General features: G+C 38.2%; 11 protein-coding genes across 28 annotated transcripts; 4 read left to right on the plus strand and 7 right to left on the minus strand.

The window, feature by feature from the left end:
* Nucleotides 1-7900: 7900 nt before the first annotated feature.
* Nucleotides 7901-132231, plus strand: adcy2b (adenylate cyclase 2b (brain)). Its single transcript, XM_066691000.1, has 25 exons — nt 7901-8277; nt 17023-17220; nt 43094-43255; nt 76338-76487; nt 91637-91785; nt 93953-94064; nt 94606-94733; nt 104138-104296; nt 107082-107214; nt 108220-108396; nt 108766-108809; nt 109553-109633; nt 109897-109966; nt 110258-110355; nt 113607-113691; nt 117076-117213; nt 120324-120443; nt 123958-124142; nt 125104-125188; nt 129075-129233; nt 129555-129701; nt 130175-130282; nt 131040-131154; nt 131342-131466; nt 131763-132231. Exons 1-25 carry the CDS (start codon nt 7948-7950, stop codon nt 131913-131915), a joined length of 3411 nt encoding a protein of 1136 aa, XP_066547097.1. The 5' UTR covers nt 7901-7947; the 3' UTR covers nt 131916-132231.
* Nucleotides 132232-132717: 486 nt separating this feature from the next.
* cfap90 (cilia and flagella associated protein 90) lies at nt 132718-134918 on the minus strand. The gene is made up of 3 exons (XM_066691001.1): nt 134474-134918; nt 133720-133836; nt 132718-133472 (listed from the first exon to the last, which is right to left on the minus strand). Exons 1-3 carry the CDS (start codon nt 134588-134590, stop codon nt 133293-133295), a joined length of 414 nt encoding a protein of 137 aa, XP_066547098.1. The 5' UTR covers nt 134591-134918; the 3' UTR covers nt 132718-133292.
* Nucleotides 134919-136908: 1990 nt separating this feature from the next.
* dnah5 (dynein, axonemal, heavy chain 5) lies at nt 136909-209279 on the minus strand. Its single transcript, XM_066690728.1, has 80 exons — nt 209076-209279; nt 190996-191130; nt 189166-189250; nt 188716-188870; nt 188100-188318; nt 187401-187538; nt 187138-187314; nt 185423-185536; nt 185005-185112; nt 184765-184887; nt 184015-184230; nt 183600-183626; nt 182877-182984; nt 182529-182614; nt 182060-182381; nt 181251-181457; nt 180954-181125; nt 180437-180582; nt 179952-180126; nt 179417-179665; nt 179105-179298; nt 178562-178655; nt 177931-178073; nt 177417-177618; nt 176883-177118; nt 176371-176589; nt 176186-176248; nt 175812-176050; nt 175332-175572; nt 174630-174829; nt 174138-174291; nt 173848-174011; nt 173487-173643; nt 173175-173387; nt 172610-172834; nt 171927-172099; nt 171296-171474; nt 169008-169195; nt 168369-168563; nt 167926-168060; nt 167293-167400; nt 166684-166837; nt 165921-166067; nt 163828-164069; nt 162977-163153; nt 162139-162343; nt 161731-161873; nt 160986-161120; nt 160334-160456; nt 159965-160178; nt 159392-159615; nt 158467-158665; nt 158154-158326; nt 157848-157978; nt 156620-156773; nt 155288-155555; nt 154700-154931; nt 154308-154422; nt 153552-153728; nt 152211-152414; nt 151799-151978; nt 151217-151354; nt 149697-149832; nt 148973-149289; nt 148512-148667; nt 146747-146929; nt 145849-146092; nt 145350-145464; nt 144855-145045; nt 144202-144323; nt 142921-143070; nt 142276-142521; nt 141925-142144; nt 141513-141718; nt 140784-140987; nt 139790-140005; nt 139396-139608; nt 138824-138976; nt 137656-137887; nt 136909-137246 (listed from the first exon to the last, which is right to left on the minus strand). The coding sequence occupies exons 1-80, from the start codon at nt 209244-209246 to the stop codon at nt 137095-137097; spliced, it is 14046 nt and encodes a 4681-aa protein (XP_066546825.1). The 5' UTR covers nt 209247-209279; the 3' UTR covers nt 136909-137094.
* An 8549-nt stretch (nt 209280-217828) lies between these two features.
* triob (trio Rho guanine nucleotide exchange factor b) lies at nt 217829-366188 on the plus strand. Of its 9 annotated transcripts, none has more exons than XM_066690422.1 (59): nt 217829-218135; nt 245286-245339; nt 286278-286352; nt 290871-290985; nt 292149-292341; nt 293159-293671; nt 294164-294286; nt 301997-302200; nt 304077-304220; nt 304579-304809; nt 306709-306831; nt 307700-307891; nt 311203-311372; nt 312468-312642; nt 316859-317054; nt 318146-318312; nt 320136-320255; nt 321137-321328; nt 321432-321581; nt 321836-321950; nt 325013-325128; nt 325726-325848; nt 326599-326793; nt 326914-327029; nt 327889-327955; nt 329304-329413; nt 329829-329898; nt 330480-330569; nt 331451-331543; nt 332104-332215; nt 332485-332675; nt 332790-332891; nt 334599-334628; nt 334729-334868; nt 335054-335153; nt 338303-338546; nt 347722-348014; nt 348911-349081; nt 351641-351736; nt 352328-352476; nt 352781-352847; nt 353077-353180; nt 353682-353751; nt 354013-354102; nt 354208-354300; nt 354430-354480; nt 354910-354987; nt 355572-355763; nt 356090-356270; nt 356519-357300; nt 358602-358849; nt 359146-359284; nt 359448-359475; nt 360020-360182; nt 360561-360682; nt 361308-361386; nt 362438-362638; nt 362996-363134; nt 363341-366188. In XM_066690422.1, exons 1-59 carry the CDS (start codon nt 218066-218068, stop codon nt 363881-363883), a joined length of 9300 nt encoding a protein of 3099 aa, XP_066546519.1. In that variant the 5' UTR covers nt 217829-218065; the 3' UTR covers nt 363884-366188. The 9 variants fall into 9 exon arrangements, with proteins under 9 accessions (XP_066546519.1, XP_066546524.1, XP_066546521.1 ...); XM_066690427.1 differs by having other exon boundaries at nt 356549-357300; XM_066690424.1 differs by having other exon boundaries at nt 304077-304208.
* A 3569-nt stretch (nt 366189-369757) lies between these two features.
* Nucleotides 369758-396127, plus strand: glb1 (galactosidase, beta 1). The gene is made up of 16 exons (XM_066690431.1): nt 369758-369876; nt 370558-370727; nt 371018-371168; nt 371466-371526; nt 371764-371858; nt 375183-375363; nt 376005-376063; nt 377847-377968; nt 379721-379761; nt 381373-381485; nt 382640-382714; nt 383461-383550; nt 383914-384027; nt 384215-384346; nt 384907-385146; nt 392753-396127. Exons 1-16 carry the CDS (start codon nt 369811-369813, stop codon nt 393002-393004), a joined length of 1962 nt encoding a protein of 653 aa, XP_066546528.1. The 5' UTR covers nt 369758-369810; the 3' UTR covers nt 393005-396127.
* A 6053-nt stretch (nt 396128-402180) lies between these two features.
* LOC136713915 (C-C chemokine receptor type 1) lies at nt 402181-422646 on the minus strand. Of its 3 annotated transcripts, XM_066691164.1 has the most exons (5): nt 422442-422646; nt 414402-414456; nt 410045-410110; nt 406858-406910; nt 402181-405688 (listed from the first exon to the last, which is right to left on the minus strand). In XM_066691164.1, exon 5 carries the CDS (start codon nt 405667-405669, stop codon nt 404572-404574), a length of 1098 nt encoding a protein of 365 aa, XP_066547261.1. In that variant the 5' UTR covers nt 405670-405688; nt 406858-406910; nt 410045-410110; nt 414402-414456; nt 422442-422646; the 3' UTR covers nt 402181-404571. The 3 variants fall into 3 exon arrangements, 2 of the variants coding, with proteins under 2 accessions (XP_066547261.1, XP_066547262.1); XM_066691165.1 differs by lacking the exon at nt 410045-410110; XR_010804989.1 differs by lacking the exon at nt 402181-405688 and having other exon boundaries at nt 406857-406910.
* A 5369-nt stretch (nt 422647-428015) lies between these two features.
* Nucleotides 428016-430447, minus strand: LOC136713951 (C-C chemokine receptor type 1). Its single transcript, XM_066691205.1, has one exon. The coding sequence runs from the start codon at nt 430373-430375 to the stop codon at nt 429320-429322; it is 1056 nt and encodes a 351-aa protein (XP_066547302.1). The 5' UTR covers nt 430376-430447; the 3' UTR covers nt 428016-429319.
* A 23602-nt stretch (nt 430448-454049) lies between these two features.
* On the minus strand, nt 454050-459472 carry LOC136713530 (C-C chemokine receptor type 4). The gene is made up of 3 exons (XM_066690648.1): nt 459390-459472; nt 456755-456786; nt 454050-456239 (listed from the first exon to the last, which is right to left on the minus strand). Exons 2-3 carry the CDS (start codon nt 456778-456780, stop codon nt 455186-455188), a joined length of 1080 nt encoding a protein of 359 aa, XP_066546745.1. The 5' UTR covers nt 456781-456786; nt 459390-459472; the 3' UTR covers nt 454050-455185.
* Nucleotides 459473-462901: 3429 nt separating this feature from the next.
* Nucleotides 462902-466520, minus strand: LOC136713532 (C-C chemokine receptor type 4-like). The gene is made up of 2 exons (XM_066690651.1): nt 466356-466520; nt 462902-465163 (listed from the first exon to the last, which is right to left on the minus strand). The coding sequence occupies exon 2, from the start codon at nt 465151-465153 to the stop codon at nt 464071-464073; it is 1083 nt and encodes a 360-aa protein (XP_066546748.1). The 5' UTR covers nt 465154-465163; nt 466356-466520; the 3' UTR covers nt 462902-464070.
* Nucleotides 466521-469299: 2779 nt separating this feature from the next.
* Nucleotides 469300-472197, minus strand: LOC136713505 (C-C chemokine receptor type 4). Its single transcript, XM_066690613.1, has 2 exons — nt 472055-472197; nt 469300-470724 (listed from the first exon to the last, which is right to left on the minus strand). Exons 1-2 carry the CDS (start codon nt 472081-472083, stop codon nt 469635-469637), a joined length of 1119 nt encoding a protein of 372 aa, XP_066546710.1. The 5' UTR covers nt 472084-472197; the 3' UTR covers nt 469300-469634.
* Nucleotides 472198-483721: 11524 nt separating this feature from the next.
* Nucleotides 483722-561288, plus strand: cobl (cordon-bleu WH2 repeat protein). 8 transcript variants are annotated; one of them, XM_066690640.1, is made up of 17 exons: nt 483723-484075; nt 484390-484602; nt 505306-505491; nt 509600-509807; nt 512036-512264; nt 513121-513165; nt 514338-514426; nt 515297-515371; nt 523027-523215; nt 539484-539778; nt 544391-544570; nt 552217-552562; nt 554708-554832; nt 555108-556963; nt 557331-557450; nt 558489-558758; nt 559618-561288. In XM_066690640.1, exons 2-17 carry the CDS (start codon nt 484556-484558, stop codon nt 559693-559695), a joined length of 4338 nt encoding a protein of 1445 aa, XP_066546737.1. In that variant the 5' UTR covers nt 483723-484075; nt 484390-484555; the 3' UTR covers nt 559696-561288. The 8 variants fall into 8 exon arrangements, with proteins under 8 accessions (XP_066546743.1, XP_066546737.1, XP_066546742.1 ...); XM_066690641.1 differs by lacking the exon at nt 483723-484075 and adding an exon at nt 484117-484288; XM_066690645.1 differs by lacking the exon at nt 515297-515371.
* Nucleotides 561289-567376: the final 6088 nt, after the last annotated feature.

Raw genomic sequence — 567376 nt, forward strand, 5'->3', positions numbered from 1 at the left:
TCCAATAGCTTCCTTTGTCCATTTTGGATCTGTTCTTCTTGCAATGTTTCCGGCCCATTGCCATTTTAACATTTTCACTCTTTCACTCTTTCGTTTGTTCTCGGATTCATTCATTTCAGCTTCTAACCCTTCTTGTTAGTCCAAGCAGAGATTGTTTCATGGTTCTTTGTGTCATCTGCAGTTTCTGTTTCATTTTTGCATTAAGTGACCAGGTTTCATAGCCTTCAGCAGTGGTAGTATCCAATGATAAAATAATTTTCTATTCAGGCGAGTGGGTAGATTTCCTTTCAACAGCATGTTGTTTCTGCCAAATGCACTCCATTCCATTTTTGCTCTTTTGATTTCATCCATTATATCTCTGTCTGTGCTAATAAGGTAGACATAATGTTTGACTTCTTCAAGTATCCATTGATCTACTTCAATTTTCTTAGCCTTTTTACAATTTACTAAGCCTTTTTAACATGACTTTGTGTGTGTGTATATATATATATATATATATATATATATATATATATATATATACACTCACCTAAAGGATTATTAGGAACACCATACTAATACTGTGTTTGACCCCCTTTCGCCTTCAGAACTGCCTTAATTCTACGTGGCATTGATTCAACAAGGTGCTGAAAGCATTCTTTAGAAATGTTGGCCCATATTGATAGGATAGCATCTTGCAGTTGATGGAGATTTGTGGGCACGAAGCTCCCGTTCCACCACATCCCAAAGATGCTCTATTGGGTTGAGATCTGGTGACTGTGGGGGCCAGTTTAGTACAGTAAACTCATTGTCATGTTCAAGAAACCAATTTGAAATGATTCGACCTTTGTGACATGGTGCATTATCCTGCTGGAAGTAGCCATCAGAGGATGGGTACATGGTGGTCATAAAGGGATGGACATGGTCAGAAACAATGCTCAGGTAGGCCGTGGCATTTAAACGATGCCCAATTGGCACTAAGGGGCCTAAAGTGTGCCAAGAAAACATCCCCCACACCATTACACCACCACCACCAGCCTGCACAGTGGTAACAAGGCATGATGGATCCATGTTCTCATTCTGTTTACGCCAAATTCTGACTCTGCCATCTGAATGTCTCAACAGAAATCGAGACTCATCAGACCAGGCAACATTTTTCCAGTCTTCAACTGTCCAATTTTGGTGAGCTTGTGCAAATTGTAGCCTCTTTTTCCTATTTGTAGTGGAGATGAGTGGTACCCGGTGAGGTCTTCTGCTGTTGTAGCCCATCCGCCTCAAGGTTGTACGTGTTGTGGCTTCACAAATGCTTTGCTGCATACCTCGGTTGTAACGAGTGGTTATTTCAGTCAAAGTTGCTCTTCTATCAGCTTGAATCAGTCGGCCCATTCTCCTCTGACCTCTAGCATCAACAAGGCATTTTCGCCCACAGGACTGCCGCATACTGGATGTTTTTCCCTTTTCACACCATTCTTTGTAAACCCTAGAAATGGTTGTGCGTGAAAATCCCAGTAACTGAGCAGATTGTGAAATACTCAGACCGGCCCGTCTGGCACCAACAACCATGCCACGCTCAAAATTGCTTAAATCACCTTTCTTTCCCATTCAGACATTCAGTTTGGAGTTCAGGAGATTGTCTTGACCAGGACCACACCCCTAAATGCATTGAAGCAACTGCCATGTGATTGCTTGGTTAGATAATTGCATTAATGAGAAATTGAACAGGTGTTCCTAATAATCCTTTAGTTGAGTGTATATACACACAAATAGCCATGGTTAGACAATTGAAATAAAAGGTTCATTGAAAAGCAATCTTATTTAGGATGTAAAGCTACCCGTCCCCTCTGTCCCACAGTAAAATGCAATATTAAAAATACATTTCTATCCTTCTTCAGCTCATCTTCAACTAATGACGAAGAACTAAATGATGTGCATCTCCAATGACTATATTCCCTCATCTGGAATACAACTAACAATACAGATTTCTTTCATTCTTGGTTATTTTTCTTCCACACACTATAGTTTCCTTCTTTTTTCCTTCTCTTGCTTTAATCGTAAATTTAAGACCACCACAGTTTACAGTAATTTGATTTCTCTCTTCTGAAATGAGTGGCCATTGGTACATTTCTTATGCAAATCTAAGGGGATTGCAACTCCCTCATTGACATGCATTAGGCTTGTGCTTGACCTAGATATGCATGCATTTTGGAATCTAAAAGACAGCACTGAAATCGCTGTGGTATTTTACTGAAAATGTGCACCTTGTCCTTAAACTGACCACTGCCTGCCTCCAGGTCTTTGGCAACGTTAAAGATCATAACCACTACAAATGCCAAAGGCAACAGAGGCTACAATATTTGTCATTAAGTCAGAAAATAAGATTGAATGTTGAATTTGTAATAATGATTGTCATACTCTGTGTCAATGCTGCAAGATTTCTCTTGGCAGGAAAACCAATTTAAATGTAACATACAATTATGGATAGACTTAATGTTATGCCCAGTAATGTCATTGTTGTGAATGGGGAAAAAAACAAGTACAGAAAAACAAGCAGAAAAACTAAAGGTTAAGCTTTGGACAACCCCATTGCACGCTCATGAGTAATAATGAGTTTGCTTTGGCAAAGAGAATGAAGACCTTGCCATTGGGACAATATCCCACCATGGTTAAATACACTGGGTAAAGTATGGCAAGGGTATCCATGTTTATACTTGTGTGTGTCGTAAGATTGCTCTTCTCCCGAACAACGAATAACGTTAAACGTACTCTCCCAAATTTGAGTACTGGTACCTGGTGCAGTATGTATGCTAGAATTTTGTTCTATGTTCAATTGATTTGTTAAAGAAATATTTTGAAATGCACACCACACTAATCTGTGTTTCTATACACTATGCAATATTTTCTGCAGAATTTATATTTATGCCTTCTGGAACTTTTTGCATTAGGTCGATTTTGGGTAAGTCGGGTCTTGCGTAACACAGGGAGCATCTGTACAGTGTCTTGCAAAATAATTCAGACCCTTCCTACGGTGTCCCATTTTGTGCAATTACAAAATTATGCATTCCAATTTTATTTATGCATACCCGATTTTGAGAAATTGTAGTTGCTCCAACTAGCTTACGTTTGGATTGGAGTGCAAGTGATGGCATTTTGGACCATCTCTCACTACATGATCATTGGTAGCGGGGATGGGCTTTGACCAAGCTGCTTATAGGAACAATCAGTGCAGATTTGCCGGGAGGGCCAAATCGGGCTCAAATCAAATCGGGCTAAAAATCGTGTAGTGTGACCTTAGCATTAATAATTTATTAAAAATATGAATGCTCAAACTGAAGACTTTTAAGAGTAAAATAAGTTACAGTAAATATCAGCAAACACCAAAGAGAAAGAACAGAAATACATTGATTGTATAAACATTCAGACCCGTCAGCTCAATATTTGGTGGAAGCACCTTTGGCAGGAAGTCTTTTTGGCAGATTTGCTCTCTCAAGTTACTTGGGGATTGCTTAAGGGCAGCAGTTTTCTAGTCTTTCCACAGATTCTCCATAGGATTCAAGTCAGGACTTTGACTGGGCCACTCAAGGACATTCACTTTATTATTCCAGTTTCGCCTTGTGCTTTGAATCATTGTCCTGCTGAAAGGTACGTGTTTGCCCCAGTTTTTAAGTCTTTAGCAGACCAAAACAGGTTTTCCACTAGAACTTGCCTGTACTTTGTTTCATCAATCCTAACAAGCTTTCCAGTCCCCACTGAGGAGATGTGCTGTGTTGCTGGATCTGCGCCAAACATAGCGCTTGGCATTTAGACCAAAAATGTTCTATTTGGTCTCATCATTTTTACAGGATCCCTCAGGTGTTTTGCCGCAAACTCCATGCTGGCTTTGAGATGGCTTACTTTTAGTAATGCCTACCTCCTTGCCACCATGTCAGTTTTGTGAAGTGTTCTGGGTATTGTTGACTGATGCACATTTTCTCCCATCTCAGCCATTGAACTCAGCAGCTCTTTGTCATTGGCCTCACAGTGGCATCCCTCCCCAGTTTCCTCCTTCCTGGCTGCTCAGTTTGGAGGAACGGCCTGATCTAGGCAGTGTCTGGGTGGTACAATGCACCTCCCATTTCTTGATGATTGAGTAGACTGTGCTCACAGGGATGACCTGTGCTTTTTAATGACTTCATCCCTGAATTGCTTTGAAAGCTCCTTGGTCTTCATGGTTGAGTCTTTGCTTGAAATTCACTACCTCATAGAGACAGGTGTTTTTATACTGAAATCACGAGAACCACTATTATTGCACACAGACAGAGGCTAATTGTGTGCCTCGTTAAGGTCATTTCGTGTATCTGGATTAATTCAAAGGGTTTGAATACTTTGACATTTTCCTTTTTCAATTCATATTAATTCTCTATTTACTTCTATCTTTTTGTTTTTGCTTTGCATGTGTGGAGTAGGTTGTGTAAATAACAGATTAATTCCTACTTCAGTGTCATGACTGCAAGCTTTAAAGCAACAAAATGTGAAAACTGTGAGAGGCATCCTTTTGCAAGGCACTGGATATATAATATTATAACATATGTATGTATTCCAATTAACTGTGGTGGCCTTACCTAAAAACATTTTGAAATAATAATAAAATATGTTGTCTTCTCATTCTTCAGCAACCATAAACAAACAAACAACTACATCTAATCAGTGCTGTTGTTTCCAGCTCCTATTCTTTCTACAGTTATCTTGATAGGAACTCAGTGCAGCTGCATTTTTTTAATTGTTCTAACCAGATGTGACTCTTCTATCATTACACATTCATGAGCTTGTAAATCAACATTTCAGTGTCACATAAAAATGTATATGAAAATAAAGTATAATTGTTTGCTGGAGGATTGAAATCCATTATTGCGAGGCTACCAAAACATTGAAATATGATTTAACCAAGGATACAGCTGCAACTGCTTTTGGTTAGTTTTTTTGGTTCTTTTAGACAATTAAATGAATTGTTTGGTTTAATAATAAAAGCATTTGAATGACAACTGTATGGTTTGGTACTAGAGCAGATGCAATTATGCTCAATGCACTTGAATTACATTTCTGGCCATAATAATGTGAGTATCAGGCTTTTAATAAAAAGTTGATGTGGATGTAGTGGGAGGCAGTTCCTGTTCATTTTGTGTGTAATATTTATGTGTGTCAAATCAATGACGTTTTGAAAGGATGATTGTTTTGTTTTTTCCTTCAATTTCTAATATATATATACAAAAGATTAACAGAGTCTCTAAATCCATATATATACTAGAGAGTTGTATGCTGGAAACAACTAATGTGTTAGAATGCTATGAACGCTTATAAAGATTTTTATAAAGATAAAGATATGTATTGTGAACATACATAAGTGAACATACATATCATATGTTAGTGATTGTTAAATCACGTAAGTCTTCTAAATAATGTAATACTAATAATAATATGCTTATGATTTTTTTTTAGGGTTATATTATTGGTTACTTAATCACCAGCCTTAAATCCTATTTAAAAATACAAATACACAATATGTGTGGATGTCCCTATCTATAATTGTAGGTATGTGTAAACAGCTAGAATGTACTTACCTTTCAGTTCTGTACCAACATGCAGCACAAAACAGAATAATCACAGCTGAAGTTGCTGTCTCCTGATAGATATATAGTTCAGCAAGTGGACCTTTGACATGGTGGAAGTAATGAATTAACCTCCACACAAGACAGAGCAATTTATGGCAAGGCAGGAAGATGTATTGTGTTGTGGTCTTCTGTGACAATGTATTAGTGTAGCCGAGCATTAAACACCCAGGAATAATGCAATCATTGTTTCAAAACTCGAATAATGTTTCAAATGCGGGCAAATTCTGACATACTGCATTTTTTATCAACAAGGACTTAATTCAAATTCAAAAGTAAGGGAGGCATAAACCATGACAAAGCTTGTCTACTTTAAAAAATGTTTTATTCATTTCATTTTGAATATCGTTGACCAGTCAAGAATATCAGAGTGGAATTAGCTTTTGTTTTCACCCCAAAATGACTGAACTGAGCAAAACGGGTTTCTGCCACGTGCGGCCTAAACCTGTTTTCATTTTCGAACACCTCAGAGGTAGCAAGTGTAATCTCTTCCACTTTCTTTCTTTCTTTCTTACTTCATGCTGAAATGCTTTATCTCGAGTAAAAACGGTCAAAGTAACTTCAAAGAAAGTGAAACGAGAGAACAACATAAACCAAGAACTAAAACTCAAATCCGGTAGGCACATTGGTAATGAGACAACTTACTAAGAAGTGGAGGAAACCTAAATTAAGTCAGAAGAGACCAGAGATTATCTCACAAGAGGCAATTAATGCATAGTTGAGAGAAGAAGCAATACAAGGTTTAGGTTAAGGTTTAGTTAATTAGACCACTGAAGCTTTTGAGAATGAGCGGCCGATTGTCATAGCAAAAATAACCCTCAGTGATGCATGACTGAATAGTGGAGGAATCATACAGGCGAACTGTCTGCCAAGAGGCATGAGGAGTGACAAATTAGTTTAGACCAAAACTCTAGGGATCATACCTGGCTTCAGATCAGGTAAGCTTAGTTGATAGGTTTCTGTCTACATCCAAAATCAGAGAGCAGAAACAGAAAGGCATGATTGGTAGTTATTTGAGCTACATGGCTTTCAGTAGATTGTCCATTCTGCAATCAGTGTCTGCTTTCAATTATTGTAATTTGAAAGATTTGTGAACAATATACTGCAGGGGGTTAAAATGTCCTTTTTTATGTATGTCACAGTGATGCAAACCGCTATACAAAATGTACATTGTAGTCCAATAAATTGTATTGTTGTTGTTGTTACTGTTAAGTACCTTTTTTTTGCAGAATGATACTGAAGTGTCTCTCCCTAGGACAGGCAATTGATGTTTTAGGTGTTGAGTGACTTCCATTCCAGGTTACATAATATATGATAGTATTACATAACACTGTAGATCTCGCACAGTCCAGGCAGAATATAAAAATGCAGTTTGGGTTTCCAATGTCAGGGCTTCATATTTCAGCTCCAGACTAATTGGCTGCCTGGTGCTAATTGCCACCTGACTGATGATCAGAAATTAAACAGAACAGCGAGATTATTTTGAATGTGTTTGTCCATTTGAAGAACACCCCCCTCTGTTTCTGTGCTCGTGTTAATTTAATAACATCAGTTGGACACTGGAGTTTTCATGTACAGTGTATAACTCCAGAAACAAAGAAAAAAAATGAAATATTTTGGAGTAATTCAGGAGTATGTATTGCTTGGCCAGTTACTGTTTGTTAACTCAAGTCAGATCATTAAGAGTAAGATCAGGACACATCTTATCGATATTTGCATTCTAAAAATCTTTTACCTCTATTATGCATTTCACCTCTTATGTTTAACACCAAAGAACTTCATTTATTGTGCTTAATAGAATCTGTAAAATGCTAATCCAATAAAGAATTCTACTCCGAAATGTACCTGTTTCTTTTGCATGATTCCTTCTTTTTGGCAGGCTTGTAAGTATTCCTCTGACAGCAGATTAGAGACTTGCATCTTTGGAGTAGCAGGGAAGAGAGAGGAGAGAATACAAGAGAAACACAGGCTGGATTTCCAGGGTAGTGACGAGAGTCGAGAGTGAATGCAAGATAAATCAGTGTGAAGGCAAGTGAAAAGAGAGAGAGGCAATGAACATGCACACACAGATACACACACGCTAAAGGCACTCAACACAAATCTCCAGCACACTGCTTTGCCAGAGTCTGAAAAACCACAACCAGTGCCAGAACAAGTAGTTTCTGCTGTGCATTACATTAGTGCAGCTATAGTAAACTCTCTCTCTCTCTCTCTCTCTCTCTCTCTGTCTCCGTCTCTCTCTCTCCCTCCCTCCCTCTCTCTCTCCCTCTCCCTCTCTCTCTCTCCAGTCACTCACTTCATTCCAGTTCAACATGTTGCCTGGACGATGCTGCGGACTGCATTTCCAGCTTTTCTGCCAGCATATCGGAGGCATACAGGTTCACTGAATTTGAAAGAACTCAACGAGGGTGTCAAGATCAAACCGGAGGATAAGGCAGGCTGCTCCACATCAGTTTCCATGTGGCAAGAGGCGATGAGAGGCAGACGCTATTTGCTGGATAGGAGTGAGAATGCGACTGCTAAACAGAAGTCTACAGACTGGCTCTACGAGTCCTACTATTGTATGAGCCAGCAGCACCCTCTGATAGTGTTTCTGCTTCTAATTGTGATGGGAGCCTGCCTGGCTCTGCTGGCTGTGTTCTTTGCTTCTGGGCTGGTAAGATCCTTCAATGAACACTAATATAATGAGATGCCTGTGAAAGGGTCTGTGCTCTTTTTAAGTGCATGCTTCATTTAACTAGTGACAGAACAGCTAGAGTTTGACTGTGGCTCTCTCTCTGGCTAGTTTATGTCTTCTATTTCTGTCAGGAGCAAATTCAGCACACAAACATTTCAGAAAGGGTTATATAAGGGGTTCTTCTTTATTTCGTGGAAAACAATCTAATTCTGTGTACACGTGTAGCCTTCCTTCACTGTGCGCTGCATCTGTACAACTCAGCTGCTGGCCACAAACATTTGTATTACCTCTCATTTAAAGCTGAAAGTTGGGAAAGCAGGAATTTTGCACCTCAGGAACAGAAACCCACAAATTGTATGATTAAAATATTGTTCCAAAAGATGCTGTGTTAAATATAAAATGAAAATATAAATATACAAAGCTCATTTTATATAGATGTGTGTGAGATGCTGTATTTAACTACACATTTGTACAGAGATTTTTGTTTTAAATATCCAGCACACCAGCATATTTATTTCATTGTAATGTATATAATTAGTAAACAAAATGGTAATGCATATTATATATATATATATATATATATATATATATATATATATATATATATTCTCTTCTATGTTGTAATTCTAGATACCTAACAGACATATAGGAGAAAACATTAAAATCAGAATAATAATAAATCTGGGTTCTTTAAATTCCTGTTTTATTGCAATTGTTTTAAATGCTTGCTACTCTTATGATTTAGTAAGAAATATCGATATTATATTTAATTGAACTGTGCCAATTTTTGAACGAAACCAGCTCTCTCTCAACATACTGGTAAAGCTCAACTACTTTGTTTGAAGATGAGGGTGGGTGCATCAATTGCGAACCAGCTACGACATTCAAGGAGAGCAGCAATTTTAGGGAACATTATGGGTTTGGAACTGGATAAATACAAATTTACATAAGCAGTGCATAACACACAGATATCAGAGGGAACCTGATATCACAGTGGAATTGGGCATTTAATAATATATGTTAATTTGAACAAATTTCAAATCTAATGACCACAATGTTTTATACTGTCTGTTGAAATGTAGGGACAGGATTTATGTGTATCTGATATTCAAGGATTTGTTCTGCTGTGTTTAATAAAATGCTGCTGCACTATCGAGAGTGTTTTGCTTGGACTTCTGTGCTACATTTTGTTTGTTTCCTCTCAGTATGCCTCCTTCATTTTAAGTGATGGAGAAATTACATTAAATCCAGAATGTTATGATCTATACGTATTATTTGGCTGTAAAATGACATTTATTAATACATGATTAAATAGTGTTATGCATTAGTGATCATTTTCTTCTCCTTGTCAGTACCAGACTCATAGAAGTTCTACGTAGTTGCATGCTACTTTGTTTTCACCAAAAGAACATATTTTAATCCCTGCATGTTGTACCGATGTACATATGAAAATACACATCACCACTCCTTTGTCTGGATTGAATGCAGTTTTTAAAAGAGAGTATACTGATCTATATATCCGGTCCCTTGAGCTAATTAATCCCAGTACCACTGACTGCTGTGGACATCTAAATAAGGTTAATAATTAACTCAACTTTACAAAGTATTTCCCATGTGGATTTGCTATTAAAAACAATACAAATAATGCAAAAATAGATATCCAGGTGTCTACTCACCATAACCTAGAGAGACTGATTTAAAGCCTGTATAACAATTAGTTAAGGCAAAGTTGTCCATCTATGTCATATAATAAGTGTCATTATAAATTAATACATAAACTTATTCATATTTTCATATAATTACTTAATTGTTTTAATTTAGAATTAATATTGAACTATGATGAAATTAGCAGGGGCTCTGCAATTATTCTATAGAAATCAAACATATTGGAGAAGAGATGCATAGAGGCAGATTGACTGATTTAAGGACATGAACCCGGTCTTGTATCAGATAGCATGGTAGCTTTCGTTAACTCTTAATTTTGTTAACGAAGTACTTGGCAAAATATAAACAAATCTGGAGAGTAAAGCCATTGTGAGTAGATGACAAAGAGAAACGGATTCAGAGGAAAGAAGAATGGCACGGTCTTGTAAGCACACACTTGCTAATTCAAAATAAAATAAAGGTCTAAGGGGGGAGGGCATTAAAGCTGTGTGCATTGGCTGATCTCATTGGATGTCATTTCGGTGAGCTCGGTTCATTTTTAGAAAGCCACTCAATGAGCTAGTGATTTGTCACTTCTCTTCACAAGACCAGTATTTAATCTGTGCACTAAGCCCCTGTTGTTGTACACTAACAAATAAAGCCTCCATCCTCTCAGAACTCAGAGACTTGTCCTGAACACAGCGGGTCAATTCTGAATGAACCTTCAAAACTTTCCCGAGCCTCTCAGAGATGATTTTAGGATCCAGCTGTTAACATACAAGAACCTCCCAGGATCTGTTTCCTTTGTACCTTCAAATCGAATATGTGAATATGTTTTAATGTAGTGGATACACCATGTGACAGCACAGAGGATGGCCGTCCTGTAGGTTTATTGGGTTATCATCATATTGGTGCTTCTAGGCAATGTGGGTTGACAATAACAATGATAATTATAATAAATGAAGGTTTATATTGTACAAGGGCTCTGAGTCTTGGCTGCTTTCAGTGACTGCTCTTACGGGTAATCCATTTTATTGTACTTATAAATATGATATGAAATACCTTTGCTCACTTGTCAGCATCCCCAAACTATTCAATGTGATGCGATTGTTTTCCATGTGCCTCCTGGTGGGGAATTTTGAAAGATGTGTTAATATCAACATGCGGCTATCGTTGTGGAAGCTTTCTAAAACTTTCTCTTCCTGAAAATACCAAATTTGCCATGTAAGGATACATTCTTATGCTTTCAATTATTATTATTATTATTATTATTATTATTATTATTATTATTTATAGTTTTTACTTCATCGCCATTGTTTGATTTGTTCCACTTTCTACAGAGCTGTTTGGAAAGTCCATTAAACTACATAAACTAATCTATGCATTGGAGTCGTTTTTACTAAATCATGAATATCCACTCTAAGTCACTATCATATGACTATTAGTGTTGTTTTATAGATATTTAATGATACATTTAGATTAAAAAAATGCATAACAGACCTGGTAATATATATAAAGCAGTACTGCATATGGTAACATATATTTTCTCCTTTTTCAAACAGTGAAAACCACAAAGAATGAGCTCCAACAAGTTCAGAATTGGAAAATCATTTTTGGCAGTATCTGTAACCCGAACCTGTAACCTAGATTTTGTGGATGCATTGCTGTTGTTTTTGTGAACTGTCTCTGTTTGAGGACATTACCAGTATTTGAAGTCAGACACCATGGGTCGATAAGGAACATGGCACTGCATAATATCCAACAATCTCCGGCCCTTGTACATTTTGAAGAAAAATAATGTAGTGATATCATTTTAAACATGACCTGTTCTTTTTGTAAATCTGTTCATAAATCTGATTTTGGGGAAGGCAATATAATTTTATTCATATGAATCATTAACACTGAATATGATAATGTGTCTTGCTTAGCATTATCTCTTGATTCACAGCTACCTGTGGTTGCCTCTTTTGTGCAGCACACATTAGAAAGGAGATTTCAATTAAGTCTTTACAGAGTTGGCTGTCACATTTTGCAATATTTCCGTCTCCATGAGAACTAATTTTGCCAGGGGAAAAAAGGAAAATGCAACGTGGTTAAAGACACAACTGTGGATTTATGTATCTATTTATTGAGACTTCGTAATGAGCTTTTAAAACTTTTAAAAGTGACTCCACATGTATATGGAGAGGGAGGTGTGTGTGTGTTTATATTTGGGTGCGGCATTGTCACGTAGCATATATAAAGTACAGAACAGTGGGGGAGGGCAGATATGAGTTCTCGACACCCACATAATGAGCTTTTGTTAAACTTTTGTCTTGAGTTTGATTTTATGAATAAAAAGCTTTTGTCTGAGATGAAACTATCAAATAGATTACCATTCAAATGAGGCAGATCAAAAGACAAGGAATTGTCAGATATTACAAAAGCTATAGAATCTGCTTGTTCAGCACATCAACCTTTACTTGGATGCTGAAACAGCGGTTTCATGTTTGCTGTGTGTTTTTTATGTATTTATTGTAAGCATAAAGAAAGAAAGAAAGAAAGAAAGGATGAAGGATGAGTGTGTTTGACACTCAAGGTATCCCAGATGGTTCAAGGTTTTAAATTCTCAAATTCATTAATGTTTTAAGGTACCCGTAACACTGTACTCCTTTATCAGAGTGCCTGTTTGCTTAAATCAGTCAATACATCAATCAATCAATCAATCAATCAATCAATTTTTGTTTTTTATGATGTCAAAGCTTTACTTACAGTGAGTCATGTTATAATAATACATAATCAATGTGTAGTAGATTACCGCATATATAAGTATCTACAAGGTATTCTACAAGAGTAAACAATAAAGGACAGAACAACAAAAGGGTAAATGGGTAAAATAGCTTTAAAAGCCAAGAGCTTTTTATATTAAACCATTTGCATGAATTTACTTGCAATAAGCCAAATATTTATAAGCAAGGTTACAACATAGTAAGATAGGGGACTGTGAAGAACAATGAGAACTCATCCAAAAGAGGAAGACATAGAAAGAGGAAGATGAGAACACATATCACAGTGACTGAAGGAAATGTTGAACATTTCTGTCCTTCATGTGTTAAATTGAACTAGGATCAAGCTGGAAGTTTAAAAGTCTTCAATTTTGGAGGATATTACTGGGGATTACAGCTGAGATGCAGCAGAGAAGAGTGGTTTGAATGGCAGACAGGTCACATGTAGCTATAGAGTTAGATGGAGCTGGAGGAGGGAGCCACAAATTATTTCAATGTTATCCCAAAGGAAGAAATAAGACATTGTGTCAGGTGAGTGTAGAGATAGCATTCAAAAAATACGTTTTTGTTAATGAGAATCAAATTTGATTTCAGGGTAGCATTTCATCCTAGCGACTGTGAGAGTCATTTAACGAGGACTGTGAGATTCAAGCGCATCTGTCTTCTTACAGAATTGCACATCAAGGTTCTCCCTTCTCTCATTAAATCCTGTCTGATCTTAGACTGTAATGCTTGGCGATGCAAGGGATAGACATGATTTAGCTACACCTTGAATGGGGCGACTGAATCCATTGTGCTGGATACCGTAGCCGAATTGGTGTCGATTCCTTCGATCAATTCCAATTCCACCTCAAAGCAATCTGGTCAATTCCAGTCCTACCTAAAATGATTTAAACCCAATTCCAAATGAAAAATCATGATTTGGATTTGACCAAAGAATTACAATGCAATCTGAAATTGAGCCTGTAATGTAGAAATGTACCGTGATTAAATGGATGCTTGTTGGACAGTGTTCAAGAGCAGCATGTCAGATACTTTACCAGATTAGTGCTTAAGGGAAGGGGTTTCAAACTGGGGCCATGGTGTCTTCTGGCTTGGGTTCCAGTGAAGCTCCCAAGAACACATTTGCTTGATTTGCAGATTAACTGGATTAGTTCAGTGCCTCTCTGCAGGCTGCAAAATTATGTTACAAGCAGTCTACCTTGATTTAAAATAATCTTGTAAGGCAATAGCTGTAAAAGACCTCGACATAATGCTACATGTGCCCTGTTGATAAAAGAACAAGATTATTGATGGCTTCCATTTGGGATTCAAAACAAAACAAAAAAACAGAAAACAGGAAGCAAGAGTAGGGTGGGTTTAATAACAGGAGTGGTGGAAGAGATCTGATAGAGCAGTGCCTCTAAGATAAACTAACTAGTTAATAACCTCTAGTGATTAAGAGATTGAGAATTCTTCCATACACATAGAAAGGAAAGTCTGTAAGTCAATGAGGTGGGCGCTCAGTCACAGGGTAAGGGCACTGATTCTCTGTAATTATGTTTAAACCAAAATGAAATGGTGATTCAACAAAACTTGTGTAGTTTCCATCTTTTCATTAGCCTCTAGTGTTGGCTAATTGGCTATCAAGAAGTCTGTGGTGTTGGCAGTCAGACCCCAAATCTGAGTGACAGCCCCTCTAAGGGTTTGTATCCTCTTCCAAGTCTAGAGGAGTGACTTCAATGTACACTTGTGTCTGATCAAAATGAACTCTGCGTGATACAAGGCCATTATTAGAATTACATTCTTGCCAATGGATCAATAACTTAACAAGTTGTGGTCTTGATTCGAGTGTCTATTACCCACATTGCCAGGGTCAGAGTAGAGTGAATAGGGACTAACACACAGAGGATAAAAATGGAAAACATTCTCAAATCAGCCAAATTAATTGATTGCTGAACATATGACACAACTGGATTGGACGCCCTAGTTAGTGTTATAGGTCACACTAAATCACCAATTCCTATAGACTGGGGACAAATGTTAGTTATTGATTGATTAAGCAAGTCTCTTGTTCAATTAAGTGATGATCCTTGAGGGCTGAAGGGTATTCAGGTGTTTTTTCCAATGCACTGAAGTAACCAAAACACCTGTTTAACTGATCTGAATTAAGTGTTTGCCCGTCTTTATAAATTTGGGATTTAAGGTTGATCTATAAAGCTGCTGGACAGCAGACTTGCCATAAATCAAAATCAGAAGACCACTGTTTAAATCAAAGACCAACAGAGTAATTGGCCAAGCACCTTAAAGCTTTGAGAACAATGTAGCTTAAATTTAATTAGCACTGCAATATGTGGACTACATACACACAAAGACAAGGTTCTGTATGACTTGGCTTTAGTTCAGCAGAATGTAAGTCTTTTTACATCCTGAAAATCAAAAAGGTTAACTGTGTATAACAGTCAGAGCCAGACTCATGCTTCACATCCTGAAACAGGCCCACTATAAGGTCTTTGGTTCACTGATTCTATCGACACATGTTTTTCTATTTAACTATCAAATTAGCCTCCTGAGTTGTCCACCTATTTCTGATTCACTGCAATTAATTTGTCTTCTGTCAAAAATATCATGGTTGTTCAAACCCAGATCTAATTATTGATTGTGCAGTAAGCTTGGCACACTAAAATATAATTGTTTTTCTTTTCCTTTCTTTTTGTTTCCCTGCATTTAAAAGCTGCATATTAATAAACAAGCATCCTTGTTCATGCTTGTTATGAATGACACATGGCTTGCACCATTTTCTTTTTACATTTTGTAGTTTTGTGTTACTGTAGTATTGTGATTTGCATGTGTAGTGACAAATTGTCTTTCATCTGCGCTGACCCTGAACTTTGCCCTACGATTTTTGAAGGATGTTACTGAATTTAGTTAACTCAATTTGACTGTTGTCATTACACTACATGTTAAATGTATGACAGCATTTGTAATATGCCATGTCTCTTGGAAGAAAATCACCCTCTGTTATCTCTGATGATATGGATGAAATCAAACCATATTTGTATGGCAAGCCAAATTATCATTTAGAGATATCTCTAAATCATTTAAAGATATCTTCAAATATTTCAAGATATCTCTAAATCATGTAAAGATATCAACAAATATTTCAAGATATCTTCAAATAATTCCAGATATCTTCAAATATTCAAATATATCTCTAAATCATTTAAAGATATCTGGAAATCATTTAGAGATATCTTCAAATAACTTCCTGTTCATTTAGAGATATCTGCAAATCATTTAGAGATATCTTCAAATGACTTCCTGTATGTAGGCCAAGATTATCACTTCCTGTTAACTTGTTCATTCATTTCTATGTAACTGAATAAGGAAACAGGAAGTGATAATCTCAGCCAGGATTTAGAGATATCTTTAAATATTTGAAGATATCTTTAAATGCATTTAGAGATATCTCTAAATGATAATTTGGCTTGCCATATATTTGAGACTCTACAAATGTGGTACACTCAAGCCCAAAACTTGGCTTAGTTACTGAGATACCATTGCCATCTAGAACCAACATCAATGAATTTGAGAATGGTTTTGGGAGGGAGATGGATTAAAGACTAGACAGCTATAGAAAAATAGTATAATTAAAGAAGATTCAACATAATAGTAGCCTAATTTTATATTTGCATTTAGTAGATGCAAATCAGATTTGGTAGGACACAACACAGCCGTTTTGTACCATCTGGCCAACTTAAAAAAACTGACGAATTGAGGAATGCATAAGCAGTGATTTTTTTTTTTTTTAATTTCGTTAACATCTGGGAATTGAGTAAATTAATGTAATGGTTCTCAGGAAGTCAAACCAATCCCTCATCTAACCAGTTAACATCTAATGAGAGAAAATATGTTATTACAGTATTTACGAATAATAAATATCAGTTACGTCAATCTGTATTCAAAACTTAGTCAAAGCTAGACAAAGTTGTGTTATTTACTTGATCATCATGATCTGAATCAAGTCCACGCATTAATTTAATGATGGATTTCGTAAAGCCTTGATTTACTTTTTGTTGAATGCCGAGTGCAGCCCATATGAAAAGGTGAGCAGTGCTTAGTAATATTGCATGTCTTGTTTTTTGTTTTGGTTGTGTCTTATTTTTATTTAGACTTCAGCCTGAGGGCCTGTGAGAATGTCACTGGAATTCTTGTTTATCTGATTATATTTTGACATGTAATTGATGAGAAGAGATTTGGGAGGATTAATCAGTCAGACATCCAAGACATGCAGGTGCTTTTTGTTTACTAATGTTCTATTCATTTCTGTCCACAGGATATTGAAGACCATGTGGCATTTGTAATCACTGTCCCTACGGCTCTTGCAATTTTCCTGACGATCTTCATCCTGGTCTGCATCGAGTCCATCTTCAAGAAGCTGTTGCGCATTTTCTCTTTGGTTATCTGGGGATGTCTGGTTGCCATGGGATATCTTTTTATGTTTTTTGGAGGCATCATCTGTCCTTGGGACCAGGTAGGAAGTCAAATGCTCTGCTTGATATCTGAAAGTATTGCGGCTGTTTTGAGTTTTGTTTTTCTGTTGCTGTTTACAGGCTGACCCTTATACAAAACCCATTCAGGAACACAAAAGTGTTGATTTAATTTCCTAGCTTGTGACATGAATTAAAAAGACCTCTTTTAGCTTATTCCAGGAGCTAAATTAAACTACTCTTATGCATGTGTTTTTTTCACAATAATGAACCTGACCGTCAGCTTCTCAGGTTATCGTTAAGGTTCTTTCTGTCTTATGTGGAAATTAATTAATTAATCTGTTCCAAAATAAGGAGAATAGCTTGAATAGTTTATGCAAACACTTCATACTGAATGAATGTAGGCTGAATAGATTTTAAATTAACTCATGAATGGATGTCCTACAGCATGCAACACTAATCAGGTTTATAATAATGGATTGTAAATGATTTGCTTTCATAAATGCAAACGGTCCCCATTGTTAGCTATGAACTGCATGTTTTATATTCAATTTATATTTATCTTCATATAGCATAGCCTTATTTTTATGATTATTATTATGATTATTATGATTATTATGATGATTATTATTATTATTATTATTATTATTATTATTATTATTATTATTATTATTATAACAATCTGGGACTGTTGTGTGGAGTGGAGGGACTGCAGGGTTGGTTTGCAGGGTTGGGCACATTGTTTAGGGATCTGATTTGTTTTGGGGAATTGTTCTAGCTTCCAGAGTTGAAGGGTAACCCCCACGTGGGAACATGAGGGGTTAGGAGATATATAGGGGTGCGCTGGTTCCCGCCAGAGAGAACTAGTTTGGAGCGGCCTCGGAAACAATTACGACGTAAATAAGGGTGATGGCTGTAATATTATTAATATACTCCTCACCTCACCTCACTTATAATTTGTAGGTTTTGTAACCACTTCAGCGCTTATACTGAAATCATCTCTCTGCTCTCTAATAACTGTTTTTACAGTTAATTTAACTGTTTACTATTTACTCCTGAATTTGCCAGATGGCTTTGAATAGGAACGCTTCTGCTTCATCATCTGTCTCGATATACACTACATGGCCAAACGTATGTGGACACCTGCTCCTGGAACATCTCATTCTAATATCATGGGCCTTAATATAGAGTTTTCCCCCCTTTGCAACTATAACAACCTCCACTCTTCTGGGAAGGCTTTCCACTAGATGTTGGAACATTGCTGCAGGGATTTTCTTCCATTCAGCCAAAAGAGCATTAGTGAGGTCGGGCACTGATGTTGGGCGATTAGTCCTGGTTTGCAGTCGGCATTCCCATTCATCCCAAAGGTGTTCGATGGTGTTGAGGTCAGGGCTCTGTGCAGTCCAGCCAAGTTCTTCCACACCGATCCTGGCATCCCCCAAACCCAGTTTCATCCGTTGGACTGCCAGATGGTGAGGCATGATTCATCACTCCAGAGAACGCGTTCCCACTGCTCCAGAGTCCAATGGCGGCAAGTTTTACACCACAACAGTCGACACTTTGCATTGTGCATGGTGATCTTTGGTTTGTATGCGGCTGCTTGTGTGCTTCACAATAACAGCACTTACAGTTGACCAGGGCAGCTCTAGCAGGGCAGCAATATGACAAACTGACTTGGAAAGGTTGCATCTTATGACAGTGCCATGTTGAAAGTCACTGAGCTCTTCAGTGCAGCCCATTCTACTGCTAATGTTTGTCTATGGCGATTGCATGACTGTGCTTGATTTTATACACCTGTCAGCAACGGGTGTATCTGAAATAGCAGAGTCCAGTAATTAGAAGGGTTGTCCACATACTTTTGATCATGTAGTGTACATCACTGGTCTCTGAACCAATTATGACATAAACTCTGGGATGACTGTATTATTGTTATTATTATTATATACATAAGAAACTTCCTGTCACTATTGATTCATTTATGTGCAACGTGCTACATAATTATTTGATTGCTTTGGCAACACTTTCATAAACTACATTTTACCTTAATTCACTTGAAGGACATTTTTACATTTTATATTAGGTCTATTCTTTGTTATGGAAGTGAAAAAAGTACATGGAGGTGCTGATGTCACATTCCATCAGTTACTTAATGTTAGCAAAATAAAGCACTTAGATTTCAATTCCTAAACGAAATTAAAAAGATACAATTTCACTCCTTCGCTTTCTGACAGCCCTTGACCTTTTTAAGCTCTACCATGAAGGTTGTTTATTATTTCTTGAAGGCTGACTTGTGACTTAAGACTTTATTGCAAAAAAAACAACCACCCAAAAACATTGTACTAGAGATTAGGAAATAATCCCCCCTTCACATTTATCTTGCTGAATGCTTTCAAATCTGTTCAGAAATATAAGTGCAGTACATCTTTCTTGCACATTTTATTACACACATATACAGTTAGGTCCATAAATATTTGGACAGTGACACAATTGTCATAATTGTCATACTGCAGCTGTTTGTTCTTGGGGTGTTTTGCCTTCAGTTTTGCCTTCAGCAAGTGAAATGCTGCTCAGTTGGATTCAGGTCAGGTGATTGACTTGGACATTGCAGAACATTCCACTTCTTCACATTAAAAAAGTCTTGGGTTGCTTTCGCAGTATGCTTCAGGTCATTGTCCATCTGCACTGTGAAGCGCCGTCCAATGAAATGGTATGTTAAATGTACATTATGCCAGGCTTCAGAGGATTTATTGTGTGATGTGAAAATGATCAATATTGCATTATTGGTTTGATTTAAAAAAGAAAATAAATTAAAGACATGACAAATGTTCTTTTCCAACCACACAATGTGTGGCTTGAAATGCATTGTCCCATAAGAAAAGGTTTGCAAAGCACCTTGGTGTGGTGACTCAATCAGAAAAGGTATTTTAGCATACTATAACGGTTGCCAATGTTTGCAAAAAGGGAATATTTTGAATGAATATTTTGAATGAATATAACTTATTTTAATGAATACTCTTCTAAATAGGTGCCATTTGAGGATTTGCTCTTGTTTTCCTGTTTTTGTAGACTTTCTGCTGATGTTCACTTTTCTAGTGATATTCTATATACCTGGAGGAGTTTTTTGAAGTAGCACTTTATTATTTATATAGGAGTTGTATATCTGTAGGGATGCTTGCTAGGAAAATCAGTAGGTTGCCGCAAAGCTGTCACATTCATTTACACCAACCAGGAAAAAAGTCGTATTACTTTAATTTAAGACATCAGGTTATTAAATTGGACTCCTCAGCCAGGGTAAGATACTTTCACAAACCTTAGGTATTGGAAGTGCTGATTTTGCAAAGTCTGTAGTTATACTGAACAGGTCAAACAAGGAAACATTTCTGTTGTATTTGACAATTACCCCCAATAACCTGAATAACCTGAAATGTGTCATGGTTGACAGTCTGTGTTATTAAAGAACACACCAGATATTGCTTTAATTTACTTGCTTAAATGTGATCTGCATATTTCAACTTATTACCCATCAATTACATTGCATATGTGATTACCTTCCAGAATGAATTTACAGCAATTAGTCTCAGTTATGTTCCATAATAAAAGAAGAAACAAAAGTCCTCCTCTGTGGGTGAATCAGAAAATAATCAGAGTTAATGCAACAATAATAGTAGTTATTTACTGAAACATAAGGCCGTGCTGTTTCCAGAAATTGCTCTGGTGCACTATTGGAAGTGATGATGTGACAGTTTCTTGATTAATGACATGCATCTGAGAGGTTGTTAAAAGGTCAGAAGTTATATTTGCGTGAGGATTTGGCAAGCCCTAGAAAAAACAAAGGTTGCACAGGCAGGTGAGAACATTTACTGACCGCTAAACATGCTATTGGGCCCTCGAGGGCATGTTGTGTTAAGTGATGTCGCTCTCAATCAGCCGCTCCCTCCAGAACCGACTTTAGTGCCATTGTTTTTTTAAATTGCATTTTGACCTAATCATTTCACCACTGCACTAAGCCTTGACACTGGAAAGCATACAAATCAGAATCTGTGGAATGATTCCTTATTCATGTTTTTTTCTTTGGAAGCACGTTTCCTGTATCCTCGTTAAAACTGATGAATGCAGTGTCCAATTTGACTGCTATGCATGGAAATCCCTTACGTTGACTGTATCGATGGAGAATAGTTATTTAACAGCATAACAGAAATACCTCTCTAAAGATTATGATCACTCAGTGCTGACATTGTGAACTTTTTTCTAGGTACCATCTCTAGTAATTTTATATAAAATGCCAATTCAAGTCTGAAAAATGCAGTTAATCGAGGGTACTCTACGCAATAAAAGATATAGAGCTTTTCTTTCCCCAGGCCTCTTAGCTGTAAACCTGGCAACAATTAAATAACTGAAAGTATATAGGTCAGAATTAGCTCTGAAAAGACCTCCTTTTTTCTAATTAAAATTATTTCTTTACTAATATGAAGTAGCCCCAGAGTTAATGTTCTTCAATGGATTTAATTCGCATAGAAAGGTGCAGACCAGGAAAAAAGGCCAAAGTTAATTAAATATGCAGTGTACCAAGGAAGTAAATATGAAATGAAAAATGAAATGGTGATTAACTGACTTCTTTTGATTCAGTCTCTCTCTTCTTTACAATTCTAAGCTCATTAAGCTACTTGGCTCAAATCTTCAAATCTCATACAGATGTTTTTTTTTTTTTTTTTTACTATTACTAGGGGTCCCTTTAGGTTGTATTTGCCTAGCATTCAATCAAGCTCTTATTGTGATATTAGAATTAATTAAATATTCTTTATATTTTCACATATATCACATATACCTAACATACACTCACCTAAAGGATTATTAGGAACACCTGTTCAATTGCTCATTAATGCAATTATCTAACCAACCAATCACATGGCAGTTGCTTCAATGCATTTAGGGGTGTGGTCCTGGTCAAGACAATCTCCTGAACTCCAAACTGAATGTCTGAATGGGAAAGAAAGGTGATTTAAGCAATTTTGAGCGTGGCATGGTTGTTGGTGCCAGACGGGCCGGTCTGAGTATTTCACAATCTGCTCAGTTACTGGGATTTTCACGCACAACCATTTCTAGGGTTTACAAAGAATGGTGTGAAAAGGGAAAAACATCCAGTATGCGGCAGTCCTGTGGGCGAAAATGCCTTGTTGATGCTAGAGGTCAGAGGAGAATGGGCCGACTGATTCAAGCTGATAGAAGAGCAACTTTGACTGAAATAACCACTCGTTACAACCGAGGTATGCAGCAAAGCATTTGTGAAGCCACAACACGTACAACCTTGAGGCGGATGGGCTACAACAGCAGAAGACCCCACCGGGTACCACTCATCTCCACTACAAATAGGAAAAAGAGGCTCCAATTTGCACAAGCTCACCAAAATTGGACAGTTGAAGACTGGAAAAATGTTGCCTGGTCTGATGAGTCTCGATTTCTGTTGAGACATTCAGATGGTAGAGTCAGAATTTGGCGTAAACAGAATGAGAACATGGATCCATCATGCCTTGTTACCACTGTGCAGGCTGGTGGTGGTGGTGTAATGTTGTGGGGGATGTTTTCTTGGCACACTTTAGGCCCCTTAGTGCCGATTGGGCATCGTTTAAATGCCACGGCCCACCTGAGCATTGTTTCTGACCATGTCCATCCCTTTATGACCACCATGTACCCATCCTCTGATGGCTACTTCCAGCAGGATAATGCACCATGTCACAAAGGTCGAATCATTTCAAATTGGTTTCTTGAACATGAAATGAGTTCACTGTACTAAACTGGCCCCCACAGTCACCAGATCTCAACCCAATAGAGCATCTTTGGGATGTGGTGGAACGGGAGCGTCGTGCCCTGGATGTGCATCCCACAAATCTCCATCAACTGCAAGATGCTATCCTATCAATATGGGCCAACATTTCTAAAGAATGCTTTCAGCACCTTGTTGAATCAATGCCACGTAGAATTAAGGCAGTTCTGAAGGCGAAAGGGGGTCAAACACAGTATTAGTATGGTGTTCCTAATAATCCTTTAGGTGAGTGTATATTGACACTGTAAAACATATAACATATGTCCTAGAGTTAGTTTTGCTCAATACCTCATTCTTGCTACCAGTCACACACCGAGACTGACATCCTTGTCTTAAAAACACCAGTGCTGACAAATCAAATTAACGTGTGCAGCTTTGCCACTTTAGTCCAGTTCATGAGCAGCACTTACATTATGCTGTCTTCAGCACTGCTTTTTATAAAGGTCTTCGAAATTTAGCTTCAAGCTAGTCATATTTGTAATCTTATCTTTGCAGTAATAAACTTAACGTGACACAAGACTGCCAAGATGTGGCTCAGATATCCCAGACACTGAGAGATTTGTGTTTTCACAGCACTGTGGTTTGTTTCTTTATAGGGTTTGAACTAAATATAGTTAATATAGGCATGTGTTTGTTTGTTTGTTTTATGTTCATTTAATGATAGAAATAGAGATAGAAAATCCCATTCATTATCTCTAGCAAGCTGCCAGTTTCTGTATATTGAAGTGCTCTTAACCTTATTGTCCAGCTTTTTTTCTTCCGGAAACCATTAACTTCTCTGGCTTTCACTATGACATGAGTGCCGCATCATACACGTATCAACGGAACATACATATCTGTCTAGTAAACTGTTTTTTTCTTGCAATCTATTTAGGTATATCTTTTGCAGGTTAAACTATATATTCAATAAATGCCAGGGCAGGAAAGATCTCTTTGCTGAAAAGCCTGAATCTTTGCAATAGCTTAGCAGTACAGATATACAGACTGATCAAAACAACTTATAAATAGCTCTGCAATACAGTGGCTAATTATCTTTTTGAGAGAAACTAAATAATTCATAGATGTTCGCCTTTAAAAAAACAGAGGAGTGTGGTACAGAAATTGTGTAGCGATCCAACCTGGTAGAAATCTGTAATTGGTTGCTGAAAGGAAGATGTTTTCACACCATACCGAAGAACAGCTTGACTATTGTTTGTAACCTGTAAAGCAAAGTTTATTTAACACCGTTAAGGGAATGACGAAAGTTAAGGGTGTTAGGCTTTGCTCTCTGTATAGCGCCATTATCTTTAGCTAACTTTCATCTATTTTAGTCACATACACAGTACCTGATCTAACACTCTCAGTGACACAACTGTAGCCCCACATTTTTATCAACACCCCACATTGCCTCTAGAGGCCAATGGCAACCAGCTCTGATCCTACACTTGGCAATCACATACGCAAAGGGCTAGGGCAATAGAGAGACAGGGCAATAGTTCAGATGAGATGACAATCCGAGAGAAGTCTTCCAGTGAGCAGAAGTGATTATTATTGAAAATGAGAAGCCATGTCAGAATATTGAGGGAATACATCTTCACTACATAACACTTCTCTTAAAACTGCTTTTCCACACTTCGGCCTGACATGTCATGCCCTGAACACATTTTGACAAATTGATATGGCCAGTCAGCTAAAAATATATGTGAGAGTGACGCTTAAATTAAATCTCCCACTTGTCAATCAGTCCAGCTCTTGTCATTGAGTTTTTTACATTTCTCTTGCACCTCTTAATGCCTCTCCCATAGCTTCTTGTTAAAGGCTATTCTGTATTAAGTAATGACTTGCTGGAGAGTCCTTGGAAATGAGCCGGTCTTGTCTGCCTCTTCGGTGAAAGCAAAACACCACAGGGTATACAAATGTGCAAGCTGGATGCATGAACCTGTTTACTTCTTTTGCTGGACGGATGAATTAGTGCCAGTGACCCCATTAAGCTCTCAGCAAACTGTGGCCGTGTTGTCAAAGCTCACTCTGCGCTACCTATTGAGAAGTAATCTGTCATTATGGCTCTAACTTACATTGCTTTCCTCAATGAACATACTTAACACTTGCCTTCACATTTTATGTTTTGTCTTTAAACTTCTTTGTCTTTTTCATGTCTTTCATTTCTTTTCTTTTTTTTAATCAAACCAGTATGGTAATATTGATAAGGCTGTGCCATTCATATAATATGTATTTTTTAATATATGACACTGTCTTCACACCACTGTAACACATAAAACCCTGTAACCCAGTTTAACTGAAAGACAGAGAGCACTAGGGACCTCCCTAAAGTGTTCTGGCCTTGTTTGCGCTGTGGACTAGGAGTGTGAAAAGCACCAGGAGGCTAAAAGTGTGTCTTAGTGACCTACATCCCTACCATGCCGAAGGTGGGGCTGATTAACTATTGATTATAACAGGTTACAAAAGAAACTAACATTTTCGAGACAGTGAATGCCATAGTACTATTACTGTATATCAGATTTGTGAAACTACTAAATACATAATTTGCATACATTATCCATTTAGGGAGTATTTAATATAATATAATTGGAGACTGAGGTGATATAGTGCTGGAGACAAGACTCCAAAGAGTTAGCATATACATATACTCACTATACACATACACAATGTGTAAATGATTAAAGCCTCTTGCTACTGAACATCCCCAGGTGTTCGCTGCCACAAGAGCTCAAGCTTCAGCTCTGAACAAGATAGCCAGAGAAATGCTAAGTGAGGCACGGAGAAGTAAGTTCACCAGCCAGCGACCCCCTGTCATCCATTAGCCACATGTTTACTTATCTTTCAAGTGCAAATGGATAGACATTCATTCATTAATAATGAATATGAAAATGCATGTATTGCCTTATTCATATGGTTAATATAGTACACAGCAGAAAGATTAATACTATTGTAGATGACAAAACACAAGGCTGATGACAAAACACAACTAAAATAATGACTTGTAATTTGCAAGGAACAAGAATATCGAATATCTCATAATTTTTTTTGACTGATGACAAGATTTTATCCGAACTGTGAAATAGAGTGTATTTCACACCCTAGTAACTTATTTTGCATCCCCCTTGTTAGTACGCTGATTGGTGCTCAAATTAATCCATAAATAAAAAGAGAGGAATTCTGCATTCTTCTCTTCGACTCTTAATGTGTAAACAAACCCACCCACCGTATTTTCTATTCCACTGTTCCTCTGAGCTTAACAGAACATTACCTTGTTGTGATTAAATATTTTACAAGATTGCACTTCAGAAACAGCTGAGTGCATGCGTTTTTTTTCAGTTCTGCTTTACTGACATTGTGACAGATTGCCGTAAAATGGAACAGAGATGTCAAGATAGCATTGCCTTCTTCCGCTTGAGGTTTCAGAGCAGTATCAGTATTAGTCAAATAATTCAGTTACATTGACGCAGCTACCAAATCAGTTGTTTTGCTTTGTACACATGCTTTGATTTTGATTCTTCTTGAAGCTGACCCTTCACAGAAACACTCGATACCCGTGAAGAGGTCTTCTTAAATACATATTTTCTTCAGTGATATATATTCAATTAAATGTCTTCCTTTGTGATAAGCCTGTGTATTTTATTGAGAAGTAAATATTAAAAGGTTACTTAAACATCAGAGGGTAATATAAATGTTTCCTAAACTATTTTCAGTTTTATTGTAGCAAATGTTTCGGTTAATATTTCAAATTAACAGACGCTATGAATTGAGCTAATTCTCTTATTTGTCTAGCTTCAAAGGTAACGAATAAAGGGCTACACTAAATCAAAACTTAGACCTACTCGTGAGTCAAAAAGTACACATTTGTACCCTATCACAGTTACATTTATTGTCAGAAGAGACTATTTATAAATCAGGTAGGGTACAACTTCATAATTTGTGATTCGTGGGTGTGTCAAAGTTTTGATTTGGTCTAGCGCAACGTCTACTGTATCAATTGTTGTTTGATTTTTTTATTTCACTCTTCAAGAGGGTAATGGCTTCTTTGCAGAAGGGTTTGCATATGATGGGGTGACTGTGGTTGCTGAGTTACTGATTGCACTGACAGAAGTGCCAGTTTCTACCAAGCTGCTGGCTGTGAAATTCGAGTTGAGAATTGGCAAGACTGTTACAAAAAAACAATGTTGTAATGTACAAATCTGTCCTTGACGTCCTTCTGGAGAGAGGAATCTAACATAAACAGACACATTTTAGTAATGGTGTTAGAGGCTCTTGTATTGTGAAGTCATTAAAAGGCTTTCCAGGATAATTAATTTTCAACTTGTCTTGGCTATCGTGTTAATAGAACTCTGAAATGCCATGAACTGTCAGATTGAGGGTCTGCATCCTGAAACTTGAATATGTGAATTTTAAAGTACTGTGGGAAAAGATGTATGTAATGCACATATATATTGTTCCTACCAACTCCACCACCTGTCTTACTAAGTTCATGGTCTCACAAATGAGCAAATTGAGTTCTTAATAAGTCAAACAACTCTGTTTCTGCATTTCTTCCATGGAGCCACGGGCTAACCCTTTTGTTATTAAGTATTAAGTGATGCCAATAAGGTTAAACCTGTTGAGAACACAAGGCAGACCAGCACACATCTCAGCAGGATCACTTCCCAAATGTTTTGGTGGAATGTGGCAGGTAGTAAATCTAGGAAATCATGCAGATAAATTGAAATCCATTGGCTGGATATCTGACCAATCCACAATGGTGGGCTGCACCACAACATTGCCTCTGATCACTGCCCATAAATTTGATTTGTCCAATCACCAAGGACAAGGAAAGGAAGGCAATCCACTATCATGCTCATTTCACAGGAAATTGAATACAATGCAAGAAGGTGATGAAGAAAGGAAACAAGTGGGGAAAAAGTGAAGGCAAATTTTTAACAAAAGGTTTCCCTTATCCTTGAGCATAAAGACCCAACAGGCTCGGGATAGGATCTGAAGAGACAAGAAGTTTGCTGAATTGCTTCCAACCAAACCTTCTCTCTTTCTCTGTTTGCTGCACTTTATATCTCCCCATCACAGTTAATCCATTTCAGAGGTTGTCAGAATCATCTAAATTCAGAAACTAAGCTAGCAACTAACCTTGAGTTACAACAAACATACAAATAATTTGTATAAAGCATTCTTTAAACCAAGTTTCCTCTGATCCACAAACATCTAACAGTTATCTTTCAGGATTGGCCCCTGTGCACATCACTCTGAACAGGTCCCTTCCCACTTCCTGTTCTATAAAACGTGATGTCTGCGCAGGTTTGTCCTCTTTTGCCATTTTGCTGGACCCGAGAAAGTGAGCTCTCTGTGTCTTGTCTGTGCACTAGACCTTACACCGATCAGCCATAACATTATGACCAGTGACAGGTGAAGGGAATAACACTGATAATCTCGTTATCATGGCACCTGTCAGTGGGTGGGATATATTAGGCAGCAAGTGAACATTTTGTCCTCAAAGTTGATGTGTTAGAAGCAGGAAAAATGGGCAGCGTAAGGATCTGAGCGACTTTGACAAGGGCCAAATTGTGATGGCTAGACGACTGGGTCAGAGCATCTCCAAAACTGCAGCTCTTGTGGGGTGTTCCTGGTCTGCAGTGGTCAGTACCTATCAAAAGTGGTCCAAGGAAGGAAAAGCGGTGAACCGGGGACAGGGTCATGGGCGGCCAAGGCTCATTGATGCATGTTTGCAGCGAAGGCTTTTTTTGTCCACAGGGCTTTTTCCTCCACAGCAGGAACGCTAGCAATGGCAGTAAAATCTGAGGCCCGGCTGCCCAGCCTGAGCCTCTGTGTGTTGTAAGAGATCTCACCCATGTGAGGGGCTCCTCCGCCGGCTTGCACCTGCACTACATCCCGCGGCTGCAACTGTAAGAGATCTCCTAAGCCTCCTTGTCCGTGCATATAGGCCTCGGTATTAGATCCTGCTATGGCTGGTGGTCTACTACCCTTGGCTCCCTCAGACCCCAGACCCCGCATTGCCTGGTGTCCCCGGAAACCCCGGCACACACAGTGTGGTTAAGCCTATGGGCCTACACGGCACTTGTATCCTGCATCTGGTGCTTGGAATATACAGTGTTCTGTCCGGCAACAACAAGGTTGCATCTGGTTGGTGTTGTAGTGCCCCTGTGTCCATAAACGTTGCCAGGTGGAGATGCACTTATAGCGGCAAGCCCACTAAGCACTCCACTTGTTGCAGAGGCATTTCAGTTGTTGTGTGCCCCCTGGTGCAAACACTGACCAGCGCCCCCGCGGCACGTTTCACGAACGTGTGCGCTCGTCGATGAGCTCCTCTTGCCCCACCACTATGCCACTTGCGATGCACCTTACCTGCCTGGAGTGGGGAGGTACTTTGCCCCGTCTGTCTGGGCACCATCAGCGGGAACAAATTGGCCACGACTTCCGGGTCCACTACGGTACACCCGGTCTCTCGGCCTCCCACTGGATGCCGCCACAATTGCCACCGCACCCAGCGATCTCCCACTCCAGCGAGTGATGGTAGAGGTTTGGTGACGCGGGATCTCTGCTTCTCCCAAGCCCCTCTGTCTCCTCCTCCAGACACGCAGCTTCAGAGACAGCCACACCTCCCGCGCCTGCTTCTCCAACTGCGTCTGCTGCTGCGCCGGCTGCTGCACCAGCTGCCTCGACCGCACCTGCCACTGCAGCTGCTCCCCCCGCGGCAGCTGTGCCCCCCCTGCCTGACTTGCCAGCAGTGCACGCCGCTATGGCTGCCCCTGCGTGTGCATGTGAACGACAGGGAAGAGCGGCAGAGCAACGCCCACGGGCTCCCTCCCCCTCTTCTGAGTTGTCGTTAGCCCCCTCCTCGCTGCGCCATCAGCAATGGATGCCTGGCTTTGCAGACAGGGAGCGCAATGAGGCAATGCTTTGGACAACAGGGTGGACCAAATCTGCGCTCTGCTGGCCCCTGCAGGCAGCGTAAGCAGTGCAACAGGTGCCGCCCCCCCAACACCATGACGCTCCACCGCTGGCCCACACCACGCCGCTGGAGTCTGAGGGGAGTCTCCCCGGATGAGAGCAGTAGACAGGCCACCTGGGAGGTGGACCGCCTGTCTCAGGGTCTGCACGCGGACTCAGAGCTTGAGGTGGAGCTCATGGAGGAGGAGCTGGTCTCACCCGCCCCTCCTCCTCCGTTGAGCGAGGACATCCCTCCTGCTCCTGTGGGACAGTTCTGGGCTCGTCTCCCTACCTCCGTTGTCTGCGGATCCACACGACCTGGCCTGCTCCGCCCCAACAGGCAGTGTTGCGTTATGGAGACACTGCTCTGAACGGCGTATGAGGCAGGAGCCCAATCGGCCCTCCTCAAAAACACAGAGAGCCTGCTGGCACTGTATTTAGCTCAGCTGGCTGAGCCCTCGGAGCATGATGACTCATCGCCAACCCCACCCCCTATCTCAGAGATAGTGGTGGCAGCTGACCAGCTGGTGACAGTGATGAGTCAAGGGGCAAGGGTGACTGGGCAATCCCTGGCAGCCATTGTGGTGGCACACCGCCAGCTCTGGCTGTGCCAGGCATGACGGGTTCCTGAGGCAGATAGGACGGCCTCATGGACACCCCGATTTCACCGGGCTTCAGTTTCGGCCCCTCTGTGGAGGAGATGCTCTCACGCACACTCCAAGAGAGAGAGCAGTCCCTGCAGTTGGCCCAGGTCTTCCCCATTGCACCCCAGGCCCAGCAGTGCAGGCAGCCTGCGGCAGCTCACAGAAGGGGAGGCCCCCCTATTTCGGCTCCCAGGCCACAGCCCGGGCAACAGCCCCACACTCCTGCCGATCTCCGCCAGCGTCTCACTGGCAGGCAGCCCCCATCATGGCGCCTGAACCACTACCTCATGCTTTTGTGCTTCAAGATGCTCAACCTGCGCACCATGTCCCAGGCCATTAAGCGTGGCGACTGCTTCACCACGGTGGATCTGAAAGATGTGTACTTTCACATCTCCATTGCGTAGATGCACAAGACCTTTCTCTGCTTCGCCTTCCAGGGCCGAGCATTCAAGTTTGTTGCTCTCCCATTCTGACTTTTTCCAAGTGCATGGACGTCGTGTTAGCCCCCTTGCGTTGCCAATCTGCGTCCTCAATTACCTAGACGACTGGCTGGTTTGTTCTCACTCAAGAGAGCATGCCACATGAACCTGATTTTAGGCTGTCTCTCCGAATTGGGCCTCCGGGTCAATCGAGAGAAGAGCCGCCTGATGCCAACTCAGCAGGCACAATTCCTCAGACTGCACCTCAATTCCGTTGCCATGCTCACCACGCTGGCACCAGAGAGAGTTGCCTCCATACACACGTGTCTCTCCCTCTTCTGACTGAGAGCTCGTGTCAGGGTGTCCCTTTGCGAGAGGTTGCTGGCCCTCCTAGCGGCTGCATCACAGACCCTCCCCCTTGGCCTCCTCCAATTGAGGCCACTGAGTCTCAGCAGAGTGCACACACTGCCCACTATGGTTCTCTGTCCGAGACCACTCAGGACCACTCCGTCCGAGACCACTCAGGCCGCGCTGTCTCCTTTACATGTTCCCACCATTCCCCTGGTTCCCACCGTTCTTCCGGTGGTCGCTGTCTCCTCCTTTCCTTTTTCGGTTATGTTATACAGTAACCCCTCCCCCTTGGGTAGTGCTTCCGACTTGAAAGATAACAATAGGTTACGAATGCAACCCCGCTTATCTGAAAAAGGAAGCACTGCCCAAGGGTTGCAAGGTCACGTGGGAGTCACGAACCTGTGCTGATGTCACGTTTTATAGAACAGGAAGTGGGAAGGGACCTGTTCTGAGTGACGTGTGCAGGGGCCAATGGCAGCTTTGATAGAGTGAAATTTTTGATGGTACGGAAGTGAGCAAAAAACCCTCCCCCTTGGGTAGTGCTTCCTTTTTCAGATAACCAGGGTTGCATCAGAAGACCTGAGTTTTTCCCGAGGAACAATCTTCCACAAGCCTTGGAACTGCAACACCTATCACCACTTTTTGGCAGGAGTAATTCAATATTCATAATAATATGAATAAGCATAAACTAAGAGTAGGAAGTTTATGAAAGAGATAATCTGTTAAGATATTATTCCCATTTATTTAATGTTCGAGTTCAATGAGAATTACTGATAATATTCATTGTGTGTAATTTTAATTAATTTCTACTGTACACTAAAAGTTATTCAGTCTTCCACTGTTAGCTATTTGAAATCTAAATTAGTTAATATTATATGTTTTTGGATATTTGATAATGAGACTGATTTTACCATATTTTATTAAAATACTAACATAATTTGATATTTGTGTCAGACTAAACATTTTAATATTAAGGTTAACCTTAATCTTAAATCATTATTGTAGTCACTAAACCCCAAAGTACATTAGGCATATATTATATTAGTATCTCTGAATAATTACTTTTTTACCTCTTTAATTATTAGTTTAGTTGTTGCTTTAATAAAATCTGTTATTTTGTAATCATTTTAACACACATCTGTGCACATGTATTCTGATAAATGTAGGTTCTACTGACCAAGGAACTCCTATTTGCAAATATAATTACATTGTTGCTACTTCATGGTAATCGACACGACAGTGTGACTACTAATGGTTTGTTAAAGAACATTTTGGCTTGAGGACAACGATTTTGTGTACTAATCCATCTGCTGCAGTGAAGACTGTTGTATCTCTATAGAGGAGTCTCAGACCAGGCTTCATGATCTTAACTTAGATGTCTGACCCCTCTCCTTGAATCCCTTGCACAGGCCATTGAAAATATCCTCTCTGCCCAGCCAAATGAGATCGTCAAAATATTCAATTTTCCATATTTTCTTGCAGACATTTTACTCGATATAGCTAACTCTCCTACTCTAATATTATTCCATTGTGTATTCAGTTTGTCTTCGAGCTATAAAATTAATTTGTTTAAAGTGGTCTTTTTGTCCATAAGAACATAAGAAGAACATAAGAAAGTTTACAAACGAGAGTAGGACATTTGACACATCGTGCTCTTTTGGTGTCCATTAATAACTAAGTGATCCAAGGATCCTATCCAGTCTATTTTTTAATGTTCCCAAATTTTCAGCTTCAACCACATCGCTGGGGAGTTTGTTCCAGATTGTGATGACTCTCTGTGTGAAGAAGTGTCTTCTGCCCAATTTCCATTTGTGTCCCCTTGTGCGTGTGTCCCTGCAGATCTGGAAAAGCTCCTCTGGTTTGATGTGGTCGATGCCTTTCATGATTTTGAAGACTTGAATCAAGTCCCCACGTAGTCTCCTCTGTTCCAGGGTAAAAAGGTTCAGTTCCTCAGTCTCTCAGTAGGACATTCCCTTCAGACCTGGAATAAGTCTGGTTGCTCTCCTCTGAACTGCCTCTAGAGCAGCGATATCTTTCTGGAAGTGTGGAGCCCAGAACTGTCCACAGTATCCAGATGAGCTCTAACTAGTGCATTGTACAGTCTGAACATTACTGCCCTTGTTCTCAATTCTACTCTTTTGACAATATAACCTAACATCCTGTTTGCCTTTTTCATTGCTTCCCTACATTGTTTGGATGGAGAAAGTGAGTCCACGTAGACTCCTAGGTCTTTCTCATGCGTTACATTTTTCAGTTCCATTCCTCCCATAGTGTAATTATAGTGGACATTTTTGTTACCTGCATGTATTACCTTGCACTTGTCCACATTGAATTTCATCTGCCAGGTGTCGGCCCACAACTGAATATTATCAAAGTTCCTTTGAATAGCCTGTGCTGCCGAGATTGTATCTGCTAAGCAACTCCTCTAATTGAAACTCTCTGTTTCCTATACATCGACCAGTTCATAGTCCATCTACTTACATTACACTGAATGCCCACAGCTTCCAATTTGAGGATCAGTCTTTGGTGTGGAACCTTATCAAAAGTTTTCTGAAAATCTAAGTATATCATATCATATGCTTTCACATGATCTACAGCTGCAGTTGCATGTTCAAAAAAGTCTAATAAATTAGTAAGACATGATCTGCCTCGTCTAAACCCATGTTGACTATCTCCAAGAATATGGTTTTCATTGAGATGCTCCTCTGTCTGATCATTTTTTCCAAAATGTTACAAGTAATGCAGGTGAGACTGATTGGTCTGTAGTTTCCTGGCTCAGTTTTGTCCCCTTTCTTGTGGATAGGTATGACATTTGCAATAACTAAAGCTACTGGCAGACCTCCACTGCCACCTAATATCTGGATTTACTTACTTCTGTGCAAACACAAGGCTTCAGAGTTAAGATGAATATTTTCTCCCTTGTATTGATTGCGTCAGCAACAGGGTACCATTATCTCTTGTGTGTACCTACTCCTACACTCTTTATGTAATGAACAACATTATTGTGAACTAGGTACATTGACACATGGACCATGGGTTTTGTTGTCTAGCCAAGCTTGCCACATGGGTACTGCACTAGAAGGTGGATGGTCTCTCAAATTTGAAGCATGTATGCAACTTATGGTTTGTGTTGTGTGACACAGACTCCCGAGGATTGCTGTAGCTGATGTGTCTGGCGTTCAGTGCCTTACTGACTAGCAGTCAGTCATGATGGTGAATGGTGTATCACGAGTTAAATCAGCGATATTTCCAACTCAGTGGAACTGGGGCCATAAGCAGCTGATGACCCACTGTGAGAGACTGTGTTGTGCTGCCCTATACCCTTGGGTCCTTCCGCTCTGAAGCATTCCAGTGTCTCTCCACTTTCTTTACTTAGCCTTCGCATGGTTGCCACAGTGAAGGTAAATGAAGGCACATCATATCCATTTATGCACTTTGGTCCTGATTTTGTGTGCTTTGTCACTGTAAAAAAAAAGCAGTGTACTAAAATGCAAGTGCTACAATGACCATGTTGATAAGTGTCCAGATTTGCTGTTTGATACGGAAAGCAAACACTGATGTCAATACAATGATCCATGCTTTTTGTACAGTCACATCCCCGTCCTCTTCGTGTGTGCCTTTGAAATTCTATTTTGCAGTATGACATTGCCTGCTTTTTCGTGCGTGTATTTTGACCATTCTTTGAAAGGAATGGTCCACACAGAATACATGCTTTTGTTGTTCAGTTTTTTTGTTTGTTTGATCATTTGATTATTCTTTTTGTTGTTGTTGCTGCTGCCATTTGTTTATTTTTATATGCATATTCAAATTGCTTTCCAAAATACAAAAGCATTTTCCTTCTATGATTGTGATTGTTCACCATGGCATTTATATTTAATATGAATGGGTAATTATGCTCATTTTCCTGTTTTGTAGAAAAACAGAAAAACAAAAACTACCTTTGTGCTTTCCCTGACAGGGAAGATGGTTGAGTCAACGTCCACAGTTGATTGACAAGGTCCCTGAGGAAACTGGGGGCAGGTGCAGTGTTGTGGCGAAGCTATTTATAGAAATCAAATCTTGAAACCTTGTGCCTGTAGCACTGAAATACTGTCAAGGAGAAGAAGAACATGTAAGCACTGATAGCTACTCTAAAATAATACAAACTAGCATAACTACCTAGAATGAAAATATATGTTTTCAGCAGAAGATGATCCTTTTGTTTCAGGAGCTGAAAGTGTGCACTACATTACCTACACTTGGCATTACTTTCCAAAGTGAGTGTCTCTGTGTGCACATGTATTACATTTAAACATATATAGAAGTACTGAAGTGCAGTATTACATAGGATCAAGCATATAAATGGGGAAAAAAGTAATACAGATTGTCCATTACTATTATTGTAATAGTAGTAGTAGTAGCAGTATTTAACTCTAAAACATTGTGGGGAAGAAATCTAAAACAAAAAGGGTTGATTCAGTGTGATTTACATGTCTGATTTATGTCTGATACACAATGGTACAAGCCAAATTAACACAACCAAATTTAGTGTGACTGAAGATAATTATGCTAATGATCTATCCCAAGGCATGCTGGGAACTGTTATCTATTCAAGATGTCTAATAGTTGTATGATTCACCATTGACAAAATATATATATATATACTTGTTGAAAGCAGGTATGTCTATAAAGTGTTAATAATTAGCAGATTATTCAGCATATAGTAAAATGTCAAATGTTTTAGTATAAAATGTAAGTCTTACTAAGGATTCCAGTTACAACTGTGTGTTGGAGCCACCAGAGTGTGTATTGCATCCTTACAAAAGTCCTCTGATATTCAAGTTTTACAAAAATAAAAAATAAATGTTAAACTATATTAACTACACATCAGTGTTGGCATATAAATTCAATCACCACATCACCCTTGAACCTATGCAATCTGAATCATAAATTAATACATTAGTTTGGTTTAAGAAGCTCTAAGATCTACTATCATCCAAAGTGGCATATAAAAAATCCCCTCTTTCCAGTCAAGCCACATTTCAACATGATAGATGGTTAAAGCAATCTGAAACCATCATTCTTTGTAGAGCTGTCAGTAGTCATAATTAAGAAATAATACCTGATGCAGCAGAAATTACAAATAGAAAAAAGGGCACAGCATAGGCACTTAGTGAGTGATAAGGTCATTTATTTACTAGCTGTACCCACACCACAGAGATCTTTGCTTTTATTACGGCATTAGAGCTGAAAATAAATGATGTACTGCATGTAATTTTTTCCAGTCTCCATTTTCTCTGTCACATAATTGAGTTACTAGCATTGGATTTCATTGCAGTAAACAAAGAGAATGGGGAACAAACTGCAAATCAAATGAGCAACGTAATGATCATAAATGGCATATTCTCCCTGTATGTTACTCGAGACCTAAACTCATCTTTCTTAAGCCTTCATGTGCTTATCAGCCTCTGCCACTGTGCCGAGTGTTATATTCAGATCTGCAGGTAAATGCGCAGATGCTCTGCATCACGGTGGACTGGTTTTGAGAGTGGGAGCTCAAGCACACACTCTCAGCTTTGTCTGGACTTGTAAAGGAGACTGGGAAGAAAATCCGTCGCTGTGAGAAATAGTGTGAAGGCATATTGTAGTAGCGTGGGGTTAATCCATTTCGTTGGTGTGCTTTCAGAAGGCACTTTGGTGAATGAAATCCGGAGCGTTAATGATCCATGAGAAATTCAGATATGAGTTTAGATTTTAGCTCAACTAGGAGCTGGGTTAGATTTGGTTTTCTTTAGTTTTCACTCCTACACTGTACTAATTAAATCAACATCTTTTTGCACCATATGCCCTATTTCTGTGTCTGTCCCCTCAGCAGCGAAGGCCACCACCCACGGTGTTACTATATATGTATATATGTTTATGGGGTCAATTAAGTTAGTGTTATGTAACAATATAGACGTTATATGTTTATAAAATGTTTATTATTATGTATTAACAGCATTAAAAATAAAAACAAATTAATGCCTTTTTGAAATGTAATAGATACGACTTTTAAAATGCATACACTGCAGGTATTGGACAAAGCTAATTGTCTTTAATAAAAGTTTATGAAACAGTAATGTATAGTGCTACCAATATTCATATGAAAATATATGATTAACAGATGCACTTACAGCATCAACATGTATGGTCTATAATCATTGCCTTACTTGAAGTTACAATCAACAGCAACATTGTGAATGTGTAATTAATGAAACCATTCAGTCATATCCCAAGACAACTGTTCAGATTCCTAACAATCTCAGATAGGTCATTATTTTTAATTCTTCTTCTCTCAAGCAACTACCATGAGCCTTGAGCCATGCCTTAGATATGGAAATTTGACATATATGTGTTAAATTGTCATTTATTTGAAGATTTGGTTCCAGCACACACCTTGCAGTGGTTTGTCAGCTACTTTTGCCAGGCCTTTAAGTATTGGACTATTCAATGAACATGTCAGAGGTATCAATAATACCGACCCTTGTGTTCATTTTATTTCAGATGTGGATATCATAGTTCTATTTTAACCACCATTTTCCCAGTTGAATACTGAAATTGCCTTAAGTTAGAGCCATTAAAAAAAAGGTGACCGAAGTCTAGATCAATTACATTAGGTCCCTGTAAGTGCAATTGAGCAAAAGCACGGCAATAGTCAAGGACCTGAAATCTGTAAAGAACCTCATAATCAAAATGACACAAAAAAGAACTGTAACATAAACTGAGCATGGAGCATCCTGTCATGGCTCAGGCTCTGTTTGAGCGGTAAACTGATAGACGTAATACCCTGAAGTGATGTCTCTTTCCTGCTGATTGATTGGTTGATCGATTAATTGTATTATTCTGTTTAAAGAAAGATGATGCAGTAGTAGTAGATTACGGTGCTGTCAGTCTTTGTGTTAAAACTGATTTTAGATCACAGTGGTTTAAGAGACCGATTAGGTACAGAACTTCCTTTGCAACCTTTCTACTGAAATTGTATATCTTACAGTAATAAAGCAATCATTTCAACCGTGAGTCTTAACCATTAAGCATGTGGTTCAGTGTATTGTTTCCATCCAATCCCTGTAGAAGGGATTGCGGGCTTATTTGTGTCTTGAATATGTATGTATTTAATATGTTTGCATTAAAACATTTTAAAGATGAGTGCAGACCTGGGGGGTTACAAGCTGCATATTAAAACCAAATATAACAACTGTGAGACCTTAGCTGGAGCAATAGATGAATCTAGGTTGTGTTTAATGTATGTTTATTAGTTTGATTTTCAGAAATCATTGACTTGACTATTAACATTACACAATTGGGCTGCTTTTCATGCCGTAGTATGAAACTATAATTTGAAAATGATTGTGTCAATGCCAGGTGTCTTAAGTGCCAAGAGTTGCACAAAGTTTGGGGGGTGGCAATGAATTGTACTGAATACAAATGTGATATTAACGCATTACATTTCCAGGCCTCCAGTCATATTTCATGTATATTGCAAACAGTAGGAGCTCATCTTACTTTAAGTGTGGTTCTATTTTCAGGAGGACAGTTTTTGTAGGTATACATTTCCTTGGGGGAAAGTATTAATGTTGGACTGATGCAATGTTAAGACATAGGATGTGCTAGGCTATTGCTAATTGTAACATTTTGCTTTATGTTTTTGAACTATAAATGAAGAAGAAACAGAAATACTCAACTTGTGAATCTGAACTGAATATTAAGCAGGATTTCATCTAGCACTTTGAGTTGTTTTAATTAGTTTTCTATAAAGATTGCTCTAATGGCGATTTCAAGTTTCTCATTTAGCTTTTATTAGAGCACAGCATTGAAATGAAGGGTTATTATGTGAAAGATGGATGTGAAATGACTTAGTGATTGAAAAGCTAATTCAAAGTTTGCACTTTTAGTTTAATCCTAAAATAAACAGAAAAGATAGCTCCCAAATGGACGGAAATGGTGCAGCTTTGAATTAATAAGCCAGCCGTAAATTACTGCAGAATGAAAACATTTTGTCACTAGAATATATTGGGGGGTATTTGGTTTTACCTTTCTCCAGCCCTTATCTATTAAATATATTTAATATCCCACTGCAGCACAGGCATACAGCTACAGATTAAAATAAAACAATTTCGCCTTTTTATTGAAGTTTTATAGAAGAGACAACTTTCCCTGTGTTGTTTTATTTTGTTTATTTTCTGCAGGTTTTCTCTGAAAGTAAATGCAATGGTGTGCCAAAGACAGATCGCCGATTAATACATATTCATTTGATCTGCAGATACAGTATACTTGATATGCCATTGACCATCTTCATTGGTTAATTTGGTGAATTAGCATTTAATTTTTAAACTGGCACTCCACTGGGACTCTGAGCAAAGGTTTTCTGAAAACATGAACTCTTCCCATCCCCAAAAAGGTCCATACTTTTCCCTGTATGAACCTGAAAGACAGCAAATACACATCAGCAGATTTCTGCATAACTGTAAATCTTCTACAGCAAATGTATATTTTTTATGTCTTGGAAAACCCATACGATGTCCATTTGAATTAATGGAGAATTTGTTTTTGTTTTTTTAGTTTGTATGGACAGAGCTTAACGTGATTCTGACCCATATGAATAATAGGGGGACTAGGTGGTGTAAACCTTATACAGTTTGCTAGAATACAGCCGATGTTCTGAGATGAAATGGAAATCCAGGACTGCATCCACAACTCTGCAGTGGTACATTCTTATTTAAGTGTTCTGGAATGTTCTATCCCCATTTCATTTATGCTAACACTTTATAATCTTTGACAGTTTAAGTGTTTTCTAATCCAAAATCCCATTATTCAATGCTACTTGATCTTTTTCACCTGTCGTGCCACCGGTGTTCTTAAATTCTATTTGAAATCCCATTAATCTGTATTACTGTAGTCCAGGAAGAGAAGAATACATTAAAATGTTATTGAACAGTTGAGCTGCCTATCCTCCCAGGGAATACGTGCCACATAATGCGTTTTCCAGTTTTAAAACCAATGCAGGATTAAGTACATAATTAAGTGTTTTGTACAAAGACAGGTAAGCAGTTGTGAACATCTGTGTATTTAATGGTGAACTATTTGTGAAATTGAGTGAATTGGTAGGTTTGTGTGTATGTTTACCTTTCACTTAACAAGACGACACAAGACAAGTTGTTTGTATCATTTGAAATGTTTCAGAGTTTGAGTAATGACAATAAATCTAGTTCAAATTAGTGGATTTTCACCTTCCAAATAATGTCAGACAGATCAGGTTATTTTTCTAATTTCCTTTGTTACCGTTTGACTGATGTGGATGAACTGAAGACCAATTAAATGACAAATGACTCTATGATAAAGAAGGCATATAGATATGTATTTGGTGGGAGACACAAGACAGACGGAGGCAGCCGAGTGGGAACAATTACAACTGCAGCAGGCAGCTGTGCAGTGGGCAAGGAAGCAAACAGACAGAGAAAGCACGAGTCGAGAGAGTCAAAGGGCAGGGGATGATTTGGCTGCAAATTGAACACCTTCTGCACCTCTTATTGAACTCTTTATCGAGGGCATGTGGGGCTCAGCCATTGGAAGTAGTAATATGATTTATTTTTTCCTCCCCAACATAACAATCTGTAATATACTCAGGGGAATGGTTTGCATTATCAACAAGGTGAAAGCAAACACACAGCCAGCAGAAAAAACAAATCTGTAAGTACTTTTGTTTTTCATTAAGCAAGAATTGAGCATTTTCTGAGTGGCCCGACTGGTGAAAGCCTCTGTATTTGCTGAGCTCTATAAACCAGACCAGACTGGTATGAATCAGGGCCATAATATAGGATTTCCCGTGGAGTAGCATGTAATTGATTGAGCACTGGTGGATTTGGGTGGGCTTGAATCAGACAGTTTCCTCTGCTTGCTGCCCAACAGCAACTCCTGTGGTTTACTTGCCTCCAGTGTATCATTGAGATACAATGCTATAGTCCTGCTGTTTGGCTGTTTGATCCAACCAGCTCTCAAATTAGGGTATAAATAAACTAATACCTTTTTAAGAAAAAGTTCATTGCTGAAAAATACATAAAATGTTCGTTTATTTTTCGATGTTCATATCTTTACAATCCTGAAAGCTTGTTTTTCGTTGTGGGACAAACTAACACTGAAATTTAACTTGGATTTTTGAAGCCCAAAAGTCTTCTCATGAATAATTTACTTCAATTAGGAATAACAGACCTTTAAAATCAGCAGAGCAATTTCCATTTTGGCCATATTTCTTTTGATAATACTTTAAAGAACATTACAGTTATATGGAAAATTAGCTTTGTCCTATATTGACTATATGGACTCATGCCAATTCATTTTGATTTTCTTGGTTTAATACCTTTCAGATTGTTTTGTTTTTTCATTTTGGCTTAGACTCAGAAAGCAGATGTGTGACATCCCTGATTCCCCATAAGACCTTGGATAAGGCATTGTCAAAAGTGTGCCAGTCAACATATAGCCTATGTATTATAAAGTATTTTTGTAAACATGTGTAAAGTGTAAACAGACACTTTAATATTTAAGAACAAATTCCTATTTAAAGTATGAGAATTATTTTAAGTTCATTATAAAAGTGGATTTTACTCAGCTGCATGTCACCTCAAAAACCAAAGATAAAACACAATGTAGATAGTGTTGTGTTTGCTGTCAGTTGTATGCATGTAACATTTTATCTTCAAATATATTGCAATATTCATGCCTGAGAGTTTAGGGTGAGCAGAATAACTTTCCCTTCTGCAGGTCAGAGGTAATTTAATATAAAACTAAATGATGAGAGAAGCTTCTTGGAAATCTCCCCTAAATAACTGAATGAATTCTGGGGCTGCAATGTAGGCCACTAGTATGCAAGAATCAGTTTTGCTGTTCTGGAATGTGTGGATTTTTCCTTAAGCACACATTGGGGAAACATTTCCTATAAAGTGAACTACAGTATGCTTGGAATATACTTTTTATATTATTATTCATCAACAGTTGCTGGAATGAGAACACAACACATCTATTTCTTTAATAGTGGCTAACAATAGCAATATTAGTATATGCAATACAAACAAAATAATTTTCTCTGGGCTAATAAATTCCGTCCCGAAGTTTTGCTTCAGTAGTTTAAATCTGCTTTAGTCTAGTCTATATGGAGGAAGCTATCAAATATTATTTTCACTTGAACAGATTATTGTATTGTAAAGTGTAAGTGTTATTTTCTAACTGACATACTGTGTGTGGGAATTCTTTCATTACCAGTGTTCCTGGCAAAATGAAGATGTCTTGACTTGACAAGTAAATGAAAGAAAATAAATATTGCTGTATATTTACAGTTATTGTAAAACAGGCTTTTAAATTAATTTGCATGTCATTCATGAACATTTGAATATATATGAGCACATTCCCTCCAAAAACACTTGCCAAATTAAAATGAGTAAAATCTACCGTACAATTTACCATATCTGAAGCCTTTTACCTCATTGAATTCAGTATGCCATTTGCTCTGCTAAGCCATAGTGCACTGGGAATAGAAGCCATTTCTGCAATTATAGCCATAACAAACACTGCTTTGGGTCTCTGGGACACCTATTTAATACAAGGTTTAAAAAAGAAAAATAATTCCTATTGCTACTGTGCCTCAAGGCCTGTTTAATTTGTAATTTCTCCTGTTCATGCTTCTGATATTCAATTTGGGATTTGGTTATGTTCAACTGTTCATTAATTTTCTTTTTTCCAGGTCTCCTTCTTCCTGTTCATTATCTTTGTGGTGTACACCATGCTGCCCTTTTCCATGCGGGATGCTATAATTGCCAGTGTGCTGACCTCTTCTTCCCACACCATTGTGCTGAGTATCTGTCTGTCAACCACCACTGTAATAATGGAGCACTTGGTATGGCAGGTTAGTACCAGTTAAATCTTTCTTTTCCTGTCAGGAGTTGTGTAGATGAAGTCTACAAACAAGATTGTTAAAAAGTGAAAACCAGCTGGGTTGGAACATACAGGTCTGAAAAATGACAGAAATGCATGTAGTACTGTGTGCTGTGTGTTTCTTATAGATATATCACTTTCATTTTACCCATGCTTGTGAATCCCATCATGTTATAGATGTTACACTGAAACATGCCTCACTTTGTTCATGCAAAATGCAACTTTACGGCTCTCCTTGTTGGATTTCATGGTCGGAAGAGTATATATTAAAAATAATACAATGACGTGTTGATTTCTTTGGGAAAGGTGACTGTGTCAAGAATGATAAATTGATCTTTACTTTTGTTAAACCCAGAACTTCATTCTCAGGTGGCTAAAGTGCTTTCCTAGTATTCTCTTTGGTTAGTGTACCTGTCAATGGGATAGCTTCCAGCCGCACAATGCCGTAGTCTAAAATGCTTTACACCCTGTGGGATTTTGTGTGAGACTTACAGTAGTTCTATAAATAAAGGACACATAAGAAACAAAAAAAGTTATAATAAGTTCCATGGCATATGTTTATGCCGTAACTATGACGTGTTTTGCAGAATAGAGGTCACAGACAGGAAGAATGACATCATTGACAGGGTGGACGAAAATAGTTAAATGATATGGATTATAGTTTTTGAAATACATATATATTAATAAGGTTTTACCACTAATCGCATATACAAATTTAACAACCATGATAGATAGATATCATGTTTTCTTGCGTTGAAGAAATTGTCCTCCTTTTGAAAACAAGCAGTGATAAAATGGTGGACGACATATCATGATTTTAACCGAGAAAAAAATATATCTGTGAAGAACTGATGCTATCTGCCTTCAGTGACTAGCCTTCAATGTCATTGGCTCTGATTGGGCTTCCATAAGACTTTAGAGAGAATGAAAGGAGAACGCCTTAAAACTGTGCTGTGCAAGGATAATCCGTCTTGCCATTGTGTCAAAAACTATCACTCCTTTAAACCTATTAACTTTCCACTGGCTGACTTTCCTGTCACGGGAGGACTGGCATGTACAAAGCAGAAAGCAACAAACAGAGCTCTGGCTCAATATTTCCACAACCATGACAATAATTCAATTAATTAGTCATTTTTATTAAATTATGCTTGATTGATGCTTGGCCTGCCATTCAAGTTAAAATCTCAGTGTGTCCTGAATATATTAGAGAGGGTTGTGATGCAATGGAGGATCTATTGGTTATGGCAGAAAATCTGAAGAGATAGCTGATGCGGTCCCTTGAAGCCCTTGAAGCAGCTCTCACAGTTTCCTTGCATTGATGTGAGAGTATGACGTCAAATGCACAGATTATGTATTTACCTCATGCTCCGGGAAACAAGCAGCCTAAATATGATAAAGCTACAACTTGCTTCTTGTGCTGAAAATAAATGCAGTTTGACTAAAATATTATGGCTTTCGTGCATAGTGATACATTTGAAAGCCTTGCCTACATTCACAATACCTTGGCTGTACAGATGTCACTGGTGCCCAAAGGTCCTGTTACTTGGCATCTGTAAAGGACATACCAGTTGATATATGTTACGCACTAACTTTGCTGAGCAGTAGCAATTTAATGGGGGAAAAGAAACGCTGTTATCACTGAGTTTATGTATTGTTTAGAAACTCAATCGATTTAAGTTTTTTCATATTGATCGCAACTGTGACTAAAAGCCTCATATAAAAACAGTTTATAGCTGTTGAACAGCAGTATTAGTCTCACAAGACAGTACTGGGCAATCTTTAAATACACCCTGCTGCATTTTATAATTTATTGGGTATGTTGCATTTTGAAGGAGAACTAACAACAACATACAGTTGTGTTACAACATGAAATCAGAATGGATTTAATCAGTAATTTTCCCAATGATCAACACAGAAAATGTCCATAATGTCAAAGTGAAAAATATAGTGAGAATTAATATAAATTACAAATACTAAACAGAAAATACTCAAATGCATAAGTAATCACCCCCTTTGCTATGACACACCTGATTGAGCTGTGGTGAAACCAATTGTCTTTAGAAGTCACGTAATTAGTTGAATGGAGTCCACCTCTGTGCAATTAAGGTGTGCCACATGATTTCAGGTTGAGTACACCTGTCTCTGGGAGGTCCCACAGTTGGTTAGTACAATTCCTATCAAAAACTACATCATGAAGATGAAGGAACATTCAATGCATTTCCGGAATAAGGTTATTGAAAAACATCAATCAAGTAGGATATAAGAACATGTCCAAGGCATTAAATATCCCCCGGAGTAGTAAAGTCCATTATTAAGAAATGCAGAGAATATGGCACAACTGTGAATCTGCCTAGATCAGGCCGTCCTCAAAAACTGAGTATCCGGGCGAGAAGGGCACTAGTGAGGGAGGCAACCAAGAGGCCTATGGCAACTCTAAAGGAATTACAGTCTTCCACGGCTGAGCTGGGAGACACTGTGCATACTGCAACAATAGCCCGGGTGCTTCACAAAAGTGGCCTTTATGGGCAAATGGTAAAATGAAAAGGCACTGTTGAAAAAACTCACATCAAATCTCAGCTAGAGTTTGCCAGAAGGCATGTGGGAGATTCTGAGACTAAGTGGTGAAAGATTCTATGGTCTGATGAGACCAAAATAGAGCTTTTTGGCCTGAACGCTATACTCTATGTTTGGTGCAATCCTAACACCGCACATCGTCTTGAGAACACCATCCCTACCGTGAAGCATGGTGGTGGCTGCATCATGCTATGGGGATGCTTCTCTGCATCAGGGCTGGGAAACCATGTAAAGATAGTGGACAAAATGGACACAGCAAAGTACAGAGAAATCCTGGAAGAAAACCTGCTGAAGTCTGCAAGAGACCTGGGACTTGGGAAAAAAATAATTTTCCAGCAGGACAATGACCCCAAACATACAGCCAAAGCTACACTGGAATGGCTTCAAAACAAAAAGGTCAATATCTTGGAGTGGACCAGTCAAAGACTGGACCTCATTCCAATTGAGAATATGTGGAAAGAGTTGAACATTGCTGTTCACCAAAGGCCCCCATCCAAACGTGATGGAGCTTGAGCAATTTCTCAAAGAAGAATGGGCAAAGATTGCTGTGTCCAGATGTGCAAATCTGGTAGAGATTTATCCACATAGACCTCATGGCTGTAATTGCTGCCAAAGGTGCCTCTACCAAATATTGACTGAAGGGGGTGATGAAGTCAATGATTTTCTGTTTCTTATTTGTAATTCATTTAGAAGAATGTGCAGTTTATATTTTTCACTTTGACATTATGGACATGTGATTGTGACACTGTGTTGATCAGTGGCACAAACTCCTGATTAAATCCATTCTGTTTTCATGTTGTAACACAATGAAATGTGGTGAAGTCCAAGGAGGGTGAATACTTTGGAGAGCCACTGCATACCTGGAAGTGGTTGAAAGATATGGCCAAATTAGCATGAAAAGATCTTGACATCTTGATATTACAAACAACAATAGGCACTTAAGTGATTAGCTGTATTAGCAGAAGTCTGTTGCTGTATTTTTCCTCCTCACTACACTTGTTTGAGACCTGGCTGCCTCACCTCTTTGCCTGTGGCTAGAAGTTGTCATGCTGAGAGGCCTCAGGGCTGAGCTATTAAAATCAAGTTTGAGGACTTCAAAAACATCTGTGAATTTGGTGCCGCTATTAATTTTTAAAAGGAAACAAAAGCCCATCGAGAATCAAGTTATTATGTTCGTCTTTCAATGTTTTGTGGGTGGGTCAGATGTTTTCATCTAGTTTGGGCCTTTATCTCTTGCTTGAGAGAACTGTTTTGAAAAAACAAACAAGTTTCTATTAAACAACTTGAATTGCATGAGGGAAAAATTGCTAAATGTGGTTGTTGTTATTCAGTGACATGGATTGTATCTAAATTAATGGATCAAGGTTATAATTGCATTTTGAGCAAAAGTCATAATAGCACAGTTCTTACATTTAAAAAACATCTAGATGATCTTACCTGACCTTTCACTCCTATGAATTAATTTGCTAGCCATACAGCCCTTGTAAAAAAGATTTGAAGCACCTCCAGTAAATATCTGTGTATTTGGAAAAAAATACAGATTATCACTCTAATGCTTTGTGATGCTACAGAACTCCTCAACTGATTTATTCTCTGGTAACGATGTTAATCCAATATACTATAATATATATTGAGTAATTATGAGTATATTTTGATAATTAATTCACTCATATTCATTTTGATAATCCCTATGCTGCTCATAGCTATTCCTTTGTAATTTCATGCCATTTATTCACAATCTCCAGTGTAGTGCAGTTCAGCTGAAGTGCATTAGTGTAATCCCATATCAAATCAAACCAAGATCATTGATTGTTTATATGTAATTGGTGCTAAGTAGCTGATCCTTGGTGGGGTTTCACAAAGGAGTTTAAATTAATCCTTTCTGTTTGAGATTTACATTTACATAATTTACATAACATGAAACTTCTTGTCCCACATCCTGGATGGTGGTGGTGATGGTGGCATATTTGTACCTAGGCAATCTGTGAAATTCAAATCAATCCAATTTGTGGCCTAAGCTAGAGAACCCCTTGTTTACTAAGTGAATCCCATGTTATCCCCATTTTCATAATTCCCTGTATGTAGATACTTGTGTTCCTTTTCCTATCTTTTCAGCCATGGGAAGTCCCATTATCTATTGAAAGAATACAGTGCGCAGCACGGCATACTGCTACACCCATAGATTTAATGTCTGTAAATGATTTTGTGTTCTGTTCCCCACTTTGATGAAAAGCTCGGGAGTCTACAGAAGGAAGCTGATCTGACAGCTGGATTGCCTGAAGCAAAGGGGTTGAGACCAGCTTAGCAAATAGCAGTAAAGAATGAAAAAAGACAAATAAAACCTCTATTGTCCATAACACATAACATATAAAGATAGCACATTTCTCAACAGAAGAAATGGCCAAAGCACACTTCTGGTGAAGTGCTACAATATATGATGGTGTTTGAGACAAGAGAATTAAGTGGCTTGAATAATGCATTATAAAAGCTTTTGAATTGCTCATTTGAAATGTTCCTAATTCGAGTAAGTGACTTGAATCCTGTATAAATGGCTATTCAAAAATCCCCCCCCCAAACACTGTGCGTTGTGTCTGGTCATTTCCAGAGTCAGTCCAGAGAAACGCCTTTTTTGAAGAGTCTTGTGAAAATGAAATGTTTGTTTATAAATTAGATGAACAATGGACATTACGATTGTAATACATTTTGATAATAACTAATTGAATTTTGTATTGATTTGTATTTCTGCATTTTGGAAATGCTGTGTAAAGTGTAAGTTGGCCTGGATACGGGCTTTTGCCAATAAATAAATAACACCTTTAGGTATTTCATGTAGAAAATTGTAATAAAATAAATTAAACAAACCAACAAACAAGAAATGAAGTTCAAAATTCACGGTTTGCTGTAATTATCACCTTTTAACAGCATCTGTGTTTTAAATAGACACTTCTAAACAAACTTTGTGCTCAATGGCTGTCCACAAACATCTCTTTGAAACCAACCTGCTTAATTCAAGCTGGAGATTTCATTAAGCAGAGCCCTCAGCACAGCCTCTTGGCGCTGTCAGTGATTCAATTGGAATAGATGGAGGAGAGATGATTCGGCTGCAAATCCTCGCAGGCGGTTTTGTGAAGCATTAGTACAGCACCTGTTTGGAGACAGATTCTGTTCTCCTTGGCTGCTATGGTGGCCAGATACTCATTCCAGAATCAGAGACCATGAGGTATGGGGTTCTTTGTGCCAAGGTGTCTGGCTCTTGGCATCAACAATTTAGATGTTATTTTGTTTTCACCAAAAGCACTCTAGATTTGACTATAACCCAGACTTCTCTGTACAATTCCCACATATTTTTTTGTTTCAATAAATATGCTGTATTTTAAATCACAGACAGGTTTGTGTTTACAATATGTATGTCTGCCTGTTAAGCCACACTGCTGGTGCCAGAGAGTCAGGTTAGTTATACTTCAGGAGCTTATTGGCTTATTTTCCGTATTGTTGGACAGCAGGACAAGTGTGCAGGAAATTCTTTTTCCTCCAAAATGAAATAAACAGAGCCATTGTACTATTCCTGAACAAAAGGGTATTTCATAATAATGTCTGCAAAACAAAATACAACCAACAACTGGAGTAATTCTTCATTAAAACCAAACGATATCTTAATGAAATGTACACCGCATGTTAAGTCATCCATGAAGAATGACTTTGGCACATCCGTTGGGGTGCAGCATCATCTATTTACTCTGCTTTGCAATAAACAAAATATTTTCCAGAAGCTGTCTGATGTGCGTCACTCAACTTAGCAAGAATGTGCCATTAGTGATTTCCAAACATTAGGGGGATCAATTACAAGCCAAATGCACGAGAAGGGTTTAATGAGTCTGAGCTGCTGACCAACCCTGTGTTTGAAACAGCTGTCAATGTTGAGTTTCCGTTCAGAAGCCAAACGTCTTCCTCGGATGGAAGCAGAGATGTGTGTGTGTTTGGGTCACACATAAAGGCAGCCTTCTTTTAAAACTTTTTGATCCTGTGCATGTGCCAGTGTCCACAACTGTATGACTTATTGAAGCACACATTCAACTTTTTTTAAGAGTGTACTATTAAAGTAAGCATGCTGATTAGAAGTATTAATATACTAATATTGAAGACATGGGGATATCACAGGAATTGCAACTAAGATTAAACTGTCAGTATCTTTCATTTTTTCAAGGCGCCAGCAGATCATATCAATGACAGTAATCCCTTTCTTTCATAAGATTTTCTTTATTGAAAAACTTTCACTGGTGGGCATTTCTGTAAAACATAAAGCATCCCCAGTTCAGGCAGATAATTAAGAAACTCCTCGGAAGTCTTGGGAGCTTGTGAAGATGACAGCTGCAAAACCCACATGATAAATGGCCAACTTTACACAATTCCACCAATGCAAATCTCAACTACCAAATTGTATCATTACAGCGGCTGTTTATTTTTAAACTTTCCAGCAGAGAGCTCGTCTTTTTATTTGAAAATTTCCAAATGAAAGCATCAGTTCACTACAGAAGCCAACATGATAGATGCTCTGCAGCTCTCAAAACTCAGAAGAGTGAGTTTTAGTTCAAAATACAATTTAGATTTAAGTATTTAACTAAAAAAAAAAAATACCATTGAAAAATGAAATTGAAAATATAAGATATAAATATGCATGTTTTCTGGGAATATTTAAAGATCAATCTTTTTAATGGAGGTGCATAAAGATTTACATTTGAAATGTGTATTTTGCCCTCTATATTGTCTGAAGTGCCTGGAAGTGCTACAGCTAGCATGTGTGCGCAGAGTAACCCTATTAACCCTAACTAATTGCTTAGTAATGTTCGTTGTTGTTTATAGTTTCTGCATTTATTATAGAGGTAAGTGAGGTGTCACCATTTTTTGTGTGCCATTTCTCCCACAATATGCCTTGTGTTTAATACCCAAGTTAGCTGTGTGGATCACATAGGGAGACCCCTACCTGTGCCCTGTTTGTACAAGTGCCTGTGGCCTACTGTGAGGTTTCTTTTCTTGGCTGCCTTAATAAAGCACATCAATCAATATTCAAGTGTGGCTCTGCTCTTAACATGGGTAGCTTGAGGGTTTGCTACACTGGTGTCAGCAGCAGGGATGATGGTTGGGAAGCTGGTTAGCAGCAGAGTGCACTGCAGTGGTAGCTAGAAGAGGAGATTGACTGGTTGACCATAGAGTTGGAGTTGCTTCAATTGGGTGGACATTGCTCACCATTGTCAACTAAGCCCACAGCCTCCTGACAGAGGATGCAGGTGGCAAACCTAGTGGCAGGGCACCATTACCAGAGCTACCGTGGTGTGTGAGTGTGGAGTAGCTGGGGTGAGACTTTGTGTCAAGATGTCAGAGTCTGCAGGAGGAGCTAGGGGTCCTACAAGGTGATATCTTGTCCCACCTGGTAATCCACTTCTGGCAGCCATCTGCCCACTGCAACTTTCAGGGGGTATTGTGCCAGGGTCTGGTGGATACTGGCTCCTATATCCAGCCTGGGTTCTGTCTGGAACTTGGAAAAGGAAGAGTTAAGACAAGCCACACCCCACCCCACCCCCAGGAGCATCTAAGGTCAGTGTAAGGTACTACCCATGTTAAAAGACGTTTGCTGGAGGCATGACTCAGATTGAGTACAGCACTTGCCAGAATCTGGTAAATGAATTAATGAATCATGCTTTAGGAACAATGACCACTCCTGTGCCAGTATCTGTAGCATTGCCTGGCCCTTTCCTCATTTTCAAAATGAAATAATTTGATGTAAAACTTCAGGTCTTGCCCTCAATCTTCTTATGTATTTCTAGATTGAATACACTCCAATTGATTGCGTGTGTTCTTGACAAAAATGCAGACATTACTCTCCCCAGAATTGTAGCATTTCGTGAAATATGTTTTAGACAAAAGGGCTGTTCGAACCTATTTGTTGAAAATCAAGCAAGGTAAGGCTTATACCCATGACATGCACAGACTAATTCCTCATCCATCACCTGCGATTGAATGACCATTAGCCAGAGCATTTGAGTAGATAAATATCCCATTCACCTAAACAGGCTAAATCTGCTTGATGGATTACTGCTCTGAAGTCTGAAAACAATAGATACGGTAATATAATCAGTAACTCTGCATTATCACTCTCAGGGACCAAAATGTGTGTAATGTAACAGCTTTTAGAAGTTTACCGTATAAGGCCTAATGGAGTTGCCTTTGGCTCGCCAGACTCCAAAGTACTTTGGAAAGCAGCATTAAATGTCTGCTGTATTTAATCAGTAGATCAGTATTTGAATCCATTCCAGGAAGAGAGGCTGAAATTATTTTTTTATCTGACTGTGAAATTAGGCCCAGTTGATGCTAGAGGTGCCACATGTTGCCCGATTTAATACCCTCTTGCTTGCATATGCTGTGTAAGGATAAAAAGTGGATTATGCATGATGCCAAAGTGCTTTATGCATGTTGTATAGGGCAAGGGATACAAGTCAATTAAACATAACTGGAATATGAGTCAAGTCAATGGAGAGACAGAGAGACTGGTAATCAAGGTATTTTCTTACTCCATTTGTGTATGTCAATGAAAAAGATACATTATAGATTTTGTTATATTTGCGCCCATATTTTACACATCTATATACCTCTCTCCCCCGCAAGTTTTAATGCTGTACTATTTTTGTTATAATGTTTTTTTTTTAATCTTGTTTGTAATAATGAAATTATTCAAATATCTGAATGATCTTTAAGACATGGCTGAGTGAGTCTGATGGTATATGGTTTACAACTGCTGTAAAACAGAAATGTAAATTACTTTACAAAGATTCAGCCCTCAAAGAGTTAGTCACCCAGATGAAACTGGGTGGATGCTAGTGAAAGCATTGAATAAGTTATAAGTTACTATTAAACACCTTTAAATAATTCTGGTTTTAAAATATTTATATTTTAGGAGCCAGAAGTTGGCTGAAGAAGGCAGAAGGCGTGGGGTGAGATAATCATTAAAATATGCAGGAACTATCTGGACAGAACCCAAAGTGTCAGTATCTTGACTGTGGCTTAAAAAACTGACTGCCACAGTAAAGTATTTTGAACTAGGTTGTGTGAGGGCCTTTTTTTTTTTTTCTCTCATTTGGTGTAACTTCTATTGATCTGACAGAAAAAGAGTCTCTACTAGAAATAAATCAATTCAAGGTCCAATTTTAGTTCCTTGACTGGTTGACATCATTGGCCATCAGTATAAGGTGCTTTCTTCCAATTCTCAATCTCTTGAAAGGTAAAAAAACATCAGTACTATTCAACTCAGCTAGCTCAAACAAATAGTTTTTTTGGGGGGAAAAACCGCGCATGAAAACCTCTTAGCAACCATTTTTACAATATTTCAAAAGCAATAAAGCAAGTGGCACATCGGGCGGTACAAGGTCTGATGAATAAATGGCGAAGCAGCAAAGATAAAGAATGTCAAGATTTCAAGTGAACATCTTTAACACAAATAACAGTCTTTCGAAAGTTATTGTTCAAAGTAAATAGTCGGAAAATAAAGTACCTTATTCAGCTGCATTCAGTGTTCTCCTATTACAAATGCAGCCTTTTTTGACATCCCCTTTCTTTCTATTTCTAAGATATTAGGGCATGATTTTTATACAGTGTCTTTTTTGTGAAGTAGTAGTCTCCTGTTTACAGTTGTAGCTATGTGTTTTGACCAAAAAGAAAAAACCTGTCTCCTTCATCAAATATATTGCTCTTCCGATGTTAAATCATATATTATGCTGATTACAAAAATGGTGGCTTCCAAAATGACATTACAAAATGTGAGTCTTCTCATGTCTTATTTTTCACCAACATGAAAATACCTCCATCTGTGTGGGTATTCCAACTAGGCAGCTGTATTTAAGAAGCATAAACAATAGCAAAACAGATGTTACTTAACATGTAAATTATACACTTCTCAAATTCATGTTTTGTTAAGCTTTGGGATTTGCCATATTCATTGTACAGCATGTGTCATCTGGACTGTCACCTCTTTGCATTCTAATTCATAAACTGGATTATACATCACATATGAGAAACCAGACAATCACAGAACAGCATTTCCAATCATCCTTATACCTCTTATCTTATGTATATGTATCATCCCATGCAGAGAATTATCAGTGTTTAAAAATATGTCAGTTACCAACAACTTTAAATTTAGGTACCTAAAATTAGGGATGTTCTGCAGACAACTGGTTAGGGCAAACCCAGGCTACTTCAAGGTACTTCAACATCAAGGTTGTCTAAGTTTACCCTGACTATAGAAAACTATTGACTTTTTATTATAGTTAACAATATGCAAGAGACATGATAATTATTGGCTTGTAACCTGTTTGTATGTTTATTTGTTATTGAGTTTCATTTTTCAGTATTTAAAACAAATCATATGAAAACTGAAGCACCAAGATGTCAGTGTCACAAAAAGAAAAGCTAACTATGTACAATATATTGTATTAAAAATATGGTTTAAATAATTTAATATTATGATATGTCTAAAGCAGAATAATCCTGTCTATAATCTTTACAGTTGTAACCAGACAAACTAGGTCAAACTAGGTGAATAAACATGTCATGGATGAGCAAACAGAAAGCAGGCAACCATTATAAAATGAGTTTAATCACACCCATAATGTTATTTTCAATTAAATCCTGCCATAGCAGATAAGAGAATACAAGAAAGCCCATAACAATACGAACATTACATATGTAAATTATGTTAGTTTTATGCATTGGCTCGTGGGAACATCACACTGCCAATTCAACAAGAACCAGTAGGTTATGTTTTATGTCTACAATGCATTTCTATTTCTTCTTGATGTAACTTAAATGTAAATTGGAGAACTCACTCAGTTTTTAGACCAATTGATGCGGAGGAATTGAAACAGGACTCAATAAGTCTAAGATGCTCGTCTGTAAGTCATAGAATCTGCATTTGTATCACTAAATCACAGCTACCCTAATATTGTGTGTTTACTCATGTTTACCTCTTGGCCCATTTAAGGTTTCATTGACTACTTGAGTGAGAAGTTTAGATTAGGTCTTTTATACAAAGATCGTATATGTGCTGTACCTTGTAATTGGATTAACATCCAGTTGCAGCTCTCATGAAATATTTCTTTTTAATGAGGCATTAGTCGCATATCAGTTACCCAACTGAGTGAAGTGATTTCGTAAATGCAGGAACAGCAGTCACCTGAGCCAACCATTTATCCCGTTAAGCCATATTACTGGACGCATAAGTCCCGGTGCAAATCTCTCGTGCCTTGATTATGGGTACTGTGGTTTGTTAGAAGTTCTGAGCAAGGAACTGACAAAGACAGCATCCTGCATTGGGCTGATATCCTTCCTGTCGCTGAATCGCTCATCGGTTATTACCTCATTAGTAAAGCTTTGTAAGTGCAGGACGGATGCAAGAGCAATGGACTGACAAGGTTGGTGTGCCATTACGGTCGGCTTATTGCAGCACTTCAGCTAGGTCCCAACATGGAGATTATTTTCACTTAGCTGATTAATGTTTACCAGTGCTGCCATACTAATTGCCGTGTTTCAGTGGGGATTGTTATGTGGCTTCCCACTCAGTGTGCTTTTCTTGCAAGCCTGGCTACCCTACTTCCTGTTAAGTGATTCAAGGATCCTATCCAGTCTGATTTTAAATGTTCCCAAATTTTCAGCTTCAGCGACATCGCTGGGGAGTTTGTTCAGATTGTGATGCCTCTCTGTGTGAAGAAGTGTCTCCTGTTTTCCGTCTTGAATACCTTGAATCCCAATTTCCATGTGTGTTCCCGGGTGCGTGTGTCCCTGCTGATCTGGAAAAGCTCCTCTGGTTTGATGTGGTCGATGCCCTTCATGATTTTGAAGACTTGGATCAAGTCCCCACATAGTCTCATCTGTTCCAGGGTGAAAAGGTTCAGGTCCCTCAGTCTCTCAGTAGGACATTCCCTTCAGACCTGGAATAAGTCTGTTTGCTCTCCTCTGAACTGCCTCTAGAGCAGCGATATCTTTCTTGAAGTGTGGAGCCCAGAACTGTCCACAGTATCCAGATGAGCTCTAACTAGTGCATTGTACAGTCTGAACATCACTGCCCTTGTTTTAAATTCTACACTTTTGACAATATACCCTAGCATTCTGTTTGCCTTTTTTATTGCTTCCCACATTGCTTGGATGGAGAAAGTGAGGAGTCCACGTAGACTCCTAGGTCTCTCATGCGTTACTTCATCTAGTTCTATTCCTCCCATAGTGTAATTACAGTGGACATTTTTGTTACCTGCATGTATTACCTTGCACTTGTCCACATTGAATTTCATCTGCCAGGTGTCGGCCCACAACTGAATGTTATCTAAGTCCCTTTGATGCTCCTCTGCTCCTCTATTTTCTGTCTAATCATGTTTTCCAGCATTTTACAAGTAATGTAAGTAAGTAAGTAAGTGTCATTTGGAATATTTGAGTTAGTGACCTATAAATAATTTCTGTAATAAGTACTATTGGAAATATACCATCTGGCCCAGGTGATTTGTTTGTTTTTAATTCTGCTAGACCCTGTAGTACCTCCTCCTCATTTATCCTGATCTCTCTTAGAGTTTGACTGGACTGATTGTTAACCGTGGCATGTTATTTGTTTTTTCTTTAGTAAAAACCTAATTTAGAACATTTTCTGCGTCTTGTTCATTTTCCAAGATACTTCAATTTTTGTCCTTTAGCTGTTTCACTTCCTCCTTTATTGTCCTCTTGCTGTTGTAGTATTGAAAAAAGCTTTTCAATAGTTTTAGCTCCAAGAGCTATGTTTCTTTCTATTTCCTTCTTTACTTTCCTGATCCCTTTCTTAAGATCTCTTTGCATTTCAACATATTCTTTGTATTTTGTTTCGTCTCCATCCCTTTTGGCCAGTGTTTTTTGGTCCTCAATTTGCAAAGTTTTGGCTCAAATTTCTCCTGAGCCTCAAGTAGTATATTCTTAAAATATAACCATCCGTTTTCAACTGAATCTGTATCCAGTGTGCTCCAGTCTCACTCTTCTAAGTGCCGCCTCATACCTTCAAGGTTTGCTTTTCTAAAATTGTAGACCATTGTTTTAGACATGGTCCTTGTTTTTTGAAGGAATGCCTCAAAGCTAACCATATTGTGATCACAGTTTGCCATTGGTTCTCTAACTAGTGTCCCTCTGACTCTATCTTGGTCATTTGAAAAGATCAAGTCAATGCATGCGCTCTCTCTGGTTGGTTCCCTGACAAACTGAGTTAGAAAGCAGTCATTTACCATCTCAGCCATTTCTAGTTCTGCTTCTGTAGTCCCAACTGGGTTTTCCCAGTTTATGTTTGGGAGATTGAAATCCCCATTATAACAGCCACATCCTTGCTACATGCCATCCTGATTACATTGTACAATGCAACATCTTTCTGAATATCTGAGTTGGGTGGTCTGTAACACACTCCTACCACTAATCCTCTAGATCTTTTATTCAAAAGTTTCACCCACAAAGATTTTGTTTCATTACTAGGATCTAATTTGAGTTATTCTGCCTCAATGTCATTTTTGACATATAATGCTACCCCACCACATCTTCGATTTTGCCTGTAACCTCCTAAACTGTGTGTATCCTTCCAACTTGTATTCATCCCCATCATTTTCTGTAAGTCATGTTTCTGTCACTCCTACAACATCATAGTCACATGCCAGCACTGTGGTTTCTAGGTCTAACATCTTGTTCCTTATACTCCTGGCATTGAGGTACAAACATATCAGGACTTTCCTGCTAGTAGTTTCCCTTGGTTTTCTTTCCTTAGTGGAACATCTCCCATTGTCAGAGCTCCCTGCCCCCCTGGTCCCTAGTTTAAAAGATTCTCAATTACTCTGCACATACGCTCTCCCAATGCATTAGCCCCCCTTCTATTTAGATGTAGACCGTCCGGTTTGTACAGGTCCCAACTATCCCAGAAGAAAGACCAATGCTCCATAAATCTAAAACCCTCTTCCCTACACCAAGATTTCAACCATGTGTTAAACTTTCTAATCTCTGCCTGTCTTCCTGGCCATGCACGTGGTACCGGACATATTTAGGAGAAAACTACTGTGGAGGTTCTGCTCTTTAGTTTGTTTCCTAATTCTTTAAATTTGTCTTGCAGAACCTCTGCTCTTCCTTTTCCTATGTCATTGGTTCCAATGTGGATCATGACCAGTGGATTCCCCCCTGGCTTTGGCCAGTAGACCATCTACTAGTTTGGGGAGATCTGCGACCTGAACACCAGGCAGGCAAGATACCATGCGGGTCTCCTTATCACTAGAACACACTGTGTGATCTACACCTCTAATAATTGAGTCTCCTACTGTAACTACCTCCCTGTTCTCGGGGGGAGTGGACACCATGGTGTTCTGGTGATCAACTGCCCTCCCATCACCCTCGGAGCCATCACTGTCCAACTCCAGCAGTTGAAACCTGTTGGGCATTTCTAGCTCTTGGGATGTCTCTAAGAGATGTGCATGCCCTTTTCTGCGGTTACGACCTACAGTGAGGGAAAAAGTATTTGATCCCCTGCTGATTTTGTACGTTTGCCCACTGACAAAGAAATGATCAGTCTATAATTTTAATGGTAGGTGTATTTTAACAGTGAGAGACAGAATAACAACAAAAAAATCCAGAAAAACGCATTTCAAAAAAGTTATACATTGATTTGCATGTTAATGAGGGAAATAAGTATTTGATCCCCTATCAATCAGCAAGATTTCTGGCTCCCAGGTGTCTTTTATACAGGTAACGAGCTGAGATTAGGAGCACTCTCTTAAAGGGAGTGCTCCTAATCTCAGCTCGTTACCTGTATAAAAGACACCTGTCCACAGAAGCAATCAATCAATCAGATTCCAAACTCTCCACCATGGCCAAGACCAAAGAGCTGTCCAAGGATGTCAGGGACAAGATTGTAGACCTACACAAGGCTGGAATGGGCTACAAGACCATCGCCAAGCAGCTTGGTGAGAAGGTGACAACAGTTGGTGCGATTATTCGCAAATGGAAGAAACACAAAATAACTGTCAGTCTCCCTCGGTCTGGGGCTCCATGCAAGATCTCACCTCGTGGAGTTTCAATGATCATGAGAACGGTGAGGAATCAGCCCAGAACTACACGGGAGGATCTTGTTAATGATCTCAAGGCAGCTGGGACCATAGTCACCAAGAAAACAATTGGTAACACACTACGGTGTGAAGGACTGAAATCCTGCAGCGCCCGCAAGGCCCCTCTGCTCAAGAAAGCACATGTACAGGCCCGTCTGAAGTTTGCCAATGAACATCTGAATGATTCAGAGGAGAACTGGGTGAAAGTGTTGTGGTCAGATGAGACCAAAATCAAGCTCTTTGGCATCAACTCAACTCGCCGTGTTTGGAGGAGGAGGAATGACCCCAAGAACACCATCCCCACCGTCAAACATGGAGGTGGAAACATTATGCTTTGGGGGTGTTTTTCTGCTAAGGGGACAGGACAACTGCACCGCATCAAAGGGACGATGGACGGGGCCATGTACCGTCAAATCTTGGGTGAGAACCTCCTTCCCTCAGCCAGGGCATTGAAAATGGGTCGTGGATGGGTATTCCAGCATGACAATGACCCAAAACACACAGCCAAGGCAACAAAGGAGTGGCTCAAGAAGAAGCATATTAAGGTCCTGGAGTGGCCTAGCCAGTCTCCAGACCTTAATCCCATATAATATCTGTGGAGGGAGCTGAAGGTTCGAGTTGCCAAACATCAGCCTCGAAACCTTAATGACTTGGAGAGGATCTGCAAAGAGGAGTGGGACAAAATCCCTCCTGAGATATGTGCAAACCTGGTGGCCAACTACAAGAAACGTCTGACCTCTGTGATTGCCAACGAGGGTTTTGCCACCAAGTACTAAGTCGAAGGGGTCAAATACTTATTTCCCTCATTAACATGCAAATCAATGTATAACTTTTTTGAAATGCGTTTTTTGTTGTTATTCTGTCTCTCACTGTTAAAATACACCTACCATTAAAATTATAGACTGATCATTTCTTGGTCAGTGGGCAAACGTACAAAATCATCAGCGGATCAAATACTTTTTCCACTCACTGTACTGTAACCCAGCAGTTCTGTACACTTTCCTGCTCTAAGGTCTCAACTCTCCTAGGTTTTGGCATGCACACCATCTCTCTCATGGGCTGATTGTCTATTTCTTCTATATCACTAAGACAGCGCAGATCAACAAGCTGAGATTCAAGATCACAGACCTTGATCTCTAGGACTTCAACATGATGACAACGTTCACAAATGAAATCTTCTTGGATGAGTCCATTCAGGAAGACAATCATACTGTAAACCTGGCACTATAGTGGCCACATGCTTCTAAATGTTACAGTTTATTCAGTCTCTTGGTTCCTGTTCCCTAGTCAACTGCTTAGCTTTTTGTGACCGAGAAACAGCGCAGCTCTTTCTCAACAGACGCTTTAAGTAGCTTTTGTCTACCTGCCTCCAATTCGCACCTAACTGGCTCCACCTGGAACAGAACTCCTGCTAGTCCTTGACTAAATCACCTTTCTACAACCGGTTTACTTTCACCAACTCAGCAGCTGAACTGAATTGACTTAAATTAAGGCAAACTACAGACAAGATAAGTTAAAACAAAATGAGGAATGCTAAGACTGGTCTGAAACTAGGAAAACAACAAGATGGCTGCCTCTTACCTGTACTCTCCTGTGTCTGTCTGTGGAAACTTCTACATACTTCTGTTTAGTTGTAAATAGTTCTGTCAATGACCATGGACATACATGGATGTTCTGCAATTTGAAGTGCTGTTATAAAAGATGAGCGTTGACTTTGGAGGTGGTTAAAGAAGTGCTTTCTAAATTTGTTTCAAATCATTTCATAACTCGGTGAGATAGCGTTGGGTCACAAGTTCTTGCCCTGTCTTCATCACTCAGACTGATTCGATTACTCATTGAGGGTGTACGTCCATAAAGAAATGCTGATGTTTGAATGACTCACTCCCACTGTAGATGACATCAGATGGAGTTCATAAAGAGATCAGCCTCCTCAATACAAAAATAACGTTTACAGTAAGTTTGATGATATTGATTGCAAGGACTTTAAAGAAACCATGTTGCCAGTTTGGTGAACTAAAAAGAAAAGTAAATGTACATGAATGTGCTTTTAATAGAAAATGCAAAGAGAAAACAAAATCTACAAGCAAGTACGAGAACTGCTGCTTTGTCAGAAGATAAAAACCAAGCTTATTACTGTCAGAGTAATAGCAATTAGTAAAGGAATGCATTAGAAGCAGAAAGATTTTCAATGGTGTACACTTGATTTGCAGCAAACATAATTAATTGTGTTTTACTGAAAATATTGCATCTGGTTTGAATCCATTTAAATTAAACATCTTCACTAAAATGGTGTCCAAGTTAATTAAAATCAATTATATATATATATATATATATATATATAATTCCGTTGCTCTTGAGGGATGATTTCTGTGAGATTTTCTTTCCAGTTCAACCTTGTCATCTTGGATAAATCCATCTTTTCAGGCACAGAAGACTCACTTTAAAGAATCCTTTTGGTGTGAGCAGAATAATTCCACTCATTGACTTCCCCTCACTCTGTCATTTTCCTTTCAATCAAGAGGAAGAAGATCATATTTGCCAGTGCACCAAACAATGCAAGAAAATCATTCCTCTGTTCCAATCTTTCAGGTTTGCAGCCCATGAGAGAGTTGCAAGAAAGGATTCAAATATCATCGAATTTGCTTTGAATTCCCCATAGCTGATATTTCACAGAGGACAGTTTATCTTGTCACAATTTAAAATATAGGTCATTGTACTAGAGATGTCAAACTTCTGTTGCTGTTGTTTTGTGACCCTTCACCCTTGCTGGCATAAGGTGCCATATCCCTAATTAACCGAATTTGGATTTCTCCTATTCTGATGCCACGAACCTCACTCCATTTCGATCTCAGAGTTTAACTTATTGGATTTATACTACTTGTCATTCAAAAAGGTTACTGATATGGCTCACAGTTGGTTCGATCAACTAAAAAATGAATAAAAGCGATGTAGCTCCAGACAATACAATGTATAGATTAGTATCAGTTCAGTAGGAATACATTTTCACTAATTATTACCAAGCATGGAGGATTCCAAGCCATTTTTACTTCCAGCACCCTTTGTTCTGGTATTTAGTTTTCATGATTATAATTTGAAAAGAGAATGTGCATCTGATTGTCTATATGCTCTGGCAAGTCTTAAGCAAAGCAGGTAATCTTTGGCTGTGCTTTGGATGTGGGACTCGTAGGATGGATGCTCTGATGCTTTGTGTTAAACGCTGACTGCTGAAGTTAAAACCTTTCACTGTGAGTCAGATGTTAAGCTATTGCTTTGACCCATTGATTTTTTCTGAACACTGGTTTCAAGGCATGTTCCCGTTGATGAGTCACTCTGGAAGGAGTCAACATTATTATTGCGTGACTGGAGAAAACGCTTCATCATTCTTTTTCTGATAGATGATAGATGGTTCAGAGCAAGGTTTTTGTAGCTTTTTGTATTTCGGGAAGATTTAAAGTGTCTATTGATTTTTGTTTGCGTACATTTGTTTATTTTCCGAGGTTTCTATCACCCGAAAAAGGAGTTTGTCATTTGTTAATGCCTTTCATCGTCATCTCTGACTGTCCATGCAGACTGATAATGCAGTAAGTCGGTTCAACTTGGTACTGAAGGAAGAGTTCTTGAATGATGCTTGATGTCACTTCCCTATCTATCTTATGCTTTTAGTGGCTCTTTTCAAGCCCACATACTTTGAGGATTAATGAGGCTTAGGTTTTAGATTGTACTATACATTAAATGTCATGTTGTGACTCCATAAAGGGACATTGCAAAGTTGGTTATAGATTCATAATAGAGTCTATGTCCACATCAAATGTTGTGCAGCAATTGGCACATAACCCCCTGAGATCTTACTGTAGCCACTCTCCGCTTCCCTTCCTCCAGAGCCCGCTACTCTGACACTCTTGTCCCTAAGTGGTGGAACGACCTTTCCACCGAGGTCAGGTCCTCACAGTCCCTGAAAACCTTCCAGCGATGACTCAAGACACATCTGTTCAGACTGAACCTGTAAAACAGCAGCCTAATCTCCTGGGCTGCTCAGTACTCTTACTATTACAAAGAAAACTTGTGTCCTGTAACAAACAAACAATCTAGCATTTTAATGTTCTTCCTACAGTAAAATACAGTCGTGACCAGCCTTTGCTTTTCAAAGAGAAATTGTGCAAAATTTACATTAAATTCAAATTAAAAAATTAAAACAACAAAATGAGGGTTTCGCATCCTATCTTGTCTACAAGAGCAATTACAACTGTACACCATTAAATTGCTTTCTTTTGCAGATCTTCATTAAAGTTTAATATATTTTTTTAATTTGATTTTAATATATTTTTTGCAGTATTTCTCTTTGAAAAGCAAAGACTAGTCACAACTGTATTTGACTGTAATTGGCAACCTGGAGCTATAATTCTGTTTCGGATGCTGCTTTTACAGTCTCCTGTGGCTGCTTCATGTAAAACAAAATAAAACAAGTTTTGCTCACAACAGACTCCAGATCAATTGCAACAAACTTTGCAGACAGAAAAGTGAATATCCATTGAGTTTGGTTACGAAGAAATCTGAGCCCTGCGTCTCTCTCAAATCACATTTTTCCATTGCTATGTATAGTTCCAGAATAAACAGATTCTGTTTTCAAAGGTGGGCACTGGTTTACTGTGAATATATATGTGGTATGAAGTTAGGAAACACACCCTGCTGATGAGAATAAGTTAACCTATATAAAATGTACAAAATGTTATCTCACACACATTTCATTTAAAAAACAAATCTGAATATTAGTCATTGTATTTAAGTTTTCAAGGCTATCACATTTTTAATGTCAACTTAAACATTGCATTTGGCCAAGTGCAAGCAACTGGAAACATGTATTCTGTATAACTGCAGGTTTAATGTGTTGTGGGAATTAAGCCAGATGAGGTGAATATCTTGTAGAAAACAGGCTACTTATCTTTTGTTTTATTTTAAGAGGCTCACTAGACTGTGTTTGTGTCAGTTGATTAAAGCGTTATAGTAAAAAAGTTCAGTATTGTTTTAGCACATATTTTCTTTTGACAAAAATAACTTGAAATGGTAATAAAATATTTTATTATTTTCCTATTCTGCTATAGGACTGAGGGTATACCCCTATTTGTGTTGCATTTCATGCAGTTATGTTCACATACTGGTACCATAAATAATGATTGTTATTAAAAAGGAAATGCTTAGAAAGAGCTGGTAGAAAATGTGTTCGGTAACACTTTGCCTTACATGAATATTTATAGGAATGGCAAAAAATAGATTATTCTTTCAATCATATTTTTTTTCGACTTGTTCGTATGGATTTAAAAATCTGGGCATGATGTGCTCATGAAAGCTTGCTTTTCAGACCATGAAATTGTCTTAAATTATAGATTTAATTTAGTGCAGAGACCACTCAGTCTTCTTAATGTGATGTTTTCATTTTTGTATCTTCCCAATAAAGTACTTAGTTAACTTTGAGGTGTCTAATTTGATAGCTGCAGTCTGTATGTGTATTGTTCACATTGGTCAGCTGTAGGTTCTCTCTTTGTGTATTTTGCATTTTTGGTATTGTGCAAAATTGATAATTAAATAAAGTCTGCATGTTAAACACCACAGGCAGCTAACATTCACACATCTGAGAACAGTCATCTGAGCAATAGCAATTCTTTTGATGTCAATTTAGATGAGCATGCTATATATCTTCAGAAAAAAATGAGCATTTTAAATTAAAAAGAAGAACTGCTCACACATCCTTACATGTGCTCAATAAAGGCAAGCTTCAATAGATCCTGATTTACATAACAAAACATGTATAACTATTTTAAATAACTTTTTTCATATGTGTAATAGACAGGTTCACAACCCACAAAGAGTGGAAGGCATTAAAAATCCCCACCATATTCAGAGGTTGTCAAAGTCATTCTCATGCAGTTGTCTTAAATTGGTATAAAGCTGCAAATGCCGCCTGAAAATAAAAATAGAACATCGGTACAAGCTTCACAGCAAAGCAAGACAACCAGAAGAATTAAGTCCCATGTCTTGTCAGCAATTAGTCTACATTTTGTATTTTCGTTGATAGTCAGAGCAGCCTTAGTCTGGTGCTTCTTGAGAAAACTGACATTACATACAAGTGGATTAACAAGAACTAAGACTATTTGAAAGGATTAGATGACAAGATATTATTTTCAGGTTGCTAGATATTGTGATTATGCAATCTAATGAGTTCTTTGTGGAGTTACAAACCATTAATGAGAGAGGAGAGAATATGAGAAAGTATCTTTAGAGATACAAAGTTGATACTTATGTGCAAAGTTGGTACATAGAACCAAATTACCGCAGTGGTTTATAGAAGTAAATAACATGGTCAAAGCAATACCAGCATTAGATCTGGGTTAGAGGGCAGGCTTGTGCTTGATTCAGTTTAATGAGGTATCATGCGTCTGTGTTTCTTTGGCTCTCATGCTGTGTTTCATCTCATAATGTTTTAATGATAAGGAGCTTGCCTTAAGAATGGTAAACTTTAAACTTTAAATGAAGATGGAAAAGGATTTGTTTGGGATGCAACGCCAATATCAATTCTTGCTGATGTTGTTTATTCCAACACCCTCCAGGGTCTCATGCTGTAATTCCTTGTTTGGTTTGAGCTGGGGAAACGAGTTAAAACCTACTTTAAAAAGGCATTTGTATGCACAATTAATTGACCAGTTCAGGATTATGATACCTTGGTGTTGATAGGGATTGCATAATAATGATTGTGTATCAGTATCTCCAGTCGGACTGTTTTTCGTTTTTTTGTTTCCCAACAACATCACCAGTGATGCTGAAAAACCCAGCATGGTTTGTGGCTGAAAATAAAAGTATTGATTTTGTATAACCTGTTTAAGTCCACTCTTCCTTTATACCATATGTTGGTTTGATTACGTAACACGAGTATCCTGAACACAACCAGTTCTATTTTAAGAAATTCAAATATTTTATATTATGGGGTTTGAATCTCTCTAGAAAGACCTGATTTAGCTTTTTTCTACGTCTTTTGATTGAAATGAACACCTGCCTTCTTAAAAAAAAAAAAAAAAGATCTTGTAAATGAATACATGATTCTTGCTGGTGGTTTGTTTCTTTTCTTCTTACAACTGTTTCTTTTCCCCCTTCCTGTTCCTTGACTTTCAGCTTGGCTCATCCTGGTCTACTACTAATTACTTAAAAAAACTAATTAATTAGTAATTTCTATACATATCAAGAAAGTAGTACTTATAAGTACTTATAGGGTAGATAAGTCATATAGAAAACAATAAATATACCTAGGTTTGCACCACACACAATTGGAGGATTTTACCTAATTCACCTAACTAGCTTAAACATATTACTAACTATAAGGTAGTGGGGGTGGGGGGTCAGTTTCAGGAAATAGTCTCATTTAAAGAAATATCTGTGTTTAGAAAGTTTTTTAATCAACTGACATGAACCGTAACATTTTACATTATGGTCAGCAATTGGTATGATGGAGGGACAAAGTACAGGATTGTTTCCATGTCTGTTTTTCTAATCACTGGCATGTTTTAACGCTGAACTGTTTTTGGCATTGCCAGTGGGCAGTGATGTACTTCTCACCAACTTTCTCTCCAGCAGAGAAAAGGTCATAGTTTCTTTTAACTGTTTGAAGTGGTTAATCTCTCTTTGTTAGAAAGTGTACAGTTTGAGGCCAACTGAGCCCAGCTAGCTGAGGAAGAATTACCTCAAAGGAAATGAGAAAGAATGAAAGAAGTACCACCCGAAGTCAAACCAAAAACCACGGCCCATTTGTGTGGGAAAACAGTCCAGGCATGAATTTGACTTTACAGCCACACGAGAACCCACATCCACTAGTGAAGAATTTCCACAATGTTGGATTAGCATCTTCATAATGAAGTGCAAACATGGCTTAGATACAGGCAGAGACATGTTGGTGTGTTGGTAATTATGTGATTGACAGTGGGCATTTGACCTGAACAGAAGGCTGGTGACATAGATATACACTCACCTAAAGGATTATTAGGAACACCTGTTCAGTTTCTCATTAATGCAATTATCTAACCAACCAATCACATGGCAGTTGCTTCAATGCATTTAGAGGTGTGGTCCTGGTCAAGACAATCTCCTGAACTCCAAACTGAATGTCTGAATGGGAAAGAAAGGTGATTTAAGCAATTTTGAGCGTGGCATGGTTGTTGGTGCCAGACGGGCCGGTCTGAGTATTTCACAATCTGCTCAGTTACTGGGATTTTCACGCAAAACCATTTCTAGGGTTTACAAAGAATGGTGTGAAAAGGGAAAAACATCAAGTATGCGGCAGTCCTGTGGGCGAAAATGCCTTGTTGATGCTAGAGGTCAGAGGAGAATGGGCCGACTGATTCAAGCTGATAGAAGAGCAACTTTGACTGAAATAACCACTCGTTACAATCGAGGTATGCAGCAAAGCATTTGTGAAGCCACAACACGTACAACCTTGAGGCGGATGGGCTACAACAGCAGAAGACCCCACCAGGTACCACTCATCTCCACTACAAATAGGAAAAAGAGGCTACAATTTGCACAAGCTCACCAAAATTGGACAGTTGAAGACTGGAAAAATGTTGCCTGGTCTGATGAGTCTCGATTTCTGTTGAGACATTCAGATGGTAGAGTCAGAATTTGGCGTAAACAGAATGAGAACATGGATCCATCATGCCTTGTTACCACTGTGCAGGCTGGTGGTGGTGGTGTAATGGTGTGGGGGATGTTTTCTTGGCACACTTTAGGCCCCTTAGTGCCAATTGGGCATCGTTTAAATGCCACGGCCTACCTGAGCATTGTTTCTGACCATGTCCATCCCTTTATGACCACCATGTACCCATCCTCTGATGGCTACTTCCAGCAGGATAATGCACCATGTCACAAAGGTCGAATCATTTCAAATTGGTTTCTTGAACATGACAATGAGTTCACTGTACTAAACTGGCCCCCACAGTCACCAGATCTCAACCCAATAGAGCATCTTTGGGATGTGGTGGAACGGGAGCTTCGTGCCCTGGATGTGCATCCCACAAATCTCCATCAACTACAAGATGCTATCCTATCAATATGGGCCAACATTTCTAAAGAATGCTTTCAGCACCTTGTTGAATCAATGCCATGTAGAATTAAGGCAGTTCTGAAGGCGAAAGGGGGTCAATCACAGTATTAGTATGGTGTTCCTAATAATCCTTTAGGTGAGTGTATAATAATTTGCTGTTGTTGACACGTAACTGAGATGCTCAGGAAGATTTTGAAACGTACAATTCCTAAGCCAACAAATAACTCCGTCTGATGAGCTGTGTGGTAAATCATGGAGAATGTTACTGTTTAATTATTAGTCTGTGAAATCAGGAGGGTTTTCACAGTTGGTGATTACAGTGGAATGGACAGTTATGAACCAAACAAAGAAACATCCATACTGGTGGCTTATGACCATAACCAACCTAAATACACAACCAGACTGAACATAAATTATTTAGAAAAGGTAACAGGTTTTCAATACCCAGACCTGCCCTGCCTACTTCTCTGACTTTAACTCTGCTGTAAATGTTTCAGGATACGGTGACAGGAGAGCACAGAAGTAGATTGTGTAAGTAGGCAATTGAATATTCAGAATATTAAATGGTAAAAGCAGACTTTTGGAGTTGTGTGACAGAATAGAGAGAATTAATTGTGTCAGTATGCTTTTTTACCATTTTGTAGAGGGCTTGATATGACCTTATTTGATTCAACAATGGATTTCCCTTGCAGAAATGGGTGCCTGCACTAGTTCGTAACATCTTATGTTCATAACATAATAACTAGTAAGCAACCTACTTACTCACTTTCTGCCAATTAAAAATATAAAATAGTTACTTTCTTACAGTGAACCAGAGGTTGTAATACACAAATCAATAGATTACAGCTAAAAGTATTTCAGAGCACAGGGTGTTAGTAATGAGAATGTTCCCAATTGCTTTCACACGTCTGTACCTTAATTGGTACTGAACATCTCCCAGGAGGTTTAATAATGGTCCTTTAAGAACTACAGGATTTTCTTTGAAAGCAGAAACTTTGTATTTGAGTCAGTGCAGCTCTACAAAGTTGTATTTATGAAGTAACTGCATTATCACAGCCTATTAATTATGCCTTCCAGCAGCCTAATTAGCATTAATATCCCACATCATAAAATTTTAAGTAATTTAAAAATATACACCATCAGTCTTACAACACCTAAAGTTTTCAATTTTGTATTGAAATGTATGCAGTTTATTATCCCAATGTACTCTGAAATTAAAGCATAGAACAAATAAACAATTGGAGAAAAAATCATGGAATCGTTTTGTTTAACAAAATGTAACCCCTTAAGCTGACAAACCCCTCTGGTACCCTTAAAAGGGCACCAAATCCATGTGCTTCTCTTTAATCCCATGTGTACTCTTCACTGTTGTGTTGTTTGCCAATTGGTATCCCATTAAAGCTGAGACTCTCAGCTTTGTAACAGAGTGAAGCATGAAGCATTATGGTTTGTATACCCCCCCCCCTGCATTTACTCCATAGGGGGATACTTGGTCTGAGTAGGAATACAAAATCTCAGAAAATATTGACAATTATGAAATATTCTGGAACCAGACAGTCTACTGATCAAAACAAGACCATCCACGTTTTGGTAGAAGCAAGACACACCCATAGAGAGCTCAACATGTCAAGATGGAAAACTCTGTTTACAGTGTACTAATACACAATGATTTTACATAATTGGATGTGAACTTCTCTGTGTTTGATAGAACATCTAATAATGTTAGGTTGTTCTGAACAAAACAAGCCTATTTGCAAAGATATCCAAACATAACTGAGCGATTTGTGACCGTTAGACGACGCAGAAACTGTAAATCAGATGTGTTTGAGAATGAAACACGCTGGTAGCCAAGAGAGTAAGCTTTCAAATGATGTGCGCATTCTAGGAATACAGTGTAACTTCTATGCACAGGAGCTGCACGTAACGCTGCCAAATAATGCTTAAGAGGGTGTAGTAACACAGTATATATCTCTGAAATGTACATTATTTTTCAGTTTTTCGTAACCTATACTTTTTTTAAACATCTGGCAGTTTACCACTTACCTTTGTACCATTTCAGGTTATTCGCTGGACTTCAACAGCTTACATTTAAATAAAAAATTGAAAAATGGGGGTGTTCTAAAACATTTGACCGGTAGTGTATACAGTGAGGGGAAAAAAGTATTTGATCCCCTGCTGATTTTGTACGTTTGCCCACTGACAAAGAAATGATCAGTCTATAATTTTAATGGTAGGTGTATTTCAACAGTGAGAGACAGAATAACAACAAAAAAATCCAGAAAAAACGCATTTCAAAAAAGTTATACATTGATTTGCATGTTAATGAGGGAAATAAGTATTTGACCCCTTCGACTTAGTACTTGGTGGCAAAACCCTTGTTGGCAATCACAGAGATTAGACGTTTCTTGTAGTTGGCCACCAGGTTTGCACACATCTCAGGAGGGATTTTGTCCCACTCCTCTTTGCAGATCCTCTCCAAGTCATTAAGGTTTCGAGGCTGATGTTTGGCAACTCGAACCTTCAGCTCCTTCCACAAGTTTTCTATGGGATTAAGGTCTGGAGACTGGCTAGGCCACTCCAGGACCTTAATGTGCTTCTTCTTGAGCCACTCCTTTGTTGCCTTGGCTGTGTGTTTTGGGTCATTGTGATGCTGGAATACCCATCCACGACCCATTTTCAATGCCTGGCTGAGGGAAGGAGGTTCTCACCCAAGATTTGACGGTACATGGCCCCGTCCATCGTCCCTTTGATGCGGTGTAGTTGTCCTGTCCCCTTAGCAGAAAAACACCCCCAAAGCATAATGTTTCCACCTCCATATTTGACGGTGGGGATGGTGTTCTTGGGGTCATTCCTCCTCCTCCAAACACGGCGAGTTGAGTTGATGCCAAAGAGCTCGATTTTCACCCAGTTCTCCTCTGAATCATTCAGATGTTCATTGGCAAACTTCAGACGGGCCTGTACATGTGCTTTCTTCAGCAGGGGGACCTTGCGGGCGCTGCAGGATTTCAGTCCTTCACGGCATAGTGTGTTACCAATTGTTTTCTTGGTGACTATGGTCCCAGCTGCCTTGAGATCATTAACAAGATCCTCCCGTGTAGTTCTGGGCTGATTCCTCACTGTTCTCATGATCATTGAAACTCCACGAGGTGAGATCTTGCATGGAGCCCCAGACCGAGGGAGACTGACAGTTATTTAGTGTTTCTTCCATTTGCGAATAATCGCACCAACTGTTGTCACCTTCTCACCAAGCTGCTTGGCGATGGTCTTGTAGCCCATTCCAGCCTTGTGTAGGTCTACAATCTTGTCCCTGACATCCTTGGACAGCTCTTTGGTCTTGGCCATGGTGGAGAGTTTGGAATCTGATTGATTGATTGCTTCTGTGGACAGGTGTCTTTTATACAGGTAACGAGCTGAGATTAGGAGCACTCCCTTTAAGAAAGTGCTCCTAATCTCAGATCTTTACCTGTATAAAAGACACCTGGGAGCCAGAATTCTTGGTGATTGATAGGGGATCAAATACTTATTTCCCTCATTAACATGCAAATCAATTTATAACTTTTTTGAAATGCATTTTTCTGGATTTTTTTGTTGTTATTCTGTCTCTCACTGTTAAAATACACCTACCATTAAAATTATAGACGGATCATTTCTTTGTCAGTGGGCAAACGTACAAAATCAGCAGGGGATCAAATACTTTTTTCCCTCACTGTATATATATATATATATATATATTGTTCAATGTTAATTTGTATATACTTTAAAGACTTTCAGGGACAGCTCAATATTTCTTCATGTAAGGAGTTTAACAGTTGTATAGCTTTTATAACTATTATAAAAGTGAAAATGGTTGCAGCATCCTGTATATATTCGGTACACCTGTTCATGTAGAGCAATTATTTTTTTATTTGTGACTCTATAGACATACATATTGTAGCAGGGGATTTGGGATATTTTCAGGTTGATACTGAAATGTGTTACATGCATTTGGTTTGAAGAGAATGGTTAAGATTCATAAAGGGGCTGGGACACCTGAGCAGGTACATACACACTGTCTGAGTGGTTCACTTTTCTAGTACAATGTTACAACAATATTGTAATGCTACCAAAAGTTAAAGGTCTCCAGTTTCTCGAAACTGCAATGAGTCTACTGTCCCCTCACTGGTCACTACTGTACAGATACACTCATATGAGTACAATGAAGGTATCTGTTAAATATCTTAAAGTTCTCTAAAATGGCCCCCTTTCAATATTAATATATTTAATGGGAACATGCACCTTTAAGTTACATTTAACAATATATATATATTTTTAATAAAAGGAATATGTTCTCCAAACAACATTACATTTTACATTTTGGTTTTGATTGGGTACGTCTTACATTATTTACTGTGGCTGACCTTTGAGATGAGATTAAAAGATTGTGAGTGACACACACATACACACACACATACATATATATGATGTTTTACATTTGGCCACTGAAGAGAATTCACATTCATATTTTGCCAGGGTGTGGGGGGGGGTAAAAATAAAATAATTATAAGAGAGGTTTTTATTGCCGAAGGTTAGGGGTTTCTTACCAGGATAGTTCTTGGTTTAATCTCCAGTTCAGCTGCTGACTCACTATGTTACTCTGAGAGACTTAATCTCCCTGTTCTATCCTTTAGAGAAAATGTAAAATGAAGGACATATTGTAAGTGACTCTGTAGTAGCAATTATTGATAGTTCAGCGTCTAACCCCTACAAGTTACTCGTATTAAAGACATCTGATAAGTGGCTAATTTATTAATAATTTATTTAAAAAAAATCTTTTATATGGATGCTTTGTAGTGCACAGAGCCTTACACAATACACCTTTCAAATAATATTCAAACCCAAATAAAAAATAAAGTGTACATGCTGTGCACTCTTCACTTGAAAATGTAGTCTGGAAGCTAATAAGATTGAGGCACCAAGAGCAATTATATGGTCTGATGACTTTTTTTCCCCCCAATAAATTTAATTTCTGGAACCCAAGAAAAGACAGGAAAAAAAACACAGAACTAAACACTAATAGTTTAAAGGAAATGAGATGCCTAGGAAAAAATGTCTTTGCTGACTGATTGACTTTTTAATTATTGAATTCTGTCAAACCCACACCCACACATCCCCTGCTTTGATCTTAAATTTAAATAGTTAATTTCCTGTATTAGATAATTAAAATAATGCCTGAAGGAAACTAATACAGCTCTGTGTCTGTTAATGTTTTGTTTAGTTCCCCCCGTCTGTGTGCATGCAATAAATATTTTGCAAAACAATTAAATATTGGTGCAATGTGCAAACTGCGAGATTGCTAATGTACTTAATTCGTACCATGTCTACCTTTGTTTTTTATTTTTATTTCAATATTTTTTTACAGAATGTCACCCTTATCATACTTTTCTACTTAAATAACTCATAATCACCTTTCAATACTCTCTGAATTGGAAATGGTAACTTTAATTTTCGGTAATTGAATCATACTTTAGCGATGCCTAATTAAAGATGTCACCTCATTGTCCTTCCATGCAGATGATCCTTCTGAATGCCAGTAATTAGAAGAAAACCAAGATGACTTTACCTAAGTGACATTAATCTAGATTGGCCTTATCTGCACCTCATTATCCTGGTGTGCTGATTACGTTTGTCCTCTACATCAACTCCATTCATGTTGCTTGATTGATATGTTGAGGTTTATGATTTAAATACGAGTCAATCATTAACGGAGCCCAAGATATATGTAGGTAAGTCTGTACCCTAATACTCAAAGAAAGCAAGTTTTTCACATATATCTTAGCATGAAATCACGGTCCTACGTGGACTCCTACACTCTGCCAAGCCGTCTTTCCTAATGCTGTTAACTGCAAATTAACAATTAAAAACATTAAAGCTACATTCTGAATTAGAATGTCGTAATCAAGCATTACATTAAATATTCAAAGGAGCAAATAGCAAACCGATTACCACCTTGCCAGATATCCTGGGCTTCTTGTGGATGTGATAACATGCTTGGCTACGGTGTGGGAAACTGGGGCTTGAAACCCTCTGTTGGCTGTCAATCCCTTCCACAGTAGCAATATATATATATATATATATATATATATATATATATATATATATATCATGTGGTGTACATATGTAGTTTGCTAGTTCAATAAGTGCTAGAAAAGAGGTATTACATTAATAGCACTGCTTTTGCAACAAGCTTATTCTCCCTGTAACAGAATGTTCCAGATTGTTCCCAAGCCCTATGTGGAGAGCTATTTAAGTGAATTGAATTGAAGGCCACTGTATGAAGGGAATTAGAAACTGTGAAGACAGCCATTGATAGAACCTGCAGTAATACCTGGGCTAGCGGAGAAGATTAATATTGCTACAGCCAATATGTATACTTTGGAGATGATTGCTTTAATTTTTGCACTACTGAGGTTTTTATGTGTTTATATAATTATTTAAAAAAGAAAAGTTCTTCTTGTTTAGCTTTACCTCTAAGTATTCCATCTGTCTGTCTCACTCCAATCCATACTGAGCCTGAAGCATCCACTTCAACAATATTGTGAGCTGGCACCAGGGGGGCAGAAGGCAGGTCACAGAAGCTTAGACTCATATAAAATATTTATTGAATTGAATAAACATGAAACAAAATTTGTTGTGTATGCAACCCCAGTTAAATGAAAAAGAGAACACTACCCAAAGGTTGCAAGGTCGCTTGGGAGTTCAGACTCCCAGAAAAAAGGGAGTTACGCTTTGTGCGTCACCAGTTATACAAACAGGAAACAAGAAGCACGCACGGGCCTATAGGCAGCTTTGATAGAAAAATGTTTCGTATGAGGTACCATGGAAACTGGCTGGACCCCATCCCCCTTTGGGTAGTGTCCTCAAATTGAAAGACAACAATAAGAACATGGGCCCCAAGCATCAAAACACAGTTAACTCTCGACACTTTCTGAGTCAGTCTCTTTGTGTGTGCCTGACTGCAAGGATACTTAAGTGAGTGACAAACCAAACATGACAAGGCCATTTGCTACGTTCACATGCTGGCCAATCAGTTAATCAATCCTGTTGGACAGGCGCAGTGGAGTGTGTTTGTGTGTGAGTTTATTAATGTATGAATACATTTAAATGGAAATATAAATACACTGACATATTTATATTGAGGGTGCTTATGACTACCTAATGCTTTAATGTTGACCTATTTCCCCTTACCATTCAGTTTTTCTTAAATTAACCGTAGCTGTCAGAAAATGAAGAATTAAAAATAGAATGGAAAAGGGGGAAAAAAAAACTTTCTGAGCTGTGGGAAATCATGCCTCCATAACTGAAGTGGAAGCTTAGTACTAGACAATGATTAATGAATTGAGTGGTGTACTCAAGATAATCAAGCATAACAGCAGAACGTTTCTCTGAGCGCTATCATTTTTTGTTTGGAGGACAATTAATGTAAACCCATTGTAAAAAAAAAACAAGTCATTTCAGGTCTGTCCTTGTATATGAAGGAAAAGGAATAATAGGTTTGGTAGCCCAAGTAATAGAAGCTTTAGGAGCTGTATTTTGAGGGAATATCTAATATCTAACATCATATCAAGCTTGAAATGAAGTGTGTGTACTAGAGGAGAATTACTGTTTAGAATTATGTGGTATGTCTGCCAGGATAATAAAGCATTTCTCTAGGTACTTCAGATGGATTTGATTACTTTTGTTTGGATTTGTTTATAATAAGGATGAAATGTTGCTAAAAAAACATTTCTGTTGATGAAATTGTATCTGAGAGCACCATTAAAATAATAATGTAGTTTTAAAAGGGTAAATGCATTTTGCGATGGTAAATTAACTAACCAAATGAGCGCACATATTGCTTATTCAATGTATTGTATTTCTTGTGTATGAATGGGTTATACAGGCCAACCAGTATGCCACCATCAGTAGAAGAACATCAGTAACATAATATGGCCTGCCAATGTGATTTTCTATATTTGTATTTTTAAATGATTGTAACTAAATCAAAAACAAAATCAGTTTAGTCTTCCAGTTAATAGATCATAGCACACAAACGAATATACTGCATATATTTAACAAACCTGTGTCAGAATTTTAAGGACATATTTTATTATTATTTAATGTGTACCATACTTGGAGAATTACTCCTGTTTGTACATAGCAGGGAACAAGATGGATATTGTTGCCAAACAAAATAAATATATAAAAAAATCATCATTCTCTTTGAACTGTTTATCTCCCCTCTCCAGATTTTGGCCAACATCATAATCTTCATCTGTGGGAACATGGCAGGTGCCTATCACAAGCATCTGATGGAGCTGGCTCTCAAACAGACTTATCAAGACACTTGCAACTGCATCAAATCCCCCATCAAGCTGGAGTTTGAGAAACGCCAACAGGTGCAGTTCAATTTAGCCTCCAGAAGTTATTTTCTTTTTCTCATTTTCAGATTATCATGACATTATTTGACGTTAGAAAAACAGGGAAGGCTTATATAACTGTAATAGACTCAGCACATTGGGTAACATTGTTGTTTAGGAGTTGATATACATGTACACTTTATAAATGTGTAATAATCAATCTATTAACAATTACAACTACATTTACAAAATGTTTGTAGATAAGAATAACTACCATTTATAATATCAAATAAACATGTAAACCATTAATAAAGATATGTTACTACCAGGTAAAGGTACACTTTATTAAGTCTCTGAAAATATATTCCACATTATAGAATATATATATATATATACAGTGAGGGAAAAAAGTATTTGATCCCCTGCTGATTTTGTACGTTTGCCCACTGACAAAGAAATGATCAGTCTATAATTTTAATGGTAGGTGTATTTTAACAGTGAGAGACAGAATAACAACAAAAAAATCCAGAAAAATGCATTTCAAAAAAGTTATAAATTGATTTGCATGTTAATGAGGGAAATAAGTATTTGATCCCCTATCAATCAGCAAGATTTCTGGCTCCCAGGTGTCTTTTATACAGGTAACGAGCTGAGATTAGGAGCACTCTCTTAAAGGGAGTGCTCCTAATCTCAGCTCGTTACCTGTATAAAAGACACCTGTCCACAGAAGCAATCAATCAATCAGATTCCAAACTCTCCACCTTGGCCAAGACCAAAGAGCTGTCCACGGATGTCAGGGACAAGATTGTAGACCTACACAAGGCTGGAATGGGCTACAAGACCATCGCCAAGCAGCTTGGTGAGAAGGTGACAACAGTTGGTGCGATTATTCGCAAATGGAAGAAACACAAAATAACTGTCAGTCTCCCTCGGTCTGGGACTCCATGCAAGATCTCACCTCATGGAGTTTCAATGATCATGAGAACGGTGAGGAATCAGCCCAGAACAACACGGAGGATCTTGTTAATGATCTCAAGGCAGCTGGGACCATAGTCACCAAGAAAACAACTGGTAACACACTATGCCGTGAAGGACTGAAATCCTGCAGCGCCCGCAAGGTCCCCCTGCTCAAGAAAGCACATGTACAGGCCCGTCTGAAGTTTGCCAATGAACATCTGAATGATTCAGAGGAGAACTGGGTGAAAGTGTTGTGGTCAGATGAGACCAAAATCGAGCTCTTTGGCATCAACTCAACTCACCGTGTTTGGAGGAGGAGGAATGACCCCAAGAACACCATACCCACCGTCAAACATGGAGGTGGAAACATTATGCTTTGGGGGTGTTTTTCTGCTAAGGGGACAGGACAACTGTACCGCATCAATGGGACGATGGACGGGGCCATGTACCGTCAAATCTTGGGTGAGAACCTCCTTCCCTCAGCCAGGGCATTGAAAATGGGTCGTGGATGGGTATTCCAGCATGACAATGACCCAAAACACACAGCCAAGGCAACAATGGAGTGGCTCAAGAAGAAGCACATTAAGGTCCTGGAGTGGCCTAGCCAGTCTCCAGACCTTAATCCCATAGAAAATCTGTGGAGGGAGCTGAAGGTTCGAGTTGCCAAACGTCAGCCTCGAAACCTTAATGACTTGGAGAGGATCTGCAAAGAGGAGTGGGACAAAATCCCTCCTGAGATGTGTGCAAACCTGGTGGCCAACTACAAGAAACGTCTGACCTCTTTGATTGCCAGCAAGGGTTTTGCCATCAAGTACTAAGTCGAAGGGGTCAAATACTTATTTCCCTCATTAACATGCAAATCAATGTATAACTGTTTTGAAATGCGTTTTTCTGGATTTTTTTGTTGTTATTCTGTGTCTCACTGTTAAATTACAACAACCATTAAAATTATAGACTGATCATTTCTTTGTCAGTGGGCAAACATACAAAATCAGCAGGGGATCAAATACTTTTTTCCCTCACTGTATATGTATGTATGTATTTATGTATGTATGTAATTAACAACCAGTTAGCAAGGGTTACTGTATTTTATCAATGTTTTGGAAAATACCTTCTATTATTTGGTTAAAAACTAAGGTATTACCATAATCGTGTTATTTTATTTCCCATTCCTATTATTTCCCATCTTAAACATGTCTAAGCAGCCTAAGCAAAGGAAGCTGAGTTTTTCATGGAGATTATTAAGTAGATATTAAAAAACTTTTGGAATGAATTTATTTGGATAGTGTTTCAATACTTATACCAGCAATCCCTAAAATAAGGCAGGGTAAATAACGTATATGTCTAGGAATCATATTATGCCATATTATGGGATATTGGATACTTTAATCATGTATCCTGTTTCCAGGGAAATGTCAAGGAAATGTTCAGCAAAGCATCAGCAGAATGTACAATAATTAACGCCTGACCAAATAATAAGCTGAGAGCACTTCCTGATAGCATTTAACTATGGGTTGGTGAAAAGGAGAAATTAGAAACATGTATAGATTAGTCTTTGATGGCTGCTTATGCATTTAATCATATTTATCTTATCCATTTGCAAAGATCACATTCTTATGTATTAGTATTAGGTGAAATTACAGCTGAATGTCTTTTGGGGGTTGGATTGTAAAGTGAAAATTAAAAGCTTAATTTTAAATACAGTATGTTGTCTCAAAGGTTTATAGATTTCCCTTACAGATGTACTGATTCAGATATGTATTCATGGGTTGAAGGGCTAGGCTAGCACATTTCTATTCAGGGCTGAACCGTTAATTACTTGTATTAAGTTGCAGGGATTATTTACTTGAAACCATATTAGGTATGCACCTCCAATGGTGTCAAATTTCTTCACGTCTGCAAACAAAGTTGATCAGGGATCACATATGCAGACAAGAAGTCTAGCTTTTTTGTGGCTGACTACCGGAAATTGATTTGAATAAATGTATCAGGTGCACTGATGTGTGAATAGGGGCAGTCAAATCCTAGTAAATCATGCCTTAATTGCCAGCTCGAGCTACTCTGTACTGTCTTATCATCATATAAGATCACAATACAGAGAAAAATATGAGTGCTGCAATCTGTTGTGGCACGCCAGATCCGTCATCTGATACAATATTTTTCTGTGATTTGTTTTATAATTGTTAGTCATTAATTTAAACAATACTTATATATCAATTGGATATTTTCACAGTATTACATTTTCAATTCAGCTAAGACCGAGGTGCATACACTTATAACTGGCACTCTATAGTAAGTATAGTTTCATATACTAAATGTATATTTAATGTGTATTAACTTAATGAATAACCAAATTGTATTATTTCAAATGAGGGGTGTGAATACTTCTGACTGGATCTCTATATTGTGCAATTCATTAGAAAATTATTATGAAATCAGTCTTTTATGGCCAGTAAAGAAGTGGTGAGTATAGCAAGTATAAAGGCCTAAATCACACTTAGCACAAAATGTGATTCACCTCATTTAAGAATTGTCTACAGCGAGTGGAAAATCAGGTCAACCATTTTTCCAGTGTACAGAGTAGACTTTTTTAATTGATTGCTTGAGGGTTTTATTAAATATTCATATCAAAGAGGAAACCATCAGCAAACAGTTACTTAAGAATGGTCTGGTAACTTAATAATAAAGAGAAGAACGATTTCCATCACATGTCTATTCTGTAGCCTATAATGAAATACGTATGCACAGTATTCACTACAGAAGGTTTTTCAGTATTGACTTGCTTACAGGCATTTTCTTTGCAGATCATTTGCACACACAAAAATGTAAATTACAAGTTAATTACAATGGAGGAAATTCAAGAAAATACAACACTTTTTTAATATTAATTTCTTTCCACAATTAATTTCCAATTATCTGTTTTCAGTTAAATATGTTATGTGTTTTACTACAGTTCATAAGTCTGAGAGTGAGGATTTGGAATGGGAAAAACAAACAAGTAATTACATTAAAATAAACAATTAATAGTTAATATTAAATTAATAAACATGTCAGGGTCTATGCCTGCAGCAGAGAGCTAATTGGGAAATATTGAGAAGTGGGAAATTCAGAGGGTTTAGAAATGTGTGAAATGCAACTTTAAGCACTTTAAGTAAAAAATGCAAGTGGCAAAAGACCTCAGGGATTTTACAGGCCGTTAGTTAACTGACAACTCTCTCGCTGTGTTTTTAAACCCGTTTCAGTCAAGGGAAATCACATTTTAATATCCATATGGAGGTTTTTGAAGATTAATACAAAAGTTAAAAAGGTGAATTTCTCAGAGGAGGTGAGTCATGCTTCTGGATAATTATATTCACTTTACAGTCAGTGGCGGCAACAGCTTCTTAAACAAATATCACCAAAACGCAAAGAGTCTCGACACTGTCTCATTGGCTAAAAATAGAAAGTCACATCTGATCTTCAGATAAGTCACACCACAGAAATCCTGTGCAGCTGTTAACGAAATCCTCACCTTCAAAACAATGTTGTCGAAATGTATTTTATTTTATGGGGTCTGGTGGAGGGTTACAATACAATATTATCTAAAAGTATTTGTTTGTTATGATTTAATCTAAACAGATTTTGAATCTCAATAGTTACTGCAAAAATATTCTGCCTTATTATTGTGGAGGAAAAAAACAGTAGGTTACAATGAACATTTTCTTCCAGTAATAGACTGTTTTTACCATCATCCACTAATAGAACCTGAATGGAAAACTAAAACATCAGAGATCAATTGCTCACAGTGGGAGTGCTTCGGTCCAACTGAAGGTTAAAGTAGTATGAACGACAGAAAAGCGAAGAACAATGAGGACAGTGCCGAGTGCATGCTGCTTGTGTGAGGCGTGCCTTGATCTTAACCCCATGCAGAGATGTCATTGATTCTGCCCGTGTGATCGCACAGTGCATGCGATGTGAGAGGGAAGGGGTGCCTACTTTAATTTCCTGTCTGGAAGAATAAAACATTACCTATTCCTTCTTTAATGACACACAAACAATACAAACAAAATCTACAGAGCTGTGCTTCTAAAACCACTCACAGAGCTGTTTGATATATACCTTGGAAAGTTATAGATGATTTATTTTGAAGCAAACAAACAGAAAGAAGTGAATATGTGCAAAAGATAATATATATTTAAATGTAAAATCTTGCTTTAAATATAAATTTTTAAATTATTTATTTTGCACATAAAGGATAAACTGCTGTTCCACATATGGCAAACGTATTTAGTATACCTTTTGCGATGGCATGCTGACATCATATGATTGCATTCTTCAAGGTATGGGTAAGATATGGGTAAGGAATAAGTAGCAGTTAACATTCAGTGGTCTTTCTGTCTGTCCTAATATATGTGTACAGTAATCCCTCGCCAACCGCATATTTGCCAACCTTGGGATGTTGTCAAGAACGTAACCCCCGTTGGTTGGTTGTGTGTGTGTATATATATATAAGTGGGCCTATTCAGTGATTTCACTCCATTAGACTTTATGCAGTTTGAACAAATGAACATGCATCTCTGTGTAATGGGTTTTGTCCATCAGCATATAGCTTTGATAGAAATTAGTCACCATCGTGATACGTGTAATGAACACGGCTTACACCCTGTAATTGCAGGCCTACTAATTGGTCTGCCTCTTCTAGTGTGGCAGGCGTACATGTGTATTAACTTCTAGGTTATCCTGGTTCAAATCCATCTTCAGTCTAACATCTAGACATCTATTACACACCTTTAAGCATCTTTTCTTTTGAGTTCAAATGCAGCTGATTATTTGAACACCACTGTATCATTTCCAGGTAGCGCTCTGTCCCTTTTGTAATTCCAACCAAATCTACTACATTTCAACTGCATTCATTTAATTTTCAGATGTGTCTGTGGTGAATGAACAGTTATCCACTGGTTTCATCATGTCTGGATCAAGAGGTTCCGATCCCATGGAAATGTATTTCTGAATCTCAAAATAATTGAGTGAAATGGATCACAATAAATAACTGTGCTAATAATCTAAAGTAAAAGCGAAAAAAAACACAGAAAATAACCTGCTGTCGAGAAGCCAGACAATGAGACAACGTTTTAACCTCTAGCCCTGAATTGAGTTAAAACCACAACACTTCTGCCAATCAAACCCAGTACTTGATTACTTTTTGTCTGTTTGCTAGAGGTCTGTTATTGCTAATGTTCCCAATGGAAGCTTGCCATCAAGTACTTGTACTAGGCTGTCATGTGTGTATGGCAGGTCGGTTTGACTCTTCCTTGAATCTGGAGCCTATTTCGACCTAGAGCAATCATTCCAAATTATTAAAACAATAAGCATTGAACATCCAGTCAGGTGAATGTACTTTCTTTTTGCACCTTTATCACTTTATATGTTTTCCTAGCAGGTGAAAATGGACAGAATATTTTCACTTTGCTAAGACATTTCATGGAGATTTTGTCTGACTTTTATATTACAGCTTGCACTCTCCACATGAGAAACAAACAACAAATGTTTTACTAACTCTACAGAGTCATGGCTGCAGGCAAATGCAATGTAGGGCCAGATGGACTGACCAGAACATGGTGTGGATTTTAATTATAAATGCAAGGCTTGAAATTCCCACCGGCAGATTGGCAGTTTTCCAATAGAAGACTGTCTGTGTCTATAAAGTCTGAATGTCTTTGACAAACCGTTTCATTTTCCAATCAGAGAGCCTTCCATTTCCAGTGTCATCCTTAGTGGGTACTGAGATTTTTGTTAGGGTGTGGGTATGTGTGTGTACATGTAAATTGACACTTTTTATTCTTACATATAGTAAACACCGGTATAACCAAGGTACACTGCAGATCTAATACCTCTGTAGATTAAAATTGACCTTAAATCAGAAAATAAACTGTCAAATGGAGCTTTTTGTGAATAATAATGAAGCGACTTGCTTTTAAGAGCTTTTTAACATCAAGGAAAATAAATGTAGCCCAGCAGGAAATTAGTCTTCATCCTGCAGTCACTTAAAAGGGCTGACATGTTCGACAGGACTTGCAAACACTGGAGTCAGATCAAACTGGGCCCTACAATAATCACAAAAAATATGTTGTTTGACGTATGCCTATCAGACACAAATCCTCAACAATGGTGACACAATACAAGCCTGTGTTTTTAAATGTTATCCTAAGAAGAAGACCCCTGAGGTGAAGCTTTTACCTTTAAACATACACTCACCTAAAGGATTATTAGGAACACCATACTAATACTGTGTTTGACCCCCTTTCGCCTTCAGAACTGCCTTAATTCTACGTGGCATTGATTCAACAAGGTGCTGAAAGCATTCTTTAGAAATGTTGGCCCATATTGATAGGATAGCATCTTGCAGTTGATGGAGATTTGTGGGATGCACATCCAGGGCACGAAGCTCCCGTTCCACCACATCCCAAAGATGCTCTATTGGGTTGAGATCTGGTGACTGTGGGGGCCAGTTTAGTACAGTGAACTCATTGTCATGTTCAAGAAACCAATTTGAAATGATTCGACCTTTGTGACATGGTGCATTATCCTGCTGGAAGTAGCCATCAGAGGATGGGTACATGGTGGTCATAAAGGGATGGACATGGTCAGAAACAATGCTCAGGTAGGCTGTGGCATTTAAACGATGCCCAATTGGCACTAAGGGACCTAAAGTGTGCCAAGAAAACATCCCCCACACCATTACACCACCACCACCAGCCTGCACAGTGGTAACAAGGCATGATGGATCCATGTTCTCATTCTGTTTATGCCAAATTCTGACTCTACCATCTGAATGTCTCAACAGAAATCGAGACTCATCAGACCAGGCAACATTTTTCCAGTCTTCAACTGTCCAATTTTGGTGAGCTTGTGCAAATTGTAGCCTCTTTTTCCTATTTGTAGTGGAGATGAGTGGTACCCGGTGGGGTCTTCTGCTGTTGTAGCCCATCCGCCTCAAGGTTGTACGTGTTGTGGCTTCACAAATGCTTTGCTGCATACCTGGGTTGTAACGAGTGGTTATTTCAGTCAAAGTTGCTCTTCTATCAGCTTGAATCAGTCGGCCCATTCTCCTCTGACCTCTAGTATCAACCAGGCATTTTCGCCCACAGGACTGCCGCATACTGGATGTTTTTCCCTTTTCACACCATTCTTTGTAAACCCTAGAAATGGTTGTGCGTGAAAATCCCAGTAACTGAGCAGATTGTGAAATACTCAGACCGGCCCGTCTGGCACCAACAACCATGCCACGCTCAAAATTGCTTAAATCACCTTTCTTTCCCATTCAGACATTCAGTTTGGAGTTCAGGAGATTGTCTTGACCAGGACCACACCCCTAAATGCATTGAAGCAACTGCCATGTGATTGGTTGGTTAGATAATTGCATGAATGAGAAATTGAACAGGTGTTCCTAATAATCCTTTAGGTGAGTGTATAGAGAACAGAATGTCCATAATTGTCCCTTATTAATGTTATGGGATATTCTATAATTACTTTATTCATGATGCATTGAGTACTGAATATGAAACCTTAGATCAGTTTCACAGGATTCATTGACATGGGGAAATCAGATTAGTCAGGAGTTCTAATTAATCTTGCATTGCGCTTTTCAGATCCTCTTACCTCCACTAACATCCCCTAATATCCAGTTTTTATTAATATGGCTACTATTTATGTATACAAATACTTCATGTTGTTATACTGTGAACTGTTTGATTTTCTTTTGCTCAAATGGAAGATTACAGAAACAGTCACTTAGGTGAAGTCTTTCTGTAAGTGCTGTTCAGTTTTCTCTGCGTTCTTGTCTGAAGGTCCCCCTTTTTGTCTGCTTTGCTGACTAATCAAGCATTTCGATGAAGGGAAGTCACAGACAACAAGTAAATAAAAGGTTCCTTGCTTATGAATTAGAGAACTCTGGAGTCAAATAGAAGATTGGATGTTGTGTGTGCTGCCAAATAATGAAATGTCAGTAAACTATTTATTATGGTACTACAGTTTTCAGGAAGTGTGGCTCAACTAATGATCTGGCAGGAATAATAAAATAGCCTGTAGCTTAGTGGCTGGATCCACTTAAATGCATTGACATTAAGTTAAATACATCTATCCTCTTTAACCTTTGTATCACAGGTCACAGCACAGGGCAGGTTTAACACATACAGCATGCTCAGTTAAAAGTTGTCTTAGCTACAGTATTTCAACAGAGCATTTTACAGCATCCACAAATATCAACGCATTGCTGTGTAGTGAAAGAAGGGTTGTATGTCCATTACTTTTAATTGTTGTGATGGGGAAAAGAGAAACAGAGACAGAATGCAAAGTTTATTATCTCTCAGTATGCAAGAGGGACACATAACAAAGCACATTTCCACTATGAGGTTATGAACATAAGCACTGCCACCCAAAGTCAACAGTCAAGTATTTTATAATGCAAACAATTCTAAGCTAAATTGCTATGCTAGGCTAAAATACTAAGCTTATATGTAATGTACTTGTAATGGTTATTGACAGTATTTCGCTCATTTATTTGCCAAAAAAGACATCTCTTAATCTAGAAATATAAACCTAGTGCTGAGGTCACAGTGTTTTCTGCCTAGTACAACACGATCTTTATCTTTTGGCAAAATTGCTTTGTCATCTTTATTTTGTCTTATTAGATGCAATTTTTAGTACTGTAAGCAGTACTGTTTTTTAATTCATACCTCATTAAAATGTCCTTGCTCTTACATGCCAGGCAGATTCTGTTATACTAGTCTACGGCACATATCGTGTTTGCTATATACAAATAAATAATACATTTCAAAGATGAAATTAGCAGAATGAATATTTCAAAGCTATGAGCAGGCACAAAAATAACCCAGTGAAATATCCCACATTCAAAGCAACGATAGTCATCACTTCAAGTACTTCTAGATATTGATCTTGTTGCCTTATACACAGCTCGCTGTAAATCTGCTTGGGGGGGATTCTCCCTTATCGGCAAGCTACAGATCCACGTTCCCCTGAGTCGATTCTGTTTCATCTTTCAGCAGCAACACCACATACACACATAAAAGCACACACACACATACATATATATTCCTTAGGAAGCACATGTTTTTATAGGGCAAATGTATATTCCCTTATCCCCACATTTTAATACTATTGAAACAAGGTTGTGTTAATAGGCAGGCTTACTCCTTCTTCATAGTACATTTTGAGTGTTTTTTATGGCAAGCCAAATTATCATTCAGAGATATCTCAAAATGCATTTCAAGATATCTTCAAATATTTTGAGATATCTCTAAATCATTTAAAGGTATCTTTAAATCATTTAGAGATATCTGCAAACCATTTAGTGATATCTAAATAAGGTGCTTTTTAAAGATCTCTAAATGATTTGCAGATATCTCGAAATGAATTGAAGATATCTTTAAATGTTTTTGAGATATCTGCAAATCATTTTGAGATATCTTCAAATGACTTCCTGTATGTTGGCTGAGATTATCACTTCCTGTTTCCTCATTCAATTACATAGAAATGAATGAACAAGTTAACTTCAGTGCAGAGCTCACTGATACACAACTATCTTAAATCATCGGATCTGAACTTCTGTTTTTGATAAAACATTATACATATTTGTTTCTGAACAAAACGAAAGAAATCCGACCGAATGTGAGGGATCTGTGCGTGTCTGAGTGCCCCCCCATCACTGAAGGGATATTGCAGAGATTCAGGCTACTATATATAGAGGTGCCTTCTTTAGGGGATGTGAAACATGATTTTGCATATTGAAACAATTATAAAAAAGTTTTTTCTGCATGTTATGTTGTATTATGTTTATTTTGTTATTCCAAGCTATGTTCTATGCATATATAAAAAATAAACAAGCCATTTACTTTCAAATGATACCATCCATATGCATGTAATGCAAATATTTACAGAGTTATGGGCTTTTGAAATAGGGCCGGTCCTTTTAGGAGGAAATTCTCAGTTTAAGAGGTTAACAGGAAGTGATAATCTTGGGCTACATACAGTTAGTCATTTGAAGATATCTCAAAATGATTTACAGATATCTCTAAATTAACAGGAAGTCACTTGAATATATCTCTAAATGATTTGCAGATATCTAGAAATGATTCAAAGATATCTCTAAATAAAGATATCTGCAAATCATTTAGAGGTATCTCTAAATGTACTTTTAAATTAGATATCTTTAAATGATTTGCAGATATCTCAAACTGATTTGCAGATATCTTTAAATGATTTAGAGATACCTCAAAATATTTGAAGATATCTTTAAATTAATTAAAGATATCTCTAAATGATAATTTGGCTTGCCATAGTTTTTTGTTGTTGTTGCAACACCATATTGCCTTGAATTTTGATGCAAGTATTAATGCCACTTCTGATTAACATAGCTGAGTTTAGTTATTTATTTATGTATTGCTATGCAGAAAATCATAATGGTATTTTCAAGTGGTGAGCAGTATTTTCCTGGAGTTTTCATGTTAATACGAACAGAAGATTTGACAATATTAAACATGGTAGGAATTATGTCTGGGAAGAATATTTACTGCTGTTAAAATACAAATGAACCACCTGTTGGAAGCATTCTGTGTGCATGCCCTGTATTTTAAACAGCGTGTTGTAAGACTTGCCTTATTTTCTGCCCTGTCCACCAAATAGGTAATTTAATACCCATATTATTTATATGGAAAGCAAGAAATTTAAATGCATGGGATCTCATTAAAAAAAAAAATACAAATGCACGCCTCATGATAATATCATCTCTAAGAGGGAATGCTAAAGTTGTATGCATGCTAGTTTGTGAAAGAAGCATCTGTGTTTCATAGGTTAAGCAGATGCAGTTCATTGCTCTCCCGTCTGAATTTTGCATTCCAGATTTAATGTTACTTATTATGTAGCCAAGCTCAACATTAATCGAGCTGTAATATGGGTTAAAGGTTTGTGGAATTAATCAATTCAGAACCGTAAATACATGATTATATTTATAATAATAAAATAAAATTATCATTAACCCGGATCCTACTATTTAAATGTGCCATTAAGTTATTCCTCGAGGGATGGTTTATTGTCTTGTTCCATATACCAACAACTCCATCAGTTCAGTTTTGAACTATATGAGCTGCACAAAATATCTGTTTATTATCTCTGGTGCTCCTCTCTGCATTAGGTTTGAAGCAATCACTTGATTGTGTAACACCATGGGGTGCTGCCACGCTGCTGGGCCCTATTAAATAGGCCGGGTCTGGGGAAACAGATACAAGAAGGTATGGAAATAGTGCAAAAGGATGTGAATTGTATTATTTACAGTGCTCAGTTGAGAAAAAAAAACAAAAAAACAATCAAAACTATACCTCTTGTTAAGCCTAACCATACTCCTCCAGTTGTCCCTCTCTAAAAACAAAAACACTGAAACAAACCAACAAACAAATTCAAGTGCAAGTCCAAAGCCATGGTTAATTTACAGAGTTTTCTATCCTTTGCTGCAACGCACTCTCAGGGGTCCAATCCCTGAGAATGATAGCAGACAGTTTCTCTTTTTTCCCCACTCTTTCTCCAACTCCTACTCCCAACAACAAAGGCGTCCCTACTTCCTGTTTTTATGCAAGAACTGGCCAATCATGGGAGGTCTGGCAATTCAATCTCCCAAGGTTTCTGTGTGATGTAGGGTTTGCATGTTGACCATTTTGTGTCCATCCTAGCACCATGTCACAATTGATTACATCTGTCCTTTTCACGAACCTTCAACTGAATTTCCCCAAATCACTTGTCCCAAACTGAAGAAGTAAAGTTTTCCAACCTGCTTGTTTGCGGATGGAATTAAATCAAACCTGTTCTCAGTGGAGACTTTATTTATTGTCAGATGCTTTTTTCCTCTACTCATAAATATAACCACTATCAAGTACACCTTTGCAGTTTGCTGTCAGTGGGTGGCTCAACATTTTGATTGAATCTGTCATTGTAACTTAAATTTTACGTTCTCCTACCAAGGCAACAATTTCACTACTAAGGCGTGGCGACAAGAATTTTGTAAGAACATTGCAGAAGATCATTGTACAGTTTCAGGATCAACATGTTTATCCCTTTACCCTAATATGATCTTGGCTTTTTCATTGTCTTTGTTCATGGCCTTTTCTCAACTAGGAGAGAATGAGCGAGGAGTCAATATTTGGTGAAAGTCCTACTGAATGCTTTATTGTGTATGGAACACCCACACCTAAGAGAAATTAGGATGCACTCTACATAAAACAAATATTCTCTTAATGAGAAAAAATAGAACAGACTGATCTGACCTGATGTTGGGACTTTTTTTGTTCAAGGCCCACAATTCATGTTTTTGTTTCATGTACAATAATGTAATTTAAAGTCGTTATCCTCAAAGGATAACTAAGGTCATTTCACCTGAATAAATACATTTCCTACAGATAGCCAAGTGCTAGTAGGCCTTCACTATTACTGTGTCTGTTTTAAGCTTTGATAAAACTGGCACAGTAAGAATGGGTTCACAATTTAATTGCTTTTGAGTTGTTCGAAATTAAAAATTTTACTCTTTTTATTTGAATTTCTCAACTAGTATTGCAGTTCTTTGTGTTGAGGATTTCCTGGCAAATCACATATTTCAAGTATCAGACTAGGAATTATGAATAACATTAAAAAAATATAAGCACAGAAGAATATGCCAATTGAAGTGGCCATAATGGAAATGGTTCATTGGAGCATAAGTACATTAATTCAGCCCCTTTTTGGAGCAGACCAAAGGAACATTAGAGAACTGGCAGGGAATAAATACATCACTTACCTGCATGGGTAAGTGTGGTAAATATGACATTAATGCAGTTCAACGCTTCTAAATCTGATTAGCTATTGAAAACAGGCAATCTAGGGACAGTATCCAGAGAAAATCATTTTTGATTGCTTTCCTATGTGTTTCTTGTAGTCCAAATAATCATATTTAACCTCTTCTGTAAAGTTCAAATATTGTTTCATCCGTCCCAAACACTTTGTTTGTTAAACCGATCTTTATGGTTTAGTGACTATTCTAGAAGTTTAATATTGTTTTCACACTTGACCAAATGGTTTCCAGTTGCCAACTCCTCAAGGAACATGTCTGTCGTATCTCCTTTGACACAGTGAGATTCGGATTCAGTAGCACATATAATTTGATATTGTTAGCTACGACTTTTGGATGGTATGTTTTTGTAAGCAAGTTGTCACAACAGCTATGAAGGATGAGGGACATCTTGCAAAGTGAGTCACCACTATGTTGCAGTGAATAATGTCATTGTTTTTGGGATGTGGACTACTATCTATTTAAGGGGAGGTTAAGGTAGTGTTGCACTTATACTCACATGGGTTTCAGACTACTTGGAAGCTTTTGAAAATGTTTGGCTTTCACAGCGTGAGTTTTTGTTTCCACTTTTTTCAGATAAATATTGATCATATTCTTGTTTAGTTTCGTTTTTTCGAACTTTACTGAGCCTTGATTTACCCAGCAACAGAAAGTTGGCCGAATACCTAATGTGTAAAGTTTTTTTATGTTCTACTGTATTCCCCTGAGTATAAAATAAATAAGTGGATAACTGGATAATGTTTTTGCAGTTACTATTTGACCTCAACTGGTGTTGTATTAACGTTTTGTTAGTGATGTTTTTGAATGATTGCATCACCATAATACGAATTAATATATCTGTATGACAGCAACACAGGGAATTGTATAGAACATACACATAACTTAAACAATACAAATATGTTTACTTGTTTAGGAAACAATTGAATTTAATGTCTTACTCTTCCTAGCAAATTTAAGCACACTGAATTTGAAACGCATTCATCTCTTAATTTGCCTTGTTTGATAAATAAAGACCAACTATGCCTGTGGAATAGTGAACAATCTCTCTCTTACTCATTTCCCCATGTGTGAACAGTCAGCTTTGTACGATTCACAAATGTGTTATTTAACACCCACGTGCCTCTGTTGGTTTACTATGTTATGCTTTGACTATATGACAGGCCTTGTCTTTTGTTTTCTTACAAATCAATTGTTGTGTAGTTCTTTCCTGAATTACATAGATGGAAGTCATCAATTGGTAGCTGCGTGTCTTTGTAGAAGGTACATGTACAGATGAAGAATTAGAATGCTTATGGAACTATATATCTCAATGTTGGGTTTTCGCTTTTTATTTTTAATATTTTTGTTGATTTGTCTGCTGTAGGAACGCCTGCTCCTGTCTTTGCTTCCTGCTCACATTGCCAGGGTGATGAAGGCTGAAATTATCCAGAGATTAAAGGGGCCCAACTGTGGTCAGGTGGAAAACACAAACAACTTCCACAATTTGTATGTTCAACGGCACACCAATGTGAGGTAGGCACTGGAGTTCACTCTGGTCTTCTTGGTTTTGGTCTTATTGAGGCTCATATACAATACCATTGCTTTGTGCTCCACTCACAGTTAGGACACCATGTTTTTCCACGGTCTGTGCTTGAAATACTTATTGTAACTTTACTTTACAATTTCAAATGGGTCATTCCTTTTTTATTTTTTATGAAATAGCTGTTAAAAAGAAGCTGTTTGTACCTGCCATACTATTACACCAGTTCTACACAAGCACTCCTTCATCCGGCACTATGCAATTGCATTTTTCGTCTACTACTGAACTGAGATTTCTGGGGTTATTCTACTATTTAATATATTTGAATAAAGTCCCTATCTTTGCATTTGTGTGGCTGGGGAACTCACATTACATCTGTAAAGCTTAAAAGCAGCTGTAGAGCGCTGAGGGCCCATTCATGTACCAATGCACCATATTGCAAAGCTGCTTCTGGTAGGCACTGTAATCATTTCATGGCTTGCTCCAAGTCTTGACCTCAATCCCATAGGACACCTCTGAGATTAACAGCTAATGTAGGAGACACAGCAGAGACCAATTACTGTAAATTGTGCAGTGGGAGGGAAGGCACAGTATTTCTCAAGCCACCTGTAAAAAAATGAAATTGTAGCAGTCAGCAGGGCCAGGAGTCCACCTACTAAATACATTGTGAAACGATGTATGTATTTTTTTTCCTCACTATATTTGGTGATATAAGGTCTAAAACTATTCCTTCAGATTAATATTTTGTAGTGAAATTGTGTACATGCCTTCAATTAGTAAAAAAGAAAGGTTGGGTAGCACCTAACTTTATTTTTCACGCTGCTGTTCCCTACATATGCCATTTGTGTATTTGTTGTAAGTAATTCATCAGGCCAAAGGCAAGGATGTGGGAATTGCTGGGAATTGCTGGAATACTGCTTCACATCTCAAGTGGCGAGAAACGTGCTGAGGTTTAGTCAGATTTTTTTAAAGGCTGCAGATAAAGCTACCCCAGTAGGAGGCAACGAATACTGACCTCCGTAATGATAATGGGTTTTGAAGAGCTTTGATCACACTTCATCTATTCCATGAGTGCGAAAAACAAGAAAGCTCCAAAAAAAAAATACCAAAGTACTTTTACATTGGCATAATTTCCTCATGTAATGCAGACCATTAACAATACGGTAGCATTATTTTCCATTATATGCTGTAGTGTCACATCTCCTAGTGACAATCAATAAATCAATGCTTCACACACTCGGGCCTTTTGAGAGAGAGATGCGACAGATTTACTTTTCATGTTTTGTTACCCATTTATGACAATAGTGGTAGTTTTATTTTTTTCTGGAAACAATATTTTATCATTGATAATTTTTTCTCACCAAAATGTCATGTATTTTTTTATGTTCTTCTAGGATGTGTGTATAAGTTTGTGAGTGTGGATCTATACCGTAACATAAATTGAAAACTAAACTACGTATTTGCAAGGAGCTTGAATAATTTCATCCAGTTAGTTGTGTGGTACTATGTTACCATCTTAAATGGAATGATATACCCAGGAGGGGAGAAATAAAAATCTAATGGCAGCTTTACTAGGATTGTGTCTACATAATTTCCCTATGGAGTGTCACATCTCTCTATACCTATGATGCAATGGCTTTCTATCATCTTTAATCTGACATTGTGCATTTCAAGTTCATTTTAACTGCCTTTCCGCTGTGATGTATTGAACGATGTCTCATAAAAGACCTTGGGTTAAAAAGGTACTTTGTAAAAGGTGTTTCACAACAGCCTTCAGAAATATATTACCTTATTTTCACAGCTTGTAAGGATCTGTTGGTGTGTCACCATCATTAGATGTAAACTGGTATTAAATCATGGTCTTCCAATACCTAGGACCGGTTTATAGTCACTTAGCCAAACCAGTTAGGGCTGCCTGAGATATGAAACGGAAACCCAGATATATTCCACAGATGACGAGTCTGGTACAAACTGAACTGCAGAAATAAATGAAAAGAAGAGATCTACCCATGCACATTTCAAGTGTTTTTTAAAAGAATAAATTATTATAATAGATCAATTTTAAGGTGAACTGTACAAAACCTAATAGCAGAACATCCAAAGGGGTATGTGTTTTGTATTTGGTTTGTACTAACTGTATTTTTTTCCTTTTCTTTTTAGTATTCTATATGCTGATATTGTGGGATTCACACGCCTTGCCAGTGACTGTTCACCAGGAGAACTGGTCCACATGCTCAATGAACTGTTTGGAAAATTTGACCAAATTGCTAAGGTACGTCCCACCTATCAACATGCATCCGGGAGAGAAATGCAAACCTTTTCTATAACTAACTAAATGTTTGTAATAAGGATGACATATATTTCACTTTTGATTTATTTATTTATCTGTTATTTTTTAAACACACAAAAGAACATAATTTTCTAAAAACTGCAACATTATATTATTGTTTCTTCAGGAGATATCAACATTATTGTTTCTTTAACCTAAAATATACCTTTACTCCTCTTGTAGTATAGATCTATAAATCTCAATATTATCTCAATATTATTAGTGGTGCAGGCCTTGATTTAATTATTTGCACATGGCAGGTTTTATTTGTGAGCATCATTACTTGTATGCTTCCTAAGTTGTCTCTTATGATCATGTTTTTTAGCATAGATATTTTATAATCTTAATTGATTACATTATTTTTAATGTCTTACTTTCCAAAATGTAATTTTTCACATACTAGGAGAAGATCTCATTAAGAGACATCGTACAAGTAACGGTTGGCTGATTTCTTCTTAATTATTGGTATATTTCTCCTTTTCAGGAGAATGAATGTATGAGAATTAAAATCCTTGGGGACTGCTATTACTGCGTATCTGGCTTACCAGAATCACTGCCAAACCATGCTAAAAACTGTGTAAAAATGGGACTGGATATGTGTGAAGCCATAAAGTGAGTAATCTTACGTATATATTTTGTTGACATTTTAAGATCATTTTCCTATTCTGAACACCTAAATCTGTACTGGGTTCTCAAACTGCCCACTTTTTATATTCAGGGATTGAAAGTAAAAGGGGGCAATGCAAAATTATGTTTCCAGATTGCAATTTGTCTGATTCAGAGCCCTCTCTCCTGTTAAACTGTAGATACCTGGTTTCCTCTGTTTCTCATTACATTCTCCCAGACAAAGCTTGTCCCCAAGTGGCACACGACTGAGCACAACCGATTCCTGAAATGCATTCCACTACCCTCTGGAAAAGTCTTCTATGAATGGAACTGTGAGTTACACAGATGACAATCAAATCTGGAAAACAATTCCCAGCGATGTGGTTGAAGCCGACAATTTGGGAACATTCAAAAATAGACTGAATAGGATCCTTGGATCACTTACTTATTAATGGACACCAAATGAGCATGTCTTATGTTCCTTACGTTCTTATGTTCTTATCTAAGGTGATGTCTTGACCAACTGCTAATTTTTCAGTGTCGATCTGACAAGCTGGTTCTCATTAATTGTAGCAGAATGTTGTTGACTTTAAAGTAGGATCATATATCTTATCTGTAGAGGACAGTAATCTATATAACACTAATTTCCTAGTTCTTCAAAAACTACAGGGTGTGGCCATACATTTATATCCATCCATAAAGACTGTTCTTCTGAGAGATTTTGTTATTAAGTGACAGTGGACTACTGTGTAGGTGTTAGTGCAATTGTTCTCTTTTATTCTTTTTTGTTTGCTTATTTTTTTAAGTTCATTTTTTGTTAGCTTTTCTAATATTGTTTGTGTGTGTGTGTGCGTGTTACTATTCAGGTATTTTTTATGGTAAAAGTAAACCTTGTTTGAATAATGACATTATTTCTCCAATCTGAAGGCCTAACGGGTTAGGCAAACACATTCATTAAAAAAAGTGTCAATGTTTTTGAACACAAACAGCATTTTTTCTGTGTGAATGGCTCCATTTGCTGTGTTTTTTATTTACTTCACAGCTGAGCAATGAAAGACAAAACATTTGCAAAACCAACTCCACTGTATCAATAATCCTGTGTGCCAGCTACTGATGCGATTCCAAACAGACTTAGTGATGCTGGGTTCATCAGAATGCCTCGTAATTGGGCGTCCACGAAGGCTGTCAAATTAAAAATATGGAAAACCTCACACATCGCTTTTAACCCTGTCATGCCCAGTAGGCCCTGTGACTCTGACTAACTCTTTCTCTGCCCTCATCAGAGACAGCTTGGTTGCAAAGTGTCCATCTTGGTACACTCTACTTAGCTCAGAGGGGTATGACATCACCACAACATAAGCTCATACACTACGAGCCCCACCCTTTACAATCTGATTGGCTACACTGGCATTGTGGCCTTATGAGTCTGTTTTGGAGCATTCTAGTATTATATAATGATTAAATACCACTGAAGCAGAAAGGTAGAACAGTTTTGTTTTTGTGGCCTTGGTTTGTCATTTAATGCTTGAGAGAATACAACAATGCTCCAATCATTTATGCGTATTGCAATCACGAAAAAAATTAAAGCTTTCCAAACACAGACCAATTTAGTATACATTGTTTACATGAATTGTTACTCTGTGAAACCCTGCTACTTAAGCCTTTTCAAGGCTCTGAAAACACTACAGCTTGCTTTTGTTTCCGTTTGAGGCTGATGTGTGCCAGTGGGTGTGTGCTTTATCAAAAATGATCAGTGGTAAATGGGATTTGAGATGTTAATGTTGCCAACATGCATTTCGGTATAAAGAGGTTCTTTAATATTTTTGTCTAACCTTGACCTTTAATAAGATCCCCGCTGAATCGTTCTCAAAAATGTGCTAGTGGTCTGAATAAATGTGCATTTTAAGCAGTCTAACAGTTTCCAGCACTCTTTAAGCTGGTTTCAGCTGGGTGAACAGATTTGTTGAGAGATCCTGTTTGAGGAGCTGGCAGAGTTTTAAGTGTACAGGAGCTCATTTCAAATCTCTTCTGCTGTATATGTCTAATCTCTTCGAAAGACAATCACTAGTACACTAACCTGTTTAAACCTCAAAAATATATAAATGTGAAACAAATTAAATGTTTAGAATTGCTGAATAGAATTTGTTCTTTTTGACATTTATTTTTATTTTACTTTATTTTCAATCACTTACTTACAGTACTAGGGGAGAGAGGGGTGGTGCCTTTTCCCTGCTATGCTGTGATAGTTGTAATGGTTTTCTGACCTGTTTGATTTGGTTGTCACTTCAATACAATGGTGACTACCTAAATTGTATCCAAGTCTGTTGGATTTATGTGTGTGCCATGTCTAGTTATGGCTATAGAAGTCAATACAGTCAGGGTATGTGAATTAATTTGCTGCTGCAGTTGATATTTCTTGCATTTTCGTCCTTTTTTTGTTCTAGATTACAAGGTAGGGTTAGGTGACAGAAAATGTACCTTTAATGGTGCCAGTTGATGGGAGCTCCAAGTGGTAATAAAAATAAATGTTCCTTAGCGTTTGAAACAAGGGAAAAAGCAGGATAGCTGGGTATCATGGATGTGTTAAGGCACTTAATGGGCTCTAAAGCCATGTTTATCTATCGAGAATCGTTTGTTCTGGAGTGTTTTCAAATTCTGTTTCAACTTGACACTCTTTGCTCCGGAGGCTCTCCTGTAAATATGCACTGCTTGCACTTCAATCTTATCGGCTGACAACGTTCAACAGCTTCCCACAGCCACTTGCCACAGTACTTTTGTAAATGCTTTTACAAGGGGGTCATTCTGCTCTAATTGATCATCAAAGTGTTTTGGGGGTTGTTTTGTTTTTCTAAATTCAATAGGTCTTGCTATTAAAGTTTTGCTATAAGTTACCGAGGTGAAATGTGCATGCAGAGGTGGAAAGACTACTGAAAAATCCTACTCGAGTAGAACTACTGTTACTTTTACTCAAGAAGAAGTAAAAGTACTGGTATAAAAAACTACTCAAGTAAAAGTAAAAAGTAGCTCATTTAAAAAGTGTTACATAGTTACTTTTAACAAAGGCTTGTTAAAGCCTTTGTTCTCCAATCTCCAAGCAAACACTAACATTTTTTATTCAATCATGGCCAGAGTGCAGAGGTATGTAACAAAGTAACAGTTCTATTGATTTAAAAGTTTGTTGTTATTATTATTATTATTATTATTATTATTATTATTATTATTATTATTATTCCAAATGGCTGTAGCTGATATTTAAATATATAAATACACATAAAATCACAATACCAACTTACCTAGAACACAAAGAAATGTTGATATAACTTTATTGTTAGTTTATTGTGGGGAACATCACAGGTCAGGACAGGAGGCCGTAGTTGAGACAGACTAAAATAAATGACAAAACCGAATGCCCTTTGACTATAATGGGGAGTGGAATGCCCATAGACTACAATGGGGAAACAGAAGGACGGTCTATATCTCCAAATCCCACACAGGAATCGTAAAATAACCTCATATAGAATATAAAAGTGGATTGACATGGAATGACAGCTGCTTTCTATGGAATGACAGGCCTGGAATATTGAAAACGCACTGAAAACAGCACAAATAGGTTTGACTGCATATATATATATATATATATATATATATATATATATATTCTGTCATCTACATTTATGGACACTGCAAGTTCATCAGTTTATCTGAAAAAATAAACTGTGTAAATGTACAACTATGTAAAATAATGTGATATCTTGAAACAATTGTAAATCACCCTTAATAAAGTGTCTGCATAGAAATATTAATAATAAAGAATATGAATAAGCAATTAACAGCTATAAAGACATCAGCATTATGCTAATTAACTGATTAACTCTTTATTTGCTTTGCATACTTCATAAAAATCAATTTATGCACTGTTATTAACATTCAATAAGTCATTTCTATTTTATTCCATTTTAATATTAAAGCAATAGGTTTTATGAAATCAAATATGAAGTATTGTGCATTTTTCTGCAGTAGATAAGGTTTGTTTAGTTTTGAGAAATGAGAAAGGGCATGGTTCTTTGCTGTCAATGCAGGAAGTGATATCATGGAGCTTGAATTTCAACAAACCATACAACGTCCAAACTATTTCATTTGTGCTATTGCTATTAAGTACGGGTTTGTAATGTGTGATATTGTCTGATATTTCATCAACATTGCTGACTGATGTATTCATTGTGATCGTGTGAATGTTTACCGTTTCAGAGATCAGTGCTAATTTGAAAATGGATATATAGGGGACCAACCAGAGAAAGCGCATGCATTGACTTGTTGAAAGGATACACACAGTTTAGGAGGGACAGGCAAAATCAAAGAGGTGGTGGGGTAGAATTATATGTCAAAAATGACACTGAGGCAGAAGAACTCAAATTAGATCCCAGTAACTAAACAGAATCTTTGTGGGTTAAACTTTTGAATAAAAGATCTGGAGGATTAGTGGTAGGAGTGTGTTACAGACCACCCAACTCAGATATTCAGAAAGATGTTGCATTGTACATTGTAATCAGGAATGCATGTAGCAAGGATGTGGCTGTTATAATGGGGGATTTCAATTTCCCAAACAGACAACAGAAGCAGAAATAGAAATGGCTGAGATGGTAAATGACTGCTTTCTAACTCAGTTTGTCAGGGAACCAACCAGAGAGAGCGCATGCATTGACTTGATCTTTTCAAATGACCAAGATAGAGTCAGAGGGACACTAGTTAGAGAACCAATGGCAAACTGTGATCACAATATGGTTAGCTTTCAGGCTTCCTTTGAAAAAAGAAGGACTAAGTCTAATGATCTACAATTTTAGAAAAGCAAACCTTGAAGGTATGAAGCAGCAATTAGAAGAGTTAGACTGGAGCACATTGGATACAGATTCAGTTGAAAATGGATGGTTATATTTTAAGAATATACTACTTGAGGCTCAGGAGAAATTTGTACCAAAACTGAGCAAACTGAAGACCAAAAAACATTGGCCAAAATGGTTTAATAGAAGAATGCAATAAAATATCAAGAGAAAGAAAATGTTGTAAAGTGCATACAAAAGGGATGAAGACTAAACAAAATACAACGAATATGTTGAAATGCAAAGAGATCTTAAGAAAGGGATCAGGAAAGCAAAGAGGGAAATTGAAAGAAACATAGCTCTTGGAGCTAAAACTATTGAAAAGAGCTTTTTTCAATACTACAACAGCAAGAGGTCAATAAAGGAGAAAGTGAAACAGATAAAGGGCAAAAATGGAAGTATCTTGTAATACGAATAAGATGTGGCAAATGCTCTAAATGAATATTTCAGAGATGCTTTTACAAAAGGAAAAACAGATAACATGCCACAGGTTAACAATCAGTCCAGTCAAACCCTAAGAGAGATCAGGATAAATGAGGAGGAGGTACTAAAGGGACTAGCAGAATTAAAAACAAACAAATCACCTGGCCCAGATGGGATATTTCCAACAGTACTTAAAGAAATGAGGGAAATTATTTATAGGCAACTAAGTCAAATATTCCAAATGACACTTAGAACAGGGGATGTGCCATCTGACTGGAAGACAGCAAATGTCAAACCAATCCACAAGAAAGGGGACAAAACTGAGCCAGGAAACTACAGACCAATCAGTCTCACCTGCATTACTTGTAAAATGCTGGAAAAAATGATTAGACAGAAAACAGAGGAGCATCTTAATGAAAACCATATTCTTGTTTATAGTTAACATGGGTTTAGACGAGGCAGATGATGTCTTACTAATTTATTGGAGTTTTTTGAACACGCAACTGCAGCTGTGGATCATGTGAAAGCATATGATATGATATACTTAGATTTCCAAAAAGCTTTTGATAAGGTTCCACACCAAAGACTGATCCTCAAATTGGAAGCTGTAGGCATTCATGGTAATGTAAGTAGATGGATTATGCACTGGTTGATGTATAGGAAACAGAGGGTGTCGATTAGAGGAGTCGCTTCTAACTGGAGTGAGGTTGTTAGTGGAGTTCCTCAGGGATCAGTATTAGGGTCTGTGCTTTTTCTAATCTATATTAATGATCTGGACTCTGGGATAGTTAGCAAACTTGTCAAATTTGCAGATTATACTAAAATAGGTGGCTCAGCAGATACAATCTCTGCAGCACAGGCTATTCAAAGGAACTTAGATAATATTCAGTTGTGGGCCGACACCTGGCAGATGAAATTCAATGTGGACAAGTGCAAGGTAATACATGCAGGTAACAAAAATGTCCACTATAATTACACTATGGGAGGAATGGAACTGAAAGACGTAATGCATGAGAAAGACCTAGGAGTCTATGTGGACTCCTCACTTTCTCCATCCAATCAATGTAGGGAAGCAATAAAAAAGGCAAACAGAATGCTAGGGTATATTGTCAGAAGTGTAGAATTTAAAACAAGGGCAGTAATGTTCAGACTGTACAATGCACTAGTTAGAGCTCATCTGGATACTGTGTGCAGTTCTGGGCTCCACACTTCAAGAAAGATATCGCTGCTCTAGAGGCAGTTCAGAGGAGAGCAACCAGACTTATTCCAGGTCTGAAGGGAATGTCCTACTGAGAGACTGAGGGACCTGAACCTTTTCACCCTGGAACAGAGGAGACTACATGGGGACTTGATTAAAGTCTTCAAAATCATGAAAGGCATCGACCACATCAAACTAGAGGAGCTTTTCCAGATCAGCAGGGACACACGCACCCGGGGATACAAATGGAAATTGGGCTTCAAGGCATTCAAGACAGAAAACAGGAGACACTTCTACACACAGAGAGTTGTCACAGTCTGAATAAACTCCCCAGCAATGTGGTTGAAGCTGAATATTTGGGAACATTTAAAAATAGACTGGATAGGATCCTTGGATCACTTAGTTATTTATGGACACCAAACAAGCATGATGGGTCGAATGGTCTCCTCTTGTTTGTAAACTTTCTTATGTTCTTATATTGCGTTTTGATATAAATCAGCGTTCATTTTGGGGGAAATAAACAGTTTTTAGCATTGGGATTACAAGACATAACTCGTTTTAGATTAAACTGTGTATACTAAGTGAATAGGAGTATATCTAGGAGTATATCCATAGCAAGAACATGAATTATGTGCGGAATTGGCTTAATTATCACATTTTGCTGTGAAGCTCTTCAAATGTTTGCTCACTAATAGGGGTGTAACGATTCCACACAGTTTTGATTTGGTTCAATTTTCAATTGTAATTGTTATTTTTCTTCACACACTTGTCTCCAAATTAATAAAAAATTTTGACCAAGAATCCAACAATTATTTTAACACTGCCAGCCAGGAAATCAACAATAACAGTATTAACAGTAAATTAACAGTAAGGGCTTATGAAACGCACTTTAATGGACTTTAAGTAGCTCTACAGTTGCATGAACAGTTTTTCTGGAGTTGTCATGATGGAATTCCAAGGATCGTTAGAAATTGCTGAGCCAATCAGAGGACAGGAAGATGAGCTATATCACCTGCCATTCTTCAATTATGTATCAAAACATGTACATATACATACACAAGAATAATAATAATTAAACAAACTTTACACAATACATTATACAAATTGGTATGCACATATCTTAGAAGACATACAATTATAAAACAAAGAACTAGTTATAAAATTAGCATGAAACTGAAATATTACATAGCCTATAGTATTATGCAATGTGAAAGCGCTTTGAAATGGCTCTGTCTCTAGTATTACAGCTGTGTACATCAGTGCAGTAAACGTGCTTTTCAACACTACACTGCCCTATAATATAAAATAATTAGCATCAAACAAGTGACTGATCAAAGCATGGATCCAGAGACCTGGGTTTGCAACATGATCAAGATTGCATTAGAAACTTGCTGAGCCAATCACAGGGCAGGCAGACGAGAGCTATAGCAGGTGCAAATCTGCTAATAAAACAATGACAATAATATATGAATATATGACTTGTAGAAAATCACGTTTTAGCAATCAACACGATTACAGCTCTTTCACAATTACACATTTTTATTACAAACTCCAGATTGTCGGCTATATTGTATTCAGTATATACTACCACATAAACTGCAGGTTCAATGGTTGGAGAAGAAAGTGTTTACAGCGCATTACATTTGAGGAGTTCACAGCTGAAACGCCGTATAGGTATTTAATTCAAATATTTTGTGAAGAAGAACGGATAAGCGGGAAAGATATTTACTGTCTGCTGTTGTTTTATTTTTCTGATACTTCAAGCAAGCCAAATAAATAAATAATCAACGACCCCGTCTTTAAATTTGATGGTCGAAATGAAACGCTCATTTCGATCGATCTTCGAATTCGATTAAAAATGTACACCACTACTAACTAAAACTTGTGGCTAGATAGCTGGTTAACTTACCTTACTGCTGCTGGACTACATGACTGACTTCAAATCTTTAATTGACTGACTAACCGTAATATCACGACACACACTGTGATTGGCCTGCTGAGTGTTGTGGGCGGGATGCTGGACATTTGAATGTATTGCTCCTTCATTTATTGGTCTTTTTGCCTGTCATCCACATTTTTTTTTCCTTGAGGACAATACTTCACTTAAAACATACTTAAGTAAAAGTAAAATGACAAAATTTGAAAAATACTCAAAAAAGTATATGAAAAAGCTACTCAATTACAGGAACGAGAGTAGTTATAATTCGTTACTTTCCACCCCTGTGTGCGTGAACATAGAAGGTCTAATTATTTGTCATGCTGTACTCAGATCTGTTTGTGAAAGCCTGTTCCGCTTAAACAAATGTGTTCAAGTTGGAATGATAGCATCTCTTAATTTTTAATTCAGTCAATGTGTACTTCTGTTCATATAAATAAGTTCAATGGGACATGATATATTATAATGTATTGAATTCACTACCACGTTATAAATTATTATAATTATTATTTCAAATTCTATTTCAGTAATTAGATTATTTAATTGTGAAGTCAATCAAGTTCACGTTGAAATGGAAATGGACGTTTTTAATTGCGATATCTTCCACTGGATTTCCAGTTGAGATGTGATTTATATAACTAACAATATTAAAAGTTTTTTTTTTTTTTTTGGTGTAACTTATTCTGACAAAAAACAATATCAAGGTCAATGTCTTTGTTTTTAAGAGCATAATTTTTAAACAGAATTCTTTGTTTAAACAGGTCAAACCTTTTAACTGTGCAACTCTGCACTGATTTTAATTATAAATTAGGTAAACTGGAAGCAAAATAAATGTGTTCATTAAAAATGCAGGCATCCTGTTTTATCGTAAAAGACTGCACTGCATACCCACTGCATACACTGCCATATCCCCGCATAGTGCTATAGATTTCAGCATTTAAAAGCTTTTGTGTCTCTTTGCTCTTCTCTCACTCAGGAAGGTGAGAGATGCCACAGGAGTTGACATAAACATGCGTGTTGGCGTGCATTCTGGGAACGTGCTGTGTGGTGTCATCGGGCTTCAGAAGTGGCAGTACGATGTTTGGTCACATGATGTTACATTGGCCAATCATATGGAGGCTGGTGGAGTCCCTGGGTAAGCACATGGACTGGCAGAGAGGAGCAGAAAATTAATGTATTATTGTACCATCATATTTTGCTGATGTAATCTACCTTTTTACAAAATAACATAAGCTTGAAAGTTATATATATATATATATATATATATATATATATATATAATCAGATTAAAAAACATTTTATATAGTCTTATCAACAGATTTACTACGATATCAAGCACCAAACTGAAGTAAATTATCAATGTGCGGGGAGTGTCAGTTTGTTTGCCTGGTTCTGAAGTTCTGAACTGATCATTAAAAAACAGTAAACAATGTCAGTATTTTAATGTATCCCTTGTTACATGGATTTATGGTGTGTAGTTCATTGTTTTGTTGCTGCCATGAAATTAATTGCTCAAAAGCAGCTTCTGAAAATAGTTATCTATGTTTCATTAAGTGACTTGTTTATCCACTAACAGCGGCTTATAGCTTAACTCTGACGTACCTCCAATTGCCATTTCCAACCATTCACCCGGGACAAGCATTTTCAACATGGTTTTTGTTTGTTTGTTTAATTATCATTGTTGTTTGCTATGTGACACAAATAATTAAGTCAAAACTGCAATTTATTTAAACATGCACATTCCTATTATAGTTATAGTGTCCTCTTTTAGTAGAGGTGAGAGGCATAAGCATTTGGTTTTCAGAAATAATCTGAAGTGCTATAATGCAGTTGCACTTCAGTTTGTGTTAGATGCAATCAAATATGCATATTAAACATAGTGACTGAATGATTAATACCATGTGTCATTCAGCTTTCCCTTTCTAGTCACACTTGTCCTACATGTAGCTCATTAAGAGTCAAACAAGAAAATGAAGATATACAAGCTGTCATCAGTGTGTTGTGTGATATCCCTTTATTTGTGCTGTCAAGCATTTGACATCAGCTCACTTGCTGATGTGTTTTTTATGGGAAACGGTGGAATGGAAGGTATAGCAATCAGTACTTGACAATGTATATCATAAATTAATCAGTAGGTAACTAGGATTTGAAATGGCAGATCTTGACATGACAGAAGCCTGAAATTCAGAAGTGAAAATTAGCAGAATACACAGACACCTCGTTCAATTTTTTGTTACCAGTGATTTCACGTCAGCAGCTCTGCTCCCAGGGCATTTGTTCCTCTAGGTTTGCATTTCCCTTCTGTTTCAAAGACAAAGACATCGTTGTTTACACACTTTAGGTGTTTCCTACCACTTGTTTTCCATCTCAAGTGGAAATTGACTTTCACAAATTCAGATCAATGGTGTCACATCCTTATTGGCAACATTCTCAAAAGTGCAATAGAGTTACAGTCCAGGCTTTGCTGCCCCAAATCACTGATTCAGGTTGTGGTTAAGAATTGCCTTGGAAGCTGAGAATTGTGGGATTGAGCAATGCATCTGTAATACCTGGCGAGGGGCAGAAGGGTAAAACCCAGGTGTGGAGAAGCACAGAGTAGTCATACAGGTGTGGGTCGAGGGCCAGCAAACAGAATTCACAGAAATGACTCTAGGGAGAGATCAAGACTTAGCATTGAATGCTGGTTACAGGGGGTTTAAATACAGAACAGAGGGAAGCAGGGGACAGGGATGTGTAGAGTTGGGCCAATGGGAGCAGAGCGCTTATGGTGGAACTGCACATGGTGCTGAGGAATGTTAATTACATGGATGCTTGTTGTGCTGGGCCATGTGAGAGTCGGGTTAGTATTCTGGAGACGATGACCTCTGGTGGTGAACCGTGGAAGTGTGGAGGGAGGATGACAGTGTCTCAGTAAATATTTAGTTTCTCCCTATAATGGTTAAGGTATAAGAGCTGTAAGAGCACTCTGACTCCAAGCACTGAGTTGGTCGTACTGCCAAGTGTGTAGAACAGCTTTGCAAACGAGACTGAACTCTCCAGTAACACAGCTTCAAAGACACAAAGCAGAAGCTGATGATGGTGCACTAGTCTATACTTCTTTACACCATGTTGTTCCCTCCAACACATCAGTCTGTAAGAGGTAACCGTAGGAGTCCAGATTGCCCCTTCTGCCACCTCCACACAGTCTAGTGACAAGTGTGTGGTGGTAGCAACATCCTCTTCAAACCATAGTACTGAGTACACTTCAGTGCTGAGAACTAGGGTGGCTGTGATCCAATTCACAGAGGCTAAATTAATGATCTTGTTGATTTGTATAACACATTTGGTTTTCACACATACACTCAATAAGTGAGGTTTAACAATGTTCATGGGCACTCACATGAAATTGGCATGGTATGTGCAGCCAAAATAATCTAATTTTCAGATGACAAGGTCCATTGCCTAATATATCTTGTTTTGGATTTCTAACTAAGAACGTAAATATACCTTTCAGTGCTGTCTTGTTAAAACTGGTTAAAGGGAAGGCATTGGACCACTATTGCACACATTACTCAGAATATGTTCTCCTTGTATGTTGGTGAAGAACAGAAGGGATAAGTCAGCTCAATTTATAGAATACAGAAATAAAATATTAGGAGTACAGCTTTTTCTGAATGTTTTGGCATGGCTGGTGTTGTGAATGGATTGCAGATTTTATGAATTCCAATTGAAATCTGATCTTTTTATGAAGCCATTTAACTTCCTTGGACCGTAGATAGACACAGACCCAAACCATTATTTCAGGGCTGTTACTTCCTCTCTCTCTTTATTTTCTTCCAGTAAAGGTGATATAGTGTATTTCTTAAAATAAATGACCTGGAGTATTAGATCCAAAAGCCTGCCTCCTATAAAACATTGAAACTCTTGGTATTCGTTTCCAGACGAGTTCACATCACTTCAGTCACGCTGGAACATTTGAATGGGTCCTACAAAGTCGAAGATGGAGATGGACAAAACAGAGACCCTTATTTAAAGGAACATGGAGTTATAACCTACCTTGTCATCAATCCAAAAGTAAGCTTGTCTATTTATTTGTTTTATATACAACGGAGTCTTATCAGCCAGTCATAGTAATGAATGAGACCAATATTTTCACTCACAGTGAGAGTCACTGATTTAAAAGAAAAGAAGGAAGATAAATAAATAAAATCATGCTATTCCTGTTTTGAGAGCAGATACCAGAAGCTCATCATTTCAAGGTCAATGTGACTAACTGTTTATGTCTCACATAATAATATCACTGTGCTATTCACCACATTATGACATGTGTAGATATTACATCTTGAACTAGAACCCACCACACACACACATTCACACAATACTGTGCCTTAACTGTTCTAAGTGTATTATTATGAACACGCTTAGTTGGTTCTGTTTAGAAATTCTAGCTGCATGTGGTGCATATTAATACAGTGCTGACCGAACTTCCCTCCGCTCGCCTGGGAAATGCAATATTTTGCGTGTCAGGGTATTTCAGGAGAATATTATTGTGTCTATAAACCAAATACAGGAAATATGTTGAGCTTAAGTTTTTGAAAGCTTTATTAGAACAGTCTGTTCCCACTGGTGTTTTTACCAGCTTAATTAAATTCAATATTAATATTAAATATGGATGTTAATAACAAGTATGGATTTCTTCATTTGCTTGTAAAAATGAAATGAGAAGATCATACATTGAACTTATTGAAAATACAGGTGTCATTAATTACATTTTTTGTAGTCGTTATTACAAATGATTCCGACTTTACAACTAGTGCTGCTTTATATTTTCATTTTATCTACAAGAGTTGTGAAGATCTACATCAGAATTGTGATTATTTGGTCAGTAAAGCAGCATTAATCATTAATATATAATGTGCTCACTGTATCGTGTCTTAATATAGAAGACCTTTTTTTTTTTTCGGTGATGGGCATAAGTAAATCTGCCTCCAGTGGCACCTCTGGAGTGTGAATGTGTGTTAATGTGTGTGAGGTCATGGCCCAGGTGTGTGAATGATGAATTGTTTTGTAAATGAGCAGGGGGAGAAGCGCAGCCCTCAGCATCACTTCAGACCCAGACAAACGCTGGATGGAGCCAAGATGAGGGCCTCGGTGCGGATGACTCGCTATTTGGAGTCCTGGGGAGCCGCCAAGCCCTTTGCCCACTTACACCACCGAGACAGCATGACTACTGAGAATGGCAAGATCAACACAGCGGTGAGTCTGAGTGTGTAACATCGAGGCACAATCAGTCAGGGGTCAAAGTCTACACGCTGCTTTAAAAAGTTCGGTGTGCTAACCGGCCTAGATAAATGATAATGCTTTCACTTCTCCAAATGTCTCATTATATGTCTATAGTTTGCATTACTTGATTAGTTGGATTTACAGGCATAAGGGTACATGTAAAGGAATAGCCTGATAGGTTGTTGCTGGTCAACTATACAAAAAAATACTGATTTATATAGAAGAAAATAGACTCGTAAGCATTTGTGAGTCACCGTCAATGAAGCTTTTGGACTTAATATCAGCCAGAATGAGAACAACATTAAATTACAACATTAAATTCCCATCTCTTTCCTTTTTTAGGATGTACCAATGGGACAATATCATTTTCAGAGACGGTCAGAAAGGTTTGGATTTCTTTCTAGTACATTTTCTGGATTTGTGGTGTTTTAGACTTAACAAACCTACACACCTGAGACCTGTCTGCCTGAACAGTATTCCTACAATCCAGACATGTCAGTATTAAAACAGCATCAGGCGCTCTTTTAGGTCTCTTTTAGGAGCAGTTTCATATTATTTCAGGTTGACATTTCAGGAGACATGTGAAAAAATAAATTATAGGCAAATATTGCCCTGAAGTGGGAGTTATGTTTCCAACTCCAATACATAGAAGATTACCAAGTCATGGGGGTTTAATAATGCAAAAGAGACAATAACATTTTTTGTTTTTGTTTGTAAATTCTCCCTTGTACTTGGATTTACTGAGTACTTACAGCAGTTTCTGCCACTGTGTCTCGTCTGCGCGACTGAATCTGAGAAAAACAACACAATGTTCTATAATGCTTTAGTTGCTATGAATATTGAGGGGCAGGGTGACTTTTGTAGTTCATGGAAGCCTATTATTTTCAGCTATCACCATAGGAAGCAGGATTTGTAGCAGTCACCTTGACTCCAGCATAGTCAGGTACTCCAAACTACATAATCCCACTAAAAACTTTACTTAAAGGGTAATGAATCAATGTATGTTAATATTTCACTGCTTTTGAGACTAATAAGGCATACTCCTTACAGGGAGCCAAATTGTTATCATTCACAAAAAGCTGCCATGAAACTGCAATTTTTCTGACAGTTATCCCTTTGTTTTACGCAGAACAAAATCCCAGAAAAAGAGGTTTGAGGAGGAGCTGAATGAAAGAATGATTCGAACGATCGATGGCATAAACTCCCAAAAGTATGTGGTACCGGGATTCTCTTTAATTAGTGAGAAATGGGCACAGTGTTCACTATACTGTGCAATATGTTCAGTAACACAGCATTCATTAATTTGAATTGATGTTCAAATACATACTATTACAATATGCTTTAATATCAAATTGACTGTTGTCATTGGATAGCACAAGAGGAATGTGGGTGGGGCTACAACAAGTTAAAATCATTCTTAATAGGTGTTTTCAAGCCTTAGCAAATCCTTGTGACTGAGTGTATCTCTTTCAGGCAATGGCTAAAGTCTGAAGATATTCAGAGGATATCATTGTTCTTTCATAATAAAACCCTTGAGAAGGAGGTAAGCAATTGTATAAATAGTGAAAGTCGTTTTCATTTCATATTGTAAACATATTTTTTTGTTATTATTTATTACAACCAATAAAAGTGTTGCCCTAATGCAATAGTATCGTAATACCATTGAAGATATTGTCATTTTTAACAAATCAAATCATTTTTAACAAATAAAAGGAAAAGCTGCTGCAGGACATATTCCTCTCATTTGTAGTTTTTATATAATGTTAAACTACAAAACTGAATTGTTAGCACCCTTTTTTCATTCCACTAATTATTATTTCCCTTTATTCCGTAGTACAGAGCAACTACTTTGCCAGCTTTCAAGTATTACGTCACCTGTGCTTGCCTAATTTTTTTCTGTATCTTCGTAGTACAAATCCTAGTCTTGCCAAAGTAAGTATCCTTATATTGTAGATTGTATTTGTGTGTAGTGTAGTTGGTGGCTCTATACATATATTACATTATTTCATGGCATAACATCTACAGTATAGCTTCATAAGTCAATGGGAGACTGGCAATTATCTCCACTGCTACTGAAGAAATCAATATAACAAAATAAAACAAAAATGTTCATTTTACCCAAACAAATACCTTCCAGAGCTGTATATATATATATATATATATATATATATATACAGTGAGGGAAAAAAGTATTTGATCCCCTGCTGATTCTGTACGTTTGCCCACTAACAAATAAATGATCAGTCTATAATTTTAATGGTAGGTGTATTTTAACAGTGAGAGACAGAATAACAACAAATAAATCCAGAAAAATGCATTTCAAAAAAGTTATAAATTGATTTGCATGTTAATGAGGGAAATAAGTATTTGATCCCCTATCAATCAGCAAGATTTCTGGCTCCCAGGTGTCTTTTATACAGGTAATGAGCTGAGATTAGGAGCACTCTCTTAAAGGGAGAGCTCCTAATCTCAGCTCGTTACCTGTATAAAAGACACCTGTCCACAGAAGCAATCAATCAATCAGATTCCAAACTCTCCACCTTGGCCAAGACCAAAGAGCTGTCCAAGGATGTCAGGGACAAGATTGTAGACCTACACAAGGCTGGAATGGGCTACAAGACCATCGCCAAGCAGCTTGGTGAGAAGGTGACAACAGTCAGTGCGATTATTCGAAATGGAAGAAACACAAAATAACTGTCAGTCTCCCTTGGTCTGGGGCTCCATGCAAGATCTCACCTCGTGGAGTTTCAATGATCATGAGAACGGTGAGGAATCAGCCCAGAACTACACGGAGGATCTTGTTAATGATCTCAAGGCAGCTGGGACCACACTCACCAAGAAAACAATTGGTAACACACTACGCCGTGAAGGACTGAAATCCTGCAGCGCCCACAAGGCCCCCTTGCTCAAGAAAGCACATGTACAGGCCCGTCTGAAGTTTGCCAATGAACATCTGAATGATTCAGAGGAGAACTGGGTGAAAGTTTTGTGGTCAGATGAGACCAAAATCGAGCTCTTTGGCATCAACTCAACTCGCCGTGTTTGGAGGAGGAGGAATGACCCCAAGAACACCATCCCCACCGTCAAACATGGAGGTGGAAACATTATGCTTTGGGGGTGTTTTTCTGCTAAGGGGACAGGACAACTGCACCGCATCAAAGGGACGATGGACGGGGCCATGTACCGTCAAATCTTGGGTGAGAACCTTCTTCCCTCAGCCAGGGCATTGAAAATGGGTTGTGGATGGGTATTCCAGCATGACAATGACCCAAAACACACAGCCAAGGCAACAAAGGAGTGGCTCAAGAAGAAGCACTTTAAGGTCCTGGAGTGGCCTAGCCAGTCTCCAGACCTTAATCCCATAGAAAATCTGTGGAGGGAGCTGAAGGTTCGAGTTGCCAAACGTCAGCCTCGAAACCTTAATGACTTGGAGAGGATCTGCAAAGAGGAGTGGGACAAAATCCCTCCTGAGATGTGTGCAAACCTGGTGGCCAACTACAAGAAACGTCTGACCTCTGTGATTGCCAACAAGGGTTTTGCCACCAAGTACTAAGTCGAAGGGGTCAAATACTTATTTCCCTCATTAACATGCAAATCAATGTTTTTAACTTTATTGAAATGCGTTTTTCTGGATTTTTTTGTTGTTATTCTGTCTCTCACTGTTAAAATACACCTACCATTAAAATAATACACTGATCATTTCTTTGTCAGTGGGCAAGCGTACAAAATCAGCAGGGGATCAAATACTTTTTTCCCTTACTGTATATATATATATATATATATATATATACAGCTCTGGAAGGTATTTGTTTGGGTAAAATGAACATTTTTGTTTTATTTTGTTTTATTTTGTTATATTTATATATATATATATATATATAGTCTAGTTTTATAGTAAGTATGTTATTGCACAGCACTTGAATCCTTGTAGTAAAAGGCTAAACTTTGGGCATTTTTGGACTTGGGTAATGAAGCTCCCTGGTTTTATGAATCATTTTACTGTGAATGTAAAATAATATAATTTGAAGATATTCCATTCATTTAAAGTACATTGTCAACCTTATAATTGTTGACAGTTATGCTGCTACTAGTTTCTTCTGTCTTTCAAATTTCACTAAGAAACATGTCAGCAATTACTCCTTATGGGAAACTATTTTACATTCTTTTCCCTTATGAAAGCAGTAAGTATTGAGGTATTCTTTCTTTCATGGCTTTTTCGGTTGTGTTGATAGCAGAATAAATAAAAAAATAGTATGTGGCATTCTCCCTTGGATAAGTGCTTTTTCAGTAAGTGCAGAACTTTGAACTTAAAAGTTTATACATGTTTGATTGGCAGATTTAGGGCAGGCTTTGTGCCAGTTTGCATTGTTCAATGGGAAACAAATTCCTGCTCCAGACATTTTCAAATTCTCATTTCATGTCATGAACAAGCTGGTTAATTAAAGTACATACTCAATACCGATCTCTTCCTTCCTCCATCCGTAAAAAGCCCATGTGCAGATGCAGTTTAGAAAATGTAATTTGGTGATTGTTCATTAAACTGTCCATACTTGTCAATGATCTAGTTTCACAGTGCCTTGAACACTGACAGAAAACTGTAAATACTCCAGTTAAGTGTCCAGCGATAACCAGTTGATAACTTTACAAAACATTACCAATAGGCGAATCAGAGTGCCATATTTTTTATTTGGGGTCATATTTAGATTTTTTATTGAACTAAGAAAGGTGCAAAATTATGTTAAACCCTGTTTTACGGTGCTACAGAGCTTGGAGTCCCTCAGAACATCAGATCTAGATGGCAGAGTTAATAACTGAAACAAACGGAGCCTGGTATAGTCCTTTCAAGACAAAATCTGAGATAAAGACCAAAACTGGGTTAATGGTTTGCCAACTTTGCCCTTGTGTGATCTTGTAAGCATTTAAACTTAAATTAATTTGATATATTTCAGCTGGAGGGGTATGATAAATAAGGAATTCAATTCTTGGACTTTCTCATTCTTGACCTCCTTCTACAAAGTGCTAACTTAGCCGAATTATTTTCTTTTTTCTTTAATTGTCATGCTTCATATCACTGCCCCAAATTGTGCTTCACCGATATCTTCCCTTTGCAGGTTTCCCCATTTCAGCAACGTCTTTATGCTCTCCTTGGTTATATAAAAGATTTTCTGTAATACATTTTTCAGAACTCCAGTCCTGGGGATTTCATTTGGAGTGGCTTTCATTTTGCTGTCCTTCATCCTGCTAATCTGCTTTGCTGGCCATCTAATGGTGAGTGCTGTGTTCAGAGAGCATTGAATCGTGTCTTCAGAAAAATGACTTGCTAATATTCATACACATGAAGTGAAGCCAGATGGTATCCTTGGCCCTTCAGCCCCATTCAGCTGTTCAAATGACATTTTGCTTGAAATCAAGAGGAAACTTGAGAAATATTATACAATTTAGGTTCGTCCCGATTTGCATGCAAATTCCCTATATTGAGGGGTTTCTCTTAATTAATCTGTAGCATATGCAAGATATGGATCGAGTCCCAGCTTTATGATTGATGGGTCTTAAACTGTTTTAATACTCCAATTACCCCAAGCACATCTTTGAAGCTTCCTGTACTTCAGAGGGTGAAATAAATTAGCATCTTCTATTTATTTTGTATGTTTTTTCTGTTTTTTTTAACAAGAGATTAGAAGAAGGGTCTTGTCAGTCCTTCTTCAACTGAAAAGGGAAAATAAATAAATAAATCAATAAATAAATAAAGGAGACTAGTTAAAATTCAGGTTTTATTTTCTCATTGTTTTGCATCCCCAAAGCTCCTGGAAATGTGTCTTCTTCAGTATCTAAGTAACTGAAAGCATTTTTTTTTGTATCACTCATTGTATTCTGTTGCCGAATTTTGTTTTGTAATCCCAAAGCTTAATGTTCACCACGAAACAAAACACAACATGCAAATAGGATGAAGCCCAGGGTTGTATTTCTGTTGGCTCAATGTCTTTTGCAGCCTGAGAGGTATGAAAAGCTTCAGTTCTCACTGCTGTTAAGCAACCACAGGCACAGCTGTCAGAAAGTAATTAGCATGCACTGGAGCGGACAGGTTTTTTCAGAAGTCATTACGCGGATATGTCACGTATGAAATGTTTATGAAATATATATGTAAATGTGAAATTCTTATATAATCATACATATAAAGAGGTTTCATAGGAAGTTAGGTTTTATCAATTTTGGTGGATAGAATTGGATAGAATTTGGCAATATTAGTTTTTTTTCCCAATCTTGAATTATAGCCGTGCTATCTGACTGATTGATTTGTTTGTATGCTGTATATCTTGGCTCTCTATCATTTTCACTCCAGAAAGACTAGCTGGCAAAATAATCATTTGTTTGAGTAAAAACAAACAAACAACAAATAAATGAATGCATTTGCTCACTGTGCTTATTTCAATACTTTTGTATTGTTCATCATTAAATATGCAAAGAAATGATCAGTCTATAATTTTAATGGTAGGTGTATTTTAACAGTGAGAGACAGAATAACAACAAAAAAATCCAGAAAAACGCATTTCAAAAAAGTTATAAATTTATTTGCATGTTAATTAGTGAAATAAGTATTTGATCCCCTATCAATTAGCAAGATTTCTGGCTCCCAGGTGTCTTTTATACAGGTAACGAGCTGAGATTAGGAGCACTTTCTTAAAGGGAGTGCTCCTAATCTCAGCTCGTTACCTGTATAAAAGACACCTGTCCACAGAAGCAATCAATCAATCAGATTCCAAACTCTCCACCATGGCCAAGACCAAAGAGCTGTCCAAGGATGTCAGGGACAAGATTGTAGACCTACACAAGGCTGGAATGGGCTACAAGACCATCGCCAAGCAACTTGGTGAGAAGGTGACAACAGTCGGTGCGATTATTCACAAATGGAAGAAACACAAAATAACTGTCAGTCTCCCTTGGTCTGGGGCTCCATGCAAGATCTCACCTCGTGGAGTTTCAATGATCATGAGAACAGTGAGGAATCAGCCCAGAACTACACGGAGGATCTTGTTAATGATCTTAAGGCAGCTGGGACCATAGTCACCAAGAAAACAATTGGTAACACACTACGCCGTGAAGGACTGAAATCCTGCAGCGCCCGCAAGGCCCCCCTGCTCAAGAAAGCACATGTACAGGCCCGTCTGAAGTTTGCCAATGAACATCTGAATGATTCAGAGGAGAACTGGGTGAAAGGTTTGTGGTCAGATGAGACCAAAATGGAGCTCTTTGGCATCAACTCAACTCGCCGTGTTTGGAGGAGGAGGAATGACCCCAAGAACACCATCCCCACCATCAAACATGGAGGTGGAAACATTATGCTTTGGGGGTGTTTTTCTGCTAAGGGGAAAGGACAACTGCACCGCATTAAAGGGACGATGGACGGGGCCACGTACCGTCAAATCTTGGGTGAGAACCTTCTTCCCTCAGCCAGGGCATTGAAAATGGGTCGTGGATGGGTATTCCAGCATGACAATGACCCAAAACACACAGCCAAGGCAACAAAGGAGTGGCTCAAGAAGAAGCACATTAAGGTCCTGGAGTGGCCTAGCCAGTCTCCAGACCTTAATCCCATAGAAAATCTGTGGAGGGAGCTGAAGGTTCGAGTTGCCAAACGTCAGCCTCGAAACCTTAATGACTTGGAGAGGATCTGCAAAGAGGAGTGGGACAAAATCCCTCCTGAGATGTGTGCAAACCTGGTGGCCAACTACAAGAAACGTCTGACCTCTGTGATTGCCAGCAAGGGTTTTGCCACCAAGTACTAAGTCGAAGGGGTCAAATACTTATTTCCCTCATTAACATGCAAATCAATGTATAACTTTTTTGAAATGCGTTTTTCTGGATTTTTTTGTTGTTATTCTGTCTCTCACTGTTAAAATACACCTACCATTAAAATTATAGACTGATCATTTCTTTGTCAGTGGGCAAACATACAAAATCAGCAGGGGATCAAATACTTTTTTCCCTCACTGTATATAATCAGTACAAAATGCTATACATGTATCTGTTCCTCTCTTCAGAAATAATAATTATGTAATAGTTTACATACTTTTGATTGATGCATAGTATTAGTATATATCTACAGCACTGTATAAATATCCCTAAATGATCTTTAGCTTTACAAGTGACCTGAAATAGCTGCTTTAGTCACAATTCCAATGAAAAATACCAACCAACTGCAACTGGAAACATTATCTCAGTAGCCAGGATGCTGTAATAAAGCGAAACATCTCAATTGTTCTTCCTTTCTAAAGGAAACAATCAAGTCTCTGAATTAATTGCAATTGTTGCTTTTGAGGCACAAACAAAATGCATGAATGAAAAATGTAAATATATAAAGTCCAAGATGGTTGCATTTCTCTGGCTTAATTACCTCAAGAAAGATGCTTACCTAAACAGATGTTCTACCGCACAGTTGTAAATGACAGTTTTTTCTAATTAAATGCAAAGCACATAGTGTCTTTGATAAGACCAAAGTTGGCGGTCTTCCACTTCCTCTGGTGTAGTCTGCTTGGATGCCTGAAGACTAAGTAAGCGACTGTTCAGCTCTCTGAATGTCATTTAATTAGAGCTTCAGGGGCTGAACTGGGATTAAAAATAGCTGGGTGATTGCTTTTCCTCTCATCTGTGCAGCAGTGCAGCAAAACGGCCTCTACTTCGTGGCTTTGGATTCTGAGATCGTCTGGAATCCTGGCCAACAAACCCTGGCCTCGGATCACTCTCACTATGACAACGACTGCCTTAATATTAATAATGGCTGTATTTAATATGGTAAGTACAATAACCGCCTGTGATTTGATTCAGTCATTGGCTCATCCTCATTCAGAACGTAGCCTACAGACGTGAGTCCCACTACATGATAGTAATTATGGAAAGGTTTTTCAGCCTCTTAAATCAAGACATTTAGTCCATCAAACGGTGTCGTTTGTGAAGTATTATCAATTCTGACCTGGCAGAAAGATCATATCGGAGGGACTTACCACTCTGTTTATCTCATAGGTCATTTTCTGGGCCCTGAGATTCAATTAGGCCAGTTGCATGATCGCCATAGTTTTTCTAGCAGCAAGAAAAGCCTGAAGAAAAAGCCTCAGATGTTCATAAAAATGTATGGATGTTGAATTTCTGGTGGGACAGCAGCCCGAACCAGCTGGGATTCTGCAAAGCACTGACTGTCCTGCTACCAATGTGGAATGGGGTGATGGTCCATTTGAACCGAAGCCAAAGGACAGCTGTCCATTTGTGCCCAGGACACCCCAAACCAACAGAATGGGAAAGCACACACCCCAACAAGGGGTTGCAAATAGAGAAGAACACCTGCAACACCCATCAGATGGATTATCTCCGCACCTAGAGAGATATGAAGAACTCCATACAAACATAATGTAGTAGTCATGTACAAATGGGCAAATGGATTATGCCTCCTGCTTTTCAAATACTTTTTTGGTCAGATGGTTCCAGTTTGATACAGTTATCAGGCAATGGACTTATTTTCATTGAACTCTTTATGTGCAGACCCCTACAAGTTGTGGGAGTCTGACTGCTATGATATGAATGCAATCGATGGTCACAACTTGTCCAGTGAAGGAATTTTAATAACTTCATATGTCAAGATATTCCACACAGGACTTCTGTATATCTATGTCAAGTGTCTTTTGCCCTAAGCCCAAAACAAAGATGGTGCCCCAAGTCATTTTACTTGTACATAAAAAATGGAGATACACTCAAAGCATCATGACTCTGCCACAGCCTGGATAGTCACTGAACAATGAGCCCATCGAGGCCTGACAAAATTCCAATGTTATTGTATGAGAGTGTATTACACTAAAAATGAACCACTTCACTGGCTGCAGTTTCATTGAGCTGCTACTACATTTCCAAATTATCCTTTTTAAAGTTTGATTTTAAATACACAGCAAACTTTGTTTTTTTTCCTTTTTAAAAATGTTCTATGTATCACCTGTCCAGCTATACAAATCAACAGCCTTATTTGTATTCATCCCTAACATCCATACATCTTACCACATTTTCAGACATGTATTGATGCCATCTAAAGAATGTGGGAAAACACACTGGTAAGACATAGGCATAAAACTAGTCTTCATTCATGGTAGATGCTCAAATAAAATGAGATTACAAATAAGATCCTAGAGTCAGTTCCCACAGAAGAAAAGTATTATTGAGCCTTTTTTCCCCAACATACTTCCAAAACTCTGTCTAAAAACAGCAACAGAAGAGCCCTAGGCCTGTAGAATACGAATTGAACCCGTGTGTAATGACATAGCAAGCCTACGTCATCAATAACTTGTTTGATGGAGAACTGTTTACGAGGTAACAGTTACTTTCAAAAGGCTATCCTATCTATTTATAAGAACCTAGGTACTTACTTTGTGACTCACTTTGAAATCCTGAAAAGACTGGCCATGTGTGAGTTTGGGATTGATCTGACACGAGCAACCAAACAAGCTTGGTTTGAAAGGCCTTCTCTCATTAGTAATCTTCCTTATGTTCTTATGTTCCACTTAAAATGCAGCTGTATTCCCCTGTGTCATGTAACAGCTATTCAGAATTGTACACAAAGACAAGTCTGATTCAGAGCACAGGCTAAATAAAGATCAGTCTGCGAACGAGAGACTGTTTCTTGACCTGCATGTCTGATAGACCCTCCCTGGCTCTGATTAAAATTGCAAATTCAGTCTCAGGTGCATGACATTCATGTTTCGAAAAGCAGCAACTGCCACTAAGCAGCCAAATTGGTTAGAACAAGAAAAGGATCAATATTTTTTCAATCTTCTTCTTTAACATATATTGTTTAAATTCAGTGTGACTAAAGGATTCCAATCATTATAGTTGAATAGTCTGGTAATAATAAGTCTTGACCTCTGCCTACAAGCTTTCAGATGTCACCCACGGGCTCAAGTTTGAGAACATCAACTTAAATTCTAGTCCTTCTAGTCTAATCTCAGTTTATGCAGCCCAGTATTGCTGAGGTAACAAAGCATCGGGGGGAACAACAGAAAGTCCAGAGCTTCGGACGACAGGGTTATACCTTAAGAGGAATTGGTTTTGGATAATATGATCCCCAGTTGTTTTATTTTCAAACAGTTGTTCAAACTCACTGAACCAAACAATCTTCTTCACTGACTGTGTTGATTTTTCCCCTGTACTTTTCTAAGTATCACAGTTTTGCATTGGCTGTTGTAACCATTAGTATAATAACTTTTTACATTTTATATGAAAACTGTTATTGCTACCAAAGGCTGTTTTTTATTACGTTAAAAATGGGGGAAACAATTCAAAATATAATAATTCAATAGCTGATATCAAATTAAATTAATTATTCATTCCCCTGCCAAATGTTGACATGCTAACATAAGGATTAAATATGATTTTACCATTATTTGTTTTATATTCGGTACAGTGTCTGTTTTGGTTTGCGTTTGTTTAGAAAATAAAATGATGAAAGCTGTGGTAGATCTGTGTGACCACTTTAAAATTTGAAATGTGATATACCAACACATTTTAAAATTACAGGGAAGGTAATGCAGATAATACCATTATTATAGTGTATCTAATACTGCCAGTAAACCATATTTGAGCATGCTTGAGGTATTTCTTCTAAATATATTTTTTGTTTGATTCTTCTCAATAATAACACTTTTTTTTAATACTGAGTGTAACTAGTAATAAACATGTCACAGTCTGTGATGTGCAAATTAAAAAAGTAATATAGTCGTTCACATGTTTGTGTGATTCAGGTTATTATCACTGTACTCGTCTTTCTCTCATGTCTCCATCTCCATTGCATTTCATATCAACATGTTATTTACAAGTTAACACCTATATAGACTTATCTTCTTTTTTACTCTTTCCTTCGTCAACAGTTTTTCTTAGATGACAGTGTTTCATCTCCTGTCCCTGTATTTAATACATCTAATGAAACCTTGTATTACTCCAATGGACAAGCACTTCGTTTCCTAGAGAAGAATAATTTTTACCTTCCAGTAAGTAATTCTGATTGCATGCTTGATTCTATGTATCCTTTTGCAATGCAAGGTGAGGTCACTTGTGGTTTCCTGAAGAAATTACATTTCACTTATATTGAAAAGTGAGGTTAAATTGAACTTAAAATATATTGAAGTTTCAAGGATCCCCTTTTCAATCCTATTTCATATTTTCATCATGTTCTTCATCACGACATTTCGTCTTCTTGTAACAACTCAAGGCTCAGCCCCTTGAAGGTCTACTAATATCACCTGTCCAAAACCTTTAGAAATATGAACAACGAGTTGATGACCTACATTCATCAGCCACAGTTATCACAGTTAGATTTAATGCAAAGAAGAAGCTATCGTATTCTCATGCCAGGACATTCGATTCTGATTGTGATGTATTTTCAGTGTTAAAATAATCAGTCAATCTCTGAATCTATTTTAACAACCCTCTAATGAGAAAATAAGCACAAAGGTTATCTTGAACTTACTGCATTGTTTTCATGATGCACTTAGATAACCATCAATTTAGTGTGTGTGATTTTATGATTTACAGGCCTGTTGTTTTCGTGTTGCTTAATGATCCAGACTATAATTTAATGCATCTAGCCAACTTCTATGACTTCATAATCATTCTTATTAGAAGCTCTTTTAAGTCCATACTATTGATTTACTGTTAAAAAACAGTCAAGGAAGGAAGGATTTAAGCTTAATCAATTAAAGCAACAGAGAATCTTAAGAGTCTCTGCTAATGTCTCATCATTATATATATATATATTTATATATATATATATATATATATATATATATTTTTTTTTATCAGCAGTCAGTTCTTTGAGATACTGTGAACTTCAGCTTTTATTGATGCAAAAGAAATATGGACTGCATATTCTGTTTGCATGAATCGGTCTATCTGCATATTCAGGATAAACATATCAGAGATCAAAATAAAATTTTAAAAAGTGCGGAGCTTCTAAAATAGCATAATGTTCTTGCACTTCTGTGAACATTGATAATAAGAAGTAATGACATATGAATGCAGATCATTAATTAGTCTAATTTTGTTTTTTTTCAAGAGATGTTTTTCCATGAAGGTTTTTGTTCTCTATGTCGTCATTAACTTTAAAAGGAACATTTTGTTCATTTATCTTGTCAAGTTAGTGAGGCCTTAGTCCCATGATGGGTTTAAAGACAAGTGTCTTCATAAAGACTGTTTGTTATTCTTCATGGTTTCCCTGCAATTGTGTTGAAATAGTCATAATACTACCATTGTTTTGAGATGACAGGAGTCTCATAAGGGGACTACCTTTACTAGAGACTATCAAAACCATTTTACTTGTTAAAGTAAGGTTTTTGTTGTTCAACCTCTTACATCAAAACATTTATTCGATCAAATTGTGAAGTATTATCAATTCTAACCTGTCAGAAAGATTGGTTTGGAGGGACTAACCACTCTGTTTATCTAGTGTCATAGATAATCATAAAAAAAAATAATGGTATCAGAATGTTTTCAACAAAAATCCTTCAGCTGTGAAAAGCTGTGAATTCCAAAGAGATATATATATATATATATATATATATATATATATATATATATATATATATATATACACTCACCTAAAGGATTATTAGGAACACCTGTTCAATTTCTCATTAATGCAATTATCTAACCAACCAATCACATGGCAGTTGCTTCAATGCATTTAGGGGTGTGGTCCTGGTCAAGACAATCTCCTGAACTCCAAACTGAATGTCTGAATGGGAAAGAAAGGTGATTTAAGCAATTTTGAGCGTGGCATGGTTGATGGTGCCAGATGGGCCGGTCTGAGTATTTCACAATCTGCTCACTTACTGGGATTTTCACGCACAATCATTTCTAGGGTTTACAAAGAATGGTGTGAAAAGGGAAAAACATCCAGTATGCGGCAGTCCTGTGGGCGAAAATGCCTTGTTGATGCTAGAGGTCAGAGGAGAATGGGCCAACTGATTCAAGCTGATAGAAGAGCAACTTTGACTGAAATAACCACTCGTTACAACTGAGGTATGCAGGAAAGCATTTGTGAAGCCACAACACGTACAACCTTGAGGCGGATGGGCTACAACAGCAGAAGACCCCACCGGGTACCACTCATCTCCACTACAAATAGGAAAAAGAGGCTACAATTTGCACAAGCTCACCAAAATTGGACAGTTGAAGACTGGAAAAATGTTGCCTGGTCTGATGAGTCTCGATTTCTGTTGAGACATTCAGATGGTAGAGTCAGAATTTGGCGTAAACAGAATGAGAACATGGATCCATCATGCCTTGTTACCACTGTGCAGGCTGGTGGTGGTGGTGTAATGGTGTGGGGGATGTTTTCTTGGCACACTTTAGGCCCCTTAGTGCCAATTGGGCATCGTTTAAATGCCACGGCCTACCTGAGCATTGTTTCTGACCATGTCCATCCCTTTATGACCACCATGTACCCATCCTCTGATGGCTACTTCCAGCAGGATAATGCACCATGTCACAAAGGTCGAATCATTTCAAATTGGTTTCTTGAACATGACAATGAGTTCACTGTACTAAACTGGCCCCCACAGTCACCAGATCTCAACCCAATAGAGCATCTTTGGGATGTGGTGGAACGGGAGCTTCGTGCCCTGGATGTGCATCCCACAAATCTCCATCAACTGCAAGATGCTATCCTATCAATATGGGCCAACATTTCTAAAGAATGCTTTCAGCACCTTGTTGAATCAATGCCACGTAGAATTAAGGCAGTTCTGAAGGCGAAAGGGGGTCAAACACAGTATTAGTATGGTGTTCCTAATAATCCTTTAGGTGATTCACCTAAAGGATTATTAGGAACACCATACTATTACTGTGCTTTGTGGGATGCAGTGGAGATGAGTGGTACCCGGTGGGGTCTTCTGCTGTTGTAGCCCATCCGCCTCAAGGTTGTACGTGTTGTGGCTTCACAAATGCTTTGCTGCATACCTCGGTTGTAACGAGTGGTTATTTCAGTCAAAGTTGCTCTTCTATCAGCTTGAATCAGTCGGCCCATTCTCCTCTGACCTCTAGCATCAACAAGGCATTTTCGCCCACAGGACTGCCGCATACTGGATGTTTTTCCCTTTTCACACCATTCTTTGTAAACCCTAGAAATGGTTGTGCGTGAAAATCCCAGTAACTGAGTGAAATACTCAGACCGGCCCGTCTGGCACCAACAACCATGCCACGCTCAAAATTGCTTAAATCACCTTTCTTTCCCATTCAGACATTCAGTTTGGAGTTCAGGAGATTGTCTTGACCAGGACCACACCCCTAAATGCATTGAAGCAACTGCCATGTGATTGGTTGGTTAGATAATTGCATTAATGAGAAATTGAAAAGGTGTTCTTAATAATCCTTTAGGTGAGTGTATATATATATATATATATATATATATATATATATATATATATATATATATTAAATCTGCGTTTCTGTAAGTGTATCATACATAGGTGTTAAGATTCACCCTGCTTTCTTTTTATCTGACAGTATTTCATATACAGCTGCATTCTGGGCTTGATATCCTGCTCAGTCTTTCTAAGAATCAACTATGAACTGAAGATGATAATCATGATGACTGCAGTAGCTGGCTATAATATCATCATCCTTCAAACTCATGCGTCTGTCTTGGACGAATACAGCAAATTCCTGTATAAAACAGAGATATTGGACAGGTAGGTCACACTTCTATTAATTTTTGATTTAGTATGCATAATTTGCATGGCGTTATCTAGACTTATGTATTGACTGGATGAAAAGTCTCCAGTACCTGTATTATCTGAAGGAGCAAAACTAAGATTAGATGTAGTCGTTTGATAGTAAACACTATCCAAAAGTGTAAAAATACATTATAAGTCAAATAATATTTTTTCTTCTCTGTAATATAGCTTTGGGTTCATATTTTTAATAATAGATTGAACCATGCATATTAAATCTAGGCATTATCTATTCTCCTTCAACATCATAATTAATACCATAAAAAGACTGTGTTGTTTAAATAATCTCATTTAAGAATAGCTTTCTGACTTTTTATTTCATCTATAAGTTTAATCAGTCTTTGCCCTACAAGACAATTATAATAAATCAACATAACGGCTATGTGTGAAAAGAATTGAATTAGAAATGTAAATACATGAAAAGTAAATGCTACTGTGTAACAGATAGACCCCTGGTGCTTATGCTGAGGTCTCATAGGACTGTGTTATCACTGTTTTTGCTCTCAGACATCACTCCATGTTGTCAGTAAACTCCTGGTAATTTTTCTTATACTGAGCACCCTATAGCAATATTTTAAAAATATAAGTTCTACGTTAAACCCAACAACATTCAAGAAGCCAGCTCACATGTGTGCAGAGGAATATTGTCTGTCTCTCTCAGCCACTGGAATAAAAGACTCAATATAGTGTCTTCCATTGAATCAGAGTTTGGAGTAAGAGTGGTCAGGCAGACAGGACACATACCCGGCATGAAAGAAAACTGCAGTTGCACCCAAACTGTATAAAGCGTGGGAAAGAGCACATAAGACAATAGAACCATAAATCTGTTGTCACAACTGAGATGAGACATGATAATATTTAGTGTATCTAGGACTGGCCATTTATTCCTGATGAAATTTAACCTTATTTTTCATTCCAGACCTGGAGTTCTGAAAGACTTAAAGACAATGGGTTCAGTCTCTCTCTTTATCTTCTTCGTAACACTTCTTGTTTTGGCTAGACAGGTGAGCTAATGTTTTAATCAATTAAATGTATTGCTTTTTCTGTGCTTTTATAATGTTTTCCATTATCTTTGAAATCCTTGGCAAAACAGAAATATTCAAATTACAAAATACAGGGAAACGCTCTGTATACTGATATCTATGGTACCATGTATCTTCACGTGGAAACAACTAATCCTAACAATAGTCCAGTTACATAAATGGATCACCAATGCACATAAAAAAAATAAAAAAGTTTGTTTGTTTTCATTTCCGTCAGTTGAACAAAACAGGTTACAATGGAAAAAATATGTACGACAGATCCAAATTTAGAGATAAAATCCAGTTCAGTCAACTTTAGTGACATTTTCGAATGCAGCACATTTATATGGTTGCAGAGAGCAATTCAATGTTTGTAAAATTCCTATTTACTGTCTATTACTATCAGTCTGTTTGTTGGCCTGGCTGTTCACATATTAAAAAAATGTAAAAATAGATATCCTAACAGAAAACGTGGAGGATCTCCTCGAAGAGCCTTATTTATCTATTAGGGAGCCCAAAACACCTGATCTCTACCTCCTCTACCTTCCCTCTGTTCATCTTTCATAAAGCCAGAGAAAGTATGCAACATTTTTCAAGGTTTGGCTTATAATATAATATCAGACAGACAAAGATGACCCCTGACCCCTGACCCCTGACCCCACGATCTCCGCAGTCAAAATGAGAACACTAAGGTTTGTTACACTGAGCCGTGAATGTTACAGCTGTGTGATTCTTCAAATAATACTTCTTCAAAATCATTTAAGAGCCACTCAGAATAGCAGCTTATGTGTTTGTACATCACTGATACTGATGTTTTCCATCTCTCTGTGTTCTTATGTGTGTGTGTCTGTTATTTTTGTTAGTTTAAAACCAATGTTAAATTATGTACTGTTACTGTTAAATTATCTATTTCCGCTGTCATGAAAAGATATGCCTTAATATGAGTGCTGCTCAGATCTGATCATTTTTCTCTTCATGTAAGTATTTACGGTAGACTTTGCAGGCCGTGGATATTATGGTTTTTCCGTGCTCTTGTACGACCTGCCAAACCCTAGCATCGACTGCGCTTATTAAGAAACGCTTTTTTTGTACAGGGGGGAGATTTCCTATAATACGTTTACTGCTGTAGTACCTAGATTTGTTGGTGTTGGGGAAAAACAAATATGACATGACACAGATTTGTAAATTCCTTATTGTATCTGAATCCGCAGGGTTGTTCTGCTCATACAGAAAATAATGTATGTAGTATATTAAGATGTACCTCTGGGTATGTTTGTTTGTTATTCGAATTACAATAAAAGTTTACCTTTAAGAGGTGGATTCATAACATTAAGTATGGTATAAGTCTTTAATTCAGAGTTTCCAAAAATTCCCAATTTCAAGTCACATATTTTCACACTCTTCCTGCCACAGACCTCAGTCTAGTTCAGATTGACAAAAGTGCGAGATTTAGAGAAGTCTTTCTGTGGAGTCGGTGAGATCAGGGTGTCAGCAGTTCTGTCCGTTTCACATTCTCCAATCAGAGAGAGCGAGGGGCTGAGGCATTCTGGGATTGCAGTGCAAATGACAGCCGATGTGTGTATTGGAGGCCATGTGCTTTTGTCTCATCCTTCAAGAAGCAGCGCGGAAGTGGTGGTGGTGAGCCGAGTTCAATAACTGATGATTCCAGATGGGGATCATAATACAAATATAATAATAATAATAATAATAATAATAATAATATTAAAATCTGCTTGTGGAGGTACATTTACTGGTGATTGACAAAGTGGCTCCTGTATCAGTCTCTGTCTGGGGCTTTGTGGTGTAATCAATCTTTGTGCTTCAGACACAGATAAGGACTGTAGAGTAGGACTCCACAGAGACTGGAGATCAGAGGTCAGGAGCTGTACAGTGAAGAACCATCAGCAGACCTGTTCTCCAGATTTGATTTTAAACTCACCATCACAGTGTTTCATTTATTAGTTTATTATTTATTTTGGACATTTGAGTTGACACTGCAATCTGTTATATAATTGTCCAGGAGTTGTGCAGATCATACATCACCCAGACAAGGAAAAAAACAACTGTCTAAAGCCATATGAATTGAGGAGCATATGATTAATTAGTAACCTTGTTGTTTACAAAGTCATGAGCGCCCTCTACTGAGATTTGGAGCTGTTGTGCATTAAAATGTATCTTTGGATATAATTTTATTTTACTTTACATAACTGAAGATTTTTTTGTGTAGTAATATGCCATACCTCTTAAGTTTAGCTTGCATTCCATAGGCTATTCTGCAGAGTAGTGTACATTAAGTGAAACGCTAATATACTGTGTTATAAACATAATAAGGCGCATTCATCCTATTTGTTAATTTAAAATTTGTGTCATATTGACTTGTCCTAGCGTGACTTTCTCTCAAGCTGTTTTTTATTGTCTCTTCTGGAGTTTATCTTTGTATGAAATGTCGTGAAAAATAGGTTTGCCAATACATCTTTTTCCCCCTAGAGGAATGTGACCCCAGAATCCATGACATTTCTTTTGTTTAAATGGTATTGATTGTCTGACGAAAATGTCCTTTTCAGCAATTTCTGGATACATTTTCACTACTGGGCTCTTCTGCATTGTTAGTGCAACCATTCATATAAATACAATCTTCCTGTACAATATTCTTGTATGTATTCACATATTTAGATAAAAAAAGGAACTGCCTAAAGCAAATATGTTTTTGTTTGTTTGTGTTATCTGTTTTAAATCCAGGATTTGAGATGTGCTTTAATATTCATTTGGAAGGAGAAGATTTTAACATCCTAATATGTGCATATACACTGATCAACCATAACATTATGACCACCTGCCTAATATTGTGTAGGTCCCCCTTTTGCCGTCAAAACAGCCCTGACCCGTCGAGGCATGGACTCCACTAGACCTCTGAAGGTGTGCTGTGGTATCTGGCACCAAGACGTTAGCAGCAGATCCTTTAAGTCCTGTAAGTTGCGAGGTGGGGCCTCCATGGATTGGACTTGTTTGTCCAGCACATCCCACAGATGCTCGATTGGATTGAGATCTGGGGAATTTGGAGGCCAAATCAACACCTTGAACTAATGATTCATCAGACCAGCCCACCTTCCTCCATTGCTCCGTGGTCCAGTTCTGATGCTCACGTGCCCATTGTAGGCGCTTTCGGCAGTGGACAGGGGTCAGCATGGGCACCCTGACTGGTCTGCGGCTACGCAGCCCCATACGCAACAAACTGCGATGCACTGTGTGTTCTGATACCTTTCTATCAGAACCAGCATTCATTTTTTCAGCAATTTGAGCTACAATAGCTCGTCTGTTGGATCAGACCACACGGGCCAGCCTTCGCTCCCCACGTGCATCAATGAGCCTTGGCCGCCCATGACCCTGTCGCCGGTTCACCGCTATTCCTTCCTTGGACCACTTTTGATAGGTACTGACCACTGCAGACCGGGAACACCCCACAAGAGCTGCAGTTTTGGAGATGCTCTGACCCAGTCGCCTAGCCATCACAATTTGGCCCTTGTCAAAGTCGCTCAGATCCTTACGCTTGCCCATTTTTCCTGCTTCTAACACATCAACTTTGAGGACAAAATGTTCACTTGCTGCCTAATATATCCCACCCACTGACAGGTGCCATGATAACAAGATTATCAGTGTTATTCACTTCACCTGGCAGGGCTCATAATGTTATGGCTGATCGGTGTATATTGTTAAGACAACTGGTGTCTATTCTTGGAGGGGCTTAAGTCCTGTATTTGGGGTGGGGAGGGCGTGTGGGCGAGCAGATGTTCTCTCTGTGTTGTCACTTCACACAGCAAGGTGATCAGATGCCTACTGTTTTCTTCACCTCTGTGTCCTCTTGTAACAGAATGAATATTACTGTAGGTTAGACTTCCTCTGGAAGAACAAGTTCAAAAAGGAATGTGAGGAGATTGAGACCATGGAGAACCTCAACCGGGTGCTTCTGGAAAACGTTCTCCCCGCACACGTTGCTGAGCATTTCTTAGCCCGCAACTGGAAAAATGAGGTGAGAAGCATAGAGTGATAGCAAATGACAGCATTATATTGTCTCCAGGGGAGTAATGATGTAGCTTGCCGAGATATTTAATTTTTTAAAATGTCGGCGTACTTCAGAGAACTCTATATGTATTTATCACAAATATAGCTTCTTGTGTGTCATCTTCATTAATCTATTCATCACTTAAAGCTTTAGAACAGAATGGTTGAATACATTACCAAAGCAGTTTCCTGATGTTTATCGATGACTTAACATTCAAATTTAATGTTTTCTCTAGTGATTTAAAAGAGAACGGATGTATTTAATTATTTTGGATTATTTCTTTCGCAGGATTTATATCACCAATCGTATGACTTGGTTTGTGTCATGTTTGCATCTATACCAGACTTTAAGGAATTTTACACAGAATCGGATGTCAATAAAGAAGGCTTGGAGTGCCTGAGACTATTAAATGAGATCATTGCAGATTTTGATGAGGTATTTCATCTTTGTTTGTCTTACGGACAATAATTTAATAAACATTTTTTTGGGGCTAAGAGTAAACGTTTGAGGAAAAACTTTTAGTAACTTTTTTTCTTCAAACACCTTTATGGCAAGCCGTAATCCATAATTACTGATATCAGAAATACAATTGCTGATATCAACAACAGCTGTTCATTCTTGATATCAACAATTGTATTTTTAATATAAAAAAAATGTATTCTTGAATATCAAAAATGCTTACTAATTAACATTTTGTTAAAGGATTAAAAGTCACAACAACATGCCATGAATTGCTGATATCAATAGTTTTGATATAAGTAATTATGGATTAAATGTCACAACGGCTTGTCATAGTTAACACTAGAATATAAGAGGTCATTATTGCAGACGGGAACAGGGATAGCTTGGTCTACATTATCAGAAGCTCAATGCTATGTTTACCCAGTTTCTTAATGGCTTTTTACCAGTTGTTATCCAAGCCGAAATTCAGTGGTGTGGAAAAAATCAAGACCATAGGCAGCACATATATGGCGGCAACAGGACTGAATGCTTCTCCCGGACCAGAGTATACACAGGTATAGTGACATTTCTGAACGATTGAGGATTTCACCTCATTAACCAGAGCAGATAAGCATGTTTACCTGCAGTTGCTTCTCACCATGAAAGCACTTCCATCCCATTTCATTTTTATCGGCATATCAGCTTGCCTTCACATTTCCCGAGAACAACATTAAGAGGTATATCTGAATGACAGAATAATCACAAACTCAAATGAAACACAGCAGGACATGCTACACAGCCTAAGGTTAGAGAATTAGTCCTGTGCTTTAGTATGTAATGTAAACATAATTGCTAAAGGCAACCGCATTTAGGAACAGAGAAATTGAATTCAGTGGGAAGATAACCATCCTGGAATTTGTATTTTATTAGGTTATTCAGAAGACGTGTCGTTTAAACACCTTTTTTTGATATTTTCACTAGAAATGATACACTCACAATGTCTTAGTATGCATTGCTGATGAAAGGCATTCAAGTAAAACGATAGAATCATGTATCCACTATTGTGAAATATAGCGTCAAATCTTCATGAAAATTCCATGCATTCATTGTGTAAGATACTGCATGTGTTTTTCATGTATCAAACCCAATTTAAATCAACATGAACATCATTTTCTTTGGATTTCAGATCATGATTCAGTCTTAAAAAATATGTCTGGCATTGCCTCAGTACACAGTTGCTGGAATTAACCTCACCACCTTCATTACTAGAGCTATGCATAATTTCCGATGTGATTTCTAAGTCATATTTCCATGTGCTTGTCTTGTGTTCAGGAACATGACAGGCAGTACATGCACATTGGCACAATGGTGGAGTTTGCCTTCGCACTGGTGGGGAAGCTTGACGTTATCAACAAACATTCCTTCAATGATTTCAAACTCAGAGTTGGTAAGTTCAAGTTTGTCAGGATATTATTTGTAACACATTAGTAATATGTATAAAATCTGACGATAAGATTCAGAAAAATGTTGTGACCTTATTTAGACTTCTCTGGTTACATTTTCTCTCCATGTGGTTCTTCATATTGAGATTTGCTGTTTATATTAATCTAACTGGAGCTCTACTTCTACAACAGGGATCAACCATGGTCCTGTGATTGCTGGAGTGATTGGTGCTCAGAAACCACAGTATGATATTTGGGGAAACACTGTGAATGTCGCCAGCAGGATGGATAGCACTGGAGTGCTTGGCAAAATACAGGTATGTGTTTTTCCCCTATTCATATTTCAGGGACAGCTTAAAAATTTCTTGCAAATGTATTGTGTTTCTTATTTTCACATCTGCCACTACCATGTCAAGTTAAATATTCTGCATTTTTTTACAGTTGCCTTTCAAACCATCCTGCCATCTGTTAGGTTTTCCACAGCATATCATTTGAGTTGTAAACAGTATTTACAGATGTTCAAATTTGCAAGTGAATTTTTGGAACGAATACTGCAAACTGGATTTAATGTAACCCGATATTATGATTGCAAAAAACTTCTCTTCTGCTTAAGGTTACAGAGGAGACCAGCAAGATTTTACAGACTCTGGGATATATGTGCACATGCCGGGGAATAATCAATGTGAAGGGAAAAGGGGAATTGAAGACCTACTTTGTTCATACAGAGATGACCAGATCTCTTTCACAAGGGAATGTAATGCCTTGAAACAGCACATCCGGACTGGGCAAAGGACCAACTCTCTGAATCCCATTGGGGACTGGAAACATTGAAACCACAGCATCTGTAAATAGCTCAAGTCTGTCCTTAGATGCACGAAATCTTGGATGTATTTACAAGTGGTACTGTTTCTTTTTCACGAGCAGTGACGTATTCTGAGAGTGCTCTGGATTCTGCACAGAGTATACGTACAGAAGAAAGTCAGCAGTTTTCTAAAAAAAATAAAACAATTTAAAAAATGTGTTCATGTTTTAACGCCATTGTTTTGTAAAAACTTATTCATTAAAGGTTTATATGTATTTCACACTTTTTTAAATGTTTCTTGATTAAATAATAATTTGAAACTGAAAGTGAAGGGGAGGAAATACAACATACAGTTGAACACATTTTTCTCTTTTCCAAAAGAGCCATTAACATCATCAGACTAATACAAATGTACCCTTAGTAGCATGCTAACTTTTAAGATACAAGCAAATTAGGCCGTGATGTAAAGTCGGTAAGGAGAGGAGCTTCTGGGGAAAATGAATAATTAATGTCACCTTCTCTTAAAGGTCGGAAAGGCAGTAAAACATTGGTTTGCAAAGAGCAATATATTGCCCATACAAATACTGCAATTCAGCAATATTTCTCTGCATTAACTGGGGCTACAACAATAAACAGTAAATCTATAAATAAACAAATAAAAGCCTTCCCGTTTAATCTGGGTGTTCATCTAAATTTGTCATGAAGCAAAACCGATTGAAATGCAATGTTACAAAACTATAATGGTAGAAATACATCTAGATAGACCGACAGATAGAGATTTTTAATACAATTTTATACAGAATGGATATATGAAATCAGAAACATGGAAACATGGAAGCTTGGGAAGTTCTTCATCCAGTAGTGTAAAGATTAAGACAATTGATGATGATATATTTTATATATTCTCTGTTAATGGCTCTCTGACATGCTTAGGAAAAATAAGTTGAATAAGCAGAAGACTACAATAAATAAATGGTTGCTATAACTTTAACTTCTCTTCAACATTTGGGTAAATACATAAATAAAATCTGAAGAAAACTATTAAGCAGTTGGTAATACATGTTGGTACATGTTCTAAGATCTCCTCATCTCCTATATTTTTTATAGTACTTAACTTTGTATGTTAAAATATATGTTTGCAATCAAGGTTAATAAGATACACTAATTAAGATGCATACACAAAACATTGTAGCCACTAGATATATTAGTAATAATGCAGTTGCTTGTTTGTTTGATTTTATTCATATGCAATCACCCACATTCTCTTTTCACAGAGCATTTCCAGTTTTATATTGATATATCTAAGTTTCTTAGAGACTGGTTTCCAATCAGTAGACAGGTTTATGCAGGAGAGACAGATCCATAGCCTTCCTCAACTGAACGCTGGATTCCATTTTTCCTGCAAAATTCCGAGCGGATGATTCCAACTCGGACAAACTGGCGGCCTGGTTTGTATATCTCAAGGGGAAAACGTCTTCCATATTCTGAAGAGGACAAAATCGGAACAGGTCTTGACCTTTCCTGAAAGTAAAAATGAAGTTATGAATGTTATTTTCTCTTTTATTTTCTTCTCCCTCTCCCTCTGTGGTTTTTAGGCTAGATATTTTTTCTATTTCACGGACTGTTAATCATGTTCCCCTTTTGGACTGGAAGGTTTGTATTTCACCTACATGAGTGTAACTCTGAGCAACTGAGATTGATCGCCAAGTCTGTTGGAAGTCACACTGAAAGGTTACAATGTAAAATGTCCCAGCAGGAGCTTCAGTACCTCGGTGTGTACGTCCAGACCCCTGCTCTTGGCGTGCTCTCTGTCGTCGCGATGCAGCTTCTCGTTGTACCCTTCATCTCGTCGAAACAAGCAATCATAGGTCAAGATTTCACGGCCCTTCAATGAGGAATAGTTACAATTAGTTTCATTGTGACTTACAAGCTAAGTTTACAGGGAACAAGTGCTTAGCTGTATTATAAATGTATGAATGAACTACAAGATTAGACCATTCCACATTTTGCAGAGAATGTTATGGGTAGACAATTATATTATTAACAATTGGATTGAATATGTATCAATATTTGTCATTATTTATGATTAGGCTATTTATTATAATAATATTACTGAGCAAATAAACATGTTAGTGAGCCTAACTGTAAATAGGGAGAGGTTTAAATATGTTTATTCCATGTTTTCTACACTATCATCATTAAACAAGGCAGTGAATGAGCTATTGTTGCGCACCATGTGTCCTCCTGGACAACAAAAACAGAGACAACATCAACAGTACAACTTAAAATACGTTTTTATAGTATGACTGATCTATAGTTTACTTTCCATCTAATGCAATAGAAATGCGCGCTGTTTCCAGAGCCGTTGCTGTTTAAAACGAACCACTACAAATCCCAGCTGCACGAAAATGGAGAACCCAACATCTAGCAACGTATATAATGCTGTCCCCCCAGCTGACATACTGTTTAGTGGACAGTGTCTCACCACAATGTCCACATGACGTGTTAGTTATGAGCTATACCTTGGGCGCAGTGTTACAGTAGGTGAGCTCTTTGGGATCAGTGCGTCTGGGCGGGATGTGGCTGAAGGCAGACAGCGAGGAGAGAGGTGCCGTCGTGGTCTTCAGCATCGTTTCCATGTTGGTATTTTTTTCTCGCTCGAAAACAATGTCCGGCCAAGAACTGTCGGCTGCGGATAAATACACACTGCGGCCGGCGTCCTGCGGTTGCTGGGAAACAAGGCCGTGACTGGATCCTTCTGCGCAGGTCTGCTAAATCCCGCGATCCCATTGGAGGAGCAGCGCAGATCTGCGGACATCTGCGCTGCACCAACGCGACCTGGAGACTGCGTACGTCCTGCTGGTGGCAAGAGCCAGCTGTTCCACTCTGCAGGTCGCAGAACATACGAGAAGAAGTAGAAGCAGAAGTACGAGCTAACATAAACTAATAAACATACACCGTGTAATTTTATGGTGTTTTTGATTTATTTATATTTTTGGAATAGAATACTACGTGCAGGGCGAAGTCTGAACATAAAAATGTGCATCATATTCATTTTATCACTTTGTGCAGATAGAGACGTTGTTGACATATATATATATATATATATATATATATATAATGTATTTTTCAACTCTTGGAGTTAACGATGCAGGGGCTTAATTGGCTGAGTAGCAGGCATGGGAATGTATCTTGTTCTGCCTCCCCATTGGCCAATCAGTTCATTACGTTACTGGAACAGTTGCCCAACCCTTTAAGAGATCACCTGGGCGGGCGGCTCTATTGAAGAACTGGGAACTGGGAACTGGGAACTGGGAACTGGGAACTGGGAACTGGGAACTGGGAACTCTCAGGCCCATGTGCCAGTGGTTTTGTTGTGGTTAGGGGATCTAGACTCTAGACTCTAGACAAACAGTGCTTTGCACTGGCAACTTAATGTACAAAACTCTTGACTTGATTATGGATGAGGACATGCATTTTATACTTTTTTGTTTAGCTGTACAGTTTACATTTCCATCGATTTAGTTTGGAAGGATAAAGAGAGCCATCATGTTAGATATGAAGCCGTTGAGCAGAGCAATCGGCACTCTGAAGACTGGTGATTGCAGGGGCAGGATGGGAAGTTTAATTCTTATTAAGAGCAGATTCATGCCTCAATAATGAAACCACTTTTTTTGCAGTGAAACCATGTTTATTTTCTAATGTAGAAATTGGAGTTTAGATCATGGTTAGAAAGGTAATTTGATTTTAGCAACATAAGATGCAAATGGTATTTTAATCGATTGTATAATCTACACATCTGTTTATACAACGGTTCTGAAATGAGATGGAAAATAAGGATGCTTAAAACTAATGAGACGATGTATGAAATGGGATGTTATTGTTTTTCTTCATTATCAATGCAAACAGGTTTTATTTTACAGTAAATCAGTTCCAATACCAAAGTACTCCACAATAACCAATATAAAGTTCTGTACATGAAATATGAATACAGAGTGTTCTTAGAAGTAACATCTTCAAATAACAGATTTATTTTCAGCTGTAAAGGTTTATTTTTTTCTGCTATGATTGAAAATACTGACATTTCCAATCCAATATAGAGAGATGATTCTGAGTGGTGAAATGAAAGCCTATCCTTTTAGCACCCCACTGCTTCAATGGTTTCAGGCGTATTAAAGTATATGAACTATAAGAGCATGAAAAGGCCTGTTTTTAACATTTGGATGAATAGCTAATAGATGTATTTCTTCATATACCATTCTCTCTAAAGTTTTCTAGTAACTTAATGTTCTTTAAATATTACCATCTGATTTGACCTTGATCATATCCCATATAAAGCAGAAGATTAGTTTGCATATGTAAACAAATACTGAAGGTTTGGGAGAAACGTACACAGACACAGTACAATATTTATTTTCTCCACTTGAACCCTTGCCCTGTTATGCCTTTGAATCCTCTTACAGACAATCATCGCCTAACAAATATGTCAAATATATTGCTCTGGATGTTGTTTCATAAGTAACAACATCCTGTGTGTGTGTGTTCTACATTTTGTACATAACTTTGTTTTCTTTAGTGTTTTTTGTTTGTTTGTTTGTTTAACTGGCAATGACATACTTCTGTTAATCAAATATACCCTTTATAAAACCATTTCAGTACATTTAAGTGCAAAAATATTTGCTACACAATTAATATTGCCTGCCAAATATGTATGTTTCCATAGATGATGCCCTTATGCACATCAACAAAGTTTCGTTATTAATTAGGAGGAAGAATTAATTGTTTTAATTTTGACAGTCAAATTAAATGTATGATCACATTACAAAGTGACAAACTGCCCACAAATAGCGTATTCACAACTCAAGATATACTTGTGCAGAGAAAGACTTTTATTGTGAATATGTACATGATGCATCAAAGTAGTAGTAATAATAATACAGAAATATCTTAAAATGTGCTTTGATTTTTTTTAATTTAAATGTGGTTCTTACAGTATAAAAATAAACAGTTCACACATTAAACAAGTATTTCCTCACAAACACTGATTTAAATATTAATGTAGTGCAATTTAATGCAATTTAAACTTGAAATTTGCCTACAAATCCAAGACAGAAAGGACTGAATAAGTAGAGGTTCATTCTCCTTATTTTACATCACACAGCAGGGCAACCCCTCGCAGTATCCAGTGCTCCGAGCTCTGCACCGTGCGGAGGTCCACAGCGGCAATGTAATTCAGGTCTGTCCGCGCCGGCTTCTTATAAATCGGACAGGAATACAAACGGGGATCCTTGGTACCTAAGGAGAAAATCGGGTACACAGCCATAATCCAATGTCTAATCACAGCATTCACCAGTCACATTCCTGCTAATGTCTGTTGTACCTGGAAAGCCTTGCAGCTACATTAACTAAGTGATCAGCTGCTCAAAGTGACAATATTTTCATTATATAAAAGCATGGTCAGGTTTTTTTTCCCAACTCCCAGGCCTGGAGGTTTCAGGACTGCATTAACCTTGTTCTATACCCAGCCACCACTGGATGAATTAGAGGTTCTGTTTACTTGTCCCTATATCTCACTGTTATTTAAATCATATCATCTTTAAAATATTTTAAAAACTGTTGTGACTAAGGCAACAGTGTGGAACATGTTTCAAATCACATCAGTAACCTGAAATGGTTTTCTCACTCCAGTCCTGTCTGTGCTCACCATTGTTTTCTGCATAGATCCTGATGACGGGCATCATTTCAAACAATACTTTAGGTTTGGAGTCGATGAGTTTGCAGTTCCTTCTGTCCCACCCGGCTCCCTCCAGGTACAGTCCGTATACGTAGACCCCTTCGGTGGGGGGCTGGGTGATGTCATCCTTCATCCACTTGGTCACCTCATTACACAGCACCATGCGATCCAGGGCCCAGCCTTTGTTTGCTCGGGTGATTTCCTGTACAGAGAAACACAGTTTGTAAAACTGACAGAATTAGAAAACATTATATTAAATAAAGTATGAATGTTCTGTTCATCACACCTCATTTACATGCTAAATTAGACATTACGGATATAGAGCTTATAGGTTTTATATCTTAATTAGGGTTCCTGAATTTATTTTCCTTACAACGGTTTAAACCTTTAAATCTGAATTATTGTCATTAAGGTGTATCTGAATACTAATTACAAGAAAATCTGTCTACTTTGTGGTGGAGAACAAGGAACAATGAGAAAACTGACGTATTGGATGCTAAATCGGGTTAAGAGTGAGATTGAAATGCCAGTAACAATAGGACAAGGTGGACTGAAGTGAGTGATTAAACTGATTGGCCGACTCTTGTATTCAAATGACAAAGGTGGCAAAAGAGCATCAGTGACTCGATATAATTAACTTTGGTCACTAACAGGTTTTTCTGAGTTGAATAAAGAAAGCAAATTGGCTGAAAATAAGTGCTATCATATGATCATATATAAATGCAGAAAAACCCAAAGCCCTAATAATAATATAAAACTTAATCACCTAAAGGTTTCACACTATACCAAGTCCTATGCTAGGGGCAGATTTTTTGTAGATTCCAATAACATTTGGACGTTGTTTCCAGAGAACTGGAGAAAATAGCTACCAATTCCAGGTGTCTTGTCTGGAGAAATCCAATATATTTCCTGCATCGAAGATAGCAAGGACAAAACCTAATCAAGGTTATTCTAATTACATAAGTATAACATGAAACTATCCCTGTTGAAGTGAAAATATAAAGTAAGCAATAACATTTAAGACTGGAGAATTTCCTTGTTCTTTTTGTTTAGATTCAGTAACAAAAACAAGCAGAGGAGGACATTTGAATCTCTCTAGTATTAGGATAACTTACGGTTTGCATTCCATTAAGCATACCTGTCTCATTGCTGTTAAAAAGCCCTGCGGGTTGAAGAAGCCTGTCATCCAGAAGCAGTTTGGCCGTCCCTCAAAGATCCAGGATTGGAATTGACGGTTTCTTTCCAGCAGTTCTGTGAACCAGAATCCCAGGGTGCTGGAGACCCAGGATGCCTGTCGGAACACAATGTGCAGATTTAGATTAATGTGAAGACTTACCCCAGAGAGGTGATTATTTATATATCCTTTGCCCAATGTGCCATCACTTGTTTACACTTTGCAGCTGTTAGCACGATGTATTTCTGAATTAAAGTCTGACATTTTCAGATTGCTGATGCAGCCACAGAGGAGCAAAATAACTTTTTATAGACCTTGTTGACCAGTTTGAGGTGTGAGAAACAACCTAAATTCCGGACATGTCCCCGAAATAATGGTAACAAATGAAACCATGGAAGCAAAATAATTGTCTTGGTACTGTATTTAGGAAACCGTTAGTGAATTAGAGCCACATAAGGCATGTCAGTAGGAGACTCTTAACAAAAACTCAAGTCTGTGTTATCAGTGGTGTAGTTGAGGGCATAGGCCACACCCACCTTCTTCCAGCGCGCGGGGATTCTGGCATCATACATGCAGTCTAGAGCGTCTCGAAGGTTCTCGCTCATGATGATGGTCCCGTCAATGGCAAGCTTGAGGTCAGTGAGAGTGTTCCTCACCAGGACAATGACCCTTTGCATCCTGTCAATCTCCTGACGCAGGAAGATGTTCATCGGCTGCAAGGGCCCCATTTTCTGCAGTCTTTCCTTCACCTGGTATATGATAACCACCGAATGGTAATGATCTTCCAAACATATACAGTCAAATGTATAGACTATTTCTATTCTGAAACATTCCAGTGTCCTACAATGAAATGCTTCAACCCTAAATTATTATGTGATGTAAGGATTAAACATATATATTTTCCAGTTCTAATCAGAAAGCACAAGTCACCTCGAATGGGATGTATCCTGGGGGAAGCTTCTCCAACATGTCATCCGCCAGCCTTCCTACGAGGGCTTCTCGGGTCTCCCCCCCACCACTTGAGCTGTCTTTAGGCTGGATGCTGAGAATGGTGTCCAACACGTCTTTAGCCAGCTTGCTCTGGTAGGTGATGTCCGCGTTGGGGTGCAAGCCAAACACCTCAGGAGTGTCGTAGGCCGGCAGACCCTAAAATGGTAGAAAAGCCAACAGTTGAGAACTAGACGCAACTGTTACCTGAGTGAGGGATGCTCCTCTCATTCCCTCACGGTCCATTCTGATAGGAAGGTACATTTTTCATGTACAGAAACCACTTCAAATGGACAGCTATGATGCCAAACAAACGGCATCCAAGTGCCAAAGGTATCAAGATACTAAATGTGTATTTATTACAGAAGATAAGAGTTTATTCAGAACAATAAGGTCAATTCCAAAGTAAAGTTTGACGATATACTGTATTTGCAAACAAATATCTTTATGAAAGGTTTAGTACTTACAGCTTTTGGAATGACTAACCTTTTAATTTTTTTTCCCAGAATGAATTCAGATTTGTGCATATTCAAAAAAATATGCTTCATATTTGCCGAGGAATAATATCATATGGATGAGCAAGTTTAAAGATGAGGACTTTTCTTTAGAAAGGGAGATGATTTTTTTTTTCTTATATGATCTGCACTTGCAGGCATTCTGCCCAGCAATCATCGCAGACAGAAAATGAAAGACGAAAATGAATACCTTTCAGCTGGAAGTGTGAAAGATCTAATTATCTTTCTTGCTGTTAATCAAGATATACAATCAGTTCTGAGCTTGGGGTTTTTTGTGTATAGCATTTCCATTTTGTCATCTGTACATAAGTACACAGATTCTGACTAGCTCAGTGTAAGAGCTCACATCAGCTCTAAATAAAGGAGTAATGGTGAAATAGTGGTCAGGGATGCTTTACGGGTGAAAGGTGTGATTTACTGACCTGAATATACTGAAGGTACTGGTCCACATTCAAACACTTGGGAATACTGTAGCCTTTGTAGAAATAGAAGTCTGCTCCAAACATGTTCTCAGTGAACCAGACTTTTGCAAATGTGTTCAGCAGCCTTTTGTCGTAGTCATCCGTCACCCTGCCGCCATACTGGATCTCCCCTATCATGTAGTGCACTGTTTTCCAAGACACACCCTAAAAAAATAGATGAGTACCATCAACAACTTACACACCAGGGAATTCTATTCAATTTGCAATTGAATGAGAATCTTAGAAGACAAAAACATTAGACATGTTTAATACATGGATATAAATGTGTAATGTATTTTTTATTTAAACTTTCCTAAAGAAGTATTGGTGTTATATTAATGACTTATTAATATATTTATAATTTTCTTTCATGATGGAAACTTTTCTTCTACAATGAAACATTTATTCAATTCACAACTTCATATGAACTTCATATACAATAAAGTTCATAAACCTCCTACTATTAAAACTTAATAGAAGATGAGAGGGGAGTAGGTTCTTAAAAAAAGGTTTTGAGGACTTTAACAACTGAAGATGCACACAGCATTTTAAAGTATGTTCTCTCCACAAGGAATTAATCAAAACAGTGCTGAAGTGTGCGACATAATACAAACTGTTGTAGAAGGATGAAAGGAACTGGCATTTTCCTTTTTCTCCCCCTAGTTTAAACTCCTGAGTTTTTATCCATACCTTCTTTATGTCCATGTCGTCTAAGTGGTTCTGAACAAATTGCACTGTTGCATTGAAATCCGCCTGGTTGAACTCATAGGGGATGTTCCACCCTAGTGGCCCAAACTTGCGCCTCTCCTGCACAGTAGAATGCAGGAAGGCCACCCCATATAGCATGGGCTTCCACTGAGGCATGTTGCTGACATCCAGTAAGTCCTGGTTGATGCCTGAGAAAACATGGTCAAAGATATTGAGATTCCAGATTTTCACATACAAACCGGTAATACTGTTGCACTATAGTAATACCAGAACACCATAAAAGTACAGTGCATCATAGGCAGATGTGTGTATATATGTTACATGGTATTCCTTCTTCAATACTCCAATTTCTAGTTGCTTCACAGTCATCATCATAATTGAATTAAAAGCTTACCTCCATAGGTCCTCTTGAGGCCGGCCTTGAGTCCTTGAGGAGGTTCGTTGGTAAATTTAATTGACATCTGAAGAAGAGTGATCGGGAACTGCTTATGCACTTCGGTAGTCATCCACAGCCGGAACGTCTCATGAACCGATTCAATTTCGGTGATGGTGTCCATCAGCTCGTCCAAGAAATCGAGGCCCAGGTGGCAGTTCTGCAGAAGGGCCCAGCCTCCCTTTGGAGCAAAAAAGAAACCAAAGAATCAGAGTAGTATTTGACATGGACTGAAAATTCAAACGAACCGATGTCTGACTTTTCGGTTAGTGTAAAATGAGCCGACAGACAGTTTCATCCTCCCACACTTACGTTGGCCATGGTCTGCTGCAGCAGCTTCCGAGCATGGACCTCTTGTCCTTGGCCCATTGACACATAGCGCGTTTCTATCTTCTGCCTCTTTCCCAAGGCAATGATGGAGTCGGTGGGATCAGAGCCCATTGACAAGAAGCAGATTAGAGGTGTGCGTGGGCCTGATTCCTCCCACGTCTTCTCCAGGTCCAGTATCACTCCCTCTGCATACTTTTCCCCCATGGAGTCCATTATGTATTTGCGAGCCTGTGCAGCGATAAAGTGAAAGATAAACCTGTCAACAAAAGTCCATCACGACTTAGGAATGTTTAGCAAAACAATATCTAGCTACTGATACAAATGATTAGACATCCATATAATTTGTTAAATGTAGCTTACATCAATACAATACTAAATTAATGATGTTACTGCAATACATTAAGCAAGTCGCTTGTTAAGCATATGCCAGGAATAAAGTGATAAGCTGTAATTTGTTACTATCAGTGTGTTATAAATTATTCACCATCTGTGAAAATAAAGTGGTATAGGGGGAAAAATATGTCACTACTACACTGAAGGATAATCAGCATCAACATATTGAATTGGGGTTGGGGAGGAGAATGTGAATTGATTAGAAAATGCATCATATTAGAATATTTATGATACCTGAGCAATGGTTCTGTCAGGACACCAAGACCGTATCAAAAGAAGGCGTCGGAAGCAGTCCAGGCCCTGATCGTATGCATTGGGGATGACTTCCTCCTCGGGGGCCTCCTTATCAAACCAGTTCTTCCACTGTTTCTCATTTCTGCTGATCTGTACAGAGATAAGATCCCGGGATCACTGAGCAAATAACACATCAGCCTGATATGTAAGAGCTCCATGTTTTTAATTTAAGGGATTTTACTTACAGCCTTAACTCTGCTGACCTAGACCTTGGCTTTCTTGGCACATAATTTTCCCCAGTAAAAAATCAGAACAGGTTTGGAAAGCTGTTCTTTTTGTGTTCAAGACATTCTCATATATTTGAACTGTGCATATATATATATATATATATATATATATATAGTGAGGGAAAAAATATTTGATCCCCTGCTGATTTTGTATGTTTGCCCACTGACAAAGAAATGATCAGTCTATAATTTTAATGGTAGGTGTATTTTAACAGTGAGAGACAGAATAACAACAAAAAAATCCAGAAAAACGCATTTCAAAAAAGTTATAAATATATATATATATATATATATATATATATATATATATATATATATATATATATATATATATATATATGGGGTCGATATATATGTGGTAATTTACATTTAAATAATACAAACATGACTATATGGAAAACATGTACAGTGGGATAATATTTATATAAGCAACAACCAGTTAATTTGGATTTTCAGTAAATTAGATAATTTCACAGTTTGGCATGAAGACAAATCCCTTAAGCAGGCATGAGTCTGTCAGTTATGCAGCAGCTGGAAATATGAATTCTCTAGATACTGATGTTTTCGAAAGGGACAATATTTGGCTATCAATGTGTGGAAAGCACAACACGAGGAATATTAAAATAATTCTTAGTAAACAATCAAACAGAAATGAACATCCAAGATATTTACAACAGAAGGTCACTTTAAACCTCGAAATAGAACTGACAGAATCAGCGGGGCTCCTTCTGGACCCGAAAGGAGAGGAGAGAACAATACTGACCAAAACCATGTTCCATCAAAAAACATATTTCTTATAGAGTACAAGAAATATGTTACAAAATAAAGATATGATTCCCTGTGAACAACCCATGGCGTGGAATTCTATTTATATATCCATTTGTATATACACTATAATAGCTATTAAACACTATTGGTTTCGGGATCACCATTTTGGTCTCCTAGCTACAACTGCATAATCATTTTTTTTAATTTGAAATGCATGGTTACTTACTTGGTCAAGAATGTCAGAGAACTGCCATAGCTTGCTGAGCTCCACCAGATTCAGCCAAGTCATGTCAAGGATCCACTTGGCAGCTTTGGGAGGACAAGCTTTGAGATCTAAAGATGCTCCACCTATACAACAGGGCATGAGAATGTAAGTTCATCATTTTTTTTTTTTTTTAAAGAAGTTACTTTTAAAATTGTATTAAAAAGAAGCAGCCCTGCATTGATCCTGAGTGAAATGCATGTATTATTGTTAGACCCATGATGTGGTCAACGAAGCATGAAACAAGAGGGAAAGCCCTTATCAGAGTAGCATGTTTTTATAGATTTCTAGCTTGCTATAAGTACAGTTTTTCATATTAGGAATATCAGAGTAAATGGGTGCACAATTATTTTAAAATGTTTTAACAATAATAAAACATAAATAAATGGTAGTAAATATTAGTACAATATATCAATGAGTATAGATAACACACATTCCATAACTGAGGAATTGGATGTTTTAAATTTAGGCATCAAACAGAATATATATATTTTTCTTCACATTGAATTTCCCACCAGGAAATCCATAAAACTGTAATGTCTCAGAGCTCACAAACATTCCCACAGTGTGCTGATATAAAAACAGCATTTCAGAGATAGACCTGCATGACACCAGACCTTTGATGAGGGTGAGGAACTCTTCATGTTTCACCCTGTTGCTTTGCATGTCAATCTTCAGAGTCAACAGCAGGGTGAAGAGGAACTTGTGTTCCTCATACAGGCCCCGGGCGGCATAGTTGTGCACTTCAAACGTCATGTATTCGATAATGTTAGCTATCCTCTTGCTGGTAATTGGGCTTTTCGTTGATCTGTAAAGCAAATATGTATAAACACATAAACCGATTTGACTGTGTAAGTAGTGTTGTACCACTAGTTTATATTCCATACTGGAGCCATAGTGTGATGTGTAGTTTGTACAGTATGACTGTAACATTTTAAATAATACAGTTTTATCACAGTGCTGATGACCTATTCAAATGTTTTTTATATAGGGTATAATATATATATATATATATATATATATATATATATATATATATATATATATAATGTACATATGTATTTTTTATGTATTATATATTTTGTAATGTATTACTGAAGATTATTGATTACCTGGCCAGAGAAATATCAAAGATTCCCAGGAACTGCCGGAGGGAGGTCTGATACATCACGTTGACCATACTCATTTCTGTGATGAGGAAATACAGGATACTTCCCCTGGTAGCAACTGTACAGCAGATAAATCCAGTTAATTCCCCTGATGAACACATTGTAATACTTCTCTCTAAATAACATTATCTAGGGCAAATCCATGTTATTATTGGAAAACCCTATCAATCAGCATGTATTAAGTCTTAACACCCTTGCATTATAGTGTTTTGCATACAGTGTCTCACAAGGGCAGAACATTCATCACATTTGACTAAAGGAACATACAGTGCAGTGTCTAATAATAGGCCAAATCAGCAAACTTTCTCCTGTAGGTGTGCTAGTTATTGTGCAAGTTATTCCACACTTTAGTGTGGTATGGCACAAAATCAGATTTATCAAATCACAAATATTGGGCAGGATGTCTGATTAGGCGGTTTAACTGTGCAGGGTTTTGCTGCACCTGGTCTGTATTCTTCGCGGGCAGCGTTGATCTGGACCTCAGTCTCGGCTGCGATCTGCAGTTTCTGGGTGACCTCCTCGGCGGTCTTCTTGGTGTTGCCCAGCACGATGATGAGACTCTCGTCATCAACTAGAGAGCCCTGGGTGCTGGTCAGACGAAACAACAGGTTGTCCTCCAGCTCCTTCATTTTGCGCTTGTTTGCCGTCACATCCTCCATTAGGTCCGTTCTTTCTTTCTCTAGCTCCTGCAAATTAAATCTGTATTATAAACAATTTCACCTCCCAAGGGTCTTAATCAAAACTGCATACAAAAATTGGTATTTTGATTCATTTTGCAGATAGTAATCTTATTTGCAATATTCCTAACCCTCAGCCATTACATATGTATAGATATTAGGAAAAAAAATCATGATAAATAAATCATATATTTTAAACAATCTGCTATAAAAAGCCAGAGATTCAAAATGCTTTTCTACAGATCAGCTTGTGTTAATCTTCTACAGTTTATGGTTCGGTATTTAAAATGTCTGCCAATGTTATAGTTTTAATTACATGACAAGTGTAAGAAGGAACCAAGAACACTGACAAAGAGAAGTTTGTAATAGAAGTGCAGTCTAGTCCTTCACAATAAGTGAAATGGATGATCTTCATAAATTAAAGTTGTAGGCCTATTTCACTGTGAATCTGTGGTTATAAAATATGCATTGCTGTATACATGTATGGCCCTTCCACCAGTAAAGTATGTAGAGTTAAATTAATAATTTATTCTAACTGTAACAAATTTATTTTAAATCATACAATTCATATCTTTATTGCATTAATTTCACTCTCTCTCTCTCTCTCTCTCTCTCTAAGTGGCTTGGTTTAAGTTCTCACTTTTGTCTGATGTCAGATCTTACCTGTTTTTCCGTGAGAATGACTCTCCCCAGCAGCTGGTCCTCCAGTCCTTTCATAGTGACAGTGAAGTCAATGATGGATGTACGTGCGCTGATTTCAGGGGTGTATGCTGGGTTGGGTAGCTTGGTTGTGACGTACAGTCGAAACCCATTCATCACATCCACTTCTTTATCACCCACTTTTACCTGGTAGCAGGTGATCAAAAGTTCAGTTAGTTGTAGCTTCTTGCACTAATAACATTTATGAAAGGGGAATTCAAAATGGAAAATGCTTTACTAGGATTGCTTAAACCTTTCATCTTTGAATAAAACAGTACAAGGAACCAAACTAAGGATTCAATCGTTTGCAATGCAGAAACATTTTTAGAAAGACCTAGCTACTGATATGAACAGAGAATTAGAACAAGAGAGATGCCATGAAGAGAATAAAGTTAAAAAATCCTTGTATTTCTCAGTAGTTGACATAAAGAGCTGGTGCAATCATTATAATCCACGCACACAAAAAGGAAACAACTTTTACAGCAGTCAGAGTTCAGCTAAGTAAAAAATATATATTTCATCTTTGAATAAAATGCCTCCGGAGCTATTCAGTATAATTGCTTTAATGTTCACCAAATACAGAACTCTTCGAAAAGTAAAATATCCCCATAGGGTGGGAACAATTGTGTTCAATTTATGATTACTTTAACCTTCATCTTTGAATAAAAGTGATGAATGAACCAAACTAAGGTATAATTTTGCCATTTGATAAAGAAGCTAAGAAAAAATGACAGATGTACTGCTGGGACTCAAAGTTTTGTTCTTTGTATACATCTACCTGGAGTGTGCATACTGGCACAAGATGTAATATATCACCATCATCATCAGTCTATATCGATTCACTGCAGGATGAAGGCCTCCTCAAGATGTCTCCACTTGCTTCGATCTACAGCTTCCCTTTTCCATGTCACGCCTGCAAAGTTTATCATTTCATCTTCCAATGTTTTATGTGTTCATCTTTTTTCATCCCTTGGTATCTATTCAATAGCTTCCTTTGTCCATCTTTGATCTGTTTATCTTGCAATGTGTCCGGCTGATTGCCATTTTATCATTTTCACTCTTTCAAAGATGTCACATATTTTCATTTGTTCTCGTATCTATTCAGTTCATTTTCTATCTCTTGTTATTCCAAGCAGACATCTCTCCATGCTTCTTTGTGTCGTCCGCTGTTTCTGTATCATGTTTGCATTAAGTGACCAGGTGTCACAGCCATAAGTGAGCACTGGTAGTATTCATTGATCAAATACTTTTCTCTTCGGGCTAATGGGTAGGTTTTCTTTCAATAGCGTGCTGTTTCTTCCAAATGCACTTCATCCCATTTTCACTCTTCTTTTGATTTCTTTCGTAATATCTGTCTGTGCTGATTTTTTTTTACTTCAAGAGTCTATTGATCTACTTCAATTTTCATAGATTTAACAAAGCTGTTAAGCATACACACATACACATTTTTTTGTAGATGCAGTAGATTAAAAGCCTTAAATAAGAAATATTTCTTGCTACAAAGGGTTTACTTATGGATAGAGAATAGCTGAATGGATATAATTTTAAAAAATACATGTTTAGGAGGCATTCAACACAACAGTGGACACAGTATATAACCAGGAAGATTCTATTGACTATGAAGGTTCTGAACTGGATTGTATTTTGTCATTACCTACACATAACCCAGGGCCTCTATCACAAGAACAATATCATAGAGGAACAAAACTCTTCCTTATAATCAGGTTACCTTATATGTAGATCCAGTTTTGATGAAGTTTTTCTCCAGGACGTTATCCAGGGCAGGGTCAAGCTCCTCCCCAACGTCCTCAATAAGCATCGGCCTGCCCAGGGACAGACTATCCTCGAGGTGATTCCTGAAGTACTTGTGATTTAGGGAGGTTATCTGCAATGACAAAGAATGTAGAGTATAGTTTTAAATGATTATCATATATATATATATATGTGTCAAGGTAAATCAGCAAGCACAGTGGCATAGTAAATCTATCCAAGCCTTACTTTTACCATCTTATAAGCTTCGTAAATATTGCATATTGTTATTAAATCATAAAAAAGCAAAAGAAATTGCTTTCATTTTGTAAACTGACATAAGATCTGAGCATACATATTGATCTTAAAATGCAACAAAAAAGTCTGACACATTCATTTATCAATCAAATCTGACATCTTGGCGCTGAAGTTTTTTGCTACCTGCAGTTCATTCCTGGCTTCCTTGTTTTTGATCCAGATCTTGCCCTGCGTTTGAGGGTCAATTAATAATGGGAAACGGGCGGCTTTTGTGACAATTATCCCATTCTGTATTGACAGATCATCATTGGGTAACCCTTGCAGGTTCCATTCACTGACAGTCGGTGCATCAATCAGCATCTCAGTGAGGTTGAGATTGTTTCCAAAAGGTATCCTACGTGTCTTCATCTCTTTCTGCCAGTCTGTCAGCAGCAAGTTTCGAAATTCTTGATTGAAGGGACCAGAGTATGACAGGAAAGCAGTAGCCAGCAATACATCTCCTGTTTAAAAATAAAATAAATGTATGCATTGATGTTCATAGCTGTGTAACAGTCACATGCAGACTGAAGTCAAAGATGTAGATTAAGGTTAATAAATAAATAAATAAAACAGAAAACAAGTGATTTGTAAGAGAAAATGTTTTTAGTTTTTGTAATTTTAAAACCATTATCAAAAATTCCATGCATATACAGAGGACAATGGAAAATGCAATTTCATTCTTTGAAATTAAATTGGTCTGACAATTTTAGATTTCATTTGATTTGTCCTTATTATGCGAAGAAAATATAACTTATATTGTAACTTATTGTACATTTTCAAGAGTAATACTTTCACTACATATTCAGATTCTACATATTCATGGTGAGGATTTGAAGTGAACTGCCTGACTTGAAAGGGATGAACACACCAACAAGCCGCTTGGTCTGTGCAGCAAACTCTTTGCTTTGTTCTGTCCATCTCTCCTTCTCTCCAGCGAGCCCGCTGATTAGACTGGAAGCAGTTTGCATTTTGTGTCGGCAGCGTTCTGCGTCCTCGAGCAGGGTCTGGGGAATGCAAGGGAAAGAGTGGTGACTGTAGCGAGTCTTTTTGAATGTAGCAGCTGCTTCAGACAGTATTCCTGCAACCTCACATAACCTTCACTAGAGATTCAAATCACAGCACACTACTGCTGTTACTGCTAAAACCAACATACCATCTATTATAAGGACTAGATTTTCTGATTATAGGAATGTTTGTAGCATATAATTGTTGACTTTTCAACTTGGTAAATATATAAAATGTATACCATATTCTCTTCAACCACTGTGGTAGGTTAAGGGCTACCCAGCATTGAAGGAGTTGGCTATGATTCACTATACCTCAGACCCTGGCAGTTATTTTAAAACCAGCCGAGTTACCAAGCTCCCTATAGAACAACCAAACAAACAGGTTACAATTGAGAGAAGCATTTAGCTTATATACATTTGGTTGCATATACAACTCTTGAGTCTTGATTATAAACTGCAGTCAACTGCATATATATATATACACAAATTATTAATACAGAAATTAAGCATTTTATTCTACCCTGCTAATAAAAAGCTTAGATTCTCCCAGTGGCAACATTGTGGCAGCCTATTACAAGACGTTAGTGTTACAATTAATTATCCCGCACTGCTGCTGTGAATAAAAGCACTTATGCTAATTCCAGAATGAAAAATAACATTCCAGTTTATTTACGAGAAATCTCACTTCTCCATTATTTATTGTGTGATTTAAATGAAAGGTTATTTGGTATTAGGCAGGAGTCAAGTATTTAACTAACAGCAATCACCTGGAACAGTATTTTTAATAAACTAATATTAATAACAATTGACCTGGCAAGACTTTTGTTAGAATACATTTAGAATTAAAATGTATGCATAAATTAAGAAAAGTAAAAAATAAAAGAGGTATTGGTGTCTATTAGATGTAATTTGGAATATTGGCATACACTTTGATGAAGGGTTTCTTTAATGTATTTACACATTTATGTATTTTTCAAGTATAGATAAGATTTATTTTCTGAAAAAGTAAGAACTGCACTGGAGGAAAATTTTAATCTTATTTAGGGCAACAGCAAATCGAAGACTTTGACCTACCTGCAAATCACAAAATACAAATCTCTACCCTATGGTGGTTTAATTAATTGTTGGAAGCCATTTTTTTAGGGTACTTTGTAATTTGTGATTTGTGGGTGGGTCAAAGTTTTGATTTGGTCTAGCCTTTAGTTCCATTAATGGTGGCTGACTGAGCAGGTCTTGGAAAAACACTAGTTGCAAAACACCCAACAACATAAATATTAATTCTCATTATATCTGGCTAAAAGAGTGGATATAAAGTCTGGCAGTCACCTACAAGAAGAATATCTCTGCGAGGGTTAGTTAGCTTGTAAACTTCTTACTTTACCTGTTTTTCCATCATTGCTTTCTCATACTCGGCTTGTACAATATCCAGCTCAGCCTGTTTTGCATCCAGCTCTGCTTGTGCTTTCTGCAGGTCTGCGTTGGCAATAGTAAGTCGATTTTCCTGGACTGCCAGATTTGCCTCAAGAGAATTCACAAGCAATTATTAAAAATAATATTGCATGACTTAATTGACTGGTGACTGAATACAACTGAATGACTCATTGGTCACATTATTAAGATTTCAGAAGCATCACTATGAGTGGAATTTTTCCAACACAAAAGAGGATCAATTTCAAAAACTTCATTCTTAATTGAGATAAAAAGGCATGAATATACAGGAACCATTAGTCATGTAATTTCTCAAACGTATATGGCTTGAAATCCATTAATTAAACCTCATAGCTAATACAATTAGCACATGCTTGGATAATGGGCACATACTTTAAATACTCAGGAGTCTAAGATATATTAAAAAATGTCAAGCAGGAAAACAATAATGGGATGTATGTTTTTTAATTCCATGAAAATGCAGAGGCTCTCAACCACATACTGACATTAAAAAGTCCTGCAAAAGTATCCTTACCTTCAAAGGAAGCACTTCCTTGTTAATTGAAAAGAAGGACGCCATGGCTTTAGTCCAGGAGCAGAGGCCAGCCACATTCCCACAGACTCGTTTCGCGGTCTCGATGTTGTAGTCCGCCATCTCAAAGAACGGCTGCAGCAGTTCCACCACTTCTTCATTAATGGTGTCTTTTGGGAATTGCTGGAAAGATACACAACTTGCATGTAACTGTGATGCACAACTTACACAGCAAATGGATGTGGTTGTATATATATCGTGAATACAGAGAGTCCAAAATAGGCAAGGTTTAGAATACTTTTTAGACATATCTTGCAGGACACTGAGGCAAATAAAAACTGTTCTTCCTTCAAAACAGTTTTTTGTCACATAGCTGATCCTCTGGATAGTTGAAAAGCAGACTCTCCTCTCTTACCTGTAGGCTGCCCAGGAAGTTGCCAGCTGTCATGAGCTTGAGGGACTCTTGCCAGGAGGGGACAGTACAGTTCTTCTCAGGGTCTATCTTCACCGTGTTCACCCTCCTCTGGAAGAGCAGCAGCACACAGTCCATGATCCGCATAATGAGGTGGGGGGGGCGGCCCAGCGTGCGCACCGTTGCAATGTCCGATGGTTTGATTGTCTGAGAAGGAAAAAGATATCAGTTAACAAGCTAGTCCTTCTCCAGCCAGATCTACAGAGAAGAGAGGGCTAAACATCCACTTGTTTGGATAGATCAGATTTTGAGGTATTAGTTTTCTACCAGACTTTTGACACCGTAGTGTGATATTGACATTTGTCCGCTAATGGAGGCAGAACGATTTGCACTACAAAAGAGGAAAACCTCAAAAAATGTGACGTCCATCTCAACAATTAACACACGGCTGCTTTCTCGCCTTTAGCATAATTGTAGTCCATTGATTTTAAATAATTAGGCTTATCGACCACTTTTCATGCAAAGAAGAAGCTCAAGCATTGCTTTAGCATGTATTTAATTCCTTCCAAACATAGCTGATTAACATGTTACAAAAGCGGCCTTTGCACAGATAAAGGGAGAGAGGGAGAGAGGTTAAAAGACAAAGTGGAGTGAATGCTTCCAACAGTTTATTGACCCCCTATAATCATTGATTGTGATTTTTCAAGATGCAGATGTTGTGTCAGATTCAGCCTGAACACAGGATTCGACTGAGTTCCAACTGGCCAAAGGGCATGTTTTGTGTTTGCGCTTTCGTTTGCCCAGCCCTCTGAGAATAAATACCCAGTACGAGCATCAAAAAACAGCATAGAGTATGTCTGTGTTTAATTGAAGCTTCCTTGTGCAGTACAATGTCCCTAAACAGCGTGTAAGGACAACCTTAAGGCTCATTATAGCATTTACAGAAGGGCATTTTTGAAAATAGAAGAAGCCTCCTACAGGCATTTTGTATCTTATAAGCTTTGTTGCTCCAGTTTCCTCCCCGCCACGTCTTCACACGGAGTTCACACACAGATGTTCCATGATGTGACCAAAACATTATATACAGCACACTCTGAGACAGCACACGCTGTGCCAATACAAAAGCCTTTTCTTGTGAGCACTGAAAAAAGAAAACTACAAAAATATAAGCCAAAATAAAATGGCTAACCATGAAAATGGAAAAGTACAGTTAAGTACAACTGAAATATTAAATGATATTGTACATAACGGCACTGCTATTTCATCAGGGTGGAATAGAAGAGTTAATGACTTCACAGTGCTTCTTTAAAATGATATATTCCCATCCTAAAAGCATCCACACACCTGCAAGGCAGCCTCGGCCTCCTCCAGAGCAGGTTTGGCAGCTTCCAGTTTCTCCTTCGCTATGGCCTTGTCCGCAGAGATACTGTCCACGATGGCTTGGGCTTTGTCTTTCACTTTCTGCACTTCCACCTTCACCTTCTCTGCAGCTTGAGCTTTCACTGTCACTTCTTTCAGCACCTAATTTTGGGGGGGGGCGGGGGGACAAGGCACATTAGATCATAGTGAGTCTATTTCTGAACTGATTTGCAGGACTATTTTTCATTATCCTATTTTCCACTCCCTATCCCTTATCTCGTTCTTAATTTTAACAAGACAGGGGCGTCTCTGTGCATACTCGGTGAATGCACAATAATCTACAATGCACTGGAAAAGAAAAAAAAAACATGACAATGTCAATAATCATTTGTGATTTGAAATGCCTGAGCACCGCTGATTTTGGAATGTGATGCCAGCATAGCTTTTAGTGAATAAACATAAATCAATTATCTTTTCTTTGCTTGATATGACTGATGATCTCAAAACACTACCTCCATTCTTTAATTACATTTTTAAACATGATTTAGTTCAAATATTACATCAAATGCTTGCTTGATAATCCCAGTTAAAGTATTTCAGCAGTTTAATGATTTATTTAATTTAATCCTGTGTGGTAATCATCAGCTAATTTAAAGGCATGTCTTAACTCTGCAGGACTGTTGTTCCTCTGGTGTAGCATAATGGACTCTGATTACAGGGTTACTCATATCATATACAAACCATGTCTGCCTTCTCGTTGGCAACCTGCAGTTCCTTCTCCTTCACCTCGAGTTCCTTACTGAGGGCTGCCACCGATTCAGAGGCCTCCTTCAGCTTCTGCAGGCCTGTGTTCATTCTGCCATAGGAGCAAATCACGTTAACGGTCATACTATTTCGCAGCATGGTGTACAAAGGCAACGAAGCTAGAAAAAATTATAACAATAGGTTTAGAAATGAAAATGTTGAAACTATACTTCATTTACATCAATATCTTGACAACTGGCAGATCAGGACTAGGGACAAGGACTAAAACAGGAGGGTTTTTCCTCAGTTAATTGAGGAAATCACATGTTAACAGCAGTCAACCCATTTCAGAGGCACTAGGCCATGTTTTTTATACACCTTCCTCTTACCTGTTGGCCAAAGTCTGCACTTCTGAGTGCTTCTCCTTGTATATGGCTTTGTAGCCCTGGATGAAAGCGAGGTAGGACTTGGGAGTGACGTGGGTGGAACGGCGATATCTCTGGAAATAGTCCACACATTTCTCAGCCACACCGTCCTGAAAGGAGCCCATGCACTGAACCACTTCCCCCTTGACCTGGACGGTGCAGTCGATGTCATAGGTGGACAGGAAGTGTTCGGATACTGTATCAAACACAAGGGAAATAAAACAAGCAGTTTTCCCACTGAACTACAGCTGTGTGTATTAGAAAGTATTCGGACCCTTCTTTTAAAACCATGTTAAGTAGTTATTGGTTTAGTTAATTTTTTATTTTTCTTAATTACTTTTCTTCAGTTTGGTCTTTTCTGAGCTTGCTGAACAATGACTCGGCCTATAGACAACTGTGAAGCTTTCAGTTGACTGAACAAGAGCAAATTGGTATCTATGGAATGGCATATTTTTATTTGCATAAATACAACTTCTGTACACATCTGTAGAAACAGATGTGTTTTGGCTTTGATATGTAAAGAAATAAAGAAAGTATGTAGGTAGAGCCTACCAGCAATCAAGGCATCTTTCGGCCATCGGCTAAACCAGTCCATGGTGCAGCCTGAAATGAGCGCTGGGAATTTTAAAGCCCGATTCCGGAATTTTTCCCCCACAGGTGAGAAGCACAGGACCACGTGCAGATTCTGACGGACCCGGCTCATAAAGTAATCATAAAGATTCTCATTGGTCGGCGGTCGGCGAGGAAACTCCTTTTTCATGATGGGTATGAGGTCGCTGGTGATCTCATCGATTTCATCTCGGGCAAACAGGTTGGACACCTGAAATAGACACAAAGTCCTTGTTAATTATAAAAGCAGCTATTGTTAACACACAGGACTGCTCAATTTATGCTCCTATGCATTATTATCCTTAGGTTGGATTAGGAGAACAAAGGATACCAAGTAACTTCAGTTTAAAACCCGGATCTTGTGTATTTAGTTACCCAATCTATCGTGGAAATCCTGCTTCTTTCACTGCACAACTAAAGAGTTAAGCTTCCTTTCTCTACAATGGCAATTAAGATAAAGCATGATTACAAACAACATGGGGCCCTGGATTTCAGCAATAAACAACCTCTGAGAGTCCAGTCCGATTGACTCTCTGGGAGGATTACAATACAAAGTCACTAATTGTCGACCTAGTAAACTGCTGAGGTCCCTTTTCTCATAATGCCAGCACAGAACCCAAGCCAATTAACGTCATAGTCCCTCGGGCCTCCGTGAAGTGTTATGTGCACCTTATCCCTTCTCTTCATTTGGTTGTTCAAATAATCCTAATGACACAGTAGGATTTTAGTGGGGGGGGGGGGAAGTGCTAGCTTGTATAGGAAGGTGTCAATTACTGGCTTTCTGAATACACAATGTAATTTAGTTTTGTGCAAGCCATTCATTTCTTAAATATCAAAAATAGTTTTACAGGTCTCTTCGTTCTGAAAAAAAAATCCCTTGTTATTATACCTACAAGGTGTCATTGTTATTGTGCGTGTACCAATTTCAGATGAATGGCATTCACCTTTAGTATTTCATTACCGCACTTCAAAGAGGCAGGTGCATATATTACACACAAAACTCTCGGCAGATCTCAAAAGATGTCGCCTCAACTTCAATGTAGGTGCTTTTCCCTGTTCGACAACCCAATATGCATATTTCATTACTGTCACTAAACATATAACACGGTTTGATTTGAATTCCACATTATAAATACAAATTAATGAAAACGTGGAGAATGAATGGGGCGTAGAGTTAACAAGTATTGGAAATTAACATGACTTGTCAATGGCTCACACAACATCCTTTATTTGGTTGAGAGTATGAAGCAAATCAGTTTTACAAGTACAACTCACCTCTCCAGATGATAAAACATTATTCATGTACTCCAGGAAAGACTCTTCCTTGATCTCATTGTCAGTGAAGATAAAACTGATGCCTTTGCCCTGCTGACCTGCTGTCCTATATAGCACTTTCAAGTCTTCCATCAGGTTGGAGGTGTTATAAGATCTGGGAATAGAAAGTGTGTCGTGAGCAGAACTACATTATAAACTGAAAGAGAAGCGTGTGGATCCAGGATACAGAAGGAGCTTATCTCATCGTGTGAAAGGAATGAAGACTTCCTTCCCCATGGGAGGATGAAATGAAAGGAAATATTGCCCATAAAAGAGAACCAAATTATCCAGAATTGTACACAAAAGAGGGAGATATAATTTAAACCTTTGGTAAAAAATACAAAAACTGCAGTAACTGACACATTAAAACTTTTTTTACAGAAGTTTCTCTTATGTAAGTTTTAGTTGGAGTACCTGATCTCCACACATTGTGAAATCAGACTGAAAATTGTCTTTAAAAACAATTATCCACAAAACCAGCTTTGTACATCATACCCTACAGCACATTGTAAACAAATACAGCTGAAGTATTATACAGCAGATGGCAACACGTTTTTTGCTCAATTACATATTAAAACATGAAAGCAAAGCTACATAACCCAAAAAAATATTGATTGAGGAATTATGTTTTGAAATGTAAGTCTTATTTACTGTTTTTTTTTTTTTTTGTGGGGCAACTTACTTCAATGCAGAATATCTGCTTTCATAACTAGCAGCCTTCTACAATATTAAACACAGACACCACCTACTGGAATACAGCAATATTGCACTGCAGTAAACAAAACATTGACATGACATGACTGAGCACAGCTCAGTCTCCACAGCTCTGTTGTTAACACCTGGGTAATGGTGCGCTTCTACATTTTCTCCTAAAAATTAAACGGATTGATGTATAAATCAATATTTTTAGCAGTATCCAATTACATTTTAAAAACAATGTATCAGTCTTATACATACACGACTGTACCAAACACACACACAGCATCCTGATGGGATATTAAGTTCACTGACCATTGAAGGAGCAAATTATTACATGAAGTCACACATTAACAGTTCATAATATTAAAAGTGTTTCTCATAAAAGGACAGTTTAAATATGTGAACTGTCTACAAGAGTTGCAAGAGTATTGTTCACATAAACTATTTTATTAAACCGAATCCTAATTTACATAAAACTATACAAACATACCTGGTCAAAGTGATCTGAAAGGTTCTGTATCCAGCAATGAAAGATGCCAGTCTAGTCAAGCTTTGCTTTCCAGATCCACCTACACCAACCAGAAGTGCATTTCCCCTGGGAGTGCGGATAATGCGGGACACCTACCGAGTAAAACAGGTTAATTACACCTTCAAATAAAGAAATGTGATTCCTCATGAATTAATACATAAATACCAAAGGGTTCACACATGGATATGTCATGCACTTCATCTGAGTTCTGATGTTTAAATGACTCAAAGGGTACTCCTGTTGACCTTTCTGTTATGTTTCTTTTACCTTCACCAGATGAATCATGGCATCTCTGAAGAAGACCATGTCCATGCCAGCTCCCCTAATGTTCTCATTGTACTGAGCCAGGAATATATTCAAGCGGTCCTTCAGGCTTTCCATGGACTCGATGGGCTCGTACACTTTGGGCATGTCAAAATCAGTATCCTCAGGCTCCTCCCCTGTAGAGAACAAGACGACTGAATTAAAGTATGTTAAGGATCTCCTGGCTTAAAAAGGAGGAAAGGCATTACACCTTCACTCACAGTGTGCTGGAGAGCATGGAGTTGTATAGACATGCTGACAAAATGCAATGACATACCTGTAGCTTCGGGTGCATCCCTCAAGAAGTCAACAAAGTAAGAATCCACTCCAGCATCGACCACAGCTCGGGCCTCCTCCCCCAGCTCTTCTCCCACCAGCTTTGCCAGCTCTCTGTCAAACCAGCTCACGTCCTCGGGAATGGTGAAGCGGTCGGCGATGACACGCTTACACTCATGTTTCCACAGCTGGAGCACCACCTGCAAAATGAAGAACAGGAACATTTTGTGAAGAAATACTGTGGGGACAATCTTTATGAATACTAGGTGAGATAATGAATAATAGGTGAGAGCGAGTGATTTATTAGGGCTCAACCAAAATACAGGAAAGTGAAATCCACATGAACACATGTAAAAATGTATAAAATAGCATAATTAGATGCATATATACTTGATTCATGTAGTCTATGCTTAACATACACATATTCACTCACACCAGGGCCAGTATCAGCTATAAGCAGACTAAGTGGTTTCGTAGGGCCCCAAGAAGGCCTTGGGGGCCCTTAATATGAGGGATGTGTTATTTTAAGCATCAGATTTATTGTACATAATAAATTAAAAAAAAAAAAAAGGTTGAACAGAAATATACTTTTTTTTCTTGGGGGGGCCTTAAAATAGTTTTCACTTTGGGCCCCAAATATGGTAGCACCAGCACTGACATACAATTATACATACATACATACATACCATTCAATTCTTTATGTTGATGCTGATAATGATGAATGGTATGAATTCAAGATTTTTAAATGGACCCAGATAATATTAGATAAAAGGTAACAGAATTGAAACAGAGTTCAAACAATTAATTACAGTTCAATTATATCTAATTTGCTTGAAAGTACCATGGTTTCAAAGCTTTGATATTTGTGAATGAGAAAAGGCGAGACCACTTTTAGCTAATTTACTACAGGTCAGTGAAACACTTACAGCCTGAGAACTGATGACCTCGGAGGTGGTGTTGAGCATTCCCTGCCAAATCCGAGACAGGTCTCTCAGATTGAAGATGTAGTGGAATTTTGCAGGAGTGGGGAGCATTTTGATTTTAGTCTTTTGCCACAGCTTGCGTGTCAGAGAGACCAGCTTAGATACAGTGTCTCTGACTTCTTCTGAAAAACCACGCTGAGAACAGAAATGTCCGATTCCAATCACTCCTGCCAAAACACAAAAAAACAGAAATAGTGCAAATCGGATAGTGGGAAGAGGGTGTAAACACATCTACATTTCAGATTTGAGGCCTACCAAATTGCAGTTGCAAAATCCAAAACTAGGCTTGCACATTATAAACTACTATTACTTAATGACAAAACTGATAAATACGGAAAACTTGTGAAGAATGTGAAGAATACTAGTAGGATAACACTTCAAATTTCCATCAGACAACACACAAACTAATCACATCATCTGGACTGTTATTTTTCCTCCTGAACTGATAAGCACTACACTAACTTTTAAAACATCCAAGAATACATTTTTAAAAAGCAAGAGAGAGCCATATCTCACCAAATATCTTGTCGATGGAGGTGTTGGAGGGCAGGGTGCAGTTGAAGATGGAGAATTGTCTCTTCAGTCTCTGAGGAATGTCATTGCGGCCCCCTCCAGGATGGATCATGGCAGCCAGAAACTGGATGTCCACAATGTTGGTGAACTCCCCTGGCTTCTCTAAGTTATAAAACCCATTCTGCTCCATCACCTGGCGGACTATCTCATTGGTAACCTGGAAAAACAGTAGAACTGTAAGTGTTAACCAATTTGTAATTGGAAACCTAGTTTCAATATCTCAGGCATGCAATAGTTGCAAGTAATATGTATGTTATCTACTGCTTTGACTGATCAAAATTTCTCTTCATTGTTTAAAGATGACCAACCTACCTGATCCCCCCATTCATTGATAACGGGCATGTTGATGTCATCAATAAAGACAGACATTTTCTTTCCTGCTGGAGGTCCATAAGTTGTACCCATTCGCTTGTCTATGTAGCTTTCAATAGTGCGCTGAAACAACAGAAATGTTATTGTAATTTCCTTTCTTCGCAGACAGGAGCAATACAAGAAAATATATATTTGAAAAAGAGTATCTAGGGATGATTAAAAAACGGTCTGCTTTATTGAAGAATTCATTTTTGTATCTGCTAAATTGTTAACAAAACAAAGCTCTTCTTTTGAAATTATACAACTCAATCATAATCAATTATGTTGTCGGGAAAAAGTAATTTACCAGTAGACAAAAAAAGGAGAAAAATAATCATGTAATTTCTCTTTTTCACAGAACATTCTTGATTGTTTCCTTTTGCCTTCCTGTGTTAGGAAACACAGGAAATGAATGTGACAGTAGTAGAGAAATAAAACGATAAAAATTTAATTTGTCTTAGTCACTCTACATTTGAACATAATTATAGAAATAACTGCTTGTGTGCCATCTCAGCTGCTAGATAACCTTTTTTGGCCTGCCACTCGACCTGTCGAGGAGATTGAAAATGAAAAACACATACTTAGCAGATCGAACCCTTTGAAAGATGTTTACCTGGAACATCAGTGGTGTGGTCGCAGAAGAGAAATTAAGGCTCTTGGCCATGTGAGATTCTGGGTCATACTTCGACATATAGCCCTTTATAATGACCGTCTTGGCTGTGCCCTGTTCACCAATCAGCAGTACTGCCTAGAAAACAGTGCACACTTGCAGGTTAATTTAAGGAGTCTGTGCTTTTTCATGACAGCACATTTAGCCTTACCTTGCAACCTCAAAGAGCAGAGACAGGAGAATACTTATGTAAATCTGTTATGTAAATAGAGTTTCTATGTTTGCCACGACTGTTAAAATACTTTACTTTCTTAATTCAACACAGGTAAAGGTTTTATATGTGGCATGGTTTTCATGCTAGTTAAATTTAACATGCATGATTAAATCACCCCTAAAGTCAACGTTCTCAATGAAAGCAGAATATTAACATCTGCCTAACCTTATTATAATGACAAAATGTAAACTGTGTGGTACAGAATTTACTGCAGTAGTCACTAATTGTTATTACATGGTTATTATTTGTACTATTATATATGTATTAGCACATTTACAATATGAGAGCAGGGGGCTCCCATATGAACAGTTAAAAACATCCACTCAAAGTGCAGGTTGAGCCATACAGTGCAGATCTTCCTGGTCTGAATCTGGGCAAGGTTGTAGCTAACTGTGTAGACGTACAGGGGCAACTCACATTTAGATATCCATAGACGATAAAATCAACCAATCATGCATTCACACAGATACCGACCTTGCCCTGTTTAGCAATCGTTTGAATCAGGAAGTCAGTCCTGACATTGTCCACATTGGGCACAAGTATGGACCCGTACTCTGGCGTGCTGTCGGGTGGGTAGATGTACTCTTCAACTCGTGTGTTCCAGTGCACCCATTGTCCTGATTAAATGAGATTTGCCATCATTCATGTTGTCATAACTACTATAGAGATGCCCAAGTTAGCTAATGAAAGATTGGAATCATGCAGAGATTTCCCCTCTCCTATTCCTAGAGAGCCACAGGGTCTTCTGATTGTCACTGCTATCCAAAGAATAGAAGCAATTACTAAACAATGTCTAAATTAGCATTGCTCACAATGTCTGTGCAGAATAACCCATAGATGGGAACAGAAGTCATTGTATTTTCAGAATTGCCCCCAACTAACCATCAGAGGTCACATGGAAGTCAAACATGGTGTCCTCGCTGCCAGCAGGGATGTCGGGGAGGTCGAGGCAGATACTCTCCTGGGCTCTGAGCCAATTTTCCAGCTTCCTCCGGTCTTCCAGCTCCAGCATGGCACCGATGCTCCACATCAGGGAAAACACATACAGCCGTTCCAGGTGTTTCCGTGACACTTCCCCTCCCTGCTCCTGAGACGGACATCGATAAAGATACGAGTTTCAAAATAGATAAACCAAAGATATAGGCTTGGAAAACAAGTTCTGTCATCTTCTGTGGCATTTTATGACCAGATAGGTTCTTCAAAGTATTTAAGAAAAACATTCAAGTTCAGATGAACCAACATGGCTTCATAAACAAAAATGAATACACTGTAAACATATTAGAGAGTGTGTTTCTGGTGTCGTAGTTCTGTTGTTTCAATAAAAGCTCTGTGCACTGCAATTGCAATTACTTAGCTGTCCTGAACACATCCATTGTAATAGTTGACCACATAAAATAAGATCCCTTAAAGACAAATTTGATTATACCTGCTACAATAGGTCAGAATTGTCAGCATAGTCTGAACTTTACAATCAAACTGCACCTTTAACCATACATGAAGAGCCATTAATACACAAACTTGGGTTTTCACTCTCATTAAGATTAGAAAAACTGTGTAATAGGATAGAAAAGGGGAATGGAGTATTTATGGAGCATAATAAAACAAGGTTTCACCCAAATTTGTATCTGTGGAAATACCCTTATGGAAATAAGCATTGCTTAGTTCTTTGATGTTGAATATTTTGTACTTTACAAAAGGCAGCAAGATTAAAGTTATCTACCTTTGGGGGAATCAAACCCTGCAGCATGCTGATGCTTTGCATAATTACAAAAGCCTCAAGCATCTCCATTTTGTACTCCAGGGACTGCACACTAAATCTGTAGAGGTCTGGGAAAGAAGATGAAAACAGCTCCCGCAGAACATCTCCCTCCTGTGCAGAACGTTTCTTCAGCCAGCCCTGAAAAGGAAGAAATTGCACGTTTAAAAAGTTTCAGTAGGACTTCTCTGTGGTGCATCCCTTTGAGATCATTATAAAAGAGTTACTCATGTCTTTGCAACTGTTACTTTGAAAAAGATCAGACTGAATTCTACTTCACAAAATTATTGACCGTAAAGGCGATAAGCACTTTTACAATTTCACAAATTCACAATTTTCCTTTTTAGACTAAATTGATATCCTCTGAGGGTAATAGATAATAAGTGTTATATATATATTTAATTATAGTGTAGCACAAGGTACGCAAGAGACATGATTTCCCATTTAAGTACTTACAATAACTTATAACGTTAATGGGTTGGGGGCCACAGATCTCCATAATCTGCTAACTACGTACTGTCCTATACACTCGCTAAGTCATGAGAGAAAATCCCAGAATGGCTGGGTATAAAGAATTCAAGTGTGCTAGTGTGCTCCTAATGTGTGAAACGTCAATCCCTTTGCCATTAGCAATGCTGAGACCTTAACTCTTAATACATCTCTTTTTTGTGCAGTATTATCCACTGTACCTGGAGTGTATGTTTAACCGAAGATTTTATTTAAGTTTGTAATTATGTAAAGCACTCTAGGAAGCTGCGACATCTTAATGGCATTGCTATTGACCAAAAGGAGGACTGTTGGGTCCAGGATCTCACCTCCAGAATGGGGCTCCAGTTGAGTACAGAGGAACTCATGAAGACCATCCCGTTCCGAGATACCGTGGCCGGTGAGGCGTTGTCAATATTGTGTGGCTCGAAGACAATCTTGCAGTTGGGGGCCATTGGAATACGATCTCCATTGGCCAAGGTAAGGGTCTTGTTATCATCCAGCACCGAGTTGAGATTCTCAATCCAGATGGCGTCCACCGGCCCGTCCAGCACAATCCAAATGTGCTCTCCTGTAGTCCAAGCACATGTAAATCAACAATGGGCCCAATCTCATATTTATTTCCATATGACATTACTAATTCAATGCACTGTTTGTAATTTTTGTAATTACACTTAAGATGGATTCCCATTTACCAATTCTCATAAATAAATAACAGCAACTGCATCTACATATTTGAGTCTTGAAACACCCTTGGGAATCTCAGATGTGATACTAGTTTAATATCTCTATATGCTCTACATGCCTATACCCTCCTATGTTTCTTGTGACATTGTATTAATGTGTTGCTGCTTAATTTGAGGATAATGAGACATTAAAACGACATTAAAGAAAAGCAATAGTGTATCCAATAGGAGTTACTGTATTTAGGTTTTCATGCATCTGTTTTGCTCTTCTCGGGGAAAAATAAAATCAATAAAATAAAAGGAGACAAGTGGTTTTCTTCTTTGCATTTGGAGGTCTCTCGAGTTCTCTGGGGATTAGGCGTACTGCTACCAGATAATTGCTATTCTCTGTCAAACTTCTCAAACTCCAGCTCTTTTATGATGGTGCCTGGGGCTTTTAAAGCTTCAAAGCACACTATGAACAACTGTAGGCTTAGACCAAGTCACACTTCTCGAATAATTAGCATCTCTGGAGAGTAGGAGCTGAGAAAATTAGGTGAGAAGTTTTTATTTTTAAAAAAGCAACCAAAAATGTGTGTTAAGAAGATGCACAATTAATTCCCAAGGAATGATGCATCCCTCCTGTGAATTAATTATGGCTATAAATATATATATATGGGCATGTAACACTTTGTTTTCTTTAATTATGAAATATCACACACTCGCTTCCCTTGCATCAGTGCGCAGACACATTTATGAACGTTTAATTTATGCAATGCCAATTAAAATGCAGGATGGCTGAGGAGGAATGTTTAGGACTGTTTTGCATATGAATGTCTTATGTCTGTAGTTTTTTGCACTTCAAATACAAAATGACAAGGTCTGTTTCAAGATGAGTCATTATTTTTAGTGTATCAATAACCGGTAATAGAAACATATTTATTTTAGGTTTTGTACATTTTCAAATATGTTTTTGAAATGTTCCCTTTAAAATGTTAATTGACGATCAAAATGGTTTTATTTGCCTTAAGAAACACATCAAAATAAATATAGATAATAGTGAATAACCTCTGCTGAAAGTAAATGTAATTCATCAGTTGTATTTTATCCCTAAATACTCATTCAGCACTCAAATGAAACTAATGATCACTTTGCTGGTCCAATTATTATCCCAATCAAACATCAGTTTTATTTTTCTACTACCTTTATGTAGGAAAGATCCACGAAAAAGCCCATTGAGGGTTCAATTGCCAGTAAAAAAAATTTAATTTACATTAACAGCTTAAGCTCCAGGCATATATTTAATTAAGTATTTAATAAACTGACCTATCAATTGAAATACACATTATTATCAAATGAATGCCTTCACAGTTCCAGAAAAACATATTATGCTATATAAGGGTAGGTTTTTAATGTATCTGTTTGGGATAGTATTTGCAGTATTTGAAAAGTAGCATCCAAAATATAAATTCTGATACATGTCACATGTCCTCTTAGCTTTTCATATAATAGGCGGAGCTGTTTCTACCTTCCTTTATACATTTACATCTGTTTTCCTAGCACCACACAATGCTTGAAGCAAAATTTTGCCTTCATCCCATTTTCTCTTTCCATTTTATTCCCCTTTAATCTATCCATGGGAATTTGGAACTTCGTCTGACCTTTATTTTGGTGCTTTTCAACAGTTACATTTTTAAAAAGTTCCCAACAAAAAAGCATAGCCTTTCAAGGACCGTTTAATGTTTGAAGTTCATAACCTTTCTTGGCCCTCAGAGTTTTCCGCCACAAAGTCGAGAAGATGCCATCAGTCCAGTCATTAGTTGCCACATCCAGGCGTCCAAACATCTGAGGAGCGGTTATGGCTTTGGGGTTCATGCGCATCTCTCTGTGAGGCTGCCCGCAGTCTGCACAGATCAAAGCATTTATCAGACATCAAACTCTAGTAGGCATGTTTTCTTCTTCAGTCTTGGTTTAAAGCTTAATAACTACCATTATAGAGCGAGACTGAAAGGGATGTGTTCGTTGAATTTAACAAGTAGTGTAAAATCTGTTTTGTATCAGAAAAGGCTATTTAACATAAAACCAAAGCCAGCAAAAGCAATGGCAAAAACTACTATCCGTCCTTGACTATCATTCCAAAGAGATTTCTGTGAGATTCATTGAATAATTCACTGAAAAGACAAATTTCAATCTGAAGATCAACCTGTAGAATACAAAGCAACATCAAGTATTTGTAAGAATGTTACAGTATCTCCTCTAAAAGATGTATCTGGATGTTTTTATTTAGTTACCAAAAGAAAACAACTGCACTATGTACATTTTATTACTCGTATTCACCTGCATGGACCCGATTATGATTTTCAGAGCATTTTTACCCTTTTATACTATACTTTTTGGAGTGATTCTTGTTGTGCTAAGAACAAAAGCAGGTGCCCAAATATATCATTAGAGAAGCAGCTGTAGTAGTAGTTGTCCTAGTCACAGCTGAAGAAGTGACAGAAATAGCAATATTGTACCTACCTGTCATTGCTCTCATTAAGGTGTGAATGCAGGTAGTTTTTCCAGCCCCGCTTGGTCCTAAAGCCATCATGCCATGTCGGACTCTCTGAGTCTCAAAGAGCTGGATGACTTTTAGCTTCCAAGGAGGATGGCAAATTAAACCAGCTTCTGCCACCTGAATGAATAGTAATCGTGGACAGATAAGAAGAAATAAAAGCCTATATTTCAACACTAAGTCATGATCCTTTTTTAATGTACCTCCTTAATAACAAAGACAGACATACATCAAAGACAAAGATATTTCTTATTCAATCTGAAGAAATAGAAATTAAATATTTTACTTAAATCTATAGACAAATGTTTATGGAAGTATATGATGCATCCTCAACTTTTCAGGTGTTGATACTCTCAGACGGAGACCTTTTGCTGACCTTTTGAGTATTACTCAGTACAGTACAATAATATATATAGTTGAGTGACCAATGATTATTCACTTGTGATTCACATAATTTATTTTTCATTTTGCATTGTTATTTTCAATACCTTCTATAAGTTGAATATGTATTTTTTAATGTTTAGTACATCTGACTGTCATTGTATTATGACTTGGTTCTCATTGACATTACTGACCTGTTTGTCAATAGCTCCTTCCAGTTCTGGGTACCCTGCTTTGTCCAGCTGAATGCCAGGGAAGAGATCTTCAATCAAACTCAAGAAAAGAGGCTCATCTTCATCAATCTGTTCAGGATGAAGACCAATGAAACATGCATAGATAAGCATTCTGAATAACAGGTGAGGTGACAATTTCAAAAGGAGTCTCAGTGTATAAGAAATAGAAAAACATAACTATAGGTTTATATACTTTCCAAAACTGGGATGAATTGTATAAGCTTTTTAATTCGTACATGTAGGAGGGCGGTGAACTCTAGTTTTCTGTCTGAGATGCTGATTATTATATTAAATTAACAGTGTGATGGATATTTCAGGCAGTCAGCCCATGGGAATTATAGGGCAGCAGTTCAATATTAGGAACTGTAGTTTAGTACCCATAAAATTGTGACAAAGCTTGGATAACATACAGGGTAGAGACCATGGCTATTGGAGAAAGCAATACACTTTGGAATATGGAATTAAAATCGAAAGCTCCAGAAATCTACATTCTAGAATCTTGAATTTTTTGAAGAAAATGTATTATTTGTATAATTTAATTTAATTTGCGATTGTCTATTCAAGGGAAATAACGTCAGCTCCAGGCTTATTTACCAGTTTAGACAAATTCATATCCCGTAGCACACGCATGACGATGGTAGACTCCGTATCGCTTGGGTTCGCTCGTTTCGCTGCACCCAGTGTACGCAGCACCGACAAAATATTTCGAAGTCCGAAGTCATAGTGCACCTACAAACCATTGAGAAAAGCAAACAGTGCACAAAATCAAATCATGAATCAAATCAAATCAGAATTCTGAAAGAAAAAATGGAAATATAACCGGTAAATGACGTGACGATCGTTTGTTAACTTGCTTACATAATGCCTGAAAACTGACAGAAATTATAAGTTTTTAATTCTTCTAATCCTGGTACATTAAGAAAACACTACACCAACTGTAATAATATGTGAAGGCTGCATTTTCATAACACAAAATAATATAATAAGCTGATAAGCAATGTTATTTTATTTTTGTATTAAAATAAAAAGCATGTCACCTGTTTAGAGAGCTGCTCTTCGCAAAGCTTGTAGAGTGTGAAGAATTTTCTAGCCAGCTCAATGTTGTCAATAAACCCACAGCTAGCCAGTTTGACTCGAATAATTATCTGTCGATCAGGAACCATCATGGCCACGGAGCGGAAATTGATCTTTAAGTTCTCTGGGAGCTCCTGACGGCCGGCATAGCCTGGATTCTGGTGGTGTCAAAGGAATACAAACATTTGTGTGAAAGCTATAATAAACCTTAAAATGAAGCCAGCAGGCAGTAGACACAGTGGTTCATGGCACGTTCTAAGTGCAAGTCTGACAGATTAAAGATTTGCTACTCGCTAAATTCAATCATTTATCAAATGGCACATCCAAATTAACTCCATTGATTAGGACACTTTATACTAGCCAAGAGTGATGCCCTGTTCCTGCAGATGTAGCTGGAAAAATCTATGAATAATTCTGCCTAATAATTATTTTTATGTGGTGTTTGCAATAAAATGGTTTGCAGCAATCAGTGCCTCCAATCTCTTCTAGTATATGACAAGAACATGCCTACAAATTCTTAGTGGAACGGTGTAAAAATCAGACCAGTTCTGTACTACATTTCCACATGTTTTAAATAAATACTTTAAAACCAGTTTGCAAACCATTGTTAGGAAGATTCCAAACTCCGGATTCATTTCGACATTATCCCCGTCAGTGAAAATGAAGTTCTTCTTTCGCTCTTTCTTGCAGGTTAGAACAATGGCTATCTGCTGAGCGGCTACTGACAGGACGGGAAGGTCAATGCGGTTGAACTCATCGAAGCATCCCCAGGAACCAGACTGAGCGAGGCCTAAAGCATAGCGAAAGAAAAGTCAACGAAAACTGTTAAGAAATCAAAATATGTACTTAACAGCTGCAAAGAACACTAAAGCAGATATGTAGCAGGTTTCTCAATTAAGAAGATAAACCAGGCCAATATCTTTCCTCAAGATCAACAAGTACACAAGCCAGTTATTAGTCGTGCCAGGATAAAACCATACAGTGCATCTGGAAAGTATTCACAGCGCTTCACTTTTTCCACATTTTGTTATGTTACAGCCTTATTCCAAAATGGATTAAATTAATTATTTTCCTCAAAATTCTACAAACAATACCCCATAATGACAACGTGAAAGAAGTTTGTTTGAAATCTTTGCAAATTTATTAAAAATATGAAACAAAAAAAGCACATGTACATAAGTATTCACAGCCTTTGCTCAATACTTTGTTGAAGCACCTTTGGCACCAGTTACAGCCTCAAGTCTTTTTGAGTATGATGCTACAAGCTTGGCACACCTATTTTTGGGCAGTTTCTCCCATTCGTCTTTGCAGGACCTCTCAAGCTCCATCACGTTGGATGGGGAGTGTTGGTGCACAGCCATTTTCAGATATCTCCAGAGATGTTCAATCGGGTTCAAGTCTGGTCTCTGGCTGGGCCACTCAAGGACATTCACAGAGTTGTCCTGTAGAAACTCCTTTGTTATCTTGGCTGTGTGCTTAGGGTCGTTGTCCTGCTGGAAGATGAACCTTCGCCCCAGTCTGAGGTCCAGAGCGCACTGGAGCAGGTTTTCATCAAGGATGTCTCTGTACATTGCTGCATTCATCTTTCCCTCGATCCTGACAAGTCTCCCAGTTCCTGCCGCTGAAAAACATCCCCACAGCATGATGCTGCCACCACCATGCTTCACTGTAGGGATGGTATTGGCCAGGTGATGAGCGGTGCCTGGTTTCCTCCAGACATGACGCTTGCCATTCAGGCCAGAGAGATAAATCTTTGTTTCTCATTGTTGGAGAGTCCTTCAGGTGCCTTTTGGCAAACTCCAGGCGGGCTGTCATGTGCCTTTTACTGAGGAGTGGCTTCCGTCTGGGATCTCTACCATACAGGCCTGATTGGTGGAGTGCTGCAGAGATGGTTGTTCTTCTGGAAGGTTCTCCGCTCTCCACAGAGACACACTGGAGCTCTGTCAGAGTGACCATCAGGTTCTTGGTCACTTCTCCCCCGATCGCTCAGTTTGGCCGGGTGGCCAGCTCTAGGAAGAGTCCTGGTGGTTCCAAACTTCTTCCATTTACGGATGATGGAGGCCACTGTGCTCATTGGGACCTTCAATGCTGCAGACATTTTTCTGTACCCTTCCCCAGATCTGTGCCTCGATACAATCCTGTCTCTGAGGTCTACAGACAATTCCTTGGACTTCATGGCTTGGTTTGTGCTCTGACATGCACTGTTAACTGTGGGACCTTATATAGACAGGTGTGTGCCTTTCCAAATCATGTCCAATCAACTGAATTTACCACAGGTGGACTCCAATCAAGTTGTAGAAACATCTCAAGGATGATCAGTGGAAACAGGACGCACCTGATCTCAATTTTGAGTGTCATGGCAAAGGCTGTGAATACTTATGTACAGGTTCATCTTCCAACAGGACAAGATAACAAAGGAGTGGCTACAGGACAACTCTGTGAATCTCCTTGAGTGGCCCAACCAGAGCCCAGACTTGAACCCGATTGAACATCTCTGGAGAGATCTGAAAATGGCTGTGCACCGACGCTCCCCATCCAACCTGATGGAGCTTGAGAGGTCCTGCAAAGAAGAATGGGAGAAACTGCCCAAAAATAGGTGTGCCAAGCTTGTAGCATCAAAGGTGCTTCAACAAAGTATTGCGCAAAGGCTGTGAATACTTATGTACATGTGCTTTTTTTGTTTTATATTTTTAATAAATTTGCAAAGATTTCAAACAAACTTCTTTCACGTTGTCATTATGGGGTATTGTTTGTAGAATTTTGAGGAAAATCATGAATTTAATCCATTTTGGAATAAGGCTGTAACATCACAAAATGTGGAAAAGTGAAGCGCTGTGAATGCTTTCTGGATGCACTGCACATGATGATCCTTTGCTACAATGTGCTTTACCTTTAAAAATTCTCCCAAGGCCTCTGAAGTCCATCTGGTCAGAACAGTTGAAGACCACCACATATTTGCCCAGGCAGCGGCCCATGTCTTTGGTAGTCTCTGTCTTCCCTGTGCCAGCTGGGCCGGCTGGGGCTCCTCCCATACTCATTCCCAGAGCCTGGGCAAGAGTGATGTAGCACCTGGGACACAATACACACCCTGATGAACACCTATAGAGCTGCCACTGCTAATCATTTGAAATCTGTGGAGGATGTTTCTAACTTTTTTCTGCTAGCAGGGTACTCTCTGGGTCTGAAGTGTGTTTTCCTCCCAGGTTTAGAGAACTGGTATGCGTTAGACTATATTCAAAGGAGAGTTACTCATCCAACACAGCAGCTGCATCAGAGGACGAGGCCTGTCATATTTAGACCAATGCATCATGGTTAGAAATTAATACACTTTAACTCGACTGTGTATCATTTTCCAGCTTACAGTAAGTACAGGTAATTCCCTGGATCATTTCATTCAACTGACAAGCAATCTGTGGAGCTATAATATATCCCTTGGGAAATGTTATTTTTGTTGCAGCAAACTTTATTGTCAATGCCGGTTTGAGTACTTGAGAAGCACTTCACCTGCTCTTTGCAATTACCTGTCAGTGAGCGGAGTAATGACCAGCCTGTCAGTACAACCCAGGAACTCATTCTGGTAGATGAACCCGACATCAGTGATGTTAATTAGCATCTTGTCAGAGTCTTCGTTGAAATAGAAACGGCACTGCTTTAGCCATTCAAAGTCACTGGGGCTCTTGATATGCATCCGACACTGCAATGAGGGAAAAGTGGATGTATACAGAATATCTTTCTCGAGTACAGGTAAGGAGATGCCTGTCTTTTGTTGATGATTCTGGTAAGATACTGCCTTTAGGTCCTGCATTGCTTTGGTTGCAGTCAGGCTGAATTTCATTAAACTTGTGTGAAACAATTGAGGTTGAAATTCCTACAGTGGCACTTTGTTCTGGTACATGCCATTTTATACATTTGCCTATTCCTCTTTATGGTATTTTTGATGCACCACCTTTCAGCAAGCTATAGAGGTTATGATACATGCACATTTGTGGAAATTAAAAAAACTATTAACAGGATAACACCCATAAACCACAGAAAATTACAGACACCAGCATGATTTGGCATTAAAAAGAACAGAGGGAATATAACAAGCATAGGAGATTGCAAAGAGATTTAATTCTATCCTGTTTTCACAGACAAAGAGATGTCCCTCTGCTTCTGCCGATTAAGACTTCTCAGGACCGGCTTGACTGCTGATGTCACTCACCAGGTCATCAAAGATATCCCTCTGGTGCACATGAATAGTGATGAGCGTCTCATATTTGATGCGCTCCACTGAACTGAGGTCCTTCGTTGTCATGTCAATTAGGGTGTTCAACAGCTCTAGGAATGACTGATTGGTCTTTGTCATAATCTTCCGGTCATATCTAGCATTTGTCAGAGCCTCCTCTGAATCTCTTGTCCAGATCATTTGGATTCCAAGCAAACCGATCTGAATTCAAAAACAACTTGTTACACCTGGAAAAATGTACAATGACTTTGCTCCTTAAGTTCTTACATTGAAATCTGAAACCCATTCAGGTCTTCGGGAGTATTATTCTTCTCAAATTACAACAGACAGAAAATCTGTAAAAATAAGTGGTCTGAGAGGAAGCAAAGACATAATTTTGTAACTGATTACTATTATTTGTAATTTCTGCAGTTTACCACCTGCTTTGTAGCACACACTGTGATGCTTTGATTTATACATTTGAACAGATTCTGCTGTAAATTTTGGGGAGTTATCTCTAAGTGTGAAATTAGACCTGAAAAAAAAAAGAAAGGCTGGATACCTGAGCAGGGAAGTAATTGAGGAACTCTATGAGCTGGAAACTGGAGTCCTGGATGCTAACAGCTGCTTGGCGAATCACAAGGTGCAAGGACCTCTGGGATTCCTTCAGAAGAGCATTGAGCCACACCTCCACATTGCCCTCAGCCATCACTGGCCTATCAAGTTCAACCATCTCCTCTTCTCGAGAACAAATGGCAAGGATTCGGTCATATACCTTTAAGACAGAACATGAGATGGCCATTTTGTCAAGCCCCAGAGCTTAAGTTAAGCCTTCAAAACACACCAGGGTCAGGGAGTGGTAAGTGTCACTTACCTTATCATGGAACCGAACTGATTTTATGTTATCAAAGACATTCAGAAGATGAGCCTGAATGGTGTGAGAGTCTGAAGCCTGCCCCAGTATTTCAAGAAGAGCTGGATCAGACACAAAGAAAAACCGAGGGAAAAGGAGACGTTTCTTTTCAAGGTAGCTAAAAAAAAATAAGAACGAAAAAAAATTGATATTAAAAAAGGCAATGAAAAGTGGCTCAAGTAGAAAACTCATCTTTCAACGCAATTTTCTATAATATAACATGCTGATTGGAAATGTATTTATTCAGTAGTTCTAAATAGACATAATTTTTCTGTTAAACAAAATCAAATAATGGGGAAGGTCACAGTTCTCCCCAGCTTACCCTGTGAGAGATTTCTGGCAGATTTCAAGTTGCTCTAATAAGTGTGGCAGCAGCTGCCCCATGGTTTCATCTCCCACACAGCACTGCACAACATTGGGCATCTCGTGGGCTCGTGTCATTATCTTCACCCACGATTTGTCAATATTGGAGAATCTCTTTGCCTCCTGCAGGTGAGAAAAAGCATGTGATTGATTTTGGAAAGAAAATTCTTGACATCACTTCAATTCCATTGGATTGTATTGGTGTACCAAAACAAATAATAGTAATAATAACAACATTGCTTTTCTTACCTTAGGAAGCTGCTTTGCTATGTCTCCACCAACAAACACAGCCTCCAAATAAATCCACAGGTTTTGAACAGTCATCCAGTTCTCTATGATATCTGTAGTGTTAGAAAGGTTCTGCACCCATTTTTGAATCTGTGCCTTAAATGGAGTGTTGTATCTACGGTGGTCAAAAAATGGGAAACAGTTGGTTCAGTGCATATATACAGTTTAAACTCATATTAACTGAAGGTTTTAGATTGGGAAACAAAAACGATAAACAGCTAAACTGTAAAGAAAATGTTTAATGTACCATTACTTCACTTGATACGTCATCATCAGACAGGCTTCTGAACTTTGATTCCCCACAAAAACAAATATCCTTGCAAAACCTCAAATCTAGGGCAAAAAGTAGCAATTTTTCACACTCTAACTACACACTGTTCAATTATCCATCAGTATGTATTGTTTGGTTTTTTTAAAACAATAAAACATTCCTTTTCATCCACAATTCGTTACCTGTTGCTCATCAGTGAACCCAAAACCATTAAGCTGTCCTCCATGTTGGCTATGATCTCGGAGGTGCTGTCTCCTCTTAATAGCAGCTCGCCTCTGGTTTTAAAGTTGGCAAACGTGAAAGTCTTGTTGTCCCACTCTGCGATCACCTGCTTCAGTTTCTGTTCGATATCCCGTTCCTTCACAGCACTGATACATATGTCCTAGTCCACATAAAAGGCCAATTAGAGTAACAAACCACATATAACAAAACTATGCAAGTACTATCTCCGTAATTCTTGGCATCCTAATCTCGATCCTTTTTCCCTTGGCAGTAACATCTGTAGAGCGTGCTGTTCAAAGCTTTCTCTATGTCATTCTGGTACATCAAATAATTTTGCACTATCAAAGACTTTCTTTTGATATAAAACACCTCTACTAGGCATCGGATGGCCTGTACTCATTATATCTCGGAGGCGGATCCTGATTCCAAAAGCTTTTAATGTGCCGTTGGTATGGATTCCAACATGAATGTATAACATTCTGTGTTTTTTTACTGTATTCATAATGCATAGCTTGTTTGTATTTTTACCCTTGTAAGATGTCTTTGATTAAAGGCATTTGTCAGATAAACCAATTAACTAATGCATCAATAAAAACAAAACACACAGTGTCAAAACATTATTAAAAAAAAGTGTTAGAGCAAATAATAGTTCAACACCTTACCTCTATCTCTTCTTTACACTTTAAAAGGGGAGCTTCCATTATATTTCTAAGCTTGAAAGTGTCACTTTCCACATCAAAGCTGTGACCTGTCACTTCCGTAATTCTTTTCCAGTGGCGATTCATCATGGCCTTGTTGGTCATTAGCTCCAGCAGAGGGCAGCACTCATTAAAATCATCAATGGTCTTCTTGAGGTCAAGAAAGGCCTGCCACTCTTTCAAAGCCCGGGGTAGCTTGCGGCATCTATGGGAATCCAAAGGAAGGCCAAGGTTTATTCTTCACAGCTTTTGTTTATATAAAGCATTGCGATGTTACTGAAACAGGGGACACTAAAACCATAAACCAAATATACTAAAAGCAAATGTGGCTGGGGCTGCAAAGGACATAGTTCAGGGCTTTTATTTTTAACTTTAACTTTAGGAGAAAATAAAATGGGTGGGAAAAAACAAAACATTCTTAAACATGACCAAAGGCAGACTTACCGAGTCTGAAAATCTAACAACTCGTTATTGATTTTCTCGATGTTAATGTCGGACCACAGGATGTCATAGTAGCCGTTCACAGTGTCAATGACACTGTTGTAGAGGCCATAAAGCTTTTGTAGAAGGGTCAGCTGCTTTTTGATTTCCAGCAGCTGGGGGTGCTGTGTCACAGGTAGGCCAAACAACTCCTCACCACCAGTGTAGGTGTTGTATTTGCGATACAAATTGTCAAAGCGATTCTGTCAGGACAGTAACAATAAGAACATTTCATTAATAGGATGTATAGCTTTTGTCATATGCTCCAACATCTAAACAGGGATGTGGGATTTCATATAGGTTTTATCTCAAAGCAATAATGATTCAGTTTGACATACCTGAAACATAATGAGCCTGTCACTTGCATCTTGAGGTGCCAAACCAACAACCATTGGACCATCCTGCAAAATATAGGGTATATTTTTAAGTTGGTAGACAAGCTGAAATTAGTACTAAAGGGACTATATCTGAAGATCAGAGTGAGGAGAAGTAGATGATGGTGTTTAGTCATCCTGCTACATACCTTGTCATAGTCATCGTAAAAGTGACCGCAGTCTTCCACGAAAGTCTGCACATTACTGATGAGCTCCCCTCTGAAGTTGGGCTGCAGAGACACAAGTTCATTCTGCACCTCTGTGCCCCTGACCAACAGCTTCTCCCAGGTGTATCGCAGGGTGTCCACCTTCTCTGCCTCTTCTTTTGCCACCAGAAGGTCATACTTATTGAGCATGGCATAAGACTCCTGCCAGACAGAAGATCAGATTACCAAAAATTGGACCTGGCATTCAATAGCAACACCATTGTGATACATTTGAGAAAAAATACAGAAACTAAACAAGATGTGTGGGGTGGGGGGTGCACAAGTGACAATAAGATTACAAAAGTAAAACTAAAACTAAAACAATCATGTTAATTCTCAAACATAACTTAGGCAGTTTGTTATGCCTACATTATTTTTATTTTACAGAAGAAATCATACCGGATTTGTAACAATGGGGATTTAAAAGGTAATCTAGCAAATAGAAGACTGCTTACCTCTATTGGAGTAACCTGGAAATCAATGGAAATCTGATGCTCTCTTATTTCCTTCAGGGCAGCCATGGCTATTCTGATGTCATCTAAATCCTTAATCTGTCGGTTCAGTTTCTTTCCGGCTTCTTCCACAAAAGTAAAGATGTTCTCCATCTCAGTCCTGTACTTCCTATTGCAGTGGCGCCCAAAGTCCACCATCCAAGCTTTGGTCTCTGCAGTTAGAGCCATCTTCAGATCAGCTAGAAAATTAATAATACATTGAGCATCAATATACACAATTCACAATTCATCATCAAGAGTCCCAAAGAGATTGTATGATCTAAAAAGGTATTTTAGCCTGTGTCCCTGGAGCGAAAGGTCCAAGTCCTATCAATATCCATGACATATACTTCCAAATGGGTAATGTCACCTTTTGCACAAAATTGCACTATAACATGCTCTCATCATTTAGGCACAATCTCTCTTTAGAATACATACAATTGATGTGATGATATACCACTGGGAAATAAATTCTAAAAGCTATTATGATGGCATTACCTGTGTAAAGTGCCAGGGCTCCAACAGTTACAAACTCTGGCTCAGCATTGATCTCCAGCTCTAAGTCTCTGTAGTACAGGATCTGAGATTCAAATTCAGATAACAGAGGGCTCCCCTTGATGAAATTCTCAATGGTTTCTTCTCTCTCTTTTTGCCAGATGTGGTGATATGAGCTGAAGCGATCTAGGGCCGTCATAACCTCCTGGCGAGTGAATGGAGATAAGTTTGGTGAAAAAAGCAAAATATACCAATACAGCTTAGGTTCTGATCACCTTCACAATTTTATTCTAAAATTACACACACATTTTTCATAATAAAAGCTGAAAAAGTCTTGCTTGGGTTGCAAAGCCAGCATTAAACCAATTAAACAAAATTTTCAATGAGTCTAATATCAGCATTTTTGCCTCCAAAATGTCTAGCAACAGAAAGACACAATCAATAATGTTCTACTTCACATCTTTTATGTGTTTTTTGGCTTTGCTTTTTATAGGATTTAGCTCTCCGGTAAGGTTACCTTTTTAGTTGAATTAATGGATGTGCTCAAGACAGACATCAGCTTCACAATTTCCTTGTTTTCAGACACACTCTTGTAATAGTTTCTGGCTTGAAAGGGGATAGCGTGATTCATGGAGGCAGAGAAGTCAGATGTACTGCAATCTGGAGAGAGAGACTCAACTCAGACACCACACTGAAAGCAAATTGCACCTTGGGGGGAATAAGCAGAGGCAAAAATGAAAGATACTAATTCCATCAGTAAGAGAAAAATAACTCAAAGTATATGGAGCTGACAAAGGAGATGTTATCCGGAATAAAGTATTTATTAGGTTCTACAGAAATGGTTCAATATATGATCGGAAATGGACCAAAAATGATATTTCAGACTGTAAAAAGTGTCCACAAATACAAAAGAAGAAAGATGTATCACTTTTCTTCTCAACATCAGTTTGTATTAGACCACAAAATAAATAAACTAGTGTGTCTCTTTAAAAAAAATTGCTTTGTTTTTCAGTATTATTTTACAACCAGCCACTTCAAAAGTTTTCAAAATGACTTTCATAATAACAACAACTCCTCACAGATCTCTTCCTGTTATTCTCTTTAAAACCTGTTCAAAAGTGAATGAAGCTGTCAAGCTGCCATCATACCAGCAACACTTCTGTACGTAGCTTCCCCATCCTCAGAGTCGCTGTCTCTGCTGTCTCGTTTCAGGGCGGCTATCCGTCTTTCACTCATCTTCCTCTGCACGACACATAACAAAGACATGGGTATGTGGGCTTCAACAATGCTTTGGGGTACGATTTCTATATTATAATTTATTTATATACAAATAATACAGCAGAGCAAGAAGAGATATTCGCAAGGCTTTAAACAAGTGGATTTCCAGTATGTTGTCCACCAAAATACAAAAACAAAAAAGTCCCCATATGAGAGTACAGTATAAGTAAAGAGCAAATACATTTCATAGGGTACAATGGGGCATAGGGTTGTACTGGATTTGCAGGAAGAGTAGCTGCATCATGAGAACTGATTACAGAATAATCACGACACCTGCACTCAGTGTCTCCTTTGAACATATCTCCTTTGTTCTCCACAATTCGAATGCTTTCCATTACACTGTCGTTAAAGCAAGGATCCTAGAAATTAAGTTTAAGAGTAACGAGGGAAGGGAGGATGTTGGACAGCCAAACCTTGGAGATCCTTTCTTTGCTCCACTGGCCCACACCCTTGCTGACACTGACGACGCACTCGACAGCTCGGTTCAGGGCCTGCTGAACTTCATCCAGGGCGGGCACCATGCTGATGTTCGGGATCGCCAGGGTGATGCTAGTCCTGAAGATGGGCTGGCAAGTGCTTTTCAGTTTGTTTGCTGAATCGCCATTGGCTTTTGAGTTAATATAAAGATACAGTCAATTAAAGACCTTGGCAAGTTCACAGCATCCAAAGTTGTTCTACTGAAACAGGTGTTGACATGGGGAACAAAAAGATAACACATGGCTTACCCAGGAAGTGGATCATGGAGGAGGTGTGGATGCGTTTGCGCAGGGTCTCCAGGGTGTTGCGCGTGACCCTGAGCAGAGCTTCCACGTTGCGGTGGCTGAAGTGAGAAAGGAGTTCCTGTGCTTCCTCCTCCAGGATCTCCATCATGTCTTTCTTCTTCTTTCTCTTGGCAGGTGGGGAGGGAGGTCCCGTGCTTCCTGGGTTGGTGCTGCGAGACAGGAGCCGGCTTTCCAACTTCCCCTCATGTTCAACTGATCACCGGGTGAAAGAAAACCACTACAGGTCACTTTCAATACAGCCAGGCTAGTCTTAAGTCTTGATTTGAGACCATTTCTGTTCCTGTTGTGAGTTGGGTTACTCATTATTTTGACATTGGAAATCAAAATTTAAAAACAATATGTCATTTCTTTCCATGAACTTGACATGTTATAAATCTACCATGTTCTATAAATCGTCAAAAATCAATCAAAAGTCGAATTCACCACTGCTATATTTCATATATTTTTTAAGTGCCTCCTCAACATAACAATTCCATACCTTCGCCCTCTTCATTGTCAAGTTTACTGTCAGTTCTGCTTTCATCAATGAATTTCTCTTCTTCCTCCTTGTGTTGGGGTTCGAAATCCAGCAGCATGTTAATGAGCTCGTTGGCTGCTTCTTCGACCAGGGAGCTTTTAGTGTGTAAACTCTGAGCACCATTGATGCACAGCTCCTGGAATAGTGTGGGTAATTCAAAGGAAATACAGTCAGTTCACATTTTTCAGACTAGAACAGTTTCCTATCATGGTGATGGCAACTGATTAAATTGGAGATGATAGCTGAATTCCAGCAATACCAATGTGTATCCTTGCCAGAACTGCTCAACCATGAAGTGTATGCTTCAATTTATATACAAAATAATGAGAATAGTATATTGAAGGACCAATGTCAAGCAAATAGTGACAGTTAGTAGAGCAAGGCAGGCCAAGGTTGCCCTAATTGTTTCTTGGCTTGTGGTTAAAACTCCTCATGTAACCATTCACCTTTGTCATCTGGAAAAACTCATCACAAGTGAATGGCTCGTCTTCTGGCAGTTTACAGAGCAGCGCTGTGCTCATTTCCTGCAGAACAGCCTCAATCCGGAACTCCACCAGATCATTCACACGGTCCACGAGAAGCTCCAAGTCAGCTGTGAATAGTTTTCATAAAGTCAAAAAATCTGGCCAGGTAGATTTTATGTTTATATCATTTAGATTAAAAGCAGAAAGAAGTCTTAAATCCCCCCTTGATTGTGCACTTCTGTACCCAAGGGTAACCAACAAGAAAGGAAATCTAATCTATACTATATACAACAAATATCCATAATTTATATACCAACCATTTCAATTATTCCTTTTCACAAATTGTATTACTGGACTGCCTCCCTCCACCTTCAAAACCCAGTGTTTTTTGCTTTTTTTGGAAACAGTACATTTGGGAGTCTCTGGTGATATGAGGATTGTTTGGTGTTTCCATATTCATGCATCCTTAAGCTCATTTTTCTTTTGTGTTATTGCTTACCTAGTGCAGAGATGATTCCATTTATATATTTTTCAATGTTTAAGGAAGTCCAGTTGAGGGACGTTAAACCTGGTTGTATGGCTTCATCCACCTTAGCTAAATGGGGCACAACAAGCTGTTCATAGGCAGTGTGGATTTTTGACCTCACTCTGGTGTTCTCTGCAAGAACCATCTGTGGAAGAGCACACAAGCTATCTTCAGCATCCAGTGAACACACTATTAACACCAGACAACAAGAAATAACTAGCGCCTAGTAACGCTTTTAACTGAACCATCACTCGTTATAGGAGTGGTCACCTGTAGTTTGTTGTAGTTCTTCTTAAAGAGGTCCTGTTTTTGCTGAAGGGTGGCAGCAAACGGAGGAATTTCAAGACCCATTTTAGTCATGCAGTCCGTCTCCCGAATTAAAGTGAGTATTTGGGGGTCAAAGTTCACAAACAAATGGCTGGTTTCGGGGGATTTTACCAGAAGGGATGCTTGGAGGCCTGCTTTAGCAATCTCAATCTGTGGAAAGAAAAAAACAAATCCAAGATTCTTTATGTAAGCTCTTTATGATTAACTGTATTCTTCCAACACAACAAATAACTCTTGTCCTTTATTGCTTCTTTATCTAGTGGAAATGGGGCACTTTATAATAACTGCTCTGATATTGCTTATGTTTTATTTCTGTTTTATGTACATTTTTAGTGCTTCTCGTTGATTCTCATAGTGTTTTATTCTGACCATTTGCAAATCATAAAACATAAAAAACAAAATCTAATTTGTGTGAAAACTGCAGTGCACAATGTGACACCGTTTCCTTTCCCCTGAAATCTTCCTTAGACCCAGGCATTTTGAGCTGCTGTTACCTGGAATCTGCAAATTGCATGCAAAGTATTAACAAAAAGCACCTAACCAAAATCAAACGCACCAGTACGTACAGCAATCCAAAATGAACCACTGTGCTGGATCACAGTGTACCACAGCTGATTCTCAGAAGAAACTATTTCCATTAACTATGTTTAGGGATTCCATATACAACCTACAATATACAGCTACAGATCAAGAACAAGAAGAACCAAATCAAAAAAAGAACAGAAAATTCTCATGATGAGTTTTAGAGTCACCTGTGTGAGCCATCCTCTATGGTACAGGACCTCAAATTCCAGCAACACCTTTGCCACCTTATTGTAGTTGCGGATTATACGCTTGGCTTCGGGAGTTTGCAAAACACCGGCTTGCTGCTGGAAGAGATCCATGGGCTCCTGGATGCGACGGAACAGCTGACGGGACCACAGGATCTTCCCCGCAATGGGCGGCAGGTCACGCGCAATGGGAGGCTCGCTCTTCTGCTTGGTGTAGATCTTGGACACCATCTCTATGTCCCGGCTGTAGTTTTGAAGGATCTTCTGGTATTTGGCATCAATGCCCAGTTCTGGAATGCCAAGCCTGTTGGAGCCATTAGACGTAATTAGACGAGAGACTCGAGCTGGCAAAAACTCAGCACAAAAGCAACCACACATCAGAGATAAATATTTTAATAGACGATCATGTTCACGCATATATAAAACATTCATAGCTAAAGAATTAAAATACCTTTTGAATTTATTGAGAACATTCAAGGCTCTGTGAGTATTCTGAATTTTGTCAAATGTGTTATCCATGAATGCCTTCAGCTGATTCTGGAATTAGAAAAAAGACACAGATTTACACTGAAATTGAGCAAAGTACAAAATCCTGCAATTCTATTTAATATAACAGCAAAAGATAAGTTACATAATCAGACATCTGTCTTAGTATGACATAGCGCATTAAAGCTCAATTTCTGTAAGTTGTATAGATGCACACTGAGATTATTCTTACAGTTATGATCAAGATTGAGTGAATGTCTTTAGGGACAGATTAGCTGTTCTTTCTAAACCAGTTCCCTAGTGAGATACTTACATGGAGCTCGTTTGTACTTTTACAAAACTCATCATAATCCTGATCGAAATCAGTTTTCCTCTGATCCAGGAAATTGTATTGTTTTTTCTTCATACTCAACACAATGCCCTGAAATCCAATAAAGGTGTTAAAGCTCTTAATTTTTATTTGAAAGTAAATAATTCAGGTGTATATCAACAAAGAAGTGTTTGTGTTATATAAACATTTAGATCAAGCTGTATTCAAATCGTTTTTTCTTCAGGACCTGGTAGGAAAGAGACACAAGTGTTTTTATTACCTTTTTAATAGTCCCATATGCAACAAACTATTGAACTCAGGTAGCAGAACAAAAGCAGTGTTCAAACATCTGTAATGGGATGGATTAGCTGGCACCTAATTAATTAAATGAACTTATACACTAAGAAATTATACACAGAAAAGTGGCTAGAAATTGAAATATACTGTAAGACCAACATGTGTTCACCAAACGTAAGTAAACACACACAATGCAAAAGCAACACAAATGGACAGACCATGCACATCAATACACCACCCATCTGTGGAGGCGTCAAGACTTTCTCTAAGCCTGACCATTTTTTAACAGTGTTAACCATGCAGTGAACAATACAGGTTAGACATCATTGAAATGAATACCCATACATGGTTATCCCCACATGCTGACAATAATATTTCTGTTAATCATGCATTGAATGGAGGAAAACAAAGGTGGGGATGATAGATTACCTCCCATTTTTCCTGCATTTCTGCAGTCTGCACAGAGAGGGGAAGAGAATTCAAAACACTGACGTTACTGCTCTGATACAAAACATCGTCCCTATAAAGTTGGGCTGACTTGTCAATGCCTGTGACTTCAGTAGACTGAAAAGAGGTATCATCCCCGGGTTAGAGAATGAAACCAAGACTCTACCTTATTAATACAAACAGACTCGGGATCATTCTTATCTGATGTAGGTGTCTTTTTAAATAGTAGATAATGTCACTTTCACCAACAGCCTGGCACTCCGACAAAGCTTTCAAAATCTCTCAAATACGGCTTGCCTGTAGGGTATCATCTCAGTTATTACTTCTCTCTTGCACTTTCATATTTAAATGGCACTCCGTCGCACTTTTTCTCACAGAAAGCATCAAAGGCATCTACCTGGAACTTGGTTGACATTGTTTCCAGCCCCTCCATCTTGGAGTCCTGCAGGGCGGAGTATGTCGTGATGCTGTGAAACATACTGAGAATTTTGTTGAGGCGCCGCTGAAAGGTGTCAAATTTCCCAAAGATGTACATCTCACTGAAATCAAACTGCCTCTCGGAGGGGTCCTGCTCCAGTTTCTCTTTGGTCTTGTGGAAGCAGCGCTGGTACTCCTAACACAGGAAAACCACAAAGAGCAAAAACATTGTTATAATGCATCTTTTGCAAACAGATTGTTTTTGTGGTATCTCAGGGGTTGTTTGTGCCTATTTCGTATTAATGACAGATCCCAGTAGCTCCAATTCGTTTTTCCTCTTCTAAGATCTTTATGTTTGTCCATCATGTAAAGAGCTCAACCCCCTATTAATGCCACTATAGCAATTCACATCAAACAAGTAGTGGAGACTGAAACATGCTGTGAAACCTAACCATCTATTAAGATCACATTTCTTACTTGATTAACAGTAGTTGATATGTAACCAATTAGCAGAGTTTCAAGGGAGACGGGTTGGCAGATACCTTCCACTCCACACTTGCTTTTTTAAAGTATTTTTTTATGCCTCTTTTTTATTCAGCAAATGTTTTAAAATCATGATGTACTTATTTAAGCAAGCCACAGCACTACAGATGCTCTCTGTTTTATTACTGTTAAATTCACTGATAGGAAAATAAAAAACAGCTGGGTGCAACACAATTCATTATCATACCTCATTTAAGCGAATAGCAGCTTTGAGTTTCTCAGAAACTATGTCCTGGGGCTGATCCCATATTGTGGCAGTTCCATTGCTTGTAATGTAGGCTTTGCATGCTGTTATCATTTGGTTTGTTACCTGCAGGGGAAAAATACATAAATAAATGTATAAATAAATAAATAAAATTGCATTTTAAATAGGAATTCGACATATTCAACCTAATGAGAGAGAAAGGTGATGACAAGCTTCACTTACTTTCACAAACAATGACGTGATCTTTTCCGAGGTGTTGTAGTACCGTGAAATACTGTGAATCATGCGGATGGTGTTAATGAGACCTGGAATAGCCTCAACCATTGAAACCTAAAAACAGATTCATGAGAATTTATTTTAATGAAATCGCACACAGTGACAGGAAAAAATGTGGTGCTATGTGTTATTGATATGCTTTATATAGAGGAGTATTAACTAAGCATTTTACATCAGAAAATACTTGTTTTGACTGACTTGTATTCAGAGAATATAACCACAAGTTTACAGAAACAGTATTTTATGTTCCAATGAAAAGGGTCAATGTCAGAACCAAACCATACCTGTGCCTGATCTCACTTATTGTAAGTGTATATAGATTCACAGATTAGTAGTTACAATCAAACACTAGAAGTTTTCTCACCGGGTCACTGTTGTACAGTGGATCGCAGAATTTCTCCAGCGTATACAGGTACTTCACATTGTCCTTGGCTTCATTGGCTGAGTCTGTGATGCGCGTGTCCAACTCACGCCAGGTCTAATAGTTTGAACATACAAACAGAAACACAGTGGAGTGACAATAATACCTTAAATACCTTCCCTAAAAGCTTCAATTAGAGCATGTGTAATACAAGGATGTCTGAGAGTCAAGGACAGGTAAGTAGAGAGGTTTTAATGTTAGTATGAGCACAGCATACTAAATGGAAAACTCGAAGAATGGCTCTGAATGGCTCTGGCACAAAGCTTTCCTTATCACAAAATATTTTTGAGAGGGACTGAAGGAGTTGAGGGTTTTGTTTGTTTTCCTGTACCCCGGAACTGTACATAATAAAATAACTGTGCTTTGTATCATATATATATATATATACACTCACCTAAAGGATTATTAGGAACACCATACTAATACTGTGTTTGACCCCCTTTCGCCTTCAGAACTGCCTTAATTCTACATGGCATTGATTCAACAAGGTGCTGAAAGCATTCTTTAGAAATGTTGGCCCATATTGATAGGATAGCATCTTGCAGTTGATGGAGATTTGTGGGATGCACATCCAGGGCACGAAGCTCCTATTCCACCACATCCCAAAGATGCTCTATTGGGTTGAGATCTGGTGACTGTGGGGGCCAGTTTAGTACAGTGAACTCATTGTCATGTTCAAGAAACCAATTTGAAATGATTCGACCTTTGTGACATGGTGCATTATCCTGCTGGAAGTAGCCATCAGAGGATGGGTACATGGTGGTCATAAAGGGATGGACATGGTCAGAAACAATGCTCAGGTAGGCCATGGCATTTAAACGATGCCCAATTGGCACTAAGGGGCCTAAAGTGTGCCAAGAAAACATCCCCCACACCATTACACCACCACCACCAGCCTGCACAGTGGTAACAAGGCATGATGGATCCATGTTCTCATTCTGTTTACGCCAAATTCTGACTCTACCATCTGAATGTCTCAACAGAAATCGAGACTCATCAGACCAGGCAACATTTTTCCAGTCTTCAACTGTCCAATTTTGGTGAGCTTGTGCAAATTGTAGCCTCTTTTTCCTATTTGTAGTGGAGATGAGTGGTACCCGGTGGGGTCTTCCGCTATTGTAGCCCATCCACCTCAAGGTTGTACGTGTTGTGGCTTCACAAATGCTTTGCTGCATACCTCGGTTGTAACGAGTGGTTATTTTAGTCAAAGTTGCTCTTCTATCAGCTTGAATCAGTCGGCCCATTCTCCTCTGACCTCTAGCATCAACAAGGCATTTTCGCTCACAAGACTGCCGCATACTGGATGGTTTTCCCTTTTCACACCATTATTTGTAATCCCTAGAAATGGTTGTGCGTGAAAATCCCAGTAACTGAGCAGATTGTGAAATACTCAGACCGGCCCGTCTGGCACCAACAACCATGCCACGCTCAAAATTGCTTAAATCACCTTTCTTTCCCATTCAGACATTCAGCTTGGAGTTCAGGAGATTGTCTTGACCAGGACCACACCCCTAAATGCATTGAAGCAACTGCCATGTGATTGGTTGGTTAGATAATTGCATTAATGAGAAATTGAACAGGTGTTCCTAATAATCCTTTAGGTGAGTGTATATATAGATAGATAGATATATTCAATATTAAAAAGATATCTACTGTACCTTGATGAGCTTAGATTTGGCCACAGTGAGCACCCCTAATACTGCCTTCACATCAGAGCTCTTCAGCTGGTCTAGTAAATAGTTAAATCTGGACATTCGTTTCTTCCAGTGGTCCAGCTCTGCCCGTGGCCCCAGGTCGTCTGCCTCCTTTCTTAGCTGGTCACTCTCAGCGAGAACCTTAACACAAAGTACATTGATTATCAACAAAGAGAAGTCATCAGAATCCCAAAATTTAGGACATTTCTTCTACAACTCCATATTACCTGCTCAATTTGTTTGATCCACACTTTCATACACGTTTCTATCTTATCCAGAGCCTCCGTGCTGTTGGTTACTGCCATGTAGTCAGATGGGCATTTGAGTGTTTTCAAATCATATGTTTCACACTCTTTCAGGTTCACCTGTTGAGTCATCAAAGCATATCGTCAGAATTAGTTGGGAGTCAGTTTATCATGTGTGTAGACATACTTGGATCTATATAGTATTAAATAAAGAATTAATCATCCCCTTCGAGAAAATTATTATTCCAACATCTGGGTCTTAAAAACATATCATATTTTGAAACTCTTCACATCCGTGTGCAGGATTAATATTACTGACCACTTAAGCTTTATGTCCTATCTATTTCCTATTCTCTTTCCTTAGTTTCAACCCTCTATAGAGATCTTGTATGTTCAGCTGCTGCCAATCCGATTCACCTGTAGGAGGGCTTAATTGAGGATCAATTGCATTGCCCGGCTATTTTCCATGACAGAACACACCTACGCCATATTGCAAACTTTATTTGAGTGAAGAACTTCATTGAGAAGACTCCCAACACAACTGAGATGGAATGAACCTTCTGGTAAATATATTATATATAAATCTTAGCTGTGGCATCTAATTCAGTAAGATAATCAATGAAGACGACACTAAAGCCCAAGTATAGTTACATGGTTTCTATGCAAGAACTTTGGAGTCACCTTTTCCATTAAACTCTCCTGGGCCCCACCAAGCACAGCCACAAAGCTGTCCAGAGAGTTCAGGAAGTCTTGTCTGATAGACGTTGCCTGAGGGCTTGCTAGCTCCCCCCAGCCGTGGTCCATCTTCTTCAAAGTGGGGATGAAAACTTCAGACAGCAGTTGCTCCACACTCTTCAGCAGGCCAACGTCTGTCGTGTCCAGCATGTTGAAGTTCACATCCTGCAATAATATTACAGTGGCATGACCAGTGGCATAAAACTCGGGGATGATCAGGGCTGGGACTGAGTTGTATTGTGTCAGGATTCCCTAGTATAATATGTGTCTTTGTAGCTATGTATTGGAAGCAGTGAGATGGGATTGATCTAGAATCGTACAGCCTGAATGCTTTTGCTTTGTCAGGGCAGACAAAGTTCCAGCTCCTCTGACTAATGATGGACTCGACACTGTACCATGCAAGGGCAAGGAATTGGCTTAGAAGTGTCAGACTGTACTGATCTACTAGCTCAATGCATTTATAAGTAGCAGTATCTCATTTTCAAGTTTATTTGATAAAAATAAATAAAGAATTCAAATATATTCCAGATATATCGCAGAGGCAAGCATGTGGATTTCTTACCCTGTGCACGGTTTCTGAAGTAATGGCTTTGGAGACGTTTGCTCTTGTGAAGAAGACGCACATGCCACTGAGCGCCACATCTGTGCCTTCTGTCACAAACACTTTGGGCTTTCTGTTTCTGCTGACAGACAGAGTGGCTGCCGTGGGTGTCGAAGCTGTGGGTTAAATTAGGTCTCAATGCTAAAATATTCAGTGAGAAAACATTCTTGAAAAAATTAGTTTAATGGAGTTTTAAACTAAAGTTCGAGGGGAGGACAACCCCCAGTCTCGCCTCCCTCTGGCTCCAAGCACAACCAATCAGATACATCCATCTATTCAGGGTTGTCCAAACTGCTGAATCATAACCAGTCCCTAAGCATTTTTCTACTTTTCCTTTAATCATGTTTTCTATCAAGACAGTCAATTTACTGCACAGTAAACTCTACTGCCAGACTATGTATTAACTCTTACCTGCTTCAGTTGATTCCACATCTTGAAAATAAAACATGATATGAGGCAGTCCACCAGCTGCAAAAAACTGATCCATCCGGTCAATCTGTAAGAAATGTAGCACAATAATTGCAAATATTACGAATGTGTTTCAATCAGGTTATAATAGGAGAAAAATACCATGGGAAGAGGAGAAATATCTGCAAACAAAAGTATTATAATGGGTCACCGAAACACTGCATTTTCTTGAGAAAATGTAAAGATATATTTTGTTTATTAGTATTATATAGATCATATATAATAATTATTAATGGTAGGCAACATTGTACAATTTTTCAGACAGGACAGGTCATTACACTGGTTTTCAATTAAGGAACTGACACATTAATTGTGTTAGTTGTGTCTATCTATTTTCTCCACATTTAAAATATATACTATATATATATATATATATATATATATATATATATATATTGGTTCAAGAAACCAATTTGAAATGATTCGACCTTTGTGACATGGTGCATTATCCTGCTGGAAGTAGCCATCAGAGGATGGGTACATGGTGGTCATAAAGGGATGGACATGGTCAGAAACAATGCTCAGGTAGGCCGTGGCATTTAAACGATGCCCAATTGGCACTAAGGGGCCTAAAGTGTGCCAAGAAAACATCCCCCACACCATTACACCACCACCACCAGCCTGCACAGTGGTAACAAGGCATGATGGATCCATGTTCTCATTCTGTTTACGCCAAATTCTGACTCTACCATCTGAATGTCTCAACAGAAATCGAGACTCATCAGACCAGGCAACATTTTTCCAGTCTTCAACTGTCCAATTTTGGTGAGCTTGTGCAAATTGTAGCCTCTTTTTCCTATTTGTAGTGGAGATGAATGGTACCCGGTGAGGTCTTCTGCTGTTGTAGCCCATCCGCCTCAAGGTTGTACGTGTTGTGGCTTCACAAATGCTTTGCTGCATACCTCGGTTGTAACGAGTGGTTATTTCAGTCAAAGTTGCTCTTCTATCAGCTTGAATCAGTCGGCCCATTCTCCTCTGACCTCTAGCATCAACAAGGCATTTTCGCCCACAGGACTGCCGCATACTGGATGTTTTTCCCTTTTCACACCATTCTTTGTAAACCCTAGAAATGGTTGTGCGTGAAAATCCCAGTAACTGAGCAGATTGTGAAATACTCAGACCGGCCCGTCTGGCACCAACAACCATGCCACGCTCAAAATTGCTTAAATCACCTTTCTTTCCCATTCAGACATTCAGTTTGGAGTTCAGGAGATTGTCTTGACCAGGACCACACCCCTAAATGCACTGAAGCAACTGCCATGTGATTGGTTGGTTAGATAATTGCATTAATGAGAAATTGAACAGGTGTTCCTAATAATCCTTTAGGTGAGTGTATATTAATAATTCAATACATCAGAAAAAGAAAATGAGCAATGTGCTTGCCTAATGTGTCGAACTGACTGTATCAATATTACTCTCATATAACAGTTCAGTAATAGGTGAAATATAATAACCATGGCCTAGAGCAAATCAAAACTTTGACACATGCGCTGATGGCAAATTAGAGAGCAGACGATTATGACAGACATTTCTATGGACTGAAGAAAATCCCCTTTAACAGTAAAATGTGTGGGTGTGTCAAAGTTTTGATTTGGTCTAGGCCTATATGAAGTTTGTGTGGTCAGATCTTACTCAGATTGGAACCATTGTCTCAGGTGCCCCTGAGTTTGAAAGCTCAAGCCCAGAGGGAGAGACCTTGGGACAGCGTGAGTCATGTTCCATACGGAAGCAGCCATTTAAATGAGAGCGTTGTTCATGAAGGGGCATATTCACCTGAGTTCCCTCCAGTATAGCATCCTCCACATCTCCCCTCTCCAATCCCAGACAGGAGGCCACAATCCCCAAAACGTAGTCGTGCCTACCATCCAGCTGTGCCCGTTTGGCTTCACGCTCCTCCTTCAGCTTTTGCTGCAAGAATGAACACAATCCACAAATTACAACTTGGACAGACAATCACTTTGTTGACAACTTACTTCGTTGATGAGAAATGTGGGCCTGCATGAATGTAACGCTCATGGGAAACACAGAGACAAGCACAAGCGGCAGAGCTGTTCGCCTCAGGCACAGGGTTTGAAAGCATCCCTGGCTGACAGCATAATGCATCAGCACCTCCGTGACTGAAGCAATAAAAAATACGCAGAGGAATAGTATTAGTAGAAAGGAATTTAAGGTAATCTTAGACTTCTACTTATCTACTTCTTGGTAAATAAGACCTTTTTTTAAATATGAGATAAGCTTGAAAAAAAAAAAATTGCATTGAAACACCATCCCATACATACTGATGAGGTTAAGTTGAGTTTGGAAAAATTATCAATTTAGTTTGAAGGAAATATGCAGGGGATTCAAGTTATACCATTTTGCGAAACCACTGGCATGGACTTAATTGTGTGTTATACAGTCTTATGCTTTCCAACAGCACTCCCTATTATCCAGGTCTGAGTCATCTTTTGAGAGGCCATGTGTAAAGAGATGCTAAACCGTATCACTGCAAACTGTGTGTTTCTAAGGTAAAATGTTCTTATTATTTGTCAGACTGTAAGATTCTTGGCCAAAATCACCAGATTTCTTACAATACATATGTGTGTATTCCACTGCATCAAATAATCAGTTAAACAGTTTGATGTGTAAAAATAAGCATAATAACAGTACAGTAGTTCCAAAGTAAATGTTTGCTTCTGTACTTATGAATATTTTAATATTAACACCACTGTCCTGTAGAGTATTGGGTTACTCCTACATCATTAATGATTAAAAAGTTATTTATAAGTGACTATACAGTAGAACCAATTAAAGCTCTTGTGGTTGTTCCTTGACCTTAAACTGACAATAAATCAATGGCATACATCAACACTGGATCGCATTGTTTTCTGCTGTTCTTGTGTGACTTGGAGCAGTTAGTAGAATTACTTGGTTCTGGCCAAGACCAAATGCAAACAGGTCTACCGGAGATGAGTTTGGGCTGAATGGTGGCATGCTAACATCACAGCAGACTTGACTTGACTACAATTCAATTTGAACTCTTCTGATATAATTGCAACACATTGGGTTCACCTTATGTCATGAAACAGAGAGATGAGCCCTAGTAATGTTTCTATGTACAGTGAGGGGAAAAAATATTTGATCCCCTGTTGATTTTGTACATTTGCCCACTGACAAAGAAATTATCAGTCTATAATTTTAATGGTAGGTGTATCTTAACAGTTGTGAGACATCCAGAAAAACACATTTCAAAAAAGTTATAAATTGATTTGCATGTTAATGAGGGAAATAAGTATTTGACCCCATCGACTTAGTACTTGGTGGCAAAACCCTGGTTGGCAATCACAGAGGTCAGACGTTTCTTGTAGTTGGCCACCAGGTTTGCACACATCTCAGGAGGGATTTTGTCCCACTCCTCTTTGCAGATCCTCTCCAAGTCATTAAGGTTTCGAGGCTGACGTTTGGCAACTCAAACCTTCAGCTCCCTCAACAGATTTTCTATGGGATTAAGGTCTGGAGACTGGCTAGGCCACTCCAGGACCTTAATGTGCTTCTTCTTGAGCCACTCCTTTGTTGCCTTGGCTGTGTGTTTTGGGTCATTGTCATGCTGGAATACCCATCCACGACCCATTTTCAATGCCCTGGCTGAGGGAAGGAGGTTCTCACCCAAGTTTTGATGGTACGTGGCCCCGTCCATCGTCCCTTTGATGCGGTGCAGTTGTCCTGTCCCCTTAGCAGAAAAACACCCCCAAAGCATAATGTTTCCACCTCCATGTTTGACGGTGGGGATGGTGTTCTTGGGGTCATTCCTCCTCCTCCAAACACGGCGAGTTGAGTTGATGCCAAAGAGCTCGATTTTGGTCTCATCTGACCACAACACTTTCACCCAGTTCTCCTCTGAATCATTCAGATGTTCACTGGCAAACTTCAGACGGGCCTGTACATGTGCTTTCTTGAGCAGGGGGACCTTGCGGGCGCTGCAGGATTTCAGTCCTTCACGGCATAGTGTGTTACCAATTGTTTTCTTGGTGACTATGTTCCCAGCTGCCTTGAGATCCTTCCGTGTAGTTCTGGGCTGATTACTCACCATTCTCATGATCATTGAATCTCCACGAGGTGAGATCTTGCATGGAGCCCCAGACCGAGGGAGACTGACAGTTATTTTGTGTTTCTTCCATTTGCGAATAATTGCACCAACTGTTGTCACCTTCTCACCAAGCTGCTTGGCGATGGTCTTGTAGCCCATTCCAGCCTTGTGTAGGTCTACAATCTTGTCCCTGACATCCTTGGACAGCTCTTTGGTCTTGGCCATGGTGGAGAGTTTGGAATCTGATTGATTGATTGCTTCTGTGGACAGGTGTCTTTTATACAGGTAATGAGCTGAGATTAGGAGAGTCCCTTTAAGAGAGTGCTCCTAATCTCAGCTCGTTACCTGTATAAAAGACACCTGGGAGCCAGAAATCTTGCTAATTGATAGGGGATCAAATACTTATTTCCCTCATTAACATGCAAATTAATTTTTAACTTTTTTGAAATGCGTTTTTCTGGATTTTTTTGTTGTTATTCTGTCTTTCACTGTTAAAATACACCTACCATTAAAATTATAGACTGATCATTTCTTTGTCAGTGGGCAAACATACAAAATCAGCAGGGGATCAAATACTTTTTTCCCTCATTGTACGTTACACAACACCGTTTTGCTACACTAATGTGATTTGTATCACAAAACTAGATTGAGCAACATAAAATTGTAATAAAACAAATTGACATGCGGGACTCAATCACAAAAAATAATCACAAAAATATTGCTGTGTGCATTTGGAGGAAATAATTGGGATTAGAGAGGTATTTCATAACAACCATTTTATACAACTGATGTCACACAACACAACAATCTGATCATAGCAGCCCTTTCTGTCTCACAGCAACATCCCCCAAAGCGATCTCATCAGCATTCCCTCAGAGACCTGCCCTGCCACTCCTCTCCTACACCACAAACGTCCCCTATGACACAGCCATGACCTGTACATCTATCACACAGCAGGCACGAGCTAATCAGACACCCGGCATTGATTCACCGTGATCTACGGACATCACACACACAGACATATCATCACAGCCCCTTGGGTTCTACAACAGCAACAACGGTCAAGGATCTCTTATCTACAGCCTTAAATGTTAGCATAGACAAAGGATACAAATATATCTTTCTAGCTTAAAAAAAACTCTATAGAAAAATACAGCTAGGCCTATACATCTTGCTTTTATCATAACATGTAGTGTATGAAAGCCATATCGCTCAGATAAATAAAATGAACACATTCACAGTAAAAAAAAGCAACCATGGTCTCTCTCAGAAGCATTAGAACACTTTCAAATAAAAGTGAGTGTAATTGGAAAGGTGTGCACATACTTTAAACGCAGAGATCTGGCTATTCGATATCACTGATGATTGTAGCTCTCCTTTGTTCATAAGTTTCCTATCTGCCATTTCCAGTATCGCTGCCTGGACGCAGAGATCAGCGTTCGCTTTTAGATGTGCAAGGGCCACAAGGCTGTTTTACTAGTGGGACCTCTAAGGAGATTTCAAGGTGATCCTCTTGTCTCTCTAGCACATCTTTCACTCCAGCAAAACACCAGAAGAGGTTTGAAAAAGTGCAAAAAGTCTTTCTTCCATACAGCTTTTCTGAGAATCCACTTAGAAAAAATATGATGGAGTCACTAAAATCCTGTTAAGTGAGACAGAGATGAATGAGCAGCATTATTGAAAAGCATTGTTCGTCTCTTGATCAGCATCCAGATATTTTTTTCTACCACGTTCTCTCTCCTCAGCATTGATTGAGTAGGTAGGAGTATTAATCCGGCAGTACACCTGGAAGCGGTGGTTACTAGAGCAAAGAACTGGACACGAAGAAACAAGCTGCAGGAAACTAGCAAACCGAAGCTACATTCCAGTTGCAGCAGGAAATTGGGGCCTCCTAATTAAACCGAGATAGAGAGAGTCACTGCAATGAGTCGTTCTGCTTTGCTGCTAGGTAACACACTGAAAAGGCAAACCAATAAATTATCAGATTGAACAGCAAAAGCAGATGCCTTCTTCCTTGATTCAGTGTTTTTTCCCCCTTCTTTTCCTGTATGTGTCAGGAATTCCAGTGCTTAAAGCATCACATTTGTATTTCTCTTTAATTATACATATACCAAGTTGGACATTTTCTTCCAAAACAGATGTTTTTAACCCTTTAAATACAGTGAGGGGAAAAAAAGTATTTGATCCCCTGCTGATTTTGTACGTTTGCCCACTGACAAAGAAATGATCAGTCTGTAATTTTAATGGTAGGTGTATTTTAACAGTGAGAGACAGAATAACAACAAAAACATCCAGAAAAACGCATTTCAAAAAAGTTATAAATTGATTTGCATGTTAATGAGGGAAATAAGTATTTGACCCCTTCGACTTAGTACTTGGTGGCAAAACCCTTGTTGGCAATCACAGAGGTCAGACGTTTCTTGTAGTTGGCCACCAGGTTTGCACACATCTCAGGAGGGATTTTGTCCCACTCCTCTTTGCAGATCCTCTCCAAGTCATTAAGGTTTCGAGGCTGACGTTTGGCAACTCGAACCTTCAGCTCCCTCCACAGATTTTCTATGGGATTAAGGGCTGGAGACTGGCTAGGCCACTCCAGGACCTTAATGTGCTTCTTCTTGAGCCACTCCTTTGTTGCCTTGGCTGTGTGTTTTGGGTCATTGTGATGCTGGAATACCCATCCACGACCCATTTTCAATGCCATGGCTGAGGGAAGGAGGTTCTCACCCAAGATTTGATGGTACGTGGCCCTTTGATGCGGTGCAGTTGTCCTGTCCCCTTAGCAGAAAAACACCCCCAAAGCATAATGTTTCCACCTCCATGTTTGACGGTGGGGATGGTGTTCTTGGGGTCATTCCTCCTCCTCCAAACACGGCGAGTTGAGTTGATGCCAAAGAGCTCGATTTTGGTCTCATCTGACCACAACACTTTCACCCAGTTCTCCTCTGAATCATTCAGCTGTTCATTGGCAAACTTCAGACGGGCCTGTACATGTGCTTTCTTGAGCAGGGGGACCTTGCGGGCGCTGCAGGATTTCAGTTCTTCACGGCATAGTGTGTTACCAATTGTTTTCTTGGTGACTATGGTCCCAGCTGCCTTGAGATCATTAACAAGATCCTCCCGTGTAGTTCTGGGCTGATTCCTCACCGTTCTCATGATCATTGAAACTCCACGAGGTGAGATCTTGCATGGAGCCCCAGACCGAGGGAGACTGACAGTTATTTTGTGTTTCTTCCATTTGCGAATAATCACACCAACTGTTGTCACCTTCTCACCAAGCTGCTTGGCGATGGTCTTGTAGCCCATTCCAGCCTTGTGTAGGTCTACAATCTTGTCCCTGACATCCTTGGACAGCTCTTTGGTCTTGGCCATGGTGGAGAGTTTGGAATCTGATTGATTGATTGCTTCTGTGGACAGGTGTCTTTTATACAGGTAATGAGCTGAGATTAGGAGAGTCCCTTTAAGAGAGTGCTCCTAATCTCAGCTCGTTACCTGTATAAAAGACACCTGGGAGCCAGAAATCTTGCTGATTGATAGGGGATCAAATACTTATTTCACTAATTAACATGCAAATCAATGTATAACTTTTTTGAAATGCGTTTTTCTGGATTTTTTTGTTGTTATTCTGTCTCTCACTGTTAAAATACACCTACCATTAAAATTATAGACTGATCATTTCTTTGTCAGTGGGCAAACGTACAAAATCAGCAGGGGATCAAACACTTTTTTCCCTCACTGTAGTACAGCACCCATTTCGATTTTTCAGCCACGTATCACAAGATGGCATGACAAACTAGCACGGCCCCTTACAAAATGAGTTTTCTGTTAATCCTGTACTTAGTTATTTTACACATGTAAATTAGCTGCTTAAGCTCATCAGTAACTGTAGAACTTTTTGAGGAGAAATAAAAGCACATTTATAATATAACTAGACCCGAATTGTTGGCAGTCTCAAATTTGTAGAAAAATTACACGAAAAGGCTGCAATCAATTTTACAGGTCTCCACAGGAATCAAATCCTGACAAGCAATCGCACACTCTTCACTAGACCACCTATGGGTTTTTCACCACCCAAGAAAAGACACACAAATTATGTAAACCCAAGGTAGAAGCAGCAATCTGTCCATAAAACCTTAATAATTAACCCCCAGTGAGACTGTAGCTGACAGATCAAAAATCTATGCTGAAAAATCTACCAAAAATCTGTTAAAAGCGCATACATTATTTCAGTATTTCGGTATTTCAGTCTACACCCCTTTCAAAATGTTAACCTCTTCTTGCCTTTTGTATCCTGGAATTAAAATTCTATTTATTTACACATCCTATCCCACAACCTCCAAGGGAAAAAAAATGTATATAAGTTAATTAAAAATAAAAACTGAAATAGTTTGGTTGGATAAGTGGATAACAGCAATCCTGAATTAATGATCACCTTCAAAATTACACAGCAAGTTAAGTGGCCTCCACCTGTGTTTAAATTGTAGGGAGTCAAATGATTTAAAAAAATATCAAAGGCCTTGAATATCCCATGGAGCACGGTCAAGATGATAATGAAGAAGTGGAAGGTGGCACTACCAAGAACATGCCTAGATCAGGCCGTCCCTCCAAACTGTTCAATCTTCTGTGGACCTTCGAGTGCTGGCCATGACGTAGTGTGGTAAGCAAAACTGGGCACTGCTCTCTAAATGGGGTAATGGATCATTAAACAGTTTAAGCATTACCTCTCCTGGTTCAAATTCAGCACTTTTTAATGTTTTATATTCTGCTTCAGTGGGTGAAGAGATGAAGGAGACAACATCAACACCAAAGGCATTCTGATTGGTTTTGTGGAATTGTCCTAATAACACCCCTTTTTAAGTCAGCGAATGTGCTGCAGATTCTTCTTGGTGCAGCCCAGCTCTCCTGGGAGTGAGAGTCTCTCCTGATTGTCTCTCAGACACACAACTCTACACACAACACAACATTTTCTCCAAAGAGCTCTGCGCTGCTCTGCGCCATTTCTGTTCTCCATCCCCACACCGTGGTTCCTCTTGCAGCAACTCCAACTTCCCCACCGGAGTGCATCAACAAGGCTATCAGGCAATGATATATTCTTTAACCCCAGCATAGTCAACCTCCTCAGTGCTGGCCATTGATTAGGTCAGCTTAGCCTTTTATCTGATATCTATTTAGAGTTCTCAGCATGCATTCAGTAGCTCTCTCTGATTCTGCTTGTCAGTTCTCAGTCGGGCCAATCCATCTCACACCGGACCAAAGGTTGGCAGCTTGTTCACAGGTCTGTAATCCCACAAGAATCAACATTACATTGCTGTTTTAAACGGAGTGGGCAAGGAGGATGTGATTCAATCCCGCCCCGCTGAAACACAAATGTGGTTTGAGTCGGAAAGACAAAAAGTGTGAAAATGAGTGCTTTCATTTATTTTTATTAAAACTCGTAATTAAACAAGACTCAGAATTTTGCAAGCAGATTAGTTTTATATCAGCAAAGCAGATACTTGTATGCAAATCAACACAGAATTCAAAACAAAAACTGAATTTTTCACTGAATTAAAAAAGGTCTTATCCACTAACAGCTTTCCAGACACACTGAGCTCTGTCACACCTGTTAAACATTTCCAAATCCTTATATATTAATGGTTTAGTCATGGTTTAGTTAATATTATTACGATTTGTATTATTATTATTATTATTATTATTATTATTATTATTATTAAGTATTGTACATACAGATATTCATTGGCTTTTACACTTTTAATGTCACAGTTTGAGTTATTATATCAGTAGAACTGCAAAGCAATATTTCACATCCCCTAAATAACAAGCGCGTTTGTTCAAAGGCTTTCTGAATTCACCGATCAGACGCTGCACTTGACTTCTTTACTCAGAGAGGATCGAGTGTGCTGCCGTGCCTTGAAGTCCTATACCACAATATGCAAGCCCGGACATGAGAGAACAAATAGAGTGATTGACCGGAGAAAACAAACAAGCGCCCTTGTGTGCTTTGGAAACAGAGGTCAATACCAACCAAACACACCCAAGGAATGGCCAGCATGGAAAAAAATACAAACATTCAGAAAAGGGTTGCTGTGCAATAAGGTAGCTCCTACTCCTTCCTAGTGATCAGTTTTTTGCTCAACATATTCACCAAAAACAGGGTGAGAGCAGAGCAGCACAACATTGTGCCTCATGGTGTGAACACTGCCATTCTCTACCGTCCTAAATAACTAAATTAAAATTTGAATGAAGAAAAATATTCCAAATTAAATATTACATTTAAAGAATTAAAGGTTGACCAATGCTGTTTTAAACTGAAGAGGAACTTCAATAAAGAATAATTTCATTGGCTGTTTTTGGTATTATTCTGATACAGACTTGAATTTGAAATGATTCACCATTTTCAGTTCCCTCTTATCTCTAATGTGGATTGTTTACATGAAACAGTCACTGTGTATGTTACCATGGAGGGACCATGAATAAAACTACACTATTCAAAAACTACACAACTCAGACACGAACAACAGAGCTATCAAACACGTGTTGATAAATCTGGCCGATGTCAACAGAGCAGGGTCTGTTTTAGTTTCTATGTACTTGGGTTTTAACTGTCTCTGGTCCGCCTACATTTTAGATTTAAGGACGTGTTCGTTTTTATCAAGAAAATATATTTGTGTGCATTTGACAAAACACACTTGAAGATATTAATTCCCAGTTTTATTGAGTTTATTCCAATACAATCTTGCTATCTGTGAATAAAAGTAGTGCATTGGCAAACAGGCTTTCAATCCTCTTCAATTGTATGTTTCTAAGCAAGTACCACTGAAATAGTACATAGTCTTCCAAAGTGTTTTCAAATAAATGTATTTTATTCAATATAAAAGTGTCACTGATATATCACAATCTTATCATCTAAACCAAAATGTAAACTTAAGTTCAGTGTACTCATCAGGAATAATTAGCCAGTACAGTCTAACTTATCAGCTAGACCACTAACCCATAAACACTGTTCATGCTCTGGAAAACAGAAAGAAGCAGGACTATTCCTGAAATATGAAGTTAAATATACACATACATAACAAACAGCCACATTGAAAAGCAATCTGTAGTAAGCAATCTTTAATTCCCTGCATAAATCCACATCTTCCATGTATACGCCTTCTAACTGAAACAAATCAATGTTTCACTTTTTTAATATTTGTTTATGTGTTCATTTAAAGTTGAAAACCTCTAATGTAAATTAGTTCAAGCATTTTCCACAAAAAATATAGGTGGTTCCACATACGCATTTGTACACCTTCATATTTAAAGCATTATTTCTGCACCCAAATTCTGAAGATGGTTGAAAATTCCTCGCTGCATCCTTCAGCAGATAACAATCACTTCTTGACAGGCTACATGCATTTTGGATGAAGTACCACATTTAAAACCTAACTTCTAAAGAAATAAGAAAGCATTAAGACAGTAATCTACTATAAAACCTCAGGATCGTTTCTCTTACCTTGAGAACTCTTGTGACACTCTGCTTCCAGAGTTGTTTTCTAAACGTCCTTGACATTTTGTCGATTTTTATTGCAGCTTTAAAACCAACTAACAGTTCCCTACGAATATAGAACTGAACACTACTAACGTTCAGCAAAAATGGCTCTTTTATAGGTCCAGGCTACTTTTATACTCCAAACACTGTAAAATACCTGTATTAACAACTCAAACAATAAGGCAAATAGCCAAGTAAAACAAAGCTACAAAGGAAAATGTTTAACCATGTCAGCTAAGAAATGCACATCAATAGGCTGCCCCAACACCTAATTCCAATAAGCCACTCAAGTAAAAGTGTGTGTACACATACTGATGTGTAAACGTAGGCTTATAACCCTTGTTCTAGCAGTCTTTATACATGCATGACACCACAAGCATATCAGACACGTCCACACCATAATGATTTAGTTGAGAATCTGCCATCTAATCAGGTAAGTGGTCCCAGAGTTCTAAGAAAGGTGTTTTGTCTTTGTTAAATGTTTGGTTTGCTGTAGCTGAGAGGACCCAAGGCAGGGAGCATTGCATTATAGTAAGAGGGTTGTGTCTGAAATTAATCATTAATTTGTTTAAAAAAAAGAAAAAATGGTAAACCTTCCTGGTATGTATTACTAAAATGCTACACGTACTGAAAACATAATAAGAATAGGACGCTTATCAGAGACTCTGTTAAAGGTTTTACAGCAACTGAAAACCACACTTTACACTTTTGTTTTGATATCCTTCACTGCTTGTACACTTATTTCACATTCAGAAATTAAATCACTACTTCATACAAGTTTGCAGATCAGTCTTAACAGGTCCTTTTTGGTTAGGTTAAGTACGTTATATCTCAAGTCAGCCACTGCACTTGCCACTGATAAAGTAATGTTTGGGAACATCTAATCTGTAATGCGCTTTGGCTTCCCAAGACGAATGTTTTAAGACAGATTCATCATTTTAATAAATGACCCAGCACTGAGTTTACAAACATGACACAGCGTGCAGGAGTGTATTTATTATGTCCTAATCATATTCATCCTTTTTTCTCAGTGCATTTAGTGTAGCTGAACTTTTTTATAAGAATGAAGCATCTCTGTATATAATACTAGTGGCTCCATCGTAGTCATATTTTTATAAATATAACTGGAATTCAGGCATGAGTAAGGGTGTTATTTTAGATTTAATCCATCAATACCCTAGTAAAAATATAACTCTCCTGGGATCTGTACCCAAGACCTGCAGGAGGATTCTAAATTAAATGTATAAATCACACAATATAGTATTTTTGGAGGGGAAAGCCACAGGAGAACACTATAAAGGCATTTGAAAATGTTAACCTAAATGCAATTTATGAACTGGTCAAGTTGAAAAGGAAGATGGTTTCACCTCATACAATATTGTCTTTAGGAGCTTAAAAAAGAGTTTAAAGGAGTCCCCTCCTTACATAGTTTAGTGCATCCGGATTGTTTGTACAGTATATGAAAATAAACAGATTCTATATACTTTTCCCTAACTGAAATATAGATCATTTAATAATGTATCATATATTTATGTATATCCACATCATTTGAAAACCACAGTGCCCTCTTCACCTGAAGTACTTGGAATCCTTCCGACAAACACCTTGTTGAATTCTTAACAGATCTCAGCACGATCAGCTCCCTAAAGCACACTGTTCGCTTCTCATCTTACCTTGCTATGGTAGTCAGGTTTAAACTGTAGCATCTCCACCTCAAAGTGTGTCAGACAGAATCCTCCAATCCTTAATCAATATTATTATTCATGAGATCGTACATTTCCAGGTCTGTACGTGTGTGATGGTTGTTAGCATCTAATTTTCCCATTCAGAGGTTACACTATAATTCACACACTAATTTAGAATATTGTTTTTCCTCCGGGGACATGCTACCTAACTCATCATGTATTAGGTATCATCCCTTCAGCCCAGGTAATTACCATGACAGTAATATCAGCTTACAAACAGCCCAGTGCATTATTATTAGGGTCACAACTATAGACCTAGCACACCTTGACAGAAATATGGAAGCTTCCCAATGCGTTGCTGTATTCCATTAATAAAATAAAAATAAAAAAGGTTTGCTTCTATTTTGAATGTGTCACCTTAGTATTGTTGTAGGTTATTTAACAATTGTATTTTGTTTAAAAGGATTTGTGAATATTAACTGAACATGTTTTATGGACAATAAAACTCCAGAAATGCATTGAAGAAAATTAGTTGGTTGTTAAATCATCAAAATCCCAGCTTGAATACATTCATTAATATAGCAGATTTCCTTGGCTGGCCCACAGTCCTTAGCCATTATCTCACACAGTGAAACATCCTACAGGAAATAGCAGGCGAAGATGTCTGAAAGGGTGTGATAGAAAGTGTGATTCCAATCCTAATGCCTTTAAATAAATGAAACCCTGGGCTGCTGTGCTGCTGGTCAAAAACAAACACATACAGTAATCCCCTCCTGCCTTGGGGCAGTCTGAAAACACCAGCTTTCAAAGACTGACAACATGTCCTATTTCCTACACATGACAGCTCTGCCCATCCCGGAGCTTGAAACAAACAGAAGAGCAGTGGCAAACTCATCAGCGAATAGAAAGAGTGCAAAAGTTAAATGTAAAATGCGCAAGCCAATTAAAATTCCACCACAGCACAACAGACACAGTCGTCCACAGTTTCGACACATGCCAAAAAGGCATTTGAAACGGAACCCTTGTAGAATGTTGGATTCCGATCTTTGAATTTAAAAGCAGTTATAAATAATTAAAGAGGACATGACTGGATTTCTATAGTAAGCCAACCCGTTAGGGGAAAAAAAAGGGGGGGGGGACTGTGTAACTAGAGTACTTTTTCAATAATTCATGAAAATCATCTCTCTCAAATAGCTTTCCCCGATGGAAACTACCACGAGCACCCATTAGAAGGAGCTGTTCACCAAAACTTCACAGAGACTCGCAGATTCAATGTGTCACAGCTGCTTTTATGTCACATTCAGCACTTTCCAATTATAACCAATATAAGCCATTCTGTGAGAATATTGTATTGGCATCCAAATGATATAGAGTCCACCCCCCCCACCTCCAAATAAATAAAGTAATATAATTAACATGAAGTGCCATTTGTGGAAATTGAAAGGTCAGAGTCTAATAAGTTAATTAAACTCTGTGCATTAGTTTGCAATTAATGAGAAATAAATACCATCCACACTAGTGTATGCTTGTTGGACCGCAGAGGGACTATATTCTGAAGTCTTTAGATGATTAAAAGTTCTCTATGGATGTAGGTCATAATTGTTATCTGTTTTGCAACACGTCCTTCTACAATATATCTGAAGCACTGTTGTCGCTATACTTAACTGAATATGTGTATTTTTGAATAACCTTCACACCCAGAAGTCTAAAAGACAAGTTCTGTGATCTCACAGTTCCGGAAATATTAAATCCTCACAGAATTCAATTCTCTATGTCTTAGTCATTTATTTTTTTCCATTATGAAATTAGGCCAATTAAATAGTTACAATAAATGAGAGGACTGGGACAGAAAAGACATAGAACAAAGCTGCCTGTTGTGCAGATATACCCTGATACGAAAAGGGCAGAGATTCTGTTTCAGCAAAACCTTTTGTCAGAAGCTGCCACCTAGTGGGAAATGGTGAATGTTGTGAGTGAATTGAAAGTGACGAGTGATGAGTGACATTTTAAATGGTTCTGCATATTCAAAGACTAGGTACACCGACCTAATAGCGAGTTGCTCCCCTTTTGCTCTCAGAACAGTCTGAATTGGTCGGGGGAAGGGTCTCTATAAGGTGTGGAAAGAGCACCATGGGGATGCTGGCCAGTGTCAACTCCATTTCTACCTACATTTGTTGCAAATTGACTGGTGGTTGATCTCTACTCAAATAGCTTGTTCCAGCTCATCCCACAGATGCTCGATGGATTGGGATCTGGTGAGTGAGGAGGCCACTGCAGTGAGCTGAATTCACTGTCATGTTCCCAGAACCATTCCTGGACAATCCTGGCCTTGTGGTGTGCCCTGCCCTGCTGAGGGAACCCATTCACAGATGGATACACTGCGGCCATGAAGAGATACACCTGATCGGCACCGATGTTCAGATACCCTGTGGCATTCAAACATTGCTCCACCTGTATCAAGGGACCCGATGTGTGCCATGAAAACACACCCCACACCATCACACTGCCACCACCTTTTGTCTTTTCCATTCTCCCTCTGAATTGCACACACAGAAACCCTAGGTACTGTCCTACCTGCTTTAAATAGCATAGTCTGAACACATGAAGCTGTCACACACTCTTCAGTCTATTTCATGGAAGGGAAGGGGGGGTGTACCTAAAAGAAGTGGACACTCTCTGTAAATATATATATAATACAAAATACTTAATCATTACCTACACATATAAACAATTTAATTGTATTTAATTGGACCATGGGTAGTATACTAGAACATAAAATAATCCCTAATTATCAGGCTACAGTTCACATAAAGCTGCAGCATAGACTTTGGAAAAAGGAAATTCATAGATGTTTTCCAGTTGATTTAACATGAAAGCCAATGCACGCTCTATTCATTTCTAAAGCTACAGTAATGACTTCAGTGCAAGGCAGCCTTTAAAATGGATTAAAATGGCTTTGTTGCTGAATACAACAGTGTGATAATATGGACAGTGTTAGATTACTAGACTTCTAAATCCTTAATAGCAACACAATAACAAACAACACACACAGGGCTTAGTTATGAATGTATCCCTTCTTTCCTAGAAGAACAGTGGAAGAAATTCTCACCCTAACCATGTATAAACTATACCTCACATCTTGTCAGTAATCTCTGATAAAAGTTGCTTAGAGATTACAGCAGAGGGCACCATAAAACAACATTCACACTTACTGTGCCATTTTAAAATGTATGATTTGATGGTTATGGGTGAACAAGTAGTTCAGATAGTTTGACAGGGCAAATAAAATGTAAGACACTTATCCTAAAAATGGTTGTTCTACCATTTACTAAGATATTACTAAAATAATGATATAAAAGTAATATAGTCATAGTGGACTCTCTGTTCCTCCGAGAAATGGCTAGATGAAGATCTGGGATCAATTAGCTATTAGAAACCGAAGGAGCAAAACTGGCCTAAATGTCCTCTTCTCTTTTGTAACCTGTCTTTGATCTAAATCTAAAGTTGAATATAAGAGCTTCCAAATTACTTTCTTTGAACTGAAGATCAATACAACAAGCTAATTGTCTACGTTGGCGGCCATCATAGGCTATCATATGACATCTTGCAGCAAAACAATAAAAAATATTTTGATGCAAGAGACATAAGAAGACAACTCTGCTAAAAATGATGCCGCTTCTTTATAGAAATTACATGTTGCGATATTAACACACAAACCCACAGGTTAATTTGTTTCAATTGTTAATGATGGACGGTTTCCTACGATACCAGACAACCCCTATGTCACTGTACATGTGTTTTAATCAGGTTTCCCACATGTAAAACAATGACTTTTTGCCACTAAAATGTATTTTAATGTTGATATAATAATTTTACTTCTGAAGAAACCCTCGTAACTGCCATTCCTGCAAATCAATTTCCTCAGGACTTTGGAAACTAATTGCTATTTTTCTACTTCATCTGCTTCTTTTCTCCCACCATCTCATTATTTATCCCCCTGGTTGTTGTGGCTGTCTTGTCAAGCAGGCAGTTTGTACTCTACTCCATGAATGTCCTGTTTCTTGATTTCTACCAAGTACTTAAAATAAATGCCAGTAATTGATAAGATGAGCATGCTCAGGCTGGCATAATGACACTACACCACTGTGACTGCTTGTTTTCAGTCCCCTACTTTGTAACTAGAGCACGGGTCAGTCATAAACATTCAGTGCGTTGCAGCCTCTGTGGAGGTATATGACTGGGAGACAGATGTTACAGTTGGGTGAGTTAAATAATAATTAACACACTCTTCTTAATTTACACTCTTGCCTTTTTGCAATAAACCAGCATAATAACATTCACAGTAATCAATCATTTATATAGCATATTGGATGTCCTTGGACCATATGTCAATATTTTTTAACATCTCTGTTAATAAATGAAGACATTAGCCTCATTAGAAGAACAATAAGAAAATAATCCAAAGAAAACTACATAGACAAGGGGCTCCCTGTACATGACATTCTGCTGCAGATTCACTAAAGCCTTGGTTTTACACCTCGGCAGAAGGAAGAGATGTGGTGATAGGAGTTTAATAATTCAGCATGTCACTTTCACAGCTTCACTCTCTGTCTATTTTAAACGTGAGAACAACCTGCTCCATGGGAAAAGATTCAAGACAAAGTAGCTCCTAGCCAGGCTTGAAATATTTCCAATCAAAACCTAAAATGAGTTTTAGATCAAATTAAAGCATTTCCATCCTTTCAAATGCTGTAGCCAACCCTCAGTCCCACTTTGACAAAACCAGAGTAGCTACCTCAAGTAAGAAACTTAGGGGGCATCTTAAATTAAATGCAATGGCAAAGGAATCTAGATTACACTAAGGGTCTATTATAAATAGGGTTCTTCAAACTCCATATTCACTGATATAGGACAAAGCCACTGAAGGCATCTTCTTGTCTCCATGAATTCAAGCTCAATACATTAAGCCATTCATTTAGCTGGTTAAATTTGCCAGGTTATTGATCAAATTGAAATTTGTGACCCATCCCCCAATCACAGGCTGTCATTAATATATATATATATATAATTAATGTCACTAAAGTGCACCCATGTGACAAACATGGCCTTAAATTCCCCCAACCAAAGCCACTTTGGAATAAACTGTGAAAACTTTGAAATGTTAATAAGTAACAGTCTGTTTTTTCCTTGGTGTTGTTACCAGGTTAAAGAGTTAATTAATAACTGTGGCTTGTCACACAAACACACACACACACACACACACACACAAATACATCAATTTTGAACATTTTCCTAAAATTCCATTGTAAATTTAAATCAATCCAAAGCATGTTGCTTTATATGTATACATCTTTTCCAGTTATGCTATAGTAGGCATCTGCATGTATTTAAGTCTATGATTGTTTTAACTTTATTCAAGGGCTGTAGGGGTTAACACAAGCGATTAACGAATAACGTGTTAGAAGAAATAGGTGAGCTGCGGTGCCATAGGTTTAATTCCTATATTTAGCCTATATATCTTTTAAAGTTTAAAAACTGGAGTGCAGATTTTACTTTAACTTGTTTTATTTGTGTGTGTGAAAATTTTGTACTGGATTGCTGGAATTAAAATTAAAACAATATTTGATTGAAGGATTTCCTTTTAGTTATTTTACATCCTGCTAGAATTACACTCTCATAAAATGTTTTATGTCACTTTAACATGCGATTAAATATGCGATTAATCGAGCTTAGTGGAAACATTTTGATTAATCAAATTGAATAATAATAATCAAAAAGTTTGACAGCCCAAGTTACATTTTAACACAATGCAATTGTACCTCACTTATTTCTCCCAGATTACTACCCCCATCCTCTATCGTCATGTTTCTGGAGTTCTGCAGAACTAAACCAACCTTCAGCATCCCATTCTAACCAAATCAATACTGTAATGAAACAATGTTACATAGTCTGTACAAATACTGCAAATGCATGGATCAGAAGACCATAAAAGCAATTACATCATCCTTATTCATGGGGTACAGAGGGAAAAAATAACAGTTCATAGAACAGCACACCTTGCATACCCGAGAGGTCTTGATATAGCTAGTCAGAGTTTACATGATTAATCCCCTTGACAATGTATGGCCATTTTAATTGCCAAGTTAAATTAGATCATGGATACATTGACGCAACCTTTTATGCAATTGCACAACTTCAGCCACATGTGCCATGTAACCCCCCCCCCTACATTTTGCTCTCTGGAGCTGTGCCACTGATGCCACAACAGTCAAGGGATGTGCCACGCAAGTGAGACTTTTAAAGTTGTGTGTTTGCTGGGTTGACAACTTGCTGTTACATCCATCAGCATGAGAGGAGCTTTCCGTGCATTAACTCACCCTGTCTGGGCAAGCGTCCTTCTGCAACGAGGTGACCAACCATTTTAAGGAAATTCAATCATTTCCGTGTGGTTGGATGCACTTCCAGTTTCAGCACAAAATACAATAGCTGGCAACGACGCATGGCCGCATTATTAAGCCCGCAGAAAATCGCCCGCGGACAGCTCAAATGCGCAAGAGGATCGCAATACACAAACCTGCATTTCCTTTATGCTCTCCATTGGCGCGATGTGTTGATTGGGTCTGGTACTGAAGTTGGATTTCACCGACTGGCCATTCAGCTCTGGGGTTTGATCTGGGGGCAAATCACTGAACGCAGGATTGGCGCTTTTGGACCTCGGAAACACATGCCGGTGTTGCTTGTCCATGCTCCTGTGTGGAGATGTGCAGGGCCATCGGTGTGCCGGCCGGCTGTGCTTTGTCCTCACACTGTCCCAGGGGTTGTTGTCAATGGTTTCCCTGGAGACGCCAACTTGCTGTTTTCAGATCCAAACAAGGTCTTCCCCTAAGCACAGAGATCTTATAATGAGGCCACTGCTCAAACAGAGCCACATATTCACGCTTGCATGGATGCATACATACATACTTACACACATGCATGAATACATGTAAGAATCCAGATCTGTGAATGGTCAAAGATTTGGATACTTTATACTTGAAGCCCATAAAGCACAGGATTTAGTATGCATAACTTAGAGGGATCCAGTTTCACTTTCAGCTCAATGTAAGGTACTGTTGTATTTTGTGTTTTGCTACATATTACAGTTTGGCTATTATAATTCTTGTTGCAATAAAACCAAATACATATACAGTGGTTTTAAAGCGTGCAGCACCTATGTGTGCAAGGTTTGGGCACAAAAAAATAATATTTTTAGAAGAACTGAAATATGTAATAATAATAATAAAAAAAAAATGTTTGAGCACAAAATCCAACACAAACGAAATAATAATAATAATAATAATAATAATAATAATAATAATAATAATAATAATAATACATGTAGTATTGTAACCGAAAGTTAAGAACTTATACCACTTTTTGAGAGCTACCAAGACAGATCAGGACAGCACCATCTCCAACCACCTCCTGAAAACCAAATCAGACACACCTGTATACCCTACAATCCATCTGCCCCCTGCAGCCTATACACTCATCACCATTTGCAAGCTTCAGTCTTCCTACAAAAGAAGCCTAGTTCACGTACACTTTGTGTGTTATGTTTAGTTCTACATGCTCTGTATTCAAAGTGCACTGTATCCTTACACTTCTTTGCTATAGTTACCCTGGGTTGTATTTTGTTGTGTCATGGAAGAAGGCTTGTATCATTGGAAGGTTGCTGATTGTGGGGTAGATATTGATCTGTTCTGAAGTAATATTACTGTAAGTCGCAATGCCACAGTCCAAAGCATTTGGTTGTAACAATAAAACCCAAAGCTCCGTACTTAATCGTTGTTGGGAGAGTAGGGATATAATTATGCCACAGTATTGATGTCATGCATATTACCTGGCAGGCCACATTTAGCAAGAATAAAGTGAAGTTATAGTGTGAATAAACCTTACATATGGCACCTATAGTTGAAAAAAGCTGTTGCATATAGTTTTTAATTCAAGTCTCCCTGGTGTTCTTTTTGGTAACAAAGTATTTCCGATCTTCCTTCCGGCATCTACTTCATTTTCCTTCGCTGTTAAGGTCTGGTGAATCTATGGTACACAGTGTCCCTGTATATCTTGCATATCTGCTATATTTAGTAATTAACTGCTTCTAAAAGTTGGATTTAAAGAGATCTCTGAACAGATGCTAATTTCTTGGCCAACAGTATAATCCCCATCCCTTTGGGAAACAGTAAGCAATATTTTGTGAATCCAACCTATGGTTCGAAATATTTTGGTATGATGACCAATTAGGAGTCATAGTTTAAGTTAGGGAAATAATTAAAAACAAATCAAAATACAATTAGTTAAAATTATTAGTTGATCTCTCCTTATAACAGTTATGATTACATCTGCATAGGCACACATTCTGTGCGTATTTCAGAGAATGTGGTTATGTTAATACAAAGTCTTATCCTTAATTGCATTTTGTTTTCTTTTCTTGTTTATTTGTTTGTTTGTTTTTTGGGGAGGGCATCACCTATATGCTCAAGATGTCCCTTTTGCCAAACTGGTTACAATATCTAAGGTCAGGAGAATGTCAGTGGAATTCTGATTTTGATAGATTTTGCATCTGGACTAAACATGGTTTGTGTTGAATAATACGTACACAGCAGGTTCTGCTTAAACAATGCAAACCATCTATAGGAAATATGTTTTTGGTAGCAATTAAGCAGTTATGCATTTCAGCGGGATTTGTCTGAGATTATAAACCTATTATACGCAACTGGTTCACAATTCTGGTAATTCCAGATGTGGAGTATATTTTTAGAAGTGAAATCCTAGTCTATTACAATACATTAGTTAAAAGCTGTGTTAGAAGCTGTGTTAGAAGCTCTGTACTGCCAGAACTTTACAGTTAGGTTCCTTACACTTACCAGCTCAACTGTGCCATGTGACAGAGTTTGAAATGCACTACAGTGGCTCAAGGAGAATTAGCACTGTACAGAGTCCTGACCTCAATCTTACAGAACACCTCTGGGATGAACTGGAAAGACATATCAGAGAGCACTGCAAGAAAGGGGCAAATGTACTGTAAATATTTTATTCAAATAAATTCTCTCTAACTCTATGGATATGCTGTTATCACATTACTAAGTGTTTCCGCTGGGCAGCACTTCAGAGATTCCCTCTGCCTTACTGAAGGGAAGCTGTAAAATTGATAGGCTGTCGAGAGAGATTTTGGGAACTACTGTACAGTAGACATACAAGATTGTTGCTGGGTCAGCTGCCAAAAGACCAACCTGATTTTAAATTACATACTTGCTCCTATTGAACTCCTAATTGAAATACAACAATTGTGTGTGTGTTGGGGTGGGGGTGGTTTAGGTAATACAGGGTTCTCCAGAAGATGGCAGTGTTTTGTGCTAAAGCAGTTCGTCAGGATTTAAAAATACATTATTGAGTATCTCTGGTGCAGTATGCAGTGCATACTTTGTGAAATTACAAACAACAAATTACAGTTTCTACAAATGTCTAGAATATTGTTTTCACTTTTTTCAGATTTTGGGTGTAGGATATATAGATTAATTATAATATATATTTTAATTCCACGCTATAAGGCAACAAAAGGTGAACATTTTAAAATGGGGAATATATTTTTTTTATATATATCATAATCATTATTATTAACCACGATGTCACCACTGGTTTCAATCACTTGCTTCTCTTTTCCATGTCACACCTGCAAAGTTTACTATTTCCTTTTACATTTTTTATGTGATTGTCTTCTGGAACCTTTTTAATCTCTTTTGAGCAATTCAATATCTTCCTTTGTCCATCTTTGATCTGTTCTTTTTGCAGTGTGCCATTCTAACATTTTCACTCTTTCAGTGATGTCACATATTTTGGTTTGTTCTCGATTACATTAATTTATATTTCTGTCTCTTGTTATTCCATAGATACATCTTTCCATGCTTCTTTATGTCGTCCGCAATTTTTGTAGCCTTTAATGACCAGGTTCCAGAGCTGTAAGTGAGCATTGGTAATTATGCATGGATCAACCACTTTTCTCTTCAGGCAAATGGGTAGATTTCCATAAAACATGCTGTTTCTTCCAAATGCACTCCATCCCACTCTCCTTTTGATTTCTTCAATAATAGTTCCATCTGCATGGATTTGTAGACCAAGGTAGACATACATTTTGATGTCTTCCAAGTATCAGTTTAGCTACTTCTCTTACATTCAACAAAGCTGTAAAACATGGCCTTGGTTTTACTAAAGCTACATTTAAGTCCGGTTTTCTTGGTTCAGTTACTTGTAGTGTACAACAGTACAAGAATAGCTGGTCAAATTCATTCTAGCTCTATGGGAGTTCAATTTTCATAATCTGTATTTGAAATGGGTGTCTTAGATTCATTTTTTAAATTCTTCTCTTGTTGATTTGATTTGTGTTTTATTTTTTATACATATTTTCACAAATGGCCAAACATGCCATTATATGAGTCATAAATGAGTCACAGAGGTAGTTTTATACCAGTAGAGGTGTAGTATATATGTCATGTGAATAAATGCTTCTTAAGCAAAAATAAGCCAAAAAGCACTTACATATGTTGCCTACATGACATCCAGAAGAGTTTTCCATTCCTTTGCAACAAACAGAATCGCAGTATCATTGCTAATCACTTCCATTTTTAAGATTGCCTAACTACTAACTTTACACATCTGGAAAGTGGTATAAATTCACTGTCTTGTTAAATGTAAGAAATGTAGTGCATGTCTTATGGGACAGTCAAGAAACACAACGTTTTAATTACTGCTTCCAGTCAAAATGTCTGTGAACTGATTGGAGTATTCCTTAGTTCTACAACTGAACTGATCATATGTTGAATATAGTCTCCAAGACTTATTAAGAAAATGTTAAATATTAATTCCTTTGACATACCATAGCCAAATAAGGAAGAAACAGACAAAGTGTCATAGAAACAGCTAAAAAAAGTATTATACATGACCCTTCTGGATATCAGTAACATGTGGCTTCTAATAGAATACAAACGTTATGTTCATGAACAGAGTTAAAGGAATAATTTAAAACAAATTCAAATATATGACCTTTGCCAAGAACAATTGTAGATTTTTTTTTTATTATTATTTTTTTTAATGCATATTAGGTTATTGAAGGGGTTCTCAAACCTGACCTGGAGGATCACCTACCTTGCTGGTTTTTGTTCCAACCGAGCTCTCAATTACTTAATTAAACACTTAATTGAACTAATAATTTCCTAAATCAGAGCCTTTGAATTATGTTTACCAGTAGGGGTTTTAAGTTAAGTATAAAATTGTATAAGGAAATGATTAAGGAACCAACTTTTTATCAGTTACACAATTTAAAAAGTCAAATGTAATCAAAAGATTTCAATTAAGGGTTCAATTAAGTAATTGAGAGTTCCGTTAGAACAACCAGCAGGGTAGGTGGTACTCCAGGACAGGTTTGAGAACCACTCAGCTATTGCATACAGACTCAATAAAAACATTGATCAGTCTAACCTGCTTTGAAGTGAAATCTGTAGGTTTATACCAATTTTATTTATACCAATACCAAGGACTGACAGGTGAAGTAAGAACATCATAGAAAGAAACACTGTATCAGATATGTTTTAATTCTGAGACAATCAAGGAAACAGGGATTGTTAGTAATATATTAAAGCCATTCTCACTTTCTTGATTCAGTCTGAATAATATGCTCTAATGCATTGTGCACCAATCTCCACAAGAAATGTTGCACGGGTCACACATTCAAATGTGTTTTTATGAATATATAAAACACTTGAGGTGTTTCTGTATTCAATCAAATGAATAAATCAGCCATTTCTGTCTTTAGTGGTTATATAGAAGAGAACCTTTAGTATATGTCAAATCCACTTAAATTGATATTTAATATCTTCAATTTTTAAATAAGTCCTCTGCATATCTATTACATGCATGCATTCATAATGCTGCTCTCTGATGTCATTTTAATCAAACGTTCACCATTTTCCTTCTGAATAATGGCCCATGAAATAAAACAATTAACATGTCTGCAAATACGAAACAATGAGATTCAATTAGTTCACATGAAAATATGACCACAGGAATGTGGTATTTTGTAATTTTAGCATGATCCAACTTTCCATTAAATCACCCAATTAGAACACCCTGCAACTCAGTTTCAACCATATATAATCAATTAATGCTACCATACATTTGTATATGAATGATTATAATTACTGTATTGTAAAATGTATACATAACCACTACCTTTACAACAATCGGTCTATAAATGCATGCATGTATGTATACATTCATATGAAGATCTGTTCTTCTATACATAGAACACATGCAGAGCTGAAAATATGGGCCAGGCACCTGTAAAGCAAGCCAAGTATTTATTCATCAAAGATCAAATTAAAACTTGCCAACTCAACACTCAGGGTGTATTAATGGCATTAAAGTTTGGAAGGCGCAAGGAGTAGCAAAATGCACTGTAAACAGTAAAGCAAATTCAATATCCTGAGCAAAAGCTAAAAGAAACATCTACTGGAAACTCAGATAACCAATTCATGCGGGACCTGTAGTAACTTGATGTTGCCACAAGAACTACACCAGAAGAGAAGCTGGTCTTTTAAATTATTTGGCACATTTTCACTGATTAATAAGCATTTGCAAGCACTGTTGAGCAACTCAATCAAAATTACATTCATACCAGGACCAATACTCATTCTGTGTTGGGTGTTTCTTCCTTTGCAGTGATAAATGCAATGCTGGCCAAAGCCCTGCTAGTCAGCTGTAACTGAGGTATAGATGTATCAGGAAAAGTTGATTGGAAGAAATGTTACTGATAGGTTACTATGTTTTCATGTATAGAGATGTAGAACTTAAAAGGATTGAGGTTGACAAGTCAGTTGTCAACAGCTGGCGTGAATTCATGTTTAGTGGCTAGTCTTTTGTGGGTTAAAACTGTAGGGTAACTTCTATATTTCACAAGTTATAGGTAATTGTATTTATGTATTATCTGTTATTAATTCAAATACTTAACCTGTTGGGTTCAGTTTTCATTTAATTTTTCAAGTGACTAATGCAGCAGGATATAAAATAACATACCCAGTGATTGTTAAATGTATTCGAGGAGATTTGTACTGTTTTGTTTATTTCAATATTAATCAGAAATCTTTGTCTGATAGTGAAAGATTTGATTCATTGCAAATATTATTTTCTGGCTGTTAAATAAGAGTAGTTTCTCATTGTGTTGTGGTTGAAGCAATACAAATGTAATCTGTTTAATTTTAACTTAATGAGCAGCTGCAAATCTGGGTCACGGTAATCCGAGATCTTCTGCTGACCGATGCATACTGTACAAACAAATTCTCAAATATTCTCTACGTTCAAAACAAATCAGCAATCCTTTTGGAAAACCGGAGATCATTAGCAATGACAGTATTCAGTATTTGTATCATTTTTTATGTTTTTTTCAATTGCATTTGCGTGCTCATTTGTATTAATGTCCTAAAGCTGAAGTGATATTAGGAATGAAGCTCTTAAAAATTGATTCTTTACTCATTCAGGTAGCTACTTTCATATTACAAATTAGCTCCATAATATGCATTCTGCTTTCTAATCCCATGACATTCACACAAAACATCAATGAACACCCACAGAAAGAATAAACCTGCACTGTGAAATGATGCAAATATGTTCCAAGTCTTTTTTAATTGATTTTACCATGATGCAGAAATGTGTGTGTGTTGGCGGGGGGGGGGGGGGGTATCACAAAAAACATATGTAATTGTTTTGGAAATCATGCAGTGATACTAGATATAAAGGTTTGGCCATATCTTAAAACTCCTGAGCTGGGCAATTATCATTCCCTGCAGGTACAGACAGCATGTGGAGGAAAATAAAAGATGAAACTCTTTGGCTCATCGAGTTGCGGGTGCAGATCTGAGAGCCTCAACACGTGTTTTCTTCCGGATGCATAAATAATCTGCATCTTCAGCACAGTTTGGTAGATTATTCCAGTCTTTCTTCCCTTTTAGAAACAGCGCTTCCTTATTCCTGATTCTACTTATTTTCCAATTGTATGCTCTGGATGTGCTCCCTGTGTTGAGTGTACTGTTCTGTGTATCATTGTTGGATGAGGTTTATTTCATTTTTTATCCTTTTAAGGTTTTGGAAACGTCTGTTAAGAGAGTGGCTGCCAGGAAGCCCCTTTTTATTTATGTATTTAGTTTTATGGCAGACAACATTATCTGTGACATTTTTAAGAAATAATGTCCTTTGTATTGACTTCTTGTATGTCACTATACATTTATGTTCAGTCATTCCATTAAAAAAACAACAATACTCTCTTTATTTTCCCCTTTTCTTGAAATATTTTTATTCATTATGTCAGTTTGGATGAAACATACAGAAAAAAACATCTTCAAATAGTCCTGGGATTGTTTTGCTGTTCAGATGGAAGAATGTGGGGTTGGAAATAGTGATTTAAACAATATACACATTCAATGCTGGTGCAATGAGGAAGTAATTAAGTGGCAAAAGACTCATCCTCAAAAATAAATTAACTGCAATATGAATAAATGTCTCTCTTGTCAACAGTACATAGTGCCAACATGGAAATTTAAAGCTAGGATGGCCTCCAGTCCAATCCAGTAACATCTCCCACCCCTACCCCTCTCAACAGCAGAAAAATACTAGGCTACATGCATCTACTAAACTATACATTATGAATTAGTGATGGATGGATGGCTCTGAATGGCTCCTCTAATAAAAATGTCAATTTCTAGCCCAAGTTCCAATGGATGATAATGCATTTTATTTAACCCAGAGTCATTGTTGTGACAGCCCTGGTTATCAGTATAATTTTCATAATCCTATTATTGCTTATATTAATACATATATTTGGAGTATAACTACAATATTATATGTTTTTATTATTAAGAACCGAAGCCAGTGACACAAAACAAACAAATGTCCTGTATTAGCAGACGGTTATATGGCCACAGTCGCATCGCGAATGACACAAAGGAAAATGGGACGATATAGAAAATCTCCTTGTGGTCGTGACAAAGGCGTGTGCCGTGCCTCTCCGCGCTCACTGGGGGACAGGGAAGGGTATGCCCAATCCGCCAGCTGCGCATCCCGCGGTTGTGCAGGATGCCAGCGACCCCATTGGCCGAGCCGCGCAGATCCACGCAGCGCCGCGGAAAACCTGCCCTCCACCGCCGCGACCGCCTGCCTGTTTCTGCCACCATAGCTTTCCTGTTTCCGGAGGTTCCCGGAGACCCCCCCCCTTCCCCTCCCCCTCCCTCCACCGACTTCCCTTTCGGCTCCACTCGGGAGAGCCGCCCGCCGGCCGGCGCTGCTGCTGATCTGTGTGTTATCCAAGATGGAGGCTCGCTGCTGCTCTTAGCGCCGCGGAGCGACTGTTGCTTGTGCGGGTGTCGTTGTCTGCGCGCTGCGGCCCAGAGAAGGGGGATCTGTTTTCCTCGTGTGCTTGACCCGTCCACACAGACTGCTTTTTCGGGGGGGGATTTCCGTCTGCATCCTGCTTTTCCAGCCATGAGCTCTGGAGAGGGAGCAGAGGAGACGGCAAAGGACGCGGCCGACATAGCGGCGTTTTTCAAATCCGGTAAGCCCGACGGGCAGGGGCGAGTGCGGCCGCCAGTGCGCCACACGCCGGGGACATTGTTCCCGAGCAGCCCGGTGCCAGGCTGCGGGAGTGTGCGGGAGTGTGCGGGAGGGGTGGGGAGGCTCGCCTTGTAGATCTTGATGACGGGTGTTTAAAAACGTATATATATTTTTAATCAGTATATATATATATTTTTTTAATGCATGGAACAAATATAGATGGACACATTTGTATTGATGCAACGGGAACCATTAACACACCAGGATACAGGCAGCGTTACATTGTATGCATTGTGATTGAGGGATATGGGCAAATGTAACTTGCGTGCAATAGGAGACAATGTTGCAGGCAGGATTTATAACGAGAGCCTGATACTTTAAAGACGGACGCCACAATACATCCCATTCCCAGTATTTATTGGAAGTGATCGAGTGGTTAAATGAATCATTGCCTTGTCTAAAGCATTGACTGACGTGATGGTTATTCAGCCTGCTGGAAATACAAGAATAGCGTGTTTATAAGGCTATGACCACGATTGTAACCACAATAACAGCGATATAGCATGTGATCGGCTGTTAGCTTTGTGTAAATAAAGGAGTGATGCATTACAATTAGCAATGCAAGCTCGGTGCATCTCGGTAAGGGCAGCAACCCCATCATAAGGAGCTTTTTGGGTCTGCTGGCGAGGTGGATCTCATTGAAATGATGAAGCCAAAACCTTGCCAATGCGATCGTCTACGGATATAACGTGGGTACGTGCGTCTCCACACATGATGCATATTCATTTCTGATCTAATCTCACAACTGAAAGGCAATCATCAGCGGTTCTGCATTTGTAGAAATACGTAATCCACTATGCGATCAGAAGTGGGACCAACTCTTTTGTGTCGAAGTGAAAGGTTCCCGTTTGGTGGACGTTTTCATCTTAATATGGACGGATCCAATGCTTCTGCTCAGACTGTATAGGCTAGCTCTTACTTGAGCCATTGCATGGACGTGTGTTTCAATATTGCATGGTGCGATCTTTCTTACACCCCTCTCCAAGCCTATTTCCAATTATTTCTTTTATTCCAGCCTAGTATATAGAGTCTTCCTTGATTGAGCAAAGCAGTCATTTCAGTGCATCTGTCATTGTTGAAAGCTGAGCACGTAGACTTGAACAGGAGGCCCAGGAGTGCGTTGGTCTTTCAACAATTATCCTACATGGAAAATCGCCACCATCTACCTTTACTTTCTGCTGTGGATAATTGCTATAGCAGTGTACATACATAGCATAGCTGTGTAACATATTTTCTTTTGTCTTTGCTCCATGCAAGAGATCTCATTGATACATTGACAGCTTCCCAGAAGGCATGAAGGGAGAGTGAAAACCTAGGACAGGCACCATTGCAGGGGTACAGTTCTGTGATCCTGCCAGGATTAGCATTCATTCAGGCGAAAGACAGCTGTTTTCAGACTTTTCACAGGGGAAGGCGGATTACACCGGCATTGAAAACTTGTAATAAAGAGCTTCATGTGTTTGTGGCATTTTTGAAGGCATACGAAAGAGGACATTGTTCGTGGCTGATTGACATCTGACTTGAGTGGTCTGTCTGGTTTGCCTCGGTGTGTCTGTGTGTGACATGTGCTTGCGTGTCTTACCAATCAAATCTTCATGCAGCTGTCATCAATCTTTCAAGAAAAAAAAAAAGAACCTGTGTACAAATCCATCCATGCTTTTGGGTTTATAATTCACCTTCTTTTCCATTTCACCAATTTTAAAATGAAAGACCTATAGTGTATTCTGATAATCACATTTCATTTGACTAAGCTGAGCTCAAAGTGTGTCAGTACAGGGTTAATGTGTGTTGGCTTTGCTCCTTATAGATAATAAACCACACAAGGAAGTGATGTATGGCTGGATCCTGTAAGATACGTTTAAATTATGGTGACTCTCAGCCGCAGCTAGGAAAGCGCTAGACATTCACAGAAATGACAATGAGAAATCAGTGCAATGTATCTCATCCATATGAATTACCTTGGTATTGACTGGTAGGGGGTCCTGACAAGATGACAGGTCCGTTCCTTGCAAAATTGTTTTTTTTTGTTGTTGTGAGTTTTGCATAATTTATTCCAAATAGAAAGGTACATAAACCTACAAGTAAACCAATTAACCAACCCATGGGTTTCTAATATAGTATTGGTCTTAAAAGACTATTGACTTAACTAGAGTCCTAGTGAGATAACTAGCAGTGGTGTGGTCAGTATTTTCTCTATTGTTATTTTCAATAGGTAATACATTCACATATCATTACACTATACAACAATTTAAATTAGATATATCTTAAGACATTTCCTTTTAAAGATGACTATTCTTTGTAATTGTTATAACCCACACAAATTGTGACAAATATATGTGCCAAAATTTAATGAAACATTTAGATCTTACTAGAAGATGTTTGAGAGGTTGTGGCCATGGCTGAAATCAACCATCTTTGGGATTTATCAAGTTTTGAGTAATTAACTTAATGTCTACTCGGCAAAGGAAGTTGAGGGAAGGTTGTTTTTACTAGCCGGAGAAGAATGCACCTGTCGGTCGCAGTCATTTGACGTCATGTTGTTGCCAAGGGTTCAGTCACTGGGGCTGGGGTCGGATACCTGTCAGGGCTGTGGGTTGAGTACAGTGGCTGTTGTTAACGCACAGTGTGAAGGAATCAGAGCTCGACAGTTTCTACAAAGCTGGAGTGCTCCTGACTCTTGGTACCCTGGGTTTGTGATGCAGGGAAAGTCTGAGTCATGTGGAGCGTGAGCTGGTGTGAATTTAGGTTAAGGAGGATAAAAAGAAGGCTACGTGTTTTGTTTGCACATCAGATTAGACCTATTTGGACCTCTCCACTAAGTGTTAGCTCTTCCAAAATTAGTCTTGTTTGCTTTACATATTTTCACTGCCCTGTTTGTACTTGCAAGAACATACAGCATGCGTGCTTTTTTAAACTGATAAAGGTTGTTTTATTTACCAATCTACTTCTGCAGTGGTTTTGTTTTGACTTGTTCATTGCGTTTTCCACTTTGACAGTATCAGATGTCAACAACAAAGACAAAAATACCTTAAGGATTGTAAGATATATTAACACAGACACTCTTTGTGAATGGGAAAGCTAGGGTTTATATTGTGTTAGATTTCATATTTCTTAAAAAAAAAAAAAAAAAAATCCTTCTAGCATTAGGTCTTTAACAGTCTCCTTTCAGATAACTTACAGTAGTGGCTGGTGGGCACAGTGAGAAATGTGATACTGGTTAAGGCTGACAGATTGTATTAACTGGCAATTTTAGATGGGTTATGTAGTGTGTGTTTAGCTTGAAAGCTGAATTGTATACTATGCTTATGATTAGCTGAGGGGGTTAAAGACTACACAAGGCTATTGCATTATTGTCTACTATGCTGTTGTCATCATTGCTGACATTTGAATTATGCCTATTTTATGTTTTATGCAAACAAATTCAGCCTTTAATCTGTCCTTAACATAATAGATTACTGGGAAGCTGTTGGTATGTGTAATGCCTTGCAATTCAAATAATTGTATGTAAAATCTTCTAAAAACATTTTGTCCAATGTACTCTTGGTCTTCTAACACTGCAGTAGTATACATTGCCTACCTTGTTTGTCTTCTGGAGTGAATTGTTCTGTATACTATTGATGCTGCTGTCGTCTTTTGTTACCACAGAAACTACAGAAAAGTGAATTTTTTTCAGTTTTGCCAATGTGCCAATTCTGTGTATTTTTTTTAAATATATTGCATACATTTTCCTGACTGTAGCCTAGAAGTCGAAAATTAATTTTCCGTGAATGATGGACGTTTTCGCATTTGGAGACGGTTGCAGGTTTTGCAATTTATAAATGGAGTAATGGAAAATTACATTTTTTGCAATGTAAGAGTTTTATATTTTTGTAAATGGCACAAAGATATCGCTTCCCTATACAAAGTGAAAATGAAAATTGTAACATTGATGAGCAGTGCTGTTTAATAGTAATCATAATTATAAATGCATGTTTGGGGGATATAAGATATAACTAGTAGCCTATATCGCTTATATATCCAGTATTGTTGTTTTTCTCTCAGAAAGAAATATTTTAGCTATTGTGGAGCGTGGGCAGAAGACAGATTTGGATTGCCACAAGATGCACTTCAGACCTGTTGTCCTGGGACAGCACACCAGTAGCTTAGCAACCGCTATCAAATAAAGCAGATGCAATTGATTACAACTCCCAGTATACTTCCACTTGATATGAGGTTCCTTTAGAGAGTTTTTTTATCTCCAGACAATTTGTTAGTTTGAACTGAGGGTAGATAGGATCTTCAACAAAAGAAAAATGTCATTTTTTTTAATACTCTGATGTGCATGTTCAGTGATCTAGTCGGCAGCAGGTTGGTGTGGATCAAAATTATGAGCTCAGACTTCTCACAGTAGTGTTCTTCAGCAATAGAGTAGTAGGCACAAGAGGGAAAACTTTGCTTTTGGTGGAATTAAGACGGTTTGCATTGTAAAAAAGGCATTTTCAGACTCGTTTCTGCTGAAAATTTGCAACCTCCATTAGGCATTGGTGTTATGTGTCAAAGAATTATTTCTCTACTGACACATGCAGCACATGGCACTGACAGTTGGATGGCACTTTGAAGACTGCCTACTGATTGTGATGAGTCTCCATTGGCAAGCCGCTCAGAAAGGTCACAGTGACCTACATTTTCACGGCCTCAAAGCCTGCAATTTATATCCTTCAGTAGGCATTGTCACTGGCGGTACACCTTTTAAAGAGGGTTCTGCTTTGCTGCCTCATCGTTATGTGGCAGCCACCAGAAAGGAAGCACATGGTCTTAACTGAAAATTGATCAGTTTGTGTTTTGTAGATTATAGCCTGTTAATTATTTATGTTACGTTACATTTTGTTTTGGTAAAAAACATTGTTGTTTCCCACGAATGTAGTGATGAAAGTATGATTGTAGTATTTGAGTTTTTTTTTTTTTGGATGAATTGGATTGGATGTATTATGGTTCCAATATTGTGTGACTTTTGCTGAAAACGGGCTGCTTCACTTTTTGAAGGAATGTTATCTTGTGAACAAGCTATGTCAATGTCATCTCGCAGCACTGATACACGTATTCAGACATTGTTCCCATGAATGAAAGATTAAACCAGTCAAATTCTTAACTCTTTTCGGGTGTCTCCTTACCTCATACCACCTCAACAGCACTTGGGAACAAAACTACATTTCTTTTACTTGTGGAATTGTCTGCACAAAGTGGTTTACATCAGATGATTACTAAGCTAAGGACAATTTATTGTGGCACAGTACTGAACATTATTGTGTGGAGTTAATTTAAGTCATTAGATCTGCAGAATAATATTCAGTACCTACATGTGTTGCATTATGGAGTTTTTTTTTTTTTTTTTTTTTTGTTAACCAGGTTTTTCCATCCAAATATCTGCTTTTATAGTCTGGCATATGTGGGCTCCTGCAATAAGAGCAATTGCCTCATACAGACAAAAGTGCATCATGTGGTATGTCTTGGTTTTGTCCTACAATGTTGAATAGAGGGTTACAAGCTTCCAGACTTTAAAACAGTGGTGTAATACCCATTTATTTATATGCCTAATTTAAAGCTTTAAGAGTCTGTCTAGGATTAAAGTTAAGACCAAAGGTTGGATGCTTGCTTCCTTGTTTGGTGGTGGTTTCTGTAACTCTCTCACTGGGTATCTTTTGCTCCTTATATAATTTCAACATCTACTTTCTCCCCATCACACAGATTTTCAATTATAGTTTTCTCATGTTGTCACTGTCCGTAAGGTCACAATATGTTTCAAGGTCAAAATGGCATGAAACAATACCACTCACTGGAAACTGAATACATGTCTGAATGCATGACTTGTGGAAGTCAGTCTACCAGTCTCTTGCAATGTCAATTCATAGTTTTCAGGGCAACCATCTACATTTTGAATGTCTTGGATATTGGTTGTTTTCAATCGTTATTTCCAAAAAAGTAACTGAACATTCACAAAGCGTGAACAGTGAACAAATGTGATATTTATTTGTTGTTAAATTACTCATTACAGAACCTACTTTTGGTTTAACTTTGGAACTGAGTGATAAGGTCAATCTGATTAAAGTTTTGCAAATGGGAAGGGTGAGGTAGGCCTCCTCATGAATACACTAACTGGAACACAACACCCTGCAACCAGTCAAAAGGTCACCCTTCACTTCAGAAGTCTGTGATCTGTGAGTGAGGTTTGCATCTTGAAATTGCCCAGTCACTTTACTGGAACATGAATTTATCATTAAGGGTTCTTTGTGCATATGGGCTTTTATAGAAGAGTTTTATTGTTCTCTGAATTTCAGCTTCTTGTTCTTGCTTAGGCTTCTTGTTTTGATTAATTTTATTTCATTTTATTCACTTAATTTACCTCAATGTTGCCATGTGGTGTTTTCTAAGGTTCAGGACAGGAGAAGCATGTTTTGAACGTCTTTAGAAGTTTCCAAATCTTGCTTGATATGTTTTTGGAACAAGCAGGGTATTAGCTTTTACTTGCATCTTAATTAAATGGCACGAGTCAAATGATTACAGTCTTAAACTCTGTAAATACCATTGCAAAATGTAGGTCATGTTATTTGCTTATCACCAAGGTTTAGAAAAACTGCACTTGGTTACTAGAACATTCTAGATTGCCAGGCTTTGTCATCAACATTATAAGCAAGGAATACGCTGTGTTTTTATTTGATGCTTTTTTCATGGTTACTTGACGAGATATGAAACTGTCTGCGTTCAATGACACCTAAAGACAAACCAAGCACTAAATGTCAGCCTGTTTGATTATGTAGCCTTGGTAGAAAGACACATTAGAAATTAGGATTTGATGTTGAAACATCCACTTTATACAGCATGAAATTAGCACGCCACCTATAACTACATTCAGCGTAACAAAGCAGCGTCTGCAATAAAAGTGTCAAGGGACTCCTCTGTGTGACATCTGTGTGTTGAGTGTCTTTGTCTAGGGAGTTTGATTCTAGTCATTTGTCTAGGTTAGGGATGTTTATTTAATGGGTCAGCTGCCGACAAACCAGCATAAAGGAAACGCTTGTCTGCTGGGCAAATGTGGTATGAAAACAGAAGTGCCAAAAAAACTGTGGGAAAAAACCTTTGTTGTGCGTGTATAGATGCACAGGTATCATTTTAAATGTCTGCTCTTGACTCTGTAATTTAACATTTTTGAATTAAAATTATACTGCAGATTTAATATTGATAAACTCGTGTGCCTATTTTGTGCATGAGCTGTGGGAGGGCATTTTGATGCCTCTAGTAATAGGTTGGCATCCTTTTGTATTCTGGAATGTCTGATGGAGCTCTCGACTCAAAAAAAACAAAAAACAAAAGGCACAGATCTGCAGATGATGAAGCTTGGTTTGGTGTGTCCTGATATTGTCCTCCTAATTAGTCATTCAAATTACACTTGAATTTAAATTAATTATTGGGATCAGTGGTTTCTGATAAAGGGTTAGGCTAGTTCTTTGTTGTTTGCTATATGAAAGCATGTCTGTTAAAACTTGACACCAGTGTATTTGTCATTCAGCAAAGTTCTCCTCATATGTAGTACATCAGATGTTTATTAATACAGAAATTCTCCAAAAAATAGAATGTAATTTGATGCATTGTATAGAATTATACACAATATTATTACTGTTACAACCTGAAACCTTCTATATTTTTATAGCTTACTAGGATTTTACTTTAACTGCTTTAAAAACGAATTATTGAATACCATTACTTATGTATCAGACTTGCTATTATTTCAATATCCCTTGCAAAGCCAGTGCTGGAGGTCTAGGTCACAGACATATAGCCGATCAGGGCAGTGATGCAGCTTTGCAGTGAAACGGTGGAGACCGATGTATTTGCATATTTAAAACCTATTCAAAAATGAGCTCCAGAATGTAACATTTTGCAAAAGAGACAGGAGGATGTTAAACCACAGGAGGGACTTGATATTGTAATTAATAATTGTTTCTATGACCTTTTAAAGTTATCTCTTGTGTATTCACATACAGTGTTTGAAAATGTTATGTTGCTCTTCCAGAATAAGGACCAGACAGAATGAATGGGTATCGTACGGCTTAGGTAGACATTGTACCAAAGCAAATAAACTAACAAAAATAAATAAAATTGTTGTATTAATAATACCACTGTATCTTCTGGTTATCTCTGTATTGAATAAAAAACACTTCACTGATTGCATGTCTGGTCTTTGGTGGTTTATATGTTATCTAGAATATATGCATGTTATGCATTCAAAACAAACATTTGCATGTCATGAATGACTCAGTTGCTCGTATAAATACACCTGTGTACATGCATATTGATACAACATCCTCCAAGGTGACTGAGAGCCAGTGAAATAATAGTGTTTGAGTTGCAGGAGTGCCCAATAATTGATGCAAGATTGCCAATGCTTCTGGAACAGTCCTAGCTGTCTTAGTATTGTAAAGTAAACTGCAACAGGTAGCAGGAACCAATCAATTTAACCACCATCCAATTCTCAGTTCATCCCCCTTTGTGTAAAGCATTGTGGTCTCCGCTCATATTTTGATGTGCTTAGCCATATATTTGCATGCATTTGACCCTGTAAGGCAGAGTCACATTCAATTTGAGTGTAATCTGAAAATCTCATTCTGAATTGGACCTGAAGCTGATTCTTCTGCTTTTGTGGTGGAATAACCACCTTCTCAGCTTTTCCGTGCTTGTATGCGCCCTTTTCCACAAAACAGAAACCCATTGTCTGTGTATGGTTTAAAAGGAAACTATAAAATAATCCCAGCTTCTCCTTTCTGCAGGTTTGATGGGGTTTTGGTTTGGTCTTGCTCTCAGACAAGAACAGTTCTGCTACTTACCTCATATACTTCCACTTATAAAGGGAACTGGAACGTATTTTACAGTTTAAGTAATAAAAGCTGCACGCAGGTATTTGGGGGTCAGGCATTTTTAATCTTTAATATTCATATATATGTATTATGAGTTAGTATTGGAAGCTGCATCTACAGGGAAAATCACCTTGTTTGGTGATTGAACATTGCCAAGGGACAAATTCACCAGAAGGTAAAATGTTTAAAATGAACGAAAACAAATCGAGATCTTATTACATTCCCTTTTTTATATTTAATATCCAAGTGTCTGCAGTTTATTTTCTATGGCTCATTGAGCACGACTTACCAACTGCTCCTGAATCATACCTTTTATTACAACAGACCTGTAGAATCATGGGAAATAAGTTTTCCATCATGTAGTGAAATTTGCTTGGTGTCTCTGCCTCTTTGTTTGTATCGAGATTAATTAACAGATAAGGTCACTTTGGCTCACTGATTCAGGTGTAGCCGGCATAGCAGCTTGCAAAGGAAACTTAATCAGTGAAATGTATATAAAATACTCTTTTTGAGTTTAAAGCATGTAGTGACAAAGGTGAAGATATCACACATGAAAAGATAAGACTTGTCAGAGGAGACCCCTGTGAATGAAGGCACCGATAAGCTTTGTTTTGTGCTGTGGTTTATTGTCGTCTGTGACTGGGGGGCTGTTTGTTATCAAACACTACACTGTACTGCACTTTCTCGCCTTTCAATTTGTGACTAAGGAATTTTAGTGGTTCAGACTGATTAAACTTGTCATTTTAATCTACACCAAAAGGCCTAATAGTTTTATTGTATTTACAATACCGATAAATGAACAAATTATTTTTGTGTTTGTGGGGAAACAAAGAAATCTGTCCTAGCGTTTAAGTAAAATCGTTGAATTGATTTTAGGTTAATGGAATTACATTTTCAGCCAAGACCATAGATTTGCATTAAACTCTACCAGAACTAGTAACGGTAATAACACAGAGGATCTAAGTATAAGAACTGGAAAGACGTAGTGTTGAATACGTGATGTACTTGGCTGTTTTGGGTACTAAACTGTTATATTAGAATGTTGCTTTATTAATTTCCTGCTGCAGTTCTGGTTGCAGTCTCCAGTCACCACCTTATCTCCGATAGACGCATTATCATGAACAGCAGTCGGGGAATGAGAACATTTAGAAACTGCCTTTTGGACACAAATTGTAAGGACATGCACTGTGGAGCAGTTTCTTTGGCCTGTACACCCCCTGACCAAAGTAATTTAAATTGCAACCAGAAAAAAAAAATCATTTATAAAAGATATTTGTGCAATTCACCATGACCACCATGAATTCTTACACATGACCATATTGAATGAACTTTATTCAGAAACTTAAACCAACATGGTCTGCACTGTAATGCATTGCCCTCGATCATGCCAGAAAGCACCAGATGCTGATGTCATTTTTTGCCAATCGGCGCTTTAGGTTTCTTACTGCCTTGAGTCAATTATTTATTTGTTATCGGAGCAATGTATCATTTGCAGAGCAGACATTGCCAAAACAAGATGTAGAAAAAGAGTATATATCAAAGACCTCTCGTGCGCCCACTGGAGATACTTTGATACTTGAGAACAGTAACTTGCCCACTTGCCTTGAAGCTCTTTGTGAGGGTAACGATGGACTGAGATGTTAACCATTTATTTATTATCGTTTATCTGAGGCTTTTGGAGATCTATAACCTTTTGCCTGAGACTTCCCCCCACAATGATCAGTGCTGCTGACTGGTTTGCTTCTGTTTGAGCATATGAAGACATTTGGAGGCAATTGTACACTGCCTGGAAATTGTGGAGGTTTTTACTGGAAGAGTCTGAAACATGATGAAAAAATGACTATTCGTTTCTTCATTATCTCCTTCGTATAGGGTTCCTAAACCACATGAAACATCACTTCATTCAGCAGACATCCAGTTACAGTGACTAATCTTGAACAGCTCCTTTAATCACATTATGGCTATATGTAACAGGAAGCCAGAAATATAATTTTTTAAATGAAGAAAATGCTAGCATTAAGAACTGGTAGTAGTTTCCAATAAACTAATTCTAGTTGAAAGTGTTCCACTGAAAACAGACGGCAACATAATATTGACATTTCAGCTCAAAGGGTCTTTCAGCTGTTGTATCACCAATGCAATCAAATTGTTGACACATGTTGTCCTGCACTTTCCAAACTTGGTCCAGGCGGGTTGATTGTCGAGTGTGAAAAACTTTGGAAAATGAAGGATGTTCTGTGCACACTATGAAGAAGAGCAACAACCAGCTGCTTTATTCTCGTGCAACAAGTATGTTCCACTGAATACAGAGAAATCAGATCTTTTTCCATTTGTCTAAAATTAATGACCTAAACTAATATACTGGATTTAGCGTCCCATAATGACCTATTAAAGTGGTTTTATGGACAGTTATAAATTGCATTGCTGGAAAAAGTCTTAATCCTACGAAAGGCCACATTTATGCTTCCAGTCTTTAATTTACTGAAAATTGTCGACTTGTACACGGAGGTGATGGCATAGTCTCCGGTTTTAGCTGTTTTGACAACTTCAGGGCCATGTGTGCAATGCATAAAATCAAATGTTTCAAATGGTGGTCACATTCAAATGTCATCTTTTATGAGGGGATTACCATACATTTTTTATATATAAACAAAAGGAAAACAAATCTAATCTAGTCGAATTAAAATAAAGGCTAATCACTTTCCTGCAGTCTTGTGAGCAGTGGAAATAATTAGTTTTGATGGCTGAGACACAGTGTGGTCCACACATGTTTTGTCCTCCAGAGCCTCGCACGTTCCCTGTGCTTCAGTTTTGTGTTCGTTAAAGCCTCTTCGGCCTGACACTGTGCTGTTGACAGCCTTTTACTCTTCCCAATTTTTTTTTTTTTTTTCTCCATTTAATGAATACATTTCTTCCCGTCTATAAATCTGTCCCCCTCCACTTGTGATGGCTTTATCACATGAAACTGGTACTGAGTGTAGCACTGGATTTGTATTTTAATCCAGGGGCATAGTGGAACTCCCAAGGCCAGGGAATTGTGGTCCCTAGAAATGTAACCTTCTTCAAATTAGACTTTCATCCAGACAAGGGGGACCTTCAAAGCAACACTGCATTCATCTGCACATAAAATCTCAATCAAGCTCATAGGTTACCTAATGACTAATGCTGTATTCAGATTGTTTTTATTAAACCGTATCCGATTGTGAAATACTGTGGCAGAGGGAGACGTTCTGTCGCGAATGTGTTTTTGTGTTGCTTGATTTGAAATGGCTTTCCGAGCCTTTGTCTAGCAGACGTTGACATCCTACTTTTGCCCATAGCTCCGTCTCGAGCTGGAGTTGGAAGATTCTGTGCTCCACTACTGAGATATTTTATGATGGCTTTTGGCCGACTGATTTGAGTTTTGTCCAGGAGGCTAGACAGTTCTATTTCCTGTGACGTTTGGAAACAAGGAGTTAGTGTGAGTTGTGAAAGTGTGTCAAGCCACCCACTTTGCCTCTGAGAGAGAGAGAGAGAGAGAGAGAGAGAGCGAGAGCGAGAGCGAGAGAGAGCGCGCGCGCGCTCTGCACTGGCAAACAGACGACTTTTCATCCCAGATCTTTTGTGGTCTTCATTTAAAAAGATCTGTGAGCGTATTTAAAAGCGGGGCAGCCCATTTCTAAATTAATAACACAATACAGAAGTGGTACTGGCTCGCACAAGATGGGGATTTCTTTCCAAAAGGCATGTTTTAAGCTCTGCGAAAGACATGCTGTACTAGTTAGTCACTGAGCCTTGAGCCGGGCTCTGGTGATTTACAAGGCAGCTTGAAGTTATTGCAGTTTTGTTACGAATCTGTCACTGATTTATATATGAAAAGGTTGTGCAGCCTAGTTTATGCCTAACAAGACTTGATCTGTTTGCCACAGATTTATTTAAGTACTCCACCCCCCCGCCCCCCCAATCCCATCTGTTACTGGGATCCGTTGATTTCAACTTAGTGTGGAATTCCCACATTTTGTATGCAGCTGTGGGATGAATCTCTTCTATTATTAATATGAATATTAATGTTAATGTTATTTAGTAGACCCCTTAATCTATAGTGGTTTAACAAATACTTGCATACAATGTTCTACTTTGAGTCAATAAGCAGATGCCTTTCTCCAAGTCCTCTATACATAATTATAAAACAATTAGCCGCACGGCACATTACAGGGACTACAGTTAATGGTCTGTAGGTGTAATGCAAGAAAGGTCAGCGAGAACGATTTACTTGCACACAAAACTCTCCTTTGGATCCAATTTGGTCAGCATACCCTTGCAGTGGATTTTGCATTTGCATGTATCTACCAAAGACATGGCTATGCATTATTATTAAACATACATACCTCAAATTAAAAAAAAAAATCTATTGCTGTATTTCATCTCGGCTTCTTATGGTGCCGTGGGGCAGCTCGACCGTGGCTGTGTTTGCTAAAATGGCTTAATGGATTTGTATTTGCAAACTGTGGGATCGCCTGAAAATCTCCTACCAAGGAAGAAAAACTATTCTTAAATGGTTGACTTATGTGAAATCCATCTAAGAAAATGGACCTACGTGTCTCCTCTGTTACTCTCATCAAACTAACCTTGAGCATCTTTTATTTTGATAAAGGAAATCTGTATGTTTCAGTAACGTGCGTGCATATTTTCAAATTCAGCTTGCTGTGCAGCTGGGGGGGGAAGCTGCTTTTACTGTAGGAGATATTGGAGCTCACCTTTCTGTGACCCCAGATACTGGAGAAATTGAGAAATGAAAGATACAGTTTGATACAATAGCAAAGAAAGAAATCCGGAATTAAGAAGACTCCGAGACATCATGTGATGGCTCGTCATAACCAGTCACAGCCTTGATTGCATTGGTAGTGTGGAATTACCCGTGGATCACATGCTTGTCATCTCTGTGAGGCAGGGCAGGAGAGATGTATGCATAGGTTTGGCACACGCTACTCCAGAGTTCTAGCATGCTAGAGTATAATGTGTATAATGCCCTTGCTGTCTAGTGCTTACACTCAAATTAGGCCTGCACTTTATGAAAGTACCAACTGTTAACTCTTTTGGTGGGGGAGTGACTCTACATTTGGTTGACAATGAATAGCTATGCAAAGTTTCGAATGAACTCTATCTCTTTAAATCTTCACCTTAAATGTCAGTGCTCAGTGCTAGCAGCTTCAACCAAGCTTTACTGGCTTTAATAAGTGTAATACAAAGGTGTAAAGTTTATATTTGATATATTACTAAAATTATTCTTCCCTTGGCTGACAATTTACTTACACCCCCCCCCCCCCCCCCAACAAGTTGGTCATTATACTTTTAGTGTCTTTATTTCTCTTTACTGTGGTGTACTTGGGAAAAGACGTTGAGGTGAATGTTTTCTTAGCTGTGACATGTTTCTAAAAGGGGTGTGCTCCAGGCTTTTAAACGGACAACCTGTTTAACATGCTGTGATTGCACTTAAACATATGGATTTGGAATTCTCTCTCCTTGTACTGGGCCATGAGTGATCCAGGAAATCCAGAACGGCAAAGATTAAATGAATTGCAATACGGTTTAATTTAAGGATGCAATTTGCAGGGCTTGTGGTTTTTAAACCTGGGATGGTTTATCACCCTTGGAAGGTGTATAAATAAAAAGGTTATTTTGTTTGCGGGCGTACTGACAGTGTTGCAGCGGAAACGCTTCAGAAGAAAATCTGTAACGTAAATTATACCATCAGCCTGAAGAACATTAATTCCTTCAGGCTTTTACAAGGTGTTGTAACTTCAGAGGTGGGGGACGTTTTGTATTTTGCTGCTTTGTTTCCAGCCTTAAAAGTGAAAGTGTTCGCAGATGATGGATGCTGTAGTATGCGTGGGGTACTTCTTGTATAAAATGTATTGGATTATGTATGCAATTGAACTTGGCACTATCTACGTATCAAAAATGAAGGCATGTTATGTGTTCCCAGCATCCCCAACCTACATCTCGTGACTGTGTTTCTTCTCTTCCGCCAAGATGTTGCAATCCTCTCATGACAACTGTGCAACTTTTGTCATGTGAAGTATAAATCAAGTGGCTAACCGTGTTACACTGATTTATTGTTGTGCTCGTCACACATGTTGTGGAACAGGGGTGCCGGGCTGCCAGGCAACATTATAATGTCCTGTGGGAGTTTCCCTGTCTTGTTAGTATGTCTGAAACACCCTCTCACATTGAACTCAGATTGAGTTTGTGTGCATTTCAACTGCTGCTACATCTCAGCTAAAATGTAAGCATGTTCAGCTGAGGCGGACAGTAATATTCATTGTGCTTTTGGTTGTACTCCCAAAGCCAAACAGAGACCAGTTGAGACCAAATGAATCCAGACGCTTAGAAGCTAATATGAAAGGTTGTGTGTGTTGCTTATGCCTATTTCGATCCCTCAAATGTGGCTTTTGATTAATAGTTGTTTGCAGTAGTTGGTACTTTAGGGATCCTTAAACCATTGAATCCAAATCCTAACAGTTGTGCACCTCATTAGAACTAGCTTCATGGTGTTTGTTTAAACTCTTGGTATAGACCTAGCCACAATGAATGTGCTATATTGCATGCTTTTTTTAGATGGAAATGTAGAAGTTCCCTCTATGAATGTGCGGAGATGCACGTTTTTATGTTATACTAATGGATAACCCAGCTGTTACGCTTGCAAAAGATGGCAAACGCTTAGGCTATGTGTACTAGGAGGCTGATCTATAATTTTTATATGTTTTATCCTTTTCAGGTGAGAGAGGCTTTGAAATGTAGCCAGTTCATTTATAAAAATGGGAGTAGTAGTAATTTGTTTTTCTTTTCCATCAAAGTAGACTTGATAAAGAAAGCCTTCTGAAACTTACTTGTAGGCATGTCCCATGTAGAAAGTGTTGAAGAATGAGCCAGTTTGGGTGCCAGTTGGTTAGGGTGCTGACCCCATTTTCCCTGGTCTGTCTGTGGGAAGGGCTGGTTTATTCATAGACTGTGAGTCCTAAAATTAATCCCAGCACATTGCTTGGCTACATGAGAGTTCAACTGCCTGTCATTTCACGCTCTTGTGAGATAAGTGGGTAGACATAACCTGCTCACCCCGTTTTAATATATGATTCAACAGCTGAATACTGTGGGCCAGTGACAGCCATTATTGTAGCCACTGACAAGCAAAACATCCTGTTCAATTGAGCCAAGCTTCCTTACTGAGGAGGAGAAGTGTCTTTTTTACCAGTAGTCATTTATAGTGTCATTCATTGACGCACTGTTGATCTCTAGTAACTTTGAATGTATAAAATACCACAATGGTTGCTTTGTGCAGACCTTCAGTATTCATAGTATTATTATTATTTAGCATTATGTAGTTATTTGGCAGACAGCATTATTCAATGGAGCGTTTATGGTTTACCGATCAGGCCTGTGCAGTGATACACTATTTTAAGGCTAAATGCATCACTATAATAATTCAGCTGCACATTACAGTGAATAATGGTAATACAAGATCACAATGGGGACCTTGAAACAGTCATTTCAAGAGGAGAAAGTGTGAGGCAGGGTAGACGATACCTGAGGGAAGGCACGACTAATCTACCTGTATAAGAGAAACAGATAGGGGTAACACTAAGATGATGAAATGAACAGCAGCTTGTTTATGTATCCTTAATTCAATTTTTGTTTGAAAATATCCTTTACTCTTTCAGTCAATGAAAAAAATGAAAAAAATCAAATCAAGAAAATCTAAACACAATAAATTCATAATGCTACATAAAAAGCTGGTAACATTGCAATATCGAAACCCTACTGTTTTCACATTTGGACTGGTCCTAAACGGCTCCTTCATTTCAGTAATGACTGGGATTATTCTGCTAATCTTTTGTTCAAACAGGAATGAATCACGGTGCCTCACATTTTAATACTAATTGCACAACATCTATCTTTAGTAGTGTAAGCATTTCGCTCCGACTCTATGGGTCATTGGTCACTGAACATAAGTAAATTACTGCATGGGCTTGTGTGTCTTGTGGAAACAGATAATCATCACGTTGTGATAAACCATTTAGCAGCCTTGGTGATTATTCCTAATTATTGTTTATATTGTTGCATTGTGCAACTCTGTTCAGTGAGATTTATATATGAGCTGCTCTAAGGCAATCACAATCATAAGCAAAAGTAATATTTTAAGTAGTGTTTACATTAATTTAGTTTAGTTTATAGGCTTCCATCCTCTTAAACTGTTAAAGACAGATTATAAGAAGAGTATATAACAATACATTTGTTGGGTTCTGTTTTTTCTCTGTTCTTTTTTATTATAAGCCAAGTTTAACACTAAAGAATACATTCATTCATTGTTCTTCGTTATAGACTTACATGCTGTACATGTTTTACAGATTCAAATAAGTTATAGAAACAAGAGGTTTAATGAGACATTAGACATGCACCATGCTTTTAATGAAGATTTTTCATGCATTTTAACATTATTTAACATTGTCAGATAAAGGTTTATTTAATAGGTTTTTCATTTTTTGCTTGTCCCTTGAATCAAATGCCTTTTTGGTCATTGTTAGCATAATCTACAGTGCGAATGGCTATGCAAATACTATTGAAAAACTAACAAATACATTTAAGCTGGACTAGCTGTCTCTTAGGCAGGATGTGCAAATGACAGTTTTACTAATTTGTTTAGTTTGCTTAATCAGTGAGTGTTATACAAATAATAAAGAATACAACATTGTAGCAAATGTCAAGAGCAAATTGGTCTGTATGGACAGTGTTAGTGTCCCCCTGCAATGATCAGGTATTTCTAATGGTAACTTATTTTGAATTCCTTTGCATTGTCTTCCTGCTGGTAAATTTTTTGATGATGCATGAAATTACACCAGACCCTAGAAGTGGAGATCTGGATATTGATGTTCTATAACATATTGGCATTTAATATGATTGTGGCTAATTTGTACTGGATTACCTAAACTGATACTAAATCCGAAAGCACGAGATGCTAAGTCCATTTTGAAAGCCTGGTTAAAACTAAGATTTGTTCCTATAAGGACTAAAATGGTCCATGACATTTTAAATCCCTCAGAAATGTAAGTGCTTACTTTTGAAATCTAATAAGAGCATCACTGTCTTTATGATATACCTGTGGCTATGTGAGAATACCCTTTGTTCCTGTCTAACAGTATCTGTTATTCATGTTTTAAAAGTAGTGCATGTTATTCAAATAAATCTTGATTTGTAGTTTGTATTTGGCATAACCCCCTGCCAGGATCCATAATTTCCTCTGTGCAAGTTCTATGCTTTGGAAAACTTTCTCTTTTTTTCCTTTCAATTTCACAGACACGGTTGGCATTCTTAGTAATATCGTCCTTTACTATGATGCTGGCCTTTGTAAATTCGTTAGTGGAATTTCAGCTGATATGAAGATAGTAAATTCCATTTGTTTTTTGGTTGTGTTCTCCACATTGTCCTGACCCCTGAGTGCCTGCAGTATTCTTTTTTTTTTTTACATGTATATACACACCTCTTTTCTGCTGCTTTCTAAAGCTTTTTAAGTTTAAAGACCCCCTGTAGCAAAAGCAACATAATACTTAAAGTGTATTGATGTAGAAAGTGTCTGCCAGGGGGATATAGGGCTTTTGTTGTCATTTTTGTAGTCATTTCGCAAATGGTGTTCCATCTATCTATCTATCTATCTATCCATCCATCCATCCATCCATCCATCTGAATGTAAAATCAAAATTTGATTGGAATACCCTTTCCAGGTTTATTATGCGGTGATTGCTTGCTTTACCGCTGGAGAAATTATAGTATATAAAAACAAAACCACACACACACAACTCATATTCCTCTATCACAAAATGAACTCATTTCACGTTCATTTGTGTAGCCTGTAGGCCTCCTCATTGCACACCCATAGAGTTAAGTACTCTGCCAGCACCAAGCTTTTACTTTCAGGAAACAATCCCGTATCAACGAGGCATATCTCTGCATACACACTCCGAACAATTATTCTGTCACTATTCCCAATTTATGTAAAATGTTGCTTTCTGGTAAGGCAGTCACTGTGCATTTGGCATCGAAATAAGCTGGCAATACCATGGTACCCCGTGGGCATGTTTTTTTTACTGATGCTCAATGAGCCATCAAGGAAATGTGAAGTATAACACTTTCATTCATTTGACAGACAGTCAAACACATCTTTGGTTTTAGCTAAACATCTTCTGTATAGCACACACAATTTACCTTTCTCATTAGGTTTAATCAAATTTACTTCCATGTGCGTTCCATTGTTATTAATGTAACATGTTGTGCAAATGAATTAACCTATAGACTGGATCTTTATTTAATGAGATGGCTTATTAAGTTTTTTTTTTTTTTTGCATGAACAGGCCTTGGCACAGCTAAAAAATTATATATAGCTTTAATTGAAGAAGAGAGAACACTGCAGTAACCATTCTTAGAAGGGAAAAAAAAACAGGATAGCATAGACTCCTATCCGTGTCTGGGCTTTGCTGATTTAGAATACTTTCTCTTGGGAATCTGAAATTATAGTACTGATTAGAAGTGCATTACAGATTCCTTCCTTTCACCATTGAGAGTGTCAAGGTTTTTATTTATCTATTCTTATTTCCAGTATGTAATGGGACCAGTTTCTTCTACATATGTAATATTGTAATGTTTTTTTCCCTCCTCTTTTCTTGTAAAAACTGTGTGTGTTTCGGGGGAAAGACATGGGGAAGGGGTATTAGTCCCTGATTAAAGCTCAGATCAAAACTGCTGTAGCCTGAAACGCTCTCTTTTAAGTGGTTAAACAGCCATTGCAATTTCTCCTAATCGGGCTTTTGATTGTGCGCTCAAAGGGTACAGAGAGAGTATCAGGAACAAGCTGGATGTGGGAGCCACGTGTGAATGATCTGAAATGCCCTTGAGTGCAGATCCACCGCCAAAATGTTACACACAGCTTAGTGTAGCACTGTTTCTGTGCATGCAACGGCCGCTTTCATGTAAGGGGAATGAGGGGGCCGAAAAATGGATGTGGTCTGTTGATTGATGGCCCTGGCTACAAAACAAAATAAAATACATCTGAATTGTTCTTAGTTCTACCCTCCTGCTTTCTTTCATGTTTATAAATAGTGTGTGTGTATTTATTATCACTCACAACTGTTACTCCTAGAATCCAGCTCTGTTATGGTCTATAGCTCGTGCACAGCAGCCTTTTAAATGAGCTGTTTGATGTAAAATTCTGCCCAGGCAAAAGTGAAAAGGGATGCCTTACTTTTAGACAAAATAAGACAAAATAACAGTAATAGAATTGGAAGGGGATTGGCTACTTTTAAGTACAATATAAGACTGTGTATCCCTTCTTGTTATACTAACACAGACATATAGTCTGAAGGAATAACTAAACTAGGACACCTCCAAGTGTGTATCGTGCTGTTTCTACAGTGTGTGCTGCCCCGAAAAGTTATATAAAAAGCTGACTCTACAAAATGGAGTGCATGTAAAAAGATAAATGTCTCAAGAGGTCCAGAGTTTGCGTTGTTAATGCCATATTCCTGACATGAATTTCTTGGCCGGGTATCAGATACAGATACAAGCAGTGCATTTATTTTACAGCACTTCTTTTTCTCCCCCTCTTCTCTCCGGTTGCCGGCTCTTGGCGTTATGCTCGCTGTTTGAGAGGGCTGTGACTGGCCGAGGGATTTTGGCTGATCGAGAGCCTTCCAAAAATAAGTTTTGCAGCTAAGGCAGAGTCTGAAAAATAGGCGCTTATGTAATGCCATCCTGTTCCATTAGAGAGGGTGCAATCACAAAGTAAACCGGAGGCGGTCTGGAAGCGGTCTGCTCTAGACACACTTGCCCGTGACAAGGTTATCGTTCCTGCGCCCCTATCGATAAGGCTCCTCGACAGCTATTGACTTTTCATGCCAGAGTGCGGCCGCGGAGTGGAACAAGTGTTTGTCTTCTGTGTGGAGCTAAAAGCAGGAGATCATGTGTGATTTAATTTCCTACATGTCCAATATCCTATGGAGGATGTTGATCTTTTTTTTTTGTTTTTTGTTTTGTATGCTTTCCTCACCCCCTCATGTTACACTGAAAGTTAATTCTAATGTTTCACCATAAACCTGTTTCACTGTCTTGTACACCACAACAAACAAAAGAAGCAATACAGATGAGAGAGCGAGAGATTACCCTCCGCTCCAGTGAACAGTGACAGTAGCAAACAATAGGTGCTAAAGAGTGGTATTTCCATATGTTTTTAAACTGTATTACAAATCAAAAGGTTCACTTTTCAATGTGAGTGACAATTTAAGGTGTGATCTAGTATTCAAACATTGTCAACCCACTCCAGGTAACAAGAGGAAAAGTATTTACACTGTGTGAACGACACCTAGTTGATCCTTTTGAAGGTTTATAACCACTTCTCCATTCCTGTCTAGCGAACAAACCTTTGAACACAGTCATAATAATCACCAAAGAGGATCTAACATTATCACAGTAGTATAAACACTAGGTTTGTATTCAAATCCACTAAAATTATTCAGTTAGAAATACATATTGCAAGTATTTACATTGCAAGCCTGGGTGTCTGAGGCTAAAAGCAGTACGATCACACTAAAGCCATTGCTTCATAACCACATTGACTGATGGGAATGTAACAGAGGTCATTTGTTTCCTACTGGAGCATAGAAATAATCTGTTTATTAAATCAGAAAATGCCTACAGCTTGGTTTTGCTGGGTCATAAGATTTTTTTTTTCGTTGTAATGAGACTCATGAACTATTTGGTAGCACTTGTGTTGCCAATTTTAAATTACCTTCTATTTTTGTCCCAAGACTTTTCTGTGTGTCATTTGTTGCCACAAAATGGCTCTTCATGGTCTACTATGTTCAGTCATAAATCAGCAGTTTGTTCGCTGTTTAAGAGAGAAGCGAAGACGGGCAAAGATGGAGTGTTTTTGTAGGTCAAATTTAAGTTTTTGCTATAGTTTTCCAATCCTTGTATACTGGTCAGCACTGGACAAATCTAATGAAGTTACTAAATATTATGAGAGCAATGCTTGGTTTGCAATATTTTCAATAAACAATAAACTTATATTCTTTACTTTGATATTTCTCTGGTATGCTATACACTGTGTACATGAGCAGTAACATCAGAACTATAGTCAAACGTGTTTATCACAGAGATTTGTAGTTTTGGACTAAATACAATTTAATATCTCCAAAAAATATTTGTTTGTTAGTACAGTGTTTAAATTAATAGTTTCCAGGAAAGTTTAGAAAACTGGAGTCTTGAGAAATTAAGAGTTAATTACAACCAGGTTTGAAATTCAAAGTCCTGTTTTGCTTTCGGAACCGCCCCCCCCACACATCTCAGTAGTCAACAAAACATATGCAGCCGTCAAAATCATTCCCCGCAAAACAGATTTCATTGTTAGTCTTCTTAATGGCTTCCTTCATAGTCGAGAAAAAGTTGGATAACGAACTGTGAGGTTAGGTTTTTTTTTTTTAGTTTGTTGGATATTGTTAAAAGGAGTCTTTATTGGACGGGAGACACAGCTATCCGTTTTCTGAGGCAGTTGGTTGAATCACTGTTGTTTGGTCATGACTAACGGTATGTCTAGCTGTGAACAGTAAGTGGTTTGCAGCCAGAGCTGCTAACTTATTGGTGGCGGCAGGCATTATTCCTTAATTTCCTGCCTCGAGACTTAAGTGATGATTTGTCAGAGCAGGAAGGAAGAGGTGACATCATATACTTCTGTAACAAGTCCAGCTGAATCAATTATTCTTCAGAACCGGCTTTCGACTTTGTTTTTTACTCGTTTATGATTAATGTTATGATCTTCATTCTGCCCTGCTGACTAATCTTACCACAGTAAAGCAAGACAAAATGAGGATACCTCTTCATGTGTCATGTGATGAATTGGCACGGTACCTCAGGGTCTGCTTGTGTTTTTGCAATATTTAACATGCTTTTCATATGAATTCAAAAGCTAACTCCATCAATAGCACGTCTCAGCCTTGGCCATTTCAGGGGGTTGACTCACCCGCTGAGTGTAAACTCAAAAGAATATACAGACTTTTCAAAAATGTCCCCCCATGGTAAATGTGAAACTGTACTTGGATCTGATGACTCTGTGGTCAACATAAGAGAGAGAATGCGGTCCAGTTTGTCTACTGTTATTCATAAGGTTAACTTTTTGCTCTGTTTTCTCTAGGACTGTATTAGAATAATTTTATGGTATAATTAATCAAATAACGGCTCGTGTTGCTTCCCATATCATCTTGACACGTGCAACTTGAACAAAGGACTCCGTTCAAGATTGTGTTCATTCATTCAGATTTTTTTAACGTTTTTTCCTTTTAAAGCAATCCATATGTAGCTATGCAATATTTGCTGCCACAGTTGAAGAATTTTGAAATTTGATATCGGAGCCCTTTGGCGAACTCTTTGCTGTGAAGCTCAACATGTAGAGCAGCATTCTGTAGCATAGAGGAGTCTTGGCAAACCTCACCCTCTTATAATTTGTGCAGAGAAAGGGCTTTTGCTTGTGGTCGATCTGCAAGGAATCTTGTGGTTTTTATTCTTCTGATACGAACTGAAAATGTGCATACACACAAAGGGAAACCATCTCTCAAGGCCCCCTCTTCTTAATGTGTGGATTGAAAAATCATGAGTCCTGAAGACAATGCCGCCTGGAACAGAGAAACTCAAGGACATTTTCAACAGAAGGAACCGTTTTCCCTGAAAAGCTCTTGTTCACTTTCCTTTCACCTAGTAATTTGCATTAGTGGTTCGATGTAATTGATTATAATACTTTTTGGAATTTCCTTGCCAACATAAATTGGTAACGGTTTACAATCTGAATAAAGCTGGACTATGGGCGAACTGTTGTCTGAATAGTTTGATAAGCCTCAAACACCCTGTCAGAAAACAGGTTTTCTTTATAGATAGTGGCTGCATTGCGGATGTTGGTTACATTGGGATGCATTCTAGGAGAAGCAAATTACACTTGCAGTTATGGTATCGAGACGTTTCCATTTGCATAATCTGTAGTCCACTTTGAGAAATCAACACAAGGTATGATTGCTAGACCGGATTTGAAAGGAGCACGATCTTTCAATGTTGTTAAAAATACAAACCGAAAATCGCAGTAATATCTGTAAATGGAATTACACACTGTGCAGTGACATGGCATTGACTTCAAATCTGGCATCTGATCTGTTATTTTGTTCTTAGGCGTAGTAACTGCTGGGTGTGTACTCTACAGTTAGTATTCAAAGGACCAGGATCGATCTTAGAAAATGTATTTTGTTAGTTCCCATGTTTCTGGCAGTTGGCCACGTCTTTCCTGAATGGGGGCGGAGACGTACATTTTACTGCCTCAAAGAGACTTGCAGGTTTCTGACGGACAATGAAAAAGACATCTTAACAAATGGGACTATATAGGCTACAATATTTATACTGAACATGGAGATTCAAATTGTGCATTTGGAGATGTGTACAGGGATTTAAAGTAATGGTTATTACGATTGGCACACAGTGGAAAACGTGATTTTACAATTTGAAAAAAATAGGCCAAACTGGTGTTTTTAAATGTGTTTTCGTGCATGCTCAATGTTATTGGCACCATTTTCTTGTAATTAAGGTTTGTCCATGTAGGTAAGGTTTATTACTTTTTAATTTTGACTGTGAGAGTGCAACTTCTTGACTGCAGGCTTTTCTATATTGTCTCCATAGTGTATGCATTCAATTTCTTCTTTTAAAGTAGAATATTGAACACAGGATGCTGTAATCCTCAGAAGTGACTTCATTCTCTCCCCAGTTTCTCCAACGCAAATCCGTATCCCATCCTGAGATCCTGGGGCGTAGTCAGCTGCACTAAACTCTGCTGCCTGTGATTAAAGTCTGCTGTGCGGGCCGTACCTTGCATTACATCGGTGATCTGATTAGAGCCGAGCGACTATCAGTCAGTGCCATCCCGTTCCCTCCCCCACGGCCTCCAGCTCTGCCTCAGGAATCAATGCAATTTCGAGTCTGCATTTTAATGGCACAGCTGCACCTCTCGCCATCTCTTCCAGATAACATCAAGCCGGGGAGACATGTTAAGCATTAGCAGTAGCCCCGCATAATTGCGTACCACCTACATGGTTTTATGGGCATTACACACACCTCACCCAGGGTGCAGATTTTTCATATCTAATTTCATTATTTCAGCATTGGAAGTGTTATTAATCATATGTGTTGGGAGAGGGGGGGAGGAATGTACAAATCCAGCATCTCTAATTTTGTGGCATCTTTAGAGGGGTTGGGGGATGGGGGAGGGGAGAGGAACCAAGCCTTTTCAGTAGCTTAATGTTGGCCTCCATGTCGAGTCATGGACCCGATATTTTCCAGTTGTTACAACAGTGTGAGTCAGCAGTGTCTAATAAATTACCTTTCAAACGACGAAAACCTATTACTTTGCATATCGCTTTTAGTCATCTCTATAGTAAAATAATTACAATTTATTTGAATACCAAAAAAATAAAATGTGATGGTTCCTTGTTTTGTTCAAGCAGTGTTGTCATTTTTCTGGTGTATTCTTCCAGGTTACTGTGGTACAGTTTTAAATGATAATATATTTGTTTAACATGAGCTAATCATGAAGTATCACCTAGCAACAGAGTGCTTCTTCAACGTTATACATTTTTATATTACTTCTCATTTAATTCCATCTTTAGTGAATGTATTTGTGAATGAATTTAGTGGCTGTTTTGAAATATTAAACAAAAACACGACCAAATTAAGACAACTATTCAAACTGTCTTGGCTTGCATAGAGGTCCTGGTTCTCTTCATAGTATCAGTCCTGAACGCAGCCGAATGTAATGTTACAGTTGGCTGTATCCTGGAAGCTCGCCACTGTTTGAATGCAGGGAGATACTGGGTCACATGAGGGGTTGGAATAAGGAAAAACCCAGCCTGTCTGTTGAAGTATCAGGAATGTATTTTATAATAAAAGCAATATCGTGTTCATGAAGGAGTCATGGACAGTTATTTTTCTGACCTGAATTAAGTTTGCATAAATGGTGATGAGTTCCTTAGAACTGGGTAGTTTCCAAGCAAATATTTGATCACTTTAAACAAATATATATATTTATTCACTACTTAAACAGACACACTAATCTTTAAAATGCAGGAAACTCAGGGTATCTTCACACATCATACTGAGAAATAGCATGAATGGCTATCACACTGTCAATTCCTACACTGATCTGACTTCACGCAGTCTGTTGCTCTGGCTTCTGTTAACTTGACTGTGACTAATACCGTTTTCTACACCCATAATTCCGATTTGCAAAACTCTTAATTCACTTCTTGACTAGTTAATATGCAATTGCCTTTATAAGGAATTAATCCACTGAAGCTCCATGCATTTAAAAGTAATTTGGTTACATGTTGACTCCTGTATGAATCTGGTTTAATTTTGCAAATGGCAGATTGTCTTTTTGCTTTTCTTTCCCAGTAAGTTTTTCTAGTTGAAAAAAGAAGCACATCGAAATACAAACACCATATTTATTCTTTATAAATTATATACATTTAAACTATACACGTTCCTCTCTCAATTTTCAGTTGTCACTGGCATTGTGCATCTTCCCCAGATCAAATAAATAATCAGTGCGATCACATATTATCGTGTTGCTATAAACCATGTGCAGCTCAGAAGAGCATTCAGCATCACGCTCAACAGACAGGGCACAGAAGGGTACTGAACTGCTCTAGTGGAAAGTACAAACTTACAAACATTTGTAAGCCAGTTGGAAAATATTATGCTCAACCAACGGCCAGCAGTCATGGAATTTTGACTTCCCTTTGTCCCTTTAAGGGAGAGAGTGAATGTTGCTCAATCTGTTTTCCTGAATTGAGAATCTGTGTATTTGAGTGTCAATGTCTTAGTGTTCAAACTACGAAAGCTTTAGCAGATTAGTTTAAGGGCACAAAACCTCACTCAGAAGTAGTAAGATAGTGGTTTTAATCCTAAATAAATAAGAATTGTATAATTCCTTACATTATTTTTCTTTGCCAACTACATTTTATGCTTACGTTCTTTTATTCAGTAAATGTGCTTTAGTATGCTACATGTAAACGTTCCCATTTCCATGTTTTGTTAATAAACTGCAAATCAGTCCAGTATATCATGTTTTTTTTTTCCTGTTTTCTTTGCAGACCTCTCACTTCCAAAATGTGAACCGAAACTTGATGCACCCAGCCAAATAGCAGGTAAGTTTTTCTTTCTAGCTGCACATGCATTTCATAAGGATGGGTTTTGGGCTGTGTAAGCTGTGCATAAACCTTTTTTCTTTTGGTTTTATTGAGCACCAAACTAGATGAATTGTTTAGAAGGGGGAATTCACTAACAAGGTGTTAAATATGTAAAGCTTCAATTAGTAATTGCTTGAATTTCGAGGTAGACACATTCTCAAGTTACACTTGTGATAGAATTCTGAGGTCAAGGTGAACAAATCAAATCCTTACAATGATTTTTAATGGTTTCTGAAGACAAAATAAGATGATGCATATTAAAAGACTGAGTCTCAGCTGATGTCAAATACTTTGACTTGTTTTCTTAAAGACCTGGAAGGCATGATGCTCTAGGTTGTTACGGAGTTTTAAGTTTCCTACAAATGCCCTTATTCTCTGTGACTTGAAGATTTCTCTGCCCTGGTTTCATGTTGGCTTGTGCAATTTTTCATGGCTTATTAGTTGGTTACCTTCGTAGTGCATGACTGAGCAGGGCCCCCACAGATGTCATACATGGTCATTCTACAGTCACTTGTAAGAGCAATGCTTTCTGCCCTACTTAGATATTTCTCAGGATAACATGTTCCTTGGTAATTTATTATTAAGGACATAGAAGAATATTCACCTACAAGAAATATAATATGAAAGATTGTTAGCAAGTTTGGTGTTCGGCGTTATGACCTGCTTTAATTTTCCATCATACGTTACTCTATTAACCAGCAACAAAAATCAAGTGACAGATTATTAGGAAGTTCTTTAGTTGCTCTCTCCTGGCGTGGTGTGATTTATCAAAAGCTGCTTCAACACGTGTCTTACAGCTCACGACTTGCTTTTCACTCAAGCTTAAGGTGATAAAGCCACTCTAATCTACTGCTTGGTCCACTTGATATTTTACCACAAATTACCGTAACAGACAGGATCTATGTGCAACGTGTGCTTTGTGAGACTGACGGTTTTCTAAAATGTATTTAGAATTAAATACAATTGTGATTTATGATACTGTTTTTATAAATGAGTGCAGCTTATCCAGTTTTTACATCATGTGGGAATTACGATAGAAACCACTTACTTGATGTTCAGGCGATGACCTCGAATTAACCCGTTCAGACACCAAGATGGAGGTTTTGTGCTTGTAATAATTATCTTCCGATTTTTCACAGTTACAAAGATACGTACAACATTCAGATACACTGAAATACAGAAGGTATCAAGAACTTACCAAAATGTGTGGTTTTAATGTCATGAAGTTAGTGGTATTATTGGAATGGAAACATTATTGAATTAATCAATGATTTGCATTGTACTATACTTTACAAATTAATTGGATGCCATGTATTGTGTTGTTTTTGTATTCGTGACGTCAGAATTCTTTAAGTGGAGAAAAATCGCTGTCTGTCTCCAAAGTCAGCGTTCAGGAGTAGTATTTAGGACGTTTTTTTCAAGTCGCGAGCTCATATTTACCATCCTTCCCACATGACGTAAACATGGGGTAAGCTTGTCCATACCATGGAAATGCAGAATATTTTAGGTAGTAAGCACACAGCTAATAAGCTCCCATTCATTAATCTATGTTCAATTTAAATATCTGCTGACTTCAGAAATGTGCTTGAAACCTTGTGTGTCAGCCTTAGAAAATTGAGTTTATTTATGCACTTGGCTTTGGGATTACCAGTTTCCCTGCTGTTTCAGGAACCTTCACCCAGCCACTCTGAATACATTTATGAAAACATTCGTCTGTGGGTTTTTAGGGGTCGAGTTTAATGCAGTTAAAATAAAATACAAATCAACAGCGTGCGTCATAGCAACCCTACACAAATCCAAAGCTCGTGTAGATGTACGTATATAGGGAAGTGGTAAAGATATTCAAGCATTTCATTTAAGGATTTTGAAAGAGAAGTAGATTAACAGTAATTAACAGTAAACCAGCATTCTGCCTCTAGATAAATGATAATTCTGTTGTTCTCTTTATATTTTGCACTAGTGTCACTACTTTGGCATCACCATTAAGTGCAGTGTATTTTACCTGTACATATTTGACCAGATCAAGTTGAAATACATTTACTTCAGCTACGCAGAGTTAGTTTTTTGTTGGGGTCAAACAATAGGAGTTTCCAAGGTCATTCTCAGATCTTCTGGTCCAAAAAGAAGGATTTTGTTTTTAATCGTTTAGCAGGTATTTGCAGAATATGTCTTGCAATAAGCTGTGAAGTTTGAAGTCTCATTGCATAGTGTGCATAGAAACAAGTTCTCGGTAATCCTGTATTGAATTTGAACAAATTTTAAATGAGAAGAGACGTTCTTATTGAAAACTGTAGGAAAAAAAAACAAATGCACGACTTGGTAACTCCTTTAGAGAATTTGTAATTTCCACAGCACAATTTATTCTGGTTCGATTTTTCTAGTTCTGGACTTTCCCTTTAATGTAAATAAGGCCTCGAGATAGCACACAAGATAGCAGTGACATGTTTCAACTGAGCAATTTGAATTAAAATCCTCTAATAGCCTGCCATTGTCAGCTGTAATTAAACCTCTCATTTTCACTGAAACCGTTATTTATATTCTTTTCAAAGTTTTTATCTTTAAATCCTTCTTGACAACAAATTTGTTTAATAGCTTTGAGATTGTGTGTGAAATACATCTACAGTAAATATGAAAACGGAACTGAAAAAGTTAATTTTCCTATCTTGTTCTTTTCCAGCTGAAAAGAAATTAAGCTTATTGTGCCAGAGAAACATAGATGCATTGATACCTATTGATACTCCCACTGAAAGAAGTGACTGGTCAAGACAAGGTCAAACTTAGTCTCACGTTCCAATAGAGAATTAAAAACACATTTTTGGTTTTGCTTTTGGTAGAAGGAAGAGCATCAAACAAAGAGCAACCATCACAAGAATTAGAGTATTGATGGGATTGATGGGTCTGACAAAGCTCTGATTTGGTCTAGGCCTTTTCCAAAATAAGTTTCCGCAACAAAACTCTTAATAATGGGACAGGAACAATAATAAATGTACTTGAGTGAATTTAATTCTTGCCAAAAAAAAAAAAGCAATATGTGAAGTAGTCAATATATGCTAAAGAGGTTGCTTTTTTGCTGACCAACCTCCTTAGCAAAAACATTTTTAATCTTCACATTTAATTAATTTATTCTCATCTCCTTTCTCTCTGTCTAAAGACATTGAGAGAAGCTAATATGAGAGGCTGTCACTTATTCAGGAACTCGCTTTTGTGTAAACCGTGGCTAAGCTGTTGGCCACAGTGTTGGTCAGAAATAACTTACCTGGAAAATATCTGTCATTTGTACTTTTCAAACACCTATAACATTAGAAGCACTTCCAGTTTTGGAGAGCAAAATATTACCACTTTAGTGATTAGTTTTCCATTGCACTAGTTTTTCTATCTTTTTGTTTTAGTTTTATGTAATAGTTCTGATTATATATGTATATATAATTAATTTATCATAAACATTCATTTGTAATGTACCAGTATGGTTTGGTTGAGAACAACCACACAAGTGCTTTACAGAATGCAGGGGTTTTGTTGAGGAGCTAATTGTTTACCTTAATTTTGTGATGCATTAGTATTGTCAATCTAAAATGCCAATCTGAAGTAACACAAGTAGAAAATATTTTTTTTGCTTTTTATTTGCTGTAACTGCAGACGTACACCCCCCTCACCTTCACACAAATGAAATTCACTCCCTGTAACCTGCGCCCCTGCTGTGTTCCTCAGAGAGACAGCCGAACAAAGAGTCCTGTAGTTGGAAGTCTTTGTGGACTGCTCTCTGAAGCCGGGGTGTCACGGTGAATCACTCCTTGGTATGTCACCGACTGTATGTGGACATGCATTAAAACATGAGGCCTTTTTTCATTTTTAATGTAGGAGCAGAAACGGTGCCCCTGACTGCGTGACTTCATATATCCACAGCAGATTTATACATTAATGTTTTTTTTTTTAACATAATTTTATAGATTTATTAACGTACAGAAAAAATAGTCCTGGGCGGTTATGTCTGCATCCTTAGAGAGATGTCTAACCGTAATTTTAACTTGCATTTTTTTGCGATAAATCTTAGGATTACGGGATGTTTTCTAATCCCGATTGGAAATATGTTGCTCTAAAACACAACAGATAGAGAATATCTCCATCTTATTAAGGATTAAAATACACATACAAATTCCAAATGATGGCACCGTGGTTGGTATTTATCTGCGTGTCAAATCGCCTTGCTAACAAGTCCTGCCATTTCAACAGATGGAAATGGAACTTGAGATAATTAATCCAAAAAGCTCTGACTTGATGGTCTGGATTAGTTTTGAACCGAAAGGTCAAGTGCACGGGTCAAGATCTTTGAGCTAGGGCTTTGCAGATCTCCAGTGAGCCCGAGACCAGACAAGGCTAGCTAGCGCATCGGGAAATGGGGAGGCTAGTGCTAAAATTGTGCTAGGAGCCCCCTCGTCTGCTAACTGAATGAGCTGTAATAAGAGTACCTGTGGTTTTCACTGATTCTTTAATAGTTTGATACTGGTGTTCATAAAAAATACATCTTAACAGTCCGCAAGAGTGTTCAGTGATTCTTAGCATGACTGGGTAGAAAAAAAATCTCTCGTCTTTTTCTTTCCAGTTTCTGTAATGCAGCTCATTCATAGATGCTGTGATGTATGATAGTTAAGAGAATTCGATGTACAGGAAGTGGGTTTGGCTTGCTCACCGCACAATCAGACAGTGATTTCAGCTCTGGGACGGATCTTTGCTGTCAGGTGTCTTCCTTTCATACTGGGTTTTAAAAGTCAAGGGATTCTCTACCTGGAGACGTGCCATTTTTCATTATTGATTCTTATGCTGTGAAGGTCCATTCATATGCGAAGGTTGCACTATACTGTGTGTGTGTAGTTGTCAGACCGAGTCCCTACAAAGTCTCAAAACAGCTTCCCTGGAAGTACACAGTCATGTTAGATGCGATTAAACGATAACACCATTTCTTTAGGAACTATTGTTCTTTTTTTAATTAAGATTTCGGCATTCTTAGGAAGTGATGCATTCTCTTGTTTTGTCAGTCATTTTTCAACAAATTCTAATTGTTTCGAAAACAATTCCCCTGCTGAAATCAAGAACACAATAAGGGTGTTAGTGTGACTGTGTCCATGCCACAAAAACACGGAAACTAGAACCGCTTAAGTTGTAAGGGAGAGGCCAAATGTGAGTGGTATGGAAGTTTACAGAGTGAAGTTTGTAGAAACCAAGGTTTGGCTTCTTCAGCCTTCAGTGTATTTAGGATACAGGCCTCACCTCCTCCAAACATAACATACATACACACACACACACACACACACACACACACACACACACATGAGTAGACTAAAGTGTGAATGACAAACTGAATAAAAAAAACATTACAGCTGCATTCTCCACAAATCGTTTACATGGGAGGCAGCTCTCACCCTCCAAAACAGCTGTCTCTGTGACCTGCTGTACAAAGGCAGTAAAACACAGAAGGGCTGCAAATGTTAGTGCTTTCCAGAAGTCACATAAAGTCACTGTCCAAGTCAGATACTAGTTGATTTGGGAACTGTTTGGTCTTTTTGACCTACATCGAACACAAGGAACACACCGGCATTGCCACAGCTCTAGAAGTTGTCTGTTTTTGTTGTATTGAGGCGAGAACTGAAGTGCCCCCTGTGAATCTGCCTATAGGACAAACCCCTCCACTCTGCAGCCCCCTGCCATTTGCCACCCTCCCCAGAGCAGGCTGTAGAAACAATGGTGATTCAGGCGTCGCCGTTGCTCATAAATGACTTCCGGGTCTGTGCCGCATTAAGACACATGGAAGCAATCGAGACTGGGGAGCAAGTGTTCGTGGCACTCAGGCCGGGGAAAGAAAGGAGAGATGTTTGCTTAGCAATCAGCAATCAGGCTTGGTGTAATTGAGTAAAAGATACAGGGGCTGGGATGGGGCCCACTCTCCTCAAGGAGGTCTTAGTGGTGGCGGGGGGGGGCTGTTCTGGACCCCCTGTTGTTTCTATGACAGCAGCATCTGGCCGGGACAGGGGACTGCCACTGAGTTACCAGCTTTTGATGCTTAAACCTAAAGCACAAGAGTAGGCCACTGTCTCAAACTCACTAGCCTCTTTTATCTGTGTTTGTATTTATTCAATCCAAAAAACAAATTAAAATAAACTTTGACAAAAAATGTATTATTGAGGAATGTATAGTTTTATCACAATGATATTTATGCTGCTACTTTTACATACATGCTTTGTTTGTTTTCCTTTTTGCATAATTCTCATGGTGTTCCAAGTATAGATGGGAAAAATATATTGTTGACACAGTAGATGAATTAAATAATGAGCATAATTAGAATCATTAATAGTTACAATGTGTCAGTGCCGTTTGCCTTCAAGCAGATTCACTTACTCAAGACTGAACCTTTAGACCTATATTATAGTATGTATTCATGGAGCAGCATATCAACAAACCTAAACCAGGAAACCACTTGCCCGTGGGTCACACAGGCATTTCAATGTTAGGAAGGAATTTGAAACCACAGTCTCCTAGTTAATAGCTGCACTCACAATTGAATAGACTGCTTGTTGTTGCTGTAGTTGGTATTGTTTGGGTGTATTTAAAACCTAGTAGACAATTAATACCTGCTAAAGGTCATTTAGGTGCAAATTGGCTTGATGTAATCTGGGATTCCAGTTTTGGTTTTAGGAACATTTTAACCAAGCCTCAGGCCAATATAATTCCTAAACAAAGATGGTGTCATCTGAGAGGGAGGTTTTAATATGGTCAAAAGGGTGAGATGCACTCTGAATACATACAAAATAGTGTTCATTTTAATTTCAGATCTTTGAACTCCTAAAACATTTGATAGCTATAATAAATTAGTGATAAAGGCAAAATATTCAATGCCTCCCTTTAAACTATGGGCCAGATTAAAAAAAAAAAAAGATTCAACCCACCTGCTAACCAAACTATAGACCGACCTATATGTAATGATGGCTTTTTTGGCAGATGGATCATACTTCTTTCTTCTGCTCGTAAAGATAAGTGCTTGCAAATACATGCTTATAGTTTGCTATTAGCCGGTGGGTCAGAGCTTTGATTTTATCTGGCCCTAGGTGTCATTCTGTTTCTTCCTTTAAAGGAAACTAGAGATAATTATCTTCAAAGATTGAGAGATTTTTATTACTTGTTTCATGTCCTCTGGCATATTATTTTGTGGTTCAGATGTGGAATAAAGACAAGTTTCTATAGCGGGAAGAGGTGGACACAAACAAATGTCTAACATTCCCAGCATTAAAAATATGGATACATGTCTCGCGCCACCATTCCTTTATTTCCTCCAACCTTTGAACAAGAAGCAGTTTCATCTTCTTTGTGCTTCTCCTTCCAAAACAAGCAGATATTTTATGGGACACGTTTGTGATGCTTTTTAAGAGCATCTGAAAGGATTTTGAAATCTGCAGCGAACTCAAGATGATAAAGCACCACGGGTAAGCTGATGGTACAATCCAGAGATTGCAGCTGTTTGAGTGGATGCTGGTTGTAGGCCAAAAAGGAAGAGGGAAAATGTCTATGGACATGTGCATGTGGAGAGCATGTTTGGGTAGGCTCAAGTTGCTTTTTTGCCACGTTAGCCGTAAATCTCATCTTCCTGTCTAGTGTCAGTTTGGCATAGCATTAAAATAGGCTTTTGAGGGGTAATTGTAACATAAAACCCAAAGTTTGACAGACTGCACTGTTTAAAACTGTTTTAAGCAAAGAATTATCTTATAAAAAAAAAAAACCCAAAAACTAAATATTTAACCTTCTAACTAATTTATAAATTTTGCTTAACTCTATTTCAATTATTAATTAATTGTTCGTTACCTTGTATACATTGTAGTAGTAGTAATAATAATGGTATTAATAATATATATATATATATATATATATATATATATATACACACACTCACCTAAAGGATTATTAGGAACACCATACTAATACTGTGTTTGACCCCCTTTCGCCTTCAGAACTGCCTTAATTCTACGTGGCATTGATTCAACAAGGTGCTGAAATTATTCTTTAGAAATGTTGGCCCATATTGATAGGATAGCATCTTGCAGTTGATGGAGATTTGTGGGATGCACATCCAGGGCACGAAGCTCCCGTTCCACCACATCCCAAAGATGCTCTATTGGGTTGAGATCTGGTGACTGTGGGGGCCAGTTTAGTACAGTGAACTCATTGTCATGTTCAAGAAACCAATTTGAAATGATTCGACCTTTGTGACATGGTGCATTATCCTGCTGGAAGTAGCCATCAGAGGATGGGTACATGGTGGTCATAAAGGGATGGACATGATCAGAAACAATGCTCAGGTAGGCCGTGGCATTTAAACGATGCCCAATTGGCACTAAGGGGCCTAAAGTGTGCCAAGAAAACATCCCCCACACCATTACACCACCACCACCAGCCTGCACAGTGGTACCAAGGCATGATGGATCCATGTTCTCATTCTGTTTACGCCAAATTCTGACTCTACCATCTGAATGTCTCAACAGAAATCGAGACTCATCAGACCAGGCAACATTTTTCCAGTCTTCAACTGTCCAATTTTGGTGAGCTTGTGCAAATTGTAGCCTCTTTTTCCTATTTGTAGTGGAGATGAGTGGTACCCGGTGAGGTCTTCTGCTGTTGTAGCCCATCCGCCTCAAGGTTGTACGTGTTGTGGCTTCACAAATGCTTTGCTGCATACCTCGGTTGTAACGAGTGGTTATTTCAGTCAAAGTTGCTCTTCTATCAGCTTGAATCAGTCGGCCCATTCCCCTCTGACCTCTAGCATCAACAAGGCATTTTCGCCCACAGGACTGCCGCATACTGGATGTTTTTCCCTTTTCACACCATTCTTTGTAAACCCTAGAAATGGTTGTGCGTGAAAATCCCAGTAACTGAGCAGATTGTGAAATACTCAGACCGGCCCGTCTGGCACCAACAACCATGCCACGCTCAAAATTGCTTAAATCACCTTTCTTTCCCATTCAGACATTCAGTTTGGAGTTCAGGAGATTGTCTTGACCAGGACCACACCCCTAAATGCATTGAAGCAACTGCCATGTGATTGGTTGGTTAGATAATTGCGTTAATGAGAAATTGAACAGGTGTTCCTAATAATCCTTTAGGTGAGTGTGTGTGTGTGTGTGTGTGTGTGTATATATATATATATATATATATATATATATATATATATATATATATATATATATATATATATATTTACTACATGCATACATACATACCAATCGCTTTCAATGTCCCACCACAAAATGTTTTGTTTAACTTTATAACATGTAAATACTATTATAATGAAATACGATTTAATAGGAGTTATTTTGCCACATGCCTTGTGTAATTTATTTGCTTGATACACAAACGTATTGTATGACTGTACAGGATGAAAATGTTGATTCTTATCCTACCAAGACCCACCATTATAACTCTTATTCAGTAATTGGTTGTTGATTTCACTCTGTGAATTTCTGTTGGTTTTACATACAAGTTGTGTATGGTGGCTGAAAGGTGCTGAAAATAGTTTTTTCATGTGTTCCAAGCTTCTTGAAGCTTCTTATATTACAAACACTGTACTATTTAATTGTTTTAATATATATAGGTTCTTTAAACTGACTTTGTTGTAATATGTTTTAGTGCCTGATTTCCGTTTTTTACCCTGAATTCCGTGATTCTGTCTTGTGTTCTCCGCAACATGGATTTCATATAGCCCTACAATTTGCTCTCTTGTGATCCTTGTGACTCACTGTTTCTGACACTTTCTACTCTATACATTTTTTCCATTTTGTTTTTAAAAGGGACCAAATATGTGCTCCGTATTATGTTTCGTATTTGCTTTAGGCTGTACACTGTACTGCATGGATGTTTGTGTAAGAATACATGCATTTAAGGGGTGTAGGCGGTATTGTTAATGTTTTTTTTTCCAGTTGGCAGACCCTATTCAAAAAGCAAATAGCCCATAGTATGCTATGTGCGCGCACAAACCATAGTACCAGATTGGTCATACAGAACCTCACGCATTAGTCAAAACCCCGTCCTGACATGACAGCAGTTAAAAAAATAAAAATAAACACACAATACACTTCTGTAGTATTTGAAGCAGTTTCATGAAACAAGAATCTCGTTGTTTTCTCAATTCCATAAATGTTCTGTTACACCAAAAACCAAAACCAAACCAAAACAAACTAAATCACCTTAGAAACCAAGCATAGGAAGCACAAATTTGAGAGGGTAAACCAAATCTATGATGTAATCGTTAAGTGCCTGTTCATTAAGTAACTACCAATATGGAAGATACTTGCGGTCATTAAATTCGATATGAAACCCAACCCTTTCCCGTGTATCCCTGTTGTATATTCCTTTTTTAATATTTTGGAGTTACAGGAGAGACATTTGCTTATTTATATAATATCTCATGTATTCTGTATCTATATCTATAGATATCATATATAGATAACAAGGAGTTATTTATCAAAAGAAAGTAAGCTGATCTTTTTTTTTTTTTTTTTTTTATTACACTGACCTTTTAGTTGCTCTGTCACTTTAAATAAATAAATAAATAAATACATAAATATGTATTCTAAATGTCGATAATCCCTAAAAACCTTTTGGACAACACTGACAGAAATGTCCTGACATTTTCAAGTTTGATGTCTTGTCATCTCAAGAGGTCAGAATAGCAAGGTAATCCCTGCATTACAGTTAATGGATCAGATGGAATGTAAAAATTGTGGGGCTGCAGGTTTGAGGAGAGTTTATTCTTCCAGCTGGTAGTTGGTTTATTCCCTTATTGGTTTAGCTGAATGTCCCAGTCCCTAGATAAGCACTAATACATTAAACCTTTTAATGCAGGGGGCACTGGAGAGATTCCAGTAGGCTCCATTAGTCTGTGTGACAAATGAACCAATCACCACACGTACCATACTGTCATGTTCAGAAGGCTGCCTTTTATGGGGCTTGTGTGTCGGGGGATAAATGCTCCTGTCAGGGCCACTGTGAACAACACGCTTCTGAAAGTGGGGCATTAAAACCCCTGTTTCCAAACATCAGTGAATAAATTGAACAACAGAAACAAAACTATTTTCCATTTGCTCAAATTCAACATTAGTCCATTTCTATACACAACATATTCTGCTGACTTAATTTTTCTGCATAGATTTATACAAATATATAGCCCTGTTTATTGTATATTTTAACCATTTTACAGGTAAACTCCACCTATAATGTACCCCAAGGGAATATGGAAATCAGTACTTACTATAAACTAAGTACATTGTAACCATTATCATAATGAAAATGCAGCAGAAATAATTACTTGTAATAAAACCAGGAAGCTTAACTGCCAAACAACATCAGTTTAATATAGCCTACATGCCATTATTTCCCACTAAATTCATATTAGGAGCAGTATTAGTTTAATGCCATCCAAAGTAAAGGTTTACAGGTATATATCATATTGTTTTAAAATCTGTAAACTTAAAAAGTTTTTAATAACATACTTTAATGCCGATTTGTGTAGCCAAAATCCAACTATGAAAATTGCACAAGGACTTAATAAACATTGTACAGCCCCTGTAACAACAACAAAAAATAAAAAAAGTATTTTCTTCAGACATTTTCCTTTGAAGATTTCCTTCGGTATGTTAGTTTCCAAATCATTTTACTGTCCCCCATGTACATTTTATTGTCTGGAATATGAACTGTATGATTCAAAAGGAATATACCCTATAAATGAATACGTTTTCACCAGAGTAATCCCCCATTTGAAACCCATGCTATTTATTCGGTACCTGCCTTCTCAGTACGTTGTAAACGTAGATGCTTTCAAACAAGATCCGTTATAAGCAGAGTGCACCTGTAATAACAATAATATTAACAATACATTTTTCATCTCAATTCAGGACAGGCCCTAGATGGAAAATGATGCTGCTGTTTCTACAAAAATATAGTTGAAACAGTGAGTCTAAGATTTTGTCTTAAAGCATTTCCAAGGACAGCTTATCGCACGGGATACTAATCTCAAAGTTTTTCCATTTTCCCCCTGTATGGAAACCTATTGATTGCTCTAGAGCTGGAACATGCCTCTGAATGCATGGAATGCGACTCGCTGGCCTCGTTCCAGCACGCGAAGACGGCATGCGAGCAGAAAGTAAAGTACCATCACAACAGCCAGTGCTCAAAATCAGACCTGAACACCCACTCCTTCTGTCGTCTTAACCTGCTTTCAATTAACTGCACAGTATTAGATTTTGGTGCATCAGCCTTGTATGCCTCAGAGATACAAATTCATAGACAAGTTTCCAGGAACTGTGAGACACAAACATTTTGGCAACGGAATGAAACATTCTTCTGTCCTGTGCATATGGCAGTCAGCTGGGTCCACTCCACCAGTCTTGAGTGTCTATTCTCAGGACGGCTGTTGAGGTCATGGTGAGTTTTGTGTCTTTCTCATTTTAAACAGTGGATGGGAAAACAAATCCCAATAAACTTTGTAAAGCAAGATGGCAGCCGTGTCATGTTAAATGAGGCAATTTGAATACATTTCGGTGTTTGGGGGGGTTATGGATGACTGCTTGGAGTGACACCAGCAACAAAATGCTTGCTTTAACCCATCAAGGTCAGTGCACAGTCTGGTATGTGCTTAGCAGTCATGATTCTGTTATGGGCATAATAAATTCAAATTCTCAGATGCAGTGCTGAAGTGGATTTTTTTTTTTAAAGAGTTCTAAGTAGTGTGAAGGTCTGTGCTTTCCCATCAACTTGAAGATGCTTGGGGTCCTCTTTGTATACAGAGCCAAAGATTTTTAAGGGCTGTCTTTTAGTAACACACACAACAGAAGGGAGGCTTGTGCTGAAATGAGGATCGAGGACAGTGACACAGGTGGGCGGTGAAGTCGTTTGTGCGCATCGACGCTCATCGCCAGGAGAGAATGTGCCAACTGCATCCACAAGAAGGGCATTGTGAGAGCGAGCCACAGCTGGCAGGAAGTTCTCGGCCTCAGCCACTCCCTGAGCTAGACTGGTCCAGACAGAGAGGGCACTAAGGCTGCAGCTCCGACAGTCCAGCCAACTGCTTGCCCAGCTGGGGCAGGGGGCAGGGAGGGGGAGGAGCACACTGTGAGTTTCTGCTATGCCTGTTTGTTCATGTTATCGGGCATTCTCAAGCAACACATTTCTGCCTTCGAGCACATTGTGTGGTAAATGAAGTAATCTGGAACAGATTGTGTTGCTGGGCAGACCAATACAAAAGAACAAAGTGCTGCTAGTATCTTTTAATAGTGTTTACTTCAATTGCAATTGGGAAGGATACATTTTTAATTTCCACTTTGAGTGTGTTACTGATTGTAATGGTGGCAACTGTGAGATGGGGAAAACATTTTTGAAGTTTGACCTGCATGAAATACTGATTCAAACCTGGTTTGATTTGAATAAATCACCATGTCATGAAGATTTGTATCTGTTCAGTTTTTCTATTGTTTATATTTTTTTAATATAGGTTTCTTAAACTATCGAGGGAAATCCTCAGAGGGGTATTTCCTATGGAAACCACATGGTCATTCTCAATTAATTTAGATAGCAATGTCACCCTCACAGTTATAATCGAATAACTGCATATCTACCTGTGTAATTATTGTTGTTCCATGAGGAATGCAGTATACTGATTAATTTAATAACCTTAGAGTTAATCAATTGGAACTACATCACTGGGGGCAAAAAGCCATCATCTTGACACTTGTTATATGTCTGGAATGGCAGATGTTGTTAAGCCTACATAGTATGATACGCAGACTTTTACTACCCACTAAACTTTCTGATCACTTACATTATGGCTAGAAACACAGCCATTGTGGTCGTTGAAATTCAGTGTGATCTGGACCTCTGTATTGCAGACATTTGAGGGAGTTTTGCCAGGATTTGCTTGAGCCCAAAACCTGACCCTAACTCATTTACAAGCTTCTGCCGCAACTGCCTTCAAAGGTGCTTTCCTTTGTTTTGTTTGTGTTGTACTGGAGTATGAACTGTGTCATTAAGAGTTGGCGGGCAGACTGACCTGCTCACAAACTGATTTTACAGTTGGATCTATCTTGGGATCAAAGGCCCTTTCAGCCTGAAAGATTTCAGAGCAGCGCTTGAAAAGCTCAAGTCAAATTAAGTTGGCTCTTTCAAATTTAGATGCTGTCTCTCTTGACCTGATCAAATGGCAGCAAATGCTTTCAAAATCCACGAGCACGTGACCAATTTAGCTGGAAATGTTTCCTCTGACCTGACCCGGCGAGGGATGCAGACACTAGAGTGGAAGCAGCTGTGGTACGCCAACACTGACATTTGAGAGAGGCTCAGTGTGCAGTCTGGTGACTGGATGGCTGGTTAGAGAGATGCTTAGGCAGTTTGATTTTGCGTGTGTGAGGTTGGGGTAAATTGGCTTCTTGCAGGCATTTCTGGGTCATTTGGAAGAGCACATCCAATCTAAAGACTAGGAGAGAGCCCTTAACGCTAAGGGGAAGGACAGGGAAAGCCACTTCCTCTTCTGGGTTTCAAATGGGAGAATAGTGGGCAGAGATAATTATCTCAACATGCTCATAATCAGGAGCTTACATGCAAAATTAATGCTGACCATTATGAGATGAGAAAACCCTATCCCGGGTCTGACATCCTTCTTAGAATAACACAACTGTCAGGTTATAATTAAGAGAAATCAAATAATGGGATTTCTTTAATAAAATAACCACAAGTAATCACAATTAAATATAATGTTCCACTTTTGCTTCTGCAAAAGGATGCTGTCCATTGCTATAAAAGGATGTATATTGTAACCTAAACTCCTGTGGTACAGTGTATGAGATGTAGTTTCATTGGTTGTAGTTGAAATACATGCATCCCTTTGTGGGGAACAGAACTTCCTGTCTTGGATTTATATTTGGGATTCATTACAATCCTGATTTCTGGTAAGGGACAGTTACTTGAAATCCACATATGTTTTATGGTGAATAAAAAATAGATAGGAAGAGGATATGGAAACCATTTACTGTACAGGTGCAGGGGATTTCCTGTTCAACATACTCCAATAAAGGGGCCTCATCATAGGAATAGGTCGAAATATACTCTCCACATTCCTTTCAGCTGTTCACTATTGGATTCCGCACTGACTGTTGTGTGCCAATGACCTTAATCATTTCCCTCCCCATTGCTGTTCATGTTTAGTCTACTTCCTGCCTCTGTTGTTCTCTGGATTTGTACTATTTCACACAGCCCTCAAGAAGTCTTACACTACTGGCTATACATAATGTAGACCTATAGACAAGGAAATAAACAAATCAATTGCAGCAATCATTAGCTGTGTATTTGTCATTGTTGATGATGATAATTCAGAATAATAAAGCAGAATGGTGTGCTTGAGCTTGTATTTTTGACATACACTCACCTAAAGGATTATTAGGAACACCATACTAATACTGTGTTTGACCCCCTTTCGCCTTCAGAACTGCCTTAATTCTACGTGGCATTGATTCAACAAGGTGCTGAAAGCATTCTTTAGAAATGTTGGCCCATATTGATAGGATAGCATCTTGCAGTTGATGGAGATTTGTGGGATGCACATCCAGGGCACGAAGCTCCCGTTCCACCACATCCCAAAGATGCTCTATTGGGTTGAGATCTGGTGACTGTGGGGGCCAGTTTAGTACAGTGAACTCATTGTCATGTTCAAGAAACCAATTTGAAATGATTCGACCTTTGTGACATGGTGCATTATCCTGCTGGAAGTAGCCATCAGAGGATGGGTACATGGTGGTCATAAAAGGATGGACATGGTCAGAAACAATGCTCAGGTTGGCCGTGGCATTTAAACGATGCCCAATTGGCACTAAGGGGCCTAAAGTGTGCCAAGAAAACATCCCCCACACCATTACACCACCACCACCAGCCTGCACAGTGGTAACAAGGCATGATGGATCCATGTTCTCATTCTGTTTACGCCAAACATCTGAATGTCTCAACAGAAATCGAGACTCATCAGACCAGGCAACATTTTTCCAGTCTTCAACTGTTCAATTTTGGTGAGCTTGTGCAAATTGTAGCCTCTTTTTCCTATTTGTAGTGGAGATTAGTGGTACCCGGTGGGGTCTTCTGCTGTTGTAGCCCATCCGCCTCAAGGTTGTACGTGTTGTGGCTTCACAAATGCTTTGCTGCATACCTCGGTTGTAACGAGTGGTTATTTCAGTCAAAGTTGCTCTTCTATCAGCTTGAATCAGTCGGCCCATTCTCCTCTGACCTCTAGCATCAACAAGGCATTTTCGCCCACAGGACTGCCGCATACTGGATGTTTTTCCCTTTTCACACCATTCTTTGTAAACCCTAGAAATGGTTGTGCGTGAAAATCCCAGTAACTGAGCAGGTTGTGAAATACTCAGACCGGCCCGTCTGGCACCAACAACCATGCCACGCTCAAAATTGCTTAAATCACCTTTCTTTCCCATTCAGACATTCAGTTTGGAGTTCAGGAGATTGTCTTGACCAGGACCACACCCCTAAATGCATTGAAGCAACTGCCATGTGATTGGTTGGTTAGATAATTGCATTAATGAGAAATTGAACAGGTGTTCCTAATAATCCTTTAGGTGAGTGTATATGCTACCTACATCAAAAATATTGATGGTCATACTTTTTAATGTGTTTTGATTTATGTAGAAAAATACTGAAACAGCATTTTCTTTGCCGAATCAGCATTTAATTATCGTGTCTATGGTATGAATACATTTGGAGGCAACTGTGCGTGTATGTATGTAAATGTGCACGGGTGTACATATAAAACACACATTTATAATTGCACCTGTAATTTAATTGGACTAGTTATTTTTTTGATCTGGTCAGCCATCACATCTTTCTTCACAGTGTGAATCATATTAATGACACATCCCAATGGTACAGATGAAATCCTTTTATTTTGTTACGGTATCCACCTCAAACATTCAGTCGTGTTGTGCTGTTCAGAGATTTCTACTGATCATTTAATTTTGATGTGGGATTGGATTTATTGCAAAGAATGCACACACGTCCTATCTTGTTTCTTAACGATCCGGGGGGGGTGTATTTTGGTGGAGAAACAACTAGTGCATTTTCAGATTTCTGTTTTCTTTATTTAATAATTGTGTTCCCATGGGTGCGTTTCTTCAGATAAGCAGAAGGAGGGACAGGTTGGCATTCTCTGTGGGAGATCCACTTCCACAAAGCATGTTCTCTCTAGTAGGGTAAAGCCACCTGTCCAGAATGAAACCTATTACGGTGAATATAATATTTCCCTCTCGAGTGCCACACCAAATGTTTGAAATATGTATTTAATCTGTTGGGGTAGTGTAGGCTTCTTTTTTTATGCTGGCGTAGATTTGAAATGACAACAGTGGTGTTCCTAGAAAGTCAAATGCCTAACATCGATCGGTGCATGCCTGCTGAAAGACACTCCGGCCAATCGCTGGACAGAGAGGGCGTCTTGTCCGGCTATTGGAAAGCTCTCTGGATTTCACTTACTGTAAAAGGGAGGCTCCATTACATGGCTGTCGAGAGAGGAGCCAATAAACCTGTTATGACTGTTGGCTTGGGAGGGGGGGTGGGCGGAAGCACCATTATATTTGCCCTGTTTGATGGAGCGAGGTATGTTCCGCCGTAGTCATTCCTGCTCCATTTTTATTAGTCCCCCAAAACTGTGCGTTAACCAAAAGGAATGGCTGTTCAGATTCTTTCGGCTGGCTTCTGTAAGTGTTTTGCTTTTATTGTCCATTTACCGTCCTTGATTTACACACTGCTTTCAACATGGAGACGTTGTGCTCGTTGAATTAGAAAGGATGAGATTTGATGGATGACTTGGCTGCTGTGGCTATTTGAATGTCTAAAACTCAACCCCTTATCTATTTTTTGGTATTTAATATCTTGCAAATGTATTCCTCTGTAAAGGGTGATGTATTGCATGAGCAGCTTTGGGTGGCTCTTTTGTATAAATAAGTGGCTTTTGCAGAATATTTTAAGTTGCTACCAGCGTGGATGCTGCGAGATAACAAATCAGAATGGATCTTGTCAATGGATACAGCGAGTGGCTCGTGATGAAGTCAGTGGACTGTTTTCAGTGGTATTAGGAGAATGTATCTAATGTAATGACAGTTTGGGGTTTCATCTTAAGTACCAAGAGTGCATTGTATAGTACAAATGCATTACATGGCAGAGTAGTCAGTTAGGAGGTATAAACTAGGACTTATGTTTTCTGAAGTAGAGCACTTTCTTTGCACTTCCAAAGTCATTCTAAAATGAACTTTTATACAGAATGCTTTAGGTAAGAGTCTAGCCTAGCAATTACATGATTAACATACTAGACTTATTACTTTACAATTATATTTACATATTTAATCATAACTCAATGTTTCCATGTAAACACCCAATACCTTAACAAAAAGCATCTGTAATTTATAACACATGCCTTTGTTTCATGTGTCATTCAAAAAACCACTAGATTAATTTTGAACCTCATCAACTGGCTTCACAGACCTTGTTTAGCCTTAGTCCTGGATTATCCTAACTAAAATAACATTGGGTAGTCCAAGATTAGTGCTAATTTGGGTCCGTGGAAAGCAGCTGTATGTAATATGGGATGTTATGTTTATTTTCCTTTATTTTTTTGTTTCCTTTTGGAAGGTTCATTAAAATGTTTAACTCGTTACCTGATATCCATGCTGCTCATAGTGACTGCACAATTAGCTTGTCCATTTCATCCTCTACTTGCCAATTAGGTCAGGGAGTTACACAGTAGCTGTCAAAGTGCAAGAAACGGTGGTCCTAAATCCTAAAAACACTGTACCAGTTCAGCTTTTTATTGTTGCTATTTAAGCCCATAACAATATAATGGTGATGTTGGCAAATTTTGAAATATCATGCATATGTTTTCAACTCATGTCCTCCTGCGGTTTCACTTTCCCATTGTCTCAGAGATCAGGGTACTGTTGTTTTGGATGATGGCTGTTAATGGGTTAAGCTAGCCATCCACACTCTTGAACGAACGTCTCCAAACCCCACAAGCATTTAATATTTAAAGACGCCATCTCTGTATGATAGACGACGAGAGGAGATCTCCTCCGAGTGTCCATGTCTCCCTCATCGATGCAGCGAGGAGACCAGGGCCGGGCTGGCGTGGGAGCCAATGGGGGGGCTGTGAGTGGCACAGTAGTTACAGATGAGCAGCTTGTCAGCTCTCATTGGCGGCGATATGGTCAGTGGCCAGGCCTCTGCGACCTCAGCTGCCTCCTCCGTGCTGATGTAGGCCGATGGAGCGGGCTTTCATTAATAATACACGCCTCCAGGGAGGTGCTGCCACTCCGCAGCTGTGCTCTGATGGACTGGGAGGAGCTGGGGGAGGCGGGGGGTGCACACCACACGGGGCTGTCCACGCCTCCCGCACCCCTGGAAGAACACCGTCTAATCTGTAGTCACTCACACTGCCTTTCCCCCCTCCCCCGACATGAGCATCCTCTTTTGTGGCGTTTGTTGCACTATAACACCCCCTATTGCCGTTTATGTTGCAAGTACTTCATGCCTTTAGTCTTAAGAATTTCTGTTTTTAATAGTCAGCAAATCATTTTTGTTTGTTAACATGGTGTTGTAGTAAATACATCTGCTCTACAATAGATACATTGTAGGCCTATCGCCTTTCTTCAATTACAACTTATTTTATAACCTTACTTAAAACCTAGGCCTACATTGTATTAACAACACAGGTGCTTAACACTTCTTAAAATGCACCCTTGTGGGCTTGGTTTCATCAGTCATTTAGTCTGCAACTTAGTTTTTATGCAATGAAGATTGGAGTGAAATTGAAAAAAATACTGTAAATGCACTCGGCTTAGTGTTTTGACTCTTGAAACCATTTTTGCTCTTTACAGCGTTATATCTGAATTTGCGTTATAACGAGGTAGAGGTGTAATTGTAATGTAGGCAACAACTAACCGAGGGAGGAATTGTTACACAATACAATAAGTCTGCACTGTTTTTGTATCCAAGTTCTCACAATGAATGGTTGGAGGGCTGAGTTGATTTGATTCCCCTGTTCACTCAGAAGTAGCTCTTTTGGGTTGGGAGATGGGCTTGTTTCCTCCCTCCCCCAGTAACCAGGCTCCCTGCAGTCTTTCCCCCTGTGTGCACTGACACCTGCTGGGAGAGTGTGGGAGGATGCAGCAGCTGTGGATTCCCCCACAGTCCCAGCCTCTTAGGACAGGGAGCGATCTGCATCCTCTCTCTCACCGGCCGTCCAACACCGGCCTCGGGACTCTGGTACGACTCGGTCCCAGAAACCTGCGGCACTCGTCCAATTATGCATATGGCTTTTAGAGAAGACATCATTCTCTTTTCACACCTCCCCCATAATGCAGTATTGTTCTGGTTTTGTCAGGATCTATTCCTTGTTTTCCATCTGTGATTTACCACCTTGGTGTGTGTAGGATCATAAAAACTGCAAAATGGAGGTTGAGAGCCTCTTCCTGCTATGCAATATCATACACACGTAGGGGGAAATAATGGAAAAAATACAAAACCATCACTAGACCTGGCCTTTTCTCTCCTCATGGGATTCCCTCTGCATATTAGACAGTCCTGTACAGAAGATGTCAACATGGTTTATGCATCCTTTCACACTAGTTTTATAGGACTTGATTAACAGTTTCATATTGGGGATTGCTTTGCTTCTTTACTCTACATCAGAACCTTGGAGTACATTCTTGGCATGGCTTAAAACCCACGTAAATTACATCGGGTACTTGTTTTGTCATCCTGAACTGCCTTTTATGATTGAAACAACTTAACTTCTCAATCTCCCAGAGTCAGCTTCCCCCGGGGTTTGGCACTGGACCCCAGGCATGCAAATCTATCCCTTCCTGGAAGATTTATCTTTTAATCTTTGAGTCTTGTATTTTTTTTGCTTATGTTGGTATGGGACTGATATAAAAGTGAGAGGAACAGCCTTTCTTTGCCAGTGGTTAGCTGTACCGTCAAAAATAATGGAATTTAACGAAAGATGTGGTTATATTTTTCGACTTGTGGTTTTTAACCCAGACCCAATCTCTGTAATAAAAACATACTGTGTATGTATGTATGTATATATATGTATATGTATAATGTGTGTGTATGTATGTATGTATGTGGATATGGAATTTGGAACATAAAAAAAACTTAAACAACTTTTAATTCTTTTTAAATTGTAAAAATTGTAAGATGCTTAGAAAAATATACAAAACTGAAACCCCTCAAGAAAAGCTATTCAGTGCAAACATCTGAATCCCTACAAAACTTAAATGGGTTAATTAAACTAGTAATAAAGTGTTTTTTTTTATTGAGTAAAGCAGCCGGATTACTCATTTGCCTTACATTGGCTGATAACTGAACATATTTTGAATGCTCTAGGATCATCAGCCAATGAGCCTGCGGACGCTTCTTCAAACCCATTGTGACAGCAAGTGTAATTAATGGAAGACTGATAATTGCTTCCTTATGTATTAAGTAAAATGGATTATTGGCCGTCTGTGTCATGAAAACATTTACAGTATTGCATTTTATTTCTTCATTTATTTACACTGCCTAATTTAGCTGTAGAAACTGTGAACGATATATTCTTCATATATTCTTTAATATGCACTTAGTGAAAAAAGCTTCCTGCAGTTCACCTTTACCTTCAGAATAATATTTCTGTTGTCAGCTGGATGGATGTATATCATATGCCGTCGAATGTGTTGCATTAAGGACACCAGCTAGGGTAGGGCCTTAATGCAGCAGTTTTATTGTCATGGTCCACTATAGGAGTAGCTATATCAGTGTTGCTCATGCCTTTGAGATCCTTTAAGATGCTATATATTCTTGAATGTAACAATCAAAATGGCTTGATCAATAAAACAAGGGACTCCAAGTTTTTTTCAATCATTGAACAAGTTTTGACCTAACTGTAACATAGTTCAAAGTGTCAGAGGGTGTTATTATAATTTTTTGAATATAGTAACAGCTTGGGAATGGATAGAATAATGCACTTTTATCTTCTTGGAGGGAAAAAAAAGTCAAGAATACAGCTCTAATCATTACAGACTAAATGGAGGCAGCTTTTGCTTGAGAACAAGAAAAATCGCTGCCATTTTATTTATTTGGCAGCTATCCTCTGAATTGCCCCAGGTCAGTGTGAGGAGCACATAAATACGTCGGCTGCTTTGTACCGCTGAGTGTGTAACAAGGCACTCGGTGCGTTTGGGTCTTTAATGTGTAATTGGGGGGATTCCAGGGTAGCGATAAGGGCGTCGATGTGGTTTAGGGAAAGTGAACACATGACCACCGCCTCTGAACCGCTCGAACGCGGCTCTTTCTGCAGGGAGAAAGCGCTTCTGTTCCAGCACTTGTAAACAGGAACTTGCAGGATTACAACAGACTTTGCCCCGCAGGTGCTTGGAAAGCTTGTCTTGCATCGCTGTTAGGCACGTGTGTCGTCTTGGCAGTACCCTGTTGACCCTCTCCTGTTGCGGTTTCGCTTTACATCTAATTTCAGCAGATTGTGGTTGGTGGGGGTGGGAGCAAACAAAAATAGGCAAAAAAAAAATCTGTTCTAATGAGTATCCGTTGAAGCAGCTTGACAAAACGTGATCATTTGTGTTTTCTGGCTACGCTTTACTGATTTAAGTACTTCCCGAAACTACACTGGAATCACAAAAAGTCTTCCCTGATGTTTGAGAACAGAGATATAGTTAAAGATTACATTTAAAGAAATTGCTGATGCTTTTTTTGCCTTATTATCAGCTGACATATGCAGCTCAGTGTAGTGTGTAGCTTTACAGTGTCATGGATTGGATACTTTAGATATGGGCAAGGATAATATATAAAAGTCCATAAAATAAACACTTGCCAAACATACCTAATTTAATTCTTAGAAAGGCAGTCCTTAAACAGCTCATGTACTCTGGTTCCATTGTCCCCATCTTGAACACTGGAGTACAGTATCAGATCTCTCCCTGGGCTGTCTTAGCACATAATCAGGCTAGATTTGGAGGCACGCAAAGGTCATTGCCTACAGTTGTGTATGGAAATGGGTAATTTGTGTGTGTCATCAAGCACAAAGGCAGGTTTTTCCCTTGCGCTGAATGGAAGGCAAGACCTGCAACATTAACTACTGCTCTGTTAGAATAGGTTCATGAAGATCTGTTCTAGTTAAATAGTGTAATATCAACAAGCATTGGGAAGAGCTACGACTGACTTAGTGTTCTGGAAATGGGAATCTCAGCTTCAGTGAACAAAAGGATGCGTGACTTTTGAATGTTTTCAGGCCACCGTGACAGCACAGTTTTCCTGATCTAGTTGAAATGGCATTTCTTGGATATTAATCCTTGGTTAGAAATCCCCCCCCCCTCCTACTGTAATCCCAGATACAACCTTCAGATTAATTTACAAGAAAAAAATGAAGTTAGGGGCTTTCACTGATCAACAAAGTCCATATGCAGCAGGGGTAGATATGTAGTGTGTAGATAGATCACAGCATTAAGGCATGTCTGAATATGTCTAGCAGTCTCCCAGCTCTGCAGATTTGTAGTCTGACAGACAGTGAAGCTGTGAAATTCTCCAAAGGGGTGTCTTCCCCCAGAACATGTCTGCCTACTAGACGTCAGGGGAAGGCAGGCTGACACGCACCTTTTGAACTAGCTGCTGAATGTGATCAGAGGTCCCTTGTAATGTCTGTCCCTGGTGCCTGAGCCAGCTCGCAGGAGAGCCGTGCTTTATTTTCAAGGGTATGCTCCTACTAATACAATAGTCGAAAGAAAAACGTTTCATCTAGTTTGATTTGATTAACAGATTGGTGGATTTCTCTTAATATTGCATATCTTCATTATTATTGTGTAGTCTATTGTTCTCATTGTTTTGAGATGAGGTTTCTCAACAACATTTGTGTAAATAAATAAATAAATAAAGAATTCAGATGTTTACTTCAGTTGTCCACATGCACAAGACAAAGTGTAACAACATTGTGACTTGTCAGTTTGGGTGTAGCTACTGCATGTGGCCTATGTGTAGCTACAATAGCAATTATCTCTGGCGTTTCCTTCTTTAACAGGCTCGTAAGTTCTCAAACCACCCTCCCCCTAGGCTGTACCTTATTTAGAAAGCACAACATAAGAATTTCAGTTCCTTATTTTACATTTTTTGTCTGTTTCTCATCCTGTTCCTCAGTTCCTCTTTGTCGAGCCTGATATTAGATATTCACGTCTCTGCTGCTTTTTAAAAATCCTATGCAATATGAAAATGTACTCAGAAAAGATCTTGCAGGCATAATTGTGCCGTCATAATTGTACAGTCTACAGATCTGGCAATAGGTTTTTATGGTTTGAAAATCGCCGCCCGAACAGGGATTTTTATTCTGAATTTTGATTCCGTCGCTTTGCAGTAGCTAATCAGTTTGTTCCTGTGCGTGCATGTGCTGTGATGTTATCTGAGGCTAAGATAGGCTGCCTTTATTCTCAATACTCTGCTACTCAATGCATCCAGTTAGGCACAGTATGAGATGCTGAAGGTAAATCTGTTATCTAGGAAACTGTCCTTGCATAGGACTTTTTTTTTTTTTTTTCTGGAAAAGCAGTGAAGACTGTTATGCGTGGATTCAGGGTTTAAAAATATTGTTTCTTCAGGATTTCAAAGTTAACTTATTATATTAAGAGCCTTTATAGTAAACCCTTACTGCGCACATTGTAAAAAGTCATTCTCTCTGTGGTAGTTGGCTCCTTGGTATTCTCTTTGTTTTCTGTTGTGACATTTCCTGTCCGAGATTTTTGTTTTCTTGACCGAGGACAAAAGCTATGTCTGTGCAAACACTGTAAAATTACAAAACCACAAGAAGAAAACCAAAAGTCCCTTTACACGCTAATCATGTCTTTGGTGCCAGTCCTGAATGTTAGCTGTGGTGTGGCTCCAAAAGCAATAGGAAACCATGTATATTTTGTATATTAAATGTATACCATTTGGAATGAAGTAACTGCTGTTCTGTGTATGACCCAAATCCATCCGACTATCCTGGGGTGAAAAGTCATGGAAACACAGATTATTTGTGTAACAAGGTAAACAGGCTGGTATTGGACACCTGATCAGTGTACATTTTAATCCCAAACCCTGCACTCTACATCGCTATAGGAATATTGTATTGCATAGGGTGGATATTTTGTGAAAATTGTTTTGGGGGTTTTCCTCTTCTGACTATGTAAGTGCTTCAGTAAGTGACTAATGAGTTTACACATTAAGTGACTAATGGTTTTCAATTATTGGTTTGTGGGAATGCATGGCTTCACTGTGCGACTTTGTGAGTCAGAGGTCACACAGAGTAAATGTGAAACAACCGAATATACAAACTCAGTGTACTAGCCTTGTATCCGTCGTGGGTTGGGCTCCCAGACTGGCGAATGGGAAGGAGGGGTGGGGGGGAATCCAGCAGCCTCTCGGTGCCGTCCACACATCCACTCGCATCTGTCCCGAGTCCAGCAACTGTTCATTCCTGCCCAGCAGCTGGGGTGTACACACACACACACACACACACACACACACACACACACAAAGTGGGAGGTTAGCCAAACGGCTCCTCCTTTTGTCAGGAAATTCAGAGCATAATTTTTGCCACCCCAGTACAGTAGAGCTGTGTCTTTCAGGCTCTTGCAGGGGTGCTGTGATCACACGCTGTAGCCCGCGGCCCCCCGATTCTAACTGAACACCACAGAGCTGTGAGCGGTTCCTTTGAGCTGAGCTTTAATTGCATAGTACACCAAGACAGCACTCTATGTATTATTTGTCTTCCCAAGTTTAATTTTGAAACACCTCCGCGCCTGTTGGCTTCGTAATCCACAACTGCAATACTGGATCACATTGGATGCAGATTTTGCCTCAATTCAAGGCAAAACAAGAGGAATCATCTTGGCGAGGCCGTCATCATCCTTATGTATGGGTCTTTTTTTTTAACGCGGCTTCTGCAAGGTGTTTGGTTCTTCATTAATTTCCCATCAGGTGCATTTGTTAGTTAGCAGATTGGCAGCAGGTGCAGGATATACAGTAATTGAAGCAGCGGGCCGTAACCAAGAGCAACCCTTGTCAGTAGCCAATGGGATGATACGTTTCTCTTTGTGCTTTAAAGCCAGTCTTATTGGCTTGGCCTACCAGGTGAGAACATCTGGTGTATCACTCCTCAATTTCCAATCAAGATTCGGGCCTCTCTGCTTTGTGCTTTTATTCACAAGTCTTTCTTCAGACTAAAAATTTCTCATGAGCATTTATATGCTCTGGGCTATAAAATAGTGCCTTTTTATAGGTTTTGCTGGGGATCATGGACTGATTGACCATAATCACAGAGTAATTAATTGCTTGTTTGTTTTTCTGCTTGACAACTGTTTACACAACAGAGTACTACTTCTTCATGTCTTCATAACATTGCAAAACATGGGACTGCTTGCATTCAGATTACTACTTTCTTTGTTAATTGTTTTGCCTGCTCTCCTTTGCCATCATGCCGTATTAAAACAGTCAATATAATAAACTGAACTATGTCTGCATTGTCTGGATCCCCCTGAGGCTGGCAGCTACTGTATAATGTTATTGTGAATCCTGAATGAACCATGTCCTTGTGCTGACATGGCACACTCAGTGCAATATGCTCTTGATTTTATATCGTCGGCCAGTAGAGGGGGATTCACCGACAAGTTTGAGGCAACAGAATCCTGTCCTATTTATTTTTTATAGATATTGGGGGCATTTTGGATATTGCCCCATAGGTTTCCTTAGACACCACTTGGTAACCATAACACCTGATGGGAGAGGCTGGAGTTGTACAGCTGCTGCGATCTCCTCACAGCTGTGGGCACCGAGAACCAACCCTGTCCAACACTGGGCCGTTTGTGCCAGCCTTACATGCCTGAAACATCTTCCTGCCCCCTCCTAGTATTGGACAAATGGCTCGTTCTGTCACCGAAGCTGAATGCCTTCCCAAAATCGCTTGATTATACAGCACAGTACATGACACGGGGACAAGGGTCTGTGCTCTCCCTGGTTTTGTGACTTGGATTGCGGAGCTTGCTGTGGGTTGACTCATTTGTCCTGCTCACGGGACAACCTTATACTTCTGGTAATTTGTAATATTACAAGGAGATCCAAGGATGGCGGGGACCGATCTCCTCTTCCGTTTTTTTTACATGGGTTTTCTCCGTCACAGACGAGCCTGTATAATGGACAAAGGTAGTTTCCAATTTTAATAATTCTCTATCTTTGCTGTTTTCTTATCAGCTTAGCCTATTTACTATTGGGGTTGCATTACTATACTTGCATTTACATCCATATTATTGTTAATATGTATGTATATAGATAGATATTTTTCACCCTCTTTTTGGTGTTTTCATCATGTTTTTTTTCACTGAATCAGTGCTTTCAGTTGTGCTCTCAAATTATAAGTAAACTAGACTTTCTCTTGAGAAGCTTACAATCTCTGCACTAATCGTGTTTGAACCCGATGCATCTTCAAACAATCGTTTTAAAAAATAAAAAATAAAGAATCAAAAACGTGCGCTGTACTGCGTTAAAAATTTAAACATGGCCGGCACTCTTCAAGAGAGAGGTTCCTGAATTATGAAGCATTGTCACTGTTTGTATTGGTGAGTGTAGTGGCATCCAGGAATTAAGAGAGGGGATTAAAAACAATCATCGGCAAAGCCTATTCCACTGTAAATCCATGCAGGACAACTGTTTGCTTGGCTTACTTGTTCTGCGGGAACAGAGGCAGGCAAGCTGAAGTAATTTACGTACGACACGCCGACGTCAGTAAACCGTAGCTCCGAGAAAGAGAACATCACCGGGGAGAGAGTTTTTGTCCATCCAGGGATGCCGTGGACATTTTAAGCAGATGATAAAGCAAGCTGGAATTACATTTTCCTTTTGTAGCAGGGCGCCCAATGACGAGCCAGAGGCATTGTTTAGAAGTCCTGGCACTCCCAGGGGCATCTTCACCAGCTTGTTGAAATAAGCAGCAGCCCGTCCTCTCCTGTCCTTTGGCAAATTGCGATCTGGGAAAAATTTCTTCATATACTGCTCGATCGGAGAGCTGTGGTGCTGTTAAGCATGATGTCTGTTGTGGACAACCACAGATGGCAGTATGCACAGAGTGGGACGGTTTTGATACAGTTGGCAGGTAACGTACGATGCTGTTATCGGTCAGTACTGTACTGTTTCTGTAATAATCCATTCATTATTTAATTTAATTTTAATTAATCTGACAGCCAGTGCTGCGAGTAATTTAACCTCTTCTTTGATATTGTGCCATTAATACTAGAAATATACTGACCTACTAAAGATGAAAAAGGTTTTTCTTTTTCACCTTCATAGTCGTAAAGGTTCAACATATATATCTAATCTATAGATGTGTATATATACACAATTTCTATATTATATACATACACACATCTAGTCTGTAACCATAAAATACATGACATTTTAAGAGAACTTTAGCATAACTGAAGTTGATATGTATTGTGCTAGGGAGGCTCTTTTAATCTGATTAGGATGTCCGGTAACTTAAAAAGTCATTTCTCTTTGTAGAGTATTTTTTTGTATTCTACAGAACGTCTGTTTGTGTGTGACACTGGTTTTTTTTAATCTTACCTTACAATGGATCAAACTGCCCACCAGGCTGAATATATTTAACTTCCTTGAGGTGCTAGTTTGTGAATGGCTGCTTAAACGTTAAACATTTGTGTTTATGGTGGTTGTTTGGTTTGCATGGAATGTTTTCCCAAATACAAATCTTCTTCACTTGCACAACCCTGCTGGATATATGACCACTTAGGTGGAACATGCTTTGGCAACGTCTGCTGTCATGTGTTTAATCAGTCACTTTGTATTCCCTTTCTCATTAGGGGTTACTACCTGCCTCTGCAGGATTAATGCTCTAGATGTACTGACTGCGCCCTCACTGCGAGTGCCACATTGGTCGGCGAGATCTCCGAATAAGAAAACACTGTAATTAAAATATCCTTCCATTTATTTTGGTATCTTTTTATGTCCCGTGCGCCTGGCAATGAATCCACGTGGCCCTTTTATAGGTTGTCTGTGGCAGCGGCAGAAAAGGGTTAAAGGACATGAAAGCCGTTTATCAGGCGATTGGTTCGGTTTGACAGGAGCTGTGTGGTGAGTATGAGATCACCGCCTGCAGCATTGCAGTTAATTTTTGCATAGTCGCCCCTGTCTGTTTCAGGAGGTTAAAAAACTGAACCTTCGCTCTCCAGTCTTAAGTCCTCCTGCTGTCATTTTCATTTGGAGGCATTAACGCTTTAATCCTGCATTTTAAATGGTTAAGATGCACAATTCCTCCATGCTCAGGAATTCACTTTGCAGTTATTGGAGCTGCTCTTCTGAATGGTGTACAGTACCAAAGTAGTTGGAGATGATTGTTTCCATTCAGTGGTGCAGTAATGGAGACCTAAGACCTTGTAATGTACAGCAGTTTAACAGGCATTCAACTTGGATCTTAGTGAAAGTCTAAAAAGCTTGCTTGGAGTTTGGCTTGGTGATCATTTAGTCACCTGAAAGCCACACCAATGGGTATTAAATAAATAAAGCAGTATAAGAACTGCTCTCTCAACCTGTTCTAGTTGCTGTAACATGGTGTTGAGACATGTTTGGAGGAAATCTGCACCTGCTTTTTGGCAAGATGCTATTTCCCAGGGATATCATTTGACTATATAATGGATGTTGAAACTAACGCCAATGTTTTTAATCAAAAAAACATGTTTTTAAAGTATTTAATTTAAGTGAACCTGTACCTTTTGATTTTTATGTATTCGCCCCAATATTTTAATCTACACATAAAATTAATAAAGCAGCTAGTATTAGTTCATTATTCTTCTGTTTATATAACTTCATATACATCTAATTAATTTGATTTAAAACTTCAAAAGTTTGTGCCTGTCCAGATGTAATATAATACATAAATTTAAAATATTAACATCAAATTCAGTAGACTTTACATTGCTTAGAAGAATAACCTCTTAAGGTACCTTCATTTGGGGATCTTAAACTCATTTGCCTGACAAATTGAGTGTGTAATGTGTTTTGGCTCACAGATGAATCGCCTCTATCGCGCACTAGATTTTAGAGAGTAATTAGTTGGTTTATTTCTAATCCACGAATGCGCAGTGGTCCTTAGTGGATTAGTTGTCAACCAGTCGCTGTATTGTCACATGGTCGGTTTTGCTGCTGCAGGAGCTCTTGTTCGGCATCAAAGTGTATTGACGAAATGTGTCTGAAACACATACCCGGTGTGCTGTACGGGGACCTGGCTGGAACCTGTCTCGTGCCCTGTGCTGCATATTTCGGTTCCTGCAACACTGAAAGTGGCACAGCATTAATTCTATATTTAGAAGGGGGAAAATAAAACAACGCAACACTTGCCAAAGAATACAGATGAAGTTTCCACACAAATCGGTGACTCTATTGAACTTCTAGGACAAAGCGAAACACCCATACTTCCTCCACCAAGGGAACATTTAAGCTTCCTGATATTTCTAGCCAAACTGCAGAGCTGATGAAACGGGCTGTGTGTGATCGACTGGCTCTGTTTTTCAAATACTCTTCATGTTCCTGCTGAGTGAGCAGATATGAGTGGGATACCCAGTAAATTCGTTGTGTACCGATATTCACTGAAGTATGGTATCGCTTGTATGCTGAAGACCAACAGTTCATTGTTCACACTATGGACTTACTCAGTGCTACCACAATGGGATATTATAGCATCCAGTAATATCCAGTTTCTGATGGAGTGGGTTACTGTATAAGGTTTTAACTTATTTATTCCACTTTCAGGTTGTTTAAAAAAAAAAAAAAAATCATAGTCTGAGATTTTCTTATGGGCATAATCTACCCGGGCATAATTAATATCTGTCTTTGTTATCTTGGATAGACCTACATACAGTATGGGTGGTCGATCTGACAAATTTATATCGTGATCAATCTTGAAGATGTCCACGATCTACTTTTCATGCGAATCGCAGAGATCTTGATCTTTTATGTCCTCATAATAATGTTAAAACTACAACACTGACTGCCTACTAGATGGCTGTGCTGATTGGCAAAATTATACCACGTGTCTCTATCATGTGTGTTTCATGCGTGGTGACAAATTTGAAAAAAAAATCAACATGAACTAGCAGCATGCCGGATGAGGAGCTGGTGCCGAAAAAAGACTCAACATCAGTTGTGTGGCAATGGTTTGGCTATGCACAGTCCGACATTTCTCACAAAAAAGTTATCTGTAAACTTTGTCGGGTAACGGTCTCCTCTTCCAGAGGTAATACGACAAATCTTTTCAACCTGGAAAGGAAGCATCCAAAGGAACATGCCGAGAGTGTTTCCCTCAGGTCGGTACAACCCCACCCATGTGTATCTTACGAGGTCCCAAAACAAACCGTAATCACTGACCGGCACATTAGCACAGTCGAACAAATACGACAAAAGCAGCAAACTATGGAAAGAGGTGACGGAAGCGGTCACATTCTACTTAGCTAATGGTGCCATGGGAAAACATGGGATTTAAAAGACTGATCCACACTTTAGACGCATTGTATGATTTGCCAAGTCGCAAATATTTTTCTAATACCACCATTCTCCATATATATATTGAATGCCGACAGAGGATCGCTGCAGAAATAAAGCATGTAGAATTTTGTGTGTGCACATCTTTGTGTTTATATTTTATTACTGCAATTTCTTAGTACATTAAGATCTTGTTATTTCATGTTTCTGTTGATTGCTGATTACAACTTTAATATTTAAAATAAAGTTAAACTCAGGCCATTTAATTACCATTTTGACAACTGATTCTTTAATTCAATGTTGTGTTTTACATGGATAAATCCATAGGCTTGTTTCAGTCTCGATATTCTCTATAGTACATCTCAAAATTGGGAAAATTGTGGATCGTGATTATGTGTTATAAGATCGTGATATGATTTTTTAGGAAGATCGCCCACCCCTAACATACAGTAATATATTGGAAAACAAGGAGATCCTTATTTAGACTTTTAATGTTACTAATAATTTTCACCCACAGATTATGATGAGTTTCATAAACTCGATGGGAATTGTGACCTTTTGGGATGTAGCCCTATATTTTTTTACATTTTTTCTTGGGGAAAAGCTCTCTGTTCTCCATTATAACTCTATCTGCAATGTTATAATGCAACTGAAACAGTTATGCATCAGTCATATGTGTGTAAACAGTTTTTGGGAATTGGGGATTCAGGCAGCTTGAACAGCCCTAGAGCGTGTAAGTGTTACAGTATTAGAGTGAGGTAGGGATTGACATACTTCGGCCTGACTAGGCAAGGGTGACTCCGAGGCCACCTCTACAGTAGGTCAAGTCTGTTTCCATACTGTACACATCTGGCAAGACTGGTTTAGATCTTCTTTGCTGTGTTCAGTGATAGATATTTAAAATGTTCCCTAAACAACACCGTACAGAAATCTCCACTGGTGTTTTTCTTTTTGCATCCTTTATTATATTTGGTGCCCCTTTTCATAAATTCTCCCAGATTCTCCAGTGCAAGGTGCAATTTCCCTCCTGGCAGGAATCTTCGTTTCTTTGAAAGAAATTAATTCATGGCTGGAAATGGTCTTGTATTGTTATAATAAATACCCCCTAAATCATCATCGTCATCAACAACAACAAACTGTCAGTCTTGGATTAAATCATTCACTGAAGGCTTTTGACACATCTGCTAAGCAAAAGCATTTCTTCTTACAAACAACAGTACAAGGCCCTTTGGGTTCGTCCCAGAGAGAACAATTAAGCATTGCGCTGGGCCTCCGATTCAGTCCGGAGAATGCATCCATGGAAATTCATAAGGAACACAATAGAAGAGGCTTTGTAAAGTCTAATGGCATTAATCTGAGTAGCATTTACTTTTCTGCTGCACATTTTTGGAATCACGGTGGACTGCCAAATTCTATCAAAGTCCCTAGTATGTTTTGCTATTATTTAAATCCAGTAATTATCTCTAGAGTGATCAATATTTACTAAAGACGACCCAAGTCTGAAACTGTTAACTAGTAGGTAAGTTGGTGATAATTTTTAATTATTCATATTTTTTATGCATGATCATATATAAGACTAAAACCATGCTAACCATGTGATGCCTTTGTATGTTCTGTGTTTTCATGAGGAAGTTAAGATTTTGGAAATGAATTGCAGTGTAAACATGTTTCTTTTCCTAGAACATCTATTTAAACTGGTCAAGATTTTCTCTGACAATAACTAGTTATTTCAAGGACTTCTGGTCACTTCCTGGGCGGAGAGGGGGTGTAAGAATAGGGAAAACAACGTCAGTGTTGTTAAATTAGAAAACTTCACTTTTGTAACGGCACTTCACATAGAGCCAGGGACACACAAACATGACATGCTAAATGAGAAGGTCTGAATGCAACATGTAAGTATTCACAATTTGTCCATAAAATCTGAACAAATATTTTTGCGTGACTGAAAATCTAGCAGATAACAGAAACTAAACAAAGGCATCTGGATTTCAGCAGTTCTTTAAATACAAGTGCCATCAAAAATTGAAATTCATAGTTCATACTAAAGTTGACATAATTTATGGCAGTGTTTGTCTGCATACTAATGTGTACAACAAAGAATAAGTGCTCCCAACAGAGGTCACTAAAGACTTTGTGCCAGTTGTTCCCAGTGAACTGTTACTGCAGAATGATATTGGTTCCAGTACCTTCAGCTGAACGCAACTGCTCAAGAGTAGTGATGGTTATACTGTAAATAATGAATGCTATTAAATTAAGTAATTGAAGTTAAATAGTGCAGTGTTAGTACTATTGTGCGCCTGTGTGTCTACGTTGGGCAGGCTTTCATCCAGCAGTCTATCAATATAGATTGATGATCACAAAAAGAAAAACTTGAGCAATTGGTAAAATCTCAAGCATCTGTCCTCGAGTTGCAGGGTTGAGTTACTGTCTGCCCAGACAGCTCAGCATGAGGAATCTGAAGTCAAACTACGGGCTTTACTGCACCGTGACATGAAACTTCATCTCCCTGTACTTCCACACCGCCATCTCACCTGACTCCATGTGACATTTTTTTGTACTGGAGGGTGCAGCTCCTACACAACCCTCTCCCGTGCGATGGTGATGTGTGTGTGTGTTGTAAAAGATCTGGCTAAAGTATCCCAGAATTCCCTCTTGCACAACATTGGAAACTAGAGTATCATGGTTTGTTTTCTTGGAGAACACAATATACTATTTTCCATAAATCTCTATCTTGTTGATATAAATGTGGGCTAGCTAATTAAAGCACTTAATAGCTGTCATGTTTTAATGCTCTCTTCCATAACTGATAGGAACGTGGACTGGTAATGGTAGTAGCAACAGTCCCTGTGTAAATGTTATTGGTGGACAGTACCTTGACATTGAAATATACTTGCTGGGTTCATGACAGTTATTCATACCCCAGCATCCCTGTGTTAGATGTGAAAGGAAAGAGACAAGAGGAGGAAGCTGTAATCTCCACATCCCTGCTTTTTGCTGATTCTCAGAGTCCTGTGATAATTGGTGCTCATCTGAATACCTCAGTGCTTCTCAATTTTATCTCTTTCGCAATGCTGCATAATTTGTAATTGAAATGAATAATTTACTGCCGTGCTTTACATAGTGTTGGGGGCTTAGAAAATATAGAGTCCTAAATAGATAATGAATAGAATAGATGCGATTTTAGCAATTTTCGTCTTGGCTAAGCTTGCCTTTAAAACACTGTAGTCCCCAAAACTGCCATGTAACCCTGATCTGGTTGCCTCTAGCAACCATTTGTCAATTGATCTTCATTAAAGCTGATTCCAACTGGTTTTTGAAGCACCCTGCTTTGTCATTGCCAGTAATAAGGAGCTGCAGTGAACGGCTATTATTAATGACAGATTCTTCAATTGGACAATGATTGCAGGTTTCTTGTGCCTTGAAGGGCTTGTATATTACAGCCAAATATCTGAACAGTTTTTGCTCTTGGACTTCTTATTTTTTTGTGTTGAAATATTAAGAGTTTCCTGTTTGACAAGAATTGAGATGGGAATAGATAGGATGCCAGATGTTATTGATTTTCTCTCCTTAAAGTATGTGGAGACTTTTGGAAATGAGCGATGTTGCTCTGGGCGTCTGAGTTTGCGCTGTCCCATTAGTGTGATCCACAGCGACTCCTCTCGATGGTGACAGGGTCAGAGCAGCTGTTGAGGGGCTGCGATCTCCCAGCTGTCTCCTGTGGCGACAGTCTAGCAGCCAGGCGTGCCTACAGTTGGCAGTTCGGGATTTTCAAATTTCTGCTCTTTCATCCCCTCCCTGGCCCATCACCAGCAACACATATTTTGGGAGGCGTCCACATCTACAGAATTTACCTTCTTTACCTGGGAGGTAAGCTGGTGGGCCCGTCTTTGACCTGACTGTATTACAGTCAGTCTCTGTGAAACAATTACGTGCTACAGCGTAAATGGGTTTAGGTCGCATTTGAAATGGGATTATACCAAACTAGTACATGTGGGATATTTAGGTTTTTACTTGGCAGAAACAGGTGAAGGTCTCTCATTTATGTATTTTAGAGATACTAGGTGTTACCTATGTGAGTTCCACTTGTGGTCCCAAAATTACTTTCTTCAATATGCCAGAAGGCCATCAATTTTACTGATCTGTATGACTAATATCATATTAATGCTACCATAAAGGGCAACTAGTATGTTTTCAGTATAACTTTTTTTAATATGCCCACAGTGCCATATGATTGCCTTTTCTAGTGATTTTAGATGTCTGAATTATGTGATATAATATACCGCAGGGTCTATTCCCCAGCTGCCTCCTGTGAACAGCACTCTTTGGCATGTGAAAGTGAACAGGTGAAGAGAATCACAAGAGTGATTTGTGCGACGTGCTAATGACCCCTCTGCTTCCTTATGAACGGTGTCACCACTTTCCTGTTTAACATCTGAACGGGAGCAAACATGAATCGGCTGTAAATGCAGGGGTTGCAGTGCGGTGAATAAATGATGAGTAGAAATCACATTTACATGACTGTACACATATAGAGTCCAGTATAAATGATGCATTCCCATTGACACTAATGTTTAATGTTCAAGGTAGGTCTCTTTCAGAATTCACACTATATATGAACGTAAATGTTTTTTCTGACTCTGAGGGTAAACCTATCAGTCCCTACATTCTCAAACAGACTGATTCACACGGGACATTTTTTCTTTTATTTGGGCAGGACTGTTTGTCTCATTGCTATTATTAGAAGACAAATATAGTACTGTGGTTTCAACTGTGTTTTAGCACCTCTGCAAATCACAACCCCCCTCCAAGCCCATTCTGTCTCCCAAGCGCTGTGTAGTTACTGTAGGCCAAGCAGTGCTTGGCCAAGACTGCAGTTCACCTAAATGACATAATGTGTTATGATGGCCAGTCAGGCCTGACTCCTGCTGACTCCGTCAAAAGTATAATGAAATCAATAATGGAGGAGCCGGGCATAGAGAGACCTTAAAAAGCACATAGACGAGTGCCTTCTGATTTTTATTACCATTGAATGCTTTGCAGGAGGCTTCACAATGCGATTGTTTTTGAAATCCCCAGGAAAATCCATGTTGAATATTAAGAAGACCTGTGCTGTGAAGTAAAACAATTATGTGAACACAACGTGACAGTGGGAGCAACTCAAATGGTTGTATTTTAGTGTCCGTTTAATCAATAGAGGCAAGGCTGTTTTGGATTCTCGTTATTATATTAAATATTTTAGTTTTGTTTTTTTGTTTTTTGTTTAAACCCCATTCAATTAGCAATTGGAATTGAATTATTTAATAGCGACAACAAACATACCGTTTTGTGTGTGTTGGAAATGGTGGTTTGATATGATAATCCAATATATTTCCCCTGTGAGGAGGGAAAAAAAAGCTAATGCTTTTCTTTTCCCAGCCTCTCCAGGTACTAAAGAGATTAACTGCTCATTAGCATTCACATAAATATTTCAAGGGCTAGTCTTAAAAACGTCTGCAAAAATGAATTTAATTAGTCAAGTCGAATATTACTATTTATGCATTACAGTGCGACGACTGCTCTGGCTATTTAAATTGTACTTTTTTCCCCCCTCTCTAGTTCTCATGCTAGACATGTTTATACTTACGAGAGGAATTTAGATTTTGCTCAGACTTATTTTAAATTTTTTTTGGCTGTGAACTCTTATCTTGGTCTCCTGCTCACTGAGCTGTGAAAGTGGTTGGGTCCTCCCTTTTAAACAAGCGGTTACTATTTCGAGCAAAATAGTTGCAGAGAGAAACAATGTCTTCTCCCTGTGTCTTGCATCTGATCTGAAAGTGGGAAGTTCACATAACAGTCGGTAAACCTTTGTACTTGCTTGAACATACTGTGTAGATGTGCGAGTTTAAATGTGTATGCCTGCTTGAATAGGTTTTGTGCTTCTTTCTCTAGGTGACTTTTATTGACAAATTGTATAAGTAGACACATTTAAAAAGCTGTATTTTCAATATTTGGGGTTTTAATTAGGAGACTGTTGTGCTTATACTCTATGGATTTGCATAGACTTGATACAGTAGTAAATGTAACCAGTGGCTTCAGATTCAAAAGGACTTGGTGTAATATTATAGTATTCAAAAGCTGGTTAAAAGTGTCAAAATAGTTGGTAAGCAATGCATGTACAAATGTAAGCCATGCTGTACAAATTACGAATGGCATCTGTCTTTATCACTGCTCATTATGGATTTTTATAGCAGCTGTGTTTGGGCACAAGATTGTGCATGTGCCTCCAATATAAATGTCTTATGGAAGAAATTTTAAATTGTATTGCATCTCATTTTATTATTATTCAGGTCCTTTTATTGGTAAATTGGGAAGCAGAAGTGTTTGGGTTCGTAAAAAAAAATAAAAAGCTTTTTTCCCTTATTGTCATTCAAACATCTTTACAAATCTTTTGAGTTTTGATTCTCACAGTCTAATCATTTCTGCATGGTTATTCTTCGTATATTCAAATACATTTGTGTAATTAGAAGTACATAGACCTACATAATTTGTGCATTTCCAGCCTAAGTTGGATAAAAAATAGTTTTTAATCCACTTTTTCATATTACATTCTCCCTAAATAGTGCAAATGGACAAAATCACTTCATTGCAGAATTGGGTAGTATTGTAAATACCTAAATCTAGTATGTGGACTATTGTGCAACCCCCATGGTTTAAAAAGTCTTAATCTTTGTTTTTATTTGGGTGGGGGAGTACTTTGAAATGCAAAATATATCGGCTAGTAAACCCACTGCACATCATGCAAAGTTTCCTGGGGGCTATTCTCTCTGTTGTCAGGGTGATGTGGAAGGCTGGGTCTTTCGAATCATCTGCGCATCAGTTACAGTAGCTCTGCACCGCCAAGAACTTTCTCACTTTCATAAACCCCGAAGGCTGGAAATAAGCAAGTCCACTGTGCATTACATCATCCGGCTGCAGAACGGGAGCTGCTGTATTCTCACTGCAGCATTGAGAGCTGCAACCTCGACTGTGCGAAGAGCCAGAGTGTGTCCGGATGCTGACTGCACTTCACCAGTTTTAAGCTACTGGGAATCCACAATCGTATCGAGCAAGTCGCCCACTGAATTAAAGGAAATAAACCTGTTAATCATGTCTGTTTCTAGAATTCGGGGGTTCTCGCATTACTTCATTACATGTTACACATCTCCATAATATTTAGGCTAAACCTAAACTTGATGTTTTTGACCTGAACAAATTCTGATTAAAATACACTTTTGTTCTAAAGGACAGTTCTAGTTATTATACTGTTTTTTAGGGCACAGGCAGATCATATTAGCACCTAACTCATCTCTTTTGAACTCTTCTGATTTATACACTCATTTTCAAGTAAAGAATAAATTAGATATTGGAAATGTCGTTTGCATTTGTCATGACTTTGCTGTTAACATTTGCTGTTGGTGTTTCTAGCCCTTAATTAATACCTATCCACCTCACTTTCATAGCTGTATTAAACCACACATTCACAACAGTAATAATCACTTATTAAAATAAAAGTATTTTTAATTATCTTAAACTTAAATCTATATTTCTAGCTTTGTTTGGAGTTGGTTGAAAATGTTCTGCAAAACTGCACAAATCCTATAGGAGTTTTGAGAAAAACGGGTACAATTGATTTGGAAGTAGAAAATGTCACACTAAAAATGGTTGAATCTCCACTAAACTTAGTTTGTGCATGAAAATTGTAACTGACCTAGAAGATGTTGTGAACTGGGTCTTTACGGGCGATTTAAGCGAATAGTAGTGAATCGGTAGGTTTGACTGCCATCTTCAGCTCCATGTAAGACTCGAGACACTGCAGTGTGGGGTATAGCTGCATAATCCTGCAGTCTGGCCTGGTTTGAAACGATGACATCATCTCTGGTTTACAAAGAAAGAGAGCGAGAGAGAGCGCGAGAGAGAGAGAACTGGCACAGGATTTGTGAAGTAAATGGCAGATGGCTGCGTTTAAATTCATCTATGGATTGTTGCCTAACTAGGAACACAATGTGAGGGTGAAAAAACGGCAGCGATATTCTTCTGAGCATCTCCCTTTTAAATGTGGATTTTTCTTTTCTTTTTCTACACAGCCCTTAAATGTGCTTCAATGATCGCATCTGAGCTAATGCAGTATGCTTTGTGTGTGTGTGTGTGTGTGTGTGTGTGTGTGTGTGTGTGTCTACACAACTGCTGTATTCAGATTGTTTGGAAAACGAAATGGAAGCGTCGGGAGGAACTCATTACTTTAAAATGTGAAGCATCTATTAAGATTTCTCCTTTAGTATTAAGCAAAACCCATCTGCTGCGTGGGCAGGGTAGAGAAAAAAAAAAAAGTGCTAAAGAAAAAAAAAAAAAAAAAGGAAAAGCCAATAGTGTCATTAAGCATATGATAAAAGCCTATTGGTTTGCTGGTGAGCTGATCAACCAATAGTGACTGCTGCATGAGTATAGCGAACTAATCAAAACGAGACTTCACTTGGTTTGGAAGTCCACATGGGTTTCTTGTGAGGTCACTAATAACAAGTGAGATCTAAAAATCCCATGACTGAATTATCAGCGGTTTCTCATTGGTGTGTGATCCCTCAGTTATGACTTTGACTTATTAAAACACTTATCGCCTCGTGGTCATGTATAGTTGAAGGCAGAATGTTTAGTTATTATTCTCCTCGTCTTTTGGAGCTCAGCATTTCCCAAAGGGTTGGAGTTTCATCTCCTGGCTCACTTGTCAGAGGCCGTTCTTGATTATGAAAGAACTCAATTTCAGTTCCAATCAAAGCCATTTTTCCCCTTATTATTTTACCCCCCAACACTTCTGCAGCTATGTAATAATTGAGGTGGGTCTTTGAGGTTCAGCACCACACTTGCTGGAGGTGGAGTTATGTGCCAATTAAACCATGCAGAAATGTAAATGGCGTAAACATGATCTTTTTTGTTTCTAGTGTTATGTGGCGGGGTACGTCTCCTCATTTAATCACTTGTGCTAATGGATAGGGGGAAAACACAAAAGATTCAGGGTAGATTAATAGTTGATAAATGAATATTAAAGAGTCCTGTGAAGCAGCCATCAAAAGTGTGCATCACAGAAATCACAACATTGCCAAACAGGCCTCCTGCATTGAGCTTTGTTTGAAAAGCTGCAGTCAAAAGATTAATTGAAACGATCTAATCTTTCATTAACAGGATAGTTTTCACTTTGTTTAATGTCGTCTTGTATAAACTCTTGATGTGCATTTCTTTGCTTTGTTTTAGGGTTTCGCAAAAATGATGAGATGAAGGCAATGGATGTGTTGCCAATCCTAAAAGAAAAAGTTGCCTTCTTATCAGGTAAGGTTTTTTTTTTTTTTTTTAATATAACTGAATGCATGTCCCTCCCTGTTCTGTGACGTGTGCCGTAACTTATTTGACATTCTGTTCATTTGGCCCAGTGAGGACTTCTGACTGCCAGTATAATGTGGCATCTTTCTGGTCTCTTGTCATATCCAACTGAATTAAAAACAGCTTCAACTGAAATATTGCTTGATAACACCCATGAACTGTTATGTGCTTCAAATTTTACCAATTTACAATACAGTAGCTGTTTTGTAAGCCCCCCCAAAATATCACTGCAGGTATTTGCTTGCCTTAATGGGTGCAAGGCTGCTTTCTTATTCTCTTTGTAGGTTTTTATAATATTAGATTTCTACATAAGCAAACTCTTAACAAAGAAGCATTTTTTTCTTAGCTTTGAGATCTTCTTTTATTGGTTTATTTTTCAATGTGAAATCACCCCTGTGGTATAATTATTGCATATTTTATTTCACAGGATATTAGTCTGCCTTACAGTCAAGTGCAAGTATATTTTAATATGCAAATGTCAACACTAAAGCTACTTAGAGTGTAACATGAGGAGTGAGTGATATCGTTTTTAATAAACACGCTGATCCCTACAGACATTTGTTTTTACTTCAACATTATTTAAGTACATGCAAATATTCTTGTATTGTAATGTATTCCTTTTTTATCAGAATAGTTGAACATTGCAGTAGGATGCGATGTAAAAACTAACTGTCCATTTGAGGTGTAACAATGTATACCTGCTATAACTTTGATATATTAAACGTTACATTTACTAAGATTCCCTTTTAAGAAAGGAAGACTTTTGGATTCATATACTTAAATCTCTTACTCCTAATTGTACATTGAATTAAATGTTAGATCTTTTTTTATATATAGATTTTCTTCTGTGTACGATAAAATTCTGATTAACTACTTTTGAAAGTCAAACGGGTACATATAATTGTCTGTCATTAGACTGACTTTGATAATTGTGTTCTTAACTTGTTTAGTTTTCTAACTTTCCAATTATATCTTCTATCTGGTGCTATACAAATTCATTACACCATTTCCTTTTGTTATGTATTTGACACTTTAGGTGCTACAGTGTCAGTGTATTTGGAAATTTAGATGGACTTCAATTTTGAGTGCTCTTTTTCTCCCTTATTTTGTTGCTTACTTTTTAGTCATGTGAGGATATGTGAATGGTTCTCAACAGTGATGGGATCAGCTTACGGTGCAGTCTTTCTCATGTCATTTTATTTCTAGCAGGCAACCCCAACTTCCCTCTACAAAGAGTGTGTGTGGGTGTGGTATATATCTCTGGCATTCTTGTATTCTCACCTTGCTTCCTTCAAGAGACTCCTTGGCTTCTCAATTTCCATTGCCAAATTTCCATATCCAGTTAAAAGTACTTGCTTTGTCCAGCAGTTCTCTACCTCTTGTCCCTCCCTATATCACATCTTGAGCTCCTCGCTTCTTCTCGTCTGGGTAGTCATGCCTTCAATTTGCCCCTTAATGCAATGCATCCCAACCTTTCAGACGGATGTTCGGTATCATCTTATTATCTTCAGTATTTTCAGTATCAGTCCTAGAGTGTCCAAGTCACATATACAGCGAGGGAAAAAAAGTATTTGATCCCCTGCTGATTTTGTACATTTGCCCACTGACAAAGAAATGATCAGTCTATAATTGTAATGGTGGGTGTATTTTAACAGTGAGAGACAGAATAACAACAACAAAATCCAGAAAAATGCATTTCAAAAAAGTTATACATTGATTTGCATGTTAATGAGGGAAATAAGTATTTGACCCCTTCGACTAAGTACTTGGTGGCAAAACCCTTGTTGGCAATCACAGAGGTCAGATGTTTCTTGTAGTTGGCCACCAGGTTTGCACACATCTCAGGAGGGATTTTGTCCCACTCCTCTTTGCAGATCCTCTCCAAGTCATTAAGGTTTCGAGGCTGACGTTTGGCAACTCGAACCTTCAGCTCCCTCCACAGATTTTCTATGGGATTAAGGTCTGGAGACTGGCTAGGCCACTCCAGGACCTTAATGTGCTTCTTCTTGAGCCACTCCTTTGTTGCCTTGGCTGTGTGTTTTGGGTCATTGTCATGCTGGAATACCCATCCACGACCCATTTTCAATGCCCTGGCTGAGGGAAGGAGGTTCTCACCCAAGATTTGACGGTACATGGCCCCGTCCATCGTCCCTTTGATGCGGTGCAGTTGTCCTGTCCCCTTAGCAGAAAAACACCCCCAAAGCATAATGTTTCCACCTCCATGTTTGACGGTGGGGATGGTGTTCTTGGAGTCATTCCTCCTCCTCCAAACACAGTGAGTTGAGTTGATGCCAAAAAGCTCGATTTTGGTCTCATCTGACCACAACACTTTCACCCAGTTCTCCTCTGAATCATTCAGATGTTCATTGGCAAACTTCAGACGGGCCTGTACATGTGCTATCTTGAGCAGGGGGGCCTTGTGGGCGCTGCAGGATTTTAGTCCTTCACGGCGTAGTGTGTTACCAATTGTTTTCTTGGTGACTATGGTCCCAGCTGCCTTAAGATCATTAACAAGATCCTCCCGTGTAGTTCTGGGCTGATTCCTCACCGTTCTCATGATCATTGAAACTCCACGAGGTGAGATCTTGCATGGAGCCCCAGACCGAGGGAGACTGACAGTTATTTTGTGTTTCTTCCATTTGCGAATAATCGCACCAACTGTTGTCACCTTCTCACCAAGCTGCTTGGCGATGGTCTTGTAGCCCATTCCAGCCTTGTGTAGGTCTACAATCTTGTCCCTGACATCCTTGGACAGCTCTTTGGTCTTGGCCATGGTGGAGAGTTTGGAATCTGATTGATTGATTGCTTCTGTGGACAGGTGTCTTTTATACAGGTAACGAGCTGAGATTAGGAGCACTCCCTTTAAGAGAGTGCTCCTAATCTCAGCTCGTTACCTGTATAAAAGACACCTGGGAGCCAGAAATCTTGCTGATTGATAGGGGATCAAATACTCATTTCCCTGATTAACATGCAAATCAATGTATAACTTTTTTGAAATGCATTTTTCAGGATTTTTTTGTTGTTATTCTGTCACTCACTGTTAAAATACACCTACCATTAAAATTATAGACTGATCATTTCTTTGTCAGTGGGCAAACGTACAAAATCAGCAGGGGATCAAATACTTTTTTCCCCCACTGTAATACATCTGGCCTCTTGTGGAGAGAAGCATTTCAATAATCTACATCAAATGTTGTTTAAAAGTTTTGTCTTCCAGTATTTTGGAAATGAGCTTTGTCTCAATTTCCAATAAGTGGAAACGGCTTGATTAAAAATTCCTGCCATTTGTAATGCGTACATGGAGCTCAACTTGAACTGAATGGCTTTAGCTCCGCCATGCAGACTCAGTTTGTGCACATTGTGTTTTACTGATGTTGTACACACCTCACAGCCTTACCTTGCGTTTACTGGAATGCATTATCTTTAAATCCTTAATGGAGAAAGGATTGCATTTTAAGCTTTTGAAGGCTTTCTTTATTTTAGACACTGTTTGTATGGAAGTTCAGATTAAAGGAGAGTGCCAGTGTTTGATTGTGAATAAAAGAAAAAAAAAGCTATGGATCAAATCACTTACTACTTTATGGAACTGGTCTGTTCAATGCCTTCGAGCAATTTGGTTTTATGCTCTGTTGAGAACTGCTGAGGATGAATGATGTTGGGGGATCGCCAAGGATGCCTTAAGTATCCTTTGTTGTGATCAAAGCTTACAGCCAACACCTATGAATGGCCATTTTCTTTCTCAATAGCTCAGGAGTTCATCCAGGATCCATTGGTCTAATATTCACTGGAATGGAAAAGCTGTCCTTGGAGATATTAGTCAACTGTAATTGTTTATTTCCTGATTTTAATTTTTTGATGTCTCAGAGGTCTGTCTTGACCACCATTATGACACATTAACTATTTATATTTGCCCCTTAAATTAATACTTCAGAATATTATTTTCCACACATTCATTGTTTTTTCTCTCTCTCATAGGCTTAAGTTCATGAATGCAATTGTAAAAGACATTGGTTTGTGTTTGACTTTCAGCATTAAGTCAAAATATCTGAACTGTAATACATCTTGTCATAATTAATTCTTACCTTATGTATAAGAATAGTTGGAACAATATCAATTTGTTAAAACCCACAAGAAAGAAACTCTGCTTCTCACAACAGTCTGTGATTCAAAAATGTGTTTAAAGCCTAAAGCAAAAGAAAAACAGATTTCTTTTTTATTGCAGGGCTGCAGTGCATATGCAGTAAAACAGATCACATTTTTCTTTAATGAAAAACACTAAAAACATATGAAGGTTTCACCGCGGTCTCACTTCAATCCTTTTTAAAACTGTTCGTGCATGTGTGTGTGTGTGTGTGTGTGTGTCAAGGGTTCTTGTTTTTGTCTACGAATAGTGTTCGTTTGTCTAGTGTATGTTTGTCTGTCTTTTTCATTAATCTGTTCAACTCAATTTTTTTGTATTTCTTCTAGGGGGCAGAGATAAGCGTGGAGGTCCTGTCCTAACGTTTCCAGCACGAAGTAATCACGACAGAATAAGGCAGGAAGATCTACGGAGGCTTATTTCATATCTAGCCGGTATCCCTAGGTACAGTGCATTTTTACACCTAATATCTTAGAAGAATCACAACCAACAGAATCAATTTTCTTGTGTTTACGGTTGTCATAAGCTCCTAACAGTAGGGCATTACTTGAAGAGTGTACGTAGTGAAACCAATGCATTTCATCCAAACTGAGTGCAGCACTTTTGTAGTAATTGTAACCTGCAAAACTGCAATTATTTGAAAATACCAGCTTGGTTTAATTTAAGGAATGAACTTAGATTTTTACCAGTTCTACAAATAATTCAATAATAACAGCCACCTCTTTTCCTAGGCAACAATTTGCTACCTTAAATGCCCCTCTCTTAAATGCCCTGAATTTAGGTTATCCTCCTCCCAGGGGGCAGTAGTCCTCTCCCTTTGCAGGGGAAGATGACGTGAGTCAGCATGGTCCTGATCCAGAAACTTGCCGCAGTTTATCTGCTGCCAGGAGTCATGCGCACTCGGGCTCGGCTCCCAGAATGTGCTCAAGCTCCTTCGTTTTTATTTGTACTTTAGAGGAATGCTTTCTGAATTATACACAGGTCATTACAGTTGTGTTTACTGGCTTTGTGCATCATTTCTAGTTTAAAACTGTGATGTCATCCTAGCTTATTTATTTTGGTTTTCCTTTGATAAACAATAGATGGGATTGGGAGCAGGCTATTTTCGACCAGTTTTCGAACAAGGGAGGGTGTCTCAGAGAGGCAGACTTGCTGCATTTTATTCAGAGCATGTGAGGCTAGAGAAGTAGAAAGGTACAAAAGAAAGTGCTGCAGAGGCATAAATACACAGTGCCTCCTTCTTGGGAGTGCTGGCAGCCTGCAGATCTCAGTTTTGATATGCAGCTTAAACACTGAAGATGTCCTTTCTTGGCGCTGTTCAGCTGGGCTGTTTGGGTAAGCAGAAATCATAGTTAAGTAACAGTTGACTTGTGGAGAGCACTGTGTATACTGTGATTGTTGTATAAGAAATGTTTTGGGGGGTGGTGATTATATTAGGGATTGTATAAAGTATTGTAGCTAAAATGTAGTCTGTTATTTCCACATGTAAGTACAGTTTTACAATAATATATCCTAAACATAAGGGTAAAGAAAACAAAGTAATGAAACAATCTTTTAATTAATGAAGGTGCTACTGAATAATATTTTGTTGTTTTTTCACCATCCAGTGAGGAGGTGTCCAAACATGGCTTCACGGTTATTGTGGACATGCGTGGATCAAAGTGGGACTCAATTAAACCTCTTCTAAAGATCCTCCAGGAATCCTTCCCGTGCTGTATTCATGTTGCACTGATTATCAAGCCAGACAACTTTTGGCAGAAGCAGAGGACTAATTTTGGCAGCTCAAAGTTTGAGTTTGAGGTAAGCTCTAATTACTTGGGCGATCAGCTGCTAGAGTTTTGGAAGGACAATCACTTGAATTGACGACAAGAGCTTCTGAAGGGCAGATTCACTCTTACCTGAACAAGAGGTCAGGTCTCCAAAGTGCCTTTATTAACAGCATGAACCCACTGTGCTAATTTATGGACAGATTATAAGTCTTTATTTTAATGAATCCAATTGTAAACAACCCCAAGGCGAGAGGGCTACCATATTCTGTTGTGTTGAAGCAATGAGTTACTGGAAGGGCAAGTGAATCATGGTCCCAAACTGAACATTTCTGTGGTAACAATACTTTTTAATAAGTTTATCACATTTTAAAATAAAATAAAAAGCTTACATTTAATTGGATTATGCTGTTTTTAAAAAACAGGTGCTAAAAGATCCTCAATGTGTTAGGGATGTGTTGGTTTGAAAATTGGTATGAGCACCTGTTGAGTACAAATGCGATTTTAGTTGATCCTGGTGCTTTTTTCTGTATTGTATTTTTGTTTTATAGGTTTAAACAAACGTTACATAAATTAAGTAATACAATTACGGATATTAACAACATACATAATGGAAAATTAGGCATATTTCTTAACACATATACCATTACAATTAAAAAGTAATTGGAAATGTCAAAATATCAGTTGTATTTGATAGATTAGAGAATTATTTACTCTGGTAAAATTAAATCCATGCTCTATATGTAGGGTCTCCTTTGGCCCTTTTGTTCTATGAATAGATTGGGGATTGACGTATCAGGCTTTTTCTTGCTGCCAGTTAACTCTCCCGTTTCCTTGTTCTTCCCCTGGAGACGAGCATGGTGTCGTTAGAAGGCCTTACCAAAGTAGTGGACCCGTCCCAGCTGACGCCCGACTTCGAAGGCAGCTTGGATTACAACCACGAGGAGTGGATCGAGATCCGCGTGGCTTTTGAGGACTTCATCAACAACTCCACGCACATGCTTTCTCGACTGGAGGAGCTGCAGGAAATGCTGGCCAAGAAGGACTTTCCTCAGGAACTGGATGGGGCCCGGAGGATGATCGAGGAGCACTCGCAACTCAAGAAGAAGGTGATCAAGGCGCCCATCGAGGAGCTGGACGCCGAGGGGCAGAAGCTCCTGCAGCAGATCCAGAGCAGCGATGGCTTCTCCAATAAGAACACGGTGGCGGCCAACGCCGACATGCAGAACCTGGTCCCCAAGGTGGCCACCATGCTGGACAAACTGCACTCCACCCGACAGCACCTGCACCAGATGTGGCACGTCAGGAAGCTCAAGCTTGACCAGTGCTTCCAGCTCAGACTCTTTGAGCAAGATGCCGAAAAGGTAATGGGGGGTGCAGTTGTTTCCTTAGTCCCACATCCTCTTGAGTAGCCTTGTTTTGTTTCTGTGTGGTTTGGGAGAACACAGATTCTCAAGAAAAGAGTCCGGGTTAATGTTGTGCTTTTGATTTTGAGATTTAGTGTTCAAGGCAGCCTTTTTTGGAAAAACGCCATGAAGTGTACCTTAAATCACCCTTGGGTTTATCAGCTGCACGTATTTATCACTCCGCTTGATGTTGATTCTTTAACAACTTTTTTCATGTTTAATTAATGGATTTCTTTTTGGAAAGCAGGATAAATCGTCCACATGCAGTGCTCTGTTTTCAGTTATTCTGCCAATAAATGCATTCAGAGCGATATGTTTTAATGTCAAGACAAAGTTATAGAGGCTTTAGGTATAGGCTCCACGGGAGATGCACATGATCTTCCCTTCAGCCCTACGATTGTTGTGCATAAACGTATATCGATTATATAACTTTTTTTTCTCCATCGGTAGATGTTTGACTGGATCATGCACAACAAAGGCCTGTTTCTGACGAGTTACACAGAGATTGGAACAAACCACCCGCACGCCATGGAGCTCCAGACTCAGCACAATCACTTTGCTATGAACTGTATGGTAAGACGCGCACGTTTATTTCTTGGTGTCGTATTAGCGCTCTTCAGTTGGGTGAGGGAATTTCCAGCCTGCTTGAAACAGCAGGCCACAAATCGTCTCACTAAACATTCTCCTGTGATCGTCTTTCACGGCGTCTCTCTTGCTTGGGGAGACCATGACCAAAGACAGGAGAAATCTGTGCAAACATCTGCCTTGTACAAACATAATTAGAAGTCTAGCTGGGTGCGTATCCCTCTCGAGTTCCTCAGCAGCCTGTGCCGAGAACGAGACGGAGCCCTGAACTCCTGTGGTATAAAGTGGATTTTATTATTTTTGAAGCCTTGGTATGAAATCAAAACTTCTGCATGCTTCCCTTTTTATATTACGATTTTTGTTCCGTAACATTGCACTTAAATGTAAAAATTTATTTAGGTTAATGTGGTTTAAGTCAACATCCGCATTCAAAACCATGTATGTGTTTAAGTAATGATGAATGCCAACAGAAATGTAAGGTTCCCCATTAAGAACACAAATACATTCTGCTTTGCTTAGTGGCTTTAAACTTGATCTTCTTTTCCAGTGAAAAAATTCCCCGTTTTCCTGCTTTGTGTGGTGTAGACTTTGAGGAAAAAGAAAAACTGAATTCAATTGATACATTGTCAGATTTTATCCCGACTACAGGATCTTAACTGAATCAGAAACTCTAATGCACACAAGCTAGAAATTATAGGCTAGACTTTTTGACATGAGTAGGAGTTCAACCATCAAATGCAATACAATTTCAGTACTGAAACTATTTTCTGCTTTCTATTTGGTGGATTATTAAGCATTATAAACATTGACCTTGCTGGGGAGCATTTTACCAGGTGTTTCAAAAGGTAGTCATGCAGAGTGAGCAGGTCTACTTTTGCCTAGCGTTTTGAACAATGGACTCACCCACAATCAAGGTTCCCTCCCTGTCTTGTCTTATACAATCCCTTTTCACTGGGGAGATGCTCTATGGAGCCTGTTGAACCCGTTGCTTTAGATGGGTGTGTGTCTGCTCAGGTTGAGACATGCGAGCCCATAAGAAAAACAACACTTGTTTGACTCTAAGAGGAAAGCTTTGCTTGTGCATCACCTGGGTTACTGTTCACCCCACACCTTCAAAAAGTACATCTCTGGCCCAGTGCCATTTTTAAGGAGCTTATGTACTACATCTGAATGTTGGATTCTGCAGTCCAATGTAATGTTCACTTTAAACTGCTGTACTTTTTGTAGCAAATACATTTTTATCTATCTATCTATCTATCTATCTATCTATATATATATATATATATATATATATATATATATATATATATATATATATATATATATATAAATATACACTCACCTACAGGATTATTAGGAACACCTGTTCAGTTTCTCATTAATGCAATTATCTAACCAACCAATCACATGGCAGTTGCTTCAATGCATTTAGGGGTGTGGTCCTGGTCAAGACAATCTCCTGAACTCCAAACTGAATGTTTGAATGGGAAAGAAAGGTGATTTTAAGCAATTTTGAGCGTGGCATGGTTGTTGGTGCCAGACGGGCCGGTCTGAGTATTTCACAATCTGCTCAGTTACTGGGATTTTCACGCACAACCATTTTTAGGGTTTACAAAGAATGGTGTGAAAAGGGAAAAACATCCAGTATGCGGCAGTCCTGTGGGCGAAAATGCCTTGTTGATGCTAGAGGTCAGAGGGGAATGGGCCGACTGATTCAAGCTGATAGAAGAGCAACTTTGACTGAAATAACCACTTGTTACAACCGAGGTATGCAGCAAAGCATTTGTGAAGCCACAACACGTACAACCTTGAGGCGGATGGGCTACAACAGCAGAAGACCCCACCGGGTACCACTCATCTCCACTACAAATAGGAAAAAGAGGCTACAATTTGCACAAGCTCACCAAAATTGGACAGTTGAAGACTGGAAAAATGTTGCCTGGTCTGATGAGTCTCGATTTCTGTTGAGACATTCAGATGGTAGAGTCAGAATTTGGCGTAAACAGAATGAGAACATGGATCCATCATGCCTTGTTACCACTGTGCAGGCTGGTGGTGGTGGTGTAATGGTGTGGGGGATGTTTTCTTGGCACACTTTAGGCCCCTTAGTGCCAATTGGGCATCGTTTAAATGCCACGGCCTACCTGAGCATTGTTTCTGACCATGTCCATCCCTTTATGACCACCATGTACCCATCCTCTGATGGCTACTTCCAGCAGGATAATGCACCATGTCACAAAGGTCGAATCATTTCAAATTGGTTTCTTGAACATGACAATGAGTTCACTGTACTAAACTGGCCCCCACAGTCACCAGATCTCAACCCAATAGAGCATCTTTGGGATGTGGTGGAACGGGAGCTTCGTGCCCTGGATGTGCATCCCACAAATCTCCATCAACTGCAAGATGCTATCCTATCAATATGGGCCAACATTTCTAAAGAATGCTTTCAGCACCTTGTTGAATCAATGCCACGTAGAATTAAGGCAGTTCTGAAGGCGAAAGGGGGTCAAACACAGTATTAGTATGGTGTTCCTAATAATCCTTTAGGTGAGTGTATATATATATATATATATATATATATATATATATATATATATATATATATATATATATATATATATATATATATATTATTAATACCATTATTATTACTACTACTACAATGTATACAAGGTAACGAACAATTAATTAATAATTGAAATAGAGTTAAGCATATATATATATATATATAATGATATGTATGAAGCACTCATAGGTTTTACCTGGGTGTTGGCACAATTCTATCTTATATTCTCAGAGATAAGAAGCAACAGTTGTTGAGATTAAGCTCTAAATGTAGCTGTGATAGCAGCTTTGTCTACCTTTAAAGGGTTCTGAAGTGAGAACTGGGATTTTTCCTACAGGTGTTAATGTTCTGACTGGCACCCTTTTTTCTCCACACTAATGCTTTTATTAGATTTCGCTATGCCATCTGGTGGGTTCTTTGAATGAGATTAAGTATTTTATACCCTTCGAGCAAGGGTGCTCAAACACTACCTCCTCCAATTGCTTCATTGCATATTTTTGGGTACAGCCATCTTGTGGATTTACTAATAAATTGATATTTAATTATATCATTGGAACACAATTTTCTACTGCAGTAGATTGTAAATAAAGGGTTGTATATGGACTAGTCAATTCAGTACAGCAGCACAAACTTAAGTCACATTTTGCATCAGAGAAGGGGAAGAAAAATGTTATATATGGTCTGAGTTTTCTACTACTTTTTCCCCACTCGTATTAAAAATTGTTCAAATACATTATTCATAACTCAAAATAGATTTGAAAACAGGTTGTCCTCCGGCTGCTATACATTTAAGTTTTTTTATGCTGTAGATATGTTCCAGAAGTTAAGCTTTTAATATAGGAAAGGAGGTTAAACATTTATAGACCAGACATTCTAAAGCCATCTCTAGGCTGGCATCCATCCAGGCCCGGCTCCACGTTGCCACTGCCCTCAATAGTGCCACCTAGAGATTTTAAATCTGTCTGGACAGGTGACTCCTCTCTTGACATTGCAACTTTATAACCCGAATGATTCAATTTTCAACATTGAACACAGAGGTGTATTATATTACTTGTATTGTATCTTGGGCCCATCAGAGCAGAGTAAATTGTCTTGAGCAATGACAAAATAGCAGAAATTGCTGAGGCATTGCTGGGGAGTAGAGTTAAGTGGCCAGTGCTGTGTTATGATAGGCAGAGTTTTTAATTTAAATTAAAATGAGGTAATAAAGCGCCTTATTTTGCTGCTGTATTAAATAGTAATTTAGTACTCCGGTTTTTGTACATACGGTCAAAATAAAATTAATTTGCGTTTGATCATGCATAGCTATCTCCTCCGAACAGCTTTACTCATTAACAAAGGGCAAATGAAACTCATTTTCCCCATTGAGAAACTTTCTGCATATATATAGGCATGGCAGAAAGAGAATATTTAGATATTCATTTTTATTTTTGCTAATGCTGCACTTCTGTTTTTTTTTTTTGTTTGTTTTTTTAATAGAGCTGTGAGTTAACTGTATTTCCATAGGCATTTTCATAATGTAATTTGATTTTATTAATTTTTTCCCTCACAAAAATACCTGCAGTATTATTTAGTCCCAGAAAACAAACTTCACTTTGCAATTCAGACTTGATAGTCTCCCCAGTTACAAATGGTAATTGACATATACTATTATTTCTAGCTTCTCCTTCTTGGCTATATATATGCAGAAAGTTTTAATACTCAATCCCAATCCAATGCAACTTTACAGGTGTTAACCATCCTGTAATAAGGAAACTGAAATGTAGAAGTGGCAGTTGATTCCCATTAAGGTGCATTCCAGACATGTGATTAACAATACCCATTAACAGCAGAAACCTTAACTACTTAAAGGTATGTGCTCCTTATTATTGGAGCCACTGTATGTTTCACATGCTGGTGAAGGGGAAGTGAAACCACAAGCACAGAGACAACGATCAAGCTGTTCTGTTGGCTGGGTGGAGACTGAAACAAGATGAAATAAGAAGGTCCCTAGATCAACTGTAGATCAATACATAGTTGCAGCTAGATTTCCCTTGCCTTGGATCCCAAATTAACAGCATAGATCTTCTTCCGTAGTGATTTGTATGGGTTTGTGGTTTTATTCACATTATTGTTAATTGGAGGCTTGCCAAGCTCAGAGAGCATAAAACCCTACAATTTGTTATTACAGTTTTCAGACATGTTTCTGTGTGTTTGTGTATAAGTCTGAGTTATCTTTGAGGCATGCACACCACTACATATTTTCTATCTGTTAGATTTCAGTGGAATCAACTCAATCTCTGACAATCTAATCATGACATCTACTACAAATTGCATAGATCACATTTCTTTTGCAGAGTAAATATCTTGAGCAAGCATAGTCTAAGGCCGCATCAAACAGAACCTAATGTAATGACCTTTTTCAGAACAAAATAAAAATCTGTCCAAACAAAATTAAAAATTGAGTTCTGGTTTATTGTGATTTTTATTTTCAATTGAGATAAATTATGAAAGAGAGCTTGAATGTGTACAATACTTTTAATTACATAATTTAAGGATATTGAAATAAACTGCAAAGGGCCCTAGAAATCCTATTCTTATCCTAAAGTGACCCGTCTCTCCTTAAAAGGAAATCACCCTTTTGCCCATTAACATTTAGTGTGGAGGGAGTGTGGAGGGGGGAGAAGTGATTTATTGGTATTGGACATTGAAAATGCCACATTAAAGGGATAAAATAATGAAAATAACATGTTATAAATTAGACTTAAGCATTAGGTTCTAAGACAATAGATGCTTAAAAAAAATATATACTGTATTGATATTTTGGAGGAAGGGTCAGGGCTAATCTTCCCCCCATCTGATGAAATCTCCTGTAAAAGAGCTCTTTCCTGGAATCTGCTCTCCTGTGACCCTTGACCCTATGCCATTTGCTTTACATTTTGCATTCAGCACCTCCAGCCCATGATATCAGTCTCTAAATCTTTGGAAGTATTGATTTCCAATGACACCCATTTGGATGAGCCTAAAGAAAGACGGTCTTCATTATGTCTTTTGATGAAAAACGGTTCATCACAGACTTTACAATATCCTTGGCTTGTATTGGATGAGGAATAACAAATTACACTATAAAACGAAGCGCCTCTAGAATCTAAATGTCCCCTTTTTTTCCTGAGTTACTGCTTTTATTAAGTTGTTCATGGACACTCAGTGAATTTTGATGAACAAGTATAAAGCTTGCATGTTTTTCCCCAAGAACGGGTGTGGTTTTGCTTGCTTTTTATTTAAACTACAAACACAAGCAAATGTATAGCTAGTAAAGGCTTTTCCTTTGCAGCGGTCCAAAGCAGGTGTTGGATATGTAACTACCTTTGTGTGTCTGATTGTTCTAATGGTAAATGATACGTATCTTTATTAGCCGTTTTATATTGCTATAAATATACTTTATATTCCCCAACACAACCTTCGTTAACTTAACGATTTCTTAAAAGACTTCTAGAATCATGTAAAGCTAACCTGTGGGTCGAGGGATTATCTTGAGAGAGTAATTGAGGATCACACACTTTTTGTAGAACTTGCTTTATGTGAAAAGTAAAAGTAAAAACATACAGGCAATTCACCTTAGATTAAATTAATGTTTAGATCATTTAGTATTCTACAGTCTAGCTTATTTGGCACTGTAATACAGAAAGACCTGTTCTCTCATTAACCTGTCATTAACCTGTGACCCTTGACCTGAATTGATGTTCAAGGTTTTTCAGTTCTGCTGTGCAACTCGCCCATAGATTATCTTTATTATTGCAGTAATATTGTGTATTCAACAATAGTCCAAGTCCTTTTTTTTTAATTGAGGTTGCATAGCTTAAAAAGGAAGTCAACAGACTGACAAAGAATGCTACAGTTTTGCAGGCCATGACTCACGCCTTACACACTATGCAGTTTGAAGTAATTTTGGATTTGGTGTTGGTATGAAAATTGACAGTTTATTTAGAAGATCATCATGTCATCCTGACACAGTTGTGTGCGTCAGTCTTCTCACACGCCCTTCTTTAATCACACGGCCTGTTCGCTGCTCAGACAGACGCTCTGACCGCCACCGCTGTGGTCAATTCAATTTCGGTTGAGTGGTTGAAGTGGAATGTCCTTTTTTTTGTCTCCCCCACATGGGTGTAGTCGAGTTTTACTTTAGGGATTGTTTAGTTTCAGGCCTGGGAACCCATGATTTCAAATCCTTGCTTGCATGGATATCTCAGCAGAGAGGTTCAGATGTGTTTGGGAGAAATGCATGCAGACAGTGTAACTGCAGATGTATCCCTGGCCCATTTTTTTTTTAATACCCTGTAGTTGTATAGAGACCTTGCTTAGATGATCTTTGGATAAAACAGTGAGCATTGGCCACTTAAACTTAACTAGTAGTGGTGGTCAGGGCCAGGCTTTCAAAATCTTACTTCACCAAGGTTCAAAATATACACACTCTGACATCTGTAACCTTAAAGTGGAGGAATAATCAGTGTTTCTGCTGCTCTTCCCTTGCCCAGATTCTTGTATTTCTATTGAAGCAGTTGATTACTTGGAATTGATTTCCCACTTTAATTAATTAAGCTGCACTAATGATGGTGTCTCACAGCTTGACAAATGTCTCTTATTAGGCAAGTGCTGCAGGACAACTCGAGACATGAACACGTAGCAGACTTGAATAGCTGGTGTTTCTTATTACAGTGTCTGTTTTACACATGTTAAGAAGATTCAAAGAGTGAAAGCCATCTGTTTTATTTTGGTGGCACATTGACATTGATTACCCACACAGAGGAGGGAGAGCCTCCTTGGAGTGGAGGTGGGTGGCTCCAATCATACATTTTAAAAAGAAACTTGATTTTGTTGAACTTGAGGTGCTGTGGAATGACTTTCTTGAAATTGGTTTTTCTCTCTCTCCCCCAAAACTTTAATGGAAAAAAAACATCTTCAGACTGTTTTGTTGAGAGAGTCAACACTAGTAATTGGTCTTCATGTTTGTTTTATAGCAGCTCCGTTTCTTCAACCAACATCTCACTGGTTTCACGGAAGCTTGCTGGGTAGAGCTGATATGCAGTTTGTTTGAGCAAACCTCATGTTTCCTCACTGCACCATTTTTTTTCCCCCTTTTCTCCCAACAGAATGTCTATGTAAATATTAACCGTATCATGTCGGTGGGAAATCGCTTGCTGGAGTCGGGTCACTACGCTTCGCAGCAGATCAAACAGATTTCCAGCCAACTGGAGCAGGAGTGGAAGGCTTTTGCAGCCGCGCTGGACGAGCGGAGCACTTTGCTGGACATGTCTGCAGTCTTTCACCAGAAGGCTGAGCAGGTGAGTCAACACGTAAGCGCCACCATCTTTTATATTTTCATCTTCTTAATAAAGACTATCGGTACTTGGCGGTGGGAGGGGGTGTTCATGGTGCAATATGGTTTTGCTTCCAACAAACTATTGACTCGAAAGCTGTATTAGCATGCACTGTTCATTTCATCCATAATAGAAATGTTGCCAACATGCCCGCTAATGACTATATAAAAGCTTATGCAAAACTGTTGAACGTTTTTGTTTTTTCTGGGTGCTTTAAATATTCATCAAAGCATTAGTTCTCCTTAAAGCAAGAAACTAACGTAAAATATAGCATCTATAATGACCATTTCTAGAGACATGATTGTCTGCTTGTCATGCCATCTCTAAAAAGCAATTCAGAGTGGGTATGTACTATATAAGTACTTCAACCTAAGTGCCAGTCACTGAAGTGTTTAATTTTTTTTTTTTTTTTGTGTGAATTTATCTACTGTGTCTTTGTATTGAGTCACACCAGGGTCATTGGCAGCATTGTGAATTTGTGGTTGTTTTACATGAGGGAGGTTCTGTTATATTTCCTTGCTCTTTTCTGTTTTAGTGCTGGAAATGTATACTTTCCTTCCTTTAAAGGCATAAAAAACAGTGATGTGAATATTTGTGGAAGTGGAAGCAATTGTTGAAATGAAAGATTTCAACTTTCCAGCCTCACACTATGACTTACTAAAATAGTGTTTTCATATTTTTAAAGAACAAAAAACAGGCGCTTTTTGAAATCTCTCTTGCTTACTATACTTACAAATCCTTTGGCGCAACTGGAGTACTCTGCTGTGTTACCAACAATAATACCTAATTTAGCAAGGCTTGGAGAGAGATGACTCCTGAATGCTAAGTATTTCTGCATCAGCCTTGTTTGCTGTTGGTGCTTGAGACCTAATTTGTAGGCTGTTTCAGTGCCTTTTTAAACAGGTGCTTTTATTGAAGGGTTCAAGGGCTTTTCAGAGGCAGTGAAATGGATTAATTTAGTATTCAAACTGAATGTAATAAGTAGTCTGAGGGACATATGGAACTGTCATTTTGATGAGACAGGAAGTTTAGATTTTGACTCACTGCTGCTGTCATAATGATAGGTTTAGTTTGGTTTGTTTTTTATTATTATTCTCATGTAATATTAGTGAGTTTTGTGTTTGTATATATGTAACAAAACTGCTATTCTACCTTAGAGAGTCTCTCTGAAAACAGCTTTTTCGAATCTTGAAACTTTTAGGTTGCTTGGAGTCTCCTAAGGACAGCAGCGCTATTTTAAACTTGCAATATTTATGACTGTTTTGAAGGGAAATACAAGATAATTTTATCACAGCGTTGCATAACAGATGTGTTGAAATGCCTTTACATCAGCCAAGTGGAATCGAAAGTCAAAGTTATCATATTAAAATAAATCAATGAAGCTGTAACAGGCTGCCTTCTCCACTGTACCAAAAATGTCACTAAACTCATCAACTATGTCCTAAGCTTTTTTTGTTTGTTTAGCTCTGACAACATTAGTGATAATGCTCCAGTTATTACCATCAATAACTGTGAATAGTACTGCCAACAAACCATGATATATCCACTATCTGTTATGTGTATTGATATTAAACATGCAGGAATGTTGTTTTGTCTCGTTATGGAGTCTTCAGCACACATAGGGAAACCAATTAAGACCTTTAATTGAGCTCCATGACACAAGTATGCTCAGCTCAACACTACGCTGGTCATGGCTATAATAGCTGGGACAGGACAGACCTTCTGTTTGAACCTTTGACGCCCATGACAGTTTAACGAGAGTTCTGCTTGAACGGTCATAATTGGTGCCAGTTAACACTCTTGTCGCTCCGCAGTGATGGATCTTGACACTTCTTTATTTACTTCTTGGCAGTACATGAACAACATCGATTCCTGGTGCAAAGCTTGTGGAGAAGTCGACCTCCCCTCTGAACTGCAGGACCTTGAAGATGCCATTCACCACCACCAGGGCCTCTACGAACACATCACAGTGGCCTACTCTGAGGTACAGTTTGTGGTGCGTTTATAAATACCCTCTCTGACTCACACCATCCACTTACCATGTGCACCAAGAAAATGACACACACGTGACCAATCCTGGTCAATTGAACTAAATGCCTTAAAGATAACGATGCATTTCTTTATAAATATGGGGCAGAGAAGGATGAAGGGGAATCCCAGCACTTATGTCCTCTGCTCCAACTGTAATTTTATTTTTACTCATCTGCCACAGATTACTGAATCAATGAATCGCTCTAATGGATTTACCTTTGCTATCATTAAACAAAACCTAAAAGCACCAAAAATAATTGCATCCTCAAAGGATCCTCCAAAACACCATAACAGACTCGAGTCTCTTCACACTGCAATCACAGGTGAGCCAGGATGGGAAAGCACTGCTGGATAAACTCCAGCGACCCCTGACCCCCGGCAGTGCCGATTCGTTGACGGCCTCTGCCAATTACTCCAAGGCGGTGCACCACGTTCTGGACATCATCCACGAGGTGCTGCACCACCAGAGGCAGCTGGAGAACATCTGGCAGCACCGCAAAGTCCGTCTGCACCAGCGCCTGCAGCTCTGTGTCTTCCAGCAGGATGTCCAACAGGTCAGTGTTGGCCGCAGTGGGCGTTTTTTTAGCAGTTTCATCAATTAGTGTTATCGGTATAAGATTTTCATAGGATTACTCCAAATCCTCTGCAAAATCAGAGTCTTTGAGGATACCCTCTCTCTAATGTGGTTTTACAGTTATTAGGTTTCTGCTTTTACTAAGGAACTAAAAGGGATGCCAAATTTGTCATTGGGAATTATACAGTGGAGATATACACCTAAACGGAAGGTGCATTTAAATATTCTGTGGAATGCAATGAGATCAGTCAAGGCAAGGTAAATTATTTGACTTCTCTACTTTTGCTACACTTTGGTGAACTTTCTGCAACCACTGGTATTTGCGCCGTCTTTCCAAGTCATCCCTTTTTGGGGGGGGAAAGCTTTGAGATTCAAAATAACTTTGACTTGGCTGCTTTGATGCACGACCAAAAAAACAACAAATAAAATCATTGGCATGTGCAGGAAAACCAGCCTGTAAACCAGAAGGATAAAACCGCAGACGATACTGCACTGAGCTGTAAACTGAATATTAGCACAAGCCCACAAACTGAAAAACAGGATACTGAATCATAAAATGTAAGATGCATGTTGCCTATGATTTGTACCCTGTACATTTTAATTCTGTGCCCTGGAATTTGAATTCCACTCAAAAAGACTTGAGAGATTTTTTTTTCCCGCTTTTGGGGGAAAAAACTAAACTAAACCAAAACATTGGTACATCACTGCTATTTATCTGCATGCTTTAAATAAAAAGAGTTGCATATAATTAGCTTTGATACTATTGCCTTTTTTCCATAGCCCCCCAGTCGTGTTTTAGCTGTATTTTCTATTTAAGTGCCACAGAGGGCCCTGTGATTACGAGAAGGCTCTGGTTACTCCTGCCTTGTGCCCAAGGGTATTTTGAGCATTGCAAGGTCTATCTGTACTCTAGGTAACTGTTGCCATGGTAATCCGATTCATTGCCGTGTAAGGTGCATGCTATTCTGTATGTAGCACACAATGAGCGCACTAAGATGGCCTTGGAAATCCTTACATGCAATGAACTATAAGAATCAAAATGATCTGTAACAGAGAAATAAATAGGAAAATGATTACAATTGACTGCTTCCTCTGTTCCTTCTTCATGTATCAATTTTCCTGGATAGAAGAGTATCCGTATTAGAAAGATATGAAGCATGAGATCACACGGACTCTCATTTTAGTGTTCTGTCATTCCTAGACCTCACATGTTTTCGTACAGATTTGATTATTATGCCACTCTTCGTCAGAATCGCCATAGTTAACAAGCTGCGGATGACCGAAGCCGCTGGGTCTTAAGATGATTGGAGCTAACAGCTTTAACAAGTTTAATTAGGAAAGCATTACCGGAGAGCTACATTTTTTTCTCCGCTTAGAGATGGTAATGTATAATTGCAGCAATGAGATCTGGAGCTCAGTGAAGATGACTTTATTAAAGCCAGGCCTCATACATTTCTGTAATTACTTGCCACTTTTTTGTCAGCATTTTTGTTTATGCATACTCTTGAAACGCTTGTATATTCCTGGAAACAAGTCTGTTACATGTGTGAGGCTGTGATTAATTGTGAGGATTATGGTGTCTTTATGATGCAAGGATCCATATATATATATTCCACGCTTGTTGCATGAAAGTGTCTCGAGTGAAGTACGATGAGGTTGGGAATTAAGGGGATGTCGTTTACAGATGTTACATGGTGGTGAAAATCATTCCCCCTTGTAATGTGCTGGAATGGATCCTAGTCTAATATTTCTTTCAACCCAAGCACCACCTGGTGGAGCCAAAAAAACTTCACTTGCAATGAGGAGCCATGCTGTCAATGTGTTGTCGTTCATTAACTGTCTCTAATGTAGTCGTAACTGTCTTTTCGTAACCGTTTAGGTTTTGGATTGGATCGAGAATCACGGAGAGGCTTTCTTGAGCAAACACACAGGGGTGGGGAAGTCCCTGCACAGGGCAAGAGCTCTCCAGAAACGGCACGAGGACTTTGAGGAAGTAGCCCAGGTAAACACACTCACCAATCAAAGCCTTGCAGGTCTTCACTAGATGATTGCTCTTGCGTCTGGATTGAATTTCCTAAAACCAATGGGTGGAGGTAGAAATTACTTTTTGCACTCATTTCCTAGCAGCAAATTATGGTCTGAACCCCATCAACTTGTTCAGGAGTAATTCAAGTGAAACTGCATTCACAGCATGACTCAGGTAGTTATTTCAAAAGAGATGTAATTGAATGCTGCTGGAAAAACTACATTTGTACATGTCTTTGACAGTTTCATTTAGACTTTTATTCTCATTACATAGTTTGGTGGAAAAAAAAACCCTCTAAATTCAAGAGGGATATCCACACATTACATGGATAGATCCAGTTAAAAATAGAACATGAACGTATATGAAATTTTTATGTGCAAATAACATACTGCAATGGGAAGCACAAGGTTCTCAGCAATAGCAGCAGCTTTCTTAAAACCTCTTAATATAGGTTCCTATTTGATTGAAAATAGATTTAAAATTTTTTTCTTAGTGTTAGACTTTGACCATGTCTTGCACATCTTTGAAAAACAATTCAGCTTTGCAGTTGGAGGCAACATTTCACTATGAATAAATATGTAATTTGGTTGAATGCATAATACAAACAAAGCAAATATATACATGGTTTTTTAACGCATGTTTGTTTTTTAACGTATAACATACACAAAAGCAGTGTGTCAATCCAGATGTACCCTAACTTTGTCCTGATAATGGCTAGTGTACCAATATTGTTTATCGTGATCCATTTAAATAGGCATAGATCGAACTAATTAAATCTGGTTGAACTATTCTAACCCTGGTTGCGATTCTTCCTGGCATTTCTTCTGCCCCCTTGTGTTCCCAGAACACCTACACCAACGCAGACAAACTCCTGGAAGCAGCAGAGCAGCTTGCCCAGACGGGAGAGTGTGACCCCGAGGAGATCTATCAGGCTGCACACCAGCTGGAGGACCGCATCCAGGACTTCGTCAGGAGGGTGGAGCAGCGCAAAGTGCTGCTGGACATGTCCGTGTCCTTTCACACGCATGTGAAGGAGGTGAGTCAAGATCTGAGCCCATGCGTTGCGGGAGAATAATCCAGTTCCGACACTGGTTGGATGTGCCCTTGTCATATCCCCTTACAGGTAGAGTCAAGGTAGGTTTTTTTTTTTTTTTTAATATGAATGTGCATATATCAATTCCCATTTGGTTTGGTTTGATTTGGTTCTGATTGTGTTTGAGTACCGTGCTGGTGATGTAGATTCTACCCAAAGTGCTTTGCTTTCCCTGTAGATTGTCACAAAATAGAGGATAGTGTCGTACTCCACCTTTGCTGCCTTACTACTTATAATAAGGAAATCATTTGACTGTTTTTAGATGTACGATTTCCTTTCAGCTTGCACACCAGCATTAGAAAAGTGAATTAGTGAGAGAGAGAATGTATTGTCTGGATCTGACAACAGGATAGGCCCTGGTTTAATAAAATCAAGGTGTTTCTCTGAAGATTTGCGAGCAGCCCCAGATGTATCACTTCTAATGGTCGTGTTTTCCTGTGGCCTTCCTGCGGGATCAGTTGCCAGCCACAGGATTAGCACAGGGAGACGGGTCACTTCCCGAATGAAACACACCTCACTGCTGAGGGCCTATAGCACTTCTCACTGCTTTCACAACATTAGACACCAGTAGCCGAGCGTCTGCTATGCGGATTATAAATCAAACATCCTGGGATTCCTTATCATAATGCCATTTCATCAGAGCAGTAAGTTAAATATATATTGTATATATACACACACTCTCGCATGCATATATATGTATATACACACATCTTTAATCGCTTTTGCTTTGTGCTGTCTACATGTGATTTCCTGTCTAAAACAATAGCCAACTCTCTGCTGTAAGAGTAGGGAACTGGCCTTGTAGTGTGTTTGTCTGTTCAGCCAATAGATGTTACCCTTCATGCGCTTTATCACAATTTGTGTAATTAGTAGATCGGTTTGATGATTTTCATTTTCCTGTTGCAATGCGTTTGTGTTAGACCAATAAATGTTAAAGATTGAAATCATGTGGACATTTTTACTTGTTTTGGAGTGACAATTCACTGCCTTCTGCCAGGCGAGAGCCCATGGGGGCAAGCATTTGCCACTTAATCGTGATTAATAATAAATATTTACGTTCAGTATAGAGGACAACAGTGTCATTACAGCGAGCTGCTATTGTTGAACAATTGCATGTACTTAACTAGTAGTGCATTTCCGTGTTTGCCTGTGAGTTTAAGTATGTAAGTATATTATGTAAGCATATGTTATTAATGATTTAATAATATTGCTGTGCCTGTACTAAGGGTGATACAAATTCTGATTCTGTGGCATGAATTAAAATGCTAGTACCGTTGCAAAATGTCTACGTTTCCCACTCTGTGTAGTCCAATTGATTATTACAATTCAGATAGGTGTGTGTAGTCATGTACTGTCTAAAATGTTATGAACCAAAGCACAATGCATGATTTTATTGCTTGTTGTCCCAGAAAAATAATATTCAAAATCACACTAGCATGATAAACGTATAGGGAAATGTTTACATAGTGCATGGTAGTTTAACAATAAAGTATACCTATATTATAACGTCGCAATATTCTGTTAAAGATTACAGGAGTTGAGATGAACGATAACAATACACTTAAGAGCCAGCATGTAGTAAAGTCACTTCTTTAAAAAAAAGTTGGGTGTGTTCGGATTTCCTGTAGTGTGTGCAGCCCTTATCATTGTGAAAGCTGGGGTTGACTGTGCAGAACCCAGCAACTTCCTTCTGCCCAGTGAGGTAGAGACACTGCATGGCAGGTGAGCAGACTTAGGCCAGTGTTACTCCTGGGGATGGACCTGCTGACCTGCACCGGCAGTGACGTCTGTCACCGTGTGACCTGGTGAATTTGACTCCCAACGGCTGTGGGAGGGAAAAGGTAGAAGAGAAATGGGGAATGACACATATCTTATTGGAAGTTTTTGTGTAATGTAATGTAATTGACGTATTCCTGTTAGATATGTGAGTTGTTGCACGTTGTATTTGTTTGCTAAATCTCTTGTATATATCTTTATTTTTTATACACACCTATTTATGGGCATTGATTTTTATATATATATATATATATGCCAACACAGAGAAGTCTTGTGCTGAATGGTGGTTTTGTTGTCAGTTTCCAGTTCAGGGAGTGTAGTTTCCGTCTGCTGAATAATGTAAAAATATCGTGACGATGATTGTACAAAAGGACTCGCTCTGAGGAGCTAAAAAGAATTAATTCTAGCTATCTGCAAGGTTTACATCTATATTACCAATGCTTTTAGTTTGATCTTCAAAATTAAGATACCTTTTGTTGATTGCATTTTTCCCCAAACTAGTACCTTGGAATTAGCTTTGGGGAAAAAAATGTATCTTCAATATTAAGGATTACATGTTCTCTCTCCCCTTGTTTTATAAGTTGAGTCTATATTATTATTTGATCTATTCTGAAATAGTTTAAAATTGCACATCCTTTCTCCTGACCTTCCCATGTTCCCTCGGGCTTAATTACATTTCTGTTTAGTCAAATCAGTCTTCATAATAACACGGAGAGAACAGGAAGTGCGACATAATTATTTATCTGATCAGAAATGGTACATGACAATTTGCCCCGCCCCCCTAGTGTGTTGAACACTGTACAGAATATTTGAATACTGGCACTGGCCCCAGAGAACAGCATCCCTACCAGCAGGCTTCTCTGTGGTAAATATTTATATTCTCTCCTGTCTGTATTTTGTATCAGGTTGTTTTTTCAGGTGTGCTAGTTGTGATGAGATGTATGATCACACAAGGAGCAGTGCGCTGTATTTCTCATTTGCCTTTTGATTAATATATGGATCTGGTTACAGTGAAACAAAAGTCCATTTAGTGAATAATACAGTTCAGTTGTTGGGTGTTTCTAAATCCTAAAGCTTTAGCATTAGGACACATATCTCTAAGTTAATTATGAGTTGTTGAAATTATTTGAACTTGGAGTTTGTTTGGTTCGTTTCCCTGACTGGAAAAGATCGTTAGGACAGGAAAATGTCAGGATGTTTCAGTGTGCATGTGGAGAACAATGTTAACCCTACCCCTTCCTTCTGAGAATAATGTAAATGTCATTTGTGAAGGTCCAGATGATTGTGGAATGCAATTTTGATGTGTGTGTGTATATATATATACCTACAAAAAGTTGCATAATAGTCCTCTTGAGTGGGAGGGGTAGCACAAATGTTATATGATTATGCACAAGAAAATACTGGAGTATGCCCGATGGAGTTTGCAGTGTTGCCTGACCTTTTCCGTGTCTGATGATATTTGCAAATGTTGCCCGTAGCTGTGGACATGGCTGGAGGACCTGCAGAAGGAGCTGCTGGATGATGTGTACGCCGAGTCGGTGGAGGCCGTGCAGGACCTCATCAAACGCTTCGGACAGCAGCAGCAGACCACACTGCAGGTCACTGTTAATGTCATCAAGGAGGGAGAGGACCTCATCCAGCAGCTGAGGTAGGAGACGGACAACTTGCGATAATCACGATAGTCACAACGGCAGGAGAAATGTTGTATCTGAAATGTGATCATTCCCCCCTAAAAAAATAATAATTGCGGCAGCTAATTTTAACCCCTCTAGAGCTGTTTGTCCAATGCATGAGAAATAATACAGCGGTTTGATACTCTTGAGTTTCTTATTTTTGTTTTCATTAGCAGCTTCGACGACAACGAGAAACTCATTAGCGCGGCTTTTGTCGAGTATTGTTATATAATTGTGCTGTGTGCGGGCATTGCATCCCTTAAGGCAGTGTTGCCCAGCTTGCTAGTTATTGTCGTGGTTGGAGTTGTTGTTTTTCCAAATGCATTGTATAAGCAGCTGCCTGGCAAAAGCACAGTGTCGTACCGAACAGCTGCAGTGTCTTCGTATCCTTCGTGTCTGATGTATATTAGAGAGGTGGCAAACTTCATGAATTGGCTTAACTATTTAAAATGTGGAGAAGCAAAGATTAGTAGAAATGGATATGATGCAAAGCGAATTAGATACCATTTATGATTCAAAATGTACATATCTGATTTATACTTCGTGCACTTTTAGTTTGAATTGAGTCCAGGAAGCACTGAGGATATGCGTGTGTAAATGTGACATTGTTTTCAAGATCTAGTCTCTTTGTTATCTTTTACTCGGCAAAATGACAGCCCTTCGTTACTGCTTTCATTTAATGGAGGACCCAAGCCTCCGTCTGGATTTATTTCTGTGCAAAATTTTCTCTTCATTGTACCCATAACTTATTTCCCATCATTGCCATCAGTAGAGCTGTAAACATGCCTGTGCTGTTTTATTAATTGTAAACTGACACATGAGATGATTCCTAAAGGGAGTTTTGCCATGATCTCTTGTTGAGACTGTTTCCCTAAAGGTGTTAACATGATGCAACCATTTCAGACTTGTTTAAAGCAAACCATCTCCAACGTGCAGGTCAATACTATGTTTTCATTCGTTTTGGGGGTAAATTAGCAGTGCAAAGACTTAAAACTAATTATTCAAATTACCTAGTCTTGGTTTGATTACCAGGACGTTTCTGACCGCTGGATATCTTTCCTGCATTTCAGGGACTCTGCGATTTCGAGTAACAAGACCCCCCACAACAGCTCCATCAACCATATCGAGAGCGTGCTGCAGCAGCTGGACGAGGCCCAGGCCCAGATGGAAGAGCTCTTTCAGGAGCGCAAGATCAAACTCGAACTCTTCCTGCAGCTGCGCGTGTTCGAGAGAGATGCCATCGACGTAAGTTCAGCTTAAACGCCGAGGCCGAGTTCGAATTCAGGGAATTCTTGGGTGAATCAGATCCCTTTATCTATCCAGTGCTCCTTGTGGCGTCAGCAATGCAAATAGTTGATAGTCTGTGTAGCATGACGGGACAAAGTGTCTGTCTTGAATATTTCAGGTTTCACCCTTGCCTGTTGTTGCTCAGTGAATGAAAACTTAAACTGCTGCCAATCATAATAATAACTGTGACTCTGTAATGGATGCAGCGATTATTGAAAATGGATAGATGGATGCATGATGGTGATGATCATAATTATTATTATAATAAATAATCAACCAAAATGCATGGATCTCCGAGGATGAATGCTGTGATAGAATGAATGAATGTATATAAACTCAATCAGCTCAGATGGGAGGAATGGCCTGTCTTTACATGTCTCGTTCTTATGGTTTTCAGTTGCCAAGAAACGCCACAATCCTGTTGAACCTTGAAAGAACCATTTGAATCATGATCATAATTGCTTGCCTCCAAACTCTAAATTCACGTCTTTTATTGGTTTTGTGCTTCATAGGCAAGTTAAAAAGACAACAATCCAATATACTTCCACATATCCTGTGACACAAGGCCTCACGCTTATAAGTGACTCATACGCCCCTCCGTTCTTTTTAATTATTATTATTATAACTACCGTTCTAATCTTCCCTCTCCGAAATCTTTGATCTGTTCAAATCCATGAAGTGTTCTTCGTATTGAGCGAAAGCTATTGATTCTATCTCTGAAATAAATTAGTCCCTTTTCATCTTATGCCTGCATTGCTGGATTAATAGCAGTACAAAATGACTGCAGATGGCATGCAGCTATTACAATGAAGTAAAACATGGATGAGTGTGTGCATGGGGCTGAGGAGCTTTCAGTTTTATCTCCAGATCAGTAGGAGGCAAACTCAGGAGATGAATATTTAGTAAAGCTTTGTAAGCATATTTCACAGACTTATAGGTATTACGTATTTATATATACACACACACACACACACAGAGCAGGGAAATTGAGTAATCTTTGCAGTTTTATAACCAGTTCAGTGCACATTGTCAACACATGAACTAAAACAAAGAAATAGATTAATTTTAATCACTTTTGAAGGTAAAACTGGTTGTCACAACTTGGCTTTAAATTAAGAGATGAGATTAAGCATTTGTACTGTAATATTTCTAACATTAGCAACCTGGGTTATGTTTATATTTTTATTTTACGTTAATTTTCTTTAAATTGTACAGACATTATGCAGAAATATGCCAGTAGTACTGAAAATTAAAATGTTTTGCACTAAAGTGTTAACTAATTCAAGAAAGATGCTATTTTATTTGATGGGTATTATTAGCATTGTCTGTAGATTTGTCGGCATAAAAACAATCAGTGTTTTGTTGACTTTCCCATCACACACTATAACATGGCTCTTTATGATATGAACTAAACAGATAAAGTTCAGATCAAATGTGGGGAAGTGCCATTATTTACATGTAGATATTGGTCATGGAATTTCGATTTGTTTACATGATACAGCTTGGGCACTCACATCTTTTGTAGATGGGGATATTTGAAGTGTATTGCATTTTCTGTGGATCATGCACAATACATTTGACGAATCATTTGAGAAACTAGTCACAGGCCTATTTCTTGGTCATGGTTTAAATGTATTGAATCAGTGCAATAAGTTCATAAGTAAAGTTGACGCCAGCTGATAAGTCTTGGCAGGGTTTATGTTTTTGTTCTGCTGATTACACACCCTCTCAAAGACTGCTTCCTGACTAAAGCAAAGGTGCCCTGAAGCCCCAAGTATAGGTGAGGCACGTGTGGATCTTCATAGACACTTTCTCCTTTAAATCGACTGTAAGAAGATGGTTTTACGGTCAGAAAGGAAGTTTTGGTGTTTATTTTCTTGTACAGTATTTTTATTTGAGTAACTCCAGGTAAGTTCTACACGATATTTTTTATCTGGTTTAATATACACTCGGGATCATGACTGGTGAAGGGATTCTCCTTGTCTTCTGTACGTCTGGAAATGGTTTAGTTGAGAACTGCTTACTTAAATTAGTGATGCAACATTTTCTGTCTTGACTCGTCTTCTGCTTATGTTATCTTACACTACTGAGATTCTGTTCGGTTTGGATTGCTAGAGCCCTGAGAAGTGAATTTGTTTAAGCAGAACTTTTGACAGAAGAAGCTGATTGGTTTTGACATCAACTCGGTATGTTGCCCACATCGGCATTATATGGTTTTGTTTGGCCAATTTTGAGGTTACACTGTCGCTTGATGGGGCACTGCCTCGATTCAGCAGGGTCATATTTGTTCCCTTTTCCTGGAAATTTGATTATAATAGTTTATTGGTTAAGTTAGAGCATGACAACTTGAATAAAGTGGGCTAAACTGTGAATTATGAGGGCAGAATTCAATTATGCTTTCTTTTTTTCACATTGGGAAATGCTTTTTCTATGGACTGTTTTGCCTTACCTTTGTATCGTATTGTATACCTGAGCTGTTTTTTCACTTTTCCGATATACTCATGGGCAATACAGCTTGGGAAAACATTCCCTGACATTTGCTTTAATTTTAAATCAACAACAATAAAAACCCAAATGTTTAGGGTATTGAAATATTCCAATGAAAGCCAAAATGATTGGGTAATCATGATAATCTATACCACACTAATACTGTCCTCTTAAAACAAAGCTTTTCCATTATTAATTTTACTCAAATAAATGTTTTGAGGCCATTTTATCAGCCAGATAATATTATGCATGCTTCATATTAGAACCATGCAAAGCAAAATTAATAAATGGGACAAATGCAAATGCTGGGTTTCTTTAAAGCCTACAGTGAATGCATTTCTGTTTTTGTTTTGTATGTTTCTGAAGGTTGTTTTGACAATCTTGATTATGTTTACTTGTTTGATAATGACCTTATTAAAAACTGCCCACAAACGTCAACAATATCATGTTACTATTTAAAACAAACAGGAACTATGATGCAGCCTGTTCCAAATAATTCATCTGAAAGGATGTTTATATATGTTTAGCTAAAGAGTGGCAGATAAAATGTTTGTTTCGTTTATGCTTCTGAGTAACTAATTTTGACCAAAATATATATAACATTAGAAATGTTATTTTAATTGTATTCAATACATCACTGAAATAGCCAAACATTATAGTTTTTTTTTTTTCTTCAATGGGTGTAGGATTACCACTAACAAGTTACAGTAATCAAAGGAAATATTTGTTGTGAATCTTTATTAAGACTACAACAGAACTTTAGTGATGTACTCCATATGTTACTGCAGTTGGGCTTTGGAGGTGCGTTATGCATTTTGTACAGTTGTGTATTTAGTGAGAGTGTCCAATTAAATCATAACAACTTAGTCATGTAGCTCATCCCCCTGCTTTTGAACGTCAATTTAACTGCCAATTAATTGGATGAAAGTGTCAAACGTTCAGGTGGGAATCGTTCTATCTGCCTTAAACCTCACGTTTATATGACAATTCATAAAGAGTGTGAATTCTCTGTTGAGCAACAAAATGCTTTTTCATGAAGGAACCCCTCAGCCTGTTGAGCAGGGAGATCAAAACTCGCCAATTCTTGTAGCTGTCTAAAATCATGACAGTGAAATCCGTAGAATAGCACCTCTCTTGACACATTTGACTACATAAAAGATGCCTGGTCTGCTTTTTCTTTTCTTTTCAATAGTGTTTTAATAATAAAACAATCTGAGTGCCACATTTTAACAGTTTTACATATGCACATTTGAAAGTCCCCTTTAACTACACTGTTCAGACTCCCATTGAGAACAGCAGGTGCTTCGAGAGATATCTTAGCCTCAAAAATTACATTTTATTTTACTGAACGTCAGCTTCATTTTCCATCTTTGTTGGTGACCTTGCATATTTCTTTTGGATACTTTCACCGGAAAAACAAATGGCTTACACAAAAGAAATTCTGCAAGCACTACTGAACAGCACGCAGACTGATTGAATATTGGCTGTGATGTTGGAATCTTGTTAATTTTCCAACCGTACTGCCAAGGCGGCAGAAAAGATTAATACATTATTCACAGATCAGCACGCAAGTCCAGGCCATCAAACAGGGTTTTAAACGTGTCTTAACATATACAGTACACTTATATTTGCACGCCTGTGATGACGGAAGCAAGAGTTTTTAATGCGCCCCATCTTTGTTTTGCAGATCATCTCTGATCTGGAGTCCTGGAATGACGAGTTGTCACAGCAGATGAATGACTTCGACACTGAAGACCTGACGCTGGCAGAGCAGAGGCTGCAGCACCATGCTGACAAGGCCCTGACCATGAACAACCTGACCTTTGATGTCATCCACCAGGGCCAGGAGCTCCTGCAGTATGTCAACGAGGTCCAGGCCTCAGGTAAGAGCTCACCATGGCAAGCCTCATGCTGGGGAAACACTAGGGGGATAATATATCAATACATTAATATTATATTAGCAGAAGCTTTTATTTTAATTATAATACGACCAAGTCCTCATACCAGTAGCTTGATTTATCATACCAATGTGATTTTAAGCAACTGCTTATTAACTTATTTTTGTAGTAATGATAGTGAGCACTCCGGTGCTATCCATGACTTTTGAAATAGGGTAAATTAAATGTGAATGGGCCATTTCAAGACTTTAAGTTTTTGTTGCTGTTTATACATGTTCTGACAAGAATATGCAGAAAATACTCTCCATATACCGTGAAGCCCTCTGGTCATGTTATGTAGAAGACCGGTCCAGGTTGGGAAGCATTTATGTCATTAGTAAGGCTTTTGAGAATCCCAATTATGTATGTGGATTTGCTTTTATATAATGCTATAACGATGGTGTTTTAGATTCAGAAATTCTGTTTGAGTAATGCTAAAGTGGATTCGTACGTAAGTCTACTACAGTTATGAGGTCAAGAAATGAATAAATAATTAGAGGCCATGTATATTAAATGTAGCTTCTGCATACAGTAATTTCATTAGGACATAACAGTCTATGGTAGTCTAGTTATGTATTTGGTATTTTGGGGGAATTTCAAGGATTATTTTCTTATTTACTTAGAAATGAAAGTTGTATCTTGTCTGCCTTGCAGTCAAAGTGTTGCAGTCAAGAGATGGAGGAGCCAGGAAATCTGCTCCTTGGGGGGAAGGGGAGTAAAGCCCACATTTCCGAACCTATAGGATGAGCTGTGATGAGGAGATTTGGAACTGAGCGCTGTATAATCCCTGAGACTCTACTAGATTACGCTCGTATACAGTGCAAAGTTGGCCATGCGATTCCTCTGTCTAGAACGCTGCTGGTAGCCACCAGAAGCAAGAGAGCAAAGGATTTGAAAGACCTCAAAGAATAATTTCTAGGACAGTATCGAGGGGAAGCAAAATGCAATGCACTCTTCAACACACATTGCAGTGTGAGGGCGCTTGCTGTGGAGTTATCTGAAAAGTGCTTATCTGGAGTTATTTCTGTCCCCCTCAGGTGTGGAGCTGCTGTGTGACCGGGATGTGGACATGGCCACACGCGTCCAGGACCTGCTCGAGTTTCTGCACGAGAAGCAGCAAGAGCTGGACGTGGCCGCCGAACAGCACCGCCGCCACCTGGAGCAGTGCGTGCAGCTGCGCCACCTGCAGGCTGAAGTCAAGCAGGTGACCTTACCATCTGCACCGACTGGGTCCCCTCGCTCTCCCATGACATCACACCATTCCTCACATGACTTCCTAGCCTTCTTTTTCAACTCGTACCCCTTATCCACTTCCCAGAGACGCTTTCCCCTATAACCCTGTAGACCAACCTTGTGCAAATCCATTCCTCAAAGAGACTATATTAATGGAACCAGTTGAAGAGCATCGTTAGTTCAGTTAACCCAATCAACACCTCAGGTTGAATTCAAACCCAGATGATCTTTAGCCGGGGACCGGATTTGAAGAGCCCAGCTGTAGAATGTTTTCTAATAATATACACAACCCTTTCCTGTTACCTTGATTGGGAGTTTCCAGCTGCAACATCCTGTTTTAAGTTTAGCTTTGTGATATGGGTTAATAAGTATTATTAATGAGTATAAGTATAGCGGCAGATTCTTTAATTTCACTGCAACTGGAAAATATTCCATCACCGGAATCCCTCTAGTTTAGCCTCTTTATCACAGTTGAAAAAAGCACTTTTGAGAAAGCTGTAATAAGCTCGCAACATTACATTCAATAACAAAGCCGTGCTAATGAGCTAGTGATGCATAGATTTGAGATGATATTAGTCAGTTGCTTAATGCGCTGGTTTTGTTTTTTTGTCATTTGCTTAATTTTTCTGAAATTTTCTCTAGAAGACACTTTCTATTTACTGTGAAATCTGTTTCCTGGTAAATGAGTCATGGTGATTGGAGTTACAGTCAGATGGAGGTTTATGTTTGGAGCATGAACTAATTTAATCTCTCTTTTGCATTGAGTGTCTACGTGACTATTTTAATTGGGTGCAATGGGTTTTTGTTTAAGCCGATATAATGGTGCTATTGAGAGCCACTCCCAAATATTAATGTCCAAAATGTTTTTGTATACCAGAACCTTCCATGTTCGACCACCATACCAAGTTACAATTTAATAAATGAGTTTGACTGTGCAAACCCTATTGCTGTCTGTACATGAGCTGTGAGTAATGGCTGAGGAATTTCGGAAGAGCAACAGAAGGCTAAGAAATCCCACTGAAATTAGCACAAATTAATCGGCAGGTTAGAGGCAGTGTTATATTGCATTGCTTTTGTTAAAAGTTCCTGAGCTAGTGCTCTTACTATTGGTAGCATGGTATTTTCAAATGCCAAAACTTTTTATGGGTTGAATTTCACAAGTCTCTTCCCATCTCCCTCTCCATCTCCATTTTTTAACCCTTCTTGAAATTCTTGATTAGATCCATTAAATGCCTTACGGTTGTGTCCAGGTTTAATATAGATTGTGCATTTGGCATCTTAATATAAATTTGACGGCATATTTATAGTTGTTGAAATGTTGCTGGCATGTTATACTTCATATTGCCGTACAAGAAGCAGCAACGTATTCTCTATTGTAAAATCAATGTTCAGTTTTCAGCCCTACTTGCTTTTTCAAAATGTGGGGCAAAAAAGGCTTCACTGGCAATAGTGACTTTAATCCTGCAGATGTGCAGACTTTAAGATAAAAAAAAAAAAAAAAAAAATCAAGTTTAATTCTCATTAAGAATTGGGTTTAGACTGGTTTCTAGGCCCTCATGTAACATATGTTTATATATCCAGTCACACTGACATCACATGATGTTTTCTCTCAAACGCTGCCGGCCACACAGAACCAGGTGTATAAATTGTTTTCCAACAAAACAAGGTGGAATTTACCCTGGGGCCAGAGAAAATGTTTGTAATCTTGAGCTGTTAGTGCAGATGGATTTTTATACTTGAGGAATTGAGGGTGTAAACCCTTCACTTAGGATTGATGTGCGTGTGTCGGTGTAGGTACTGGGATGGATCAGGAACGGGGAGTCGATGCTGAATGCAGGCCTCATCACAGCCAGCTCCCTGCAGGAGGCGGAACAGCTACAGAGAGAACACGAGCAATTCCAGCATGCTATCGAAGTGAGCATCTATTTGTTTTTCCTTTTGAATTTGCTTTGCTTTAATATAAGTGAATAGGTATAAGAGGTATCTTTTATTGTATAAGAGATGTCATCTTGTGTAGTTTGTGGTTGCACAGATGCACAATGTCTCATACAATTAGTCACCTTTCTCTTGACATATTATCATTTTAAAAATCACACAAGTAAGAATTAAACACACACATCTATTTCCAATGATTTTGTTTTTTGTGTGTGTTAAATTTAACGATCAACTCCCTTTCCCTCAGTCTAAAAATGTTTTTGTCCAGGATACGCAGTAAATGACCTACAGTAGCCCATCTGTGTTGTTTTTCATGCTGGTTAAACGCAACAAGACTATTAAACACAAATGTGAAGGTGGGCCCACTAGTATTAAGTGTCCTGAAACGTCGCTGGTAATTCTATGAACAGGATGACATTTATGCACAAGAGTTAGAGGAATGTCAGGAAATGCTGCTCTGTGGTTTGTATTCTCATATATGATTTAACATAGAATAAATATTATAGAATCAAACCCCAGTTTTAATTGAATTATTTAGCAACCAGCTGGGAACAAACACAAGGTCAATATAAATTATTGCTAACACAGTTATTACACAGTAACAGTTATTTAGATAAATGTGGGGATATTAATGAATGTCACAGGAAAATACAAAATTGAGGCAAAAAGTTGTATGTTTTGAAAGCTAACCTTAAACAAATTGGCTTTCCATGCTAAGAACTGTTACTGCTTTTGGGAAGGGGGTGTGGGGTTATCTCGAAACTAGACTGCTTTGGCAATTGACAATAATGAAAAGTGTTTGTAGGTCTGTTTTCTAAACTCTGCCACACCTTTCCTCCCCTACACAAACCTGTCATTAGAAAACACACCAGAGCGCCCTGCAGGTGCAGCAGAAGGCCGAGGCGATGCTCCAAGCCAACCACTATGACATGGACATGATCCGGGACTGCGCCGAGAAAGTGGCCTCCCACTGGCAGCAGCTCATGCTCAAGATGGAGGACCGGCTAAAGCTCGTCAATGCCTCCGTCGCCTTCTACAAGACATCAGAGCAGGTGCGAATCTGTCCGTTTGCCCATTTGTTACATTTACCGACTGTGAGAACAGCCCTCTGAGGCTTGTCTGGTCTCTGCTCACTGGTCCTGCTCCGTGTCTCAGGTTTGCAGTGTGTTGGAAAGTCTGGAGCAGGAGTACAAGCGGGAGGAGGACTGGTGTGGAGGGGCCGACAAACTGGGCCCCAACTGCGAGTCAGACCACGTGACCCCCATGATCAGTAAACACCTGGAGCAGAAGGAGGCCTTCCTTAAGGTATCTAACTGATTTCTGCCACTTTTCACTTCCATGTCACACCTGCGAAGTTTGATTTAATCTTCCCATCTTCTGTGTGGTCATATTCTAGGTCTTTTTTCATCTCTTGGGATCCATTCAATAGCTTCCTTTGTCCATAATTTTAGTTTATCAAGGCAGCCTGGTTTATTTATTTTTTTATCTCCTCTTCTTCCAAAAATACCCAGTCGTCCCCAGTTTGTATGAATTGGTGATGTTGTGGTTGATCTTTTCAGGCGTGTACGCTGGCCAGACGCAATGCTGACGTGTTCCTGAAGTATCTGCACAGAAACAGTGTGAACATGCCCGGGATGCTCACACACGTCAAAGCTCCCGAACAGCAAGTGAAAAGTAGGTTGGACTTTTCTCTTACCAGGGAATGGCTTTATGGTTATTTTTTTGGTATGTTCAGTGGAATTACATTTTCATATAGTTTTGCTTTTATTATTATTATTATTGGAAACTCAATCCACTGTAAGCAATGATTTAAATGCCCCTGTTAAACTGTATTCAATATACAACGATCAGCCATAACATTATGAGCACTGACAGGTGAAGTGAATAACACTGATAATCTCGTTAGTGGGTGAGATATATTAGGCAGCAAGTGAACATTTTTTTCCTCAAAGTTGATGTGTTAGAAGCAGGAAAAATGGGCAAGCGTAAGGATCTGAGCGACTTTGACAAGGGCCAAATTGTGATGGCTAGACGACTGTGTCAGAGCATCTCCAAAACTGCGGCTCTTGTGGGGTGTTCCCGGTCTGCAGTGGTCAGTACCTATCAAAAGTGGTCCAAGGAAGGAAAAGCGGTGAACCGGCGACAGGGTCATGGGCGGCCAAGGCTCATTAATGCACGTGGGGAGCGAAGGCTGGCCCGTCTGGTCCGATCCAACAGACGAGCTACTGTAGCTCAAATTGCTGAAAAAGTGAATGCTGGTTCTGATAGAAAGGTGTCAGAACACACAGTGCATCGCAGTTTGTTGCATATGGGGCTGCGTATCCACAGACCAGTCAGGGTGCCCATGCTGACCCCTGTCCACTGCCGAAAGCGCCTACAATGGGCACGTGAGCATCAGAACTGGACCACGGAGCAATGGAAGAAGGTGGCCTGGTCTGATGAATCACGAGTTCAAGGTGTTGACTTGGCATCCAAATTCCCCAGATCTCAATCCAATCGAGCATTTGTAGGATGTGCTGGACAAACAGGTCCGATCCATGGAGGCCCCACCTCGCAACTTACAGGACTTAAAGGATCTGCTGCTAACGTCTTGGTGCCAGATACCACAGCACACCTTCAGAGGTCTAGTGGAGTCCATGCCACAACGGGTCAGCACAAGAAGAACCCTGCAAAACTAAATTGTTAGTTTTTGTTGGTAGTTTACATTTCTACATTTTTTTTATAATGTGTATATATAAATAACAGTAGCATTTTCATTCTTTTTATCTTGATGACATATATAGTAAACAGTTCTATTATCTTTTTATGAAAAATAAAATGTACATAAACATGACAAGTTTAAAGTTGGTTCTGATAGAAAGGTATCATAACACACAGTGCATCGCAGTTTGCTGCGTATGGGGCTACGTATCCACAGAACAGTCAGGGTGCCCATGCTGACCCCTGTCCACTGCCGAAAGCACCTACAATGTGCACGTGAGCATCAGAACTGGACCACGGAGCAATGGAAGAAGGTGGCCTGGTCTGATGAATCACTAGTTATTATTATTATTTTTATGTCTTGGCAGATACCCTTATCCTGGGCGACTTACAACATAAGTGCAAAACAAAGTGCAAAAATACGGTTAAGTGAAAGGCATCAATCATTACAAATTCAATCTAACTAAAACATAGCAATTCAAAATATAATACATTTTACAAATTCCAATTTACAATTTACACAAGCAAGTACAGTAAGTGAGGTCCTACATCCTGGACGGTAAAAGCTAAGTGCTATCAAGATGTAGGGTCACAGTCAAGGGCTACGGGAAAGGGAGCAAGGAGGAAAACAAAATCGAAGACACAAGAAGCATCATAAAACTGTGAAGTGCTATCTAGCGGGGATAAAAGGACTGTCGGAAAAGATGTGTCTTGAGTAAGCACCGGAATGAGGTCAAGGACTCTGATGTTATGACTTTGGTGGGCAGGTCGTTCCACCATTTAGGGGCCAGGGATGAGAAGCAGCGGGCTCTGGAGGAAGGAGAGTGGAGGGGAGGTAGAGTTAGTTTTCTGGCGCTGGAGGAGCACAGTGGTCTGGAGGGAATGTATGGAGAGAAGGTGTTGACTTGGCCTCCAAATTCCCCAGATCTCAATCCAATCAAGCATCTGTGGGATGTGCTGTCCAAACAGGTCCGATCCATGGATGCCCCACCTCGCAGCTTACAGGACTTAAAGGATCTGCTGCTAACATCTTGGTGCCAGATACCACAACACACCTTCAGAGGTCTAGTGGAGTCCATGTCTCGATGGGTCAGGGCTGTTTTGGCGGCCAAAGGAGGACATACACAATATTAGGCAGGTGGTCATAATGTTATGGCTGATCGGTGTATATGCTTTACCAAAGTGTATAGCCTATATTTTGACAACCATACAGTCTCTTATTTACTTTTTCTAATACGTATTTGTTAAAGCCAGCGCTGTACAAGGTGTTCGTACTATCAAGCTGTTTTGAATTTATGCAATTTGTTCTTTTTTTCTATAAGCAATCATGTAACCGTTTACTTTGACAGGATTGATTTCCCTTTAAGCTCTGGCTGTATATTTCCTGAGACTATGGCCTACATTAAAGGATGGCAAAGTCACAAGTTATCATTTGGAACTAAGAGCTGCTCTCCAGTAAACTGCTTAATACTATAAACAGGGGGCGACATTTATTTATTTATCTATTTTTAAATAGGTCATTTGCCTCTTGGTTAAGCTGTAGTACACGTTTCCTAAAGGGACATAAATGTAGGACTGCGGTATGTGCTTCGTGATAAACAAATTAAAAGTTCTTAAACGTTTATTTATTTATTTTCACTCAAATCAAAGAGTAAATCCCTTCAAGATATTAAACACTTGGGGATAGATTTTTTTTTTTTAATCAATGTCTCTCTTCTACTAAGATGCTGAAAGCTATTAAGAGACCCTCATCTAGTTTAATGTGAAGGGGTTACATCTTGGTACTGCTGCTGGTTTTGGGTTTGATATATTTTTTTTTTCAAAAAGAAAAAGAAAGCATCAGAAAACCAAGCATAACTGAGGTCTAGAACATCCCAGTAGGTGGCATTGATGTTCAGAGTTAATTATTCAGCTCGGGGTAAACTGCAGCATTGAAAACTGAAGGATTAGGTGAAAATAAGAGAAGGAAACCCCCCAGACATGACGTTAAGGAATATAGCCATAATTTTGCTGACCATATGTGTGTGTGCGCATAGACATCCTGAACGAGCTGCTGCAGAGGGAGAACCGGGTCCTGCACTTCTGGACCATGCGGAAGAGGAGGCTGGACCAGTGCCAGCAGTATGTGGTGTTTGAGCGCAGTGCCAAGCAGGTCAGTGCCAGCCACCCGCCGCGCCTCTGAGCATCTGGCTCCATCCAGGGCTTGGGTCTACAGAAAGCAAAAACGAACATTAATACTAAGATTTGACAGAATATTTTCCAAAAACATTTGTTTCTCGAAATTTCTAAAGAAGTCAGTAATAATCTTTGGGTTTTGCACATCTGGACACCAAAGACTTGCTTCTGGTAAGAAAAGTAAGTTTTCTGTTTCATAAATCTGTTCATCAGACATGGATTGAAGATGTTCTTGGATACAGACTTTTAATTTGAAAAAATGTTTAAGTGGGAGCTGATCTCAGTTTGTCTTCTCTACTACACTACCTACGAAGAAAATTGTGTGTTTCTGGATTTGCTGTATCATTGGTTGAGGTCCAGTGGTGTGCAAGCTGTTATTTCATAGATTTTAAACTTCAAAATGTTGTTTCTTAAAGACACCTTCCTGTTATATGCTCAACAGAAGATCAGATTTAATAACTGTATACGTTGAACAAATGCACAGTAAGCCAGGGCAATGGATTTGGGTTTGTCTTTAGGCTGTTTTGTTTTTGTTTCACTCTGAGCCAGTCTTTAATCTCTTACTGTGTCTCAGGCTCTGGAATGGATCCACGATACAGGGGAGTTCTACCTGTCCACACACACCTCCACGGGCTCGAGTATACATCACACGCAAGAGCTGCTGAAGGAGCACGAGGAGTTTCAGATCACTGCGAAGGTGAGAGAATGTGGAAAAGAAAGGCAAGGAGCCATTGCCTTGGCTTTCTCAGTGCCTGTGTCTGGTAAAACCAACAAAGCAGTATGTATACCCTCTCAGAGGTGTATACATATACGCTCCCACTAGTATAGTATAATAGTATAAACTCCCACTGACCGTTTAGCACATCACTGTGTTGTCTGCATATATATTGGTATTAAGCTGTAAGGCAACTATAAACAAAACCACAACATACTACAGCTGTCATTCTACAGTTTTCCTTTTAACTCATTTGATCTTTTGTGGCTTTTATCTGAATGCACATTTTCAACATTGAACCTTACTTATTTTCTGGAAACCCCTTTTATTCAGGAAGAGAACCAGAAACCATTTTCTATCATGTCAAAGGCTGATGACTTTTTGACTGCAAGAGTCCTAAAATGTACAAATGAATAAATCTAATCTGAAGTCAGATTTTTAGATACAAATAGCCAAATCCTTTGCTGGCTCTATCCATTCTCATTCTGTCTATTATAGAACCGTTGGCTGTTTACTAGAAAACAATATCTAGAGCTTAAAAAGAAAAAGAAAAAAGGACTTGCTTGCTGTTGGTCACGTGATTGTGTTTTCGTCTGGTCAAGTTGGCTCATGTTTAATTGTGTGGCGTAACACAATTCATTGTACTTCAGAGCCCCAGTGCTCTGGCATTTCATTTTCCCTGCTAATACCAACCCCCCCCCCAACACACCCTCTCATGCTTTGTATTGACAGCAAACCAAAGAACGGGTGAAATTGTTGATACAGCTGGCTGATGGCTTTTGTGACAAAGGGCACGCCCATGCAGTGGAAATAAAGAAATGGGTAACAGCAGTTGATAAGAGGTACAGAGACTTCTCCCTCCGCATGGACAAGTATCGCACATCCCTGGAGAAGGCACTGGGAATTTCATCGGATTCCAACAAATCGGTACGTTTAGGGCTTACGTTTCTTCTGCAGGGGTGGAGTGGGGAGGAGAGGAGGGAGATGGAGCTGGGCGTTTAGCCTGTGCTGGGCTCACATAATAAACGCTGTTTCCCTCGGTGGCAGAGCAAAGACCTGCAGTTGGACATCATCCCTGCCAGCGCCCCGGGGTCAGAGGTCAAGCTGAGGGATGCCGCCCATGAGCTCAATGAAGAAAAGCGCAAGTCGGCCCGCAGGAAGGAGTACGTCAGCTTTTGGACTTGTTTTGCTAAGACCTGAGCGAATCCATCAAGACATTTTAAGGACATGATAACAGGACATAATTATTAAAATGCAGATTTGGCGATTCTCAAAATGAATTTATATTTTAGAGAGAAGTCATGATACCTTTTTTTTGTGCTGTTTAGTGGCATTCACTGAACTGTGTTGTCTGGTAAGCAGCCTAGTTTGTCAGACAGGAGGCCTTGACCATTTTAAAACAGTGCATGTCAGGCTAAACATATGAGAAGATGCAGCCTCCTTTGCCCACAATACCTTGAATTTCTCGGTTATGAATATGGAATGTCCTATCATAATGCTTGGGATTTTATTATATAATCGTATATTTCACAATATTTAAATAAATGTACGGTGAACTGTTGATCTGCATTGATGGCCATAGTTCATGACTTTATGGGAAAGTACCCGCTGGTCTGCAAAAAAAAAAAAAAGAGAACACAGACTGAGGCTGAATATTATACAGATCTTGACTGTTTCATAAAAGTATTTGACATGAGATGCAGCTGCTTTTCTCTGCGGTAAAGTGAAGTGCCTCCTAGAATACCTCTCTCCACTGCGATGGATTTATACATGCTTGAAGTAATTACATGTCACATTCCATGGGTTTGTCTTCTCTGAGGTCTACGAGTGCTTTTTCACCTTGTGAAGAGAGATCACCTTGTCTATAATGGAGTTTCTGAACAGCCCTAGCCTTTTATTTTTGTATTACTATTATTCTGACTGAATAATCATATGTAGAGTATTCTGATAAGATAGGACTGCTACTGAAAGATACCACTGAGGGTCTGCATATCTAATGTGTGTCCTAAAATGTATTCTCAGATTCATAATGGCTGAGCTCATTCAGACCGAGAAGGCCTATGTCCGGGATCTCCGAGAGTGTATGGATGTAAGTAACACAAACTAATATGCCAATAGCCTTTTGGACTTGGTTAGTGCATGTTTTCCTTTCAGACTTAATTGTTACAGATGCAATGCAGTGACCCTAAAGTTACTGTATCTGAGATGCGTGGCTTGAGAGAATGATCTTGTATGTAAACCTGTGTGTGTTTAGGTATAAATTAAATTTCAAGGATATCCGCATTAATTTTAATGGTCAGATCCTGCCTCAAGGACGGTCTCATCCAGACGCAATCATTGCATGTGCCACTTCTGACCTGACGCACGCTTGTGATGCTGTTCTCAGGTTTGCCTCGGATCAAAATAAAAGCATTTTTGCATGGGATTTGTTAATTAAGATTTATCAAAACAATAAGACATCCCTATATAGATTGCTGCCTGTAATAAGCTGTGCATGTATGTGTGTATTCCCCATTTAATCCCATTTAAACCATGCACTTTACTTCTTTAGCCATGTTATATATATTTATAGTCTATAAACTGTTGAACACAGCTTAAATGTTTCAGCAGATTTGAGCATCTTTACACCTAACTATAAGTCACAGTTTTATCATGCATAAAAAATCAGTACATTATTTATACATGCTTTAGGTTACATAATGATTTGCCACCATACTCCGTTGATGTTCCTACCACAGGTTGTGTGGGCAGACAGCAGCTAAACTAGCTGATGAATATAATCAAAACACATTTTGCTTTCCTTTACGCTCTGTGCATCTTCTTTAATGGCTGTGCACGGCAACATCACAGGTTATTTTGCAGTGATTTAATGACCAGATGTGTTCGGATCTTTCTCGCAGTGTCTGGTGCGAAGGAGTTGACTGATACTTTAACTGTTGCTTTTTGGAGTAAATTCTAATTTGACGCCACCACCTTTTTAGATGTATTCTGTATAATACACATTAGCGTTACACCACCAAATTGTTTTCATTTGTTAAAAAATAAAAAAAATGCATCTTTCTCACATGAATTATCCATTATTTTGAGTACATTCATTTTAAATGTACTAAATTCAGTTAAATTCCAACAAAGCTCTGTAGTTTTCTGCATTTTCTCAACACACCTGAATAGCAACCAGCTTCAAAGATTAAGATTCTGCTTTTTGATCAAAGAATAAGTTTTACTAGCAATACATTGATATGGACACTGACTTAAACATTTTGTGAATTATATATTTTGTGTACATGTTTGCAGATTATCAACCATTACTTCTAGCTCCACTGAAATGACCAAAACCAAAGTCCTGATTATTTGTATTTGCCGTATTGCTGTGTAAGAACCCATTGTATGTTCCCAACTCGACTTCTATATTAATCTTTTGCTTCCCCTGTTTCCAGACCTACCTGTGGGAGATGACCAGTGGTGTTGAAGAGATTCCTCCTGGCATTGTCAACAAGGAGCACATCATCTTTGGAAACATGCAGGATCTCTATGAATTTCACCACAAGTAAGTACACTACGTACTGCACACATCACAGGCACAAATAATGAGCTGTAGGAGACGTCATACGTTGATGGCAGTTGAAGCAGTGTAGTCAATTTGCCTGCAAGACAAAGTGAAATGAGGAGTGAAACGCAATCAATCCCAAACCAAATTATTATGATCAGGTGTTGCACTGTGAAAAGATTACGGTTTAGCTTCTCATAGACTCGCTAATAGTGTACTTGACCTTCTCTTAGTTATGTAGCATGAAGTTTCAGGTATGATGTCAGTACTGAGGGGGGAAGAAGGTCTGTACAGGTCTTCTGCTTCATAATTCATTCATGCATTTCCTTCCTTAGGTTATTTCTTATTTAGGGTGCATTGACAGGCTGAAACCCTGATAAACATTGAATTTAATGTTGTTTTTTTCTGCTTTCAGCATTTTCTTGAAAGAGCTGGAGAAATACGAACAGCTGCCAGAAGATGTCGGCCACTGCTTTGTGACTTGGGTACGTCAGTTTGGTCGCTGGGGGTCAGTGGGTAATGATAACGGTAGTTGTTACCTACAGTACTTGTCAGATGTTTACTGCCTGCATTCCCTTGGGCAAAGCAGGGTTTATTATTTTCCTATCTGTAAATGTTAATGTACTTTATCTTCCGGAGAAATTGGAATGCCAGAATATTTCTGCATTTTTTTTTTAATTATAGCATGACCAGTATTTTATTTAAATATTTCAGTATAGTCTTCTCATACTTTATAGAATTAATTAGAAAGTCAGGTTGCTTGATAGGATCTCTAGAGTTATGGGAAAATATCTAATGAAGGATTTGGCTTCCTTGTTATTTGTGGATTTCAGAAAATAGATAGACCATACCATATAGTAAAGAACTGCTATAGCTGACCCAATTACAATTAAAATTAACTGTTCCATTGTTTATTTTTTGGACTGTGTATTACATTGAATACCAATTATTTATCTTAACATAGTGTCAGTGATATTTGTTGATTATGTTTTTATTTTAATTAAAATACAGATTCAGGTTTGATTTGATTTCTGTAATGTTAAATATGGTTTATTTTTCTTCACAGGCTGATAAGTTTCAGATGTATGTTAACTACTGCAAGAACAAACCAGACTCAACTCAACTTATATTGGAACATGCTGGACCCTATTTTGATGTGAGAAGCTAATGAGAAATGCTATTTAATGTAACATGATACAAATAGTCAGTAGGTTAGGGATCAATACTCTGTTATACTGCAAGCAGATTATTTTCAAATGAGTAATATTAATGTATGCAATAGTTTGATTGCCAGTGGCATGCACAGTTTCATTATGCTTAGATTGTAGCATTGTGCCATTAGTTTTCTTTGCATTTCATACCTGTATATAAATATAATTGCAAACAACTTAGGAAAGACATTGGTTTGTGCATAGCAAGAAAAAAGATTGTATCTGTGTTGGTTGTCTTTAAAAATATTTCCTCTATGAGTTACTTTCAAGGTATGCAAGGTGAAGTTAAACCACTGAAAAATCTAATTATGAAAACCCTTTTTATAAGATGGAATTTTAAGTAGAGTTTGTAAAGCTTGGTGCACTTCATTAAAATAATTCACTCTGACAGAAATTGTGGAAATCAGCAAAGCATTGACAACCAAAGAAAGCTATGACTTAATCCCAGTGTCATTTACAGAAAGTGCTGTATTGGCCTTTCAGAAATTAAACAGTTGAAGAACAGACACATTTGAACCATAGTCTGTTTAATGTCTTAGTATAGGTAAGCTGTTAACATAAGAAATTAATTCTCTCAAAAGTCTAGAGGCAGTTAAAAAAAAAAAAAAAAAAAAAAGTTAGTGTTCTTGATAGGTTTTAAATTAAATTGTTTCCAGTAGACTTTCTGCTTATGTAATGTCTAGGGAGAGTGTGGGAAGGAAACTGTTGCTTGAGAAATTGGAAAACAATCAGGCTGTGCAGATGGATGTAAAGAGGTTTTATTTATTAATTTTGTTTGGTTGTTAATGTATATTTAACCACTGTTTCATGTTTTTTGTCTTTATAGGAGATCCAGCAAAGGCACAGACTGGCCAATTCGATCTCCTCATACCTTATCAAGCCCGTGCAGAGAATAACTAAATATCAGCTTCTTCTGAAGGTGCTTAGGTTTCCTACTGTATTCGTAATTACCCATACCTCACCTCTGTCATGTCTTCATTATCAAACTGGGTTCCGATTCTAATAACCGGCTATAATAACACAAAAGGGGAAACTATGTACGTCAGTGTAGGCCAGGTTGTTACTCTTATGGTGTAATTTAATTACATTAGAATGACTATGATACTAATGATGGTACGTGTGTATAGTCAGGGGAATCAACGGAAGGATGTGAAGAGGATCAGTGATTATGACAAGGGGGGATGTCTAAGGGCAATACTATAAGCAGATGAATGCACTAATTGAAACTCAATGCTAGTCATTTTCCACCGAATGTAATGGAAAAGGGTACCTTCGTTAAGCAACTCAGAATAGATGTCTTAACAATTTGTTTTCTGTATGTCCACAGCTCTGGATGTCTCGTTTTGTATTCATCAGATTGATAAGTGTTTTCTAGCCTGTTGAAAATTAAGTGTTTTTTATTTTAAGCTGCAAGGATGCAAAAATATACAACGGCTCTTTTTAATTTAGTTTTCTATTGTCTTTTCTGTGATTCGCTAGGAACTTTTAACTTGCTGCGAGGAAGGGAAAGGTGAGATCAAAGATGGGCTGGAGGTCATGCTCAGCGTGCCAAAGCGAGCCAATGATGCCATGCATTTAAGCATGCTGGAAGGTAAGGCCAAGACATGTTACGTGCCCACAACGAGCTACACGTTCTGTTTTAAAAGTAAAAAGCACTTCTAGATGTGTTCTAGAAGACCAGTCTCTCTTTCCTTGCAGAAGTGTCGTGTACTTTGAATGCACTTGTGACAAGACTAAACCTCTTTAATCTTACTAGCAGTGAAATTACACTTTCAGTGCTATTCACACCTTGTAGTCACAGCTGGTGAAGCGTGGAGGCCTGAGTTGAATATATGTATGTAATGTTCCCTTCTGTTGCAGGGTTTGATGAGAATATTGAATCTCAGGGTGAGCTCATACTCCAGGAATCCTTCCAAGTGTGGGACCCCAAGACCCTCATCCGCAAGGGCAGGGAGAGGCACCTGTTCCTCTTCGAAATGTCCCTGGTCTTCAGCAAAGAAGTGAAAGACTCCAGTGGGAGGAGTAAATACATCTACAAAAGCAAGCTCTTTGTAAGCACACAAGCAACGCTTTTACATTTTTATGAATTGGCTTTGAGTGATATTCAACGAAGCCCCTCTTGATTTCCCCTTCTTACCATGAGAGATGTTTCTTTCTGTCTTCAGACTTCAGAGCTTGGCGTCACGGAGCACGTGGAAGGGGATCCGTGTAAATTCGCTCTCTGGGTGGGCCGGACTCCCACCTCAGACAACAAGATCGTCCTAAAGGTACCGGTATCCTCGCAATCCAACCGAAATGAGCACAGCTTACAGCACAGTGTGGCCTGCTTGCATGCTTGTGTTGTGTTTGTGTTGATGTCCTACTTCAATGACATCCAGCTGTTCTGTGAACTCAAAGCCACTTCTCTTCTCCATTCATCAGTGGTTTTTTAGAAGTGTATTGTTTGAACAAAACGTTTTCAAGTCTGCTAACTACTAACTACACTAAGTCTGAAATATTTCTAATACAGTCTAAATAGAAAAAATGTTTGTATCTCTGAATATTAAGAAGCCATAAAAGGATAACATGCTTTAACCAACAAAACTGATATTTTAAACCCTTCAAGAAGAAATTAATTGTATCTGTGCATGAGACTACTGACTGCAGACTGTCTTATAACAAACCATAGAAATAAGATCATCTTCCCTTGTCAACAGATTTGTAATTTAATCCTGTTCTCCAGGTTCAGTACATTTATAAGCACTTCAGTATGTTTTTTGTAGCAAAATGTAAAGGGATGTCAATGTGTAATGCTTGCAGCTGAATGGACAGTTTTTAATGACAAATGCATTGGATAAAACTGCCCCCCTCCAAGGTGGTAATTAATTTTACTAATATTGACTGAGAATGATGTCATCCTCTCCCAACTTTATTCATTTAGTACCTTGAAAGGTTTATTTTTTGCTGGAAAAGCATGTTACCTGGTTTTCAATGGAGTTAGGTCAATAGGGGAAAAAATATGTACTTGCACCAAAAGTGTATGCATTATAATTGTAAGTTTTACAAATTGAACATTTCATTTTAATCTAATATGATGCATCTATATATAAACAAAAAATAAATAAAAAATAATCTGGAAGACAAATGTAACAACTGGAATTGATCATATCTGGGCATTGAAAACAGTTGAATATTTTCTAAGTCATTGCAATATCCATCTAGTTAAAAATGCTCTGAATAATACTCTAGCAGTGCTGGATAAGTAAAAGCCTTTTGCTTTGAGCTCAGGCCATTGTTAAAGTTAATTGACCCACTGACGAGGAAATCAAACTTCTTAAATACCCTAATCCTCTTCAAACTCAGAGTTAATATTAATCTTTTAATAAGATAATACACTGTTTAATAAGGCGGAACTTTATTATTCTAGTCGCAATTATATTTCAGTGGGTATTGTTTTTGTGTAACAGTTTCTATATTCTTTAATTGAAATAAGTCATCCAAATTTGAATGGGACACATTTGGCATGTCCTGCATTTCTTCTTGTTGCTTTTTTCTGGATGCAACAGTCTGACAATAAGCAGATCAAGCCTATTGAAGGATTAGTCAGTTTCTGTAATACTTCTATGACTTTGATTATTTGATCATACTTTCTCTTCCTACTTAAATAGAATAAAATAATTGTCATTGTTAACAATTTTAACAATTTGTTAAAAATCAAAGGGGGAAGAAGTCATATACTATTGAAAGCGCTGCTTGTTTCATAGTGTGTATTTCTTTTGTCATCTCTGTAAGGACGGAGGACAGTGTGTGGGGTTGTGTGTGCAATGCCTCATCACGGAAGCAGAATATTTAGAAACTATCAATTATAATGCATCAAAAGATTGGGCCTCATAAAGCAGTCTAGTGTGTCTGTCTGTCAGTTATCATCACAGTCTATGTAATGATGTATTTGTATCAAAAATAGTGAAATTCTCTATTCTATATTTTAAATTAAGCCAAGTCAGGGATGCAAACATGGAGCAATGGTGAGTATTATAACTACAGTTCTAGATCAATTTAGAAAGAGAATATTTTTGACTAAAAGCACTAGTTAACGTTGTCTCCCTCCTTGTGACAATCCCTCAGGCTTCCAGCATTGAAAACAAGCAGGACTGGATTAAACACATTCGAGAGGTGATCCAGGAGAGGACAATACACCTGAAAGGAGCTCTGAAGGAGCCTATTCACATTCCCAAAGCCACCACCACTAAGCAGAAGGGAAGAAGGTGTGTACCATTCACTTACAACATTTATAACATACAAAATAAACCGTCTGTATAAGACCCACCCATGTGGTGTTTGCGTTGTTTCAAAGTCATTGTGATTCTGCTGGGACCAGATAAAAGTAAGCTGAGCTACAGCAAACTTTGCTGTTGCGTGTTTGCTAATGAATTTTCTTGTCCGTTTCCAGAGATGGGGAAGATCTCGACAGTCAGGGTGATGGCAGTAGCCAGCCTGATACAATTTCCATCGCCTCGCGCACCTCCCAGAATACCCTGGACAGCGACAAAGTGAGTTCCTGATCTCTTATCTTGGCATACGAGTCCTGAGTCAGGGAGGTTTCACCAGAGCATTTTAGTGTCAAAGGGTGGAAGTTTAATGATGATTATAGGGTGTACACTGTATCACAGGGAATGCTAAATTGTTTTCCTCTAGTCCAATTTAATATCTTGAGGTAATCCAATTTTTAATGTACGTTATAAAGCACTTATCGGTCAGAAAGTGTGGCAGGATTTATTTTTGGTTTCTTTTGTTAAAACTAAAAAAAGATAATACCTGAAATACACACGTCTTCATCACGAATTAGAACTTTAATCTTGATATGCATAGGATTAATCCAACACTATCAGCCTTTTCTAGTTGCACAAGTATCTAGAGTATTGACAAAAACACCAATATTGAGTTACACCTCGAAATTGAAGTCCATTCAGTCACGCTGTGCCTTTAAATCTTGGTAGCATCACCCCTCCCTTCGCTGTAAGCTGCTGTTCTTTGTAAATACTGTGTGGCAGCAGTGGTATACGTTTCGGTGTGAGAGCGGGGCTGTTGGGTTTGTGCTGTATCCGAGCGCTGCGCGTCTGTCACCAGAGATGCTGATGGGATTGTAGTTGATGAGAAGCAGGATTGCGATTACTCTCAGAAGTAGAAAGTTGCTGTTTTTTGTATTCTTGGATTCTGTGAAGTATACATTTAAACGCCGAAACATTAGGTTTAGAGATCTGGAACAATTTTTGCTTTTTGTTTTTCCCTCCCTCCTTGGACGCCAGTGTTCGAGAGGGAGGTACAGTAGTTGTTGGAAGTATATTGAAGTATTGTAGTGCAGCTAACGCAATGGCTGGGAAAGGCATGGGCTCTGTGGCTCAGCTGCTGAGCTCCCTGGCAATGCCTCATTATCAGTGGGTATGTATTCCTGATCACTTTTTATCTAAGCATTTTGAATGTTTCTAGTGCAGGAGTGCTTCTCAAAAGCAGAAGTTCATGATTGAAAAAAAATCACTTCGTATGCTTTATGTAATGTAGAAAATGTATCTAGGTGTGATTAGATCTGTTTCCTTTAACAAATTTAACATTTGCTTTAATACAAAAAATAATATTATTCAATACATTTCTTAAAAATAAAAGCAAATTGTAATTGTAAACTTTAGGTACCAAGGATCCAATAATTGTATTCCGCCAGTTCTTGAAATGCAATTGAAAGTGAACTGACTTCCTTGAGTGGGTGACATAAGTTTTGGCATTGCATCTGAACAAGCTCATGCAAAAGGGATCCATTTTTAGAACAATTAATTCGAGGTCGATGTGATTTTAATTAGTCATTTAACCTCAGCCAACAGTCTTATTTTGCGTTTTAGAATTCAGTCATTCAAGTAGGAGGACAATAAATGGTTTTACACAATGTTTCACTGCAAAATACATCAACACTACTCTTTTTGATTATTTATTCCATACACAGGATATTTCATAAGCATTGAAAATATAACACCTAAGAATGCCAAACGCTGTGTTTTCCTTAATCTGTCTCCTCTTGCAGTACTCTTACATCAGAGCTATCTCTATCATTATGCTCTATACCCCATACAGTTTATACTTCTCTCAAACTGTCATGTTTTTTTTATCCTGAATCTTTGCTTTCACACTTCACAAAATCCAGCTGATTAAAACCAGTCTGACACAGTTCCTTCAAGAACTAGGGCATCTCATTATCACTCCATAATCGTGTTTATGAATTTGAGATTCTGGACTGCCATCCAGTGACCCAAAGCTGAAGTCAGACTGTGCAAGGTGACACTGAAATAGATGTAAGGATTGATAGAACAGTGTTTTACAGAGCTACAAAGTAAAAATCATATTTCAGTTATTTCCTTTTTTTCCTGTAATTGAATTAGATTGAATTGGCTGGCAGTCTCCCCCCCCTTCCAGAGATCCCAAGGTTGAACTTTTTGTATCTGTCGTTGGCATTCTACTTTTCACTGATGAATTTAGACTGTTTCAGTCTATTATTTTTTTAAGATTTGGTACAGAGCATTTTTTATTTTGACGAGTATGAGGTTTCACAGTTTATAATGCACACCACAAAATACAAATATGTAGGAGGTGTTATATTTTACTGTACAGTTTGTTTAGGATTATTTGAAAACATTTTTGAAATCCAGAGTTTATATGTTATATAAGTGTAATGCAGGGGAGCACACTGTAAATACATGTATTATGAAATGAAATGTAATCCCTTTGGAGGAATACATATTGTTTGGTAAAATATGTTTAATGTTGTTCTGAAGGTTTGCAATACAATCTTTCCAAACTATAAAGAGCAGGACAAAGTTTTGTGGTAAAGCTTTCTGAGAACTCTTGTCATGAAGTCTCTTAATATAGCTTGACATTTACCTGTTACTGTGGCAAGATGCATTACTATAGCAACTCTGACATTGGACTAGGGGTGCCTTGCAATATAGGTGCTTAATGGTGCCATTTCTATATTTACGATCTACTGAGTAACCTGCACAGCTCAAATGTGCCATTAATTGAGTGGTAAGACTTTCTTAGAATATGATTTTAGAATGATATTTAATAGCATATTTGCAAGTTTCTTATGATCAAAATATGAGTAAAGCTCTTTTAATCCTTCCTCATGGTTCTGCAGGTTACCGAAAGAGTGAATGGTTCTGTTGAATTAAGATAAAATAATACTTGTACATAAATGTCTTTTTTATGCCTTCATCATGATCTTTTCTGTTATTGAGAGTGAGTAGGCCTTTTTTATATACAAATTACAAAGTCAAAAACTAAAATGGAAAACCTTCCATTCTAATAAATCAATAAATAAAAAAGTACCGTACTTTTTAACCAGCTGGTGTAAAGTTCCTATGGAAAAACCTTGTCTGAGGGAAATTATACAAGTTTTGTCAATTTTCAATGTTCCCAGGGACAAAGACAACTACATCAAACCATGGAAAAGCTTTGCCTTACGTTTCCTGTTAGAGATTGGCGCATAGTCATGTGTCTGGATGCCAGCTCATTGTCTGTTCCTAGACTGGGGAGAAGAAAGAGTGCCTATTTGATCACACACACATCATTAAAATGTCTGCTTTTGAACTGAGTTACAGTCCTACATGAAATAACTAACATCTTTTTCTTTTTTTTCTCCTCCCTCTCCCTCAAGCTGTCTGGTGGCTGTGAGCTAACAGTGGTCATCCATGACTTCATGGCCAGCAATAGCAACGAGCTGACGGTCCGCAGAGGCCAGACCGTGGAGGTGCTGGAGAGGCCCCACGACAAGCCCGACTGGTGCCTGGTGAGGACCACTGACCGTTCCCCGGCCGCCGAGGGCCTGGTCCCCTGCAGCACCCTGTGCATCGCCCACTCACGCAGCAGCATGGAGATGGAGGGCATCTTTAACCACAAAGGTAAGAGCTCTGATATGTGCAGGAAAGCCTTGGAGCACCGGGGCTATGTTGAAGCTTGTTTTTGGGCGGCTACTCCATCTCTGGAGACAGCTAAGGTTGGATGTGGTTTTGAAAAATGGCAATAGGTGTTGCTGAGGGGAGACACTTCACCTTTTTCTTGTTAGTAGTCACAGCAGTAGTCTGTTGATGATTCATGTGCTCTTCCCGAACCAGATGGTGTTCCCAGTCAAAATAATAGGCAAAGGTAGTTTTTGGTTTAATTTTAGCGAGGGTGTTATTCTCAGACACCTTTCAGAAGCTCAGGGAATACAGTAGACGTCTTAATAAAAGGTGAAAGCACATTCAGCTGTTTCCTCTTTTACTAAATGCCTCCTCAGAACAGCATCTGTGTGCAGACGGACCGAAGGGCTGTTAAACGCTTTGGCACGTCCTCCTCGGCCTATTTATTTTCCCTGATTTATTTTGCTCCCGGTCTGCCATCAGACGGAATAATATAGCCTTCCCTTCTCATTGTTTGAACTTTGTCTCAAACTCTGCGGTGACTTGAAATGAGATCAGAGTTACCGGGATCAAAATCCTGGCCTCATAACAGATTCCTGACCCCTTATCTTCTCCTCTGTTGCTCCCAGGAAAAAGGTCTCTGATATCTAATAGGTTTATTTTGCTGCCAGATTTTACTTTCCACAGCTGAGCAGGGAAGCCATGAGAATGTGTAATGCACTGCTGTTTCCATGATAAAAGACATAAACAAAAAACAAAGACCCTTTCTCTTTTTCTGTGTTGCTCGTCTGTCCTAGAGGCTGACATCATTGGCTGCAGAGCTTTTGTGACGCAATTACAAATAATTACAAATAATAATTTAAAAAAAGTGTTATTTCTTCCCTGGATTTTATTCTTAAAAGTAGCATGTTATAACCTTACAATTTCTCTGTGGTTTGTTTTTGTTTCGTTATAACTAGCCTGTTATGGAAAAGAAAAGAGCCTGTTAAATTAGTTGTGGGTCATTCTTCCATTGTTGGTAGAAAATAGTCTTAAGAGAATCAGTAAACTCTCAAATTTACTTTCTCTTATATATAATCATGCTTGTTAGTAATATTTGAGAGCGGAAATCATAGATCTCTCAAAGATTCCCCGATGCTGCTTGGTTGTATCTCTTAGTGAGGTTTACTAGAACAACAACTTAAGTGGTGTTTGCTTTCATACAGCTGTGCCGCCTGAATAGAAAAGAGCTGTACCGATGTCTGTAATCTTCAGCATTCACAGTCTCAACATAGAGATCACTTCTTTTCTTGCTTCTTCTGTTAGCAATTGTTCAGTGGTCTAAGCACCTATTTTGTAGAACCCCATTCACTAAAATGGAATAAAGCTCCATGTACGTACACAGGCACTTACACATTTGTTTTGCGTGACTGGTTTTAAGGGGAAAAACAAGTCTTTATTGAATCAAGAAGGCTCCTTAAGCAGAAACTGAGTTGTCATCAAAGGATTGTGTGTGTGTGCCTCTGGTGTTTGTGTTGTGGTTTGGTTGGCACAGTGGGCAGCCCATTCTGCTGAAGTCATGGGTGTGGGTGTCTGCCATTCCCTCCTTGATGAGTAGGCCTTTTATTCACTTGAACCACCCAGACTCAAAAGAAAATGAGCGCTCGACAGCACTGAGCTTCGAAAGCTTCAGACTCTAGACATATACTTTACAAAAAGGAAGGGGTCCCTTTGTTCTGCTTGGTTTCATCTATATAACCTTTTAACCCTTGGATTTCCATTGATTTTAATAATTTTAGGCTTTGCATTTTACTTTTAATTGTAGTGACAATAAAGGTTTGCCTCTACATTGATCAGACATCAGAGATAGGATCATGTTAAAAGACTGCCAACCAATCGTGACACACAAATAATGTCATTACTTTAAACTTGCATACAGTGAAATGCAGGATTGAGAGAGTCCACAATCTCTTGTATGGCAGTTGTGCAGTCTCCATCGAAAACATGCCCGTGTGTTGCTCAGAAAGTGGCACTGTCAGCCTCTCCCTGTGGCCTTGACCCAGCCAACCTGGAGAAGGAAAAACTCTGGAGAAACAGGCAGGCCTTTGTGTGGGAATTTTCAATACCCAGAAACTGGATCCCGTTTGAATACAGCTAAAGTGGTCCTGAGGAAACTTGTACAAATAAGCCTGTGATTGTTTACATTGTCAGAAATGTGTAATTTTGTAAAATGTCAACTGGAGAGTAAGTTTAATGATCTGTGCATAAGAAAAATACTATTTCAAGCCTTTTCTTTAAAATTACCTGTAATGTTGAAAGAAACAGGCACATGGGAAATGCCGGTTCTAATTTCTAACCTCTTGTAAGTAATGCTGAAATACAAAACTAAATCCCAAAGCATGAGAGGGCATGAAGGCCACATTCAAATCTCTTATTGAATAACTTGGATAATTCAGAAGAGTATAAGACCTTATAAATACACAAGATAGAAAAATATCACGTACATTTTTACTTTAAAAGCTATGGTAATATTCTTCATCAAGAGAATTATATTCTGTAATAAATTAATCGAGTATAACAAACAATTCTGCTGTTGACTTTCAGAAAAAAAGATATACCGACACACCCCTCAAAAAAGACTGTAACCTAAGCCTTCAAGTGTTGTTTTTGTGAGGGTTAAAACTCTTGCCCCGCTACTCCACACACTACGGTAGAGTGCAACTTCTGCTTCCAAATATTCCCTGGTGGGAGGCTGGGCCTTGGAGCAGTGCTCTCAAAAATTAGGGAAGGAGAGCATCCTTGACTCAGAGCGACCAACGCGCAGCTGGGGTCTGACTGCAGGAACTTTCTTCTCAAGCCAACAGCCACTGTCCTACTTAGCAAATATAACACATTATTTACTTACTTTACTACGATACACTATTTTTTTCCCCTTGTTTTCTTGGAAAGGAAGTATAAGGAGGTTCTTAAATAGCATTTGAAAGTTTCTCATGTTTTAATTTGTGAACACTGCTGATGGCTAATGGAATACAGTCACTCCTTGCGGCGAGTTCTGCTTTCCATATGAATCCACCTTCCGGACACACAGACAACTGCAAGTTCTGGATTCTTGATCTTGGTATGTGAGGGAGAAATACACTTGCATGATTAGTGCTGATTTTTCATTTCCATCCTTCTACTTGCACACTTTTAATCTCCTGTTTTCTTTACTTTCTTTGCTATGTTTATTTGTTTTTCTCTTAAGCAAATGTACCATTATTATGATAATGATTGTTCTTGCAATTTTCCACTGTATTTTGCAAATTTGTTATTTTTTGTTTGGTAATTGCGGTATTATTGACTTAACAAAACTTCAAATTATTTTCTCCTCAAGTGCAGAGAATCTCTAACAAATAGCTTTTACATTTCTGCCTTTGGTTCTGCAATTAGGCTTTGCATTAAATAGCTTGTAGTTACACTTTGGTGAAGTACACTAGCTAACAAAAGACTATACTCGCAATATAATCTGTCTGAACATGTCCCGGGACTTTTCTCAATGTTCTGATTCAGTTACTAAAACGGTCTGGCTCCTTTACTGCAGTATAATCAAGGTGATATGGTTTATAAAGGAAATTATAGCATGTTGTGAACCGCACCCCACCATAGCATTTAGGTACATTTTTTCACAATCAACACTGTCACTTTGAAGTAAAGATGGCAAACCCCCTGGGATCAGAGCGGCACAAAGTGAATTCCTGGCATTTTCTCCTACATCTTCAGACCTGTAGAATAGAGGAGGTTCCATGGAAATCCATTTCCTTCAAAGCAATGGACAACCCTGAAGAGATTAAAGACCTTCCTAATTCTTCTCTGGAACCCAAGGAAAATTCCCCACATTCTTCGGTCGTGACTCTTCCAGTTGAGTGCTGAGAAAAATGTTTACATCCATGACCTTCCACCACTCAAAGGCTATCGAGACATCCCCTACCTCATTAATTTCCACTTGGTTTGTTTTGAAGGGATTCTTACAGCATCTGCTTAGTTTTTTTTGTAGATTGATGTTCAATAATGCCATTGGTTTTCTACTAAAAGAAAACAAAACTATACAAATGTATAAGAATTTCTTACATTTTCTTAGCGGGATAATGCATCAATGCAGCAATCAAATAATAGTAATAAAAAAACCAACACAATAAATTAAGTCACAGTGTAAGATAATTTATACCTAGAATGCCATCCCCCCTCCTCAGTTGTTTTTGTTTTATGAAGCCTTTAAGATTGGAACATGAACAAAATCGCGGTCTGCATTGATGCTCTGGATTACTGATGAGAGCACAGGGTTAAAGTATTTCTCGGTGTATTGTTCTCTTATATGGAATTATCTCCAGATGTGTCTTTGCACCCCTGGTAGGAGGTTAATGGTCCCTCCTGTACTTAATGTGTACAGCGATATGCTCTGTGCAGCAGGGCAGCCATGCTTTGCGTTTGTCCACCGGGACCTGACGCCTCTCCTTTTCCCATTATTGTTGATGGAAGAAGGCCAGCTCCCCTAATCGAATTACAGAAAATACACCCTCTGTCTGAGGAGAAAGTTGAATGAATCGTTACATGAGTCTTGATATTAACACGGTCCTGTGTGTATTATGAAGATCTGACGGGTTTATAGTAAGCAAATTGTGCTAATATATGTTCTCATATGTTTTGCCCAGATGTCTGAACCCGTGTGATACTTAAATGCTAACAAAGAATGAAATCAAAACTCAGATTAGTGTGTTTGGAAGCCCTTAACAGTATTTAAGGGTATTTATCTTGGGAATGTTATTCATTTTATGGCTGAGGACAGATGAAGTCAGGGCACTTCCACATAGGGTGTATTATGTGACACCCTGAAGTACTGATCACAGCAGAAGCTTCATACCTCAAGGGCCTGGAAACTAAAGTTCGAAGACCTCACACGGGGGCTTACGGAGGTTATTTGAAACCTTGAGAAAAAACTAAAGGAACCTCTGTCCTTGTAATGTTGAAATGCTATATTTTACGCACTGGGAGCTAATATTAACCAGACTGAGACAAACGTTGACCAGCATCAGTTGGACCAGTATCTCGGAGCTAAAACCAAGCAGAAGTTGTTGAACCAGAAGGGACTCTATGATTCACAGCTGAGATCCCGTGGTTGAGTTAAGAATGGCAGAGAGGACTTGACCCAGGACTTGCATTGGTGTCCTAACTCAGCCATGTGACACAACGTTCAGTGTTCAGGAGGAACAACGGGAGATTCTTGTGGCGTTTGGTCAGATGAGATTCCTGGGGTACGGTGTGAAAGCCCAGACTGCGGGCAGGAACACACAGGAATGCAGCCAACCAACACGGCTCCAACACGCCTGGTTCTCCTCAATTTAGTAGCATTTTTCACTTTTTTTTTTTTGTGTGTAAATCTGGAGTGTTGGACTTTTGCTTATTCTGTTCATTTTCTTGTTCGGAAACAACTATTTTTAACTGCATGTTGCTGATCCAGTTTGCTTGAGATAAATGTGAACATAATTTATAATATGTTGCCTAAAAGCAGCCATTTCTGTGTGGTTTTCTGCATTGCTGGCGTGTCGATCAATTCCTTATGCGCTGAACAGCAGCCAAAGTTGTTTATCTTTTCCCAGGCTCCTTACCTTCCCCCGATCTCCAGCTTGTCTTGTTAACAGAAACCCTTGAGCCGCAGAGAGCGATATCTTTTGGCACACACCATTCCTCCAACATTCTCACCTCCTCACTTGGCACTCTTTGGTGTAATCTTGTGAGAGGAACACAAGTCTGGGTTTATGCTCACTCTGCAGCTGTCAGGAGAAAACAAGTTTCCATTTTCCGTGTATGTTAAAACCAGATCGTCCTCATTTGCTTTGTAACAGTGCATGAGTGTCAGTGCAGGCTGTCGAGATTCATTTTAACTTCATCATGTAATCAATACTCATTAAATGTGTGGAATTTCTTTTCACTTATGTCAAACTGTCATTGACATCACTTAACACTCCGCAATATATTCTCCTTTGACCAAATTCATGCAAGAAAAGTTTCCTTATACTCTAGAGCATGTGTGCCTTGTGCTGTGTGTTGGAAGGAAACTTCAGCACTGTCCGCAATGTGAAATTCAGTCAATAATTTGTGTGTGGACTTCTTGGAAGCAGTGTGATGGGAATATTTGGAGCAAAGGTATTGCCACAGAGCTGCACAAAATGTGTTTTGTACCGAAAGGGGATGGATCTGTTTTCAGACATGCCACAGGTGGGAGTTAAATCCCCACTTCACTTCGCCCTGCTATTAAAATGCCTCCGAGGGAACAGAGCCCGCAGTGTTCAGAGTCCACTCTCCCAGGTCGGGTCCACTCTCACCCAGCCTACCCCAACACGGCACAGCTTACCACGAAGACCGGGGTGGGGAAGGATTTGAGAATGAAGCCAAAACAAACCTCAAACCCTTTAACTGTTTAACTTAGTTTTAGCAGCAGTGATCCATAAATAACCAGCATCAATCAGAAAGTATAACATTGGATTAGGTTTATTGGTTTTTAGTAGGAAACAAGGTAGAAGGGTGTTATTGCACGAAATGTGAGTCCTGCAAACCGAAGCCAGTGCAGATGAATTTTGCTGTTTCAAACTGTAAAAGTCCATAGAACAACTGTTAGTGTTTTTAGTTTTTTTCCCCAGGATACCTTTTCATAACTTTTCATAGCATAGGTTTACATCTTGTTTTGTTGTTTGCTCACTCAACATATGCCTACTAAGTATTTCCATTGTTACTGCTATGTTAGGCCGTCATTTAAACATTTCTATTTTGGATTTTCTCTTGCTTGATATAATCAAAGCTTAATTTTTTTATTTCGGTGGGAGGTTTTGTTTAGTTTTAATTCTGTGCACGTAATCTTACCCTACATTCTTCAGCTCCGAACGAACACGTGGCCTTCATCATATTGCTTCTTTCTAGATATAGGTCTCTCTAAGCCAGTGAAACTAATGCATGCTGTAATTAATTAGCTTCAACCCAATTTCCCGTGATAAAAGCACTTGTGGGTCACCGACCTCTTTCCCCTTGGATTTGTGTAGTAAGGAGTTTCGCAAAGCCCACTAAATCACTTTACAAAGATGTTAAATGTGATCAAGATTGTGAAACTGCATTTATTTTCACATTTAAACTCATGTATACATTTAAACACTGCAGCTGGGAGCAAGTTAGTTATTTTTTATTCCCAGAATTTGATATTGAGCATTTATCCATGACTTATACATATTTGTTAGAGTGCACAGTTTACCACTAATCCTTGAATTTAAATGTGACCACAAGACACGTTCAGCTTGAGAGTGAGAGCTCTTTCTTTGTGGATTTACTTGAGGTGGCAGCTGTACGCTTAGTTCATTGGATCAGCCTGATTTAGTACATTCTGCCCTGAAATGCGAAGTTCAATTAAAAGCCATTGCTTCCCCCTGCCTGAACGGTCTAGTCTTATTATTGAGCTGCTACTTGTAGTCACGTATCAGGGTCATGAACTTCTAGCTGGTGATCAAGAAAGAAAATGGCGAATGATTTTCTTACAAATATGTATATTTCTAAAAAGAAGTTTGGTTTTATGTTTTAGCTTCGTATTTTTTCATTTTGTTCAGCTAAAAGTGTAGAGAAATGAAGTGTAGATACAAGAATCAAGAGTGTGTTCTAGCAGGGCTTATTTCAGTCTCATTTATTTCCCCGCTGCATAAGGTGGGATGTTAACAGGCTTTAGTAAACTGTGAAAAGCAGCAGCCCAATGTTGTTTCACTTGTACTCTGTGTGAACTGTGACTTCATCAGGGGACACTCGCCGGGGGAGCGACAGACTGAGGTCATCTGACTCCGCCTGAGTTTAGTTCATGGAAGAGTGACTGGCCTGGTTTAATGGTTTATATTAGGGGAGGGGGGCGACCAGCTGCAAAAGCAATGTATCTTTCATATCACTGTTTTATTTAACAGAAAAAAAAGGCTGTATTTTGTATTAAAAAGCATTGACTAGAGGGGTGTGCTGTACATGATGTTGTTGAAAAGGCACGCATCAACTGCATTGAGCAAAGAATCATTGTCCTCTGAGCCCTTGCATCCAATCAGCTTCTTAATTGTTAGATTGGTTTTGGCTATTATCAATGAAGGATTTCTTAGTTGGCTGTAGTACAATTCATCAGGAGAGTGGATTTGAATGGCCATGGGATGAACGGAGTTAACTACTTTTATTTTTTCATATCTTAAATGCTAATGTCAAACAAATGTCACTGCAGAAAGCTCATAAAATCTAAAGTAGGCCAAAGCGTTGTGTGTTTCTTTCAGATCGGGAAGGAATGTTGGAGCTTGTATGTCATTTGTTGACCTAAAGCAGATTTAGCAAAACTATAGTCATTGAAAAGTAACTGAATTCCTCACTGGGCAGTAAATCAATATGTACTCTGAAGCTGTAGATGAAATTGTAGGTTACAGAAGCTTATACTTTCAAACCAACTTAAGTTCAGCAAAGTGAAGAAAACTGGTGAAAGCATGTTCTAGAGAATTGAAAGTAATTTTGCATAATAGGCTGAAGTTTTTGTTTTAGTCTTTCAACACCAAGTTTATCTCACTGTCACTGAGGACATTTTTAATCAAAGACAAAGCAAGTTCTTGGCTTAACTTAAACTTATTCAGAAAGATGAGATGCTTCTGTGCTGTGGATGGAATCTGGTAAAGCTGCTTTATATTTTCCCATCTCTGTTTTGTGCGTTTGGCCACAGTTGAACAGATGTGTCCGTGTGTGGTGGAGGAAGTTTCCCAGGCTGACCTAAAGTTGGCGAACCTAAATCGATTCCTGTGGGAATTATCAGTGGGGGCAGTGTGACCTTTTACAGCCCACAGCTGACTCTGCTGCAGATACGCCAACATCAAGCACTCGGACAGGCTGTTAATCTCGGATACCTTTACTAGATCAAAGAGGGAGGAGAGCAGAGTGTATGGCTATAAGTAGATCAATGGTGACCTTGTTGTAGAGAATATTAAATGAAATCCGTACATAATTCATCACTATTTCGTGTGTAATTCTGGAGCTGTGTGCCCTGTTTTTTAATCAAGCCGACGGAAGTCTTAAGTGTAAAATCATATTGAAACTCTCAGCTGCTTTTTTTATTTTATTGTTTTCTTGCTATTTTGCACTGTATTCATTAAACGTTCTTCTCTGTCCTCAGACTCCCTCTCAGTGTCCAGCAACGATGCTAGCCCCCCGGCCTCGGTCACCTCCCTGCAGCCTCATGGGATTGGCTCCCAGAGCTCCCCCGGCCCCAAGCGTCCCGGCAACACGCTGCGGAAGTGGCTCACCAGCCCTGTGCGCCGCCTCAGCAGTGGGAAGGCCGACGGCCACGTCAAGAAGCTGGCCCACAAACACAAGAAGAGCCGAGATGTACGCAAGAGCGCAGATGCGGGCTCCCAGAAGGATTCGGACGACAGTGCCGCGACGCCACAGGATGAGACGGTGGAAGAGGTCAGTGAGAAGTCGACTGAGAGAGGAATGCATCTCATTTTCTGAGGGCAAGCAAGTGGTGTTTTAGCCATTGCTGGTCATCCATTTATAGTTCCTTCCATATCAACGAAAATAGATTGTCCTTGGGTGAGTTCTCAAGGTTTTGATTCATGATATATCCTTGGACTTCTCATCCGATTAGCCATCTCTAAAGAAACTAGATTTTGTTATCCCCACTTGTGCCAAATCTTTGCTCTTTTTTTTTTCTGTGCATGTGTTCCCAGAACAGAATTCAGATCACTATCTTTAATTAAAACCTTTAATGGTTAATCATTCCAATCCTTTTATACATATATGTATTTGATAAACTCCAAAATCCTGGTTTGCCATCAGATATTAATTAGATGCTCTTTTATGTTACCTAGATTGTTTTTTATGCTGTAGGATTTTTTTTTTTGCAGTGTTTTGTTCCATATGATTTGCATCTGTAGAAACGAGGGTATAGGATTTAGAAGAAAAGTCTCGTATGTGGTATTGTTTGAAACATCTAAGCATTGTTATGAAATAATGAACTAAAAGGCCTTTTATAAGCCTGAGACTGTGATGGAAAAGCTTATTTGGAATCTGAAGAGTGAACAAACACCTCAATCCTGTGGTGCAACTTTTATGGTGTTGCTAATTTAGTTTTTTTTTTAACGAGTACAATTCAAGGTGAACTCTTTCAAGAACAGCTCCTTTCCATAAATAGCAACAGAAAAATCACAGCCGAGTCTTCCTCTCCAGGAACCATGAACTTAGTTTACAGGGTGACATCCCCTCCCTGTTTCTGAGCTGCACAGTGATAGGTTGAAATATCCTGCACCTATCCTTCAATGTGTGGAACGCAAATGAAGAAGCCTCTTTCTGTTGCATTGCAGAGAGTGAGAAATGAAGGCCTTAGCAGCGGTACGCTGTCCAAGTCCTCGTCTTCAGGCATGCAGAGCTGCGGTGAGGAGGAGGGCGAGGAAGGAGCAGACTCTGTCCCTCTGCCACCACCCATGGCTATTCAACAGCACAGCCTCCTGCAGCCCGACTCGCAGGATGACAAGGTAAGCACATGGGTGGCACAGAGCCCTTAATGAGACCCTGCCTCAAAGAGACCTATTCCAAATGCTATGAGTGAGCGTCAGAGTGGCCAACTGTCTGGTCCCAGATTAAGATAATTCACTTGAAGAGCTGTCCAAACATGCTTCATGTCATTTTATAAATTACAAATAACGTCACGAACACACATTTAACAAAAAGGGAAATCATTGTCATTCCATACATTTTAATGTGCAGGGGTGATTTGGTTACGAAGTGGTGAATTGAGTTATAGGAACCATTTTCTTTGCCGATCCTATATCCCTGACTTAATCCACCAACTCGCCTCCAGCTAAATAGCATTCATGTTTATTTCTTCAAAAACAAAATTGGTTATGTTTAACAACTGGATGCTGTTGCTTTTGCTTTAATTTCAAAAAGACTTATGGTTTGCAATGTGATGAAAATATTTCAGTAATCTTCATTTTATGTTTTATTTTTCGCACTTCAGCCAGCACTCATGCTGTGCTTATTATGCAATATCCAGAGGAGCTCTAAAATAACCTCCATTACCTTACTTACAACTCCCAGACCGTAAAAAAAAATATATATATTACTACAGTGAAGTGTACATCAGAGGAGTTCATTGCAAACACAGATCACAAATCTTCATAACAGGGGCTAGCAGTTCATTTTTTTTGTTACAGAAACACTGCAAGGAAAACTGACATTTCTGACAGCTCTTTAAACATACATAAAACAAGTGGACATCAATAGGTGTCTGCCAAATAAGAGTGACATATTTCTATCTGTAACAGATTCACAATTCCTTTTTGGCACAGTTAAGGCACTGTAGGGATCTTTTTTTTTAAATTGTTTTCTACTGCTGTTCTCTCTAAGGTATTGGCCTACTAGGCTGTTGCATCATTGCAGTAAAAATATGTAGTTTTTATACAATTGTTTTGAGGAAACTTATTAAATATTAATTTAAATATTTTACAGTCTTCCAGTGATGTTACCGTGGGGTGTTTCAGGAAATAGTGTTGCAACTATTTATCTCCCCATTGCTCTGATCACCGTAGAAATAATTAATACAAAGAAGATTCCACTGAGACTCCTGGCCATGAGTTCATCATCACTGTATGTGTGTGCGTGTGCGCACTCTGGACATGTTACAGTTTGTGGGTTGAAAGTTACAATGAAAAACATGGCATAACTCTATAGGTGCTCTACAGACTTTCTCTGAAACTAATTTCTTTCTCTTTTTTTTTTCCGTAATTGTATTGTTTATCACAGCATTATGTTGATTTATGTTCTGTCTCTGTTTTATCTCAGTTCCCATACCTTTCCATTTAACGCCATCTTCCTCTCTGTGCTGCTCCTCTTGGTTTCACAAACTTGTTTTCTCGTCAGTGATAATTTAGATTGCCCTAACCCTCCCAACCACCCACCCACCCGCCTCCTTTTAGTTGATTTGTTTATCATAGTAGCTTTTATTTGAAGGATTTAATTTGTGGTTCCCACTAAAAACTATCCTTTTCTGTAGAAACTTTGTGGTTGGACTGGGATGTTTCACAAGAGACATAATACCCCTCTTTCTGTTTCTGGTAGACTTTCTTCAGAATCCCTCCTTCAAATACATGAGATTGTTGCCTGAAAATTCCCTGTCTACTGCAGTTCTCGAGTATTTAACGGCACATGACATGTGATACAGAATCATGTGCCTCACAATTACTCTGCTTGGTGCCCCCTCTACCTACCCAGACTCCCTTACTGTTGACTACCATTATCCATACTAGCCTTTAATGGGCATCAAATAGCTGGCGAGGCCAGAGACCACCATTAATCGGCACTTCTTATTTGGGATGTCTGGAAGGCACAGCGATGGTGAGCGTCTCCACACACTGCCATATTATTGCATCTTTCTGTGGACTGTCTAAATAAGTGTTTTGCATATTCAAATATCTTCATTACCAGGTATCTGAGCATTCTTTTCACAGCCAATTGGATCTTACCAAAAACGTATTTTTTTTGTGTGGAAAATACATAGAAATGATGGCTTGAAAATGAAAAAAAAATCTGAAATTTCAGCATTTGGAAGAGAAAAAAAAAGTGAACAAAGTGTAATTTTTTAAAAAGTCAGAAATGCAGAATTCAGATTTGACAGTATTGAAGCTATACAGTGTATGTGCTGAAGAAGAATTTGGAACAAGGTGCTTCTAGTTTTAAGATTTTACCTAGAAATACGTTTGAGTGATACATGTTCTTCCAAGAGGTACTATGGTCAGTGTCTTTAGCTTCAAAAGGAAAGATTTCTTTTTTCTTGTGACTTTTTGAGGTTTCTGGAAAGCTTTTCTGAGTGTTACTGCCTTCCCAGTCCCTTCTCATATTAATCTGTGTGACTGGGAGCTGTACCAGTGCAGTCATGGTCTGTCACATTTTTTTTTTCCCCCAGCTCACTTTGCTTAGAGTCCTTTCTCAGCACTCCTGTGGCTAGAAAGTGTTATCAAACCAGGGGTTGATATTGACTGTGCACATGGCTGATTTTAATCGTGGCTCTTCTTCTTTCCCTTCCCTTCATGAAGACTTCCTCTCGGCTCTCTGTGCGCCCTTCTAGCTCAGAGACCCCAAGTGCTGCTGAGCTCGTCAGCGCCATAGAGGAGCTCGTCAAGAGCAAGATGGTAAGAGAACAGCTGCTATCTGGTTTAATCTTTGTGGGGGTCTTTTGGCAAGCATAAGGTGTCATTTCTCAGGATGACTAAAGCACCGCATCGCCCCCACAGCTTTCCGGTTCATTTTGAATTGTCGTTCACACTCGCACACATACATGCACAAGCATTAATGTTTGCTGGTGTCTTAAAGTTCTGTGTTGATGTTCTTTGGTTTAAACCCACTGTTCATCTGTGCTGGTCTGTGATTAAGCCCACCACCTGTTACCCTGGAAGCGAGCCATGTTTGACAGTCAAATCTACTTGTTGTTTTCATTGCTTCCCAAGAATAATTGCACATGCCCAATATGAGAGTATGTGTGATACTGGTTACTTTCAAGTGACGACCTGTATGATTTATTATATGATTTAAAATGAGGATGTCTTTTCAAGTTGAATTTAATTACTTTAACCGTTGAGCACATTTACAGTTCAGCCCAGAAATAAAGTAAATTTTAAATAAATAGTTAGCGCTTTGAGTAATCCATTGGTCTCTGTACCAGATAGTGAGAATCCAGCTCGACTTTGGTGACTGATGCCTGGCTCCTGTTTTTGGTTCTGTAGGCCCTTGAGGACCGGCCCAGCTCCCTCTCTGTTGAGCAGGGGGACAGCAGCAGCCCCTCCTTCAACCCCTCAGACAACTCGCTCCTGTCCTCCTCCTCGCCCATTGACGAGATGGAGGAGCGCAAGTCCAGCTTCGTAAAGCGGCGACAGTGAGTATCTCGTGGCTCAATTGGAAACTGTCCTACTGAGTACGACGCCGGCCAATCCTTCTCTTCTCACATCTTAAATTAGTGGCCGCCGACGCGGAAAACGACATACAGCAAAGTATTGGTGTATTTGGGAATTTGTATCGCCTTTTCCGACGGGAACTAATTGGCATTTTAAGAATCCACATAGACCACTTCTTACTACTGAAGAAACTAAAGGCACTCACTGCAATCGATCAATCACATTTTTGATGTGGAAATATAACCAAGGATTTTAATGTTTTCTTTTCTCCCTCTCTTGCATTAGTTACGTGTTACAGGAGCTTGTAGACACTGAAAGGGACTATGTAAGAGACCTGGGCTATGTAGTAGAGGTGAGTATACCATTAGTTCTGCACAAGAGCCCATAAAATGTTCTTCCTAATTTATGTTTGAGGGTTCCCTTTGCTTTTTCCAGCCCTGGCATATGTATGAAAGCAGACCCAGTAATTTATGAATGCAGACCCAGATGTTAAATGAAAATTGTGCTTTCATGGCCTCACTCACTATATATTTGTGATCAGTCTCCTCTCACAGCTTAAAAACGGGCTTGATTTCTTCTAGGGCTACATGAACAAAATGAAGGAGGACGGAGTGCCTGATGATATGAAGGGAAAAGATAAGATTGTGTTCGGAAACATCCACCAGATTTACGACTGGCACAAAGAGTAAGTATATGATTTGCGTACGTAAGATACCATCTGAGTGTAATTTGTTCAGTTACGTCTCTTCCTTCAGTCTCCATTTGACATCCAGGGCTTTATTATCCTATAGGAAGAGAGGGCAACCGTAGTCATCAGCATGACTGTCTTTACTTAAAAAAAAAAAAAAAGAAATGATTGCCATTAGTCTGAATCAAGTCCAAGACCTTATTGACCGCTTTATATATATATATATATATATATTTTTTTTTTTTTTTGAATGGTAAAAAATGACAAGTTTTGCACTAGCCTTCTGTTGCAATTGCTCTCGTTGAAATCACATGGACTGTTTATTGTATGATCTTCTGACAGCCACAGATGGCCTTACATGTTTGTATAGTTCTCCATATCCAGCATTGTTACCAAAGTGCTGTTACAAAATATTGTCCACTCCACGTACCCTTTATATGCTTCAGTTTCTTATAACGCTAATTAGTCTCCTGAAATCATGGGTTTGCTTGATTGCAGCTTCTTTCTCGGAGAATTAGAGAAGTGCCTTGAAGACCCTGATAAACTGGCTTCCCTGTTTGTCAAAAATGTAAGTAATTACCACCTTGGGATGGTAGAACTATATTTAAACATTAACACTGATGCTTTAACAGTTCTAGTGAAAATAACTTTAAATGTTTATATTTTGTGATTTTAGTTCTCAATAGGTAGTCTAAGATCAATTTTGAACGAGTAACATGCAAGTACACTAGTTTTGTCTTCCTTTCTGCAGGTTTTAACACTGGTTCATTGTTGTAATGAACATTTCAAATCTGTCTCATCTATAAACCATGTCGTATTTCATTTACAGGAACGGAGATTGCACATGTACATTGTGTACTGCCAAAACAAACCCAAATCAGAGCACATAGTCTCTGAATACATCGATACGTATTTTGAGGTTAGTTTAAGAGACTTTCACGTTTTCACTTTGAAGTGTTATGTCGTAAGTATTATAGAAGACGTGGACTTGCAAGTATAACTTTCTTTTTCTGTTATTTTTTAGGACCTCAAGCAGCGTCTCGGACACAGATTACAAATCACAGATTTATTAATAAAGCCAGTACAAAGAATTATGAAATACCAGCTCCTGTTAAAGGTGAGTAATAAACTCAGTATTAACCTTATTTAAGACTCCTATCCTAAATGTATTCAGTTGTAAATTTAAATGACTTAAAACTGAACGCTGTCAGTGATGATTTATATGCGTTTATTTTGTCTTCCACAGGATTTCCTCAAATATTCCAAAAAGGTTGGCATAGATTCTGTAGAGCTGGAGGTATGCATTTATATCACTATGGTGACCTTCATGTTCCCTTGTTAAGCTTTTAATGTATTATTTTAAAGGAGAAGCATACAGAAGTGCATTTCCCAACCGATAGCCATCTGTCACATAAACCTTTGATATCACCGACACCAATGGATTCCTCACAGTTAATAGGAATATTGACTGTGTTTAAGGGCCGACTGTTAAAAACTCGACTTTATCTAACAGCTGTATCAATTTCTCTCTGAAGACCTTTTAATCCATGTTAGGAGAATAATTGTGTACTAATATAGTTCCTGTATTGGATATCGCAAAATAAATGCAACATTTTACACTGGTAATAATTCCATTTAGGCTGGTTGTTTTTCTCCTCATTGTCAATGCATGCTAAATATCCCTTTAGCATTTATTTGTATAACTGTGATTGTTTTTGCATTGCAGAAAGCAGTGGAGGTCATGTGTATTGTACCAAAAAGATGCAACGATATGATGAATGTGGGGAGGCTCCAAGGATTTGATGTAAGTTTATTTAAATAAAAAAATGATTTAAAAAATATATATTAAAAAGGATAGAAAAAAGGAATACATTAATTTGAGGCTTCTGGGATAATGAACAGAGGAATAGAGGTGCTATAATACTAATGGGACAGCCATTATAAAACAATGTTCTAAATATGAAAACACAATACAGTTAAGTGTAATCTAGATATTTTTAGGATGTCATCAAATAGAACTAAGTTGCTCAATTTAATGGCACAAATTGTTCAGATATTGCCCTCATTTTTGTGTTTTCAGGTTTATTGCTAAAATATTTTTCTTCTTTCATAAACATTTTATGACCGTAAAACAAGGTGTCTATTTGCAAACATATAAAAAGCACATCATTCCCAGATCACATCGAATCCAGATAAAACATGTTATGTATCCAAGAATAAACCAATACGACCAACATTTATGAGTTTATTGTTCCCAACCAGTAATGATCTCTGTGCTAATCTTTTCCTCCATCTCTGAAGGGTTTTTATTATTTGATGCCTTTCATCCCTAAAAGCCTTGGCCTTGTGCTTGGTTAAATTGTCTCCCTCTTGTGGTCCTGTCTGCAGGGGAAGATTGTAGCCCAGGGCCGGTTGCTCCTTCAGGACACTTTTTTGGTTTCTGATCCGGACACTGGGCTCCTGGGGCGCTTGAAGGAGAGGCGGGTTTTCCTCTTCGAACAGATCATCATTTTCAGCGAGCCGCTCGACAGAAAGAAAGGCTACTCCATGCCGGGCTATCTGTTTAAAAACAGCGTAAAGGTATTTCCACAATACGTTAGGCTTCCATTCATCTAATAGCTGGTTTATGGAAGGCAACCTGGATTTGCGGGAAGCCTATCTGGCCGAGAGGGGAAAAATATGAAAAATTTGCATAACAGGTTCTAGAATCTGATGTTCGTTGGTCTAGTTCCTGTTTTATGTAGCGCAGTGTTTCAGATGTCTGGAGAGATACGTGATGTCTCCCTCCAAGGCTTGAGATAAGAACCAGCTGTACAAGAACAGGATTAATGGACTGCACTGTTTCTACTCACTTGAATCAATGCTTAATGGTGCCGTGTTTACATCTCATTTAATCTCTGTTGCAGGTCAGCTGTCTGGGGCTGGAGGACAACGTCGACGGGGATCCCTGTAAATTTGCACTCACCTCCAGGTCAGCCAACAGCAGCACCGAGACCTTCATCCTGCACTCGGCCAACCCCGGCGTGCGGCAGGTGTGGATCCACGAAATCAACCAAATCTTGGAAAACCAGCGAAATTTCTTAAATGGTAAATGTGCAGACAATCTTTCATCTTTTTTTCCTTTATTTATTTTCAAACACAAAGGGTTTCCTTGTTTATCATCCTAGTGACATGCACAGATGCATCTGTGATAAATTGCTGATATACTTAAAGCTCCTTGGGCTTTTACTTATATTTTGAAAATGTATAGACTGTTTTTTTTGTTTATTAAATCACATTCAAACCCACTCTGCAATTATGAACCTTCTAATGCAATTGATACTCCCACCATACAGACACGTCCTCTGCTTTCCTCCCTGCCTCAGCCTTGACCTCTCCCATTGAGTATCAGCGGAACCACGTGGGCGCCGGCGGGCCCAGCAACAGTGGCGGCAGTGTGGCCAGCAGCAGCTGCAGCAGCATGGGCGTGGTGCCGGGTGGCAGTGCCCTGGGGGGCCGGCCCAGGCCCTCCCGCATCCCACAGCCCGTCAGACACCACTCCCCAGTGCTGGTCTCTGGAGCTTCTGCCCCAGAAGGCCCGGACAAGATGTCAGGTACGTCTGCTCGCACCCATACCCTGATGCCAGCTAGCTCCAACAGCTCCTCTGCTCTGGCTGAGGCAGGGGACAAGGACACAGAGAAAGAGATCCCAAAGATGAAGGTTCTGGAAAGCCCTCGCAGCAGCAAGCAGTCCAGTTCGGCGGAAGGGAGTTTAAAGGAACTCCAAGGGAGTGTGGAAGAGACATTGGCCCCTACTCCCAGGGCCACTGTAGGCCCCTTGACTCTGGTTAAACCCCGCCCGGGAACCATCTCCCCTCTGGGCTCTCCGCTTCTTCCCCCGCCACCTTTTGGCAAGGAGACTTTCATCCCAGGCAGCCCCGTGCAAAAGGGCCCTTCTTTCTGGAGCTCCATCCCAGCCTCCCCCGCCAGCCGTCCTGGCTCCTTCACCTTCCCCAGCGAGACGGACTCTCTCGGGCGTCAGACGCACCGTCACTCCACCCACAGCAAAGACGCGGACCGCATGAGCACCTGCTCCTCGGCCAGCGAGCAGTCGGTGCACTCGACCCAGAGCAACGGGGTAAGAGTGACGTCGGCCTCTCCTGCAGGCCGCTCTCGAGCCTTCCTTTCTGCGTGTCGCCATCACTGTGCGTACTAACTCCTCGCTGGCTCTTCAGCTGCTTCTCTGCTCTCTGAAAAACAACAAGCATACAACAAAACCAACACTAAACGGTTTGACTGCTGCCTGTGGTGAAGCATTCAGACTTTCCACTTGATTACTTAACTTCTACTAACTGCGCCGGGCTAAACTTACAGCGACCATCACTCAACTATGCTACTAACTTAACTGCTTTGGTGGTTTCCTCCAAAACTGTGCTTTTCTGCTTAAACGTGAGGCAGATGGCTCCTTACACCTGTTTTAACTCACTTCTGTCACTTCTTCTCTTCTGACAAACAATAACAGACTAACTAATACTAACTGGTTCTTAGAGTAGATTTTTTCCTTTTTTGTTCCTTCAAATCAAATGGATATCATTCTGGAGCCAGGGTGGATGTGGGGGTGGTATTTTCAGAGTTTTCTCTAATGAAAATGTTTTCTGTAGGATTGAAAGTTTCTCAGTACTACTGCTTTTTTTTTTTTTTCTTTCCAAAACAGATGGTATACTTTATTTGTATTCTTCTGAAAGGTGAATAGGTCATTACATATGATACTGATCTGCAGTCTGCTAACTGTGGTGGGGAAAAGAAAAGTCCTCTCTTGCATTTGCCACCCTAACGTGTCTCATGGAAATGCAAACAAATCCCACTAGTTCCTCTTTTCTCTCTCCAAGATTATCATACATGTTCATTTTTGTTTTTTGTTGTCAATACTGCTTTAGACATATTAGTTTTTTCTACGTGAAAGACCAAACACAGAGGTACGCCAGTATCTACAAATAATAATCTATAAAGTTCCACAACTAAGCAGATAATGGGTTCTTAATAATATAATCATACTTGCTTCCTGGTTACAGTTTTGTATATATTTTCCTCTGCATACACAGTTCTTGATTAATGTGATGCACATATTAAAAAAAAAAAGATTTTACCAGTGATAAATCTTCATTTTGTACAAGAGCAGTTAGATTTTCCATTGTATGCGAGAAAAAAACAACCTAATAGTCAAAGGAATTTGAAAAGATTTTGACCGGTGACATAAGCTGATACAGATGTTGTACTTGCTATTTGCAGTTAAGCATGTGGTTCAGATCTCAGTGTTGCTTATTCTTCACGTAGCCTGTTTGCTGGGCCTGTCTGGAGGCCGATTGCAGTTTACCACTGCCTGCCATGATTCTCAACTGCCCTTTTTCTCCCTTCCCTCTCCCTCCATGCGCCGCACAGAGTGAAAGCAGCAGCAGCAGCAACATCTCCACCATGCTAGTGACGCAAGACTACATGGCGGTGAAGGAGGATGAGATAACCGTCTACCAGGGAGAGGTGGTCCAGATTTTGGCCAGCAACCAACAAAACATGTTTCTGGTGTTCCGCGCAGCCAATGAGCAGTGTCCTGCCGCCGAGGGCTGGATCCCCGGCTACGTGCTGGGGCACACATCCGCAGTCATCCCCGACATCCCCGAAGGAACCATTAAGTAAGTCCTCCCACCAGAAATTAATATTTAGTTGATAGTTGATTTTGATGGTGTATTTGTGTAACCTGAGTATCGAAGTAAAACTGGAAGGTCAATATGGCCAACAGTCCTCTGGAATACTTATATTGATGATGCACTGCAGGGGTTAGTATTGAATTTGATCACATTATCTCTTTATAAAGCATATTCTGGTATCATACGTTGCATCACAAATGCTTAGGGTGAATTAAGGAGAAAAGGGAGAAAAGTTCAATCCCTCTGTTGATCTCGGCTGTCATCCTCCCTTGACTCATTAGGAAGTCGTCATCTTGGCACACAGCACTCCGCATCCGAAAGAAGTCTGAAAAGAGAGACAAGGACGGCAAAAAGGAAGGCAAGCTAGAAAATGGCTACCGAAAGTCCAGAGAAGGATTGGCAAATAAAGTTTCTGTAAAGGTATGTCATTCAATCGCACCCTGATGCGCTAGAACAAAGATATTATTCTGGCGTTGTTTTGTTTCTATTTGTCTAGCTATATAGCTCCGCATTTTTAATCATTTGAACTTTACATTACTTTATTTTCTGCTGCAGTATAATAATGTTCTGCTTTTATTTTCAGCTTCTAAACCCCAACTACATTTATGACGGTAAGTTTTATTTTTATATTAAATAAATGTAAGGCTTAAAAAAAAAAAACAATGCATTGAAACATGATCAACCGTGCCCTATGCTGTACCTGTTGTTAAAACCCTTTTAAGTTGTTTGCCATGGGAAATGGGAGGCTTGGCTTGGTTCAAAAACATTGCTTATCTGCATGCTTGTGGGCCTTTGGAAGTTGGAGTCAGGGAGAAGAATGATAGATGATAGGTACAGCAATGGAGTGAATTAAACATTAGAGCATCCAGTAATTTTGTTATGGGATAAATGGTAAACAAAATAAATGAATAACATTATGAATGTGATATTTTAAAGGCATGAAGAACTAGTGTTTCATCTAATGAGCTGAGGTCTGTCTACCTCAGCGTCTCCTCTGGGATATAAGGAGACCAATTAGTTGTAAATACCTCGCTCGTGTTTGCTTGGGTAACAGCTTTTATCTATAAAAACGAATCCGGCTTTGAAGCTTATAACAGATGACTGTGCTCGAGTTCATAACACTCGCTTACATAATTGGTGGTTTTGCCCTCGCAGTTCCTCCTGAGCTGATAATACCCCTGAGCGACGTGACGTGTGAGAGTGGAGAAAGTGTCACCCTCAGGTGTAAAGTCTGCGGTCGACCTAAAGCAACTGTGACATGGAAAGGACCCGAACAGAACACTCTGAGCAATGATGGGCACTTCAGCATTGCCTACAGGTACATCGTGAGCTCCAAATGTCTGCTTTTCACACAGGATGTTTATATTGATGTCTCTGGGATCGCATGTATTTAAGCTCGCAAATGACTCGTACTTCTGTAGGGCTCTGAAACCTTCTGCATGCATTAACTTTGAAACATGTGAACATGGAACAATATGAAAAGCATATTAATTTCAGCAGCTCCCCTTGAAGAAAAAAAAAAAGACATGGACATGTTTATGAAACTGCAAGATTTTACCAACACACATTCAAATACAAAAAGTCCGTATTCATGATATCTTCCCAAAGCGTGCAAGTCAATAAGATTTTGTTCCTGGGTACTCAGTCGCCCCAAACTCACACTATGCTGCCTCTGTCCTCTGTCCTGGCACTGCAGTGACTCTGGAGAGGCGACCCTCAGGATTGTGGGTGCGTCCGCGGAAGACGACGGCACGTATACCTGCGTAGCCGTGAACGACGTGGGCACAGTCTCATCCTCTGCCAGCCTCCGAGTACTGGGTTAGTGTTCTTCCCTCTGGCAAACCTGAAGCATAAGCCTTTAAAGAAAAAGAAAAAAAAAGCTCTCAGGATTGTTCAAAGCCACTTAAGTGTTTCAGGTTTGAGGAGCGCCATGCAGCCGTGGTAAATGATGTCCGAGAGCACCTCAGGTCTCAGATTGACACTGCATTCTTAATGCAGCTACATTATTTAAAATACACTCCCGAGTTTTTTGCCTGCGCAGGTTGGCTGTGATTGGCAGGCTTGCCTTATGTTACTGGGGTTATAAAATGAAAAGATTCAGATTGGTGTAGGCTACCGTCTGCTCTCAAACCCCTGCCTAGCAACTGGAATATTCTAGGTAGTAGTAGCACATGTCACTAGTTGCCCACAGATCATGTGCTTGGCAGAGGTGTATGCAGCAGGTATACGATCTCTGGTAATATTTGTAACCTGCATTGCTTTTAGCAATATATGGGATCACAGCTCCCTCTAGGGGACGTTTCTTTAATATCGCTATCTTAAGTACATTTTATAAATCCATGAATACACAACTATTAACAGATCTGATTAATTTCTCTAACTTTCTGAAGTGATCATATTGTTCCCATTTTTGCTGAGGCATAATTTTGATCTTGTTTTCCAGGACCTTCCAATGATGGGCTCAGGGTAATCTGGAAGGATAACTTTGACTCTGTTTACAGTGAGGTTGCAGAATTGGGCAGGTAAATATTCCTTCATCAGAATATCACTGGGAAATCACACAGTAGAACATTTCTCCACTGATTACATTTAAAGCATGTAATGTGTTAAAAACTCAAACACATGTGCTGATGCTGATATATGTGTGTATGTACACCGATCAGCTATAACATTATGACCACTGACAGGTGAAGTGAATAACACTGATGATCTCGTTATCATGGCACCTGTCACTGGGTGGGATATATTGGGCAGCAAGTGAACATTTTGTCCTCAAAGTTGATGTGTTAGAAGCAGGAAAAATGGGCAAACGTAAGGATCTGAGCGACTTTGACAAGGGCCAAATTGTGATGGCTAGGCGACTGGGTCAGAGCATCTCCAAAACTGCAGCTCTTGTGGGGTGTTCCCGGTCTGCAGTGGTCAGTACCTATCAAAAGTGGTCCAAGGAAAGAAAAGCGGTGAACCGACGACAGGGTCATGGGCGGCCAAGGCTCATTAATGCACGTGGGGAGTGAAGGCTGGCCCGTGTGGTCCGATCCAACAGACGAGCTACTGTAGCTCAAATTGCTGAAAAAGTGAATGCTGGATCTGATAGAAAGGTGTCAGAACACACAGTGCATCGCAGTTTGTTGCGTATGGGGCTGCGTAGCCGCAGACCAGTCAGGGTGCCCATGCTGACCCCTGTCCACTGCCGAAAGTACCTACAATGGGCACGTGAGCATCAGAACTGGACCACGGAGCAATGGAAGAAGGTGGCCTGGTCTGATGAATCACGAGTTCAAGGTGTTGACTTGGCCTCCAAATTCCCCAGATCTCAATCCAATCGAGCATCTGTAGGATGTGCCGGACAAACAAGTCCGATCCATGGAGGCCCCACCTCGCAACTTACAGGACTTAAAGGATCTGCTGCTAACGTCTTGGTGCCAGATACCACAGCACACAGTGCTGGACACAGTGGAGTCCATGCATCGATGGATCAGGGCTGTTTTGGCGGCAAAAGGGGGACCTACACAATATTAGGCAGGTGGTCATAATATTATTATTATTATTCAATGATTAAATGTCTACCTCCAGGGGCAGATTCTCAGTGGTAAAGAGGTGTGACCAGAGGGGCTCCAAACGAACGGTGGCTGCCAAGTTCGTCAACAAGAAGCTGATGAAGAGGGACCAGGTGACCCACGAACTTAGCGTTCTCCAGCACTTGCAGCACCCGCATCTCATCGCTCTTCTGGACACCTTCGAAACGTCAACCAGCTACATACTAGTCCTAGAAATGTAGGTGTAACTCCTTTTTTGGGTTTGATCTTTGTCTTGTGTATAGTACCACAAGATTTCTCTCAAACTGCAGCTCTTCCTGGTCTTTAAGCAGGTTGTCGCATTGTTGGCGTGTGAAGAAGTGCGGAAGTGACGGGAACTGTGGTTTGATTTTCACTATCAGCCTCTAACTGTAATCTTATTCCTGTGACCATCATGAGTCTTCCATACTGAGGAGTATGGTCAATTAAACCAGGTCTTTGACTAATTTATCTTGGCCAAATTTACAGAAACATCTAAGATCTTGAGAACATGAACTTCATCTGTGAAATTTGTTCAGTTTATCATTCGTTTCTGCTTTTTGTTTCTTCATATCAGGGCAGACCAAGGCCGTCTCTTAGACTACATCGTTAGTTGGGGTAATCTCACGGAAGAGAAGGTGACCATGTACCTGCGGGAGATCCTAGAAGCTTTACATTACCTGCACAATTGCAGAATCGCTCATTTGGACTTAAAGGTGAGTACTGACTTATAATTGCGATGTTACGTTTTTATAGATTTTAATATTTATATAATATTTTAATGGCATCTATTTAGTTGTTTAAAATGATCAGCATATGAGGAATAAAACCAGCTGTTTTTACTATTTAAATTGAATATTATATTATAGAACCCTCACAAATCTGACTTTTTTTGTATTTCATTGATTTTTCCTTTTCCAAGCCTGAAAACGTCTTGGTAGACCAGACTTCAGCCCAGCCGACTGTGAGACTTACGGATTTCGGAGACGCGGTCCAGATGAACAGCACCTACTACATCCACCCCTTGCTGGGGAGTCCGGAGTTCGCCGCGCCCGAGCTGATCCTGGGCAACCCCGTGTCCCTGTCGTCAGACACCTGGAGTGTGGGTGTGCTGACCTACGTCATCCTGAGCGGGGCCTCCCCTTTCTTGGACGAGAGCGTGGAGGAGACCTGCCTGAACATTTGCCGTTTGGACTTCAGCTTCCCCGACGACTACTTCCAAGGCGTCAGCCAGGCGGCCAAAGATTTCATGTGCTTCTTACTGCAGGGCGACCCCGCCAAGCGCCCCCCGGCCGCAGTCTGCCTGCAGGAGCCGTGGCTGCAGCCCGGGGGCCCGCGCAGCACCGAGTGCATCGACACGTCCCGACTCATTTCCTTCATCGACCGGCGGAAACACCAGAACGACGTTCGACCCATTGGTAGCATTAAAAACTTCCTACAAAGTAGACTCATGCCCAGGGTTTAACCTGTGCCTGGGGAAAAAAGAAAAAAAATTCTCTCATTCTCTTTCACCTGACAATTGAAACCAGTCTTTGCTGCTGACTGGTTAGAGCTCTCACGACAAAATAAATTGAGAAAAATAAATCAATCAAGATAAAAGAAAACCGCCACATTCAAGGCCCTGTCTTTGTGTGGAGAACACATGCCAAGAAAAGCCTGCCCCAATGCAGAACTTTTTGGAAAAGCAATGCAAACTAAACTAGCGTGGAGGACGATACAAATTTCTGCCTGAGCCAGACAGAGCAAACCTTTGTTTGACAGTATTGAATTCAGGTTGCTCCGATTGAATAGAAGAAAATTACATAATTTTAAAGAAAATCCCTTTTTTTAAAAAGAAAAATAAATGTATAGGAAAGAAAACAACGTGGAGAACAAGTCTTTATCCAAAACATTTTCAAGAACGTATTTAAAACAAAAATAACGCAACACTCACCTCTTAGTAATTTCTCTATTACTTAGGACAAACTAGAGACCAAAATCTTGAGTTACACGTTAACATGCAGCGACTGCTTCACTAAAACAATTTCTGAATCGAATCAGTCATCAAAGCTTTTTGCTTGCCTCGCTTTGTATTTATTCTAAGGAACCATGCAAAATCATGCCACAAGCAACAATACAGATTTAACTGCTGCAAGTCCAACCTCAAACGATTTTTCTTTGATTTTAATTTTTTGCTTTTACTAGAACAATTTGTGTTGCTCAGAATTAAAATATATAAGCCTTACTTTGTATATAGACTGTATCTGCCTTCAGTCATTTTCATTTCAAAATGCTGGCTTGTCACAGAGGGTCTCGAGGTGGGAACAAAGGATGCCAACTGTTGGAAGGTTTAATTGGCACAGGGCCTTTCCGCTGGCACCGCAAGAACGCCAAGCAGATTGCAGACAGTTGTGGAAGACGATATACTGTAAATGCACTCATTGTATTTTCTGTTTTAATTCATATCATGTGCAATGTTGCGGCTTTAACATTTTATGCAACTCTATTTATGAAGACCTCTGTTGTACCTGTAATAAATATATAGAAAAGCACGTACTTGATACTGCAAGTTATACTGTTATTTGTGTTTCTTTACACTCTTCCCTTAGTTCAGTATTATTTCCTAACCCCCCCCCCAGCTCCAAGTCATTCTACAGATGCTAGAAATGATTTGGGTCTACATGGCACTTACACTCTGATTTTTTGTTTTATATTCTGTTGTCACTTATAGTTAAACCAAAGTTCTCTGAGCTTTACAGGAACGGTTGCTTTCCCTTTCTTTTAATTGACATTTTACTAACTTAAGTTATAAATACCATAATGAAAGTAAAAAAGGGGGTGTTTACAAAATGTTTACCATAGCTTTATTTATTCTTTCGTAAGAAGTTGGGTGAGTATTACACCTGATTTGACATTTCATTGGTTTGTCATTTCATCCTCTGTGTATTGGGGATTCTGACATACACCTCGTTTGCAAGTTTAGCCTTTTTTTTTTTTGGTATGCTGGGAGCAGTCAGCCCATAAAACTAGTATTCTTGTTAGGTTAAGGTTTTTTTTTTGTTTTTTTTTACTGAAGTTGCATTATTGATACATAAATATGTATAGTAATAACAAGAAGAAGCTATTTGACTTGGAGAAGTTAGTCTGTATGTAGTTGATCACCTGGGATATTCCTAGGTTTAGGTCCTTGGTGTGTTTAAAAAAAAAAAAAAATCCAATCATGTCTGAGCTGGTTGGGAAAGAACTACGTGCACTTTCAGAAATCCGGACGTGCGTTGTAGATCTTAGCTGCTAAAGTAAAAATTGTCAGCTTCAAAAATACGTAGGTATTAGACCCACTTTGAATCGGTTGTATTTCCATCATTTAATTCTGAATTTATAAGTGCCAGTTTAGCGTAAAGAAGAGCTATGTTTTCTCCAAAGCTTGAGAGACATAACCTAGTGTTCATTTACTCTGCTAGAGACAGAAGACCGTGGATTCATCTGTACAGTCCCATTTAATGTACTCTTATTTATTCATTATTGTAAAGCTGTACAGAAGCCGAAAAAATACGGGGACTCGGACTGGATGTGTTTTCGTTCCAACCTCATTGTATTTTACATATATATATTTTTTAGTGTATTTGTTTTATCATTTTTTTGTTTTCCTTTGTTTTTTTGATTTTGAAATATTATTTTTACGTTTGCATGTATATTTCTTTGTACAGAAACCATAAGTGTTTACACAATATGTGCTGTAAATATATTTTATTTTGCCATCAGTTATTTTAAAATTAAACATATGCAACATACTTCTGGCTGTCTTCATTTGTTTGGTTTTTGTTGGGTTTTCTGCCTCTCACACAAGCAGCTGTATGATCAGTTGTATCCTTATGTAGGGTTACTAAAATGTACTTTTGTTGCTTTCTATACAGCCGAATCAGCACTGTTTATTGATCTGTATTGCCATCCATAAAAGACTGTCAAGGTGAAACAACAAGCTAGCATTCCTCGAGTGAGTCATTCTTTATTTGACCATGTATGTTTACAGCCTTCGTTTTCTGCCATTTAGCTACAACAGTTCAATTAAGTCATGAGACAGTGCATTAAGTGCAGAATAATCAAGTCCTCTGGGAAACAATAAGGGTTCTGTCAGTGAAATGTATGTTTTACAAATTTCAAATAAAAACAAGGCAAACCGTGAATCTTTGATGCGAAAGTACAGCTAATGATGGAATAAAGTAATGACAGTAGCCGCTGAGATGAGACTTAGTTGTGAAATGCATAACTGTACTGGTTTCTAATTGTATATTTCTCCCTTTCAGCCCATTAGAAATTTGTATAATTTTGTGCAAAGTAGTTATCACATGCAGGTTACAGTGGAAAATGTATGGGGTGGAGCAAGATGTCTTGTAAAAAAGTATCCGATTTCCTTTTTGAGCTATTTTTGTTGCCTTCTCTTTTTAAAATGTTCTGTTGCATTATGTTCTTGTTGCCTTCCTGTGTAGTACCTGCTTCCTGTGTTTAATTTAAAACAAAAATACTCTAATCTAATCTTCACACACAGCCTCAAGAGTCCTCACAATTTGAACTTCATTGGTATGTCCGATAAGTTTAGAAGGATTAAAGTGGCTGTACTGCTGTGACATTCGGTATTAAATCGTACAGAAATCTGAGATGGAAGGTGTAAATCTGATTGTTTTGTAATTAAATGCTCATTTCTATTTTTGAAGTGGGAAATGGATTGGGAATGTTTGAAATGTATGCCATTCTACACATTCATCTGGATGCCCCTCCCTTTGCAGTTGTGAAATATGATCCTTGTAAAGTCTTTTAAACTTGTTTTTAAGCAAAAATCCTTCCTTTTCCTATGTTATGTTTATTGTTATTCATTCTTAACAATTACTCTACATAGGGCCAGCCCATGTGTATTACCTGGCTAGGATCAAAAGTGGTGGAAGGTAAGTGGAATGAGACGATCATGGAGTATAATGGTTCCTCTCCTAGATGGACTTGTTATTGGTGGAGCAGCCCAGAATGGGGTACAACATGATACATACTTTTTAGCATTACATTACAAGGGACGTTTTTATCTTAAAGCACCATCGTACTCAGTGGGAGAACTGTTCCGATTTTGACGAGCACATGGTGTTTGTAATTAAAATGGACAGGAACAGGTTTGACATTAAACAGCACAGAATAATGTCTGAGGAGTGTTTCTGCACAAAGGGGATCAAACAGCCTTTCAGGAGATGCAAAAAGTCATTATTTAATAAAAAGGGAAATGAATGGGCATTAAATGACTCAATGTTTCAATTTGGTCATGTTTGGCATTTAATGTGATTTTGGTTTCACAATCCTCCCGTGGGTTCAGAAGGACCCTTCGAGGACAGCCCTAGAAATGAATCATGGTAAACAATACTCAAAAGTGGGATAATTAAGTTCATTATGAATCCCCCACTTGACAGAAACCAGTTCTTCCCTCTGGCCTGCAAGATGTAAAAAGCAGCTCATTTTGACAGGTTGTCCCCATAACCACAAGCCCAAGAACAGTTCAGTGTTTTTGCAGGATTCTTTTATACTCTCATTTAAAGACAACAACCAGCTGTAGATTGGAGGCTTCACAAATTGTCCAATAAAATATTGATTCAAGACTGAATACCTGTTTGATGTGCTTTGTTTTTTGCAATCATATTCGGAGTTGTAAAAGATACTTTTTTTTGTATCCATATTTTACACTGTTAACTGATTGCAAGTGAAGCAAAAAATGAAGTCAAAAAACCCAAGTGAAATGTGCACTTCTGCTATTTGAAAGGTTTCACCATATGATAAATAGGAACAAACAAAGATAAGTGCACTGTAGAAAAGATGCAGACATTAATACATGCAGATTAGTTGCTTGTTAACGGGTAATGTGTTGGTATAGATGTTTAACTGACATCAGACCTACAGGCTACCACAGCCAGGATATATGTTGCGCACACACACTCCATGTGTTTAGATAGCTTATTTTCAAGTTGGTATATGAAAAATGTGGTCCATCATGGATAATATGCATAATGCTTTAAACAACCGTTTATTTGTTCAGATTGATGGGTGGTGTTGGGAGAAAAAGCAATGCTAAATCAGCTGACACTAAATTGTGTTCCACATTTGCAGTTTGAATTGTAATATGATACGCCTATACAAAAAAATATTGACTTGACAATTGCTAGTTCATTTAAACCATTTAAACTTATCTGAACAAATGTTATGTCCTTATACTACTCATTAAAGAAAATTCTTAGTAAAGTACAATATTTAGTAGAAATTGATAGTAATGTAAAATCTAAATCTATTATGTTCAATAAACAAATACGTGTTATTGTTTAATGGAAGTAATTTAAATTATGTGCTAATAAAGTCATGTAATCCAGTTACTTGGTTTAAGCAATCCTGAAGGAACAAGTGCATCCAAGTTCATGCATTGCTGTGTGATTTTCTAGGGGAAACACTGCCATTGTAAATAACGATACCATAGCTCGACAAGTCGTATATTATGCTAGCATATAGATCTAGCTTAATTATGAATCCATATTATAACCCGTTTTTTCGTTGTTGTAGTGAAAGAGGAAGACGGTGGTTGCAGCTTGAGAGCTGTTTTCGATCAATGAAGAGTGCAGATATTGCAAATGTTATTTTCATATATGTAATGCACTTTTATTTGATATACAAAACATGCATGTAGTACAGTCATTACAGACCAAAATAGTTCAACATCCTCCTGAAGTGTTTGCTACACACTCTTATGCCATCGTTGATCTGTTAAACAATAATATGAATAGTGGGCATACCAAAATTAACTACTGTATACTGTGTAACTGATGTTTTATTAGAAAAAGCCGTGTCGGTTAAGAATCTGTTAAAGGAAAATAGCCGGAAACGAAAAACTTAAAACTAACATCCCTACCTTTATTAGTAATATGTCTTTAGATCTAGCTGAATCAATATTAGTATTAGGTTACTTAGGAGACGCTTTTATTCGAAGTGACTAGAGTAACAAAGTCTGCATCACGGTGTGTAAATACGTTTTGTTTTTAAATTGTTATGAATCAGTTCAGAGCTGATAGTGTAAGCAGTCCAATCACAACCAATTGAAACAAATACTACCAAAAAGTGGTCTGATTGCTCCTGTGTTTGTCTACGGCCGCCGGGCTGTGAAAGGACGGGGCTGCCGGCCAGCAGCACAACACTGACACGTGTCTGTCCACCGCGCTTCCGGGTCCGAGCCTCGCCGAGCCTCGTTTTCGCTGGGGCCGCGGGATCGGCGGGAGTCAGCCCAGCCGCGCCACCAGAGCCGGCCCTCCTCCGCGCCTGCGCAGTGTGTCTGATGACACCCGGTCACACGGCTTCTCCAGTCAGCTGACAGACGAGCAGGCAATCAAGACAACAAACATGGCTTTCCCCGGCGGTGTGCTGCTGCTGCTGCTGTCCTCTGTGCTTGCAATAGGGAACGTAAAAGTAAGCTCACATTAGATACACGTATTTCAGTTATCAATATTTGCGTTCTTGCTTTTGTATTGGTTTATTTTTAGGAGGACTGTCATTTTAAACCAGTTGGTGTTCATCGCTCGAACGTTATTTATACAGGAGTGCAATTATATATTATTGTTCTTGTATCTTTTTTGTTAGCATATATGTGTGTTTTAATAGACGTTTCTGTTTGCATACACACACATTCAGAGAAAAGTGTTCCTCCCATATAATCCCCGGCTCAACCTAATCATGAATAACAGGTTCACTAGAGCTTCACATTCCACTGACTACAACTTGAGTAATAATAATATGCACTTTTAATCTACAACAACGAGGAAGTGTGTGGTTCCAGGTAGTCATCACATCTATTTGATGGTGCCATAGCTGTGTTGAAAAATAGTTTTCAAACAAGAAAAATCCCAATTGGGGGTTTGGTTAGCTTTAATACGTCATACAGGTGAGGGTAGGAAGTTCTAGAAGTTTTGATTCCAGTGTTGTGTAGGGTCAGCTCTTTTCGTTTTACTGTAGATACTGCAGTATAGTATGATAGTTTAGAGTAAAGATTCTGAATACATGTGTGTGGTTTATGAGGTAACACTCTACTTCTCTTTTCCTCCCTCCTTCCCACCCCTGCCACTCTTTTTCTCTCTCTCTCCCCACCTGTAGCTTGCTTCATCCAGCACTTTTGAAATTGATTACAAGAACGACTGCTTTGCCAAGGATGGAAAGCCATTCCGCTACGTTTCCGGGAGCATCCACTACAGTCGGATCCCCAGAGTGTATTGGGTGGATCGCCTGCAGAAGATGTACATGGCAGGACTGAATGCCATTCAGACGTACGTGTCTCCACTGGCCTTGATCCGTTGCAAGCTAAAGAATGAACCATTCAGTCTAAAAAAAAATGTCAAAAAAACTCAGCCTTGTTGTCTAGAAATCGAAGTCTCCAATGTTTATATTTATATTACAGGCTGTTTATGGAAAATGCCAAAGTCAGATTTCTCTTCCAAATGTCGTTATGTTAATCTAAATTATTTGCTACACACTCACCCAAACATTTATCCAGTTGCTGTTTAGGACAATAATATTTTGAGACATGACCTTTCCTTTCTTTCTGTGTCATTTACAGCTATGTACCGTGGAACTACCACGAAGCTCTTCCCAAACAATACAACTTCACCGGAGACCGAGATCTCGAGCATTTCCTCCAGCTGGCTCATGACATTGGGTTTCTGGTGATCCTGAGGCCTGGGCCCTACATATGTGCAGAATGGGAAATGGTGAATTTAAACATGGGTCATTTCAGATGTGCAATTGGTATTACCTATATGACTTTTTAGAATTGCACATTTAATATTGCACATGTTCACTGTATCTATGCAGCAGAGGAAGCAATATAGATGTGTGGCCTTGAATGGAGAGACAGGCAGGCAGAAAGAGTTCAGAGTGTTTTCGTAGATCAGACTGAATTAGCAGATCTTCATTTAGGACAGCAGTTGAAATAATACTAATACATAGCTGGCTTAGTTTTTGTTTACAGTTACATCTAACTCTTGGCATGTGTCCCTTTTTCTCAGGGTGGGTTACCTGCTTGGTTGCTGAAGAAGAATGATATTGTCCTCAGATCTTCTGATGCTGGTAAAGTATTCAACACCCCCAACATTTTTATCTCAGAATGAGTTGCGGAAGAGATTGAAGAATAATTGATTTGCTCTCAAATGAATGCCTTTATGACAAGTTTAAAATGTTTTTTTTATGCAATCACGTTACCTTTAATAATAACAATAATTTATTGTTAAAAAACAAAACAAAAAAACACAACTTAATTCAGCGCTCCGTGTCATTAATGCATGTCCTTTCTTTTTTGTGTTATAGATTACATTAACGCTGTAGACCAGTGGATGGGTACATTACTCCCAAAGATAAAGCCTTTTCTGTATCAAAATGGAGGGCCAATTATTACAGTTCAGGTAATATATTTGACATGAAAGGATTACCTTTACATTGAATTGTATTTGGTTTATGTATGATTCATATACAGGGTTATACTCATACTGTGTAATGGAACATCTCTGTTTTAGTGAACCAGGGTTATGTTCATAACCTAACTTAGTTTTTTTGTTTTGTTTTTTTCAATTACAGTACTGTTCAAGAACTGAATATCTCTTTTAACACTGCAAAAAATAAACTTATATTAATTTCCAAGTAGTTGGTGTTTAAAGCCAATGGAAACCCATTTAAATAGTTCAAATTTTTTGAAAAAATGATACAATAATAAGAATGAAAACAACATCAGTGTTAATTTTTGTTTGTGCATTAGGTACTAAACCACTTTTAAAACTCCAGGGTTTGAGGTGTGAAGTTAAGGTGTGAGAAAGCAAATGAGATATAAATGATTAACAAGAAACCAACTATATATAGCCACGTGTTTCTGATCTTATCACAGGATATATTTCAGTTTTCACTGACTGACTGCTGTTGGGAAAAATAATCTAAATTAGAGCAAATCAAGTTTGTAATTATCCATTACTGTTATATAGGGGATGTGACCCAATTAAGCCCATGCACCATATAAGCCCACTTGCTCTTTTATTTTGAAATCCCGAAATACAGGACATATTAGGATGTTGTTACTGTAATTTTTTATTTGGAGTCAATCACATTTTTTGTTCGTGACTTTGTGCAGCAGCAATTTTAGAAGTCACCCCAAAACTTTGCTTTATGAGGGGCCTCCCAAGAAGCAATTTTTCTGGAATTTGGTGACCAAACTTGGTGAATATTGATAAGAATTATAAAATGAAGAGATTAATAAATGAAATGAAATATGATGAATTTGCTTGGTATTTAAAAGCACTATTTTGTATTTGAAAATATAGATTTCATGAGTTTCTGCAGCGAGCGCGGGACACTGTCAGAATGATGGTCACACAGATAGATGCAGTGGAACAACACACATTTTGAAAAACTGTTGATGACCATAGTAAATCTAAACATTTTAGATGTTGTTTTCAGATAAAACAATATTTAATGTTCTATCAATTATTATAATCTTACAATTGTATTGTTTTTGTCATATGAGCTTAAAAGGAACAGCGCCCTTGACATGCCTATTAGCACGTGGCTTTAAAGCAGAATAATTAATTTGTTCTACCAACAATAATAAACATGGTCTAAGTTGTAAAGAATAATGTATTTTATTTATTATAAAGATATTACATGTTGACATTAACTCTATAAAACGTTATTGAGGTGAATTTCCCATGGACCACTGTTGTTCTTAATAAACCCATTAAGCCCAGAACCCATTGTACCTCATATTAAAAAAGCCTTAAATTAATTAATATTACTCAGAATACATCCTTTTCATTCATTAACTTAACTACTTACCTTATTTTCTTTATGGGGACAAAATGGGTAGGCAGAGAAAAACTTATTGGGACTGCAATAACATGATGGAAGCATTCTGCGAATTTAGTGCGGATCACGGATGGACATTTGTGACTCACGTGTCAGATATTTCCCTGGCACTTGCGACCAAGGCCAAAGAAAATGCGGTTGTGCTTCTCTGGCTCCCATCTCACCTCACCCACATCCTCCAGCCACTGGACCAGACAGTGTTTGGTGAAGTCTAAAGCAGGGATGCACTGATATGAAAATTCTGGTCCGATTAAAGAAACAATAAAACTGGCCTTCTTTAGACTAGTTGAGTATCTGGAGCATCAGCAATTGTGGGTTCGATTACAGGCTCAAAATGGCCAGAAACAAAGAACTTTCTTCTGAAACTCGTCAGTCTATTCTTGTTCTAAGAAATGAAGGCTATTCCATGCGAGAAATTGACAAGAAACTGAAGATCTCGTACAACGCTGTGTACTACTCCCTTCACAGAACAGCGCAAACTGGCTCTAACCAGAATAGAAAGAGAAGTGTGAGTCCCCGGTGCACAACTGAGCAAGAGGACAAACACATTAGAGTGTCTAGTTTGAGAAACAGACGCCTCACAGGTCCTCAACTGGCAGCTTCATTAAATAGTACCTGCAAAACACCAGTCTCAACGTCAACAGTGAAGAGGCGACTCCGGGATGCTGGCCTTCTAGGCAGAGTTGCAAAGAAAAAGCCATATCTCACACTGGCCAATAAAAACAAAAGATGAAGATGGGCAAAAGAACAGACACTGGACAGAGGAAGATTGGAAAAAAGTGTTATGGATAGACGAATCTGAGTTTGAGGTGTTCGGATCACAGAGAAGAACATTCGTGAGACGCAGACCAAATGAAAAGATGCTGGAGGAGTGTTTGACGCCATCTGTCAAGCATGGTGTAGGCAATGTGATGGTCTGGGGGTGCTTTGGTGGTGGTAAAGTGGGAGATTTGTTCAGGGTAAAAGGGATCTTGAAGAAGGAAGGTTATCACTCCATTTTGCAATGCCATGTCATACCCTCTGGATGCCGCTTGATTGGAGCCAGTTTCCTCCTACAACAGGACAATGACTCAAAGCACAGCTCCAAACTATGCAATAACTATTTAGGGAAGAAGCAGTCAGCTGGTATTCTGTCTATAATGGAGAGGAGTGCGGTCAATGGATCTCCCACCCTATTGAGCTGTTGTGGGAGCAGCTTGACTGTATGCTACATAAGAAGTGCCCATCAAGCCAATCCAACTTGTGGCAGGTGCTTCAGGAAGCATGGGGTGAAATCTGTTCAGATTACCTCAACAAATTGACAACTAGAATGCCAAACGTCCGCAAGGCTGTAATTGCTGCAAATGGAGGATTCTTTGTCGAAAGCAAAGTTTGAGGCACAGAATTATTTCAATTCAAAATCATTATTTCTAACCTTGTGAATTAGTATATTACCTATTCAACTTGCTATATTTCCTATTCACTCATTTCATGTATGTTTTCATGGAAAACAAGGAAATTTCTAAGTGACCCCAAACTTTTGAATGGTAGAGTATATGTCAGAAATATAGGCCATTATAATACAATTGGCCGATAGCTGATAGTCATTTTTTGCCATAACGGCCCGATACCGATCAGTGGCCAATCAATTGGTGCATCCCTAGTCAAAAGGTAATGGAGGAAAGAACTGCGCTGCCATTCCCATGTTAACGCTGTATATGTTGCTTTATTTTCTTTGCATTCAAATTTGTAAAAAAAAAAAAAAAAATACGTATTTTAAGGCAACGCTGTCTATTTTAGTATCTCAGTATTCGATCTAGACACAAATTGCTGGTAAGCCATTGCTTTTGGCTTACCAGATGTGAACTGTGAGTGTTCAAGATGTGTTGTTTTTTCAGGTGGAAAATGAGTATGGGAGCTACTTTGCGTGCGACTACAATTATCTTCGGCATCTTACAAAGCTGTTCCGTTCTCACCTGGGCGATGAAGTTGTTCTTTTCACAACGGATGGTGCCGACCAAGGTTATCTGAAATGTGGAGCTTTGCAAGGCTTGTATGCAACAGTGGATTTCGGGCCAGGTTTGTGCAAGGAAATGAATCGCTGTTTATCCAGGTTGCAAAGATTTGCAAAATATTTTATTGTGGTTTTGCTCAGTGCCATAGCAAAACAATTCCCTACTGTATCATGTGGAAACCTGTGGGCTGCCACTAATTGATTATGGAGAGCTCCCAACTTGTTTACGGGACTGTATCTTTTTGCCTCTAGAAACAGGCCGGAAACGGCCTCCCTGATGGTTCAATCAGAGTGGTGGTAACCCCACTGTAGAGTGATGACTGAATTTCAGTTTTTAAATGACCGTGAAGGTAGGAGTCCCTTCATTTCTGGCATTTCTCCATTTCCCCTTCTGGACAACACTTTCACCCTCCCCCCCCAAACCACAAAGTCATTCAAAGTTCAGGGCTGTTTTATTTAGTCCCAGTCCATCTTTGCTCTGATCTGTGCATCTGTGGTGTATTTGACATGTTCTAAAGACATGTTTTGGCCCAACATAATATTAAGGAGAGGTTAATTTTTATTTTATTTTTTTCCTTTTTTTTTTTTTAATTTATTTTAATTGTGACTTCCATTCGTAAAAGCTAATAGAAACACGGGCATCTGTTTTATACAAAAAAACGAACAAACAAAAAAAAGTTATGCAGTGTACCTCTTTTTCCAACAGGTGGCAATGTTACAAAAGCTTTCTCTGCACAGAGGCACGCTGAACCCAGAGGACCTCTGGTAAGGAGGGAGAATTCTTGTAGCTATTATGATTTTCTTTTTAATTTATTATTTTCAACAATTTTATTGTAATTAGTTTAGTCTGCTTTCTTTGGGTTTTTTGTGAATGATTAAGCAAATTGGAGTAAGAAAATACACTTTGTCTTATTCCTGGGGGTGCAGGAGATATCTTTGGGATATACATCTTGCTTTGACAATGTCTGCTCAAAATCACAAGTGGTGCAGGGGCCGCAATGAATTCAATACATTTTTGTTGAATCCAAAAATGGCACAGATACAGACATATATATACCCTAAACTAATCTTACCTATCTATATATGTATATAGATAATTGTTTTGTTGTTGTTCCATTTGTAATTGTTTTGCCGTCTGCCAACCGCAACTTATATATAAAAAAATATATATATTACAGGAACTAAGGGGGTAAACATCTGTTAGCATTAATCCCTCTGAGACTCTGCTTTTTTGTTTCAAGTTGCACTACCTAATGCAGCCCACGCCACACGTAGATGTTTTATTGTATCATTAGTTTTCCACTCAGTCTACTGTGGCGTTACTATTCATATAACTGTAATCACATAATTCACTATAATGTGGACTCGTATCATACATTAAATGCAACATCATCACATTTGTTGTGTAATTTCTGCGAGACTTTGTGAGTGCATAGAGAATAATACAGTTACAAGTACATGGTTAACAAAATTTCAAATCAATCAAATGCACAGTGCAAACCATTGACCCATTGTCTAGCTTTTAACTTGATCCACTTCTCGGTAAAGACCTTCCGTGTATATTGGCCATTCTGAAAAACTGTTAATAAGTCATTGCTGTAATTACGTTTTTACACAACTGAATTGAAGATTGTGTTAAACCTGCAACTGCTGCAGTGCTTTGTGAGGCTAATTTTCAAAGTGATAGGGAAAGCAAACTAAATACCTGGAATTGCTCTTCAATTTCCCTGTATTGTTTTCACTTCATACAATCTCCTCCAACCGGTTTCTCAGACCTGTTTGTCAAATGACTTTACTATTCCTTTGAATAGTTATTCAGGTAATATAGTTTTAGTGCAGGTGTTAGTACAGAGATTAATTTTTACGAGTGCAGGAATGTAGATAAAAGTAACATCGATGTGGGGGAATTACCATTTCTACAATAGTATGAAATTCAGAAATATGTGACCTCTTAAGTTCACTGAAAATACTGGATGAAATATTTCTAGAAGTTATTATTTATCATTATTAGTAATGGGTATTTTTTCTTTTTTTTGGCTGTTGGGTGGCTTCTATAAATGGATGCGAAGTCAGTTAAAGAAATGAAATCAATGACTTGCGTGTCCTCCTATATTCACTCCAAAAACAATCCTGGGATAAAGGAAGTAGTCTCTATTGTGGCCATTTGTTTTTCTAGTTTCAAAATAAAGGATGATGCATAAGCCATCTAGTTCCCCATTTATATATATATATATATATATATATATATATATATATATATATATATATATATATATATTTTTTTTTTATAAAACATGAACATTTTTCTTTGTGTGTTCACTTTTTGGAGTTATTCTGAGACATAGTAAGAGTAAGTACTAGTAATAGATTTGAAATGGGTTCAGTTTGTTTTAATCTTAAAGCTCTACATGAAAAATAATATACCTTGCTGTCTTATTGACGAGATGTACTGTGTGTGCCTTTCATGAGAATTTGTGGTGATTGTGATTCACAGAGACTGTTCCCCGTAGTGCCTCTGCACTCGCTCACTCACTGACGTGTCTTCCAGGTCAACTCTGAATTCTACACAGGGTGGCTGGATCACTGGGGGGAACATCACTCCGTGGTTAACAAAGATGCTGTAGCAAAGTCACTGAATGAAATTCTTGCACTTGGAGCCAATGTCAATTTGTGAGTAACAGATATATTTTTAATATAACGTGCTTAAATTTAGGAATAAAATCATAGGGATATACATATTATTTACATCCACTTCCTTGCATGGCTTTAGCGTGTTCTTCCTGTATGTACTGTTTGTGCAGTGCACCCGGAAGGTATTCACAGCGCTTCACTTTTTCCACATTTTGTTATGTTACAGCCTTATTCCAAAATGGATTAAATTAATTATTTTCCTCAAAATTCTACAAACAATACCCCATAATGACAACGTGAAAGAAGTTTGTTTGAAATCTTTGCAAATTTATTAAAAATATGAAACAAAAAAAGCACATGTACATAAGTATTCACAGCCTTTGCTCAATACTTTGTTGAAGCACCTTTGGCACCAGTTACAGCCTCAAGTCTTTTTGAGTATGATGCTACAAGCTTGGCACACCTATTTTTGGGCAGTTTCTCCCATTCGTCTTTGCAGGACCTCTCAAGCTCCATCACGTTGGATGGGGAGCGTCGGTGCACAGCCATTTTCAGATATCTCCAGAGATGTTCAATCGGGTTCAAGTCTGGTCTCTGGCTGGGCCACTCAAGGACATTCACAGAGTTGTCCTGTAGCCACTCCTTTGTTATCTTGGCTGTGTGCTTAGGGTTGTTGTCCTGTTGGAAGATGAACCTTCGCCCCAGTCTGAGGTCCAGAGCGCTCTGGAGCAGGTTTTCATCAAGGATGTCTCTGTACATTGCTGCATTCATCTCCCTCGATCCTGACTAGTCTCACAGTTCCTGCCACTGAAAAACATCCCCACAGCATGATGCTGCCACCACCTTGCTTCACTGTAGGGATGGTATCGGCCAGGTGATGAGCGGTGCCTGGTTTCCTCCAGACATGACGCTTGCCATTCAGGCCAGAGAGTTAAATCTTTGTTTCTCATTGTTGGAGAGTCCTTCAGGTGCCTTTTGGCAAACTCCAGGCGGGCTGTCATGTGCCTTTTACTGAGGAGTGGCTTCCGTCTGGCCACTCTACCATACAGGCCTGATTGGTGGAGTGCTGCAGAGATGGTTGTTCTTCTGGAAGGTTCTCCGCTCTCCACAGAGACACACTGGAGCTCTGTCAGAGTGACCATCGGGTTCTTGGTCACCTCCCTGACTAAGGCCCTTCTCCCCCGATCGCTCAGTTTGGCCGGGTGGCCAGCTCTAGGAAGAGTCCTGGTGGTTCCAAACTTCCATTTACGGATGATGGAGGCCACTGTGCTCATTCAATGCTGCAGAAAAACTTTTCCTGTCTCGGAGGTCTACAGACAATTCCTTGGACTTCATGGCTTGGTTTGTGCTCTTAACTGTGGGACCTTATATAGACAGATGTGTGCCTTTCCAAATCATGTCCAATCAACTGAATTTACCACAGGTGGAGTCCAATCAAATTGTAGTAACATCTCAAGGATGATCAGTGGAAGCAGGATGCACCTGAGCTCAATTTTGAGTGTCATGGCAAAGGCTGTGAATACTTATGTGCATGTGCTTTTTTTTGTTTTTTATTTTTAATACATTTGCAAAGATTTCAAACAAACTTCTTTCACATTGTCATTATGGGGTATTTGTAGAATTTTGAGGAAAATAATTAATTTAATCCATTTTGGAATAAGGCTGTAACATAATAAAATGTGGAAAAAGTGAAGTGCTGTACTTTCCGGATGCACTGTATGTCTAAGTATTAAGACTGCACAATTAGCTTTTTAGCAATTGAACAACTTAAATGTCTTATTCTCTTCCTAGATACATGTTCATTGGAGGAACAAACTTTGGATACTGGAATGGTGAGACTGGACAAGATTACATATTGTCTATGTTAACAACTGTCTGGGGAATCTCGGTAAAATCGGTTTCATTGCTAAATATTGGAAGCTTTTATGTTCAACTTCGTCATTTTAAACCTCAATTTGTCAGCAGAACTGAAAGAGATCTGGCTGAATGACTGAATTCACAAATTTACAAACTTGTATTTCTATACAGATTTGGAGGTATTTTTCCAGTTCTGTGGCTCGTGATTCATATGGAAGTAGGTTTGCCGGCAAAATTTCAGGATAATTTGGTTTAAACTCAGGATTTTCTGTTCTCTGAAGCGAGCTTAAAGTTCAGCCAGCTGTGTTACCAGAGCAACATGTCCAGCATCTTAAACCTGCTCCCTGTCAGGTTAACTGGAAGTTAGCCGGCTAAGAATATGAATATATTGAATCTGCCAAATGAAATTACTTGGGTTGTCAAAAATACGGATACTTCGATACTACCGCAATACCACATTTCAGAAGTATTTTCATTAATATTGAAGTATCTGAGCACTCTACTTGTATAACAAAAATTGTGTGATTGCGTCTTTCAATTAAGAAAAAAAGGCTTTTTCTCCACGCAGTGACACCATACACCTCAGGTGGAAACAAAGGCTGCGTCCCAGATCGCACACTCGCTCCTACACCCTTCGACAAGTGTACATTTCGCGTGATGTTGTATTGCCGTCACAGAGTGTGCACTTGAGTGAGGAGGGTGTAAGTGTAGGTGAAGCTAAAGCGCTCAATAGGACACACTTCAGCGCCAGTATTCAGCGCCTTTGCCTTTGACCGAAAAAGTACCTACGCAGTCTTTTCTTGTCATCTGTCTGTATTTAATTAAAATAATAATAATTTTGAAATGCATATATAAATATAAGTATGTATTTGGTGCTTTTTGTCAAAATAATTTGACAGCATGTTATTTTTCCCTTTGTTTTTTTTGTACATTGTTCATTTTTATTATTATTATTTTGTATTTATTTAATGTATTCATTTAAAGTCGGGTAAAACAAAAATATAATTTACAATGACAGCCTGGCAAGTGGTATTTGTAAGTTTTTCATATTTAATGATTCAAGAATGACTTGTTCGTTGACTTATAATGTCTTTGGTCTTATTTTGTATCTCTATTTTTAGAATTGATACATCGTGTCTCGCCCAAACATGATATATATTATTCTTAGGTCATATCGCCCAGCTCTAATTCAATATAATGTTCATTGCCTCCTCATAGCCTTCCATATTAAGCGCTGAAATAGGCAACAGCTCTTCTGCCTTCACCAAATCCTATGTTTGACGTGTCTAAATGGGAACACGCACTTATCCTTGATGAGCTAAGTCTGGCTTAGGCTAACCGGCTAATTAAATCCGAGATCCTGGATATCTGTTGGTGCTTTAGCTTAAGCTGGGATAACTCAATTTAGCCTGGATTTGTTAAACCATGTATGAAGAACAGACCCCTGGTCTTCTATCTTTATTGCCACTAGTCAACATTTTAATAATAATAATTATAAAATGTATCCTGGACCGCTCAAACCCCTTGGTCATTGAAAGCACATTGAAGAAAATGCATAATTCTGAGACTATTTTCTGTGTCTTAAGGTGCTAACTCTCCGTACGCCCCCCAGCCAACCAGTTACGATTACGATGCTCCTCTGACGGAAGCCGGGGATCTCACAGACAAATATTTTCTTATTCGGGATGTTATCAGAATGGTAAGACTCATTCAATATCCTCAGATTTTCAGATTGTATTTAAACCTATCCTTTGAATTGTAAGAACAAATGGAAACTATACCCACTCATTATAGACACAAATTACCTAGATACCACAGTAATGTGATTTGCATGATTACTTTATTAATACATTTCTTAGCACATGCCCTAATACAGGGTGTTTTACCATTTATACAAACATGTCAAAGCATTACAAAAGTACAATAGTATAATTGTTACAAAATACAATAAGCATACATCCTAGTACAATGAGGTAACAAGTGCACACATAATACAGTTAATTCATAGGTAAGTGCTAAAGAGGGGTGGGGCATAGAAGAAATATATAGTTTTTATATTTCTTCTGATATATTTCTCAAAGTATGAATATTGTTTTCTTTTCCTCCCTAAGATTTTACTATATATACATCCGTGCACAAATACACACACACTGCATTGTTTCTAAATCAGTATTTCCTAATTATTCTTAAAATATTTACTAAAAGTCTTTTATAACCATCCTCCTGTCATTAATAAATATTTTATAAAATGGTTAGGAACCATTAATTCCATTTATAAATCAAATCTATAAACCTTTGTAAAATATGATTGACCATTTTTATTAAAAAAAAAAAAACAAGTGTATTGGGAGCTACCAACATTTACGATAAAGATGATAAATGAACCCACAATTCCAGAGTCTGTACAATCGACCAGTAGTGACTTCAGTGAGCTGACATCCTGTCTTCACTCGAGCAGCAGTCATTTAGCTCTTTCTGTAAGCCTTCTGCACTAAGGAAAGGAAGACGCATGTCATAGTGAATGTACTCAACCTCCCTTTACAAGTACACTTTGCAAGTATAGATATGAAAGCACGTGAAACCACTGCAGACCCCTGAGTCAATAGCATCATTGAACCATTCAAACCACCGTGCACTGAGTTCTCCTCTGCACAGTCTGTAATTAATAAAGCCATTTATGTGCACAAATTCAACCTTATACAAAATGTTTTGTGAGTTCTGTATGTGTATATATTTTCCCATGTCCATTTTTTAAAAGAAAATATATATTGATCCTAGAATGTTCAGTTAATTGAACGACATTTACATTTGTCCCCAAACTTACCATGCTTTTTTTGGGGTTTGTTGTTACAGTACAAGAATGTTCCAGATGGACCTCCACCACCAACAACACCTAAATTTGCATATGGTGCTGTAAAAATGAAGATGGTAAGTGTCAGTTCTGGTCAGACATGATCTTAGCATGTATCATGTTGGAATACATGTCCATATGAGGGCTGTTACAAGAGATTTCACTTCACAGCGACACCAAATTAAGATCAGTCAGGGTGTGCTCGTCATGTAGTCCCATGGTGGGAATTTTGCTTTTGTTTTACCATGACTGATAGTATGCTGACCAATGTATGAGATCATCTTTGCAACTCGACTTTGATTCAGTTTCTGACACTAGAGCTTTATAATGCTGTACACAACATGTTTTTAAATACACCCTATAGGTGTGCAATAACGGAAATACCAGACACAATCGCTTATTTAGACCTCTTTAGTTTTTAAGGTTTACTTGGTTTTCTAATAATATTTGTTATTGTTTTTTGCTGCCTGTGACAGCCTTTTGATGGTGTCAATGGAGAGCAGTTGTTAAAACCCCTTGCAGAAAGAAACCACAAGAGATGTGTGGTTAAGGTGTTGGAATATAAAAAAAAAACAGACAAAAGCTTGGTCCAGAAAGAATTAGACAGGAGGTAAATATGCTGATCATATGATAAGCAAATAGGCTGCCGTCGTGCAGTGAAGTAGTGGCTGTTTTTAAAGTGCAAGAGTAAAAATATGAAATCTTTTGGCAACTTCCTCACTAAAACCTCAGTGAGACTATAGCCTTCGATGAGATGAGTCTATAAGCGACAGTAGGATTTTGTATTAAACTAATGGTCTATTTTGTGTTGATCCGTCCACAGCTCAAGACTGTTGCTAGTGCCCTAGACATGCTCTCCTTCTCTGGGCCAGTCAAAAGCATTTACCCTCTGACCTTCATCGACATGAAACAGGTGAATAAGCTCATTGTATCAGAAATAATTGTATTTGACTAGCAATATAGCACTGCATGAAGTGTGGTTTTCTGCGGAATAAAACCACTGCTCATAATAAAACAGCCCATCGTAGACAATTGTTGACTATATGTACAAAGATATCTAAATAATTATAATAAGTAAGTTAGTTGCATTTATTCTACACATGATTTCATTATGTATTTTTAGCATGAATAAGAAAACTGCCCTTTGCTGCTGACACGAATACTTCAATGGTGAAGGATTATTATAGGAATACTGTCCTTTGGTATGGAACTGTAAAGGTTAATATACTTCCTATATTTTTTAATTACATTTTTAAATTTCGTTTACTTTTAAAAGCATTTCGGATTCATGCTGTATCGAACTAAGTTGCCTAAAGACTGCAGTAAGCCCACCCCTCTCTCTTCACCGTTAAATGGGGTCCATGACCGAGGCTATGTCACAGTGGATGGGGTAAGTTCAATTTCTCTTTCATTTAAAATTACACTAAATACCATTCCCAAACAGAAAATCTCCTCAAAATGGGATTTATTAGTGTTTTACTGTATTTTGCATTGTAGTTGAACCATATGTTAAGAGGAGCCATGTTCGTTATCTCACAAGCACAGTACAGTAACATGCATCTGCATTGCCTCTGTAGGTTCCTCAAGGCATTCTGGAGAGAGACAAGTGCTTAAGTATCAATATAACTGGGGCAGCTGGAAGCGAGGTGGACATCCTTGTGGAGAACATGGGCAGAATAAACTATGGCAAATACATCAATGACTTTAAGGTAAATATTCTTGCTATTGTATAGTTTATACCTGCAGAAAAATGGCAGAATTTAGAATCTCTGCATCTGTCTCTGACCCTTCTGAGAATTCTGTTATTACAGAACAAAAATAACTTCCTTGTTATGTACAGCCATAATATTTACACTGTACTGATTCAGATTTCAGATGTTGAGGGTTTGTAGATTAATAGCAGGTATTCCAAACCCTGATACTCCATTCTCATCTTTCACCCAAAGGTGTCACTATTTGGCCAGAAAGAGGCTTCACCTAGACCTTATTTTTAATTTTTGTTAAGATTTTCCTTAGATGAGGATTTTCCTCAGACTGTGGGTTTATAGTATGTTTGTTCTTTAAACCTTGAATTCTGAGGATGCCCAAGTGCTTTCCATTCTGCAGAAGACATACCTAAAGGAAGAAGAGATCGAAGTCTTTAAAAACAGAAGATGTGGGAAATCAGTTGAGAGCATTGCACCTTTGCATCTTTTAAATGAAAATGCATTCTTCAAAATCTCAGTAATGTATTCTTTTCTTTATTATAATATATAATTTTGCTCAACAGGGGCTTGTGTCCAATCTTACCCTTGGTTCTGATACCCTGAGTAACTGGCTGATCTACAGTTTAAGCATTGACGAAGTAGTCAGCAAAGGCTTTTTCTGGAAAGGAAGCCATGGCAGGAATGTGTTTTCTCACTCTGCCAAACTGACTACTCCTGCATTCTACGGCGGCAGCTTCAGCATTCCCAGTGGCATCCCTGATCTCCCTCAAGACACCTACATCCACTTCCCAGACTGGAGAAAGGTAGGGCTTCTAGCCTTTCTAAGCGTATTGGCCAAATTGCTTTTAAATCAGTGCAAATTTGGGATTAGATTTTGATTATATATCTTTAAATTCTCTCCTGCTCCCAGTCTTAAATAAAGTTCACAGTAATATTTCCTCTGAATAAACAAGGAACTGAAAGCAGAAGTCTGTTTTTTTTCTTGCAGTGTCATCATAACTGACTCGGATTGTGGTGCTTGGTAGCAATACGTTTTATTTCCACTCATACAGACAATTCCATGGTAACACGATGTAGCCCTATGACTGGTATAATGACTTAATCCCAGTGTAAGTGCCGTGCTTTAATGGTTGCTCTGGTTTTTCAAGGTGAAGGACAAGCCTACTCATTATTTAGGACATGCTTACTTATTTTGAAAGTCAGGAATAAAAGCTATGAATACAACTCTTATTTATATTAGTCAGCTCTTCTGTGTATTTCCTCATTTTTACCGCAGTTTATCTTATCGTGTAAATAAGACCTTCAGTTAACCTTTTTTTTTTTCTTTTGAGAAATGCAGCTACAGTAAACTATTTTCTTGAACATACTGTATTTCCTGGCTTTCCTTTTTCTGTCCAAAAACCTACTAGTTTAATTTATTTGTCTGTTATGCATTGATACTGTTTTTTTAGGATGTTAAAGTTCAATAGTTACATGTAGGAAAAACGAATGTCTACCGATTTTTTTTTTTTTTTTTTTTTAATTATTGTTGCAAATTGTTAAAATAAGATAGAAAGTACCAATAATAAATAAATAGTTTAAAATGCAATTTTAAATAAATATCAATGACAAATTACAGCACAATACCGACGCAGTGCATGATGTGTGGTATAACGTTGTTCATTTTATTCCATGGATTTGTACAAAGGTAGGATGTGTTCTTGCATTCAAGGAAATTGTAGGTGGAAGAATGTAATATTGCTTTGATGAACACAAACCGCATGCAGTGACTAACCTTTTAATTCAGTGCATTGCAAAGGCAACTGTGCTACGGAAGCTGAGCCTGGCATTCTCAAGGACAGTGGTGAAATTCAGTCACTGTGCTGTGTGGGTACATTCTTGCAAGGAAATCCTGTGTTCTGAAAACTTTAAATGAAAATTGTGCGTGTGCGTGTATCGATCCACTGCTGGGTGAAGACATCCTCGAGATGTTATGTATTTCACCTGCATAGGTGTTCAGTGCATTTTTTTTGGAAGGTTAATATACTTCCTATATTTTAAGACTCATGAAAGCAGTTGTGTTTATTGTAACTGAAAAATAGTTTGTATAAATACTGGTTCAAACTTAAGAATTTAGATTGCAGGAAATAAATGTAGTCTACATGTTTATAATCATTGGAATAGTGCAACATTTTTAAATGGCAGCGTGCCAAACACATTGCAAGAAGAACAGATCAAAGATGGACAAAGTAATGCAATGAATGCATCCCAAGAGACGAAAAATTACCACCTAAAAGAAGGGAAGATGAAATTATAAACTTTGCAGGCATTACATTGAAAACAGAAGCTGTAATTCGAAGCAAATGGAAACATTGGGGAGCCTTCATCAAACTGATGGCTATGTATATATAATTTGAAAGAGTGATGCTACCTTTTCCAAGAACAACCTACACAGTGATAAAATTATAAAGGTTTAGAGAGGGGGTGTTGCTTCTGATTGCAGATCGGTTGGACTGCACGGTATCTAAGTTTTACCTTACGTCTTTGCTGATAACAATCTGCATTTTTAGAACAGGGATGAGTCACAGCTGGTGCTAGTAGATCTGTTGATTGTGACTCTCTCAGTATGTCAGACTTTATCCACAATGCATCGATGCTTGCCCTGCGATGGACTGGCATCTCGTCCGGGGGAGCCCTGCCTTTCACTCTTTGCCTGCTATGTTAGGCTCCGGCTGCCCATGAATGCTGTGCTGGCAGAAGTGGTTATTGAACAGTTTTGCTATTTTAAGAGGATTAAGAATACAAACCTTTTTTTTTTCTCTCACACTTTTTCCTCATTCTTCCCCCTTGTGAGTAGAGTACTCTCAAGGTGCAAACTAAATTCTGTAGGTACTGATATGAATTGTACAAAAAGTAGATTGTTCCTGCAGTCATTCCTGACTTCAACTATTAACCACACTTCTGTCCTTGACAAGATATGCGTTCAGATTGATTTACAGCAATTAATTTATGCAGTCCTTTAAATTAAAAGCAGCATTAATTGATGATGGGTATTTTCAGTTTTTTTAATGAATTATTCATTGGTTTCAATGCTATTGCACTGTAATGCTGTTCTGGAGTTCTTCCAACACAAGAAAAATTGTGTGTGATGCTGTTTTCATTAGGGAAATACCCATGTCACATGGTTAAAAAGGAATAACCCCCCATCCCCAAAAATACAGAACTTGTTCCTAGCACTTATTCTACTGTTCCCGTGGTTATTTGTATTATTATGGTTATAATTATAGACCTTTACTGTGAGGCCGATTTTATTTATTTATAATTTTTTTCTATTATTCCTTCCTATGGCTACTTTTTCAATCTCATTAATTGTAATAAAAGTAAGTACTTACAGACACGCACACAATACAGTAATGATTAAGATTTTACTATGAATTGGACTTTTATGAACACACTACCTTGTTTTTTTATTTTACTGTATATTGAGTTACTTTATATTTTAAAGCAAAGCTATTTGTGCTTTTTAATCACTTTTAATGTGATCCTTTATAATAAAGGATAATAATATATAAGAATGTGTGTGTATATATAAATAAATATATCATTATATAATAAAAATAGTACTGCAGACATTGTCCCTTTAAATAATTCTAGCAATTGTTTTGGTAAATGTAACCTTAGGTTTCAAGACATAACTAATACTGAAACCTTTCTTAAAGAGCATTTCTTTTATAAGTAAAGGATGAGTAATATTTAAAGAGAAACATTTGCAGGTGGATTTTGTGAAGATTCCAACTGAATTATAAATTACAGTTTACTAATTCATGGCAGTAAATCTAAAATAATGAATTTACATAGGGTACAAATACAGTACATATCGTCTCCAATTATAAAACAATAGACATTTTGCAAGCGTCATTTACCAACCAAACCTGTTGATTTTATCCCATGCTAACTGTTCTACATTTAAGTAATCCTGCATTAATTTACCATTTAAAGTATTTTATCAACTGGTGAGTAATGTGGTTAAGAAACAAACCAGCAAAACAAACTGATTACTAATTATATGATAGCATTCTTATCATACCTGTGATCATGTCAGACCTTTTTTATGCAGTTCTATTAACTAAACATATTCAGAACATGGAAGTGTGATATATAACATGATTATTGTGAACACACATGGTTATATCTTTATTGATTATTTGTTGCTATGACTTTATAAACTCATACTTGTGGTTTTGATCTTCAAAGAACTCTAAATGTTCCAAGACAAACTGTTCTTTCTTTACTGACTTGTAATGAAAATGAGTTTTGAAGCTATACTCCAGTGACACAAAGATAAGGAAGCAGAACTTGCAGGTAATTGTTTCTTAGAATGATTCTGTAAGCCAATGTGCATTTTTCAGGTACAGAAACCCATGTCTCTTCTAACCACTACTACTTTGGATGCCAAAACAAAACAAACAAAGCCTGCAATCTGCTTTTTAATTTGGGAATATTGGTAAAAATGTATGCTTTGTAAATAGACTGTATGCCTGCAGTTTAGATATAGAGAAAGCTCTCTTCCTATATCTTACATGTTAAGGTTGTTTTAGAACACTCCATCTGTGCACAAAGGTGTGTGTGTGTGTATATATATATATATATATATATATATATATATATATATATATATATATATATATATATATATATATATAAAAAAATTACTTTTAACTCGGAATTGAGGAACAGAAAACAGGAAATCAGATTGTTTAAGATAAGGACGCAGATGCTTATACTTCAGATAAGCTAACAAAAGCCGACATTTGCATAATCTTTGGAGGCAAGCCCATGCATATCAGTTTATATTTGATCCTGCGCAATAAAGCAGAAAATATATTTCCAAAATTACAGTCTGTTTTATTGGCATTTCACCATAATAAATTCTTAATTCAAACCTACATTGATCCAGTGCCACATTGCAGTGTCACAGTTGGCAACTTAGAAGATAAAATTCTATTTCCCTTTCTTCCAAGCATCTGACAGTACCAAAATCTCTAGAGGAACTTGTATGAATGTGCCAATTTCAGGTAGGCTTCTGGAATTCTACAATCATTTTATGGAGTGTAGTACTTGTTGGCTACATTCTTCTCCTCCCAAAACTGGGTTCAGTTGCTGCACTATATCAGAGTCCTATCCCAGAAAACTCATCCGCTTGTACCACCTTAAGCCGAAATAAGCATAGTTCGTTATGTGCCACATTGATGTGAAAGAAAGTTTTATAGACCTTTATTCAGTTTTCCTAAAAAAATATCAATATCTACATCATCTACAGACGCTAGTCCATTGTCATCAGACTGGAAGGCTTAATTAGAATTAGTGACGCCACAGCTTTTTTTTGTTTCAATAATGTTACCTGTTTATTCAGACTTAAAGTACTGTTTTGGGGCTTTCCTTGAAATGTTTGGCTTGCTTTTAATTCTACTGATTTGAGTCACTTTGAGCAAGATGTCTTCTAGATGTGAACAGGTTTTGGTTAGTCAAAATCACAAAACCTTGCACTACTGGAGTAAAAGTTGCATTATATACAATGTTGTAGATATTGGTGGGTAATTGATTGGGAGCCCCTGTGATCTGTAAATTCTCCTGACTTATTTTCAGTTTGACCCTAAAATATATTTAATTAAATGATAACTGGTCCAAATGCTAGTCTTTATCCACTGGTATTTAATGCATAATGGTAAACCATCAGTATTGAATTTTGATGAAAGAAGTACACCTTTAAGATCAAATAATAATGTTGCTATTTAACCAACAGAGGTCAGTGTGCATTAATTCTCAAACCCTTTTCAGCTTCTAATTTTATAATTGTTTTCCCTTCTTCCACAAGAAAAAGAAAAAAATATGTGCACGCCATCAGATTGAACCACTGGGACTACTTATCTAGCTAGATCTTTATAGATTTGAAGGTCAGATGTCAGAGCTTGCTCACCAGCAGATTTCACATTAATTACATATGCCCATTTATTTAGTTTGTTCTATATTAATATTTTCTTTTAAGCCTGTATGAAAAAGTATCAGTATTCACACAGCATTTAGATTTGCCCATCTATAGTATTGGTTATGAGAAGGTAGAGCCAAAGGTAAATGGTAGGTAGGTGTATGGTGAAGCCATAGATTGACTCATACAACCCACAGATCTTTCTCATGACAGTAAAGATGACTCCTACACAGACAGACACAGGATCACTCTTAATGTTTCCATTTACATCAAAATCTCATAAACGATCAGCTTATCAGTGTCGTTCAGTGTATGCACACCTCGGCTATAGATGGATCCAGTAAATGGATAGATACACTCAATGCCCACCAGTCTGCACACGAACGAACTCAACAGACTATTTCCTTGATTTACGTTTTTTCTCAATTGCTTCAGCACATTTCTCCAAACAGAAATAGCATTTTCTAAACAATTAACACGTGCCCCAAACTGAAACACATTTTGCCAAATTGACACCAATCCTTTGCAAAATTTCTCAAAACAGCAAATACATGTCACTAAATCAAATCAAGTTAATCAACAGTATCATTTGTCATCTAATGGAAAGTTATTTCCATCAGCCACTTAGGCACAATGAACACTAACTATGAGCATCAATAGACATGGTCAGCTCTGTACATGCTCTCTTTGTTGTCTTCCGCTTGTTTGAAATAAAGCGTAAATGGTCCATTAGCATTTCACCCCAGTATGAGCTGAACTTGTGTTCTCTGAGTGACTCATATCAAGAAGTCCAAATGTTCTTGATGCATCGAATTAAGATATTCAGGACCAAGCTGGTTATGACAAAAAAAAAATATATATACATTTAAAAATAGCAAAACACAGTGTAATTGTTACAAAGTTTGGCATATTACATTCTATTGTACAGGAGGTTGGGAATGCAGTTAGTTTTATTTAATGGGACAACAGTAAAGAACAGGTCCCCTTTGATGCTGCACAGATGGGAATATCCCACCTCTCTGGCCTGGCACTGACTGTGGCTCTGATCGGTGAGACTCCTCCCACGACTGCTCTCTCTGGACAAACTGAAACACACTTCTGCCAAGTATATGAATACATGTGGCAACTTATTTGTTGAATAAGGGAAACACAAAATTAAGATGGGTAGCCATTGTAACTGTCTGCAGCTAAGTATTGTAAGGAAATGCATGACTGTGATGAGCGCTGACCTGTACAGACTGGAAACTCATCTCCTTCACTCTGTCACTGTTCCTGTCAAAGGTACCTGTACAGCTGTTTCATCATTAGTTGGTGTCGATTCAAGACCAGGTCAGCAGTTGCCAGACGGACATGTTGTACATTCTGAAATATCTGATGTTCTTGTGTAATCTGGATCTCCCACAAACATACGGAGTTGTTTGAAACCACTGTATCTACAATGGCAGCCTCCTGTTTTTTCCATTAGAAATGGTCAAGGAAGATGTTGGAAAAACTCCTGATGTGTATATCGTATAGTACTGTAATACATTGAAGTTATCTATGGTCACTTAACCTATTCCCATTTCTGAATACTTTAATTAATGATGCCACATTTTACCTGCTTAGATTGAGCTGCTCCCTCTGCCCAGCCTCTCACATTGAAAGGCCATGGTTTATCACATGATCAATGATAGTGGCACATATATGTCAATGGAAACATCTGTTCTGTGTCTTCCCCTTTGAGCTGCTGTGCCACTGCGTAGACGCACCCCTCTTCCTCTGTGGGCTCGTGGTTGTTTTACCCTCTTTCTCTTTCCTCTTCGTCTTCTGATTTGCTCCATTTCATGTCAACACCCAACTCACTCTTATATGTGATTATGGACTGATTGCTGATTGAACAATTGAGCAATAAGGATGTGCACATATGCAGTAGAGATTCACACTTGTGGGAGTATGTGTTATTGACTGAACAAATGTTCTAATTCTGTTTGACATGACTTCCCCAAATGATTTTTGTGTCATGTGTACAGAGTTGTTTGCTGTTTTGCACAAATGTACTTGACATTTGCATTTGTGTGAAAGCAACCATAAATGACCTGTTGTTTTGCAAGAATATGTACTGTTCTGCTCATTTAAGTTATGGTGTTGGTCATGTAAACCACAGTTTCATTCTCATTGACTTTGCAAACGAGAGAAACTGTAACAGTGTTTAGAAGGTAATTGAATGCTAAGTTGTGTACACTGCTTAATTAAGTGATTATTAGTACAATTTGTAAAATCTCACTGAAGGTTTATGATCTTGGGGACATAAATTGAAACTTAGCTACTGGACTTCTATCAAAGTGGCTCTTCATAGCACTGTTGAAAAAACTGATTGGATATTTGTAAGCATAATTCGTTTATTTTGTTTACTTCTCAGGAGCTGAATAGGATTGACTTCCGTTTTTTCTTTTGTTATTCCACAGGGACAAGTTTGGATTAACGGATTTAATCTGGGACGGTACTGGCCAGCGCGAGGACCTCAGGTGACCTTGTATGTGCCTGCTCACATCCTGCGCACAGATGCGCCCAATAACATCACTGTGCTGGAATTGGTGAGCGCGCCATGTGATTCCGGCACCTGTACGGTGGAGTTTGTGGATACGCCCATCTTGAATGCCACTGTTTCTCATCCCGCACTGAAGCACAAGATGTTCGACAAGGGAGACTTGGCTTGATTATAATTGAACGCACAAATTCGCATGGATAAAAGGTTAAAAAACACACACTGCACTACCTCATGATGTGTGCACTCTTCCTCCATGTTTTTTTACTCATTGTACCCTCAATCAGCACAAATGTGAATGTTTTTTTGGGGGGTGGGATTTATAAGGGTCTTTTTTGTATTAATCACAGAACATTTTAAATGATTCTCAGAGAGTTAACTTAAAATTTTAAATGTAATACATATAGGGTAGAGGGTCTTTATAAAGGGCATACATGCTTAAATGGGTTTTATGATGCAGAGCAATGGGGATATGTGTGTTGTGTATAGATAGATGTCTATGTATATATAACACATATGTATACATCTCGGGGACAAATTAAGAGACCACTGCAAAATTATCAGTTTCTCTGGTTTTACTATTTATAGGTATGTGTTTGAGTAAAAATAATCAAAAAATTTATTTACTTTAATTTTTATTTTATTCTATAAACTACTGACAAGATTTCTCCCAAATTCCAAATAAAAATATGAATGGAATGGAAGGGCCGTCATACACGTAGAGATTCTGATTTAAGAAATAATTGCAGTGGTCTCTTATGTATTCCAGAGCTCTATATATAAACACATTATCAATGGCCTTATTGCACTCTGTAAAGAATACTAGATGTGCATAGATAGAGATGTTTTTTTTTTTGTTTTTTTTGCACCTTCTGCACATTGGATTATTGTGTAAGTTGTTGGATACTTTTTTAATTATCGCTGTCACATGCTGGTTATTCAAAACAGTAGTTCAAAATGTGATGTACGTCTTCTCGATCAGTGAACTCCTGCCCCCATATGAATGTACCAAGCAATGGAATTGAATATAACAATTATTGGAGAGAATTCTGGGAAGATTTCTGCTGAACTTCTAGATGTTATTGATCAAGTCACATCATCTTGGAGTACAGAACAACAGTCTTCTCGATTTAAGAAAATGGTTAAGATTTTCTGATCATGTGATGTGATGTGAATTCTTACATGGTATCTCCATTGCACTTTAATGTTTTCATAATTCTTTATGTAAAATCTTTTTTTCAGAATACTCCTTGAAATATCATTTTTTGTAATTTTCATTTCTGATAAAAAATAATAATTGTAACCTGCATGTGTATTCTTTTTAACATGTCTGAATAAACCTTTTCCTTACACTAACTATAACTTTCCATTCTCACAACTCCTTCATCTTTTGTTAACTACACTCTGCTGGTATTAACCCTCTATTGCATATTGTAACACCAGCGTAACCACCCAGATTTTGCTGCCCAATAAACATAAAAAGGCTGTAGTTGCAGTTCTGTAGTTGCAGCGTGTTGGTCTGATGTAACCGGCTGCTGGCTGCCATTTGGTCCAAAGGCTTGTGTTTTTGGTGTGCATGTTGTAAAGCCCTGAGTCAATATAACAGACATCTATATTCCACATGCAGGTTCATAACCATCCAGCTCTAAAGTAGTGGCTGTGGTAGCGCACCCTGTCAGCCATTATTCTAGATCTAACCCCAGACGCCAACATGAAGAAAGATGACAGTTTGGTCAGGACCACGTGTCACTTTAACCCCAGCAAAGTGACAATAAGTAATGCTAGAATGTGTTGGAATGCAACTTCAAAATTCTGCTAAAAATCCATGGATACCAAAATATCCAACAATATCTGTGATTTGTAATAACCCCCCGCCCCATGAATTATTGTGGCCTAAACATGATGAAAATAGCAAATGTTCACATTTCAGAGAGGTTTTATGACCTGTAGGAGGAGACTTGAAACCAATGTTTTGGAGGACTGGTCCCTAAGGATCACAGCAATACTTAATTTATAGGACCTGCATCCCCTGCAAGGTAAAGAGTAGGGCTGAAGTCTGAATACATCTCGTCACGTACCCCTTATGTGGCAACTTGCCAAAAGTGAGATAGAGGCTCCTGGTACATATTGTGTTGCTGTTGAAAACCCTATTCCTTCCAAATCGAACAAGGTGCTACACATGATTATAGGATCAAGGTTGAGCCCAGGGGGATTTTTCTTGTAAAGGTCCCTTTTGCAATTTGTCGACTTTTGGTGGGTCATAGGTGGAAGCGGAAATTTAAAAAATGTAATTAAATTAAGAGCATTTTTGAACTCTGCCTACCAGACAGTGTAAACCCCCAGGTGATTTTTTCTAGCATCTGCATTGGTCGGGCAACCAAATTGCCCCTCTTCTGGCTCAGTTATAGTGGAATGACCCTTGTGGAAAAAAAGTGCATTTGTTGTCTAATTGTGCATAGTTACAGCTGTAATGTATAATTATGTATGCAGGTGTGTAATAATTTAATTAAATAAGTACTTACACATTACCTATGTGGTAATGACTCGGCCCCTACACCCCAAAAATGCCCTGTTAATCTAAACATTTTGAGGAGATATAATGGAGTTATCTGGAGGGTTAAAAAGAAAAGCAATAAATCTTCTCTTGACTCTTGTCCATATCACTATAGCTATGTGTTGGCACAGTCTGAAATTTCACTACCATTACCTGCCACTCTCACTACCCTCAGTATGCCGACACATTGCACTGACTAATGTTGTCCTTCACACTTGAAGGATGACTCACATGTGTAATGAAAGTGTCCCTAGCATAAGGGTTTGGCTATAGTGTTAGTGGAGCCAGGGTTGAGTAAAACCTGTAGGAAAGCACATTGGAGTTAATAGGCTGGGAGGTTCCCCAGAAGTCACTGTTCAGGACTGTGTATTGAACATAAACATCTAAAAAACTGAAATTGATTAAATTTGTCAGCAGACTCATTGCAAGAACTTGTATTGGTTTGGGTCAGAGTCCCATCTCTCAAGCAATTTCTAAAGGAATCCATGAGAAAACAAGAATACACTATCAAGTGATATTGAGTTGCATTTCAGTATGCCTTCTGATGCATGTTTTATTGTAGAATTCCTCATCAAGTTACTTTAAAAACTGAAGACTTTACATTAACATACATGCTCTGTGATTTTTAAATGTTTGTCATTTGTATGTTGTTTTTCATGCTGGTTTTCTGTTTAATTCTATATAGTGTGTGTGTGAGAGAGAGAGAGAGAGAAAGTTGGTGAATAAAGAGGATTTATTGCATTTTTTTATAAATGTCAAAGTTACTTCCTCAAAGAAACTGCTAATATAGTTAATAGACATGACAGTTTATTTTTAGGTTTCCATGTATCTATCCAATGACCTTTAGTCATCTCCCACTCCTTATTTGTCTTCGATTTTATGTTTAGATTGCAGACTACAGCAACATGTGACTGGCTTACGGTTTCGCCATCTCAAAAAGTAAGTTTAATGATAAAAAAAAGATTTGTCGAATCTGTATGAATTGGCAGCATTAACATGATCCAAAATGTGTTGGGGAAGGAGAGTATGGAAACCATTTATAGTACATCATAGAATTTTCAGAACGTCAGAGGGTTGTATGAAGCACAGTTTTAGACGGTTGACAATGAGCCCACAGTTGGTAGATTAGTTCAGTTTCCCACAATCCTCTGCTGCACAAGCTGGTGAAGCTAATGTGTGAAATTCACAGGTCAGAGCTGGTGGGAGATCGCCCTGTTTAACTGTTCACCAAACTAAAGAGAAACTGGATGTTAAAAGGTGGTGAGTAATTTACCTGCCTTATGGCTAGTCAGAAAGACAGGACTGGTTAGATAAATGGAGAGTTAAGGTTTTGACGATTGTATTATTAAGACATGTGGAAACGAATAATCTGTAAACCAACTGTTTTACAAAGGCTATGTCTGTCTCTAGATTTTTAACCATTTAACAACATCTACAATGAATTACGTAGTGCCTTCTAACTTATAGGCCTAGCATGCACAAAGCAATGACATCATGTTGACACCTCCCCCCAAAACTCATCAATAAATGAAATCAAAATGTTTGCTTTTTCTCATGGTGGACAGAATCACTATTTTGTATGAAGGCCCATCTTTTGCAGCATGCATTTCTGGCAACAAAACTGTTAAACTGTAGACAAGATCCTGTCTAAGAAAGATTCTTGAAACCAAGGTATTAAACATATGCATGTACACGCTTTATTTTAAAACTCCCAGCAGTACAGAATTTCATTAAAACTCTTATCTAATACATTTAGTAGTGCCCTGACCACTCAAAGGTATTACAGATTGTCTGGCAATTGCCTTGCAAAAGTATTCAGATCCTTTCTATGGTGTCCCATTTTGTGAAAATACAAAATTATGCACACAGTTTTTAACCTTATTATTATTATTATTTTTTTTTTTTAAACTTGAATGCTCAAACTGAAGACATCTAAGGTTAAGCTAAGTTACAGTAAATGTCAGCAAGATCTAAAGACAAAACTGAAATTTTGATTGCATAAGTATTCAGACCTGTCAGCTCAATATTTGGGAAGTGTTTTTGGGGAAGTCTCTACCATCTTGGTGCAGGATCTGCTCATTCCTCTTGGAAGATTTGCTCAAGCTCTCTCAATGACAGCAGTTTTCTAGTCTTTCCACAGATTCTCGGTAGGTATCAAGTTAGGACATTAAGTGTCTTATTAAGTGATCATTTTTGAACCACGAGAACCACTATTATTACACACACACATCATTCAACTAATTGTGTGCCTCGTTAAGGTCATTTTGTGCACCTGGCTTAATTTCAGATTGCCACGACAAAGGGATTGAATACTTAAGCAATTATGACTTCATTCATACTTCTAAGTGGCATGGCTTCATGCTTTAATGCAGTGCTGCCCAAACCCATTCCTCAAGGGCCCCCATCCAACAGGTTTTATAGGTAATTTTTAATTATCAATTTCTTAACACCTGTAGAGATTTGGTATAAAGAAAATGTACTACCCTTTTCAGCCCTCAATGACCAGGATTCCCTTAATTGAACATGAATTGCTTAATTGATCAATAACTTCCATGTGGTCCCAGTCTCTTGAATTAAGGTGACTGAGTGGATAGGGGCTCTCCAGGACTGTTTATGTACCACTGCCTTAAAGAAACAAAATGTGAAAACTGTGAGAGGGTCTGAATACTTGAGCAAGGCACTGTAGCAGGAACAGCTGGAAGGAGGCGGTTTGTGTTTTCCCTTCTGTTAGTTGATCTTATCTTCACTCTTTCATTCCCCCACCCCTCTTTACTTAAGTGAACTTCTGTCTTGGTATCAAGCATGTTTTCATCATCTGTGGCTCTAGTTTCAAAGTGAATCAGGTGTGAAGTGAAGCCTTCCTTGACTATGAATACTGAATAGTAATAGTTACGCTACCCAGATGGCTTTCGTAATTATTGCCATGTCTTTATCCAATTTTGTTGTCATGCTAAAGTACTTAAAAACATTTAAAATACCCTATTTTTATTTAGTTATTCTCGGTTCATCCGATGGATGTTAGAAAATATGCATACAAGTGTGTGTGTGTGTGTGTGTGTGTGTGTGTATATGTATACACACACAGATGGGTGACAAATTAAAGGAAAAACCAGAATAAATGAGTAGAGGAACATAACAAATGGCAGATGCCTCCAAACAGTTGTACTGCATGATACAATTGAGCAATTAACATCCTATCAGGCTCTGTGGCATGTTTAAAAATGCTGAGCAGACCCAGCTAGCCTCGATTTTGGATCAAGTTGGCAAGAGGAAAGGATCTAAGTGAAAGATGAATCATCCTTCACTATATTCTCAACAAGTTGGCAAGTGCATGTGTGGCAACAGCAAGAGAACGGTACAGTCCTGACTGCTTGACCTGTACAGTGAGGGGGTCTTGAGGCTCTCTTATGCTGTGGGGGGCATTTTCCTGGCATGGTTTGGTTCCACTTGTCCTGAGGGAAGGGTCAATGTAAATCTTGAAAAGTTATTCTGAGTGATCACCTTTATCCTATGGTGACACATTTCTATCCTGATGGGAGGGGTCTCTTCCAGGATGACAATGCCCCCATCCACAGGGCACGAGGGCTCACTGAGTGGTCTGATGAGTATGAAAATGATGTGAATCATACACTATGACCTTTGCAGTCACCAGATCTCAACCCAATTGAACAGCTACGGGAGATTCTAGACTCACGTGTTAGACAGCGCTCTCCACCACCATCATCAAAACCCCAAATGAGGGAATATCTTCTGGAAGAATGGTGTTCATCCCTCCAGTAGAGTCCAGAGACTCATACAATCTGTGCCAAGAGCATTGAGGCTGTTCTGGTGGCTTATGGTACCCAACACCATACTGAGACAATTTATGTTGGTTTTTCCTTTAATTTGTCACCCGTCTGTATATATTGAAATGTTTACACCCAGTTGTGCTTCCCATCTTCTGGGTGACATGTATTTTATTTTCCCCACACATGTGACACTGGCACATGAACAATGCAGCTCCTCCCATACAACTACATGAATCCTCTCTACTTGATAGGGTCTGTGTGTGTTCAGAAATGCAAGCGTCTCACTCCGCCATGCCCAGTAGCCAACAGCTGTCAGCCTTGTCTGGTTATGATGTTTTTAAAAGGTCTGAATGGAGCTCAGCTTGGTAGGAAACGTGTTGATCAGGTGATAAGTGTCAAGATAACCAAAGCCAGAGATGCTATCAGAACATCTTCGTATCTCTGCCAGGGCTAAATTCAAACTGCACAAAACTGTCTCAGTCGTGCAGTGTTACTTTGCAAAATGACAGAACACGTTTGCAATTCTAAATCTCAAAAGTCTGATTATCCATGTCTATTTTCATGTTTTTCCCCTTTTCTAACAAGGCTGCTGCTCTTAAGCAGTGCTTCTTGTGTTCTGTAATTTTATTGTTATTTTACTGACTTTAGGGTAATGGGTTTTAAATATAATGTACAATGTGTTTATTTTTTTAATAAATACAGTCAATGGATAGGCTACATTATAGTACATTCCAAAAGAAAAAAAAGCTGATTGCAGTGGGAATAAAATATTTTCTATTTATATTTTTAATTGACAAAGGCACCCTATATCACCTTCCTGAATGTAACAAGTCAGACTCTGAGAACAAAGGCTGTGAGAATACACTGGACCGTCTTCCTAGTTCTCCGTGCATACAGATCTCCTATCTGACTCTATTATTCATTATTAATCTACTATTTTACTGGCAATATTTACCACTCCCATACCATGTAAAGTGCATTCACACCACCTCAAGCTCAACCTCTCCAAATCTGATCTCATATCCCCCCCTCCTCCTCGCCTTCTGCTGATCTGTCATCTCAATCCCCTTGGAACCCATGACACTCTCTCCCTCTTCCATAAAAACCCAGGAGTCCCCCTCGATCCTGCGCTCTCCTACACCCGGCACATCGCCACACTGACACGGATCTGCCGATACTTCAATCCTGAGCAACATACGTCGGATCCGTCCCTTCCTCACCGACTACTCGACTCAGCTGCTCGTCCAGTCCCTGGTCCTCTCCCGCCTGGACTACTGCAGCTCCCTCCTGGCCGGCCTGTCTGCAACTATTACCCGCCGCTCCAGCTCATCCAGAACTCTGCGGCTCGTCTGGTATTCTCTCTGCCACGATTCACACACGCTACTCCACTTGCTGTGTTCTGCAGTTTTATTGTTAATTTACTAACTTTTGGGTGTAAGTGGTTTTAAGTATAATGTACAATATATATGTGTTTTATATTTTAATGTTTTAAATCCTGTTGATCCGTGTCAGGTATTTTTTCTTTGTTTATATAGAAGTTTTTAAATGTCAGATCAGTATTTTCTACCACTACAGGGTGTTTGTGGGAAATAGCGCTGATCTACCCAAGAAACCATCCACAGCCCAAAACACATCCTTGAGATGACCTTATGCATTTTTTTATTTAACAGACCTGCATTGAAAGACTTACATTTCATTATCAAATTGATCTGTGTTGTCTGTAAGTGACAGTATTATACAAATGCATTTAATGTTTTAATTAGGTGGATATAATAAACATTAACAACAATAAGCAACGAGTACTTACAACCCCATAGGTGTAGCAAATATTTTTACATTTCAAACAAAACTGGTCACAATCACACATGAGTTGCATGTACATACATATGGAATATTTTCTTTAAATACAATAAATGTGTGGATCACAGACCCAAATAAGCACTAGGCTTGGACTATCCAATGTTATTTGAGCTAAAGTAGCCCAAGACTAGTCGTTATAAAGGTCTGTGAAACCATCTGAAACTGTATTAATACTAAGCCAATAGCAAAAATCTAAAACTACATTAAAAAAAAAATATATATATATATATAATTATAAAAATAATGACAATTTAAAATAAAGAACTGAACTACTCCTATTTTACTTCACAGACAAGTATTCAATTGTAATAAGAACTATCTGAAATATCAGAATAATAGATATTCAAAAAGTACATCTTCTGCTGAAAAACATTTCTTGCATGACAAAATAATCTAAACAGAAGTGTCTCTCTTGATTGATTGCCATCATTTTTTTGTTGTTGCTATTGACACATTTGACAATGGCACATCCAGATTCTCTATGCTGCGGTCACTGCTTGCTGGTTGTTGTTTTCTGTGCCTGCTTTGTGACAGAACTGAAAGGTAATTTCTCACATGATGAAAAGTACCTATTCTGTGAATTTTGCAATTACTTGAATACATTCTTGCTGATCAATTAATAAAAAAGTACATTCAAGGCAACTTACAAAACATGAGAGCATTATAAAAGTGCAATACAGTCTAAAATTACAGATCAAAACCATCAGTGCATAAGAGAAATATACAGGTTTTTTTTAATAAATGAATTTAATAACAATGGTAATTTTTTGAGGACATTGGTCTCTCTTTTATGCAGTGAGCAGGAGGTCCCCTGACAATTCGCCCCGGCGTTCTACTCTCATACTGTTTAACTCCAGGAAACTGTATATTAAAAAAAATAAGATCACCAGATTCACAGCACTGTTCCCTAATCACTGTGCCAACTGATATACAATATTAACATGAAATCTATTTTAAGTAGCCTCCAGCCATCGCTGGCAGCTGTTAATTGTATAAAATTGAATTATTGGGGTTATAGTCTGAAGTTAATGTATCAATTAAACATGTACAGTTTAATAAATAATACAAAATAGTTGTGTGTCTGTGTGTATTTATATATATATATATATATATATATATATATATATATATATATATACACTCACCTAAAGAATTATTAGGAACACCTGTTCAATTTCTCATTAATGCAATTATCTAACCAACCAATCACATGGCAGTTGCTTCAATGCATTTAGGGGTGTGGTCCTGGTCAAGACAATCTCCTGAACTCCAAACTGAATGTCTGAATGGGAAAGAAAGGTGATTTAAGCATTTTTGAGCGTGGCATGGTTGTTGGTGCCAGACAGGCCGGTCTGAGTATTTCACAATCTGCTCAGTTACTGGGATTTTCACGCACAACCATTTCTAGGGTTTACAAAGAATGGTGTGAAAAGGGAAAAACATCCAGTATGCGGCAGTCCTGTGGGCGAAAATGCCTTGTTGATGCTAGAGGTCAGAGGAGAATGGGCCGACTCATTCAAGCTGATAGAAGAGCAACTTTGACTGAAATAACCACTCGTTACAACCGAGGTATGCAGCAAAGCATTTGTGAAGCCACAACACGTACAACCTTGAGGCGGATGGGCTACAACAGCAGAAGACCCCACCGGGTACCACTCATCTCCACTACAAATAGGAAAAAGAGGCTACAATTTGCACAAGCTCACCAAAATTGGACAGTTGAAGACTGGAAAAATGTTGCCTGGTCTGATGAGTCTCGATTTCTGTTGAGACATTCAGATGGTAGAGTCAGAATTTGGCGTAAACAGAATGAGAACATGGATCCATCATGCCTTGGTACCACTGTGCAGGCTGGTGGTGGTGGTGTAATGGTGTGGGGGATGTTTTCTTGGCACACTTTAGGCCCCTTAGTGCCAATTGGGCATCGTTTAAATGCCACGGCCTACCTGAGCATTGTTTGTGACCATGTCCATCCCTTTATGACCACCATGTACCCATCCTCTGATGGCTACTTCCAGCAGGATAATGCACCATGTCACAAAGGTCGAATCATTTCAAATTGGTTTCTTGAACATGACAATGAGTTCACTGTACTAAACTGGCCCCCACAGTCACCAGATCTCAACCCAATAGAGCATCTTTGGGATGTGGTGGAACGGGAGCTTCGTGCCCTGGATGTGCATCCCACAAATCTCCATCAACTGCAAGATGCTATCCTATCAATATGGGCCAACATTTCTAAAGAATGCTTTCAGCACCTTGTTGAATCAATGCCACGTAGAATTAAGGCAGTTCTGAAGGCGAAAGGGGGTCAAACACAGTATTAGTATGGTGTTCCTAATAATCCTTTAGGTGAGTGTATATATACAGCCTGCCTACTATACACCGATCAGCCATATCATTATGACCACTGACAGGTGAAGTGAATGATACTGATAATCTCGTTATCATGGCACCTGTCAGTGGGTGGGATATATTAGGCAGCAAGTGAACATTTTGTCCTCAAAGTTGATGTGTTAGAAGCAGGAAAAATGGGCAAGCGTAAGGATCTGAGCGACTTTGACAAGGGCCAAATTGTGATGGCTAGACGACTGGGTCAGAGCATCTCCAAAACTGCAGCTCTTGTGGGGTGTTCCCGGTCTGCAGTGGTCAGTACCTATCAAAAGTGGTCCAAGTAAGAAAAAGCGGTGAACCGGCGACAGGGTCATGGGCGGCCAAGGCTCACTGATGCACGTGGGGAGCGAAGGCTGGCCCGTGTGGTCCGATCCAACAGACGAGCTACTGTAGCTCAAATTGCTGAAAAAGTGAATGCTGATTCTGATAGAAAGGTGTCAGAACACACAGTGCATCGCAGTTTGTTGCATATGGGGCTGCGTATCCACAGACCAGTCAGGGTGCCTATGCTGACCCCTGTCCACTGCCGAAAGCGTCTACAATGGGCACGTGAGCATCAGAACTGGACCACTGAGCAATGGAAGAAGGTGGCCTGATGAATCACGAGTTCAAGGTGTTGACTTGGGTTCCAAATTCCCCAGATCTCAATCCAATCGAGCATCTGTGGGATGTGCTGGACAAACAAGTCTGATCCATGGAGGCCCCACCTCGCAACTTACAGGACTAAAATGATCTGCTGCTAACGTCTAGTGAGGTCTACTGGAGTCCATGCCTCGACGGGTCAGGGCTGTTTTGGGACCTACACAATATTAGGCAGGTGGTCATAATGTTATGGCTGATTGGTGTATATACACAAATGTGTGTTCTGTGGCTCTGTAATAAGTGAATGCACTCATGGTAACAAATGCTCAAGTGGAGAACATATAATGACTGGGACGAATTGACATGCTCCCGTGAGCAGGCACGGTGTATTCTCACAATCCAATTTTTCTACCTCCATGTACCAGCGGTATAATATTGTTTTTCTGCATCTAATTAACAGAAGTGCTAGACCAGGAAGAACAAATTGTGTTCAGTTCTTGCATGTTTTGTTTGAGTTACAATAAAAAAAGTATACACTATGCATAAAGAGAAAAATATATTTCATATCACTGTAGAATGGTCAGCAATGCTTGTTGTGTTCGAATACATTGAAGCCGTGGTGGAATTTAACTGGGATTTCAGTATTGTACAGTTTACCCAAGGGAGCTGATTTAGCAGTTTAAAGAGGTGCCTCTTGAATTTCTCACCCACAAAAACATAAACGATGGGGTTTAAACAGCTGTGAGAATAGGCCACAGCCTCAGTGATTTGAAGACTGAGTTGTATCCTCTTACTGGACTCACAGCTGCTGTAAATGCCAGTAATCTCCATAGCCTTAAAAAAAGCAGCAATATTATATGGAGTCCAGCAAAAGAAAAACACTATAACAACCAACACTACAAGTCTGATGGTCTGCTTCTTGGAAGACCTGCAAGTGAGTAATCTTCGTATAATCATTGCATAGCAAAATACCATAATGCTTAAAGGAATCAGTAGGCCCAGAACATTCATTTTAATAATGCCAAACACTCTCAGATTCTTACTCTGCTCAGTGGTGGTGTACTGTGGACTACATGTTTTATCATTTTCATTCTTGACTGCATTGTGTATGATCTCAGGAAATGAGGCCAAAAAGCTAACTATCCAGATGACAGTGCTTGCAATCGTCCCGTACAGTGGGGTTCTGGCTTTCAAAGCATACACTGCATGGACTATGGCCAGATATCTGTCTATACTCATTAGCATAATGAAGAAGATCCCACTGTAGAACCCAATGTGGTACGACCCGAGGATTATTTTGCACATGGCATCCCCGAAGATCCACTCATCTCGGGCATAGTGCGCAAGGAAGGGAAGGGAGAAGACAAACAGCAAGTCAGCAATGGCCAAGTTAAGGAGACAGACATCAGTCATGCTTCTCAACTTTACACGCAGGAGCAGAACCCAAAGAACAAGAGCGTTTCCAATGACCCCGACCACAACAAACAGAGAGTACAACTGTGGGAGAAAGGAAGACCCATGTTTTTCATATAAACATGGTTCAGTACCTAAACTGTAGTCTATACTAGTGTCATACTGATACTCTTCTGTAAGAGATGTCATGTCCATGTTCATACTATGAGAATTATTGAAACCATAAAATTCAGTATTCACTTCCATGGTGCCGTTTTCTGTTTTCCTAAGGTGAAAAATACAGAAACATTAGACATTATACAACTCCTATTCTACACCTCTTCTGCTAGGACAAATTCTAAGGAAACCCCTTAACAATACATGGTACTGTTCTGCTGTAACACTTTGAATTTTAGGGCAGAATCCCTTGACAGATTCAGCCTTTTCATCAGGCTATGAATATCCATTCTGTAGGTTTTCTTTCACCTCCTTTCAATACACATTTTATATGCGGAACATGCAACACCTTTGCATGATCTCCTCTTTTGCTCAAGACAATGAATAAAAAATATGAAGGAAAATATATATCACACAAAATTAACATTAATCATGAATACATAGAAATTGTAATATTGCATAGGAAGTCAATGCAGTACTACAGACTGCACTTTACTGCCTGGTGTGTTTATTTTGGTTGAATGCTTTCTATAACTGCAAAATTTAGTATGACTCAATGTAATTAACATAATCATGCAAAACTAACATAAGAGAATGCCAAATATGAAAGAGGCGTGAAGTTAAATTATAATACCAATTAAATGGAATGTCACTTAAATTGTTCTGGCAGTACTTTCACATTACTGGGGAAAAAATATAAATATTGAATGCACCTCTGCTTTTTCTATACATTTTTTTTTTGTGTGAATGAATAAACTGGGAGACAACTGTTTGTATCTGTGAATGTATATCTGTATTTATACACCGATCAGGTATAACATTATGACCACCTGCCTAATATTGTGTAGGTCCCCCTTTTGCTGCCAAAACAGCCCTGACCCATCAAGGCATGGACTCCACTAGACCTCTGAAGGTGTGCTGTGGTATCTGGCACCAAGACGTTAGCAGCAGATCCTTTTAGTCCTGTACGTTGCGAGGTGGGGCCTCCATGGATCGGACTTGTTTGTCCAGCACATCCCACAGATGCTCGATTGGATTGAGATCTGGGGAATTTGGAGGCCTCATGCTTGCCCATTTTTCCTGCTTCTAACACATCAACTTTGAGGACAAAATGTTCACTTGCTGCCTAATATATCCCACCCACTGATGTGCCATGATATCGAGATTATCAGTGTTATTCACTTCACCTGTCAGTGCTCATAATTTTATGGCTGATCGGTGTATTCATAAAGAGCAGCACAGCAAATGAAAAACAATAGTTGCAAGGTTTTGACTCACCTTTTGAACTCAGGGTTTCAGGAGGTTATTGTTGCACAGTCCCGATCAGGAGTCTGAAATAACAGAAGATGTGTTACCTATTGGAATCTCACATTATACTGCAAACTTTTCAAAGTTCAATACAACAGCAAGTAAACACGCACAACCTTTACCTTCTTTGTTTTCTTAAGTGAATAATGCCAATATAGCAAATTGCGCTTGTAGTTTAGTATTGGACAAACGAAACTTCATGAAATCCAATAAAATCTAATCCAACCTACCAGAATCACAATGCTGTCATGCAAGCTTTTGAGTATTTTAAGTACTGTATATTTTTGTTAAATATGCTACTTTCCAGGTGAAAAAAACCAGCCACATTCAAGTGTCATTAACATGTATGGTTTTTTAAGCCACTGAGTGGTTTTCCTGTAGCATTCAGTATGTATAGACTGTAATAAGAAACAAATTAACTGCAAAGCAATCGCAGGAAATGGCAAGACACCTGATATGCAAAAGTTCACGTGCATTATATCTGAGATGGTATATCACTAAAATAAGGTGTAGATCTATTCTGTCATATACAATAGCCATAGGAAGTATTCACCCCTCTTGTCACACACTTTGTGTCAATTCAAAATAACACCATGAAAAGTGTTCATTAGAGAAGTATTCGTTCCCTTTGCCATGACACTCCTAAATAAGCTCAGATGCAACCAATTGCCTTCAGAATTCACACAATAGGTTGAATGGAGTCCATCTGTGTGCAATAAAAGCTAGTCATATTATTTCAGATTAAATACACCTGTCTCTGTAGGGTCCCACTGTTAGGTAGTGCATTCATATTAGTGAAACTACCAAGAAGACCAAGGAGCTTTCAAGACAACTCAGCGATGAAGTTGTGATACAACGATCTCTCACATAGGTACACACAACGTTATTTGCAGGCAGCTCATAATCATAAACAGTACACCTAACAAAGTAAACAAAGAAACCCAGAATATATCTTTACACTGTGTATGCTATCTCTCCTTTTCTTCTGCATCTTTTCTGCTGACAACTGCTGGTTGTGTGTAAGTCAGAGGTGTGCGAAGTGCTGCCGTATGCAGTATGGTAGAACTAAATAAAACCACATAGTGTTTTTCTCAGAGCTTAAACAGGTTCAAGATATGGACCTTGCTTTTCCCATCCAGCTGTTTTCCCACCCTGTGTGGACCCATTGCCAGAGGCGTCGGCGGCATTTTGCACACCTCCGACTTACACAACTAGGACTAGAAAAGATGTAGAAGAAAAGGAGAGATGTCATACACAGTGTAAAGATCAATTCTGTGTTTCTTTGTTTACTTTGTTAGATGTACTGTTTATGATTATGAGCTGCCTGCAAATAACATAAATATGGCACCACCCAGAATCTGCTTAGAGCAGGTCATCCTTCCAAACTGAGCAGCCAGGTAAGAAGGGCATTGGTCAAGGAACCACCAAGAGGCCAAAGGCAACTCTGAAAACATTACAATATGGGCATTTGTCAACAATAGCTCAGGTACTCCACACATCTGGCCTGTGTGGAAGAGTGGCAAGAAGGAAGCCATTTCTGAAAAAGCCCATGTAACATCCTGCTTGGAATTTCCTTAAAGATATTCAAATATGACTCCGTTAGTGCTTTCAAAAATTTATTTATGATTCTTCGGTCTTAAGCTACTGCCAACTAAAGGAACATGATGAGCCAATTACTCTCCTCTTGGTAGTTAACTTCCTAATGTTCTTACAGTGCCCACCATGCCCCATTTGCTTAAACATAGACTAGTTTTAGTATAATTTATAAGTAAGTCGTACTAACAATAAACACTCAGAATGGTTGTCTATCCTTAGACTGGTCTAACTTAGTCAATCACACAATGCATTCTGTGAATTTTAAGACATTTCAAAAGGGAAAAAAACATAGCAAATGAGTCTTCAAACAGCGATGTTCACAGTAACTGAACATCTGGGCTATTTATTGGAATATAATGCAGAATAATAGATACTTTTGGGGAAATCTTAAATAATGCACTCAAAGACAAGATGTCAGATGAAAGAACCAATAGAGTGTCAATCTTTTGTGTGTGTGGTCTGTAAAAGATGTGCAGACAAGATGGAAGAATATGTGGAAGACTATGGCACAGGACACTAAAAATTATATACACCGATCAGCCATAACATTATGACCACCTGCCTAATATTGTGTAGGTCCCAAAACATCCCTGACCCGTCGAGGCATGGACTCCACTAGACCTCTGAAGGTGTGCTGTGGTATCTGACACCAAGACGTTACAGTAGCTCGTCTGTTGGATCGGACCACACAGGCCAGCCTTCACTCCCCATGTGCATCAGTGAGCCTTGGCCGCCCATGACCCTGTCACCGGTTCACCGCTTTTCCTTCCTTGGACCACTTTTGATAGGTACTGACCACTGCAGACCGGGAACACCCCACAAGAGCTGCAGTTTTGGAGATGCTCTGACCCAGTCGCCTAGCCATCACAATTTGGCCCTTGTCAGAGTCGCTCAGATCCTTACGCTGCCCATTTTTCCTGCTTCTAACACATCAACTTTGAGGACAAAATGTTCACTTGCTGCCCAATATATCCCACCCACTGACAGGTGCCATGATAACGAGATTATCAGTGTTATTCACTTCACCTGTCATTGGTCATAATGTTATGGCTGATGTATATACGGTGTATATATTTTAGAGGAAAACTATGTATTGAAGGAGGACCTCCTTAAGTTAAGTCTTAGTAATTCTTAATTTTAATAAATATATATATTTACATCTCCGCTGGGAGATTCTCCATTATTTTTTCTTGTATAGGTATTGATTTAAAAAAAAAATATATATATTGAAAATATTATTTCTGGAAGTTAAATGGTATTAGAGTAGAATTAACAATTATAAGGCTGTTAAACAGCTTATCTTAATTAGCAGGCTTGTAATACTACTGCTAATAATAATAATTTAGAAGAATTTAAAATAATTGTCGTGGGGCGAATTGACATTCTCCCGTTTTGTGCAACCAACCTAGATCTATATGTCACTCCACCAGAGCAATACAACGCTTCACAGTAACAGTGTGGATGGAGATGGAGCACAACATTGTAGCTACTTAAAAATTGTAAAGATGTTGAATATGGAAAGACAAAATACATGTGTTGCATAAAAGACAAGACCAAATACCTCTCAGACACTTTCAGAGAGGAAGGGTTGATTTTTGTGGCAGTGGCTGACTTCCTAGGATCCCAGCTAAAGGGAAGGGAAATTGCACATACAACATTATTTATAAATACTAATTTATGTTGACAAAATTTTTGTTTTTTTCATATATTTGTACTGTTGGGTGTTAGTTCTGACATATTTTTAAAAATGGCTGGCACATGTAAAATAACATTAATATTAGTATGCATTCTTGCCTTTGTTTATGAAATTGCAGCCTCCTCCAGAAATGCAAACTGTAAAATGTATGAAAAATGTTTTCAGGTGGTTTATGACAAGTGTTCCAATAGGTTCAGTTGATCACTTTAAATCATTAGCAATCATATACATGCAGTTAAGTAACAATTCATTTAAATACACTATTACAGATCAGTTGTTACAAAGAGCAGAATATGTTGTGGTTTTCAGTTGAAAAGCAGTGGTTTCTTATAATCTAAATGCAACCCTGATCTACAGCATTGCCGGTCTAAACTGGTGTACATTTAAAAGTACCAGATGTGTTCAAACTATTGCTTGTACATGAATACTTGTAGTAAGATAACGTGGATTTTATAAAATGATTATTACAAAAAGAAGTTACTACTTAAGTGAGAAAAGTAATTGATTCAGTGGTAAAAAATCTACAATTTCCCATATTAGGGTGGAATGTCAATTTGTTCTGTATCTCAACTGTTTCAATTAGGTTGTGAACCGTTTCTGTAATTAATGTTGAAATTAAAAAGTAGACAATATTAAGTTTACATTTACATTCCAAACGATTCCTTTGGACTATAAATATGTATCAGTAAGAAATCATCAAGAGGACAAGTACACTTTATAATGAAAAATAATATATTAAGTATAATACTTAAATAATTCTCGTAAGACCTAAAGGATTACACAATGATACTGATTTCAGGTACCTAACAAGATAATATAACCATTTTAGATTGATACATTTTCTCCTTAATTTGTGTTATTTAGTAATTACGAAACAAAAGCAGCTGGGGGTGTGACTTTAGCTGATTGATGTATGGTATAACAAAAAACACTGAATATTACTATTAAATAGTGGTTGCTATTGGTTCATACTGCAGGTTAAGTGTCAACAGCACCCACTTGCCATCCTCTTTCAACATTAAAATGCATACTTATGTATACAGGATCTTGCCATACAGAAGCTTTTCTCATAGTTACAATAAATAAATACAACAACAACAAAAATAAAATGTGGTTTGCTAAAAAAAAGTCTATTTAAGAGAACCCAATGCACTAAACATGTAGTGCAGTGAATCATAACCGTTAATACAATACATTTACTCACCTTGACTATGAAGATTGTCCATGCATTCAACTAAGTGTTTCAATCTTTAATGTACCAGCAATGAGAGGTCGTGGTATATGACATCCTGTTTTCGATTATGTGCTATTTAAAGCTAGCCACTGGTTATTACACCTACAGAAGAATATTATAGGCAATGTAAAAAAAAGCAAGACTATTGCCTATAGAAGGATTGGAAATGTTTCTTGTATTATTATAAAGGTTAAATAATCACCAAACACTTTCTGTCATTAAGTAGCAGAACCATTCGGCATGGTGGGAATTCTTAAAAAAAAAAAAATCAATTTTAGGAGTCTAATATTTTTTCTGTGTTGCGTTCTACTTTACAACTATGAAACATTAGTTACAACTATGTCTGCTTAAGTGTTGAAGGTTCACACCTCTTTAATCAATTTACACCTAGATTCCACCTGTATGAGGTACCTACGCATCTCATACAACTTAAATCCCCCCCAATTGCAGGGAAACCCACAAAAACCTCCACAAAACCAGAAATATGTCAAATCATCACAAATGAAACTTTATTAATCTGCTGCATTAGAAGATTAGAACTACTTACTCAAAAAAAGTGTCTGAAGGCTTTTCCAATGTAGCTTAACTTTGGAATCAGTTGACTACATCAAAAATATTGTGATCAGATTAAATATCAGCACTTAATCTGTACTCAAGTCAGCTTCATCAATTTCAGAAAATACCTGTCACCAACATATTCTTTGCTTTTCTAAATCAATAAACACATTTTAATAAGGGAAGTGGGAATTTTGTGGTTCTTCATGATAATCACTACTTCCATATGCCCTATGTTCCTTACTTCCTTTTTTTCTTACTAAGTATAAGATTTGTGTCATGAAGCATTTTTAACATAATGTAACATTGACTGCTGTAAAAAGCTTTTGGAACATAGAAAATTCGCATTGCTCAAATGAGTGCTTCAGCAAGGGAGCATGTCAATTCGTCCCCGTGTCAATTCGCCCCTATAACAATTCGTCCCCATGTCAATTCACATTATAAGTTCTCCACTTTATAGTCTCAAGTTAATGTATCAAATTAAAAACATACAGTATAGTAATACAAAATAGTTGTGTGTGTGTATATATATATATACATTTATATAGCCTGCCTACTATATATACACATGTGTGTTCTGTGGCTCTGTAACAAGTGAATGCACTCATGGTTACAAATGCTCAAGTGGAGAACTTATAACGATGGGGGCGAATTGTTGTGGGGACAAATTGTCATGGACCCCTTCAGCAATGTGCAATTGCTTCAAGAGTAATAGTTAGAGAGCCGGTGGCTAGGTCAACGCTGACAAAAACTGAAACTAAAGTACTTCTAGTACCTCTACAAAAATCTCACTAAAACTATGAGGAAATTATAGGGGAACTAGAATGGTTTCTAACATTATGGTGTCATGCATCTTTACGTGTTGGAATTTGTGTAGAAAATATGTAAATATATTTATGGCATTTTCTATCACATAAGCAACATAAGCATGGTTTCTGCAAACAACATGAAGTGTTGCTGTGTCCACGGCTGTGGGGAAAAAAATTGTGAAGATGGAGTTTTTCCCCTTTCCAACAACAGAGGTTAATGCACAATGGAGATGATTTGTGCAAGTTAACAATCCCACATTCAAAGAGGAAAAAATCAGCAATCTGCAGTGATCACTTTGATCGCAGTGCATTCCAACATTTGCGTCAATGGAATCATCCCACTCACCTGTGCCTGTGTCTGTAATAATAAGCAAATGTGTTCACAATGTAACTTTCTTATTCCAGAATAATCTGAATAGTAACGCAGTTTGTCTTTTGTATAACAGGGGTCAATTAAAATAAATGCTATCCTATGAGACACCTACAAGAAGATTTACTATAATTATCCAAATGATTGTTAGTTGACACTGTTTGTGTGTGTATAAATATATGTGCATTCCATGTGTAAGTGTGACGTTAATTGATTTTGTGTACATGTACAAACATTTTCCATTGCAATATCAAGTTGTGTCCCAACTTAAATGAAAACATTCACTTTTGTAAGTATGAACACAGACAGAACAAAAGCACACAATGGAAAGCGACCTAAATTTATTTGTTTATGTGTTAACATTTGTTGTTTTTCTGTTACACTCAATTGCCACATTATTAATTACAGAAAAAAGGTGTATCTGAAATATACAACACGCATATATGAAAACATGAAAACATCAGGAAAGCAATGTGGAGGAGTGGACAGGCCTCTGAGTGGAGGGTTGTGGGCTCAATCTCAGGTGGGGGACACTGCTGTTGTACCCTTGAGCAAGATACTGTACCTAGATTGCTCCAGTTAAAACCCATAATGTGATATATTGGAAATCACCCTGGATAAGGGCATCTGCTAAAAAATATTATAATTCTGTAATGGGCAAATTTTCTTTTATTATTTATATGAATATTTTCATGTTAATTAAGTTTTGTATATAAAGCAGGGGTGGGGGATGTCCGGCCTCCGGGCCGTATACGGCCTACGAGACCGTTTGATCAGGCCCCCAAGCCAATTCATGAATATACGTTTTTTAATTATGAAAAAAGCTCTAGACGTCGTCTAGACGTGCATTTTCCAACTCTGCAAGGACAAGAGTCTGAGATTACATCAGAATAAGCCGGTGAGTGTGGAAAGCTTGTGAAGGTTTTTTGTGAGTGGTTTAAGGATGTGAAAAGTAAACAACTGGAGTTGAACATAGTTGCAACCCAGTTTAATGTGGAACCAGCTGATATGCCGGATAGCCTACAACACGAAGTCATTGAGCTGCAAAGCAATGACGAGCTCAAAGCCAGGTACAACAACCTCCCTCTCCTTGAGTTCTACAAAATGTATGTTAGCTCTGAGCATTTTTCTGTTCTGAGGAGACATGCACTTAAATTTGCATCTGTGTTCGGGACGACCTACTGCTGTGAGCAGTTCTTTTCCAAACTGACTCTTGCAAAGACTTGATTCCGCTCAAGACTGAATGACACAAACCTTGAAAACCACCTGCGAGTAGCGTCATCTTCACTGCCAGCTGACATCAAACGTCCTGTCAAAGATAAGCAGTTTCAGCCATCACATTAGAGGTGAGTTTGAACAAGTAATTATAATAACAACAACATTATTTACAATACTAATATTTATTTTAATAGGACTAGCAGTGATTAAAGTCACATTAAAACATGCATTTTTTTTAATATGGCCCCCAAAATAATTTATAAATATCCAAATGGCCCTTGATGTCAAAAAAGGTTCCCCACCCCTGATTTAAAACATTCACTAGTTTATATTTGCTCCTTTTTGGGGGCTACTTTAATTATTAAGTTTTTTGAGGCATTTTGGTTTCGTACCAAACTCACGATGCTGCAGAAATGTTTCAGGGTCGTATTACCCTGTCTCTGCCTTAAGTTTAATTGTTTCTTGAATTGTATACAACTACTGTCTGAGAGGGCTCTTTTCACCAATCACTGACTTTTGTATTTTCAATCAGCTATTTTCTCTTGGATACTTAACCAACGACTGAATTTTAATGAGATCACTTCCGACAGAAAAGATTGTAACCTATTGTCCATCTGAAGATACCAAAAGGCTTCTTCCAACTGACATCTCTAGATCTTTTTCTTCACTTCATGTGTTAGCGCTTTTCCACCAACATGGTGCTAGTGCTGATGCTGGAGCTGGTGCTCGGTCTGGGAACCAGCTAAACTTTTTACGAACCGGCCTGCATTTCCACCGGTTTGGGAACCGAGCGCTTATGTAACTGGATGTGGACATTCCCCAGCACGAAATAGAAGTCGAGAAACACACGGCAATAATTAATAATCACCACCATGGCGGATTACGTCCTTTATTTGCAAGCTTAACTATTGGCTTTGAAACCCTATCGAACCATCCAAATTCAATTCATTCAGCGTCTACGCACAGCACAAATACATTGTAAAAAAAATACATACACACAAAATACGAGATCACATGTAGACAAGCAGAAGTGAAAAGACAACTATATGCATATCAACAGGTTATTATCATAACCTCGTTTCCCTGAAAAAGAAAGACAGCCATTACAGAATGGGAAGAGCATTCTGACCTGTCAATCAGTGAAAACATGTACCAAAGCTGCCCAATAGCAGCCCGGCTGGCAGGAGGAAGACCCGTCCCCAGCGTATGTGAAAAGTCTCCTCCTGACTGCAGCTCCCTGCCATTTCTTCATCAGGAAGGTCGTCTGGCCGAGTGACCCCTGAAGAGTAAGGACTGTCTTTCTTTTTCAGGGAACCGGGGTTATGATAATAACCTATCATTCCCTTTCAAATCGAAAGACAGTCATTACTGAATGGGAAGACTATACCAGAGCTATCTCAATTCCTGACACCTGATTCAAGCCCAATCCCAAATGACAACTATAGCAGAGCCTCACGGCACTTGAGGGCTAGCAGTTTGAAGTACCTGGTGCCCTCTTCCACATTGAGGTGGTAGAACCTTAGCGTTGTCTGAAACTGTCCCCTATCCACTAAATAGTGCACTATTTCGGGTGTTGGCCATTTTGTAGTGGTGTCCGAATTAATGTCCTACATCTCATTCCCTACATTTGTTCACTCATTCTTAACCACAATGCAATCTGATTTCAAGGGTACATTCTATGTACACTCTCCAACCCCTATTTCCCATAATCCAATGCGGAGACGGCGGCAGAGTTCAAAAATAAATTGCAAATGGCGGATGCAAACACTGGAGGCGGCAACTTTTACAAATCTAAGTAACTATTTTATTAATAAAAAATACATCTCTATCAAGATATAACGAACTAAAATTATACATATTGATGGATTAATTTATGATTGGCCACTAACTCCGCTTGAATGCAATTTTTGACTCTAACTAGCAAAGGTAATTTTTACGGTCTGGATTTCACGCAGCAATTGATAATTTGTTGGATTGTTCACACATATTATTTATCACATGTAACTACTGTATTCACATACACTTTAGAAAATAATGTACCAAAGATTTTCTATTGTTTTAGGGATGGATGAAGATGTGTGGTGTGGTAACCCCTGCCAAAGCTACCAAAAAGTAGGAAAACTTGAAGAAAACCTAAGGTAAATTCATCTTAATAATATATACAGTTCTGCTTGTAAATTTACATCATTTGCAGCATCTGCAAGATATTTTTTTAATGACGCATAAATGTAGCTTTTTTTAGTACCGCATTAATGAAGCTATTTTATATTACAGATATGTACATACATTTCACAAATCCAGATCATAACTAAATTTACAAATGATCCTGTTAAAAAGTTTACAAGCCCTTGGTTCTTAATATCATGTAACTCCTTTTTCGCTATCTATCTTGACATCAGCAGTCTCCTAGCCAATCATGATTTCAAGCTCAATTACACTTCATAGTGCTTGATGAATGCCAGAATGCTAGATGGTGCCAGGAAGTGTAATCAAACTTGAAATCTTGTTAATTTTTTTTGTTCTAATCAAAAAGCTATTAGAAAGTCTTACACATAACCTTTTTGCTGCCTTTTGTATGGAGATAAACAGATCATATCTCTAAAATATTTTATTTGTGCTCTGTGCAAAAAAGTAAGTCGTACAAGTTTGAAACCACTTAAAGGTGAATAAATGAAGAGACAATTATAATTATTGGGTTAATTATTCCTCTAAAACCATACTAAATGACTTTATGTTGTCAGAGCCTTTTTTATATGAAAATGCCATGTATTTCTGTAAGATATATCATTCTCTTCTAAATTATTTTTAGGAGCTAAGGAAGTGGCACAACCTCATGGATGAGGCAATAGGAGGGAGACCATCCATCCAGCATCCCTTCCTAATTGCCTCATCCGAGGAAAACTCCATTGTTGCTGATTCAGTACCAGAGGAGCCAGAGCAGGAGGACATGAGAGGGAGAGGAGAGAATGAGAAAAGAAGAGATGAGGGAGGAGAGACTTAATTCTTGAAAAAATATGTCTGATTTGAGTAATGTTTGCTCTTTTTTTTCTCACAAGATGATTTATACCAACAAACACCCTACATCCTTATTCATAGTTTAACTATATAATAACTATATGTTAGATTGGTAAATAGTAATTTATAGAAACAGATTTTAGAAATAATCATGATGTTGTAGGGCTGGAGGAAGATCATCAAAATCTCGAGCAGAGATGTTTGCAGATAAGTGGTCTCTCGTATGTTCACCACTCTGCAGGTCTGTTATAACCTCCATCTCCTAAAATGTGGTATCCCTCTGGTGGGTACAGTGCCATAGTGTAGATTGGGCTGTTCGTGAGCACTTTGGAGTCATCGACAGATCTGGGATAATCCACAAAAATGTCCAAGTATTTTCCTTGGTGTTCACAGAGTGCTTGTAGCTGGATGGAATAAAACAACTTTCTGTTTAAGTAGCACATGGAATCAGCAGATAATGGCTTGAGTCGAATGTGACAGCCATCAATGCTACCAGCAACTGCACCAAATGCAGGACTGCTAGCCAGGTTTGCAAAGCCAGCACTGATTCCCTCAACCTCCTGTAGAGATGGGAAGCGGATTACTCTCTGTTTGATATGGAGGATCTTTTTTGTGACTCTGTAAACAATCATGTGCAGTGTCGAACGGGGTATGTCAAATTCTCTGCAAACAACCCAGTAAGAAGTTGCACTTGCCAGCCAAAATGTAAAGACCAGAATTTCAGAGGGTGGTAATGAGGTAGGTCAGGGTTTGTCTGGTAAGCCTAAAGTCTATATATATATATATATATATATATATATATATATATATATATATATATATATATACACTCACCTAAAGGATTATTAGGAACACCTGTTCAATTTCTCATTAATGCAATTATGTAACCAACCAATCACATGGCAGTTGCTTCAATGCATTTAGGGGTGTGGTCCTGGTCAAGACAATCTCCTGAACTCCAAACTGAATGTCTGAATGGGAAAGAAAGGTGATTTAAGCAATTTTGAGCGTGGCATGGTTGTTGGTGCCAGACGGGCCGGTCTGAGTATTTCACAATCTGCTCAGTTACTGGGATTTTCACGCACAACCATTTCTAGGGTTTACAAAGAATGGTGTGAAAAGGGAAAAACATCCAGTATGCGGCAGTCCTGTGGGCGAAAATGCCTTGTTGATGCTAGAGGTCAGAGGAGAATGGGCCGACTCATTCAAGCTGATAGAAGAGCAACTTTGACTGAAATAACCACTCGTTACAACCGAGGTATGCAGCAAAGCATTTGTGAAGCCACAACACGTACAACCTTGAGGTGGATGGGCTACAACAGCAGAAGACCCCACCGGGTACCACTCATCTCCACTACAAATAGGAAAAAGAGGCTACAATTTGCACAAGCTGACCAAAATTGGACAGTTGAAGACTGGAAAAATGTTGCCTGGTCTGATGAGTCTCGATTTCTGTTGAGACATTCAGATGGTAGAGTCAGAATTTGGCGTAAACAGAATGAGAACATGGATCCATCATGCCTTGTTACCACTGTGCAGGCTGGTGGTGGTGGTGTAATGGTGTGGGGGATGTTTTCTTGGCACACTTTAGGCCCCTTAGTGCCAATTGGGCATCGTTTAAATGCCACGGCCTACCTGAGCATTGTTTCTGACCATGTCCATCCCTTTATGACCACCATGTACCCATCCTCTGATGGCTACTTCCAGCAGGATAATGCACCATGTCACAAAGGTCGAATCATTTCAAATTGGTTTCTTAAACATGACAATGAGTTCACTGTACTAAACTGGCCCCCACAGTCACAAGATCTCAACCCAATAGAGCATCTTTGGGATGTGGTGGAACGGGAGCTTCGTGCCCTGGATGTACATCCCACAAATCTCCATCAACTGCAAGATGCTATCCTATCAATATGGGCCAACATTTCTAAAGAATGCTTTCAGCACCTTGTTGAATCAATGCCATGTAGAATTAAGGCAGTTCTGAAGGCGAAAGGGGGTCAAACACAGTATTAGTATGGTGTTCCTAATAATCCTTTAGGTGAGTGTGTGTATATATATACTATAGTGTAAGGTAATGCGTAAACCATTCTTCTGGATATTAAAAAATAAAATAAAAAATTATATGAACATAAGATACACAAATGATCCACTGACAGCAGTGTATTACTAACATCAACGCTATCTTTTATTAGTTTATCTTATGTAGACAAAATACATTCAACTGTAAACTAAAAACTGAAGTCTAAGTTTTTAAATATCCTGTAAGAACTTTTCTATGTATTAGGCAGCAAGTGAACATTTTGTCCTCAAAGTTGATGTGTTAGAAACAGGAAAAATGGGCAAGCGTAAGGATCTGAGCGACTTTGACAAGGGCCAAATTGTGATGGCTAGACGACTAGGTCAGACAAACAAGTCCGATCCATGGAGGCCCCACCTCGCAACTTAGACTTAAAGGATCTGCTGCTAACGTCTTGGTGCCAGATACCACAGCACACCTTCAGAGGTCTAGTGGAGTCCATGCCACAACGGGTCAGCACAAGAAGAACCCTGCAAAACTAAATTGTGTTAGTTTTTGTTGGTAGTTTACTTTTCTACATTTTTTTTATAATGTGTATATATAAATAACAGTAGCATTTTCATTCTTTTTATCTTGATGACATATATAGTAAACAGTTCTATTATCTTTTTATGAAAAATAAAATATACATAAACATGACAAGTTTAATTATTTTCTCTATCATTTATGTAATAATCATAACAAGTGAACAGTTCTGAAAAGATTAATTGTATAATGATTATTTTTTTTCATGAAGCCAAAGAAATGTTTGCGACAGCAGGGAATTTACGTCAGCGAATTTACGTCAGCATCTGAAATCACTCGCTCATTTTGTTCACTCACTGCTGAAATATAGTGCACTCACTACCATTCACTATATAGGAAATAGTGAACAAGTGGGCGATTTCAGACACAGCTTTTGTGAAGCTTTGTTGAACGAACCAGGACACAGCACTGCACAAGTCTATTGGCGGCTGTGCAGTCCTCCGTATATAGCACCTCAAGGCCCGGACAGGGCAGAGTGTGTGTAGTCTGTGGTCCTCAACCGATGTATGTGGAGGGGGATGGAAAGACTCCAGGACAATTGGTTGGTTTATGTAGAACGCTGAGACGACCTTGGACAGGAAGGCTGGATTCGTCCTGTGAGAGATTCTGTTGTTGCTTCCCAAGAAGATCAGACAGGCTTTATACACAGACATAGCCTGAATTTCACTAATTCTCCTTGCTGCGAGAGGAAGCGGAGCTCCATTGTGGACATGGGCTCAAAGGGAGCACCGCTCAGTCCCTTCAGCAGGCTGGAATTGTGTCCTTTATGGGTGGTCTCAAGCGTCTCGCACCCTTCAGAAACTGGATCGCTAGTAAATGGGCTCCTGGGGAGACATTGTCAATCTTATCATGGCATGCTGAGATGACAGCAAGATAAACTTTCATCGTGGGTGCAGATTTCCGTCTTCAAGCAGCTGTTGCAGGAAGCACAGGATGGTTGATATGGGGCATGACACCGGATCCACACATCTCTCTAGACACCAGCTCTAGAAGGCTGACCACTATGTATACTGCGCCCAGGTGGAGGGGGCACTGGCTGACTGCAGTGTTTCCACAACATTAACAGGCAGCCCCAGAGACATCAGGTGGTGCCTTTCAGGGGCCAAACCCACAGCTGCAGCTGTGCTGGGTTGGGGTGACACAGCAGTCCTTCTGCTTGGCTCAGCAAGTCCTGTCGAAGTGAGAGTGTGGCTACAAAATCAATTATTAATTTTATATTTTTGCCTTATTTGGCCAGCACATCATGGAAGTGAAGACTGCAGTGCACAGATGCTTTAAAGTTATATTCATATATATAGTTTTGAGATTCAAACCCAGTCTCCTGCACCACAGTGCGATAGATTACATTATAAGAAATGTGATCACTAGGGGTTACATATTTTATATTGTTTATTTTGTGTTTTATTATGAAACTCTTTGGGATGTGTGTGTGTGTGAACAGTGAGTTTGCTTAGAAAACTCAAAATAGGCTATTATATAAATCCCCCAATTTGTTAATATCAAATACAAATGTAAGTAATATCCAGATATGTGCCTAAATAAAAAATATTTTTGTTTGTGGTTTTCTTCAAAATAAAATTGAGGAACCATAAAAATAAAATACCTTGATAATGAATGGAAAATTAAATGTGGGATTAAAACATCAAATTAATCTCTTGTGTGCACTCTTCATAAGGCTCACACACAAAACACATGTACATTCACTTTATTACTAAAATTACAATTTACTTTTCCTTTTGGTACTTGAGTACTTTTGAAAGTAGATACTTTTTTACTGTTTACTGTTTGAATTGGAGACTTTTAACTTTCACTGGAGTAAGTTTTCAATAGAATATTTTTATTTAATATTTAAGTATTACTTCTGACTACTTTTTACAACTCTGCAGGAAACACCGATGAAGAAGTAACAAGTTTATTACATAAAACATAAATACAGGTTAACCCAGAGCCCTCCTCTCACAAGAAGTGAAGAAAAAGAACTAGAGATTTTTGTATCTTCAGATACTTTCTGTCGGAAGTGATCTCATTAAAATCCAGTTGTACAAGTTTAATTTTACCACAAGCATAATCATACAGTTGTTGGTTAAAAGTATCCAAGAGACGATGGTTGGTTAAAAGTGCCCTATGAGACAGTAGTAAAATTCCAGAAACAATGAAGGCAGAGACAGGGTAACACGATCCTGGAAGATTTCTGCGGCATCGTGAGTTTGGTACGAAACTACAGACCAAAATGCCTCAACAAACTTAATAATTAAAGTAGCCACCAAAAAGGAGCAAATACAAACTAGTAATTGCTTTTTATACAGAACTGAATTAACAACATGAAACTATTTATAATACAAAGAATATAAAGAAAATAATAACATTTTCTCACTACAATTCATAGATATAATGGTAATATACAAGACTTTTAGCAATAACAGAGAAGGAACAAGTTGCTCCTCACCAGTACTCACTCAGTGCACTCATACAGCAAATGCCAGCTGTTGGAAAGAGTTTGTGGGACTGGAGTTTTAAGTCAATCAGCTTTATTCGAGTGGATCCACATAGAAACCATGCAGCTTAGGCCAGTCTGACTTGATTACCCTTAAACTAAAAGATCATTTTATGAAACAGGATGACATGTCTTCTGGGGCTTGTTCCTCCTTTTGGGAGGCCCTGGTTAGCTTTGTGATTGCTAATACATGCACAAAAAATGTATGCAGAATGGCAAAAGCTTCTACAGATGCATATAAAAACAGAACAGACATACAGTAGAAAGCAAACACAATCCATAGAAAACCTTCAGTTCCTCCTTCTGGCCCCTGGAATGAAAGTAAGGGTGGGGTGCTAATCATGCTACTTCCTCACATATTTCTGAAGCATAGACTTTGCTAATATAGGCTTAACTTGTCTAGCTACATCCTTTCCCCATTTCCACTAGTTCCTCTGCTGTTTCATGTATCTGTACATGGCAAAAAATTCAAAGGAGGTCAGAACAGAGATGTCCCACATTGCTTTACGAAAGCTGACCCAGATCTTCATTGATGGCAAGCTCTGAGACAAATATGACTGTCACTTGAGCTATATGGTAACTCATCTCAGCTTGCTCAAGGTCTGTCTTGGCTTGGATCAGTTGAATTTGTGCTTGCAAGATTTCCCTTTGAGTGTGTCGCACTCTCAGTTCTTTTTCGATTGCCGCGAAGGCCATTGCTGAGTCCTTCGTCAGACAGAATCCATTCTTGGGAGTTCTCTAACCATGTGGAGGTCAGGGGGGTTTCAGAGCACCCATAAGTCTTCACTATGACAGGGGTCCACTGGCGCAGATGAAAGCATACTGAAGGGTAAGTGTGGAAAATGGCAGGTGGCTGCGTTTTCAGTGTCGACTAAAATTATGATGAAAATATTTAGTTTTTGATGACAGTAACACAGACTATAAAATGCAGGTAATACAAATATCCACTATAATTACACTATAGAAATAGAAGACCTAGGAGTTAATGTGGATTCATCACTTTCCCCATTCAAGCAATGTGGGGAAGCAATTAAAAATGCAAACAGAATGCTAGGGTATATTGTCTAAAGTGTAGAATTTAAAACAAGGGAAGTCATGTTCAGACTGTACAATGCACTAGTTAGTCGCTGGTCTAGATGCAGTTCAGAGGAGAGCAACCAGACTTTGAAGGTTTGAAGGGAATGTCCTACTGAGAGACTGAGGGAACTGAACCTTTTTTCCCTGGAACAGAGGACTTGATTCAAGTCTTCAAAATCATGAAAGGCATCGACCACATCAAACCAGAGGAGCTTTTCCCGATCAGCAGGGACACACACACCCGGAGACACAAATGGAAATTGGGCTTCAAGGCATTCAAAACGGAAACGGAGACACTTCTTCACACAGAGAGGCGTCACAATCTGGAATAAACTCCCCAGTGATGTGGTTGAAACTGAAGATTTGGGAACATTTAAAAATACTGGATAGTATCCTTGGATCACTTACTTAATAATGGACACCAAATGAGCACGATTTGTCGAATAGCCTCCTCTCATTTGGACACTTTCTTATGTTCTTATGTTGATCAGTGGTATGTTGAGCCTTCATTTCCAAAGCAGTCACACTTTACAATAAGGCAGGGGTCGGCAACCTTTTTGATATGATGTGCCATTTCATTTTTTTCTTGTCAATCACTGTGCCATATCAACAATATAATTGTTCAGTAGATTTAAACTGTTCATATGCATAACACGCATAACAGCAACAACATTTTTGAATATCATTTTTATTTTTGAGGACACAAAGCAGCAAAACAGCATTGAACATTACATTATTATTAAATCAGTGATCAAAGGCTCCTTTCCAAATCTGTTTTGAACAGAACATTGACATTTATGTTGAGTTTACCAATGGAGCTATGTTAAAATAAAAGTCTCAAATAGATTGAAACTGTTATACATGCATACAGAAAAAAATAATCATTCCTGAGAACAAAAATCATAGCAGCAAGTGTATGGGACACAAATATTACTGGCTTCACGATCTAATGCTGCTTTTCACATGTGTTAGAGAAAACCAACAGGGCCCCGTGTAGGCAAATGCAAAATAAAAACAGGTAAACATGAATACCAGTTAATGTGAGCCCTGGTCCTGTTTTCCTTTGCTGAGCTCCATTATCTTGGGAGTGTAGTGCGTCACCTTAAGTTGCAAACATGCTTCGGAGTGATCAACACTCAAGCGATTGCGAGAAGGGCAGAGCGCACTGTTCATGTGCGAGAATATTTGCTCGCAGAGGTATGTCGACCCGAAGACCTTCAGCAAAGCCAAAGCAACTCTTTTGAGACAGCAGAATTTCTCTGGCAATGATGTCCAGCATGTGAAAATGCAAGATCCTTGATTGTGCATTGCTGTGGTTTCCAACTCTTTGTGCAGTTCTGCAAATTTTGACATCCACAGTGCTGAACTCTTGAACTCAATTAGCTGCATTTCCATGTCCCGTGTATCCATCCACTCTATCAGATTCATTGAATTCGTGTCCATCGAAGCTTTCAGGCTTAATCAAAAAAAGAGAACAAGGGCACATAATTTCGAAAGTCCCCAAATAGTGTTGTGAACTCCGATTCAAGTTCAGAAATGTATTTGGATATCTCACCCGTGTTAATGCTGTGCTGCGTGGACAGCTCCCGTACATGTTTGAAATATCGGAATGTGGAGGTAGTAATATCCCTTGACAAGATTGCTAGCTTGTCAACAACCGCAGCCCATGTTTTGAACATGTTCAAAGCGGTTTGTTCTGCACCTTGAAGTCGGAGATTTAGCTTGTTGAACTGGCCTGTGATATCAGTGAGAAACATAAGTTTCAAAACCCACGTCTCATCTTCGAGTTCAGAGTAGACTTGGCCTTTTTCAGCCAGGAAGGCTTTAATACTGTCAAAGGAGCCAACAAACCTCTCCAAAACTTTACCACAGCTTAGCCACCTTACCGCCGAGTGGAGAGGAATATCTTTGTATGTGCAGTCCATTTCCTCGAGAAGGGACAGGAACTGTCGATGCGTGAGGGAAGATCACTTAACTATGAAATTAACAATCTTCACAACTGTAACCATAACTTCATTTAGATCTGAATTTGACATTTTTGCACAAAGGTTTTCTCTGTGTATCATTTGTAATTTAATTATGGGGTGACCCACTTTTTCCTCAATTCATTTGACAGCTCCTTTCTGTTTGCCGACCATGGCCGACCATCTGTCATCATTGCAAAAATTTTTCCTACGTCAACCCCTTGCTCCTCAAAATGCTCAATAAAGGCTTTTGCAATGTCTTCACCTTGTGTTGTGTCCGTCATTGGTTTTAGGCAACATTTATTTAACACTAACACTAACACTAACATTGCATCTTTCAATCCAGCTGTTTGCTGCCCACTTACATTTTCTGCCATTTCTTCTATGCGTCACTGAACAGTTCTGGCTGACATGGGAATACCTTTGATTCTAGATTTGATAGTCTATTTCTTAGGCAAGCCATCAATAAAACATCTGTGTTAGAGAGGAAAGCATCCTTAATGTATTATCCGTAGGACTTAAACATTTCTTAAACTAAACAAATTAATTATAATTTTGTAATAAATATAACATTCATCTGCATGTGCTTGGCATGCCATTGATTTTCCCTCAGGGTGCCAATAGTGGCACACGTGCCTAAGGTTGCCGACCTCTGCAATAAGGTATCGTGATTCCTCATCAATTCATATATGAATACCGCAGGATATACACATGAATATGTCATGCACTTAATCTGAGTTCTTATGTTAATAACATGTATAACAGGGTTAGGGTAAGTGCGGATTCATGTGCTCAACCTCAGAACTCAGATGATGATCATGAGGTTTTGATGTTTAAATCCTATGGTGTTCATATATTAAGTCAAGAGGAATTACTGTATCTTATTGTAAAGTATTACCTCTAAAGCTTTCTATGATCCATGTTTAGGGCACTACCTTCTGAGCCTTACATACAAGTTGATGTAGCTTTCAGAAAATATTTTAAAACTTGCCCTGAAAAAGGTAAATGTATCTTTATGATATTCTACTTGTTGAATCAATTCAATTAAATTAGTGAATGTAAAGTGACCATTTTTTGTATTCACACAACAGCGTTAAACCACAATTTCATCCCCAATTGCAAAATGTAACTTCTTTATTTTCTTACCTAACAACATCTGCAATGTAGGTACTATGGTACAGTTGTGAGATGGTTCAGGCACTGCATACAGGGTCTGCCAATTCATCTGTACCTCTATGGGTTATTTGGATACATTTTGTCCTATGCAGAGAGTGAAATAGGTAGCCCTATCTCTAGCGTCATTCAAGACTTTGCTACCTGCAGAGTGTTGTTAATGTTTCCATTCTCTGATTCTATCACACAGACCTCACCTTCCTGCCTCTGACAACAGTTAGATATCGTAGATTTTTTTCTCCAATTTCCAGTAGTGCAACCTTAATTTAAATTGTTAAACCCAGCCAGTGAAATGGTGATCAAATAGGCCTATACCTTGGTATTTGCACCACTTACTTAAATTACATGTGCTGGGGCTCTGGGTTTTAAGCTTGCCCAGTGGGAGGGGTTTATGTTGGCTGTAGGTAAGCTTCCTGTTCATGTTCTGGCACATGGACGTACAAGGCCTTGAGGGCTACACGTTTTTCTATGTGCCTACTTTCTTGTGAGAATATAATAATTCCTCTTAAATATTAATTATCTCATTAACCGTAATGCACAAAGGTCCCAGAAAACATCTAATAAGCCATTTGCTGATGAATTAGTTAACATGAATAAGCACTGATCATGTTTAGTAAAATTATCAAAACATATCAATATTTTCCTTTATGTTAACAAAGGTATTTAATGTTATTTCATAAGATCATTACATTCATTGTGGAAAATCTGGTGACTATTTTGACAATCTTAGGATTAACAAACATCTAAATCATTTAGTCCTTGAAATGAGTAATGTTTATTCATGTTAAGTAAGCCATTTGTTCACCTTAGTTACTGCCTTAGAATATTCACACAAACCAATACCTGAATTAATGCAGTCGTTAATTAATTAGTTACCATTACCAAAACATTACTTTTCATGACATGTTGATGCAATAGTTAATGTTAACTAACAAATTAGTTAATGTCTGATATGGGGTACTTATTGTAGTGTTACCGCTCTAGGAACCTTCTGTTAACAGTTACATTTAACCCAGTACAGGTAACATAACAACATGATATCGAATGACAGTTTTTCACAATTGATCACTTTAAGTTAAAACTTACACAGATTTATTTGATAATTATTTTTATTACCATTGAAGAGTCGCAGAAATCCAGAAAGATGCACTTCCAATCAAAGGGTTTTTATTATAAGCAGCTGCAAGGAAGAGATTCGAGAGGCGATCTCAAGAACAGTCTTAGGGAAGTTACAAACTACAGGCACTTTTATGCAGACCAGACAGGAGAGAAAGATTACAGGACCCATATGTCTGTCCTGTGATGAGCGTAAGTTTGGTTTCTGCCTGACAACTGCTCAGGAAGACCCATATATTGTCAAACCGGGGAGAATTAAGGCATACGTAATGTTTAATATAAGGGGGGTTTATATGATGTATCTAGCCCAAATTGCTGGTGAAAACTGGTTCTTATCAGACCCTGTTCTTCTAGGTATGAGGGTTAACCTATAGCACATTACCATAGCACAGTGAGACAGTGACCTTGTTTACACAGACACACAGGGAAAGACATGCAGTTCTTCAACCATTAAATCAATAAAGCCGAAATTAGGAAAACAATAGCAGATTTATTATTTTCAATAAACACTTTTTCATTTGAAACATTGCAATGCACATGAATTAAACAAACATCAAAACAATTCTGCATTTCCATACAACACTTTACTCCACTTTAAAGGTCCCACTTATTAGACACGTTATTTATTGCATAACCTATAAATAACAGTCAACACCATGTAAAGTAAAATAAGAAGAATGCCAGACACAAATACCAATGATATATATTGAGAACAGTATGAAACATTACAAAACACATTAATAAACCAAACATTTATACCATTGTACACACAGTGAGAAGAGTATTAAAACCACATATGCATTGAATCGGTTATCAAGCACATCAGACCCATTGTCTATGTGGTCCTGCGCAAGTCACAGTGGGGTCCGCTGGATGATCATCAACGCACTGCATGGTGTTTAATAATAATAATAATAATAATAATAATAATAATAATAATAATAATAATAATAATCATCATAATAATAATAATCTTTAGACAAACCAAAAAAAAATGGAATGTAAAGTCTTCCTGGACCTACTCTACCTTTTCCTAACAAAAAGACAAATAACAAAGGCCATAAAGGTTACAAACGAACTGATATAAACATATAAACACAACCCTCTGTGCATCCATTCTTGCATGAATGAAAAGGGAAAGAACAACAAAGTAACACCCTCACCCATAAACAATGAATACATTTAACCTACCAAAGACACCCCTACCCACACACATGCACAATAAAACACATTTATTCATCAACTAATTAAAAAATGTCAGCTAATTATAACCTCAACCTCAAAAACAAAAGAGATAATTCGGTATGGAAATAACCTTATAACAACACTCTTAACATCATGGTCTTAACATCATGTAAAATGTAATACTCTATTAACAAACAAAAAACACTCTGATTCTTTTTAAAAATAAATAACATAATGTATCTACTTTTGATACTGGCTCTGTACAGGTTTCACGTGACACCCCCCCTCCCCCACCCACATGTCCACAAGCATGAATCAATTTTATTCATAGATAGATCATAGAATTATCAGACATTTTAGTTGGCTGTATATCAGCAGAGTGTGCGGTTGGAGTCACATTGGTTGTTAATTTGTTATAGTTTACACAAGGGAAGTGGTTTAATTGTTTAAAGAGATGCCTCTTGAATTTCTCACCCACAAAAACATAAACGATGGGGTTTAAACAGCTGTGAGAATAGGCCACAGCCTCAGTGATTTGAAGACTGAGTTGTATCCTCTTACTGGACTCACAGCCGCTGTAAATGCCAGTAATCTCCATAGCCTTAAAAAAAGCAGCAATATTATATGGAGTCCAGCAAAAGAAAAACACTATAACAACCAACACTACAAGTCTGATGGTCTGCTTCTTGGAAGACCTGCAAGTGAGTAATCTTCGTATAATCATTGCATAGCAAAATACCATAATGCTTAAAGGAATCAGTAGGCCCAGAACATTCATTTTAATAATGCCAAACACTCTCAGATTCTTACTCTGCTCAGTGGTGGTGTACTGTGGACTACATGTTTTATCATTTTCATTCTTGACTGCATTGTGTATGATCTCAGGAAATGAGGCCAAAAAGCTAACTATCCAGATGACAGTGCTTGCAATCGCCCCGTACAGTGGGGTTCTGGCTTTCAAAGCATACACTGCATGGACTATGGCCAGATATCTGTCTATACTCATTAGCGTAATGAAGAAGATCCCACTGTAGAACGCAATGTGGTACGACCCGAGGATTATTTTGCACATGGCATCCCCGAAGATCCACTCATCTCGGGCATAGTGCGCAAGGAAGGGAAGGGAGAAGACAAACAGCAAGTCAGCAATGGCCAAGTTAAGGAGACAGACATCAGTCATGCTTCTCAACTTTACACGCAGGAGCAGAACCCAAAGAACAAGAGCGTTTCCAATGACCCCGACCACAACAAACAGAGAGTACAACTGTGGGAGAAAGGAAGACCCATGTTTTTCATATAAACAAGGAGCAGAATCCAAATAGCCATCCATTTCTGAATAATCCTCATACTCGGAAGTGTTTATCCATGATGTCATACTCATTCTGTATGAATGGTAGTAATGGTTCACATGAGAGTAGTCCAGATCCTTGGGGGCTGTCCTCTGTTTCTGTCAGCTGTGAAGAGAGGAAATTTAAAGCAACATTTCAGGCATTATACAACTTCTGAACTACATATCTTCAGCTCTGAAAGTCTCTACCTGAACACTCCAGCAAGATGGTGTTTTGCATGCATTTGAGAAACATGATACAATCCTTTCCTTCAGGTTCAGACTTTGTTTCTCTTTTTTAAGACCCCATGTATGTTCTTTATCCTTTATTCAATGTGAATTGTTTACACTAAAACAAATGTGATGCATGAATAGTTTGTTATGCAGTACAATTCAATAAGAATGTATAAAAATTGTATTGAAGAAAACCAGTATAAAGCCCAATAAGTAGTGTCTGCAAAAATGACTAACTGCCAATAAGGTATCAATGTTATACACCGTAACAAAACATATATTTATACTATACTCAATTTTTTATATTATTTTGTTTTGTACTATGTATTATAGGACATGAACATTTAAAGGTGTTTTGATTGTCTGTTAATACACAGACGGGTGACAAATAAAATAAAAAACCTGAATAAATGAGTGGAGGAACATAATGAATGCAGATGCCTCCAAACAGGTGTACTGCATGATACAATTAAGCAATTTACATCCTATCATGCTGTGTGGCATGTATACAAATGCTGAGCAGACCCGGCTGACCTCAATTTTGGATCAAGATGGCAAGAGGAAAGGATCTAAGTGGCTTTGAAAGAGGGGTCATTATTGGGGCACGAATGGCAGGAGCTTCAGTCACAAAGATGCTCAACTGGCTCGTGTTCTGGACAACTGGAGTGCATGTGTGGTGACACCAAGAGAACGGTAGAGGCCTGACTGCTTCACCCCTACAGTGAGGGGGTCCGGAGGCTCTGTTATGCTGTGGGGGGGCATTTTCCTGGCATGGTTTGGGTCCACTTGTCCCCTTAGAGGGAAGGGTCACTGCAAATCATTACAAAGTTATTCTGAGTGATCACCTTTATCCTATGGTGACACATTTCTATCCTGATGGGAGTGGTCTCTTCCAGGATGACAATGGTTTGATGAGTATGAAAATAATGTGAATCATATGCTATGGACACCAGATCTCAACCCAACTGAACACCTTTGGGAGATTTTGGACCGACGTGTTAGACAGCGCTCTCCACCACCATCATCAAAACACCAAATGAGGGAATATCTTCTGGAAGAATGGTGTTCATCCCTCCAGTAGAGTCCAGAGACTCATACAATCTGTGCCAAGAGCATTGAAGCTGTTCTGGCTGCTCGTTGTGGCCCAACACCTTACTATAACACCCAACACTTTATGTTTTTATTTTATTTTGTGACCAGTCTGTACTTAATACATATTATATAATATATATGAAATATATTAGTTGTAATACATATTTAAACATATGTTTAACGTAACATACATATGTAATAAATATACACAAGTATGTCATATGCAAATACAATTTCCATAAAACTAAAAAAAAAAATTGAGTAACTCACCTGTGGTGAGTTATAGCTTAATCTATAATAAATTATGTTTTAATAATGTTGAATTACTTATTTATAATATCAATACTACTTATTCAGTCAAAAGCAAAGGCATTCACAATATAGAATCTTCACAATCAAAAGCATATAAATACTTTAACTCTGATCAACAGTCACACTTTTGAAAATACATTTATTCAGCCTGATTTTAAATGCTTCCTTTATTTATTTTGAACTTTAGATATTTGCACAAGATGTAAATCAACTTAATCTCAACATCCCTTAGTAATTTAAATACAGTGGGGGAACAAAGTATTTGATCCCCTGCTGATTTTGTACATTTGCCCACTGACAAAGAAATGATTAGTCTATAATTTTAATGGTAGGTGTATTTTAACAGTGAGAGACAGAATAACAACAAAAAAATCCAGAAAAATGCATTTCAAAAAAGTTATACATTGATTTGCATGTTAATGAGGGAAATAAGTATTTGACCCCTTCGACTTAGTACTTGGTGGCAAAACCCTTGTTGGCAATCACAGAGGTCAGACGTTTCTTGTAGTTGGCCACCAGGTTTGCACACATCTCAGGAGGGATTTTGTCCCACTCCTCTTTGCAGATCCTCTCCAAGTCATTAAGGTTTCGAGGCTGACGTTTGGCAACTCGAACCTTCAGCTCCCTCCACAGATTTTCTATGGGATTAAGGTCTGGAGACTGGCTAGGCCACTCCAGGACCTTAATGTGCTTCTTCTTGAGCCACTCCTTTGTTGCCTTGGCTGTGTGTTTTGGGTCATTGTCATGCTGGAATACCCATCCACGACCCATTTTCAATGCCCTGGCTGAGGGAAGGAGGTTCTCACCCAAGATTTGACGGTACATGGCCCCGTCCATCGTCCCTTTGATGCGGTGCAGTTGTCCTGTCCCCTTAGCAGAAAAGCACCCCCAAAGCATAATGTTTCCACCTCCATGTTTGACGGTGGGGATGGTGTTCTTGGGGTCATTCCTCCTCCTCCAAACACGGCGAGTTGAGTTGATGCCAAAGAGCTCGATTTTGGTCTCATCTGACCACAACACTGTCACCCAGTTCTCCTCTGAATCATTCAGATGTTCATTGGCAAACTTCAGACGGGCCTGTACATGTGCTTTCTTGAGCAGGGGGACCTTGCGGGCGCTGCAGGATTTCAGTCCTTCATTGCGTAGTGTGTTACCAATTGTTTTCTTGGTGACTATGGTCCCAGCTGCCTTGAGATCATTAACAAGATCCTCCCGTGTAGTTCTGGGCTGATTCTTCACCATTCTCATGATCATTGAAACTCCACGAGGTGAGATCTTGCATGGAGCCCCAGACCGAGGGAGACTGACAGTTATTTAGTGTTTCTTCCATTTGCGAATAATCGCACCAACTGTTGTCACCTCCTCACCAAGCTGCTTGGCGATGGTCTTGTAGCCCATTCCAGCCTTGTGTAGGTCTACAATCTTGTCCCTGACATCCTTGGACAGCTCTTTGGTCTTGGCCATGGTGGAGAGTTTGGAATCTGATTGATTGATTGCTTCTGTGGACAGGTGTCTTTTATACAGGTAACGAGCTGAGATTAGGAGAGTCCCTTTAAGAGAGTGCTCCTAATCTCAGCTCGTTACCTGTATAAAAGACACCTGGGAGCCAGAAATCTTGCTGATTGATATGGGATCAAATACTTATTTCCCTCATTAACATGCAAATCAATTTATAACTTTTTTGAAATGCGTTTTTCTGGATTTATTTGTTGTTATTCTGTCTCTCACTGTTAAAATACACCTACCATTAAAATTATAGACTGATCATTTCTTTGTCAGTGGGCAAACGTACAAAATCAGCAGGGGATCAAATACTTTTTTCCCTCACTGTACATGTATTTATATTCCTGATCACAATAAGTGAATGATTATTTTATTTGCTACACATGTTTTATGTATTACTTAATTATGCTTGTTTGTTTTTTATATTTATAAAACAGAGTATCAAGTATTAATAACAAGTAGTGTCAGGCTATTGGCTTAAACCGCTCTGAATCTGTGGTTGCTCTGATGTTACTTTTGATGTTGCATTGTTAAACAACAAAATCTCAGGAAAGATGGTTCTTTTAGTGGAAATATACTGAGTCAGTTCAGAAGTAAACCCCAGCCTGCTTCCTGTTTTCTGTTCCCAGTCTTATATGAAACAAACTGGTTTCCATCCATTACTCTTTCATACAAGTGGGAGGACAAATGTTTCTAAAATGGTACACAAATCATACAATATTCAGCCAAGGAATAACAAGTAAAAAACTTGCTGGGAAAAACTAACAAAAATACGTAAAATAGAGAATAGATACATATGATCAGTTAATATGTTTGGTAAATACTCCACAATTTTATTTATAGACACAAGAGAAAAATGTAACAGTTTACCCTTACGGGGCAGAAGGAAAACAACCAAGCAAACAAAAACAAAAAACAGGTGGAATTCATACAAAATGTTTTGTCCATTTTGACTAATATAATTATTATTATTATTATTATTAGTATTATTATTATTATTATTATTATTATTATTATTATTATTGTTTTGTTTGTTTGTCAATATGGTTAGATTGTAGTTGTCAGGTTAGATATTTTCTGTCAGCTAAATGGTCCTGGGGCCATTGTTTTGAATGTGATTCTAATTTTATATAATGATATATACAATCATATATATTTTTATCAACATGATCAGAACAGATAATCAGTTACTTACCATAGCAGGGACTTGGTGAAATGCAGCAATTTTACTCCATGTGACCAAGTTAGGTGGTGTGTTATGGTGATGGTTTCTTAACACATTTTAAGAAGTATTGCATCCATCCTCTATTATGTATATGTATGCAGCTGTTTTTTGTGCATTACATGTAAGAATTTGCTATCTGGGTTGAGCTGTGGCTTTTGTGTTTTCAGTTAATCACTATTTATCTTAGTTTTGATATCACACCAACACAGTATTAATAAATTAGTAAGTAAATAGTTCCCACCATGCATAATACCCTCCCCCAAGCCCAGATAATTACATTACATCTATTTTAGTCATTACACATCATTTATTGCATTGTTAGATTACTACAAGAAACAAATGAAACAAATTGTTTATAATTAACGTTTGTAGCAAACTTTGTTTATTTTAAAAAGTCTGTGACTTTGTAGTAGAAAAACCTTCCTTTATGAGCAATCCCTTAAAGGTCCCTGCTCTTTTAAGTTCTCCATTTGCCCATGCTAATAGGGTGAAATGCTATTTTAGTGTCAGCTTTGTTTTCTTTTTTAATTTTAATACATCTACATATTGTAATTTCCACCTTTCAACACAGTTGGTAAATAGATCTGTGATATTGAGTGGACTAGCACCAACTGTGGTCAACAATAATAATGAATGACTACTTACATATGGTCAGAAATGCAAAGCAGTGTCTTGACATTGTGGCAGCACAGTCATGAACACCAGTTTTACAGTTTCATTTCTACTGACCTTCCTACTACTCTGAAAAGCATATTATGAAAAGGGTATTATGAGGTAATGTAGATCCTGTACGGCTTTTACATAGAATACACCTAATACAATGAAACAGAGAACTAACCGTTCTTACTTCTTCTTTTCTGTGGCTCAATTTAATTAATGTATGTGTTTTATCAGTGAATCAACATTCATAAGGAAGCATGGTCTTGTGTGATCTTACTTTAGCAATTTTATTCTCAGAGAATGTATGTATGAATATCTATGTATTTTTAATATACAGCTATATTCATAACAAAATAATTAATTGAATTTATCTCTAACCTAACTTAAAGGACCCCAATCAAGTGAGGTGAGCCCAAATGTTCAACCAAGATTAGGGTTTTACAGTGGCTCTCAAAAGTATTCACCCCCTTTGGACAGTTCCACATTTAATTGTGTTACAACATGAAAGCATTCAAGTATTTTCTGTTTTGTGTTTGTAATTAATTTAGAACAATTTGCAGATATATTTTTCACTTTAACATTATGGACATGTTCTGTGTTGATCAAAAACTCCTGATTAAATCCGTTCTGATTTCATGTTTGAATACTTTTGAGAGCCACTGTATATACTGTGCAAGCATTGCTGTCTGTCATACATTTGTTACATTATAAGAAGCCATGCAGTCAATGCAGTAAACAATACATTAGTAGCAACAGGGTAGCAACTCCCTCTTCTGGTGAACTGTTCATGCTATGGCATCATCAGTGCTTTCTTTCCTAAAAGAATGACTGATTTGAATTACAGTTCTAGTCAAGGGAAGTTAGTTTGACCAATTTTCAGCACGCGGTTGTATCCACAGCCTTCATTTGAAACAATGTTATTGGATCATTTGTTTGGTTTAATAAATAGTGGTGGGTGGATCTCATTTATGTACCAGTGAACACAGCCTATACAGAATTTGTAAAGATGACAGATCATTGATGAGAATGAAGACTCTGTATGTGTGGGGGGTTGATTGCTGCCGAGTTTTTGAGTGTTGAGCAGGGGAGGAGCTGACAGACACACATACTGCAGCCCCTCCATGCCACACAGCAGTCCCAGTTCACTTCAGTATCTTCCTTGATATTCTTGTCATAGTGTGAAGACAGAGATCCATTTCCTTTAGGAATGTATGAGCTGGACAGACAGTTTGTTATTTTATTTTATATTGTCAAATAGAGAGCACACTGAAAGGTTAAACCCTACGTTTAGTAATCTGAAAAATACTGTATTAACACAAGGAATGGTGAGTGTCTTACCCAGCCATGTCATTGAAGGTGATTCACTGGGATGCTTTTAAAAGTAATATGGTTAAGTTCTCAGAACAGTGAGCTACTTATAACCAAGCAAGCACAATAGTCCACTCATTTATCATAATGTTCTTTAAATATAGAATCATTGAAATTAGCTAAAAGTGTTAGTAGGCATTGATATGTTTTTCTTTTTTTTTTTTCTTTTTTTAACTATGACAGGTACATATAGCGTATACCCAGCACATCCTGTTTTTGCTTTAAAGCAGATTTGCAAAGTGTGCTCAGAAAATGTCACCCAGACAACAGGCCCTTCAAGACAAAGTGTGGTTAAGTGGTCGGCTACAAAAGTTGAAACTATTTATATCTTATTAGCTGCATTTGCCTCAGTGGCAAAGCACATTTTGCTCAAGTGATAAGCTAGTAAAATGCCCATAACTCTGCTTAGAAGTCCACTTCTGCTCACTTTAACCTCTCCAGTTGCATCATATTATTTTATACCCTGTCCACAGAGTGTACAAAAAATGTTCAACACAATTTTGAAGGATACGTAAATCTGACACGAAGCTGAGCAGGTCACCGCTGAGTTGTCTTGTCTGCTCTGGCTACACTGACTCAGTGATGTCACAGGTGGTGTTAAGTCAGTTTAACTCTGATAATACACTCGACAGCAGAACGGGAGGTGTCCAACCAGTATCATTCTGTCGGAAAATGTTTATTTGTTAATAGATATATTCCCACACTGCAAAAATAGAAAAACACATTTATATTTATATCTTTTCTCTAGGGTGGCCATTTCACATTTAATTAATCAAGGCTCTTTTGTGTTGCAGTAGTTTTCAAACCAGTCCTGGAGGACCCCGTGTCCTGCTGGAATTTTTTCCAACCTTGTTCTTAATTTCTTAATTTAATCCTTCATTGAACTAACAAAGCAATATACTACTAAATTAAGCAATTAAGACCTCAGTTGGAACAAAAAACAGCAGAGCACAAGGTACTCCAGGACCAGTTTGAAAACCACTACTTTAAGGTTATCAAATCACATGGCAATAGTTATACACAGTCATACTAACATCAATGGCTTTGTTTACCTCATGCTAAAATGTTCATGACTACTTAAGTGGTATTACTGTATAACAATTTATATTCAAACACAAACCAAAACTGTTTGAAACTATAATAAGTCATAACCTACTTAAATATGTCTGGGCTTTACCTATATTGTCATGAATTATTTACCAGCATGGACACACTGTGTTATATGTAAAAAAGATTCTGGATGCAGTTCTTGCTCAGGATACAGTCAATGAAACGCATACAAAATAAAATAAATCAACACATTAAATGCATCAGTAAGAAGTTATTTTTAAAAAGATAAAGTCCCTAAAGATAAAGTCCCTAAAAGTACATATGTGGAACTACTATTATAAAGCTGTAGCTGTAACATTTTTTGAGAATGAGAGTGAGAACTGCAACCAAAAAAACAAAAAAAGCGAGGCCAAGTGATAAGTCAAGTTTGACACCAGTGGAAAAAGCTGTTGTGGATAAACACATTTGTAAGTTTCTACATTCTGGATTTTGAAAGAAAGAAAATGGTGTAAGGGGCCTGCAACTTTAAATGAGCTCAAAACAATAAGAGCTAAATAAACATACTAAGTACAAATCAGAGTCGAAGAAACCACAGAGATGATTATCCACTCCTACAGCAACAAATTATAGTTGATTGTTCCAATTCTCTAAGCAGTGTTTATTTGATATTTTTGAAACCCATGTTTTTCATCAGTCAGATTCAATTCGCATTAAAATAAATTAAAGACAGTGTTCCTTTGAAAGGTCTTGTGATTTGAAGGCCCCCCCCCCACCCCCCAAAAAAAGGGCACGTCATAATTCAGAAACAGGAAATAAATGCTGTGGTTTCGAACATCCTCACCGACTTGAAGATCTTGCAAACCTTTTGGTTGAGTGAGGTGTAGATAACAAGGGATAATGGTAGACCTGTGACATCTACTATAGTCTAAGTATATGTACTCAGATGGGTAAAATCGATGGAAAAAGTTTAATTATTATTTGAACTATTTGATGAATTTGGAAATGAATGCAGATATTTCTGTTGTTGTTGTTGTTGTTGTTGTTGTTGTTGTTGTTGTTGTAAATCACTCATTCAAAATCAATGCCATTTAAACATGATTATTTGCAAGCTGTATTATTGTACTTTGTACAGTCTTTAGAAAACACAAGACATTTTCAAATGTCCTCTTAAAGTCTGCAGGCCTAGAAATCTCTTTTACACCCTCTATGTCTTCCAAGAAATGTGGCTATGTACACAAAAGCCAGTAGCACTACCTCAAGATAATATGAACACAAATGTTCACATTCAAGAATTAAAATGTATCTTCACCTTTGCTATGGGTCATGTGTATCTAAAACCAATGGAGGCCCCTTGTGGAAAAAATAAATGCTGCAGTAAGCACACTGTACACTGTACCTCTCTCAGTCTGCTATTCTGGCCTTAATACTCAATCAATGTTTCCTATTGAAATCAAACATGTGCTAAACAGGTATAATTATTTACTGTACCAGTTTATAAATCTGTGAAACATGTATTCTCTTTGGACTATGCAAAGTGTCTGATTTCCTGTTTCGTTTAAGGTTGTTTCACTTCTTTTCCAGTGTGTCAAATGCACAGCTACCACCCAGATGTAAATGTAAATCACAACATTATGCAGTAAGGTAGTCAGTGGGGGAAAATACAGTAGAATATATTAAATATATTGCAAATTATCACAACATAGTATGCGTTAATAGCAAATAGATCTTGTCATTAATTGAAATAGTGCAGATTGGTTAGAAACAATGTGTGGTGTGCAAGTCGAGAGACAAGTGGTAGATTCAGGTACTGTTGCAATATGTAGTTTTAGATGGTGCCAAAACATGGTGCAAGATTGGACAAGCTATTGGTTAGAAACAATGTGTGGTGTGCAAGTCGAGAGACAAGTGGTAGATTCAGGTACTGTTGCAATATGTAGTTTTAGATGGTGCCAAAACATGGTGAAACATGGTTCAAACTGAACCAATCAGTTTGTTGGTTCCACCACTGGAGGGCAAGGGAGGAGAATAAATGAGAACATGCATGACATCTTATTGATAGTAATTATTTAAATCTACAGGTAAGATCATCTAGCTAATCTGGTGTCCACTCCAGATCTAATGATATGCAAGAGTTACAAAGGTTTCACAAAATTATTTATAAAACAATAGATCATGTTTCAATAAAAGTTTAAAGGAACAGAAATGATGCTGTTTTAGAGTGACCGTTTGTTTGTTTTTTGTTGTTGTTTTTATCTGGGTTTGAGCCTGCATTCGCTTTGAAGGTGTCAGTGATAAAGATAAGTGATACATTTGACACCAGTGGAAGAAGCTGTTGCAGATTAGCACATCTGCAAGTTTCTACTTTCTGAATTTTGAAATAGAAAAATACCAACACAAGTGATATTTTTCTTAGAAAATGGAATGATGGGCATGGAACTTTATATGAGCATGCAATTATTTTATACTTCTTTGTCAATAAAGTATGAGAGCTAATTAGATGTACAAAGTACTAAGCATTCTAACATCTTGGTCAATATAACGATAGAGATGGATTTACACGTACCACAGGAAATGTTTATCTGATGATTTGTCTGATATCACACTATATCCTTTGCATAAAAAAAATAAAGGCATTTTTCCTGTCACACGTTTTGCGACTTAAAGGGCTACTCCCAGTCTTCAAATTAGGGGACCTTGAGGGTTGCCATTTTTCAGGGTTTAGTTCCATGCTGCATTTAACCAATTATTTACTAAACTGTCCAGAATAACCATCTTCCCTGCAGGTTTAGCAGATTTTACAAAGATGTAAAAGAGCACATTGTGGGCCCTATTCCTAGATTCCCCAGCTCAGGGTATTTTGCCTGCTCATAACACTTGCCTCTATTTCTATTTCTTATACAAGGGTTATTTGGATTGCTGTATGGTACCAATTCAAAACTGTGACTGTCCATTTTCAAGAGTTCACCTCAGAACAATATTACCAAGAGACAGAGATTACTCTAGCTTCTAGGATCTACATCTATCTATTTATCTATCTATCTATCTATCTATCTATCTATCTATCTATCTATCTATCTATCTATCTATCTATCTATCTATCTATCTATGTATTGAAGCTGCATGTGTTGGATGTTTAATCATTTGAAACATACATACTTCTACTAAACATAAAATGTATTTATTAAAACATTAAAATGCTGCTGTAAAATCTTATGTTCTGCATGGTCAATGTATCCCAGTCTGCTCATTGAAATCCTATGTCTGTAACAATCTTTCCTATTTATTTACAAGGTTCAGTCCATGATGTAACTCACAAAGGTAATTGAGCCCTTGGATTGATTTTTTGAAAGTTGTTTAGTAGGCAATTAATACATTCATACTGCTCAACCACTCAAATGAGATTGTAATTAAGTTAATACAAAGTCCAATGTTCTATTTCAAAAAAGCGAAATATGTTTTGAGAATGTGTGACTATGGTTGTGTCAATTTTCAAACCTGCTTATCAATGTGAGGGTCGCGGTGGCAGCAAACTAAGCAGGGCAACCAAACTTCCCTTTCCTCAACAACGGATTCCAACTCCTCCTGAGAGATATATGCATGGGTCGGCCTCGAGATTTCCACTCAGTGGGCCATGCCTGCTACAGCTCCAAAGGTAGTCTACCCATGGGCATCCTTAGCAGATTCCCCAATGGGTGGACAACTTGATGCTCGAAAATTGGGAATCGCATGTGCATTTAAGAAAAAACTACAATTACAATTGTGTACTTACATATACTCTTTATCATTTTTACACATTTAGTACCTTGTAATAATGCATAATTACACTGTACGTATGAGTGACTACACCTACTTTGTATATAGACTGTAACTAAGGGGACTTATTGTCATACAATGAAGATTACACAGTGTAAAATACAGGCAAACTAATATATTACAAATTAATGCAATTGAATACCAAGCATGTCCTAGAACCAAAAGTAAACGCTTTAGGTGTTTGTGGTCTTATCTGTGGAGGTAGGGGAGTGAGAGAAAATGCTATGGGCAGTAGAAGATTAGTGGAGAGGATGAGAAAGGACATGGGGAGAGATATGGGACTGTTGAGAGAGCATATTAACTATATCAGTAATGCCTAGCAACAATATGTATAAACTACACTGAAGCTACAGCAGACTTCTTGTTCTTATGTTTTATTCTTCAGTGTCTTACAAATTTGACATACACTTGTTGAAATGGTTTATATATACAGAGTAGTCCTCAGAAAAGTCAAGGATTTAGCTCCAGCAACAAAACTCATGTTTCTTACACGGATTGATTACTATAATGGTGTTATACCAACTACCTTTTCAGTTTCATTTTTTAATAACTTTTTGTTTAATTTATAAGCAGCTTCATATTGTATTTTATATTGACATTTTGAACATAAAACGATTTCTTTAAACTTTTTGAACTAGAGCTATTTTTTTTTATATGGCTAAAAATAAAGGTTTGAAAGGATAAAATGCCCATTTTGTAGTTAGTCAAATAATATGCACAATTCAATATACACTGCTCAAAAAAATTAAGGGAACACGTAATCATCACAGTATAACACCAGGTCAATTAAACTTCAGGGATATCAATCTGTCTAGTTAGGAAGCCTAAGCGGTTGTGAATCAATGTCACCTGTTTTGGTGCAAATTAAAGTGATAACAGGTGCACTGGAGAGGTAAAAGCAAGTCAACCCCCCAAAAGGGAATGGTTTTGCAGGTGTTGGCCACAGACAATTGCTCTCTCCTTATCCTTCCTGACTGATTCTTCTCTAGTTTTGCATTTTGCTAGTGTCCTTGTCACTACTGGTAGCATGAGGCAGTACCTGCAGCCCATTCAGGTTGCACAGGTAGTCCAGCTCTTCCAGGATGACACATCCATACGTGCCATCGCAAGAAGGTTTGCTGTGTCTCCCAGTACAATATCAAGAGCATACCAAGAGACGGGCCAGTGCCGTAGAAGGGCATCAACCCAGCAGCAGGACCGGTATCTGCTCCTTTGTGAGTGGAGGAACAGGAGGAGCAATGCCAGAGCCCTACAAAATGACTTCCAGCGGGCTACTGGTGTGCATGTTTCTGACCAAATTCTGACCCGACGTCCTCTAGTGGGACCTGTGCTCACAGCCCAGCACCATGCAGCTCGATTGGCATTCACCAGAGAACACCAGAATTGGCAGGTCCGCCATTGGCGTCCCGTTCTCTTCACAGATGAGAGCAGGTTCACACTGAGCACGTGACAGACGTGAAAGAGTCTTGGATGAAATCCTCAGACCCATCATCAGACTTTAAGCTCTTGCAGTGGGCCCTGGGTTCCTCCTGGTGCAGGACAATGCCCAGCCTCATGTGGCCCGAGTGTGTAGGCAGTTCCTGGATGATGAAGGCATTGATGCCATTGACTGGCCCTGACGTTCCCCAGACCTGAATCCAATTGAGAACATTTGGGACGTTATGTATCGGTGCATCCGAAGCCGCCAAGTAGCACCACAGACTGTCCAGGAGCTCATTGATGCCCTGATCGAGGTCTGGGAGGAGATCCCCCAGGACACCATCCGCCGTCTTATCAGGAGCATGCCCAGACATTGTCGGGAGTGCATACAGGCACGTGGAGGTCATACACACTACTGAGTCACATTATGAGTTGCCATGATTAAATTCACGCAAGTTGGAACAGCCTGTGATTTCAATTGTTTATTTTGATTTGGAATCCAGCCCTCAATCGGTTGGTGATTTTGGTTTCCATTGACCGTTGTTACGTAATTTTGTTCTCAATGAATTACACAATGTACAGTAAAGATTTTGATCTTTAATATATTTTGTTCATCGAGATCCGATGTGTGATTTAAGTGTTACCTTAATTTTTTTTAGCAGTGTATATCTATTGTCTTCCTTATTGTTTCTATTTTTATGGTCAATTTGTTATTTGGGTTAATTATTGGGTTAATTGATTCATCGCTTTTGTTGCCCAGGACAAGCTGCCGGATCACATTCCCATATGGACTAACCTGCACGTTTTCTCATTGGTCGCTTTTACCTGTGCCCCTATCCCTCTATTTAGTATTTAAGCCCAGGGAAATGGTCATTCAGGAGAGAGCAATGGACTACTGAGCAGGACATCTGATGGAGAAGGGAACCAAGCAGTAGTACTGGAGTGAAGCAGCTGGCAGAGTGAGTGAAGACTGGGAAAGCAGTGAACGGTGAAGATTTATCCAAGCACGGATTATAAAGGAAGCTTTGGAAACAACGGACATTGGATCGCTGGAGATGACAGCGCAGGCTACGGAGCATTAAGTACCCGGTTGTAATTCTTTAGATGGGAATAATTAGAAAAGAGAAGCCACACGTTGCAGAGGTTGAACTTTGTTGAGGTCTCCTCTGCCGGTTTGCTTTGTGGAGAGCGTTTCCTGTCCTGGGGCTAGAGACTTGCTGTGATTTATTTTTCGGTCTTTGTGATGCAGACAGGTGACTGCGGGATAGAAGAAAATACATTTATTAATTACATTTGAATTCGTGCAATCTGAGATTTATTAATACTTGTTCCTACCTGCAGTTGTTAGGGTCCCAGTTGGCCGACGGAGTCCCAACCCAGCTGCAAAGAGACTTGTGTTTTCTCAGAGAGGAAGGGAGATTCTTCCGCGTGGTGTCATCTATTGTGAACAGAAGAGACTGTGAAACTTTGACGTTGCTTTCTGTGTTTTATATTAGGAAATTGGGTTTTATTTATTCTACTTAGTCTTTTCTTTATTTTATTTTATTTGTTATTCTGGGTAGGGTTTTTAGTGTTTTATATATAATAAATTGTTACTTTTTTTGTGAACTTGCCTTCCGTGGGGTGGTGTTCTGGGGTCCGGTCCAGCCTGCCCGGGGAGAGAATTGACGGGGGTGAACGTGGTCCTCTCTCATTAAACAAAAGAGGTGGCGTGGTCGTGAGCATGTCACCCCTACGCACCCCATAGGCGGTGACAGTTGTTCTCACAAATACAATTTCAAAACCAAAAAAAAATATGAGTAAATGGCTTTTGCTAATGTACAGTTGTAGTATTTAACCATTCTGAAATAACAGCTGTGCTTTTTAGGCAATTTAAGAATACTTTTACATTATATAATAATAGAAAAACACTGAAACCACTCGTGGAAAGCATTGGACAAAATATCACTTGAACATTGTTAATAAATCTGTCAAAATTATACATAGAGGGGGTAAAAAAAAGTAAGAAATTGCATAACAAACCAACAAAACTTTAAAATCATGATTTTTATTGCATCATTGTGCAACGTGTTTGTTCTTTAGTATTCCTATCAAGAGTAAAGTAAAAAACTGCTGTTATGTGGATATATTTTAATAAGAATATGTATACTAACATAAATATAAACAGATACTGACCTGCATTACATTTGCCCTTCTGTTGGATATACACATCTGGAATCAGCTGTTTGCCCGCTGGTGAGTGCATTTCCTCCCTTTAAAATTTAAAGGAATACAGGCCACCTTTTCCATTTCATGTAAAACTTTATAAACTAATGCCAAATGTATTGCATATGCATTCCTCTTATATAGGCTATAGGCTGAATATACATCACGCCGTAGTGAGTATGAGTGAGGTTTAATATTTACTCGATAGTAGGCACTACTCCCAGGAATATGGTGGCTCATTGAGGACATGAAAAAAAAAAAGCGGTTATGTCATGATCACGAGATAACGTTATCTCTCCCTATCTGAGAAAACGGAAGTGTTGTCATTTTCACGAGACAATGCTGAGACTGGGGCGGTGCTGTGTCAACACATTCAGATGTATTTTCAACAAGGCTAATACAGACAGAAATTGCCTTTCAATAATTGAAGGAATACACATCAGTGTGCCTAACCTTAGACGTCAGCTTGCCAGACTTAGACTTTACAGACGCAAACATCCTGAAAGTCTAAGCACTGTGCACAAGCACTAAGTCTGGTATAGGTTGGAATAAGTCTATTAACCATTTAGCATAGTTATTCCTGCTTGAAATTTATTAATTTAAGATTTAATCTGTGTTCAATTTCCGAGGTCCGCACCACATTGACCGAGTTGTCCGAGTGGTCTGAATCACCGCACAGTGGTCCTTTTTGATATGCATGGAATTGTTTGTGTATGGTTTTACGGTTACATATATAGCGGTCGCAGTCCACTCTACATTTTGTACTTTGATTACTTTGATTAAATACACCTATATCACATTTGCACGTTTTAATTTATTTAAAGCCTGTGTCACCAGTTAAGGGGTGGCCACTCCTTTTATGTGTATTCTTTCAATTATTGAAAGGCATAAAACAATTTCTGTCTGCATTAGCCTTGTTGAAAATAAAACTGAATGTGTTGATACAGTACTGCCCCAGCCTTAGCATTGTCTCATGAAAATGACAACACTTCCGTTCCCTTTGATAGCGAGAGATAACGTTATCTCGTGATAACCAGAGGGCCTGTCCTCAACGAGCTTTGAAAGAGTTTTGAGAACAACAAATACATGCAAGATCAGAATAAACAATCAATCAATCAATCAATCAATTTATAGCGCCCTTCGCAGGGTAGCCACAGAGTGCTTTACAGAGTGGTAAACATACAACAAATGTACAGCAAAATTAAATAATACATAAATACAATAAAGTAAAATATTTATAGACCTGTAAATAGTTTACATTATCTAAAATAAAGTAAGTGAACATTTAAATAAATAAACCATTTATGCACGGAGTAGAGAAAAACTCCTATGGATGGCATGTAGGAGAAAATTAATCTCTGGGGGTCCACGGCTTAGACCTAGGCCTAATGGTTGCCTCCCCTCCAGACAGTATAGTTATTACAGCAGCAAGGAGATCAGAAAGTACTTAATCGGTGCTGCTGGCTGTGGTCTTCCCTCTGGAGGAGGCCTCTCGCCCGCCATCGGGGGTGCGGGGGTTGGACCATCAACAGCCTTTGGGTGGCAATGGCACGTCAGACCTTGGGTGTGGACGCCCCATCGGCCCTCCGTGGTGGGATGCCCCGGAAGAGGGTTGTGCCAAGTTAGACTTCCATGGTGGAGGGACAAAGTGCCTCATCGGCCCCTCAGAAGGGGCTGGTCCAGGAAGACAAGACGACAGTTGTGCTCAGATACTGGACATGCAATGCAGGACATTTCCAAAGACAGTTGTGCATTGCATGTCCATGGCACACCAGCAACACTATGGTCTAGAAAGAGACTAAACAGATGAGTCTTCAGTCTTGATGTAAGGCTAAAACATTGGCTGGAAGATGTTTCCACAGTTTCGGGGCCCTATAACTGAATGCTCTACCACCTGTGGGTTTCTTGTTTATTTTAAAGGGTATTATGTAACTGGCTTCCTGGGATCTCAATGGCCAACCTGGAGTGTATTCAATAAGGAGATCTTTTAAGTAGGGAGGTGCCAGTCCCTTTAGTGCTTTAAATGTTAATAAGTCTATCCTGTAGGGCACAGGCAGCCAGTGAAGAGAAGCCAGTACTGGAGTGATGTGTTTTTTTGTTTAATAAGAATTCTAGCAGCAGCATTTTGGACTAACTGAAGTGCAGAAATAGCTCTGTTTGTGCTGCCTGACAGAATGGCATTGCAATAATCCAATCTAGATGTAACAAATGCGTGAATCAATTTCTCAGTGTCATGTAACGAGAGGAATTGTCTTAGTCTAGTAATGTTGAGATGGAGGACACATTCTGAATGTGTGATTCAAAGGATAGATTATGATCACAGATGACACCCAGGTTTCATGCCATCTCCTTAGGGGAAATATTAAAGTTATCATTACTCAGTTTTGTTAGTGCATGATAAACAGTTAGATTTTTATCTCCTAAAATTATGACTTCTGTTTTGTCAGAATTAAGCATAAGAAACATTTTTGTCATCCATGTTTTAATCTCAGACAGACAGCAGATTCGTTTTTCTAGGTCTATGGTGTTGTTAGGATTTACTGACAGATATAATTGTGTGTTGTCTGCGTAACTGTGAAAGTTAATATAATGTCGTCTAATGATATCACCTAAAGGGAGCATGTACAATGAAAAAGTATAGGTCCAAGGACTGAGCCCTATGGGACTCCGTATTTAACCTCAGTTGCATTTGTTCTCGTTAATCTGTACATATTGGAGTCTATTTGACAGATATGATTTAAACCATGACAAAACATTGTGAGAAAAGCCAACAAAGCGCTGTATCAAGATTTTGTGGTCGATTGTATCAAAAGCCACACTTAAGTCTTATAAAATAATAACCCTGGCGTGCCCTAAGTCTGAGGACTGAAACACGTCATTTAATACTTTTAACAGGGCCATTTCTGTACTATGGCTGGAATGGGAGCCTCATTGTAATTTTTCATAAAGATGATTATCAGTTAAAAAAGCTTGTAATTGGTTTGCAACTACTTTCTTTAGAACCTTAGAAAGGAAGGGAAGGTTTGAGATAGTGTCGATAGTGTTTAAGTAGGTTAGGGGCAGCACTGGATTTCTTAAGAAGTGGTTTAATTACAGCTTTTTTTAATCGATTCGGGAACAGATCCTGAGGATAAAGAGACATTAATAATATTGTGTATTATGTGAATAATTAATGGCAGAGATTGTTTTAGCAATAAACGAACGAAGATAAAAAACTTAACCCAAACGACCACTGACATATTGCTGAACAAAACATAATATTAAATGGCATTCAAAATCAACATGTTTTCTCTCTGTGCATGAACAATAGGCAACATTTAATTTATTCCCTGGTGATGCTCTGCCATGCCTGTACTGCAGCTGTCTTTTGATTGTTTCCTTTCAAATCCATTGTGGTGGTGTACAGAGCCAAAATGATGACAATTGTGTCTCTGTCCAAATATTTATGGGCATAACTGCAAATTCCATGATGTACGGATTTGTAGTTTGCTATTAGCGGCTGGTTAAAGTTGTATTTAACCCCACATAACAATATAGCAGGAGTGGTTCCATTTTCGCTGTATTAAGTCAAGAAAATTCCTGCGAAAAAACTACCTGAAAATGGTCTTGCAGCTCATCTAGTTTTAGACTTTTTAACATAAAGAAAGCAGCATTTAACTAAACATGAAACTGTGACAGTACAGTTTTGTAGTTTTCTAGTAGTGGCTGCATGAAAGTTGTTTTATTCCTCTATTTATAAGAGCTGTGAGAAAGTAATTTAGATGCTAAAATCGTGTTAGATTTAATACCACAAAAGTTTAGCAGTGTGATATCCGTTCACAGGTATACTTCTGCGAGTGACTTGCAGCACGAACATTTTTTATTTTATTAGTCCCCTAATCTAATCACTCTGACCCTAAACTTGTTAGACCCCAATGAAGTGCATGAAGTATTCATGTGTTATTCCTGTGGTATTCATACACCAATTCAATAAGGATTGATGCCCATTATTGTGAAGCGGGACCGTTTCATGCAAATCATGGCACTGCAATGATTAGTATAGGAATTCCATTTTTTACAACACAGAAGTAAAAGTCATTTACAGAAAAGAGTCCCAGAGTGATATACCATACAGGTGACAAAGACTTTCCATCTTCAAAACCACTTATCCTGGTGAGGGTCGTGGGGAAGCCAGAGCCGATCCCAGCAGACATAGGGCGCACGGCAGGAATACACCTAGACAGACACAAACTCAGGGCAATTTAGAGTGACCAATCAACCTAACCTGCATGTCTTTGGACGGTGGGAGGAAACTGGAGTGCCCGGAGAAAACCCACATGGACACAGGAAGAACATGCAAACTCCACACAGACAGACCCCCAAGCCAGGACTCGAACCCAGGACCCTGGAGCTGTGAGGCAGCAGCGCTAACCAATTTGTGAGTTTGTAACATTATAATATCACATTTATGACACATTTATACAAGGGCAACCATAGTCTCCAATAGCATGCATTGGGGTATTATAGACAATGGTGTACTGCCATCACTGGTGGTATGAGATTATGGTGAAGGATTATAAATCTACTGTTATTGGGTTCATTGTGTAGACTGGAAAAGCCACAGACATTTCAAAATCAACTAAATTAGGTCACTGGAGTCATAATAGGAAGAGCCCTGTCTATTGAGCTTTCAGATTGAGAATGTACAGGCATGCATACATACCATTTCTTATAATGCAGGAAACCTTTTAATTTTTCACCTAATTATCTTTCACACCATCAGAAAAAAACAAAACTTAAAAACATAGTAAATGCAACTGCCACTTTCTGCACGTCTACACCATCTAAGCCTCCACAGTCAAGGTGTTTCATTGCTGTTCCTGGTTTTTAGCAAATGACAGTATGAGGTTAATGGGTGTTAAGATGTTGTTATCATACCAGAAAGGCCTGAGTTCATCACTTAACAACAGCTGTGTCCAATCCTGGTCCTGCCGAGACCCCAGTCCAGTTTTGTGAAGACTGGGAACCCACGTTAGTTATTGATTAATTACACAAATCCATTGTTTAGTTAAGAACACTTAAGGTCTTAATCATCTGTTAGTTCCCAATGAACTGTACATTTCTGGATGGCCACAGTCCCACAGTGATGTACCACACAGTAGAAAAAGACTTTACATTTATTGAGTCTAGACAGATAGACATCACAATTGTTTTTCATACAAACTAAAAATGAGTGATTTTGTAACATTATAATAACACACTTAATTGAGAACAACGTGACAACAATTCTCCCCATCATATGAAGAAAGAGGAAATAGAAGCTTCTTGGGGCAATACCATATGACTTAAAAACAGATGAGGAAATATGAAACCCACAGATGAGACATATTTTAAGGGGAAAACTAGCACAAACTTGTTTAAATAATTATATTCACTTTTCTGATGCCAAGAGCCCACTCATTTACATTTAGTCTTGATATATTTTTCTTGTATTATAATTAATTGCCATCCATTATTTCACATCTATCATGAACTAATGCAAATTTGAACGGTTCTTGACATAACAGTGGAGGTTGATATCCTGTTGATTTATGTATCACACAGATGCTAATTATTAAGGCAGCTTGAATACTATTCTACTAGTTCAGACAGCTCCAGGTTTTAATTAAAACATAAATAAACCTCAAAATGATACACCGGAGTCTTTGCACAGATAAACAACTAAACAGAGTGCTTCAAACTCTGTAAGGTGCCAGGAAAGGGTTAATGTAAGTGATTCACTCAGGGACTTTCAAGCTTAGTCCCAGGTGATCTATGTGTCTTGTTACATTTGTTCTGACTGAGCTGTTACCTAATGAAGCATTAATTTGAGTAAAGCACTTCTATTACTTCATTTAAGGTATCAGCTGGATATATGAAAGATGAGTTGGACCTAAATCTTGAAGAGATGGGTAGTCTTCCAGGAACAGGGTAGAAATCCCTGGACTACATGATGCAAGCCAATGAACCTTGACCAGAAAAGGCAGAAGACAAATTAACTCTACTCATCAGTAAAGTAATTATAGCACTTTAAAACCAGGATATGAAATGTCATCATTACTGAGTAGTTAACAGGTAAATGTTGTGTTGGGTCATTTTGAAAGGATTCACCTCTGCAACTGTAATGTTATTCAACTTGTTTATTCATACACGTATTGTACAGACACCATGAGGCTTCCCAGCTCCCAGTGAACTCTCCACTCGGCCCCCTCTCAATTCTCCCGTCACGTCACGCATATTCATAACACCACAGTAAACATCTTAGGGGCATTTTAGAAATGTCGAAGAAACCACATTCAACAATTCAAAGCATGTCCTGGATAAACGAGAGAGGGTCTGCTGCGTGCTTCTCAAAATGAATTAAGCTCACTAAACTTGTAAGTGGTGTCAGGGGAATTTTAGTGCTACTTTGAAAGATATAACACTTGCCACTGTTTCTTAGAGAATACAAAAGTTCTTGAGATTGTAATACGGTACAGATTCAAAACTGTCAATGTTCAATTTTAAGTATTAGCTTAATCTCAGAACAATACCAAGAGATACAGAGATGACTCAATCAACTTCTAGCTTCTATGATATATATATATATATATATATATATATATATATATATATATATATATATATATATATGCCATATTCATCCTAATACTTTGTATTGCTCTTATATTTTGTAAGTCGGGTGTCTGCCAATAAATAAATAAATAAATAAATACATAAATAAATAAAATAAATAAATAAAAATAATAATATTTATAATAGATGCTCATTGCGTGTGAAGACAAGACCCTTTTCATGTGTATCAGAGGGGCTCCTATAACCCTGAGTTTCATAGAACCACTATTAAGTACAAAATCTCCCAAATCGTTTTTTTTGTTTTAACGATATGACAATATTCAGCCGTTCTCGGAAACTGAGTTTTTAAAAACAGAGGGCACATGTGCATTCATCCTTGACCTTGTTATACCGGAAAATATATCGATGGCAGCCACATTTGAGTTTATTTCTTTGCATACAAGGATAGTACATTTACAAAACAGTCTGGGAACCAGGAATCAGCGAAAAGGTGCTATCTTAAAAATGCTAGTGTTTTTTAGTCCATTTAATGTGCTGATCTATGTAGTTCATGCATGGATAGTCCTGATGCAGTGGGGTGACATAGTCAGTGAATAGGTTTTCCTGTTTATTTCGTGTTCTTACTGAGTAGAGGCTCATGGCTATTAAAACTGGTGGGGCGGTCCCTGAATCACTAACCACACCCACTTTTGAAATCATTATTTGAATAATGACATGAAAATTAAATGGAATTCAGGCAAGCAAAATGCTGTGGCAGCACATACTTTAAAGATGGATTTCCTTTGTCTTATTACACAAGTATCCCCGACAAAAAATGGCACAGGAGAAACTAAACGTCTAAAAATAGCTTACTCCAATTTAAACATATTTTCACAACAACGAGAAGGATATGTCATTTTTTAAATTGACAAGAAATAGGATCAACCTTCAGGAGGGTTGTGTCACCTTTTCAGTTTATTCTTGTGTTTCATGTTTCTTAGTCCGTGCTGAAGTTTCAAATCTCTCACCCATGTTAGTCCATATATCTCGTGCTAACGATGCAGTGAAAGCAGAACACTACATTCTGTGTAGAGCAGCCACAGAGCCTTGAGAATACCCTGTGGCATGTTTTCCCTTGTCCTTGGTTTGTTGAGTAATGTATGAATGTTTGGTCTGTTGGGGCCAAGCTGTTTAATTACCAAGTTGTCTTGCAATTGTAGTAGTTCAAATGTCTTTATTTTTTTTAAAAGAAACTCTACACCCACACACCAGGCCCAGCCGCAGCTGCATTGCTCGCCATCTTTCCAAGAGACCAGTACAGGGCTCAGAGCTGTGCAATGTGAGGGACAGACACTTGGCTGCACCTATGAGACTGTATTCTTGCACTTTGTATTGCTCTTATATTTTGTAAGTCGCCCTGGACAAGGGCTTCTGCTAATAAATAAATAAATACATAAATAAATAAATATAAAAGTAATATCAGCGCTTCCTGCAGTTCCAATATATCAATGTACAATAATAAACCTGTCTGCTGGAGTGGGGCACTGAGCTCTCCTTCCCCAATATTACACAACAGCTGAATTGAGACCGAATCGTTGGAAGTAGTGATTTTAACTCTGAAATATTGACATTTGTTGTATAATTTGATTAATTGATTATACAGAAACTGGGTATTTTTATTACAATGTCATCTATGATGTATTGATGTGGATAATGAGTTTATGAGAAAGAACTATGTTTTGGGGTGGATAAATATTTTAGGGGGCTCTGCCGAAAGCTCTTTTGAAAGTTTCTTGGTGCTCATGGTTGAGTCTTTGCTTTGAAATGCATGACCCAGCAGAGCCTACAGGAACTGCTGAATTTATCCTGAAATCATGTGAATCATTACAATTTAACACAGGCCACGATTTTATTTAGGCGATTGCTTAAATCTGAGCTAAATAGGATTGTTTTTACAAAGGGAATGGACACTTATTCAACCAAGTTATTTAAGATTTGTTTTATATATATTTGACAAATTTCTAGATTTTTTTTTAATTCAGAAGGTATGGGATAGGATGTGTAGATAATTAAAAATTGAACTATTTTAATGCATTTTAAAGGCAACAACATGTTAACATTTTGAATGGGGTGTAGATTTTCCATTGTCCCTGTATGTATACGTAGATGTGTGTGTGTGTGTTTTAATATTTTATTTTATGTTTAAACATATTTAAAACATACATCGTTGAACATAAAATGTATTTATTTATTAAAACATTAAAAACACTGTGTTCATGGTATTTTTTACTGCTCATTTTTGTGTACTATTTATTTACCAGGTTCAGTCCATGAGGTAACTCAAGAAGAATATTGAGCGAGATAGATTTTTGAAAGTTCTGTAGTAAGCAATTCATGTTTTACTTAAGCTTTAAATTGCAACATTTTACATTTACATTTACATTTTAGTATATATATTTGTATTTATACGTAAATTAACGGAATGGAACAGAACACAGGTAAGGATCTTTCATTCAAATCTAGTACACAAACAACAACAGCAATAATTATAATAATAAAGTGACTCGCACTGAACAAAAATTGCCATAATAGACTTATAGAGAACTGTAAAAACAATACATTGTGTACAGTAATTAAAATATAAAATAAATAAGGACAAAGCATAATACAATGAAGATTATACAGTGTAAGTTATCAGTGTAAGATATAATATAGGCAAACTATTATAGTACAAAACAATGCAACTGAATAGCAAGCATGTCATAGAACCAATAGTAAAACCTTTAGGGGTTTGTGGTCTAATCTTCTGTAGCAGCAATTTTTGCCACAGGTTATAGGTTTGGTGGAGATGATGAGAAAGTCACAGACTTTCTGGGACTGACAATAGGACTGTTGAGAGAGCATTTAAACTATATCAAATGATACATAGCAACAATACATATAAACTACACTTTAGCTAGTTCTTCAGACTTCTTGTTCTTGTTTTATTCTACAGTGTTTTACATTATAGCATGTCCAAAATTACACACACATGTTGAAATTGTTTATTTCCAATGTCTCCATAAAAGACAGCGATTTTAGCTCCAGCAACAAATCACATGTGTCTTACATGGATTGATTACTATAATGGTATTATACCAAGTACCTTTTCAGTTTCATTTTTTAATGACATTTTTTTTTTCATATTTATTTTTAACACAAAAGTAATTATTTACATGATATGTGACTTCATAGCTTAATTTTGTTGTTTTAAATTGACATTTTGAACATAAACAAAGATTTCAGCTTTTTTAACTCATTGTTTTGTCCTCAATTGACCTTTAACCTCTTTTATTTGAATGATAATCATAAGTAGTCTTAACTTGCTTAGAACAATCTATACTACATGTATTACTTTCAGTAAGTAAAAATTATATTGGAGTGTTTGAGGTCTCATTTTCAGAAACTCTCATCTGAACTGCTGTATGCTTAAAGAAATACGCACAAGCAGAATTGCTAGATAACGCGTTGTACAGGTGCTTTCTAAATTTTTCTCCAACAAAAGCGTATATGACAGGGTTGACACAACAGTGAATTAAAGCAACTGTCTCTGTCATGTGCAAAGCCAATTCGAGTCGCCCCGTGTTCTCACAATTATTCCCAATGTCAAAATGGAGCAAGGACTTCAAGAAAAGCACCACATTGTATGGTAACCAGAACACCACAAACACACACACAATCATGAAGATCAGCTTTATAGCCCGATGCCTGTTGGAGTTCTTGGACTTCAACAACACAATGAGGATGCTTATATAACAGTATATCAGGATGGGCAATGGCAAAAGCAGACCAAGAACATTCTCTCCAAAGTTATGAAGCAGTTTCCATGTCTTTTCTTGGCCTGAGGGATAGTGAGCTTGGCAGGTGAGTCTCTCTTCATCAACAACCAATCCAGTGATGAGGATCTCTGGAATGGAACCGCAAATAGCCACTGTCCAAGTTACAATGCTTGCCACCATGCCGTAACACAGAGTCCTTGCTCTCATGGCAAACACAGCGTGGACGATGGCAAGGTACCTGTCAATACTCATGAGAGTCACAAATAAGATGCTGCTAAAGAAACCAATCCGATACATGCCAACAATCGTTTTGCACAAGACGTTGCTCACAACCTCGTAACCAGATGTATAGAAGGCCCAGAATGGCAGAGAAAGCACTAGCAGCAAATCTGAGATGGCCAAATTGAGAAGGCACACGTCAGTCATATTCTTCAATTTGATGCATCTAATGAGGATCAGCAACACCACACTATTGCCCACCAGACCGAGCACAAACACAACCGAATAAAGCACAGGCTTAAAGTAAGATCCAAGTGTGATGGCAGCATCTGTACTGCAGGGAGTGGGTTGTAAGAAGTAATAGTCTGAAGAATTATAGTCATAATCTGTAGACGTGGCTTCGGTTATTGGCTCTGCAGCATCCATCCTAGCAATAAAAAGAGAATTCTGATCAAGAGTTACATTAACAAGCAAGCAGTATTCACTGGTTCATTTTACAAAATGTAAACTATTTAATAACTAAAGAATACACCTGCATAAATCATGACACTTTGACCTTTGATGCTGAAAACATTGCACTAACTGATGTGTGTGAGTGAAGAAGAATGTAGGATTTAAGCTGGAATACACACAGACTATACCAAGCAGAGAATAAAGTGTTAAAGAAGTCTTAAGAAGTTACACAAAAGCCAATGTTAGAGTTAAAATGTCATATTGCTTAAATAGTGACCAAATATGCATATGATTTTTGTGTGAAAGTATTACAAATTTGCAACATGTCTATTTTTTATTGAATAATATTGAGCATAGTACTTTTGTCATTTCTAAAACTCTGGCTCATCATAACATAACATCCTGTACTGGAAATTATATTTTCAATGTAAATTAGCCCTGATCTGCTGATTGTTAAAACATTGTATTACTTCAGTGTGTACAACTTACATGGCATCAGTCCAGTTATAATCCATGTTTTCCTGCAAATGAGAAAATGCAGTTTGGATCAGTGGGTGGGGGGGATAAAAAAGGAATGTGAATGAATAACTATTTGGGCGATTTCTAATTGCTTTTGTCATATCCCAAGCTGGTAACATTTTAATTTTGCACCCACACACTAGATATGATGTTTTCCTTTATACGCGGCTAACTTCTGCTTAAAAACACTAACCTAACACTAATCATTATATAATGATTAAACCTATTCAGCTTATTCTCATACATGCCTTAGAAATAATTTCCCTTTAGGTTTTTTTTTTTCTAGATGAGTTGCCATTGTGAGGGACAATGTTGGCTTCCATCATGCCACGGTGGTGCAGAGTACAGCAGCAAATAATTGCAATAAACCTGCCACCAAACTCACAACATTTTGACCACCAGCTTGGTAGTGTGGTTTGTTAACACACTGCAGGTGTAAACTCGAACTGATTACGTGAATGCCTGTTTTACAGATGGTGTGATATTACATAAGTGTTACTTGTCATAAGTGTTGCTTATTTTATGTATACAGGTATATATAAAAAAAGCATGTCAAGAAAAAATGATGTATATTATTTTGACAGTTTTCCTTTTTATTATGTACAGTACATCGGAGATTACTATTTAATCTTACATAAAATCTCCTTTTTCTTCCCTGGAAATGTGTTATATACAGCCAAGAACTGAGTCGTTTTCTGCATTTACATAACTGTCTAATTTGTGCAACTTCTAAGCCAGTATACCTTGCCCTGGGGAAATGTGCCACTTGTCCAACCCTCTGGTACGAATTTAATTCACTCATTCAGATAACTCAGACATCCCGACAGTCAGCTTGCAAGTTCCAGTGGACAAGGGCATGGGCCAAAATAAATACAGCACTCCTGAAGATGCAGCTTTGTGACAGGTGTTCACAATGCATAAGGTGGATCTCTCCTCCTCTCTGAATAAAGCACCTGAGAAAGTCTTCATATTACATAGAAATAGACGTCTCCATACTATTAGCTCTTCATAGTATTTCTTCCTTTTTTCTACAGTTGCTTGTTCAATATTTGTTCTCTGTAACATAGTTAATGGACTCTTTGAAAACATAATTGGACTCCCCTTAAGAGTGGTCTTTTTAAAACTAAATTAATCACTGGATGAAAATATTATTATATAAAAAGATTATTGTCCTTCATTCTCAGTCCTGTAAAATCCGTGTTCGGCAAGTTTTTAATACATTCAGCTATTAACTGTAGGCAGTAATTGTTTCTGTATGTGGACTTCACTCCATGCAGCTAATAAAACTGTAATTTCTTTGTGATCGCACACAGCACTTCATAATGTAGCTGATTTGTATCTCCCTTCCCTGTCTGTCTTCAAGCACACATCTCCCCTTCTGAAAACAAAGGATTTTCTTAGTGGGCCTGATGGACGCTTATGGCCACATCTGGGCACGTGAGTGGACATGACAGCAGCTCTACTTTAATGACAGCTGTCTTTAAAATATACAGTATTAATAAATAATATACATAGTAAATACACATTTTATTTTACATATTAACAATTGTATATGAGTAAAGGTCCTGAAATCATGTCCATGTTTACACTTTATATAAAACAAAAGTTTTTAAGATGGCGTGCTGACAACATAAATGTATATATTTAGTAACATCCTGGGGAGGTCTCCTTCTTCACAGTGCAGTAGATTACAGTACAACAAATGTGAACTATAAAGGGATACATATTTGACTTTTGATTTTGTTTTGTGTTTTATGTGTGTGTGAACAGTGAATTCCGGTAAGAAAACTGAAAACAGGGTATTAGGCCTATATAAATGACAATTGATTGAGATAATCGAATAAAATAAATCTGATTTTTCAAGATGTCTGTGTTTATCACCCAATGTTACCCTTTGTTAATACTAAATAGAAATTCAAGTAATTTTAAGATCTGTGCCTAGGTAACATTTATTTTTATTGGACGTGGTTTTTCGTCAAGATAAAACTGAAGAACCATAAAAAAATCCTTGATTAATATATGGAAATTAAAATGTTGGATTAAAACATCAAATTAATCTTGCATGCCCCCTTTAGAAGGCTCACACACAAACACATGAATATTCACTTTATTTCTAAAATCACAATATTTACTTTTACTTTTGGAAATTGAAAGTACACTTGAAAGTACCTACTTTTTTACTTTTACTCAAGTATAACATCCTACTTTTTACACCTCTGTGTATATTATGTATGTATATATCTATGTGTTTAAACATTGGACTATTTGTCTAGAAAGATATATTTTAATTTGTCAAAAAATCATTTCATGTTGAAAATGACATCCACGTGTGCTTTGTAAATGGCTCATTTTTTCTGCTTTTGCTGACTGGCTCTTCCCAGCAACTCTCTCTGTTGCAATCAGTTTCAATCATGCAATCTGAAGCCCTCCTTGGCCAATCCCCTCAGCCTCTCCACCACTCATTTTCCTCTCTCAGCTACCTGTCTAACCACAATCTTTTCATCTTTTCAAGCCCCTTTTTTTCAGTTCCAGCCATATTCATAATTGCTATACGTAAAATGCCTTTACATTAGGCTCCATAATTATAAATTGATGTATTGCTTACCTGCCGCAGTAAAAGTCGTCTTCTTCTTCACTAAATTCCTAACAAGGTGTCTATGTCGTTGCTATAAGAGTGCTAATGTCGCTGTCCGTACTGTCATAAAGGTGTGATTGAATTTAACCGAGCTGTTAACTTATTTCCTGTAAAGTGTGCTTGACATCCTTTGCTTTTTGCATTGTTGAAAGAAGAACAAAAAACTTATCTGAAAAGTTTTTCCTGTATTTGTCTGGCGTCAGCATTTGTTATATTTTAAACTAAAAGTCCCTGGATGGGTTGTGGTAAAAAAACATCAAAGGAATGCGCTTTTAATGACTCACTATTGACACGAAAACTATACAAGCACAATCATCTTTTCCACTTGAGCATTCCTGTTTACATCAAGAAAGAGAAACAACCATTTCACTGAAAAGGAAGAGGGTTTCAGCTTCAGTTAGAACAAAGACATCACTAAACAAATTCATGATTCTGGGCAACTTTAAATGCAATGTACACTATAGGAAAACAGACCGTAATATATGAGCTAAGTTAATGTATGCAAAGCCCCAAATGTAAGTGAAATTCATCATCAGTAGATGGAGAAAGGCTCAATGCTTCAATCTGATTGTAAGTGGGAGTTGTAGAAATTCTCTGTGAAGTCATTGAGACTAAACAGAAAACAATTAGATGGTGAGATGTCAGTCGACTAGTATGATGCAGTGAGGATGTGCACTTTTGTTTGCTGACAAGGACAGGAGTATATCACATTAGTAAAGCAACACACATCCAATTGTAACCCCCTTCCTGCACCGATTGAATGGAAATAGTATGTTTGAGTGGGAGGTGTATGAAAAGGCCTACCTCAGATGGTGTTGTTTAGCTTTCAGAGATTTTTTCAACCAGTTGTCTGTAATTAGCTGCTTGTTCCAGGTTCTCAGAATTCATTTGTGATTATTTGCTAATGAACCATATAGCAAAGATTTGTATGCACATTTTCATCACATTTATTCCTGTTGATTTACTTGAAATTCCTCCACTGAAAAAACGGGGTGTGAGTATTGAGCTTTTCTTGACTCTTATTCTTACTCATCTTTCCCTCTTCTATGTGATTCCATCTTCTTGGTCTTTTTTCATTGTTAAGCATACATTTTATAGCTTCTTTTGTCCATCTCTTTTCTGTTCTTGCAGTGTATCTGGCCCATTGCCATTTTATTATTTTAATGATTTCAATTCAAACATACACATACAATTTATTTTTTATTTATTTTTAAATATTTATGTATTATGGTTGTCAGTATGGTTAGATTGTACTTGGCAGGTTAGGTTTTTTCTGTTAGCTAAATGGTCCCAATCACCATCATTTTATAAATGGTAATGTGTATATACACACAGATAACATTTTTATATTTTTGTATAATGTTATCTATTTTTATCAACAAGATCAGAACATAGAATCATAGTGAATCTGCATACCATGGACTCTGCACTTTTACTCTGTGTGAATCTGGTGATATGTCATAGTGAAACGTTTCTTTGTACACATTGAATAAATATGTCTATTCTGCATACAGTCATTCCCCGACTTATGTTGTCTCGTCTTAAGTCGTTTCACAGTTACGTTGGCAACATTGTAAGAGCAAGTGCATGGTGAGGATAGAGCTTAATTCAGCAGTCAGCGCTTGTATCAAAATCATCTCTCTGCTGTCTAATAACTGTTTTTTAATGGTTTAACTGTTTACTGTTCCTGAATTTTCACAATGGCTTCAAATAGGAACGTTTCTATTTCAACATCTGTCTGGAAACCAATTATGACATAGCTTCGGACAGTATATGGGGGATATTCCTGTTTAGAGCTGTAATTATATATATATATATATATATATATATATATATATATATATATATATATATATATATATATATATATATATATATTTGTATCAGAAACCTGTTCTCGAGTGTAACAATAGCCTGGTTTAAATATAAATGTATATACTACAATCTCATACAGTTTTTTGCTGTCTCCTTCAGATACTTTGTTATTTGCAGCAGTCTCACACCCTGCTAACACTTCCTGCTGCCTGAGTCTGATATTCATTTTACTTTCTATGATTTTTTGTTAGTTTTTTTAATTTATAGCGGCCAGATTTACAGCCACAGCTCTTGAATGGCAACCTGAAAGCTCATGCTTTTCAATTTCACATAATACTCTTCACTGAAACAGTAACTCCCCCTTTTACAAATGGTGAATCTTCATTATCAGAGAATCTCATGGAAACATTGCAGATAAGTTTGTTGTCATTCTGGCTGTAAGAGATCCATTTCCTCAGAATTTTATGAGAACTGTCATTTATTTCCTTATAGTATGTCTTCACTGGGTCAAAGGGAAGATTTTTACAATTTGACTGAATAGGATGTTAGTCAAAGTTCTACACCTGAAGCATTACTACTGTTTCTCTGCCTTCACTGCTAATGCCAATTTCAGTATCTCTGTCATGACAGCTAAACTAACTTTATAGATTCCTTTTCTTCACTGAACAACCCCTTTATTTTGAATGTATGTGCAGGGCAGGGCATTGTATCATCCGAGGCCAGTCGTGTAGTCCTGTCACAAGTGCACACATTTAAAAAAAAAGGCCAGTACCGACAGGATAGCATGCTGGTAGCATCGAAAGCATCCTATGCTGTTGTATACCATAGAAGACTTCATCTTTAATATCAATATCAAATTAATTTGATATTCTGTCCTTTCTTCAGTTTACAACAATAAAAGGAACAAATGAGTCAGGAATGACATACAACTGGAGAGATTATGAAAATTGTGGTTACAAACAGCTGAACTCTTTCCTTTCCTCGAAACTCAACCGCTTCCTCCAGTTCATTACCTAACTTCCACATTCATAGAATTGTTTTATTTCAAGGCTGAAAAGCATGTTTCCGATGAGAATTTGTTTTGACTTACTATGATGTACTTTAAGTGGAAACAAGCAAGGGAAAGAAATATGACAGCAAGCAGATAACCAGATTTCATTAAACAAGGTTTGGAACGAAATTTGTAAATGTGTATTCGGTTTTTTACATTTAAGGTAAGGGCACTTCTCAAGACATGGATATTCAAGGCAAGTGAGCACCGAGTGAATGTTTATAGCCCCAAAAGCTGAGCAAGATATTAAGATATTGATATTATTATTATTTCAGATTTAACACAAAGCTAGGAAGTAGAAAAATCTATGGTGTGATTATTTAGTTAGTTAGTTATTTAGTTATTTAGTTAAAACATGCATTATTTTTTCAATTTTAGTCAATAGCTAAGTTCCATTGACAGTACCTTTGGTGCCAAAAAATGTACACTAAATCGCCAGGTACAATATTTATACTCTGAGAGTTGCTTTTCCCAGAATATAATATTTAGGTTTAGATTGGACTTTTTCTCAAAACAAGATTATTTGAATCATGGTTAGGGTTAAGTATGTGTACTCTAATTGCTTCAGAAATCATGCTTGTATAAAAAAGCAATACATTTTCTTGAGCTACTGAAAGTGCGCATTCCTCCCTTCAGCCTAGAGAAATCACATTCATGGATCACCAAAGAATCATGTTTATTTTCTATTTAACGTTTCATGTGAATTAACAGGCAAAGAGAACGATAGTAAATCACACAAAACATGAATATGATAACATTTCATATAAAAAAAAAATATATATATATATAATATCAATATGTATTGCCTCTCACAGGAGGTTATATTTGCAGATGACATTTAGACAAAATAGCTCTGCAAATGTTAGAAAACTTTCACTTCCATTTTCTTTAAATCAGCATGATTTTGTCTAACTTTGTGAATAAGGGTCTCCAAAAAAGTGTCTGGCCTTGCAGTTTAAAATTGCTGACAAAATGGTTGACTGTTGACTATGGTTTCAGAACTATCAGAGCATTTTGCAGGTATTTGTGGTGCTCTCTAAGCTCTGTATAGGATTTTGATTTTAAGTTCAAAGCTTTTCATTCACGTCCCCAAGGATTCCTAGAGATTTGATTGTTATTTTATGAGCGGACAGGGATTCGTCATTTGATATGCATAGATAAAAAAGTTGTATTATACATCTTGCCTTACTAGTACTCGTATTATTTTGATTTCCCCTATGCTCCCTTTCCCGTGGCCCTTGACTGTGACCTAACATCTTGTCTGCACTTAGCTTTTACAATCCAGGATGTAAAACCTCATTTATTGTATTCACTTGTGTAAATTGGAATTTGTAAAATGTATTATGCTTTGAATTGCACTGTATTATGTAATCTGAATTTGTAATGTTTTATGCCTTGTACTGAACTGTATTTTTGCACTTTGTATTGTGCTTATATTTTGTAAGTCGCCCTGGATAAGGGCATCTGCCAAGAAGTAAATAATAAAATAATAATAAATAGATAGGATACCCCTGTTCCCCATTCAATCAAAGCAAGATAATATCCTTTTGGTCACCATGGGGAATTAAAAACACTTGTCAAGATATTTCTTGATTGTGTCCATTCCAAACACTGATCTCGGTCTAAACAGCTCAACAGCTAAACAGATGATGGAGAGATCTTATGCTGAGACCCATTAATGTTGCTTTGAACTTTAATTTGCTTGAACGAATAAATATATATTCCACTAGTACTTAAATGACTGTAATTGCTTATTACAGGGTATTCTTTTATGGTGCAACATTTCTATAGAACTGTAGGAGTATCAGACTCTTCAGTGGATTTTTTAAATGTGAAATATGCAGAGTCTGTTCTAGCTTCAGGCATGGGGGCTTTGCATTGTTTGCACACAACACAATAGGACCACCATGTAAATATGAGCTTCTTAACGAGCTTGTTGAAATCTTGTGCTGCAAAGGCATAGATGACTGGATTCAAACAACAATGAGCAAAACCCAGTGTCTCTGTCCAGTGCAGTGCAAGGCTCAGGTGATTGTTGGACTCACAGTCTTGAAAATATCCCATTTTTGACAAAGACTGTAAAAAAATGACCACATTGTATGGGGTCCAAAACAGTAAGAAAGCCATGACAACGGTGAAGATCAGCCTCACTGCTTTTTCCTTTTTATCATTTCTGCACCTCCTCAAAATGGAGAAGATGCTCAAATAACAGAAAGTCATAACAAACAGAGGAATCAGAAGACCTAAAATGTTAATTTCAAAATTCATGATCAGATGCCACTTGGTGTGCCCCTCTTCACGAAACTCACTTTTGCAAGTTAATTTGCCCAGTTCAGTCTTCACCTGGCTGAACACTATCATAGGAACAGAGGCACAGCAACTGATGGCCCATACAACCAGGCTCACCAGCAATCCATGGGTCACAGACCTGAGATGCAGAGATGCAATAGCATGCACTATTGCCAGATACCGATCTATGCTTATTATCATGATGAAGAAGACGCCAGCATAGAAGCCCATCAAATAGAATCCAGTGATTGCTTTGCACAAAAATCCTCCAAAGACCCACTCAGCCATGGCAGCATAGTGAGACCAGAAGGGTAGAGAGAAGACAAACAGCAAATCTGATATGGCCAAGTTCAGAAGGTACACATCCGTCATCTTCCTAAGCTTTTTGTACTTGATCAGGACGCAGACAACGAGGCCATTTCCAATTAATCCAATAATGAAGATCAAACTGTAAAGTGTGGGAAGAAACCAAGAGCCAAATTCCTTGACATTGTGATTACTGCAGGGCTCGGGAATAGTACCAGGTTCAGCTGAATAGTAATCACTGTAGTCGTACACTCTCATCATTGAGGTATTCATCTCTGAGCTCCTGTGGAGAAATTTTAAAATAAATTAAATTAAATGTCTTTGTTCTTCATTTGATGTTCAAGTAACTACACACAAACATAATATAATATTTATATATGATTACATGATAACACTGCATTTAAAATTTCAAGTTTCATTTTTGTCAGAAACCAAGAGCCAAATTCCTTGACATTGTGAATATTGCAAGGTTCAAATGATATTTCCTCATCATAGTATTCTTTATAATAATCTTGTGTAGTGTTTTGGTCTGAGACATTCATCTTTGAAATCCTGTAGAGACAAAAACTATTAAAACCTGAAATAGCAACAGTGTGTCTCTTTCACTTGACTATCACCAGGTCACTATGCTTTAAATGTTATCTTATAAAATGCTGTTAGATTAATTGCTAACACACTGACTAATATACATTCGTTTTGTTTTTATTCTTACTGGAGGGGTTCTGGCTTTCTAGTCCCCTTGTTTTAAACTGTTTATTAGTATGTGAACTGTTGCATGTTCAATATATAAACATTCTGTTAAATGGGTTTGCTATGGTTTTCTAAAAACCTCACATTTGCATCTCCACAGAAGTAATGTCCATATTGTAGAACTGTTACATGTTACATTACACATCCGAAAATGTCACAATATTAACACAAAAATAACTACAAAAGTACAAAAAGTATAATAATGGCAATAGTAACATATTTAATCAACTTTGCTCTGCTTAATATCCATCTACATAGAAATAACCAAAAACACCCCATTCGCCTAACCCCAGGAAGTTTGAAAATTTATGAAAAATATAGTTCATATGAAGAAGAAAGATTTATTCCAGCTGACAATTTTATTATATGAGTGTTTATATGAATAATCATTTCACATTTATTTTGTAATGACATTCAAAGAAAATAAATTAGACAAATTCATGAAAATAATTTCTCAATCACTTTATTTTACAGTTTGTGGTTAAATATATCACATAATTTTAACAATTCTTGTTTGCCTGTGCACCACCACACTGTCATCATCAGAAATGTCACATTAGGAAATATACCAAAAAGCTGCTCTGTATTTCTATTTGACAATTTTTCATACATTTGTATACTTTACAATCTATCTATCTGTTGTCTATATGTGTATCTTCAAAAAGGTAAGAATAACAATTACAATAAAGGAAATATATAAATTAAAAAGATTTGATGAGACTTACCTTTTCCTTTCTTTGTATAGTGAAGCTCAGAACTGGATCAAACCGTTTTGTTTTTCCCCTGATATTTTAGGAACAAACTGAATTTCTAAATATATATTTATATATTATAATAGTGTGGTATATAATGTTGCTTCTGAGAACCAGCTTGAAATCAGCCTAGATCAGTACTTGGTGACAAATGTTGAAATGGTGTTGGTGATATCCTGTTTCTGACAATAATGATTTTGAGTATGTAAATGTGTGGATGGGAGCTAGAAGAGACAACCTATGAAAAACCTTATGCTATTTAAGGGTTACTGTTCTCATCTAAACAATGTGGGCACAGATTCTTAATGAATTGATTTATAAATATCACAGGAGTACCACATGAATACCTCATGAACCTCATCACATGCATTACATGGATAACAAGGTACAGGTTTATGGACTAGGTTTGGGGTTAGGGTTTATACATGTGATCAGCATTAGATCAGTGGCAGTGCATGAGACATTCATAGGTTTTACAAAGGTCCCTTGGCATTCATTCATTAAGAATTGGTTATTATTATTGTAAAGCGATAGCAAGTTATGAATAACCATTTTGTACTGAGATAACAGTTATTTAGAGCATATTACCAGCTCCCTGGATACCGTTCTCTTCTCATTTTTAAGTTGACTTGTGTCTGTAATTGAGATGGATTGAAAACTAGAAGATAACTGGATTTTCCTGTGTGAACTATAGCCTCTGTACCCTTAGCTGTTAATACAGTGAGAAGAATATTTGTGCCAAACAAAATAAGGCATCCAATTTAGGTTCTTTGAAAAGCCAGACAGTGAAAGTTTCTCTTTTTGCTTATTTTTACTTTTTAAATAAAACACCTTGCTTTCATCCTTCCTAGTACTGAGGTAGTTCATCTTATCATTGTGTTATCCTGAGCCCCATGGATACTGAGATTCTCCTTCATGCCTTTGTTACATCCCGATTGGACTATTGAAATGCACTTTCTGTTAACCTTCCTGCTTGTTCTATAAATCGATTGCAGGTGGTGCAAAATGCTGCAGCTGGGATCTTAACAGGTACTAGGTGGTCAGAGCACATTACTCCAGTCCTCAAGTGTCTCCCTGTCTACAACCACATTCATTTTAAAGTATTATTGGTAACATACAAAGCATTACATGGTCAGGGTACTAGCTACATAACGGCCCTCATTAAGGTTTATGGCCCAGGACGACAGCTGAGATCCACAAACCTTGGACTCTTGCAAAGAATAATCCCTAAACGCGTCACACTTGGTGGGTGTGTTGCTCCTTCCCTGTGGAATTCCCTGCCAAATTTAATCAGAGATTCCTACACAACTGTTGATTTTAAAATTGCCCTGAAAACATTTAATATTTCTACAGCATTTGGTATTCTGTAATGTATTGTATATGCTTCTTAGAACATTGTATTTCAGTCTTGTCCGTATTTTACTCGTATTGATTTATTTATCTATCTATTGTATTTATTGTTCATTTCGTGTATCCTTTGCATTTGTGTCTTGCTATTAACTTGTAAAGCATTTTATGACACACCTCAGGGTGAAAGAGTGGTATATTAAATAAAAGTTATTATTATTATTATTATTATTATTATTATTATTATTATTATTATTATTCCAGCAAACTCTGGCATTCGGTTAGAAAAAATGTATTTTAAGATTTAGAGTTGGCATGCTCACTTGAGTAGTGGTTGTAAAAATTTATTGTGAGGAGAGTTCCTTTGTAGAGAAATGTTTGATTGATAATACATACACATATATAATAAATCTCCTATCTTCAGTTTTGCTCTCTATGTATTTTTTTGCAATATCAGCAAATGTAATACAGCTTGGTTTCTATGTACTAAAAAAGAAAAAGAAAAATATTTCCATAATAGTGGTGACTGATTTGAGAGAGAAGTACGCATGGTTCACTCCTCTCACCAGTGGCAAACTGTGTTGTGGAGCCAGTGCTTGCACCCCCCCCATCCTCTCTTTCAGCCTCCTCCCAGAGAAAGCTGCATTATTGCAAAGATTATTTTCTCCTGGGGGTGGTGGGGTATCTGATTTTGTGAAGCTTTTACTACAGATTAGTGTCTCCAACTGTGGGTGTGGGGGCCGACTGGGCCCTTCAGATCTGACACCAGGGACCATGGCCCCCTTGGTACCAACCTCCCCTCAGTATGCCACTGTCTCTCACCAATGAAGACGTTAGAAACCAGCTGAGAAGGCTAAACAATTGATAGTTATCACAACCCTTTTGTGGTTACATAAAAAGTCACTGCTGTTTAAACTGACCTTTAGTTTGTGCATTAAAACATCCAGAAGCATCCAGTAAGCATCCAGAAAAACCTACTGAATAAGTTCCAACGGTAGAAACTGTATTTTTGTCCAAAACTATTTTTATTCAAAGTGTAAATATTCAAAGGAACAGAGCAAGACAAATACTTTTGTACAATAGACACTGCGTACAACAGAAAGTACTACACTTCATGCCACAGACATTTTGGGAAAAATAGTTTTGACTTCTTTGTTAGAACAACTTACAAAATATACACATTTCACACAACAATACAGTGACCACAAAGACCATACAATATACCCTGTTAAGTCCTTATTGAAGTAAATTAACTAAGGGGAAGTGTAGAAAACAGTGCAACATTCATTTATAGGCTAGTAGTGAGAGTAAAATGCATCAGCACATAAATTCATGTTATTTAGTTATTTACAAGAATGGCTTTGCAGATTATTTCAGTACTGTTCACATCACATTTAAAAATCACATAATCACTACACTATACATATATATATATATATATATATATATATATATATATATATATATATATATATATATATATAATCAAATACAAGGTATTGAGAAAAAATTATGTTGGTTATATATATATATATATATATATATATATATATATATATATATATATATACACACACACACATTCTTTCACATAAAGATAATTGTTTTGGATTCATACAAAAAATGTGATAGGTTTGATCATTATTTACATTTCTTGGCATTGTTCAATAACTAACAATATTTTCTTCCACTCATTTATTTTTCATTATTTCCTTTCCTCACAGGTTGTCACTCAGAGAATGTTGAGTAAATTAATATCAGAGGAGTAAAAATAAAATAAAAATGGTTAACCAGTATAGAATATAGCTATGCATAGGTGTTCAAACTAATACATTTTAAAATAAATCCATACATAATTTCAAAATCAAATTACACTGTGACCCAAATAAAGGCAAAATGGCAAATCTATATGAGCCTTGTCTCATGCATGTCAGTACTAGATCGAGAATAGGTCGAGCTTCCCATATCTGGTCTCTCAGTGACAAACATCATGCACTGCTTGCAGGAAAAGCATTTTGAAGACCATTGATGGAGCAACCTTCTGACTGACTTTTTGAACTCCTGGCCTACAAAAGCATAGATGACTGGATTCAGACAGCAATGGATGAATGAAAAAGTCTCTGTCAGCTGCATCGCATAGCCCATGTAGCGGATGGAGGCGCAATGTTGAAGATAACCCAGGGTCATCAAAGATTGAAGAAAAATCACAATGTTGTAGGGAGCCCAGAAAATGAAATACACGATCACCACGAGAAATATGAGCCTGATTGCTTTTGCTTTTTTATCATTTCTGCACCTCTTTAAAGTTTGAAGGATAAATGAATAACAGAAAATCATGACGGAAAAGGGAATAATGAGACCTACAATATTTACCTCAAAATTGGTGATCAGTTTCCAATTGTCCCTCTGCATTTCAGGAAACTCACTTTTACAAGTTAAGGCTCCTGATTCATTTTTTATTTTACTGAACATTATAGTAGGGAATGAGGCACAAAAGCTGATCATCCATGTTACCATACTGACCACCAATCCAAGGGTCACAGACCTGAGCTTCACCGCAGCAACCGCATGGACAACTGCCAGATATCGATCTACAGTCATAATCATGATGAAGAAGACGCCAGCATAGAAGCCCATCAAATAGAATCCAGTGATTGCTTTGCACAAAAATCCTCCAAAGACCCACTCAGCCATGGCAGCATAGTGAGACCAGAAGGGTAGAGAGAAGACAAACAGCAAATCTGATATGGCCAAGTTCAGAAGGTACACGTCCGTCATGTTTCTCAGCTTTTTGTACTTGATCAGGACGCAGACAACGAGGCCATTTCCAATTAATCCAATAATGAAGACCAAACTGTAAAGCGTGGGAAGAAACCAAGAGCCAAATTCCTTGACATTGTGATTACTGCAGGGCTCGGGAATAGTACCAGGTTCAGCTGAATAGTAATCACTGTAGTCGTACACTCTCATCATTGAGGTATTCATCTCTGAGCTCCTGTGGAGAAATTTTAAAATAAATTAAATTAAATGTCTTTGTTCTTCATTTGATGTTCAAGTAACTATACACAAACATAATATAATATTTATATATATATATATATATATATATATATATATATATATATATATATATATACGATTACATGATAATACTGCATTTAAAAAAATGTAAAATTTTTGTCAGAAATGTATCACCTCATACCAATTAAAATGTTTTGTGTTTGTTTTCTCTGTAATTATTATTATTATTATTATTATTATTATTATTATTATTATTATTATTATTATTATTATTATTAATACTACTACTACTACTACTACTATTACAACTACTACTACTAATAATAATAATAATAATAATAATAATAATAATAATAATAATAATAATAATAATAATGTATTATTGTTGATTTTGTATGTATTAATCATAATACAAAACAGATTTAAACTATTGGACAATTCACTACTACTAGTATTGCTTCTATCGTTATTGGTTTTATGTTCAGTTGATCTGTTCAATTCATATTCCTTTACAACATAATAATAAAAAGCTTTCTTCATGTTTCGGTCCCGTAAATATTTCATAAATAATCTAGAATGGTATAATGAAAACATATTTTTTATTTTAATCAGCGGCAAGTTTCTAAATTGGTTTTCTACGTCTCTTGTGTGTAGTTTGATGAATCAACCATGTGAAAGGTGTATACTGACCCCTGCAGACCTATATTTCAACATATTAATCTTTACATATATTCATATAATATATAAAGAATGTAGAAAATTAAAAGCCACTCTTAAAGGATCTGCTTTCAATCATGTTGGGTAATTAGTTGAAAAAACAAATGTTTATCCTACCTTATCAGTAGGGAGAGGGAAGGACATAATGTATTGTCTTTTTAAAATGTTTACACTATTTACAAGTTTAAACTGTTTGACATTTGTTTCATATAAGAAAGTTACCACCAGGACCTTTGTGCGTAACATGCAGCACAACAAAGTGTAAAACTTGCACGTAGTTCAATAGATGAACATTAGTTAATCTGTAAATAGTTCAATAGATAATTCTTAATAACTTTACCTCTCATTTACCAGTTTGACAGTTTCATACAAAATCTATAATTGTATTATCTCTGCAGATCTACATGCTTTGTTCATTTTAATAAATACATTTTAATAAATATTAAGACATTTTATTGCATACAAGGTAATTCATCTTAAATGTCCAGACACTTTATGTATGAAACAAATAAACTAATAAAAATATATATTTAGCCATGCATATTCTTAAGAACATTGTGTAATTATTATTTTACAATACGACTCACCCGTCTGTATCTGTCTCCCAGCTCTGCATCTTGTGTTATTACATCTAAAGCAAAACGTCCCCAGAGATTGACTAGAAAGTGTTAGGTTTGGTTACATGTGATAAAGCCTAGTTTTAGTAATTTCCTGGTTGAGAAAAAGGTGTGTCTAAGTATTTTATTCTTTTGGTCTCAGGCTTTCAATGCAATGAATATCTTTCTATAAAAAATGTATATATTTAGCATGGAACAGATAAATTAGCATACAATGCACACAATTAATAGTTTGGAAAGTTACCTCTTGAGGTTTCGTCTTTTAAAACAGTTTCTATTTACACCTTATTTACACTAAAACAACTAATCTAGTACTTTTGAAACACATTAGTCTTCTGTATTGATATGATTCTTAATCACACTATCAGTCATAACAGCTGTAATTCTGTGGCCTTAGCAACTTAATGTTTTCTGTTTTAAATATCCCAGAAAGATTCACTTTCATGTGTTTATCTTATCAACTTTTATGAATCTTAGAACTGACTTGTCATCTAGGTGTCAACTTTATATTTAGCCACTTTACTATCATTTCATTTCCACATTCAAAAAACCTTTCCCAAGACCATGCTGATTGATGGATTTGGATCAATGTGTCGAAACCTAAGATGGAATTCCATCAACACTGATCCAGCTAAGAGAGAAGACGTTTTCAACCACATCTGAAAAGATATCATAAGGAAACAAGTATAGTTTAATTAACAATATTTAAATTGATTATAAAATAACATTGTAGCACATGAAGTCTAAGATCACAAGATATGAATTTATTATTCCAGTAGCATTCACTGTAAATGTGTTATTCATTTGGCGGTATTAGAATCACTTTTATTACTCAATCAAAAGAACTCCAGATCATTTATTGTATTTATCATAAGTACTCGTGTTCCTACTATGTCTAAATTAAAGTTTCATGTCAAGATATATACAGTGACAGTGATGTGTTGTTCTTGGGGTCGTATTAACATATTAACTGTATTACTTCTGACACTTCATTCCACAGTTCTGAAACATTCATATAATAAAAACGTAAACCTAACTTTTTCATTCACTTCATGATCTCTGTGTCAAATAAAAACACTGAATCACTGAAGCAAAAATCTGTATATTGCTGTTCATTACCATGATTTTGTGGTTGGATGTGTAACAAAATGTGTTGCAATTTCTTGCCTGCCAACTGAGCCAGTGCTTCATCTAGAAAGACCTGCAGTGCACTCCTGTGACCAGACCTAGACAGTGCAGCTCTCCACACTTAAAGCAGCAGAAGATAAGAACCTGCAAAAGAGGAACTAGATTAGTTTGGTATGGCAATTCCATACACAGTTTTGTTTTCACACCATTTTATGTAATACTACGTAATACTATGTCTGCACTTCTTCTCTTTCTAAATTACTAAATTCAAGACAAGAACAGGGCATATATGATCGTAACACCCGTGTTCCCCTCCGATGTCCAGGATGAGACACTGTTCCCACAGACAGTAAACTGGATGCCCTAGAAAACTAAGCTTTACTCTGGAATCATACACTTCCGAAACTACGACCTCTTGGCTCTTCTCCAAAATCTGTGCATCAGGAAGGGTGTAATCTTGTCAGTTCACACTCATTCTCTGACTCACAGGCCTGGGGAGAAGTAAATAATGCGGTACATCCTTATTTTATAACTTTGTTTGGCCCTCACCTCTCCTGCCTCTATCTTACAGCATGCCTTGTTGAGGGGGTGTAACTTGTTCTGCCCACTGGGGCAATAGTTAATTCATTAATTCAAATAGTTTAGGTTTCTTTTCTGTCCAAACTTGTGGCAGCTTACAAGCTCCAATGGACAAGACAATAGGCCAAAATGAAACAAATGAATCTGTGATATGCAACATAGTACATTAGAAGAGAAACTTCTAAGTTTTTAATTTTAATTTTCGTTAATTTCGTTATACTTCCTAAATTAAGTAGTTAACATAGCAAGCAGATTCCTGGGTTCTCTTCCCATAGTTACCATGTTGTTATCTTAGTTCTTCTTGCTAGTCCTTATTACCTCCTTCTGTTTCCTTATTTCATTATTAGTTCATCTTAATGTATTCATAATAATAATTTGATCTTAGTTGATTATGATGTATGATAAACATTCAATTTAAGGACATGTTGTGGACCTGTATAGGATTACAACCAAGATCTGTGTGTAGAGAGGGATCTGTATTACTGTAAGGTGGACTCCCATGAGAGTTAGGATTTTTGTTTTTCATTTTAGTTTTGTTTCATTTACCTAGAGCACCATGCAAGGATCTCTTATTTCGATTGACCCCGGCTTATGAAAACCCTGGCACCGTGTCCACTTCACTCAGTGCAACACTACTTACACACATATGTATTGTATTTTCTGTCCCTATGCTGACATTGACAATAAAAAAGTGTAAATGACTATGTTTAATGTCCATACATAACATTACATATTCTGATGAGATTTTTTTTATTTTAAGTGTATAGGTTCTGCACTCAAGTCATTATAATCATACTGGTTAAGAGAAACAAAGTGATGCTGTATATCTCAGGACCAACACTACAATGAGCAGAAGTCTGCAGGTAATGTGGGTGGAATTGATAACCCTAATTAGCATAATTACAGCTTTTCTTTAACACAATTATTTTTTGATTCTATAAAAAAAGACTATAGGTTCAAAAAGTATCTTAAAGCAAATAAACTTAAATATCACCAACGAACCCATGTGCTATAGCATTGAGCAGAAATCACAATCACAAAGTACAAATGTGTAGGCTACTCTTTAAGATTTGTGTTTATAAGTAATGGAAAATAGCCCCTGATAATCAAATAGACCTTGATTGGGTGATTTGTATGGCCATTTAGCATTTCTGAACTACATAATTTTATTTACATGGCAGACTTTATAATGGTTACAGACTGTATTTATTAGTATGTTAATTGTTTAATTTCTAAATATTCTGTAAAAACAGGTCTGTTTGGGTCTGCATAGTTAGTAAGGAGCTGTATAATAAGTTGCACTCTAGCTAGTAAGGTCCCAGACAGCAAATTAAGTTGGCCCCATGTTGGTTTATGGTTGGCTTGGTTAGTTGTTAGGTGGCACATTAACCATGGGCTAACATTTTCACAACCTAAAATTGCTGTCTGGCTTACTATCTCTGGAGCTGCCAAGGAAAAAACAGGCTCGGAAACAGAGACTAGTTGATCCTTTGTTTAATACGTAACAGGAATAAGCGTGGTTGTTGTTCTACCAAAACAGGATTTCAAGAAGGAGCTTACAATCTGTACAATGGACATATCTCTACAAGCTGGCTAATATTCTTCGTTACATACAGTGCTGGGTAAAGTAATCGAATTGATGTTTCCCTGTTAAATGGCTATATCTGCTGGAGCTTTCTGACATTGTTCTTGACCTTGCTGTAAGAAATCCACAGCCAGGAGTCCTAAAAAACACTCTAGAAAATGTAATAGCATGTTAACTGAACACAAATAGATTATTAATTAAATAATTGGTCAACATCTATGGATGACACTCAATCTGAAGTGTTACCAAAAACACACGCACTCCTCTGACAGATCCTTAATCAGATATTTAAAGTAACCCAGTGCAAACAGAGAGTCTTGAGTTCTGAGTTCTGAAAAGCATTCCATACATGTGGAGCAAACAAACTAACGGCTTTACCACCAAGAGCAGAGGAAACTAAAGCAGTTTCCAGAATAAACCGTCCTTGAGAACGAGTGTCATGAATGAAGTACAGATGAAACCTAATTTAATTTTCAGTTTCTTTGTAAGTTCTTCTACATGCATCTTAAATTAAAGCTTTTCATCAAGCCAAACCCCTAAATATTTGTATGTGGAAACTCTCTGTAATTGGGTACCTTGTAATGTACTAATATGAGTATCAGTGGGATCATTGTAAAGAGTTCTTGAAAATTGCATATATTTTGCTTTGTCGGCATTCAGCACTACTTTTAAAACAAAGAGGGAATGTTGTAATGTATCAATAGCAGATAGTTGTGAGATAACTTGCTCAACAGAGGGTGCAGGGGAATACAGTACAGTATCATGGGCATAGAAATGCACGTTGCAGTTTTTAATGGAAGCACCAATATCGTGCCAGGGTCAGAAAACTATGGCAGCCTTTCACTTTGTGCATCTATCTAGTCACCACACCGAGGTAGAGTGTATTGAATTCAGGTTAGAGGGATTCTTTTTTCAGAAAGTACACTCAAGTGACTCTTGTGGAAGGTTAAATATTCATATAGATAAAGTTTAGATCAACTTCTGATGACCTCATAAAGCAGGACTAATACAATTTCTATTACTATTATGACATCAATGCTGTTGCCATGGCAACAGTTACTATTCAAACATATTTCATTTACACTTTAACATTATAGAGACTATTTCAACAGCTAATATACAAAACATCTTTCGATCATATTTGAGCATTACAGAGATTATTTCAACAGCTAATATACGATCTTTCAATTATATGTGAGCATTACAGAGATTATTTCAACAGCTATACGATCATCTTTCGATTATATTTGAACATTACAGAGATTATGTCAACAAAATTAAAATATACAATCATCTTTCATTTATATTTGAACATTACTTCATTATTTAATCTTAGCAAAATATCAATTAACTTTAACAATGGATTATAATTCTTCATCAACATCAACTAATGGTAAGAAATAAAGAATAAGGTTAGAAGGTTTTAATTAATCAAACTGTTGATTACTTTTATTATGCACCTATTCATTTTGTTAAGCTTTCTCAATTATGTAAAACTTACTTTAACAAAATTGTAAATATGTTCTTACTCTTGTAAATAAAATTGTGTAAAGTCATCAGCCAAATAAATGAATTCATGAATATGAACTGTTTGAGATTCACTCTTTGACTGTAACTGTGTCTCTGCTGTTTGGAATAATTGGACAGTCATTAATTGTTACTGAGGCTTGTTGTCATCAAGGATCCTCACCTGAAGCTTCATCCACAGTGAGAAAGGATGGAGGGCAGGAGAGGCCAGTGAGAGTAGAGGAGAGACAGAGAAAGTATGGTGGGAAGAGACAGGGAAAGAGGAAGAGAAAGGGTAGAACTTCAGTTCAGAAGAGCCACAAACGACAGTTTAGTGACAGCAGTGCTGAAGGGGAGAGAGAGAGAAAGGTCAAGAGGTTGTGTAGCCCAGTCCTGTTATCCTCGGAAGAAGAGTCTCCTCCCAGCTCTCAGACTTCCACCAGTGACAGCCAGGGGACGGACAGTGGCACACGTCCTGTCCCACTCCCACCTGCCAAATTATCCCCAAGAAGAGGTTAGAGAGGACATAAATGAAATACCTGTAGATATATTCAGGCACAATTCTGTTTCATATTTCATATTTGCAGACCTGTCATGATCAGTTCACAAACAATATATCCCTCAAATATGTATATGTTTGTATGTCCTGGCCTTAATTTTATGAAATTCCTTTCAGATGCTTTTGAAAGGAAGTATTTCGAGACTCACAAGTTTATGCTGGATTCAGGAGGGAAGATGGCATTAAGGTGAGCTATATTCCTTCCAGAATGTATATCCACTGGTCATAGAAATAAAAAAACATACCTACATACATAAATAAACAAACAACCAAACAAATTAATAAACATTTTTAAATGGTTTATTAATTAAAATGTGCTTAATCAAAGTGAGAATGTGCTACAATATTCCATATGTTTCTGTTTCATTTTTATACATTGTTGTATTTTTTTTATATTTAGGTGGCAGTAAAACACATCCCAATTAGGAAAGTGGAATGGGATAAAGTTGTAAGTACATATTGAGTCTTTACTTACCAGTATAGATTTAAAATGATGTTTCCCATTGAAAGATAGGATTTGTTTCAATCTGATCAGTTTAACACTCTAGAACAGTAAGAATAAAACACATAACCTCTCCTGCCTAACTGATGATCAGATACAAACTGGAAATACAATTGTATAGTAAAATGGGACCAACCTCTCTGTCTTACACAGTGTACTTTACATGCATCGTTATTTTTCATGCTTTTCTTCATTCACAATTAGAAGCAATTTTGCAGCTGTTCAGAAGCTTTTCAATAGTGGACTTCTATGTTTTTATGTAGACTGTCGGGGAAAGTAGATTCAGACTTCCCAGGGAGCTGATCCTGATGAGGAAGGTTGGGTTTGGCAGAGCATCGTCAGGAGTCATCCAGCTGCTGGACTGGTTTCAGCGGGAGAACGAATTCCTCCTTGTCCTGGAGCGGCCTGAGCCGTGCAAGGACCTGTTGAGTTATTCTCGGCACCTAGGACACTGCCTGGAGGAGGCTGAGGCAAGGAGCTTCATGCAGCAGCTAATTAAGATCATACAGCACTGCCACAAGAGACATGTCCTGCACGGAGATGTCAAGGCCGAGAACATCCTTGTCGAGTTGGACACCGGCAAGATCTAACTCCTTGACTTTGGCTGTGGCTCCGTCCTGGATGAATCTGTCTAAAACACCTTCAGTGGTGAGTGTCGGTGGGCCCAAATGGTGTGGCCTGTATAAAACGACTCCCACTTGATATATCTGTAGAATAGATGCACAGAAGTCTAAATATTGACGTTAAACGAAAATGTTTGTGGCAACTGATTTCTTGCATCTACAGGCACACCTGACATTGAAACTCCTGAATGGATCCTGCATGCTGGCTACAGAGGAGTCCCTGCCACGGTCTGGTCTTTGGGAGTTCTCCTGTTTGATATCACTTGTGGAGAACTTCCATTTAAGACAGAAGAAGAGATCATAAACGGTGTGCTGGACTTCCCAGCAAATGTCTCCTCTGGTAAGAAAGAAGACCATCAGGTCACCTGAAATGCTTTACTGATCCAAGGACATCCCTCAACCCATCCCCTCCTTTTCTCACCCCACAGATTGCCAAAACCTGATCCGCAGCTGCCTGGCTCACTGCCCAGAGGATCGCCCATCACTGAAGCAGATTCTGCGCCACCGGTGGATGCAGTGAAGTGAGTGGTGGAGGATCTGTACAAAAAATAAATGCCTCCAAGGTGAATGATCATGTTTAAGCTTTGCACACAATGTAAACCAACAAATAACAGTCATATTGTTATAAAGCATGTCAAAAGAAAATACCTGCTTTTAAATGATTACACAATTCTCAATCAGGGTGGCAAACAACAGATGTCTTTTATTCCTCTGCAGGCATCCTCGTTTCTGCTGCTGGGACTGTGGCTGCCGGTCCGCCTTCCTCTGCCTCCCCCGGCCACACTCTGATGTCGGGTCATTGCAGTGAGGCACCTCCTTTCCTCCCCCTGAGGACCTGATCCTCAGTCATCCCCACTCCCTGGTGCTGCACCCTGGCCACCTGCCTGTGGTCCCAGGACTCTGCCTGCCCTCCATGTGCCCTTTGTCACTCGCTCTCTGTTGCTCGCTCTCTGTTGCTCGCCCTTTGTTGCTGTCTGGTGTGCTTTCCGGGTTGAATTCCAAAAGGGTCCTGGACTTGGTATGGCCATCCTTGGTCGACCCCTGGCTTCCCTCTTGGGGGGTGTATGTGTCACAGTGCTGGGCAGGGCAGGTTAACCTGCCCTGAGTGACACTACATTCCCCAGAAGCCTCGGTGGATGACCCTGGGGGAAGCACATGACAGGCAAGACTCCCTCCATTGGTTGGCTCCTGCATAAAAGCAGGAACTCAGCATCCTTTTTGATTGGTGATGCAGGAGGAGAGTCTGGAAGTGTTGTGAAGAGAAAGAGAAAGAGAAAGAGAAAGTGACCACATTTAGTTTAGGCTCTATAATGTGCTAGGGTTTTGTTTATAGTATTTGTATGTCTCTTGTTTTTGTTCATGTGAATAAACCTGCACTTCCTTCATCCTACTTCCCTGCCTTTGAGTTGCTCTTTCCTTAAGAGACCCCACCTATATAGCCCTGGCATCATGTCCCCCCACACAGTGCCACACATTGTTATTATTCTTGTAACCAACGTCAATTAAATATCAATGTAAATTAAGCACCTGTTGGCATAATTTATGGCAGGGTGTATTAGGCATTTTAAAAACACTGTTGCCCCACTATCTAGGGTTCAAGACTGATTCTGAGATTAGCTCAAAGCCAGGCTTAAATTGTAGCTACGCATGCTCATAAACAAGGCGCTACCTCCTGGAAGCAGACTAATAGGCATAAAATAAGCTTTACCAGGGATTTAGCATTTTTCCATACAATGCACATTTGCTGTGGATAGAATGTGAATAAATGTCAGACTTAAGCATTTAAATGTTCACAGATGTTTTTATGCTTTTTATTTGTTTCTCATATTCTGCTATGGTGGGGAAGCACGCTAGCACCCCTAGTGGATGATATGCCCCTGCAACTGATGTTAATAATATTATTAAAGAGCTTTCCACTTTTCACATTTTTCCACATGAGCTCCACTTCAGACACTGGTAAAATAGATGGCAAACAATGAAGTTTATAAATTATAAATTATAAAAAAAATGTCTGTATGTAAACTAGCAGGGGAATTGTAATGAAGATTGTAGTTCATATGAAGACTTGGGGGAACTATATGAAAATGTATCGTTTTATAGACATAATTTCGAGCCTGTTTATTATTATTATTATTATTATTATTATTATTATTATTATTATTTTCCTTGATATAGACTGTTGATTTGGGGTGATTGTATTTTAAAGATGAGACAGGTTTTCTCCTAATGAGTAGTTCTGCCTTGCTTCGGAAATTTTGGAATGTATGTTTTATCATACTATGCACACTGTATAACATTAAAAAAAACTATTTCAATTTAAAAACAAGTTACATTTACACACACACACACACACACACACACACACACACACACACATCAATCTATATATAAGTGAATATGCTTGTAATCAGCCAGGGTATTGGGTGATGAACTACATTTTGTTCATAGAGGGCACTGTTGCTCCAAATCTCTTACATTTGGAATTTTCATTCACGGTCAGTATTTAATTGTGCTTTATTTTCCTATACTTCCTCATAGCTTGTGATGACATTGAGATGTAGCTTAGTGTGAGCATCAGTTAGCACTTGACTTTTAGCACCAATATTGGAAACTGTCTAGCAGCTAATAGCTCAAGGGATTTGTACTAGAAGTTCTAGAAGAATATGCTGTGGATGTTATTAGAAAACAATATATAGACAATGATAGTAAATGACTGTAAAATGCGGGGAAAAAAACGTATAAATGTATTGTGTCGATCAAGCCTAGAAACAAAAACATTTTTTTTTTCCCAGGCCACCACATTCAGATAATATCAGAAATGCTACTAGCATTGACTGGGGATAGCCAGTTGGTGAAAATTAAGTCGCAATGTAAAATTTATGAAAGTTCTGCATTTTATCGAGTTTATATAGTGAAGAATGAACATAAATGTGTAAGATTAATATTAAAGTGATATATACTTTAGTATTGTAAGTACACCAGTGAAATTGACTAATGTAAAAAGAGGAGCTTCGCCACAGAAACTCTAGATAAAGAGCAAGACACAATTGTTGGTGGTAATGTATAGTATTAAATACACGTAGGTTGCAAGTATGTATGTTCTAAATATTAAAAAGGTCCACTAGAAAAGAGTATTTTATGAACAGGACCTTGTAGTGACTATTATTATATGTCTTAGTAGATGCCCTTATCCAGGTCAACATACAATTGTTGTGATATATGACATTCTTTTTTACATACAATTACCAATTGATACAGCTGGGTTTTTACTGGAGCAATCCAGGTAAAGCCCCTTGCTCAAGAGTACAGCAGCAGTGTCCACCACCTGGGACTGAAGCCATGACCCTCCACTCAAGAGTCCAGAGCCCTGACTGCTACTCCACCCAGTGCTGACTATTCATTATCACTGTCCATGTCCAAACAGCGAGAGATCACAGAGCATACTAAGCACATAAACCACATTGTTCAGCCTGTTACAACCAGCTCACTGAATCCTGCTTGAAAGAACTGAATGTGATTATTGGGTTAAAAGATATGCGTGATATAATTGTTTCCTCTACTCATTAAATAAATGAATTTATTAATGGAATAAAAATGAAAGATGTTTGGATTATATAGTAAGACCTTAACAGTTAAAAAAAGGATAACAGGCATTTCCAGGGTCCATGGTGTGCTGATGGCAATATGTTAGTACTTTGTGTAAATACTTTGTCTATGATGGAAAGTAGACTAACGGGCCTATAGTTCTTCCTTGTCTCCTTCTTTGCGAAGAAGGATGACTGTTGTTCCACTTATCTGAGATTGGTGTTATTCTGAGACAAGACTGAGACTGAACAGTTTTGTAAGAATCTTCTCTAAATCATCTCCAGCGTCTCTCGAGATCTTCACAGAGATTTCATCATCTCCAGGTGTTTTCCAATGTTTCATATTATTTATGGTATAAGCTGCTTCTTCAGGAATCACATCTTGTATCTCACGTGTTTATTGTGAACTCTCCCTGCTGTATCACTTCTATACTGTGTAGAATTATTCCACTCTCTTCATAATCACATCATAATCTTGACTTTTGATTGTTTTGCTGTCATTTGTATATATTATATATACAGGACTTGTTCAATACTTAGACCAACTAGGGAGTCACCAAGAGCACCATACTTTTGGGGGGCTGCCCAAAAATAGAGTTTTGAGGTCACATTTAAAATATATAAATATATCCTGAAAAAATCCAGACCGTAATACACCGATCAGCCATAACATTATGACCACCTGCCTAATATTGTGTAGGTCCCCCTTTTGCCGCCAAAACAGCCCTGACCCGTTGAGGCATGGACTCCACTAGACCTCTGAAGTTGTGCTGTGGTATCTGGCACCAAGACGTTAGCAGCAGATCCTTTAAGTCCTGTAAGTTGCGAGGTGGGGCCTCCATGGATCGGACCTGTTTGTCCAGCACATCCCACAGATGCTCGAATGGATTGTTTTTTTTTAATAACTTTAAGATTATTTTATTCTGTAGAAGGTACTCTACCTCATAATCTATATTTTGCCTTTCAATTACAATGGGTTGCATAGCTGCAAAATCAATCAGAGTAACAAATGCAATAAGGAAGTAAAATCAGAGAACAACAAGTATCAGTAGGTATCTGTAAAAGATTACAAAAGTGGAATGTGGATTTAATGGCTACTTATATAAACTGTGTGTGCCAGAAAGTTACCTGTTGAATACTTGCTGAGATAAACCAAGTTTAAATAATAGGATATATATAGCACATTTTATTACTTCTTACAGGTGCATTGAAATTGAAAGACTTGATTACTACTACTTCTACTCTAATAATAATATTACTAACTATACATATGCAATGCCTTTATGTTTACTATGAAAGAAGATAAATATAGACCTGTTTTAAATAACTTTGTTTGGTTTTCTTTCCTTATGTAAACATCATGATTCCTAAATGTTGTTCACAAGGGGCTGGGCGAAATTTGATCTGATTAACTATCAGTGGATCTCACTGTTTTATTTTGTAAAGCTGGATATGCAGACACAATGGGTCCTTGTTCTGGGGTTGCTTTAAAATCCCACGGACTGCTATGCAATTTCAAAGCCGCCCTTGACGGTCTCTGCGACAGGTAGCATGTGGTTAGTGTGATCCCTACTCATGGACTGTATTTTTCCCATGCACGCTCAAACCGAGGAAAAAGCATTGCATTTAGCCGAAGCATAACTGGGTGATTTTCTTTATACACTTTTCCTTGCTTGTTTTTCCAGTGACACTTGTATGACTAAACTCAAACGCGTGTAAAACCCTTCATCTGCTGCCTGCTGGCTATAATGATCTCCTTTGAGAGTGATTGACAGGGGAGTGCTGACGAAGGCGGGTGAGGGATAAAAGTGGAGCAACGGCAGACAGGCGAGGGACGAGTGTCTTATTTACAAACAAGGCGGTGACGGGACTGAAACAATGCACCCATAAGCAACACAGGAAACCGATGGCCAAGGTTAAGACGAGTAAGTATCGCAGGCGAGTGTGAAATGCTGTTTCTTTTGTTGGCTACTTCAGTTGTACGCGGTGTGTTTGTGTAGCGCTGTAACTGTGCGTCTCCACTGCGCCTGCGCACGGGACAAGTGTCCAGGAGCGCTACTGTGCTGTCAGCTTCATCTGCAGTTGCGCTTTGTTTCAGGTTATTTCTTGCGATAAAAACAAAACGCTTACATGTCCTGGTGGGTTTACAATATCTACCGTGAATCTTGTTTTTGTTCGCTTTGTCCGGGTTCATTGTACAGCAGCCGCTGACATGATGCCAACTCTCCTATGTTTTCAGTCAAAGTGAAGAGAAAGTGCCTTGTTTCCCCCCCGGCTCGCAGAGGTGTGAGTGCTAATGGATGCCCCCGGGTCCCAGCGCGGCGCAGTGCCCGTTTAAACCGCGACTGTCGCTTTGAAAAGTGGAGCCTAACAACAAACCCAGCCTGACCCAGCGCGAAGAAGACATGACGGACGCCGGAGCGGCCAGCGCTGCCACCAAACCGCCGAGCGGGTAAGACTGTCCGTCACGTTGCGCGCTGTGGCGGCTGGTGTCGTGTGTGTGTTGGTGTGTGAACCCGGACCGCCGCCGATGAGCTAAAAGTTTAAAACACCTGCAGCCGAGCAGCCCCTGCCAGGGACTGTACCGACTTTGATCTACACAATGCGACTGCTTTCTTACAGGGACGGCGGTGGGTCCGAGAGGCAGGTCGGATCGGCTCCAAGCCATCTGCTCATGTCAGTATTCACTCCCACTGCAGCCCTGGGTCTGCGCTTTCACTTACTTTTCTGTCCAAAACGGGACCTAGACCGTTTTAAACCCACTTTAAAGTCTTATTTTCTCCCACCTCGCCGTTGCTCCGCGTCAGTGTGTTTATTATTAGTATCGGTTTCATCTGTATATAGAAATTGACATAAGACTCAGTGTCTGTCATTAGCACGGTGGTGAAAAAGCGCACACTGCCCTGTTTCCCCTGGAATATAGACCCTTTGGATTTAGCAGCCGTACGCATGCGCAATTGAATTGAAAACAAAGATCCCTTGTGTTGTTGTGCTGAAGGGAGATCTTACCAATGGAGATTAATTGAAGTGTATTTTGACCAGCACATACATGGCATCTGCCATCTGGCACACCCTGAAGCATTGGCCCGTTTTGGGTGTCCTCTGCTGTAAGCAACAGCTGAGTGCGATTGCAGGCTGATGATTACAACTAGTATTTCATCAAGTAGTAATATTGCAAGACTGGCCTCAATCTTATTATTGCAAATGACTGTATTGCCGTTTTTGGTCTTTCAAAGGCTTATAATGAGGTTTTTAGTTAGTAAAGCCTCCTGAGATGTTTTGAGATGGGACATTTTAAGATTGCTAGTGATTATGTACTGTAGTTGTCCATGGTACCTGGCCAGCATCCAATAGTTTTCAGATGTATGAATTTAATATTGTTTTTCATTGTGCTTTTCACACGCACAAAATCACCTTGGTAAATGGGAAAGGCGGTACAGCATTACTTCTGTAAATAATTTTGACTGTAACAAACATTTCACTGAAACTTGCATAACTAGCCTAACTATGCAAAAATGGTTGCTTTATTAGGTCTGATAGTTTATTCAAAGTCTGTTATCATGTATTTAGAAGCCCAGTGTATTGAACGTCAGACCTGTCCCATACAACACATTGCCTGTCCTGTAATCTTTGATGGTCTTTGGATATTTTGGTTGGAATTGACCTTTTAAAGGGTTTCCGAATAAAACCAGGCATAAATAGTCTTGGGGACTCTTTCCATTATAAGATTAGGTCAGTAGAAGGCACACTCTTATCAATTAAGTTTTTGATTAGAATCAGTGATGGAAGTTGTTTGACTGTCCCTTGAGACACACCCCACTTTTTCATAATTTTAATTAACAACCCAATCAATTCCAGCATCTTGCCTAATGTGTTAAGTTAGGTGTATGACTTTTGTTTCAAAGAGAATACATCATTTTAGTATCCTGCAGGAGACACACAGACCTGCCCTATTACTACTTAAAAATATATTTACCTTGCTTTACCATTGAAAATATACATGGACAATATTATACACAATTATGCATTACCGATTTCTGCATTTACTCTTCCTGAAACACATTTTAATTAATGTATTAATTGGAGTACACTCTATCTAAAATATGGTTATCTGGCCATACCATTATCCCATGAATACTTTCTTTTGTGCTTTCTTTGTGTCCAAATTTGTACTCTCTCTATAGCTCTTTTGTGTTGTCTGTTGTTTTTATGGGCTGTAGATTCGTGGCATGTGGGAAATAAAGGGCTTTTTCCTGGGTGAAAGAGGAGCCCAGTTGTATGGCAACTTCTGAAGCTGCAAGTTAAAAGCAAGTTGCAAATAGAAAATGCCCTTCATTAAATGATCTCAGATGAGCTTGATAACACAATGTTTGTACGTGTATTGTTACAGTACAACGTTGAGTCTGAAGACTGGAATCATGTTAAGGGTCACTTCTGTTGTAATATTTCCAGCATTAACTTCCAGAAACCAAAAGGATAATATATCCCAAACACCACCCACACTTTCATCTTTGAATGAGATTAAGATGTTCAAAAGTAACAATACAGATTTCAGCAGTTGTTCATTTTAATAATATTATCCAGCTGACATAGATTGTTGGGTAACCTTCCAGAGTGTTTGTGATCGGAAAGAAAAGCTAACAGTATTGCCTGTCTAATCCACTCTGTAATTTAGGTTTTCTTGAATGGTGTTAAATTGCTGATAGTTCTGATTACAGTGTCAGTGATAAGGAAAGATGTATTCATTGAGTCCCCACCTGGTGTTTCCTTTTCTGTTTCGTATATCTGTGGTGTGGTTGTGCACTATTCAAAGAGATTTGATAAAGACCAAATATAAATACATTGTATAGCCTTGCTTAATATTAGCTTGTTGAATATTCATTATAATAGCTGACAATTTTCATATTAAAAGTTTTGTAGTTCCATCTTTTCCAGAAAATAAATGTGTGATTTCTCAGGAATTCCAGTCCTGTTCTTTTTTATTGTTATAAGCCACGTCCACTCATAACATTTTAAAATTATATCCAGGATTTTTTTGTAATGCCTATGCTTCAGTCATGCCTTTTTACTTCCAATTATCCTAGATTAAATCAAACCTTTTACCCACCCTAAATTTGTAAATTCCACACCCAATACTTGAGTCTAGCATTTTTGCTAGGGGCTTATGCCATCTTTTGCAGATGGGCAGCTGCCAACAAACATGGGGTGTGGAATTTAGAATTGAATTTACATTTTGATATTATCAGGGTCCACAATGTTTATATTACGATTAATTGCAGCTTCTCCTCTCTCCTGTAGTCAGCTGCCAGGAACACATTTAAAACTCTGTATATAATAGTGATATATTGAGTACTGGGATTGTTTGTCATTGAGGGCCACAATCCAACAGGTTCTCATTCTCTGTAAATCATAGAAAGGTCTAGTAAGGTTAAGAAACATTGTTTTGAGAGGACTTGTTGGAAGCTCAGGCCTCAGATGGAACTACAGACATGTCTTAATTGTGCAGCTGTCTGTTTACATGCACATTGTTCTGTTCTGCCAAGAAGTGTCTGTACTTATCTCATAAGACTCTTCAGATACAGTATATGTCTTTATTTGTGACTATTTTATTTCCAAAACTTCACTTCAGACACAGTGGATATGATGCATCTACTTTAGTTTGATGTATTTTACCATAGGTCAAATATTTTCTACTTTTGATTGCTTGAGAAATTGCTATATTAGTTTTGTAATTTCACCAGTGACCTTTCCCTCTTGCTGATTTTGGTGTCCCGTTGAGATCGTCGCGACATAAACCCGAGCGCGCAGCTCTGCTGTTTTTTCCATTAAGCACAAATACAAGCCTGACCGCTAAATGTGTTCATTTTCTGATGGAATAATTCACATATTAAAGTGTGGCAATAAATTCAATATAATAATAATAATAATACCAGAGTTTTGTGAGGCAAGTAAATGGTGCTCTAATTATGTTATGCTGTTTATATAGCAGAATATATGCTAGTGTGTGTGTCGCGCATGGATTCACACATTCTGACACGCAAAGTGACGCCCTCACGTGAAAGTGCGGCTTCGTCTTTTATCCACGTTTTTCTCTAAAACAAGAGCCGGCGCGGAGATTCACGACTAATTGCACCGCGTGGTCCTGGGCCCCCAATGCGCGGCCCGCGAGACGACACGGTCTCCCCCCCTCCGCTGTCACCGTCCCGTCCCGTCCCGTCCCCCCCGCTCGTACCGGAGAAAACCCCGTCCCGTCCCGTCCCGTCCCGTCCCGTCCCCCCCGCTCGTACCGGAGAAAACCCCGTCCCGTCCCGTCCCGTCCCCCCCGCTCGTACCGGAGAAAACCCCGTCCCGTCCCGTCCCGTCCCGTCCCCCCCGCTCGTACCGGAGAAAACCCCGTCCCGTCCCCCCCGCTCGTACCGGAGAAAACCCCGTCCCGTCCCCCCCGCTCGTACCGGAGAAAACCCCGTCCCGTCCCGTCCCGTCCCGTCCCCCCCGCTCGTACCGGAGAAAACCCCGTCCCGTCCCGTCCCGTCCCGTCCCCCCCGCTCGTACCGGAGAAAACCCCGTCCCGTCCCGTCCCGTCCCGTCCCCCCCGCTCGTACCGGAGAAACCCGCCCCCGCGCCGCTCTTGCTCTTCGCTCTGGCCGCCGACTTTTAGCAAAGACGGAAATCGGCCCGAGGCCGGACTTCATTGCGCGCCGCTGCGCAGTCGATACACGGCTCGAAGCTCAACTTCCCTGCGGACGAATCTGATGATCAAACATTTCCGCGATCGTATTGTTGCTTAAAATAACAAGTCAAGAGAGAATAACGGGAATCAAGGGAGGGCTTTGATTACACTATTTCAGAGGGCCCGCCGGGCAGGCCGGTGATGCATTTTGGTAGCCCGACTGGAAAACACTATAGCCCCGGGACGTCGGGCTAGCGATTTTAAAATAGCCTTGTGATGGACAATCAATGGCATGGCTTTAAAGGCAGTCCAGTGGTTGTGTTTGACTTCTTTTCTGGCAGAAGATTATCTGTCTCTTTAACTTTTAAAAACCAAGGCCTTGATCAGGAGGGGTGTGTATCCTTTAGTTTAGGATTGATTTGATGATCTTTTTAGAACCTTTCAGGACTATAACAAGAGGCAACAAAGCAGCGACAGCCATCCTTGTTGGTTATGATACAGGCCTAGTCCTTTCTGAGCTTTGATTAGTAGATTTATTAGTATATGTGTTGAATAATGGGATACAAGGTGGGATTGCCTCAGCAGAACCTGTAACAACACGAGAATATTCTACAGTAACTAAATGATAGAAATGTGTTGAATTGGAACACAACTTTGAAACATAAATGTTTCCTGACACATCACTTTTCTGATCTAGTTAATTGAAGGTTCGAGTATAAAGATTTGTAAAGTTTTTGTTACCAAAATAATAATACAAAAAATATATGTGTAATGTATAATAAGTATTATATAATAATAATAGTTGAAAAGATATCAAAGCTGTAAGGCCTATATTGTTTGGTAGAGCTGTACCCCAAGGGAGCTGTGTTCTTAAAAGCTCAAGGGATAAAACCACAACACTACTTTGCAGGAGATGAAATATTTTACTTTGTTGCTGGGTGACCAGCTTTTGAAACTAGAGCCTATCATTTTGAGTCAAGGTAACTAACGCATTACTAGGTTACCAGTGTGCAAAATTACAAATGTTTGCATAAAATCTAAACCCACAGACGAAATGTGGTTTGGCAACTGTTTGACAGAGACGTGAGCAGGGCCTTTAATGTCACTGTTGTTCTTGTGAGCGACAGCAGAACTCTGAATCTATTGTGGATAATTGCAGTGATTAGAGTAATTCATTATAGTCAGTATACGAGTGACAAAAATAAGTGTTAAAGTGTTTTAGATGTACCTATAGTGTACCTTAGGTGTCCTGGATGCCATCCTTGTTTTCTGCTGCTCTCTGATGTGGTGATTTTGTTGTGACTGCTCTGATAGACCAGTCTAGTCGTCTGGGTGGGGCAGAATACATTGCAGTATAATTATGAGGTCACTGTGCGCTTGAGAGCAGTTTCCTGTAGCCAAAATGTGGAAATTACTGGACTGCGAATAATGGAATAAACAGAAAAAGGGAAGTGAAATAATATATCCATTAAATATTGTTATTATGCTTCTGATTAGATTGAAATGGGCTGATAACTTGTCAACATTTTTAAAAGTTTTCATTCACAAATATCTTTACAAGTGCAACTCTTGTGGGTTTTTTTCGCCATCAAAAATGCAATGCTGTAGTCTGTTTTCAATCTCTGGTATTTCTTAATTACCATAAAATGCAGTAATACATGATATAAGACTTCTCGTTCGTGTTGATGGTCATTCACACCCCTCAACATCAGCAGCACAGCATCTCTGATTGGTCATCTCCCTGCTTGAGTCATGTGGAGAATGCAGGATTACTCAATACCCACTTCATTATTATCAGCATGCTAAGTAGGTTGCTTTCTGTGGCCTTCTCATCGTTATTTAGAAATGCAGCCTCCTCCTTTGGAGCCACCAGCTGGCTGCTCTCACACCGCAATTTTACAGCAGAGTCTCAAGTGACCTCTTTAAGCAGCGGTGACTCAAAGCCGGGGCCGGGAGACACACCCAGGGTATGCATGCTGTCAGGTTTTGCTGCCTCCATTTATCATGCTGACCCCATATTCCGTTACTGGAGTAAAAATAAGCAGTATGTCGGCTTCAAAAAGTGCATTCCTTCCCAGACGTGTATAACTCCGCCACTTCTTAATGGGCGGTTAAGTTGTATTTGCATAATTTTGAGAGAGAACTCAATTTGGATTCTGCAAGAAAGCTGAGACGCAAGGTATGCATATTGCAGCGTGCTGCCCTGCATAAATATAGTGTATGGCATTGCGTCTCGTTCCCTCTGTTTTATGTCCAACTGATCTTAAAAATATCTTTCTCTCTGGTACCTGCCTTTTACCTAAATAGCAGGGTTAGAATCCAACTCTCGTCCAGTAGAAAGTCTTCCGTTTCTGATAGTGCCTGTATTTAATTGGGCATAGGTATTTCAATCACCTCTCTATCCTTACAGTCATTTCATTAGGCATTACTGTTTAAACCTTTAATTTGCAGATATTTTCCAGTTGCAAACGCTCTTCTTTAAAGTCTTTTATCTTTTTAAATTAAATCTTTCCTATTCCAAATGGACAATAATAATTTAAAAAAAAAACCTCGCTATTTTACACCCGTGCAATGGGAATAAGAGTGCCTATGGCTGCCCCATGTATTGCCTATTTTGAGACTCTGCTGTCAGTGTGTTGACTGTCCTTTGCGGTATGGCGTGGGTGGGTGGAGAGCCATGGCCTCTGGGGTGGAGATTAAGCTGAGCCGGGCAAACTTGTGATACTTGAGATCTGCAGTCTTTTAAAATTGCTTTGAAAAGGTTAACAGTAAAGATGTCAATGCAAGACCAGGTTTATCATACTTTCTATGAGGTTGTCCTTTTAGATAAAATTATTATTTGTATTATTATTATACATTATTTCCTCTTCATCCACTAAAGATCAACCATTTGCAGCCTCTGTATCTTGAAGAACAGATGGAAACATCCCATAGAAATGTTGTGCATTCCACTAATTTCACACTTTGTAAAATCCACAGTTTGTGAACGTCATGTGGTTTTTAGAACTCCATAGCAAATACCAGTCCTATTTTCTGGTATGATTTATTTCTGCCCCAAAAATGCAATTGATCACAGACTGTAGGCATCAATGTTCTTTCAATTTGTGCAGGGCAGATTTTAGAAACAGGGTGTATATATGCATATCATCATGTTTCTAAGTGAATTTTAATTTAAATCTCTTAGTAGCCCTGCATTTGGAGGAAGAGGTTAATTATTTCAGGAGTCTAAACTGGTCATCACTTATGCTATCATTATTCTCGTTCGTTCTTTGATCTTATTAATAGGATCCATTGAGAAAACAGAGTGATGTAAATAAGGCCACTTTCTATGCCTTAGAGCATACACTTAATTTCTGAATTCGCTGTGGGAATAGACTCAAGGCTAATTGTTATTTCCTGCCATTGCTTTTCCATTTCCCTGCTCCTCTGTGCACTTGCCAGTGCTGGGTTATTTCACAGGACCCTGTGCTGTTTGTGCAGTCTTGTTTGTTGGAACAGCTTTTTTTTCTTTCTTAATTAACACTGCACTGATATTTCACTGAAACTTACCTACAGCCTAATAATAAACTTGTATCAATATGCACTTTGTATGAATCATTTTTTTGATTTCAGGTTAATGTACTAAAAGTGTATCTTTTCTTTGTGCATGTAGAGTTGTAGTGGAAGGTAACGCCCTTCACTTGTAACAATGTTTTATAGTGCTAGTCAAACATTCCCACAATGCTTTGGTACATTTTTAGGAAAGTGTGATAATAACCAAATTATATTATCAGGAACCTTTTTTATACTGAGCATGACCTATGATCTTGCTGACGAATGTCTATGTGGGGATTAATATGCAGTCATGGAATCAAAAAGCTGACTAGTAAAATATGTACGAGTCTTACCTAACTTTCATTCGTACATCTTAAATCAGCACCCTGGGCACAGCTGCAATGGAAACGGCCTACCTTTGTACCGGATTAGCCGAATAATATGATAAGCAGATCTCTGTTATGACACACTGTATAGGGTGTTTGTGTGTGTGTTTGGGGTGTGTGTGCAATAGCCCTGCAGTGTCATCAATGCACACATGCTGCCCTTACATGGAAACATGAAGAGACGAATAGAGTTCATCCAGGGAGAGGTGGGGCGGAAGTAAGAACACGGACAAAATGCTTTATAAAATCACTTAAACACAAAGGCTGCTGCTGGAAAATATTTGGATGTTTTGGAGGTGGCCCAATAATCAAAACCTTGTAAATTATGTGCATAAAGTGGGAGAACAATACCATAATAAAATGTAGGAATGTGTCGGATAGTTTTTTGAGAGCTTTATGTTTTTGAAAACTGATGGTGTAAGGAGGTTTAACTCCGATCAGAGCCCCGAAGCCACGTTGCTAACTGAGGACAATTGCCGAAAACGCAAGGTTAACCTATAAAAGTAAATAAAAACGTCACATGAACAGCTTTAACAGTGCACCACATGCGTTTTACTGATGAAGAGGCAGGTACTAGTATTTCAGGGTTGTCCCTCATGTCTTCTTAAATTATGCTGGAACTTGAGTGACCTAACAGATGTAGATCAGCACTGACTCGGGAACGCCGGCTGAAAGGAGTTAGTTTTCAGAAATCAGTTGTGAGTGACACCTGTTAGTGGTAATATAGGACATACAGCTCTGCATGATCAAATGAATGGAGGACTGAGGTATCCCATTTCTCTGATTGCCAGGCGCTCTGTGGTAAGAAATAACGTTCGCCATTCAAGTTTACCCCCAAAGGTCTTGGACCAGTGTGGTGTTATGTGACCAAGGCTGGATAGCGAAGTTCTGGGATGTTCAGACACTGTAAGCCCCTTACATCCAAAGCCTGTGTGTTACCATGATAAAAGACTGTCCATTAACAATTCTTCATAAATGATGAGGGTTTTGATGCATAGCCCCACACCTATCTATTCACTCAATTCTATCTATTTATAGATTACAGCAGTATTACCAAAGTGGATATGTTACCTACAGCAACCTGACATTTGCTAAAGCTTTTTAGATCCCCCTTATAGTCCTACTTTGGCAGAACTATATTTTGTCCAACCCTTGCAAATAGTCTGCATTCAACCTCAATCTTGGTATCTTGTGAATTTCTTCCACACTTCTTAGCAAGGAGCAGTAGTTGTACAATCGTATTTCAATATTGATATATCATTGGAATACCAAAAAGGTGCTAGTTATGCTGTAAAAATAAATATAATAATAACAATCCTGGACTGTCCTGGTACCCTTTGCTTTGTAATTTTCCAGAACATGTCACAAGCTCCAAAGGGGCGTGTTGAAAGGGAGTGCAGTCATTATTCTTTCAGATATTTTAAAGGGTGGGGTTAGTCGGATGAGTCGTTTGAAACCCGAGAGTGAAGGCAGATGCTGAATTAGGAAGCCGCATGCCTAGTAACTGCAAACAAATGCCTGCATGGAGTCAGATATCCCTGGATACGTCTGGGTCATTCAGTTTTCGCGTGCAACTTCAATCATAAATGTGCAGCTGTTTCAAAATAGAAAGGACCAAGCTCTTCTGTGTAAATATAGGTTGCTAAGCGAACACCATGAGTCTCCCTGCGGCACTGACACATTACTGTGCAAGCTGAGGACAACAGCTTTCACTCGCTGCATTGTGGGGCCAGAGACAGACATCTGAAAGCTGGCATGCAATCGTCATTTTGCCCATTCATCTTGAACTCAGTGTCCATAACTGCTGCTTTAAGTTGCTTAAATATATATTTTGAAGAGGATACTGTACATATTTTGCAGGCTTCTGAAACATTTTTGGCTTATTTGTGTTCTGCAGTGGTCTGTGTAATATAAATATAGCAATCCAACTGCAAAAGGAATTTAATTAACCATAGACGTCCATGTTTCTCGAGAATAGATGTGTTTTTCTTTTGTCATACTGCATTGTGAATACATCTTCTTTAAACAAAGCTAGTGTACAGCATGGGAACTGCTTACCTCTATGTAGAGGTGCATAACAACAACCAATTGCTTAGGCATGTAATGAGCAGTACACAAAATTAAAGACATGCCTTATTAAAACTGAAATCATATCAAGTAACAGTTAAATATGGACCAGTTTAACTATTTACCATTTTCTGTTTGTTTCTGTTTGCAATATAAGGTTTTGGTCTCTTGGTTTAGGAATGCGTGGGTAAAAAGATGAATTACCTTAAGATTTTTGAATGGACCCCTGTTTAATTGATATAAGAGGCCCCTTACAAGTGCAGCTAAATAAAGGCACGATTGTTCTTTGCTATGCAGCCTCGCACACTGAACACTCTGCAGTAACACAATGATTTTTTTTTATAATTCAATGACATCTCATTCATTCAAAGGGTTGCAAAATATTCCAGTATAGATCTGTCTGCTTTTAGGTTTTGGAACCCTTTCCAGTAATTTTTAAAATAGATACCATTTTAAGTTTTCTGGATATCTGAATGTTAGTACATTTCAGATTAAATAAACTCGGATTTAAGAAACAAAAACAAAATTCCACTACTACTGCTATATTACGATTATCTTTTTCAATATTGTATTAATTTAAATCATAAAATCCTATTCATTTGTTCTGTAATACATCAAGAGTAATAAAGGGTCAATATAATACACAGGCTAAGTTGACAAAGCTCTTGGAGATGTGTCTTGAGAGCGTGAGATGTTGAATCAGACCAACACTGTGCTTTCTGTAAGCAAACAAGGTGTTCTTATGCAATAGACATGATATCGTGCCATTTATGTATGAAATGCTACACAAAGAATGGGTTTGTGAGCTCAAAGCTTGATTTACTCCTCCATACTAGTTTACCAAAGTACACCTCCCTGTGGTCTTTTCAATTTCTTTGTGTTCTTTGATTCATTGTCATTTTATTGTTATCTTTGTCTTTTTGTCTTGTAAAATCTGTAAAAAAAAAAAACAATCTGCATTATCCCTGCATTCTAAAAAAGGGTTCATCCAACACAGACTTCTTCAGTTATTCTGTTACCTCGAACAATCAAAGAAATCTAACAAATTAGCTCTTCTATTAGCTCACGATCTGATTGCAGTGTGTTAATAGAATTCTGTGTATTTTTTCCAGTTTCTTTTGGTTTGTAAGTTATTGCAGAGGTTCATTTTTAAAAGATATAAATATTTTGAGGTCAATTATCCAGGGTAAATCAAGCTTTTTAACTGCAATATACTTTTTTTAGTTTTTTTCCAGCCCATAGGAGGAGTATTTAACTATATTTGTTTCTTTAATCAGTTGATTTATGAAAAGTATTTTTTAATATAATTGAACATAATAGTTTGAGTTGCAACAGAGGAGGAAGAAAGTCCACCAATCTCAGAACATACAGCTCTGGAAACAAATAAGAGACCACTGCAAATGTTTCTTAAATCAGCAATTGTAATTCGATGAATTCCAATGCAGTTGCAAGTAAAGGTCTCTGAGATTGTGCATCATTTACCACACTCAGATCATTATAATCTCTTTCTCTGAAGCCTGGAATTCAGATTAATACTTTCTCTGCTTAGTTCTTTATTTCTTGGTCGCGCCATGTTTGGTGAGTTAAGCAACATACTTTTTTCAATTATGTTTTCACTATATTTAGAAACTTAAGGAATATACATCTTTAAAAGGAAAACAAATATTTATCTGAATGTACTATCCTACAATGTATTTGCTCTCCAAATCCTATTTGTTAAAATAGTGTATGTGTGTGTGTGTGGGGGGGCTACTGAAAACCGAGACCTTGAATCTAAATTTAAATAGAAAGAGGTCTTTGAGTAAAGAAGATCTCAAGTGGAGTTCTCAAATCACCCTTTAAGACCGTGCAGAGTAATTTATACTGGCAAGTCAAACATGAGTAATCAGTAGTTTTTAAACCAATTTGTATGATTATTTCCAGGATATGTAGATATATATTAATAATTCATTTCTGTCCAGCAATTGTTAACTGTAAATGATTTTTTGTAATCCCTTCATGTTGATGGTGATTTGTGCAAGGCAAACTATTTCAAAATATATCCATAACTCGTATGATTGTTTTGGCTTATTATTTTGGATGGAAAACTAAAGTGTGATCACACTGTACTATCACAGTATGTCACACACCAACTGTTTGGATTTCTGTCTCCAGAATAGAGAATAATTGGAGTCCAAGTGGCCCATCTGTTTAGAGAATGCACTTGTGTAATCTGTGTTTATCTACGGAATTCCACTTGGCTTACTTGCAATCTCTCCTCAGTTACACTAGTTTCCTTCATAACGTGCTTGTTTCGGTTGAATTAGCAGATATCAGGTTGTTGCACACTGGGACCTATTATAAATATTTCCAGGTAAGTATTTTAAACCCCAAAGTTTCTGTTTTATACATTTCAATAGTGCATTATCTAATGCGCTGTTTCACGGATACCTTTTCATCATTCCTTCTTTCATCACTCCAGACTGCTGTACTTCTCAGTTACCTGTAATGCTTAAGCCTAATGGTAAGAAAAAGAGACTTTTGTTCAAATGAATGTTTCACTATCTTAGCAATGGGTAACTCAAGACTTTAGTCTACAGGTATTAAAACTTTTGGATATAGGTAGTTTACAGCTCTGAAAAAAATTGAGACCACTGCAAAATTATCAGTTTCTCTGGTTTTACTATTTATAGGTATGCGTTTAGGTTAAGTGAATATTTTTGTTTTATTCTATAAACTACTGACAACATTTCTCCCAAATTCCAAATAAAAATATGAATGGAATGGAATGGCTGCCATACATGTAGAGATGCTGATTTAAGAAAAATTTGCAGTGGTCTCTTAATTTTTTCCAGAGCTGTATGTAACAGCATAAGTTATTTCATTACAGCAAACTTGACTCAAGGTGTATTAAGTAATTAATATACAAACAATTTTGAAACATTGGAGAAACTGAATTTGTTTATAGGCATCTGCTTCAAAACATCAATGAATACAAAAGCAGATGGGTGAGACGTATTTTCAACTTGTATGGGTCGCATTTTGTAATATTTGATAAAATCTCTTACTGCATAATTATTTAATTAACCCATCATAACTTAAACTTGTAAATTAGACAAATTGGGTATATCGTCGTTGTAAAATGAAATGTATTCATGTAAATCTATGAATTGGAAATGGTTTGATTATTGACAGAGAGAGAGATACTAGTTGGGGTTAATATGAAACTGAGGTTAAACTGCACTTCCCTTCAGTGATTTGTGATATTTAGTCAACGGTGTAAAGCTGACATGCCTAAAGAGCTGGGATAGAAAACAGAGCCCTTGAGATTCCAGTACTGTAACTCCTCCTGGGTTTAACATGCCCAGGCCCAATCAAACGTTAGGGTTATTTTAAACCGGGCAGATACTAATTTCTGAACTTTAATGAGTCTGTTTGTTCAATGAATTACAATGCAGTAGCAAGTAAAGGTCTCTGAGATTGTGCATCATTTACCACATTCAGATCATTACGATCTTTCTCTGAAGCCTGGAATTCTGCCAGTAGACACTTTATTATTTTAGTTTCTCCCTCTGTATGGATCTATGTTTTTGTTTATTTTTATTCTTGTTATATATTTTTATTTTTCTAAATGGTAAACTGTAGAACAAAGTAACTGCTATGTTCTTCAGCTGAGTAATTTGGTTACTCACAGTTTCCTCATTAAAATAAAAACAGATAAATCCTTAGTTTCCATGACCACAGTTTCCCAGTGAACTATTGGCAGGCATAACCAAGGAACTACATGTTTTGCAGTCTGCCTTTGAGTCAGCGAGGAAAATCCATCGATTTATCTTTTCTAATATATAAATAATGCAGTTATATATTTTTGTTGTTTGATATCATTTTAACAATTTTTTTTACAATATACAGTACATTTTGGCCAGACAGTTGCACCAAATACCTCAAGTATTGAAAAGCAGCACTGTCTTTAATGTGTTAAAGTACTTTGTGCAATGCATGGGTCCTACAATTATGGTTTTGCTATAAGTGAGATGTATAACACTCTTCCAGATCAGTTCTATCATCAAAGCAACTTTTAAAACTTACAATTTTTAAACTGAATTTTAAAAGTCAGCATGTATGCACCTTCAGGTTTTCAGGATGTATTGTGTAGCAACTTCTTGGGTTGCAGAAAAACTACAAATTTACATCATTTATTTTCCCCTCGGCAACTCAAGTCATTATTATGTTAGTGTTAGTGTTTCTTATTCCATATTCTATTTGCTAGTTATTATTGTTTGCGTAGACAACATGAAGTGTTGCTGTGTCCACGACTCCGAGAAAAATGGTAAAGACAGTTTATTCATCTCCTTTCCAACAATGGGAGATTAATGCACAGCAGAGATGGCTTTTGCAAGTTAACAATCCCACATTAAAAAAAGGGAAACTGCAATCCACAGCGATCACTTTGATCCCAGTGCAATCCGATATTTGCATCACTAAAATAGTTATTCCTTTGGTATTCATAGAGTATGACAATTTAAAAAAATTACTATTTTCATGAAATGCATGTAGTTTATTTAACACAAAAAACAAATATATTTTTACAGAAGCATTTGTGTAACATTTTATTGTTTTAATTACGTAAATTATGGTTGATATTTTGAAATTTTCTTTTCGAACACACAGCACACCGCATAAAATTTCAATCTGATTAAATCAAATATATAGGTTATATTTCATAGTTTAATTATACAGTGGCCGAGTATAGTATTATTTATCATAACTGAATGGTTGTGGAGCAGAGTGATGGATTTAGGTCACAGACCCTTATGAAGTCTAATCTGTTAATCTGATTCACACACCAACAGGTTTAAACAACAGACTGCATTTCTGAATACTAAATACCTCCTGTTGATTAACTAGTCTAGTGTAAGAAAGTACCGTTTGTCAAACATTCTCTCATCTCTGCAACAACAAACCATCAATCTGTTTACTAACATACTTTTAATACAGAAATACGACAATTAAAATATTGAAATCTGTTGTACAGTCCGTGAATCATTGTTTAGGAATACGAAGACTTCAAAGAAAGAGGCTTTCAAATGCTAATGGAGAGCTAATTTTGAATAGTTGAATAGTCCATATTCATAAAACTTTAGTGTCATGTTATATTTACCACCTTTTTTGTGAACTCCCAATCTCTACTAAATAAAATAAACTAAAACAAGTAAATTAAATTGTTTTAACAAAACTTCAAATGTTTTACAGTGCCTATAGAAAGGATGGCCTTAATTAAAATGCATAAAAGTGCAAATATATATAGCCTATATTTAATTTATATACACATCCTACCCCACAACTTCCAAGTGAAACAAATATTCTAAAATAAAATATTAATTTAAAATAAAACCTGAATTTATTTGATACGTGTCCATCCCCCTTGGAATAGCAATCCTTAATTAGTTCAAAATCACACAGCAAGTTAAGTTAAATTGTAGTGATTCACATGATCAGTTAATCAGTTCCTGTAGGTTCCCTCTGCTGGGAAGTGCAATTCAAAGCATCAACCATGAGCATCAGGAAACTTTCACATAAACTCTTGGACCAGTTTGTGAAAGGCACAGATCAGGGAATGGGTATAACAAAATATCAAAGGCCTTGGAGCATGCTCAAAGCAATTATTAAGAACTGGAAAAACCACTTGGCGCCACCAAGACCATGCCTAGATCCGGCCATCTCTCCATACTGCATGGCTGAGCAAGTAGACTGATCAGAGGCCAATGGCAACTTTGCAAGAGCTATAGACTTTTATGGTCAAGACTGGTCAAAATGTGCATGGCACAACCATATCCCAAACACTCCACAAATCTGTCCCGTATGGTACTCGAGAAAGCCCACCTTGAATCCCTTTTGAAGTATGCAAACAAAATAAACACGGACAAGGTTCTGGTGCCATGTGGCAAAACATTTTGAGGTCAGACAAAACTAAAAATTGAACTTTTTTGCTTAAATGCAAAGTGTTATGTTTGGCTCAAACCCACAGAACACCATCGCTACTGTGAAGCATGGTGGTGGCAGCATCAGATTATGGCGGTGTTTCCCATGAGACGGGGGCACTTGTCATTGAGGGAAATTTTAATAGCGCAAATTATAGAATAGCCAAAACTATACTGGGGTGGCTAAGAAACAAAAGCTAGATATTCTTGAGTGGCCCAGTCAAAGTCTCGACTTAAATCCAATCGAACATTTGTGGCATGACTTGAAGATTTCTGTCCATCAGCACTCCCAATGAACATGACAGCTTGAACAGTTTTGTAAATTTGCCAAAAAAAGGTGTGCAAAGTTGGTAGAGACCTACAGACTCACAGCTGTAATTACTGCCAAAGCCAAAGGATGGATTCTGAGGGGTGGAAACTTATCCAATTATGCTATTTCAGTTTTTATATATAGGCCTACATTTAATAATTTTTTCCATTAACAGTGTGGTGTATGGTGTGTAGATAAGTGGAGGAAAATTACACATTTAAAAGCATGAAATCTGTGAGGCACTGAAACAACAAAATCTGGAAAAAGGAGTGAAAATAAGGATATATGTCCCTGCAAGTCATGTTATATATATATATATATATATATATATATATATATATATATATATATATATATATATATACATATATATATATGTGTGTGTGTGTGTGTGTGTGTGTGTGTGTGTGTGTGTGTGTGTGTGTGTGTGTGTGTGTGTGTGTGTTAATTCATACCTGTGTATGTTCTTATAACCTAACAGAATTGACCATTTAGAAGGGAATACTACTTTGGCACCCTCTAGTGCCAATAAAAGTAGACGACCTCCAAATTCCTACTAATATATTCTAGTGGTCAGACTCTGTAAAACTAAAATATGACACATTTCCACACACTTTTGTGAGGCTAGAAATAATCACTTACCAAAAGAAAATGGAAATAAAGTAAAGATCTATTGAAATTACCAGTTTATTGACCTTAAAAATATTCTAAATTATACATTTAACCTCTACATAGAAATGAAATATTTGAAAACAGGCTGTAAATTATGCTGTGAAATGAATGTACTCATCATTTGTATTGTAAATAAGAAAACTGTATAATTCTTAGCATATGTGTAGGGTCGGGCTTGGTTTGGGTTTATATCTTGCAGTAGATTTAAGCTGGGCCTTGGTTTATATCAAGTTATAGTTCAGTATGTAAGTCACAAAAGCAATGTTCGTTTGTTTTAGTGCAATATTTTGAGTAAGTTACCTACACATTTCACTAAAAATAGTTTAGGGGTTTGATTTTAGTCTGGGCCTTTTCACTGGGTGCCCTGGGTTTCTCCCACATCCCAAAGAGGCTGATTTACAGTGTGATCCTCTCCTGCATAGATGAAATGACAAAAGGTAAAGGTCAAAAGTAATCGAGCTAAGATGGAAGCAGAGTATAGAAATCTCTTGTAATTCTTTCTTTCACGGCTGCCCTTGCTACCTATTTTTGGACGTGCTATGGTCGCTATTTCCACAGATGAAGACTGAGCTTTCTAAACTCACTAGAGTTTTGGCAGAATATGATTTTGTTATTGGGGGTGGCGGGGTAGACTTCAGATTTTAAGATGGAAACAACTGTTTTGATTTAAGTGTCAGATTTACTCCAGTAAGGATATCTGTGCTGAGCGCACACATCTGTCTAGTGAACGTCTGCTATAAATTAATGGACCTTCAAGCACTTCATAGAAAAGCCATTCATGGTCGTATTCTTCACAGGAAGCTGAGAGGCTCTTTTTTGTAAATGTGTTTCCATGGATATTTGTTTGTTCTTCCCACAAAAGTCAAAGAAACCTAGGCAGTTTTAAATTTAGACTTGCTAAGCTGAATATTACAGAAAACAAATAATTTACGATGACAAATGGAAATATACTGTAAGTTCCATAATTCCACAACCACAGTAAATCACAAGAGACGTGTTTAATATTTTTTTGTTCTATCGCACACTGCTTGGCACTATTATAAACCATTCTAGAACATTTTTTGGAAAGGCACCTTTTAATATTGGGATTGTTCTTCCTCATTGTTTCCTGCAATTAAAAAATAATTGTCCCCAAAATGTTTTTTTTTTTCTCTCTTACTAAACACCAGTAGGTTGCAAACCACTATTTTAAATTTTCTATTCATTTTCCCTACTGCAGGATTTTTTTGATGGACAATAAATGTCTATACTAATGCAAATCTGGCTTTGTTATTGTGCTTATTATTTTTCAGTAGGTAGAGAGCTGTTGTGAAGATCTCCCTATGATTAATGAAGCCACTAAATCCATCTTCACTGAATCTGAGAAGTGGAATTTAAAGCAGAAATCATTACAATGAATTGTATTACAAAGAAACTACAGAATGTTGTGATTTTGTTTTTTTCATGGTTTGTTTTTAATAACCAAAGTGTTTAGGCTACATGGTTATCCTATACTTTGTTTTTAGTACTAGGCTATATCTTTGTTAAAACTTAAGGCTATTCAATTTTTTTTTTTTTTTATCAAAACAATGGATATTTGCTGATAAAACACTGTGTAGTCATGCTTCTAAGGGGATTTGTTCCCTTTCTTTACAAGTAAGACTTTTGTTTTTGAACAGTCATTAGTATTGTATGTGAAGTAGCCTAATTGATATGTCAAGTGAGATCCAACCGACAAGCCCAGTTTTCCACCCATATGAGCCTTTTACCATCCTTTTGACAAGTGCTTTTTAAGTTGTTTGGCAGCGTCAGGGAAAAAAAATAATCAGATATTTAATTTTCCTAGTGCTTCAGCTGAGATGTAATTTGATGATTAAGCCACACTGATATTTTAATTTATGGTTACACACTTTACACTGTTTTGCTCCTTAGCAACTTACCACTGCTGATTGGTAATATTGCAAAAAAAAATGCCCTTGAATCAATGATACTGTACAGAGATTAGGAAATTCAGCTTTGTTATTAATAAATAACCACGGGCTGTAGGTCCAAAGGGCTGTGGAATGCTCTTATAGCCTCTACTGCATTCCTTTACAGTGCAGTGCACTTGTGATTATGCATTAGACCCACAGGTTACAAGACACTTGGAAGCATTTACAGGAAGAAAAGGCAGATTTGAAGGATAAATCAAGACCGAGGCTTTTTATTTATTCTTTACGTGAGTTTCTTTTACTTTTCCATATGTCTAGTCACAGAATGAGCAATAATTAGTGATATGCAGGCTGAAGACTGTATAACTGAATTTGAACTATTAAAATCTGAATGTTTTGGAGGAAATGGAAAAGAATATATATACAGCTTGTCTGCAATCTCCCTGTAGTAGGGATAGGGTCACGACAACCAAAAGTGAAATATGGAGAAAGATTGCTGTCTATAGTGCCAGGTTTCTGAGAACACTGAGATAAAGGTTGAGTGCCACAGTCTTGTGTGTGGGGCAAAGGGAGGCGATATTAACTGAGATTCTTTAAAAATAAGTTTAGGGGAACTTGGGAAAGCTGGTGTATTCCCTGCAAATGGGAAAAAGTACTGTACTTATTTATATTCATATATTTAAAAAATGTTAGTCATTTTATAGCTAAATTTACAGACCACGATTAGCATTAGTATTGGATTACAAAAATATTACTGAAATATCTATGGGTAGAGCAAGAATAATGTTAATCTGTGTATCAAACCCAAAATGAGAATCACTCGCAGAGCAATGGGTATTCTAAATGCAGGCCAGTTTATTCTTTATTTGTTTTTAAAATTGAGGTTTGTTTTGCAATTGTATCGACCTGGTTTGAAATAAGTTAAAATGGAAAAATCTTTCAAATATCTAGGACTTTACCAAATTAATATAAGACTCGTGAAATGGTTCAAAAGCATGCATTATATGTCGATGGAAAGAAACCGTGTGTAATTACTATAGAATGTATGGTTCATGCAAGAAACTGAGCATTCCTCATGATACTCCTAAAAGCTGCAGTGCATACCATGTACTTAATGTATTTTTTTTTCTAAATATACTTACTGGAAGGATTTTCAAAAGCTGAACTTGGTGTGCTAGTCTTAAATGTTTATTCAACTGTATGTTTCTTGTCCCAAGCAAATAAATGTATATTGGACAGACATTTCCATTTACATGCACGAATTATGGCATTTAAAAAAAATATTATGCTTCATTACATTAGACAGTATATTTTATAATAATTCTGAAGTATAATTTTATAAACGCAGAGGTACAAGTCATTCTCAACAATCTTATCTAATATGTAGATAAACCGTGTGTTATTTTAAGAGAACAGCATAAGCCCTTGTGTAGTTTTTGCTTTGGCAACAAAAGGTTCAGGCCACACTTCAATATGAGCAGTGTTATCATATTTTGACCTAAAGGTGTTACTAGTTGATATAAAGAAAGTGTACCTTTTTATGGTTCTGTTATTGCTCAAAGAAACAAATTAATTGACAGCTATGCACTGTCTCTCAACTGTCACTAATGTCCTTCTGATTCCTCTGTTGTGTTTCTTTCAAACAGGAGAATGAAGGCTCGAGCCCCTCCTCCACCTGTAGCTCCCCAGCCGGCTCCGCGCAGGATCTTCAACGCAGCCAAATCCGCAGGGCAGGGCGGCACTGAGGCCAAAGAGAACGTCCTGCGCCAAACTGTGGGCCTTCTCATCACTCTGCCATCGGGCTTCCAGACCACAGACACCGTGAGCGGAAGGTGTGTGCTGTGCAGTGGTCTGTATGTTCTAGGGTTTGTGTGTGTGTGTTTGGTAGGCTCTTAACACCAAGGGCACACCCAGTCATTGGCTGATTATACCAAATTAAGTTAGTGCAATTATTATTAGGCAGGCTACTGAACTCCAGCAACAGTGAAGGAACCTCACTGTGGTGTTGTTGTTACTTAGTGAGGAGAAGGCTGTGGGTCTCTCCATCTTGTCTTAAGCTGAATAAGTTAATTCTCAAACTTAAGCCCCATTCACACTGAAATGCCAGAAAATTGCAGGAAAGTTTGCCTGCTTTTTTCCTGTTGCACCCCCTTCACACTGGCTTTGAATGCCGGAAAATTGCCGGCAAGGATCCATTCAGCAAGAGAGCTATAGCCATGGGAATGAGACACTGCAGAGGCTGTGGATTTGAGAGAGGAGACACGGACCCATATTCTGCACGTGTTTGTAAAAATTTGATCATTTTCCCGTTTTGCCACTTTCCTTCATTGTGTTTACTGGGCTATTGGTTCTAACCAGGGTGCCGGTTCACTTCCGACTCACTACCAATAACTTGTCGGGAGGGAAAGGCAAACGATATGTCAATCTAGGTGCGTTTTCGTGCTATGACCGGGTCAAGTTGTATGGTTGTGTATTTTTGCGGTGTGGGCACAGGACCCAGCACTCACAGATCATTTGAACCAGTGAACCTAGTATGAGGCTCGACTCTTGGTTCATGGTTGTGTAACGAGGGGTGTTGTGTGAGTCTTGACATACACTGCAGCAAATTTTAATCAACTAAAATAAATGAGAATAAAAGCATGACATTACATTGTGTGTATATCTAGATCTTCCAAAAGTCTGGGTTTGCAGATCTGCGATTGATTGATTGCTCAAAACAACTTATTTTATAAAAAAATAAAAAAAAGGTTTGACACTGCATTAAAATACAATTAAATAATTCAAAACAAACTACCATCAGTGTCACTGTAATGCAGTCTAAAGGCTCGTTCACAGAGGTTTGTTTCGTATTCAGTGTGGCTCGGTTCTTTTGGGGAAGAGTGTGAACAACAATTTTCGATTGGCAAAGGAACCGAAATGAAATGAACTGAGGCAACAAAAGAGTTGGCAAAATAACTGAGTTTGGTTTGCTTGGAAAGCTTGAATGTGACACAGGAGGGTCTCAGTTCATTTTCAAAAAGAAAACGAACTCCACATTTGACCCAAACATTTGTACAGTACCAGTTAAGATAACGTGTGCATTAGTATTTGTTCATTTACTTATTGTTAATGCTAACATCAGTAAGATGACAACAATTGGATATTGGGGTATATTCATCAAGGGCGTTACAAAGGTATTTCTCTCATTTTTTCCCAAATTGAATATAATGCAAATTAAAGTTAATAAATCAGAGCGTACAATTTTATTTTTGTACTTTTGTTTGTGTGAGAAAATAATAATAAACAAATTGCTATAAAAATTGACTGTGATACATGGTTTCAAAACAAACAAACCGATTTAATTTGAAGCAAACCCAGTGTGAGGGGGTAACACGTTTGCCTATATAGAAGTATTATATTTTGCATGATTTTTTGGGTATATAACATCTGGCATATGTGTGACAATAGTTAGCATTACATATTTGATGAACCAACAGGTTGGCGTATCAAATGTTATTTTCAACCTCCACCATTTCTAATGACCTGGTCTGTTTCTCGTTACGGTCACAAGTTCTTGGTCAAAGGTGGCTTAACCGTTGTGTTGTGGTCGCAAAAATGCGCCCCTATTCTGATTTGGTTATGTCAGAATTGGTTACGCACTGCCTCGACACGCAAAGACGTGACGCATCATTTGCCGGCAATCATTTTCCTGCTCCATTCACATAGACTCCTTGCCCGCAAATTGACGGCAATTAGACTAGGAACCTTGCCGGAAAAGTGCCGGCAACGATTTGCTGGCAATAACCCATTCACACAGACCTTCCCAGCAACAAAATGCTGCCAAATTGCCAGGGAGCTCTAAATAATGACTATTCAATCTTCTTTAGGAAGAGTAAGGATCCATTTTTTTCCAAATGCAAGTGTTACCAGACACAACATGACGGGCAATTTTGTCAAACCTCATCGCAAAAACAATAGAACACATTGTTCAGATAGGGAGCTTTCACTGAAGCGACACGATTAAAATAGAAAGTGTTTGCAAGTCTGTGATTTTGTCTCGTGACATTTAGGAAAGTGACCAGTGAAAAGCTTTGTACTGCTCACAACAATAGAGTAAACCAAGAACAATACACGGAAAACAATGGCTGAAGAAAAGATTATTATTGAAGTGTCGAAATACCCAGAGCTTCACAATAAAACTCACAAAGATTATGTAGATATTTTGTTATCAGCAACTTGTTTTAGTAACCATCATGTATTAATGTAATGACCTGGGAAACGTACACTCTAGAGGAATGTCCTATTATGAAGTGTTTACCATTTTAAACACTTGTGTTTATTTCTATTGCTTATTAAAATGTTTGGCTTTAAAAATAAATACATAACCTGATTTGAAAGAGAAAAAGTTATGTACCCACAGTCTTCTTTTGCGTCTTTTATTCAAAACTATTTACTGTCGCATTGCGTGAATCCATCACTACCAGTGTGAAAGGCTATGTCAAGGTGACAAGATCGCTTTGCCACACAACAAATCGCATTGTCTAGTGTGAATAGACCTTTACTTAAAGCGTTACATTCATTTAAATATATCTAGTGTCTGTTGAACTATTACTCCCAGACAGCTGTGGGTGTTACAAAGCATTACTTTATATGAACCCATTCCCTGCCCTGGGCAACTGTGGTAGCCCAAACTGAGTGCTCTACACTGCCTTGGGTGACTTTTCTCGACCGAAACGCATCATTCATGATGATGACCTTTACTATCCATTCAAATGCATGTTGCTATGCATAAAAAAAACCTATATGAGTTGAAGCACTGAAATCTCATTCGTATCATTGTTTGAAGGGATATATCACGATTTTACAAGTTAAAGACGAGAGTTGTAGTGTCGAATGAGGAGAAGTGAGTTCCAGAGCGTGCGGAGAGATTGGGATATCGAAGGTGATGAGGAGTTTGAGGGTTTTGCTGATGAAGATCTTGTGGGGCTGGGAGATGCAAATCAGGCTGTAGAAATGGATGGATCCATCAGATGGATGGAGGGAGTGACAGAAGGAGGAGACAGGGCTACATGGGTTCCTATGATCTGAATAACATTAAAACAATGCAGGTAATCCATGGTGTGTGTACACTGCACTAAAAGCTTCCATTTGCTTCTAAAGCAGTGCCATTAATTGGTCATTTCAACCAACTGGTTTCAGCTGGAATCTGTGTTCCTTTTTCTAAATGGTTAACTTAAGTGTTCCTTTTAAAGCTTACATTCTTAGTCGTGCATTCAAATCATTGAAGGTAACAGCTACTATATCACAGCACTGATTGCAAATGCCATCCCGATGAATAATACAATGGGATGCCTGGACATTTATATAGACCTTTAAATAGCCTTATTACATATTCAAGCTATTTTAGAATGTGCCAGTTGCCGTTTGTTCTTTGCTGTTTGTTCTTAGCAAAGGCGATGGCCTAAATATTTACATTAAATGTGAATTAAATTTAAAAGTTTTTCTTCTGAGACCCTGAAATCATGTGAATACAGGTCTGACATTATATTTCTGTACAAAGATTAGCCTTTTTTTTGATAGTCTCAATGAGGGTATTTGCACTGAAGTTCATTAGTTTATAGGGTTGCAGGGATGCTTTTATACACAAGCAGATAACCTATAGATAACCCATTTGTTTTGTTTTCAGGTTATTATTCTATATGCACTGTAATGTAGCAGTATATTTTTCATTTGTATGATTCTTAAATTCACCTTTGGAATTATATCTGTAACGCCAAATCAAAACCTGTGTTTTGATTTTCGGATCACAGCGAGGGGATCCTTATGTAATTCTGTAAAGCCAGTCTTGTCTCTGTGATGCGTTAAAACACTCAGTGTAATGAGAGGTCCTCCTGTCAGATCCACAGAAGTAACCGTATCTTTAACTATCCATTGTTAATGAGTGTCCGTTTGTGTCTCCAGCAAGGCGCTTATGGACATGCTTGTGGATCTGTGCAGCCAGTACCATTTAAACCCAGCCTACCATACACTTGAACTGCAGTCTCCTGAGGGTGTCCCAATAGCCTTCAAGCCAAACACACTTCTGGGGACCCTGGATGTGCACAAAGTGTTAATCAAGCAAAAGGTTGCCGAGGAGAAAGTCAGAAGACCTCCGCCGAAAGTGCCAGAGGTGAGTGATGTTTGGTAGCTTTAAACTACCTTAAATATTATTTTCTTTGTTTCTTATTTGTGCATGAATTTCAATTCGGTATGCTTTGTGAATGGCTTTTTATAATATTTGCATGTTGTTCCTATACCAAAATACTGTTAGGTCTTATTTTCCCCTTTCCCTCCTGATGATATTGTGATGGACATACAAGAATTTGGTATTGTGCTTTTTGTAGGGCAGTAAAAAGTTGTGTGAGCATTTTACAATGTATTTTTTATAATCATAGTTAATTCATCTGGTGGCCGATGGCTGACGGCCCTCTTTGGTGGGACTATTCAGTTTCATTTGTTTTCTAGAGTACAGTCCTGTAACAGTTAAAAAATTTACGATCCACTTGAGAACACGTTGCATGTCTAAAACGTACCTCTCGTTTATAGTAAGAGCAGATTCCCCACATATTCTTGAAAACAAGTGTGAAATTACCCTTGCTGCTCTCTTTTTGACTCAAATAACTAAATCCACATGCATGGATTTGTGTGTGGCATGTTTGGAGTGTGGCATGCTTTTATGACTTGCTCACCCACCATCTTAACAATCTGCTTTTTTTTTTTTAAACATTGTGTGAATAATTTTAGGAAAAGCCACTAATACACAAACGAACACATGCAAAGGTAGGCTTATGTTTCCAAACACTGGCCCTTGCTCGTCCCTTGTTACTGCAGTGTGAATTAATTTTCTACTGTGTATCCGGCTCTTTTCTTCCCAGTGTGTAAATATTTAATGACTTTACCTTTAGTTACCCTGTATTATTTCTATCACTCTTGCTGTTCCTCACATTTACTTCTCGTCTGCTCACAGCCTTTGCCATTTCCCTCCTACAATTATCAGTCTGGTGTGTTTTTATTTTGCCTATTAAATATTGTGTCAATTGGGGAATTTAAAGATACTGAAACCGTGACATCAGAGGTAGAAGATCTTAAGTATTAGATTGCACGTTGCAAGATAAACGTTTGATACATGAATCCTAAAAAGGGGTGCTTTATTTTACAACTGCTAATCGCATTATTTTTATGGGGAAAAGTCTTTGTTTTGATCAATTCCTTTAGCATGGCTACTAAGATTTTGAGACCAACTACATAATTGTAAATGTTTATAAACATCTTTTTGAATATTAAATCCCTGTTTCATACAGAAAATGTTTAATAATGCTTTTTGTACCGACTTGGTAGACAGAATGGAATCTTTTCAGGATTTCTCTTCCGACCACATATTAGAAAACGTGTAAAATGAAGCGCCAGGAAAAAGCTGTACCTTTCCATCAGAACTCCCTCTCTGTGGCTAAACTGTGTTTTTGAAGTCTTGTCTTGTCCCTGTAGCAGTCTGCCTTGTCTGCTGAACCCTGTACGCCCTGGCATTTGCAAATTAAAAGGACTACCACTTCAAATGGCAAGATGATAGATAATTGAAAGATCATTAACCGTACTGGGCATGCAACTACTCACTTTTAAGACTCATTACTTCACGTTAGATCATGTTGAAATCCGCACCGTTTGCCTAAATAGTATATATGCATGTGTGTGTATAAGATAAATAAATAAAGCCATGAAAACTTTCATTATAGTGGTTTTTTTTTTTTCTTCTTTTCTTTTACTTTTTTTTCAATTTTGTGTTTTAAGTGAAACTGAAATCCTTCTAGTGTAGGCCAAACAAGAGACGTATTGATTTGTTCACTCATATCAAGGGCCTGTTTCTAATTTATCTAACCTACTGCAGACCAACATGTGTAAAAGGTTAAAAACTGCAAGACTACAGGTTTGAGGGGCTTATATTGCACCGCAAATTCAAGATGTTCCTATACTTTCTCCCTAATGAAACCTCTTAGCAACATGAGTGACAGCATTCCTGGCAGCCTGCTAATCTCAGTAAATTCTCCAAAGTAACAGTGGCAGACCTCTGGCTGTGAACCTATGATCTGTTTGCTTGACATCCTAATCCAAAGCTTCAGAAGCTGGTCTTACTGGTTTTATTGGTATAACTTGGAACATGTTGGCTTTCCTTTACGATGCATAACAGTGCTGCACAGAAAATATTATAGCATAGAAACCTTGTGAAAAACACCTTTTATAAAAACTATTTTGACCTGAAAATGTTGTCTGTTTTGTTCTGAGAATGACATCACATTTGACATTTTAGTTATTTTACAGTTTATATATATAATTTCTTCTTTCCCATATTTTTGTACTCCCTAGAAAACCGTGAGGTTGGTTGTGAATTACCACCGGACGCAGAAGGCTGTGGTCAGGGTGAATCCTCTGGTGCCGCTGCAGAAATTGGTTCCAGTCATTTGCGAGAAATGTGAATTTGATCCCAGGCATGTCACTTTGCTGAAGGACAATATTAGCAACAAGGAGCTGGATCCTTCCAAATCACTAAGTGACTTAGGAATTCGAGAGCTCTATGTGTTGGACCAAAGCCTTGGTAAGCTGCAAGAACTGTCGGTGTGGAGTCATTTTAATGGTAACAGATTTACAGAGTTGTATGTCACCTGACTGTAAAAATGAGGCAAAAAGTTATGTTTAAAATTAAACGGGTAGATTTTCTAAAGTAATACTTATAATTAATTAGAGAGTTGTCCTCTAGTTTTCATGCCTCAATGTTAACTCTCCGTACTATTTTGGTTGAAGTCCTAGTGCCTTAGAACTATACATAGAATAATATATTTAGTTATACAGACTTGAGACATTTTGTATTTTGTATTTAAAGACATCATAAACTTGATTAGTCTAATCAGTCAGTCAGGGTGTAAATCAGGGGTAGGCAAGGGCTGAAGGGATTTAATTAAAGTCATTATTAAGATAAGATAACTCAAATCACCTGATCCCAGGTACCTATAAAGCCTGGACCTTGAGGACTGGAATTGCCTCCCACAGCTGTAAAGCAATCTAAAGCATTTAAGTGAATGCATGATACAATCCAGAAAATACTGATAAGCAGTTAAACTTAGAAAAACGTCAACATCATTTGCATGTTTCAGTGTCCACTCATAGTGTTTGTCATGAATGTTTTGAGTAAAATGAAGTTCAGGCACGTTGTAATGAAGATAAACACATTCCACTCTGAATATAACATCAAACGACCAGACAGAATCACCATTTTTAGATTATAATTAGTGATGCACATTTGCTAAAATATGAATCCATTATTAACATAATACATGGATCTTCCAAACTGTCGATGTCTTAGCTGTCAGGCTTTTGTTTGTTTGTGTGTTTTTGTTTTATTGTGTTCCTGGAGTGAGATCTTAATCTTATCTTCCATCTTCCATCGCTTCCAGTTCTCCAATCTAAAATTCACTCTGCCCCGGCTCTTAATTACACAGGTACTACACAAGGGTCTGTTGTTTTGGTAGTAGTGGTGGCACTGCAGCATTGTGTTGAAAAAATAACCCTGGCTGTTGTGCTGTATAACACTGCTTTGTTTGAATTGTAGATTATGCTTTTGCCTTATTTTGCTGGAAATTCAGAATTCGTACCCTTAACAATTTAAATATATATTTAAATGTTTCATTCATATATTTATTTTCTGTTTTTAAATGTACGTGTAAAAGTTAATTATTGTTTATTGTTGAAAGTGCATACAATTCCTGCATGATCTTTTTTTAACGCAGGCTATAAAGTCCTCGTTATAATCTAAACTTCAATGCAGTTCAAGACTAGGACTTTGTCCATTGCACCTTCTCTAACTTTTCCCTGTCCTGGTTTCCAAGCACTCATCTTTGCAGTTATTGTGCATTAAGCAGATACAGCTCTGGAAAAACCACTGCAAAATTATCAGTTTCTCTGGTTTTACTATTTATAGGAATGTGTTTGGGTAAAATTAACATTTTTGTTTTATTCTATAAACTACTGACAACATTTCTCCCAAATTCCAAATAAAAATATGAATGGAATGGAAGGGCTGCCATACATGTAGAGATGCTGATTTAAGAAAGATTTCCGGAGCTGTATTTCTGTATATATGTTCTAAACCTGTGTGAAGACATTGTGTGTGATATTGTGTAGCTTTAGTGCCATCTGCTGCATTTAAGTGGTTAGTGCATAAGTTATTTAGATTGTTTTTATTATTGTAGGTATGCTTTTGTAAGATGCTGTGAGAATTGCATGGACTCAACATTTTTTTTTCCACTTTAAGGTCATGCCAAGTTTTTAGAAAAAGATTACAGCAAAATAAATCTGTGCAATCAGTACTTCACCCTGTTGTATTGAATGCCATAAAAGATGCCTTTCAGTTCTGAGATCTGTTTAGAAGAATCTCGGCTTGTGCCAATAAGCCAACTGTGACGTTTCTTTGTCCTCTATCCTGTTTGTTTAAGAGATAATATCAAATAAAGCATGTATGGCAGCTTGCATCTGCTTGATAGATTCACTAGCACATGGCTGTTGCTGAAGCTTACAGACGAGTCCCGTACTGCTGACTAACAGTTTAACTTAATGTCAAATATATTACATTTGAATGTGAACATCCTACAATTGCCATATTGTTTTTTTACAGAGCCAGTCTGCTCTTCTTCTTTGAGTGCCAGTGCCTCTGAAAGGAAAGGCATCTTTGGTCTCTTCAAATTCAACAAGAGGAAATCTAAGGTGAGAAGCTTATCTCACTTGTTTGGGGAAAAGCTGATGGATTGTCTGATAAAATGCAATGTTACATTCATATATTGGGTATGTTGACCACTTTTGTAATACATCACTGAATAAGATTACAATTAATTCTCATAAAATACATGTGTTAGGTGCTGATGTGAACTCTGCACTAGGGTTTTGGCTTCATGTGTCTACACTGATTTAAAGCTGACCAATTCTACTCCTTGTTGCTTTTCCATTTCCTACTTTGCATACTTATCAAGTTTAATGATCCAGAGCTGTGAAACGTAAAGCCTTGCGGTGCTTTTACTTCTTTTTAAGCAAAGATATCTGCATGGATCTGTAAATAGAAATGTATTTAGATAATGGGTGCTTAGGAGCAGATTCACCCTTTTTTGTAGTGCTAAAGAGTAAATCAACATTTAATGGATTAATAGTGAAAACGTTTTTTTCCTGTGTCCATAGAGGAATAATGGGAGTGAGAATCATGACGTTTTGGATATTTGGATATGGACATGCCTCTGAATACTGATTTCACACTCTTGTCTGTAAAGCAATAGTGCATAATTTAAAAACGCACAGTAAATTACACCATGTACTGTGTTAGCTAGATATATCTGCCTTTCTAGATTATTAGTATTATTAGTATTGCTGCCATGTTTATAATTTCTGCAATAACATTTTAATTGGTTGTGTGTTATGACACAAAGAAAACAAAAACTGTACATTTCCTCTGTGTCCCATGCTGCAGGGATGGCATGAGAATATGGCTAATGCATTTAAAAAATGTCATGCTTCTTGTAGGTCTTTTAACTGTATAGCTTCTGCTTTGGCTTGGCCTTGCATGTTAGCTTTATATTCCTGTTTCAGACCGAAGAGCAAAAAGATATGGACATGGATCATACTGGTGATAAAAATGCTCACAATTCAGAAAACGACTACGCTGTGAGTACTAACTCCATGTGCATTTCTGTTAACCATGCATTTGACCCACTGGTGTTGCTTTGTGATCTGATTTTGAAGAGATTTTTGAAGACTAAATATGATTTAAAACGATTTCTTGACTATTTCTTCAAGGTGGTTCTTTTTATATATACAAACATATCTAAGGTTATAACTATAGTACAAAGCACAACATGTACAGAGATTAAATAACTATTCACCAAAATCCTAGGTTTCATTGTATTTAAGTATTAATTTTCACTTAAATTGTCCTCTGGATGGTATACCAACACTAGATGGCAGTGTAAACATACATACAATTACTGTGTAGCAGATACTGTCTGAAAGCATGAGTTAAACTGTTGAAGTATTTCACTCACTAGTCAACTTCATGAGGTTACTATATGCTGCTGAAGAATGGAATAGTATAATGACTTTAAATACCCAGTTTGTGCACAGGCATACTGTTTTTCCTGCATGCCAGATAATACTAATGCTGTTTCATGGGTCCATAATTATCTTTTGCTCTTTGGACCAGTCTTTGTGGTTTAGTGCCCAAATTATGAGTATTTTACATAGCTCAAACTTTGCAGAGTTAAGGATATGAAAAAACAGTAAAACATTACTGTCTCCTTTGGTATGGAGAGTTTTGCATTAGTTGCATTATTGAAATCAACAGCATTAGTACTAGTTGGTCAAGGATGACCAGTTGTGTTCCTCTTTGTTTCCCAGACATATTTGTATGCATAGCTACCACTTTTATTGTATCTGTTGACTTCTGGTCTGTGCTCCTTTCAGTAAAACATATTTTGTTATCGTTTTGGCTTGTACCATGTTTTTTTTTTTTAGTGTCCTGTTTTCTTTTCAAATGGACAATATTTGTTTACATAAACCAATAGTTTATCTACTCCTGTGTGTAGAAATAAAAACATCAGATTACATTTTGCTCATTCAAATTCTAGTAGCTCATCAATCTGAGGATCTCCAGATATTGCTTGAAAAGTCCTAGGGAACCTTGTTTGCAGGATCCATTTGTTTTTCCATTGCTTCCACACATGCACACCTTCCATTTTAAAAGCATATGAGCTGTCATATATATATATATATATATATATATACAGCAAGGGAAAAAAGTATTTGATCCCCTGCTGATTTTGTACGTTTGCCCACTGACAAAGAAATGATCAGTCTATAATTTTAATGGTAGGTGTATTTTAACAGTGAGAGACAGAATAACAACAACAAAATCCAGAAAAATGCATTTCAAAAAAGTTATAAATTGATTTGCATGTTAATGAGGGAAATAAGTATTTGACCCCTTCGAGGTCAGACGTTTCTTGTAGTTGGCCACCAGGTTTGCACACATCTCAGGAGGGATTTTGTCCCATTCCTCTTTGCAGATCCTCTCCAAGTCATTAAGGTTTCGAGGCTGACGTTTGGCAACTCGAACCTTCAGCTCCCTCCACAGATTTTCTATGGGATTAAGGTCTGGAGACTGGCTAGGCCACTCCAGGACCTTAATATGCTTCTTCTTGAGCCACTCCTTTGTTGCCTTGGCTGTGTGTTTTGGGTCATTGTGATGCTGGAATACCCATCCACGACCCATTTTCAATGCCCTGGCTGAGGGAAGGAGGTTCTCACCCAAGATTTGACGGTACATGGCCCCGTCCATCGTCCCTTTGATGCGGTGCAGTTGTCCTGTCCCCTTAGCAGAAAAACACCCCCAAAGCATAATGTTTCCACCTCCGTGTTTGACGGTGGGGATGGTGTTCTTGGGGTCATTCCTCCTCCTCCAAACACAGCGAGTTGAGTTGATGCCAAAGGGCTCGATTTTGGTCTTATCTCACCACAACACTTTCACCCAGTTCTCCTCTGAATCATTCAGATGTTCATTGGCAAACGTCAGACGGGCCTGTACATGTGCTTTCTTGAGCAGGGGGACCTTGCGGGCGCTGCAGGATTTCAGTCCTTCACGGCGTGGTGTGTTACCAATTGTTTTCTTGGGGACTATGGTCCCAGCTGCCTTGAGATCATTAACAAGATCCTCCCGTGTAGTTCTGGGCTGATTCCTCACCGTTCTCATGATCATTGAAACTCCACGAGGTGAGATCTTGCATGGAGCCCCAGACCGAGGGAGACTGACAGTTATTTTGTGTTTCTTCCATTTGCGAATAATCGCACCAACTGTTGTCACCTTCTCACCAAGCTGCTTGGCGATGGTCTTGTAGCCCATTCCAGCCTTGTGTAGGTCTACAATCTTGTCCCTGACATCCTTGGACAGCTCTTTGGTCTTGGCCATGGTGGAGATTTTGGAATCTGATTGATTGCTTCTGTGGACAGGTGTCTTTTATACAGGTAACGAGCTGAGCTTAGGAGCACTCCCTTTAAGAGAGTGCTCCTAATCTCAGCTCGTTACCTGTATAAAAGACACCTGGGAGCCAGAAATCTTGCTGATTGATAGGGGATCAAATACTTATTTCCCTCATTAACATACAAATCAATGTATAACTTTTTTGAAATGCGTTTTTCTGGATGTTTTTGTTATTCTGTCTCTCGCTGTTAAAATACACCTACCATTAAAATTATAGACTGATCATTTCTTTTATTTATTCCTGGCAGTGTATTTAAAAATGTAAATGGATACCATGTTCTTGGGTTATCATTCATATTGGAAGGTTATCCATTTTTATAGTTCTAACCCACATTAAATCAATGCCTGTAACCGTACTTTTGGATTTCCTGAAAGCAATGACTCAGTTCCTTCAGATTCTGTTTAATTTGTTACCCTAAATCCCAGATCAAAGTGCTACTGGATCTGCTCTCCTTTTCTGCACATGATACATTATTTTCTTGTGGCTGGGGTCTCTATTTCTCCCCCCGTTAACCCCATATTTTCATTAGTAGTGTGGTCTTCATGGCACAGGGTGGCTCTGAAGGTTTCTTTTTCTTGTCCGTACTTGCTCGCCTTTTCACAAGGTGCTGAATAAGCTCCTTTGATTTTTCCAGGGCTTGGAGAACCTTTTAAAAATAAATAATCTGATATGAAACTTCAGCAAGGGGAAGTCTTTAAATTGTATGTACTGTTTTCAGATATAGATCTCGAATCCTATGCCAGAGCTAGATCTGATTATGTTTTGTTGTTGTTAAACTCCAAGGTTGACTAGGTCCTGGAGGTGTCACAACAGTCAATGTAAAGGATATAGGTATCATGTATTCTGTTTATGTGCTTGGATTGGTAATTTATAGATGTTGGTATGTTTTAATTGGTGGCAGGTAATCAGCTGTTGTAATACAATGGTCTGAAGTATAAGGTCCCTCATTTCAACACTGCAATGCTGTGTCAGAGTTTTAAATTATGATTGTTAGGCTAATTGCTTGTCATATCTGTATTAACCGAAGATTGAGATAATTCAGGAAAATGTTACTATAAAAAGTGAAATGTTTATTCTTATTTAGTTTATTCTTAATTTATTCTTCTACTGGGTGACTCTTGATTTACAGTAAAGCATCAAATACCTGTGTGAAATGATGGTTTCTCTCTTTAACATCTCTGCGTGTGCACAGACATTGGGAATGATACAAAATATAATGGATAAATAGATCACTTAGTGTGTGGGGAGGCTTTATGCTCTTCTGTGTGTCAACTTTACCTAAGTGGTGCTTTTGTAGTGTCTTAAAAACTAAAGAACTTGGGCTTAGTAATGGACTAGCAGCTAAACCGGCAGAAAAATCTTCTGGGAGGTGAAATCTCAGTGAAAATGAAAATCTAAATAATATTAGAAAAAGGCATAATGTGTGGGGTGCCGGAGTATGGATACCAAGAGAGATCATTTGACATATTCTTAAATAAATAGATAAATAAATAGATTGTGGCTAACAAGACTGGTTCAACGAGACCAATGTTTGGCAACGTATAATGTAGAAGGCAATACTGGTAGTTTTGGACAACTGTGTTTCTGTGACATGTACTTTACCAAAGGGACAGTGCTGTTTTGAGAGAGGTTTCATAATCCAGTGCCTTTTAACAGGATAAAGTTTGTTTTCTTGACTTTTCACAGGTTATGTAACAACGTGGCAAATATAATCTCCTTAAGAGCAGAGTTTTGGCAGCGGAGGGCATTTTTCTTTCTCTTTGGTTCCCTTAAGAATCCGCATTCTTGTGGTTGCAGATGGGTTTCCTTCAAATCTCTATGACTGATGTAAGGATGTATACTATTCTCTGTTTGGAAAGGGCTGCTTCTACAGAAGATAAATACAAATTGTGCCTTTGCCTTTCTCATCTGTATTTCTGTGTACAAGGAAGTTTGTTATGTAAAAACATTATAGCTCTATAAAATATTAAAGAATGATGTTCCATAAGCTAAGCTGGTCCACTATGAATCTTTTTGCTTTACGAATAAAATTTGCACACTGAAAGGGTAGCCACTGCCTTTATTCTTCCACAGAGAAGATACAAATGTTCAAACCCTGTCAAAGCTGTGCTAAATCAAGCAGCAGAAAACCCTCACTAGGCCCGGAGTGTCCTGTACAATGTAAAGGGACTTAGAGTAAGGCCCAGATTTGTTAACATAAAAGATAACTAAGCATATTTTTAATGTAAACAGAGGAGACAGTCTAAGGAGATTTGGACATCCTGCTAATGGGAGGATCCCAGTGCGGCGCCATCTCACACGACTGTTGTTGGCAACAGCAGCTAATATGTTGCCTAAGAGAGCAAAGGGGATTGAAAATATCAGAATAATTAGTTTGTGTATGGAAAAAAGGTCTTTTGAGCATATGACAAACTTTTAAAATGATTTAAATCAATATAAAATACGTATTTAAACCGGTATGTACTGCAAATTCCTCAATATACAGTGAAAGCAACATGTATCAAAAGCTTTCATAGTATTCAATTATAGGGCCACAATTTCAACTAAAGTACATGTCAGATGTTAATGCTGTAATTATATCTGCCGTTCCATAAGGTCATCTTAGATATTTGACTATATTTACTAATTTGCTATGATTTGAATACATTTATTTAAACAAATGTTAGCCATGCCCTGAATTATCCCCGCACTTTCGGACTTTCATATCTCACATATTGAAGTACACAGTTTTTGTCACTCCCACCGAAGAAATCCCAGCTTGATGACACCAGGGCCCAGATTATATCAAACCTTTGACACACCCCTCAGTTCACATTCCAAAGCCAATACTTGATTGCAGTTTTCCAATGGGTAGACATGAGACATCTCTGGCAAACCCGAAGCTGCGATCAAGTATTTGTTTTGGACATTGCAATTGGCAGGTGGACTGAAGTTTTGATTTAATCCAGGACTGTTGTGTATGTAATCGTGTAACAACTGAAACTGCATCTTCCCTGAGAGGAGACGAGTTCTGTCTTCATGAACCATCTGTGTAGCTAACTAAACTAATATGTCTTTATGGAAGATAGAAAACCGAGAACTGCACAAGCAGCAGTTTGAAAAGACAAAAGAGAAATGCACTCCCTGCTCTCAGAGATTAATCTTCTCCTAGAAAAGTGCTGATCCTCAAGCAGTGAATGGTCTCTTTCCAGGCAGCTTCAAACCTTTAATGATCTTGGTGCAGTTTGCAGTGAAAGGCAACATCTTGTTCATGAAATTGTTGTGTCCTAGTTAATTTCTTGATGTATTTTAATCTTTAGAAGATGCTAGCTGGTACATTTATATAAGACTTTACATTTAGAAAACAGTTTCAATTCAGTTTCAGAAAACACGAGTTTTCCAAAATATTTATTTTTGACTTTGAGTTGGCTTTTTCAGCTGTGATAAAAACATAACAGTGTGCATGGTATGGTCATTTCCCGTAGTTTGATTTGAGGCCTTGCATTTAAGGGAATTTAGATTTTGATGGCGTACTTTTTCTTCAGCTGGTTGGCCTGTAGTGCACATGCTTCAACAGCATATGTGTAGTTTGCCGTTTTCTTGATTAATGTCAGGCTTTTATAATGGGAGCAAGCCCTGACAAGTAGAAGTAATGGGGAGGGGGGGCAGGGGAGGTCCCGGGCAGCATTAATCATGACTCTGCAAGTTGAACTCAATCCAAGTTAAATTGATTGCTTCTTATGATAAGTAATCCCCTTTTCCCCATTCATTATGATAGTGCTCTTCAGACAGTCTTCAAGATTGTCAGTTCGCAATTTTAGCTTCAACTACTGGTTAATTCTGTCTGTAATGACCAAGACGCACATGGGCAAATCTGATCTGTGTTTCAAACCATATTGCTTCATCATCGTTTCCAAAAAAAGAGCCAAACTCCAGAAGCCAAGCAAACAAACATGCAGAAAGGGCATCACATTTTAAAGAGAGAGGAAAATAAACAAGTCATTTTTTAATTTTATTTACATGCACAATAATTTGAAAAAATATATTTGTTTTGAGGTGAAAAATAAAATCTAAACAGCAGATTTTCTGGATGAGCCACATTCTTGCCACAGACCCACTATAGTAAGAGAGCTGTGTGCTCCCAGAGTCTTGTTTTACATTCTTATAACAGTGGAGGGGAAATCTGGGGAAAGACTTCTAAGCATGGTGTGAATCGAATTTGCTTCTGCTTCACATTTCCTGGCAAACACCTATAAACCAATTTTTTTTTTTTTTTCCAGAAGCCGTGATACCTTGATAGAAAATAAATTAAGCACAAGAACAATCCTAGCACATATGTTAAAATCAACACGAAAGTACTGCACCACCAGAATAATGCAGAGGGTATTCATTTAAATATGAATTTAACATTGCATTTTTTTAGACATGGGCGCTTTTGTTTTGTGTGTTTTCGCTCTCTGCACGGACTCTGAAACAGGGTCTACTGCTGTATCAACATACCTACATTTAGCAGTAAAGACTTTCCAGATAATTTTGTATCTGATTCATAATTCAATTTCGTTGCACAAAAATATTTGAGAAATCCCGATTTTTATCTTTTATATACAGGTTCTGCATCGGCTTGCTTTGTCTCGTCCATGTTTATTTGGCTAATTTCAAAGTGCATCTGTTTCCAACGAAACGACCAAATAAAGTTGCTTTGATTAGGAACTACTGAAAAGGAAATTGCTCAACATGATAGTTCAGCCTGTGGCTTTTGGCACCAGATTCGCGGAAGAAGGACACAGCTACACCACCACACAAAAAAAGAACTTGACATTTCAAACATTTTATTGACCACTAAGGAGAACCAACAGGAAGCCAAGGCATTCTTGGAGACCAGAACCACACATTTTAATCACTGACCTTTAAATACCACCTTGTACAGAAACCCAGTCAAAAGAACACAAATAACAGGAAACACCACTACATACTGGCACCTTATGTGTTTTACCCTCAGTCCTTTATCTGTGGATCATACAGAATATATCAACTTCACCTTTGTTTTGTCTTGAAATGAAAATGTACTGGGATATCTTGAATTGATAGCTAATCTAGGCTGATTGCTTTTATCTACCTTTTCAACTTCTTCAGTGATTCTTAATATATGCTGTATATTCAGGGGGTGCATAGCATTCAAAGACGCTTCCTTCCAATTGAAAAAAGGTTATGAGTCTGTAGATAAGACCCTGACCTATTAGTTTTGATTTAATACACCATCTTCAGCCGATCATGATTGTTTGTCTTTCCTGTTTTTGTCGTTTTCAGGGTAGTTCAACAGCTCCCAGCACCCCCGCTGTGAACCTGCGGCCCAACACTCTCGGCCAGTCGCAGTCTGTGAGCAACATCTCCAGAACGTCTCCAAAAGCGGAGTTCAAGAAACGCCGGGCACCACCGCCTCCCCAGGCACTTCCCGGTGTGCAGATGGCTCAGCGAGGCTCAGAGGGAAACATCCAGGTAAGGTCCAAATGGCGTCTTTACATCCCATTGAGACACTGAGCTCTGCTTTGATCATATACAGGTCGCAACCGATAACTGACTTTCAAATACCGCTATTCCCAAAATGCATATCCATGATTCATATAGTTAACCCAAAAAGGTCAAGACCATTTATTAGAATATCTTTCACCAACTCCACATTGTACATTTCACTTTTATATTCCTTAATATGAACTTCTTCAAAGAAATACAAGCTCCTAATTTTATTATTGAGTGCCCAGAATCAAAGCCCTAAACAATTTTCAGGAGACTTTTATTAATTTAATACAAAATACTTATTTTGGTTTTATTCTTATACGCCCCTGTTTGTTAACATTTGATATTGATTTAAGTATCTTGTATCGGTTTTATTAAAGTGAACGTAGGTATTCATGGCCAAGGATTCCAGGAGTTTTGATTTAATAGTTCAAAAATAATTAATATTAAACTTTGAAACCCAGAATAATGTGTTGTTGTCATTTAAGGTTTAACATCATATATCAGAGCTTACATGGTATCTATTTGCAGGGCTATAATGACCTCGTATTCTCCAAGGGGATTAACACCAGGTACAAATAAAAAAGTGAATTAAAGCTTGTTCACAAGTCACACATTCTGACAGTACTGTTCTAATCTTTATCATGTCATTCTATTGGAGAGACCTCAACGTTTTAGGCCACTTGTTACTGAGCGCCTGCATCCAAGGAAAATGTTTTACTGAAACAGTTGTTGCAAAATGTGAGACCATGGCCTTGTGCCCAACAATAATCCTTGCGAGGAGGTGTGGTGTTGTATAAACAGGCAGCCACGGCAGGGATACACAAACAAGGCTCCGATTAGCCTGCCATGATTATAGGGGAGAAATTAAAGGTTCAAAAGTTGATGTCTTGTTATTTAGAAGAAAAGGTGACCGAGGTTAGCTAATCAGTGCAGAAACATCACAGCCTGGACTGCAGTGAGAGACCGTTTCCTCTTCCTCACCATAACAAAGTGGTAGTCTCTGAACCAGCTGGACAGAAAAAGTACTGACATCCCTTATCTTGGGATTGTTGTCAGATCTAAGGAGTGTGTCATACAAGTCCCTCTTTGTTGCTCTTTCACCTTCCGCATTACAGCATATATTTTCATTGTAAGACTCAAAGCTTATTTGACCTCTCCTGTTTTGGAAAAAATGAAAACTAATCATAAATACACTGAACTAATGAATTTAGGATTTATTGTAAATTGAATCTAGTAAATTGCTTGCATCCAGAATCAATTGCATAGTTCTTAGTCATTTACTAAATTAAGTTTTCACTTGTGTATAATGTGATACTGATTGTCCCCCGTCCCCCATAAGTAGACATTTAGCCTTTACACGCAGACAGTGACTGCTTTCATTGTTGATTTTCAGAAGATGAATTTCCATTCAGATTAAGTGTTAAGCAAAACACAACCACGTGTTTTTGTCGTTTGTGGCTTCCGTTACTATAAGCACACAGAACCAGATTAAGTTACTGTTACATATGGATGTGAATGACATTAAGAGAATATATTTTAAGGGAAAAAAGTGCCATTCAACATTTTCACCCAGTTTCTTAATATAGACCGAACTGACTTCTGAATGCGAACTCCAGTCAGAGTTGCTATCTGTCAGGGGAATAATTGGGAACTGTGTCTTGCCCTTGATATCAGTCAGTTGTTTAGGTGCCAAGACTTGAGGGCTACAGACAGATACTCCCTGCCAAATCATATAGCCACAAGGATTACTGTTGGTATTCATGTTCTGATATAGCTTGACTTGTGCATCATTTCCTTCTGCATTAGGCCTCAAGTTTTATCAAGTTCCAAATGTTTCAGGTATTTGTGGATGTTTTTTTTTTTTGCTTGACCTCAAATGGTCTCTTGAAGAGATTTCTTCTTATTATAGATTTGTATAATTTTTATATGAATGGGAGGAATTCACAGCATGTAGCAGTAGTGGGAGAGATTACCCCTAGAGAAAAACAGGAATTAGTCTTTGTAATTTGTTGTGTAGTAATAATAATAATAATAATAATTACAAATTAAGCTTGATACAAAATAAAGATGAAGTTAGAATTAACAATTTATAGTCCAGAGATCTCAAAGTGATGTAGTGGTCAAAGCCACAGCTAGAAGTGTAAACAGGCTAGGAAAGACTGAGCTCTCTGTAGTCGAGTGGCCCCTGTGGCTTCTCAGGGGCCAGCAGGTTCCGGTGTTGACTGATTGTGATGGATAGGTAGTTGGCATTCTGGCCTTGGTTGTAGGATGTGTGATTGGTCACATCTGTCTTGAAAAGGAATGGAGGTTGTGGCGGGAGCCAAGCATTTGTAAAATGTTTTTTTTTTTTTTTTATAACAATTTACAGGACAAAATCATTTAAATATAAGGGCATTTCCTGTTATAGGAAGAAGCAATTTAAAATGTTCTGTATTTTTAAAATAGGTATTGTCAGTTGTTGAGGTTATTCATATCTGCTAAAGTTCAGAAGAATTTAAAGTACAAAATATATGCAATCTGGTAGTGCAGTGAAAATACTTCACTTATAAATCCACCAGACCATACAGTGGGGGAAAAAAGTATTTGATCCCCTGCTGATTTTGTACGTTTGCCCACTGACAAAGAAATGATCAGTCTATAATTTTAATGGTGGGTGTATTTAAACAGTGAGAGACAGAATAACAACAAAAAAATCCAGAAAAACACATTTAAAAAAAAGTTATAAATTGATTTGCATGTTAATGAGGGAAATAAGTATTTGACCCCTTCGACTTAGTACTTGGTGGCAAAACCCTTGTTGGCAATCACAGAGGTCAGACGTTTCTTGTAGTTGGCCACCAGGTTTGCACACATCTCAGGAGGGATTTTGTCCCACTCCTCTTTGCAGATCCTCTCCAAGTCATTAAGGTTTCGAGGCTGACGTATGGCAACTCGAACCTTCAGCTCCCTCCACAGATTTTCTATGGGATTAAGGTCTGGAGACTGGCTAGGCCACTCCAGGACCTTCATGTGCTTCTTCTTGAGCCACTCCTTTGTTGCCTTGGCTGTGTGTTTTGGGTCATTGTCATGCTGGAATACCCATCCACGACCCATTTTCAATGCCCTGGCTGAGGGAAGGAGGTTCTCACCCAAGATTTGACGGAACATGGCCCCGTCCATCGTCCCTTTGATGCGGTGCAGTTGTCCTGTCCCCTTAGTTTCCACCTCCGTGTTTGACGGTGGGGATGGTGTTCTTGGGGTCATTCCTCCTCCTCCAAACACGGCGAGTTGAGTTGATGCCAAAGAGCTCAATTTTGGTCTCATCTGACCACAACATTTTCACCCAGTTCTCCTCTGAACCATTCAGATGTTCATTGGAAAACTTCAGACGGGCCTGTACATGTGCTTTCTTGAGCAGGGGGACCTTGTGGGCGCTGCAGGATTTCAGTCCTTCACGGCGTAGTGTGTTACCAATTGTTTTCTTTCTGACTATGGTCCCAGCTGCCTTGAGATCATTAACAAGATCCTCCTGTGTAGTTCTGGGCTGATTCCTCACCGTTCTCATGATCATTGACACTCCACGAGGTGAGATCTTGCATGGAGCCCCAGACCGAGGGAGACTGACAGTTATTTTGTGTTTCTTCCATTTGCGAATAATCGCACTGACTGTTGTCACCTTCTCACCAAGCTGCTTGGCGATGGTCTTGTAGCCCATTCCAGCCTTGTGTAGGTCTACAATCTTGTCCCTGACATCCTTGGACAGCTCTTTGGTCTTGGCCATGGTGGAGAGTTTGGAATCTGATTGATTGATTGCTTCTGTGGACAGGTGTCTTTTATACAGGTAACGAGCTGAGATTAGGAGCACTCTCTTTAAGAGAGTCTCAGCTCATTACCTGTATAAAAGACACCTGGGAGCCAGAAATCTTGCTGATTGATAGGGGATCAAATACTTATTTCCCTCATTAACATGCAAATCAATGTATAACTTTTTTGAAATGCATTTTTCTGGATTTTTTTGTTGTTATTCTGTCTCTCACTGTTAAAATACACCTACCATTAAAATTATAGACTGATCATTTCTTTGTCAGTGGGCAAACGTACAAAATCAGCAGGGGATCAAATACTTTTTTCCCTCACTGTACCTGGTGTTTTATGTTTTAATAAATATTCTTATTGTGAACTGTGATCTATTTCTATTTATTGTTAATAGACTTCAGACATGTTTTTCATATTGTAAATCAACCCTCAAACTAAGCTATATATTTTATATTTTTGAAATACTGTTTATAACAGTTAAGGAAGTGTTAATCAGAGGCTTAATAATGTCCAACATTTTGGAAGGAAACAAATGCTGGTATGTGTAGGTTCTTATGAGTTACAGGAAAGTCAACTGCATGGATTTTTCTCTTTTTATTAGATCAACATTAGAACAGCAGTAATGGACTTCCTTCCACACAAAGATAACGTGTTTGTTTAGAGTCCCATATTTATGAGCAACTGTTACCAACAGGAAAATCCTGTTAAATCAGTTAATTTGTTCTCTGGAAAATGCTAAGACGCTTTTCACGGTTTCACAGCCTGTTAGAGTGTGTCCTGTTTAATCTATTTACAGAATAAATAATCTTTTAGCCTCAATCAGACACAATTTACAGTGGTCATCAAAAAGTAGGGTATAGATGAAATGAAGTGAAATGGTCTAATTCAACTTTTCTTAAATTTACAAATAAAAGTTAAACACCAAATCCTGTAAGAGCTCAGGACACTTTCTAACATTGTGTAACCTCAATTGCTTTGATATGGTTCTCTTCATTCCAGTGAAATAAATGAACATGTAGCCTAAATTCTGCTATAGTTAATGGCTATGCTTCAATTTGTTTGTTTTCTCCAATAGAGTAACCACTTTGAGATCGTCCAGCCTCTTCCAACTTCATTTTAGGACTACACTTTTACTCTGGGCAGAATGCATACACAATTTCCATTGTATACTTTACATTAATGAACCACGTGTTCTCTTTCATAAGGTTTTGATTCTGTCCTTACGTGTCAGATTCAGGGTAACCTTAGCTGTTTTCCCTGATCTGAAGTTACTGATTCAGTGTGCAATTACAGGACTCTCCCAAATCAATGTGTGACTAATTGCCATCCCCAACTTGGATTGGAAAGTTTCTCCTAGTCCTGTAATTTATACCCACACTCAAATAATACCTGAGGGGAAGAGTCGTGGTTCTGCGTCAATTTGTTTTCCTCCAGCAGGGCCTGTTTAGACTGAGTGCTTGTTACTGGAATCTTAAAACAAAACCAACCATGTTCAAAAGTGAAATGTCAGCGTCCAAAATATTTGCTAATCGGCAATTAGAAGTTTACATTTATTGTTTCTCGCAACTTAAACTACTTCCTTTTGTTTGGTTTTGTTTTCCACACTGCCCACCATTTTCCTGAATATATATTTTGTAGTGATGTGCTTGATTAAATCACTTATTTTTTTTCATTTAGTAATGGCACCCTCTACTAGATGATATTCTAATATTAACTCTACAATAATAATTTGGTTGTCTTACTCTGTTCCTGTTTGCTATACAAATGGCCAGTATTCACTCCTGAATGGAACCAAAACAAGTATTTTTGTGTAAATGTGTTTCTTGAAAACTGCTCATATCGACTGTCACATAAGCATGTATGTTATGAAACAAAAACATTATTCCAGGTTACTATGTAAAATCACCAGCATATCACCATAGCTATGTGAAGGCTGACGTGTTTCCATGTCACAATAGCACCAGCTTTTAAAGTGCTGGGTGGGTGTTGTGACAGTTTTTCATCTTTAATTTACAGACAATGAAATAACTGTGGCAAGTCCTCCTTTACTGTTCATTTAAATGTGTTAACTGATTTTAACATAATCCACCTACCTAATGTGAAAATACTATAGTAAAAGCACCTGTAAGTCAACGCTTGTCCAGTCGTTGCCTATTCTGTACATTCGGCCTCCTGCCAGGTTTGTGGCCCTTGGGCATTGACTTGGCAGAATCCATTTTGAAATAAAAACTGTTGCCAACCTCATGAAGGCTTTATATATTTTGTTATTCCCATGTCTTCATAATTGCTGTATATACATATAAAAATGTGATGACAGATTCAGAGAGGCCAAGCACTATATAGAGAGAGAAACGCAGGGATGGTTGAGCAAATTACAAGGTTGAGTAGCAAAATAAAATATTTAAAGTGTGAAGCCAGAGTATAATAATATTCCAGCAGTTAACATGTTCAAGAATTTGTTTCACTGTAATACAGCCAAAAAGCCACATGTACATTTGAACATTGCAGGGCAGACTAAATACAAAAACCCTTTGCTTTATTTATAACTACATTTAACTCACTGGACAAGCTGTACTGAAACCCTTGTTCTAATTTCTGCACATAAAACACAATTATCTGTTGGTTTACTTTGTGATAAGATAGAAAGCTCCATTACTATAGAGCTATATACAAACAGGCCTGATGTTTGGGAAAACAGGCAAGTGTTCAGTATCAAATCAATACAGACAAAGCACCTGGCACAAAGTCAGGGTGGCCTTATGTAATTAAGATAGTCAACGGGACAAAGAGGAGATGGATTTAGGCTCCTTGTTGCTGTAGTAATTCACATGAAGATGCATATTGGATGTCATGAGGTCTACCATGCAAAGTCAGAGCTAATTTAGAAGGTAAAGTTCACTGACTGCTGCAAATGTGGACCAGAAACCAGAACATTGTTAGTGCCAATGTTGGTCTCCATTAAATTCCCAAGACGCCAGTCCAGCCAGTCTGTGTATCTCGGTGTTCCTCTACATTGTGGCCATTAAATGAAATGTTTTGTCCTTGTTTAATTCCTCAGTAAGGACCGTAAGCGTCTTGTTCTGGGGATTTTGGTCACATTTCCCCGATATACCGCAGGGTAATTCGAGTATACAGGAAACAAAACCGACCTCAAACAGAATGTCTTGCAGTACGCCATCTGTAACCCTCAGACCTTCAGGCAATGCATGAATATAAATGCATTTATTTCAATCTGCTTATGAAGCTTGTTGCTAGTGAGTGGGGTTAGTGGATAGAGAAAATTAATGCAGAATGTGACAATCCATTTTCGAGGCAGCGGAGACATCGAATTGAAGTATTTTATCAAGCAAAGTGTGTTTTTTAATAGTGCATTTAAATACAGACTGTCAAGTTTTTTCATTCTGGTCCTATTTACTCAGAAGCATTTGGTTGTATGCGCCTTATTTGATTATCTGTGGCTATCGAGAGAAATGCACTAAAAGGCTTTAGGGTTGCAGCAGTGATATTTATTAATTTACATATACATATTTTATTTTATTGTACTGTGGTGTCCTTGACTTTTCAACCATTTATTTTATGATGTAATGACTCCTGGCTGTGCATTCTGGGAGACCCTGCCAAAACCTTTCTGAACATCCTGCACTCATACCAGCCTTGGGAATTGCAGCAGTGCTGGCCATCTGTCAGACGCACCTACAGAGAGTCACCTGACACTGTACTCTGTGCAACCGATTATACGAGCAAGCCGCACCTGAACAAACTGTTCGGGCACACAAACATCTGTGCAGCGAATTGTGGCGGTGAGGTGACATTGAATCTTCTACACTCGTGGTTAGAAATAAATAAAATAAATACATACATAAACCGGTGACATTGGGGAGGCCTGTCAGCCTTTACACAGCAGCAAAATGATATAATAGTACATAGAGCAATTTATGAACTCTCCAGTGAGAAGGAAATAAAGCACAAACCTGTACAGAAGTGTGCGTATATTCACTTTAGCGTATGTATATATTTATTTTATACAGGCATTTTTGCCTCTTTTGTAATGCACCCACAGTGGATTTACAAACTTTTATTATTTATTTATTACCTATTAAAAGCAACAGAAAAGCTGACTGATGAGTTTACCCCAGCGCCAGTGTTTACCCAATCTGTCATATGAATGTGTGCTCCCTATAAATAACCCCAAGAGTTGGTTTCCTCCTTGCATGCATCCATACATCAGGCAGTACTTCTCACACGGCGACAGGACACTTCAGATTAAAGTCGGGAACAGCTGACCTTTCAGAGTGACACCATGCTACACTTTTGAAGGGATTATACCCGACTGGATCTCAGGTTGCCAGTGCTGGGTGTAAATGGTAACCAATTGGACGCAATGTGCTGCATGTTTACATCCACCGTCTGTCCCAAATACCCAGAGGAATGCTGAGCTGCTACAGGTGTTTCTGTGTGCTGGAGATACAGCGGGGTGCCATCTGTTTATCAGCAGATTTCATGGATCTCGGTGACCTTAAGTAGAGCTTAAAGGTTCATGTTTCAATAGTCACCTTTGAACTGCAGTAGCCTCTGTTGTTTTGTGTTTTTTTTTCCTTATATATATATGAGGCTACTGCAGTTCAAATGAGTGTCATGTTATTACTTTTTATTGTCATCCTGGCCTAGGTAAAGAAAATAACTTAAGCTAAATGAGGTTAAAATCCATGAAACGCATTTAAATTCTCTTCATATAGACAATACTAATACTGTTTATGGACTAATTTCCTGCAGAAAGAGAGTGCACCGGGATCCAGATCAACGAATAGTCTTGCATTCATTATTTTCCCTTCATACAGCATTGTTTAACTTTAACCTTTTAAAATATTGGTAGAAGTTCAGACCTTAAAATAAGAAAGTAATGAGGGATTCTTCAGTTTAATTAGTTCTTTCACAGTTCCAAATTTCAGCTTTAGTATTGATTCATGTTCTATGAAAAATACCTAAAAGCTAAAACTTAAACCATAAACATAAAAACTTGGTTATTGAAGGACATTAGCTAAGCAGAATTGTGTTTACTCGTTAGGATATTTAACTTTATGGTGTAGACAGTTGTGAAGAGGAATACATTGTGTTCTTTGGAACAAAGGAAGTACATTTTGTTGCCAAAACAAACATCCCATGGTCCTGTGTAGTCTACATTTTTTTTTTGTTCCTTTCGCTCTCTCTGAGCAGTTAAAAATATTCAACATTACTTCCCGAGATGGAAATGCAAAACAAGGATTCTAATGAGAGTTTGAAGTGAAAGGAAATCTCAGCTATTTCAGTTTTTCAACATGTTCATCTTGGTCATGGACAACATCTGAAAACTTGAGGTGTATGCTTAGATTAGAACAGTTTTGTATTTCCTTTGACCGTGGCATGTCTTCAGATGGTTTTCCCTGCTTTATTTGGGGAACAAACCTACTGGAATTAAAATTAAACTTTCATTACTAGTCCTGTAATATTATATTATCACATTTATTCTTAGCACATAATATATGATAATCCAAAGCAGATAGTTACAATAGTTTTTACACGTTCTGAAGTTTACTAATAATCTATTACTTATTTGATGTAAAAAAATAAGTTAGATTTAAGGGTTACTGCAATACTTTTTAGGGCTGTCTTCGAAGGTTCGAACGTTCTAAGGTTCGTTCGGTCTCCAGACCTTCTGAGGTTTTTACAAACATTCGAAGGTTCGGCATGTGACACTCAAACCGTTTTTTTTTCTGTTGTTAATAGAAACTGACAATGGGGAAACCCCCACAATACTAAACCACACTTCAGATTTCCCGTATAGCCTATCTAAATTAAAACATTAGATTTGTTTTCTGCCCATAACTTAAATTATTGTTGTTATTATTATTATTATTATTATTATTATTATTATTATTATTATTATTATTTTTATTTCTTGGCAGACGCCCTTATCCAGGGTGACTTACAACATAAGATACAAGTTTTTCTTTTCCTTTGACCGGCCCTAATACTTTTTTCTTTTAATTAAAAGCTAATGAAGAGCAACAGTTAAATGCTATAATTGACAAACTGTTGGAAACTGTAAATGTTTCACATTTCAGTGCAAACTAGTGGGTCAATATCCATTAAAATTATGGGAATATAAACCCTCAGTGGCCTCTTACTGCATCTTGTACACAGTAACATTTACAGTTTCAACCTTCCATTACAGATGACAATGCAGTCGGAGAAAATGTGTTTGCAAAGAAATGAGCAGACGTTTCACATTAAATGAACTGTGAGTGAAGTTTGACAAGAGTGTTCTCCCCACTAATGTTAAAATTAGCTGTTCTTCTCTCTCACTGTTTGGAATATGTACATTTAAAAGGTTTTTTTTAAAGTAGATTTTATATATTTTTATGTCAATACAAAGCAAAGCCTAAAAACCAAAATAAAAACATGGTCTCAAAACACCTTTTCCTGTTTTGGAAAATCTTGTAGATTTTCATCCTCCTTGGAGAACAATGGGTGAAAATTATGTTCCAGAGAAGGATTACAGCAAACCATGGTTGTATTTCCTTTTTAAAATCAGTATTGTTATTGACTGCATTTAAAGCACAGTTGGGGTATGAATATTTAGTAGGTATGTATTTCATCAGTGATTTTAATTAATTAATTAATTAATTAATTAAGAACTGTGCTGCTTTTAGACTTTTCTTGGCAGTGGCTCTTATGCCATAGCCATTCGCAACAATTTTGCTTCAAAATTCCTGTGTTGTGTGTGTGGTCTGACCATAAAGAACTAGTAAACAGAATATGCCAGATCTGGGTCAGGGTGCAGCATTTAGTAATTAAATAGCTTGGACCGTGTTTGGTGGGTGATTAAAATCCTGTTGGAAGCCAGGGTTCCTGCAGGATTAAAAATAAGAAAAGAAAAGAAAAGAAAAAAGGCTTAATTAATGATAGCAGTGCTGAAAATGTACCTTCTGATTTTACTTGAGGGAAAATATTAGGAGTTACAGCTTGAGCAAAGCCTGAAAAATTACTTTTGAAAATGTGGAGGCTTATATTCTCCATAAAAGAAGCAACAAGCCATAACAAATGATTTTCAAATAGTATTGTTTTGGTATATAAAAGTGGGGTAGAAGCGCAATGTACTTTGTGTGCTGCATTTACAAGTTTTTATTTTCTTTTTTTGTTTTAGGATTTTTAATTATTTTTTAAATTTGAAAGACTTTGCATTTCAGTTTGTTCCATGAAACATGATGATAAGGTCAGATTGCTATTTAACTTTGAGTATATAGCCACAATTAATAAAATACTATAAATATCTTATCTGGGTCAAATGAGCACAATGTGGAATCACACTCATTTTTTGGCCAACTAAGAATTACAAACTGCAGTCTGATGGAACAGAAGTTCCAAACTTGTAACGGGTTGCTCTGACATTTTCAATTGTATCTCAATCTCAACTTTTAAACTGGTGCCTGTGTTGTTACATTCTTGGGCATATCAAATGTAAGCATATGTTTATGTGATATATGCTTTTATTAATGCAGAAATAGTATGAGTTGTATAGTTTGTGTTAACATTCTATAATTAAGTAAGATGGTATTTTTAGAAGAAAATTGCACTTAAACACAACTGAAAATGTACTGAATTAGTGCCAGTTGCTGTACATGCAGTGGTAAACAATATACAGATACATGCAACGCCTAGAGAAAAAGTAGCAGAATATACGATATATCAATAAACTGGCTGGGCAGTGAACTGGGACTGAAGTTATTACATTGCTGTCATAAAAAAATATTAGTATAGTGACTGTCAAGTCAACCAACCCAATCTGTTTGTGATTGTTTTCTGTTTTTGAAGAGATGCTTCTCTTATAGAAAGGGAAAGGTTTATGACGGTATAAAAGCAGTAAGTGACTGAGCTACTCAATCTGCCAATTGTAATGAAGTGACTATTAACTATTAAATGAGCTTTTTGCTGCAAAAGCTTCTTTGAGTGCTTTTTCATTAAGACCTGTTTCTGTATGTTGTGTAGTATAACACGTTTCAGTAAATAAACCATAAAACACAGAAAGCACAAATCAACATAATTAATGTGCAACCAGTTTTCGGTTTTAGCCAAGATAATTAAGGCCAAACCTGCCTTCTCCAAATGTGTGTTATCCAATTCCCTGTGTCCGATGCATACATCAAAAGCTGAACAGTGCAATTATACCGTACATAGCTATTGGCAAGACAACTGCTGGCTACAAAGTTTTTCAATTGTATCACTTTTATTTATGGTCACACAATTATTTGTTTGAAACAATCTTCAGTGTTTTTTTAAGGAAAATATCTAGCCAATGCCTTGCTACACTATAATATAATTCTGTGCCTTAATACATGCGAATTGTAGGCTTCGCCACTAATTGTTATAGCAATCTGTACGGGTGTATTATAGCTTAAATAAGCCAAGGGCAAGGAATCGTTTTTCTTAAAATGCCGTGGATTATGGGTCATGGGTTAAGTGTGTGATGTGTGGTGGGATTTAGTCAAACAACTCTTCAGAACCTAAACTTAAAGCTACTGAGGTCTAAAACATGTATTGTCCCTTCAGATGTCATTTCTAGAAAGCAGTCTGTTGCTTAAAGTTAATGACTGCTTTGCCAATTAATGCCACAAAGCAAAGGGAGAGAAAAAAGAAAGTGTTGTGAACTGCCAGGAATGGACCTATCCTTGTAAAGGATTATTAATAGTATAAACCAGAAATCTCTCTTTGATCATTGGTGTGTGTGGCTTTTATGAGTATGAAATGAAACAATACAAGTAATTAGTAGCTTAGGAACTGAGATCAGAATGTACAAATATACACATGGAAACAGAATCACGAAAGCACGTTACTACGCCTTGAGGTAACCTTTTTTTTTTTTTTTTTTTTCAAAATCACGGAATAACCCTTCTTCGTTTGCACAAGTCAACTTGTGATTTTTACACTGCAGTGTTTTGAATGGCCCTTCCCAAAAAGTCTGTCTCGTGGCCTGTGTGAATCTAGCACACTTAGCCAAGTCAGTCCCAGGCTTTCAGAGAGCACAGACTTTTCTTGCAGTTGGTAATTCATCATTCATTCTCAGTAAATGTTATCCCTTGGCTCTTTTGATTCATTTATTTATTTTTTCCCAAGTGCCAAAACTTGCAGGTGAACAAGTCCCACTATGCTTCCATTATCAGTTGCTGTAGATAAATAGTTGATTGTAGGTATTCATTTGCAAACATCCTGTGTATTGTAACTGAAATATATATATATATTTTTTTGTTGTTGGTTATTTATGTACTCTAATGCATGTGTTCTTGGAATTCTACTTAAGTTATCAGCAAGTTTTGAGAGTTGGGTGTTTGTCCCCATGTGTTAGACACGTACACTCAAGTGTAGTATTTTATATTGCAAGCCACTAGTGTGCAGTGTTGTTTGACTGCTGGTGTACTTCAACACTTTAGAGTTTGACAATATTTTCAATGCAGGCATTGTGAATTGTATGTCTCTAGCCAGTATTTACAATAGTAACAAGAATGTTAAATACACATATGTGACATATTACCACTACAATTCTTATTTTTTGTATATACACGTTTGCGCAGAGATTTGAGTCTCATTACATTTAGTCAAAATCTTTTAAGTAGACTTTGGTTCCTGTATTGAACTTTTGTTAATGTTTTTAAAGTGGAATTATTCTCTATGCTGAAAGTACCTTTCGAAAATATCTTGAGCATAGACAAGCAAATTCTTGCAGTTATTCAAGAGAAGACGGGGGTTATCATAGCTTAAAGTAGTTATTTGAACAGCAAAAGCCCCCTAAACGAAAGACTATTTTAGAGGCTTTTAAAGACCCATTGTTTTTATTTAGCCTGAACTGCCCTCGGGCAGATAACCTTTCCACTGCTCCTTCTATATTCATTTATAATTATGCAGTGCCCTGAATTTACAAGTTCTTCACAAATGTAATTTTGTTATTGCAAGTGGAGAGTCTCTCATGAATACACATACATACTCTGGCATATCGCAAAGCATTACTAAACCCTGGGGTTCTTTTCTGCAGACCTTTTTTTTTTTTTTTTTTAAGCTTTTAATTAAGAAATGGTGTAGAATACATCATAAAATTAAATTAGTATTAGCAGGACTTAAGTAACATGCCCAACTCCAGGAGGTCATTATCCCGTGCTGATTTTCAAAGCATATTAAGCTTTATTTATTGAGGTTTCATTTCTTTAAAGTCTACATATTGAGCTTTGCATACAGTATTTTAAAATGGTTTATTTTATGCTAGAACAAGAAAGTTCTGATCTTTTATTTAAAAGATCTCTTTAATCGTAGCTTCTGTAGATTTTGTACACATTCTTGAGTGTGATTATTACCCCCTTTTGAACTGGCTGTTTGAAGCAGAGCTCTAAGCCAGCAAAAGTCTTTCTCCTGCAGTAAACATGTACATTGAGTCGAGTGGCCGCCTACCTGACATCATACAAGAGAGGGCGAAGGCAGGGGTTTATAGAAATTAGCCATAAGTAGATTTCTCATGGAGTTTTTTTTTTTAATCGAAAAGCTCCCTAAAACATGGTTTCAAGAATTGTGGAGCGATGGCATCTTGTTGGAGTTTGATCAGAAACATTTTTTGATATCTGTTTTCTGCAAGCTGTTTGTTTTAAAAATGAAACGTTCAGCTTAACCTCTGCAATAGAACTGCAGTACAGTCTGTTTTCCAGTACATCAGGCTGTTTGTATGCTATGTATTGACCTAAACAAGGTTTTCATTTCCTGTATCATCTGCATTGATTATTTTTAGTATCTGTGAGTTAATCTATCACCTTCCACAAAAGAACATAAGAAGATAAGAAAGTTTACATACGAGAGGAGGCTATTCAATCTCGTTTCATTCATGCTCGTTTGGTGTCCATTAATAACTAAGTGATCCAAGGATCCTATCCAGTCTATTTTTAAATGTTCCCAAATTTTCAGCTTCAACCACATTGCTGGGGAGTCTGTTCCAGATTGTGATGACTCTCTGTGTGAAGAAGTGTCTTATGTTTTCCATCTTGAATGCCTTGAAGCCCAATTTCCATTTGTGTCCCCGGGTACGTGTGTCCCTGCTGATCTGGAAAAGCTCCTCTGGATGGATGTGGTCGATGCCTTTCATGATTTTGAAGACTTGAATCAAGTCCCCACGTAGTCTCCTCTGTTACAGGGTGAAAAGGTTCAGTTCCCTCAGTCTCTCAGTAGGACTTTCCCTTCAGACCTGGAATAAGTCTGGTTGCTCTCCTCTCAACTGCCTCTAGAGCAGCGATATCTTTCTTGAAGTGTGGAGCCCAGAACTGTACACAGTATCCAGATGAGCTCTAACTAGTGCATTGTACAGTCTGAACATTACTGCCCTTGTTCTCAATTCTACACTTTTGACAATATACCCTAACATTGTGTTTGCCTTTTTTATTGCTTCCCCACATTGTTTGGATGGAGAAAGTGAGGAGTCCACGTAGACTCCTAGGTCTTTCTCATGCGATACTTCAACTAGTTCTATTCCTCCCATAGTGTAATTACAGTGGACATTTTTGTTACCTGCATGTAATACCTTGCACTTGTCCACATTGAATTTCATCTGCCAGGTGTCGGCCCACAACTGAATATTATCTAAGTCCCTTTGATTAACCTGTGCTGCCGAGATTGTATCTGCTGAGCCACCTATTTTAGTATCATCTGCAAATTTGACAAGTTTGCTAACTATCCCAGAATCCAGATCATGACTATAGATTAGAAGAAGCAAAGGCCCTAATACTGATCCCTGTGGAACTCCACTAACAACAGTTAGAAGCAACTCCTCTAATAGACCCCCTCTGTTTCCTATACATCAACCAGTTCATAATCCATCTACTAACATTACCCTGAATACCTACAGTTTCCAATTTGAGGATCAGTCTTTGGTGTGGAACCTTATCAAAAGCTTTTTGAAAATCAGTATATCATAAAGTATATCATATCAAATGCTTTCACGTGATCTACAGCTGCAGTTGCATGTTCAAAATATTCTAATAAATTAGTAAGACATGATCTGCCTCGTCTAAACCCATGTTGACTATCAACAAGAATATGGTTTTCATTAAGATGCTCCTCTATTTTCTGTCTAATCATTTTCTCCAACATTTTACAACATTTTAAAAGCTCCACACACTGCCACCTTTTTCTTAGGCGTCAATTACTGTTGATGCCATTAACTCTGTTAAATGACAGAGTTTTCCACACACAATGAATACAAATGTAGTGTTTTCCACATGAATAAAGCATATGCTCACCAAGTACTCCCATCAGTATAAGGGTTTTCACCGTGCCCATCATTGAAGAGAGACTGTTGGCTTTTGTCTCCTCTTACAAAAGCCGACCTCGAAATAAACAGGGCGAAGTTGTCAGTGCAATTATGTCTTTATTAATTTTTAATAAAGGTCACACCTGGCTCACCGAACACCAACCAGCAGAAGAAGAGAAAAGCCCCAGTACCCCCGGCAACTCCTGCAGCCTCCTGCAGTCTCCAAACAGATGAAGACTCCTCAGAAGTGAGCAGCAACAGCAGCTCCACAGAGGAAGGGGAGCCGGCAGTCAGCAGCACCAGCACAGAGCAGCCCGAAGCGGCCTCCAATGACAAGATGGAGGAGGCACTGAACAGCACCATGGAGGAGACCGAATCGATGCTGAATTATAAAATGGAAGAAACGGAAAACAACAGACATAGCACCATGGGTAAGAACTTTTTCTTAAGGTTTGGAAATTATTGTCTTTATTTATTTATTTATTTAGATTTACAAATGGGCGAAATGTGTGCTTCTAACTTGTAAATATGATCATATTCTATCTTTTAAGGAAGAAGTGGAATTGCCTAAGTTTAAAACATGCAGTTTTTGAATGACTCCAATAGCAGTGCATTTCAGTATACAAAGTCCCAAGGCTTTGTGGGATATCTGTTTCTGATTAACTAATTAAGAAAATAAGTGTGTTTAGTTTTCTGTGTTAACTATCTTGGCTAGAAGGACTTGAATTAGATAAAACCCTTAGCAATTCTCAGTATTAAATTATTTATCCCTAGGATTATCATAAAATAAAAATAAAATAAATATATAAACTCATGCAAATAAAAACCTTCAGTACTTTTTTTATTTTTTACATACATTTGATATTCTGCAGGGTTTGTGTTGAAGTGTAGTGAATGTTGATCTAAAATAATAAAAGCTCGCTTTTTCAAACCCCAGCCCTCCTCTATGCTCTGACAAATGCATGGAGGCTTTGCAACGAATGCGCCAATGGATAAAACTGAACTTGCCGGTCAGGTTTTCTCGCCTGCCTGTAGGGCTTTTCATGTACGATCAACATCCTGATAAGTCTTGCAGCTGTTCCAATTATTGGAGAGCTATGAACATATTGAGATCTGAACATGGGTTGGTCACATACGCACAGTACAAGTTCTTTTACCAGTTGGCCTTAAGCATCTAATTTCAGCACAGTATAAACTTAAAAACACAAATTCCTGCCGTTCTACACAGTCTGCAATAACCACACACGAGTGGAAGCTCGGATCTAATTGCATGCCTTACATTTTGTACAGTCAGTCCCCAGAAAACCAGGTGAAATAGCAAACTTCTTTCCAAACAGATTGAATATGTCATTCAAGTATGCATCACTATTCAAACAAACCTTTTTTTTTTCTTTCTTTTTCTTTTTTTTTTTTAACATTGTGTAATTTTTCAGTGGCTTCAAACCTGAAATGGATTGCCTGTCAAACTCTGCTGATTTAGCACATATTTCTAGTGAAATGAAAAAGGCAATTGTTATGAAGAAATCGAAATATGGAAGAAGTAGATATGATTACCTTAGACTTCGACACGTGAGACACCACCACAGTTTTCCTTCAGGAGTGTATATATAGAAACCAAAGCGAACTCTATACTATTGAACATTCCCCTCTTCTAGATTACATTAATATAAAAACATTCTTCACCTATAGAGATTATTTTTCAGTTTACTATATTACATGCTAACTTTTTTGTTGTAGTTCTCACAAAGACTGCTTGTTTTTCACCTTTTGAAATAAGAAGTAAACCAAATTATTATTACTATAATTATTTTCTTCCTATAAATCTGAAGTCGGGTACCTAGGACTTAAATATAATAATAATAATAATAATAATATAATGAAATAACAAATTAAAAATAATGCATTAAGTGGGATTCTTCGCTCTGAAACAAACACTACCTGCAGCATGTGTCCAGATTTGTGTAGGTGCTCTTAACTTAGAGCTAAGAACAACTGCAGACAGCTGTGCCAAAGCCAGTAAGAGTTGTGTAGGTTTATCATTTTTGAAAAGGAGGAAGAGAGAAGTTTCTCAATTCTGCCAAGAAAATTCCACTGAAAATGGAAAAGCATGCAGCTTAAACATAATTGGAGACACCTCATTCTCTGACGTTTTACTATGTATTAAAATGCATTTTCGTGTTTTTGTCATGTAGACTAAGTGTAAATTAGGGATTTTATTATTATTATTATTATTATTATTATTATTATTATTATTATTAATAGTCATGTACATTATAGAATTCAACTTGGATTCCCCCAAAAAGTTGTACCTGTTGGACAATGCCATTTTCCCCTTCTGTACTTTTCTGGGGGATAAAGGATTCAGAAGGAAAACAACACATTACATTACAACAACCAAATCAAAACTTATTAAACACCACTGCACAATAATACAAAAACAATACTGTTAAGATCACAAATTGACATTTTTATTATTACATAACTGACATATAACTGCCTCTCTTGTGGGTGTGCGTACATGTCTTTTTTTTTTTTTTCCCGCTCTCACTTATCTCGATCTTATCTCTTCACAGGCAGCTATCTCAAGTGATGGATTTGCTTCATCTACTTTTTCGAAAACTAATATTTCAGAGTAGCAGTCGAGCAAGCCTGTCCTGCTTTTCACATCTGATCAAATATCTACCAGCACTATAACAATACTAATGTTTTTTCTCCTGCAGTTCATGGTGCCAAAAGGCCTAGCAGTCACCATGATCATAAATCACAAGCTTAATTTTCACATTTTCTTTTTTCTCAAAGAGATATCCCAGAAAGCCATTCTTTGTTGAGCGTGTCACGAAAGATCTTTAATTCTTTGTCAGTTTTACTGTATGCTAGTATTACCAAGTATAGTTGCTAAAAGCAGAAGTAACAGGGAGGGGAAAGCCTCAGATGAAATTATACATTATGTAGCTTATAATGGACACAACAATACATCCTGAAAAGCTGCCTTTTGATTCTCGTGCACTGTTTCTGAGTACTGATGCAATCAAATGCTTCGTCTCCCAAAGTAGATGTGCCAAGAGTCTAGATCCACTGTCACAGTGCTAGTTATGATTTCAGTGTTTTTTGGTGATAGCTCTCTTTTCTGATATTGTGAGTTTGCTGCCATTTAGAAATATATCATCCTAATCTGCCTCCAGTAATGTTCCATAAATCTTCGCATATGTCTGTCTTTTGTCGAGTCTTAAATGAAACGGCCTGTGGCATCGTCCTTTGTACAGCGAGTGAATGTGCTGCTACACCCTCTGTTGCTGAATAAGCAATAGTAGGTTTGACTGATATCTGCGACTTCTATGTTCCTCTCTGATGTCATGATATTAATGTGTTCATTTCTTTATTCCAGCAGTGTTGGTACAGTGCAGTACTTGAGTGACTGACATTCAAGCATATAGGCTTGTCCTAACTCCTGATGTTTACTTAGTGTGCAAACTGTCCTACATTTCATTGGATCTTTCCCCATAACGTAATGTGGACCTGAATGTGATAAGCCCCCCCCCCACGCTAATCTTTTAATGTACAAAATACTGTGGAAACAAACTAAACAAAATGGTTCTGCAGGCGTAAAAACAAATGATTAACCTGATGAAATAATACTGTCTTTCAGGATTATGTATCTGTACTACTGTTCAAATGGTGCTCATATTCACTACAGTAAAACTATTTTAGAAAATGCTGTCAAAAGGGTACCAAATAATCTATGTATTTATGAAGTAATTCATACTTGCATATATATTTGTTTGTGTGTGTATATATATAACACGATGGATGGATCATGTACAAGTTGTATGAGATGTTGGAAAGATACAGTGAACATGAGCTTCCTTTGTGCCTGGAATTTGACTATGAGAAAAATTTGATTCAATACAAACTCAGTCTTCAGGGGTCTACGAAATCAAAATATTGAGGATGTCTATATCTCTTATTAAATATATAATAGTGCTACACCAAGACAATGACAAGATCAAAGAAGGTACAAGGATTCATTCTCTCCAGAACTCTTCATGGCAACTCTTGGAGAAGCGTTCAAGACTTTGGACTGGGAAGAAAAGGGAATCAAATTTAATGGCGCTTGTTTGAACAACTTACATTTGCAAAAACAGCTGAAGACCTATTGTCAGATGCAAGCAAGAGAAGGGTGATGATAGGATGGAGTGCATTTGGAAGAAACCATACGCTGTTGAAAGGAAATCTACCAGTTTCCCTGAAGGGAAAGTATTTGATCAATGCATACTACCAGTGCTTACTTATGGATGTGATACCTGACACAGAAACTGCGGTTGACACAAAGAAGCATGGACAGATGTGTGCTTGGAAGAAAAAGAAGAGATAGAAAAATAAATGAATGTATCCAAGAAGAAACCCAAATATGTGACATCACTGAAAGAATGCAAATGTTAAAATGGCAATGGGCTGGACACACTGCAGACCAAAGATGGATAAAGGAATCTATCGAATGGACCCCAAGAGATGGAAAAAGACCTAGAAGACGACCACATAAAAGATGGGAAGATGAAATCATACACTTCCCAGGAGTGACTCAATATGGGTGGGTCAATATGGGCTGAGGGTGATGGTGATAATATACAAGCATAGGGAAAGTGCATAAATACGTACTTACAGCTCTGCATTTTCTTTATTCTCTTTGGCCACGAGGTCAATAAAATATCTGGTCATGTGCCTAGCCCTTATGGTTAACCCCTGACTCCAGAGAGCCGAGGTTTGATAACATCAGTGTTTAGTTTAAGATAAGCCCAGTGGTGTGATAAATCCCCCAGTCTGCCAGGAGCCGTTACTCTTGGTTAAGAGTCTTTCACCCTTTCTTTCACCTCCTGCCTCTCTCCTGCTGCCAGTTGAATCAAATTAGCAACAGTAGACCTTCTCTGCATTCTTTAGTTTTTATGCATTTAATATATATTTCCTTTTTAAATACCAAAGTGTTTGAGTTCTCCTACACAGCTTTCTTCCCTTCGCTAATAACCAGCACGTTCATCCTCTGTTTAGGTGCTGCGCGTCCGGTACCACTAAAGCCTCGCAGGGGTAATGTGCGCGACCCACCCCACTTAGTGCTTCCCCCTCCCCCACCATACCCTCCTCCTTGTCTAGACAAGCACTATATGGACTCACACAGCTCCCAACCACCTGATGGCAAACAGGAAAGCAACATGGAACTGGTGACTCAATGTAGGTCCTGGATAAACTCTTCCATCCATCATTACTGCTCGGCTTTCCTTTTGCGGCCTGTGCTGTGGGCAACTTCCTTTCGCTGGAATCTTCTTATTTATTTTTAAATCTTTTTTTTTTCCCTGTTTCATCACTCATCACTTTTTTTCCCTTCTTTTTCATAATAGCCTTTTGTCATGTTTTCACATAAGGGGAACTGACTTTTGTTTTGTTTTTGCGGCTTTTGAACAGGTCACTGTTGTTAACGATTTTGTTTTTAACTTTTTTTTTTTACTTTTCGGTTTACCTGCAAGGTAGCTGTGAAATGTGATCAAGAGTTAGCAACTTCACTTATCTTGGTTTGCCCCTCCCTCCAGCTGACAGTAAGAGGAAAAAGAGAAAAGCTTTGATGAGATCAGAAAAACAGATTGTGGAACCATGTGTTGCTAAAGCTGGGATTCGACTTGAGGCGTGAACATTTTGTAAAATATATATGTGTGTGTGTATATATATATATATATATATATATATATATATATATATATATATATATATATATACTTAAAGAAACGAATATGTAGAAGGGAAATTTCACTATGGTGTTTTTTGTACTGTATGAAATGATCTATTCTTTTAGTCAGGTGTAGTCTTGACTGCACTTAAGTGTGTGAATTTGAAAAGATTCATTGTTTAGCAACTTTAAGACTCATTGAATAAAGTTTCTGATCCATAATGAAGCTATTGCATTTATTCTAGATGCTTTGATAAATTAGAAAATCATGTTTTAATCCTCAAGTGATTCTTTGGAGTTTGTTATATGATTACTCTGTTCCCCACACGGAAGACATTTCCACTGGTCCACAAATATAGCACAAAGAAATCGAGGAGGATCTTTTAACTTGCAGAGATCTATTGTGGAAATATCTTGAATGATACCAGCTGCTTGCTTTCCAAGTTTTTGGGACTATATGGGGAATTGAATCCCCGGCCATTTTTTTTTTTTTTCCAGTGTTATTCTTAAGCTTTTGAATATTTTGGAAAAGGGCTTTAGGCAATTAATCTCCTATGTCTGCAGCTCTTTAATGGTGTGCCTGAGTCAAGGTGTACTGAACAATTTGTGTTTGTTATTGTAGTTTTTTGTACCATATATACCCAGTTGCAGTACATGTGTTTTGCCACTGTCAGAGGACAGACCAGCAGTGCCACCTCTGGAACCACAACTCCACAAGCCTGGCACAGGTGTAGAACAGATGAGACTTTTGTACTCTGCTGTTTGCTCAACTTTCTTTTTCTCTGTTGCTTTCTCTCCAACAGTTTACTGTTGCGCCCCAGTTTCCCTCCGCGTCAATCGTCTTTGAAAGACACCACCTCTACTTTGACCTCCATCCTTCTCGCTGTCTCCTCTCAACCTCTCCTCTCCCACCTCCTCTGTGCCACCTTCCCACTGATGGACTTTTGCTTTCTTCCTGAAACCTGAACTTCTTTCTGATGTTTCCATATCTGCAGCTCTCACAATACATTTGTCAGGAATAGATGCTACTTCATAGATGTATTAAAGAAAAGAAACAAACAAACAAACTTTTTGTAAATATATTTTTGTATTGCTGGTGCTCGTGTAACTATTTGAATGTTGTCAGCTCTGATAGGGTGAGTCTGATTTGTGTATTGAAATGTGGAGCCTGTTGAACTGGAAGGTTGTGATATGGGACTAGGAGAGGAAAAAGTATGTTGGAAATATCATACAGATGTTTTGCCATTTCTGTGTCAATAACCCGGTGGAATACAATGCGACAGATGTTCAGAAATGAAAAGGTGTGATGACTGATTTATATCTGGTGACTGGTAATCAATGGTAGTATACAATATAAGCTTTTTATTCTTTTTTATCATGTGTAAGCAATATTTCACATATTTGCATATCAAGAAACATTATTTCATATCACGAACATGACACTAAATTGCTAAATTGAACTTAGTTTGACCCAGGTCTTGAACAGTTGAAGATTTCAACTTAATTCAAAGTGTTTTGCATAACTGCAAATCTACAGCATTTTAAGAGCTGAAAATAAACGGTCAACTGCCTGACCTGCCCACATGGAAGATAAGTACAGTTAAGTGCATGCTAGGTATACTGATACTGTTCTTAACTGTCTTTTTTCATAAGGGGAGTGAGACTTTCTTTGACTATTGCATGCACATTTTTCTATAGATCAGTGCACTCCATATATTTTCTTTCTTTTTAAGCACTGTAACAGTTTAAAATGTGTGCGGTGTAAACGGTAAACGACTCGAGACAAGTTTAAAGTTGTTGACAATAATAGTCGAATACACAGGACTTTGTAAATGCATTTATATGAAGGGATTTATAGACATCAGTGTTTTTTTTCATCACAGCAGTTAGATTCTTTTCTGTTCTTTTTACTAAGGTTTTAAGCAAGAATTGTGCAAAATGCTTATATTTTCTAATGAATGCTTGTGTTAAAATATGACACAAGCCCCTTGATTTTGTACTAAGAATACAGAGGCCCCTTTTGGCTTTTAGCATTTTAATATACATAATCTAACAGTATACATGCATTTGCGCAATGATTTGTGGGGCTTCCAAGGTAAATTTACAGTCTTTATGAGCTTTGAAACTTTCAGAAAGCATCTAAATGAAAACAGTGAAACTAGACAGAAACAACTTTATAAAATCTGTATCGAGACTACTGTGTCTTTATTATTTTTGTTAATATAGTTCTGAGATCTCATTTGAGTAGTTCACCTGATAAGGCTTTCACCTGGAATAATAAAGTAGCTTTTTATGCAGAAAACAGTTCCAGTGTTGAATTGTTTTTGAAGAGCTCACCACAGAAAAAAGAAATGACCGTGAAAAGGATTTGAATCCACTGCAACCTTTCTGAGCATTGGATTTTCATTGACTTCCTTCAAACTTCACAGCATCAAAAAGCAGCTAATGATTCACTTCTGAAATGAATAGGAGCTGGTCCAAGGACAAGCACAGTCTCATGACAGTGCAAGGAGACGGAGAGAGAGAATAAATTCATTATTAAATAAATAAACTATTCATGATTGGGGGGGCTTCCACTTTTAATGGCTGCTGAAATTGATATCTCATAAAATGGCCTGCTTTGTTTGGCTTTTTATAAGGAAGCACATTGGCGCTGGGCATTTGTAATTGTATGAGCTTCTTTGGAGATCTGGGACAAACGCAACGCCTTTTAATGTAGAGGTAAAGGGCACGACTGGCTCATACTTTGGAACAGCAAACAAACAATAGTGCAGCCACAATGTGCTGCAGGATATAGCACCCATTTATAGCAGTCGGCAGCAGTTACTACAGAAATCTTGGCATTCGCCCAGCGCCCAGCCAGTCCTTCTGTATACCCCCCACCCCCATCCTCCAATGACTCCACAAGCACAGAAAACAATCATCACCCTATCCTGCTCCCAGTCTGGCCATATCATGTACCTACCAGGGAGCCAGCAAAACCTAATCCTGTACCCGACATTCCTTTAGCATGATCAAAGCCCAGCGCCAGCAAATGACACCGACAAACAGGTTCAAATGCACCACAGTCTCGCTCTCCCTGGTACATCCAACACAACCGCAGGGAACTATCGGGAAACCTCCTCTCCTTCAGAAAGTATGCTAGAATATTCCTCTCAGGAATTTAGTGGTTATTAACAGTACAATTCCTTTCACTAATTGAGCATTGCTGAAGTGTTAAAAAAAAATAATAATAAATGGAAAAACCTATAAATGCTTAAGAAATTGCCCTAAAATGAAATATTTTTTGAATTCTGATAATTATGGGGTCCTTTAACAATTGCTCTGTAAAGTTCTTATAGGCAAGCTGCAATTGGACTTAAAAGTGACTGGAAATCTACTCAACCTCGATTGTATTAATCCAAAGACAGTGGCCTGGGAGTTTGTGTAATGTCCATGACAAGACTGCTGACACTGTGTGGCTCACAGCAGTAATGTCAGCTTGTTTTTTTTTTAGTCATCTCAAATTCTGGGAAGAAACGATGTATGAATCATTGCATTTAAGAGACGCCTAACGGGAAGACATAAACCACCAAGGTTTTTTTTGTTTGTTTGTTTTCTTGTTACACCCTGTCCTATACTAGGTAATTCTGTAAATCATCCTCCTGCATTATTGAACTGTTTTGCTACATCAGATCTCTTGTAAATTGAGGAATTTATTGTCTCTAGCTTCCTAATGGAGCACAAGCCCTGCTGTTCACACACCGGATGTTGAAATACTGGATACACCATAATGTGACCAGTATTCCCTGGGTGGCAATCAGTTATCTGAGCGCTGTTTAGGTATCATTTTCTCAAGTTGCCTTACAGCAGAAACCCCTGTGACTAATTGGACGTTTTGAGGCCACTGTGTTATTTGTGAAAGTTGACTACATTCCTCTGCCGCACTTTATCATATTGTTTGTTCTCTGGGCACCCAGCAAATCAAACAGCCTTCACGCCTATGTCAGTGCTCATCTCTCCTGGATTAGTGGTTGGATTTATTAACATCTGATTCCAATTTGGAAAGGTAAAAATTGAAAATAAATTAATACACGTACTACCTTAACTTTCATGTTCATGTCTTCGTTCTCTGTCTGTTTCAAAAGCGCCTTTCATGTCAATCATAAAATACTATTCGTGGTTTCAAATTCCCTACATGCTGCACAATTCAAACAAAACCGGACCAACCGTAACTTGTCTGATGTTAAAAGCAAGTTGAAAAGTCTTAATCTGTGGCTGAGTTTTTAAAACCACCCCTGAATCAGAAACCTGGATGAGTGAAGGACGCCCTTATTAGCCCTGGTATGAAAATGTACTTCTAAAATCTGGGAACAAACACACAGAGAATATAGTATCAGTGCTCCCAACCCAGTATTTGGGATGCACAGCAGAAACGGAGCAGCTGAGAACATAGTATGTGGAGAGTAACACAACAAGACATTTTATAAAGTGCGAACCCATTTCAAGCTTTTAATGTTTTCAGATTTATTGAGGCCTCAAGCAGCATTATTCTTAACAAGCAGAAGTCTGCCAGGTGATTTCTTAGTATATTATTTTGTTTTATAAGGGATGATCATTTCTCAGCATCACGAGAGTCTTCTATAGAAGGTCTTCTATCTAGTGTATCCCTTGTTTGTTTTTTAACCACAAAATGTTATGGAATTTAGTTTAAAATGAAGCACAAAATTTTGTCGTTAGTAATGGAGATTGAGAATGATCTGTAGAATCAGATATCTTAGGCCTCTAAGGAAATGTTGGTGTGTAGTGTGTGAAGATTAGCCCAAGGACTTTAAGAATGAATTGAAGGATTTGAGGCAAAATAATCAATTTAAATGTTAATCCCCATGCATTTATTTTGAGACTGCAGCAAAGTTACACAGGTATTCACGTAAATGTTTCTCTATAGTCTCCCACCTCCAATACTGGCCTTTTTATGTCAATTACATTTCTTGCATGTAATATTGTTTGCACCCCCCACCAGTCTCAGTTACTTTCACCTGGATCTCTTTGTCCTGTGAAAGGATCATTGAATTATACATGTATCCCAGCTACGGCATCATATTTGCTCTTTGTAATTGCAGCATGGTATTTAAAATCATACAATAATGTAAATATATATTATGCATAGAAAGCTCTGTTCATATATTTTCATAATGGTAGCTGTTTATAGCCAGCAATTACCTCCTGAGCATAGGGGGCCCTGCTTTAGTACAAAGGCAAGGCTAATGAACCTAGAGTGATGAATCGGATTTTAATGCTGTAAGGCCGTGCTGGCAATCGAACAATGTTGCAGGTGTTTAACTCGGACAGCCACATTTATAATTGCATTTGTGTTTCTGCATGTATACAATTCATCATATGGGGTCAAATGTATTTATTCGTAGAAAGATACCTTAAGTGAAGTCAGTTTTTTTAAATGCTAAAACATTATAATAAAGATCACATTTTATGAGTTACATTTTTCATTCAAAGCCACTTGCATGCGGTGCATTCATCCATTCATGTATTCATACAGTCCTCCAGATCTCTTGTACCTTATAACTCATAGGAGTGTTTGTGCAATACAGAGAGTCAGATTTAGCCAATTAAAATTGACTTTTCATGTTTGTTGAATGATGCCCTCCATTCAAACAGTCTCTGACCGTTTGGCCAAACTGGTTTGCGTCTAATGGTTCTGCCACTCATTCACTCGTCTTAAATGTCTGATGCTCCTGTGGGATTTGTTTCTTGGGTCTCAGTCAACCCAGAGAGATCTCAACATTGCCTTGAACCACTGCCTTACAGACACAGCCACACGTTGTCAGAATTGTAGACACAAGGGCCTTCAGTCAATCATGAAGACAACTAAGTACAGCATTGTCCATTATAGCGCTGCAAAGCATGGGGTGCATTGTTCCTTTTACAAGCATAACAGGACCTGGTCTGTACAAGATAAAACGGAGCAACCTCATTAATCATGGCTTCCTTCAGCACTTTTTCCTCATGCACAAAGGGTTTGCCTCATCGTTTACCATTAGAAGACTCTTGAAACCATTTCAGAATGAGAATGTGTAGGCCTCATTCCAAGAAGATTTTTTTTTAATTTCTAGTTGGTGGAATTAAGACAAGTCTTTCAGTTTTCTTCACACTGTTTCATTCATCTCAAGTGGCTACCAGTCAAGTGTTGAGGTGCCATTCATATATTTACATCAGAACAACCTGTTGTCTTCCAGGTTCTATTGATACTACACATCATTGAATTAATACAGTAATACCCAATCGTTGAGAAGCTTTATGATATCTATTTTTTTTATCCCATAAACACCTAGAATGTTTGACCTATTCACAAACCACAAATTACAAACTGGTACCCTCTCACATACTTGTTTGTAAGTAGTAAAAATTGTTGGCCAATTTTAAATTAACCCATGATTGGGAATAGGTTTCTAATTTGTAATTTGTGGGTAGGATCAAGTTTTTAATTTTCGTCTAGGCCTACATTGGTTCTTGACATTGTCATCTTGACCACAGCTGATTGTCTGTTGTAGAGACATACCAAATATGCTACACTGCACAAAGAGAAACTGAAGCATATTCTTTGAGAGAACTCAATTTTGAGCTTTTTTTTTTTCTAAAATATTTATTCTGCATATTTAATCCATCTCTGTCCTTTCCTCATTTCATTAAAAAACTAACTGCTGTTTTCATCTTGCATCCTTCATACATTTACTGTCTTTGAAGTGTTTCATGCCTTGAACTGCACTGTATTTTTGCACTTTGTATTGCACTTATATTTTGTAAGTTGCCCTGGATATAAGGGCATCTGCTAAGAAATTAATAATAATAATAATAATAATAATAATAATAATCTTCCAGCTGGGTTGGAAAATGCACCAAATGTTTGATTTAATGTTGTAAAATAAAGCTAATAAAATAAATTTCAATTTCTTTGGGATGAGCTTTAGTTAGTTTGCTATTAGTTGTAGCCATTTTACTGGTATTGTGACCATGTCATCATGTTTCTTCATAGCTATAATATTTGAGTTAAATATGTCTTAGGTTAGCTTGGTTATCTTTATAAACCATTAACCTGTTTAAGTATTAAAACGTACATGCACTGTTCATTTTAATGGAAATGTTATCTGTCCCTGCTTAGCCTGGCTCAGGTCTGTGCAGGGCAGCCGCTTGGACCACAAGACTGAACAAGACCTGGCTGAGATGGAGGAGGAGACGGTTTCCACGGGAAGCAGTGGAAGTCTCCCAGACAATGCCTACGCTGCCTCCGAGGGCACAGCCGAGGACTCGGGGGTAGTCAGCTCGCCCTCAGACATGGCGCACCCCGCCTCGCCTGACGACAGCCTGGTGATGGAGAGGCAGCTGTCCTTGGATCGAAGCTCCAGTGAAGCTGATGTCCAGAGTCAGTCCAACGCAGGCGGTGTCATATCCAAGGACTTCTCCAGCGACAGTGATGAGGGCTGTACCACCTGGATGTCTCATAGCAGGTATTGTGGTAGATCATCCCATCCCAAAAGTCCCCATACTTCAATTCACAATGGGTGAAGCATGTGCTTTGCCTAGGGTTTGTTTGTTAACTTTTAAATTTTGTTGGCTTGTCGTGTTGGTTGGTATTGGAATGGTCAAGTTTCATAATACAGTAATTTTATGTTTTGTGTGTTTGTGTGTGTGTGTCTTTCTGAAGAACTGAACTGCTGTGAATACTTAAGTAACAATATTTCAAGGGTTGAATGCTTCAATGAAAGGATTCAATGATTTACCCACTATTAAATTAACTAATACTTAAACGAAAATAAAAGCTTATATGATCTTTGTTCTAGTGGGAGTATACAATATTTTAGTGGCAGGTTTAAACTAAATTAAATCAAGACCGGAAGGACATATGTGCTTTAAAATAAAAACAAACTGTACTTTCCAGTCTAGGTCTTATTTTCTGGTATTAGTAGACTACATAGCATCTCATTGTTATTGGCTGTGTTTATCTCTGTTTATGTGTATTAACAAAGCTGAAACCTTCTTCCGTCTTTGATTCACTTCAAATCGGGGGTTGCACAAGTTAATTCTTTCCAGGCATCTATCCAACAGTTTTAAAACCTTACTTTACAATGTGGGGGAAAGGTCTGGATTAAAATAACAATCGCACAAAAATGGTTCCACAAAATGGCGTTGTACCTTACCACGTGTGGCTTCAACTCCTCATTAGTTTTTGACATGCATGTGTAAACGAATGTCATCAAAAACTAATGTCGTCTCTTTGTCGTGGAGGGATTGGGTTCTCAAGGCTGCTTTGTGATTTGACGTCTCTCACAGCTGTGTTTTTCTCCTAATCGTGATGCAATAGAGCTGCTTATAGTTGCCTTCCCAGCACCTGGGAGAGAATTTGGACATACAGCAGCTTCAAGGACCCCCCACCCTTCAGAGAGATTATATTAAACGAATACAACCATGTTAAAACAGCATGTGATTATGCACTATATTTATCAGAACCCTGCTGTTTGCTCTTGAAGTGCACATTTAGTTCAATTGTCTGCAAGCTGACATCCACCGTTGTTCTCTTCTGAACTTAATTATTGCAACTGTTTTATAGTGAATTGTTAGTGCAAACAGGAATGTCTATAGTTTATAATACTACTAATATCAAATAACATTGACCTATCAAACAATCTTTTAATAAAATTTCCAAAGCAAACTAGTATTTCCAGACTTGTATGATTCCAGATTTTTCTTAACCTTCAGCTGGTACATTGAGCAATCGTCCTTTGTCCAATTCTAATTTAGTTTTCCAATAAATTAAACTTCGGTCAACCGAAAACAGCCTTTTGTAGTGTGATATACAGTTTTCCACGTTCACTCATGTTGATTATAAATTACCTCTGTCATGGTTCATTCATTGTGACCTTCTGCATGTGTGGGTGTATGTACGTGTACGTGTAAACAAAGCTTTTGTAGTCCCTTCATGGGGCACTAAAAATTTATTTTATTTTGACATTAAAATGGTTAATGTTCACATTCTTTGAGGGTTGGAAAAAGTGAGAACCTGAGAAAGCACAAGATGATATTTACCTAATGTGCATAATTTGATGCTGTAATCCATCCCGTGTTGTTGTTGGACAGCAACCAAAGTCTTAACTATCAGTGAGAGATAAAGAATCTGGGTGGCCTTGTCAACCAAGTGTATCGAGCACACTGTTTGCAAACCTCTCCAGTTCTGTTTCAAATTAAGTGCATAAATATGAACCCATTTGGATTGTTCTTCTGAACAGTTCTGATACATATTGCATGTTTGATCTGTTACATTTAAAAAAATCTCACATAAGCAACAGGTGTCAGGGCTTCAAGCAACCATTTCTAGGTAATTGTCCATGGTGCCCAGGTATATATCTGCATAATATATTGTTTTTTCATGCATTTTTTGCCAATATGGCACTAGTGTCACCACAATGTATTTCAAAAACTTCTGCAGGACATTTAGTTTTTATAAAAAATGTTTGTAATCAAATGGAACCAAATTATGTGTTGATCTGTATTGTGAAGGGCGTTGCTGTGATTAAGGATCTCTGAATAATGCTAAAAAGCATTACGTTTGTTCCTTCCTTTTAATTATCACACGTACGCTGTTTCTCAATTCGTAGACACAACAGTGATGTCTGTCCTGTGGAAACCCAGCCGGTCAAAAACACTGATCACTGTGCAGAAGACCTGGACCTCACAGCTCAGCTGCATCAGACCCTTGCTGACCTGGAAGCTGATTTAGCAGGTACTAGTCTGATTTCATTAAAGTCATTCTTTACAAATATTTAAATGAAGGTGTGGGGAGGATTAATCCCCGGCAAAATAATTCTCATCCCATGTCATTATTTTGCTTGAGAAAGCTATTCTATCAATGTTTTATTGTTCCAGAGGAACTGGTTATCGGGGCAGGTGTTCCTCTAAAGAAATATGTATAAGATGGTCAGAAAATAAATAATAGTATGTGCAAAAACAAACAACACATTTATGTTTTCTTTTTTTCTTTTTCATTCTGGAAAACAGTCATAGAACATGCAGAAGTAGCCACAGATTCCTCTCCTGATCCCAGAGGACAAATTGACACATCCTGCCTGGGTGATATACCCATCTCAGATCTCGATATGACCGTGCCAGTGACAACTATAGATGAAGTCTGTGAGGATTACAGGTACAGCATGACTGACTATGCAATAGCTGTGTCACAACCAGAAAGGGAAATAAAGAGTGGAAGACGTTATCAAATAAACAGTGATCTAGAAAACAAGAATAACAACGCTGTCACATCTAACAAACAGCCTAACGCTGACAATAATGGGCAGATTCCCAGGAATGATTCGGAAGAAAAGTGGAGGCAAATTCCAGCGACAGGATTCCAATTCAGCACACAGAAGGAAAACGAGAAACAAAATATCCTTGGACTCGTGAAAAGTCCCAAGGCGGTTTCCAGAGTCCAGAAGTGTCCAAATGACCAGGCAGGAACTCCAAAACCACAGGCTGTAAACCAGACTGAACCGAAGGAACACGCTGAAGACGGCGAGTCTCTTACATCTGCTAGGTGGCAAACGGCCCAAAGTAAAATAACACAGAGCTATGTTTCACGACTTGGCATGAACACATTCACTGTGGTTCCACCCAAACCGGCTTACGATCAGATAAGAAAGCCAGGTGGGTCTCTGGTGACTGGCGCCATTAAGATTGATGCCCAGGGCAATCTCATCAATTCGAACGAAGCTGAGAACCAGCATAGAAGATTGTCTGGTTCTTGTAGCGACTCCAGGGAGACTCTTCTTGGGAAAGCCAAGGCATTCTGGAGCTCAGCCGAGCAGCATGACCCCGACAACACCAGCAAGACTGTGGTCACAAAAGTCAAGTATCTGGGAGCCCCTAATCCAGAGCCATCAGTCCCATTCAGCAAAAAAGGACCTCCCGAAGAAGCAAAGTCAATAACAGTGATGGAAGTAAAGGGGGATCTGTCGAAAGATACGTCCCAAGGAAACAAGAACGAGCCTTTCAATCTTGTACCCACAAACCAGCCTGTGAAATCTATGTCGAAAGTAGAGTCTAGAAATGACCTTTCCTTTCTTAAACCGCCCAGAAGAACGTCTAGTCAGTACGTGGCTTCAGCTATCGCAAAATATACCGGGATGCCCACCACAAGGAGTGGTTCTGTAAAAGTGGACCTGGGAAGCACTCCAGCCAGCAGTGCAATATCACAGCCCTCCGTCTCTAAACCGTCCATTCCAACAAGGCAAGGTTTTTCAAATGCTGATAGATTCAGGCATGTAGAATCAAACACACAGCAATCTCAGGTTTCTACAGGCTTGTCTAAGACAGTAGAAGCCACCATGTTGGCTGCGAATCTAAGACAATCAATGAGCTCTCCAGATTATAATACAATGTCAAATTTCCCAATGACAACTGTTAAAGAAAGAGATTTTGCAGCAGAGCAAAATAAAAGCCTCAACTGCAAAACTGTTACTGTTGAAACTAACAGCGTGTCACCAGAAGCAAATGCAAAGATGAAACCCATTTCCTTTCAGCCATGCAAACCACCACCTCTTCAGCGACCAAGGGAAGAGGTGCAAACGCTAAGGTCTGCTCCTAAAGTCGAATCCGCTTTTGGTCGCTCCCTCCATGACCCTTCAACTGCACAGACCATCAAGAAAGATCTTCCTGAAGTAACAGGAAAATCAAACCTGCGGCTTCGATCAGCCCCAAGTACACCCACAGATTTCAATCCTCCAATCCCTGGCGGTATATTTGGTCCAGTCAAGAAGTTCAAGCCTGTTTCTCTGAAGCCATTACAGAATGAGGCCTCATTGCATACCTCACTAATGGAGGCCATCCAGGCAGGTGATGGGAAGCAAAGACTTAAAAAGGTAACAACATTTTGCTAACAAAATCCTCATACATTACTTCACATAAACTGAAGTGCACTGAGAGTTAATGCTAAAAATGCTAAGCCAATCAATAATCATCGTGAATAAATGAAAATGTGACTTTCAGAGTTGATTGATCGAACACAGACATTGAATAAGTTCCTGTGTATTAAGCAAGCTCAACTATACGCCTACAAGTTCAATCTTTGTATTTAGTATGTTACTAATTTACTGGATTAATCCCTTTTTTGGTTCAGTCTTAATTTAGTAGTCATTATAAAACACTGAATGATGCTGGCCTGTCTGTGAGCTTGAGGTGAAATTAGTGGCTCGGTGGTAATAGCTTTCTAATCCTTTTTCATCCTAGACATCTGATACTACAAGAGAAAGCACTCTGAAGAATACGGTCTTTGTTGAAGCAGAAAATGAACGGTCAGCGCTCCTCTCTGCAATCAGAGCTCAAAATAACTCCTCAAGACTTAGGAAGGTGAGAATGGCACAGGATCGTGTATTAAAGGACTGATAGATAACTGTCAACTGTTTTAGTTTCAGATCCAATACTGCAGGCAATCATTTAAGATTCTCTTTAGATATCAAGAGTTGTTTTAACTTTTAGGAGTGTCTGGAAACGTAATAAAAATGTTAAGCGCCATCATCCTAACTACATGAACTGTGTTTAAAAACAGCTGTTAAAGCATAATTTAGCAAGAAACTTTCTCTGTTTACATAAAAAATATCGTACGCCTATTATTTACCGGCTTCATCTAACTGGAAAATATGTTTGTGTTCAGAAGTTTTTTTTTTTTCATTTCAAATGATTCAGTTTTACCTTTAAATAGAAAATGTAATAGCTTGCAGGTGAATATTGTGAAATCAGACTTTTAGCTGTTCTTTTCAGTTACTAAAACATGATTATATTTCTTCCAATGTTATTCCTCCAGTTTCTCAGCGCCAAATTTGAAGGTGGTGCATTTTAGCACCAGAGCCAAGAAAAATGTTTATACAAAATGTATCATTTTTAAGTGAGATGATGTGGTGCACACCAAAACAATGTTGATTTTAAGGGCTAAAATTCTCTGCCCAACTTACCATAAAGAATGGAAGGAATTTGCAGCTCTTTTTAAATACAGCTCGTGTTCGGAGGATTAATTGGACGCCAGAACCTTGATGCTGTAATTTTATTTCAATTTTACTTTTTCAGGGAGTGGCAACGGAAACCGAAAATAGAACACAAAGGGAACTTGCGAATGATTTGAAAGCTCTTTAAGGTTTAATTTACTGTACAAACGTAGAAGGGGTATATTCTAGGGTACCAGTTTTCAATTATACGCTTTTCCACGGGGAAAGAACATTGCCTGTCAAGGTGATGGGTATCTATATATTTAACTAGTCACCACATAACATCTCTGTCCTTCGCCTGCCACCTGCCACTGTTCACTAATAAACGTGTATAGATCTGCCATATAATCAATAACCCTCATTGGCCTAAAAGGGCATTGAGCATTTCCATTTATTTCATCTGCAGACAAAATCATCAGCTGCTGAAGAGCTCAGAGATATCAAAAATACAGAGGAGACAAATGGTGGCCAGGACACTAAAGTAGTTCCTCCCTCAATGCCACCTCCCCTTCCTCCGTCTTTTCCTCCTCCTCCTCCTCCTCCTCCACCGTCAGCCAACTCTTCGAAAATGAAGCCCTCAAATGTAACGTTCAATGCCAATGGAAACCCAGAGCAGGCACGGGAAGCCCTGCTGGAGGCCATCCGCACCGGCAGTGGGGCGGCACGTCTGAAAAAGGTACAGACCATCTTCATTTGAGCTTTATGAAGGACAAGGACACATCTTTCCTAATAATTTACTTAATTTCCTTCAATGCAAGATGAAATACCATATAAATAAGTTTAATACAGAATAAGTGCCATACTGGAAGAAATGCAAAAAGCAAAACTTTGAACATCTGCAAAAAAACCTTTCAAACTTGCAAAATCTTGTGGTATGACCTACTTCAGCATTAAGGTGTAATTTTGATACTGTTTTTAGATCTCAGTTTGTGGGTCTGATCATGAATAATCCAGTCAGCAGGAGGTGGTTATTTTAAAATAAAAACCTACGTCACGTACACCCCCGATACTGTTAAGATTCATCTCGCGTTCAGAACAGCCTTCTCAAACATTTCACTGCAGGAGAACGGCGAATCGTACTGTTAACACCTCTTATTTTATTATTTGGGTTGTATATCTATGTTGCGTTTTGTGCAGAAAACTGTGGTCACCAGTATGTAGAATAATATTTTGGTATATATTACACTCCTGTTATACATACAATGAAAATCATATTCTGTTATTTTGCTTGTTGCCCCAATACGTTTAGCAATATAATGCAGTGGCTCAGCTGTCTTACAAATATGTACTGTATGTCAGTCTCTGGGCACTGTAATGGAGACATCTGAATATTTGCGCTATGAAATACTTTGTGTTCAGATATTTTTATGTTAACTTGTGCCACACAGCTGCTGGTTTCTCACTGCCGGGCTGATGCAACTCGTGCGTGACTCCTCCAGCCTAGCCCTGCTCTCCATAGCACCTTTCACTCCATGTGCTAACTCCTGTATTGATGTCTGGTATACTTTCTAACACCTTCCCGTTTTTATTTTTAGGTGCCCGTTCCTTCAAAAACTGTACTTGTGAACGGGAGACTGGGTAAAGTACAGCTACCGTCCTGTCCCAAGGATTAAAGAACGTTCTTCATTTCAATTTCATAACACTACACGCCAAAAATGTTATATTTCATTGTTCATATTTCCATTTTGTCTTAGGTGCAATGTGTATAGAGCGAGTGCCAATAATTCCTGCTGCTACTGACCCCTACACACAGATGCAGTGAAGTTAGGAGAAGACAGTTTGAACTAGACCAGTTATTCGGTTTAATCTGTGCTTAATTTAAAGGAAGATTTCCAGTCCTGTCATCTTTCTTCCTCTGTGAGAAATGTATATTGGTTTAGTTTAGCACTAAACTTAATGTTTTGTGTCTGTTCATTAGTTTAAATGTATAAATTCCTATCCAGAAAAAACTGAATCCTAATGAAGAATAGCTTCAACTCACCTTTGTTTTTTGTTTTTGTTTTATTTATTTTTTATGTTTTGTTGTTCTCTGGGAGATATAAACCACCATTTCCCATAGTCCTTTTTCATGGATTTTCTGTATAGGCATCCCACGGGTACTTTATATTTTGCAATACAAGATTTTGCAGTGGCTTATTTGGAGCATGAAGTAGCTACCCTGAGGTTTTTTCTTTTGTATCTTTTTTATTTATATATTTACATTCGGTTGAAAAATAAAATGAAACCTGATGCTTGAAATTCCTGCTAATGTATCATGACAAAGCAGGGGTTTGCATGAAACAATTGCTGTTCCGATGGCCCATTTCTGTATTTAAAAGATTGCTATTCCAAGCTACATGAAGTTCCTGAATAATCTTAGGAGAAGACAAAATGTGTAATATTGTTTTATAAAATAATATATTGGGGGAAAATCATGACTAGGATAGTTTCATAACACAATAACAAACCCACCACAGTTTGTTTTATATTTGTTAATTTCAAATTCGTGTTTTCTGCATGTGCTCAGATAACCCTGAGTAGCCCCCCCCCCCCACTGTAAAGCTTGTATTGCTCTTCAAAATCAACTTTCCTGTAAAAGTGATCCCAGCAATCCTGAAGACCATAGTGGCTTAAGGGTCACTATTACAGTATTAGATCAGCCTATTGTTGCTAAACAAATATCTGCATTTGCCATTACATTACTGTAAAAAGGAAATCTAAATTTGAAGGGTAAAATGTAATACAGGAATCTCAATGTATCATAATTTTGTGCTTTTCATTAACATAAAGCATGTGTTAATTGACTTACACTGAAGACTAAATGAATGGCCTTTTGGTTCAGGACAGGTCTTTTGTTTTTCCTTAAGTATAATATAGGCTGTAATGTTAATGAACATATTTGAAAAGTGATAACGTTCTGTATATTTTGTAAAGTAATGAAAAATAAAATATTCCTCTCAAATAGAGCATGGTTGTACATGTAGGTATTTAACAATGTGACACATTATTGTTAATTAAAACAAAAATAAGAAATGCTTTAGTTTACTTTTTATAATATAAGTCTACAAGCTATTTTGAGAAGGATGTTGCATTATTTCTTAATACCTACTTAAGTGTTAAGCCAAGAATTACTGTCTGATTGTTTTTGTTTGCTTCTTTGTTTTGTTTGTTTTTGTAACTATATACAAATTCATTTCAGTGCCACGTATTAAAAGTTTATTAAAGTACATGTAAACTGTCTTCATTATACAACTGAAGGAAAAAAACTAAAATCCACTTACTGCTTTCAATATGATGCCAATCGTGTGGTTTTACCATCGCTTTCATTCCGCTGCATGCATTTAAATAGAAGTTGTAAATGGTTTCCGTTCTGTCAAAGTCTGCTAATATAAATATAGTGGTTTATGTGATTATTTGCAGTTTGTGATTACTGTAAACACAGCAGTATTATTGACCATACCTTTAAGTAATTGCAATATATCTGGTTAAATGTTTTAGACTAATTCTATATAGATTTTTTATTTGGAAAACATGAAAATACTACACGTTTTTTTGTATTATATCACAACTATTACCACAAGTACATATGTTGAGTTGAGAGTTTTTCCCCTTGATATTTTTATCAGTTGGGGTTTATGCTTCAATTTAGAATTAGTATTGATTTTCATCATCGCCACCTGAACGTCGTTCGTGGAGGTTTAGATGCCTCTGCTGGAGGCAGGAGGTCTCCTTAACGTCAGACGACTGGCTTTGCATCTGCGCATGTGCAGTCAATAAGCCGTTTCTCAAAGCCCTGTGGACTTCATCCGACTTCCACAAGTTCAACCATCTCTGCAATTTGTTCATCACAAAACGTGCTTTCTTCCGCTGTCAACAAGAGCAGTCTTGTGAAACTGCCCTTGTCCCCTCCTTTAAAAAAAAAAGAACTCCCTGTATCATGTTCCCTGTTTTTGTTTGCATGATTCTAGGAAACAGAAAGTAGAAAACCGATTAGCCTTGGTATACCAAATGGTTTAGTCCCTGTTTGCATAATAAACAGCTGTTTCCTTTGCATGGGAGAGATAGTGGGTTGCTTAGAGATTTAAGTCCAAGGATCAAAGTGCACCTCGATAAGAATGCAGACTCACCAGTTGCTTTATCCCATTGAACATCATAAACATGACACAATATATAACATGCTTCGACAAGGAAACTGAAATGAAACTATGTCAGTCCTATCTGGCCACATGCATTCTCACAAGTCATTGTAGACGGAACAATAAAGCCCACCAGATCATATACAGGAGGAAAAGAAAATGGCAGACTTTCACATGTTTGTGTTCAAGCAGCAGAACACACTTTGAATGAATTATCTACTGCAAACCAATCGTTTCCTCCTTACTCAATTTGTAAAGAATAAAACCGCAGCAGGTGTTTATTCAGCCATTGTCAGAATGACCTTTAAAAAATGAAATCTCCAGCACAATATCCTAAACATCTTTTTCAATATTTGTCAAATCTGCTCTTTGTCAAATGTTTCTATTTTAGTAAAGCCCCTTAGCAGACTCCAATCAGCCCCATATAGTAACTCTTCATTCGTAAATGTTTTTAATATTTTATGGAAGCAATGATGAAAAAGAGGGTATAATATATTTACAAATAAAGGAAAGCAGACTTCAGACTTCAGGGCTGTTGCATTCAGCACAGTTACACGTATACATAGCTGTTCAAGGGTTACCTTTTATGCCATAAATGCTAAATGCACTATTCGAATCACTTTACTCTTTGCTTTCCATTTTCTCTTAGAATTGCAAGAAGCTTCATCTTTGTTTTTAAAATGCTCCGCACTCTTTTCAAGTTGGATGAATTGGCCTAGATGTTTAATGTGGCTTTGCCAGTGGTCACATCCATTACTTAGTTCTCGTACATCTGCCACTGGCTTGGTGGCGGCAGCTGCCATGTTTACAGCACGAGCTGTTCTTCATCTGGCGACTGGGACCTCTGCGGCTGACACACATGCTTTCTGCTGGTTGGAGTTTCCTGCTTTTCTGAAGGCTTTCCCATCTTCATTAGGAAATTACCAGAGGTGTTTGGTCGAAATCCAACTCAAACTGTGCCGTTGGAAAGACGGGATCACAGGGAGGGGGAATCCAGTAATTTCCTTGTTTTTAAATACACAGAGCACGAGTGAAACTAAAACGTGCTTTTTGCCACTCGCTCATATTGAAACATCTCGATTCTTACCCCTCTTTTGCATTTCAGATGTTCTCCCCGGGATGTTGCGTCTGTTGTGGAAATATTTTAGGATTGATTTTTGTGATGTTTTTCCTCTGAACAGATCGCCAAGGCCTCCACGTGCCCAACCAACACTGAAGACGACACACACGTCATTCGGCCTTGCATCTCTCGAATGCAGTTGAACAAACGCTGAACAAACAAACATATAAAATGTTCAGGGTTTGGCTTCCCTGTGCGCATGCCAGCCAGGCGCTGTAGAGGAAGAGGATCGCTTGTTTATCCATTCTTCAATAGGAAGTTTCCGACATCTGTTTCTAACAGCTACAGTCACTTATACAGTCAGTTATTTTCCAAAGACATCACTTCCACAGTACTTTGGTGGAGGGGTACCTTTTCAAAGTGGTATGGTGGACCACACTTGGGTTCCAAGCTTGTGGGCTGCCAGCACGTTCTTGCTAGGTAAATTCACAGGTAGCTGAATTTCTTGCGTTTCTTGAGATTGAGACTGAATGCCAAACACTGGGTCACTGCATGTCGGTTGGAGACGCCACACAGGACAGAGGTCAAGCTGTCTGTGTTTGTAGGTAAAGAGATGGAAGAATATAGCACATGCATGTGTGGGTAGATGTATCTGTATTTTATCTATCATGTACACATATTAGCAGGTGCTTTATATTTGTCTGTCATTGCCGCACGTTCTGTTCCTTAATAAAGTATCATCTGTATCATCTGAAGCCAGGCACGACGTTTAATTAATACATGTCTGTAAATATGCTAGCCTATTGAGTTCAGACACACACTCTCTTCCTTTGTATGTCCACCTTGTGGCAAATATTGCAAAATTCTCTCTTTATGTAAACTGCTTTTGCCTGAAGTGTTTTCAGATTGATCAGGCTACATGGCTGCATTGCTTTTGTTTTCCTTTCCAACTGATTTAAACCAACAATTTAGCCTTGATCTTGCTGCACTTTTTCCCTTTCGTTTTTCATTGTCTAGTTATGACAGCAACTGTCAGTAAATTAATAAAAACCCACACATTCCATCTCCAGACATATTTTGTGAAGAACCACAGCATCAGCTATGTACAAAGTGTTATAATATTCCTTGAAGGTGCGTTACCCCAATAATATTTACCCAGCTTTCTCACCAAATATATTTAATCACCACCATCTAGTGACAGAGACCTTCTACCATTCCTAAGGCACTAGTTTTAGTGTTTGGCACTTTTCTGTCTATAGATGTAAATGTGGGGCTTGGCTGCCATTTATGAATAAACTGCTGAGGAAGCTACAGCCAGAAGCCTGTCAAACTGTCTGACTAATCAAATAATACATCTTAATGAAGGTGTTACAGTATTCTGTGCTCACTTAAATATTTAAAGAAAAAAAAAAGTACCCTTAGTCTTTAAGGGAGGCAGGGGTTGATTAAGTTCAAGAAAGGGGACTGGAACATTAGCAAGATACACCACCTTAAATCCCTTCGGTGACTTTATCTCATTAAGTTTGGGAGCCTGCATGGCATTAACTGACTGAAAAGAAGACAGATGTTCTAGCAGGCGAGTGAAAAGCCTGAGCCATATTTCCTCCAGCAGCCCCTGAGAATACACTGCAAACTCCTCCACTCAGATTCCCCCTCAGTGTCTTCTAGTAAGCAGTGCCTTTCACTGATGGCTTTTGCTGCATTACAGGATTTCATTTCACTGCCTGTCAGAGATCTGGGAAGCCGTGTGGACTCCACAGGCCCACGGGCCCTCAGCAGCTGTTTTGGTTGATGGGGTTTTGCTTTTTTGTACAGTAAAATATCCTGATCATTTCCCTTTGAAACTATTCCATAAAAACCAAGCACAACCTGCCCCTCCCTCGTGGTGTTTATTTGTTACGCACTTTCTCTGCTCTCTGACCTTATTTGTTTAAATGTATCCAGAACTCAGGTGTTTCAGACTCATTTGGCTATATAATGGGAACAGTTTTATGCTGGATCAGTGAAAATGTGCCCTCTAGAAATAAAAAATCTGCCACCAAGCGATGCATTTGGAATTTGCCATTGGCAGGTGGGCTGATTTTGTTTCCCTGCTTCTCAGCCACATATTTCTGCTTATATGAAAGCTTCTTAAAATGTTATTACCAGCCCCATATGATGAGAAACCGGTATTTTTCTTCCAAGCGATAAGGTACGGTACATGATGAGATATTAACAACATGCAAAGCGTCAGACATAGATCTGATATAAACGAGAAAACTCATTTCGAAGAGAAGAAAAACAGTCAACGAACCCAACTTTAAAAAAATAATATTGAAAAAAGATGTACATTATTGATCAGGTTCTGTGTGCAACACAGTAACTAGAGGGTGGCAGATTACTCGGCGGAAAAAATATTATTCAACGCTAATTCCTGCAGAAAACTGACAGTTCTTTGCATTCCCAGCTGTGCCTAATTCAGCTTAAGAATCTTTGAGGTGTCTTGGCTAATTCTGCCTCTCGGGAACCCCTACGGGATAGCATACAACTTATCCTGAAAAGAATTTTACATTGCACAAAGCGAGCAACCAATGCTTACAACTGGTCTGGCTTTTTCTCAGGGACAGTAAGAAAGCTCTAGATGTTTTGGACAGAGGACTGAGCACAGTTATATTCATATTTTAAACAGATACAGCACACAAGCTCTTACGTGACACCGTGAGGCCTTCAATTCATTCGGTCGATAGCAACAATCCGTACACAAGAGAAAATACTCCTCACGTGTTCTTTGTTGAAACTGACAGCATCTGCCTGTTTTTCAGTCTGTGTATGCCTGCTTGGGGTGAGTCCCTGTGGTTTGGGCTCGAGTTGTTGTGTGTCGCATACCAAGTCAAAAATACAGCCCAAATAATGACCAGCACTGACATGCATCTAGAGTGAACGGCCGCTGACGTTCTGTAAAGCACGTGTAGGATGTGTTTGCAAGCTGCCCGTATGACTAATCCTGCCTGAGAATTTTTCAAGTGCAACCTGATCCAGTGCTACATGATAATCACGCTCCCTGTCAGGGCACATACAGTTATCTTGAGCGGTCTAAGCACGTCAGTCTGCCATGGTCAACACAGGAACCCCGACCTAAACTCCACAGAGCACCCATGGGACCATTCAGAGAGCGCTGTTCAAAGCACTGTGTTACAATATTGTGAACCATTTATCCGCACAGTACGTAAAGGCAGCCTTGTCTGAACTGAAAGCCCAAATCATTACTGATTCACCTCTGGGCTTCTGTGCAGTTTTGATTGCCTGCGACTAATCCTTTCTCCCATAACACGAGCTTAGTTCCTTTCTGAGAAAACAAATAGTTATCTTTCGCCTATGCGCACAAGATACTCCTGTATTGAATTACAGGTTTTTGCGTCTTGGCCTGCTCCCAGGCAGTTCTAATGCTTTCTTCTTTTGTTTATGTTTTCCTCTGAATTCATTCCCCATTTCTTGTCTGAAAGTGTCTATAAAGTTTCTGGACTGTTGTTTGCATTCAGTGTTCTTGGGCTTTCAATTCTCTGTGTGATTTTAAATTGCGTCCCTTTTCATCTAACAGTGTTTACGGGCTGTAATAGCTGATTAGATATGTTTTAATCTATTTGCCTGTTTGTCTGGACATGTATGGATTTATTTTGATCATCCTATCCTGTCTTTAAGTAATCTTAAGTAATAAAATGACCTTCTGGGTAAAGTATTGGATGATGCAATTGCATTGTATTATGTTTGGCGCTTTTGGCCCAGTTTTCCAACAGCAGTGAAGCGTTTATTTCCAGACAATCTGCATATGGGAATATAAACACACAGACTTGACTGTATTTAAAATCCATTTCCACATAAACAGTATAAACTATGTAAGCATAGTTATAGCATAACAGTATTTTAACCTGTGTTCTTTAGTTTTAGTTTTAGGCTTAATGTTTTGTATAAAACAAGCAACCTTTATACTCCTTTTTCCTTTGTCTTCTTTTATAACAAGTTGATATAGGATTAGTGATTAAATAATGGGAAAAGCAACAGAATGGACATTTTGGGCAGTTTATTTATAAAGCCTCTTTAGAGTTTGGTGTTTGAGTAGGAGCACAGTATGAAACCACTGTT

This window comes from Amia ocellicauda, chromosome 18 (genome assembly GCF_036373705.1).
Source record: "Amia ocellicauda isolate fAmiCal2 chromosome 18, fAmiCal2.hap1, whole genome shotgun sequence".
Lineage (NCBI taxonomy): Eukaryota > Metazoa > Chordata > Actinopteri > Amiiformes > Amiidae > Amia > Amia ocellicauda.

What these genes read in the sequence shown, in the direction of transcription:
- glb1 (XM_066690431.1), top strand. Translation starts at nt 369,811, where the DNA reads ATGGCTTTCCCCGGCGGTGTGCTGCTGCTGCTGCTGTCCTCTGTGCTT. An exon ending in TTGCAATAGGGAACGTAAAA is followed by an intron (nt 369,877 to 370,557) that starts GTAAGCTCACAT and finishes CCCCACCTGTAG; the next exon opens with CTTGCTTCATCCAGCACTTT. An exon ending in TATGTGCAGAATGGGAAATG is followed by an intron (nt 371,169 to 371,465) that starts GTGAATTTAAAC and finishes CCTTTTTCTCAG; the next exon opens with GGTGGGTTACCTGCTTGGTT.
- cfap90 (XM_066691001.1), bottom strand. Translation starts at nt 134,590, where the DNA reads ATGGAAACGATGCTGAAGACCACGACGGCACCTCTCTCCTCGCTGTCT. An exon ending in ACTGTAACACTGCGCCCAAG is followed by an intron (nt 133,837 to 134,473) that starts GTATAGCTCATA and finishes TCCTCATTGAAG; the next exon opens with GGCCGTGAAATCTTGACCTA. An exon ending in GTCTGGACGTACACACCGAG is followed by an intron (nt 133,473 to 133,719) that starts GTACTGAAGCTC and finishes TTTTACTTTCAG; the next exon opens with GAAAGGTCAAGACCTGTTCC.
- LOC136713505 (XM_066690613.1), bottom strand. Translation starts at nt 472,083, where the DNA reads ATGCAGAGCTGGGAGACAGATACAGACGG. An exon ending in TGGGAGACAGATACAGACGG is followed by an intron (nt 470,725 to 472,054) that starts GTGAGTCGTATT and finishes ATTTCTCCACAG; the next exon opens with GAGCTCAGAGATGAATACCT.
- adcy2b (XM_066691000.1), top strand. Translation starts at nt 7,948, where the DNA reads ATGCTGCGGACTGCATTTCCAGCTTTTCTGCCAGCATATCGGAGGCAT. An exon ending in TGGAGCACTTGGTATGGCAG is followed by an intron (nt 43,256 to 76,337) that starts GTTAGTACCAGT and finishes TCCCCTCTCCAG; the next exon opens with ATTTTGGCCAACATCATAAT. An exon ending in TTTCAGAGACGGTCAGAAAG is followed by an intron (nt 108,810 to 109,552) that starts GTTTGGATTTCT and finishes TGTTTTACGCAG; the next exon opens with AACAAAATCCCAGAAAAAGA.
- triob (XM_066690422.1), top strand. Translation starts at nt 218,066, where the DNA reads ATGAGCTCTGGAGAGGGAGCAGAGGAGACGGCAAAGGACGCGGCCGAC. An exon ending in CTCTATGAATTTCACCACAA is followed by an intron (nt 329,414 to 329,828) that starts GTAAGTACACTA and finishes TTCTGCTTTCAG; the next exon opens with CATTTTCTTGAAAGAGCTGG. An exon ending in TGTTTAAAAACAGCGTAAAG is followed by an intron (nt 355,764 to 356,089) that starts GTATTTCCACAA and finishes TCTCTGTTGCAG; the next exon opens with GTCAGCTGTCTGGGGCTGGA.
- LOC136713951 (XM_066691205.1), bottom strand. Translation starts at nt 430,375, where the DNA reads ATGAGTATGACATCATGGATAAACACTTCCGAGTATGAGGATTATTCA.
- LOC136713530 (XM_066690648.1), bottom strand. Translation starts at nt 456,780, where the DNA reads ATGGATTATAACTGGACTGATGCCAT. An exon ending in TATAACTGGACTGATGCCAT is followed by an intron (nt 456,240 to 456,754) that starts GTAAGTTGTACA and finishes TTTTATTGCTAG; the next exon opens with GATGGATGCTGCAGAGCCAA.
- dnah5 (XM_066690728.1), bottom strand. Translation starts at nt 209,246, where the DNA reads ATGGACAAGCAACACCGGCATGTGTTTCCGAGGTCCAAAAGCGCCAAT. An exon ending in CTATACTGGAGGGAACTCAG is followed by an intron (nt 189,251 to 190,995) that starts GTGAATATGCCC and finishes CATTTCTTACAG; the next exon opens with ATTGACCGGATGGATCAGTT. An exon ending in AACTCTGAGGGCCAAGAAAG is followed by an intron (nt 164,070 to 165,920) that starts GTTATGAACTTC and finishes CTTGGACTACAG; the next exon opens with GAGAGCACATTTGGATTGTG.
- cobl (XM_066690640.1), top strand. Translation starts at nt 484,556, where the DNA reads ATGACGGACGCCGGAGCGGCCAGCGCTGCCACCAAACCGCCGAGCGG. An exon ending in TCAACAAGAGGAAATCTAAG is followed by an intron (nt 514,427 to 515,296) that starts GTGAGAAGCTTA and finishes TTCCTGTTTCAG; the next exon opens with ACCGAAGAGCAAAAAGATAT. An exon ending in CATGGAACTGGTGACTCAAT is followed by an intron (nt 544,571 to 552,216) that starts GTAGGTCCTGGA and finishes GTCCCTGCTTAG; the next exon opens with CCTGGCTCAGGTCTGTGCAG.
- LOC136713532 (XM_066690651.1), bottom strand. Translation starts at nt 465,153, where the DNA reads ATGAATACCTCAATGATGAGAGTGTACGACTACAGTGATTACTATTCA.
- LOC136713915 (XM_066691165.1), bottom strand. Translation starts at nt 405,669, where the DNA reads ATGGAAGTGAATACTGAATTTTATGGTTTCAATAATTCTCATAGTATG.